General features: G+C 37.8%; 1 protein-coding gene and 1 pseudogene across 3 annotated transcripts; one reads left to right on the forward strand and one right to left on the reverse strand.

Annotated features, from left to right (window-relative positions):
• The first annotated feature begins 116224 nt into the window (after positions 1-116224).
• On the forward strand, positions 116225-395426 carry TRPS1 (transcriptional repressor GATA binding 1). Of its 3 annotated transcripts, none has more exons than XM_027973086.3 (7): positions 116225-116677; positions 166839-166997; positions 170282-171210; positions 185003-186129; positions 203132-203735; positions 384242-384364; positions 388522-395426. In XM_027973086.3, exons 2-7 carry the CDS (start codon positions 166961-166963, stop codon positions 389581-389583), a joined length of 3882 nt encoding a protein of 1293 aa, XP_027828887.1. In that variant the 5' UTR covers positions 116225-116677; positions 166839-166960; the 3' UTR covers positions 389584-395426. The 3 variants fall into 3 exon arrangements, with proteins under 3 accessions (XP_027828887.1, XP_042110309.1, XP_060249445.1); XM_042254375.2 differs by having other exon boundaries at positions 166839-166983; XM_060393462.1 differs by lacking the exons at positions 116225-116677; positions 166839-166997 and adding an exon at positions 117205-117334.
• Positions 395427-557961: 162535 nt separating this feature from the next.
• Positions 557962-558737, reverse strand: LOC101109712 (thioredoxin-dependent peroxide reductase, mitochondrial-like; annotated as a pseudogene).
• Between the last annotated feature and the right edge of the window lie 17979 nt (positions 558738-576716).

Genomic DNA, 576716 nt, shown 5'->3' on the forward strand with positions numbered 1-576716 from the left:
GGAGAGACCAGAAGCAGAGAGGCTGTTATTTCCCAAATTCACCTGATGTCACAAGTCAGTTCCCCTAGAAGCAGAGCCAGAAGTAGTCATTTATATAGGGGAAGACTGGAATCTGAGTCCGCTGTTACTCAGGTCCCACAGGGAGCTCTGAACCACAAGGCTCACTCTGGAGCTGATCCCACCTTGAGGCAAGAAGAGGTCTCCATATCAGAGCCAGCCACTGGCTCTCAGGAGGCCTTCACATTTTTGCCCAAGGCATTTCTCCAAAGTGTGTGGTGGTTGTAACCTCAGCTGGCAGCCAATAGTCACAGCAGGTGCTATGGGTGGAAATGGAATCTCGATGTGGCCATTGCAGCACCCACTACTAGTAAACATGTGGCGAACTTGGCTTCAAATCCTGTGTGACTCGAAAAGCCAGGTTCTTAAAACAGTGCTAAATTGTAAACACAGAATTTCTTAACAGGGTTAAAAAGTGCCATGTTTTTTGTCAATTTCCAATTTCCTGGGAATATGCAATCTCTTATCGTGACTCCCAGAAAAGTGTCAATAAAACCTAATGCCTTTTCTTTCCTGGTTTAAGATGACCTAATCTCAGAGCTCTTCTCGGTGCATCAGAACCTAGTGTCCACTCCTGCCCCCAAGCTACTTGCCTTCCCTCCTGCTTACTCACAGTCTCTACCTCCCACATCCCTCCAGCCCCCAAATTCAGGATGAAGAACAGAGCCTGGGCAACGGCTGCATTTGGACATGTGTATCCCTGCTCCTTGCAAGCAGCAATAAACAAGAAAGAGTGAAGAGAGAGAAAAACTTGTTAACACCATGCTGTATCTAAACAAGCAATCCCAGATGGCATCCTTTATGCCTTCTGCTTCTGATAAGAAAAGATTGAGTAAGGAAAATAAGCAGCAGCTGACAAGCCATACCCAGCATTAAGACCAACAGGCCGAACAGACCCCAGCTCTGTGTTCTGTTCTCAGTCATGGCTCAGCACCCAACCCAGAGCCTGAGCGCCTTCAGACACCTTCAGCTGTGCACTCTTTCATGGAACCAATAGTCATGGAAGGTTATGGGCCAAAGGATTTTTCTGTCTAGTTCAACACTTAGTTTCCTGCTGAAGACCAAGGCGTGGAAGCAGTAAGGTCATTTACTTAAGGGTATTTGTTCTTAAACAGATAAGAAATGCAGTTCACAGGTTCTTGATCTGATCACTACTTTTCCTAGGACTCAAAGTTGACTCCTGTTTAAATGTGTGTCATTCATATATGTGCATAATTGTGTGTGTGTGCGTGTGTGTGTGTGTGTGTGTGTGTGTGTGTGTATTACTTGAACAGCATCCCCTCTGCTTGGATTTTTCCCTTGGCAACCTGAAGATAATCATTGTACTATGGAGGTTTGGGAAGCATCAAATGAGATAGTCCATGTGGAGAGCTTAGAAAAATATCTATCACACAGTAAACATTCAACGAAGTTAATATTTAGTAGCATTTGTCTATTGACTCACTATCTTTGTGCCAGACACTGGGGTAATTTCATACAACATAGTATCCTTGCTCGAAAACCCCAGTCCAATTGTTTTAAAATGCTCTCTTGGAATTAAATGCAGCTTATGACACTTCATTATTTCAACATGGACATTGTTTATGTAAAGTACAATGGGACATGAGTTTTGACAGACTCCTTCCAAGACCCAAGTCAGCAATAGTGTTTATTAGTAAGAGCGTGATGCTAGGATGAATCAATAGACAAGTTATAAAATGATGTAGAAGGAATACCTCAGTGTCGCCTCTAGACAACCCATTATATCCTAACCAACCAAGCGTTGAGGATAGTTTTTATTTTCACAACTCGGTAAATGTGAAGAACTCAGAGATGCTGCTGAAATGATGCAAGAATTTTAATGAAAACCCTAGAACCAAAGGTCAAAGGCAATAGTGTGGCTTTTCATACAGATGGGAAACCCAATTGAATTTGACATTCTCCCCTTCCTTACAGTTCCAGAAGATGGCTGAATGTACCATCTCAGCTAAGGGGCACAGAGATTTGACAAAAGAAGAATTTCATGATAGTCAAATTCCAGAAAGCAGAGGTTAGCAAGTCATAGATGACACAAATGCATCCTTTGAAAATGCAAAAATGTGCAACTCTTTAAAAAGAGCTTATGATAATGGAATGGAAATGAGTCAGAATATGCAAATTAAATTCACTTGAAACATATATGTCTTCAAAAATTAAGTGATAAATTGCTTTGTTAAATGCTTTTTGTGTGTGATTTACCACCCGCCCACCCCCATATTTAAATCTGAATTTAAGATGTTTTTCCTAACCTCCAAATGCATTTTTAGAAGTGACTTGGAAGGTCAGAATGGAGGCATTCTTAAAATTGTGAGAAGAAATAGAGTTCTCAAATGTGTATAAAAGGAAAAAGAAAAGTGAGGGTAGTTGAGTGCAAATAGAGCTAAAGCAATACAGTATCACAAGAATTTTAGTAAATTGGGCGGAGAGAAATGAAGGACTTAACATGCTATTGTGAGCCCAGTGTGAGATGTTCCTTAAAAGAGAACTCTCCTCATCCAACGTGCTATTCTTAGTAACTAACATAGAGCTTCCCAGGTGGTTCTAGTGGTGAAGAACCCGCCTGCTAGTGCAGTAAGAGACAGGAGTTCAGTCCCTGGGTTGGGAAGATCCCTTGGAGAAGGAAATGGCAATCCACTCCAGTTGTCCTGCCTGCAGAAATCCATGGACAGAGGAGCCCGGTGGGCTATAATCCATAGGGTTGCAAAGAGTCAGACACGACTGAAGTGACTTAGCATTCAGGCAACATAGAGCTTAGCACACTGTCCATTCATGAAACACTTGTTGAGTAAACCAGTGTGCGTTTTCCTGAAGCTCTCAACCACACCTTCACTGTATGTTGTCATCAGAGATGAGCCTTAACTCTTCTAGCTATTCAGAAAGGACAGTGCATTTGGTTGAGATGCTATTCACTTAAAAGAAATAAAACAAAACCAAACCTAGGACATCTGATAGTCTCCAGGAAGAGCTACAACCATGCCGAGAACAACAGTGGGTTAGGGAAGCTAGGGTACAGTCAAAGATGGATAGAACTCAGGTTAAGACTGAATATGGAAAGAAACAAGTTGAAGACTTCAAAGTTATTAATAAAAGTTGAACTTCCCCAAATTAGAAAAAAAAAAAAAAAACCATGTCCCAAGGCTGACAGAGAGCAGAGGATGAAAATTGCATTCAAATTGCATTCCTTAAGTCTCTGATGGTTTTCATTTATGAATTATACCCCAACAAAGCTATTTTAAAAAGTGAAGGGAGCCATGCAGTGAATGAGCAAGGTGCCCAGTCGAGAAAGCAGGTAGGTACAAGACTAGTAACCCTGGAAACATAGCAGCCTTGAACTCAGCAAAGCCCTGACTCAGACCGGGAGTTATGGATGATATTCCTGCTGCAGCAGGCATGAACACTGACAAAAGGGGGCAACAGGACAGGACTCAGGGCCCCAAAGTCAGCTGAAAGAAGGCAACTGCCTTTATTGGACTGCTTCTGACCCAGGCTATACTGAAAGCTATGGTGGAAATCCAGTCAGCCGAGCTTAAAGGATCCTTCCAAACTGATACCCATTTCCCCAACTATCCGTATGTAAGTCCCCAGAATATTGGTGATGACCCACTGCTCATCTAAAGGGAAAGTGACAGAGGCAGGACTTTCCAGTGTCTCTCCTCTTTCTTCCCATTTGTTTCTTTCTCTGCACCGTGACTGTGGGAATAAATGAAGTGCATTTTCTTCTGCATAATTTCTCTCTGTTGGCTTAAGCAGTAGTCACACATCTCTGATTTTTGTCACTGAACTTTCAGAGGTCTTGGCATACTCTGAGTTCACAATGTCAGCCACAAGAACCGTTGACAAACGTATTTTCTCACCCTTGTTGAACTAGTTTGCTAAAGTAATCTCTTAAAAAGGAAAAAGTACAGCAGATACTCAGTGATTGTTTCAAAGAATGTAAGGCAGGAAGAACCTCTCCAGACAGCCAAACCAATTGCTTGCCGCATCCAACGACTCATTTGTAATTGCAATTCATAGGAGATTTGTGGACAGTTTCCCCTATAATTCCTCAGGGAAAATGGCAGTTCATTGCATCTTGTTCCACAGGCTGTTAAAAAGTATAGTTAGAAAGTTCTTACGGTCCAAGGAAATTTGACTCTCTGGCGGTCATCATGTTTGGTACCTGTTCTACACTCTGTAAGAATGACATTTTTATATACATAAGCCTTTAAAATATTTGAAAACACTTACCCAGTCAGAGAAACACAAATCCCCAACCCTGAATCATTTCTTTGGTGTGTAATAATACCTAAGTTTCATATGTCACGATTGTCACGTCTCTCAAAATTCTGATTACTCTGAGTATAATCAGTCTGTCAGCATCCTTTGGAAACTGTGTCACCCAGAAATAAGCTCAGTCTTCCAGCTCTGACCTAATCTGTGCAGAGAATTTTATGTACCTTTCTTCCAGACACCTTCTTTGATGCAACTTGTGATTGCATTCCTTCTTTTGACTGTGTGTTACACACTTGACTCACCAAGTTTCCAATCAAGCTAAACCTTGAGGTATTTTATTATACATGCTTCTGGGTTACTACATTCACTTTAGTCCATCAGCTTGAACAAATTCATGAATGAATAGAAGCAAAAATGCAGAGATCTTGAAAATGAGATGTGTCTTTCTTACCAATAGCAGCCTAAGTAGTAGATGACATTCGAGCAGGAAGAGAATAGAGAAAGATGATACTTATAGTTAAAGCTGATTTTTTAAAAACATAGGTCGGGACTAATCTTGCATTTCAAGTTTATGAAAAGAAATCGTCCGGTTCATATTTATGTGTTGCATCTATACTGGCTCTCACTTTTCATTTATACCTGACCTCATTTAGATAATTCTTTTAGACCAATCACTGTCTTCAACTCAGAATGCCTTGTTATCCAGGCCACAGAATGTCTTGCAAGCTAGCTTTCCCATTTGCTAAATGGTTTTAAAAGGTTTTAAGCACTTTGGTTGTTAACCTTGAGCACTATATACGTGAAAGTGAAAGTCACTCAGTCCTGTCCGACTCTTTGCAACCCCATGGACTATACATACCCTCCATGGAATTCTCTAGGCCAGAATACTGAAGTGCGTAGCTGTTCCCTTCTCCAGGGGATCTTCCCAACCCAGGGATCATATCCAGGTCTCTCTCATTGCAGGTGGATTCTTTACCAGCTGAGTCACCAGGGAAGCCCTGAGCACTATATAAAGTTTAAACCAAATTGGTATAAAGCAAGTGGTTTAAAATTGATTTGAAATTTTCAGATAGGCTTTTGCTTAAGACAGATTTGTTGGTCTGCTTCCAAAACATCATTTTTCTTAAACTTTGAAGAACATTTCCTTACAAATGATGATTAGGAAATTGGTACCTTACATTGTTATTTTATATCGTATGCGTTTTCCTGCCTTTGCTCAAAAGAAGATGAAGTATCAAGATGGTGGTCTTATTGTTTTTTTACATTAAGTGAAACAAATTCTAAAATAAAATTTGGCTAAAAATACTGAGTCCAAGGCTTACCCATGTAATAAGTTAAGAGAAATCTACAAAACCCTTTACATGAGGAGGATGATTGACACCCTCCTTCCTGCATTTCATGGGATTCAGACGTGTATCTAGAAGAGAAAAGAAAGAGACATACAAAAGAGAGTATGGAATTAACCCTCACAATTGAACAACCTAACAGGCTCCTCTGTGAATGAGATTTTCCAGGCAAGGATACTGGAGTGGGTTGCCATTTCCTTCTCCAGGAGATCTTCCTTCCAGGCATCAAGCCCAGGTCTCCTGCATTGAAGGTGGTCGCTTGCATTTCAAGTGGATTCTTCACCAACTGAGCCACCAGGGAAGCCCTGATAAACCTCTAGTTATCTTTTCTAACACCTTCACAGCAACAGTTGTATGTGAAAACATTTCCTTTAGTTAACCTCCATATCAGAAATTTGGAAACTCTAGATTGTCTCTCTCTCCTTTAGCCACAGAGCAGTGCAACTCACTTCGATGCCCTGAAGAGGAATAAACATGTACATTTCAACTAGAAGCCATCAGTCCCTTCGAGCTCTGTCTGTCTGTCATGTGCAGGTGACCAGGGGAAGGGTCCTCAGGTGAGTACTCTGACAATGGCCATGAGAAACCTTTTATAATGACATCATTGTAGAAACACGTGTTAATAAGTACATCTGCATTCTTATATATGTATAAGCCAGTTCACTCATATCTACACATGCAGATAATTATACATCTCCAGGTTCAATCTGACAAAATAGGTCTATTGTGTGTGAACAAACCATAGGAAATCTGCCTGACAGTTACAAGTATCAGGGAAGGTCTAGCGCTGCATAATGAATCACTGTTGTTGAAAGAAATAGCACAAAACAGCTATTATTTCCTAGATGAAGGTGAGGCTATTCTGGCTCTTTGGGTGATTGTAAATAAATCTTTTGCAATGTTCTGGAACCCAATCAGCCAACAAGAGAAAGAACAGTTGTGAAGCTTCTAAGCTGTTTGACCACAGCCTGAGCTGAGAAGGGAAAATATTCTCCCTGAAAATCATCTTCCTTATACCTTCCGCATTTACGGGGCTTGGAACTAAACTGGAACACCGCCCTATCTCCCTTTTTTCTCCTTATAAATGGAACAGAAGTGTTGTCCTCTTTACTGGGAAAAGTTCCCCAAAGTGTTCAAGTTTTCCTTTCATTTGACTGCAAGTAACAGCTTAATCTAGTGCCAACCGGCAGATGCACTGTGATCCCAGGCTCAAACAGGAAAAAAGTCGTGGCCAAGTGGGAGGAAGCCTCAGGGACAAAAGAGGGCACAAAAATGTAGAAACAGGCTTCTCTGATGAATGGGCTAGGTATGTGGAGAACACATGGAGCTCAGCCACAGAAGCACATTCATCTTGGATGGAATACGTAAAAGATGAGGTAGATCCTGACCATCCCTGGCTCAAGATTTCAGAGCAGGTTGAAACATCTGTTATTCCCTGTAATTTGTGCATCAAAACATCTGGAAAAGAAGGGGAAGGAAAGCAGCCAGGAACAAATGCCCATGTTGGGAACTGCTGTTTAAAAAATAAGAAGAAAAAATAAAATAAAATATAATAAAAAAAAAAGAAGAAAAGATAACTTAGAGCAATGTTGATTAGGAAAAATCACTCTATGCTTGAAAAAGTTTGGATTTCCATGCCTGTGTCAGCAAAAAGTCCACTTCCCAGCCTGGCAGATCACTGACCACTTGCAAGGTTTAGGGCCTCATGGAAACCTGCATGTCTTGCTAAGCCCCCTTTGGCTGGTATGTATCATACTCTAGACCTGTGCTGTCCAGTACAGTAGCCATCAGACACATGCTGCTCTTTGAATTTAAATTAATAAAATTCAATATATTTTATATGTAGAATCTAAAATATAGGGTACAACTGAACTTATTTATAAAACAGAAGTAGAATCACAGATGTAGAAAAGAAATTTATGGTTACCAACAGTTAAGGGGAGTAATAAACTGGGAGGTTGAGGTTGACATATATAAACTAATATATATAAGGTTGAAAGTCGCACAGTCATGTCCAACTGTCTGCGATTCCATGGACTGCAGCCTGTCCTGCTCCTCGGTCCATGGAATTCTCCAGGCAAGAGTTCGAGAGTGGGTTGCCATTTCCTTCCTGACCCGGGGATCAAACCCAGGTCTCCCACATTGCAGGCGGATTCTTTACCAGCTGAGCTACAAGGAATGGATAACTAATAAAGACCTACTGTCTAGTATAGGGAACTCTACTCATTACTATGTAATGACCTATCTGGGAAAGAATCTAAAAAAGAGTGGATATATGTATATGTGTAACTGATTCACTTTGCTGTACACCTAAAACTAACAATACTGTAAATCAACTATACTCCAATAAAATTTTTAAATAAGTAAAATTAAATATATTTATTTACTTTTATTTATTAAGAAAAATTAAGAATTAGTTTCTTAGCCATACTGACAAGATTCAAGAATTCCATAACTGTGGCTATCATATTGGACAACCCAGAATATTTTCAGCATGGCAGAGAGTTCTATAACACTGCACTTGTCTAGAATATTGATAAGATGTGTGAATTTCTTGCAAATTTCCTTGGTGACGTACAAAAGAAGCAACACCAGCCTGGAGCCACCCTAAATGGTGCTCTACAGTTAATCTTCTGTGGAAAATGTGATGATTCATGAAAAAAAAATCACCTTAAAAATTCTCTATCATCTGTCCCCAGCTGAGAAAATAGGAATACTTGTGAAAGTTTCTGAGAAATCCCACAGTAAAACCCTTGTTTGTCATTGATTAACCCAAGTCCTTCCAAGATAACTTAAACACATGACCTCTCTTTACGAGACACCTATTAACTTTTCACAGAACTTGGGTTCCATGAAACACTTCTTGAAGACTTTTGCCCTGGAAAGAGATCGAGCCAAGCCTCTAATCCTGCCCACCTAGGATTTCAGCAGATGATTAGGACAATTATAAACTAAAGTAAATTGACCAGGGTTCTGACTGGAGGGAGTTATGCTTTAGGATTTTAAGGAAATCAGCTTGGCATGTATGAATTAGAAAAGCTCATGGTGAACATGCAACCAGGTACTTCTTAAATGTCATTCCTGGAGACACTGACCAGATACACACAGCCCTTCCTAAAAAGGTTTGTTGATTATCTACCCAAAATCATGTCTATCATATAATCTATCCTGACTGTATCACCCATAATCCCCTGACATGGAGTTCTCTTATTTCATAGAATTTACTGAGCCAAGCTTGTCAAGTGGAATTCCTTGTTGGATTTCTCTGTATACATGAGCTCCAACATTCTTAATCTGCTCAACTGACAGAGACTTAAAATTTCTTAAGGAAAATAAAAACACAGTTTCTAAGCAAGCCGTGTTTTCTCAGTTCATTGCCCCAGTGCTGGTGGCAGGGGTTGAAGGGTGGGAGTGGCTGGGACGGGGGTTGTAAAGTAAAGCAAAACCACTGAGATGCTTTGCTTTACTCCATGGAGCAAAACTGGGATTCCTTCTTATTCCCCTGAGTTTCTTTTCTTTTCTTCCCTCCTGTCCTCTTCTCTCTTTTCCTCCTTTCTTGCCTTGGCTTCATTTTCTTTTCCTCTTCCATTGAGTTGGTCTGATGGCGTCTTTGCCCTCCACAGGCTCTTATTATCCAAGACAGCTTCCCCAAAGTGTATGTCAGTGAAAATAAATAGTGCCTCCTATCTCTCCTCTAAAAACATCAGCAGTTCCCTCTCACAATTTTATATCCTGGCTTGTATACTGTGCCATCTGAACAGAGAGTTATAAAGTGAAATAAACTTGATATGGATTTCTGGGTTTTTCTCTCTGATGTCTTCTCACCTGAGGGATTTGTTCTTGCTTGAGGATCACCAGGTATAATGAGAGTTAATGCTAAAAAATACAAAAAGAAAGGAAAGAAAAAAGCCTATGTTGCTCATACTAAATCCACTAACATGAAGATTCCTGTTCAGTACCATGCTCGTCAAGCCTCAGACTAAAGGCTTATTCAAGATGACAGCAATATTCAGGTTAATAATGTATTTGAGCACTTTAACTTTAAAATGTAACATGGATTATGTCTTCAAAAGTAAATGATGTATAGTAAGAGAAAGCTGAGTTAGAAGGTTTATGCTCATTGGTTAAATTGTCTAGTGTTTACATTTGCTATACAAGCTGTGGAATTAAAAGGGTAATAATTTAACTTTTTATAGGGAATTTTTATAACAATACAGAGTGTTTGCACATTACCTATTGCTATAAATCAGCCACAACCCAAGAGAAGATGTTTGCAAATATCCCATCTCTCTCAGTGGAAAGAAATCAAAGTTTACAAATAAAATCCCAGCAAAAAAAAAAAAAGTATCATTTTGGACAATATTATAAGGTCATTTCCTTACATGTTTTTAAAAAAATATTAGACAACTGTAAATATACACTGACTGTACTGTTCCTGCATCATCACATTAGTGCTTTATTCTGGGGCACTAATTCAATAGAGCCTCTCTTCGATGAGTTGCAGAATTTTGTACTTTGGCAATATAAATAGCACTGCAATATAACTGGTTCACAAATCTTATTCATCTGTTGAAGACATGACCTGGATAGCTCTGCAGTAAAAGCAAGCATAACAAAACTATTTTGCTGAGAAAAAAAAAAAAAAAAACCACATGAGCCAGCAAATATAAAAGAAAGCTGAAGAAGTAAATATAGTGTTGCTGCCAATTCAAAAGTATGCAAGTCAATGTCATCTAAGTGGATATATTTTCTACTTTTGAGGCTCTCCTGCTTGACAGCGAATCCAAGCATCTTGTATCCACTAGGTAACTAGGAGAATGGATTTGCTGGGTCCCTAAATGAACTAATTTCAAAATAGCCCTAAATTACACCAATGTTTTTTCTTCTACAGATTGCACCTGGCTTTGTTTTTCTGGTGGCTCCGGGTGGCTAGTTTGTTTTTTTGTTTTTTTACTGGACAAACCCCCGGAGGAGCGTTCTTGTGAGAGCAGGTTTTCTGTAATCTCGATGCACCCAGATTCCAGGAAAATTTCCCCCACTCTTCCTCCTTCCTTCCCATGAATCCTAGCTCTCCTCTAACTTCAAAAACCTTAATCTTAGACGTATGTTCCATGAAAGGATGAAATTGAAAGAAAGGAGGAAATGAGAATTAGATGTTATTTTGTTCCTTTCCTTTCTAAAGTCGAGAGGACAATTTATTAAAAAGAGGCTTTATTATCTCTACTACGTATATTGCTATTTCTATCAATACTTTTAGGATCCCACATATTCATTTCGGTGAGTCCTTCTATAAAAGCTTTGCTTAATCACGGAACTATCATTCAATCTTGCACAGGCATTAGTCTGACTATTCTTACCTGCTCCCCATTGTGAATGTTAGGAAAGCAGTGAAGCATCGACCTGCAGAAAATAATTAGTATAATGTAAACATACGCACTTGTAATAGTAGCCAAAAGGAAGAAAGTAAGATGCCTTCTAGGCTTTGTTGATTTCCTATAGGGCATTTTTCACTGGATTCTTCAGAACAGTGTTCTGTCAGTCCTAGATTGAAAATTAAGAAGTTGGACAAATAACTACTAAAATGTCCCTGATTTATTGCTCCTAGAGGAGGGTTTATTGTTCACCTTCCATGTGTTTTTGTTATATTGTGTTTACACAACTACAGAACTTTTTTCACACGCTGTTTTATTTGTTGGTCTTTCTCCACATAGATGGTGTATCTAAAAGGCAGGGACCTTACTCATCTTTGTCTTAGCTTCTAGAATAGTACCTGGAACATAGTAGACACTTAATGTTAAATAAATAATCAGTTCAGTTCAGTTGCTCATTGTGTCTGACTCTTTGCAACCCCATGAACCGCAGCACATCAGGCCTCCCTGTCCATCAGCAACTCCTAAAGTCCCCCCAAACTCATGTCCATTGAGTCAGTGATGCCATTCAACCATCTCATCCTCTGTTGTCCCCTTCTCCTCCTGCTCTCAATCACATCAGTCCTTCCAATGAACACCCAAGGCTGATCTTTAGGATGGACTGGTTGGATCTCCTTGCAGTCCAAGGGATTCTCAAGAGTCTTCTCCAACAAAAGCATCAATTCTTTGGCGCTCAGCTTTCTTTATAGTCCAACTCTCACATCCATACATGACTACTGGAAAAAGCATGGCCTTGACTAGATGGACCTTTTTTGGCAAACTAATGTCTCTACTTTTCAATATGCTGTCTAGGTTGCTCATAACTTTCCTTCCAAGGAGTAAGAGTCTTTTAATTTCATTGCTGTAGTCACCATCTGCAGTGATTTTGGAGCCCAGAAAAATAACATCAGCCATTGTTTCCACTGTTTCACCATCTATTTTCCATGAAGTAATAGGACCAGATGCTACGATCTTAGTTTGAATGTTGAGTTTTAAACCAACTTTTTCACTCTCTTCTTTCACTTTCATCAAGAAGCTCTTTAGTTCTTCTTCACTTTCTGCCATAAGGTTGGTGTCATCTACATATGTAAAGTTATTGGTATTTCTCCCGGCAATCTTGATTCCAGCTTGTGCTTCATCCAGCCCAGCGTTTCTCAAGATGTACTCTGCATAGAAGTTAAATAAGCAGGGTGACAATATACAGCCTTGACCTACTCCTTTCCTGATTTGGAACCAGTCTTGTTTTATGCCCAGTTCTAACTGTTGCTTCCTGACCTGCATACATGTTTCTCAAGAGACAGGTCAGGGGGTCTGGTATTCCCATCTCTTTCAGAATTTTCCACAGTTTCTTGTGATCCACACAGTCAAAGGCTTTGGCATAGTCAATAAAGCAGAAATAGATGTTTTTCTGGAACTCTCTTGCTTTTTCCATGATCCAGCAGATGTTGGCAATTTGATCTCTGGTTCCTCTGCCTTTTCCAAAAGCAGCTTGAACATCTGGAAGTTCACGGTTCACGTATTGCTGAAGCCTGGCTTGGAGAATTTTGAGCATTACTTTACTAGTGTGTGAGATGAGTGCAATTGTGCGGTAGTTTGAGCATTCTTTGACATTGCCTTTCTTTGGGATTGGAATGAAAACGGACCTTTTCCAGTCCTGTGGCCACTGCTGAGTTTTCCAAATTTGCTGGCATATTGAGGATAGCACTTTCACAGCATCATCTTTCAGGATTTGAAATAGCTCAGCTGGAATTCCATCCCCCCACTTGACTTCACATTCCAGGATGTCTGGCCCTAGCTGAGTGATCACACCATCGTGATTATCTGGGTCATGAAGATCATTTTTGTGCAGTTCTGTGTATTCTTGCCACCTCTTCTTAATATCTTCTGCTTCTGTTAGGTCCGTACCATTTCTGTCCTTTATTGAGCCCATCTTTGCATAAAATGTATATAAAATAAATACTAGTTTACATTTGATTTTCCCCAGGAGAGGCGTGTGTGTAAGCACATGTTCGTGTACATGTTCAACAGCAACATTCAGATGGGTGATGATTTATTTTGAGCACATAAATGACACACATATATATTGATCATTTATATTCATTTTGTGCTCTCACACATATCAACATATGGCAAAAGCAGTGTGGGTATCAATACCACGTGTGTATGAAAATCAAACCTTGATTTCCAGCTACCAGGAGAAGTTACTATCTATTTTCTCTGAGACACAGCATACTCTTGTTGTTCAGTCTCTCAATTGTGTCTGACTCTTTGCAACTCCATGGACTGCAGCACTCTAGGCTTCCCTGTTCTTCCCTATCTCCCGGAGTTTTCTCAGATTCATGTCCATTGAGTCAATGATGCCATCCAACCATCTCATCCTCTGTCACCCTCTTCTGCTCCTTTCCTCAATCTTTCCCAGCATCAGCATTTTTTTTCCAGTGAGTCAGCTCTTCGCATCAGGTGGCTAAAGCATTGGAGCTTCAGCTTCAGCATCAGTTCGTCCAGTGAATATTCAGGATTGATTTCCTGTTGGATTGACTGATTTGATGTCCTTGCTGTCCAAAGGACTCTCAGGAGTCTTCTCCAGCACCACAGGTATATAAATTTTCTTAAATCATGACATTTACTTTGTCCCTTATCTGCTCAGAAATTTTCACTGAGTCTTCATTGCCTACATATTAAAATCTAGATACTTTCACATTCTTTTTGACTTCACCTTTTCTACTTCATTCCCCATTATTTCTGTCCTTCACTAATCAATGCCCTGGGCCTTGTTTATCTACAACTTCAACTCCACACCTTTGCTCCTGTGGGATCACCACCCAGAATATTGTTTTCATCTTTGCATGTCCAAATGTACCTCTCCTGCATGGCTCAGGTGAAATGCCATCACCACTTTCTGGAAATTTTCTTGATCAACTAGTGAGAAGTTAATTTCTCAGCTCTCAACATTTATAGTTCTTCATCTCCTCTCAACTCCAATAGCATGTAGACATCTGGCTTACTGGCCTTCCCAGGTGGTGTTAATGGTAAGGAATCTGCCTGACAATGCAGGAGAGTTATGAGATGCAGGTTTGATCGTGGGTTAGGAAGATCCTCTCGAGGAGGAAACAGCATCCCACTCCAGTATCCTTGCCAGAAAAATCCCATGGACAGAGGAGTCTGGTGGGCTACAGTCCATGTGGTCACAAAAGAATTGGACACAACTGAACACTCCACTCCTCCTCCTTCTGGCCTATGGATCTTATTGAACAACTATTTATTGAATATCCACAATAACCAAGCACAAAGTGTCAAGGGTGGACTTGTCTAACCAACTCACTCAGGGTTCTCTTTGGCAGAGAAATAGCAAATATTGGATCAATTTACTCTAAATGATCAGTTGCTCAGGGATGTCCAATTCTTTGCAACCCTGTGGACTGTAGTTAACCAGGTTCTTCTGTCCATGGGACTTTTCAGACATAAATACTAGAATGGGTTGCCATTTCTCTAAAAAGGATGTTTTAAATCCATAGGTTAATGTGATCAAAAGAAAACAGAGAAGAAAGCAAACCTGTAACAAAACTATGTGCAGGGTTACTATCAACCCAATTTACATATAATTTCTGATTTTCATTTACTATCTATTAGGTACTATATCTGTAAGTATTGTATAAAAATGTTTAATTAATTATGAATAGTATGCAGGCTCCGTGTGATTATAATTTAAGTTAGATAGTAGTGAAGTCTTTAGCCAGAAGTTACTGGGCTTGACTTATCTCTTCACTTCATCCATCACCCTGATTTTTTTTTTTCATTGCCCACCTCAGATATGTACTTGTGCACCTCAAAGGGAATCTCTGTTCTCCCAAACATTTCTTTGTTTCAATGACAATATTAGAATTTCCAAAACAGCCACTCTCACGTTCTTCATCTTTCTAAGTTTTTAAACTTAGAGGGTTTCCATTGTGCTAACTACTCACAATTTTCTTAAGCAGTTGCTAAAGAGTAAGATGGAGAAGGCAATGGCACTCTACTCTAATACTCTTGCCTAGAAAATCCCATGGACGGAAGAACCTGGTAGGCTGCCGTCTATGGGGTTGGGAAGAGTCGGACACGACTGAGCGACTTCACTTTCACTTTTCACTTTCATGCATAGGAGAAGGAAACGGCAACCTACTCCAGTGTTCTTGCCTGGAGAATCCCAGGGACGGGGGAGCCTGGTGGGCTGCCATCTATGGGGTCGCACAGAGTCGGACACGACTGAAGCGACTTAGCAGCAGCAGCAGCAAGGAGTAAGAATTGGGGAACCGGTAGGTGTTCCACCTGAATCTCTCTACATTTTGGTCTCTCTGACACTCACTCCCAGTCCTGGTCTTAGTAACTGTCCCCACCCTAGTTTATTTGTTGAAATAACCCAGCTCCTAGGTGCCCAGGTTCCCGCTGTTGGCATGGCCCTTTCCTTAAGAAGAGTACACTGCATCGTCTGTCTAAGGAGTATACACAGCTCACCTCTAATTCAGGACCCGTGTGCCCGTGTGATGAACGCCCTTGAAAACTGCACTGCTTCTTAGCCCAGGTTCAGAGCACAGCAAGTGTTGACAGGGAAGTGACAGTGGTTTGAAATGACTGTAGACAAGCCTCCCTAGGGAAAGCATGAGATAAACACATTTAAGGACATCCATGTGAAGCAGGTGGAGCTGTTAATTCCAGTCTTGATTTCTATGCCAGAGGACAGCAAAGCTTCCCCAAAATAACTAGAGAGTAGAAAAAAAAAATCAACTTTTGGTAGTTTTTAAAATGACTGAACTGAGGGAAGGCAGGCAAGGATGAGATATAAAAACATATCTGCTACAGTACCTCCTCTACATATGAATAGGTTCCAATCTGTTGATAAGGCCAACAAAGTCAGCCTAGATACCCAACTAACACAATCACCTTCATATTAATAGTACAGTACCTAATAGGTTCATGGGCTTCCCAGGCGGCCCTAGTGGTAAAGAACCCGCCTGCCAATACAGGAGATGTAAGAGATGCTAGTTTGATTCCTGAATCCAAAAGATGCCCTGGAGGAGGACAGGCAACTCAGTACAATGCTCTTGCCTGGAGAACCCCATGGACAGAGGAGCCTGGTGGGCCCCAGTCTATAGAGTTTCACAGAGTCAGACAGGAATGAAGCAACTTAGCACATATGCATGTAATAGGTTTATAATACTTTTCACATAAGTAATACATTATAAAGCAAACAAACACAAAAAATAAAACATTTTTATTCTTAGAGTACAGTACCTTGAAAAGTATAGTACTATAGTAAAATAGCTGGAATACAGGGGCTGGCATCAGGTGAACAGGCAAGAAGAGTTACTGACTGGAGGAGGGAGGGAAGGAGGGAGATGGTAGAGCTGAAGGATCATCGGCAACAGGAGACGGAGGACAAGCTGCAATTTTACTCATGCCTGACATTGTTGGCACAGGTTCTGGTTCCTTGCTGGAGCCAGAGGCACATTCACATCTTTGAAAGTTCACAATGCGAAAGTCTGTAAGTACAGGATTTACTGTACAGACAAGCCTCATGTGTGCCTGGCTAGCTCAGTCGGTAGCGCATGAGACTTAATCTCAGAGTTGTGGGTTCAAGCCCCATGTTGGGCTTCATTTTAGGCTTCCCTCATAGCTCAGCTGGTAAAGAATCTCCCTGCAGTGCAGGAGACCCGGGTTCGATTCCTGGGTTGGGGAGATTCCCTGGAGAAGGAAATGGAAACCCACTCCAGTATCCTTGCCTGGAGAATCCCATGGACAGAGGAGCCTGGCAGGCCACAGTCCATAGGGTCATAAGAGTTGGACACAACTTAACAACTAAACCACCACCAAACCTTTATTCCCCCAAACACTTGAAGCTTTTACACCCCTTTAGACTAATGAGGTGAACTTTTGTGAACAGTGTTAGTCTGGTCTCCGAAAGCAAAATTGGTACTCAATAAACACAACACAAATTGTTTCTTCCTCCTTATGTCTTTATTATGCCTACTCAAGATGGCATTTAATGTTACCCTTGTCCGATTTTCTCAGTTCTGGGAGGACCACTTTTCATTGACATCGTCTATACCTTTCCATACAACAGTGGCTGTAGTTCAGGATCTGTAAAAGATATGAGTCCCCTGTGTGACCCCTTGGAAGATGCATACACATACATACACACACACAAAAAATATTGGATTTCTTTCTGTGACAGTTGGAAGGAAGCTGTTGTGCCTCCAGTGGGATTAGAAGGGTAAAGTAATATATTTCTGGTGAAAAGCTAACAAAAATCTTTTTCATCCATGATTGTATTGTGTCTCCCACTACATGGGTCCCCAAGCATACCTTAGTCCTGTGTTCAGTGTAGCGAGCATTTTAACTGTTGTATATTAACTAGTCTCGCATCAAGGGTGACTTTGTACATTATTGATTCAACTGTATTGCAAGAAACTTGAAGCCTGGTTCTGCTGACTTCGTGTCCCGCCATCACGTCCCACCGTCACTCATCCTATATAGTGTAAGAACTAAATGAATTGTCTTAGTTACATTTATAGCCATGGTCTAATTCCTTAAAGTCCTTCTTATTCGAGAGTTATACTGGACTGCTTCATTCTGAGCTGTTGCGTGTGCTTTTGTGTGCCAGCAGTACAAAAGATGCCACACTGACAGAGTGTTTCTTTAAACAGATCTTTCATCCACCCTTTCTGTAGTCACCTCATGGCAACTCATCATATTGAATGGTTATTTGCAAATCTTCTTTCAACTCGGTCCAATCAGTAAAACTGTATTAGCATGAAACTTGTTTGTATGCCACTGGAATAACCATACTGCATGCCAGTATAGACCATATCCTAATTAGTGATCTCTTATCAGTTATGTCTTGGAGGTGTCTTGATAGGAAGGAAGGAAAGAAAAAAGAGAGGTTGGGAGGAAAGAAGGGAGGGAGGATAAAAGAGAAAAAAGAAAGTGAGAAAAGGGAGAAAATGGGAGGAAGGAAAGAAAGATTGAGAGGGAAACACTTTGCGATCTAATAGTTCCATTATGTTTTATAGCTAAATCTTGTTATATACAGAAAGGTATACCTGAAGAAATAAAGAAAAACTAAAAGATCCTTAAAACTTGGTCAATTAATTCTGCAGACTGTTTGACTAATTTTACCTCAAAGAGGTTTACATGTTAGAGTAAGCAATTTTGTTATTGGTATTCAATCTACTGGGGCATGACCAGATCATTGCAAAAGCTTTCTCTGAATTTTGGTGTTAGTGTCAATTTGGAAATTAATAGTTAATGAGATTATGCTGCTATTGATATGAATTACCTTGTATCTTGTTGGACCTGAATAAGGCCCATCCTTGGAAGGAAGCAGTCACTTTCATCCTTGAGTATTTATAACTGTTTTTAGTATTGGGTTGCATACATGGCATCACCAACTCAATTCATATGAATTTGAACAAACTCCAGGAGATGGTAAAGGACAGGAAATCCTGGCATGCTGCAGTCCATGGGGTCGCAAAGAGTCAGACACAACTTTACAACTAAACAACAAAATATTGGATATTGAAAGGGCTCTCTTTGGTATACCCCAGGGCTTCTCAGGGTAGTAAGTTTACCAAATATTTTCAAGTACAACACGGATTGTAAAGAATGCTTGTAGGTCCTATCTCTCCATTGTATTCTCACATTCTAAATAACAAGTACACATAAGTTTCCCTAATCAGTTTCTAAGAACATCATTTTCCCTCTTTCTTAAGATCATTGACTTTGTATTCAATTTTTGCTATGTCAAGGAAAAGACACCTTAATTTTCAGACTGGTTAGGGATGAAAGTTAAACATTCCTGTCTCTTAATGTTTCAGCAAACTTGAAAGGGTCAGAAATTGAGTTAGTCATCGAATATTTATCAGCCATCCACCATGTTAATAGCTCTTAGCACATGATTTAAAAGAGTTCCAAATTGTTCACTTCGCTTAAGGCTCAGGTCAAGAGCTACCTCTTCCAGGAAGCCTTCCTGACTTATTGGCTGCTTTCCATGTTCTTTTTCACCATCGTGAAATCCCGTAACACTTTTTGTTTCTGCCATATTTGTTGGTCTTTGACTTTCATCTGCAATATGTTGTTCCCTGATTCCTTTTTTTTAATGTCTAAGGTTTCCTCTGCTGTGAGAGTATAAAGTCCCTGAGGGATGAGTATAGATAATATTTGACTATAAAACTATTTAAACGACTTTTCTCATAAAGAAATCTGACCTTAGTCATCCAAATGAGAGCTCTCACCTTCCAGGCAGCCACCATGCTATGGTATCTTCATATTACAAGGAAATTGCCACCACTCAAAAATATCTGGGAACCTGCCCTAAGAATATATGACTAAACAGATTGTTTGGAATATTCCCTCAGATGACAAATCTTTGACTTTTGAAGGTGGATTTGGGTTTTGGAAAGAGCCAGGAGTCATTTGGAGTCTGGAATTATGAATCGTCCCGTGATTAAGAAGGTGTCACAGTTTCTAGTGAGAAATAAAATAAGACTCTAAAACACAGGCACCAATTTTTTTGTGTATTATTTATAAACCAGCTGTGATGGCAATGCCAGCGGTGTAGTGACATATGTTTTAAAGAAGGACACTTCATTATTCTAAGAGTGTTTCTTCCAAAGGTGACTCATTTGAAGGAAATGGTTCTAAATTTCAACCAAATTTCTGGTCATTTGGTTAAAAAGAGAAACTAGTATTACTGGTCTTCATGTACGTGAATCCTAGTTCTTCTGTGTATGTTTCTAGCCCAGAGCTAAGTTCAGTTCAGTTCAGTCGCTCAGTCGTGTCCGACTCTTTGTGACCCCATGAATTGCAGCACGCCAGGCCTCCCTGTCCATCACCATCTCCCGGAGTTCACTCAGACTCACGTCCATCGAGTCCGTGATGCCATCCAGCCATCTCTTCCTTGGTCGTCCCCTTCTCCTCCTACCCGCAATCCTTCCCAGCATCAGAGTCTTTTCCAATGAGTCAACACTTCACATGAGGTGGGCAAAGTACTGGAGTTTCAGCTTTAGCATCAGTCCTTCCAAAGAAATCCCAGGGCTGATCTTCAGAATGGACTGGTTGGATCTCCTTGCAGTCCAAGGGACTCTCAAGAGTCTTCTCCAACACCACAGTTCAAAAGCATCAATTCTTCAGCGCTCAGCCTTCTTCACAGTCCAACTCTCACATCCATACATGACCACAGGAAAAACCATAGCCTTGACTAGACCAGTGCTAAGTAGTAGGTTGTAAGTAGAAACTACTACAAACTTTGGAACCAAATTGCCTGAGCTTGCGGTATGCCTTTGTTGCTTCCTAACTGGGTGATCTTGGACAGGTGGCCTAACCTCCGTGTGTCTCACTTTCTTTGCCTCTAAAATGGCATGGTTCAGATGTTCCTTTATTTAGATTTCACATATAAGCTCTATCATATATTTGCCTTTCTCTGACTTACTTCATTAGTATGACAATCTCAGGTCCATTCATGTCACTGCAAATGGCATTGTCTCATTCTCTTTATGGCTGAGTAATATTCCATTGTAAGGCTTCCCAGATGCGTCAGTGGTAAAGAATCCACCTGCCAAGCAAGAGATGTGGGTTTCCATATGTGGTTCAGGAAGATTCCCTGGAGAAGGAAATGGTAACCCACTCCAGTATTCTTGCCTGGGAAATCCCACGGACAGAAGAATCTGGAGGACTATAGTCTGCAGAGTTGCAAAAGTGTCAGATATGACTTATGGACTAAACAGCAACAACAGTATTCCATTGTATGTGTAACCACAGCTTTATCCATTCCTCTGCTGATGGTCATTTAGTTTGATTTCATGTCCTGGCTATTGTTAATAGTGCTGCAATTAACAGGAGACTACTTTATAGCACAGGAACTCTACCCCATACTCTGCAATGACCTTTTTGGCAAAAGAATCTAAAAAAGAGTGGGTATATGTGTATGTATAACAGATTCACTTTGCTGTGGGGGCAGAAACTAACACAACATCATAAATTAACTATTCTCCAATAAAAATCAAAAAATAAAATAAAATCATATGGGATTCTGTGAAAATTAAGTGAGTTAGTGAAGGGCTTAGAAGCGAGCCTGGAACATTGTATTCATTATTAAATATATTAGTTATTCAATTAGGAACAGAATTTACTAATTAGGACTAACTATTATTATTTTACTGTTCTTTTCAAATTATAGTCATCATCACTTTAACTCAAAATGGAAATCACATTTTTAAAAGTGACTTTTCCTCAAATGTGATCTTTTTTAACTTAAGTACTGGAGGCCATTCAAATAATGCTCTCTCCATGGGATCATTACTTACTACTTGTGCTTCTGGGTGTGCCCTAACATTCTAAAGCATGAGGACTAGCAGCCTGATGATATCATGAGTCAGAAGATGTTCACATCACACTGGATGATATCTAATCTCAGCATAAAGCAACACACTATACAAAGTAGGAGGTGGCAGGGAATTTGGCAAGAGGCAAGAGAATATATCTGGGTACTTCCCTGGGCCTCAGTGGCAAAGAATCCACCTGCCAGTGTGGGGGACATGGGTTCAATCCCTGGTCCGGGAGGATCCCACGTGTCATGGAAATAAGCCCCCGCACCACAACTCCCGAACCTGCCCTCTAGAGCCTGCCAGGCACAACTCCTGAAGCCTGAGCACCGAGAGCCTGTGCTCCATAACAAGAGAAGCCACCACAGAGAGAAACCCATGCACTGTGAGGAAGAGCAGCCCTGGCCCACCACAACTAGAGAAAAGCCTGGGCAAAGCAAGGAAAGCCCAGCACAGCCAAAATAATGAAGAATTCTGGGTTCTGGACCAAGGCACCATGCATATCAAATGGCTTTGAAATATCCGGCGGGCTCCTTAATGTTCCTTCCAACATTGGACCCTTTAAGACCACAGCTCCTAGTTATTCTGCTAAGTAGAAGTGCAAGACATTTACCCATCTGTCTCTTGGCTTACCCAAGAATCACAAATGATTCAGAGGCCATAGATTTCAGATCTCCAGTGCAGGGGTAAATGTCCCTTTCCTCATGGATCACGAAACACCAAGGACAAGCAGGTCCTCTGTCTCTTTTCATGGCCTCGGATATCTGACCATGTGAGCAGGAAGACCCTCTGACTCTCCAGAGATGGGGCAGCTGCCCTCACTTCCCGCCACCTGGAAGTGGGTGGCCTGAAGCTGACGACCTATTAGTGTTGCAAACATGTATTGTGTTGAGTCCATCATCCTGTTTAACTTGGCATCACCTACAACCACTCCAACATTTTGTGAATGAGATGACTGCCAAAGCGGTATGTTTCGGATTCAGTTACACTTAACCCATTATCTCTAAGTGCTTTCATGGTGCTTGTCCTGATGATGAACCCTGCCATCAACCTTTTTTTTTTTTTTAATAAGACTGTCAAGTTTTCTCTTTCTGTCGAGGAGACTGAAAGTCATGAGACTCTTTCCAAAAACTTTTCAGGATCTGCAGTGGCATTTCAGTGGGAAATTGGCAAGGGTTTATGTGTGAATGAAGACAAAGAAAGCCAGTGAGCAGTCAAAGCTCTGCAGTTGAGCGTCTGCTTGTCCACATGTCAGAGATGAAATGTGCAAATCTTCCTTCAACTCCTAACAGAGTATGTCTGCCTGAAACTCCTGAGGTCTGATGCATTTTAGGAATTTAAACAGAGGAGCAGAGGAGGGAGACCAAAAAAAAAAAAAAACAAAAACCACCTAAAGCATTAATGCAAGCTTGCCTGGAAATATCATTCCTTTAACAACTATGTGTAGGCACACCCTTCCTCTACTGCCTCCAACAGAAAATGGAAGATATGACATAGGTTATGTCTACACAGTGCCAAGCATCTGGGTTAAATTCAATCTTGGTGTTTTGATCTCATACGGATATAAGGTTATTTTTTTAACACCATCTGCAAGGCTGACATAATCTATGTCAGATAGGATAGTACAATCGCCAGTCTCTGGAGACTTTTACCAGATCATAAAATTTTCACCAGCCTTCCTCTCAGTGACCACTGTTGTATCATTTTAAAAATAAAATTCAATTAATCACTTCCTTGTTTAGGAAGCTGCCAATGGTTCTTATTGAGATGGCCATTTTAGAAACGAAATCATCTTGACCAGGAGAATCACTTTTGGACAATGTGTGAATGGCCAAACAGTAGTCTCTGGAATGGCTAGCCACATTTTCAGTTACCGGCTCTGCTCTGGACATCTTGACAGGTTTCCCCCTCCCCCAAATACATTCAAATAGGTAGTAATATAAAATAGAAAGAATATGGACTGTTACATTTTAAATGGGTAAATGACAAGGTCATAAAGATATAGCACAGGGAACTGTCTTCATTATTCTATGATAAACCATAATGGAAAAGAATATTAAAAAAAGAATATGTACGTATGTCTAACTGAGTCACTTTGCTGTACAGCAGAGATTGGCACAACATTGTAAATCAACTATCTCAATTTAAGAAGTAGAAAGAATATGGATTTAGATTAAGATAAACTGATATATGAATGCTATCTCTGCCCTGTGACATCCTGAAAAGTTATTTAATCCTCTGAGCCATGGTTTCCCATCTGCAAAGTGGTTATCATAATATTACATAACAGGTTAGTCACTGCATGACTATCAGATTAAATGGCAGGTGTTCAAAAACATAGTAGCCATTATCCTTTTATTCTTATTCTTACTAAAAATGACGATTTTAAAAGCAAGAAGAAAAATGTAACTATTCTTAAAATCCTTATTTGCTATAAGAGGTTGGCCTAAAAGATGTGAATGAGATTTGGAAGAAAGAACACTAGACTGGTGTGAATTTTCAGTCCGTTGATCTTCTAGAACTTGTTTTGGTGACCATGGCCAAGTCAGTTTCCTTGTTTGAGCTTCTTATTGTATGTTCAGTGGCTCACTCGTGTCCGACTCTGCAACCCCAAGGACTGCAGCCCACCGAGCTCCTCTGTGCATGGGATTCTCCAGGCAAGAGTACTGGGGTGGGTTGCCATTTCCTTCTCCAGAGGATCTTCCCAATTCAGGGATCAAACCCGAGTCTCCTGTGTCTCTTGCATTGCAGGCAGAGTCTTTACCACTGAGCCACTGGGGAAGCCCCTATTATTATTATACTGGGGAGCTTCATATTATTTTTCCCCGGTCATGAACATGTTAGATCTGCTGTCTAATATCTCCTTAAACTCTATTACCTAAGCTTGAAAGGTTTCGATACAGCTAGAGTTAAAATGTACACGTGAATGGAGTTCTTCCTGTATCTTATTTTTGGATGTGATTGTGCTTAATCAGTATTAGTTACTGAAACGGGTAGAAGGAAAGGGCCATCGTGTTGAAACTTTGAAATTAGTCACCGTTACTACTATATTAGGTATTGTTGGGATACTTTCATTTGGATTAGTGGCTTTATTTTTAAATTCTTCTCTATGACTTCCTGATTTCACACTGGCTTTTACGATCTGATTTTAATTCCCTAGCTTCACTGATATCCTGTGTGGAAAAGTCAACACTTCCACACTTCTCTACAGCTTACTTGGCCCCTTGAAAAGATTGGGGCATGAGGTAGCAACTTCTGAAGTTTGTGCACGTGTTTGAGAGTTTCATGGAGTTTCTATGTGTGTTTTCCTAACGTTTTGTCTCGTGTATGTTCACAGAGGGCAGAAATGATTAGCTTTCATCATTTTTTCAACAAGGGAGGAGACACCCAGTGGGAATCCGTTCTGTTATTGAAGGCAAAAGATTTACTACATCTGAATGGCAGAACTGTGTGTCGATTGTGTATATTTCCTATCAACTGCTTCCATGACTTCAGTCACCAAGTGCTTGATTCTCGTGTTTTGGTACCTGCATCACTACGCTGGGATTTCTCCTCCCCCTGTGAATTAGGGGTGTTTTTAATGCTATGTTTGGAAATGTCCAAACATGTTTTCTCTGACTGATATTACAGTAATTCCCAGAAGAAACGCAACATTTGGCTTTTTGTTTTAACACTTAAATGGTTTTGATCCATCATGAAGAAATCATATTTCTTCCTTACCTTCATCAGCTTTTAAACATATATAAGACACCATAGTGAGTTAAACAATATGAAGTATGCCATAGAAATCTGGCTAATTTTAGAGTGATTATTTTCTTAACAATGGGTCTTATGTTTATACGTTATTCTTATGGATTAAGTAAAGAACTTATGTTTGTAAAACCAAAGAATAAGTAATATTAAAATATAAATACATGTAAAATTAAATATAAAGGTGAAAGGACTATCTCCAAGATTATCAAAAATGATTCTGAAATATCCATATGTCAAGAATACCAGTCTATAATATCAAGTCCTAAATAAGACACTGTAAAAAGTAATTATGGAAAAATTAAAGGAATATAAAAGCCACACACAGAATTTAGAAGAATTCCCTACACAGTCTATTACTGTAGACGGAGGAAATAATGCAAAGAAGTATCCTTCTCAATAGACTGGAATTGAAGACATTTGGCTCATTGAAGACCAACAAATTTCTGAAGTTAGCAAAATGTGTTTGTCCTGCATTTCACTTCCAAATATTACTATCACATTTTTTGCAGTTACCGAAAGTTTCCAAGATATTAGTGTAACCATCTGACTTATGGCTACATTAGTCAGAGGAGTAATCTAGAATATGTGCCATCATTGCTCTGTACATTTTAAAAATTATTTATTTATTTATTTTTGTCTGTGCTGGGTCTTTGTTGCTGTGCACGAGCTTTCTCTAGCTTCAGCAAGTGGCGGCTGCTCTTCCTGGCGGTGCACAGGCTCTCATTGTGCTGGCTTCTCGTACTGCAGAGCACAGCACCTCTAGGGCACATGGGCTCCCAGGCTCTGGAGCAAGGGCTCAGAAGTTGTGGCACATGGACTTCATTGCTCCTAGGTGTGTGAAATCCCTTTTCCAGGGCATCTTCCCATTGGGATGACCTTAACCACATGGCTACATCTGAATTCAAAGGAGGCTGTGGAATACGGTCCAGCTCTGTGCCCGGAAAGAAGGATAAAATTTATCTTCGTTCTGTACCTATTAGCATTTACCTATCATGTCCTTCTCCCCTCATACTTCTCTTTCATAGCACAGGTAGTTATTTCTCTCTATCTTCCTTCACTTTTACATTTTTTTTTTCTAGCTTAGATCTAATTTAATTTGTAGGACAGAAACTGAGAAGAAATTCAACCCGGAAAATACTAAAAAGCCAATCTTGAGGTGGTTGCCTGGCTGAAATGAATTTTTTTTTGGTCACCAATTAAATGGGATTAAAATAACAAATAGCTGAATCAAATTGTAGAGTTTGTATTCACCAAACTGGTGTGAGAAGACATTTATATGATTCTAATAATAATAAACACTAAATCTTAATCATTGATGACTGATCACTCAGCAGAGGTAACAAGTAGAACTATTGAAACAACGTCTGTCTATCTATATCTTAGAGAAAATTATCCTATTTTTTATGTTTTATTTTTAAGCTTTTAAATATATTCAAATTCAGCTTTACAATGACATAATATTTTTTATATTTGATAAATTTGTTAAGGGATTATCACCACCTCTCATGCTATTTAAGGGCCTTAGTGCGTGTGAGTGTGTACTAAGTCACTTCAGTCATATCCAGCTCTGTGTGACCCTATGAACGGTAACCCACCAGGCTCCTCGGTTCACAGGACTCTCCAGGCAAGACTACTGGAGTTGATTGCCATTTCCTCCTTCAAGAGATCTTCCCAACCCAGGGATCAAACCTGTGTCTCTTACCTCTCCTGCATAGGCAGACAGATTCTTTACCATTGTTGACACCTGGGAAGCCCAAGGACTTTGGTGATGACACATCAAAAATGAAGTCCTGAGAAAGGCTGCACAGTTCAGTTCAGTTCAGACTCTCAGCCATGTCCGACTCTTTGCAACCCCATGGACTGTAGCACGCCAGGCTCCCTGTCTATCACTAGCTCCTGGAGCCTGCTCAAACTCATGTTCATTGAGTCAGTGATGCCACCCAACTATCCCAACCTCTGTCATCCCCTTCTCCTTCTGTCTTCAATCTTTCCCAGCATCAGGGTCTTTTCCAGTGAGTCAGTTGTTCGCATCAGGTGGCCAAAGTATTGGAGTTTCAGCTTCAGCATCAGTCCTTCCAGTGAATATTCAGGACCGATTTCCTTTAGGATGGACTGGTTTGATCTTCTTGCAGTCCAAGAGACTCTCAAGAGTCTTCTCCAACACCACAGTTCAAAAGCATCAATTCTTTGGCACTCAGCCTTCTTTATGGTCTGACTCTCGCATACATACATGTCTGCTGAAGCTGCACAGTATGTACTAAATGCTCAATAAACCTTGGCCATTATTATTATTATCTAATCAGGCAATTTTTTCTATCCTCTTACTTTCCTTCTTTCTAAATGTATGCCAAATATAGTTGAAATTAATAGAGCAGGAAGGAAGCAGGCTTTAAACCAAGAAGTAAGAACTTGCTTCATTCATGAAATGGAAGAGAACACCTCGTCCCCATGTCTGGCAGGGATCCTTTGAAATCAAATGAGGTTTTGCTTGGAAAAAAAATGCTGAAAACCCAAACTTGGTGACTCTTTGACTTTTATAAATTAAATACAACTAAACTCTGAGGTCCTTAAGATGAATATGTTTCTAATTTTGTTTAAATGCAAATTTGAATCCATGTTTCCTAAGTAAAAAGAATTCTATTTTAAAAACCATATTTAGCTACTGCCAGGATAGTGTACCCAAATTACATATCTAGTTGGGATTTTTGAAGATAAGATGTAATGAGACTAAGGAAGGTAGGAGAAAGGGGGCTAACCCAGTGTGTCCCTCTTGCATTTCAAATGCAATCACAGATATGAACATTCTTGCATAAGGTTGATGCAGAGAAACTCCCAAGGGAACTGAAATCCTGTGGTCCTGAGTAAGTGCTATTCTCTGTGGTTAGAGAGTTGGGAAGGTACAGTGCAGGCATGAAGCAGTCATTCAGAAAGGCTGAAAGAAAGGGGAAGAAGCCCTGGCCAAGGCATCTGTTGGCTTATTGGTCCTCTTTCAGAAACACTCACACAAACCCTGAAGGCCTCATAGGTCATTACTTATTGCCAACTTTTCTGTGTAGGGTAAATAATAAGCGATAGAGGTATCTATGGAGTTAAGGGCTTGAGACCCCTCTGAAGAAACTGGTTGCGAATATAAAGGGCTGTAAGCTCATCCTGAAGCTTTAAATGAACCCACACTTCCTGTATTTATAGCAAACTTTAAAATAGTGGGGAATAAGAAGAAGCTGTTGAGAAACAAATCTTCTTGTCATTTATCACAGGTTAACTGACTTGGAGAAATATTTTCCTCCTCCATTCTAGCAGCTGTTTCTTTCTTTCTTTTTATAAAAATGTTTTATTTTAATATTTATTTATTTGGCTGCAAACCAGGTCTTAGTTGTACCATGCAGGATCTTTGGTTGCAACATGTGGGATCCCCTGGCACTGGGAGCGTGGAGTCTTGCCTTTCTTTCTTTGACTACTTCACCTCCTATCACAGAGCATTGCCTATTGAACTACTCCTTAGCTCTGCAGCTGGAATGATATTTGGCTTCTTAAAATAGTGAGATTGGAAACACGCAGATGAAACTGCAAAGACACTGAGAGGGTGATTTGACATTGCCCATATTGTCACCCTGCTTATTTAACTTATATACAGACTACATCATGAGAAACGCTGGGCTGGAAGAAGCACAAGCTGGAGTCAAGATTGCCGGGAGAAATATCAGTCACTTCAGATATGTAGGTGACACCACCCTTATGGCAGAAAGTTAAAAGGAACTAAAAAGCCTCTTGATGAAAATGAAAGAAGAGTGAAAAAGTTGGCTTAAAGTTCAACATTCAGAAAACTAAGATCATGGCATCTGGTCCCATCACTTCATGGGAAATAGATGGGGAAATAGTGGAAACAGTTTCAGACTTTATTTTTGGGGGCTCCAAAATCACTGCAGATGGTGACGGCAGCCATGAAATTAAAAGAGCTTGCTTCTTGGAAGGAAAGTTATGACCAACCTAGATAGCATATTGAAAAGCAGAGACATTACTTTGCCAACAAAGATCCGTCTAGTCAAGTCTATGGTTTTTCCTGTGGTCATGTATGGATGTGAGAGTTGGACTGCAAAGAAAACTGAGTGCCGAAGAATTAATGCTTTTGAACTGTAGTGTTGGAGAAGACTCTTGAGAGTCCCTTGGACTGCAAGGAGATCCAACCAGTCCATCCTAAAGGAGATCAGTCCTGGGTGTTCATTGGAAGGACTGATGCTGAAGCTGAAACTCCAATACTTTGGCTACCTCATGTGAAGAGTTGACTCATTGGAAAAGATCCTGATGGTGGGAGGGATTGGGGGCAGGAGGAGAAGGGGATGACAGAGGATGAGATGGCTGGATGTCATCTGCAACTCGATGGACATAAGTTTGGGTAAACTCCGGGAGTAGGTGATGGACAGGGAGGCCTTGAGTGCTGTGAGTCATGGCATCACAAAGAGTCGGACACAACTGAGGGACTGAACTGAACTGAACTGAATTCACTCTTTATTAGTAGATTATTACAATCAGAGCTGGTCTACTCAGTGGAGAGAACCTCTGTTATTGCAACATTTACCATATGCATGCTGGAGAGAATGCAATACGTGGTAAGTTAATTAAAATTTTATTAAATAAACTGATGGTCCTATTTTACGATTCTAATTCTCAGATCCCTGGCACAATAGTTGACACAATAATCAGGTTTATGTCAATAGAAATTTCTCATGAAAACCTAGGTTTCCAGTAAATCTATATAAATTTATGATGTGACTGTAGTACTTTTCTTCAGGCATTGATAATTTACTTTATTTTCATAGATTCTACTTTGTGTCAAATGATGCACTTCCCTTAGAAGGACTTCAGGGTTACCAAAATTTAGGTCCCCATGTCTGCTCTTGAAAATGACTTGCTCATGACCAGTGGACACAAAGTCAAAATAGAAAGCACATGACTTCTTGCTTATGAGATGGTCTCATGGCCTCGTTGAAATAGCCATGATGTTAAGCTTATGGCTCAGCTGTGAAAGGAGCTCATGCATGTGAAAAGAGAGTAAGAATGGAAATGGCTTGAAAGATTGTACCAAGGTTAGGAAGAGAAATGAATTGGTAGTGAAAGGAAGTCTGCAATGGCTTATGTCCATCTAAATGTCTGCTGAAGTTGTTTTCTTCCAACTCAGTGAGACTTTTGAGAAAATCATGGTGTCCTATGGCAAAGCCTTATCTCTCCCTGTCACTCCGTACTCATCTCCTTGCACTCAACCTAAACCAGTTTTTGCGTGGTCATCTTGTAGTTACTCCCGTACACTGGGCTGGTTTGCCTTTGACCCGGACGTTCCCTTTCCTGAAAATCCTGTCCTTGCTGCTCACTCCATTCAAATCTCTATTCTAATGATTCACCTTGAAAGTTCCTGCTTCTCCTCTCTGACTAAAATAACTGCCTCGCCCTCCCTACCACTTTCCTCTTCTTTCTTCTTCTTTTTTAAGTTGGAGGATAATTGTGTTACGATGATGTATTGGTTTCTGCCATACAACAATGTGAATCAGCCATTCTTATTATATATATAAATATATATAGATATATATATAGCTATATATCCCCTCCTTTTTGAGCCTTCTTCCCACCACCCCCCTTTATTCTTCTTGAAGCAATTTCTTTTTACCTGACCAAAATTAATTTTTATTGGCTTATTATTTTGAGGTTCATCTCCTCCTCTAGAATCTGAACTCCATGCAGGGAGAGAGTTTTTCATATTCCCTATGATCCAGAAAATTTCCTAGTATAGAAGAGATGCTCAGTAAGTAGGTGTTGAGTGAATGAATAAATCAATAAGTGAATGCCATTTTGGAGCCATAAAGTTCAATTCTTAGATTGCCTGATATCTGTTCTTGTTTCCTGGTCCTTAAAGTGGGGGCATAAGTTTTTCTGCTTCCAAAATGCTATGAGAAGCAAGTAGAATTATGGACCTAGAAGGAATTACAAACCATTAAGCACTACATAAAAGTTAGTGAATGTCACTGCTCAGGCACTACAGTATGATGCAAAATTAGCTGACCTTGAGTTCAAGGTCAGCCTGCTAATGGGGCCTTTGCCATTTAGCACGGCATGTACCTTTGAACAAGCATCTAATCCTCTGCACCTCATTTTCCTTCTCTGTTGTGCGAGAGTAACGTGAGATAATGTATATGCATGCGCTTGATGATCTGTAAAGCGATACAGGAATATATCACACATCACTTGTCTGTACAGAGTAGAACCACTCCCTGCACTGCCTTTATCCCTGGTTTCCCGTGTTCATAAATATCCATGAAAAAGGTATACAGATGAATGGGAAAGGTAAGCAACTTATTCTGTTGCTAGGCTGATGCTTTCCCAGAAGTGGAAAGAGGATTTGTTAAATGGATGAAGGTATAATTTTTAAATAAATCAGTCAAGTTGTCAGCTAAATTTATATGCTACTGATGTCACCGCAATGCCAAAGCTTAATTATTTCTTGATGACGCTTTGTCTCTAAATTTGTTTCAGGTTAAATTTTAAGGTTAACCAGTTCCCTAGAATTCTTCAGCTGCAAGGAGCCTGTGAAGATCCTTGACCACTTTGGTTCAAGTTAAGCCAGGCATGAATGGAACCTTCTTCAGATTATTTGCTCGTGCTCAAAGCACTGCATTAATCAGAGAAGGAGGCTTCAGTCTTGGGCTTGTTCTCAGCCGCTCTGCCTCATTGTGTTGCCTTTGATGAAAAGCTTAAAAGGCAGAGAACAGGAAATCCACTCTGATTTCATTGTTTGCTTTGAACAGTTCTTTCTTCTCAGGAACAATGCCGGTTTGCCTAAAATGGCTAATAATCACTACTACTTACTGAACATTAATTCTGTGCCAGGCACTGCACTGCATAAAGTAGTTTCTATACATCTTTACATTTCATTCTCACACCAGTGCGCTGAAGGAGATTTTATTATCCCCATTCTACAGCAGAGGAAACTGGGACTGAGAGATACAGAGAAGTAAATACAGTTCTTCTACGGTCACCCGGTGAGAGGAGTGAAGCTGGGGGAAACTGCATCCATCTGGCTCCCAGGTTTATACTCCTCACCACTGGAAGGAGTGTGGGCAATAATAAGGAAATCATTTCACATTTCCTAGAACAATCTTTGAGAACTTCCAAATTATAGACTACCAACTCCATCCATTGACGTTGAGAAACCAACACTTCGATTTCTCATTTGACGTCTTTGGGTATCATTACTTATTTTGTTCCCTGAAATTTGATTACTTGATTTTGTACAATGAAAATCTGTCACCTTAGAATAACTGATTCAGAGAGATCATTTTGAAGTATGGAAATAGTGTCTCACATCAGCAGGATTTCAAACAATATATGTCTTGGCCAGTTAACTTGAGTTATGTGTATTTGACATTAGCACTGTGGTCCCAAGTTGGGCTTTGGAGTCAAGCTTAACCAGCCCTCAAGCCCCTGGGATCTATGATTTTGTACAGTTGCAGAATCTCTTTGCAGCACAGTGTTTTCATCATTTAAATAAGGGTGCTGATAACTCCTATCTCACAGGCTTAATTTGAGATTTAAGCAAGATAGTGCATCTTAGATATAAAGATTAGCTGAAATCAAGCATGTAAAACATATAATACAGAGCCCAGGAAATAGAGCTCTTGATAAATGTAAATATCAATTTTTTTATAAAAACAGAATTTTTTTTGAAGATAAAGTTTCATGTATAGTACAAATAAGTATATACAAGTTTTTTATAACCTACATATTTCCAAAAAGGATTTGAGATTTGCATCCATATTTTCCCACTGTCTGGCCTCTAAACAGGTCACTGCCTTGGAATATTTGGGAAGACAAATTAATCTCTCTAGCTTGAACTCAACCTACAACTCCTTACAGCATTCTTTCTTTACTGTCTAAACCAAAAACCAAAATCATGCTCCAGCTTAATTGATCACCCTCACCCTCAGTCTCTCAAATACATTGGCATTTTTTCAGCATTGCTTTCCTGTTCCAATACTCTGTCCTCGCCTGTTTATTCTTCAAATTAAGTAGCCATACCAAAATTTCCTCTCTTCTCTCTTCCTCTGGACTCAACCAATACTAATGAACTATCTGCTCAACTGGAACTTATCATTTTTCACCTGATTTTATTGACTGGATTATCATGTACTTTAATGTGTCTTCCCTGGCCAGCTAGACAGTAAGAAAAGGGTCCTATAACAGTACCATTTCCATTGTAGAATATTAGTTTTATAAATATGTATTCATTATTAAATCTTCATATGAGATAGTCAACAAGTAGTAGATAAGGAATGGATTCTCCTTTTCATGGTGGACTGTGCCAAAATCCAGATATTTGGATCATGTTTGCAGCCCAGCATCCCAACTTTTGAAAAGTCAAATTTTAGTCAGCTAGATTTCTTATCCAACAGTGCTATAAAAATAATTTTATTTTTATTTGTTTAGTTAGTTAACTATTCACTTTTGAATATCTGCAATTGACTTGATAAAGCTGTTAATAGACAATAATTTGGTAACCAAATGGACGCTTGCTCTGTTCAACTAGCATATCACTTTGTCTCAGACAATGATTTTGACAAAGAAATAAAACAAGTTTTAGAATCTTGATAAACCTGTTTTTACACACCCACAGCTGATTCATGAAAATCCTTAAACCAATAGCCATTTTATCAAGCTTTGAGTGTCTACAAATTATTTCAATTATGTTGAGGTTTTCAAAAGTGATTGTTCAATTTTAACATTCTTTGTTGATTTGGTACATTTTGGTCATGATATTTTCAGATAACTTCATAGGATAATTCAAAAATAGATTCCATGTATGCACATAAATCTGCCCTTATTCTCATCTCTAAGAAGAGAAGTGTGGTATTTAGGGATTAAAGATTAAATATTTTGATGTGTTCTAGTCAAGCACTTCAATGGCATGAGAAGTATTGACAAACTCTTAGTCAATTAAAAATGGTTGAGTCTAGACAAAACTTAAGGAAACTGTGGGGGTGCCAGGACATTTTGGTCATTATAAGAATTGTTTACATAGCTCCAATCTTCCACAAAGACACAAGAACTTTTTCAAGAACACCTTATGCAAACCACTACTGCTGCTGCTGCTGGTAAGTCACTTTAGTTGTGTCCGACTCTGTGCGACCCCATAGACGGAAGCTCACTAGGCTCCCCCATCCTTGGGATTCTCCAGGCAAGAACACTGGAGTGGGTTACCATTTCCTTCTTCAATGCACGAAAGTGAAAAGTGAAAGTGAAGTCGCTCAGTCGTGTCCAACTCTTTGTGACCCCATGGACTGCAGCCCACCAGGCTCCTCCGTCCACAGGGTTTTCCAGGCAAGAGTGTTGGAGTGGGGTGCCATTGCCTTCTAGCTGCATTCAAAGCTGTGAACAGCCACTCATTAAAACGAAGAAGTTTTGGAAACCAGGGTGGGTATTCCTGATGCATTCCCACACTGAAAAGTCCTCTTCAATAGCAGTCTCTGCATTTGTGATATTACTTATTGGATTATCAGTTATTTATTCCAGGCTGCAAGCTCTATGAAGAAATAGTTGTGTTTATTTTGATCTCTATTCTACCCGTTGCATGTTCAAGGTAGTTGGCACATGATATGTCTTAAGTAAATATTTTGTGGAAGAAAAGACACAAACAGGGTGAGAAGGAAAAATAGTGATGTATAGGGTTAGCAGAGCCTGTTTTAAGCAAAGGTGGAGAAGTTTGGTTCCGAGATCAGCCTCTACAGTCCCTATGTTTGTTTCATTTCAGATTCCTTCTTCCCACCTCTCAACCCTGCCCTCCCATCCCCCTTGGCACTGCAATGAATGGGTTTTGCTCTGTCTTACAAAGTAGGTAATTTTATTGACTAAGGCTACACAGTATTATACCATTCCTGCAGCCTTTATTCTTAATCCTTAACCCCAGAGTGTCAATCATTAACAATGGTGGAGAGCAGAGGAGGGGAGAGTGGAAGTTTCCCAGCACCAGATACAATCAGCTCTCCTTACTGTAAGCCCAGCAATCCCATGTAGGTCAAACCTCTACATTCATCCATTCAATCCATGAATCATTCGTTTAACCAACATTTATCTTGTTGTTGTTGGCTATTCAATCGCTAAGTTGTGTCCAACTCTTTGTGACTCCATGGACTCTAGCACACCAGGCTCCTCTGTCCTTGACCCTCTCCCAGAGTTTGCTCAAATTTATGTCCATTAAGTTGGTGATGCTATCTAACCATCTCATCCTCAGCCTCCCTCTTCTCCTTTTGCCTTCAATCTTTCCCAGCATCAGGTCTTTTCCAGTGAGTCAGCTCTTCACATCAGGTGGCCAAAGTCACTTACTGAGTGCTTGTTGTAGGTTAGGATTAGGACTGGTCAAGGACATCATAATCTGCAAAGCAAATAGCAGACTTAGAAGAACATGACCAAGTTTCTCTATGGTGTCCTCCTGTGTCCTCTTGAACCAGCTTTCAAGAGATGAGAGTGTAAGAGAGATCAATATTTATCCAGTCATTGAAAAGGTGCAAGTAAACCGTAGGCTGCTTTCCATGTGCAAGGAAATAAGCGTCACTTCAGGAAAGAGAGCCAGTTTTCCAGGCAACTTTTGGGAATCTGACGCTGCTTCAGTGAGTCACCCAAGAAACCTGCACTGAGCCTGGCCTCTGGGGCACCCACTGTTCTCGGCCCCAGGACAAGCAGATGAAAGAGAGTTCCCTCCCTCCCATGAAGAAGGTCACAGTCTAGCGACAGACAAGAACAGACAAATTAACACTTATAATAAATACAGTGAGATAAGTACAGGGTACACGTCAACAGAGGGTACTATGGCAACCCAAAGGAGGGGCCCACAACCAAGCCTGCGGCAGTGGGTAAGCTTCCCCAGGGAAGATGACGCGAGGAGGGAAGGAGCAAGCCATGTGAGAGGGTGAGGAAGGGAAGGGCTTTCTCAACAAAGAAAGCAGCAAATGCAAAGGTTCAGAGGTGAGAGAGAGCAAAACACTTGTGGGAATCTACACCTCATTCACTGAAGTGGTGACTTCCGCTGGGGAGAAGGAAAACAGCCCAAATGAGGCAGCCTAACAGGGATGGATTATGGAGGCCCTATCTGGGGAGTCAGTCAAGATATTAGAAAGCTTATGATGTGATGGAAGTAGCCTTTTAGAAAGTTGTTTCCTATAAGGTGAATTAGACAGAGGGGAACAGGAAGGGAGTGTATAAAGAAGTATTTTTATATGTATGCTTTTATGTTTTATGCAGTTCAGTCGCTCAGTCGTGTCCGACTCTTTGCAGCCCCATGAATCGCAGCACGCCAGGCCTCCGTGTTCATCACCATCTCCCGGAGTTCACTCAGACTCACGTCCATCGAGTCCGTGATGCCATCCAGCCATCTCATCCTCTGTCGTCCCCTTCTCCTCCTGCCCCCAATCCCTCCCAGCATCAGAATCTTTTCCAATGAGTCAACTCTTCGCATGAGGTGGCCAAAGTTTTACACTCAGTGGTACTCAAAAAAAGATTTTAGACTCTTAAGCTTACATTCAGCACCATGACATAAATTATTATATAGTGTTAGAAACAAGGCAAAAAGGAACTTCCCTGGTGGTCCAGTGGTTAAGACTTGGCCTTCTAGTGTAGGGGCTGTGGGTTTGATCCCTGGTCGGGCAGCTAAGATCCCACATACCTCTTTGCCAACCCCTTCCAAAAAATAACCCCTAAAACAGGAGCAATATTATGGCAAATTCAATAAAGTCTTCAAAAAGAGAAATAAGGCAAAGTGAAAATAAAAGCAAGGACATGAAATGAGATAGAATTAAAAAAAAAACAAAAAAAAACTATACCATGCACTTATAATCAACAACCAAGGACAGCAAACTTGGCTCTCAGCTTCCTATGAGCCAATGATTTGTTATCTCCTTAAGATAAACATGTTGATCGGGATTGTCCTGCTGCTATGGTTTGAATAAATATCTACTAAAGACGCATATACAGGAAGTCAGGAACAATCTTACCCTTTGTTAAAATTTAAGGTCCATGAGTATAGGGATTTATTTTTCGTTGTTCTATCTTCAATGACTTGAAGAGTGATATGTATCCAGGGAAAGATCAATAAATATTTCCTGTGGATGAATGAATGAATGAAATTAAATAAGCAATTGCTAATTAGAGTATTCTTTCTCCAAAAGTGAGATTAAAAAACGACCTAGGTGAAGGTAGACCAGCACCGAATAGATCCCTCAACCACAGAATCTATCAGAGAGACTAAGGTTTCAACCACAACCATTCCCTGAAAAGAGGATAGCAAAAACCAAACTTTCTGATTATTCTGAAGCCTATCAAACCTTGCCACCTTGAGAAGGAAAGGAAGGAATTTAGACAATTTTCAGTCTATCTTAATGAGTGGCATTTTCATGAGGATTCTTCGAGGGAACTAAACAAGTGTTTTTATACAGTGTTTCAAATGGTGCTCTACATTTAGGATAAAAGTAGTATACCAAAAAGCAACTTGATACAAATGAACTATGGGTTATCTACTCAGTTCTGTAATAGTTTGGCATAAGCTAAGAATAGCTTTTAGAAATGCTTCATGAATTTCTTCTAAAAAAATTCATGATTCTTCTAGAAGTATTGTTTCCTCTTGCCAAGCCATGGCAAGCACAGAGCAGTAGTAAATTTAGAATTAGATTTTCTGACAAGTATCTACTAGGCAGCCATTGGTTTGTCTGATTCAGGTTAAAGCCCTTAGCCAAACTGTGAATGAAACTGTTAACATTTGAGACTATTATGAAGCTTAACTAGGGTAGTTGTTGGATATAAGGAAACTCCTTTTCTATCCAGAAATTAGTAAAGAAAGTAACATCAGGTAAAACTAATACAGGCTTCCCTGGTGGCTCAAATGGTAAAGAATCAGAGGAAAGATCCCTTGGAGAAAGGAATGGCCACCCACTCTAGTACTCTCGCCTGGAGACTTCCACAAACAGAGGAGCCTGGAAGGCTACAGTCCACGGGGTCATAAAAGCTGGACACAAATGAGCAGTTAACACACACACAAAACAAATTCAGCTCCCTCCTCCAAATACTTACATATGTACTCTAATACAAAATTCTATATCGTATGACATGACCAGAGCTGTGGTCTGAAAAATGTAAAAGGTGGTCTCACTGGTCTCCTAGTTTCTTAAAATCTATTAGTAAGATACCCACAGGACACTTAGATTTGAATAGTGTAGCTTTCATGTATACCCTTGATAGTGAGGTTACTATATGGGTTGACTTACAATCAATGAATGTACTGGTAACAAAAAAAAAGCTAGAACTGTAAAATAGTGAGTAAAATGATGGCTTTTATTTTAAAGAAGTGACCCATGGCCTCTCTTTGGGGCAAATGTTGTCCAGCAGGGCCAGTTTTCTGTTAAGGCCAACATAGGTCATGGTAATAAAACTGCATCATATGCTTAAAAGAGGATATTCACCTTTTATTGATATAAAAAATGGATGTGCTTCCTGTTGATGAAAAGAATACAAAACTACAAGATTATAACATTAAAAGGAGCTCATGTCAATATGAGGTCAAGATGTTTAGATTTCATAGTTTTGTGGGGAATTTACTTCTCCTGGAGGGTCTATTCACTAAGACTGAGAATACAGAATGAGATTTTTCAGGGTCAGTGAGTAAAATAAATTTTAAATATGTCAAGTTCTGGTGAGTCATCAAAATTAAAATATCCAGTAACTAATTGAATATATAAATCTTGCCTTTGAAAGAGAAGTCTGAGTTGGAAATAGATAATTTAGGAGTGATCATTTAGATTTAAATCTATGGCATTGACTTAGAGGGAAATCTGAAGCTAGCTATTAAACGCAGAAGATAATTTTCATCTCTGTGAGAGAGTCACTGGTCTTCTTTTCATCACCTTAGCTCTAAAGAGAGACCACAAACATTAGTAATTTATTAAGAGCAGTTTGAAGATCATTATGTAAGTAATCTCAATTCCTGATACCATGTCAGGTAAAATTGGAGGTGACATTCCAAAACTCTGGTTTCATCATCTGTAGTCACGAAGTGGAAAAAAAAATCAAAGGAGAGAAAAGCATTTCTGAGAATGAGTAATTGAAGCAATAAAATTTACAAGTTAAAGGAAGGCTCAGTTCCGTGAAGACTGAGTTAACAACAAGTTTAAACAATGGAATGATGTATCATGGCCTATTTCTTGTAGTCTGCATGTTTTGGAAAGTGTGATAAACCTCCTCAGAAGAACTTAATTTGGGAATTTTGAGAAAGTGAGGTAGGACAAAACTATGGAGTTAGCAGAATGTGGTTTTTAGACCCCACTTCCACCAGACCTTGCAGGCTCCCCTTTCAGCATCTCTCTCTCCTGAATCTCGGGGGTCTTATTGCCGGCCTAGGTGCCTTTGGTTTCCAAACAAAATGATCTGATAACCTTATTCGTTTCATTGGTTTCATTCATGCATATATTTATTGTTGTTGTTGTTTAGTCTCTAATTCGTGTCTGACTCTTTGCAACCCCCATGGACTGCAGCAGGCCAGGTTTCTCTATCCTCCACTAGTTTGCTCAAATTCAAGTTCATTGACCTGGTGATGCTATCCAGCCATCTCATCCTCTGTCCCTGCCTTCTTCTCCTGACCTCATTCTTCAACAGATATTTATTAAGTATACATACACTCTGACTCTATACTAGACATTGTCCTTTGTCTTAGAATATGCTGGTCAAATAGATGAATGCTGCTGCTGCTGCTGCTAAGTCGCTTCAGTCGTGTCTGACTCTGTGCGACCCCATAGACGGCAGCCCACCAAGCTCCTCTGTCCCTGGGATTCTCCAGGCAAGAACACTGGAGTGGGTTGCCATTTCCTTGTCCAATGCATGAAAGTGAAAATTGAAAGTGAAGTCGCTCAGTCGTGTCTGACTCTTAGCGACCCAATGGACTGCAGCCCACCAGGCTCCTCTGTCCATGGGATTTCCCAGGCAAGAGTACTGGAGTGGGGTGCCATCGCCTTCTCCGAGATAGATGAATACATAAGTAGATACAGATACATTGATTGATGATGAGAGAGAGAGAAGAAAGGGAGGGGAGGAAGAGGGATGTGAAGGAAGGAAGGAGGGTAGACGGAGGGGAAGAAGGGAGGAGGAAAGGAAGGAGGAAAGGAAAGAGGGGAGGAGGGAGGAAAGAAGCAGAATATCAGGCAGCATATGGGATATATTGAGTTGGCCAAAACATTCGTTTGGGTTTTTCTGTAAGATGTTTCCAAACTTTTGGCCAACTCAATATTAGGTAAGGATTTTTAAAAATCTGAGAGAGGAGAAGGATACTATTTTAAGTACAGTTTTCATGGGTGAAAATATCTGTATCTATGAAACAACTGGAATGGCCTGATGGAGCCAGTAATACAAAGAGAAGGGGAAAACCTATACAGACAAAGTGAATAGCAGGTGCATGGCAGACTGTATTCTCCAAAGATGGCCAAGACAATATGTCCTTCCCAATATCTTTACTTACAACATGCCATTGATGCTCCTCCCTTGAACTTGAGCAAAATCTAGTGATCAACTTCAGCAATGGAATCTGGTGGAAGTGAGCCTACGTACTTTTGAGACTAGCTTATAAAATTGCTATGCAATTTTCTCCCATTCTCTTGGGATGCTTGCTTTTATTACTCAGTTTCCATGCTGTGAGGAAGTCCAGGCCATATAGAGAGGAAAGGCAGGGGTTCTAGCCAAGAGATCCAAGTGAGTCCCCAGCTAATAGCCACCATCAATCACCAGACATGTGCACAGTGACATTTCCAGGTGATAGCAGAGTCACCCCCAGCCTTTCAGTCTTTCCAGCTGAAGATTAGATGTCATGGAGCATAAACTGCCCCTGCAGTGTCCTGTACAAATCTGTGATCTGCAGAGCCCATGAGCATAATAAAATAGTTGTTTTATGGACCACCAACTTTCGGGGTGGTTGTAATGCAGCAATAGGTAACTGGAGTTAAGTGCTAAAGCCCACGGGATGAGCATCGGATATTCAATAAACACACCAGGGTATCACGGCTGAGCGGACTAGCTTTGGACTGGATGTAGTGATGGGAACAGAGGGCCTAGGAGGACAGAGCACCTAGGATCTTTCAAGTTATAGGAAGGAGTTTAAATCTTTTTTTTCTAAATGTGATGGGGCTGCTTAATCCTATCCCTATCAATCTTTTGAACTCCTAATTTTCACTAGCAAATAAGGAATGAAAATAGCACTTAGTACTTGGCAGGGTTGTTGCAAGACTCAGATGATCTAAGGTGTGTGAAATCACTCAGGAAAGCAGAAAGCATTCCAGGCTTTAAAAAGTTTGAAATAATATGATATGCAAAATTAGTTAAAGTTTTAGGCTGAGATATTTAAATGTATCAAATTTTCTATTCTAATAGCTTTCCATTAATCAATTATATCATGCCTGCTTATATAGGAGTATTAACCAACTTGAAATATATACAAACCATACCTGATTTCAGGCTAATGGTCAAATAAATGTGGCAATATATCTGGTAGATAAATGGAAGATAACACTTGCAAATCTTGCTAGGAAAGGGGAAATAATATTTATGTATAGCGAGAGGGAAGCTAAGAACTCATAAGCATTTCAAACGCCTTTCTTTGAAAGCTACCACACCTGTCAGAAACCCAAGGAATATGGAGCCAGTGAAATCTTCATTACTAGCTGCTCTTTTTTAGAAAAAACTTCCTGTTTTGTATTGGGGTATAGCTGATTAACAAACAATGCTGTACATTTCATGTGGACAGCAAAGGGGCTCAGCCATAGGTATACATACATCCATTCTCCCTCAAACTGCCCTCCCATCCAGGCTGCCGCATTAACATTGAGCAGAGTTCATGTGCTATTCAGTAGGTCCTTGTTGATTATCCATTTTAAATATAGCTGTGTGTACATGTCCATCCCAAACTCCCTAAGTATCATTTTGCTCCATCTGGTCCCCCAGCAACCATAAGCTCTTGAAGTCTCTGAGTCTCTTTCTGTTTTGTAAATTCATTTGTATTATTTCTACATATAAGGGATATCATACAACATTTCTCCTCCTCTGTCTGACATACTTCACTTAGTATGACACTCCCTGGGTCCATCCATGTTGCTACAAATGGCAATCATTATCTCATTCTTTTTTGTGGCTGAATAATATTGCACTGTATATATGTATCACATCTTTCCTCTGTCGATGGACATTTATTGCCCAGAACCCCAGGTAGAATTTCAGTAATCTAAGTTGAATTATCAGAATTCCTTTCTATTTTTACTAGGTCTGCCAATGCAGATGAGGACCAGAGCCAACTAAATAGGATTCTTTCCCCAAATCCAACACCCAGGAAAAAAATTGATAGCAGCAGGGTGGTGATGAGAAAGAGCCGCACCTGTAGTTGGATGACTCCTACAGAGAGAGAGAAGAGAGAGATGGAGAACACTGGGCCTGAACCAGCTTACCAGCCTCAGAAAACAAACACAATCAGAGAGAAAGAGCAATGGCTCAAGATTATCTCATTGGTGAGTGGCTTAGAATCCCTCATGACTTTCCCTAGGTTAAGGAATAGCAAAGTTGTTATCAATCACAATAATTGTGGTAATAGTAACATTTATTAAATGCCCACTCCTGTATATACAACACACAATATTCACAACAATTTACAGTTTCCAAGTAATCACTGATAATACTGTTATCAGAAGGCAATGGCAACCCACTCCAGTACTCTTGCCTGGAAAATCCCATGGACGAAGGAGCCAGGTAGGCTGCAGTCTATGGGGTCGCACAGAGTCGGACATGACTGGGCGACTTCACTTTCACTTTTCTCTCTCATGCATTGGACAAGGAAATGGCAACCCACTCCAGCGTTCTTGCCTGGAGAATCCCAGGGACGGCGGAGCCTGGTGGGCTGCCGTCTATGGGGTCACACAGAGTCGGACACGACTGAAGCTACTTAGCAGCAGCACCATTTTACAGATAAGGAAAAATGAGGCTTAACGTGGCTAAGTATTATCCAATTCAATTCAGCTAGTACATTTTGGAGCTGAGAATTGAACTCCCATTTATTCTGATGTGGATGCCCATGGTTTTAACATCTAAGATGTATTTTGTTCCTAATGTCCAAAGAGAAGCCACACTCAGTACACTCCCGCTTTAGGTACTGTGAAATCCTTCCCCTTTGTCATTGTGATCAAACTGATCAATGTGAAACTACTCCAGCTGCAATATCATTGGTATAGTTGATCTATTCTTTGAAATTTTGAAAAGATAATCTGCTTTTGAGAAAAATAAGTTTATACATATATAAACTTATATACTCTACATTTAAGCCACAAACCGTACAGGCAGTTGTTTATGTGAGATGATTTTATACTTTTACTTTAAGATATTCCCCCTTCCTTGGCCCCTAGTGCCTGAAATCCTATCATTAGATGCTCATTCCTTGGGAAGCATTGTCAGACACTCAGATGATGGAAATTTTTATTTTTCTCTGGAAGCCTGACTTTGAAGACACAGGCTCCATGAGTCATCTAATTCATTATTTGTGATAATAATGGACATCCTCACTCGTGCATGTTCCAACACAGAACTGGGTGCAGAGATCAGATAAAAGGCAGGCAGACAGATCGTCACAAAAGAGCTTTCAAAACCCATTTAATGATCAGTTTCTAAATATTTTACAGCTTCAGGTACCGCCAAATTGGGGGAAAAAGAAGACAGTTGGAAGACATTGTAGTGGAGATAGCTGTCCTTTTTGCTGTGCATGTTCCCATGAGTGAGTTCTTTTTGGCTTCAAATCATATCAATGGATTATATTTTACATAAGCGTTAATCATCTTTCCTTCCTCCCTTTCTCCCTTCCTTTTTTTTTCTTTCTTTGTATTGTTGGGCAATTTCTTTCTGAAGCATTCTCTTCTCTTAGCATCTGTGACACGATTCCCTGCTGATATTCTTTACTTCTCTGGACACTCTTTTCACTTTCTTTGTCAATTCCTTCTTCTCTATCCGGTGTTCAATAGGCCCCAACTTTCAGTCCTCTTTATCCTCACTGTCCGTGGACATCCTAAGTCCTTTCTACTCCCATGTCTTTGAATGCATCTCTAAAAGAGCAACCCCCACATTTGTATTTCCAGCCTGCATTTCTCTTTGTTACTTCAGATGGGTATAAATGACAGCCTACTTGAAATATCAACTTGAATATTTCAAATGTAACATGTTAAAAAACCCACTCTTTGATCTTCAACATTCCTTTCCCCCAAAGGCTCTTCCTCTAATGTTAACCTTCTCCATAAGTGACACCTCCATTCCCCAAGATACTCATGCCAGAGCTCTGCCCTGAAGCTTCCCTCTCCTACACCCCCACAAACAATCACCAATTCTGTTTGTTTCTACACACAAAATATATTTATAATTCATCTCCTTAAACCCCTCTATTCCCTGTCTTCTAGTCCCTACGCATCTTCTCTTTCCTAGATTACAGATTCTTATTAAATTTAGGAATGAATGCATGACAGGCTCCCTATGGCCAATTCTCTAATACAGCCCCCCTTCCTTTGAATTTAAAGTGATATCAAAGGTATGTAGAAAGAGATGAAAAGTCTATAAGGACCACACTGTCTTCCAGTGATCTCCTCAGTGGAGTTTCTTTTTTTTACTCCTAAGTATGAGACAAAGGGAAACAATCGTTTTTTTTCCCTTCCTTTGGGCATTGTAAAGTCTGGATGTGGCACATGGACCTGTGGGTAGCCACCGAACAAATGTGAAGGAAACAGACTTAAGAGCAAAGCTGAAACACTGAATCCAGCAGAATCAAGAGACGGAAAGAATGTGGCTCTGCAACAATAACATTGAGCCACAATGAAGTTTATACCCTAATACTCTGGTGAAGCTGGTTCTGCCTCTAGAATTGTTTATGTGAGATGATAAATGCACTTATAGTTTAAGCCAGTTTGAGTGAGAGGTTTTGCTACCATAGCTGAAAGCATCCTAACTGATAGAAGACAAACCAAGAAATCAGTTTAAACATATTGTCATTATTATCTAAATGAGAGGCCACAGAAGAGAGAAAAGATGGATTATATGTTTAAGAGATTTCATCAGTAAGACTGAGATACAAAAGAAAGAACTAATATGGCCAGGCTGGGGGAGGCGGGGGTGAGGTGGACATGAACACAAATAAAGTAAGAGGGAAGATAAATACAACAAAAGTGCAAACAAAAGCCTATGGGAACTCAAAGGAGAGAGTTTCTTTCTCAGAAGTAGGTATTAAGAAATGCTTTATAAAATAAAGATATATGGGATAGAACTTAAGAAAAAAATAGAATTTTGCCAGGCACCAGAGTGAAGAGATAGCTGCAAGCATTAAAAAAAAAAATATATTATAAAGGGAACATTCCAGGTAGAAAGATTAGAGAAGAAATGTAATATATTTATAGGGAAAAAAAAAGATTGAAAAGGACCCTGAAGTTTGAATTTAGAAGTTCAGTTCAGTGCCCATAGTGTGACAGAGCCCCAAAGTCTAAGTTTAACATGGTGAATGATTATATCTACTGAAGGTACATTATATTTGCTGCTAAAAAATTGTTTCTGATACCTTTCCAAGAAAAATTCTCTTATAAAGGTGCTACTTCTGGGTTGTATTCTGAATCGGATGGTCTGCTAAAGTGAAAGTCGCTCAGTCATGTCCGACTCTTTGCAACCCCATGGACTTATAGTCAACGGAATTCTCCAGGCTAGCATATTGGAGTGGGTAGCCTTTCTCTTCTCCACAGGATTTTCCCAACCCAGGGATAGAACCTAGGTCTCTTGCATTGCAGGCAGATTCTTTACCAGCTGAGCCACGAGGGAAGCCCGATGGTCTGCTAAAGCAGAATTAATTAAGAATAAACTAGTTTATTGTTAGTAATTTTTATTAGATGCTCATTAATTCCTTGGTAGGTGAAATAGTTTTTAAATAACTTTAATGGTTTCCAAGATCAAGATGACAATAAATGCTATTAATTTTCTATTACTGCTGATGTTAGGGGCTTCCCAGGTGGCACTAGTGTTAAAGAACCCACCTGCCAATGCAGGAGATGTAAGAGACGCAGGTTCAATCCCTGGGTCGGGAAGATCCTCTGGAGGAGGAAATGGTAACCCACTCCAGTATTCTTGCCTGGAGAATTCCATGAACAGAGGAACCTGGTGGGCTACAGTCCACAGGGTTGCAAAGAGTCGGACACAACTGAGCAACTTAGCACAACTGGTGTTAATTTTATGAAAACTTGTGGTGCAGGAAGTTAAGATCTTATTTTTTGATGGAATTGATCATTAAAAGATATGTGATGCCTTTTTCAATCTTTAATTAAAATTTAATAAAGGTAGCATATTAAAGAGATCATTGAAATGTTGCACTTACTAGGTTAATAGCAATGAATTTGAAGCACATTGAACTATATGAGATTATTAGTACTTGGTTATTTGACCTACAAATTGTATGTTTCAAAAAGTTTAACCTGATATCCTATTGATGAATTCTTATTTATTAAAAAAAGATATTATAGTTTTAAACTACAGTAGTAAATTTATTCAAATTTATAGTAAACAATTTTCATTTTAACAGACTTATAAATGCTATTGATTAAGGACATGAACTTGGAAATTAGAGTATGGGTTAAGCCCTGGCTCTAGCCCCCACATATGGTAGTTTTGAATAAGATACTTTTCTGTTCTTAGTTGTCTATTCTTTAAATTTGTATAAAAACAGTACTTACTTCACAGAAAGTTTTATAAGAAATAATAATTATACCTAGAGTATACAGAGTAGTGCTGGGCACATGGTAAAGCCTCAACAGCTGCTAAATAGTCGTAGTAATAGTAGGAGTAGTAGCATTGTTGTTTAGTTGCTACAGCGTGTCCAACTCTTTGCGACCCCCGGACTGTAGCCTGCCAGGCTCCTCTGCCTATGGTATTATCCCAGCAAAAATACGGGAGGGGGTTGCCATTTCCTTCTCCAGGGAATCTTCCAGACTCAGGGATCAACCCCAAATCTCCTGTACTGGCAGATGGATTCTTTACCACTGAGCCAACTGGGAAGCCCAATAGTAATATTACTCTTTTTTAAATATTCAAAACTTTAGGAACTGGAGGAATCAACTTGCCTGACTTCAGGCTCTACTACAAAGCCACAGTCATCAAGACAGTATGGTACTGGCACAAAGACAGACATATAGATCAATGGAACAAAATAGAAAGCCCAGAGATAAATCCATACACATATGGACACCTTATCTTTGACAAAGGAGGCAAGAATATACAATGGAGTAAAGACAATCTCTTTAACAAGTGGTGCTGGGAAAACTGGTCAACCACTTGTAAAAGAATGAAACTAGATCACTTTCTAACACCGCACACAAAAATAAACTCAAAATGGATTAAAGATCTAAATGTAAGACCAGAAACTATAAAACTCCTAGAGGAGAACATAGGCAAAACACTCTCTGACATAAATCACAGCAGGATCCTCTATGATCCACCTCCCAGAATGCTGGAAATAAAAGCAAAAATAAACAAATGGGATCTAATTAAAATTAAAAGCTTCTGCACAACAAAGGAAAATATAAGCAAGGTGAAAAGACAGCCTTCTGAATGGGAGAAAATAATAGCAAATGAAGCAACTGACAAACAACTAATTTCAAAAATATACAAGCAACTTCTGCAGCTCAACTCCAGAAAAACAAACGACCCAATCAAAAAATGGGCCAAAGAACTAAATAGACATTTCTCCAAAGAAGACATACGGATGGCTAACAAACACATGAAAAGATGCTCAACATCACTCATTATTAGAGAAATGCAAATCAAAACCACAATGAGATACCACTTCACACCAGTCAGAATGGCTGCGATCCAAAAATCTGCAAGCAATAAATGCTGGAGAGGGTGTGGAGAAAAGGGAACCCTCCTACACTGTTGGTGGGAATGCAAACTAGTACAGCCACTATGGAGAACAGTGTGGAGATTCCTTAAAAATTGCAAATAGAACTACCATATGACCCAGCAATCCCACTTCTGGGCATACACACCGAGGAAACCAGAATTGAAAGAGACACATGTACCCCAATGTTCATCGCAGCACTGTTTATAATAGCCAGGACATGGAAACAACCTAGATGTCCATCAGCAGATGAATGGATAAGAAAGCTGTGGTACATATACACAATGGAGTATTACTCAGCCGTTAAAAAGAATTCATTTGAATCAGTTCTGATGAGATGGATGAAACTGGAGCTGATTATACAGAGTGAAGTAAGCCAGAAAGAAAAACACCAATACAGTATACTAACACATATATATGGAATTTAGGAAGATGGCAATGACGACCCTGTATGCAAGACAGGGAAAGAGACACAGATGTGTATAACGGACTTTTGGACTCAGAGGGAGAGGGAGAGGGTGGGATGATTTGGGAGAATGACATTCTAACATGTATACTATCATGTGAATTGAATCGCCAGTCTATGTCTGACGCAGGATGCAGCATGCTTGGGGCTGGTGCATGGGGATGACCCAGAAAGATGTTATGGGGAGGGGAGGTGGGAGGGGGGTTCATGTTTGGGAATGCATGTAAGAATTAAAGATTTTAAAATTTAAAAAATAAAAAACTAAAAAAAAAAAAAAGGAAAAAAAAATAAGTATTCAAAACTTTAAAGAATCAGAGTTATTGGTTCCTATCAACTGAGCCTTCAGTATTCTTCTCAAGATAATAGGATAACAACAACATCAGTCATTTGCATTTACTCTATTACTTATTACTAAATGGGAAATTTCCCATCTCTTTCCTCAAAGGAGAGCTTTAAGCAGCCTCATTCCACTCATGGGTGATGGAATGACAAAGCTCTTACAGTCTGTCCTTCTTAAGCAGTTTCAGTTTTCATCCTTTTTCAATACTAGACAATGCTTGCATATCAGGTTAACTTCATTTTATCTTCATTGGTTTCTCCCTATGATACATTGCAAATGAAAATTATATTTCCCTTTTGCTTTCTGGACTCCTTTCTCTTTCAGTTCACCTTTTCAAAGCTGACTTTTTCTGATGAGCCTCACCAAGCATTCACTTGCCACTCACATATAAAGGTGTATACAAAATTCCAATGTGTTCCTTGATAATGAATAAAAATATGGAGCCAAGAGAAATGAGTGAGTACTCATTGAAAGCTGCCATGTTCTTGATATCATGTGGATGCCGAGGAATCAGATGACAGTCAAGGATCAGATGGCTGTGGAATAAACAGTTATATGAACTTTAAAAACTCCTCTCAGTTCATCCATATTGCTACAAATGGCATTATTTTGTTCTTATTTACGGCTGACAATTGTATATGGGCGCCACCTCTTCTTTATCCATTTCTCTGTAGATGGACATTTAGTTGCTTTCAAGTCCTGGCAGTTGTAAACAGTGCTGCAATAAACATGGGGGTGCATGCGTCCTTTTGAACTATGCTTTTCTCCAGATATATGCCTAGGGATCGGTGAATCATATGGTAGCTCTATTTTATTTTTTTAAGGAACCTCCATACTGTTCTCCATAGCGGCTGTACTGGGTAAAGTAAAACAGACAGAGAAAGACAAATATTATATGATATCACTTATATGTGGAATCTTAAAAAAAAAAAGGTACAAATTAACTCATCTACAAAACAGAAATAGAGGTACAGATGTAGAAAATAAATGTTTACCAGGATTACGGGGGTGAGGGTAAACTGGGAGATTGAGATTGACATAGACACACTACGCTGTATAAAATGGGTAACTAACAAGAAGCTGCTGTATAGCAGAGGCAACTCCACCCAGTAGACTGCAGTGGCCTCCATGGGAAAAGAATCTTAAAAAGAGTGGGTATATGTGCATGTATAACTGATTCAGTTTGCTGTATACCTGAAAGGAACAGAGTATAGTAAATCAACTATACCCCAATAAAAAAATTTTTTTAAATTCCTTTCAGCAAAAGCAATTTAAGTTTTCTTATCCGACGCTATGGGGTTAGCCTTGGTGAGGAAATGCTAATCCTGAAGTCCCCATAGCCAGGAAAATTTTCTTTGCTGACAGCACCTGGGAGGTGCTTCTTGCTCTTGCTGATCACTATGTCTATCCCTTAATCTATTCCTAATCTATCCCCTAATCTGTAATCAAAATATTGATTATATTTTTCCCTGTTAAACCAACAGTGTGCCCTCCCTCTGTGTGTGCCCTCCCTCTGTGGGATTACTTCGTACCCACCCTGAAGATATCTGGGTTGGGAAGATGCCTGGAAAAGAGACTGGCAACCCACTCTGGTATTCTTGCCTGGAGAACCCCGTGGACAGAGGAAGCACTGGACAGTCCATAGTCTTGCAGAGACAGACGTGACTGGAGTGATTTAGCATGCATGCACACACCCTGAAAGAAGCTTTAAATGTCCCTTACCTCTTCACACCCTAAGAGACCCCCATTTGGTTTACTTTGGTTTGCTTCTACTGAACACAATCACAATCATACTTGGATTTGTTGTTGTTTAGTCGACAAGTCATGTCTGACTCTTTGCAACCCCATTGACTGCAGCACACCAGGCTGCCCTGTGCCTCACCATCTCCCGTAATTTGCCCAAGTTCATGTCCATTGAATTTGTGATGCCATCCAACCATCACATCCTCTAGTTTAATTCAAAAGACAAACATTTTCAAATTCTTACAATATGAGAAGAGGGAATAGTTCTCATATTTTATATTTAACATTCATTTCTTTTTCTTTTCTTTTCTATATCATTTAGATAATGTTTTTCAAAATGTATTTGTCTTTCTTTTCTCCATTAGACAAAAGGCTTTCTGGAGGCAAGAGTTTTGCCTCTTTTACTCCACACTAAATTTATGTAGACCTACTTAGTGCCTGCCTTTTAGTATTAGTGCTCAATGACTATTGAATGAAAGAAATATGTGTATATGTGTGTAAACAGTCACATATACCTACATACCTACACATACATAAACCATTCTGAAGAGATTTTAACCTTTCTTTTATGGCAAAATAGTCTCACATTGTGGTTCAGCTGGTAAAGCATCCACCTGCAATGTGGGAGACCTGGGTTCGATCCCTGGATTGGGAAGATGCCCTGGAGAAGGGATAGGCTACCCACTCCAGTATCCTGGCCTAGAGAATTCCATGGACTGTATGTATAGTCCATGGGGTCACCTAGAGTCAGACGAGACAGAGCAACTTTCACTTTCACTTTCTCACATCACCTTCAAACGAAGTAAGATGTCTAAAAATAATAACATGTGTGGCTGCTGTTTCTGCTCAGTAGGGAAAAATGGAGGCTTTTAGAGTTACTAGGATGGGTGAGGCATGCTGTACTGACCTCAGTGTTTGAATTCCTAGCAATGGAGTTATTCTGAAAACTAGGTTAAGTCAAAGAAGCAAACAATGCCTTAGTATTTCTCTCTAGTACCCAACAGGCATACATCTTTTCTTTTTCTTTTCTTTTTTTTTCACTTTTCTAAATAAAGTAAAATTTAGAAGTACATGTTCTATTTAACCAAGTGACACAAATAGCTTGAATGTTTTCCTTGTAGCAGTTTCTCAAGTATAATCACTATTATACTTGAATTGTTATGATACTTTCAGTTACCATGATTAACAAGTACTATAAATGATACATTTTAAATCACAGCATAAATCTGTAGAAGTGAAGTAAAAACCTCTCATAATTTCTTCACTCCCCTTTCAAAAGTCAAACAATTTTCCGCCCAAAAGATAGAGCATGTGGTGCCAGCTGTGATGTTACGTCACCTTACTTATCCTCTTCTGCCTTGGGGAGCTCATCTATAAAATAATGATCAGATTATTTACTGAACAAGGTTGTCATGCCTCACACATAGAAAGTGATTAATAAGTCCTAACTTTTGCTCTCTGTTGGCAGTCACCGTTTTTGAAAGAAATACCCTTTTTTTAATGTACCATAAAGAAAAGCGAAAAAAAGAAGGGATTTGCCACTTAACTTGTGAGAAAGAGCTATCCTATTATGTAGTTCGGACTGTAAAGTGAAAGTGAAAGTGTTAGTCTCAGTCGTGTCCAGCTCTTTGCGATCCCACAGACTGCAGTCCACCAAGCTCTTCTGTTCATGGAGTTTTCCAGGCAAGACTCCTGGAGCTGATTCCCATTTCCTTCTCCAGGGGATCTTCTTTGATCCAGGGATCGAACCTATGCCTCCTGCATTGCAGGCAGATTCTTTATTGTCTGAGCCCCCAAGACATACCATAATTCCTGAATGTTAAAATATGAAAATAGCATGTTTCATAATGAAAGATATACATATATATTTTAAATATATATATATATATATATATATATATATATAACTTTATTTAGAAAGGAATCATTCACACATTCATTCATTCAGAAGACATTTCCTTGGCACTAATCGCAAAAGGTCAAAAGAAAAGTTAGGTTTAGTCTCTTTTAAGTTACATAGTTATTTACAGCACTTTAACAAAAGATGGAAATAACAGTTAGCATTTAATATGGTACAGTACTAATTAATCATTTCTTTAAGAATACACTTGTTTTCCATTTCTTAGAATAGATATCTGAGCCAAGCTTCAGCTTAGATGTTTAGACAAAAAGATGATGAGGAACTGAACCCTGTGCTGAAGGCATTCATGGTCCAGAAAGAAGACAGAAAAGAAAATAAGTAACTACATCGCAATGGAATCAAACCACTGTCAGCAGAGCACAGGGAAGGGAGAAAATACTGTGCCTGTCTCAATATACAGTGACCGAAAAGTAAGGTGATTTTCTCCATCTTCACAATAAAAGTGAAAAAAGAGAAGGAAAATAACTAAACAACGTTTTGGACCAACTTGAATTAATAATATTTTAGGCTGATGATGAATTAGTTAAGCACAATTTCTACTATTTAGTTTGTTGACTAGATTATAACATCTACTTAAGATATAAAGTTAGCAATCCTGTTTTTAGACACCATTCACATATTCCATGAAGCAATTTTTTTCAAACTCTTCCTAGCACTTTAACATCAATGTCTTTACCATCACTAGAGCTGCTCCTGACCCATCAGACAGTTTTTCTGGAGCTTGTTATCTTCATTTTGTCTCAATTGTTACAGGTATAGCGTTTGTTTAATCTTGGTATCATCATTGAAAATTTTATCTAAAGTCTCAAGTTCCTATGTAAATAAACATTGGAATCACTTAAAAATATTTATCCTTTACAAATACTTTTATGATCTCCACATTATAACCACTTCCTATATTACATTTTTAAGTGACTGTTACAAGACTTATTTTCAATAATATAATTTTTCAGGTGCGATATCACATGGGAAAAATAATTTTTAAATCCGTGTAAATATATTTGCCAACTTTTATTACCCAGTTTCATCAGGGACATATTTAAGAACCAAAAGACATTATTTCTGCATAATTTGACTTCCCCCAAATAAACTGTTATTCAAAATAGAAATGCAAAGAATCCTCCAGAATAGAAAATACTTTTTAAAGAATTAAGGTGCTCCTCCTCTTTTCTGAAACATAATTTTGAGGAGAAAACTCACTTTACATTCAGGCATGTATAATATTCCTGAGACCATCAAGGGAAAGTTTTATCTTTGGAGAATATGTGATCAAGTCAGGGCCTGAAGGATTGGTTGGATGTTAAGAACAAAATGAGTCAAAGAGGGGGAGGAATAAGTGCATTCCATGAGGAAAGAGAATGCGGACTCAAATGGAGTATCTCAGGAAAAAAAGAATGGATTCAGCTGGAGCTCAAAGTACAATGAAATGAGAAACTGGACATAAAGGAAAAGAAGTGTGTTGGGGTTAGATCATATAGAGCTAATGGATTTCACTTTTTATCTTAGAGGCAATGGGAGCTTGTTTAAAAACCTTCTTTTTAAATGACTATAGAAAATATTAGATTCTTTCTAGGTACACAAAATAGTTAAATGCCAGCGACCTTACACTAAAAGAAATATAATGAGATACGTGTAATGAAAGCCAGTTTATGCAAAATGAATTTACTATCATATTCACCATTTTTGTTTCAGTACCCATTTTCCCCTCTATAGTAAACTCATTTCTTTTCATGCTACTTACCTTTAAATCCTTACCTTAAATCCTTTAAATCCTCCTTTAAATATCCCCATGTACTCTGCTTCTCCCCCCTCTTTCAAAAACTTCTCTTGGAGAAAGATAGGAAATCTGTCACGGACATCTCATTTAACTGAACAGCCATCATGGATAAGCTATATTATCACTATTTCACAGACAACAAAACTGTGCCTTACAAAGTTTAGGTAAGATTTAGAGCTAGAATTTCAGAAACAGGTCTATGGGAACACATATCCTTGCTCTTAATATGCTAGTTTAAAACTGTGCTGAGTTTAACGTGCAATATTGAGGAATTTACAATCCAACCGAGGAGGAAAAACTAACAGTTGGGAGAACAAAGAGGGAAGACGTCGAAGGTGTGTGTAATTTAGTAGTACATTCAATTAGAGACTAAAGAGATCTTTGGGAGGTTGAAGAGTCATGAAAAAAGGACCTTGAACATAGAACTTAGATAGCCAATAATGAGCAGGGATGATGGTGAATTTGAAGTGGGAAGTGCAAAAACAGACACACATGTGTAGAATGTTCAGGATCATAAAGACTGATTAAAACAGGGAGAGGTTCCAGTTATAGGAAATGAGGCTGGATATGGGTAAAGGGTTTATGGGCTTCCCAGGTGGCTCAGTGGTAAGGAATCTGCCTGCCAATGCAGGAAATGCAGGAGATGCGGGTTTGACCTCTGGATCAGGAAGATCCCCTGGAGGAGGAAATGGTCACCCACTCCAGTATTCTTGCCTAGGAAATATAATGGTCAGAGGAGCCTGGTGGGCTACAGTCCACAGGGTGACAACGATTTAGAGAAGACTAGTAAAGTAATGCTCAAAATTCTCCAAGCCAGGCTTCAGCAATATGTGAACCGTGAACTTCCTGATGTTCAAGCTGGTTTTAGAAAAGGCAGAGGAAGCAGAGATCAAATTGCCAACATCCACTGGATCATGGAAAAAGCAAGAGAGTTCCAGAAAAACATCTATTTCTGCTTTATTGACTATGCCAAAGCCTTTGACTGTGTGGATCACAAGAAACTGTGGAAAATTCTGAAAGAGATGGGAATACCAGACCACCTGACCTGTCTCTTGAGAAACCTATATGCAGGCCAGGAAGCAACAGAACTGGACATGGAACAACAGACTGGTTCCAAATAGGAAAAGGAGCATGTCAAGGCTGCATATTGTCACCCTGCTTATTTAACTTCTATGCAGAGTACATCATGAAAAATGCTGGGCTGGAAGAAGCATAAGCTAGCATCAAGACTGCCAGAAGAAATATCAATAACCTCAGATATGCAGATGACACCACCCTTATGGCAGAAGAAGTGAAGTGAAGTCGCTCAGTCATGTCTGACTCTTTGCGACCCCATGGACTGTAGCCCATCAAGCTCCCCCGTCCATGGGATTCTCCAGGTAAGAATAATGGAGTGGGTTGCCATTTCCTTCTCGAATGGCAGAAAGTGAAGAGGAACTAAAAAGCCTCTTGATGAAAGTGAAAGAGGAGAGTGAAAATTTTGGCTTAAAGCTCAACATTCAGAAAACGAAGATCGTGGCATCCGGTCCCATCACTTCATGGGAAATAGATGGGGAAACAGTGGAAACAGTGTCAGACTTTATTTTGGGGGGCTCCAAAATCACTGCAGATGGTGACTGCAGCCAGGAAATTAAAAGGCGCTTATTCCTCGGAAGGAAAGTTATGACCAACCTTGATAGCATATTGAAAAGCAGAGACATTACTTTGCCAACTAAGGTCCATCTAGTCAAGGCTATGGTTTTTCCAGTGGTCATGTATGGATGTGAGAGTTGGACTGTGAAGAAAGCTGAGCACTGAAGAATTGATGCTTTTGAACTGTGGTGTTGGAGAAGACTCTTGAGAGTCCCTTGAACTGCAAGGAGATCCAACCAGTCCATTCTGAAGGAGATCAACCCTGGGAGTTCTTTGGAAGGAATGATGCTAAAGCTGAAACTCCAGCACTTTGGCCACCTCATGTGAAGAGTTGACTCATTGGAAAAGACTTTGATGCTGGGAGGGATTGGGGGTAGGAGGAGAAGGGGACGACAGAGGATGAGATGGCTGGATGGCATCACTGACTCGATGGACGTGAGTCTGAGTGAACTCCGGGAGTTGGTGATGGACAGGGAGGCCTGGCGTGCTGCAATTCAAGGGGTCGCAAAGAGTTGGACACGACTGAGTGACTGAACTGAACTGAACTGAATCCACTGAGCACAAACACACAAGGTTTGTATGTAAAAGGCTCTGATGTCATAAAGAGCTTACACCAGATGTGCTAGTCCTTATAAGTGATGATATGCTGTAGGTTTTGATATGATGAAAAAGATAAATATCCAAAGACTCATCTGGCAGCCATATACAGGATGGATTAAATTTGGGAAGGGACAGAAGAGAACCAATAACAGGCAGTTACAGTAATCCAGGTGTGGAATGATGACCGCCTAGACTTTTTTTATCCATTATGTAAAACTCATGGCAACAGTCATGTCTCTGAAGCTTTTCAGAAAATAATACAAAAACATGGCCTTGCCAACTTGGAGATTACCAGTTTCCCTGGACAGAGGCCATAGACCAGTGAGTCACTGGAGACATTTTAAACAATGCATTCAGACAGTCTCACTTTGTATTCAGTGGCTGTATACCTGGAAGGTAGGGTAAGGTTATCATCAAAAACTGTGCTGAATAATTTTGTGATGCATAGACCAGCCATCCAACCTATAAAACTACAGCCCATGACCCAACCGGCAAATGGAATTACATGTTGAGAAAAAATGTCACCAACTGTTCTATATTCACGTCAATAGGTCCCACTAATTGAAAAAAGGTTGAGTTTATCAAGATTTAGAGAAAACAACAGTTTCTGTGGTCACTCTCAAATTATAGGGAAAATCCCTCAATTTGCTGTCATAAACAATGTCTTTAATTTAGGAAAAAGGATGAAAAAATGTTAATGTTGTTAAGCACTTCAAATGTTTTGGATTCACATTCATTTTCTATTTGCTTTTTCAGAACGTTTCTGCCTGTGTGCTCTGTTTACTAATGTGGGCAGTGTAATAAAGGCTGCCAGGATAGAAGTACTGCTTCCCATTGGTATTCTACAGGGTAGACAGAATCTACTTTAGGAGCCTAGGATAAGCACCTGAATTTATTTAGATGCTCCTGGCATTTCAGAGAACTTGATGCTTCTCTCTGCTTTACCCCTTTAGATCTTATAGGAGAGGCAGAATCTACACGTGCCTAAAATAATTCACTGAGGCACAAGAACAGTGCTAGGAGTGACATCATGCTTTAGTGAGTGATGCCTCTCAAACCATTGTCTCACCAGATATGGAATGCACACTCTGCTGTTAGGCTGCGGTCATTCTGGGAGAAAGGAGAGGAAGCCATGCAAGCTCTGAGGATAGCAACAAGGGGAGCTAGGAGAGAAAGCGGGGAACCTGAGTAGTCTGGCCACAGTATTGGTTCAATACAGGCCAGCGCTGTCCAACAGGAACGTCACAAGAGCCAAGATGTGAGCTGCATATGTAATTTTAAATTTTCTTGTACCCACATTAAAAAAGTAAAAATAAACAGGCAAAATTTGTTTTAATAATATATTTCATGTACTCTAATATATTCAAACTATCATCATTTCAACAAGCAATCAATACAGACATTATTTATACAAATCTTGTGTTCTATTTTGTACTAAGTCTGGTATCTATTTTATATCTTCAGCACATCTCAATTTGAACTAGCCGCATTTGAATTGTGTAATAACTACATGTGATTGGTGGCTACCCTGATGGACTCTAACCTTTTGCAAAACTGCTTAAACCAAGAAAGGTGTTCTCATTCAAAAATAAGCATGGGATGTCACTGAAATAAGCTCATCAGAATCGAAGAAGAAAAAAAGGGGAAGATGAGGGAAAAAAAAAAAAAACACTTCAACTTTACAGTTTTGCTAACCCAGTGTTGAAGCTTATTCTCACGAGGGAATTCTCTCCTTGTATGAAATGCAGACAGAGTGCTTGCAAATGACGACACGATAGTAAAGGTGAATATTGACTGTTGTGAAAGGTGGCTGGCCTACAACAAAATGAGCAAAACAAAGACAATATACTGAGATTTCCATAAAGTCAAATACATGTAAGTTAAAATGCTTCCTTTTGCTTTGATTCTCTGTTTTTCCTCTTTTGTGTGTCAAAAAATAATCTCTTCTGTTAACCTTTGGTAATATTAGTGGTGGATGTGTTTTTAATGTCTCTTCTGGCAAAATAAATCTTGGCAAATATATATTGATTCTGAACTTTAAAAATGTCTCTTTGCGATATGAAAATTAGGCAAATAAGTCTAGAGATAATTGTTAAAGGTGACAGAGACCTATTTTGGGAATCAGAAGTTCAAGTCCTGTTTCTGCTAATAAGCACCTTCAATGATTCTATTCTTATTTTGTTTCAACTAATCATTTGTCTTACTTTTTTAAATGTTTATTTATTTATCTGGCTGCAGTGGGTCATAGTTGTGGCATATGAGCTCTTAGCTGAGGCATGTGGGAGCTAGTTCCCTGACCAAGGACTGAACCTGGGCCCTTTGCATTGGGAGCATGGAGTCTTAGCCACTGAACCACCAGGGAAGTCCCTGTCTTATATTATAAATTCCACATATAGAGAAAAGATACAGTATTTGTCTTCCTCTCTCTGACTTATTTCCCTAACTATAATACCCTCCAGGTCCATCCATGTTGTTCCAAATCATAGACTTACAGACACAGAGGACACATTAGAGGTTCGGTGTAGAGAGAGGGGGATTGAGGGGCAAGGTAGAGAAGGGATTAAGAAGTACATACAGCTCTGTATAAAATAAATAAGATACAAGAATGAAATGCACAGCATAGCAAATATACCCAATATTCAATAATAACTTTGGAGTACAATCTATAACAATATTGAACCGCTATGTCATGTACCTGAAACTGCTATTGTAAGTCAACTATATTGAACAAATCAATCAATCAATCAATTGCTTAATTAAGGCAAAAACACAATACATTCAATGGCCTGAATCCACTCACTGGGATTCTCTCGTCCTCACATATTAATCTACAAAATGAGAGATTTGGATCAGGTTACACGAGAGTAGATTACACCCATGAAGGTTTTTGCTTTTGTGACTCGGCCAAGATGTTAGTAGGGCAGTGGCAAGGTGCAGTTCCAAGGTAGACTATCGTGGCTCCTGACACAGAACTGGTGCGTTTTTCCAACAAAGGCAAATTATGTGATCCCTTTTTGAAAAACTCCTCCTTGAATGCCTATGAAAGAAAATGTGCTACGTAAATAAATGATCATCAAAGGACAGATTTGCTTCTAAAATACAACCTGTATGTACATGGGGGTGTAGACATGTAATACCTTCTGAGTCATGTGCACAGGGCTGCCCCATCTCCTGACGTGACTAATTCACCTTCCCCAGTCCTTATGCAAAGCTGCATTATAGTTTTGGCAGTTAAACTGATTAATATTTGGCTTTATCATTTTAATACTTCTATAAAATACCTGTTTAACCTGTTTTAATCTGTTGGTGAATAGGAGTTGAAATACTTTCCAATAAGTAAACTGAAATACTTCTCTTGATTTATTACCTAGTGTTAGAAGGAAAAGGAATTGAGTTCAGTATATAATAGTATTTGAACACATCGTATAAAACTGAAAATTAGTCACTGTACAATAGTATTGATATTTCACTCAAGTTAATGATGTGATATATTAAGTCCCTGTAGAAATTTGCATAGTTTTAAGTTTGAATTCTGCTACCTCACATTTACTGGCCTTTGGTAGTACTAGCAAGGATCAGTCTTCCGTGACAAAGCTTTCAAACTGATCTTTTGGTTTAATTGTCTTGAAAATGTGCTGGTGTTCAACTTTCAATAGCACAATTAGCTTTGTAATGTGTGTGGGGGTAAACTTACTTTTTGTTGCTTAAAGTTTATGCGTGGATATTATCAATGACTCCAGTTCTTTCCGTGTATTTTCTACTCCTCATGACAGCAAACAATGAATGAACGAAGAAATAAATAAGAGTAAAGTTTAAAAAAGATTGTCCCCAATCAAAAGTCATGCCTCCAAACAAGTTCTAAGTGCTTCAACCTTCTGTAAAAAATATATATACATGGAAAATATAAAAACTTAAAAGAGAGGGAGGGCTTTTGCAATATGACTCTAAATTCTAACCTTTCTAGTCTGATGTTTACTTATTACAGAGGACACTTCCCAATATAGACCTTTAGCTACCAAAGAGATAAATTAACCTTGATTTCTATTTTATATATATATATGCATATATATAAATGAGTCAGGTTCAACAATTTCTAAACAAAAAGTTTCCATGATTTCAGAAAGTGAGAACGTTCCATGTAACAGATCAGAGTGTCGTGTAGTAAGAAAAAGGCTGATCACATTATCTTTTTCCTCTTCACTCTGGAGAAATAAATAAGCTAATTTGGACTTCTTTCTGAGTAAGAATTCCATTATTCAGGAATTGTATGTATGTTTATTTTCTGAGAAAAATAGCTATATTCTAATCATTTTAAATAAAGATGAAAATACATAGAAAAGGCAGTTCACATAATTTTTCTGTGTGACAATAAATTTTTGATTGATAAATATAATAGATTATATATATGCACACATGATTAAATACTGTAGAAAACATATTTTCTGAAAATTTAATATCTAATGTTTTAGCAAATGCAAGGAAGTAAACCAGATTTTTTTTCTGAATTACTTAAAGCAATTCCTTTTAGTATATTTAGAATAGAACTAAATGTATGTTTCTAATGTGCCTTTTTAAATCTGAACAGATGATTTCTTTCATCTGAACAGTTGAAGATAATGAAGTCATTTTTGCAATAATAAATCTCTTCTTTGCAAGTATTTGTCCACCAGTAATGAGAGAGTTAGGCTATCTTAGCATTTGTTGAAAAATTCCACTCTCTCTTAAGCATATGAATTATGTTATTGAATCTGGAATTAATATTACTGAAGTAGTCACATTCAATCCTTTGTGGAAACAAGAATAAGAATAAAATATAACTGATCATTTCCTTGTTTCCGCACTTGAAACTGAGTGGTCTAATAGTATGGGACACTGAACTGTTCATCCAATAAACTTTTCTGGAAGTACTGTTGTTCATGCATTTGTCCCTCTGTCCTGCAAGTATTTTTTGAGTCCCTACTATGTATCAGTCATTGTGTTGGACACAGAGGACACATCAGTGAAGAAGACCGTGGATAACTACCATCTCCATGGAGCCTACAGTCTAACAGGGAGAGAGCCACATCAAACCAGTGTGCACATGTGAACGTTGTCAAAGATAAGAGAGCCCAAATGAGATTATAAAAGACAAAGGACAAATGAAACGGGAGTTTATAATAGCTCTTTCTGCTTTGAGAGCAAAAGGAAAAGATGATCGTGAAGAAGTGACATGTAAGCTAAAAAGTAGAGAATGAGTAACAGTTAATGTTAGACTGCAAGGTAAAAAGAGGCAAAGGACAGAGCATTTTAGACAATAAACCAATAATGGGTTGAAGGTCCTCAATCCTGAGAGATGTTGGACATTTGAAGCATAGGATGAGAAGGTGGAAGAATGCTACGAGATGAGGTCTCCAAGAGCTAGTCAGGAGGCAGAATCTTAGGGGCTGTGATATATGGTCTCTGTATTTTACCCCAGGTGCAATGGGAAGCTAAGAGAAAGGTGCTAAAGAGGAAAAGCCAATCTCAGGACGGAGCATGGAGAACAGTTTGATGAAAAGTGAGGAAAAAAACAGAGAGACTATTATGAGGTTATTGTAATTGTCTAAGCAGTAATGCAAACTAGGGGCAAGGCTGTGAAGATTGAGAGATGAGAGTAGAATTTAGATAATCAGAACATCAACTCAGTAGGACCTGGCTATTAGTTTAACTATGTAAACAGTGAGACTCCTAGATTTCTGGTTGGGCGACTGGGAAGATGGTGGATTTTTGAGGAAACTGGACCAGGAAGACCAATTCTGGGGAAGTCAGATGGACTCACTTTGAGCATGCTGCATTTAAGGTGCCTGTGAGACACTCAATTGTCGATGACAAGTAAGCATTTGAAAACATGATCTGAGGCTCAGAAAAGAGGTCTGAGCTGGAGATATAAATTTCAGAGTTGTTTTTATGGATGGTAATTGAAACCATGTGAGTATATGAGACTGCCTAAAGAGATTGTGCATAGAATGAACAAGAAAGAAGTTACAAGACAGAGTTCTGTGAAACCTCACTACCTGAGGTTAGAGAAAGAGGAGGAAGAAGAACCTGAGAAGCAGCAGTCTGAGTTATAGAAAGAAAGGCCAACAGAGGAGCCCACAGAAAAGAGCGTTTGGAAGCGAAAATTGATCAAAATGTTGGATTCTGCAAAGGTCAATTCAGGTATGTGTTATGTGGAAGAAGTTATGCCGAGGACTTTGGGAAATGCATACATGACAAGACATGGAACTCATCCTCAAAGAGCTAACTAACCAGTTAGGGAAATGGACATCTAATTAACTTCTGACAAAATAGAACACTTTGTGCTTGCTAGATGATGTGCAGACCCAAGGAGAATAGGGAAAAATTAATATTATTGTGGAAATGATTTTGAAAAATTGGTTTGAAGAATTGTGGACAAAATTTATACTTGAATGCATTTTCAAGGTATTCACTTTAAACACCGTTCTGGTTAATGTATATGTTGTTTGGCTGGTACAAAGCGACCACATATGGCAAAGGAGAAAGAAACACATCCATGTTCAGGAATCTGAGAGTTTTTGACATTGGCTTAATAATTCAGCTATGTATTAGCTTGTTCAAGGAAGCTTGGGGTCTGTTTTTATTGGTTTTGCCCCCATCCTGGTCACTTCATAGAGATCCAGGAATTTGGCCTTAAAGAAGACTGGACCTTAAGGAAAAGGAAGATATTGTTCTCTCCTCTTCAGGGTGACAAAATGGCCCATCTGTTAAAATGATCAGCAGTAGTTAGGCACTTAGTAATTCAAAATTGGAGATAATGTGAACACAGCACAATTCAATTATTATTTCAACTATCATTAATTCTTTAAAAATTCCTCCCAAATATTTACACAATTTGCATGTATATTTCTAATTGTACCTTACAGTTCAAAATTTAAACTTTCAAAGGAAACATATTCAAAAATTCAAAAAGAACTTTACTAAAAAAGTAAATTTTTATATTACCAATTTCCTTTAAAAAGTGATCTCTCCCATGAATTTAACTTTTGTTTTCATTCATTTTTCACTTTCATTTACCAAAATTTGTTTATTTCCTTTTGCTGTTGTTTTAGGAATACTTTTGACATGTGAATGAGACATTGTTACAATATTCTTATTAATACTTTTTAATATCATAGTAGAAAATGCCTGATGCTTAAAAACATTGATATTTCATTTAAATGATTTAATTTAGACTATTCATTCATCAGCCAGAATTTCTGTTTACATTTATAGCAAGCTGATGAAACTTTACAGACTATAATTAAAATTATCAACTTAAATACTTTGAGAGACTTTGTCTTGGACTTTGATTTTATCTTACCATAGGCCAAAAGTGGTTATCTTTCAATAGCTCTGCTTGTATTAAGATGTTCTTCATGTCCAGAGCCTCCCTGTTTGCTTTTTTAAGTGTGTCACTAAAGTGTTGTCATTATAATTTGAAAATACTTAAAGTTTTAAAAGGAACAAAACAAAATACTGGTTGTCTTGTGGCATAGTGACTTCTTCATATAAACTACTAATTTCAAACAAATTGGACAAGCCTTTATATTTATAGATGTACCTATTGAATTCTGTATATTTTGGTGCAAGGTTACATCTTAGGTGACATTTAAGGCTTTTTTGACAGGAACTAAAATTTATTTTCTTCCTAATATATTCTAAGAGAATATAATTTTGTTTCTCTGGGAAATGTTTTATTGACATTTCAGAGTATCTGTCATGAGAGTTTATATTTATCAGCTTGCTTAGTGCTTTTAAATTTAATCCCCAGCAATTTTGTCATCAGAAAATAGCCATATTCATAACAACCCACTTTGGGTTTAATTCACATGTCAGACACTCAACACATGTGGTTTCCTTTGGGCTCTACTGGTTTTGACTCAATATATAAAGAGCTGAAGGAATGTAGGTGCCAGACGCTAGGCTGTATTCACTGAAGGATGCTGAAGGGAGCTGGGTGAGGGGGAGGGAGCATGAAACAGCATGGATGGGTGATACAATTTTTATTTTAAAAAAAGAGAGTTAAAGGGATGTGTTTAAACACATATGTGAATAGGGCAGTGAGATTTTTTTAAAACCTTCTTTATATTTTCTATTGTGTTTGAATTGTTTTTACTAAAATGTAATCAATAAAAATATCTATCTTGCTTTCATTTCAAAGGGAAATGATGAATGATGTAGACAGTTATTGAGAGGGCAAGCTTTTAAGTATCAAACTTGAATATTTAATTATTAAGCACAATTTTGAACAAGAGGTAGCATTAACATATTGTTCTTAAGTTTTAATATTTTAAAATGGCTAATGTAAACTTGAGTTCTATTACAATTCTGAGTCTTTAAATAAGATACTAAACAGATTCTGCATATTGATTTTACAGATGTTGGTTTCCAGATTTCAGATTTGAGGACGCATACCTTCCTCCACAAATTTGATTAAAATTTCTACAGGGTCCACTGGTGTGCACAAAACATCATTTCACAACCCAACTCTCCCTTCCATGCAGAGACATCTTAGAATATTCTTACTCCCAAACTAACCTAATCAATCCCCATCACTCTGTAATCCTCCTCCTGCCATTTTCCCCATTCCTTTTCACCTTTCTCTTCTCACTGCTGCCCTCAAGCATTCCTAGGAAAACACTTTCATAGACGAGAATGAAGTTCAAGTTGGACAACTTGGACTTGAATCACATCTCAGTCACTTACCAAGAGAATGACCTGGAGTATCAATTAACCTTTCATGTAATTGTCTCAACTTTCTCATCTCTGCAAAGCAGAGATAATAGTACCTGCCCTAAGTGCCCACTGTGTGATTGTAGGGATCATATTACAGGATATATGTACGCTATAAAGTAGTATACAAGGAAAAGGTAATACTGTGATTATTAACATTATTTTTAGTAGGTTCAGGAAGGCTAACAAAAACCATCTGTTGCCCTTTGGTTGTCTTTATTTCAGACTACAAAAGATAAAGCATTGAGAATTTTGAAAATTAAAGTCTTAGGAGCATCAATAGAAGGCCACAATTATCTGGACAGTAAGGTAACAAGAAGGCAGAAGAGAAACATGAAATATGTAAATATGAATGCATGTTCATTGGCAAGAGAAAATTGAGTTGCATGCTAACTGGATTCATGTATATTCCCAACAGATGTAGAAATAACTAAGAAAAACTTTCTTTAGTTTGTCTCAAAAATCCTGTGTTATATAGTTTATTTCTTTCTCTGTCTTAATTTGAAAATGCACTTGATAACATCTAATAAAGGATTTTAGGTACTGCTTTGTGGTATGATCGAAGGACTTAGTCTCATGATCATTTCAATAGATTCAATCCAATAAATATCAACTAATTAGTGACTATATGCAAGATAGTATACTTGGAAAGTAGAGAAACCACTAAAACACAGGATATAACCCTTAGCAAAACATCTGTCCTGAAAATGATATGTGCAAATAAATATGATGTACATAAGGCAAGTGCATAATGGTGATAAAAGCAAATTGCCACAGAGTTCCAAGGAGGGAAGAAGCAAATTTGGTTGCTTTAAAATCCAGAAGCTTTCCAAAGAGCCAGAGGGAGTGTGAGATTGGTTTGGCTGCCAGATGGGGTTGTCCTACTGGCATCTGATATAGACCTCAAAGGACTGTGATAAGGAGGAAGAAAGGAAGAATTCATTCATGTCTTTGAAATTCATCATGAGAACATTGTTGGCATGCATTGTGCAAGGGCCTGAGATTAGGCTGGTGAAGCAATCACCCATGGTCTGTCGTTAGGGAGTAAGACCAGAGGAGGCGAGCGTGAAGCAGCCCATTCAGTTTGGTGGGAGCTGCAAGGGGAGATGGTCATAAAATATGTCCTGGGAATAAGGACATGCTGAACCGACACAGATGGGTCGGTTGAAGATGAAAAAGCATTTTTGAACCTAGAGTTGAAATATTCAGGAATAGGGTTTGAAAGCTTGAACTGATAGCCGAGTTCAGAATGAAATGACCTGATCTTAAATGACCAAGTACACCCTGAGAACTTTACGTAAACGTAAAAGATTTTAAGTATATTCTTTCCTTTAATCCTCACAGTGGTTCTTGGAGGGAGGTGTCATGATTCCAATTTTAAAGATGAGGTAAGTAAGGTTCAGAAAAGGAAAATGGGGCTTCCCTGGTGGCTCAGTGGCAAAGAGTCCAACTGCCAATGCAGGAGACATGGGCTCAATCTCTGGTCCAGGAAGATCCCCCATGCCAAGAAGCAACTAAGACTGTGTGTCACAGCTATTGAGCCTGTGCTGTGCAACAAGCGAAGCCACCGCAATGAGAAGCCCAGGCCCCATAACTAGAGAGTAGCTGCTGCTTGACACAACTAGAGAAAAGCCCTCACATCAATGAAGACCCAGCACAGCAAAAAACAAATAAATAAAATTATTTAAAAACGGAAAAGGAAAATGACTTCTTCAGAGCTATAGCATCAATAAATGGCAGTACTAAGATTTCAACTCTGATGTTGACTTCAAAGTCTGTGATCTTGAACCCTGCCCTGCACTGAATCCCAGAGAGAAAGAAGTGAGCAAATAGAACCAAGCCATCAACCTCAACCTTCAGCACTGACCTTGTGGAGTTATTCCACCCTCTTGACTCATTTTCATAAAAAGGAGTTGATAAACAAAGCAAGACTTTCACATGTTATTCATTTATTAACTTCAACAAAATCCTTGTTATGCCAAGTGGGATGCCAGGTGTTTAGATATGAAATGAATATGAATTTTTGCCTTCAAAGAGCTTAAAATCTAAAAAAGGGGAAATTTAGGTCAACAGGATAATTTGGGGGCATTGAGGTAAATGGTATGGTAGGAGTCAGGAGAGGATCTATAGGAACAAATAAAAGAGGCCCCTAATTCAATGTGGGGAGGGTCAGGGAAGAAAACTCGAGCAGCTTCCAACATGAAATGAGAAAGCTAAGGGGGTGCTGGCCTTATCAGTGAAAGCCAGGGAGACAGCCATGGAGGCCAAGGGCAAAGGGAATCTTGGCGGGCCTGTGGGTAGCTTCGTACAGCCGCCCAGCCTAGGTTTATCCTAGTGGTGATATGAGAGGGGAGTTCTAGAGAGAGAATCAAGACTTTTCTGGGGCCTGATTGTGAAGAGTTGCTCAGTCCTTTGGAAAAACAATATCTGTACATTACTTTGTTGTTGCTAAGTCGTGTCCAACTCTGTGATTCCATGGACTGAAGCATAGCAGGCTCCCCTGTCCTTCACCATCTCTCAGAGTTTGCTCAAACTCAGGTCCTTTGGGGAGTGCAAATGTATCTTTAAACAACATATTACAAATGCTTTAGATCTGTCATATTCTTTGATTTCATACTTTTGACACTTTTAGGAAATTCCATTAAAGGAAATAATCTGACATATGGACACAGACTTCTGCACATTTATTCACTGAAGTTTTATTGATAATACCAAATTTTATTTTTTAAAAAAAAACGTAAATGCTTAACAACAGAAGGACAATTCAGGCAGTGATGGTGCTTCAATATGAATGTGAGATATGGCATCACTATATTATAGAGAGTTGAACCTCATTATTTGGGATTCTATATTTTTAAATTGGCCAACTCACTAAAATTTATTTGTACCCCTCCAAATCAATACTCATGCACTTTATAGTCATAGCAGATATGCAGAAAACAGCACAAAAGTTGAATTACCAGAGACATACCTTCCCAACTGAGGTTACCAAGGTAACATTCTGTCTTCTCCTTTCAACCCTCATACAGTAAACTTGGGTTCTTTTTCTTTTTAATCAACTAATTTATTTTAATTGGAGGCTAATTACTTTACAATATTGTGGTGGGTCTTCCCATACATTGACATGAATCAGCCAGGGGTGCACATGTGTCCCCCATCCCGAACCCTGCTCCCGCCTCCCTCCCTACCCCATCCCTCTGGGTTGTCCCAGTGCACCAGCTTTGAGTGCCCTGTTTCACTCATTGGACTTGGACTGGCAATCTATTTCACATACGGTGATATACATGTTTCAATGCTGTTCTCGCAAATGATCCCACCCTTGCCTTCTCCCAGAGTCCAAAAGTCTGTTTTTTATATCTGTGTCTATTTTGCTGTCTTGTGTATAGTGTTATTACCATCTTTCTAAAGTCCATATATATGCAGTAGTATACTATATTGGTGCTTTTCTTTCTGACTTACTACATTCTGCATAGTAGGCTCCAGTTTCATCCACCTCATTAGAACTGATTTAAATGCCTTCTTTTTAATAGCTGAGTAATATTCCATTGTGTATATGTACCACAGCTTTCTTATCCATTTGTCTGCCGTTGGACATCTAGGTTGCTTCCACATCCTGGCTATTGTAAACAGTGCTGCGATGAATATTGGGGTACATGTGTCTCTCTCAATTCTGGTTTCCCCAGTGTGCATGCCCAGCAGTGGGATTGCTGGGTCATAAGGCAGTTCTATGTCCAGTTTTTTAAGGAGTCTCCACACATTGTTCTTCATAGTGGCTGTACTAGTTTGCATTCCCACCAACAGTGTAAGTGTGTTCCCTTTTCTCCACATCCTCTCCAGCATTTATTGTTTGTAGACTTTTGGATAGCAGCCATTCTGACTGGCGTGAGATAGTACCTCATTGTGGTTTTGATTTGCATTTCTCTGATAATGAGTGATGTTGAGCATCTTTCCATGTAAACATGAGTTCTTTGCACAGTACAATTTATGCTACCTTTTGTACACTTTTTGTGGGTTTTTTTTCCTCTTGCTGATTTTGCTAATTAAAATGGTCCCCAAGAATAGGGCTGAGGGCTGACGTGTGGTCTAGAGATTCTATTTAGGGGAGTGGGAGGCACACCACACAGGGCTTTCAGGATCTTTGTTCCTCAACCAGGGATTGAACTTGTAGTCTCTGCAGTGGAAGCACCAAGTCTTAACCACTGAAACACCAGGAAATTCTATTTATCCTTAGCACAGGAAGGCTATGGTGTGACTTACAGAGAAAATTCACATGTTAGATAAGACTTGTTCAGGTGTGAGTTACAGTGCTGTTGGCTGTGAGTTCAATGTCAGTGACTCAACAACATATACTAAATAAGGTGTTTTTAAATAGAAACACAGAATAAAATTACATATTGATTGACTGATCAAGATGTGACTAGAGCTTCCCAGGAACTTAACCTCATATTTCCCATAGGAGCAATGGCTCAGGATTTGCTAATTCAGTATTAATAGCAACTCTAGGAACATAACTAGCTCAAATAGTAATTATATATATACACATACATACTAAGTCGCTTCAGTCATGTCCGACTCTATGCGACCCCATAGACGGCAGTCTACCAGGCTCCCCCGTCCCTGGGATTCTCCAGGCAAGAACACTGGAGTGGGTTGCCATTTCCTTCTCCACCTATATATGTATATAGATACATATATTCATACACAGACGTACATAGATACTTGTGTATTTATACACAGACACATATTATCCAAATATTAACAAATTATATATCTTTTTGCATTATAGAAGAGTGACTTTCTAATAATTTGTTATAATATTCTGTATGCCCTATACCCCTAATTCAGAACAAAACAATATTGGAAATACTTAACTAAGAGGATCAGCTTTGATTTGGGGGCATATTAATTCATAGTGATAGAATAATGCCACTTAATAGTAGCAAACTTATTCTGTTTGAGTTGCATGGCATGAGTATGGCTATAAGGCTTGTTTGATACTGTGCTTGGAGGAAATTGAGAGCTGGAGTTAATATTCTCTTAACCTCCCCCTGTGAAGAAGGCTGAGACACCATCACATCATAAGCTCATTCTCCTTAATCCTCAGGCTCCTCTATAAATTACCTCAGCCTTTGCTGATGTCATGAAACTCAGTTGATGCATATCTCAACTACAAAGCTGTTTATATCTCTTGGACAAAGTCCATGTGGGAAGGGTGATTTGCTGAAAGGATAACTTGGAATATTTTAAAGACAACTGAGGGAACAATCATTGGCTCAAAAATAAAATCAGCTGACTGGGATAAAGACAAGAAAACACACATACACAAAGTTTATGATGGCTGTACAGGAAACACAAGACATGCCTTATGGTAGCAGGATTAATCGAAGGGTTCCTTCAAGGTCCCACCAAGTGGACGCAGGCAACAGAAGGAGATTTAGTGAGTTCTTCTGTTTCCTTAGGATTCGTCTTTCTTGTTTTAGCAGGAAATGCTGTGATGGAGGTTGTATGATTAAGATCAGGATGGCCAGATTTGGACTGACCAAAGTTTGGAGAATTTTGACAATGAAACCACAGAGTTTAGAAGGAGGCTTTCACTGGGTCTGTGCACAGTATAACTCAAAGGAATCAAAGAAGTTGACTTTCTTTTTTTCTCCCCCTTTTGTGGGAATGCACCAGCTTGGAGGTCGAATTGAGGAAGCCTGTTTCTGGGAGCAGATATCTGAGGGGGGATTCCCTCTGTCATTTCTATTCAAAGTATTAGCATAATTCCTCAAGCATAGACTCTCTAAGATACCTTGAGTTATTTATTAATATTTAAAGAGGTTATTTGGCATGAGGCATGGAGTATAATTCTTAAAAGGAGCTGACAGCAGAATACATTTGTTAACTAGAAAGATGTGTCTAAACTTTGCCAAAAGAAATACTGTGCATATCAAGGAGTCTAGGTGGGGAGGGTTGTTTTTCCTATGGACATGTTTGTGTGTGTGTGTCTGTGATTTTGCTGTTTCTCAGTTTCTACTGAGACACCCTGCCCCTGTGTCTTGGCCCATTTTTGAACAAAATGCTAATGACAATGAAAAGACAGACTTGCAATGGCCATGAAGACTCACACACACACACACACCCCCGCCAGGTCTGCTCCCGGAGCAATCTCTTCTTCTGGTTTAGGATTTAATAGTAGACCACCCTTACTGTCCTCCCATCTAACTTGTTTATATTTTGTTCATTTTCTTCATTTTAATGAGGTGATGAATAAATGCGCTTTACAAGGAAAAAGCGACTGTCGGGGCTGGAGACTGTAGCGCTCTGTTCATTCATACATTAGGTAAGGTACAAACAGGCAAAATGCAACTCTGTCTGTCAGTAATCACACATTTGGCCTGGGGGGAGAACTCAGTTAAGTGAAGGTGGTTAATTTTTCCTCCTGGCTGCTTCATTCCTGGGCCTCTTCAGAGGGGAGTTAGAGTTCTGGTTACTGATTTCTTTCTTTCCTCAGACCACTGACTAAGACACTGTTTTTCCTGCAAACTCCATCATACCAAGATTTTCAGCATGTGGTATAAACGTCGATGTGTGCCCATAGCAAGAAAAGACAAATCAATATTGTATACAATTGTTTGAAAATGCTCTGAGAGGGACCAAAACTATCAAAATTAAATACAAAGTATATAATGTCTAGGGAGTCAAACTTGGGTGCCAAAACTGTAAAAGTAAAAGCAATGGCAATATTAGTATAAACATCAGGATGGTGGTTACGTTTGAAGGGAGGCAAGAGCTACAGTTAGGATGAGGTATGTGGAAAGGCTTTGGGGTAGCTGACACAGTGCAGATTTTCGAACTTTGTTGTTTGTGTCCGCCTATTTGCGACCCCATCGACTGCAGCACGACAGCCTTCCCTGTCTGAATGGTGGATATTAAGAAAGTGGTGACTTCATAATCGTTCACTAACCTCTCTAAACCGAAAACAGAGGTCGTTCAGTCATGTCTGACTCTGCGACCCCATGGACTGTAGCCTACCAGGCTCCTCCCTCCCTGGGATTCTCCAGGCAAGAGTACTGCAGTGGGTTGCCATTTCCTTCTCCAGGGGATCTTCCTGACCCAGGGATCGAACTCGGGTCTCCTCCCTAAAAAAGTATGTAAAAATTTAGGATAGTGGGTGCCATTGGTAGAGAGAAGGGACCAGCCTGAGAGGTACTCACTCCTGGGATGCTGGCATTCACCGTTTGTCCACCCAGAGTAATGGAGATATGAGTTTGTCCAGTTTGTGAAACTCCTTCCAGCAGACTATTTAGCTACAGTGGTTTATACGGAAATTATGTTTCAATCAAAGTGTAAAAATCCCAACTAGACTTCTCAGAAGACATTAAAAACAGTTAAGATTTCACCCCAACTCTGTTTCTACCTCCAATAAATCTCATAGTGATTAACAAAAATTCTTTCAATTTTCCTGAACTTTTCAGTGGAAAAGTCTGACCAAATACCAGGAATACAAACTGTGCTCACGTAGGGGTGCGTAGGAGTGGACGGAGGAATTTAGAAGGTAGATTTAGAGAAAAACAATTTATCTAGGGAATGCCATAAGACTTCCCAAGGCTATGACTTTCTATAAATACAAAACAACATTGAACAACTCAAGGCAGCAGGTCAAAATAAATATATAGTAGCTTCTCAAACTTTGACCTTGTATGTGTTAGGATAACCAAACAGCACTCAATAAGAGAGCTTTGATTTGTTTTTCAGTTTGCTGATAGAATTTTTCTTTCTCCTGGGCTGTAAGGTCCTGTTGGGACTGAAGCCAACAGAGATATTTTGGTAGCTGAATTAACTTTTTTTTTTTTCATCTATTGAGAATGCTCCTCATTGAAAGTCAAGTCAGAGTCCATTTGGGATGTAATCTAATCTTTTTAATAGCTGATAAACGGAAATGAATCGCTTCTTGGATGCAACAGAGGTGGAGCAGGTTTGAACAGCTGGCATTCTCCTTTTTTTTACATGTCCATGCAAAGATAAACAGCTCTTCTAAAATATGGTATGGCTAGAGAATCAAGGAAGATTAGTAACCATGTTCTAATTTTTTCCCCCAGCTTTTTACACGATGCTTTTTCAAAATAGGTTTGTAAAAACGTAGGAACAGTTTTGAAAATCCTAGTTTAAAAAAAAAAAAAAACAGAAAAAGACTGCATTATTAGAGTGCTCTGCTGAAGATGGAGTTCGTGGATACAGACTGTCGGAATGATAACAATAAAGGGTGTGGGAAGACTTTCCCTGGCGTCATGAAAATTAACGTGGGCAGATTGCCTTTAATCATCACCTAAACTGACAAAAAGAAAGGGCAAGGATTTCTGAGTGACAAGAGGAAGGTGCTCTTTTTCTAAACTAGGATTACCATATAGTTCCCCAAGAAAAGCCCGGGTGAAGGTAAAGGAAATACAGTTTAGTGTAACATCCCTTAATTATTTACAGATGTTTATGAAAGTCCTAGTTGTCTCATCTGTTCAGCAAGGGGGAAAAACATAAATGGAAAAACAGGGATCGTATCCCTCTGTCTGCTATCAATTAAATCATCAAAACAAAATTATCATTCAAATTACAATGTATCATTTCACTTTTAGAATGTATGGGGGAAAACCATCTATGGAACAGAAATCTGTAAGCCATCAAAGCAACAAAGCAACATTAAAGTTCAATAAGCAGTTTGTTCATGCATGTTTTAATCTAGTTAAAAAATGGAAACCATGTTCACGTGGTCAAAATAACACTTGCGTCAAAGGAGTCTTTGAGGTTCAATCCAGGGAGACAGGCAAATGATTTCTGTGAAACCCCAAAATATTTTCAAGAGGAGACAGGGTTCCCTAGAGATCTGAATACGGTGGCATTAGTGGAATTTTAATGTGGGAAAGTATCTAGCAATAAGGCAAGCTTGTTAGAGGGAGAAAATATCAAATGTTCGACTTCTAAATGTGCTCTCTTCCATGATTATGTAATTGAGAACAGTTTTTTATTTTCTATTAATACTTACATTCTATTGTTTCCTATCATGCATATGCTAAGCTTGCTTTGTATTAAGTCCTGTGTTATTGTGTCTTGCCATGTTAAAGTAATTATCTGTCTCTACAAAAGAGATTTATTACCTTCATGAAGCTGACCATACACACATCTTAAATAAATTAATGAACTGACAAACAAAGAGTGCCCCTTCATTCTAAGTAGCTGACAACTTTTAAAAGGCAGTCACATTGCGGTGACAAAAGTTTTTAAGACAGGGGCACTTTTGAAAGTGGAATGGAAATTATTGATATTTTCTGAATATCCAACTATCCTAACTGGATCTAAACTTAATCAAAAATCAATACCATGACTCCATTTTTTTTTCCTAGAAAATGGTTCTGTTAGAGATCATTGAGTTATTTTCTATCAAGAGACCATGTCACCCTGGTGTTTCTCAAGAAGTCTTTCTCTGAATTGGCTTAGTAACTTTATCCAAAACATACTGACCAGTATGATTTAGTAATTTGAGACCAGGTATGTGGAATTTATTAAAGATGAAAAAAGATTATTTATTTATGGGCATATGTAAAGAATTGGCAAAGAAAACAAACACTAGATATGTTTAAGCAGAAATAGTTTTCTCCAATAAAAACTTTTAAAAAAAGATTGTATTTCTTTAAAAAAGACTGTGTTGGCATATTTTTAATCTGACATTTAAATGTTGACTATTCCTTAGGTCTCCCAAATTATCTCTCATTCTCCAAAAGAATAAAAAAGGGTTCATTTCTCCTTGTTCATCCAAGTTTTCTTTTGAGTTTTTAAAATTAATTGCAGGAGGAAGATAAAACTGAAAATTCTTGACTGAAGAATTATCTTGACCCGACTTTACCATAATTAAAATATAGGAGAGAGACACAGACTTTTCTCTCAGCTTGATGTCTGCTGTGCTACTTTTCTTTCACATAGCTAGCAGAGTATTATTTCCTTATTAAATTTTAAATCAGTAAAGTGAACACCACAAATATTTGACACATCGCAGGATCCGAGATGTCTCATTTCACATTTAAGAATCAGCATAGGAAGCTAGGACACTGTTTACTTCTGAGCTTCATGGATCACGAGTTTTAAAAAATTATTGAGACAACTTGTCTTTGCTAGGAGCACGAGTAAGTAATTCCCAAACATTCATTTTTAGAATTTGACAACTATTTTTTTTCCTCCTGAGCAAGGCTCCTAGGAAGATTTGGAAACTTGATTCCAAGAGAACTTCTAAAGAAAATGTCATGAGAAACAGTAATTCCTCCAGCACACAAATGTCTTCACTGTTGTGATTTCTTGAGGATTCTAGACGTGTGTTTTAACCTGCCAGGTTATATGTGAGGATTCTAAAATGTATTTTGCAGAACTAGTTAACATATCAGACCCACATTTCAGAAACTAGCTTTTCCAGTAAACAAAAGGCTCATATCCCCCTAGTAAAGTATAATCCTACATTTCTCTAAGCTGCTTGATGCAATTTTAAAATTTTTATTCTAACAGATTATCACTTTTTATTTGCTAATAGTGGATTGATGCTGATTTTCTTTTCTTAAAATTCAAAACTAAATGCTTAACCTGAAAAGTGAAAACCAAATTTCTGTAAATTTAAGGTGTAATTTTTAAAGATATAAAAAATATCCATTGCTAGTATAGATCTATTACATCTTTTTGTAAGCCCAGAACACTAGATCTTAAAGTTTAAATTTTTAAAATTTTCTGTGCATTACAATATATATATAAGTAACTATGGCTTGCAACTGGGCTTCACTATAGTAGTTACCACTTGCTCTATGTATGGCTGTATTGTATCATCATCATCATATCATAACGAAAATTTTCCAGGCCCTTGTATGCGATGGCTTGTGCTAAGTGCATTAAGTGCATCATTTCATTTCTTTATTTAGCTCTCACTTCCAGGAAAATCTCATAAAGTCAGCACCTGATCAGCGATGTCTAATGTGAAGGTGGTTCCTGATAAGAAGATTTCACCTAAAAATATTAGTCAACATATTTAATGTCCTTATTTGAATTAATAGAAAAAAAAAAACTCAACAAATTTGTACCCTTGTTTTTTCCAGTGCACAGTAGAAAAGGAGATATTGGTGAGTGAGGGGTTGAGAAGAAGGAGGAAAAGATAATTGCATTGGGAGAAATAGGCAAGTAGTCTCATTTAGATTGGAGGGAATGGAATCATTCTCAAATAAGACACTTATTTTCATCATGATTTTCCCTTTACATGTAGAGGAATGCAATTTATTGTGGATGCTATTTTCAATGAGCATTCAACAACTTTACTACTGTAATAATTGAAGCACACACAAAACTGAGTACTCTGAGTCCTGTGTTAGAACTGCCATATATTTCCCTCCCAATGAGAAGTTATTTCTTTAGAGAGGAAATACTCCAAGGTTAGCAATATTTTCTTGAAGCTGTGCGTTTCAATTCTGATTCTGTTGGGTAACTTTAAGAGAAAGACAACACCTGAAAACCATGCAAACTTCATTTTATCTTCCCTGTCCTTTGATACCATTCCACACTTCCAGGAATTAATTTATGTTTTTACATTCTTTCACAGATGAAATAATTTTGAGTTGAGCTTAATTTTAACCCTGCTGCCAAAAAATAGAGCCTTTTAATCCCCCAAACCCAACATTTTAAAAATGTTGATTTCATATTTCTTAGGTAATTAAGAAGTGGTAATTTGCAGATAGCATTTTGTTACCTAGGATAGTTTTTTGGCTACTAAAATTTCCTGATGTTAATCTCAGTACAAATAATTTTCTAAGAATCCTTTTTTTTCTTCTTCCCTGTTTCATTTTTATCGACTATTTTGTCTCATAATAATACTCCATAAATAACTTCGGATAAACGGTGCCTTGTAAATGCAAATATGATTTAATGAAATTCTACCACATGAGGTGAGTGAACACATTATTTTGTATGTCCTGGAAGAGGATAATTTCCAGAAGTAAGTTTTGCATGATATGAGTTCATGCACTCTGTCCCCTCATGCATTCCCCATTTCAGCTCTCCACCAGGAACGTTTTCTGAGAAGTCGAACTTTGCCAGGCCCTTTCAATATATTCCCTGGTTGCTCAGATGATAGAGAATCTGCCTGCAATGCAGGAGACTCAGGTTTGATCCCTGGGTCAGGAAGATCCCCTGGAGAAGAGAATGGCTACCCACTCCAGTATTCTTGCCTAGAGAATCCCAAGGACAGAGGATTCTGGCAGGCTACTGTCCATGGGGTTGCAAAGAGTCAGACACGACTGAGTGGCTAACAGTTTCACTTTTTCAATATATAACTTGATTTTTATGTCCTTTGGCTATAAAACAGCCTTGTTTTCAACTTTCAAAGAGTTCTGAGTAAATATAAAGTTGTATGCTTCCAAAGCAGAATATCCTGCCCTGTATGAGAATCTAAACTTTACCTGGTCATGAGGAAGGGGTTTTTCCTTTGTAAAAGTTTCAAATGGGGCAGTCACATTTATGTAAATTATGCAATGCAATAAGATTTTTTTTTTTTTAAATGCCACCTACAGAAGAGAAGGAAAAAGAAAAGCTGTTCCTTTAAGACAGAGATCTTTGGGGGCAGTCCTCACCCATTCAAAAGAATGTAGGTGTGGACAATTAAAGACTGTTTCACCTGGAAAATTAGAGGAACTAAATCCTTAAATTGTAGGAGCAAATTATATAATGTATTTTTTCAATCACAAAAAAATAAGCAAGTCAGAAAGTAATGTAAACTATTCAGTAGAAACTGGTTTATGTTTGTAACGCGTGTATTAATTCTCCTAAGAGCATCACCTATTTGTAAAATCAGTTGAACTAGTCCTGAGATGCATTAACTTAAAGGAAACACTGGACGTCACAATAATTCTAAAAGGTTCATTTTTCCATAAACTAAAGTTATTTAACTTTATGATTTCTCATAGAGAGAAACTTAAAATCAGCTGAATTTGCCTGCATGCAAACAGTTTTGAGGATGAAAATGGTTATTTAAAAACAAGGGAAATTTGGTCTGCTTGCAGAGAAGCAAGTGTAGCATATTTTTTTCCTTCTTCTAATCTTTCCACAGGTCATCAATCATGAATTTTCCCTGGTATGTTGCCAAAGCAGGGAGTGAAATGTGCAGCTGTGGGTCTACCAATAGGAGAGGTTTCCCGTACCTGCACATTTTAATAAGTCATCTAAACACAGCCAGAAGGAAACCCAAACTTTGTTTTTTTACCTCATCTGTGATTGTAGCTGACATCAGAGTGTTTTGGCTGAATGTATTATTCACTTCAAATAGGACTCCTGCATGTTAAAAATGAGAAGACATAGTTTAAAATTAATAATGTTAATAAGTTTATAAATTAACAAAATCAATTATATATTCTGGACACTGCTGTAAGTTTAATTTTTCATCCTTCTTTTAAAAAATATCTCAGTCCTATTAACTTTATGGCTTTACCTAGTACTTTTTCTGTGTTTCAATGTTTCTCCTCTTCATATCTGGCATTTATAATTACAAATTAGTTTCTCAAAGCAATATGACTGGCAGGTAATGTGATATACATTTCCATATTTCCAGATAATAAAAAAATAGGATATTTATCTAAGGTTCATGAACAAAATGTGCTACAAAGAAAGACAAGACTTAGAAGCAATGAGTTTCTAATTTGTTGAATCATTCTCCACTACTGTTTCTGAAAAGGGTCCAAGGTTTCAGAGCTTATGCTACAGTTTTCCACCAAAAATGTGATGGCATATTCATATTTTGCCTTCAAGAGGCTGATGCACTTTCAAAAGGGGAAAGTGGAAAATTTAAGCATCTTTGGTTTAACTCAGAAAAATTGCTGAATATCTGTAATTTGATAGTGTTATCCTAGGCACAGTGGATCACAAAGGTGATCAAGACATGGTCCTGCACCTTAAGGAGCTATAACAGGAAATAAACACATGGAAAAAAAACATCCAGGAGCATATGGGAAATATCATAATGAAAAGAGAAGACGATGCAAATCTGAGAAGACTTCCTGAAAGAAAGAACACTTAAGATGAGTCCAATATTATTGGTCTATTGAAATCTGTGAGATGTTGTGGGATGGTCTTGAGAGGCTGACAGATGGGAGCTAGGTCTTGAGAGGAAGAAGCATGGATTTTCTCTCATGCCTGAGAAGGGCTTTAAGTAGCAGACGTAGATTGTTTTCCAATTCATTCTAGAGTCAGTGTAAAGGGAGGCTGAGGTAAGAGGACAATTATGGAGGCAATGTACACACTACTGTATATAAAATGGATAACCAACAAGGACCTACTGTATAGCACAGGGACTTCTGCCTGATACTCTGCAATAACCTTAATGGGAAAGGATTTGAAAAAGAATAGAAACATGTAAACATACAACTGAATCACATTGCTGTAAACCTGAAATTAGCACAACATTATAAATCAGCTATGCTCTCACAGAAAGTAAAAATTTTCCAAAGTTGAGTGATTCTAAAGTGTGATCTGCAGACAGCAGTGTGTGTATAACCTGGGAGCAAAATCCTCTAGTTCCATCCAGACCCTAGTGCATCATCATCTCTTTGGTCTGGATCCCCTGGTTATTCACGTGCTCCTTGAAGTTTAAGAAGGCCTGATCCACACTGGATGGGATGAGATGCTGGGTTTGAGAGCTATTGAGAAGGAGGAACCTAAAGCTGAAGAAGTGAGAGGCACTGTGAGGATCTTGCACACACTCCGCTAGAGGCTAACACATTTATGAACCATAAGCATGAAAGTCCATCATCTGACTTGTGTTTAAGGGCTGGAGAAACTAACACACATCACAAAGCAAATGCACAGTGAAGGACAGGTGACAAGATATGGGAGAAGATATTTTTAAATTTTAGCAAAGTAAAATGTTCCCTGATGGCTCAGCAAGTAAAGAATCTGCCTGCAGTGCAGGGGATGCAGGAGACGGGAGTTTAATCCCTGGATTGGGAAGATCCCCTAGAGGAGGAAATGGCCACCCAATCCAGGATTCTTGCCTGAAAAATCCCCTGGACAGTGGAGCCTGGTGGGCTACAGTCCAAAGGGTCTCAAAGGATGAGGCAAGACTGAGCTCTATGTCTCCATTAAGGTTATTGTTTCTTTCTGATGAATCGACTATTTCATCACTGTGCAATTCCATCTTTGTCCAAACAAGATGTGAGCTAACTGGGAAATTCAAAGGGAAATGTCCATTAGGAGTTTTGATTTACATATCTGTAGATCCGAGGAAAGATCAGGGTAGAGCTAAAGATGTGGGAGCCATCCATCTATTTCTGGTTGTTAAAATCATGATAGCGGGATGTGATCACAGCGCGGGTGGGGTGGGGACTACATTGACTTAGAAGAGCATTGGAATGCAGAACTCCTGAGTACAACCCCGATTGAAAGAAACTCAGAAAGGGAAGTCAAAGATGCCTGAGAACGTCCAGGAGCCCGGGGAAAGAAGTATTTCGAGAGACTGTGTTCAACAAATTCCACTGCAGCAGGGTTCCAAGAAGATTTATGTCTCTGGGATTTGGCAATCGTTTTAGTTCGAAAGCTGGAATATTAATTTCTTAAGGAGACTCACATTCACAGTCTTCTGCTAGCTAGCTCATATTACTTTTACAAGTGAAATAGAAATCATTACTGAGTCAGAGTCAAAAATGCAGGCTATGTTGGTGGTTTTATGCAGTATTTAATTTTCCTTTTGACATTGAAAATATATCAGGTTTCAGTGGGACTCCCTAAGATGACACCTGAAGATCCAGGTGCGATGGAGCACCAGTAGCCCTAAAATCCCTTGGGGAGTGAGTCACACTCTGAAGGTTAATTTCCTGGCAGATTAGCTTGGCAGCACAGGATTACTTGTAGGTAGTGTTATCCCAAGTGTGTGATTTGAAGCCGGGCATCTCTATGGTCAAAACCCATTTATGACAGTTACTAGTATGTTATTTTCTTTCCCAGTGTCATTTTGCCCATCTAGAAAATGGGATGAATAATGCCTATGAAATCACTGAATTATGTAAGGGAGAGAGAGAGAACTCCTGCAGTTTGGCAGCCTGGTTCATTCCCTCCTTCCCACCCCTACAGAAACACATTTATTTTGTGACTATTACCAAAAGGTAGGTATAATTAAAAAGTTACTATCTCACCTTGAAGTTATTTGGCAAATTATAAGTTGGATGATTAACAGGGCCAGTATAGTATCTGTAATTAGAGTATTTGTAATATCAAAAAAATTACAAATATTAAGGATTTAGAGACCTGCATGGAAATTTCAGGTCCCTAACTAACTGGGCGAGCAAGTCATTTTTCTAACATATATATAGCACACTCATTGTAGCTCAGTTCTTTGGTAGGAAAAGCAAAATGTAAATTCCATGAGGGAAAAAAAATTCCATGTTACTATTTATTTGGTTGTTTTAATTCATTGCTATAACTTAGGATATAGTAAGAACACTCAAATATCTGCATTTACGTAGGTATATGAGCATATAAGATTTTTGTTGTACATCCAAATTATTGTAGACCTCAGTTTTATTGTATATAAAATGGTATCTAGGGTATATTTCTGCTCTAAGACAACAGTTATGGATAGAATACAAGAGAGAGACAACTGTATATATAAATCAGAACATGAACAATTAAACTGTCCACACAGTTCATATAATTTTTTATTAAGTTTTTGGGACTGGGCTGCCATAAATAGTCCATGTAGAGAATATTCAGCATATATTTTTGTGTACCTACTCTGTGCTAAGTGCTGAGAATTGGTAAACAAAGTTGATGCAGGCTTTGCCCTCACACGACCTATAGCTTTCCTTCTCTTCTATTTGCCCGCACCCAATGGCATTAACTGTGACTTGGCTGGCCAGTTCACCTATAGTTTATATTAATAGCCATGGTACAGAATGAATTAAACTGATCTATAGTAGAAAAGTTATGAGCAACCTAGATAGCATATTGAAAAGCAGAGACATTACTTTGCCAACAAAGGTCCGTCTAGTCAAGGCTATGGTTTTTCCTGTGGTCATGTATGGCTGTGAGAGTTGGACTGTGAAGAAAGCTGAGCGCTGAAGAATTGATGCTTTTGAACTGTGGTGTTGGAGAAGACTCTTGAGAGTCCCTTGGACTGCAAGGAGATCCAACCAGTCCATTCTGAAGGAGATCAGCCCTGGGATTTCTTTGGAGGAAATGATGCTGAAGCTGAAACTCTAGTACTTTGGCCACCTCATGTGAAGAGTTGACTCATTGGAAAAGACTGTGATGCTGGGAGGGATTGGGGGCAGGAGGAGAAGGGGACGACAGAGGATGAGATGGCTGGACGGCATCACGGACTCGATGGACATGAGTCTGAGTGATCTCCGGGAGTTGGTGATGGACAGGGAGGCCTGGCGTGCTGCGATTCATGGGGTCGCAAAGAGTCGGACATGACTGAGTGATTGAACTGAACTGAACTGATAGTAGACATTCCACTGAATGTTACCAAAGACCGTGGTTTGCAAAAGATGAATCAATACTAGAATAATTTCTTCCTAACCACTACAGTTGTTTGAGATAAACAAAGCAGATTATAGTCCACCATTGCAGCAATCAGCAAGCTGACCAAGCAGGGAGAAAGTATGCAGGCAAGCAGAGTAGGAAAAAGAGAAATAAATAAAACCACACAGAGGTAGAATCACAAGGGCAGTAAAAGAACAAGGGTGACATAAGTCACGCTGACAGCCTACTTGGACTGAGCCTGATGCAGAAGAATGTCTTTGCAAGCCATGGGTTTAAATCCCATGGGCTGTTGCTGAATGTTTAGCTGTATTTCCTGCTGTCTGGTGATAACCCCTTCCATACATCCCAGGAAGATATTCATCACCATGTATATACGCCTTTCCATGACTTATCAGCCCCCCGTTACTATGTAGACAGTTTTATTTCACATATGTTTAGAAATACCATCTAGCTATTCCTACTGGTTGTGTTACTATTTATTTAATTTTGTTACACAGTGATGAATTTTAAAGTGTTTTTTAGAACTTTTGGCTAATTTTGCAAAGCAATTCCATTTTAAAATTTCTATATGTTTTCCATTTTTGCAGTAATAATGATTATCATTTAATTTGTCTAGATTTTCCCCTAAAATGCTATCAGTAATTCTTTAACCTGAGAAATTAAGATTAATATTACTTCTGTTTTTGATATACTGACATGTTGTGTGCATTTGTAATTTATCTTTAATAAGTTGAAGTTTTTCAACTATTTTGCCTGAAAATACACTGTTTTGGCAGATGTTTATATACAAAAATAAAGTCACATTTCTCTGAAGCATTAGCACTTTTCGAGCAAAACTCAAAATGTTTTTATATGTATGGTTTAAAAAGTGATGTAGTGAAGGTGCCTGTTTGTATGCATAGCTGCTAATTAATGTTTCCTTAGACTGAGAGTAATACATAAATGTGTACATATTGACATGTATTTCATATAGGCAAACCTGTGTAAATAAATCAATTTAGCCATATGTTAAACAGTTAATACATATCATCTCCTAAATACTAAATAGTAAAAAGGGAAACCCCAAATGCCTTGTAACCTGTTTACAAAGTGTTCAAAGGACCTCAAATCGTTGGTTCTTCCAGGATCCTTAAACCTGAGTGTCAGATGGAGTCCCATTTTTACAGGACCTTGTATCCATGTTGTCTTCACAGAACTTCTACTAACCATTGTAAATTCTGCAAGGTTTAGAAAAACAAATTTTCCTGTCTTGCAGAATCTTTTAAAAAGGAAACTTTTAAACATACAAAGTAAAAATCACAAAGATGAGCATATTTTCTAGTAAAAATCCAAGAACTTGATTTTAAATCAAGTTTTATTATTTGATTTGAAAACAAACCTTTCTCCTGATTTTACAACAACTTATTTAACTTAAAAAATAAAATAAAAGGAAACTGTCTTGAATGATCCTCTCATCACTTAGAAAGAATAATGTGGAATTCGGATTTCATCTTGGGATTGTAGAATTCGGATTTCATCTTGGATTGATCCCATACTATTTCTATACGAGGGAGGTCTCCATTGCCATGGCTTAAGAAAGTCTCTGTACACTGATTAATATTAATACTTTTAATTACTAGTGATCAGAATGCTGAAAATAAAAGTAGATTTTTGTTGTTCTTGTTAATGAGACCGTTTTATTTCCGAATACGAACAAGGAAGGGTTATCCACATTGCTTAAGAAAGATGTTGTAATGTTAATAGGCAACAACAACAAAAATAAGCAGAACTACTCAAATTCTTTTTTTCCAACTTTTCTCTCAAGGAGCATGATCTTGAAAACTGGAAAAGTTAGAACAAACATCGTTAAGAGGGAATTGGACTCCAAGATAGATGAGGAGATAGTAGAAAGTACCTAACCCTTCAAATGAGTTCCAGTCTCCTTATGAATAACATGCATGGTGCTGAAAGAACTTGCAGATGTGATGATGAAACCAGTGTCAGTAATATTTAAGAAATCATGGTCAACAAAAGAGGTGCCAGAAGACTAGACATGAAAATGTTCCAGTGCTCTAATAGGGGCAAAAGCAAATTGCATCAACTCCATGTTGGCAAACTTGTCAGCTCCCAGTCAAATTTGAGATCAGGTTATCAAATAGATGGCTTATAAATAAGTAAGAAAAAATGCAGTAATTACTAGAAGTCTTCATGGGTAACCTAAAAACAAAACTGCCCAAAACCTCATTTCTAAATTCCATCACAAATCACTGAACTGATTATCAAAAACCATAATTTAAACCAAAGCAGTAGGGTGTTTTAGGTGATAAAATTATTTACTATTTCAGAAGAGATAAAAATGTATATATCAAGCACTGTCTGAAAAGTACTTGTGGTTTGTAACTGCCAACATACTGTGTTAGGCCACTGGGTAACAGACAGGGATGCTAAAATGGTGACAACATGACAGGGTCTATTAATGTCAGCTGAAGGAAAACAGTATTACCGTTGCATCTACAGCTAGTCAGAACTCAACGCAACACTTCTGTTTCTAGTTTTGGTGGCACCAACATTTGGAGGATATTGCCAAAGTTAAGCCGGTCGAAACAAGAGTGAAAAGGCTGATGAAGGGCACCCCCATCCTAATGGCAAACCACTGAGGGACTTAAAAAGATGGAAAGAGTCCTTTTCAAAGATGTAAAGTAGAAGGACGCAGTCATGAATAGATTGTTTTGAGCAGATCCAGAGTCCGTAGGCAGGAACAATTGGTGGATGTTGCAGGAAACCAGGGAAGAGGTTTCTTTCAATTAGAAATACCAAAAACTGAATCCGCCTATCTTGTGAGGCAATCATTTTCCTGTCTCTCTTTGGGAGTGTTTGGGGAGAGACTGAATAGAACAAAGGGATTTCTACATTGCTTGGGCAATTGGTCAAGTTTTTAGATTCCTTTCAATTCTGTGATTATTTGATTCTAAGTATTTCTAACTCCCACTTAGTATTCTCCGGGTACAAGGAAAAAAAGCAAAAGAAAGAAACAGAGACAAAATATCGTGTGTGTGCATGTGTGCACCGTCGTGTCTGACTCTTTGCGAACCCATGGACTATAGCCCGCCAGGCCCCTCTGTCCATGGGATTTCCCAGGAAGAATATTGAATGGGTGGCCATTTCCTACTCCAGGGGATTTTCTCAATCCAGGGATTGAACCCATGTCTCTTGCGTCTCCTCGATTGGCAGCCGGATTCTTTCCCACCGTGCCTCCCCAGAAGCTCACAAAATATCTTAAACACTCTCAAATTTGTAGAAAAAGTTGATTGAATATAGTAGTGTTTTATTACCATGAAGAAATGCACTCAGATATCATCGTACAAGATACCCCAGAAAAAGCTTTATTTTAGCTTTCTTCTTTGATACAGGCACAATATTTATTTCATCTTAACAATTAATATATATTTTGCTATTTTATCTAACTTGTTATAAAAGAAACATGTTTAAGTTGTATACTTATACAAACTCAACATCATTTTCTCTTTACTGATTTAACTAAATATAGATTGCAAGACTCTGAAATGAGCAATGGGTTGATGATTCTCAGAACTTTTTGTGCTAAAGATTTACGACTGAGAAAGTAAAGACTTCCAACCAAAGAAGACCAGTTGTAACCACAGCCCACGACAGGTTGGAAATAATTTGCTAATGTGAAAAATACTACCATGGTTACTCTGTTTCCCTGAGCTACTCCAATTCAACCTACATAGTAAGATATGTCTGCACAAGTGGCATACCTATAAAATTTTTGAATTCCTAACTCAGGAAATTTGCATGTGGGTTAAAGATAAAATCTCTGAAATGTATATTCAAATCAATGAACCATATGCAAAAAAAGAAACAGTCTCTAGATTGGAGCACTTTGTTGAAAAATGCTAGTACCTTAGCACACATTTCAGAGAGAATGGGAAGTTTTAAGCTATAGAGAAAAGTTAATTTACCAGTTAGAAGTATATGAAGGGTCTCCTTCAAAATCAAAGAAAGCAGTTTTATTGTCTTAGAGATCTTGCTCACTGCATCATGAATATTTCATAGACTTAACTCTGGAGTGATAACATCAAGGAATATTTTTGAACATATGCAAAACATAAGCAATTTAGCTAACATGACTTTACATATTCATTATATAAATTTCAATGCTTGCTCAAGTTGAGGAAAATTAATTTAATCATCATAACGAGTGCTTATAGAAGAATTACACTATTGGCAAAAGTTACTATATGGAGTTGGATTTTAAAAAATAATGTGGTACAGCAAACCTCACATATAATATATCGCATTATAACAAGGACTCATATATGCCAAAAGGCAAATTAACCCATGCATTCACTCATTCCAATCCCCAAGTCTATAAGTACTATGTACAAAAAAGAAAAAAAGAAGAATCTTGATGTATCTCTTTAGCCTTTGCTTTAGATATGACTCCTAAATGCTATATCCAAACATTGTAAATGATTTCATGGCATTTCAAAAATGAGAAGAGGAAACAGTGTCAGACTTTAATTTGGGGGCTCCAAAATCACTGCAGATGGTGATTGCAGCCATGAAATTAAAAGATGCTTACTCCTTGAAAGGAAAGTTATGACCAACCTAGATAGCATATTCAAAAGCAGAGACATTACTTTGCCAACAAAGGTCCATCTAGACAAGGCTATGGTTTTTCCAGTAGTCATGTATGGATGTGAGAGTTGGACTGTGAAGAAAGCTGAGCACCAAAGAATTGATGCTTTTGAATTGTGGTGTTGGAGAAGACTCTTGAGACTCCACTGAACTGCAAGGAGATCCACCCAACCCATTCTAAAGGAGATCAGTCCTGGGTGTTCTTTGGAAGGAATGATGCTAAAGCTGAAACTCCAATACTTTGGCCACCTCATGCGAAGAGTTGACTCATTGGAAAAGACTCTGATGCTGGGAGGGATTGGGGGCAGGAGGAGAAGGGGACGACAGAGGATGAGATGGCTGGATGGTGTCACTGACTCGATAGACGTTAGTTTGAGTGAAATCCGGGAGTTGGTGATGGACAGGGAGGCCTGGCGTGCTGCAATTCATGGGATCGCAAGGAGTTGGACACAACTGAGTGACTGAACTGAACTGTATTTTGTAGTTAAAGTAAGCAGATATGAACAGAAAACAAAAATCTTAAGGTATAGAACCTTAGAAAAAGAGAATAAAAATATAAGAACAAATTAGTTTTAGGAAAAACATAGCGTTGCTCAGAAGAATGTGAAATGAGGAAATATTTATGTTTCGAAAAGCATTAATTTTCCTTCCTAAATAACACTCACTGAATTAATTAAGCATCAAGAAAAAATATATGAAAGAAAAAGACCCAAAATACAAAAAAAAAAAAAAACTGCTCAGAGTATATTTTGTTATATAAAGGTAGTTAGAGGGGATTACACATATATTTTCCTTTAGCTTCTTAAAGACAAGAAGGGCACCTATATTAATGGAGTTTGCAGTTGAATGCCAACATTATATTAAATTGTCAACACTAAGAAATATGTTAAAAGATGAGTATTCCTAAAGAACTGGAAATGGCTACAGAAATAATGATATAAATTAAGCAAATATAAAGCAAAATGTCTGTGGAAAATCACTGAAAATGTACTATTCTGCGGTGAACCTGAAAGATACTTAAGAATTGTCATAGATCATTGGTTCCCTTCCTTGGGTCGTGACCCAGATTAACGTTGCTGAGGGTCTACAGAAGGGTCAGGAAGGATCCTCAGGGGGAAAATATGTTCCCTGACCTCCTGGATAAACACAGAATGCCACAGGGGAAGGAGGTATAGTTTGGTTTTCTCTCTGCCCCTCCCCCTCTCTGCTGTTCCCTCCACCCAAGGAAAAAGGAAATAGCAGGGAGGAAAGATAGGGTGCTGAGAAGTCTCTCTCTGGGCCACAGCATCGGAGCCGGCAACCAGTATTTACAGATTAACATCACACAAATACCTTCCTCTCTCCACTGACTGTCATCCACAACCCTCACTGCCTCCCTGGGATTCAAGCCAATGACCCCCATGTTTTATTGCAATGATCCTTTTTATATATTAATTTCAAAAAAGCAAATAGGCGGAATTCTTTCAGTAACTTTTTTAGTCTGGCCAATGAAACCATTCAGTTCAGTTCAGTTCAGTTCAGTCGCTCAGCTGTGATCGACTCTTTGCGACCCCATGAATTGCAGCACGCCAGGCCTCCCTGTCCATCACCAACTCCCAGAGTTCACTCAGACTCACGTCCATTGAGTTGGTGATGCCATCCAGCCGTCTCATCCTCTGTTGTCCCCTTCTTAGGATGACTCATTACGGCTTCCTTAAAAGAAAATTGAGAAGCAAGGTAATAGATGATAGAAACTGAGCAGAAAGAGTTGGTTCACAAAGAAATATACTGAGGTCCAAAAAGGACACAGTGTGTGTGTGTGTGTGTTTGTTTCTTTCTGGGATTCAAATAAGGAAATTTGGAGCAATTTTGATTTTTCTGAATGAGAGCCCAAAACAGCTAAAGTAGTGAAGACACTCCAAGGATATGTTGGAGGAGCAAAAGAACATGTCAATCAAGCTGCAGAAAGAGGAGCCTGCAAAAAGAAAAAAAATGAGTGTGGCAAGCAGTTCAGGTTACTGGTAAGAATGACCTTGTAACTAACATTTAAAATTTAGCTTGACTATATGAAGAACTTTTTCCAAAAGATGAGCATCTAGACATTTAAGCTTGGATATAGACTTTTAAATTGATAGATGGTATATTCATTTCTTCGTAAGTTGAAGCTTAGTACTACACTTTCTGAAGTCAAATGCATAATCAGTTGCTATTCCTCTAGTGGCTAAGACTCTGTTCCATTGACATTAAAGGGAGAGATCATTTCAACCTGATCATTTTCAGTTCAGAAACTTCATTTTGGGTGCACACTCCAACCTGTATACCATCTCAGGGACCTGGACACTGTAATCACGGTTGCGCTGTTCAACATCCTTTTCCTAGAACAATAAAGCCCTCCATACCTTTTCAACCTGTCACGTTTTCACTGCATTATAGAAGTTAAGCATGCTTTGAAGATGAAAAAGATTGTACACAATGCTTAAGTGTTACTATTATTATGATGATGATGATACAGTCTACAAGATGTACAAGGGCATTTTGGAATGAATGTATTATGAGTCACAAAGTTGCAACTGAAGACAGCTGTTTGATTGCTACTTGAGAGAGTGGAGTTGAACAAGCCTGAATATGGATGATCTCATTTGGCTTTATAAAACTAAACAGAGCACAGGCAGTTAGTTGGATAATATATCTCCAAGGGAAAGAAGAGTTAGTGTAATTCATCTCTCTGCTGTAGTATATATCATGCTCTTGCTTATAAACGCCAGATAGGATTTCTGTTTCCAAAAGGTCAGATTATCTTTAGCATGGTGACCTCACTCTTCAGTCACAACACATAAGCTTGCATTTTATTATTATTTTTTAACTTTAGTTATATTTTTAATTTTCTTGTTTTCATTTATTTCTTTCCACTCTTTTATCATTCTTATATTATTGATTTTAAAAATCATTTTCTCCTTTCATGAGAAGGAAAAAAAATTGCTTAGAATATTGGCTAGTATTTATGAGCTCCCTTGCTACTGCAGAGTATGGAAGAAAATACGAATCAGAAATATACAACCCGCTTTACAATTCAAGACACAAAGAAATGAAGAGTCAAATAGTTATATACAATTACATAACAAATAATGTCAAGGCTATCATATGGGCAATTACTAAATGAATCATATAGACCCAAAGGACTAGAGATTTATGCATGGACTTTATCACAATATATTAACTGGAACTAGTAAAGGTTGTAGCAAAGAAATCAGTAGCATTAGGAAGACAGGAACAAGAATGTCATTTCACGCTAGAGGAATGCTGTGAGACAACTCATAGATGTGGAAAAGACAAGGTGTTTTTCATGAAATGGTATGGTTGGAATAAAGAGCCAATGGAGAGTTTCTGGGGAAAAAGAATGAGAAGATAGTTGGAGACAGATTTAGACAGATGTTGATTCTAGAGTGAGATAAATTTCATTCTGAAAGCCTACGGTGTCACATGGTGTAAATATCATGGTGTCACATCTGATTCATTCATTGATCCACAGAAAAGACTGATTTGTAGAGGATGATCTGAAATTTGTGTTAACAAAGATTATGAATTGGCTCTAGGAAGGATTTTCAAGATTCAGTTGGAAAGAGTGTCATGAATGGGGATTTAAATGAAATGGCCATACGGATGTAGAACGCACACTAAGCTTAACCCATCTGTAGGTTAAGTAATATGGGAGTCACTGAAGATTTTGATAAGAAGAATAACTGGACTAAAGGGCTTAAAAAATTATCTCTAATAAATATGTAAATATAGATTAGAGAAAGAGGACAATGGAGCAAACTGATGAAGCATGAGATTGAGATCTTAATAAGGAAAAGTGGCTGTAATGAAGGAAAAAAACAATAGACATAAATTACATGATAAAGGAAAAAATCAATACAGTTTGATGACTGATTGTTCATATGGGATTTGGTTGAGAATGAATCAAAAATGAATACATAGTTTTGAATCCGAGTGACTGAGAGGTTTGTCTCATAACTTAAAAATGTACTTTTTCTTTGAACGTGCCTGTCTACTTTGTGAAATCTGGATCTGTGGAATCTGGGTCATTGAGTAGCAGATTGTCTGTTCTGAGTGAGTAATACTCCAAAATGGAGTGGAAGGAATATGAAGAATGTTTGGTTGAAGAAAAGAAAAACATATCCAAGATAGAGGCAATCCATTGTCATTGTTGATAATATTTGACTGGCAATGAAAAAAAGAATATGTGATTTTTAGTGGCCTATATTGCATAAGTGAAGGGAGAATATATTATACTTTCTTGACCAGAATGTATTACAAGGGTTGAATGTGTAAGTTCCTAAAAGGCTGAGACCATATACACTTTTGATAACAATATAGAAGTAGAAGCTCTTTGGAGATCTCCATATACATGTTACCATTGAAAAGGAAAATATTCAATACTTTTTGTCCACAAATGGCTCAATGGACTATGTGAAAATAACATCTTTCTTCCTCAGATCACACAGCTCCTAAAAATATAACCTTTTAAATCAGGAAATTTTCTTACTAGGGTGTAACACTTTGGGTAGTATATAAGCTAAGTTAGGCACCAAAATATAGTATTTGGGAAGACCATCAATGAGAAATTCGTTTAAAAACACTCACCAAGAAGAGCAGTGAAGACTAATCCTTCTTTTTCAAAATTTATCACGAGGCACTATCGCAAGTGAGAACATCCAAGATAAAAAAGATCAAAATTACTAGTCATATACTATTGTTTTGCTATAGAAATATTCAAAGACTTAGTCACACATTCCCAAGGTATGTTTAAATGTGTTTTATTCTTAAGAATTTATTTTAGGAGGAGTTGTTCGAAAAGCTATTTGTGTCAATTCGTATTTTGGTTTTAATTTGCTAACTTTTGAGAGATGTCTTTCAAATCAGGCGTATAGAGCTGTGCCACACGACATAGAGCTTAAAGTCAAATCCTGAAAGAGATCACCTACTTCTCCAAATGCTTGACATATCTAAGAATGGCTTGAACTCATATGACATAATATAACCTAGAAATGGATGGAGGAAAATAGCTTAGGAACTAAATTTGGTTCTTTTTTTTTTTTTTTTTTAACTAACTAACTGTGTGAATATGAGTAAGTTACTAAATTCCTCTGGATTTTCATGTCCTTAGCTATAAAGGCGGAGCTTACCTGGTGGCTCAGTAGTAAAGAATCCACTTGCCGATGCAGAAGACTTGGGTTCCCTCCTTGGGGTTGGGGAGATCCCCTGGAGGAGGAAATGGCAATCCGCTCCAGTATTCTTGCTTGGAGAATCCCATGGACAGAGAAGCCTGGTGGCTAGAGTCCATGGGGTCGAAAAAGAATCAGATACAACTTAGTGACTAAAGAACAACAAACAGAAGCTGTGAAGGGAAGAGATTAGACTAGATGCTCTCATGGAGCTACATTTTATGAGGTTTCATCATGCGGAACCTGTGTAGGTGAACAAGCAGGCTGAATAGAAACCCATGAACTTTGATTTTGAATCTTGTCAACACAAAGTTTGGAGCTACTGGCTGACTGCTTTTTTTGTGTTACTACATTCCTTTACTGATCCACAGAAGCGAAAAATATGAGAGGAATAGTAAATATCAACTTGATTATAGAGCTCCAGCGACTCTGGAAGATCAAGGTTAGCTGCTTTAGAAGGTATGAAATTATATAGCCCTGCCCAGTTCCTCCAAGTGTCTTCAAAATAGTCTTGGTTCCCATGGGCACTTTCATGCCATTCTGTTAAAGTTATAATCAGTGACTTATTTCTGGACATGATTTGGACAGTATGTACCAGGAGGTAAAATGTGTACACCCTGTCTCCCAGCAATCCCTCTTCTAAGAATTTCACCTAAGAAGATAACCATACATATGTGGAAAGTTCTGTTCTGAACAATGTTCATGACAGTGTGGTTTATAATGTGAAAAACTGGGGACATTTAAAAGTTAAGAGGTGAATACTCTAAACAACCATTAAAGATACAATGTAAATAGAATGGGGAAATATGAATATTTTACCAGGCATAAAGAGGAAATTAAAGACCTACATGCCTAATATAGCATTTATGAAAATTTTTGTGTAGATATATGTATATACACACACACGTATTTGTTGTTGCTGTTTAGTCACTAAGCTGTGTTGACTCTATGTGACCCCATCGATTTCAGTGCATCAGGCTTCCCTGTTCTTCATCATCTCCCTGAGTTTCCTCAAACTATGTCTGTTGAGTCGATGATGCTATCCTCTGTCATCCCCATCCCCTTCTCCTCCTACCCTCAATCTCTGCTAGCATCAGGGTCATTCCCAATGAGTCAGCTCTTTGCATCATGTGGGCAAAGTATTGGCGCTTCAGCATCAGTCCTTCCAATGACTATTAAGAGTTGATTTCCTTTAGGATTGACTAGTTTGATCTCCTTGCAGTCCAAGGGACTCTCAAGAGTCTTCTTCAGCACCACAGTTCAAAAGCATCAATTCTTTGGTGCTCAGCCTTCTTTATGGACCAACTCTCACATCTGTACATGACTACTGGAAAAACCATAGCTTTGACTATACAGACCTTTATTGGCAAAGTAATGCCTCCGCCTTTTAATATGCTGTTTAGATTTGTTATCGCTTTCCTTCCAAGGAGCAAGAGTCTTATTATATATATAAATGAATTGGTAGGATTTCAGAATTTTGAAATTATTTTTGGAACTTTCCTACAATTTCTTAGCATCAGTATGTATCAATATTTCAAAAATAGTGAAAGGAATAAAGAATAATGTTGGCTTCTAATGAGCTGAAAAGGAATACAGAACACCAGAGTAAGAGCTATGCCAGTGGTGAAAAAAATTTTTTTTTGGATCATAGTTAAGTTGTGAAATATTAAAACTGGGAATACCTTTTTTGCTTTTAGAAAAGTCTTCAGTATCAGGGATTACAATGTCTGCAACTGTGCTTAAGTATGTATTACATTATTGTAACTAAAAGATTTCCCTGTTTTTTCTAGCTTAAAATCTCTGAAGTTACATACCTATTGTGTATTTTGTTGTGATTTTTTTAAGTTAGTATGTTTTGTCTTTCCTTGGTAATACTTGTGGCATACTTCTTTCTTCTGTCCAATATTTGAACTCACTCTTTACCATGTGAATCTTTGTAAGGAGTAAAGAAAAATCTCTTCTTATAGAAGCTAATCATGTGACATACTTGCTTTTTTTTTTTTTCTTCAGCTCCTTCACTTTATATTTTATTGGTTTTTGTTTTTTTTTTTGTTTTTTTTTACTTTACAGTATTGTTACTTGCTTTTATCGTATCCTCAGAGAGAGGGCACAGCCTTCACCATCAGACACTCCTGTATCAGACTTTAACTAAGGGGCTATAACTATAAGACGAGAAAGTGAGAAAGGATACTCTTTCTTTCCTGGTGGCAGAAACAGTGGTGATGGCTGCATGGGCAAGATTCTGGGGGCAAAAGTGCCAGCTGAGCAAATGTCACATTTTGGGACCAGTCATGGCAGCAGATATTTCTTTATCAGTCTAGTTCTGATAGTTTCACATGTTACTTCTGGAAGCTAAGCTCTGGCTTGGTTTTCAAGCTCTCCCAGGAACCCTGGGAGCTTTGAGCTACCCTTTGACCTACCAGGAACCCTGCCTAATACACTCCCACTTCTCTGCTTCCCATCATCAAATGTACACTCACTGTTGCTGTTGTTCAGTCACTAAGTCATGTCTGACTCTTTGCAACCCCGTGGACCACAGCAAGACAGCCAGTCGCTCACCATCTCTCAGAGTTTGCCCAAGTTTGTGTCTGTTGAATCGGTGTTGCAATCCAACCATCTTATCCTCTGCCTCCTTCTTCTTTTGCCTTCAGTCTTCAATCAATGTGTATCTTTATCTTCCCTCTGATATCAGGAAGTATGTGTGCCTTCCCCTATTCAAGGAAGAGGGTATGCTGCAGATGCCATCTGTCACCATCTTAAAGACATGGTTTCTCACTTCATGCCCTTTTTTATCTGCTTTATCAGTTTCTCCATTTTCACAGAATCTTTCCCTGTGAACATGTGGACATGTTGATGGATCTGCCCTCTTAAAAAAAGATGTCTTGTCCTCACCTATACTTTCAAGTAACCTAGCTTCTGACTCCTTATCTGCCAAGCATCCTAAAAGGGTTATCTATTTGCATTGCTTCCAGTTCTTCACCTCTGACTCATTCTCCGACTCTCTCCATTATGGTTTCAGTTCTCGTTATTCCGCTGCAAAAGATTGTGACAAGGTCTCCAACACCCAAATGCCATATAATCTGACTTATGTAACTCAACCTCTCACCTTTCCGTTTCTTGCAATATTTTCTTTCCTCTTGGATACTTTGCACCTTGCCCTCATTTTTTATCTTTCACAAGGATTTCCCCCCCCCCCAATCTCCTTTACTGGTTGAGAAGAAGTGTTTGTCCCTAGTTGATCTCTGTAGTCTCAGTACTAAATGCTCATCTTTTCTAAAATTATTCTAGAAATAATGTGGTCTATTTCAATGTCTTGAAATGTCACCTGTATACTGATGATGATGAGATATATGTCTATATCTACCTATCTAGATTTAAATCTAGACATATACATATTCTTTTCTTCCGGATCTCTTTATTATGAGCTCTAGATGTCACATCTCCACTTGAAAGTCTCACTTGCCCCACCAAAACCTATTTCTTCCCTAGCCTTCTCCATCCTTGAAAATGGCACCACGTTGCCCTATTTCTTCGAGTAAATACACTAAAAGACATACTTCTATACTCCTTTCCTCTTACTTCTCATACTCAATACATTGGAAACACCTTGTGATTCTACATGTGAGTTAACTCAAGTCTGCTACCTTCTCTGCCCCCTTGGACACTACCTTCATCTAAGTACTAAGTACCCTGATAGCCCTATAACCACTCTTGCGACAACCCTTGGCTCTAGTGGCATTTCCGTATAAGATCATCAGCCCTATGACAGAAGAATGCTTGTTTGTCTGGAATTTCTTGCTCTTAGCCCAGTGCCTTATACATAGTAGGTGTTTGGTAAATATTTGTTTAATGAAAAAAAAAATCAATTCATCACCCAATCGATTAGTTCAGTTGGCAGCAAGCTGAGCATTAACTTGGTCTAGAGAGCTGAGAAAAAGCAGATGGTGATATGAATTGAATTCGAATGCTTTATAAATATAATTAAAATCCCCATTATTACAGCTGCCAACTAAAGAACCTGAAGGATGAAAAAGGACTATTCAAAGTAGGGGGACTGAGTGGTATATTCTTGTCAATGATGTTGCAGTTTATCTCATTTGCAAGGGAAATTGCTCTTAAAATAATTTAATAATCCAAATACTATTAATTGATTAATTTGACAAATAATTACTGAGCACCTATTATATGTCAGTTACTGTTACCAATGTAGGAATCCAGCAGCAAACCAAACAGACAAAACCCCAGGACCTATAAGGCTCACAGCTTAGTCAGGGAAGGGGCTTCCCCAGGGGCGCTAGTGGTAAAGAAAACACCTGCCAATTCAGGAGACATAAAAGACAGGGGTTTGATCCCTGGGTTGGGAAGATCTGGAGAAGAGAACGACAACTCACTCCAGTTAGGGAGACAGACAAATCTCAGACAGATAAATAAGTCAACTTCATATGTTCATGCTGAGTTGCTTCAGCTGTGTCCAATTCTTTGTGATCCCATGGACAGTAACCCACCAGGCTCCTCTGTCCATGGGATTTTCCAAGCAAGAACACCCAAGTGGGTTGCCATGTCCTTCTCCAGGGAATCTTCCTAACCCAGGGATTGAACCTGCGTCTCTTACATCTCCTGCACTGGCAGGCATGTTCCTTATTACTGGGCTTTCCTTGTGGCTCAACTGGTAAATAATACACTCACAATGCTGGAGACCTGGGTTTTATCTCAGGGTTAGGAATATACCCTGGAGAAGGGAAAGGCTACCCACTCCAGTGTTCTGGCCTGGAGAACTCCATGGACTGTATAGTCTATGGGGTTGCAAAGGGTTGGACATGACTGGGCGACTTTTACTTCTTCACCACTGGTGCCACCTGGGAAGCTCTAAAATTTCATAGTGCATCTTATGCTGATAAACATGGAGGATAAAAAATAAAGCAAGAAAGAGGGCATAACATGTGAAGAGGGACTCAACATTTTGAGTGTCCAAGGTAGATCTTGCTGAAGATATGATTTTTAAATAAACACTTGGATGAACTGAGGGAGAGAGTCATGGGAATATTCATGGGGAAAGCATTCCAAGTAGAGGGAACAGCAGGTGCAAAGGCCCTGAGGAAGTAATGCATTTTCATATAAAATGGTATCAAAGAGGCAAGGAGAGGGTAATAGGAAATTGAGAGGTTAAGTGGGGAGTGGTGGTGGGACTCGTTCACAGTTACAGTGAAAGCTTTGAATTTAATGCAGAATGACGTGAAAGCTGTTAGGACACTTTGAATCAAGATGTGGTATATGATCTGGCTTAGTATCTCATTCTGATTAGCCTACAAGATTAGCTGAGTGAGGCCAACATAAACCAGGTTCAAAATTATCTTAATTACAGAACTCATTGCTGTTCAGTTGCTCAGTTGTGTCTGACTCTTTGCAACCCCATGGACTGCAGCACACCAAGCTTCCTGTCCTTCCCTATTTCCTGGAGTTTGCTCAGACTCATGTCTATTGAGTCAGTGATGCCATCCAATCATCTCATCCTCTGTTGCCCCTTTCTCCTCCTGCCTTCAATCTTTCCCAGCATCAGGGTATTTTCCAATGAGTTGGCTCTTTACATCAGGTGGCCAAAGTATTGGAGCTTCAGATTTAGCATCAGTCCTTCCAATGAACATTCACAATATACAATATTCATTATAGTTATGTACTTCAGGGCATGTTAGTTATATGACTTTATGATACTTTGGTCTAAGAAAAAAAAAAAAAGAAAGAAAGAAAAACCCGTTACAAATAAAGAAATAATATTCAAGAGCACTTACAGTACTTAAAATTCCTTATTTTAGAAAAATTAATTAAAAGCAAAAGTCACTTGATAAACACAGCATTTATATAATTGACTAATTTTTAGTGAAAGAAAAGATTATTTGTAGCCTAGTAATTACTAATATATATCACCACTAAGTATAAAATGTAATATTAAATATCTTAATTGTTTTTGAGGGGAACTTCTTAAGCCAGATTGCTTACATTAAAATCCTAACTCTGTCCCCCACCAGCCGTGTAATCTTGGGCAAGTAATTTCTCTCTATGTCTCAACTTTCTTATCTCTAAAAATGTGAATAATAATCATAACTCCTTCAAAGAGTATGGAGTAACACTGTGCCTGACATGGAGTAAATGTTCTGTATTAATAATTATTATCATTATTGTGATTATTATCATTTCTTATCTTAAAGTTGTTGCATTTAAGATGGGACAATAGATAAATGAATTTTTAAAGAACATTTCAGGGCTAACTTTTTATGATTGTATGTGGACTAGAGTAAGATTATGTTACACCTTGCTTCGCACCACAGTTTTATTTTTATTAACATTATTTCATGAATACACTGGAAAATATATATTAGAAGGTCAGAATAATTCAAATGTTTTACTTATTTAACAGATTTTTAAGATTTGGCATAACATCCGAGACCTAGGTCTCTTGTGTCTCACGCATTGTGTCAGCATAACCTTGTTTTAATATGTGCTGTGTTTATAAATAAAAAATAGACACCATTAGACCATATTTCATAGGTTCAGTAACTAATAATGAAATGCAACACAAGAGGTTAGTATTTAATCCCTATTAAAAATGATAACAGGGCTGCCCTGGTGGCTCAGCAGTAAAGAATCCATCTGCAATGCACGAGATGAGGGTTCAATCCCTGGGTTGGGAAGATCTCCAGGAGGAGAGCACAGTAACCCATTTTAGTATTCTTTCTTGGAGAATGCCATGGACAGGGGAACCTGGCAGGTTAGAGTCCATTGGGTCACAAATGAGTTGCACACGACTTACCTACTAAGCAACAAACGAACACAAAAAATGATGACGGAAAGATTGTTGAGTCTATCTCTAGATATCTTTAGGTCAATAATTTCTTAGAGATGACAGCTCATAGATGTGATATATGTAATCATCATTCAAACACTTAGGCTAACACTAAAGGTAAACTTTGTGCATCAAATTTTCTTTTCCACTATAGTTTATTACAAGACATTGAATATAGTTCCCTGTGCTTTATAGTAGGACCTTGCGTATTTATTTTCTATACAGCAGTTTGTAGCTGCTAACCTCAAACTTCTAATTTATCCGTCCCCCTGCCCTTTCCCCTTTGGTAACTGTAATTTTGTTCCCTATGTACCAAATAGATTTTAATTTTGTCCCTCATCTTTCTTTGACCACCAAAGACCTCTATGAAATCTCCATTCCCACATGTGGATTTGAATTCCTTTGTCATCTTCTTATGGAAACTTTATCAATGTGTTCAGTTCAGTTCAGTTCAGTCGCTCAGTTGTGTCCAACTGTTTGCGACCCCATGAATCGCCACACACCAGGCCTCCCTGTCCATCACCAACTCCTGGAGTTCATTTAGACTCACATCCATCGAGTCGGTGATGCCATCCAGCCATCTCATCCTCTGTCGTCCCCTTCTCCTCCTGCCCCTAGTCCCTCCCAGCATCCAAGTCTTTTCCAATGAGTCAACTCTTCACGTGAGGTGGCCAAAGTACTGGAGTTTCAGCTTTAGCATCATTCCTTCCAAAGAAATCCCAGGGTTGATCTCCTTCAGAATGGACTTGTTGGATCTCCTTGAAGTCCAAGGGACTCTCAAGAGTCTTCTCCAACACCACAGTTCAAATGCATCAATTCTTCAGCACTCAGCCTTCTTCACAGTCCAACTCACACATCCATACATGGCTACTGGAAAAACCATAGCCTTGACTAGCAGGACCTTTGTTGGCAAATGTCTCTGCATTTGAATATGCTATCTAGGTTGGTCATAACTTTTCTTCCAAGGAGTAAGTGTCTTTTAATTTCATGGCTGCAATCACCATCTGCAGTGATTTTGGAGCACAAAAAAATAAAGTCTGACACTGTTTCCACTGTTTCCCCATCTATTTCCCATGAAGTGATGGGACCAGATGCCATGATCTTTGTTTTCTGAATGTTGAGCTTTAAGCCAACTTTTTCACTCTCCTCTTTCACTTTCATCAAGAGGCTTTTTAGTTCCTCTTCACTTTCTGCCATAAGGGTGGTATCATCTGCATATCTGAGGTTACTGATATTTCTCCCGGCAATCTTGATTCCAGCTTGTGCTTCTTCCAGTCCAGCGTTTCTCATGATGTACTCTGCATAGAAGTTAAATAAGCACGGTGACAATATACAGCCTTGACGTACTCCTTTTCCTATTTGGAACCAGTCTGTTGTTCCATGTCCAGTTCTGACTGTTGCTTCCTGACCTACATATAGGTTTCTCAAGAGGCAGGTCAGGTGATCTGGTATTCCCATCTCTTTCAGAATTTTCCACAGTTTATTGTGATCCACATAGTCAAAGGCTTTGGCATAGTCAATAAAGCAGAAATAGATGTTTTTCTGGAACTCTCTTGCTTTTTTGATGATCCAGTGGATGTTGGCAATTTGATCTCTGGTTCCTCTGCCTTTTCGAAAGCCAGCTTGAACATCAGGGAGTTCATGGTTCACGTATTGCTGAAGCCTGGCTTGGAGAATTTTGAGCATTACTTTACTAGCATGTGAGATGAGTGTAATCAATGCATTAGGATGAACATTTTGCCTAGTTAGTCTTTTATTTCCTTAAACATATTTTGAAGAGTATTGTACAAAAAATGAAGTCTTCTACTGACTCAAGAATAGTAATTTGTGAAGTCAAGGACACATGGAATTTAAAAGTTTTAAATACAACTGATGATTTAAACAAATATCCCAAAGCTAGAGAGAGTGCAGGGGATTTCCTGGAGACACAGACTGTAAAGAAACTGCCTGCAAGGCAAGATACCTGGTTCGATCCCTGGGTCAAAAAGATTCCCTGGAGAAGGAAATGGCTACCCATTCTAGTATTCTTGCCTGGAAAATTCCATGGACAGAGAAACCTGGGATCACAGTCAATGGGGTCACCTAGAGTCAGACACCATTGAGCAACTAACACTTTCACTTTTAAGAGAGAGTACAGGATATCTCAAATATTCTGCTATTGTTCACAGCAGTTACTGGAATTTGTTTTTGGATATGTCTATTACCATGCCCGAGGTCAGGGGGAGCAGCGGTGGCCAAGAGGAACACCCCATATCCAAGGAGCTGTGGCTGCGTTGGGTGCAGGAGGGCCGAGAGGAGCTACTCCACGTTCAAGGTCAGGAGGGGTGGTGGTGAGGAGATACCCCTCGTCCAAGGTAAGGAGCAGCGGCTGCGTTTTGCTGGAGAAGCCATGAAGAGATACCCCACGTCCAAGGTAAGAGAAACCCAAGTAAGATGATAGGTGTTGCCAGAGGGCATCAGAGGGCAGACACACTGAAACCAAAATCATAGAACTAGTCAATCTAATCACACTAGGACCACAGCCTTGTCTAACTCATGAAACTAAGCCATGCTGTGTGGGGCCACCCAAGACGGGGGGGGGGGGGGGCGGTCATGGTGGAGAGGTCTGACCGAATGTGGTCCACTGGAGAAGGGAATGGCAAACCACTTCAGTATTCTTGCCTTGAGAACCCCATGAACAGTATGGAAAGGCAAAATGATAGGATACTGAAAGAGGAACTCCCCAGGTTGGTAGCTGCCCAATATGCTACTGGAGATCAGTGGAGAAATAACTCCAGAAAGAATGAAAGGATGGTGCTAAAGCAAAAACAATGTCCAGCTGTGGATGTGACAGGTAATAGAAGCAAGGTCTGATGCTGTAAAGAGCAACATTGCATAAGAACCTGGAATGTCAGGTCCATGAATCAAGGCAAATTGGAAGTGGTCAAACAGGAGATGTCAAGAGTGAACGTCGACATTCTAAGAATCAGCGAACTAAAATGGACTGGAATGGGTGAATTTAACTCAGATGACCATTATATCTACTATGGAGGGCAGGACTCCCTTAGAAGAAATGGAGTAGCCATCATGGTCAGCAAAAGAGCCCAAAATGCAGTACTTGGATGCAATCTCAAAAACAACAGAATGATCTCTGTTCATCTCCAAGGCAAACCATTCAATATCACAGTAATCCAAGTCTATGTCCCAACCAGTAATGCTGAAGAAGCTGAAGTTGAATGGCTCTATGAAGATCTACAAGACCTTTTAGAACTAACACCCAAAAAAAGATGTCCTTTTTATTATAAGGGACTGGAATGCAAAAGTAGGAAGTTAAGAAACACCTGGAGTAACAGACAAATTTGGCCTTGGAATATGGAATGAAGCAGGGCAAAGGCTAATAGAGTTTTGCCAAGAGAACACACTGGTCATAGCAAACACTCTCTTCCAAAAACACAACAGGTGACTCTACACATGAACATCACCAGATGGTCAACACTGAAATCAGATTGACTATATTCTTTGCAGCCAAAGATGGAGAAGCTCTATACAGTCAGCAAAAAGACTGGGAGCTGACTGTGGCTCAGACCATGAACTCCTTATTGCCAAATTCAGGCTTAAGTTGAAGAAAGTAGGGAAAACCGCTAGACCATTCAGGTATGACCTAAATCAAATCCCTTGTGATTATACAGTGGAAGTGAGAAATAGATTTAAAAGACTAGATCTGATAGATAGAGTGCCTGATGAACTATGGACAGAGGTGCATGAATTTGTACAGGAGACAGGGATCAAGACCATCCCCATGGAAAAGAAATGCAAAAAAGCAAAATGGCTGTCTGAGGAGGCCTTACAAATAGCTGTGATAAGAAGAGAAGTGAAAAGCAAATGAGTAAAGGAAAGATATAAGCATCTGAATGCAGAGTTCCAAAGAATAGCAAGAAGAGATAAGAAAGCCTTCCTCAGCGATCAATGCAAAGAAATAGAGGAAAACAACAGAATGGGAAAGACTAGAGATCTCTTCAAGAAAATTAGAGATTGCAAGGGAACATTTCATGCAAAGATGGGCTCAATGAAGGGCAGAAATGGTATGGACCCAACAGAAGCAGAAGATATTAAGAAGAGGTGGCAAGAATACACAGAAGAACTGTACAAAAAAGATCTTCAAGAGCAAGATAATCATGATGGTATGATCACTCACCTAGAGCCAGACATCCTGGAATGTGAAGTCAAGTGGGCCTTAGAAAGCATCACTATGAACAAAGCTAGTGGAGGTGATGGAATCCCAGTTCAGCTATTTCAAATCCTGAAAGATGATGCTGTGAAAGTGCTGCACTCAATATGCCAGCAAGTTTGGAAAACTCAGCAGTGGCTACAGGACTGGAAACGGTCAGTTTTCATTCCAATTCCAAAGAAAGGCAATGCCAAAGAATGCTCAAACTACTACACAATTGCACTCATCTCACATGCTAGTAAAGTAATGCTCAAAATTCTCCAAGCCAGGCTTCAGCAATACGTGAACCATGAACTCCCTGATGTTCAAGCTGGCTTTCGAAAAGGCAGAGGAACCAGAGATCAAATTGCCAACATCTGCTGGATCATGGAGAAAGGAAGAGAGTTCCAGGAAAACATTTATTTCTGCTTTATTAAAGCCTTTGACTGTGTGGATCACAATAAACTGTGGAAAATTCTGAAAGAGATGGGAATACCAGATCACCTGACCTGCCTCTTGAGAAACCTATATGTAGGTCAGGAAGCAACAGTCAGAACTGGACATGGAACAACAGACTGGTTCCAAATAGGAAAAGGAGTACGTCAAGGCTGTATATTGTCACCGTGCTTATTTAACTTCTATGCAGAGTACATCATGAGAAACACTGGACTGGAAGAAGCACAAGCTGGAATCAAGATTGCCAGGAGAAATATCAGTAACCTCAGATATGCAGATGATACCACCCTTATGGCAGAAAGTGAAGAGGAACTAAAAAGCCTCTTGATGAAAGTGAAAGAGGAGAGTGAAAAAGTTGGCTTAAAGCTCAACATTCAGAAAACGAAGATCATGGCATCTGGTCCCATCACTTCATGGGAAATAGATGGGGAAACAGTGGAAACAGTGTCAGACTTTATTTTTTTGTGCTCCAAAATCACTGCAGATGGTGATTGCAGCCATGAAATTAAAAGACACTTACTCCTTGGAAGAAAAGTTATGACCAACCTAGATAGCATATTCAAATGCAGAGACATTACTTTGCTAACAGAGGTCCTGCTAGTCAAGGCTATGGTTTTTCCAGTAGCCATGTATGGATGTGTGAGTTGGACTGTGAAGAAGGCTGAGCGCCGAAGAATTGATGCATTTGAACTGTGGTGTTGGAGAAGACTCTTGAGAGTCCCTTGGACTTCAAGGAGGTCCAATCAGTCCATTTCTAAAGATCAGTCCTGGGTGTTCTTTGGAAGGACTGATGCTGAAGCTGAAACTCCAGTACTTTGGCCACCTCACGTGAAGAGTTGACTCATTGGAAAAGACTCTGATGCTGGGAGGGATTGGGGGCAGGAGGAGAAGAGGACGACAGATGAGATGGCTGGATGGCATCACCGACTGGATGGTGTGAGTTTGAATGAACTCCGGGATTTGGTGATGGACAGGGAGGCCTGGCGTACTGCAATTCATGGCGTCGCAAAGAGTCGGACATGACCTAGCAACTGAACTGAACTGGTTACTTTTCTAAATCATTTCTAATATCTTCATGTCTTCGCTATTCAAGGGTGAGGGTGGATTTGATGTTGGATACTGTCAAAAATTACACAGAGCCAAGTCTGGCAAGTAAAACAGCTCATCAATCTGTGCAATACCATTTTGGGTAATATATGAAAATTTATTTGTTTGACTCTCTTATAATTGGATAGAAATGCAATTCTAATTTTTTAAGTTCTATTATAGTATAGTTCTGTGATGCATACATATTACGCGTACTAAGTCGCTTCATTTGTGTCTCACTGTTTTGCAACACTATGGACTGTAGCCCACTAGGCTTCTCTGTCAACAGGATTCTCCAGGTAATAATACTGAAGCGGGTTCCCATGTCCTCCTCCAGGGCATCTTCCTAACCCTGGGATCAAACCCACATCTCTTATGTCTCCTACATTGGCAGGAGGGTTCTTTACCTCTAGCACCACCTGGGGAGTCAATTCACATAGGTTTAAGGAAACTGGAAAGCTGACTGAGGAGCAGTGTAATTCAAAGGTCTCAGCAATGTGGCAGAGCCCAAGTCTGTCTCTCCATGTCTAACATCTGTTTTCCCTGTATTTACTCAAACCTTCTGTGATGACAAGACAGCTGCAAGAGCTCCATCCTCACATCTCTGCAGAACCAAGTGTGATGGAAAGATCAACATTTCCTCTCCAGTTGGACTCTGAGGGTTCCATGGCTCTGACTCTGTCAGGTTCCTGAATGTGAAGCTCTGATAAGCAAGGATAGAGTTCGATGCTTGCTTTCTCACAGTGAGACATCTTTATGGATTAGAAATGGTGGCTTCTCTTCCTTCAGACAGAACCAGTGCTCTTTGCTAGGGAAGACAGACAGGTTGTTGGTAGCTGAAAACTAGCAGATGCTTTACCACAAGTGGGACACACACACACACACACAATACACACTTTGTATTTGCAAGGTTAAGTATCAAGTCAAAATCATAGGTTTTCATTTGAGTCTTAATGCTGCCACCAGAATGAAAACATAGTGTAGTGGGGGCATTAAGCCCTTGATCCATCTAGTTCTACACCTGACTACATGGGACTTTGGCTATGTCATTGGATATTTCTCAGTTTCTTGATCTATAAAATGGGAATAAAGGGAAAACACTACCTCTTAGAATATTTATTCAGATTAAATGAATTAATAGAAGTGAAAGGGACTTCCCTAGTGGTCCAGTGGTTAAGACTCTGTGCTTCCAATGCAGGGGGCATGAGTTTGATCCCTGGTCCGGGAACTAAGATCCCACGTGCCACATGGTGTGGCCAAAAAGTGAAAAAACAAACAAACAGAAAACAGTAGATGTGAGATATTAAAGCCTGCCACATCACAAACCCTGCACAAGTGTTAGCCGTTATTATCACTTGTGTGTCCTTGAGCATTGCAGGCATTCACTGCCTAGGCCTCTGTTTTCTTATTGGTAAAATTAGAGGGAAGATCTCCATTAAATGGAAAGTCAGTGCTTCCTAAATCTGTGCTTTCAGAAGCATACCCTCTAAATAGTTTCTCCATAGAAAGAGGAGGCCTAACATCCAGCACAAAGTGGCTAAATTTTACCACGACTTCGGCAGAATTGGGGCTTCCCTGGTGGCTCAGTGGAAAAGACTCTGCCTGCAATGGAGACCTGGGTTCAATCCCTGAGTTGAGGTGATCCCGTGGAGGAGGGCATGGCAACCCACTCTAGTATTCTTGCCTGGAGAATTCCGTGGACAGAGGAGCCGGGCAGGCTACAGTCCATAGGGTCGCACAGAGTTGGACATGACTGAAGTGACACGTGGCAAACTAGCAAGGTTTTAAGTGTTGACTGATGACGTTAAAAGTCACAGTATAGTACCTTTCTGAGCAGTGGAGACAGTGTAGTTGCCCAGAGCATGGAATTAACAACATTAGCCAATACTTGAACCATCTTTAGAACATATTCTGTATATTAATCTAGACAAGTTGTTCAGATGTGCCTCACAGAATGGGTTGTTTCTGGATAGTTACTTTATGTTCATTTTTAATTTTGTGGTCTAAATATAGAATTGCCTTTACTCATATAATATGAGATTGCATGTCTCTTCAAATAATATAAAATTTGGTACCTCATATCTGTGCTGGACTCCTGACTTATACAGCAATTAGACACTCAAAGCATAATTGAAGGAGTAGTTGCATTCTTCATATATCTTTATATTTTAAAAAGAGTAGGTGATATGCTTTGATTATGTTTCCTTTTTTAAAAACTTCAATATACATGTGAATATATGTATATGAATATATATAGTACTATGATATTCTGCATTATATCATAAGTAATAATTGGATATGAATAGTTCAAGGATTTTGCCCAGAACTACTTTTGAGAAAAGAAGTTAAAGAATATTGAGAACATATTAGGTAGTACTGTCTCAAAACTTGGTTTAAGAATAATAGGAATAAAAAGATAATTCATATTATCATTTACTAAAAAGCTACTCACAATGATCATGATATTGTCATCTGTAGTCATTGTCATGTCCCTTCCCTGGTGGCTCAGATGGTAAAGAATCTGCCTGCAATGCAGGAGACCCAAGACTCGGAGGTCGAGAAGATCCAGGGGAAGGGAATGACAACCCTCTCCAGTATTTTTGCCTGGGAAATCCCATGGACGGTGGAGCCTGGAGGGCTACAGCCTTTGGTGTTGCAGAGTCAGACACGACTGAGAAACTAACACTTTTTTTTCACTTATCCAAAGACCTCGGATATTTTGGGAAGAGGTGAATAAAATAGTTAGAGGTTTCAAATATTACCAATGTTCTCAATTTCTAAGTTGTGAATTTCTTGGGGCTCAAGAAATTCTCCTTATTCCCAGGAGTCTTACCTTGTTTATCTTACTGACTTAATTAGCTTTGAACTATGAGTGTCCATGCTTCTCTTTCCAGACAGAGCTATCTCCAGAGTCTAGACTAGAGCAAATTGGAACAATTGCCCAGGGCTCTGCTCTGCTGGGGAAACCCAGCAGCTGGGGCTGCTGCAGCAGATTTGTGGTTGCTGGCTGGGAAGGAAGAAGGAGAGGGTGGGAGTTACTATGATAGAACACAATGATCAAAGACATTTATCACAGCTTTGTATAGAGCATTATCTATCCCCAACTTTTGACCACCCCAGGAAGACACAGTAACCTCAGGGTCTAAGCACTGCAAATAAATGACCTTGCCCATCATATACGAACAACCTTATTCCCCAAATTAGTTCAACCTTTATCAATGTTTATCTTCACAGTTGTAGTGAATGATTTAATATATGTCATAGTCAAAGGGTCACTCTCTCATTCTATAGTGAAGACAAGAATTGCATGGTGTCATTTGAATTGCATTCTCAGCAATCGATGAGGCCCACTGGGCTTCCTAGGTGGCTCAGTGATAAAGAATCTGCCTGCCAATGCAGGAGATGTGGGTTCGACCTCTGGGTCAGCAAGATTCCCTGGAAAAAGAAATAGCAACCCAATTCAGTATTCTTGCTTGGGAAATCTTATAGACAGAGGAGTCTGGCAGGGTACGGTCTGTGGGGTCGAAAACATTACTTAGTAACTAAACAACAGCAGCATCAAGATACATTTGTACTTTTTTAAAAAGCACCCAAGCTAATTTAGGAAGTACTTAATTAGACCATAAAATCTACAAGGTAGGTGAGGGCATGTCAGCTCATTTCTGCCTGGGACACTCACACCTAACACATCTGCCATATCACAGTTACGCCACATACATTTGTTTAACTAGAATTATAATTTATTGAATTAAAGGACTCTGCTACACCCTCAGTTACAAAGAAGATTTTATCAATCAGAATCCAGGAAGATAACACGAGGGATACTCAAAGAAAAATTTGAAAAGTATTTAATGAGCAATCATTTAAAAGCTATGGGCAGAGTTTGCTGCTGCTGCCGCCAAGTTGCTTCAGTAGTGTCCGACTCTGTGCGACCCCTTAGAAGGCAGCCCACCAGGCTCCCCTGTCCCTGGGATTCTCCAGCAAGAATACTGGAGTGGGTTGCCATTTCCTTCTCCAATGCATGAAAGTGAAAAGTGAAAGTGAAGTTGCTCAGTCATGCCTGACTCTTAGCAACCCCATGGACTGCAGCCCACCAGGCTCCTCCATCCATGGGATTTTCCAGGCAAGAGTACTGGAGTGGGGTGCCATTGCCTTCTCTGATGGGCAGAGTTTAAGGATCTAAAAAGAGATGATGAAACATCCAGGGCCTAAAACCCACCAGAAGTGGTAACCCCTGGGCCTAAAATCACAAGCAATCAGAGTGGGAGGGCTCTTTACCGGAACACTACAGGACTGTATCCATGGTACAGGGGCTGCCAGGCAGGAGAGAGAGAAAAAGTGAAGGGTTGCTGCTTTCCAGAAGTGGATCATCTTCTGTCTTCTGAGCAGCATACAAGTTAGTTCTGAAAAACACAGTTTGGAGTCAAAATGATACTTCTCATTGGATTATTTGGCCATGACTTTATGGATGTCTGTAGACCAGGCCCTTCAAATTGTCTAGATACACCAAGGATGAATCAATTGTGTGAACACCAAGATGGAATGTTAACTAATGGAAGTTTTCATCTACCAGATGGGGGCTTCCCTGGTGGCTCAGCTGGCAAAGAATCCACCTGCAGTGCGGGAGACCTGGGTTTGATCCCTGGGTTGGGAAGATCTTCTGGAGAAGGGAAAGGCTGCGCACTCCAATATTCTGGCCTGGAGAATTTCATGGATTGTATATTCCATGGGGTTGCAAAGAGTCAGACACAACTGAACAACTTTCACTAACTTTCACATACTCATAGACACATGCACATGTACACACACACGCACATATGCTCACACACACTTCCATGGGATTCATGTGACCGTGTGAAACATGATCCCTGTGAGAACCTCGATGTTTGACTCTTTTACCCCAATTAAGTAACACATAAGTGTTTGATAATTTAATATCTGCAAAATTAATAGCTATTGGTAGATTTGATGTATATTAAAATGATTCAATATTTTTATGTTATACAATAAAGAGAAAAAAATACTGTTAATGCTTAAATAGTTTATCTCTACCTCACTTTTATAGTTTTCCTAATGTATGCTTATGACTTCTAAAATGACAAATAATCTCTTCCCATCTAAAAAATTCTCAGCTTTCAACTTCATTTTCTATACCCCAACATTTTAATGCCTGGGATTTAGTTAAAGACAATTTAATTCACTATTTTTAGAGCAACATAGAATTATGAATCCAAAGTTAACGATAATGAGGACAACATTTCAGAAGAGGACAAACGTCTTCTCTGATACAATGCCAAAAATATGCTGCCGAGATGAAGACCACCCTGAAGCTTCAGTTGGCACATAATACATCAGACCATATGTATTAAGGGAAAAAAGAACAGAAAGAAAGGAAGAAAAGGCCACATGGAGCATTTGAAACTCGCACTCCATAGTGCGTTTCTAAGTAAAATGTAAAGAGCCTGTTCCAACCTCCAAATTCAATTTAACAGATGTTACTGAATACCTACGATCTGATGGTCTTCTGCCCTCAAGAGTCTTACAGTTTAAGGGGTGGTTAGGTCAACAAACAACATCATATGAGTCACCATGATGAGTTACTACCTAGAGAGAGAAGCAAGTCCCATCGAAGCTTACTTCCTGCATTGCTGATTGTCATTTGGAATTTGGGAAAGCTTCAAGCAAAAGGTAGGATCTGACTTTGATCTTGGAAGAAGAGAAGGTGTTCAGTATGGAGGGCTAGCAGGAAAGGGTCCCTCAAAGTCTTCTGGGTAGAAGGTGGTACTAAGGATAAAACAAGCATTTGAAATGTCAGATGGATCTGGGGAAGGGCTCGATCAGTGGGTCAGGGGAGCATGGAAGAAGGGAGTGAAGAATGAGGCCAGAAAAGTGTTCAGGACTGGGTTATGAGAACATGAATGCCCTCAGCCCCACCAGTGTTATTCTTTTGGCAGTTGGGAGTCCTGGAATTTTTGTCATGAGGAATAAAAAATGCTGAGGGGAGGTGATCTGATGTGCTAGCTCTGTATAATAATGAATAGAGGGTGAGAGAGAAGGAGGAAAGGCTCCAAGGGATGTCTTGGGAGAGAGAATGATGTTTTAATTTGGGAAGAGTCCATGTGGATGGAATAAAGGCAGTAAGAGGTACAAAAGCCTTTAGAAAGGGAACAATGGGAAGACTGGGTAACTGATTGGATGTGGGGCCTGTGGGGTGGGTATTGCCAAAGATGTCAAATGTCTGAGGTTTCTGGTCAGGATGACTCATGCCTTTAACAGAGATAGGGTTTGTCTATTTCCTTCATCCTTCCATGTTGTCGCTTGTTCATGGCCTCTTCTTCCTAAATTGTGATATTTGACATGTATCCTACCATTCAGATTCACAAGTTTGAATGTCCAGTGGAATATTTCCATCTGATATTTAGGCAAAATTTGGTGTTGGGCTTATGTATATACAACTTAGAATATTAATTGCACAAAATTGGATGAGTGAATGGGATGAAAAAGTGTTACAGCAGAAGATCTGAGAGCAGAAGTTAGAAATATGGAGAAAATTGGAAAACACCTAGTTTTCAGGGTCAGATAGTGAATCTGGGTTCATTCAGATGCAAACTTCTCTCTGATGTGAGAGAAGGGAAGTGAGTCCAGCTGTTTCCCGCACCGGGTGGGTTTGGATAGAGTGCTGAGCTAGCCTATATTATTCTATTTTCAATCCAATGGATAGTATACAGTTGAACATTCATAAAAACTAATGAAAAAGCAAGAAATGTCGTTATTCTCAGGCACCCAGGCAGGGATTGTGTGTGTGTGTGTGTGTTCATGTGCATACATGCAGGCTGTGTATGTGTGCGTGTCCACACCTCAGAAATTTGTTTCCTCTTTTAATTAAATAAAGCCCATGTTTGTTGGCTTTTAGGGTGGGCTGCAAGGCCCATCTGTTTAACTAGGCAGTTGCCTGATATTGCAGGGGGAGGATTGGCAAGTGTTTAAGTGTGAATTTGAAAACCAGATATAGGCTATTTAAAGCTGAATTTATCTTTAATAAATTCACCCAGAGGTGTTCAGAAATAGGTAGTTTGGAAAATGATCATAATTTGCGCATAAGAGGGTTTTTTTCTTCTTTTTTTTTAAAGGCTGAGTGGTGTGTGATTGCAAGAAGAAAGGGACTCGGGGAAGTTCACCCTTGATACACACATTGTTGCTTCAGTCTCAGTCTGAAGGAGGGCCGCCTGTTTCCATAATTGCTTCTGATATGCTGGGAGGCAAAATGGTCTTCCATTTCCTATGATATAGTACGGAGTTGAGAGCAAATAATACATAAATATTTTCTTGATAGTATGTGGTAAAGCAGTTGGCATTTAGGACCAAGGGTTGTCAATCTTTGAGGTTTCTGAAAGGAATTGCAATTTATGACGTGTTAGAGTAAACAGTTGGATTACATTTCTGAAATACGTGTTCCATCAGGTAAAATCATTGTGATTACAGGCACGGGGACTGTAAGTAAGTTATGCGCTAAAAGGTTGAAAATGTAAGACAAGTATGTTTATGCTTAACTACTAATCCCTCTTTGCATCTCTGATGAATAAACTACAAGAAAAGGTGGGAAAGGAATGTCTAAAATAAAAAAGTGTATTATGTAATTTTGGTAAATAAATAAACATTAATACAACTCAAGGAATTGTTTCATCAGTGGTCCAGACTTGAGAGAAAATTCCAGAATTCAAAGAATTAAGGAAGATCATAAAAAAGTTATTTTAGTTGGAAGTTATTCCTTTTGTTTGCTTTTTAAAATTTCTCTTAATTTCTTCTTTATTTTCTGGTGCACCCTTCAAAAAGCAAGGTTGTCATTTTAACATCCAGGCTCCATTGTTCAGAAATGCATTGCGTATAAAAGAAGAGAATGGTTTTAAGAGCTTTGCATATGTTTGACAGCAGAAGATAATAAATGTAAATAAATCTTTAATATTTCCCCTAATTCAGTTTGTGCCATGCAAATGTCAGGACTATAAAAACAAATCAACAAACATTTGAAGGAAAACAATATACATAACTTATTTTATATATTAAAAACAACTGTCAAACAATTATGACCTCATGTATTAGCTGGTTGTTTTGAAATATTCCTACTAGAATTAAAAAATGCTAATGCTTCGAGGGCCTTTGAGCTTAAACATATTGTGTCAATCAAGAGCATATGTAATATATCTAAACCATGAGGTAAAAATTTTCTTCATAAATTATTTCATAAATAAATAAGTAATTTGCTTGAAAAAGTTTACAAAAAATATTTGTGCTTTTATTAAGTTCTCTACAGATCTTTTGTGGTTAATATAAATGGATTGATACAGACAGTATTTTGATCTGCTGTATATTCCAACTCGAAACACTAAAAGAACATGAAGAGATTTTTCATTTCTCAGGCAAACTTCAGCAAAATTGAGTCCGTGAAACTTCATTCATTACATTTTTAAGTGACCATGAATTTGTTGGCTTAGTACCTGAGTGTAACTTTATCCTTTCAATTAAAGGACATAATTCACCCTCAGACCTTCGGCTTTAACTTTTTATATAATATATAATTTGGGGTACACTTAATGGTCAAAAATTTTATTATTACAGGTGGAAAAACACCAGCCATCTCAAGGGTTTTGTGCTTGCAAAAGCGTGTAATTTTATTTTTTAACCAATTTAATCAATGATTGTTCCATGTGAGTAAATTTACAATCTTGAGGATTGCCTTAGATTTGAGGGTGACAGAGAGGAAGATCACGTCCCCTTTTAAAATACCATTTAAATCTTGGGGAGCAGACGGAGATTAGGAACTAGTGATAGATTGTACTATTTAACTTTGCTGGTAGGATGCTATAGCCTCAGCTTTTTATCAGTTCCAAACCAGCCTCAGCAGTTTTAGGTAGTATTAACCCTTTAAATACAAATGGTTTTACTATTTAGAAACGTGTTTCAAAATTTATTCTATCTAATATTTTTAGTTAGTCATGGCTAAAGAATGTTTCACTCAGATCTTTTTTTTTACCCCTGAATAAAAATGCTTCTCACTGTGCCAGTGCATATTTCCATAAAAGTTGGTAAGCTAATTTATGGCTTAAAAAAGAAAATAAAATTCTATATTTAATATATGCATTTTTTTTACAGTGGAAATTGGTGGTGGACAGTATTAAATGACTCTAGTGTGGAAATATGCAGGTGGTCATTAGTAGGTGACTATGAGATTTACTGAAGAGTTTGATATGAATTTTCCCTGCAAGCAAGACCATATATAAATCTAACTCTTTTTCCAAATCCGTTTAAATTGATGATAAAATATGAATAACTCCATGCATATGAGATTCATTGTCTTCTTACTGCTCTAGAGATACACTGTTTACTTCACTGTAGAACTGTGTTTTGACTCTTTTACCTGACTAGTTTCTACTGCAAAAGTGCTGTTGTTTATCTGCTCATAAAGAAGTGTATGGGACACAATTGTGGAACAAAAGTGTTACAGAATGGATTCATGTTATCTGTCTGCCTAGTTGTGTTAAGCAGAAATGAAGACCTTACAGGAAAAGTTCTAAAGAGCACATATTTTTAAAAAATGATTGGTTTTTTCACTTCTGATAATATGTTTTGATAATATGCTCATCTTTTCTCTGAGAAGATGCGAGAATCATTTAGTGAAAAATATTTTGGAGGAAATTACTTCATCCTCAACTCACAGATTCATGAGCCGTACCTCTCTAAAACTCTAATTTTAATCATTTTGTAGTTTGGAAAAGGAAAGATGTTTTTTCTTGTAGCACAAAATTAGCTTCAACTGACTTTCACTAGAGGAAAAACACGCCAAAGTCACCCCACTGAAGAAAAAGAAGTCCAAATGGCTAAGAAATGTTTCTTTAGTTTTTAGCACCTACTATACTTCAAATCCTGTCTTGATCTTCTGTTATGCATTGTTGATCTTTAGAAGTTCAAGAAAAGAAAAAAAAAAACCTCTCGATTCAGTTACTTCATGTTGAATTTTATTTAACAATGAGAGTATCTGAAGATGTGAATTGGTAAAAAGAATGTCATGCTTAATTCGGAATCCCTTATCTGCTTCTAAACCCCCAAAGAGCAGCAGGTATTAATCTTGCTGCATTTGAATAATGTCCCCATTTTATCTATTTTGTCCTACCCCCTTTAAGCACCCATTGAGCTTGCTAGCTTCTCTCCAGCTCAGAAAACCATAGCAACCTCAGTCCGCACTTCTCCAACTCAGGATAGAGTTCAAGTTGTTCCCCTCCAAGCCCTCTGGCCATCATACGCAAGGCAAACCCTGACCACCGACTAGGTGTCCTAAGACTTGCAAGTCCTAGGAAAAGGGCGGGGGAGGGGCCACACACACACACACACACACACACACACACACACACACACACACACACGATCCTCCGCTGTTTAATTGGGAGCGAGAAGGAAAGTAGCAACCGAAAAGGTAAACACTTTTAGAGTTCTTTTGATTGTTCAGGAGAGCATCTTCGAGTGTTTGGGGACTATCGGTTGGGCTGCCCTGCACCGGCCCCCACCTGTCCACCCCCCCACCGCCCCCCGCCACTCCCCAGGGTAGGTCCTTGTCTTTATCACATTATCCCTAAAGCTTGCGGATTTTTCCTCCTTTTCCAGCCCGCACGTTCCCACATGGGGGGTGGGGGAGGAGGAGGGGGGAGAGGCGGGGCGGGAAGGTAGCTGGGTCCCTGCACCGCGCAGCTCTCATTCGCGGCGCTCCGACTCGGGCGAAGTTCTCGCGCAGCCGGCTGGTCGCGGCCGGGGCCGGTCCGGGCGGGCGGGCGGCGGCGGCGGGTACTCAGAGCCGGGCGGGGCGGCGGCGGCGGCGGCGCGGGGACGCGCGCTGTCTCTTTAAGGGAGCTTGGTCTGGGGTGGCGCTTTCCTCCGCGAAGGCTCCTTTGATATTAATAGTGTTGGTGTCTTGAAACTGACGTAATGCGCGGAGACTGAGGTCCTGACAAGCGATAACATTTCTGATAAAGACCCGATCTCACTGCAATCTCAAGCGTCCTCTTTTTTGGTGCTGCTCCTTTCTCCAGACCTCGCGTCCTCTCCATCGCTCTCTCGCCTATTTTTTTTTTTTTTTAAACAAAAAACAACCCCCCCCCCCCTCCCCTCTCCCACCCGGCACCGGGCACATCCTTGCTCTATTTCCTTTCTCTTTCTCTCTCTCTCTCTCTCTTTTTTTATAAGGGGGGGGGAGGGAAGGGAAAGGGGGGGAGGCAGGAAAGACCTTTTCTTCCCCCCCCCTCCAATAATCCAAGATCAACTCTGCAAACAACGAAGACGGTTCATGGCTCTGGCCGCCGCGCCACCATCTTTCGGGCTGCCGAGGGTGTTCTTGACGATTAATCAACAGGTAAGGAGGGGAGGCCCGGGCGGGCCGCGGGGCCGGGGGCCGCGGGGAGCTTGGGGGGCGCTGGAGCCCCTCTGCCAGGCCCGCGGAGCCGCGACGCGAGTGCTGCGCCCGCGCGTGTGTGCGCAAAATGTGGGCGATCGCGAGCGGGGAGCCCTGGGAATTAAAAGTGACTTTCTTTGAAAAAAAAAAAAAAAAAGAGCAGAGGGAGAGTGTGCAGAAAGCCAAGCTCAGGCTTCTCGGGTTTCACATGCATTTTCTTTCTTCCTTTTTTGCGCGTGTGATTTCTTTCTTTCTTTCTTTCTTCCCTTCTGCTCTCCACCCCCCCCCCCCCCCTTTTCGTGGGTCTGAGGCATCTGAGTCTTAGAAACGACAGACTTCAAACTGCAGTAGCCCTTGGAGTCAGGAGGGTCAAGTTCAGCCGCCGGGGAGGAGGAAAAACAAATCCCCATTTGCCAAAAAAAGAAGTTTCAGGCCGGTGCCCCCTCCCCCTCGCAGCCCCACTCCCCCCTCGCTGTCTCTTTCTGGCTGATTTTAATTCTCTCCTACCGGGAGCAGCGGAGGAGCTGGGGGTGGTTGGACCCGAGGGGCCGCCGCCACCGCAAGTTTTCTGGGGCTCCTGACAAGCGGGGAGCAGGTTAGGCACCGGCATGCAGAGTAGTAAGTTGGGCGAACTCGGGAGGGTCGGAAGGGTCTCAGAGAGGGGCCTTCGTGTGGTCCCCCAAAGTGGGAAAACAGCCCAGGACTGGCGCTGTCTTTGAAGAGTTTGCAAAGCCAGGCTTCAAACTTTTTTTCCCCTTAAAGGCCCAGCTGGGCTGGAGGTGGAGGGTGTCGCATCCCTCGGTGCCCCCGCCCCTGCGCGGCTCAGGGCAGCCGGGCCGAGGGGTCTGTGCCCTGTCCGTGCCATGTGGCAGGCCTCGCCGCCGGGGCGCTTCCGTAGGGGCCGAGGAAGGGACAGACTTCCTCTGCGGTGCGGATGATGCGCCCTGGGTCGCGGGTCAGCGGACACTGGCCGGTGATGAAATGCCTGACAGCGGTGGGACATCCAGGCAGCCGGGCGCTTCGCCTTCTGTCCAGTTCCTGTTTGGGTTCTAGAGAGACGCATCTTTGTAAGGCCAAGGCAAACACCGCTGTCCCTTCAAATAACTCCAAGGTTATGAGACCCCATGAATAATTTGAGGGTGAGGCGGCGGTGGGAGCCGTTTGAAGTGCAAAGCTGTTTTTGTGGCTGGGAAAGCTTTTTTTTGTTGTTGTTAGTACCTGTGTGAGCTGGTGGTGTTTCCCCCTTTTCCCCAAGGAAGTCAGTTACTGTTTTATGGCCCCAAGACTCTAAAGCAATTTAAGTTAGAGGGCTAGAGGGACTGGTGGGTTTCAGAGGGAAATCTTGGAGGTAATATTAGATGTTAGGTCTCGCTTTACTTCCTCATATCTTTTTAGGCCTCAGAATTGAGTCTTTGAAAGTTTTTTGAGTGAGAGCGATGAAGCTTAATGATGAATCAAAATTATAGTAGCGTATTCATCCTTATCCTATTTTGGAAATCACGGCTAGAGTTTTAAGTGAGGTAAGTGAAGTGAGAAGCTTAGCGGAGACGTTCAAATCGCAGACCAGTTAGGCCGATTCATTGAACTTTTGGAGATTCATTGAACTTTTGGACATTCATTGAACTTGCGTAAACGCACCAGGTGAACAGGAAAGGGACTGAGAGCGACAGTTAAGTACAAAGGGAAAATACAGATAGGGCCCCGGACGAAATTACCCAAAAATGCTTACTCTAGGCCTGGTCGTTGGCTGAAAATGTGATTGTCCAAAGCAAAAATAAACTAGGAAGCTTCCAACCACTTTTTCGAGTTTTCCAGCTCTTAGGTTAAAACCTATGGATCTTGGCTGGCATCATGTTACTTTTCCTGCTGGTTTTAGGAAAAGTTGATCATTTAGAAAAGCCTGCCAGAGTTAAAAATGCAAGGGGCAGCGAAGAAAAAGTCATGAGGGCGGCCAGTTCTTGACGTGGACAAAATGAGAATGAAAGTTCCTGAGCTCACTGTTGTCAAGTTTCTGACATGCTACTCATTTGCTTAGACCGCTTTCTCAGATATTCCACCGGTTAATATATAAAAGCTAGCTAGCTCTAAAACGGTGTGGGCTTTTTTTCTTTCCCTTCGTATGCCAGGGTTGTGAATAAATACAGGGTTTGTATGGGAAGATGAAGCGTTTCCTGTAAGTTGTGATGCTGACAGGACAGTCTGGAAATGATACCAACATTTGAAGGATTTTTTTTTTTTTTACCTTTAAGTGAAAGTTTATTAATGATGTGCTTAATCTTAACAAGTCAAACATATGGGCCTTAGAGCTTCTCTGTCCTTAGATTTCATAACTTCCTTTTAAAGCTGTACCCTTGAATGGAAACATCTCTAGATCGAGTTGTATACTGGGCCACCAACGTGCTAAAGTTTGATAACGATTTCTGGATATTAGTAATGTGAAAATAAAATTCCTAAAGGGGAAAGAGAGTTTTGGTGCCAGCATTCGGACTTGATTTCTCTAAATGTAAGGCATTCCCGGTCGGTCTTTATTAATACTCTCTTGGCAAAGTATTACTTACCATCGGCGAGCTGATGTTTATGGCTTCCTGATCTATCTGTTATATGTTAGGATTTGTGTGTGCAGAATGCTTTTCCACATGTAGTAACGAAGTCGGACACTCTCCCAATAAACAGTGAAACATAGCAAGTTCCTCACAAAAAAGTTAGTCACTCTTTTGAATTTTAGACGCTTCCAGGGTCTTTGCTGCTTTTTAGATTTGGTCCTTTGTCTCTTAAAGGTAATATTAAAAGAAGAAGAGTGTCATCGTGGCTGGGAAGTTTGGCTTGATTTTAGAGCTCAGTGTTTTGAAGAGTGAGATTTTAAAGGATTTTATAACATCTTCATACTTGCTTAAAAATAGGTTAGAATCCATATGAGAGTGCTAGTCATAAGTGAGTTACACATGGTCCTACCGTATTTTCAGTATTATTTTTACTTTTCTTTTAAGTCACGTACCACTCCTGAGTTTACTCTCATTTCCACAGGGTAGGTCTCGCTACACACAAGGAAATCTTCATTCATAAGGAAAACCTTCAAAGCAGGGAGGTGAATTTATCTGTGGAAAAGCTGCTTTTTAAGATTCTAGTATTTCAGTGATGTTTCTGTTGTTGTTATTATTATTTTTGGTGTGTGTGTGTGTGTGTGTGTGTGCGTATCTTGTGGAGAGAGCTAGCCAGGGAGAAGAAATGCAGAAGAAATATAATTTGCAATTAATGATCTGTACATTTGTGGTAAGTTTTAATAAACTCTTGTCTTATCTTCTTTTTTGAAGTAAATAAACATTATTGAAAGTTTTCAGAGGCTTGCAGCAGATTGTTTTTGAGCTGAAACTTTATTTTGAATTTGCAATTAACACAGATATAGATAACCAGCCTTTAAGTGTTCCTTATAATACATGTGTGTAAGACTTTTTCCCCTTCAGTATCCCTTTGATAATAATAATATAACGGCACTATGCTATTATGTGTATCAGACTTTAATAAAGTTAGGGGCAGGTGTTTATAATTGATTTAAAGGGGAAATTATTATTTTTGCAGTAAGTGATGCACTGAAAATGACTGATGCACATTAAAACATATTCTCATTAAGATAGTCTCTGTGTGTAAAATGCAGCTATTCATTCAACAGGCTGACAACTTTCCACTTGGTATTTGCCTTTGCTTAATTTAGTTTCCGCAGGACAGTCAGTGTGGTAGTTTGCATCTGTTTTTGGCAGGCACAGAAAACTATAAACTCAGACAGTCCTGTCCCAAATATTGCAGCTCACAAGTTACAATCAATTTGATAAAAACAGGCAAGTTTTATGGACTTGCTTTTCTGTTGTTCATCCTTGGTCAAGCTTCCAGGTAACAGAGGTTTCTTTCTCTTCCCCTGTTTTGCTGGTTTTCAGTACTAATAGCCTTGATAACTAATTCTGAGTCTTGTTTACTCATTTAGCTTCCTTATTTATTGCTGATTGAAATTTGGGGAAATTAATGACGGCATGTCTAGACTTGGTTTTACTTTGTCTATCTATGTGATAACTGCGTTCATCTTTTGATCCCACCATAGAGAAAGAACTGAATTCTTTGTTACTAGTCTAGTTATGATTTATGAAATTGGCAGGTCCCCCTTAGATAAAATATGAAGAAACTCTTACAGCCTTTATCAAGTAGAAATTTAGTCTGATTCTCTCATCACAGATAGAGAATACTAATGCACTCTGCAATTTTTATGTTAAAAAAATTGAGGAGACTTTTTAAATTATTTATCTCCTAAAAGCTTTAACCAGTAGGTAAAGGAAATATTTTAAAATACCAAGTGGTGTTTTAGACACTGTTCAGTAGCAAAGAGTTTTGCGGAGGGAATAACCACTTTTAAAAATTTATCCTCGGGTGTTAGTAGGTCCTAGGCTGTTTATTTATATAGGATGTTCTATCACTTACATGTGACCTTTATAAATAATGTCTTTAATGTTGCTATTATGGTAACCTTTAGAGTTGTCCCACCACTCAGTGGTTCTCAGAGTCCTGAAAACTGAATTTGTTGGCTTTTGATTTGGTTCTCTGATGGGTATAATAATGTAGGACTTGGTTTAGGTTAGAAAGAGAGCATTGGGTTTAAGGATACCCCTTTGCTGAATTTACTGAAGGATCTGTGGGTGAAAATGATTTGAATTGTTAAGAGTTAGTTAGATGAATAAGCCTAGATGGTCACTGCAGCTGCGGTAGCTGTTATAGGAGCAATGTCTACTTTTTATCGTTAAACTTTTTTTTTTCTCCTAAGAGCACAAATCCAGGTAGCAAAAAATGAAGATAAAATTATCTATGCCCTTCACATTTGAAGCATCAGTGGAAATCATTTTCTGACTCAAAGCTGTGATTGAAATACAAGTAGCATCGAAATACCCCAAAGAAAGACATGAAAGATAACACTTTCCGTTGCTAAGTACATTTCATTAAAAATGAGAAAGAAAACTTTTAATTTTTAAAATGTTTCTAGCTCTTTAAAAACCTGCAGTAAATACTTTACAAGTGGCTAGACACCTTCCCTGGTGGTTTAGTTTATACAAGCAGGAAACTTTCTCTCCTACTCTTTCTCTCTCTCTTTCTTGTTTTCTTTAAACCAACTGACGTAATGCCAAACTTTGCTTTAAAAGAACAGACAGAAGTAATTGGTAGCTTTTAACTTTTAATAATGTTCTGGATTGGTTTTAGTGGCCAAAATGCCATTTAAAAAAAAAAAAAAGTTCAAGTAAGAACGGGCTTGTGGCCTGAGGAAGAAAGGCTCTGTTGATGCAGTTATTTTTATTCTGTTTTTCAATCTGTTATTAAAAATCTTTCCTGCTGAGCCCTGTTGGATTTCTCCAATTGCTCTCTGTGATGGATGGTGCATTTCAGGTTACCATAACTTAAACAGTTTTTGGGTTTTTGGGGGAGAGCGGGTATTTGTATTGCGTTATTTCTTATTGGGGGGGAGGTGGAGAGTAAAACATTTGTTTTTGTTTAATTTGCGATGAATTAATTAAGATTATCAATGGCGACAGGTCAATGAATATGTTTATGTAAAGAATGCTACACCTGTTAGCAAGAGTCTGAAATGTGGAAGTTTCATTCTGACATTAATCATTTTTATGTGCAGTGGAAGGAAAATAGGTGAAACTTTACAAAAATATATTTTTATATTGAAAGCGTTAATTTTAAGGGTCAGTTTGTGTGGGCGGCTCTTTTTTTTCCCCTCACAATTTTAGGGGATAATTTTTAACCCTGTTATCACACAGTGTTTTTAGTTTCTTTTCTTTTTCTTTTTTTTTTTCTTATAAAATAGTCATTTTCTCTCTTCCTGGCTTGTACAGGCAAACAGAACTTTCTCCAGTTTAGAGTTATCTTGGTGATGTTGGTTGACATCAGGGAAACTTCAGAAGCTAGCAAGTAGGAGAATCTTTTCAGAAGGCAAAAAGATTTGTAGCAGTTTTTCCTTCCTTGGAGAGACACTGCACCCAGAAATGAGGCCCTCCGCCCTATTTGGGGGGTCAGAAGTATCAAAATTTCTGATAAGGATTGTTCGTAAGGTTCAGATCTTACTGGTCACTTGTCTTGGTTTAAATCTTACGATTACCTGTCTTGGACTTCGCTTTTAACCCTAAATTTGTGCTGAGGTTCTATTTGCCCCCTTTTACACAGAATGTGTTTAAAAAATAATGCATACTGAAAATTAGGTATCTCGCAGATACCTTAAAATGTCTTTTAATTTGTAATTACCATTAAAAGCATCTTGTATATTCAGGGAAGTTAAAAGAATTCCCTGCATGAAAATTTGACAGTTTTGATTTACCTTAACGTTTTTCTCAGTTTTTCTTATAACTATAGACTTCAGTTCAGATCAGAAACATTCTTTCTCTGCTAACCACTCCTTACCATAAGGATGTGTCAGGAGAAACCGTAGGAACTTAAACTGTAACTTGTTCACATCAGCAGAGCAAAAGTATCTTAACATGAATCTTGATTTGTTTTATTTTTTACAAAGTTTTCAAATATATCTCTGTCATTACGGTTTTGTTGATTGAATGCTGGTTTATTACTGCAAAACAGAGGTAACAGTAATAAAGTTTTGCAAGAAGGGAAAAAAAAGGCAAAGGGAGGTATTTAGTGCTGCAGTCCTTTAATATCAGTAGTTTGTTTACTGTTCAGTGTTGGGGAGGGGTTGGAGAGGCTTTGTGGAAGACGATACCAAAAAAAAAAAAAAAACCCCATCAATTGCGCATATGATCCCCTCCCCTTAAGCTTTACTTAAACAATATGTTTCGGTTTTGCCTCAAACCATTCCGCACCACTTCTCCAAGAATCCACCACTATCTTCCTTCCTGAGCGATTAAGGATGACACTTTCTGTTATATAATGAACTGCAGTATTGTTTGAACAAAGGTAACATTTTAATTTGTGTAATACTTTGGTTATTAGCAGTAGTATGTCTGTAATGTGAGAGGAAATCTAGCATTATATTTGCAAATGCTTGAAGTATCAGGGTAAGTTTCAATTACTGCTGATATGTGCGCATGCTCTCGCAGGTATGCTTTACGTATGTAGTATATGTGCATGGGTAATACTAAGATACACCTTGAAGGTGGAATCCACTTTGCTAAACAATTAACTCTATACGTTAAACCATGAATCTTTTAAGGCATGACCTACCTTATAAAGTCTTGAAGTTTGAAGTAAGTGGAGTTTAAACATAATAAAGCCATCATGATCACAGTACTTATATCTACACTAAATTTACTAAGGAATTTAAGAAATGACACCAAAAAAACCCCTTATACAAAAATGCCATCTTTCGGTGTATTTTAAGAAATAGTTCTGCAGATAATTTTTTTTTTAAGTCCCAAATTTTTATTGAGAGGAGCAGTTAAGTGACAGTGCTGTTCCTGAATATATCTTTTTATGCAATAGCACTTTATAGTTTACAATTCTGTCATCTTAAAACGTTATGTAGAAATAATATGGAACATGTAAAGACTTCGTACTATGATCCAATGCGTTTTTCCCTAGGGTGATGGATTCCGTGCGTCACCCAAATGTGATGCTATTTGCCAGGCTTGTAATACTGGTTTTGAGGGTTGCTGTATGTTCTATTTCATCAAGCAACACAATACAACAACTTCAGTATCTAGGTAATAGACACAGTCAAAATAAGTTCTGTAAAATGTTCTAAATACTTTTAAGTAAGTCAGAAGTTGACTTATATATTCACTTTATTTAACACAAATAAACAAATGACTGACACCATTAGCTATTTAAGGCTTCTGTAATAGTATTAGAGGGAAATATACAAGGGCCCATACTTTATTTTCTGATTTTTTTCCCTTTATTTGATAGAAGCATGGTTCTCTTATTTGCATTTATAATTGCTTTATCTGTTAATTATTTGTATTCATGATAGTGAGTAGTGTAGGATTATAAAGAATAATAAACATTTGTATTACATGTTTGTGTCCGGCGCTTTAAAAAAAGCATTAATATTTTATTATTAAATTGAGTATTATAGTAACCAAGAATAAACCCAGTATAGGATGATAGATATACCACAAATGCTATTTAGACATTAAGTATATTTTTGCTGTAGAAAAAAAGAAACGAAAAAGATTTTTCTTTCAGAGTTTTTTTCCACTTGAATTTGGATAGAATTTATGAAAATTACAAATCAGCAAATATTTTTACTATAATGTATGTTTCTTGAGTAGATTCTACAGTGTGGCTTTCAGTGAATCTTGTGAATTACTAGTTCTGTTTCTCTGTATAGAAGCATGTATTATATCTGAGATCAGATACATCTATAAATAGTGTAAATATAGACGGCAGAAGTTAGTTTGTGGAATCTGATTTCTCTATTACATGATACACTTCATGTGCAAAGGGACCAAGCATTACTAATCTACTTCAGTTTTTTTTCTTCTGAGCTATGCACAAGTGCAGGGTATGATTTTGTGACTTCACGTTAACTTTGTGCGAGCGTACATGTACATGCACAGAGCTATATTCTCACTCGTATAGAATGTTTTTGCATTACAGGCATCGAATGGAATTTTAACATATTACATATTTTTTGAAATGACTTTAGTCTTTGTAATATCCACTTTAATTACCTAATGCATCCCAACACCTATTTGAGGGTTTATTTAATTAAAATTTTGGTTCTGAACTGGGGGGTAAGATTGGCAAGACAAATTAAAACAAACTTTTACATGTGACTTCTTTGTGATGTCAGTATTCACATATCCTTAGCTATAAAAGATGTAGAAATAAACATATCAGCCTGTTTTATCTCTCAATACTATAATACTAAGAATTTCTGAACATACAAAAATTCCTAAAAGAGATTTTGGCATTTCTTCCTGCTTTACTTTGATACCATGAAATATTTTTGAAAAGAGAATCCAGGTCGTTCTAATTTTTTTAAATACTATTCAACTGATGGAAATTAAGACTGGTGATTTATATATACACACACACACACATATATAATTTCTTATCAGGGCTCGTGTTATTAAAGGTTCTCTATACATTTAAGTCTGATTATTGAACGATTAATAGTTCTTTACCAGTTATTTATAGATATACCCTTGAGACTGTTTAAAATTGTGTATTTTTCTATATTTAGCTGCTAAAATTTCGTTAATTAAATTATAAATTGAAAAACACAACTGATTATGTCTTATACTGTTTTTAACTTACTATTGGAAGTACAGTGTATTTTTTTTTAAAGATTATTGCAAATTTTACTCCTCAGTTTTGCAAACTTAGGTACATTTTAGAAGCTAACTTTAGGTATAAGTGGCCAGTGTAAGCAATTACACATTTAAGTAATTATGGGTTAATATGAAACCTCATTTTCTGTAATTTATAAGCAGATAGTAAGGAGATGTTTCTCTTTTGCATTTAGAACGAATTTGCTTTACATTCATTGGATGCAAGATGTAGTAAATTACTTTAAGAAACTCGATGTCATCTAAACCTCAATCACAATAAACTGTTTATTTTACTCTCTGTCCCATCAGTGTTTACTCTACTTTGAAATGTCCCGTTCTTAAAGACAATTTATGTTGTTGAAAGAGTGCCCTCATTATTTACATTTTACTTTTTCTTTGTACTTTGATAAGCTTTAAGTAAGAAAGCTGTCGCTCAAGATTTCAAGCCAATAGTAAAAATCATAAAGTACACATTTTATGTGTAAATGTTTGTGCATGATTTTGCATGTTCACTTTGTCAGACATTTAACTCTTTACCGTTCCGCATATTTGTGTACACGCTGACACACCTGTCTTGTACTTGTTACTCCTAGCATAGTTCAGTAAATCATCATTAACATTTACTTAGGTGGGTACATGCTCGTCTCACTGCCTGAATAATTCCACTGGCAATGATAAAAATTAAGAAGTGAGACCAACGATGATTAGAAATGGAAAACAGAGTAGTAGATACTGGTGTAAGCAGATGTCCCTTCTTTTTGTTTTTCCCATTTTTGGTTCCTATTTAGAACGATTTGTAAGTATGTATATACTTACAAACAGAACAGAAGGGGGACTTGGATACTGCACAAGACCGTTATAACATAAGGAACTGTTGCTGTGGATGGCTTTACTTATTGATATGTTTTTGACATGGAAGACTCTGACCTCGTTGCCTATGGTACTTGGGAAAGTTCGAGCAAGCCCACTGGGGCCCCACTCACCAGTCCCGGCTTTGCGTGACATAAAGCATCCTCCAGCTTCTGGTGTGCTACTGTGCTGTTTCCCTTCAGGAGTGGAGGCCCAGTAAGTTAATCTGGCATTTGAAAGCAGAACTAGAATTTTTTCCTTTTTGAAAATCCTCTGGATGGTTTACAGAGGAGTAAGCAGAGATCACGGGTAGCGTGATGTTGTTCATCTCAGGTTGCTAAAGAAAATTATGCTGAGAGCAAGCATGCTTCCTCTGAATTTTTCTGCTATGGTTTATTACCATTTTTTTTTGTTTGTTTTTTTCCTCTTTAGGATCGAATATTTCAGGTTTTGGAGGAATAAAGATTTCTCCTTTCAGTGAAAAAAATGAGCCAATTCTAGGGTCTTTGCTTCTATTCTTTATAATATTTATATTTTGGGGAGGGAGCTGCATAAAAAACAGAGGTTTATATACTGTAAACTAATAATTTGATTTTCTTGTTTGCTCTTGAGCAGGCCTTTGCCATTCCATTTCTATGAGGAAATACATCCAATGAAATTGAATAAAGTTTTGGTGTAATTTTTCAACAATTGTAATCACCAACTGTGACATATTTCTGGCAAATAAATAAGGCAGTTTAGTTACTCAGTGCTTCTACCCAGCTATGTATTCCAAGTTTATAAATATGAATTTGATCGTTTGATCATGGATGATTCTTGAAATGAATGTATCTTGATTCAGGGAAGAGAGTACTTAAATTATGCTCACCATCAATATGCTTTAGATTTGCAAGAAATAGATTGCCAAGCATCATGCTTTCAGCCCTTTGATATCTTTAGTAAAGAGTTTTACTTGTTTATGGTAGCTTATATTTAATAACATCATGCATAGACTGTTTAACATATTTGTGCCTTGAGCTGAAGTGAAGTTCAATAAATGACTGTATTTCCATCAGGGTTTGGAGGGTAATGAAGTGTTAGTAGCCATCTACTAAAAATGGTTCTGAGATTTGAAATTTGTAACTGATTTTTAGGAACCGTGGCACAAATATGATAATAGGTAGAAATATTCAGTGATCACCTTTTATAAAGTTAGTTCTGTCTTTCATGTCTAGGAAAATAGAGCAGTGAATATTTGCTTTCTGTATGTTTTGTCTCCAAGCAGAGGAAACTGACAGTTTTATGTTTTAAGTGCTGAAAGTTGTTCTTGGCTATGCAGCCCCTGAGTTAATCACTGAGATGTTAACTTGATTTTTTTTTTGTCTTCAAAAAGTTTTCAAATTTAAAAACGAAATATGCTTCCATTATTTTCAAATTGACATCCTGCATTCTGGATTGGTTTTTAGAGAAATATTTTCCAAATTCTCTTGGATTGCTTGTAAGTTTGAAATATTGAGTTTTGTTTTTTTAAGCCTTTCAGAAAGGAGAGGAAATACTTTATCTTTTTAGAGTTTTCTACTTATAGAACACTTTTTATCTCCCATAAAGTGCAAATTAATTTTGCATTCATTTTTTATTCTTGTATGTGTGTGTTATCTTTTCAGAAACTCATTTTGAGGGCATCAGAAATTGAGCTTCCCTGCCATACCTTCCTGTGATAAGATATTTTGGTCATTTCTAAGGAGTCGCTATGTAGAAATCCTTTCTTATGCCATTTGCATGCTGTTATTTTTACTTCAAACAGGAGTGGTATCTGAAAATCATATATTTATTCTTTGAGGTTAGTTGCCAAAATTATGAACCGTGTAAAATAACATGATATTTAGTTGTTTCTCAGTTATATCCTTAGGCAATTTGTATCAAAAATTTTGGTTGAAGGAGAAAGAAGAAGAATATTTAAACAACTTTGAAATAGTGTTAAGATAGTCTACAGAATTTTTCAAAATTCGTAAGAAAATGTGAAATATTTTCAAATGTGCAGGTTTAAAATTCAACTGTGTATACAGTGAAGACTTTGACCTGATATATTTTACTGTAGAAATGTTTAGTATAAAGTGAAATGTCTCTGGTGTTGCCTGTATTTTATTTATTTATTTATTTTTGCAGGCTGCTTTGCTTAAAATGATTGGCATCCTTATAGTTTTGTGTAAACCAAATAAGGCTGCTACCCTAAAGAAGCAACGGCTTTGCACATTCATCTTACAGACTATTTTGAAATACTTTCATTTGGAGCAAGTGCATCAAGCCCTAAGAAATAGATACCAAATTGCAAACTAGTAACCAGAACACATCACCGGACTAATCCCTGAATGTGGAATTGACTCTCAGAAAGGACATTATTTCCATTCCAGTCCCGTGTGTTTAACAGTATTTTGGTGTCTCCGCTGGTAGAAATGTGGACGTTTCAACTAACCACCTCCTTGTTTTGATTCCCGTGATGTCAGGCAAACGTTTTTCTAAAACTTTTGGCCTGGTGTAATCAAAACGTGTTGTGAAATTAGGCTAATTTGATGATTTCAGATCATACTTAATGTTATTTTGAAAAGATACTTTAAAAAAAAATTACCTGTTTGGAATATGGTGAAAGATCCTGGACAGTGTTTTTAGATTTAGTTCAAAGCCTCGAGCTATAGATAAGGAAGGACAAAATTCTACAAAAGTTCTTTCCTAATGTAGGAGAAAACATGGCCTTTTTGCATAAACACTTGTGTAGAAATAGCTGGTCAAATTTATTTTGACAAAAGATGAGTGTATAAAATTGGAGCAAACTTTGTGAACCCGACAGTATGTGTACATTTTAGCTTATTATGTTCCATCGATAAAACCATGTACACAGGGAAACTAAGGGGAGAATAAATTTCATCTCCTGTCTGAGGTTAGATGTAGAGTGAAGTGCTTAGTCAGAGAATTTTCTTGGGGCGCTGCCCCTGTCTCCTTGACTGGTGGATACATTTCATCATGTGCACGAGTGTGCGATGTTGCACACTTGTGCACTGGTGGATCTACTCTTGAGAATCTTTTAATATTTTTTTGTTGAGGAAGAGTAGACCCTGGCCAATGAAACATTTCTTTCTTCAATGGCTGGATTTTCCTTGAATGGTCTGTCTTATATCTGATGTTCAAGTTTAAATTTTGTTTCTTTGTTTTTCTTTAATTCAGGTATTGGTCAAAGTAACCATTTGGTCCTGTTTTGAGTGATAGACAAGACATGAGATCTATCCATTCTAACAGACTCATTTTATAATTGAGAAAACTGACAGTCAAGTGGATTTTCCATGGTTACATGGCTAGTTAAATAAAAGACTAAACTAGAATTGCCATCTGATCAGCATCCTCATTTATACGTAGCACACTAGACAGTTTTGATATTTGTTGAGGAAACCTGCCTAATATTTTCTATGCATTCATCTTTCTTTTTCTTTTGTGATGGTGGGAGAATAGAATAGCACATTAATGTGCATTGGGAAATTGATGATCATATAATGTCAGTTAGCATATTCCATATCGACGCTTCCTTGATGGCTCAGTGGTAAAGAATCCACCTTCTAGTGAAGGAGACAGGGATTCGATCACTGGGTCTGGAAGATTCCCTGGAGAAGGAAGTGGTAACCCCCTCCAGTATTCTTGCCTGGGATATTCCATGGATAGAGGGACCTGGTGGGCTGTAGATCATGGGAGTTGCAAAAGAGTCGGACATGACAGTGACTAAATGGCAGCGACACAGCCTATATTATTTCTGTATTAATATCTATGAAGATACGAGAATCAAATATTTAGTCTAGAAATTACTGTGAAAAGTTAAAATGTTACAGCAGAAAATCTAGGCTTGATGGTTCTTTCAAACCCCTGACAAGAGGTGTCTCTTTGTGTTCATGTATAGAAAACCCAGTTGGTACTGAAGAATTGGTTATGAATTAATCATTAACAAGAACGTACTTTGTATTATTGTTCTCCCCTTAAAATACCTCCAACATTTATCTATTTTGAGACCATTTTTTTAAAAAGCAACCCATTGGAATTAAGGATTTTTTTTATCTTCTAAGAAACTGGGAGACTGGACATTTCAGTATTTGTAACACCCACAAGCCCCTTGGCAGGTTGAAAACTACAGAAACATCTGTGAGATTAGGCCTGAAATGTGCAATTAGTTATTAAAATGTGGTTGAGAAACCATTTGTGGCATTTTACATAATCTCCTCAGCATTTATAAAAACAAATTAACAAAAGAATAATGAAAGAATCTCATTTATTTTAAATGCTTTTCTTATTAATCCTGTCTTTTGAATGATAAATTTCGGCCTACATGTAGGGAAAAGTAAATATTTTAAAATATAAATTTAATTTATATTTTTAGGCATTTTTTTAACATTCTATTTTAATCTGTGACCCCACTCAATATGGATGCAGTTAACATTTGTTTACTGATTATTGTTGAGCTAATTTTAATCATTTAATCTGTTGCATTGGAAAAAACAGGGGGAAAAAATGTCTTTTTTAGACATCTGAGGTATTTTATGTAATTCCTTGTTTCTTTTTATCTTTCAATCCTAATAGTTATATTTATAATTTAAAGTGTTAATGCAACTCCCTCTTGAGTGAAATTTGTGATTTATACTTCCCTCCATGCCATCATTTCCATTTCTGTTTTAAAGAATTGTGATGAATGCCTTGCAGACAAGTATTGGACCCAGCACATTCCCAGACTCTTTCAGAGTGGCTTCAGAAGGCAGAAAAAGTTGTGTCTGCCCCTGGAAATGGGCTGGTTTGGTACAGGGTCTGTATTTGTACCTGAGTGTTGAGCTGCAATGTGAAGATACCTGTTGGTCTCGCTTTTGTTTGTCTGTATTTTCCTCCGTTTCTTAGCCAGAGGGCAGATTTTTTTTTTCTTTTTTTCCCTTAAAATATGGTGGTTTTGTTTCTTTAGTGTTTCATTCAGGTGAAAATCCTGTATAAATGGCTGTGCACAGTTATTCCTTTAAAAGGGTATAGTTTGCTTGTGGAAAATTATATCAATCAGTTAGAAATAATTAAGTCAGAGAGTAATGGAATGATCTTTTAACATTAAAAAGCAATTCTTCTAAAATGGGTTAAGGAGCCATTTAAACTGTTACACTGATCATCCTACATGAAATCTCTTTTTTGGTATAGTGAGCATACAAAACAGAGAAAGGCTGAAAACTTCCATTATTATTATATAAATAGGATTTTTCTCCTTCTCTTCCTCTGGCTATTATCTCTTTATATAATTTTGGGGGAGGCCTGACTGTTAAATATCCAGTGTATACCTAATCAAACCATAGGAAACGCTATCAGTACCTATCTTGCCCTAGCCTTTCTTAATGATTTTCTTGATGTTATTTTTGGAATTTATTTTTCTACTTGATTCTCTCCCTATATTCCAAGTATCTATTTTTCTCCTTTGACTTTAGGAGATTGGAACTTTATCCCTGTGCTCTTGGCATTGCTGATCAAAATAAATTTAAAGTGGCTCTTACTCTGAGCTTTGTTTATCAGAAAGTACTTTTTTGTTGGCTTTTAAAACATATCAAATCCAGATAAGATTTAAATAAGATGAGGTTTTTTTTTAAATTTCATTCTTTTCTTTCCACTTATTAAGGGATTTGCTTTCCTGATAAAACAGTATACAATTAATTTTATTTGATTCTCCCTGAATCAAAACTATTCTCCCTGAATATATTCAGCTTCCTTTTGGTAAATGCCTTCTCAAACAATGTTAAAACATTATTATGCTTGTTCTCATAGCACATCTTGTGAACAAAAAGTATCCTGGATATTTTATAGAAGGTTTTACGTGGCGTTTATCTTGAGCTCATTTGGATTATAATCCAACTGCAGTTGTTTAGAGTGTTCTCGAAATCTCAGAAAAGTTCATTTGCGATTGTGTAGCTAATATATGGTTACTGAAGCTGAGAGATAGGTTATGGTTTAAGCAGTGGATTGATTTTAGGGAAAAGTTGGCAGATGATATAGTTCCCTTGACAGTTTTGGAAAAAAACACAAGGTAAAATGAAACAAAAGGCTACTTTTCATTTATTTCCAGATGGATTTCATCTTGTACTTGGCATGGCACAAAGTCAAAATGTTGCTCTTTGAGATTTATTAATTAGAATGTTTCTAAGCCAGATATGGAATCCAGTCTCCCTTTTTCAGATAAAGGTAAACCTACTCAGATGTAAAAATAACTTTCGAGTGGGGAAAATATCGGGAGCCTAAATCTGAGGCTTTTTTCATGTACATCTCCATTTCTTAACTAAATGCACTCTGCCAGGATGACTCCGTTTGTGGACACCGCTGTATTGAGGACACCAGTGACCTTGTGGCAGCCAGGCCCAATGGTCTTTCCATCTGACTGCACGTCTTAAATGAATCGGATACTGCCAACCATTCTCTTGAGTATCTCTCTTGGCCTGGCTTAAGGGGCGCTGCATCCCTGCTGCACTTGTTCCAGTCTGTCCTTGACTTTCCTCCTAAGTGCTGCAATTTTCCTTGAGGATTGTATGCTTGCACCTTTTGATCCAAATGAAATCACTCCAGGGTTTCACCTCTAGAACTGAGTTGGTTATTACAGTATTATTGTTGTTGTTTAGTTGCTCAGTCTTTTCTGACTCTTTGTGACCCCGTGGACTGCAGCCCGCCAGGCTCCTCTGTCCGTGGAATTTCCCAGGCAAGAATACTGCAGCGTGTTGCCATTTCCTTATCGGGGGATCTTCCCAACCGAGGGACTGAAGCTGTGTCTTCTGCACTGGCAAACGGATTCTTTACCTGAGCCACATTGCTGGCCTTCAAGTGCATAGGTCCTTGTTTATGAATCTGTTCGTCATCCTTAGCTTGGTATGTGGGACCCTAAACTCTGCTCCCAGTTTACCAGTTCCATCTTTACAGTACCATGTGTTCTATCCTTAAAGTAGTATTGAGTTCCAGAACTTTCCCCAACCTACCTTCCTTCATGCTCTCCCCTCTCTGAAATACCTTTGTTTTATCCAGTCTTACTTATAGGAATTCTACTTATTCTTCAAATGGTAACTTCTGTATTTCTTTTTCCTGAAGCCTTTCATTTCTACTCACTGAGATTTAAACACCCTGGCCCTGTGCTTTCACTTATTTATGGCTCTAGTAGAGCCCATACCAGAATCACTTGGCCATTGCAAGTGTGAGGAGAATAAAAGCACACCCAGCTTATTTCTATTCTTTATACAGTGTCTTGGATACAGTGGTTTCTCAAAAGTGTTGCATTAAATTGGCACTGAAGAGGAGAATACTTTGGCCAGAAGAGCGTAAGGCTTTTAGATGTTGAGAAAATTGTGAAATTGGGTTGTCAGGTTTCACAGAGGAGAAGGATTATCTGATGTTGCATAATTAATAAACATTTTTGAAGTCTACCCTAATGTATTGTTCTTAAAATGTCATACGACTGGTTACAACTTATGTTATATTTTGCAATGTGCTTTCAAGTTCTGCCTTTTGCTGATTAATGTCCTTGAACCAAGTGTGACGGCGTCAGTGAAAATGAGATGAAGGGAGGCCCATGTACATTTTGCAAACTATACAAAAATGAAAAACCAGACCACCTTGTTGTGCTTTATTGACATTGCAGTTGAAGTGCTGTGAAGTAGTCAAAGATGCAAAGTGATAAATGATGTGCCTGTAACGCACATATGTTTAACTAGGAAAATGGTCTGCTGCTGCTGCTGCTAAGTCACTTCAGTCGTGTCCGACTCTGTGTGACCCCATAGACGGCAGCCCACTAGGCTCCTCTGTCCTGGGACTAAATGGTATAGATGACCTTATTTGCAAAGCAGAAATAGAGACACCGACATAGAGAACAAATGTATGGATGCCAAGGGGGAAAGGGTTGCCTTGGGAGGAATTGGGAGATGGGATTGATACATATATACTGTTGATACTATGCATAAAATAGACAATTGAAGGGAACTACTGTATAGCACAGGGAACTCCACTTAGTGCTCTGGGGTGTCTTAAATGGGAGGAAAATCCAAAAGGGAGGGGATATATGTTTATGGATGGCTGATTCATTTTGCTGTGCAGTAGAAGCTAACACAACATTGTAGAGCAACTGTGCTCCAAAAAATTTAATTAAACAATGATAGAAGAAATGAAAAATGTATATAAGGGGGAAAAATCCCAATGTGAGAGATAACATTAGGCTTTAAGGTCGTGAGTCAGAAATATATAGTTTTAACTTCTGTATGTTGAATATTTGTCTGCCGAAATGTTATGTTCCGATGTTTGTGGTTTATGTACTGGCTTCACGGTGAAAGTTACATGTAAGTGGTTGATGTCTGAATGTTAAGGGAGCAAGAATGATTTAAACTTTAGGAAGGTCTAACAAGGATATTGATGAATAGGGTTTGTCAGGAGCTGAGCAGAGCCGTAAGTAATGCAGCCTGGGGCAGCTCAGGTTTATGGCAATGAGAGGATATTGGACCCTTCTTTGCTTTTTCATATCCATGCCTCCTTGAGAGATGGCCAGTAAAGTGGTAACTGAATAATAGAAGCTGAGATGTTTCTTATGTTGAAACAAGAATGTCTGAGACTTCTTTGAATGCTTCATTTTTACTAATCACTTTAACTTCATCTTAAAAGCCAAGCAACAATTTTTGAAGCCTTTTTTTTTTTTAAGACCATATCTTTGGCCTTCTCTCTGTAGTTTTTTTTTTTTTTTACTAAAAAACTTTCTTTTATCTGAGAATTGGGAAGTCCCTTTGATTTCATATGTGAATCTGTTAAGCACTTAAATATTATTTTAAACAATTCTGGGAAATTGTTAAGGCTTGCTATTATTGTGTATTCCCAAATCTGTATGGACCCAGAACCATGAAGGAGAAATCAAGGAGAGGATCTATGTAGTGAATTTCTTTACTTCTAGGACAGCTCATTACTTGTAGGACTGGTATATGTCTATTTCTTCCTTCATAACAAAACATGCCGAAGCTCCCTAGAGACCTTAGCTAATTGCATCTTTCAAACATAGTTTTCTGATGTCACCTTGTGTCTATCAGCAACTTTAAAAATCTTTTGAAGGAGATAGTTGGAGTTTATCTGTGTGAAATTTACAATAGTTAAGTGACAGGAGAGAGCATTTCCTAACTAGAAAGAGTGCATTCTAGTTAATGAGTAGGGACCTTTAAATCTTCTGTACTTTTCCACAACTGAAGGGGTGCATATTTTTGGTTGGAAGTGAGTAGGCGAAATTTAGTCCTGCTGTTCTGGTAGTCTTGATGGCTTAGAAATCTCTTTATTGTAGTTTCATAATCCCTGACATGACTGTCCAGCTCTCGTGTCTGCTAAATACAGAAATAGAGGAAGGAAATGTATGTTTTGGCTCCTTTAAAATGGAGCTTATCAGACTCTATGTAGGAGGAGTAGACTTTGTTGAAGATGCGTCTATTTGCCAGCTGGTTAGCATGTGCACCGGGCGAGTTTCCTGTCTGCTAAAGCTGTGTGCTGCCCTTCAGTGATGGGAAGGAGCACATTATTAAATGGGTCGTCGTGTTTTCACTTGTGAAAATCAGGGTGCAGAGGGCATGCAAACTTTGGCCAGAGGCTGGCCACAGTTTGCATAGAAATGAGCGACCTGGAGCCACAACTGATGTGGTGGATGCCTGGTGAGCACTGATCACTAAAAAAATAAATGAGAGCCACTCCCAGCCAGAGGTGAGCTAACTTTGGCCTGGGAAAGGCTGCATCCTAAGAGGTTAGTGTTTCGTGAGGGGCCACCTGCAAATGATGATAATGGTTCACAGTTGTGGAGCACTGGGCTGGAGTGGCTTGTCTCCTCCTGAGACAGGAACTGCTGTCATCCCCATTTCCCAGGGAAATTTAATCAGTTGCGTAGCCCACAAACAAGGAGCAGTCAGGATTTGAACCCAGGCAGTCTGGCTGAACCACTCAGGCTTGGTCAGTTCTACTGTATTTCTCATCGAGGGGGAGAAAGGGATTTGAGAAACCCGAGGTGACTGTCCTCTTAAAACCGTTCCGTTCGGCTTTCTTCTTAAGCTCTAATCTACCTTTATTCATTGTTGGAGAGATAAAACCATCGCCTGTATACATAAGACATTTTAAGTCTAGCTTTCGTCATAATTCATGTTCAGCTTGTATTTTTTCTATAGCGAGACTGTAATCTCCTGTTAAAAAAGTCTATATTAGTCTAAGTGACTGCCTCTTCTTGGCTCCATTACAGTAAAAAGGCTGTGATCAGCAAACTCTTGTAAGGGGAAGTTGTTGAATGACATGGGGCTGCAGTGCTGTCCTGGTAATCCTCTGGGCTTTGTGTTTCTTAAATTATTTGCACTCCTGGGTAACTGCCCCAGCTCCAAATGGGGTCTTGACAGCCTGGCTTTCTGACTCGGCTTCTGTTTGTTAAAAACACAGAAAAATCAAAGGTTGGATTGGGTGGGACATACAGATAAACAAACAAAACCTTTTGTCATCTAAATATTAGCTGATTTGTCTCTGTTGGATTAATAATAATAAAAAAGGAATTTCTACTTTATGAATGAACTTTAAAGCCCCAGTGTGTTTTGGTGGTTAGTAACGGTCCCAGAACTAAAAGCCAAGAGTAAAATTGCCTTTTCATTTCGAAGGAGAACTAAAAAATCCGAACCGCAGGTCAGTCACAGGACCAGGATTCCATTTTCCTGTTAAGGGCTTCTCAGAAACCGCCAGAGTTGGTTGTCTGGGAAGGAGGCGGCTTGCTTTCGGGGGCCCCTGCCTTTGAAGCTGCAGCTACCGACCCGAGCTTTGTGTGTGAATCGGTGGCGCTCGCTGTCGCCTGCGCCCCGGGGCCGCGGCGGCCACGCGTGCTCCGCACCGGGCTGGTGGCGTGCTGTCGCAGGAAGTCCTGCGGAAGCTGCCGCGCTCGCCGCCTGGCTTCCTCGGCCCCCCGCCGGGTGCGCCGAGCTCCCCGCCCCGGTACCCGCGTCCCGCCCGGCCCGGCCTCCCGTCCCTCCGCCTGTCTGCATCGCCCGCGTCTCTGCCCTTCTCCCCACTTCCCAACTCGGTTTCCTCTCTCCACTAACTCTCTTTCTCCCTTCTTGGCTTCTCCCCTGCTTCCTCTTCGGCTTGCCCTTTTTGGATCTAACGCTCACATTTTATTTCCTCCTGCCTGCCCAATTCCAGGATGGGTTTTCAAACCCTCACTCCTGTTTAAATCTTCTGACTCACCTGTAATCTGGGTGCCAGTGCAATTAACACGGAGAGACAGTCGCCAGTGATGAGAACTGAAGTTCTCGTTTTTTCATGAATTAAAAAAAAAAAAAGTTTTATGAGCCTTTCAGTGTTACACACTTTCTCATACTGAGTTTTCTGGGAACTGCTTAAACCTCTGTTTCTGATATTTTGAATTATGTGTACTTAAACACAAAACCTTCTTCAATAGACAGAGGAGTAGGATCTTCTGTCGTCTCAATCAGAAAGCTGTGAGTAAGATACGGAGAAGGAAATGGCAACCCACTCCAGTATTCCAGCCTGGAAAAGTCCATGGACAGAGGAGCCTGGCGGGCTGCAGCCCATGGGGTTACATGACTGAGCACGCGTGTAGGAGGGTGGAGGGAGACGGGTTGGTAGCAATAAACTGGTAGAATTTTAAAACAAGAAGAAAGCTGTACAATAAAAATAAGAAATAAATAAACATAAGAATGTCATATGCACCAGATCACAATTTCGATCATAATATAATGGTCTTCATAAGCACGTGAAGGCCTTCTGGCGTGCCTGAGGCTTCTAATTTTGTTTCTGATGTTCTGGGAATTGAGACCTTCATTTTTTTCTTAAATTACAAATTTGGAGACAGTTGCTGAACAGGGATCCCTATCAAGTTTTATCCTTCTCTACATTATCAAGTTTATTTTTAAATTAATTCTTTTTATGGTCATGCTTTTTATATCCTCTCAGTTAACTTCCTTTTCTGGAAGCCCATATTATTAAGGCCATATCATGAAACATCAGTACTTTTAGTAGACCTTAAATTCCCTACTACTACAACAGATATTTAGTAAAGATTGAGCTTTATTGATTCATGTAATTTATATCCATTTGCTTCCTTTTTGCCTTGATGATTCCAGTATGCCTGATGTAAAGAAAATAGTTGATATGTGACTGAATCTGAGGGGGACATTTTAACTTCTAGATGATAGGATTTATATATTGAAGCCTTGGTTAATTTTAAAATTTGAAAAAAAGAAAAAAAAGAAGCTTAGATCCTCCTTTTTAACTTGTAACAGATTAATTTCTATTATTGAGTTCCATTTCCCTGGTGGTTCAGTGATAAAGAATCCGGCTACCTTTGCAGGAAACTCAAGAGACATGGGTTCAGTCCCTGAGTCAGGAAGATACCCTGGAGGAGGAAATGGCAACCCACTCCAGTATTCTTGCCTGGGAAATCCCATGGACAGAGGAGCCTGGCAGGCTACAGTCCAGCAGGTTGCAAAGAGTTGGACATGACTGATCACAGATTAAGGCTGACACTGAGTTCCATAGGGAGAGTATATAAATTGATATCGTAAGTTAATTTCCTAAGACAATATGGAACTCAACAGGATTGGTTGAAAAAAAGCTGACCCATTAAGTATGTGAAGTGATTTAATATAACACATCTTTTAAAAATAAAATGTTTCAAAAAAAAAATGGTAGTCTTATGATAAACGTCAACACATACTAAACCAATTATTAGTAGGTACTGTTCTGTCCTCAACATTCTAAACTAAATAATTACCCTATGAAAATAAAGTACTGAAGTTACAGTGCCAGGAGCACTAGTTCTCGGATACAAATAATAAAGACTGAGTCTGCCATGCGTGCCTGCTTAGTTGCCTCGGACTCTTTGCAACCAGATGGGCTGTAGCCCACCAGGCTACTTTGTCCATGGTGGGACTTTCCAGGCAAGAATACTGGAGTGGATTGCCATGCCCTCCCTCGGGGTACCTTTCTGATCCAGGGATCGAACACACTTCTGTCTCCTGCTTTGTAAGCAGATTCTTTACCGCTGAGCCACCAGGGAAGGCCTCAGTCCACCATGCATTTTACTTATTGTTGGGACCGCCACTCCTGGAGTCTAGGAAACATTTATTACTTCAGTGGTCATAAATGTGCATCACAGTATTTTTTTTTAAACATTTTTGGTTCTGTTTCTTTTTTCTTTTTTCAATTATCTGAAGACTTTGGCCTCTTTTCAAGCTTATTTGTTCACCAGCTAGGTAGAACACAAATTAAAATCAAGAGGTTTCAGCCATCTCAGGGACATGCAGTTGTCCAGATTAGGGTGATGTCCGGCTGTGTTTAGAAGATCCATAGGTTGTAGCTGTGTTTTCCTATCCATGGAGTAGCTTTGATGGAATAAAAGCAGATTAGAGTCTCTAAGATGTTTAGTTTACAGCCTTCTATCTATAGGCTGTGAGTTATATAACTTGGGCTCAGGTTGTAGGGCAAGGGAAAGAGTCAACATAAATAATATATGTAGAACAGTTTAGGTGAATGCCAAAAGCCTGTGTGACTATCTATTATTATAATAGTAATTATAATCATTGTTCTGTTTCTAATCATTATAATTTTCGTATATCATTAACTATGGGAGTACTCACTAAAGTGTTAAAAAATGGTATTCCTAAGGCCTTGTTTTAACTTTTAACTTAAAGAATTATATTTAGGATATATACAGACTGGAATTCTAGCTGTCAGGTATTATAGGGAAGAAAGGAATCAGTTTATTCCAAAAACTAGCCGGTGTTGTTCCCTTGGAAAAATATATGCCTTAATTCATCAGTTCTTATGTTTGAATTTTCTGTTGTATGAATTTTCATATTTGAGGTCACTCTGAGTTTTAAAAGTTGTTGTAAAGAAATGTTTGGGGGTTATATTTTCACATTGTCCCATCTGTGCCTTATTCTTTGGGTCATTCATGACCTATGCCCTCATTTTTATTTTAAATCGAATTTGTACTGGTACTTAAATTTCATACAGGGCTTTTCTTTTTTTAATACATGACTTTTTTGAAAGCCAGAGATTTCCTCTCATAGCTTACTTTTCGTATCAATTTTATGACATTTCTTCCTCTTCTCCAGTGAGCCTCACAGAATTCCCCTTCAGAATTAATCACTGTCTTACTTGTCAGTAGGTTGTGGGGACTTGATTAGAATGATCAGACCCTTTCCTGAGGAGTGGTTTCTCACAGATAATATTTTGTGATTCTCTCTGGACATTTCAGAATTTACCTTTTTTATTTTTCTATATACGGGATAAGTGCTACATGATCATGTACACTCTGTGAATAGAAATGATTTGTTGCTACTGAGGTCACCCAGTTTTTCCACAGGAGAATAATAGTCATATGGTTTCATAGCCGCTGTAGGTTATATTCTATGGTATAGTGGTTCTGAGGCATCATTTACAACCATGTGTCCTAAGTTTTCAAACGAAGTGTATGTGTTCTCTTTTATTTTCTCAAGAAGTAATCCTGATTTTAACATCAGAGATAAGACCTTACTATTTATAAAATGTCTTTTAAAAATAAAAAAATGATTAAAATTAATAAAGTTTTTTTTTTTTTTTAAGGTTAGAAGCCCAAAGAATTGTCTTAATAGTAACACATAAGATATAACTTAGAGTTTCTAGGGGAAATTATAGTGAACCATTGGAACTGTTTTTGATTTGATAGAAAAGAGAGCCCTACTGAGCGCTAATCCTAAATTTTCATTGGCAAGTGTCACTGTCAAATTATATTTGGAGTTAAAAACTCACAAGTTCTGACTAGGGACTTGCAGCCTGTATTGATGAGATGACTCGGATTTCTCTTTTTGCTATGCAAATTTTCAGATAATGGAGGAAGTTTTAGAAATCATTCAAGAATTTCCCAAATGAGACTTTCTGAAGGTCTGAATGATGCTGAGTCTCTGCAAACTTCTTTATCATTTTGATACAGTTCCCTATTTATTTTGTGTTCTGCAATACAAGACTCAGTAGGTTCATGTCTGTATTTGTATTTTGTATTGTGTTTATGGTTATTATGTGTGTATATATATACAACCACTTCAGTGTTCTTGCCTGGAGAATCCCAGGGACAGGGGAGCCTGGTGGGCTGCCATCTATGGGGTTGCACAGAGTCAGACACAACTGACGTGACTTAGCAGCGTATAATGTTTGTTAATAACTATGTGCCTACTGAAAAATATTGTCCCTTAGATTTTGGAAATTAAGGAAACTGAAAATGGGCTTTTTCCTCTCCATATCCATTTTTTCCCTATCCTGTACAGATCTTTAGTAACTGGAAGCCATTTCTCTATTCCAGTAATTTGATAACCCATTTTGAAATGCTTTTGTTAAGCTCGTTGTAATTCCATGTGATTCTAATGAAAGGCACGTGAAAGTATAGACCGAAAGAATGAACCGTAGTTGGTCCCTGTAAAGACCCTGCTGCCGCTTTTGGGCCATCTTTAACCTGGCACCCAGTAGTGTTTTTGCTTAAACGGCGTTTTCAAAATGTAAATGATGTCACATTGGAAAGCGATGCCAAGAAACAATGTGGCAGTTTCTAAATTTTGTGAAGCTAAAATCCCTGGTTACAAGAAAGAGTACATGTCACAGATGAGTAGTTAGTAATGACTTCAGTTTAACAGGAAAAGAGCAATTCCCATATGCTAATTCTAGTCTCAAACAAAGAATGTTATAGAAAGATTGCACCGTATTTAACAAGCTGTGAGTTAATGTGACAGTGTCAGTGGATCTAGTTCCAGAAGGATAATCACTTTACCATATTTCTTCAGAAATATTTAAGTTCTGCAGAAAACTTGCTACAAATGAATCCAGACTGTTCCCCACCACAGCCCACCCCCAGATAGGCAGTAGTAACATTGAGTTTAGTTAAGCTAATTGCTCAGGACAGCTTGATCTTAAGTACCTGGATACATAACTAAGTTTCATTGTCAGACTCTGATCCTGAGACACATGCCTGCAGTGTAATGGAGACTGGATATAAATGAGAGCATTACTCCCTGAACCTTAAATTTCCAAGAGTTGGTTTTCAGTACATCAGTTTATCTCTTCCTGAGAGCTTTGCCCCATTTGAACATAGACTATATCCTTCCACATTGATGAACACCTTAGAAATGAAGACAATGAGTGAAATTGTATTGCTTTCAACCCTTTGAAATATATACTGTGGGTAGTCTTTGATTTGATTGATTTGTTATCAACAGTTCATTTGCAAGGTCTCTCCCAGAGACTTGGCCTCGTATGTATTTTCATATTGGCACTATGATTTCTTCACTGCTGTGAGCTCTAACAAATGGGTGGGTTTAATTTTGAATTGTAGGCTTGACTGTCCCTTCTAGAGCTTAGAACTCATCCCTCATTTTGCTGTTGCAAAGATTCTTAAAGGTAGGGAAGTGGGGAGAGGGTCTGATTTCCTTCAGTGATTTAGAAAAAAGTACACTCTCTATCATGAAAAAAGTACTTTTTTCAAAATGAGAGCATTGTTTTATCACCTCAGTAATGAGCCTGTTTCTTTTTCCAATTAGCATATATTGTTGGATATTAGGAGAGGGAGCTGCGTAAGATTAACAATCCATCATGAAGAATTTTTATAAAATGCCTCTTATAAAGGATTTCTTTTCTTTGAAAGCAATTATAAACTTGATAATTAAATGAAATGCAAATACAATTATATTTAAATAATATTTTCCAATCTTCCTATTGTTTAAGACATTCCCAGGTGATAGACTGTGGAATTAAGGCATTCTGACACTATAAACAGAGTCTGCTACTGCTGGATATTAACTTCTTTAAGATATTAAGGGCTCCTGGTTTGTAAAGGAGACAAAGTTTTCAATTTGCAGTGATTACCTCATGAAATGACTGACATAGGCACCAGACATTCTGCTACGCCCTGTCCTTCTAGTACACAAACTGTTTAAGAGAGATGCTGACTTAAAAGTAAAAAATGCAGTGACTTTTGAAAATAGTAAAAACAGTGAAATATAGTAAAATTTCCTCTTTTTCTACCCCCAAATATTGGCTGCTTCCTTTAAAAAAAATTATATATTGACTGTGAATTTAACTGTTCAAGAAGTACATCTTGCCTCTCATTCAGTTCAGTTCAGTCTCTCAGTCGTGTCCAACTCTTTGCAACCCCGTGGACTACAGCACGCCAGGCCTCCCTGTGCATTACCAGCTCCTGGAGTTTACTCAGACTCATGTCCACCGAATTGATGATGCCATCCAACCATCTCATCTTCTGCTGTCCCCTTCTCCTCTCGCCTTCAATCCTTTCCAGCATCAGGGTCTTTTCAAATGAGTCAGTTCTTCAAATGAGGTAGCCAAATTACTGGAGTTTCAGCTTCAGCATCAGTCCTTTCAATGAACACTCAGGACTGATCTCCTTTAGAATGGACTGGTTGGATCTCCTTGCAGTCCAAGGGACTCTCAAGAGTCTTCTCCAACACCACAGTTCAAAAGCATCAATTCTTCGGCACTCAGCTTTCTTCACAGTCCAACTCTCACATCCATACATGGCTATGGGAAAAACCATAGCCTTGACTAGCCTTTGCCTTTGTTGGCAAAGTAATGTCTCTGCTTTTGAATATGCTGTCTATGTTGGTCATAACTTTCCTTCCAAGGAGTAAGTGTCTTTTAATTTCATGACTACAATCACCATCTGCAGTGATTTTGGAGCACAAAAAAAATAAAGTCTGACACTGTTTGCACTGTTTCCCCATCTATTTCCCATGAAGTGATGGGACCACATGCCATGATCTTAGTTTTCTGAATGTTGATCTTTAAGCCAACTTTTTCACTTTCCTCTTTCACTTTCATCAAGAGGCTTTTTAGTTCTTCTTCACTTTCTGCCATAAGGGTGGTATCATCTGCATATCTGAGGTTATTGATATTTCTCCCGGCAATTTTGATTCTAGCTTGTGCGTCATCCAGCCCAGCATTTCTCATGATGTACTCTGCATATAAGTTAAATAAACAAGGTGACAATATACAGCCTTGACATACTCCCTTTCCTATTTGGAACCAGTCTGTTTTTCCATATCCAGTTCTGACTGTTGCTTCCTGACCTTCATATAGGTTTCTCAAGAGGCAGGTCAGATTATCTGGTATTCCCATCTCTTTCAGAAGTTTCCACAGTGTATTTTGATCCACACAGTCAAAGGCTTTGGCATAGTCAATAAAGCAGAAATAGATGTTTTTCTGGAACTCTTTTCCTTTTTCGATGATCCAGTGGATGTTGGCAATTTGACCTCTGGTTCCTCTGCCTTTTCTAAAACCAGCTTGTACATCTGGAAGTTCATGGTTCACATATTGCTGAAGCCTGGCTTGGAGAATGTTGAGCATTATTTTACTAGCGTGTGAGATGAGTGCAATTGTGTGGTAGTTTGAGCATTGCCTTTCTTTGGGATTGGAATGCAAACTGACCTTTTCCAGTGCTGTGGCCACTGCTGAGTTTTCCAAATTTGCTGGCATATTGAATGCAGCACTTTCACAGCATCTTCTTCCGGGATTTGAAATAGCTCAACTAGAATTCCATCACCTCCACTAGCTTTGTTCATAGTGATGCTTCCTAAGGCCCACTTGACTTCACATTCCAGGATGTCTGGCTCTAGATGAGTGATCACACCATTGTGATTATACAGGTCGTGAAGATACTTTTTGTACAGTTCTTCTGTGTATTCTTGCCACCTCTTCTTAATATCTTCTGCTTCTGTTATGTCCATACAATTTCGTCTTTATCGAGCCCATCTTTGCATGAAATATTCCCTTGCTATCTCTAATTTTCTTGAAGAGATCTCTAGTCATTCCCATTCTGTTGTTTTTTTCTTTGCATTGATCACTGAGGAAGGCTTTCTTATCTCTCCTTGCTATTCTTTGGAACTCTGCATTCAGATGTTTATAACTCCCCTTTTCTCCTTTGCTTTTCACTTCTCTTCTTTTCACAGCTATTTGTAAGACCTCCTCAGACAGCCATTTTGCTTTTTTGCATTTCTTTTCCATGGGGATGGTCTTTACCCCTGTCTCCTATACAATGTCATGAGCCTCTGTCCATAGTTCATCAGGCATTCTATCTATCAGATCTAGTCCCTTAAATCTATTTCTCACTTCCACTGTATAATCACAAGGGATTTGATTTAGGTCATACCTGAATGGTCTAGCGGTTTTCCCTACTTTCTTCAGTTTAAGTCTGAATTTGGCAATAAGAAGTTCATGATCTGAGCCACAGTCAGCTCCTGGTCTTGTTTTTGTTGCCTGTATAGAGCTTCTCCATCTTTGGCTGCAAATATAATCAGTCTGATTTCGGTGTTGACCATCTGATGATGTCCATGTGTAGAGTCACTGCTTGTGTTGTTGTAAGAGGGTGTTTGCTATGACCAGTGTGTTCTCTTGGCAAAACTCTATTAGCCTTTGCCCTGCTTCATTCCATATTCCAAGGCCAAATTTGCCTGTTACTCCAGGTGTTTCTTGACTTCCTACTTTTGCATTCCAGTCCCTTATAATGAAAAGGACATCTTTTTTGGGTGTTAGTTCTAAAAGATCTTGTAGGTCTTCAAATAGAACCGTTCAACTTCAGCTTCTTCAGCGTTACTGGTTGGGGCATAGGCTTGGATTACCGTGATATTGAATGATTTGCCTTGGAAGCAAACAGAGATCATTCTGTCATTTTTGAGATTGCATCCAAGTACTGCATTTTGGACTCTTTTGTTGACCATGTTGGCTACTCCATTTCTTCTAAGGGATTCCTGCCGACAGTAGTAGGTATAATGGTCATCTGAGTTAAATTCACCCATTCCAGTCCATTTTAGTTCGCTGATTCTTAGAATGTTGATGTTCACTCTTGCCATCTCCTGTTTGACCACTTCCAATTTGCCTTGATTCATGGACCTGCCATTCCAGGTTCTTATGCAATGTTGCTCTTTACAGCATCCGACCTTGCTTCTATCACCGGTTACATCCACAACTGGGTATTGTTGGAACACACACACACACACACATTTATATATATGTATATATATCCTCCCTTTCAGACCTCTCCCCACCCCCATCCCAGCCCTCCAGGTCACCACAGAGCACTGAGCTGAGCTCCCTGCACTATAGAGCAGCTTCGCACTAGCTGTTTTACACATGATAGTGTATATATATGTCAGTGCTACTCTCCCAATTTATTCCACCCTTCCTTCCCCCTGCCCCATGTTAATGATCATTCTCTCCATCTGTGGCTCTGTTCCTGTCCTGCAAGTAAGTTCATTGGTACCATATTTCTAGATTCCACATAGATATGGTAATATTTACTCAGCCATAAAAAAAAAAACAACAGAATAGGGTCATTTGTAGAGACAAGGATGGACTCAAAACTGTCATACAGGGTGAGTCAAGGTGAAAGTCGCTCAGCTGTGTCTGACTCTTATGCGGACTCCATGGACTATAGTCCATGGACCTCTCCAGGCCAGGATACTGGCATGGGTTGCTGTTCCCTTCTCCTGGGGATCTTCCCAACCCAGGGATCAAACCCAGGTCTCCCGCATTGCAGGTGGATTCTTTACCAGCTGAGCCCCCAGAGAAGCCCATACAGAGTGAAGCAAGTCAGAAAAAGAAGGGTATCTTGATGTCAGTGTGTGCTGTCCACTAGGAGCCTATAGCCCAGCAGGGGAGAGTGGGATGTAGACCGACAGTTACACTCATCGCCCTTTACAGTCTCTTGGTTTATGCATTTAATTTGTATCCACGTTTCTTTTCATTCCCTTTAAAAAATAACTGTAGGATAGACACGTTATACATGTTTTACAGGAATAAAGACAATATAGGTAAAGTCAAAGAGGATAAAAAGCCTGGCTAGAACCATTCTTCTCTATGGTTTATATGCTTCTGTAATCGTTTGCGTGTGCGTGCAACTGTGTGTATTTACGTGTGTACGTTTCTCTCTTTATCCCTTTCAACATCTGAATAATGAGGCAGTATGTCAGGGGTTGTTTTCGGAAGTACAAGGAGATCTCTGCCTACAACATTTTGCAAGGCCTATTACTTCAAATCTGAGAACAGTGTGAAAATTTCTGGCTAAAAATCCAGTGTGGTGTGCCTAGGGGCACCTTCCTGGCCTTAACATAGATTCTCAGGTAACCTTGTGTCACTCCGCTTGTTCATTCTTCAGGTTGCTGCTCTGGTCTTGGAGGAATTAATCTAATGGGCACAAAGAAGGCTGTTCTCTGTCTAAATGTAACCTGATTTTGGAGTGTTCCTACTTTAAAAACAGATTCCATCTGGATGTAGAACAGCTGGGACACGAGTGGTAACCAGGAAGTAGTGCTGTAAAATGAAACTTTAGATGGATCTTTAGTACTTAAACCTGAGGTCTGTTAAGTCTTCTCTCTATATTGATCTGGTTTGAAATCTTTATTTCAAGATGTGTTGTGTATAATGGTATGTTTCAATAATTGTGTCTTCTTGCTCATTATTTTAACTACTGAATTCTGTGGGTCAGAATATACTAGTTGGATCGTTATGGAGTTTCTGACCAGGTTCTGAGCGAGTTCCCAGTGGAACTATGAAGATCTGGGATAATTTTGGAAGGCTTGCTTTTGTTACTTTGGAAAACTTTTTAAAAGGCTGTAGGTCCCAGAACTTAAGAGTTAGAATGGATTCAGGAGAAACAAGGCTAAAATAAAATACTGAATATGGACCTGCAGTTCAGAAACAAATAGGTGTCAAGTAGTACTCTTGCCTGGAAAACCCCATGGGCAGAGGAGCCTGGTAGGCTGCAGTCCATGGGGTTGCTACGAGTCGGACATGACTGAGCAACTTCACTTTCACTTTTCACTTTTCACTTTTGTGCATTGGAGAAGGAAATGGCAACCCACTCCAGTGTTCTTGCCTTGGAGAATCCCAGGGACAGAGGAGCTTGGTGGGCTGCCGTCTATGGGGTTGCACAGAGTCGGACATGACTGAAGCGACTTAGCAGCAGCAGCAGCAGCAGCAGCAGCAGCAGCAGCTAGGTTAGTGAGCTGATTGATATTTGTACCATTTCAATAAGCTTCAGAAGCGTATTCACTAAATTTAAAGAACATCAGTAAGTCCACTCGAAATACACTAAGTAGTACCTACTCGTTTATGGCTCATATAGTTGATCATGAGACTATCAATACAAATGACCAAAGGGAAACACTGTCCAGGCAGGAATTTAAATTTTGGAGCAGATACATAAAATATTGTATTGATAGTAATAACTCTCAATTTGAGCTGTAGAAAACAGAGTAACACAGAAATGCCAAGGTAATCCAGTATCATTAATGTTTCACAAATGTATGTCAATAACCTCACCCTTTCGTCTCTACTGGTAAGATATTTCTGAGTTTTTTAAAAAAAATTCTTTCATGATCAGAGTTGAAATATATTTGACTTTCTTTCACATATGTGACAGTCTTCATTTTTCACTTTTCTTCAATGGACACTTTACACAATGTCTCGTTTGGTTTTCTTAATCTCTTCTATTTGGAAACTTCAAGTGGGTTCCTGTTTTCTACAAGTGCTCTAGCCTCATCAACTGGGATGCGAGATTCTATCTTACAAACCTTTGTAACCACATGTTTTAGTGATGCAGACTCTTCCCTTGCCGCGCTTGTATTGGAGAGTAACCCTTTGTTTCTTTTACACCCTATTTGCTGCAGTTCTGTTTTCTCTTCCCTAGAATTGTGCATTTGTTATTTCTTCCTAGGGATCATCTTCACTCTGATCTACCTTAAATGTTTCTACTGTTCTTGACCACATTACATTCTTTTACTATGAATGAAATTAATAGTGGAGATAATAATAACATTCATAAAAATATTAGTGAACATTTAGGAATTAACTGCTTGTCTCCAAAGGAATTTATTGTTTGCTCTGCTGATTTTGGTGCATAATCCTATGTCATCCTGTATTTTTATTGAGATGCTTACTGTGAACTTTCTTTGATACAGGAAGCTTGTTTCTTAGAAAGCAATCATTTTCTCTTAAAATTCCTTCCCCTTTTGGTCATTAGCAGCATTTTTTAAAATATACTATGTGCTCAATAAATTTAAACTATATATGAATTAATTGATTAGAAATTTTAGTATGAAATGTCCTTGTCTATAAGCAGAATGCATCCATGATATTCAGCTCTTGTTGTGGTACTTTATGTTCCAATCTGATGAACCAGGATGGTTTTTTAAACCATTAATATTCTGCATTCATGGAAGAGTAAACAGGAACCTTATTGAGAATTAAATGTGTCAACTTTGGCTTTATAGCCAGAATATCAAGCTTTTGCGAAGATATCAGTTTTCAATAAATTATATGCACTAACCATTAATAGATTAATATATATGAATATAAATGAATGAATATAATAATAATATAATATAATATAAATGAATCCAGAACATGGTGACCCTGTTTCCAGGACTATACCTAATTGTTTATGATAAGAAAACTTTAGGATGGTTAGCACTATCTTATCAGATGGTAAAAAATTGCCCCGAAATCAGAGACAATATTGTTGATATTAAGCTATTTTGATCACAGTAACGCTTTTTCTATAACATATAGAAGCTTTATCCATGTTCCAGTAGTAAACACTTTGGACGGAAGAGCTTATCTAAAGTTTTGTGAACATGGAAGATAAATGAACTGTGTACTCCTTCCAGAAAAATAGAAATTTCCCACAGCATTTATGCATTATCCTTTATTTTACAGAATTGGAAATTTTAACAAAAACGCCACTGAAATGACTAACACCTCAAAGCCTCCTTCAGTTCCATTAAGAAGTCACATTCTCTCTTAAGACAGGATGGCCTTTTACACTTGCTCTTTCTCCTGCCTGACTCCCTTCACCCTCTGCTCGTGCTTGAACAGCTTCTGATCTTTTAGTTTGCACCCAGTTTTACCCCTAGAACTCTCTCTTTTGATATCAGTTCTGGATCAGGCACCTGCCTGGTTTTCTTTCCTGTGACTAGACTGGAAGCTTACTGAGGACAGGCTTCCTGTCTGCCTCCCTCCCAGTTAATTCTCAGCACCTAACTCAACGCCCACAAAAATACATGTTGGGTGAATATATGTGATGTTAATTTATTCCTGAGTATAAGCATCAGTCATCATAGCATATGGTCAATTTTGTCTTGGTTGCACACAAAAAAATAAGGTTCAGTGCTAGATGGACATTGATGCCTGCACTTACACTTGACCATGGATGCTGGGAAAAACATTCAGGTAACAGCTTGTTTGGGTAAACATTTGGAGTTTCCTCATGAGAGTTAAGGATGCACAAGGGGATAAGTTATAGGACATTTTGACAAGACTAACTGTGTTCTAAGTTACTGAATCAGACTAAAACGGTTCTCTTTCAAGCAGTATTCCTGGTCATCAGTAAGTATTCTTGAGTAATGGTATCTTTTAATTTGTTAGTATTATCAGAGTATTTCATGTATTTTTTTTCAGCATTCCTACTGTGGACTACAGGCCTTACATTCCAGAGTTCACCTACTCTTTTAGCTCGTTTGGACCATACTGATGATACTTTGTGAAGGAGAATTCCATTTTTATTTTCATAAACCAGGGCAGGATATTTGGGAAGCTACAACCTGTTTTGTTTTTTATATTTTCCCTCCAGAATATGGCAGCCTACTTAGCAGGCTACAGTTTTCTTAGAGAATTCTATCATGACTCACTTTTAATGTAATTTGTTCTATTTCAACCTTAAAACAGGGCATTCTTAATGTTTTAACAAGATTAAAAGGACTGGATGTCACATGATATATTAAATTTTTCATGAAGTCATTTTAGTAATAGCATTTTATTTTCTGAATCAAACCTGATTTGTAGCCTAAATAACCAAGTCGTCATTTGCAGGTATGAAGATAATCTTACTAGATCCCAGTATTGTTTGTTTAGGTGAACTCTGTAGTCATCTGATTTTGAAATAACTGGGTGAAACTGTCACTGTGAAATGTCATGTCACCAAAAGTTCAAAAGAAATGTGTGCTGTGAGCTCAGTTGCTCAGTTGTGTCTGACTCTTTGCAACCTGGTGAACTGTGGACTGCTAGGCTCCTCTGTCCATGGGCTTTCCCAGGCAAGAATACTACAGCGAGATGCCATTTTCTTCTCCAGGGGATCTTCCTGACCCAGGGATCATCTCCTGTGTCTTCTGCATTACAGGCAGATTCTTAACTCTGAGCCACCTGGGCAGCCTCGAAAGAATCATGGAAGCAGTTAATTTTAAATAAAACAACATGGGGCCACTGTTCTCTAGGCATTGTGCCGCTCCTTTCACAGTTTGTCTCATCTATACCTCTAGTTGTTTCCTGGAGGCAACAGGTAAATGTCTAGAATATTTGTGCTTTGATGTCCAGGAAGCGTCAGAAGTGGGGCCAGCCACCTAGTTCTTATTCTGCTTAAACTCAAGGTTCTTAAGCTCATTTAGGTGACTATAATCTTGGACTTCGTGGTTCTCTTGGGGAAATAGTGGTAAATTATCATGTCACACAAACCTGGAGTGATTTCCATTGGATAAAATGGATTATATTATATCTGAAAGTGAAAGTGAAGTCGCTCAGTCGTGTCCGACTCTGCGACCCCATGGACTGTAGCCTACCAGGCTCCTCCTTCCATGGGATTTTCCAGGCAAGAGTACTGGAGTGGGTTGCCACTTCCTTCTCCAGGGGATCTTCCCAACCCAGGGATCGAACCTGGTTCTCCCTCATTCCAGGCAGACGCTTTAACCTCTGAGTCACCTATTATGTCTGCTTGTGCCTAAAAAACAAATAGTAAATGTCCCATGAAATACATATAACACACACTACTTTTGAGTTTTTCTGTTAACATTTGTATCCTGCTTGTTCATTTTTTTAGAAGCCACGTGATGATAGAAGCCAAAGTCTTAAGAAAATATTAACCATGTGGAAGGTTTAAAACTGAATAGAATTTTTACCTATTAACTTTTGGTGCAAGATGAGAAACACACATCATTCTTCAATGTGTGAGATGGAATACCTTATTACATATTAAGGAGAGCAATTACCTTAGGTCAGGGTAGAATCTGCCACACTTGATTTCAACAGAGCATTGTTCTGCCTTATAAAAATACTCAATTTCGATGTGTGGATTCTCTGAAAAAGCCACAGTATTGTTTGACTGTTTTTCATTTCTTCCATCCAGTCTTCTCAGGTAAGCGGGTTCCTTTAACCCCTTTTCAATTCCAGTTTTTCTATTTGTTAAAATAGGGCAAATAGATTCGTCACCGTTTCAGTGAGGGCTAAATGAGAAAATTGTGTGAGCCACGAAACAGATGGCTGGTACAAAATAGATAATCAGCAAGTATGCGTACTCTTCCACCTTTACTTAGCCTGTCTCTGTGGTCTCATGCAGAGGTCTCTCGTCCTAGTGATACACTTAGTACCTGCAGATGTGTCTTTGTTTTGCCCCTTTCTGACCCCACCCCCCCACCAGAGTCCAAAGCAGAGATTGCTCTCCTGTTTGCTTATATGCGGGCCGTCTGTTGCTGTTTGCTCCTGTTTTGGTCTCTGACCTCTATTTAATCCTTTTGCTCTTTCAAATCTCTTGTCCAGAACTCTTATTTTCTTCTCCCTTCATTTCTCTTTTCTTCTTTCTTCTATTAATACCGTCTTGCTACCAACTTGGCACATCCTGGCTCGGCCAGAGTAGCCAACGACAACATTCTACTCTGCTGGATGGCTTGATTTGCCCTCAGAGAATAGCACCTGAAAGGATTCCTCTCCTTAGATTAAGTGTCCTCCGGTCCTGGCAGAGCAACTTCTGACTCTCTGAAAAATCACACACACACACACACACACACACACACACACGCACACATATGCACGCACATACGCAATAACTTACTATCTGGAAAATGCATAAATCTAAAATCTGTTCTTCAGTGAGCTATTACAAAATAAAATACACCTGTATAATGGTCTCTCATGTCAACAAAGAGACACCGCTGATGCCCTCCAGGTCCTCTCCTGTTCTGTTCTTTTCCCTTCACCAGAAGTTCATCACTCTCCTGACTGCTCACACTTTAGATTGATTTTGTGTATTTTGAGACATTGCATGCATTAACGCCCAGCATTCATAATACATTAAAAGTATGCATCTTTTTATGTCTGACTTCTCGTGCTCAACATCCTCATTAGTGAAATTCATCCATGTTGTTGTATGTAGTTTGTTTTTATTGCAGTATAATATCCTATTGTATGACCATACATTCCACTGTATTTGGAATTTTTGAACCTGTTCTGTTGATGTACACAAGCTGGTTCCAGTTTTGCCAATTCAAATAATGATGTTGTGAGTATTCCTGCGAATGTGTGTGTGCGTGAACGTGTGTGCATCCTCACATTTTAAAATTGAACTTCTGGTTTTATGTCATTCCAGATGCTTTAAGTTGCTAGGAGTCTGATCCAGATGTTTGAGATTTGACTGTATTCTTTTATGTTCCAGCTTATTCCTTTAGAAGACAAACGTGTGTCTATTTTTATACATTATGCTATTAATAGAGACTATTTTAGATTTTGGAATATTAGAAGATATGTGGTAAAAATTTGTGAATAAAATATATATGTATAAATGCATGTAGTTGTGGTAAATATTAGTATATTAATATAGCATAAATACATTGAGTACCATATGATATTCACATATAGGACAAATAATCATGCAGATATATGAACTTCTAAAATTCATTTTACTGATTACAGGCATTATTGCAGATTTATTACTATATGCTGCTGCTGCTGCTGCTGCTGCTGCTAAGTCGCTTCAGTCGTGTCCGACTCTGTGCGACCCCATAGATGGCAGCCCACCAGGCTCCCCCGTCCCTGGGATTCTCCAGGCAAGAACACTGGAGTGGGTTGCCATTTCCTTCTCCAATGCATGAAAGTGAAAAGTCAAAGTGAAGTCGCTCAGTCGTGTCCGACTCCTAGCGACCCCATGGACTGCAGCCTACCAGGCTCCTCCATCCATGGGATTTTCCAGGCAAGAGTACTGGAGTGGGGTGTCATTGCCTTCTCCATATTACTGTATAGAATGTACTTAATTTTTAATGACCCTACCTCTAATTAAGTAATTCAGTCCACAAATATTTTCAGTATGTAAATTTATGTAGATATATATATATATATATAGAACTCAAATCAACCCAACATAGTTGTGTGATTCATAGTTTCAAAAAAATAAATAAATAGTTCTTGCTTCTTAATACTTATGCGTTTGTTACTCTGTGACCATAGATCCAGAACAATGATATCTGATTCTTTGTTAAGGCTTAAAAAATGTCAAAATTAGTACTTTGAGTCCGTATGTGTAGTTGTGTTAATGATGGGGCATCCCAGTTGGGCTCAGTGGTAAAGAATCTGCCTGCTAATACAGGAGACATGGGTTTAATGCCTGGATTGGGAAGATCCGCTGGAGAAGGGAAAGACAACCCACAGCAGTATTCTTGTCTGGGAAATTCCATGGACAGAGGAGCCTGGCAGGCTACAGTCCATGAGGTCTCAAAGAGTCTGACATGACTTAGTGACTAAACAACAACAGTGTGTTAACAAGACCACTATAATAACATTATCCTAGCTTTTATTCTTGTGAGACTAACGTCCAGAGAGTCAGGCCTTCCTCGAAGAGATAAACACTAGGTAGAACTTTCTAAGTGTGCTAATTCCCATCTATCCAATAAGGACTTTGGTGAGTGTTTATTCTGTTTGGTAGGCTAGCCTCGTGGGGAGGGCCATGTTAGTATCACTGGACTTTTAAAACACTTGTATGTCCCTTGACTTAACGTGCTACGCTATTTCCCTCTAATGGTCATTATCAGAGTGTGCTGATACAATAATAATTTCATTGTTAATAATGAGAGTGTGTTATAGCCTCTGCCAATCGTTGATAATGTATAATATATAAATATGTGAATTAATTTTTATCAGTTTTTATTAACATAGTCACTGACTTGAAGGACATGAGTTTGAGCAAACTCTGGGAGATAGTGAAGGACAGGGAAGCCTGGTGTTTATGGGGTCTGAAAGGGTCAGACACGACTTAGCAACTGAACAACAATGCATGAATGGGTCTATTAATACTTTAATTGACATTGATAATATTAATAATGGTATTTTCTGGTCTGGGGGTGCTTTATAGCCTCCTGAGGTGTGTATGTGCTCAGTCGCTCAGTCGTGTCCGACTCTTTATGACCCCAAGAACTGTAGCCCACCAGGCTCCTCTGTCCATGGGGATTCCCCAGGCAAGACTACTGGAGTGGGTAGCCATGCCCTTCTCCAGGGGATCTTCCCAACCCAGAGATCAAATCCAGGTCTTCCGCATTGCAGGCAGATTCTTCACCATCTGAGCCACCAGGGAAGCCCTTACTGAGGTAGCCTAAACCATAAACAAATAATTACACTGTGTTGTGGCAAGTACTTCAAATGGAGACATGCATACATTGCCACAGATGATAGTGGAAAAAACTCAACTTTTGCCCAGGAAAATTGTGAAGACCTTTGTAGAAGTGAATCCAGGTAGAGACTTGAATAATTTGGTAACTTTAGTCATGTGCTGGGTATTAGGAGGACAATTCAAAAGTTAGGATAACACTGTAGTCCATGAGAATATTGAGAAGATTGTATATTTGCTTGCCACAAGGATAGAACCAATCAAGTACATTAAGTGCATTTGATGGTAATCTTTGTAAAATGTTATCAGGTAGTTTCTATCAGTTTTATGTCTGTGAATGCCTTGCTTAATTATGGTTCATAAAAATGTTAGGGGATTTGTGAGAAATGCAATGGTAAACCAATTTTGGTTTTAGATTCCTTCAGACTGAACTCTTCTATGTCCTAAGCCTCTGACCTCACTCAGCAAGTTGATCTAACTTTTCTAAATCTTAGTTACTTCGGCTGTAAAATGTGAACAATAATAGTATCTTACTTAAAGAATTGTTGAAAATGAAAATCAAAGGAGATAATACATTCCTGGCATAGTGCCCAGCTCATGGTAACAACGTAGGAAGTCTTTTGTATTCACTAAAAATTTAGGTTATGATATACATTAATGTTCACAATTGTCAGCCTAAAAAGTCTAGTTCTGAATTTTGTTTTCTTTCAAAATTTGATTAGATTTTGAAGGAATTATTTGTAAAACACCTGAATCTGGAATTATATAAATATATATATATTTCCTTTACTCTTGTTGTGGCAGGCGTCCACAACAAGATTGACAGAGAAAAGAAATTACTAATTGGGGTGCAGGTGGTGAAAATCTTTTCCAAAGATGTATGTGTATGTGTGTGTGTGTGTGTGTTTAGATAGATTCTTAAGTTTATGTTGAACTTGAATGTGAATATTGAATAGACTAGCTGTATAAAGTATTTAATGAGTGAGCCTGTTTCTGCCCTTATTAATCCTGCAGCCCCACTCATATGCATCACATCACCATTCTTTCTCGATTGGTGAATGGTGAAGGAGGCGCTCTGGGGTCCAAGAGTAGCCTGAATACGTGCTGGTCCTCTCACGCTTGGTCCTCACTGTGACCTCACTCCTATGCTGGCTTTGAGTTTAAAATTAACTTCAAATTAATTCCCTGTTTCACATTTACTTTGGCATCTACCCAGCTATTTCTATTTTTAAATTTATTTTTAATCTTTTGTTTTCATCTTTGAGGGTAAGGGGAAACCAGTAACAGTAGAACAAAATCCAAGAGCCCAAGAAGCTAGAGCCTTTGATTTGCAAGGGTGATGTAGGGAGTCTGCCCTCCATATAGGTCGCTTCTCTTCTGTATTACCCAGAAACACAAACCAGATTCTATCAAGCTTTATAGGAAAGGATGCAGTCACGTACTTAGTACTAAGACACATGTTTCTGACAGTGGTTCAGACATTAGTTCTATCTTTTATTACGAGTAGAGATGAATCTGGAAGCAGAGACTGAGCTGGGAGTGGGGTTTGCATGTGGGTTAGATCTATTCTGTCCAGTATTTTCAAGCAGTTGAGAACCACTGATGCTACTGTAGAGTCCCTCAGTACAATTCTGGGTCATTCTCTAATCTTTGTCCACACACTGTAGCTCCCTAACTCTTTGCCATACTTCTGTTCCTAATTTTAATCAGATAAATTTTAAGTTATTAAAAAAATCCTTTATGCAGTTATATCTGTGTAAACTGTTAAGCTCAGAGATAACACTGGGCTTATATCCATACATGCTTATGCATATATGATTTGGATGTCAGAGATTGTAATGTGCATTGATGTTTATCTCATGCATTTTTTTCCCTTGGCCTTCCAGCATGACTGTGATCTCTACCATTACACATTCTGTTGAAATACTGAATCTAAATCTTTAATGATAATAGAACCTGATCTTCTTTTAATGTGTATAAACAGGCTGGAAAAAAATACAAAACCCTTCAAAATGGTCTACTTCATATCAAAAATCTCCGTTTTCTTGCCAGTTAATGAAGGGATACTTATTTTGTTTTAAAACATCACGTATTATTTTATGTAATATTTTAGAAATTTTACATATGTGTAAGACAGGAAGACAATTACTGTACAGAGCAGCATCCGGCACTGGGCCCGGCAGAACATTAGTGTTGTTGGTAAACGGCAGTAGGTGACTTAAAGCCAAATGCGATTGGGAAATTCCAGTCCAAATAGAACAGACTTCCCCGCTGTATAACTCCCAGGATTTTTCAGAGCTGTAGTAGCTAATGTACACTGTACATCTGTGAAGAGGCAAGTATAAAGTATACAGTTTCCATTAAACTTACTTTGAACAAAGAACTTCCTTACATTTCTTTTTAAAAAACTAGTATCATTGAAAGAACATAGAGAAAATTCTTGAATTTCTTCTTGTCAGCTGTACTTAAGAAGTTATCATAGTAAAATTCCAGATAGAGCCTAGCTAAATTTGGGGTAAGCATGGGAAGACTGTCCTGAAATAATTGTTTATTTTAAAAAAAGTCTTACGAATTATGAAGGAATTCTGTGTGTACTTTTCTTTCCCTACATACATAGAGCTTTTGTCATCCTAGGAGTCAGAAAAAAGTGATTTAACGTATTCTACTATAATAAGTTGCTTTCCAGTTTTAAAATATTTTCTGTTTAAAACAGGACCAGTTTTCTTTGGAAAATTTCAATGTACTTAAAAAAAAGAATGATTCCATCCTGTGTCTGTAAAGTTTTTTTGTTTTCATTAGAAGAGAAAATGATGCTGAGTTGCTTACCTTAAGCATTTAGCAATAACTAGGGTATAATGGGCTTCCCCAGTAGTACTCAGCTGGTAAAGAATCTGCCTTTGATGCAGGAGATCCCACTTCGATTCCTGGTTGAGGAAGAAGAGGACAGTCTGGGAAGAGATATCATGGAGAAGGGATAGGATACCCACTCCTGTATTCTTGGGCTTCCCTGGTGGCTCAGACAGTAAAGAATCCACCTGCAGTGTGGGTAGACTTGGGTTCAGTACCTGGGTTGGAAAGATCCCCTGGAGCAGGGCATGGCAACCCACTCCAGCATTTTTTGCCTAGAGAATTCCCCATGGACAGAGGAGCCTGGTGGGGTACAGACCATGGAGTGGCAAAGAGTTGGACCCAACTGAACGATTAAGCACAGCACACAGGGTGGTATATAAACCAGATGTCACATCATTAGTGTGTTCTTTGGGCTTTTCTGGTGGTTCAGACTGTAAAGAATTTGCCTGCAATGCAGGAGACTGTGTTCAATCCCTGGGTGAGGAAGATCCCCTTGGAGATTGGAATGGCTACTCACTCCAATATTCTTGTTTATAGAATTCCATGGACAGAGGGGCCTCAGTCCATGGGGTTGCAAAGTGTCAGACACGACTGAGCAACTAACACACTGTTCTTCATTACACAGTGTGAAAGATATCCATCAGTACTGTTTATTAACTTAAATGAGCCTTTAAAAATACATTCTAAACAAAGATCCCTGGCCTCTTGGAACTTACATACAGAGCAGCAGACACTCTGAACTTACTTTTAATTCTCTTTATTGCCTGTATGCATTTGCTGATATCTCATGATATTTGTGCCTTACCTGGCAGATTATTTATTGAACTGTTAGTATCTAATGGTGAGAGTTTTTAAGCTGCTTCCTTTGGTGCCTTAGGGATGAACAAGTAGAGGTTTTCGAGCTACTTACCAGTAACTTGTTGTTGCTATGTTAATAATAATGTTGTAAGCAAGAACCATTAAATTTATGTTCCCATCACTGGCTATTTTTTATATGTATATATATGTATATATAGAAGGCAAGGGCACCCCACTCCAGCACTCTTGCCTGGAAAATCCCATGGACGGAAGAGCCTGGTGGGCTGCAGTCCATGGGGTTACTAAGAGTCGGACACGACTGAGCGACTTCACTTTCACTTTTCACTTTCATGCATTGGAGAAGGAAATGGCAACCCACTCCAGTGTTCTTGCCTGGAGAATCCCAGGGATAGGGGAGCCTGGTGGGCTGCCATCTATGGGGTCGCACAGAGTCGGACACGACTGAAGCGACTTAGCAGTAGCAGCAGCATATACATTTGTATATATGCATACACATTTATATATATATATATATATACATTATTATGAGTTATATATGACATTTGTTAAATTTCATATTATGAAAAATTATATTTAACACAGAAATGAAGGTTAACACACAACTACATATAAATTATTATTTTGAAATATGTGTGTGTGTGTGTGTGTGTGGGTGTATGTGTGCATGCTCAGTTGCTCAGTCATGTTCGACTCTTTGTGACCCCATGGACTGTGGCCCACCAAGCAAGAATGCTGGAGTGGGTTGCCATTTCTCCTCCAGGGGATCTTCCTTACCCAGGAATTGAACCCATGTCTCCTGCCTTGGCAAATTCTTTACCACTGAGCCACCTGGGAAGCCTGTGTGTGTGTGTGTGTGTGTGTGTGCGCGTGTGTGTACACAAAGGACTTCCCTTGTGGCTCATCTGGTAAAGAATCTGCCTGCAATGCGGGTGACCTGGGTTTGATCCCTGGGTTGGGAAGATCCCCTGGAGAAGGGAAAGGCTGCTGCTGCTGCTGCTGCTGCTAAGTCGCTTCAGTCGTGTCCGACTCTGTGCGACCCCATAGACCGCAGCCCACCAGGCTCCCCTGTCCCTGGGATTCTCCAGGCAACAATACTGGAGTGAGTTGCCATTTCCTTCTCCAATGCATGAAAGTGAAAAGGGAAAGTGAAGTCGCTCAGTTGTGTCTGACTCCGTATTCTGGCCTGGAGAATTCCATGGACTGTATAGTCCTTGGGGTCACAAAGAGTCAGACAGGACTGAGCAACTTTCGCTTTCTTATATATAAAACCAGTATTAGCTCTCAATATCCTTCATGGCAATTGTTTTAATCTTGTATCTGGTTTTGTACTCTTAAAAAAAATGAAGAAAATCACAATGAAGAGTAGCCCTGGCTCTCCTCAACTAAAAAGAGAACCCGTGCATAGCAGTGAAGACCCAGCACGGCCAAAAACAAATGAATTTTAAAACATGAGCCAAAACTTTGCCTAATACGCTTGGTTAAGCAGTTATGTGACGATGGTGAGCATTCTTATTGAATTGTCATGGCATGCATCCGTTAAAGTCACCATATTGTACCTGCATGTTAATTTACCAAATGGATTTGCAGTGACTGATAGAGATTTCTTATGGGAGGACTGAGACAGCTGTTCACCAGTTACAGAGCTGGATTGAGGTAATTGAGACTTTCTTTTCAATTGAACAACAGATTGGAAAACAGACAAAGCAACATTGATATATTAAAAGTAAACTACCTTTAATATACAAAGATGTATTTTGGCAAATGCTAGGAAGAAAGTCAAAGGCATTCCTACAGAGCACAACACTAATTATTTTTGTTATCAGTAGAAATCCAATTTACATACAAATGAAATGTCAATTTCTCTCATAACCATCTAGATAAAGAGATGCATGCATACTTTTCCATGAGCTGTTCTTTTTGAACTGAAGTGCTATGTTTGGGTCTTTGCCCTTGGACCAGTTGGAACAGTCTCAGTTTAACAAAGAAGAAAGGATAAAGTTGAGCCTGGCTCAGGCAAACATGCAAAGTCAGATTGGCCTGTTTGAATCAACAGTTGTCATTGTAGATTTTTTTAAATTGTTTTTTTTTTTTTCTTGCAGAGGAAAACAAAAGGAAGAATGACATATGTATGGGCAATGAATAGTAATGTTTCTTAATTTGCTTAGTGAAATTGTGATCTTATTCAAATCAGAGTTTTTAATACATTTGCCTCTCACCTGTTATGAAGGGGAAAATAATGATCCTTTCTCTTTGATTTTCCATAATGTACACTTACTCTGTTTCAGTTTTCCCATTAATGAAGTAGGCGCATGCTTCATTTTTTTCAGGATTCTCCTACAGTTTCATTTAGACTTTTAAATGTCTAAAAGTCTTTAAAGTCAAACTCCACCCCCCCCATTTTTTTTGCAATTGTTTAATAGGAGTAAGTACTTACTGAAATTCTTTCTCTAAGATGTATATATATACATGGATACTCATTTTGGCAAATATGACATTATTACTTATTTAGTCGACTATCTCCTTTTACCTAGACTAGTACATTTGATATGAGATATTTAAAATATAGAGCACATAGCATGATGAAATAAAAGCCTAATAAAATGTATTTGGGCCAGCATCAGAACTCTTTGAAATCGGATATCTAAATAGTGTGCATTTTATCTCACTAAAGCTCTGGTTAGTTCTAGTGTCCAGATGACTATTAATGGGCTTTGTGCTCTGAAGCATATGTTAATAGAAGTGATCATTATGGATTAATTTGATGTGAATTAATAAGAGATTTATTTGATGGGAGTTGTTTGAAGGTGATGACATTTAAATCTCAAAAGGATTTAAGATGTCCAAAAATACCTTTAAAGATTCAGGAATAATCAATTCAGAGAGAGCAAATTAAATAGACATGGATAGCAAAGAACAGAATTTGACATTGGGTTTATGAAGTTAGAAGCAGTTTACAAAAAAAGTGACCTACCATTGAAGTAGAAACAGAAAACTTTAAACTCGAGCAATTCTTGGGTTTGCGATTGGATAAACAATGTCCTCTTGCGTTTTATAGTTCACTTAAGCGATCTGATTTTGATCTGTATATACGGAGTAGACAGGATTCAAGTTTTTTCCCTCTAAACCAATGAGCAAACACATATGTTCTTTAAAAACTGAACTTTATATGTTGTTCATATGGAAGCTATCTAGTTTGCCAAGAGCCCAAGAGTCGACCTTCCTTTTATTTTGCTATCATTTGCTTAATTCTTTAAATTCTTTGTGGGGGACTTTTGATCAAAAGAAACAGTTTGCTTTTCTTTTTTTCTTCTTTCCTTTTTATTTTTCTCTTTAATAAAAGCTACAAGAAATGTGTAGTTAATAACTCAATACTCTTGGGCTGTTGATACAAACAAGCCTGGAAGAAACATATATTAAGGAGAAGACTATCATATCTTTTCTTTTTGTGTTAAGCTTTGATTTTAAATCCTTGAGAGTTTTATGATCTGGAAAAACAAGAAGAAGATGTCATCTGGTATTATATATTATGATGATAAGAACTGCTACTTATAATTCAAATCATACTCAGCAGGATTAGAGATTGAGGTGAGATTACATCAGCTTGCTTCTCTAATTTTCAGTTTTGTTCAGGTTTTATGTATATTATACACATATACTATATATACATATATATATAAACCAAATTTCATATCATTAGTGTTTGTTCATTACATAGTTTGAAGGATATTCATCAGTACAATTTTTTAACTTAAATGAACTTTTAAAAATACATACTTGGAACTTGATGCATGAATCAGGGCACTCAAAATTGGTGCTCTGGGATAACCCAGAGAGATGGGGTGGGGAGGGAGGTGGGAGTGGAGTTCAGGATGGGGGGACACATGTGCACCCATGGCTGATTCATGTTGGCTTATGGCAAAAATCACAATTATTGTAATAAAAGTATTTAAAAAATTAAAAAAATAAATACTTGGAACTTGGAGAGTGACACTCCAAAGTTACTTTTAATTCCCTTTCATTGCCTGTATGCATTTGCTGATTTCTCTTAATATTTGTGCCTTACTTGATAGCTAGGTACTCATTTTAGGTTTTTTTTTGAGCAAAAGAAGTTCCATATAATTTTTTCTTTATTTTTTGAAAAACATCCTTTCTCTCTTAAACTGATGACAAATATTAAAAGTGAAGTCCTCTTGCTTTCTGTGTTCAGCAACCACATAGGTGATGCTGGATGTACAGTTGTTGAATGAATGAATGGAAGTTGGAGGAAATGGAGAAGTGAATGGTAGGTGTCAGTGATATTTATTGCCACCCTTAGTTGCTGATGGCTTAGTGTTTTGTAGTCTTTCAAGGAAATTGAGTAATGGGAAAACTACAGTGCCTAAGCCATTAGCCAGCATCATCATAGAGTCTCAGAGGCAGAGTGCAGGTTAGAAATAACTTGTTATAATTCCCTCATTATACACATAAGTAGAGAGGTTCTGAGAAAGAAAGGGGCTTGCCCTTGATTACATCAGCAGATGATTTGAATCAGGTTCAGAAACTGGCTGCATGCTCTCTGTAGCCTTTCTCCCTTCTTAAAGAGGTTTTGATTCTTTACTGTATTTAGGATCAAGTTGCCACAAAGAGCATAGAGGAGTTATCTCTTACCTTCAAGGAGTTTCTCTTCGAATGGAACTGAAACTTCACCCTCACCTGCATTGAATGGTTGTGTGATCTCAGCTCTCTTTTAAAATTACTGTGAGAGTTTATTCCTTTGATAGGATATTTATTTTGATTATCTATGACAGGGTTATTTTGAGCAAGTGTATTCCATAAATATATGTGTGTACCTGGGCTTTCTTGGTGGCTCAGTGTTAAAGAACCTGCCTGCCAGTGCTGGAGACGTAAGAGACATGGGTTTGATTCCTGGGTCAGGAAGATCCCCTGGAGGGGGCCATGGCAACCCACTCCAGTATTCTTGCCTGGAGAATCCCATAGACAGAGGAGCCTGGTGGCTACAGTCCATATGGTCTCAAAGAGTCGGACATGACTGAAGTGACGTAGCATGCACGCATGTTAGATATTCATATGGATGAAATAAAACTAAATAGTGGGCAGTTCAGAATATCTGGGTAATAATAGAAAACATATTCCTTTGGTTCTAAAGGTGCCATTTTGAGAACATAAGTCACAGTTGTTTATAGAAAAAATTTTTTTTCCTTGTATATTTAAGCATTTTAATCAGTGAGATAAAGTAGTTACTAGAATTCTATTTTAAGCTCTAATGCTGATTATTTCCACTGCATAAACCTGTCCAAGTAATACTGCAACACAGAAATAGTGTGGTATCCTTTTTCTTTTTTATAGTAAACTCTCTCACTAAAAATGCAAAGAAAACTTTTAGATTTAAGTTTTAAGATAGGAGGAAATAATAGAAATTGAGATTTTTTGCAAATGGGATTTCATATCTCAGTAATAAAAATTAATACAGATAGAGCATTTTTAGGGAGCTAAATTTATTTTGAACCTGCTTAACTGTCATGGCACATAATAGTATTCATGAGTTAGTATAGGTGGAAAATGATATAAATATGGGAGTGCTCACTATCACCCTCTGCATCCCTAGCCAGTTCCCCAGTCAGTTTTTATCTCATAACTAAATAGAGGACTGAAGTTGTCACTTTTGAGCTTTGTAGTGCCATTCAGATTCTTCAGCTTCTTTGTCCATTCACTTTTTATTCATATATTGCCCTGTTGTCTAAATGACTGTCTATAGTGGACCTACTTTGATTGGCATTTTGAAATTTTGTGGGAGTCAGTGTGAGGACTATTGCTGTATAATAGAATGAAAAAGTTTAAGAGTTGCCAAAACTGATGACTCAGGTACACTGATGTTGATTATACATATATATATGGTTTCGTAGGTAGCACCAAGGGTAAAAAACCCACCTGCCAGTGCAAAAGACTCAAGAGACAGAGTCGATTCTTAGGTTGGGAAGGTCCCCTGGAGGAGGGCATGGCAACCCACTCCAGTATTCTTACCTAGAGAATTCCATGGACAGAGGAGCCTGTTGGGCTCTAGTCCACAGGGTTGCAAAGAGTCTAATACAGACTATAGTGACTTGGCATTCACATTCACACACATGCACACACACACACACACACAGTACATCTGTTCAATTATATTATGATCCTACCTCAAAACTTTCATTCAGACAATTTAAAAATGATGATATAAGGATGGTTAAATGCTGGTTCAGTCATAGCTTTACAATCGTGTTTATCAAAATGAAAATATAACACTTACAAAATAGATAAAAAGGTAACAGATGACGTGTAACATTTCTGTAACTCTTGGTAAGGTGTACTTAGATCTGATACAGAGTTCCTTATGCAATTGCAATAGTTCTCTTCTCAGCCTCGCGGTATACATACACTGGTACTCCGAATCTGGAGGAAGCTGGTAATGGGTACCACTCCCTGTCTTTAGCTGTGACTGTGCAGCATTGGCAGGTGTACTTTGTATCTTTTCCAGAAGCAGATCCCCTCTATAATTGTTAATTAAGATGTTTTATCCCCACCCCAGTATAGGTAAGTATTGTGATTCTTAGGTTTCAGGGGGAGTTCGAGCTTAACTAATTTTGCCAACATCACAGTCAGCTGTGAAAATGACTTCTGTAATCTTTTATATCATGTTCCTCCTTCTCCTGCTGCTTTATTAAAACCCAGCAGAGGGAGAAAATCTTGCCCAAGCTTTGCTCCTGCTTTTATCAGGTATCTTTCAAGCAGCCTGCGGTGCTGGCATATTAATGTATTTTAGGTGTGATCCATTCAAATATGTTTACATCATTTAGGAAGGAAAATATTTTTTTGTTTTGTTTTGCAGATGTACAGATCAGCTCTCAAAATGTCTTCTGTGTCTTCTGAGCATCTTCTAAGACAATTGCATTAGCCCTCCTGCTAGTTGACTAATAGAATTAATAATTGTAAAAAGCACTCTAAAGCCACATGCCTTATGAAGTCAATGCTGGGTATGATTTTACAAGTATGTGATCTATTTTTTCAAGTGAAAATGTTAACTGGAAAAGTTCTTGGCACACAGTACAACATCATGCAATCTGTTATTTGTCTTAGAGATAATAACTTGAGGGTGGGTCTAGTCTTATGGTATCTAACTTATGAGTTGCTAGGGGAGTTTCTTCCACTTAAAAGTATTGCAAATGTGCTTATATTTACATAATATGTCATTCTGAAAAATTATGGTGATATCATTCCAGTAAAAAATTATTTTTTCTGTAACTACTTCAAAGTGTAGTCAACTAAATTAACCACGATTTTTTTAAAAAAGCAACTAAAAAGAACATGCCCCCTCCCTCCACAGCAAAAAAAAAAAAAAAAAAAATCCAAAAAACTAAGTGACCTTTCTGATGCTTCTTTGAAGTTTTAGCAGTTTAACATTCTTTGCAATGTATATTATTAAGGGCCTTATTCAGTGACTCATACGAGTTGTAAAGGTCTGTTCTTGGGTGGAAGAAGGCGCTGAAATTTGGAAGGATGATAATTTAAGCAAATCATATGGTCTCCCAATCAAGATAAATGCTTGTTGAATAGTTTTTTAACTATAACCAATTACTTCATGATGATAATAAATAAGCAAGATCCATGTATTTTTGGGAAAATATATTAATTTTTCAATTATTAGCACATTACTATCTGTTCATCTCTAATAAATGTTTTATCTTAGTTCCATTGCTAGTAAGATCTAGCAGTTTTTCTCATCTCCTTGACCTTGATATGTGGGCACAAACCATTTTGGGGTTTCCTTGGTGGCTCAGTGGTAAAGTATGTGCCTGCAATGTAGGAAACATGGGTTCGATCCTTGGGTCTGGAAGATCCTCTGGAGAAGGAAATGGCAAACCACTCCAGCATTCTTGTCTGGGAAATCCCTTGGCCAGAGGAGCCTGGTGAACCACAGTCCCTGGGGTTGCAAAAGAGTTGGGCATGATATAGTGATTAAACAACAACAACAAAATAAACCATTTTCTTTTCATTTTAATGGAAGGATAATCTTAATGAATTGGATTATTTCATCCTCTTTTCTTCATGAATCCTGACTTTCATACAGATTTTTGTCTTTTCTATATGGCTAATGTATGTCATTTTGGTGCATCACTGTTGGATTTTATTTATATCATGGAAGCAATGTTAAATCCAATGGAAAAACAAACAGGAAATTCTGGAGGGAAAGGCGTGATGTCATCACATTTTTGTATGTAGGAATGGCTGATACTCTGTAAATTCTGATTTCCTTTTCTGTAGGTCAAGTTAAAGCAGTATATTTTTTACTCAAACTCTTGTATTTTAGGCCCTGGCTTATTTCTCAAGCTTCCCTTTTATTCTCTTTTTTTTCTTTCCTTCTTAGTTTTCCCTTTGTTGACTACCAGTGAAACTGCCTTCCAGTCTTCCATTCATTGGTACAAGTTCCCAAGCACTGTCTCTTCTGACAGAAAAATAGAAGTCTCCTAAAATGTCAGCATCAACAAATGAGACATTAAAATGCAAATGTTATAAGATAAAGTATTTAACCAGTGTTCCATTTTTTTTTAAAATGATGGTTACATGGCTTAGTTAACTTTAGGAGCTAGTGATAGTGACACCAAGGTAAAGACCACACTCCATCCCCTGTCCCTGTGCCAGGCTGGCTTACATGGTTCATGACTATCACCTTCCCTTGAAACTGCAGCCTTTCATCCTATAAGTAGGTGTTTTCTTTTTGGTTGTTATTGTTCTGTGTGAGAGAGTCTATGGATATTTGATGACTGATGTTTCTGGCATATAAGAAAAGCAGTGTATTCTCTTAAGTACAGTTATACTTTGTGACATTATTCAAGAAAGTGAATTTTTACCTTCTAACCAATTCCTTATTCTATCTAGTGAAAAAAACTTTGCATAAGCAGCTTTTCACAAGCAAAGATTTACCCGCATATCCAAAGCCAGTGTGGTTCTTCAGCACTTGAGAGAAATTATACATGAGAACAACTAGAATATGCTGTTGATTTGGATTCTCCAGTAGAGGACATTTTGGATAATCATGATGTAACTGTCTTAAATCTGCCCTTGTGGTAGTGTCAGCTAGTAAAGAAGGCTTGGCTTATTGGTCTACAGGTGAATTTTTCTGAGAGACAGTTGGGGTGATGTGTACAGAGTCGTTTCAGTTGTTCGGTTGGAGGATTAAGGAACGCAGGCCATGAACATCAGTTCTCCACAAGGCTTTGTTGCTGCATTCTTTTATCGACAGGATACAATTTGTTTCTTAGCTCCTTAGAGATAACTCCCTTAGAGTCCTGATTCATTAGACTCCCCTCAGTTTTCTTCTGTGGACCCTAAAGGCACAGTTGAGCTAGCATGTGAAGGTGTACCAGAGGCAACTGCTAACAGTTTGCCAGAATGACAATGTCACATGGTTCAACTGAAGTCAATTGTCAATTTCCATTGTGTTCCTAATGGTGGGATTGGTATTGTTTCCACTACACTGTGCCTGGAAACCTTAAGTAGGTTTCCATCATGCTGGATGGAGTACTAGCAAAGCCTAGTACTTTGATGTGTACCAGGTCCCCCTTCTTTCAGGCAAGCCCCCTCAAAAGAGGGCTTAACATAATTTATTGGTAGGGTAGAGATGAAACGTTTGTTATCCTCCATTCCTAAAAGTAAAGAGTCATTTTTCACTTTGTTTATAACATGCTCTTTCTGTCTTTTGACTCTGAGGATATTTTGGTTAAAACTATATTTATATCTTGGTTGCACGGTGTCTAACAGTATCGAGTTTCATTTTATAGTTGTTTATATACACATATACATATCATATAAATAAACACAAAATATATATTCTGTAAACATAAACAACTATATATACTCTATAAACATAACATGTGTACATATTACACATAGTATATAACATGGATAAATATAGACACATTTATCTATCAACTCTAACTGAAGAAAGAAACTGAGCAAAAAATGTAATTGCCAGGCAAGATTAACTTATAGGAAGGATAGAGCTAGTAATAATAGTTAATACCTTGATATTCATGAAACCATTTTAAAGTAATAAATGAGCCACCCTTTGTGACAAAAATAATTCTAAATGTAAATTGTTGGCTTCAGTTTCACTTTTATGCTATTTTTAAAACTGATTTTTTTTCCTAGAGACAATTTTTTGTTCTGTGCCTTAAAAAGCCTTGAATAGAGTAAGGAAATTGTTCTCGATTAGATTACATGCTTGCAAATTTCAAATAACCCTGTATCTTCCTTTCCCTTGTGTTTTTACAGATATGGTCCGGAAAAAGAACCCCCCTCTGAGAAACATTGCTAGTGAAGGCGAGGGTCAGACCCTGGAGCCTGTCGGTACAGAAAGCAAGGGACCTGGAAAGAACAAAGAATTTTCTGCAGATCAGATGTCAGAAAATACGGATCAGAGTGATGCTACAGAACTGAATAATAAGGAGGAACATAGCTTGCATGTCCAGAATCCATCTTCTAGCAGCAAGAAGGACTTGAAAAGCTCAGTCCTGAGTGAGAAGGCTGGCTTTAATTATGAAAGCCCTAGTAAGGGAGGAAACCTTCCCTCCTATTCACATGATGAGGTGACAGAGAGAAATATGTTGGCTTTCTCATCTCCAGCTGCTGGGGGAGTCTGTGAGCCCTTGAAGTCTCCTCAAAGAGCAGAGGCAGATGACCCTCAAGATATGGCCTGCACCCCATCAGGGGACTCATTGGAGATGAAGGAAGATCAGAAGATGTCACCGAAGGCTACAGAGGAAACAGGGCAAGCGCAGAGTGGTCAAGCCAATTGTCAAGGCTCAAGCCCAGTTTCAGTGGCCTCAAAAAACCCACAAGTGCCTTCAGATGGGGGTGTCAGACTGAATAAATCGAAAACCGACGTACTGGTTAATGACAACCCAGACCCGGCACCTCTGTCTCCAGAGCTTCAGGACTTTAAATGCAATATCTGTGGATATGGTTACTATGGCAACGACCCCACAGATCTGATTAAGCACTTCCGAAAGTATCACTTAGGACTGCATAACCGCACCAGGCAGGATGCTGAGCTGGACAGCAAAATCTTGGCCCTTCATAACATGGTGCAGTTCAGCCATTCCAAAGACTTCCAGAAAGTCAACCGATCTGTGCTTTCTGGTGTGTTGCAGGATATCAGTTCCTCAAGGCCTGTTTTACTAAACGGGACCTATGATGTACAGGTTTGTGCTTTGTATTGTGATCTCTTTGTACAGGGAAAGTTATCAGTGATGAAATGTGAAATCTTACATGCATGTTAAAGTCAAGCTTCCAATATCGAAGGGGTAGCCTGCTTGATGAGGCAGAAGAGACAGACACATTTGTTTGATCCAAATGTGTGTTCAAGAGTTATCTTTAGCCTCTCATCATGGAAGCTAATCCCAACATTTCTATTAGGCTGGGAAAAGTCTTTTCATGGAATTAGCTAGGCTTCGTATTTCTGAACATATTTCATGGTAATTTGATGTTTTCAGAGTCTTCCAAAAATGGCACTAATCTTTATGGTTCGACATGATAGTAATTCATGCTTTGTTCTAGTTTTAGATTATAAAAATTGGCTATAGTGTTCCCTTCAAGGAGAGTCTTTCCTTCAAGGAGAGTCTTTCCTGTGTCTTGGATGAGGATTTGATTTTACGCTGAACTGGACCAGAATTGGGTCACACTGGTGGGTGCAGAGAGGTACTACTGAAAAGCAACATAATTGCAAATGAAACTTTGGAAATAAAATTTTACATTGATTCAGAAAGAAGTCAATGTGATTGTAAGTACTAGGGACACCAGAATGACCTTGGTGTGGACCAGTAATGGCAATTTATGAAAGCATTTAGTAGTAATTTAGATTTCTACTTTTTTTTTTTAGTTTTTTATTTTTTAAATTTTAAAATCTTTAATTCTTACATGCGTTCCCAAACATGAACCTCCCTCCCAATGGCATACCTTTTTGATCTGCCCTCTGTATTAGTTTATGGCATATGTGAGATGAAAAAAAAAAAATCCACCATTTGAAATAGAATGAAATGCAGAACGGACGCTTAAGTAATGTATTCATTTCATTTTAGCAATTTTAGTATAGTTGACACTGATGATCAGCTTGAGAAAGTGTATTAGTTTCTGTTACAGTCTGTAGATTTTTATTGTATTATTAGGCCAGGGATTTCAAAACATATTAGGTTTAATGTTAACCTTCTTCAGGAGTGATTAGAAGAAGTACCAGAGAACTAATGAAATCGCATCACACTGTATTTGACCTCCTCAATCCCTGAAAATATCAGTTATTTTTATCAACTCAGTAGTTATACCACATTTGTTCTAGACCTCTCTTTTGACCTAGTGCCAATTAAGAAAGGCAGGAGAAGAGGTTATATATAACAGGTAGTGAATATATTTTGCAATGCTCGTAAGAGGGATCAGAAGAGAAATTTCCACGTCCTTTAAAAATGTCAGAATGGCAGTCTTATCACTTTAAGGGAGAAATAAAGAAGATATAAAAAATCCAGTTTCATCTTTGGAAAGCTCTCTTAAAAATTCCATTTTACTTTGTGAATTTCCACAAATAGAATGATTTCTGTGGCGTAGCAAATTAAGCCAACATAGTTATTATGCATGAAAGCTACATGCTTTGAACTGCTGTCTTATTAAAGATCATTTCACTGTCTTATGTCAGATACACTTTGCTGTCAAACTGTGATTGGAAAGCAAATACGTGTCTTAGATAAAAGGGTTAGAAGTGAATAATGTTAGTATGTGAAATGGTGTTTTACAATTAGTGAGGAATATGATGTTAATACCTGGATTTCCGGTCAGAGTTTTAGTTTGTTCACTCTGGGGACAACTTCTAAGGAAAGCTGATCCTGGCTGTCAGGAAGGCTCTGAAACCAAGATTACTAAGGGCCTATAGTTTGGAAGAATTTAGATTTTTAAACACACTTCCATTTCCCCCAAACAGTTATTTGTTAGGTTCCTAGTTATTTATAGTAAAGTTTATGTTTGGGTAGAATGAGCTGGACACTTTTCCTGGGCAGTGATTTTAGAAATAAAACAGATGTGGGAGCTATCTGAGTTTGAACTAATAGAACTAGAAATAAAACAGCTGATCCTAGACTCTGCTGTCTCCTAAATTCTTGCGGCAGCGCCCAGTAAAGAAGACAGAAATGGTAGATCATCACATTCAAGGAGATAATCTTGTTAAAATCATTTTTTTTTCCCTCCCAAAGAGAAATAATATGGTTAAAAATTGGAAACAGCGATCTATGGAAAAAGTGGATGATTCTTTTGAAGCAATGATTGGAGAGAGAAACCAGCCTAAAGAGAGTTAACTTTCTTCAGTTTGGGAAAAGGCCACTGAATGTACTTTAGGCCAAATGCTAATCTTGAATACTTCATACACACACCAGATGTTGATGTAGAAACATGTCTGAAGATAAATAACTTATTAATATTTTTATGCTGAAATAAATATCAGATAGCTTCCCTATATGCACAAATTGAATAAAAGCACATCTGAATTCCGCCCCCTCCTTTTCATCCACATATGTTTGTGTTGCTGAAATGCCATTTGAGAGGTTCTTTCCTTGGCATGTGAACTGTGTGGAGACTAAAAGCTGTAGGAAGTAAAATGCTGACTGTAGAATTTCTTTAATGCAGTTTTGTCAGAAATTGATAGCAAATTAATGGCTTGTGTGTATTCTGATAGAAAGATGTTGGTAAATACGAGGATTACAGAGAAATAGTCATTTCATTCCAGGAATTATCAAAGTTAATCTGTAATTTAAGCCAGTTGAAGTAATAGATGAGCAATTCACTCATCTTTTTCAATTAACTTTTTTTTTTAACATTCGGGACAGTTGGTGGTTAATGAGAGATTTATGACATTTTAGGCCAGGAAAAAAAGGAACAGAAGCCAAAAATAGAGGGCTTAAGAACTCTGTGGCTTTGATCTATATTTTGGTTTGACATGAATGGTTTTAAATAATTTGAACTGACCTGAGTGCAGGCATGATATATAGGGTTGGGGGGAAAAGATATAAGTGAAACAAATTTGAAGATTTCTAGTTTCAAATTCAGATTATTTGACATCTATTTGGCTTTAATAATTGAAGTTTGGACATGTTTGTAACTGACCGTTTCCACTTCTGTGTAAATTTTATTATACATCATGAAGTCAAAGAATTACAGATTTGTAAAAAAAAAAAAAATGTCAAATAAGGATGTCTTTTTCTCCTTCATAATCGAAAAATCTCCAGCCAGATAATGGACATCATTTCAAAGGTTCATCATAAAATCAGGACAGGCATTTCTGAGCCTGTTGAATTCAGACCCTCTTGCCCCCCCGCCCCTCCCACACCGTGAGGTACCATACCCAGCCCTGAAATCAGAAGAAAAATATTGATCTTTTCCAAGAAGAAACAAGGAAAGATATACCAGGATGTTATTTTCTCAATTTTTAACTTTCCCCTGCATGTTTTATCAATTACTATGCTTAAATTTTTAAAAATAATGGATGCAACATGATGGATGCAACCCTTTATGTAATTTTTGCTACCTGTGTTCAGCCTTTAAGGCTCACCAATAATAGGAGAAGAGATTGAGCTCTTCTAAAAGTAATTACAGCCTCTTTCTTTTTAATCTGCTTTATTATGCTTGTATTTAAACCATTGCTGAGTGGAGGCCTGAGTTGTTAAACACGGATGTTACTGTTTCATTGGGGCTTAATGTGTGGTGCATTAGGGTGTTTGCGTCATCTTTATGGGGGAGCTCTTAGCCCTCAGATCAGGTTATAAAAGTCGGAGTCTTGTCAAGTTGTGCTTCCCACGGGAAAGTGTTTAAGCTAGCTCAAGTTTATAAATGCTCATGATGTGTATGTTGCCTTTACATATTAGGAAACCTTCCCTGTTATTCTGCATTATTCAGGCCTCTAAGAAGGGAGCTACAGGATGCCAGCTCTAAATTCATTTTAACCCTGAAAGAAATTTTTAAGGTTAGCAGAAGAATCTCAGTGACTGTCTTGTGTTTGAGCTAGGAGCACTGCGTTTCTGTTTTATAAATATATTTTTAGCAGAGTTGCACAGTATGTCATGCTAGAAGCAAGAAGAACAGATTTTCAAGCTAGGAAGTCATCTTTTGTATTTGTATTTTCAACATATTTAACTCTATGAGCTTTATAAGGTTCTTAACATGTTCCCATACACTCCTTTGAACAGGGGATTACAGTTTGGCCTGGGGAAAAAAGAAAAATCCAGAGAACATTCATCTCATTTTGGTTGATTTTGACTTTTCTTGAATTTTAACCTCCAAATATTTATTTATTTTCCTTCTGTTTCCTTTGATCTGGAGCAAGAGGGAAGTTGTGGAGCTTAGGAGGTTCTCTTGCTTTGTTTTTCTGAGTTGAGGACAGTTGCATTTAAAAAAAAACAAAAACTGGTGAATGAGACTTGAATCACTTCAGATTCTCTCTAGAGTACAGAGTGTTTGGTCTGTGACGCCATACTTATTTTTCAGGACTGTGTCTCTTTAACAAGTGATAAAGTGTGCAAAATAAAACATATGCTCAACCTAAGGCCGTAAAAGCAAAGCGGAAGCAAAGTTCTGGCATTTACCAGGTTATTTTCATCATGAAGATAACTGAGCTGGATAATGTAGCCACCCGGGTGGAATAGAATAGTTTGACCATTTTCACTAATCCTTTTACCTGCATGATGGTTAAATCTCCATTGGGCTTTGTTACAGGAGGGTCAGCCTGATAAATGTCAACCCTTCTTGGATTTTCAGTTTATTTGCTGTCGTTTGGAGAACATGTATCACTTTCTTGACTATTTGTATTCCTCTCTAGGCAGAATGTTTAGAAGAAGGAATCATGGCTATCTGTACATTCAATCCAATTTAGCATTATTCAACTCTTAATAAAAATTTTATCCCCAAATGGCATGTTTTGCTAGCCATATCAAGTCAGCAGATTATTCAGTGTTTTTGTTTCTTGGGACATTGTCATTACAGCACATACACAGCTGTTGGAGACACAGACACATATGGAGTGTACTAACCCCAGGAAAGTTGGGAGAAGGAGAGCAGTTCTCTTTCATTTTCTGATTTCCTTTATGGAGTCTGTTTCTGAGAATCATTAGCCCGTAGACCTCTTGAATTCTTCATGATAGGATTCTGAAGCTTAAAGTCAGTGTTAATAAGCATGTTCAGAATATCGAAGAAGACCTTGTTTAATTTTAATTCAAAATCAAATGTAAAATTTATTTTTCTGTATTACTTTAAATTTGACCAATCCTTCTTTTATTTTTTAGCTTATATAATCAAAACTACATGTATGTCCTGTTTTTTCCCCCAATTTTGGCTTTAGTCCTAATAATAGCTAGCATTTATTAAGGGATTCTTATGTTTGCATATAGACCTAAGCTCTGTACATTTATTAAATAACTCATCTTCATAAAAGCCCTTGAGGTTGACACTACCATTATGTCCGTTTTAGAAAAGGAGGGAGTAAGCATAGAGGAAAGTAACCTGCCCAGGTTCACAGAGTTGTGGAAGTGGGTCAGTGGGATGTAAACCAGGGTAAATAGGCTACAGAAAACTATCTTCACAACCACTGTGATATAAGGCCTTCTCAACTGTAAGACTGAGTTTACTCCAACCAGAAAAGCAAACAGGCCAAGGGAGGAGATATAAGATGGTACACTAGATCTGTTTGATTCATATTCTCTAGTCACACTGAATTTGGGGACTTCAGCGATTTTGCAAGACTTTGAATTTGGGGACTTTGTGATGGTCTCTTATCCAGTCTCTGTAGTGTGATGCTGCTTTATTTGAACTTACTAGCTTGGAGAAGGAAATGGCAACCCACTCCAGTGTTCTTGCCTGGAGGATCCCAGGGAAGGGGGAGCCTGGTGGGCTGCCGTCTATGGGGTCGCATAGAGTCGGACACGACTGAAGCGACTTAGCAGCTTATAGTTGAAATCATTGAAAAGGTAATGAGTTTTGCTGATATGTCTTTTTCAATTACTGTGATTCATTTTCACTGGTACTTTGGCTACAGAAAATACTTCTGATAGAGTGCGTAAGGGCCAAATTTTGATTTCATCAATTAAGGATGCAGTCTTTTATCCCCATATTTAGGGACACTTTGTCCATGTATTTGATATACTTCATATTCCTCTTGTTTGAAGGACTTATTTTAGGAATTTATGAGTTAAAAGATGATCTCAGAGTTGTATTCCCCTCTTCTGGTTATGAGGCACAATTTAGGTTGGTTTTTCTATGAAGATTCAATGTTAAGGAGATGCATCCAGTTTCCATATGTTTTTAAAGTTGTGTAATTAGGTTTTATTCTTTGCCTACAAGTAAGTATAGGAATGGGTGTGGAGGCAGAGACGTTCAGAATGCCCTTAGCATGTCTAATTTGTGTCATTCCCCATCACGTGCTCAGAGCTGTGTGAAGTGTCTGGCTCCTAAAAGCAAAGTAAGTTGGGGCTACCATGAGGAACTTAGGAATTCTACTTGTCCAGCATTGCTCCTTTAATATTTAGATGACCTGTTGATATCAAAGAGCACATGCATTCTTTCATGTGTCCAGTAACATATTGGGAATCTTATAATAAACAGTAGCTTATTCTAAGACCTGTTTTTCCAGCTGATGGGCAGGTCAGTTCAGTTCAGTTCAGTCGCTCAGTTGTGTCCGACTCTTTGCGACCCTGTGAGTTGCAGCACGCCAGGCCTCCCTGTCCATCACCAACTCCCGTTCACTCAGACTCACATCCATCGAGTTGGTGATGCCATCCAGCCATCTCATCCTCTGTCGTCCCCTTCTCCTCCTGCCCCCAATCCCTCCCAGCATCAGAGTCTTTTCCAATAGCTCCACCTCAATATTCCATCTGGCATCTCAAAGTCAACACGTGTAGAAGTAAAGTTGTTAGCTGTTTTCCTGAAACAACTTTGTGTTCCTGTCCTTTTTTTCTAGGTTCCTATTTTCAAGTCAGGCTGGAAATGTCAGTTGCCTTGGGTGTCTTCCTGATTTGTATCTCTCCAAACAATGGAACGATTTGTCCTGTCTTTCTTCTTTATTCCTTCCCCGGCTCCACCCTGTTTTCTTAGCACATTCTTAATGGTTTCTTCGCTTATTTTCTTTCTCATTCTGTTTCCTTCTGGTCCTTTCCCTGCTCAACTCCTACCTCCTCCTCTCCTCTCCTTTTCCTGTTTCTTTCTGTTCTTTTCCCTCTTTCCTTCCTCTTTCTCTGTCCTTCCTTTCCTCCATCTCTTCTCATACCCTTCCTTCTCCCCTCCCTCCCTTCCTTCCTTTCTGTAATCTTTAAAAATTCCACCTCTCAGTCTTCTTGTGTTTTGTAGAGTCTAAAAAGCTAATTATTTAAATTATACTTGCATAATTAAATTTTCCATAAATTTTTATTAAACATTATTTTAAGTATACTTGTATAATTCAATGTAGACCCTCCATCATGACATCACTTTTCCAAATTCTCTCTCAGCCCCCAAATTCCTCCATGTTTCCTGAGAGCAGCCTGCACTGTATCATCCTCGTTTATGTTTTACTCATTTTGTTTCCTGTACCTGAAAGGCCTGTCTGAGATCACCACCTTTGAGTCTCACCCCAAATGCCAACTCATCTGTCCATAGCTCAGTTGTCACCTCCTTTCAGAAACCTTTGCAGACCAGTCAGGGTAAGTTAGGTGCTTTTCCTCTGTGTGATCATGGAACTCGGTACATCTTGAGCAGAAGTACATATTCCACTGTTGTCATTTATTTAGCTGAGAGTTTTCTGCACTGAAATGCAGACTGTTGGGGGTTTAGGATTTTGTCATTTCTTTGAGTCTTTTCAGTGCTTGGCATGTAGTAGGCATGCCACGAATCACCATTCCCTGAAGGAAGGATGTTCCACAGTGATTCAGCTCTCATTTCCCATTAAGACCCTCTTTAGAACAAACGCAATTAATATTTATCTCCATTCTGAGCCAGCAGTGATGGCAAATCAGATGCAGGAGAGGAGTGTTATGGATAATGGACTCAGCCTTATCATCCACTTACACTGCATTTTCAGTTTTCTTTTGCATATTTTCTCCTAAGAGATTATCTTCTAAATTAGTGAGACTGACTTGAAGGTTTACTGGTTTTCTGTCTCTCCAAAACCAAATAACCATAGAAAATTAAATTGATATTATGCTGAGTAAAATGAGAAAACCAGTTTGAGATAGACTGTTTATTACTGTAATCGAAAAAATTTATTATAAAAATGTAAATAATTAAGAATGGGCAGTATTTTACCCTTATATTTGCCCCTTCTACCAATTTAAGTTACGGATCCACTCCCCGCCCCGCCTGCCCAAATAGTTGGCTTTTGTAAATCCAAATGACAAGGTTGTTTATGGGATTTATTCTGGCTATATATATATATGATTATATATCATATATATGTGATATATGATAACACGAGACTGAGCTGATTGCCATTTAATTATGTTTATTATTGAAATTTTAAATATTTAATTTCCATCAAAGATACATCATTGAAGCACACTCTATATTCGGCAGTGTTTTTTTGAAGCACTGTACAACACAGAAACACCCCCAATGTAGATTAGGGCTTTGATCCTGAATTTAGTTATTTTCAGCCACGATGGGCCCTGACAGATTTCTTTACATTATTTGTGAGTTTAGTATTTTAACAGTGATTTTTAACAACTTAACTTTTTATTGTCAAGAATTTACTTTTTTGATGATCAACCAGTGACCTCAAGTCCTTTTAAATTAGTACCCTCCTAATTGTTTCTGTTGCTATCAATTATAGTACTTGAAAATGAACCACATCTGAGGAAGTTTGTATTTAGTTCAAACAACTCTTTTTGTTCCATTGAAAATAAGTACATTTACTAAAGTGTCATTTTAAAGAGTTCTGAGGCTTTAAAAGATCCTTCCCTTTGACATATTCTTTTAGATACCATTCTTACTAGTTTTTGTTCCATATTATTAGAAGGAAAGAACTAAATTGAGGTTAAAGACCTTGAAAAAAAGCCAACCTTTTATATTTTTAATTTCTGTAGTGAAACAATTTTGTGAAAAGCGATATGTAGATAAATTATAAATGAAAGATGTGGAACAAACTACATGGAAGGAAGAGTTTTTAGAACTGAGGTTAAAATAGAATAAAAAGATGTCATAGTCCTCCATCAGTAAAAAACAGCTTATAAGAAAATCTGTTCCTTTTCATGCCTTAACAGGTATCTTGGGTGGTTCTGTATAACTCTGATTCACAAGTGAATGGCTCCATAATCCGTTTGTTTTGGGTGAAAGATGCAATTTGTCTCATTGTTTAAAGAAGCCCATTTGTCATGTTGAGTTAATGACAATAAGGCTATGAGTTACTATAGCCCCCATATCCCAAGTAGGTGGGAGATTTCATATCTCTGGTAACTAGTTCATTCATTCAAGCAAAGGGTGTCGTTCTCCTGCTTACTTCCAAAGATGAATGAGATGCCATTCATTCGGTCTGGTCCGAAAAGGAATGTAAATGAAAACATTAGCTTAGTAACAACAGAATTGAGCTTCTCTGTTTACAGTTAAGAATACTAGCAGTGACAAGTATTTGAGTTTGACTTAACTACTTCCCCTTCTGTTTAGTCATTTCAAGTGGCTGGGAAATTCATGAGATAGTTCATTTTATTAAATAATAGTTTCATTCATGTGAATAGTACTGTAGAGTGTGCTGTCTGACATGGTATTCACCAGCTACATGTGGCTATTTACATTTCAGTTAATTAAATTTATGAAAGAGTCATTAAAACAACTTAAATTAAAAAAAAAATCAGTTCTTTATTTGCACTAGCACCGTTTCAAGTGCTTAATAACCACATGTGACTAGTGCCTGCCATGTTCAACAGCGTAGACAACTACAGAACATTCCCATCAGCTCAAAGAATTCTAGACTGATCTAGACTTTGCAAATAACTTTCAAGTGCATTCTATCACTTGATCCTCATAATAATCCTAAAAAGTGGCAAGGCGTACGGTATTCTTTCTACCCTTAAAGATGAGGAAACTGAGATTCCAGAAGGTAAAATAATGTGTCTTTTCACAGAATTTGTCTTGAGACTTCCCTTGAGAGGAAACAAATGCAAGTAAAGATAAACACAAATGAATAAATATTTTCTCTATAAATTTTTATCATAAAATATATATTTTTAAGAGCTTTTAAGTAATTAATTAACTAATTTAGTTCTGCCTGCGCTGAGCCTTTGTTCCTGCAGTGGCTTTCCTCCAGTTGCAGTGAACAGGGCCACTCTCTAGTTGTGGTGCTCACGCTTCTCTTGGCAGTGACTTCTCTCGTTTCTGGGCGGGGTCTCTAGGGCATGCAGGCTTCAGTAGTGGTGCCCAGGCTTAGTTGCACCAAGGTATGTGGGAGCTTCCCAGATCAGGGATCACACCTGGGTCTCCTGAATTGGCCAGCAGATTCTTTTCCACTGAGCCTCCAGGGAAGTCCTCAATATAGGTAATTTAAAAACAGAGGTGTGGTCTAGTTTGTTTACTTCTGATCTCTATTAGAGAGATAAGGTGTCAGTTTTGGCCCAAACAGAATTTGCAGTTTAAAAGGAATTTTAAAATGTGGATATCTGTATCTAAGGCATTGCCAGATTAATGGATTCTTATTAGAGTTCTGGTTAGCAAAAGAAGAAACATTAAAGTTTATACTCTTTATTCTGCTGTGATCTGTTTTTAGTATAGTCATAGCTAGGGAATAAGCCGTTTTCTATCACAATGGCTGGGTTCAACCGCTTGGAAAGTTGAAAATAATTCTCTGAAAGTGTAGGTGCTGTTTCCTGGCAATAAGATTAAATAAACTTTTGCTGCAAAACATTGATTTTGCATTAACTGTTCTTGCTGTGTATTTGGGTTTAATCTAGAAAAGAGTTGTTTTAAGTCAACATTTGTGAATCATGAAATTAAATGGACATGGTTGATAGTCTTAAGTATGGTGTCCTAAAATAAGAAATTATATTTTATTTCCAAATGACAGTTAAATGATATACATCAGTCATATTTGGCCACATCTCTTATAATGTATAAAAATGGCCACAGATGTAGCCTTAAAATCTTCTTTTTGAAAGAGAAAAGAAATAGAACACTGAGTAATTATGTTTACTAAAGTTGACTTTTTAATATATAGGATATGTAATTCCAATAGTGTATTAACTTTTAATAATATGTAATACTAATGTGATTAAATACTGTTTACCAGGAAGGCAAATAGATAATCCATATATGTCAGTATTGTTGTTCTTTTCATTAAATGAGATCCTTGTGTTATTGGTTGTTTGAAGGACAGTGAATAATATGAAGGCAGTTTTTAGCATAAAGTATATAACCATTAAAAGCATCCTAAAAAACAGAGCTCGCTCAGTAGCTAAATACTTATAGAATCCACCTGCCATGCAGGGGACACAGGTTTGATCCCTGGATTGGGACGATCCCCTGGAGTAAGGCATGGCAACCCACTCCAGTATTTTCACCTGGAGAATCCCAGGGACAGAGGAGCCTGGTAGGCTATAGTCCATAGGGTCACAAAGAGTCTGACCCGACTGAAGCAACTGAGCATAGCTGCACACTGTTTAGACAGATAGCCACTACCAACTCAAAAAATTTAATACACTTTTCACAGTAGTTTAATTAATTCCAGACCAAAAAGTTTAACTGGCAGTTTTTGGTATGAAATGTCCTGTTCAGTCTTTCTTAGCATGGATTTTCTGACTCTTAAAGTTGATGTCAATTACTGAAAGAGATATTGTGATGCTTCATAGTCATTTTAATTCATTTCAAAATCTTAACTTTAGGGCTTTCTTAACACTGTATGAGCTCTTTGCTCAGCCCTTGCAGTGTGGACATGAAACATGAGGCTTGAAGATTGCAAAATCAAAGAAATAGTGATGATGTGTCGTGGTTTCTCAGGAATCCTTGTTCTACAAGCAATAGTTCAAAACATTTTCTGTTAGGGAAACTCGGCAACTCTGAAGAAACATGGTAGCTCGGAGAAGCATATTTCCATCTTTAGAGCTTCTACGCTGGTTTTCTTTGCCTACATTAGAGAAGATGGGAATAATTTTGAATTTGTGCCTTTTGATTCAAGTTGAAGTTTCTGAACTAAGTACCTGAGTAGGTGGCATGCCATTGAAAGGTTTCATTTTGTTTTTGAAAGCTAGGTTCTTCTCATTTCTAGTGAATTAGAAAATGGAGGAATTTTACAGTGTTATGCATTACATTTCACTGCAAGTTTTATTTGCTTTGGTTTCTAAAATGCTAGTTAGAGTGGTGATTAGACTTATCTTGTGTGGTCTGGCCTCGACATCTTTTACACCAGTGATTAATTGTCAGATTGCTGCCTGGGAGGGTGCCCCCAGTCTTGCCCTTCCGATTAGATGATGCTCTGCTGTCAACAGACTGCAATCTGGGGGTTTGCCGTGGTAAATTTAGACATTGTCTAAAGTGAAACATTGTCATCTTCGATTAAGGACTGTGGGAGTCCTTTGTAATTTATTATCTTAATGTACAGTAAATGTTGAGCCGTTGGTGTGTTCATGCACATCTTCTCAAACTGTAATATTGGAAGTAAGTTTAAAGGTTGCCCCCACGGAGGCAGCTGTTGATCAGAGAGGTTAAGTCATTCTATCCAGGTCACACCCCTCTTTAAGTGGCAGAATGGACTTCTGTCTTGGTCCTGTGCAGTAGTGTACAGCCATGTCTCTCAATGTCCTAAAGGAATATTATTTGCATGTTAAGTAGAATCTTTTAAATGATTTTGAGATGCTTGAGACTTTTTCTCATGGAGTGAATTGGATATGAGCAGTGATCACACATGTCATTTTTGAGCAGCTGTGAAAGAAGGAAGAACACAATTATGCCACGTGCTTAATCTGTTACATCTGGTTGCTGGAAAATTTTTAAAAATTCCCCTGATTGTTAAAAAAGGAAATTTCTCCCCCTTTGGACCAGTTCTGTCAAAACTCCTTCAAACCATGAATTTTGACTGCTGGGTGCTGGCACTCAGTTGAGCCGCCTGATATGGTGTACCCAGAGAAAAGTTTTATATAAAATGCCCTTTGAAGGCTGTGGTTGCCCTAGCACTATATACATTTTTTTTTAATTTTGGATAGGAAACCAAGCTGTTGTGATTTTTATGGTGGAATTATTTTATTTTAGTCCTTGACTGTCCCCATAACCAGCTCATCAGAGCAGCTGAATCTTTGCTCTGAGACAGAGCTTTCATCAAATAAGGCTCATGAAGCTTTTCTTCATTTTATTTGTTCTAGATTGGGAAACATTTTATTAAATTCCTTACCTTAGTCCTCCTTCACCAAGATTTCAAGCCCAGCGATTTCATTTTACTTTCAGTCTAACTGCGTACTTGGGCTTTATCCATGAACCATTTTGTGTGGTCATTTAGCACTTTTATTTTACCCGAAAGATAGACTTCATCTTTGCAGCCTCATTGCCATAGGAACTGAACACAGGATTTCCTTGGAGGGCGCCTGCATTGAGTAATCTCTGAGCAATTGCCTCTGGTTTTGACAGCAACCCTTAGCTTTGTGACAAGAAATCCCCAGTGATTTGGATGCTTCTGTGGGATTTGAAGGAGGCAGTCTTAAAACCTCTAATTGAAAGTCATCTTCTTAGTCTTTTGTTTAAAAGCATATATTATTAAATCCTTTGAGTTCATTATAGTACTCTTATTACTTACCTTCATCTGATACTTTGGCCAAAAATGTTTAGCATAATGAGCTTCTCAGAGAGTGGCTATTGAGTAATGAAGAGTGAATTTCTTTGGCTCTAATTATTCAAGTGATTTCATAATAAGCAGAAGCACTATTGTATTTTTTGATGTAGAATACCTAGCAGTGTCGCCTCCACCCGCCTACAGAGAACACTGAATTAATGATACCTTTAAAGTAACATCCATGTCTTCTCTGCCAGGTCACTTCAGGTGGAACATTCATTGGCATCGGCCGGAAGACCCCAGATTGCCAAGGAAACACCAAGTATTTCCGCTGTAAATTCTGCAATTTCACTTACATGGGCAACTCATCAACAGAACTAGAACAACATTTTCTTCAGACTCACCCGAACAAAATAAAAGCTTCTCTCCCCTCCTCTGAGGGTGCAAAACCTTCAGAGAAAAACTCTAACAAATCCATCCCAGCAGTCCGGTCTGGTGATGCTGGAGACCTGGGCAAATGGCAGGACAAGATCACAGTCAAGGCGGTAGATGACACACCCGTTGGTTACTCAGTGCCCATCAAGCCCCTTGACTCAAGACAAAATGGTACAGAGGCCACCAGTTACTACTGGTGTAAGTTTTGTAGCTTCAGCTGTGAGTCCTCGAGCTCACTGAAGTTGCTGGAACATTACGGGAAGCAGCATGGTGGAGCGCAGTCAGGCGGCCTTAATCCAGAATTGAATGATAAGCTTTCCAGGGGCTCTGTCATTAATCAGAACGATCTAGCCAAAAGCGCCGAAGGGGAGCCAATGACCAAGGCAGACAAGGGCTCTGGTGGGGTGAAGAAGAAGGACTTCTCCAGCAAGGGAGCAGAGGATAATATGGTCACGAGCTACAACTGTCAGTTCTGTGACTTTCGATATTCCAAGAGCCATGGCCCCGACGTCATTGTGGTGGGGCCACTTCTTCGCCATTATCAACAGCTCCACAACATTCATAAGTGTACCATTAAACACTGTCCATTCTGTCCCAGAGGCCTTTGCAGCCCAGAAAAGCACCTTGGAGAAATTACTTATCCCTTCGCTTGTAGAAAAAGCAATTGTTCCCACTGTGCGCTCTTGCTTTTGCACTTGTCTCCTGGGGCGGCCGGAAGCTCGCGAGTCAAGCACCAGTGCCACCAGTGCTCGTTCTCCACCCCCGACGTGGATGTGCTCCTCTTTCATTATGAGAGCGCGCACGAGTCCCAGGCATCGGATGTCAAGCAAGAAGGCAGTCACCTGCAAGGACCAGACGGGCAGCCGGCTGTCAAGGAGAGCAAAGAACACTCATGTACCAAATGTGATTTCATCACCCAGGTGGAAGAAGAGATTTCCCGACACTACAGGTAAGCCATGGGTTGGGGGGGATGACATAGTCAGGAGAAAATGATAGAAGTTATCCAGAGGGCTGACCCAAGAATTGTAGGGAATGATTGTGGTGACCGGGGGAAGTTATAGAACAAGATTGTGTTCTATAAAATCATAGAAACTGAAGATTTCATATTGCTAGACATGATAACCCTAGATTTTAATTGGGTCACTTATTTCAGACTGGTTAGACTTCTGTTTCATACCTGTTTTATACCAGCTACTGAATATATTTTAAAATTCACAGTGATGCTGATAATGCTGATGGGTTTACCACAATTTTGTTTCTTTGCCCTTGCTAAGTGTGACCCCATATCCCATGATTTTTCATGAAGCAGCTTCCAGATGAAAGATGCTACCATAATACTTTCTATTCTCTGTTCCAGCTGGGAAACAATTCACTTGAGAACATATTGCTTATTTTGCTTTTCAAATGAAGTCAGACATTCTTCTAGCTTAAAAAAAATTAAGTGACATCCTTGTTTTGCATACAGACGGTAGTCCGAAGGTGAGAATTGGGTTTCTCTACACTCTGAATGAGTAAAGCTGCTTAAGTGTTTCGGATTCTTAAATAGATGTAGGGTGTATTAATGTTTCCCTTCTCCCTTCATCCTGTTCTCATTGTAGACATTAACTTTTCCAATTATTCTTTCATGCTTTCTAGAGATGACTTAGAATTTATGTCTTTATTTATGTATTGATTGCTTAACTTACTCCAAAAATATGCATATTGCCAAGACATTGATTATAAAAAGGAAAAGAAGAGAAACATAGATGGTGCCCTTATGAAACTTATGGTTTAGTAGGGAAGATCTTAGCAGCTCATTGTAAGAGTGAAGAGTTTCAGAAAAGATGGAAGTGGAGACCACTGTGCATTTGGATATAGTGACAATATATCCCAATATGGTAAAGGAGGAAATGTCTCCTCTAGGAAGGGGCATTTAAACTGAGACTGGGTTATAAGTAGGAATTAGTTCCACAAAATCTTTGTAGTATAGTGCATTCAGATAGTATAGTGCATTTTCTTGTTATTGTGCTTCTAAGCATCAAAGTAAAGAGCTTTATTTACTATTTTCAAGAGCTTTTCCATATGCAGATTCAATATCCTAGTTAAAAAAATCTAGTTATTTAAATGTTCACATCCCGAGATTTTGAATAGTTCCTCTCATTCTTTTCAGAGAAGGCAATGGCAACCCACTCCAGTACTCTTGCCTGGAAAATCCCATGGATGGAGGAGCCTGGTGGGCTGCAGTCCATGGGGTCGCTAAGAGTCGGACATGACTGAGCAACTTCACTTTCATTTTTCACTTTCATGCATTGGAGAAGGAAATGGCAACCCACTCCAGTGTTCTTGCCTCATTCTTTTATAAGTTCTGTGTTCATACTGGTGTATGTATGTTTTCTCAGTCACCAGTAATGAAGCAGTTTATGTCCAACAATAGGCTAATAATGTTAGATGTTAATTTGAAGAGCATCCTAATGTTCACAGTGAATCTAAATGTTCAGAAAACACTTCCTTCAGATTTACACTGTTTAATTTATAAGGTCAGCCCTGGGAAAGACACAGTCCTGCAATCAAATATGTGTTCACACTTGCAGTGAGTGTTTTTGGCTCTTTTGATGTTAGCTGCATGCTAATTTATTTCTGGGGCAGGCAGACGTTAACTTTCTTCCCAGCTCTGTTAGTATACATACTGTGCATATACATTGCTTAAGCGATACAAAAATTAGGTAATTCATTGTTTATTGTTTTTTTTTTTTAAGGAGGAGGCTTTTTTAAATCATGAAGATATTAGTTAATATACACACAAACACACACTCAGATATATGTAGATACCTGATCCCTTGAATGAGTCACTTTTTTTGAGGAAGGTGAGGCCACTGCTTGAAAACTTGGCTGGAAAAATAGAGATTCCATGTTTTAGTTAAACAGACAAAAATCTCTTAAGAAATAAAATATGAATAAAAATATTATTGAATAATCTGGGTTTAGTTAATATTCAGTAATGAAAGTGAGCTCCAGAGACTAGTCTCTGTTTTGTTCACTGTTGTCTCTGCACGATTTAGCGTAGTGCCCAGCGGAGTGATGGGTACTCACTGAGTATTTAAATAGAGGAAATCCCAGTGAGATTTTGCCTTCACAGTAGTTATGAATAAGTAAAAATCTCCATAGTGAGTTTTAGTTTAATCTTTGATTATTGAATGGTCTTGGAACCCTTCTGAGGAATCACAAAATGATACTATATTTTGAATATAAATCAACCTCTCAGCATTTTATTAGATTAAAACAAAATTAGCACCCCTTGTCTCTAAAACATTATAATACTCTTGCACTTATTTTTAAAACCTAATGTACTTTGTGTGGTCCTAGGTCCTTTAGGGTGCTGAGTAGTTTATCTCTAGTCAGAGTTCTTACAGAAATATTCTAAACTTGGACACTTAAGTTTCAGGAGTCACAGCTCAGTAAGAAGTATAAAGAGAGAAAAAACAAACAAAAAGAAGTATAAAGAAACTCTACTGAAAGTTGAACATTGGAGGCTCCAGGGATATAAAAGGAAGTAATCCATGAATGTTGAAAACATTATTTGCTATCAAAGCACTTTCCCAAAATGCCAATTTTGAAGATACTATAAGAGGAGATGTTTACTGCATCACGACAGTTTCTAGTCTAAATTTTTATTTATTCATTTTATTCATGTTGGGAAAATTTTACCATAATTCTGTTATTACTATGGAATATTCTAGACTTTTGAGTACTGTATATACAAGGCTTACAATGTAATGAAAAGATAGCATAAGAGGGAAGCTATACAATGTGTAAAATGATGTAGCTATGAAATAACTATAGCTGAGAAGCAAGAGGGTTGATTTAAAGCTATCAGAGAAAAACCTCAGTGAGGATTTCATCCCACGGGCCTTTTCCCAAAGAACCAGGTTTAATCTGAGTTGAACTTCCAACATTATCCAGTTAGTAAGTGAAATTTGACCAATTTGCCTTTCTTTATGTTTTATATTTACTTATGATCTCCCATACTTCACATCATGACAAAGTTGTTATGTTCCACTCTTCGAATTTGTTTCTCATACTCCATTTCTTTTTTTATATATTATTTCATTAACCAGCCTGCCCATTCTCTAACTGACTTATTTTCTTCTTCAGAATTTTCAGTGTTATAATTTAATGCTTTTGGTGTTATAGGAGGAATATATCCGTACAAAGCAATTACACCAGATAAAACATACTTCTTAGTGACATGTTAGACTTTCATGAATTAGGAGAAGTTTCTGAAATTTTCTTTTCTCCCCTTCACCAAAAGGGAGCTAAACCCAGTCTGGGGAGAGCAAACAGGCAATGCAAGTTTGTACAGAGGGCAAATACTGACATTGACATTGCAGTCATATTGAGACTAAGCCTGCGATCACTGGCAGAGAGAGGGTGTTGAGTTCAAGGGTTTCACTGTAAGCTGGCATCATGAAGGTGACTAATGTGATTCCATATTACTACCTTCTTCTTGAGTCCTGTCAGAGGTATACAAAAATTTGTTTCTAGCAAGATACTCCAGTTTACACCTCCATGTTTTGGATGGCCCAAGGTAAACCTCATATGAGCTCCCCATTAGAACAGGTCACTATACAGGCAAGGCTATAAATGCTACATGTGAAATCTGTAGAAAATGCAAATAATAGCTTTAGATACCCAGAAACTTCCAATCAACAGTTTTCATTGAGAAAATAATAATTAATGAGTGTTTAAATAAATGAAAATTACACTTATAAATTGATCAAGCTACATGAAACTATAAATAGCCAGGAATGTTAAAAAAAGAAACATGATGAATGAACACTATAATTACTGAAGTTTAAATCATGCATAGGAGAAGTAACAGATCGGCAAATGAATGAGAGCAGTTGAGTTAATCAAAAGTTAAATCTGGAGGTATTAGCCAGAATACGTTAAAGGAGGGGAGAGGGATGGAAAATATCAGTGGTGGTTATTAAGATATGAAAATAAAAGATGTTCTAACATGAATCTAATTACAGTCCCAGAAGAAAATAATATCAAATGGAAGATAGGCAATCAATATTTGTGGAGATAATGGCAGAAGAGTTTTTAACACTGATGAAAAACATAAGGTGAGGTGAAGTCACTCAGTCGTGTCCGACTCTTGGCAACCCCGTGGACTGTAACCTACTAGGCTTCTCCATCCATGGGATTCTCCAGGCAAGAATACTGGAGTGGGTTGCCATTTCCTTCTCCAAGGGATCTTCCCGACCCAGGGATCGAACCTGGGTCTCCCTCATTGGAGGCAGATGCTTTAATCTCTGAGCCACCAGGGAAGCAATGAAAAACATAAAATACAGATACAAAGTAGGATACCATATACTATGTAGATATGTAGCTTTTCTTGACTTTTGATGGGTTTTGTTGTTGTTGAGTCGCTAAACTGTGTCTGACACTTTGGAACCCCATGAACTCTAGCCCACCAGGCTCCTCTGCCCATGGGAAGAATACTGGAGTATTTCCCATGGAAGAATACTGGAGTGGGTTGCCATTTCCTTCTCCTGGGGATCTTCCCAACCCAGGGTTTGATCCTGTGTTGCCTGCATTGGCAGGTGGATTCTTTACCACTGAACCACCTGGGAAGCCCAGTATAAAGCCTGTTTTATAATGAAATGATGAATAATTTATGTAATTCATTGACTATTGTATTGAAAGTGAAAATAAAGAATGGTTGGGTCCAGAACGGTTGTAACTTCATTGGTTGTTTTTCTCATGGTCACATGAATGACTGGGAGCTGGGGCACCCTGCTGAGCCCAGCACCATTGTATCACAAATCCTGTGTATCAACACCCCAGGAAAAGATCCAAATTAAAAATGCAAAGTACAGTTTGTACTGAATGCTTTTGGCTTTTGCACCATCCTAAAAGGTTGAAAGATTGTAAGTCAAGTCATCATAAGTGGAGGACTATCTGTATGCAAATAAATTCAGTCATAGACTGTTGGAGTAAAAATTATAATGCCAAGGCAGAGAGATTCCTTAGAGCAGTTAAAGAGAAACAACAGCTCAACTATTCAGAAAACAGTTTTTGGTTAATAGCAGATTTTTATCAGCAATAGTGGAAACCGGAAGAGAGAAGAATTATTGTTCACAGTTTTGAAGGGGGGAAAAAAAGTCTACCTAGTGTTGTCTACTTGTCAAAACTACCTTCCAAAACTAAGAGAAAAGACATTTTCACGTAAACGAAGACCAGGGAACGGTGAATAATTATATTTAACAACCATAGCATGCCTAATTTATGCAATTATAAAGGAGTGGACTGAGATATTGGGCAACACTATTATGTTAATTTGCAGGGAGATTGATCAGAAGTAGGGTGTTCTAAGGTGCTTGAATTGTCTGGAGTTAGAATTTTGTTATGCATATTTTATTAGTTTTAGGGATAACTAGTGAAAGAGTGGGCTTTCCTGGTGGCTCAGAGGTCAAGAATCTGCCTCCCAATGCAGGCTATGTGGGTTTGATCCTTGGGTAGGGACGATCCTTTGGAGAAGGAAATGGCAACTTGCTCTAGTATTCTTGCATGAAGAATTTCATGGACGGAGGAGCCTAGTGGGCTACAGTTCATGGTGTCATAAAATAGTTGGACAGGACTTAACAACTAAATAACAGCAACAAAAGAAAGAGTAGGAGATGAGTACATGACTTCCAAAGCTCTAGAGGAGCAAAATGGACAACAAAATAGAGAACACCCATCAAATTCAATCTTTTTTTAATGGCAAAAGAGGATACATGGGGAAAAGTGGACAAATAGAATTTTTTTTAAAAAGATGGTAAAAAAGTCCATATATCAAATATCTTGAACCTGTGGGATTAAACTTTCCACTTAAAAATATTATCAGACATATTAAAAAAGAATATTTAACTAAAGCTCTGTATAGGTTACACACTTAAAGCATAAGGCTGAGAGTTGGAAAGAACAAAATGTACCAAGTTATAGGAGCAAGTACAGACCAAATAAAACTTGAGGTAGCTTTATTAATCTCATACAGTTTAGACTCTTAAAAAGCGTATGTGGGATAAGTCATTACCAATGAGAAGAGGTTCAGTTCATCAGCAAGATATATTAATTACTGATATATAAAATATGAGTATAAAAATATATATGTAAGGCAAAAATTAATTAAGAACTACAGAGAAAATATGATGAACCACAAAGAATAAGACAAAAATATAAGACAAATATTCACGACAAAAAATATATAACAGGTAAAAAAAATGGATAAAGTAGATAATATTTGCCAGTACTTATGAAGCACAGGCTGGGATCAAGGTTGCCGGGAGAAATATCAATAACCTCAGATATGCAGATGATACCACCCTTATGATAGAAAGTGAAGACGAACTGAAGAGCCTCTTGATGACAGTGAAAGAGGAGAGTGAAAAAGCTGGCTAGAAACTCAACAATCATGAAACTAAGATCATGGCATCTGGTCCCATCACTTCATGGCAATCAAGTGGGGAAACAATGGGGAAGATGGGGAAGAATGAATATGGGGAAACAATGGAAACAGTGAGAGACTTAATTTTCTTAGGCTCAAAATCACTGTGGATGGTGACGCAGCCATGAAATTAAAAGACGCTTGCTCCTTGGAAGAAAAGCTATGACCAACATAGACAGCATATTAAAAAGCAGAGATATTACTTTGCCAGCAAAGGTCTGTCTGGTCAAAGCTATGATCTTTCCAATAGTCATGTATGAATGTGAGAGTTGGAGTATAAAGAAAGCTGAGTGCCAAAGAATTGATGCTTTTGAACTGTGGTGTTGGAGAAGACTCTTGAGAGTCCCTTGGACTGCAAGGAGATCCAACCAGTCCATCCTAAAGGAAATCAGTCTTGAATATTCATTGGAAGGACTGATGCTGAAGCTGAAGCTCCAATACTTTGGCCACCTGATGTGAAGAACTGACTCAAAGACAGGAGGAGAAGGGGATGATAGAGGATGAGGTGATTGGATGGCATCACTGACTCAACGGACATGACTTTGAGCAAACTCTGGGAGTTGGTGATGGATAGGGAAGCCCGGCGTGCTGCAGTCCATGGGGTTGCAACGAGTCAGACACGACTGAGTGACTGAACTGAACTGATGACTTTATAAAGTGAATTTATCAGATTCTGGCAATATCAGATGCCCATATTCCCAAAGATCACATCATTTCAACCCTCAGAAGGCAACTTCTTGTTTGAGACCACTAGTAAACAAGTGAAAAAATGTTCAGAGTAGTATTTTTTTAAAGAGCAGAACAACCAAAACAAAAATAAAAAACCGAAACAAACAAGAAAAGACCTCATAATTCATAAGAGATTAGTTACATGACTTGTAGATTTTTCATACATGGAATATTATGCAACAGTGAATTTGAATAAATGACAACTGAGTACAACGTGAATGTCTTTAAAATTTTGACTGAGTAAAAACAAATCAAAGGCAGCTATTTGTAGCTTCACACTATTACAGAGTTCAAAAACCAACAAAACAAAACTATATACATATATTCACATATATTTATAAATGTTTACACTGTATATGTGCATTACATTTATATACATACATTGAACTGTACCATAAATATTATTTTTCCTCCATAAATAATATTTTTCCCCTTTTTGTATATATATGTGTACATAGACTGTATCAGTCTGAATCTCTGTATATGTGAAGAATATATATATCATATTTTATGATTCTATAATTATGTTCCAGTTTTCACTTTTTGCCAAACCTGTTTATAAATGTGTATATAATGTGTGTGTACACATGTGTGACTAACATACAATAAAATTTTAAGATAAAAATGAGGCATCAGTTCTCATCATATACATATACAACAAACAATTGAATAAATATTTAACTTCCCTTATCATCTGGCTTCCCTGGTGGCTCAGAGATTAAAGTGTCTGCCTGCAATGCAGGAGACCTGGGTTCGATCCCTGGGTCAGGAAGATCCCGTGGAGAAGGAAATGGCAGGCCACTCCAGTATTCTTGCCTGGAGAATCCCATGGACAGAGGAGCTTGGTGGGCTATGGTCGCAGAGTCAGACACGACTGAGTGAGCGACTTAACAACTGATGACTTATCATTAAGGAACTACTTGAAAATCAATGATCTTGTCATTATCTACTTAACTAGAATGTGGAAAAATGTACATATTTTTGGTAGTATATGTGATGACAAACATCTATCTGTTCAGAGTTAAAGTTTGTTAAACAGTGAATATTTTACATGTAAAATATATATATCTCAGGTTGAAGGAAATAGCATTAGATGCAGTAGCTGATTAAATTAATGTAGCTACTCTACAATTTCTATCTTAAAAGAGCTCTGAGAAGGAGCATGAACTCTGTGCCCTGCTAGTTCTGAAGAATAGATTTTATGATAGGCACATAATTATCAACACATCTGAAAAAGCTAAGTACAGAGTGCATTAGTACAGTTTCTAAAAGGGTGAGTACCATAATAGTAGCATCTACATTTGTGTCTTTTACGTGTCATGTTCTTTTGAACAGTACGTAATAAATCAGTTGCCTGCAAGACTTTGAAATAAAGTTGAAAATTCCCATTGTGGTATAAAAAGTTACCCAGCATGATATAGTTCATTAAGAAAATAACCCACAATTGTATTACCTTTATTTGGACACATAATTTATTAGAAATTTCAAATTTGATGGTCCTGAAGACTTTATATAAGAACAATGATTAAGTCTTGGAATAAGATAAGTGTTAATCATGATTTCCATTTCATATTATGTAAATTATATATTATATAATTTATTTCCCACATCTTGTTTACTGTCTATTTAATAGAAAGATTTATCTTTCTATTTCGAACATTTGATAGGGACATCTTATTTTTGAAAGTGAATCATAAATCGAGATTTTTTTTTTTTTCAGATATGACATTAGTTGTGTTTTCTCCTTCCATGTGAAGGTGAAATCACCCCACACTCTTCTAAAAAAAGGTCCAGCTACTCCAAATGAGTAAATACTCATCAGATCATTTCATTTAAGAAATACAGGATGAGCAGGTTGAATGGAATCTTACTCATTCAGAATTTCAGTTTTCATTAGATTATATATTATCTACTGCCCTTTGCACTTGACTAAGGCTGAATATTCAATTTTCAACATTTAAAAGTTGATTGAACTGGTTATCCACCTACACATCTGTAATTCCTTTTCTTTTTGTCCCTCAAATACTCTCTTCACATGCTTTTCATTCCGAGGTTCAGCAGCGCTGGTTTCTTCAAGTGCCACACCTGTAGACTTAAGACAAAAAATATGACTCATTTTATTAGCTGTCACATCTACTGAACTATATTTCAATTAAATCAGTTCATTTACTCTGCTTTTGTGACAACTTATTTGTTGGTATTTGTTTACCTAATTACCAAAAAATACCTTGAAGTCTTAATGGAATAGTATTTATACTTTATTCATTTACTTTGATGTTCATTTAGTCATTGAGGCAGAAAAACTGTGCTTAAAAGTACTGAAAGTGAAATACAGGTTACTGGGTAAAGGAGAACTTTTTAAATGATGGCAAAAAATAAAGGAGAAAGGAAAAAAACAAAGTGCTGCTTAGAGCTGACTCCACAAATATTGTGAGCTGTTCATTATGAAAATTGAAATATACAGATATTATCAGAGTAGAGCAAAAAAGTAGCCTCTTAGCTGATTTTTCTAGAATTTAGAAAACCTCAGTTCTTTATGAATTGTGAAAATAATTTTTAATCTCTACTAATGAATGAAACACTTCTACTAGAATAAAAGGCACTGAAAAATGAATGGATCTGAAATAAACGCTTTTTATAACACAGGAAAACTCTCGTTAAGTAGGATAAGGAAAAATCATTTTTTCTCAATGAAATTTAAGTCACTTGAATCAAGTACGATTTGATTTTTTTATGCAGCTTGATCCAGTTTTCTCTGGAGGCAAAAGATGATTGTCTCCTTTATCAGAGTTGATTGTCTTCATTGTCTTTACATTGGACAAATTGAGATTTTATGAAAGTATATTGGAAACATTGCACGGGACATACTTACACTAAAATATTTGCATATTTTCTGAAATTCACATTTAACTGGGCATCCTGTGTTTTATCTGACAGCCATGGCAAGGCTATCTACAGAATGATATCTTTTTTCTTCAGGTAGCATGAAGAGAGTATTTGCTATCCAGATGGCAGCAGAGTATGGAATTTAAATGAATGCAAATATATTTGCAGTGTCTTTTAAATTAGTTTTACTTAATGTAGCTAGAGATAGAAGTTCTAGAAGTTTTAAAGTAATAAAGACTTTATTCAGTGGGCCACTCAAAATATGCCGTCTGCAAAATGTCTGTGTACTTCTTCATACTTCTCTGCTGTGTTATGACTCTATGTATTAAGTCTAGTGTTCCCTGGGCTGTGGTGGTTCATTCCTTTGGTTATTAAATAAGATATTTATTGATGCTCTGGATGTTCTGGGTGGGGTGGAAGGATGTGTGGGCTTTGATCTTGATTTTCAGGCAATTACAATATAACTGTAAAGCAAGACCCGCATGGTTATTTTTTAAATGAGAGCTTTTTAAGTGATGAAATAAATCTTTTTATGCCATCACTTAAATCAAAGGCCATTTTAATAAAAAGCAGTGTGAAAAAAATCTTCAGAGGACAACAAAGTTTTGTAGCTCAGAAGATGGTAGGTTTACTCTTGGGTTGAGTCATTTGCGAAGTTTTTATGGATGAGAAGGTAGTTAAGGTGGATCTTGAGAAATGAAGGGAAAATTCTCTGAACCTTTTAGAGGTTTTTATATTAACACTGATAAAATGAAATGCACGTAAGGAGGTTAGAGCAGAGTCCAAACTAATGTAGTTTGTCAATGACTAAACTTTTACTCTTCAGTAATGTTTTTAATACTAGGGATTAAAAAAACTTTCTGTTTTTTGGGGGACACAGCAGTATGTTGAAGGTCTTTTCAGTTATTGTTGAGAGAGTAACACAAGTCAGAGAATATGCCCAAATCTTTCAGGAACTAGTTCCTGAATAAGTTAGTAACATTGCCTCTACCGTCTACCACGTACATACAGGAGTAACTGTGGACCTGAGCTAAAATGCTGTATCATGCCCTCCATATTCTTTTATGAATTGGCTTGTCTGTACTTCACATTCTTATTTTATGAAGTAGGGATGGAAATAGATACTTTGTGTGATTGTTGTTGGATAATATATATAAATGGCCTAGCACTAAAGAATACTGAAAGATGAGCCCCAAACAGTGAAATAAAGAAGATGAATTACTGTTTGGGGATTATGCTTGACAATGTCATGTTTATAGTTTGAGCTTATAAAGCTGTTAGGGTTGACTCTCAGAGGTGGGAGTATGTGCTTTAAGAGGGAAAATGATGTTGCTCATCATAAAGAATTCATTTGGGAATGTTCTTCTATCAAATAGTGAGTATGTATACTGTGAGTTCATTCCAGTCTAACTAAGACTCATCTTGACTTATTTCTGACCATGGTTTCATGACTCCTGCTAGGTAAGGTGTGGTCTGGGAACCAAAAGCGTCAGCATCATCTGGGATTTTGTAAGAAACAGAGACTATTGGGTTCCACGCCAGGGTCCCGAAATCAAACCTTGAATTATAATGAGATTTCTAGGTGATTTTTCTGAATGTTTAAGCACTAAAGAATACTGGGCTTAAGAAGAACTGCTCAGATGTTAGCATAGGTGATTGAAAAGTTCATGTAGCACCTTTTGAAAATAATGCCTTTTTTTTTTTTTTTTACTATATTTCTTATCATTTATTTGGTGAATATTATACAGAGAAAGAATTCCTTCAGTTCTCTGGAGTATTATGCAGCAAATGCCTTTTCTGCTTCACCTAGTGGTGTTCAATGGCCTGAAAGATGGAGTGCTTTAGCAGTTACTGCTTAATTGTCAAGCTTTGCTCTCTTTTCATTAATAGTAGTCACACTCAGAATACGATTCTAAATAACATAGAGGGTAAAGGCATTACCTGTGCTTTATTAGAGTCAGAGGATGGCTTGCGTCTGTTCCTTCAGTTGTTTAGAACCAGGATATATCTGCTAATGTAGTTTGTGACTAGCTCTGCATGGGTGTCCCCTGAAGACTACTAAAAATTCAGATTCTCGGGATATGCCCAGAGAGCTTCACTTAGGCATCTGTGAAATGCTGGAGACGTGGATTCGATCCCTGGGTGGGTATGATCCCCTGGAGGAGGAAACGGCAACCCACTCCAGTATTTTTGCCTGGAAACGGCCATGGAGAGAGAATCCTGGTGGGCTATAGTCAGTGGGGTCACAAAGAGTTGGTATGAGTGAGCATAGAGCACAGAGGCTCTGGAATCTGTATAGCTAAGAAACGTCTTAAGTTGCTGCACTGAATGCATCCCATTTTGTAAAACATTGCTGTAGTTGGTCTTATTTCTGTCCGTTAGAAGAACTTTCCCTTTCCCTCATGTTTTCATTTTTTAATCCCCCATGTTTTCATTGTCAATATTGCCAGTGATTTCATTAATTTTTATATAAAGTCAAAAATTTAGGCAACTGAGGATAGAAAAATAGAACATCTGTCTGGAAGGTGGCAGTGAAGTCGCTCAGTCTTGTCCAACTCCTTGCCACCCCATGTAGTATAGCCTACCAGGCTCCTCAATCCATGGGATTTTCCAGGCAAGAGTACTGGAAGGTAGTAGCCCTGTATTCTTGAGTTAATGTAGACGAAATGGACAAGACACTGTTTCTCCATTTTACTTATCTGTAAAATAGGCTTTATACATCAGTGGAATGTGAGATCACTAAGGGTGAGTGCTTTGAAGTCTTCAAAAGAAAGGTGTGTACGTTAAGTTTGTTATTGCCACCTTGCTTTAATATCCTTCCTGTTAATATGTGTTTTTCTTTTCAATATAAAACCCGGTTCTCACTGAGGGCTTATCTCTGCAGTTTCTGTCTTCTTCCTGCTTTATTATACAGTTGCATTCAGACAGTCCTCCAGTCCGTCTTGGTTTTACCTTGATCATTCAGAATAGGAGCTCCTCTGGGGGCATATCAGAATAGCTCTTGCTGAGACTCCTAAGAAATCAGAGAGTTGTTTGTTGGGGTAGGAACTTGGAACTAGAAAACCTAGAAGTCCCAGACATCTTGTTTCAGTGTGATACTTTGTGATGAATTCATTGCCTAGACAAGACACCCAGAACTCTTTGTATATTTAGGTGGACATGTCAGTCAAATACTGGATAAAGGTTAAGTATATTCATCTTTATTTGGTGAAGGAATAGGTTGGTTCAAGGATGTTTCTAGATTGCAGTGTAAAGTAGATATTGATGGCACATAATCTTAGTTACTGAGATATATTACTAGATATAGTGTGGTTTAAAATCACCTTACTGAATACACTCACAATGCATCCCCACCTCTGAAGATTGTAATAAAGCACAGGTAATGCCATTTCCATCTTTGTTATTCAGAATTTTAAGATTATGGATAATAATACTCATACTATTATTGAAAAAAGAGTAAGACTTGACAATTAAGTAAACTGCTAAACTGCCTCATCTTTGAGGCATTGAATACCACCAGGTGAAGCTGAAAAGGCATAAAATACATTCTACCTGATAATGTCTTAAAGAATCTTCTAGGAAATAAACATAGTTTTAAGAGTGATGTCTATCATGGTTAAGGTACATGGGAGAATAGAAAAGAATAATACCAAATTACTGTTTGGTACAATATCAAACCAAAGTTTCAGCTCCTTTGAATGGAGTATGGAATGCAGATTCACATATAAGCTGCCCTTTATTTAATTTTAGGATTTATATTGATTAACTCATATCAGAGATTTTCATTTTGCAGGTGAGGAAATTGAGGCTGGTTCAGTAAATATCCAAAGTTGCATATAGAGTAAAATACAGAGCCAAGACCGAAATTTAGGCATTCTGGTTCTAGCATCTCTTAAGTGGACTAAATTGCTCCTTTAGTAAGAACTGTGAGTCCGCTGTTTTAAAATAATTTTGTCATGTCATACTCGAGAATCTTTTATTTCCTCTCCTGTTTGTTGAATCTTTCTCCTTGTTGCCCTAAAATGAATTGTCTTTATTTCTTGAAATAACATCACTGTAATTCTTGGGAACATTTGTCCTTTGGAATTTTTTGGTCCTTTGGTAGAAGTAGCAGTGGCCGTTTATAGTCTTAGTTTATAGGCACGGATTTCATCACAGACTTTAAGCAGAGACTCCACCATGTCAGGGAAACCATTAGCATACTTGCCAGAGTAGGTAGTGAGCTCATTAGAACTGTCTTGGGATGTAGGTCAATCAGAGCTTTTGAATGTGCTTCCTGATGGTGGGTTTTGTTTATGTTTAATTTTCCGGATTGAATAGATCATGTGGTATATCTTCAGTAGGGTATTTCCTGGGTATATTTAGACTTTTAACCATTGTGATAATTCATTTTTATCTGTCTGATCAAGCTTTGTAAAGCTAAGCTAACAATTTGGGGATACAGTTTGAGTTTAGGAGTTTATATTCCATTGGATGATAAGCAGATATAGTTAGTGGTAGGAAGGTTCTCTGAATGAGGTTCCCAGATGTTCTAAGTCCGAGATTTTGGGTCTTGCCTATTGTCCTTTGTGATCCTAATTCTGTTTCAAGTTTTCTGGCTTTGATTTTGGTGGCAAGATTCATGTGTATATTTTCTTAACAGCTGGCTTTTTTCACTTGAGAATAATTTATCTTAATGTTATATTTTTATGGTCAATTCATTTATCATTTATTGTATATCTTCTTGTTTTACTTTTGCTACTTAATGAAGAAAAATAAGAGAAAAAAGATTGAAAACAGCCTCCTTAAAAAGTAAAACTTTATCCTTATTTATTCAACCAAATGTAGGCTCTTAATGATAAGATAATCATGTACTGAGTTAATTGCTCTCAACTAATATTGGCGGAGATTTTGTTACATGTCTTAATACATTTGAGTTTTGCTTCCTTAAAATGAGAATGCTGTTTTGGATTCTCAGCCATCAGACAGGTCTCAGAATGAAGTCATCTAATACGGAAACTATTAAAGTCCCAAAGTGATTAGAGCACACATTTAACTAAGCTACCCTTCTGCTTATAGCCTTACATTTGCTTCCCTTTCTCTGAAGACACCTATCTCCTTGCCATGGTCCACACAACTCTAGCTGATCCTCAAGCTTGTTGATTATTAGCTTTCTCTTACTTATTCCTCTCAAACATCAGTGGCCTCTTCTAGTATCTCAGATTTGCTAGAATGTACTGCCCTTTCCCCTCCCTCCTTCTCCTCCAAGGATAGCTCTTTTCTATCGTTTCTTTGATGTGCTTCCCTCAGAAAGGCCTTCCTGGCATCCTTAAGGAGCCCTTCCACCCCACTATCACCCCATCCATTTCATTCGTAGCGTTTATCACTCTTTATCCTCACATATTTATTTATAGTCTAATGTGAAGCTTGTCTTTCCTGACTAGACTCTAAACACCAGGTGGTCAAAGACTGCGTGCCTTGTATTCCCCAATGTGTACCCTGTGCCTAGCAGAGTAATACCGTGATGGTTATCTACAGATTACATAGAGGAGTACCTATTTTGCCTGAGCGTTGAGCAATAGGTCTCAAAACTTATTTTGTTACTTTATTTCAAGTTGTAACTCCTAACATATTATATCAATGCAGTAGCAAGTGTTTCACATGGTTGTTTAATTAGAGAGCCATGCAGGGTTTTTACAATTAAAGAATGTATGCCTCATTCTATTCTGAGTTGTTTGTGCACCTTTCCAGTATGCCTTTTAGGATACACTGCCTCTGTTCTTCTTTATTAAACAAACATTTGTCTTCATTTAACAGTTACTGTTCTGTCTTTAGCAGCAGGAGATGCTACAAAAGCCAACAATAAGGTCTCCTTGTTTTATGCCTTATAAAAAGAAAACACATACATAAACCCACATTCACACACCCTCCTTGAATGAATATATTTGTACAGCACCTATCATGCTGCTTGGCATCCAAGAGATACTCACTTGGTCGAATGTTCATAAGTCCTTGGAGTTAAAAAAACTTCGTCTTAAAAGTTTTTGAGCTTCTGATATATCTTACTTACTAGATTATATAGGGTGCATGCTCAGCTGTTCAGTTGTGTCTGGCTTTTTGTATCCTGAACAGTAACCCACCAGACTCCTCTGTCCATGGGATTTTCTAAGCAAGAATACTGGAGTGGGTTGCCATTTTCTCCTCCAGAGGATCTTTCTGACCTAGGGATCAATCGAACCTGCATCTCCTGCATTGGCAGTTGGATTCTTTACCACTGAGCCTCCTCGGAAGCCCTAGCTTACATAGGGTAGTCAACTACATTTGTTTGATTCAGTGGATTTGAATTTATGATAGAAAAGAACATTGTAATCAGTTTGGTATAATTTATTTTAACTTTTATAAAGGCTGTATAGAATACTTCAGCACACTAGAAATGTATGCATATTTAGAGTGAAAAATATCTCAGTTTAGTTTAAATAAGCAGAAACAGAAAAAGTCCATTGATGAAATCAGGTGTAAAAATTTATGAATTTCTTTTAAATAATATAGAACTGATGATTATGCAGCCATGGTAAAATGAACAGAGCAGGTCCTTCAATAATAAAGCACATCAACCATTTGTAATCGTGGCTCTGCTGGTGTGTATACACAGAAGTGTGTGTGTGTGTGTTCATATCCCTGCTATTGCTAATATAACAAATGGGAATAGTGCATGCCTTACCTCGAAATAAGAGGCCAGTTCAGTGTATGCCAGTTTCTGGGTGCTGAGAAGACTGTATTTTGTTTTGCCCATTACATTACAGGGGATAAAATTCAGGTGCTTGAAGACGATTTTTTTAAGCTGTCTGTGTGCTAGATTCCGAGTGACGGTTTTCTTCTCCTGCAGGAGAGCACACAGCTGCTACAAATGCCGTCAGTGCAGTTTTACAGCTGCGGAGACTCAGTCACTACTGGAGCACTTCAACACTGTTCACTGCCAGGAGCAGGACAGCACTACAGCCAACGGCGAAGAGGACGGCCATGCCGTCTCCACCATCAAGGAGGAGCCCAAGATTGACCTCAAGGTCTACAGTCTGCTCAATCCAGACTCTAAAATGGGAGAGCCAGTTGCTGAGAGTGTGGTGAAGAGGGAGAAGCTCGAAGACAAGGATGGGCTAAAAGAAAAGGCTTGGGCTGAGAGTTCAAGCGATGACCTGCGCAGCGTGACTTGGAGAGGGGCGGACATCCTACGGGGAAGCCCCTCTTATACCCAAGCCAGCCTGGGACTGCTGACCCCTGTGTCCGGCCCCCAGGAGCAGACGAAGACTCTGAGGGATAGCCCCAACGTCGAGGCTGCCCACCTGGCGCGCCCTATTTACGGCTTGGCTGTGGACACCAAGGGCTTCCTGCAGGGGGCGCCCGCGGGCGGAGAGAAGGCCGGCGCCCTCCCCCAGCAGTATCCCGCGTCTGGAGAGAGCAAGTCCAAGGATGAATCCCAGTCCCTGTTACGGGTAGGAAGGTTTCATTTTTTAAAATAATCCTTTTTATCTTAAAGGGAAAGCTGGGGGAGCCCACATTCTCCAGAGTTAGTATCATGCCTTTAACCAAGTGCAACTAAATGATGCGTGTCAATCTGGGGGTTTATAGGTAATCCTGCCGAAGTCGGAGGGAGCAGCTGCCGGACGTTTGTGTGTACGCGACACGCACTTGATCGTGTGGGGTAGAAGCCACTTGTTTGTCATTGCGTTCAGCTCTGATTGAATGTTTGTTAGTCATTCCTGGTGGTTATGCAACACGGCGAGGGTGCTTTTGGAAAAGGGAGGCTCGAAATCCCAGAAGGATACACATCTGTTACCTTAAAATGACAAAATGGCTTTGAAGTTTTGAAGTGGTGTGACACAGTTGATGGTTAATAAGGAATGTAGCAGAGATGTAAATCACTAAGAATGCAAAGCCCTTGGTGAGATATGAATACAAAAATTTGGTGTTTTTAAAACTCACAGTATAGTTACATACACATCCTAGTTGTGTTATTGCAAAAAGGAAGGAAAAAAAATGAGATAGACCTAAGTGTGAATGCTGTGAAGAGTATCCAAAGAAGAGAACCATAAATTATATATTATTGGGCTCTTGTAGGGAGAAAGACATAGTCCCACCTGAAAAAAAACAAAAGCTCTCTAAGATCCTTGAGCACTCTCTTCATGCTGTGTAGACTGTGACTTGGCAAGGAATATTTTAGATTTTGAAAATTCATGAGCTCCCAGTGGAGTGATACTTGCTTTTTGCCTAAGGCACCACCACTTCAGCATCTCACCTTGACTCTGAGAAAGTTTTGAACTTTCAGGCTGATTTCAAAGCTTTGTTCCTGCATGGAAGGTAGGATCAGAAACACCAGATAACCTTTACAAAAGAGCTGGTTAAGAAATACGGTTCAGCCAGCCCAGTGCTGACCTGGAAGTTAGAGACCACTGAGTTCTCTTTGGATGTATTCTGAGGAGAAAAATTACTTTTTCCAAGGGTGGCTTGGATGCTCTTCTCTCATTCCCTACAGTCTCTAAAGCCTCTCTATGAGTTTTCTGTAGTAGCATTGAGAAATGCCCCTTAGAGGAGCACTGCTGCTGCTGCTGCTGCTGCTAAGTCGCTTCAGTCGTGTCCGACTCTGTGCGACCCCATAGACGGCAGCCCACCAGGCTCCCCTGTCCCTGGGATTCTTCAGGCAAGAACACTGGAGTGGGTTGCCATTTCCTTCTCCAATGCATGAAAGTGAAAAGTGAAGTCACTCAGTCGTGTCCGACTCTTAGCAACCTCATGGACCGCAGCCTACCAGGCTCCTCCGTCCATGGGATTTCCCACGCAAGAGTACTGGAGTGGGGTGCCATTGCCTTAGAGCACAGTTAGTTGTAAAAGCTGTTACCTTTCCTGTCTGCAGTCATGCCCTGAAGCTAAGGAAGGGCTTGAAAGCAGAAGAGGAGATGCCTTCTTGTGCACTGAGAGACAATCCTTCCTGCCTACCAGGAACGAGCTAGTTGAACTAAGTAACTCTGGAAAGAAGAGAAATAGTTCCTGTGCTTTTCAAGTGGGTACTCAATTTAGGGAGCTTCTTTCTTATAATATGCATTTTATCATTGTACATACTCATCATTTTCTTAGGGAGTCAGAACTCTTCTGATCTCAAGTGGCTAAAAGGCAGGAAGGACATGCCCTAGGATTTTTAAATTTTAGGTTGCATCTTGACAGTGTGGTGGAATTGATGGCCTTACATATGTATCACCAGAGCTTCCATGCTTCCCCCACCCCTGCCTCCCACTTAACAATGTTTTTTCATCCATGACTTCTTCACTTGGTATCAAATTATGTAACTCTTTTAGACTGTTTCTGGAATGTTACCTCTTCTGCCTCTCTTTGTATACACTTAAGAATCTGGAGTGAGCAGTAATTTATGAAGTAAATTATGAAGTAATTTATGATGTAGTGCAGCCTAAAATCTGAGCAGGATTGTTCTATTCTTTAAGCAGCCTGAGGATGATAATACTTTTCAAAAAAAATTGTTTTTCTCAATTCCTCCACTTCCTTAATTCCCTGATTTCAACTTTCTATTGCATCATTTCAACTGTCTTTTCAGTTCCTCTGCATTAGATGCTGAAGTAGGAAATCTTCAGCGAGAGGCTACCTAACTATGTTTTATAATGCCTATCAGATTCCTCACTGTAGGGTTTGTGATACTTAAAGGCCATCATCTACTAAATTTTGAGAGCTGACCCCCAGAAATATATATACATATGTATATATATATATATATACACACACACAGAGACATATAATATATATATATTTTAAAGTGTTTTGGGTCATTCTTCTGTAATTTCAGTAAAATTTGAATCTTTAAAATTTGTATTTTCATTGGGATTGGCTCATGGTTTTGAAAGTCATCCATTTTATTGGACGTTTGGGACAGTAAGTGTTAGCTGATTTGATTTATTATGAAATATTTAGGGTATAACTGAATTTAAAAGTTTTAATGTGCACATAAATTGCTGATTAACCTTTTAAGATGCTTGTAAGAATTAAGAAGCAGAGCCCATTCTGATTGTGAATTTGACCAGAATTTTACTTTCATTCTAATTGTGAATTTGACCAGAATTTTACTTTGGTGGTAAAAATTAGTGTCACTAAGTTACCATGGCAAATACATACTTCTCAGTTCTTTTCTCTGCCATTAGCCAGAGGAAACCCAAAAGAATATCGCCATCATATTTACTAAGGCCAAAACAAAGTACTTTATTGTGTAATTTTAGAGGTCCCATAAAAATTTATAAATACACAGTTGAAATATGCAAACACAATTTAAATGTTTTAAATGAAAATTTGTAGTGGTCTTTGTAAATATATATCTACAGAATATTATCCATACCTGAATTTAAATAGTAGAATGGAACTTGAAATTAACTTGCTGTTTGGCATGTTTGTTTCAAAATAGTAAGAGATTTAAGAAATGGAAATAGATTTTAAAGTAATTTTTTAAATTAAGTAGTCTATCTGATATATCAGTAATAGAACAAGTATATTTATAAATACATTTATTCATGTAGTTTCTAATACTAAAATAAAAACTTGACCATCATCTTTGACTACTGTGCAGAGTGGTATCGAGAATTAAGTATGGAAAATATTAATTTGAAATAGTTTAACACTATGCTGGTAAATAATGGAAACTTTTTTAACACATTATTAACTGGGGGATTTTTGCAGAAACTAACGCCTGTGGCATTAATACATCTCCCGTCAATAATGTGTTAAGAGTAAGCTGACTGGAGATAGGGTTATGTTACAAAGCATGTAGTTATAATGTTGCTTGCAGTGTACTGTTTTTTCTGATACTTGTTTTTAACTGGTTTTAGTTATGAAATTTTGCTGCACTCCAAGTGAGGAAGGAAATATAAGAATCACAGAGAAGAGCTCAAGTTTCAAAAATGTTCGTTAGTTTTCTTCACTTCTTTTTTCTCTTTCCTTTTTTCATAGATCAGTGTTTGGCTTTTAATTTGATACTCAGTGGCAGCTCATATATGTATATTTTCATTTGGTGTATGTCCTTAGATTTCCCTTGTATGAAATTGATCTTGTTATAAAAATGTCTAAATAATGTATGTGATCTGTGTTTATCATTGTGCTTTGAATATGGCAGGGAACACATTAACATAAGCTTCATCTTGTAAATTGTTTTATGAAAATTGGGTTTTTCTGTGGATTAACAGTATTTCTATAAATCATTTTTCCCTTTTATGAGTAGAAATATTAAACCCTGTAGATGCTTTGCTAGAAATAGTCCAAGTGTACAGGTAAACTTCAACTGTTCCTCTTTTAAAACTTCTAGATCTTGGAAAACATGAATAAGCTCCTAAAAATGTTTTGAATATGCATCATTGAAGTTTAGCTCCGTGAATAGGTTAACATATTTAATACTGCCTTACTGAAAGCAAAATTAATTGGTTTTGTATTCAAATAGATGTTCCCTTCTCATTTTAAACTAAACAGCCTAGTATAGTTGTAACTCAGTGTAGTCAGGTGCTCTTTTCTGACTAGCATCTTGTAGAAATTTTATTTTCATAAGGGTGTTGTTTATTTGGTAGCTTTCTTATGCAGATGTAACTGTATTCATTTTATTATTTCCTGGTTGAGAAATTCTAGGTTTCATTCTTGTAATTAACGTTTTAGATTGGACTGTATAACACAGAAAGCTTTGTCTTTTAGCTGATAACCACATTAAAAGAAACGAAACACCTGTCATTAAATTTCACAAAGATTTTGCCAAAGTCAAATACATTTAAAAAATTTTTTTAAAATAAAATGCAGACATATAAACATTTGATTGGGAGATCTTTACTTTATGTAGTAAACTTCTCAATGTCATGTCAGAATAGAATGTCACAGTCAGATAACTGATAGTCTCTAATTCTTCCATCAGTGCAAATGCCCTAGTTATCAGTCCACTCTGCTCTTGCACCTAGGTGAAATATAAATCTCTTTGTGGTTGATTTTAGTTTGCAGTGTGCATTTATTTATGGAAGTTTGTCCAATTAGCACGTATATTTTGCACTGCTTGGTTTTGACAGAGATGTCTGGCCAGGGCTGTGGAGTTGAGTTTCATGTTCTGGGTGTTGAGATCCAAGTTGAACCATTGGCTCAAAGAAAGGGCCTCCCAGGATCCTGTTCATCTGTATCCCAGAGAGGATTACGATGCCAGCCATCCTCCCAAGAGTGCTGAGCAACTTAGTTAATTAATGTTTGTCAGGCCATTTGAGATTGTCAGATGCAGGGTTCTAGATAAGTGCAAAGGAGTATGATGATTTGTTCGTTTTGTAAATGTGATACCAAGACAGTACAAAGCAGGTGTTATTTCCCTCTTTCTTCAGCAGCGTTAAATTTATAGTTTAAAGATTGTTGATACCGGACAGTCTATTGAGATGCAAAAATGTTCTTTTGGGGACAGTCCATTGGCAGCCAAACAGACGTTTAAACAAGCAACATTGTTGAATGCCTCTACAACCACTGACAGAAGATCGCAGGAACTTCTTTTAAACTAAAGATGATCTTTAGTGAGAAGTCTGATATTTACTGTTTTGCTTCATGTTTAATGAAAATAGAAGCAGCTATCATTTAAGTATTGTTGTTTTAACAGAGTGTTTAGGTACATAAGTATTTTCCTGACTCCATTTGAATTTTTTACTTGCATATGTCAAATACCATAGAGAAGGTCTAAACCAGGACAAATGGGGAGTATGTACTTCCCTGATCATTAGCTAGGAAATAGTAGTTTATAAGCCATGTTGGTGAAGTTTCTTTTGAGGTAACTGTTGATATTTGTTTTGCCTAAGAATAAAATATTAAAAACCATTGACTCTATCCAGAGATGAACAATCCTTGTAAGATTATGATTTAAAACAGTATGGTTTAAATTCAAGAATATAATAGGTTTATTTTAAAAATAGCAATCATTCATCCACTTAGTTTTTAATAGTGAACATAATCATTTTGTTTTTATTAAAGAAAAATCTAGGTAGCTTTTTCCCCCTGTATTAGCTATTTATCTTTTACATTTAATATACCATATTTGACAATAGATCACTACTAAAATCAACTTGATACGTATATGTTTGACCAGTGGGATTTTCTGTTATTCTACTTTCTTTCATTTAAGTCAGCTCCCCTGGCTCAAGTATTTTTTAAAAGTGCATTTTTTTTTCTCTTTTTTGTAACCTAGGCTTTTTGTGAAGTCTGGCATAGTTCTGCTGGCCCAGGTTTCTAAGGCAAGGGAAGCAGATGTATCTTTTAGTGAATTGGGCTGTAAGTTTGTAGTCACTGTGAAATGGTATCCTTCAGCACAGTTATCTGTTAATTATTTCCTGTATAACTATCTTTTGCTTGGCTTCCTATTTTTTTTTCACAGACGGCATGAGTCAGAAGATAACAGGGCCCAAAAAGGACCCTATTGTTGAATGTTCTTAGATGTTGGAAGTGAACAGTATTCAGAAAGTGGCCCAAGTTTCAAGAGCACAGATGCAGAATGATTCAAAAGTGTGTCAGCCATGAGCTACACACAGCCTTGGAGTGAATCTTAATGTTCTGCTGGCAAAGTCCAGTCTGATGGATGGATGGATTTCATAGAAGTGTTGATTACCTAAAATCCAGGAAAATTTTTACCTTGGATTTCTGTGTGTTTTCTTATTTGCTTCCACCAAAAAAAAGAGAAAATATTGTTTTCATTGTTATATTCTTTTACTGTCCTTTTCCTTTGATTCTGTTAGTGAATTTTCATTAAGTGTTTGTAGACAAGCATGTTGATTACTGGGATGGTCTACGAATAAACTCAAGGAAACTTGGCAAGCAGGACCTGGTGTGGTTGTGTTACTAGTTCAAGGAGGTTCAGATAGTTTCAGTGAACTTCCAGGAAGCTGTTTCCTTAATTTTGGTGAAGCAGCATTTACATTTATGTTGTGTTGTGTTAGTTCCTCAGTGGTATCCGGCTCTTTGTGACCCCATGGACTGGAGCCTGCCAGGCTCTCATTCATAGGTGTTTATGAAAGTGAAAGTGAAAGTAGCTCAGCCGTCTCTGACTCTTTGCGACCCTATGGACTGTGCAGTCCATGGAATTCTCCAGGCCAGAATATTGGAATGGGTTGCCATTTCCTTCTCCAGGGGATCTTCCCAATCCAGGGATCAAACCCAGGTCTCCTGCATTGCAGGCGGATTCTTTACCAGCTGAGCTACAAGGGAAGCCCTTATAGATGTTCATGTTTAACTATAATTTACAAGTAGAATAGAATCTGGATGATGACTTTATTTGGAAAAAATCCATAACATTCATCTTGTGATGTATTTTTATTCTGTTATCAGTGATTAGAAATAAGGCAAAGGAATCTTACTTTCATCTTATTTTTGTAAGGACAGGACATTTGTAAGTTAGGAGGTATCATCTCTCACACATAATTTTACATGTTAACCTGCCTTTTAAAAATGTTTCTCACCTTCCAAGATTTAATTTGGACATATTAATTATGAAAAGGACTAATTGTTTCATACCTGGAAATTTACCTATCTGTAGGATCACGATTAACCAGCAAAACTAAGGATATACATCTATATTTCTAAAAGGGAAAATACAGTTTATAATGGTTAAGTAAGAAAACACATGACTGATAGCATGTGTTGTCCCATGTTCAAGTTAACTGTCATCCAAACAGGTCAGTGTTAAGAGACACAATAAATAAATATTGCTTGGAAAATAATATCCTAGAAATATCTAATTAAGAATTAACTATTAAACTGAATTGACTGATGATGAATGCAGATAATTAAGAAAAAAGCAAATGATACTCATTAAGAGCTATTTCTTATGTGTATGAAAAATGACAAATATCTAATGGCCAGACAATGATATGATTTGCTTCCCTTATAGTACATGTGCAGTACAGTTTATTTTTTAGAGAATTTATTTCTAAGTAGTATTTGTGTTCTTAAGCAGAGTTGAATCATGTGTCTTCGTGAAAGCAGTTAGCTCAGACAGACTTACTTTTGTAGGGGAAAAATCTCTTTATTTTGCTTGTTTTCATTTTGCTTCCATGGATGATGTTTTCATTACTGTTTACAGTTTCTTGACCTAGTTTTTACATTCCTAGAGGTGTCTTGGATGGGGTGAATAATAGTATGGGCTTTGAGGGAATATAAGAGAGAAGAACTTAATTTTTCCTCTTAAAATATGAAATTTAATGATCTTTATTCTTATTGGTTGCTGAAATATTTACATTGATTCCATTAGAAAGTATTTTTCTTTTGTAGGATTTTCAGAATGTCAGATAGAATAGTCTTTCTTTACTACTTCTTAATAACTTATTAAAATGATAAGAAAAAAAAACATTTTCTTGATTAACATTGAGTGTGATTGTTATAGCCTAAAAATACAGAAGCTCGTGCCTTTCTTAACCAATTAATGACATTTATGAAGACATGTCTGTTGTCATTTACAAACAGGAGTTAAGTCAGATTTATATATAAAAATCTAAAAATTTACAAATGGAACATTTGAGAGAACTATTCCCCCTACTTGAAAATAATCATTTGCTTTAAAAACAAAACCTCAGTATAGGACTTTTATTATTTATTCCCTGAAATCTTAAAAAATGAAAATGTTATTTACTTATAACTTTTTAGAAGTCATCTGTTTTGCAAAACATGCTACAACTGAAGCAATGTTGGCCATATTTTAGGAGATACACATTTGGTTAATTTAATTCCTCTTAAAAAGTCAGGAATTTACAATCAAAATTTTCTTGATAATTCAAGAAAATATATCTACTTTGCCTGCATCATGTAACTGATTCAAGAAAAGTTGGAGGTTTTTAAAATGTGGCTTGTCCAAATGGTCAGTCTACAAATTAAATATCCAGTTACTATGCCTCTCAAAACTTCATGCTATAATATATCCAAATTATTCTTTAGTAATATGCTCAGCCCTCTCAAGTTACAGATGAGTTTGGAAGTGGGTGTGTTCCACCTTTAATGGAGTGTCTCTGGTTGTGATTCAGGCTTGAAAGGATTTTATTTTCCAGTAAAATTATACTTTATATTTTCTTCTTTACTTTTCTCTTGTGATGCAGTGGAAAGAGTACTGGATTGGAGGAAAAAGAGGCTTTGTGTTCTAGACTTACTTTGTGACTAACTAGCTGTGTGACCCTGGGTGAGTCACTCAATCTTAATGCCCTGTTTCCTTCTTTGGAAAATTATAGAGATAGAAGCATACAATTGCTCACATCTCTTTAAGATTGCAAACTCTGGGACCAAGCAAATTTTCTATAAAACCTTAAACATTTAGATCTGTGATACTTGAGTCAACTTTAAGACAAATATCTTAGTGATTCTAGTGTCCAAAGAGACATCATGTATTTGATATGCAAGTTTCTAATTTCCCTCTAATGGCTGACAACCCCAAAATTATAAACAATGCGGTCTAAAATCTTCAACATTTGTATTATTGGGGCTTATCTTATACAAGAAAGCTCATTCTTTGACAATAACTTTGATTCAAAGAATCATGTTATTAAGGGGCCACTTATGAATGCCAATAAAGAGAAGTCTGCACAATGAGAAATAAGATAATTCTGGTGAGAATATGACATGTTTAAAGTCTATTTCCTCAGTTTCTTGGCATTGAGTGATGATGCCTGTTTTGTTCACAGTCAGATGTTCAAATCAGAATTTTGGATGCAGAAACTAATTTTAGTAGGTGGGGTGCAAATTCCTTATGAGTCCATGAATAGATTCTAATCCCAGCTGTTTCATTACAATTATAAAAATAAAATTGGCTGTGAATCATTCAAACTCTATTTAATGGATGTGAATAATTCAGTTTTGTCCCACTGAAATCTTTAAACTGTAAACCTATCTCAGATTCTTTATGCTCCTTCAGAGTTAATATCTCCAGCATTCTTACCTGGAGAATCTCGGACAGAGGAGGGGTGGGTTGCAAGAGTCGGACACGACCTAGCGACTCAACCACCACCACATTCATGTATGAATTATTTGCAGTATTAATGGTCATGATGAAAAAGAACATATTTGTGCTCAGTCCCTGTGGGTTTCCGGAGAGGAGGGTGCCTCTAGGGTGGGGCTGATGATGAAAATGACAAATTAGGAAAGGTCTATGAAAGAGAAAAGGATATCAAATTAGCGTTTGTTGACATTTTCTTTCCCATTAAAATATATATGTTCATTAGACATTTTGGAAAATATAAATAAGCAAAAGGAAGAAAATGACTACTCAACACTTTAATGTATCCCACACACACAAAAACATCCACATACAAACATAGATTTGTATGTTTAAGTAGCCTTCAATTTCACTTTATAATAAATTATAAACATTTTCTCATATTAGTGTATATTCTGATACATCAGATTTACTGACTTCATAGTACTTCATTATGTCCTGTACTGGTTGTACCAGAAAAGATGATTATTGATCCCCTTGTTGCCAGACTTTTAAGTTACTTCCAATTTTTGCTGTGGTAAATAGTCCTGCATTGAATATATTGTGACTACATAATTGTATCTTGCTTACAATTTTAAATTGTTCAAACTAGCTTCCCTAAAATCAGTTTCCTCTATGGGGTGACATAGTAGTGGAGTTAATGGCGAGTATAGGTTACTTTACCAGCCCGATGTGTAGTTATACTCTTCGGAAATGGGAAAACATTTTACTCGTGAGAACTGCCTCAAAGTGGTAACTAGGAAATAACAAACCCCAACATTTCCTGTAAACATTATTATGGGGGAAAAGTTAATATGAGAGTTTGAATAAGGTACATTTCTGAAGCACCAACAGAGATTTAGTGATCTAGTTCACTTTTACGATTGAAAGATTCCTTAGTCATCTTGACATTCAAAGAATATTTAAATAGGGTAATGTACTGTAGTGAGTCTTACAAGGTAAATATATATATATAGTATACATACATTATATTATGCATATACATATATTTAAAATATACATATATCATATATTTAATATTTAAAGGGATTTTACTGTCACCAAAACGATTCTTAAAGTTAATTTGTTTTGGTGATCACATAGAGTTAATGCCAGCAACTACTCAGTAAGGTACTTGGCACACACAGAAACTCTAAACTATTTGAATTTATTTTATTTTTCTCAAAGTTATTTACATAGTTTAAGGTAAGGTAAGAATGAAACTCTGGTGTTAAAAGGAAGTGTAGAAAATCACTTTATTCTAAGTCTCATTTTCATTTGCTTTTTCAGTCATCTCACTGCTATATGCAAAGTTCTTTCAAAGACTAGAGACTGTATGTACGTATAGTTCGTGAAATTTTAGCAATATACTCTTTTGTTTAGGGTTTTTGGTGCACAATTGGTTGTATGTGAATTTAAGTTAAGGATATACTCATTTAAGTTAAGGATTTATTTTCAAGGAACCAACATGTTTGGGGATTCTCAAGTGGCACAGTGGTAAAGGATATGCCTGCCAATGCAGGAGATGTAAGAGATGCGGGTTCAATCCCTGGGTCAGGAAGATCCCCTGTGGAAGGAAATGACAACCTGCTCCAGGAATCTTGCCTGGAAAATTCCATGGACAGAGGAACCTGGTAGGCTACAGTCCATAGGTCACAAAGAGTCAGACACAACTGAACAACTGAGCGTGAGCAACATGTGTTAAGCCAAACTAACCTAGACTCAGACTTGAAAGAACTAGAAATCCAAAGTAAATGATAACTTTGTAGAATAATTCCCTGATATATTGGTCTTTAACTTTTTTTGTCCAATAAACAACAATTTAGCACCTACTTTATTTCAGGAACCATGAAAGATCCTGTAAAGGGAATGGAAATGAGTAAATTAGGGTTCTTACCTTCAGGTAATACACAATTATGTGTAGGTGATAAGCTCTGAAATTTTTATTTTAAAAGGAAATCAGGAATCATTAGGATTCGGAACAAATAAATTTAGACAGACCTTTAACGTGATGAACATCTATCACATTTTATATAGAATGGGTTGGATAGGTGGGCAGAAATGCAGACTGATTAAAGTCTCCTCTACTAGCCCCTAGTCTACCCTCAGTTCAGTTCAGTTCAGTCGCTCAGTCATGTCCAGCTCTTTTCGACCCCATGAATCGCAGCATGCCAGGCCTCCCTGTCCATCACCAACTCCCGGAGTTCACTCAAACTCACGTCCATCGAGTCGGTGATGCCATCCAGCCATCTCATCCTCTGTCGTCCCCTTCTCCTCCTGCCCCCAATCCCTCCCAGCATCAGGGTCTTTTCCAATGAGTCAACTCTTCGCATGAGGTGGCCAAAGTATTCGAATTTTAGCTTCAACATCAGTCCTTCCAAAGAACACCCAGGACTGATCTCCTTTAGAATGGACTGGTTGGATCTCCTTGCAGTCCAAGGGACTCTCAGGAGTCTTCTCCAACACCACAGTTGAAAAGCATCAATTCTTTGGTGCTCAGCTTTCTTCACAGCCCAGCTCTCACATCCATACATGACCGCTGGAAAAATCATAGCCTTGACTAGACGGACCTTGGTTGGCAAAGTAATGTCTCTGCTTCTCAATATGCTATCTAAGAAAGTCAGTCTACTCTAGGGTAGTGAAAATGAGATTAGTTTTATAGATACGCTAGATGCAGAATATTTAAGAGTTGACAAAGTCGACACGTATGGGTGACCAAGAGGAGGAAAGTTGTGATGAATGAGGCTTAGAATTTGGATGATTAGAAGAGGGGACTAATCATAGCTAACATTTGATAATCACCAACTATGGGCCAGATTCTCCTTTCTGTTTGTAGTATCTCATTTAATCTTCATAGTAATCCATGACATAGAAGATATCTTTAACTCCATTTTATAGAGGAAATAGGGCCTCAGAGATATTAAGTCACGTGCCTCCTGAAGTCACCCAGCTAGTAAGTGACTGAGTCATGCCAGCCCATGTTCATATAGGCTTGGCTTCAAAGTCCACACTGTTTACTAAAGTGCTTTTCAATGAATGGTAGTGCTGTTAGCAGAACTCTAGTGTGAGCTATTTTGTGAGTGTTAAATAATGAAGCTAGTCTTACACCTACAAGGTTTACAGGGCGTTCAGATGAAAATATCTAATGGCTAGCAAGAAATGCCTTCTCTTATGGGGAACGGGGGAGATGGAATGACTTCTAAATTAACCAACATTTCTTTAATAATTGAATTTATGTTGAAAGCCTAGTTTGTGCAAAATATTCTAGGAGTGACATCATCATGGACATGCTATGGATACTGTTTCTTGAAATCATTTGTAGACCAGTTTGGGAGATGATGTTCAGAAATATGATTAGGGTTTAAGGAAAGGCTTCCCTGGTGGCTCAATGATAAAGGATCTGCCTGCCAATGCAGGAGACCTGGGTTAGTGACTAAACAAAAACAACAAAAGGAAGGGAGTGCCAAGTGCCATGGAGTGGAACGAATTGTAGTATTTAATTTAATTTTTAGCATTTTTTATTGAAGTATATTTGATTTACAATGTTGTGTTAGCTTTAGGTATATAGTCCATTCAGTTCAGTCACTCAGTTGCATCTGACTCTTTCTGATCGCATGGACTGCAGCATGCCATGCTTCCTGTCCATCACCAACTCCTGGAGCTTAGTCAGACTCATGTCCTTTGAGTCGATGATGCCATCCAACCGTCTCATCCTCTGTTGTCCCTTTCTCCCCCTGCCTTCAATCTTTCACAGCATCAGGGTCTTTTCTGCTGAGTCAGTTCTTCACATCAAGTGACCAAAGTATTGGAGCTTCAGCCTCAGCTTCAGTCCTTCCAATGAGTATTTAGGAGTGATTTCCTTTAGGATAGACAGGTTGAATCTCCTTGCAGTCCAAGGAACTCTCAAGAGTCTTCTCCAACACCACAGTTCAAAAGCATCAATTCTTTTGCACTCAGCTTTCTTTATAGTCCAACTCTCACATCCGTACATGACCGCTGGAAAAACCATAGCCTTGACTAGACAGACTTTTGTTGACAAAGTAATGTCTCTGCTTTTTAATACACTGTCTAGGTTGATCATAGCTTTCCTTCCAAGGAGCAAGCATCTTTTATTTTCATGGCTGCAGTCACCATCTGCAGTGATTTTGGAGTTTCCCCCCCCCCCCACCGCCCCCGCCACCAAAAAATCTTAAAACTCAGCCTTCAGAAAACTAAGATCTTGGCATCTGGTCCAGTCACTTCATGGCAAATAGATGGGGAAATAATGGAAACAGTGAGGTGTATAGTGATTCACCTAAAATGTGATTCACCTGTAAAGTGATTCATATATATATATATATATAAAACTGAATATATATATGTACATATATATATACACACACACACACTCTTTTTCAGATTCTTTTCCCTTATAGTTCATTACTAAGTGTTGAATATAGTTCCTTGTATAGTGTTATACAGTAGGTCCTTGTTGATTATCTGTTTTATATACATAGTATGTATGGGGCTTCCCTGGTGACTCAGATAGGAAAGAATCTGCCTGCAATGCAGGAGACATGGGTTTGATCCCTGGGTTGGGAAGATTCCTTGGAGGAGGGCATAGCAACCCATTCCAGTATTCTTTCCTGGAGAATCCCCATGGACAGAGGAGCCTGGTGGGCTGCAGTCCATGGGGTCACAAAGAGTCAGACACAACTGAGTGACTAAGCAAAGCACATAGTGTACACATACACACACACACACACACACACACGTATAGTGGTATGCATATGTTAATCCCACATTTAATTTTTTTAAGAGAAGAAAGTAATCTTTTCTTAATTGAGCCAGCAAGAAAAGTCTCCTGGAAGAGGTTTCTTATTGGCTGGTTCAAGAATAGTTGGGGTTTCAATAGATGGGCAAGGGATTACTGGGGTGCAAGTATGCAGTAAACCAACAAACAAGTGCTTTGGTGTTTGGAGAACTTGAGGAGCAATCGAAGTCCAAAAGCTAAGACAACTCAAAGGTGAGCTTTACAACTCCGGCTTAAAATATAGCATAGTAGGTGAGCCCTGCTGTAGAGTGACAGTTACTATTTTGACATATATGAGATTAAATTTTAAGGTCCTCGGTATGGCCAAATTATTTGTTAATTGATAGGATTCAGAAATTTGCAGAAACATTCATACCTCAGTGATCTTATTATTTGCACAATAAACTCAATGGAATGAATAAATTTTAGAGCAGAGTTGGGTTCTTTAAATCAGTCTGAAGTAAGAATTTAATAAATTCTTTAATTAGTATAAATAAGCAGCAGAAGCATCATTATACTTTATATATGTATAGTGTATATAGCATACATGCAAATCACTTGTATTTAAATATAAATTAAAAATAATTCTTCATAGGGCCATAATCTACATCTATTCAAAAGAAATATAAGTGAAAAAAACAACTTGAAAACCTGTTTAAAGCATATGCTGTACACACTGTACTAGTTTGATTGATTCATTATATATAAGAACTATTGTATTTTAGTTTTATTTATTGGTGTTCTGATTAATTCACTAATCATTTCTTTTAGCTTTAATCCCTTGGCTCATTTTCATGTCTTATTTAATGTATTTAGTCATTGAGAAAAGAGAAATTCTTGCCTGTGATATGTCACCTGTTGTTTAATGGCTCAAACTGTTACATATCTTAATACTGTATTACATTAAGTCATTTTAAAAGCATTGCTTTTCCTTTTGTTTAAATTTCTTACCGTTCCTGGGATATTGGTAGGGGGTTAATGGAAGTCTTAATTCAAATCTCCCAAGCTTCAAGGCTTTCAGTTTTTGTAAACAATTTGGATCTGAGAGATAGGTTTATGTCTTTTTACTCGTCTATTTACTGATTTAATGGTAATAAAAATCATAAGTTTTAAAATTTTTGTTGTAATAAGTATAAATTTAAATGCATTTAAAATCAACCACCATCCATTGTGTGATCACAGAATTTGTGGCAGTTTTTAAAAAATTCTCTGTAAAGATCATCATCTTTTAAAAGTAAACAAACTGTCTTCAGTGTACTGATATTCTTTTATTAAAGATAAGCCTTTTAAGTTCTATATCTAGACTGTTTCTAAGAGATTTTTTCTATACTCACAGGACTGTGAACTCTAATCATGACTTAATCAATCTCACTTGGTTCATAATTGCTAACCTCAAGCCATAGGTGGGTAAAAGCTCTGAAATAGGTAAAGTCGTAATACAGTTGAATTCTACACTTGGACCCATGAGCTTAGATTCATAAATTATCCATCTTTGTGACCAGACCAAACTAATTCTCCCATTTTGTGACTAGACACTGACTGCGCTATTCAGGTTCAGTCAGATGTTTTAACTGTTCTGTATTTAATGAATCAGATGAGTTTTATTTTTTTTTTAATTTTAATTTTTACTTTATTTTACTTTACAGTACTGTATTGGTTTTGCCATGGCTTTGAGTCGGGGTTCATGTGGAATTGATCTCTAACGACTAGTTTCCAGTCCTTATGATTTTAATGTATGAATTTCATTGCAGTGTTAGGATTTTTGTGATATTCTCTGGACCTGAAATTGAGATCCACTGAAGTACTTCTGTGTGTGTGTGTGTGTGTGTGTGTGTGTTTCTGAGGTTTTTCCTCTGAAAGCCAAGGGGTATTTGGACAAGTTTGGAACACAATAGAGCAGTGATACGAGAGAAACAGCAAATACCAAATCTTATAATTTATCCCTTTGTGAATTTTTCTAACTTAATAGATTGTGGGCTCCTGAGAGAGAAGGGCTATGCCATTTTTATATTTCTGTTTCTCATCAGCCCTGACATATTGCTCATCTCATAGAAGGTCTAGAATCAATACATATTTAATTGAGTAGACTTCTATGAGGATATATGTACTTTTTTAAAATTTGAAAAAAAGAAAGTGAAAGTTAAGTCACTCAGTCGTGTCCAACTCTTTGCGACCCCATGGACTGTAGCCTACCAGGGTCCTCCGTCCATGGGATTTTCCAGGCAAGAATACTAAACCACCTTTTAAATTTCTGTGTGAGACTGCAGTACTGCTTGTATAATTTCCTACCATTAGGTTTATAATTACAGACATTAACATTTAAGCATCCTTTTTAGGACAAAAGGATTAGTTATTACTTATATATATTTTTTCACAATAACCGTTACGTATTTGGTGAGTTGTTTACTCTGAGTCAAAAAGATAATAAAAATATACCAGTTTGGGGTTTACATTAAAAATTGAGCTTTCTTGGACCATTTAAAATATGAACAGTTTTCTGATTTACCTGGTGAAATAGAGATTTCTCAGGGTTGACAGACTTTTTTGATATAGGAATCTACAGACTCAATCTGCCAATGTGTTTTTTCTAGGCTTACGAGTTCCAGTGAAACCAGTTTATCTTTATTGTTAATTCACTTATCCAAAATGTATTTATTTTGTGTAAATTCTTTTTTTAAATGATAACTCTAAATTCCATTTTGGTTGAAATCATCAATCTTGTGCACAGCCAGTGGTTTTATGGAGCATGAGGAATTGAACACTGAAGAAAGTTTCACTATTCTCCACTGTTCCCTGTAAAGAAGGGAAGCATTACATACTGCGTTCAGAATAAGAGGGAATGGGCAATGGATCCCTTTATTTCAGTTATTTTATGATCAAGTCTGGATCAAAGGCTTATAAGACTAGAAAATGTGATGTGAGGAAGAGAAGGATATCCTAGATGTTATTCCTTGAACATGGAGCATCCCATTTGCTAGAGACAAAACCCAGAAAGGAGAGTTTGAAAGCTTTTGTGAACTCAGGAATACATGTGTAGTTTGCATTAAAAACTTAATATCATCTCAATTTCCTTGCTTAGAAGAAATGAATAAAAGTATGAGTTGTGTCTGTGGAATTGGAATCTGTAAAGTCAGAGAGCCTTGATCTTCAAATGGAGTTCTTTGTTTTCTTTGACCCTTGTAATCTGGGGAGAAGAGTGAGGAGGGGTATAACTGTAATGCAAGAGAAAGCTGGTGAGTTACTCTATTCTTAGCCCTGATGGTGCTGAATTTTGCCTAACTATAGTATTCCTCTGGTACCAGATTCATTGCCTTTCAGGGTTGGCATCCTGCAGATAGTAAGGATTCATGAAGAAGCAGTCAAAATCAAGAAACTCTTTTGCTGCAGTCTTGCTCTGTACAGTTAGTTATTTTTGTCTGGGTGGTTTACAGAGATATAACTCCTTCAATCATCTAAATGTGATATAGTAAAAGTCATTTGCAGGAAGTGAAACTGTACTTGGTTACTTTTTTTCACTCAAAGGCTAATGTGATTAGCTCTAAAACATTTGTTCATCTTTTTATTCAGTATCTGAACTATGCCTATGGAAGACATATGGATTTAAATAGTACTTGGCTTACCATCTGCTGATAAGGGAAAGTGAGATGCTAAATCAGAGTGGCAGGAAAGTCTATTTCAGTAGAAGCTATTTCGATCTGAAATACTGTAGGCAATCTTACAGAGTATTTTAATTGGGATTATATTGATGTGTGTTAGTAAAAGGAGTATATTTGCTAGTATGGCTCAACTTAGATAATCATTAAATTTATTCAGAGATGTAGGGCAGGGCAAAATTTTCATCCCATTGATTGTAGCCATTTTCCCCCTAAAATAGTCATTTGTGGGAAAACCTTTCTAATTTAGTCTTTTGAGAGCAATGGTACATTGTATATGTCACACCAGAAATCAGAACTTAAAACATCAGCTTTTCAGATAAATTTATTAGATATTAAACAACAATTTATTCTTTTAATACATACTCATTTGTTGAATATTTTATTGCAAACTGAATTTTTATAAACCCAGTTTAACTTTGGGGAGATTAGAAGAAGAAGAAAACAGAATATCTGTTTTACAATGATAAAATGCTGATATATAATGCTGAGAAATCAGTAATTATGCCAAATGTATGAGAGATGCGGGTTCGATCCCTTGGTTGAAAAGATCCCTGAAGGAGGACGTGGCAACTCCCTCCAGTATTTTTGCCTGGAGAAGAGGAGCCTGCTGGGCTCCACAGACATACAGAGGAGCCTGGTGGGCTACAGTCCATAGGGTTGCAAAGAGTCGGTCATAACCAAAGTGACTTAGCATGCACACACATGCAAGCACGTATGTTTCAGGGTAAATTTTTGAGAATGTGAAGTCATCTAGGCATTAAGAATTCTATGAAATACAGTATAGTTTGAATCATGTATAAGTACGTGCATAAACGTATATGTGTGTTTGTATATTATATATGTTTATAATCTTGATTAACTCTTACACCATGTCCATTTTTGTTTCTCAAGTTAATCTGTCATTCTTTTATAAAACATGTGTTTGGAAAATCACTTTTGGTTGAGTTGGTACATGGTTTCTGCCTCTTGAGAGGAAGTACAGTAAAAGGGTACTTCACTATGTCCAGGAATTATGCCAGTTGCCTTCACAGGCATAATCTCAGTTAATTCTCTGAACAACACTGTAATGCTGAACAGCTGCAACTCTATTTACAAGAAGGTGCAAAGGTATAGAGAAGTTGAGTAAATTGCTCCAGAATAACACAGTTAGTTAAGTTTGGAGGTTTTGTCCTTTGTGCATTGGGCTCAGTGCTCAGGCCAAGATGAATAAAAGTCCTTGACCTTGAACAAAATCTGTGAGATGACGGAAGCATAATGGTATGATGTTATTTTTTCTGGCTGTATCATGCAGGGTTTTTAGTTCCCTGATCAGGGAGCAAACCTGTGCCACCTGCGTTGGTTGGGAACATGGAGTCTTAACCAGTAGACTGCCAGGGAAGTCCCAAAATGGGATGATTTTTAATGCTAAGGAAAAAGTGTAGCAGCAGAGAAGGCGGTACTGTGTGCAGGCAGTTATTTTGGTCTGAGACAAGACAAAGACACACTGGAGATGATGCCTGAACTGAATTTTGATTTGATGAACAAGATGGGACAAGAGGCCAGGGAATCACAGCAGGAGCCTGGTGTGGGAGTCCTGAACTTGAGTCTGAGCTGTTTATCTAAAGCGGCACTTTACAGTCTAGTAGGACCTTGCCACACATTTTATGGAGCACCTGAAGTGCCACTTGTTTGAACTGAAATATGCACACCAAGATTCCTAAGACTGGATGTGAAAAAAGATCAATGTTAAAATTATCATATTATACAATTTTATGTTAATTACAGTTTGAAATATGAGTATTTAAAATATATTTACTCCAATAGATAAGCTTAATAATTTTGCTTTGATTCATTTAATTTGACTCACAGATTTAATAAAAAAGAGATGATTAAGTGGCTTGGAAACTTTAGCATTTTTGCAAAGTGTTACTTCTGTTGATACTGTTTTGTTGATGTGTTTGAGTTATTAAATTGACAGCTTTTGGGTACACTGGTCTTTTTAAAGAAATTTTGGGCACCTCACCAATTTATTTCCACAGGAAAATATGAGTGAGGTCCTGAAATCTTATATATAATGCATCATTTCTTAGAACTGTTTTTTTTTAATTTAGAAACTTCACATCCAGTTTCTTGCAGGTAGGTTTATGGCTTTTAAGATATTTAAGACTATTTTCTACTCTGAAATAATTGCTCTTTTGAACTTAAATATTTTCTCAACTTTTTTTTTTTTTTTGCAAAAGTATATGTTTTTCAAGACGTGGAACCTCAGAAATTTCTGTTTTACTTTGTTTGGTACCAGCTGCCACCCCTGCCCCTGCTCAGCACCCGCCGGCAGCTCAGATGGTAAAGAATCTGCCTGCAGTGCAGCAGACCAGGATTTGATCCCTGGGTCAGGAAGATCCTCTGGAGAAGGGAATGGCAACCTCCTCCAGTATTCTTGCTTGGAGAATTCCATGGACAGAGGAGACTGGCAGGCTGCAGTCTATGGGGTCGCAAAGAGTCGGACATGACTGAATGACTAACACACACAAAAGAAATTTATTACATGGAAATTTAGTACATTAATTTTCTTTACTAAGGACTCATAAGGACTAATTGAGAGATCTCAAATAGTCTGTAAACCCCAGATCTTACTGGGGTTGGCAAAATATAGGTCAGCACTGCAGGTTCTACCAAGAAGCTTTCCTTCCTTAGATTACAGGATGCAGCTTCGTACTGAATGAACCCCATTCAATTGACTTTGTGAAGTTCCACAGCCAGGTTTGGGTCTTAGACACAGAAAGTGTTTCTCAAAAGCGGTTGTTATATTTTGTAACTGTTCACTCTTAGAAAGACCACAGTTACGGTTAGCAGCACAATATTGTCATTGATTTATTACAGACTAACCCAGGATTACTGATGAGTTAATGTCCTTTTTATATATCAGAGAAAAGCATTCTCCTATCTTTTTAAGTGAGAAAAAACCAGGTTGCCATGTCAGTATTTGAATGTTGGTGATAGCTGATGGCCCACACTCTGTAAACGCTTTTCTCATTCCCCCCTCCTTTCTCTCCCATCTCCATTCTTCCTTTCATTCCCTTCTTTTAGCTAGTGTCTTGAGTATAATTCTATAACTACCCAGAAACTCTCTTTGCAAAGGAATGATTTGAAACCCAGCGTCAGAGAGGAAATAGAGCCTAGCCTCTTACAACTAGGAGATCATTGATCCCAGTCTTTTCATCTCTACTGCTTCATGAACACTTGGAAGAGGAGTTATTTCACTTTGCTTTCCAGTCATCCTGAGAGAGTTGCAGGAAGTACAGGGAATCATATCCACTTTGTGGATTCGACAGTGGAAACAGCAATGGAACCAGTTCACATGAGAAGTCCACCTTGGTAATGAGAGGTATCTGGCATGCACTCTCCTCTACTGCCCATATTATATAGGTGTGACCTGGTGGGTGGTACCTTTCTTAGCCAGGCTACTTGTTTCAGGGGTTTGGAAGAGACATTATGAACGCAGTTAGAACTTTAAGTCACTGTACCAGTGTTCCAAATTTTCTTTCTTGTATTTGCCTTGAATATGTTTCTGAATATATAGGAAGACTTTGTCTTGGATGTGTGTGTGTGTGTGTGTGTATGTGTGTGTGTGTGTGTGTGTGTGCACAGTCAGTTGTGTCCGACTCCTTGTGACCCCCTGGACTGTAGCCCACCAGGTGCCTCTGTCCATAGGATTTCCCAGGCAAGAATACTGGAGCAGGTTGCCATTCCCTTCTCCAGGGTATCTTCCTGATCCAGAGATCAAACTCACGTCTCTTGTGTCTCCTGGCTTGGCAGTCGGCTTCTTTACCACCGGCACCACCTGGGAAGCCCTTGTCTTGGATAGAGGTACCAAGTCACCACAGTGTGGGCCTCTGATACCATTCTGATATTAGTGCTTTATGTATTATAAATTAGCATTTATAATTAACATTATAAATTAACTTACATTTTTGTCTAATTTTAATTTTTTTTTTAACTGAGCAACTTCCATCACTATTATAGAGAGTATTCTCAAAGATACCATGTTTACAGATTCTTCCAGGCTCCATTCCTGGAAGTGTAATTTCTGTGTCAGAGGATACGCACATGAACACATGGGCAGGTAATGCTGGATTAGTCTCTTGTTTCTGGTATCAGCAGATGGTTGTGTCTGTTCAGAATTTTGCTAGATCAGAATGGCATTGAAGATAGGAATGAAGAATCAATGGGTGGGAAAAAAAATGTGTGAAAGTAAGAATTCTTGTACTCACTTTTTCAGTTATGCTGATGTTTTAGTCCCTTGATGCCGTTTATCGAAGCCACTTCTTTTCTTCCTGTGGTGAATCATTTTATCCCTTGATCTTTCTGTCTTTAGAACGAGTATATTTTGGGTTTGACTGATAGCATATGACTTGACAGTGTCAACCAGCCTTTTCTTTCAAAAGTGCAAACTGCTACAGTTGTTAAGAATATTTAGGAACAAAAAATGTAAATTTTTTCAGATGAGTAAGATGTGCAGATGGATTTAAGGTAAAAAGTGGAAATGTAAATGCTGCAAATATACTTAAGTTATGGAAAGATTATCACACTTATCAGATGTCAGAGCAATGGCATTGTCTTGGTTTCTCAATTTTTCCTTCTGTTTTTCATCGTATTTTTTTTCTTTCATAGAACAGTGCAATGGATTTAGAGGTACTAGCCATTTTTAGCTACTTATTTTTGGAAAAGTTTTGATTTTTAACTAAACCTGGGTACATTGGAAGTATATGCCTAGCCCCGATTTTATTATCACTTCCGTAGCTGTCTTACATTTTTACAGATAGTCAGAGGCCCACATTGTGGTGACTTGGTGAAGAGTCATCATCCCTATTTGGAAGAATGAGTGGCAAAAGTGATGACATTCTGTTTCTTCTCACTGTTTTCTGATTTTTGGAGTACTGCCATTCTCCACATTTCCTCTGGCCCTAAGAATGCCAGCTGGCTATTTGCAAAAAGAAGAGGAAAGAAAGAAATGCAAAAACAACAACAAGAACCCAGAAACCATGGCTTAGGGAACCTGGATGCAGCCCTCTCTGAGTGCCCAGTAGCCTGGAGCTCATTGGCTAAGCTGTTTCTGCTGTTTTGATACTCTGCGCACCTGGATCCTGGCCATTTTCTATTCTGCCAACTGGCCTTGGTTGATAGATCAACTGTTCTCCTCTTTACTCCAGGCTTGGAGAAGCAGAAGTGTAGTTTCTCTCCATAGTTCTGACCTCCCTGCTTTGGAGAAGTCGTGTTGGAGATTTTATGTAATGAAGCTAGCCTGTCTAGTTTGCTTCCATATAGCTCTTCTGATCATCTCCTAAGACCTCAAACAAAGGGGCTGCATGACACGTAACCAGATAGACACGTACACACATAAATATGTACACACAAGCTTGTATAAATGATTGTATAGTTAGATATGAATGGGCACAATGCAGTGTGTCCGTTTGGCTTTAGGAGAGCATTTGATCATGCAGTTGTCCACTTGTGTGTCATTGTAGAGGTATACCTCAAGGGAAAATAAAATTGCGAGGTAGTGTTACTCGTACGTGAACTTAGAAATTCCTTCCCTTTGAAGTTTCAAGTTAATTTTTTTCATTTCTTTTAGTTTGGTGTGATTAAAAAAAAATGTTGCCCTTTGGTGAAATCGAAATTATGGAGCATATGATGCTTTTTGTTTTTTGGAGTTTTTTTTTTTTTTTTTTACTGTACTGAATATGTGTATCAAATGGTACTGTGAATTATCTCAATAGCTTTTACTCATAGGACCATTTTCTCAGCCAGCTCACCTTGGAAAGACACCTTCTGCAATTTCCACCAAATTACAGAAGCCGAGACAATCGGGTGGAATTTTTTCTTTTCGTTTTGATTTACTCTGTGCTACTTGGCTTTGTAGTACTTTGGCGAGCTCACTGACATATGTATGAAAGCACAGGCTCATGAAATGGAAAATAAAATCAAAACAGGAAACTCTAGTATGTTTTGTAATAAAGAAAATAAGAAAAAATGCATTATCATTTTTTTCCAATGCAGTTAAATCAAAAGAGACCGCTGATATTAACATTTATCTAATTAGTGTCTCTGCGGTGTAAAGCATCCTTCATCTTCATCCACTTCTTTTGACAGGTGTGTATTTTGTCAGACTTGACCAGCAGAATACACAGTTGGGATTTTGAAAATAGACTTTGCATCTTGTTGTAGGCCAGCCTGCTAAAAGATAGTGTTGGAAGAACCACTTGTGAGCGCCTTCTGAACTTAAAAAGAAAAACACCTGTGCTGTCAGCGGCTGCTTCCAATCCAGCAAACAGCTCACATTGTTATGTGCCATTTAGCTGCTCTCTCTCTGTCAGCAGGAGTCTTTGTTTCACACCTGAGGGTTGTCAGGTCAGAGTCAGAATAAAACCCCAAAGTCTCTAACTTGAATTTCAACAGTGAATGAAGATGATGATTTTTTTTTTCTTTTTTGCCAAGCCAATTTTGCAGTTCTGTGTATACCCAGGAGTCTCATATACCCATGTGGCAATACCGTGTTAAACATTATTTTTCCATAAGAATCTTCCTGTCACTCAGCCATATTCTAGAAACCTGGATGTTTATTAAAAATCTCTATTTATAGAATATGTAGAAATGTTTGACTGTCTTTGGTATGACCCTGTTGTTAACATTCAAGGGTATGTGCCATTATTTAGAAACCTATAAAAGTTACATCCATTGGGGTTAATGTTCAAAACCTACGATGGATGTAGACAGTGGTCAGAGAAATATCCTTCTTCAAAAGGACAGACCTGTCTCATCAGTTCGTGTATGTGGCCTCTTGCTGTAGCAAATCGTGTTCCTCTTATCCAAGCCCGCTGCAGGAATGGACAGAAATCTGTCCATTCAATGTTGGGGTCCCAAGATTATGAGGAGTTGGTTGAATTCAGCATTTTGGCGCCCAAAACTGGAAGGAGATAATTGATGGCCCATACGGTATGTGTGTAATGGGTATTATCAGCTGTTTAAACATACACCAGTTATTTTCAAGCTTTCCAAACCCATCTGTCACCATATTGTCCAGTCACATGAAATAAATTGTCATTTCTCTCTGTATAAACTGATATGGTCCTAATTGATTTCTGCTTCAAACTTTTGTGTAAATAGACTTTCCATTATCAGGCTCTATTGTTTATTTGTTTCTGCTGTTGTTTCCCCTACCAGTCATTTATTGCAAAATTTTTGCACGTTTGAAAAAGGAGAAAAAAAAAAAAAAGCAGGTGTAGCTAGATGGCCACACCATTAAAAAGAAAGTGTTAAAGACACTAGATGTGGGATTAAAAGGCACCTTGTAAAAACGACAGCATAGATTCTTTTCTAACGTGTATAGTTGAGTCAAGAAAAGCATAGTACATCTTCACTGATGGGGAGGGAGGTGGGAGGGGGGTTCATGTTTGGGAATGCATGTAAGAATTAAAGATTTTAAAATTTAAAAAATAAAAAACTAAAATTAAAAAAAAAAATAAAAAAAATAAAAGTCAAAAAAAAAATCCAAATAAGGGTCTCATAGTGTCTCACTTAATCAGTGATATTTTCCTGTTTTCTTCTTCACAGTGTAAGGTGTGATTTGACATAAGTTCCTGGGCCTTTTAGCAATGTTGGCAGGCTTCATTCGTAACTGGGGAAGATAGGAGAGAGCTATGAGCACTTCTCTCTGCGAGAATGCGTAGGATGCTTCTAGTTCTCTAGAGAATTCTGTAGGGGCATTAGGAGGTGTGTAACTGAAGAGGAAAGTGCACTTTTTTTTTCCCCCAGTGGTGGTAAAAGCAGATTTCTTGGTAACCGATTGATTCTCTGGTTCCTGAGTATGTTTTACCTCTGGCAATGTTAAATAAACCCAAGATTGCACTGGTTCCCCTTGGAGAGATATACTCCAGAAATACCCATTATCATTGCATGAGTTATCATAACACCTAATACCTCAGCTGGAGTTTAAGCGTTATGACAGTTAGGGGACTACAGTAAGTACAGTAAAGACTTGGGAGGGCCTGTGAATACAAGTTTAAAAATCACGTGGTTGGCTCCCATAGAAGATTTAAATTGCTACAGTAAATGCCTGTGGTCACTTGGAAGTCAGATTTTCCAAGGAAATTAATGAACAAAGAGTATATCATTCTTCAGTTTCTATGAGTTTTCTTGTCTCTCTTTTGCATTTGCATAAGAGGAAATGAAACAGTACAAAATTTTAATTCTGCCCACCCCTCTTCAGCTAAACCACCGGTTTACTGATTATCAGAGGAGACTTTTATATTATGTTTTGAGCTCAGTTCCCTGGCTGCAGTTCACTCAACCTTGACGTAAATCTGAAATAAGTACTTTGTAAGGGGTTAGCCTTTTGTGCTGGGTGTGTGAGAAATCTTGCTGGACCAGGTTGGTCACAGAGAGCAGTGTCAAGTTGCCTTTCCTGAGGGGTGACTAAGAAGCAGCAGGAAAGCAAGGGGGAAATCTGCCAAAGCACACCCTCACCCTCCACTTCCAAAAGGTTTATTGTCCACCTTTGAAGGACTCCCAGTCCAGTTTCATGATAAGCATGTGTTGGGTGGTTATTTTTTCTTTTTGTTTTTCAAAAATTATCCAGTCATTGCTAGTGGGTACAGTGTGTCAGGACAGTAGACAAGAGTTTCATTCACAGAACCCACGTTTTTGTGTGGTGCTTGTTGAGGCTGGTTGCCTTTCCTTTAATCCATTTGATCGTGCTATTTGCCTTAGGTGATCAGCAACCTTTAATGTAAATCCTAGCCAATCTAATAAACCTAATGGAAAGAGAGGGGAAAAAAATGCATGAGCACACACACAGGAACCGTAGGCATGCCTTCATTGTTTATGTCTTTGTTGTCCTAGAGCGTAGATAAATTATATATCTCCTCCCCACCTTTGAAACAGCTGCTCTTCTTCTCTTTTAATTTTTGTTAAAGGAAGTACATTCTGTTGTCTAGAAAGAGAAGTATATTTTCTCATCAGTGCGCTGCCTCGCACTTAGAAACTTTTAAAAACATTCAAAATTTTGTTTAGTCCTGAATAGGGTCCATTTCCAGTTAGCCTGAAAGTTGTTTTAAATAAATCATGTTCCTAAAATCCAACCGAAAAATACTTTTCCCCTTCTATAAACTGCAGTACAGCTTTGGTGCAGCATTTTTTTTGGCAATCACCCTGACTGACCAAAAAAGTCTCAGCTCTTTTTGGATAAAGAGAAGAAGGAATAATGCTAAGTCCAATTACAGATTTCTATTAAGCACCGACACTAAAAAAAAATGATTTTTTAGTAAGAAACTTTAAAAAAAATATCAAAAAATATCCCCCCAAAAGAACTATGACAAGAGTATTGATAAATAGCCATGTTCTTTCTCCATCAGAACAGTCAAGAGTCAAAGGGATATTGAGAACTTGAAAATACAGGGAATGGTCTCTCTGTTTCATATAAATAATTTTAAAACATCCTGCTGAGTTAGGATTTTCATTTTTAATATTATTGAGTTACTTAAAAAATCAAAATGTTTGTTAGGAGCATGAATTTTATCTGTTTGCAAACAAAAAGTACTTCTCATAATTACCTTCTTTGATCCTTTTATTATTCTATCAACTGTTTTTTTTTTTTTTTTCCTTTTGGTCCACATTGCTAGAGTCTTGATGTATTGACATAGCTTGTTACTCAGGGAACTCTTACACAAGCACTAAAATCATTTAAATGCTTTTTTGTCATTACGTTTTGAAAAATATTTTAGGATTTGTTGATCAAAATCTGCAAGTGGTTAAGGCACTTGGCTTCCTTTCCCTCAGCAAGCTTGGTTGAGGTTGATAACCACCAGCTATTTTTTTTTTTTCGCTAGCAATTGGAGACCTTCTTTTTAGATGGTATATATATACTTTCAGTACTTCAGGATGTGCCTGGGAGTATTGTTTAGGGTGATCAGAACAGGTTACGTACTTTTCCTTGTATTTCTTGCTTTCTACCTTCAGTAGCTGTGCGTGATTTGAGCCAGTAACTTAAAGATGTATGTTGGGTGTGGTTGGATCTTTAGACATTATTCATGTTATCCTTGTCACCTGTAGGAAGTTTCATTTAATCCATTTTGCTTGCATGGTCACCAAGGATAAAATTTTATTTTCATTACTTACTTTTGTTTTTTATACGCCTTCAAAATCACACCCCATTTTGCTACTGGAGTTCTGTAGTAATTGAGGAAAAAATAAAAACAAAATGAAGTTGACAACAAAATATCACCTTTCCTTCGATACAGCTGATATAGAAGAATGTGGCTTGTCCTGTATTATTATTCAGACAGGCTTCCTAAAGTTGAACCGCGTGGCTTTGTACAAGTAGCAAGTGCTGTGTGTGTGTGTGTGTGTGTGTGTGTGTATATGCATGTGTGCGCATGCGTGCATGTGTGCGTGAGTGTGCCAGGCACCACAGGCTTTATGTACAAATAGCCAAGATAATCCCCAGCCTTCATGGTGTTTTTAGTCTAATAGGGAGGATTAGCCATCATGCAAATGACTAGAATATAGGTTAATATTTGATAAGTGTCAAAAGTGAATAAGCATTTCAAAAATAGATCTAACATTCACACTTATCTCACTTCGCACCATTTGGAGTTCTGTTTATAAAATGTTTTAAAACATTCAGGTAGGAAAAAGTTGTGCTACTACAAAGAAATCATGGCATTGATTAATGTTAATGTTACTTTTGTCTTAATGAAAATAAAACTGTGCCTTTTGTACCCTGAGTTTTAGTAGATGTGTTAGAGGTGATAAGGAAAGGGAATGTCATTGTCAAAATGGTAAGGAAGTTTAGATTCCATCTTTTTAAAAATATTGGAGTATAGTTCATTTCAGGTGTACACCAAAGTGAAATCAGTTATATCCTTCTTCTTTACCTCCTAAAAGCAAGCTTTCTGCATTTGGGCTGAGGCTTTTTTTTGGTGTTACCAACTCAGCAGGGACTTTCTGTCTGCTAAGCTGATGGTTCTTAATATTTCTCCAGTGAAAAGGGGAGGGAAAATAATTACTTGTTTCCTCACCAAGCTGTCTGCCAGGTAGCATTGTGAAAACACAAATATGCATATCTCTTTGGGGCATTTGTTCAGTCCAGTTTCTAAAAGACCCCTAAGTTCTGCCCAGAGTTGATAAAAGTAAAGTTTATAACTTAGCAGGCAGTTTACACCAGTTTACAAATTATTTTACCCACTCACAGTTGTCAACGTTTCTTTTAACTTTCCTTACAGTGCATGTAATTTTGCATTTGGGACTTCCCTAAAATGGATTCAGCAGCAATTCCCTGGAATGTTCAAAATAGTTCAAGGCACAGAGTAACCTAGATATTTAAACGGCCCCTTTACACCTTAGCAACGTGGTTGTTATGATTTTATGAAAACAGTCTTTGTTTCTTTTCTCTGCTAACTCCTGGCTTTAGTCAGCAAAGATTCCTCTGCCTCATTAATGTTGTAAGGACTCTAAATAAAATTTTTCTCCCTGGACTGCTTTTGGGACAGGCCAGATATTGATCGCTGATTTTAGCGCTCATATTTTTCTGACCTGTTTTATAGTTGTGGGAAGTAGCTTTGGTAGATTTTGAATGCCCACAGTAATCCTTTTTCTATCTTTGGGAAATGATTTGTATAAGTATAAACTATTACTGAAAGAATCGTATAAAGAGGCTTAAAATGCTGCTTACCCATCACGGGCTGTTATATAAAAACAACAGTTTGATGATTCAGTTTTATATTAAGGATACACATGGTGGGGGGGGGTATTGCACTTAAAACACAACTGTAAAGAATTTGAAGAATTTGAAATTTTTTGAGTGTTTGGGGATTGATGCCAAAGTTTATTTATAAACATGGCATTACCCTAAAAATGATGTCCTCTTGTGGTTCAAATAGGTTGATGCTGCATTTTTGCACACATTCAATGAACACATCAGTACCTACTAAGAGCAAGACTTTAGGCTGGGTACTGGCTAGTTGGGAGTAGACCAGGTAGAAATAGCTCTGCTCTTTAGGTAGTTACTTTGTTTTTGTATATCTTAACATTTAAGGCAATAAACATAAAATATTTGTGGTACGTGAGGCTTAATAATAAGTCAGAATAAGCTCACACCTACTTAAATCTTATTATAGCCCTAAAATTGACACTGTATGAATTGAGTGTTATCCAAAGAATCATTCAGTATGAAGATGAATGTCAAGATTTAAAATGCTAAAGCCTGGTTTTAGAAGACCAGTGAATAACATCCTCTCACTTGTGCATCAGTACTCTGAATGCTGCTGGATAACATATTGATATGCAGATACCAAGCAAGGATGATAATAAATATGGCATTTTTATTCATATTAATAAACTTGTGTAAAATAAATGGCTCAAACATCTTCATAAGATTTCAAAATGGATTTTGTCATTCATAAATATTAATACATTTTGCAATGCTGAAGCATTAACATGAAAGAGTAAAAGCAAGCTTTATCATGAGATTTTTATAGTGTTTAGTAGATTTTAAGACATGGGTATAATTCAAATAAAGCTCAAGCTCCTGTAAGGGCAGCTAAAGACCACAGACATTCTAGCAGAAATGTTACCCTTTCAAATTAAATCTTTAGGTAGAGTGTCTGTAAAAAACAGTTGTTTTTAAAATCTCACCTCCCTGTCTTTTTTCCTAAAAAAAAAAAATGTATATATTAGCATTCCAAAGATTCTTGATCTTTTCTAGTATCAGCATTTGTTTTTACATTAGCAAGGTGCTTTCATGTATCTACCAGGTTTGATTCTAGATAATTGGATGACCCTAAAAGCACATGCAATCCATCATAAAAATAAAAATCTGTTACAGAAATTTATTTTTTTACAGATTCGCAAAATCTTAAATGTACAGAACCCCACTGACTAGATGGTAAGAAAAAAAAACTAAGTATAGGCCAATAATGGTGGAGTTTAAATCCATGAAGTGAATCTTATGCTATCACCAGTATTTTCTCATACTTAATTGCTAAAATGCTTTGCAGCAGTGAGAAATACTGAGGAAGAAGGCTCTCTATGCCAGACTTTAACTTTGGATTCCACATAAGTCTGGTGCCAGGGTACCTAAGTGGATCTGGTCTCTGCTCCAGAGTCTGGTTTTCTCTGTGCGTGTGTGTGTGTGTGTGTGTGTGTGTGTGTGTGTGTTAGTCACTCAGTTGTGTCTGACTCTTTGCAATCCCATGGACTGCAGCCCGCCAGGTTCCTCTGTCCATGGGATTCTCTAGGCAAGAATACTGGAGTGGGTTGCCAGTTCCTTCTCCAGGGGAATCTTCCTGACCCAGGGATTGAATCTGGGTCTCCGCCAGTTTGCAGGCAGATTCTTTACAGTCTGAGCCACCAGGGAAGAGCTGGAGTAGCTGTATTTAAACACTGAGCTGCCATTGTTTCCTCTCCTTGTCTTTAGTTCAGTTCAGTCTTTCAGTTGTGTCCAACTTTTTACGACCCCATGGACTGCAGCACGCCAGGCTTCCGGCTCCCCTGTCCATCACCTACTCCCAGAGCTTACTCAAACTCATGTCCATCGAGTCGGTGATGCCATCCAACCATCTCATCCTCTATCATCCCTTTCTCCTCCCGCCTTCAATCATTCCCAGTATCAGGGTCTTTTCAGATGAGTCAGTTCTTCACATCAGGTGGCCAAAAGTTTTGGAGCTTCAGCATCAGCCCTTCCAATGAATATTCAGGACTGATTTCCTTTAGGATTGACTGGTTTGGTCTCCTTGTTTACTGATTTCATTTATAATAATCTAAAAATTCAAGAGCTTTCACTAGAAGCCAATAGTAGATTTTATTTTATGAGCCTTTCTCAATGTTAACAATGAGTGACTGCTGTCTTTATCAATAGTGTAAATTAATTTACTCAAATACTATTTACCATCATGTGCCCATTTATCCCTGGTCATAGGCCATAGTTTATAGACTATCCCACAAATTTTAAGCATATAATGCTTAATCTTTCATTTGTGTCAACAAGAAGGGCAATCCTAAACTGAATTCACAAAACAGATTCAGTTTAGGATTGCCCTGTGGTTAGGAATCTGGTTCCTTGAGTCCCAGTGTTAGATTTTCTTGGTTACCACCACTTATGTATATCATAATTACTAATGTTACATTAAGATTTAGAAGTAGTACTTGTGTGTGTCATAGTGTCGCTGACATATGGGGCTTCCCTGATGGTTCAGTGGGTAAAGAATCCGCCTGCAAAGCAGGAGACACAGGTTCACTCCCTGGGTCAGGAAGATCTCCTAGAGGAAGAAATGGCAACCCGTTCCAGTATTCTTGCCTGGAAAATCCCGTGGACAGAGGAGCCCGGTGGGCTACAGTCCAAGTGTTCACAAAGAGTCGGATGTGACTTAGCATGTACAAACACACAGTGTCACTGACAAGCGCATATTTCTTAGAAATATTCTTCCCAAATCTTGAGATGAAAGACAGACAATAGTTATGATGATTGAAGCGTGCTGTGATGTTAGGAGCGGGCACAGTCATAGAATTTTCTGTTTACAGGTCATATTTGCTCATCTTCATGGGTCTGGTGTAGGCTTTTTACATTTGGTGGGGAAAAGCAGAAAGTTTCAGTGTGGTTTCATTCATCCTCCTGTGAATTTGGAAACCGTGAGAATGCGAAATAGTGTCTTAAGTAAACAGTATATGTCAGTGCTGAACCTATATCCTTTGCATAGACTGACATATTAATTACCAGGGTCAGAGTTGCCAAGGCTATGATTGTAAGCATCTTGAAAATATGGCATGTCGGTGTACTTAGCATCATAACATTTTTAAAATGCAACTAGACATGGTTGAGATCCTAGGTAGATGATTTCCCAAATTAATTAGGTCTTGAGATTTACCAAATGGATGTTTGTGTGTAAAGGAGCAAAAAGTATCAGGAATATATAACAATAGGATGTGCTTCGTGGCTTAAGAAGCATGCAGTCTGTTTTGGAAGGAAGAACATAGGCCTGTGGATTGGCATAGGAATGACAGTGGCCCTCCCTTTTAATAGATATGGTATCAGTGTGCCAGATGAATGTGGAAAGAACACAGAATAAAGGATATTGATTTTCAAGACCTGTACAATGAATGTCGGGATTGGAGCCAGAGTCAGTCCTACTAACTAGGTATGGAGGCTTTGCAGAAGTAGTGAAGTGAAGTGTTAGTTGCTAAGTCATGTCCAACTCTTTGCGACCTCATGGACTGTAACCTACCAGGCTCATCTGTCCATGGAATTCTCCAGGCAAGAATACCGAAGTGGGTTACCATTTCCTTCTCCAGGGAATCTTTCTGACCCAGGGATCAAACTCGGGTCTCTTGTATTGCAGGCAGATTCTTTGCCGTCTGAGCCACCAGGAAAGTCCTAGGATTAGTAGTAGCCAATATAAATAGGTTACTTTTGTGTCAGTAAAGAAAAAGAAATTGGAGATTTAGAATATCAAGGTTTTTCAAAACAACCATTCAAAAAAATGTATACCCTGCAGTTTTTCCATTATCGTTCTTAAAAGACCTCATTTTTCCAAAGACAAGTTCAAAACTTTTGGGGGAAGCCATAATAGCCAACATGAACCTTGATATCTTCAAGTTGCCAGTATATTAAGTTAATCTTTTTTCCCCTAATGTTGTAAACATTGATTTTAAAAATACTGAATGGTTAATCTTTTACTGTCTGTATTTGAGATCAGCACGCAGAGTTGTTGGATTATATTGAAATCACACTTACTCTTTAAAGTTCTGTAGGAGGAATAAACCTCATCTAGGCAGAAGGTGTTGTGTGCTGGCTGCTGGCTTGCGTATGTGGAAATTGACTGATATAAGCTCCGCCCACCTGCCCACATGCTGATGTTATGTGTCAGTGTCCTGGCCCCTCAGCCTTAGTGGGTTCACTGGGATGGGGGATAGATAATTACTTGCCAAAGGAATCTGATTTTTAAAAATTCATGGAAAAGGTCACAAGTGCTTGATAACATATTGGAAACATTATGAATGACTGTGAATTTTCCTTTTTCATTTTTAATCATTACTAAAGAACTCTCGGTGTCGAAGTGAGAAACACAAATGTCGAAATAATCTGTTTTCTTTACCCTGGATGCTCCTACGTTTGGAACGTGTGACCTGGTAATAAAAACTCTTAATTGAAATTCTACTTGGTATTTTCCTGAAAGTTATAACAGCAAGGTTAACAGAGAGGGGAGGGGGAACAAAAACTGTCATTTTCACTGTTAATAAATCGTTTGGAATCATCTGTTCGGAAGAGCTTGACCTGTGAAAGCTCAGTGCCTGTTGTGCTGTGTTTGCCTTTGACAGTTAATAGCGTCTAGGGTTCGGGTGTTTAGGGAATGTGATTCCTAAAGATATTTGGGGAAGTGATAAGGAGGTGTCTGTAACCACCAACTGGAAGAATGGCTCAGTGTTTGAGGTGGAACCGTTTATGTTCACCTCTTGGCCCTGCTTCATTCATGCTCGTTATCCAGCTGGTCTCCATCTCCCTGGTCCTTCCTTTGTCCCTCTCCTCACCTACCCCAGGCCTCCTGTTTCCCGTGTCACATCATCATACCTCTCAGAGGGCCTTCTCTGAACCTGTGCCACCTGGAGCGTCCGCCCCTTTATCTCTGAGCTCCATTGACTTGCCTCTTTCTTTCATCTCTTTGGAAGACTTATCTCTGTTAATTTATTTCTGCTTCTATTATTACATTGATAACTCACACCTTTAACCAGACACTGAGGGGTGTGCTGTTGAACTGAGGTGAATCTTTAATTCAAGACAGTGTTACTTACCACCCTCATTTGCTGGAATGTGTAGCTGTTTTTGCACATAATGATTGCACGGATATCTCAGTTTAAGATTTAAAAATGAAGTCCAGTTCAGCTTTGTCAGCTTAGATCAATTATTTTATGTGGCATGGTGTTTTATCATGTTTTTGGAGTAAGATTGGTTCTGAGAAAGGCGTGGTCTTTGAATTCAAGGCCATAGAAATGCCCTTCTATTGGTGCCTTGGGTTTAGAGTGGGGCTCTGTGTGGGGCTGGGAGGTCTGACTGTCCGGTCTTTTTTAAAGGTTTCTTTTTAAGATGGGTGGGCAGGTGGGGCGTCACCCCATGTCTACTCTGAGTGCTTGAGAAGAAGAAGCCTCTCCTTTTATTCATTAATGCCTAGGAATGCTGAGCCAGTTTTACAGATTTTCCTTTGTTTATTTTGCATTAAACTTAAGAATGCTTTAGAGGAATTAATTTGGTGAATAAGAAATACTATATTAATACTCACATGGAAATCTGTATTAGTATTCCATACTGTTGAACATTCCACAATATTAGCATTATCTATGTAAAATTAAAAATGTTTTCCTAAAAGCAGTAGACAAAGAAATGTGGAGGATTTTAGGAAAAAATAATAAATTCTTAAGTGTCTATACATTTAGAAATTGAGTTTAGCAAATATTTAGTTATCAGAGTCTGATAATACTAATTGTACTAATAATACTGATGATAATAATTGTACAAGGAAGATCATGAACCTTAAATATTCCCTGTTTATAATCAGATCAGAAAGTTAGATATTGTTTTTCCAAAGGCCAGCTCTTACTGTTAAAGAATTCAATAATACTTATATTAATTTACTTACTTCTCTGCTGCTGTGAAAAAGAGGAAAAACATTCAGAGTTTCTGAATATCAGTAATGTCTATCATCATTATATTTTAACCTAGAAAAATAAATGGATTGAAAATGAATGCCCTTAATATATGTCGTGATGTTTGCACTTTCCTAATTTGTCTATTTACTTGTTTTTTGTTGCTATTTACTTATAAAAGTAACCTCCACTTAGTAAGGAGGAAAATAGAATATTGCAAAATAACATTTATGATCACAAACAGCAATAATGCTTTTCTATTCTAGAAAGTATTAGTATGTTATGTATTTGTATGCTAAGAAAGGAAGAAATATGAGCTACTTTTTGAAAAATTGACATACATCTGTCTTTAGAGTGAGTTAAACATTAGGAATGTAGCAAGGCTTTATTTACTCATTCCTTTTTTATTTTAATAAATAGGTTTTAGAGCATTTACTCTAACTGAGCCAGACACTGATCTGGGCATTACAATTACAAATTGATATATACAAATATACAAAGGCCCTTACCCTTATAAAGGTTACATCACAATAATCTTTGTAAAAGACATTATTTTTTGAAAGAGTGTTAGTTATAATAATGTAACAGAACACATACAGTTTTGATATTATTTTAAAAAAATAATTTTTATGTAAAGTTACAGTTGTCCCATTATCATTAGGACACACGCTTTGAGTTCCTTTTGCTATTGCAACACATTTGTAAAGATGCTTCTCTTCTCTTGTTGTCGTTTAGTCACTAAGTCCTGTCTGGGTTTTTTGATCCAAGGGACTGTGGCCCTCCAGGCTCCTCTGTCCATGGGATTTTCCAGGCAAGAATACTGGAGTGAGTTGCCATTTCCTTCTCCAGGGGATTTTCCCGAATCCGTGTCTCCTGCATTGGCAGGTGAATTCTTTACTACTGAGCCACCTCTAGAACACCTCATTTCCCTATTAGATGGTGATGCCTTTTTACACTTCAGCATTCTGAAACCGGGGTGGAGGGGGTGTAGCCTGTGACCATTGTACTAGGTCAAATTTGATTAGTCATTTCTTGGATGGACCTTCCCCACTGGATTTTGCCAGGATTAAAGTTTGAAGGTGAGAGTGCTTTGAAGAAAAAAGTAAGTGCTGACAGATACTGTGTCTTCAATCACTTGTGTAAAAGGGAGATTGTAAGCTTTACAAGAATTAAGTTGAAACACTTTTTGTAACAACGAAATTATTACAGAAATTAAAAGAAGTGTTAATGGTATAGCTCAATGACAGTGCAGTTTTGAGTTATGTTTAGTTAACTGGCTAAAAGTTACTGTGCTGTAGTTTTGAATTTAAAATGCTAATTTATTTCTATACCCTAAGAAAGGGATGTATTACTGTAAACCACTGTCACCCATTGTGTAATATGGTTAGAAATTTCTGTTGAAAAATTATCCTTAAAATTCTTAGTTTAATATGCATTTTATTTTATACTCAGTGATAACTGAGCAGAATTGCTATTTTCTTCTGATATGAACCAGCAGAACAGCTGATCAGAGTATATCCTATGTGTCTCTTTTTTAAAAGAGAAATGAAGTAACTCTCCCAAGAAATTTCAGCATTTTCAGATTATAAAGCACATTATGTAACTTCATACACTAGTGTGGATGTCAGGACATTCTTTAATTTTTTTGGAAAGGCCTTGTAGCACACTTAATCTGCCGATCCTTTCCGGGGGGAGGAAGGGTAGAAGCATATCCTGTTAGATTTGGTGACATAAAGGTCAAAAGATAAACTGTAAGTGATACCTATGTTTATTTTTTTGACAGTGTTAAATTAGCAACCCCTCAGACCTCTCCCGGAGAAGTACAACCTGAGTAATTGAACATGTCACTAGGGAGTATGCTTGGTTAAGCTGATTCCTATTATGTTGACTTGTCAGGGGCCAATAATTAAAGCTGAAGAGCTATGCTCATTAGTGTCTGCAAGATGATTCAAAGAGTAAGAGGGAGAAGTCCTTGAGGCACACCTGCAAAAGGCAGGCGTTGCATGGAGGTGAGAGCAGACAAACTGGCTTGCTTTTCTGCTGTGTTAGCGACCCAGCTCTAAAAGGGAGCCACTAAATTAAGTGTTGCAAATGTATTCTCCTCAACTTCGATTTTAGAATGCATTTACTTCTGCCTTTGAACATAATTTTGTTCCTTGTAATCATATTCTGCTCAATTATGTTTTTAATGCTATATACGATGTTTTAGAAAATAGATACAAGTCTATTCAAAAGCACTTTAAAAAATTTTATGCGAGTAATCATTTCATTCATTTTACTGGAAGCATCATAATAGTCAAAATCTGCTTTGCTTCTTTGAACTCTCAATACCCTGCATGTAAAGCATGTGAGTTATCCAGCTTTGATGATAAAGGTTTTAGCAGCATACATTTGTCACATTGACTTTGCAGAAATGGACATATTTAATGTATATTTAACGTGAACCAAAGCACATGTACATGAGCTTTTGCTCCAGAGAAGCCTAGAAGAAAAGACAATATATATAGTAGGTGTAGATTTTAAACTTAATCACAACTTGAGTGAAGCTATGGGTTTTTTCTGGAACAACCCATATTTTCCAGCACTGGAATTGTATGGGAACTTGAATTGTGAAGCCATGAAAAGTTTTTGTTCCTCTTCTTTTGAAACTTGCCTTAGATAGGCTCAGTTTTTGCAACCCCATCATGGAATCATGGAATCCTTGCATACTTTGGAAAATTAGGACAGATAATTTGTTGAACATATATATTTTTTTCCTTCTGTAATCTGGTTTTGAAAACAAAAATGTCTTAGATTGGTGAACTAGCCTTTTTGTTTCCAGTGTTGTGTCTATGAAATCTATCCTTCATACTTCAGCTGGAGGGATGTACCTGTCTTTTTACAAGTCTTCAGAATTAAGGCTGGAGTCCCCTTAGCACAGAGGTCACCTGTATTATGTATCCTTAGGATTCAGTCTTGAGGAGGCTCTTTGTGAACCTGAAGTTCATGGAGCTTGTATCACTGAAAAACCATCTTAGAATGAAATTGTCTGTGTTTCTCTCTCCTCCAGTTGAGGAGCAGGGACTGATTCTTGTTAATGTTTTTTTTTGCATTAACAGTGGTTGAAGCACAGTACAAGTTGGTTAAAGTTAGTCTAGGTGCAAAAGAGACCTTCAGGAATAGTTACAGATTTCCAAGAATACCAAGGGCTTTAGAAATCAAGTAGAACAACCTCCTCCCCAGTGCCAAGAATTCCTTACATGATGTTCTTTAACAGAGCCTTACCAGGCTTGATAGAAGATTTCTTGTGTTAGGAAGATTACTACTTTGCAAAGCAGCTGTTTCTTGATTGGGCAACTCCAGTTGATAATGATAACACATGGCAGTTAAAAGGACTGTACTGTACATGAATTTTCATTTTCATGAGTGAGGCACAAATTATTATCACCTTCCTTTTAAAGATAAAGATGCTGAACTTCAGAGAGATCAAGTGACTTCCCCAAAGTCCCACAGCTACTTCCTGGCTGAGCTGGCTTGCCAGGGGGAGGTGGGGGAGTCCACGTGTGTCTGACTTAAGAGCTGGAATGCTTGGCTGTTAAACCCACACCACAACTACCTCTCTCTGTTATTGTTACAAAGTTATTTTTGATGACTTTTCTTTCCAAAAGCCCACTGTTAAAGATATTTAAGACTCCACAAATTATTTGTTACCACTAGAAATTTTTCTTGATTCTTTTTTGTTAAACAACAAGAGGGTTTTGCCACATTTGTTATCTGTTCAAGCTTCTGAGGTCAACATCGCCCATCAGATTGTTGCTGCACAGCTGTAACTTGAAAAGCACTACCCCAAACAAGTGGCTTCCTTGAGCTTCTCTAGTTAAGCTCAATTTTACATTTACTCTTTCGTGTATTTTATGTCTTACTCTGAAGGGCTGCTTTTAAAAAGATATTGTGGTGAAAAGTCTGCTTGACCAAGATTCCTAAATCTGTCTTAACTCGTTGGAAACACTTGGGTGAGCCACACAATGAAAGTATAATCCTTTAGCTGTCAAAGGAGGGTGGGCGAATCCTTTTTCTTTGAATCTTCTAGGGTTGATATTATAAAGTGGCCTGTATAAGAGAACACTTTTTATCAATGCATGTATTGAAACTTCTTGCTTTTCCTTAGAGGTGCTTATGGTATTGATGTTCTCACTTTATACAGTATGATATTTCCTATAACCTGTCATGTTGGAAGAATAACCAATAAATAGTGCCTCTTGTGGCAATAGTACAATGTTGAGTACATACTCATTTTCATGAAGAAGATTGACAGTGCTTGAATTTAAAAGGTTCTGTCCTAAGCCTTGAGCAGTTTCTCTTAAAGCTTCCTCATAGTGGGGTAGTTAGGATAGGTGGGCAGGATGGAAAGATGTTTAATTAAGCATTTTCATTTTTAAGTGAATTCATTGATTAAAACTAGAAACAGTTCAGCTTCCACCCAACTCATAAATTTCAAAGATTTCTCTTTGCAGTAGAATGAGATAAACCAATTATATATTCTGCTCAGTATGTCTCTCATCTGTTCCTTTAAAAAATGTTAAAGCGCCATTGAACCAATTTTTATGGTACTATTAATCAGTGTAATCAGTATTAATACACTACTTTACCAGCTCAGTGCCACTTGTCAGTAATATGACAGGGCAAATTTTACATCTTCTTCACAAAGGCTTTCATCTATTGGGGGGGAGGGGAAGAAGATCAGGATTTTAATTGTTAGCAATCAGAAGCCTATGTGATTAAGATTGGCATTCTGAACAAGACACATCAGAGATTTTGCTGGCAATATTTTTCATCCCTTACTAATTCTTTTGTGAATTTGAATATAGTCTTATTTACCAATATCTTGAACCTTTAATTATAGATCCACTGGAAAGTAATACACCTGTTAGAAAGATAAAAGAATTTGATGTTCAGGATTTTCAAATGTGATTTCAACCTGCCTCCTTCCCCCTTATGTCTTGGTTTGTAGGTTTATAAAACATATGTTCCACTTCCTCAGTCCTCCAAGTGAATCTTACTGATTGGGTTTATAATAGTCCTACTTTAAGCTTTGATTTCTTTAGGTTTCAGCTTGTTATGAGTAAGTGTTTTCTGTGAAAATAAAAGTGATTCTTCGAGGCTGCTGCTGCTGCTGCTGAGTCGCTTCAGTCGTGTCTGACTCCGTGTGACCCCATAGACGGCAGCCCACCAGGCTCCCCAGGCCCTGGGATTCTCCAGGCAAGAACACTGAAGTGGGTTGCCATTTCCTTCTCCAATGCATGAAAGTGAAAAGTGAAAAGTGAAAGTGAAGTTGCTCAGTCTTGTTTGCCTCTTAGCAACCCCATGGACTGCAGCCCATTAGGCTCCTCCGTCCATGGGATTTTCCAGGCAATACCAGAGTGGGGTGCCATTGCCTTCTCCGGATTCTTTGAGGAGCCGCATGTTAATTTCTTTCTTGCATTTTTACCCTAGTACAATTTAACTTTTAGGTGATTATTTAGCTGTTCAAAGCAGAGAACAAGACCCAAACGGAAAATCCAGTAAGTATAATAGGCCCAGAATGATGGAGAGACGGCCACCATAAAGGCTACCACTATTCAGGGGTGAAGCCTTTACTCATATGACAGCAGATCCAGATCTCTTTACAGGGAATCTGATGGGAGAAAGCAGGGAGAGAAGAGGAGCCAAAAAGTTCTGTTTTTCCCAAAGCTGATTGTGATGGTTGCTTCCCATCTTGACCCCTGAATAATGTGTGGTGCTTTTAATAACCAGAAGACCAAGTCAGTTGCTTAAGATTCCAGAGCTAGTGTTAAGAGTTCACACCAAAGTCACTCTGCAGCACAGCCCATGAACTTAAACCCCAAGCTTCACCGGCCCAGTTGAAAGCTAGAGAGACTCACTGGATGATTTCAGTTTAGCACAGAGAATGACCAAATAAGGGGAGGGGCTTCACTGGTGGTCCTGTGGTTAAGTATCCACCTTGCAGTGCAAGGGACACCCATTTGATCCCTGGTCTGGGAAGATCCCACATGCCACGGGGCAGCAGAGCCGGTGTGCCGCAACTGCTGAGCCTGGGCTCTAGAGCCCACAAGCCACAACTACCGAAGCCTGTGTGCCTAGAGCCCGTGCTCTACAACAAGGAGGCCACCGCAGTGAGGAGCCCACGCACCACAACAAAAGGTAGCCCCCTCTCACTGCAACTAGACAAAGCCCCCGTGTGGCACAAAGACCCACCACACCAGTAAGTAAATCTTAAAAAATAAAATAGAAGGGAAAAGAGAGAACCTTCCTGCCTTGATTTAAAACAAAAGATAATGATAGTCATTTTAACAAACTATGGGTAATAAAAACATCTTTTGATTGTTTGCTATTTGATATGGCATTTTCATGATTTTATCAGACATGAATTATACTGTTTGATATATTTCTTAATATAATTAAAAAGTAAAATTAAGTAAACTTCCTGTAATTTGGATGCTAGGTTAAAACCCTAATTTCTTGGAAATTACAAAGTCAGTGATAAACTTCAAATGTAGTTGACAACTGTACTGACAGTTTTATTAGTTAAATATTTGAAGTGGGCCTTTGTGGGGAGCATTAACACGGGATTCAGATTTTTTTGCTCAGAATTATTTAATAACTGCCTCTTGCCTGTACTTGTGGACATCTGTTGTCTTTTCACCATTCTTGATCTAGATCTAGAATGAACCTCTTCATGTTTAAAAGTTAGCCAATTTCCGTCAAGGTAGAAGTTGTTTATTCATCTTACAGCCATGTTATGCATTTAACTGCTTTGCCCAAGTTTATGATGTCTGTGTATTAAATAATTATAATTGTAGGTAATTTTGAAAAAATGTAAAGTCAATTTATGGAAATACTAATTTAGCTAAATGTTAAAAGCTCTGTGCAGGTTAGCTATATTTTTACATGCCAAGATTATTACATTTATACTTCTTTCCTACTTTATCCATTGGGCATATAGTGTTTTCTTTCCTTGAAACACTAAAGGTAAAAGATGTCAAATTCAGAGTGACTTGTAGAACCAATACTATTATGTAAGATCGGTTATATTTCTGAAATTAAATAGCATCCCAAGGTTTACTTACAGACAATGAATACTGATTTGATTGCTAGAGGAAAGTCACTGATTGGTGTAAGGTTTTTATGGTTTTTTGTTTGTTTGCATTGCACTTTTTGTAGGTAGCAGTGATTCTTGTTCAAAACATATTGCAAATGACTTTCAAATATTTATGTATGCATGCATGTGTTTATACATAGATATGTGTGTATTACATGAAATGGTTTAATTGTATATTACATATATATAAATATTTCAATTTGTGACTTTTTTCTTTTGAAAGTTACTTTTGCCCACTCTTGGCATTTTCTTTTTTGGGCATTTTTAAAATAGGTTTTGGCATATCAGTAGTATCAGGTCAAGTTTACAGTTTGGACTGTTTGAAAAGGCTCTTTTGTTTTTCCTAGAGGGAGGAATGATAATAAATAATAAAGGTATTATAATGTCATTGTTGTATATATATATTTTCAGATCAGAAAATGTTTTGTATTGTTTTCAGGTTTATTGTATGTATTCTGTGATATCTGGAGATAAAAGAATCAAAATTGGTCAAGTGAGTTTTAGTATGTGCATTTCACATACACAACTTCATATTCACTTTCCCTTCTTAGAACCTGTTCTTGAAATGAAATAGTGAAGCCATTTGTCCTAAAACTAACTTTGAATAATGGATTTATAATGTGTAATTAAAATGCACTTTGAGGTTGATTGTTGAGAGATCATTGGTTAATTGGGTTATTTTAATAAACCCTAACTAAATCACCTACAATATGCATAATGAAATGACTACTGAGTTTTAATATAATCATTTTTAGTAAGTATAGAATATTATATAGATCTGTTCAGTTGTTTTTATTTTGGCTTTAGTTTCAAGTAGTTTCAAGAGTAAAATAACTGACATCACTGAATGTTTTATAACATTTTAATGATTACCCGTTCTTTAGAATTGTTCAATGGTGTCTCATGTTGAAGGCCCTTAGATATAGTAAAGAAGAGATATGAATTATGTAGATAAGAATTAGAAACACATTAAAAAACAGTGTTAACTATTGAATAGTTTTGAATTCCTTGACCATCCAGACAAAGTACTACTGAATGGAGGATAGAAAAGTATAATCCATGTGGTTTAATCACACAGGTTACCACACTGGCATCAGTAGAAGGAACTTTAATATTAGATCCACAGACAGCAGTATCTTAGGTTTCTTAATTTCAGTATCCTTGCTCATCAAGATTTTATTCCATATGTTGGACTGCATGTGATAGAAGTAATTTCTGACAGAGAGGAAAACAAAGTGAAAGTATTGTAAGGAACTACTTTCTCAAATTATGCATAAGCATCCACTTCAGAAATTACGTATAAGACCTGCAAGTGATGAGACTGATAAAGAGGATCTTGTTTGGAGAATTCTCATAAAAAACAGTTGTTAGAATTCTTTCACCTTAAGGGACAATGCATAAGCATTTGGACATGATGTGTTCTTTATATTGTAAAACGAGTGTATTTAACGCTGGGAACTTTTCTCCTCCTTCTTCTCTGTACTGTTGCCCTTCTCCTGTTCCTCCAGTTAGGTTCACTTACTCGTAAGTTCTGAAGTCGTTTTGTGGTTCACAAAAAGCGAAACCAAAAATCCCACAGAAGTTACACTTTCCTGGAGAATGAAGTGACTGAATGTAATAAAATGAGTCATTTGAACTAATACAGATGTTAAAGCATTAGTGGACTTTAGTGACTCTGTCAGGCAAAAATGGTTTAAAAATGGTTAGGTTCATGTTGGTATAAATACCTGCATGTTAGTGTAGGTATTGTCCGTTTAGTGGATTTTCTGAGGTTGCTGGATGCCTGTTAATTTTATTGAGTAAAATAATACGGTACAGATTTTAGCTACTCTTTTCAGGTATAATTAGAAGAAATTCTTCCCACACTGCAATGTTAGCTACAGCACTAACTGGCGTCTCAGCTGATGCTGGGGAGACACAGGAACGAGAATTCAGTGCCGTCCTAACATTCCCACATGTGTGCAATCCAACATCATCTAGGTCAGGACTACAGAGTTCCCAAGGACCAGATGCGAAAGCATGTTAATTCATCAAGTCTTCACGTCAATCCCATGACTTAGATACTACTACCCCATCTTACAGATGCAGGAAATAAGGTCTGGAGAAGACAAGGGACTACTTGGTAATGGGCTGGAATTTGAATTTGAGATTGAGTACTGGATCTTTCCCCTTAAGCACTAGTTTCTTCTGGTTCCTTCCCATTGTTATAGCCACCAAACTGATGCTTCAGGGATTAAGAGGGATTCCTCTATTGGCCTGAAATTTCCTTTAAATCATCTGGTAACTTAAGAGGATTTTATTTCATGTTTAAAGTACATTTTTAGTTCATTTTGCCTTGATAAATTGTAACTAATGATTTGGAAAAAAAAATCCATGGCCTTCCTGTTGAGGATATTTGCGTTTTCATGTTTTATTGTTAAGGCTGCTGTCAGTACTATGTTGAACATACGTGCCTGGTTGCTCAGTCACAAATGATTCTTTGCAACTGCATGGACTGGAGCCCCCCAGGCGCCTCTGTCCATGGAATTTTCCAAGCAAGAATACTGGAGTGGGTTGCCATTTCCTCCTCCAGGGGATCTTCCCAAAACAGGGATCCAGTCTCATCTCTTATGTCTTCTGCGTTGCAAGCAGATTCTTTACCACTGAGCCATCAGGGAAGCCCATGCTGGACAGACAGGGGCATCTAGAACATGCTCTTAGAGCAGTTTCAGGGAAATCATTCTTCAGACTGTTGTCAGAGAAACACATGAGGATTTTATAAGATGAGTAAATGATCAACACACTGATGAGAGGGCCATTTAAAAAATCCAAAAATAAATTAGACTAATTGTCTTGAAGCATCATTTCATTTTTGCTTCATTTTAATTTGACCTTCTCATGATTCATAGAAAGAGAAAAGACTTCTAGCCTCAGACAAGTTACTAAAATGCATCTTGGTGAAGGAAAAAATAGGTTCACCATTTTTCAGTTTGATAAAGAGCCTCAATTTTTAAAATCTTTATGGTATAAAATATTTTTGATTTTTCTTTGCATAAAGTAAGATCAAAGACATAGTATTTTCAAAAGTTAACAGTTCTTTCAGAGGAAAAATCATAGATGACTAAAAAATTTAAAAAATGAAATTTTAAGCAGTGTTTGAAGAGTGTATAACTTGGCAGTTTTTGTTATTATCTTCAATGAAACAGAATTTGCAAAAACTTGATATTAGATGTGGATGTTCATAATCCAGGGCTCCCTCAGTGGCTCAGTAGTAACGAATCCGCCTGCCAATGCAGCAGACGTGGGTTCAGTCCCTGGGTCTGGAAGATCCCCTGGAAAAGGAAATGGCAACCCACTCCAGTATTCTTGCCTAGGAAATCTCATGCACCGAGGAGCCTCACAAGCTACAGTCCTGGCTTCGCAAAAGAGCTGGACGTGACTTATCAACTAAAACAACAAAATACATAACCAACAACAAAAGCAACAGAACTCATAAACTGAAATTTAATCTAATCCTTATCACCTCAGGGTTGTATCTTAACATCTTTGAAGCTGTATCTTTTTTTATAAAACCAATCCTGCCTCCATAGGAGATGACAGTGGAAATATAACAGATGTACAACTTGCTCATTTTCCCCACACACTTCAGCTGCTGTCGAAAATATCCCGAGTCTTTTATTTATTTATTTATTTTCCCTCTCTCTCCTTTGGGCCTCCACATCCCTTAGGATGTCAACCTGCTTAAAAAACTGCTGTAATGACTTCATGACATTGTGTCAAGCTTCAAACATTCGGAGAGTATGGATTCTCTGTTTTTTGCAGGTAACAAATAGAAGGCAGAGGTTTTCTTCTTGGATTTTGTTCAGTAAATTGAAAAGAGTAATAACTAGAGCCGGTGTTTTTCCTGGTGGAACTATGATTGTTTTGGAGGAGGTCATATTGTGAGACTGAAAATTGTTTAATTATAGCATTGACAGTTCTCTCATAATAATAATAGTTAGTATTTATATAGCCTGTTTCATCTTCAAAGCATTTCCTAAGCACTAATTAATTCTCACAACATGCCCGTGAGGGTGGGTATCATCATCCCCATTTGACGGATGTGAAAATTGATGCAACCAAGTTAAGAGTCTTGCCATAAGCCATTCTGGGAAGTCAGAATTTAAAACCAGGATGCAAAGGCAGGAGTAGCTGATGCCTAAATCCCCTTCCTTAGCTCTGAATTAAGCTTCCTCCCTATCTTCTTCTTTTTTTTTTTTTTTTTTCAGTCCTGGAAAGGACTCAGTGTGTTTTCCTTTTCAACCTTCCTCTTTGAGAGTAGTTTTTTTAACACTGCCCCAGAAATAAATAAATCATCTTAGTATAACAGCTTTAAAGACCTAATATGTCTAATCAGGATATAAATATTTCGGAAAGTCAGGAAATGAATTAGGTTTGGGTGCAAGAAAGGATTCCAAATTACATTTTGTCTAATAAATATTGCATCTGTAAACAGTAAAAGTAATGATAGTTATTAGTTAACAGTATCAAATAAAACGTGCATTTAAAATGAACCTGACCGGGCATTTTTGTGTCATCCTGACTGATGTGTACACAGTCCATTCTTTGAAAAATCAAGGCACTCATTTGAATTGTAAATTGCCAACATTGTAGATTGTAAATTGCAGTAGTCTTATTGTGCTGAGATGTGACAAATTACAAATGGAATATTGGCTGGGCTTCCATGTCGCGCATTTCTCCTCCTCTCGCTGCTTCTATCACCATTAATCTCTTTTGCAGAAGCCACATGGAGAATTGCTCTGGACGTGGAAAGGACATTAAGTCGCGTTGTTGGCTTTTGCAGGGCTCTGGGTGGCTTCTCTGACCTCTAACTTTTCATACTGGTGTAATTCAGTACACTGCTACTCATGTTGGGCCCTGCTCTGTGTGCATATAAGAGGTTCTGGCATAGTTTATGGCTGACAGCTCACTTAATAAATATTGTGTTACAGTCTAGAATTTTGGCTATAATGTGTCAAATATATCTTAAAATGGAATATGGTCCTTTAAAAAAATCCATATCAGAATGATAAACTGTATCAAGGATGAGTGAATTCTTAGTCCAGTCTCTCATTTCCAAAGTGAAGAACCTGAAGTTGAATGCTCTTTAATAAAGATTAATTTTTGGATATGAGGCCACCTATGTAACTGTCAGAGCTCAACCGTGTAGTGTTTCCAAGTGGAATGCTTGACCTCTGGACCTATTTAATTTTTCTAATTGTGAACTTGTCATCTTAAAACACAAATAATTTGTGCAATGTAACTTTGGAAGTGTGTCTACATATAGAAGTTACACTTTAGCTGGGCAATATGAAATGCTTCTACTGCCTTGGCATCACCCATGAAAATTGGTTCTGCTAGAATAAAGATTATCATAACTTGTTTTTAATGGTTCATAGTGAAAGCATTAAGGTATATTGAGTGAAAGTGAAGTGGAAAAGTTTGCACTGTGATGATAAAGAAAGATACATATTAAGCTGATACAGTAGAAACCCTCTTACTCCATCTCCCTTTAGCCAGTGCTCCCTAGATCTGTGGCCACACCACATGCTGAGTAACTCCAGGTAGTAGACTGTACTCTCTGATGTAATCTACATACACTTCCAGTACTGCTATTTGACTTGTGTATCCACCAAGAGTCAGTGGGGATAGTTCCAAACCTGTTAGGGCTTTGGAACTTATTATCCTATTTACATAGATAAATAGTATATGAAGTTATGACATTTAAGAATGAGAAGAAAGTTCTTCCATGACTGCAACAGTGAATGCTTTAGAAAGATTTAATAAAGTATATCACTTGAAGATTCAGATTGTGTGGGTGATAGAATTTTAAAAGAAAGATTAAGTAAAAAATCATAAACATTTGGAAATCTTAGAGGACCCATGTATTTATGTAAGAAAGATAACTCGGTATTTAATACAAAGATTGGTGCAAAATACATTTTATGTGTTCTAGCGTATGACAAATGATTTAATTGAATATTGTAAAAACCAATTAAGATACAAAATAATACTATATATGTGGCACTTATAATGATTCCTCACTTTAACTGGCTTTTTTTAACTCTACTAATCAGTCAGCTGGTGAGGTGACTTCTACAGTTATTGGTCTTATTCATGCGCACAAAATCAACAGTCTCTAGCTGGTTACTTTGAGTGTAGTTAGTTTTATATTATTACTGATTTTTAAATATCCTTTGATATTTTCTACATTTTCTTACAAATTCTATACTTTCCCAGCAGTATTCTGCTGTGACGATAGCATTTGTGTATTTTACACTATTGGTATTGATTAGTGTGTCTGCTATGCACTTTCACTATTTTGTACAAAAAGATGTTAATGTTTCTTTCCTGATGGAGTTCATAATCCAGGAGACATACAACCAGATGATAAACTCTAGATTTTGAGAGATGAAGCGAGAGGCAGGCTCAGGAACACAGCAAACACTATTGCAGTCGAGAAAGAAATGGTGTATGGAATTTGCCAAATCGTACCCAATTCTCTTTAAACAGAAGAATAATCGACACAGACTTTGAGGAGTGAAAGAAACGTGATTCCTGGGAGCAGGTTTTCAAATGCTTCATGATAGGCCCTTGAGACGGGATGAATTATCCAGGAAAATGAAAATTGGGAGAGGCTGGGATTGGACCTAAGGATTTGGAAATGGTGGTGAAAATGGATTAATGGATTAATTGAAGCTAAAAAGATTGAATTAGATTCCAGAGGGGTTTTTTTTGTTTTTTTTTTTTTTGTTTTTTTTTTTTAGCTTTACATTAGAAACTAGAGTGAGCTTGACCCTGATTCCCATCACCTTTCCTGGTAACGCTTGTTGATGCTTTGCCAGTGAATGAACCTCTTGTGCTGTGTTATAGACAGCTCTCTGCTGATGCATTGTGTGCAGTGGAGTGAGGAGGGACTCTCTGATTCCCCTTCCTTCTGTTTCCAGTATCTGACACAGTATAGGCCAGCAATAAATTTCACCTGAATGCAACAAGTCACAATCTAGAGAACTGTTTTAACATACTTACTTTTAGGTTGACTCAGTTTTAACACGATGTGATATTTATAGGCATCTATAATTCACTGTATATGCATTTGTTTTTTCTCTCCCTTGTGGTTTGCTTTGATGTAGATCCTCATGGTAAGTGAATGCTTTACTTTTCTGATGTTGTGTTGGCAAGATTGGTTGAAAAAACAAAAGCTTAAATGAAGAACAGAGAGTCCAAACTCTAGATCTTCCTGCCTCTTACTAGCTCAGTGGCCACAAATAGGTTACTTTGGATTAATTGTCTGTAAAATACGAGTTATTATTCCTGCCTTTCAGTATTTTTTAATGCTTACAAATAGAAATGATTAAATTAGAATATTTCAAGGAGATGGTATCCAGCACATAGTATGTTCTTTGTAAATGTTTTCGGATTCTAAATATTGCTTGCAGAAAAATGAATACATCTCAAGAAATATTTGGAAGATCATTTTTTTATTTTCTGAAACTGTGGAAAATTTGACACGATTCCACTCTTAAACATTACTTCCTCATGGTCATTTACATATTGTATTATCTTCCTTATGATTTCATATATATATATGTGTGTGTGTGTGTATTTATAAGAAACTTCCTTATGAAATCATAAGGAAGATAATACAATTACATGTATATACACACACACAAACACATTCATACATATATATGGCAAAAAAAGGCCTGAAATACTGAGAAGTACAAAATGGCAATACTATTGCAATTCATGAACATTTCCCAAATTTGCTGTCAAGACAGTCTGTAAAATGTGTCATTTGTGTATCCTGTTCATAGAACAAACAAAATAATACTTAATAATATAATAATATACAGTATTAAATCCCCCTGGGAAAAGAGTTGGTTTTAAATAGTTTGAAAAGAAACTTTCAAGTTAGTGATTTACACAGTTAATTATAAACAACAAGGCTTGTAATTAAGTGTTGCCATTTCGGGTGGAATTGGTTTCACCCATCACTAATCCGTCTATCCTTGTCTTTGGCCTTTGAGAGATTACAGGAAAATGCACACGATGAAAAGTTTAACTTGTCAAGTATAAATTTAGATGCAAAGTCCGGAATATCAAACACCACAAGTGATAATTATCACCACCTGGAAATAATTTGTACCACTGAGTTAGTAACGAATTCTCCCTTTCTGCTGATAGAGAGTATTTAACCTCCTGATCATCGAAGCACTCCCTGCAGTTTACAGTGATGTATCTTTGTGGTTCATTCCCAGTAGTCAACATAGCACCAAGCAATTAGTAGAACACTGGAGGATAAGTGTTAGATTTGTAAAATGTGACTAAGATTAAACCAGGAGCAAATTAGAAGCAAGGATGATCAGCAGTCCAGTGTTTAAGTTACCTGAAGTCCAGCCAGCTCAGTTACCTGTTACTTCAGGTGTCAACAAAGCCTGGACCTTTTGTTTAACCAATGAATAAATAATAATTTAAATAGCTGGATTTTCTGGATTATAGCTTAATATCTTACAGACACATTTTCATCTATATTAAAAAAATCTTTTTGAAGTCATGAGATGTGCTTATTTTATAGAGAAATCTCAAAGCATGGAGATCAGAGAATATTTTTTATAAGAAATAAATATGGATTTTAAATACATTTTGCATAGTTGATCTGAAAAGTGAAAGTGTTAGTCATTTGTTTGTGTCCGGCCCTTTGAGACCCATGGGCTGTAGCTTGTCAATCTCCTCTGTCCATGGAATTCTCTAGGCAAGAATACTGGAGTGGGTGGGCAGCCATTCCCTTCTCCAGGGGATCTTCCTGACCCAGGGATCGAACCCAGGTCTCCTCCACTGCTGGCAGTTTCTTAACTCTCTGAGCTTCCAGGAAAGCTCAATAGTTGACCTACTTAGACTTACTCCAGAGTTTGGGAGGCAAATGTTTTTATTCCCTGATGGCTTTTTATATATGATTGAGTTTCTTTGCTTTATTGAATTTTTGTGATTGTTAATAGGATTTCTGTAGGGCGCTCTGTAAGCAGAGTTGATTTTGAAATTTTTGACTGCTTGTGTTTAACAAGATTTGATTTCCATTCTCAAACATTTACATGTATAATTCTGAGAACACATTTTATTTAACACAATATAGTAAACAAAATGAATCATAACTATGAACATTTCCAAAGGCATTTGTTGGATAAGTTTTTATAAAAAGAAAAAAACTAAGCTACATGTAAAAGACTTATGAGTGGAAGAAGTTAGGTGTTTGAAGTTAGCTTCCCAGTTGATTTGAAATTATAGATTTTTTAAAAGAAGTCGTCTAATAGAAAATTTAAAACAGCTTTCATTTATCTAATGAGAGAAGATAGAAGAAAATCAGATATGTGTGAGCTGCCTCTGTAGCTCTGTAATAACATTTTCTTCATGATATATGATGTGATGTGGAAACTTTTTGCTAATGTGTCAAACAAAATTGACTTTTCTCCAAAGGCAATTTATTATTTTATTTTAATAGATTTTAAAGGAAAGACCTTCACAATATAAATGCAGACCTTTGAATGTGTGTTAATATTTTTTAAATTATGAAATATTAAAAATACCTCTATTGCTTAACAATGAGAAGGAAAGAAACGTCAGCTGTGTTTTGTAGGCACTTACTTCACTTCCAGACATTACAATAAAATGCAGCGTTTATTGCTGTTCAGTCACTAAGTTGTGTCTGACTCTTTGCTTCCCCTTGGACTGTATCATGCCGGGCTTCTCTGTCTTTCACAGTCTCCTGGAGTTTGCTCAAACTCATATCCATTGAGTAGGTGATGCCATCCAACCGTCTCATCCACTGTCACCCCATTCTCCTGCCCTCAATCTTTCCCTGCATCAGGGTCTTCACTAATGAGTCAGCTCTTTGAATCAGGTGGCCAAAGTATGGGAACTTCAGCTTTAGCATCATCATATTAAGTTATCAATTTGGATTATATTCATGACCAGATTGATTGGAAAACTAGAATCACTTAAATTAATACTGACTTTTATATTGATTAAAATAAGGAAATGAAAGAACACACACAAAAGTACATTGGTGAAAATGTGGAGTAGTTTGAAACTATGTAAATGATATTTTACAATCCTGTGAGGTGTGATTGTATGGCAACTTAGGCTAACTTTTAAGATATGCCTTAAAAGTTCAAGGTTCAGTGAACTGCATTATATAAATATTTGCTTGTTCCTGTGTCGTGTCCCTGTATGCGTTTGAGTGGTTTTGGTAACAGATACCTTAGTACTTTACCGTAAGCTACCTCAGTGATTTCATATTTTGAATAAGAATTATCTGATTTTACTCTTTGGTGTGTGTTTGTCACTCAGTCGTGTCCAAACTGTTGCGACACCTCATGGACTGTAGCCTGTCAGCCTCTATTTAGAATTTAATTTTAAGAAATTCTGTTATGACAGGAAATGATAGGTTTCTTGACTGTATGTATCTATTTGTGTAATAGTGGGTAGTATAATCCCTCAAAGTGAAATGTGAAATTTTGGGGTTTGAAATACTACTCACACTCATATGCTACAGTTTCTTAAATAACAGTTAAGATTTAAGATGAGCTGAAGTACTAACTTTATCTTATATTCAAAGCAGGTGAATCAAAAGTCTTGGCTGTGATGTACCATGAGTTTTTACTCTAGATATTTTTTTTCTTTTAATTTTTTTTTTCAGCTTCTAAAACCTAAGACATTGATTTTGGGGAGGCAGCAGGGGAAGTTCCTAGTGAATTTTTAACTTTATAGAGAGTATTTCTGTCTTACCTTAATAATTTTTAGGAATGGTAATTGAAAAAGAATATATAATGCAGTTTATTTCTGCACGTTTCTCTCCTTCGGATTCGGTTCCTGTCAGTTAGTATCATGTCTTTAACATTTTCTGAAATCTTTGTTGTTGATTTACTTGCGATATGTTGGTCTGTAGAAAAGAGGCAAGAAAAGGATTGACTTTTGAGGCATTATCATTTTTCCTTTTACATAATACAAACCTTAAATGGAAAAAATGTTTTTATCTTCAGAAGTCTTTTGCTGTATGTTATAGACTGAATGTTTGTGTCCCATGTAAATTCATATGTTTCAGCTGTAACCCTCCCCTCACCCCAATCATGTGATGGTATTTGGAGATAGAGCTTTTGGGAAGTAATTAAGGTTAGATGTGGTCATGAGAGTGGAAAGTGAAAACGAAAGTGTTTAGTTGTTCAGTCCTGTATGACTGTTTGCAACCCCCATAGACTATAGCCTACCAAGCTCCTCTGTCCATGGGATTCTCCAGGCAAGAATACTGGAGTGGGTTGCCATTCCCTTCTCCAGAGGATCTTCCTGACCCAGGGATGGAACCCTGATCTCCTGCATTGCAAGCACATGATGATGGGACCCTGATCTAACAGGATTAGTGCTTTTTAAAGAGACTCAGAGAGCTTGCTACTGCTCTACATGGGTGCCTACAAAGGAGAGCTCATGTGAGCACAGAAGCAAAAATGCAGCTGTGTATAAACTGGAAAGAGAGTCTTTACCAGAAACTGAACTCTGTTGAATCTTTGATTTTGGACTTTCCAGCCACCAGAGAGGTGAGAAAATAAGTTTCTGTTGTTTAAGCCACCCAGTCTATTGCATTTTTAATGGCAGCTTGAGATGACTAAGATACCATGTTCAGAGGGAGTTTAAAATGAAAATTTTAAGTTAACAAAATAATGTAACTATTTTTGCTAATCAGGAAAAGAAAATATATAGGTAGTTGGTAGGAAACTTTTATGGTTTTTATTCTAATTATGTAGGCATTATTTTCTCTTAAAATTGGACAGTTAAAATATTTTAACTTAATCACTGTCTTTTGGAAACCTATTTTCAAAAAGACAAGTTACATGTAGGAAATGGGGTCCTTCAAATTTGGCACTGTTCACAGGCTGATTGGGGGATAGTCTGAGAGAGAATGGATACATACAAGGGCTTCACAGGTGGTCTAGTGGTAAAGAACATGCCTGCCAATGCAGGAGACATAAGAGACATGAGTTCGATCCCTGGGTTGAGAAGATTCTCTGGAGGGAGGTCATAGCAGCCCACTCCAGTATTCTTACCTGGAGAATCCTATGGACAGGGGAGCCTGGCAGGCCACAGTCCATAGGATCGCAGGGAGTTGGGCACTACTGAAGCGACTTAGCACGCTCTCATAGATACATATATATGTATGGCTGTTCAACTGAAACTGTCACAACATTGTTAATCAGGCTATACGCCAATACAAAATAAAAAGTTTAATAAAATAATTTGGCCCTGTTTGGGGTCAAAGCTTTCATATAGGCCCTCCATGTGTGGCACTGTAGATGGATTTTAATCACTGGCAACATTTCAAATACTGAGCTCATTTTCCACTGACTTCCATTTACAATGGAGTGGGAAGGTACAGGGGAGGTACAGAGTATTGTGGACAACCTAACAGATAACCTCACAACTTAAGGCTATGAATCTTCCACCTTGGAGCCCTTAACAAACTGCTGAAAGTTTTATCAGGCTTGAATTTACTCTCAGATTCTCAGCATTCACCACTGTCGCTGCAATATAAAGATTTGGACCATCCAGTAAAATTAGAGTGCAGAGATTAGAACCCCTCACCTTGGTTTTCATTTTCTGTACTCATATCTCACATCTGATTGATCACTCATTTGTGTTCTCATCCACTTTTTTGGTTTGGGCCTTGTTCTCTCTTCTAAACTTTCACAACTGGTGAACTTCTCTTGCCTTTGGGTTTGCTCTCTGTAATCCATTGTCCACTCTGCCAGCGGAGTCATCTTTATGAAATCGGATCATGATCCTGTTTTGCTCTTGCTGAAAGCCCATCACTGCCTTATCAATGTGGCATACAGATCTCTTCATGGGCTGGCCACTCTCATACGGCTCATCTCCTGACATCCCCCTTTCATATTTCGCCATCCAGTGAGATGAACTCATTTACTAATCAAAAATTTTAAGCCCTTTTTGTGCAGCCAGAGATACTAAGGTAATTAACATGCTGTGCCTGTGTTCCGAAGGGTGGTGGTTATGATCATATTCATGCTTCAGAACTCAGCCCAGCTACTCATGTCCAAGTGGAACCTTTCTCTGACCGGTCCTACTGTTAGATAATAACTCTGTCTGTGGACCTTACTGATAGTTCTAAAATTGCACCATAGTGTCATTAGTTGTTTATGGCCCTATTACCCTTCTAGACTCTGAGCTTTTAAGACAGAGCGTATGTCCTATCCATGTGTTCTGATGCCAAGCTTAGTGCTTGACTAAAGTAGTCATTCAGTCAGTGTTTGTAGAATTTATTGCCCTGGAAAATGTTTGAAAAGCCTGTCTTTGAATTGTACCTTCTTCATCTATTCTCTGATTTATAGTTTTTAATCATTAAAAATATTTGGTGTATCATTGCCAGAAATATATAAAAATTATACTCCAATTTCAATTCCACTTCCTTCCTAGACCATGTGGACTTGTTTCAGAAATATTGGGCCAATTGTAGCTAACTTTAGCAGAAAGTCATGGCTCAGACATGTACTGTCCAGTGTCCAGTTATCCAATGTGAGGATTATTTTGTAAATTGTGACTCCTCCAGTATTTTTTTTCCTAAGAAAATCTCAATCTCTTCAGTGTCAGTAACCTTTGCACTCCTTTCTCTTCAGCTTTTTGAGGATGTGCAGTATTTCAGATTTCATCACTCCGTACAAAGACATCCCCTGAAAACAGAGAACTTAGAAACCTCAGTCTTTGACCACATCTTCCCATTCTTTCTTTGACCTTATCAGTTTTCTCCATCTTTCTGTAAGGATGCCCAGTCTATGCATCATCAGATGTTTGTATGCTCTTTCTCTGCTGCTGGCCCTCCACGGATGTTACAGTCCTTGCACAGATCTTTATTTGATTACCAATGATGTCCTTCACCAATGAGGGTCTTCTCTTGCTTCTACTCTTTTTGGTTACCATTCTAAACTCTCTCTCTCTCTTTTTTTTTTTTTTTGATAAATAATTACTTCTGTTTTATTGCAAGAGCTTCTGGAGCTTTATCTCATCCAAACAGGAAGAGGAGCTCTCCCACTTCTTTCTAAACTAGTCTTTTTATTCCTTTGATCTGTTCTCCTGACTTTTTCATCAGTCCTTCCTTTTCGGTCTTCCTTTCTGCCAATCTGTTTGCATCTGTAAAACTATATTAAATTACCCCCTATCTTATTAACATTTGACTCTGACATTATTTGGGTTTTTTGTTCTTTCCCTTCAGTTCCCCGCCTCTCGATTTTGAGAGATGTCTGGAGCTGAAAGTTTAGTATCATAGCTAGTGGGTTCAGCAACGCCTGTGGCATCGACATGTTACTCAGTGACAGTTCTGTCAGGTAGCCCTACTTACCAGACTCATTCTTTCCAAGGATACTTTGGTATTAGTTTAGTATTGGTAGTTAGTTAGGAATAGGCAGTCTGCCGTCCTCAGGAAACCCCCACCTGTTTCAGCCTACATGATTGTTTTCTTCTCTGCCTTTCTTTTCAGTGCCTATCATTTGCTAATTCATAAAATCACTCCACCAGAAGTTCTTTAAGCACCTTATATGTTTTGATATGAAAATTATTTACATATTCTTTTAGGGCAATTGGCATGCTTAAGAAAGTGGTTATGTTTCTAATGTAGTTACTACCTTTATCTTGATATTACTTCATCTTTTCACATTGATATGCACGTTTCCAAGTTTGATAAGTATGATCACTCCATTTCTCTTCCTTCTTACCCAGGACCACACAGCTGGCTCGTTTCCTCATACTGGTTAAATGCTCTTTCTAAAGCGACTCCCTGGGTTATTCATGCCTGATTTTCCTCAAGCAGACTGCATGTTCTACCATGGCTGGACTTTATCTTTAATTCACCTTATCTCCTCTAAAATGGCACTAGTGGTAATGAACCTGCCTGCCAACGCAGAAGACACAGGAGACGCAGGTTCAATCCTTGGGTTGGGAAGATCTCCTGAAGAAGGAAATGGCACCCCACTCTCGCCATTCTCGCCTAGAAAATTCCATAGATAGCCTGCTGGGCTACAGTCCATGGGGTCGCAAAGAGTAAAACACAACTGAGAGAATAAGCAGCAGCCTCGAAAATATTCAGCACAGTACTAGATGTGGAGTTGACACGTGGTGATGTATGTCAGCATCTTTAAAAAATATCTAGGGACTTCCCCGGTGGTCTAGTAAGATTAAGAATCAGCCTTTCAATATAGGGTATGAGGGTTTGATTCCTAGTCAGGGAGCTAAGATCCACATGCTGTGGGGCACCTAAGCCCACAAGCCACAGCTACTGGATCCATACACTCTAGAGCCTGCATGTAGCAACTAAGACCCAATGCAGCCACATTATATTTTTTTTAAAGAAAACATTTAAAAAAATTAAATAAAAAGAAAATATTGAAAAGTCATGTAAGATGCATGTTGACATATTCTTCGTGTTGGAATATTATAATGGAATTAAAGTTGTTTTCAGAGAATAATGACAGAAAATGCTTGGATTATGAAATGTGTTCAAAAAAGAATGCTTCAGAAACTAACATGAGGGATTTTTTTTTAAACCATTGTTATTTCAATGGGGGAAAATATAGGAAGCAGGTAAGCATTCTTAGCTTTTCCTTTTATTTTTCTTTCTTTACCCCAGCCCTCATAGATTTGAATACTCTAAGTACCTATGTGATTTAATTTTGCAGGGATTTTCTGAACACAGAGCACCTTTATATATCCCTGCCACTGGTTGTTAGTTATCTGTTTCTGTGAGCTTTGTATCCTGTGCATTTTGAGGACCTGTGCTTTCCAAGCGCTGGTTTACCAGATGCTGAACACTAGTGTTATCAAGTAACTAACTGGTGTTGATCTCTCAACATCATGGGTACTGTTTGCACAAGAGTAAATACACCAAAGACTTCCTGTGATGTACTACAGATATAGTGCTGTGGGAACAACTTGTAGATGTTTCCACTCCCACATGAATGGGATGCAAAGTTGGTGTGAAGTCTTTCTGCAGGATAAGCCTTCTATTCTTATTCAGAGAGTTAGTTGTAGATGCTGATTGCCTGAAGGTGTCCTATAAAGGCACATTTTCTTCTGTTATAAGTTCTGTAAATGCTAAAGACAGCTCTTTTTCACCAATTTCCAGATTGTGTCTTTTAATAACTATAAAGATATGGGGATGGTTGTAATAATGAAAATATATATGTGTAATTTCCAATCTACATGTTGTATATACAGTTGTTACTTTAAAAATTTTACTGAGATCAGATTATTTAAAACCACGGTAAAACTTTGCATAGGTGTTTGATAGTGTCCTCTTAGATTTCACACATTTGCTCACCTTACCACTCTTAGGTACAGCATTTCTGTGCCTTCCCTGCTAGAAAGTTCAGTTCAGTTCAGTCGCTCAGTCGTGTCTGACTCTTTGCGACCCCATGGACTGCAGCACGCCAGGCTTCCCTGTCCATCACCAACTCCCAGAGTTTACTCAGACTCATGTCCTTTGAGTTGGTGATGCCATCCAACCATCTCATCCTCTGTCATCTCCTTCTCCTCCTGTCTTCAATCTCTCCCAGCATCACGGTCTTTTCAAATGATTCAGTTCTTCGCACCAGATGGCCAAAGTATTGGAGTTTCAGCTTCAACACCAGCCCTTCCAATGAACACCAAGGACTGAGCTCCTTTAGGATGGACTAGTTGGATCTCCTTGTAGTCCAAGAGACTCTCAAGAGTCTTCTCCAACACCACAGTTCAAAAACATCAATTCTTCAGCGCTCAGTTTTCTTCACAGTCCAACTCTAACATCCATACATGACTACTGGAAAAACCATAGTTTTGACTAGACAGACCTTTGTTGGCAAACTAATGTCTCTGCTTTTTAATAGGCTGTCTAGGTTGGTCATAACTTTTCTTCCAAGGAGCAAGTGTCTTTTAATTTCATGGCTGCAGTCACCATCTGCAGTGATTTTGGACACCAAAAAATAAAGTCTGTCACTGTTTTCACTGTTTCCCCTTCTATTTGCCATGAAGTGGTGGGACCAGATGCCATGATCTTCATTTTCTGAATGTTGAGTTTTAAGGCAACTTTTTCAACTCCTCTTTCACTTTCTTCAAGAGGCTCTTCAGTTCTTCTTTTTCATATTCATTCTTTCCTTAAAGCCAGTTGGCCAACATGTCTTTCTGGCAGTTTTCACATCTATTTCCTCTTATTCCCAGTGTCACCACACCAGCTTGGTTCTTCATCATCTCTTTCTTAGCATCGCTTCCTCAATGTTATAACCACAGTCTGCAGTGATATTATTCTTAATTCCACTTCTTTGCATAGTGTCTTTAACTGTCACTCTTCTATGCGTTGATTTGTGCTCATAAGTTTAGCTGCTTGTAAAGTAAAATTAAGTAAAAATAAAAATTAAATAAAAATATTTAGCTGCTCTGTGTTATGTGAGTTTATTCTGATTTCATTCAAATTCTATTTTGAAATAGCCTGTATAAGAATTATAAATAAATATTTTGTTACATCACCTTTATATCCTGCATGTTGCGTCATCTTTAATCTGAATAGTGTTAGATCTAAAGCTCTTGTTTTCTTTTATAAGGGTTAAAGTGATTAGTGGTTGAAGACATACCTATTAGCTAGACCATTGTTTATGTACTGGGTTAGTTTTGAACTTTTTTTTTTTTTTCATTTATTGCTTATCCACCTAAAATTTTAGCACCATTCTGAGGATAGTAGCTGGATTAATAATGGTCAGTGAGGTTGCAAGTATTATGTGAATATATTATCCAAATATAAAAGTGAAATCAGGAGTGTTTGAATCTTTCTCATCACTTAAAACTGAAAGTCAGTTTTGCTTTTGTATCGTTGTGAAATCAGATTCTCTTGGTTGTAATACTGACACCCTTCCTTCCTGGCTATAGGAAGGCTTTACTCTCCGAGTATCGTGAGAGTTGAAAGAATATATATATATATACACTCAATTCAATGCAATATCTGCTGAGATTAAGTGTTCAATGCATGTTAGTTATTACTGTAATCAATGCCCTATTATAGATGTGCATTGGACATAGAGTTACTTAACAAAAGATTAGTTTAACAACTTTTGTCACTTGAATTTCCCAGTTTACAAGTTACCATGCTTAGTAAAAGGTTAGTTTTAAGTTTTACATTCTCATTAAAGGGCATGTCTTTTATCTTATCTATTTAGGTAATTTACTTTTTTTCCTTCAGTGATGGCTTCTTAATGCTAAATCAGAGAGAAGACAAGTAAAAATAGGCGCAGGCACATTTCAAACTATTGTGTTGGGGCTCTACCAACAAGTAATTACTTATGCTTTGATTTTTTTCCCCAGTTTTACCTATCCATTGAAATCTAAGATGGTTGGAAGTAAAATTATCCTTATTTCCTTGATAAAGGAATAGGAATGCTCTAACTTGGGGTGTCTTAGATTCTGACACTTTGAGAATGGATAACAGTGACCATTTGATTTTTACCTGGACAGAACAGTTTATCTCAACTCTCTTGGCTCAAAGGAGGTAATGTCAGCTGAAATAGAAAACTGGAATGGCTTCTTTTTATTAATGCTCAATTATCTCGAGTGTTTGTGGAGGTAAATATCTCCTCATCTATTAACTGCATTTTTTTAAGTTGACTTTTCTCCTCAGGACCATTTTCAAGTGAAGGTGTAATTGGCTAGTGAAAGGAACCTTTACCTCATATAGCTTCAGCTTTATTATTAATTGCCCATTGGTGTATTAGAAATGAAGTAAAGGAGTACAGTTATAACTGTTCTTTTATTCTGTTTGTTCCAAGCCTACCACTGAATTTTTCTTTCTTTCTTTCCTTGTTTTCTTTTCTTTTATATAGGAACTCAGCATGAAAGATGTGGGGAGATTGAATGCATTATTGGTTAGATTGTCAGAAAAAGTATGATCCTTAAACATTCATTCTTCTGATTTCAGTAGTGAACAAAACCTCACATTTCGGGTTAAATTATTTCACCTTCTGCACGAAATATGTCATTTTGCATATTTGAAAAATATATACTGATCTACTTACCTAAATGATATCGTTCTTAGGCAGAGCACACATTTCCTTAAGAGACTGGAAATTAGAGGATAAAAATTTAAGTGACTGCTAAAAGTTAAAAAAAGAAAAAGCTAAAGTCAGAATGAAAAAAATGGCTGAGGGTTGAAATCTCTGTTTACATCACTTACATAGTCAGCACTTTCATATTAAACTCTTGAATCCACAAGTAATGAAAATTCAAATTTATTATGAACTTGATATCCCCTGGAATACATGGATATAAAATGCACAGTCTTCATACGTTCCCTAAGGGTGCTGGACCCTTAGGAGAAACACATTAATATATACACTTTGGAGAGTAAGTAGGTAGCTGGGAAAATTTTGTAAGAGGAAGCCTCACACCAATATCTCTCTCCTATGAATTAAAACGTTCAGATTCTCTTTACTAAAAATTTCTGGTAGAAGACCAAATTTGAATTATTGTTCAAAATTGGGCTACTGGGCAGTGTTTCAAGGGTCAGTTTTGCAATTAATCCTTATGTGACTAGCTAATTTATTGCTAGTAGAAACAAATAGTCTGGTTCTTTGCCACATAATTTAAGGCAGGGCAAGCTGGGGATTCCTTTTCTAATGTACTAGAACTAATGTTTTGTCTTTAGCACATAGTTTATGGGCTTCTCTTAAGAGTTTGTGATTTTTAATTGTGAGTTCATTATTTTTTAAATTTCTAGTTCTTAGCCTGTTCTCTCTCCTCTCTCTTCACTCTTTCAAAGTTAATTCTGTTAACCTCCTTTTAACTTTTTCGTCTTTGTCCAAATTATAGAAGTAGTGTTTTGTTGGAAAACAAAACAAAGAAATTCAGGCTGCTGAAAGATAATGATAACACTAGTGTTTTATTTCTGTGTTATCTACTAGTTGGAAAATCTTCAGATTATAGAAAAACATGAAACCATTTACCTCATATTGGGGATGGAACTTTAACTCATGTGCTGGGACTCTAACCCACATGCCTAGGACTTGAACCCAGCAAAACCCTGCTTGGGGCTTGAACCCACATGGCTGGGACTCAAACCCACCTAAAACCCTGTTTGGAACTTGAACCCATGTGGCTGGGACTCAAACCCAGCCAAAACCCTGTTTGGAACTTTAATCTAGCTGAAACCCACAATACTTGCTTTCAGGACATAGTGAAGTTCAGGTTCTTGGTGTCTCATCGTGGGAATAATTCAGTGAGACACAAAGTGTTAAGTAAGAAATGGATTTATTTAGGTTCGGAGAGAAGCACTCATCAGGCAGAGTGTGGGCCGTGGCAGAGGGCGAGTGTGGCCGTGAAATGTCGTGGTTAGTTTTTATAGGCTGGGTAATTTCATATGCTAATGAATGGGAGGGTTATTCCAACTAGTTTGGGAGAAGGGGTGGCGATTTCCAGGATTTGGGACACTGCCCACTCCTTGGTCATTTGACAGAGCCTTGGAACTGTCATGGCACCTCTGGGTGTGTCATTTCATTTGCTGGTTGAAGGTCAAGGTCTAGTCTTGTCTGCCATTTTGGTTCTATCTGATTATAATTGGTTTATGTTGTGTCCTGGGGCTATGTCATTCTTTCAAAAGTTGTGCCCTGCCCCTTTCCCTCCTGTTACAAATAGACCCCAGAGCAATCCATTACAGCATTATCAGTATAAATAAATGACCCAGAAATTTCTTGAGTATTTTACATGTTTCCATTTTAACCTGATTTAATCTGATATTGTAAAATCTTTCCAATTAGTTTCCTGCTCTCCATTATTTCTCACTGTTTACTGCCAGTCTCACCATAATTATTTTAGATGAAAGATTTGCTTGGTAGGCAATTGTCATTGTTGTTTTTTTTTAGGTTTTATTTGTTAGTCAGGCCAAACAAAAGAAGCCCTATTTTGAATCCCACTCCTACAGACCTCTCTAAATTTCAGTATATTTACACTCTTCCTGTCTCTACTCTCCAATAGAATTTTCTGTAATGTTGGAAATTTTCTGTAATCTGTGCTGTCCAAATAGTCTCATGTCTCTCTTGCACCCAACAGAACTTTTTATTGTATTTAATTTTATTTATTTTTAAAGTCTTTATTGAATTTGTTACAATATTGTTTTATTTTGTGTTTTGGGGTGTTTTTTTGGCCACATGGCATGTGAAATCTTAGCTCCCTGATCAGGGATCTAACCTATATCCCCTGCATTGAAAGGTGAAGTCTTAACCACTGGACCACCAGAAAAGTTTCCTACGTTTAGTTTTAATTATTTTAAATTTAAGCAGCTGTGCACATATGGCTAGTGGCTACCATAGTAAAGATTTCAGCTCTAGAAAATCATTCATTACCACTGTTCTAGTATATGTCCAGGCTATTAAATTCATCAAATACTTTGTTATTAAATTAAAACAATATGATAGGTTTATAAGACCTAATCTCAATTAGTCTCAGACTAACACATATTTCATATCTTTTAATTGTATATTAGAAACAAAGAACTTATGGTCTGTGTAATACCTGTGACATTTATGTTGTGTTGCTGCTGCTAAGTCACTTCAGCTGTGTCCGACTCTCTGCCACCCCAAAGATGGCAGCCCAACAGGCTCCTCCGTCCCTGGGATTCTCCAGGCAAGAACACTGGAGTGGGTTGCCATTTCCTCCTCCTATGCATGAAAGTGAAAAGTGAAAGTGAAGTCATTCAGTCGTGTCCGACTCTTAGCGACCCCGTGGACTGCAGCCCACCAGGCTCTCCTCCATCCATGGGATTTTTCCAGGCAAGAGTACTGGAGTGGGGTGCCATTGCCTTCTCCGTTTATGTTGTCTAGCTAAATGCAATTAAAAAACTGAAGGTTCTTCCTTCTCATTATATCATTGACTCTTTCTCTTCATACTTTCTCTGAGACCTTGATTCGTCAATTATTTCCCTTTATTGTATCTTTATTTTCTACCTTCTTACATACCTATTAGCATAAAATGTCTCCAATAATACCTTAACAAGACCCTGTTATTCAGAGGAGATTATAAACTCCATGAGGACAGGGACCTTGTTGGGTGTGTTATGGTTCCAGGGCTTAGTTCAATGCCTGAGTATTGCAGGGAAATGGAAGTGAAGGGTTAGTCACTCAGTCTTGTCTGATACTTTGGGACCCCATGGACTGTAGTGGGCCAGGCTCCTCTGTCCGTGGAATTCTCCAGGCAGGAATACTGGAGTGGGTTCCATTGCCTTCTCCAGGGCATCTTCTCAACCCACGGATGGAACCCAGGTCTCCTGCTTTGCAGGCAGATTCTTTACCAACTGAGCCTGCACAGTTTCATTTTGTGAATGAAGAAACAAATGTTACTGCCTACTCTCTAACCCAGTGTGGTATAAAAACATGGCTTCAAAGTCAACTTCAAACTTAACATTTCTGAATTTCATTCTTCATACATAAAATGAAAAAAATTTTATTTTTAAATTTGAACCATAGATAAGAAACTAAAGAAAAATGGACTATTGTATTATAATAAACCGAAATCGCCTAAAGGACAAATTGTAAAACATGACAAATAGTTGTGTCTCGTATTTGTTAAATAAATGACTTTCACTGATGTTACAGTTGGTATTAATTTATGAATGCGAATGAGGTAAATTGCAATTTATGATGGTCAGCTCTCAAAATTTCTCATACATTTATGAAAATAATCAATATTATTGGATTTTTAAAATTATTGCTCTGTTTATTCTGTTGTATCATTTTAATCTTGAGCAATGTATGATTGGTCAAAATTTGACATGCTAGGTCAAAATCCATAGCACTTGTGTTTACATCAGAGTGTTGAAGATAACTGTAAGGACAAATAAAAGGAATAATTATATGGTGTTACATCATATTTCTTGCTTCGGAAGCTTTGATTCTACCCACTTACTCATGTTACTAAGATGTTAACAAAAATGAAGGCTATGATTTTCAGGAATCTTATCACATAGTCAGGCTGAATGGTTATTACTATTATACCCATAAACTATAAAATGTGTTTCTGTTGCTATTTTCCATCACATCTCCACCATTTTTATGAAGAAGTATCTTCCCTGTGGGTTAAAAGTGTCTGTGCTTATGAGCATAATCTTTGCCCAAGGATGGGGATCACTGTGTGAATCTTTTGAAATATAGAGTCTGCTTTCCTGGTTTCTTAAAAACGCAGGCAAATCATCATTGTATCTGGGTTTAGAAGTAAAATTTAATTTGTAGGACACTAAGTTAATAACATTTTCTCATATAGGCTTTCTGTGTTTTATGGGAATGTTTTCAACTGTATACAGTGCCATGTGTATGTAGGGAGAAGAGTAAGTCTGATTTCATTGAATTCAGAGTACACCAAAATACCTAACCAGAAGCTTGTCCTTAATACTTAGTTTATGGTACAGTGTTATGATTTAATGCTCAGATAAAATGCATCGGATGCTTTCAGAAAAGTTTGATACATTTTTTTTTATCTTTAATCAATGAGCTTCTATATATTAGCCAAAAAAAACAAAACAAAACAAAACAAAAAAAACCAGCTTTAAAGGACAGAGTTGTTTGAACTTAGGCTTCTTCATTAGAAGTCATACTAAGATCTATATAAAAGTTGGAGAAATTCTGTATTTTAGAATGGGATTATAACCATTATCCTAAAGTTATTTAAAGCCAGTTAACTTTGATCACTGGTCTGAGCTGGTAAATTTTTGTTGATGACATTAAGATAGTTATTCAGTGCTAGTTAATGTAATTGCATTTGTAGACCAGTTTTAAAAATGTCACCAATGTTTTAATACTGTCTCTGTATTATTTGAGAACTTTCTATCCATTGTGTATTTACTACAGATTTATATTTGAGAGGAAGAGTTGATACTAATACAAATGGCATGTGCCTCTTTGAATCTTATTCTTAGAAATATGAAGAAAATGTAACCAAAACAAATGTTAGGATTATGTGAACTTTGTGGTATGAAACAATTCAGTAGTCTGTCAACACGTGCCAGTTATTGCTAAAGAATACAAAATAAAATGGCCCACTTAATGCCAAATCCTTGCTTAATGTGTATACTTAACATCTATATAGGCAGATAAAATAAATTTCACTCACTTCTCTGACTATTTTAATAACCTAATCATAGTCATGATTCAAAAATAAATTCAGTTTGTATGGCTTTTTAGGAAGTTAGAATAAACAGAAACTTTCTGGACCCAGTGTGTTTTTGGTTGAAACTTTTTTGTATTTTGAATTTGACAATAACCTTCTTAACCATCCAGTGCCAACAGTTCATTACAATTCATAACTGATTTGAATATCATTTTTGGTGGTTCATTGGTGAGTTAGAAATGAAGCCTTCTTATTTACCAGCTGAACCTTAACTGGAGACTTAACCCATGTATAAGCAGACAGCATTATTATAATACTCTTTCAGGCAGTGATTTTGTTGAGATTGGCTTATCAGTAGTAAAGTCCTAGTCTCTGAAAAAACATCCTGATATTCAGATTGGAATTTTAGAAGTAGATCAATGATCTTTCAAACTAGAGTTTGCAGAATTTGGGACAGATCCAAGGAACCTGGCTTCTGGATATTGTGTATGTTAAAAGACATAGCCATCACATATCCACAATCTTAGCATGTTATCTCTCTGAAGGTTAGGACAATCTCCTGGGCGCCAAATATTGGAGTAATAAGTCCAAGGCTAGTCTTCTTGGATGCTTCTTTCAATTTAGCAAAGCACCTTAAACTTTTAGGCTTCCTGCCTTGCCCTGTCTTTTACATTTCTTATATATTTTTGGCCTATAAAGCTTACATATTTGGGGCTGTGTTGTAATATTCTGAGTATAGTCTCTTTTCTCTCTGAATTTAAGATCTGATTTCTGAAAAGTGAAATGGAAAGGGTATCAGGGAGAAGCTTTGGATGACTAAGATAGGACCAAGCTGCCTGAGAAACAATAGCATGGCTATCCATTAATCAAAATGATAGTACAAATTTCTAAATTAACATGTGAGGTGAAAGTTGCTCAGTTGTGTCCAACTCTTTGCAACCCCATGAATTATGCAGTCCATGGAATTTTCCAGGCCAGAATACTGGAGTGGGTAGCCTTTCTCTTCTCCAGGGCATCTTTCCAACCCAGGGATTGAACCCAGGTCTCCCACATTGCAGGTGGATTCTTTACCAGCTGAGCCACAAGGGAAGCCCTAAGTTAACATAGAAGTAACATAATCATAAGGAACCAGAGATCTTTTAGAACCAAGGGCATACCAGAAAAAGCTCAAAGCATAGAAACTTATTCTGGTGAACAGAAAGTTAAAAAATAACCTTTTACTAACCTTTACTCAGAACAGACTAAATGCTCTAAGACCAGTTTATCATTTTAGCAGAGATTAAAAATAGATCTGATTTTGCATTAATTTATGGTGAGAAAGGATTCACAGGCTCTTTTTATTTTGTGCTGTTTTATCAGTAAGTCTATCAAGTTGCCAAAATTAACACATTTTATTACTTTTTCAGGCTTGTTATTTTCTGATATTATTAAACTGATGGAAATAACCTTTCCTACCCTCAACTCTTACACAACTTATTGCTGACACTCAAGCTTTATCTTTTATTATACTTGGTCGTATTTTGGAGTGACCAGACACTTCACTTTGGAAACTACTTTTTTTTTTTTTTTTTAATTCTCCTTGGTAGACAAAGAACATATTCTATAACTCGCTTGCTCAGTTAGACTTTTCTGCCACTGTTGTTTACATGAAATCTTAATCACCATGTTAACTATAACATTTAACTAAATTAAGTAATTTCTGTTTCACAGAGAGTGCTAAGAGGTAGATTTGAGATATGGCTATTACTCACAACCATTTTATCAGATTTGCAAAGCTCACAAATGCTCTCACATGATTTTCTGCATTCACATTCATTGATTTTATGCTTTTGTTAAGTGGAAAAATGAATACTTATAAAATGGCTCACAGATATAGTGATGCTGCAATTTTGACAAATTGATGATAAGTTAGAAATACCTCATCTTACTTAGATATTTACTAGTTATCTAAAGATTCATTAGCTTAATTATATTTAGCCTGACAAACTACAGAATGTAATTATTTTTGATACATAATATTATTATTATTTACATTTTTCTCAGTCCTAGACATAATGTTGGAAAAACATTAGCATTTAAATTTAAGACAGCAATGAAACTAGAATCATTAAAAATAAAAGCAATATTTTTAATTTTTCAAAATAAAAAATAGTTTAGGAATTTCAGGTTAACTGGTTTCTTTATGATGACCTTCCCTGGTAGCTTAGCTGGTAAAGCTGTTGTAAAGAATCCACCTTCAATGCAGGAGACTGGGGTTCGATCCCTGGGTTCGGAAGATTCACTGGAGAAGGGAAAGGCTAACCCACTTCAGTATTCTGGCCTGGAGAATTCCATGGACTGTATAGTTCATGGGGGTCACAAAGGATCGGACATGACTGAGCGACTTTCACTTTATGAGGATACAAAACTAAATTTTATAAAAAATGAAATGTAAGCTTGAATTATACTTACCATCAATAAAATTAGGGAAAGATACGTAGTATTCAAACCAAAATGGTCGCAGCAATCATAGTAATCTAAAAATGTGCATCAAGTATGTGCTTAGTTGCTCAATTGTGTCGGACTCTTTATGACCCCGTGGCATGTAGCCCACCAGGCTCCTCTATCCATGGAGATTCTCCAGGCAAGAAGACTGGAATGGATTGCCATGCCCTTCTCCAGGGGATCTTCCCAACCCAGGGATTGAACCCAGGTCTTCCACATTGCAGGCAGATTCTTTACGGACTGAGCCACCAGGGAAGCCCTCAATTATATAAACCTCAATTATATAAACCTGGATTTGTATTCTTACGTTAAAATGCTCAGAGCTAGCAGATTCTATGAGGAGTGCAGTTTTTTTTTTTCTAAGACTAACTTATTTAAATTTTAGAAGTTCAATTTCTTTATTTCCTTAAAATCTGGAAGCATTGGAATGAATGCCATTATACATCTCTCAAATGCAATCATAACACATCTCATTTAACTTTGACAGTATTGTATACTTTATTAATACACTCTGGATATAGGAAATTATTTACTGTATAAATTCACACAAATTAATTAAGTCCATTCTTAGAGAAGCATAGAAACAGAGTTTTCAGCTTCAATTCTTCAGCTCATCCATGTGTCAAGAGTAAATAAACACAAAAGTCACTGGTAGAGATCTGAAATCTTTGTTCTATTTTCTATGGATTTGAAACATATTGCTGCACAAATAAATCGACTTAAGAGGCTGACAAAGTAGAGTTTCTGTTGTCTCATACCCAACAGAGAATAGAACCCTAGGACTTGTGTTTTAGTCACTAAGTTGTGTCCTACACTTTTGAGACTCCGTGGACTGTAGCCCATCAGGCTCCTTTGTCCGTGGGATTTTCCAAGCAAGAATACTTGCCAGTTGCCATTTCCTTCTCCAGGAGATCTTTCTGACCCAGGGATCGAACCCATGTCTTCTGTATTGACAGGCAAATTCTTTACCACTGAGCCACCTCGGGGAGATCCCCGAATGGTCAGCAGTAGGATTCCCTGTAGTTGGTTGTCTCTAAAGGGGATAACTTATTTACTATGTACACTTTAGAACCAGAACCAAATAAGCTAGCCAAAGACCAAAAACAAAACCAGGAAGAGAAACAAAGAACTATTAAACCAAAAGTTTTATTGTTGTTTGCGATTCACTTCTGGAACCAAAAGCAGAGTGCCTTTGCTTAACTACTTCTGGAAGATCGGTCCACTCAGGTATCTCAGTGGAATCTCCAAAATTGTCCAAGAATAATTTTAGGAAAAGTTAAAACAGTGTACTTGCACAAATATAAGCACATTTTAAAGATTTTTAAAAAACTGATTAATAAGAGAACCAGGAAGGTGACAAAGCTGGTTTGAAGGAAAATTAGAGGAACATGAGTTATATAACTCCCTCAGGAATAACAGTCTGACTTAGGGACCAGACCTAGTGTCCAGTAGGACAATGGGAACAGAGCCTTTGGGGTTATCATTTCTTTTGGAAAGAAAATTAACATGTAACTTCAGAGTCTGAGTCTTTAACAGTAAATAGCAAAGTCAAACAATACATTCCCCTAGATAATTCAGTAATTCTTATTGAGCCTTTAAATAATCCCCCAGTATGTAATTGAAAGAATATGCTACTTACTTCTTATTTGACCTTATTCCCAAGTTTTGGATAATTTTTCATAATAGAGCTGAGAAAAAATTTTAATGTCAGCTTAAAAATGTGCTTGTTAAAATTAGGTCTTCAGTTTTTTTAAGATATCCATGAACAATAAATTTAACTACTGATAGACTGTCCTTTGGAGAAGGTGATGGCACCCCACTCCAGTACTCTTGCCTGGCAAATTACACGGACGGAGGAGCCTGGTAGGCTGCAGTCCATGGGGTCGCTAAGAGTTGGACACGACTGAGCAACTTCGCTTTCACTTTTCACTTTCATACATTGGAGAGGGAAATGGCAACCCATTCCAGTGTTCTTGCCTGAAGAATCCGAGGGATGGGGGAGCCTGGTGGGCTGCCGTCTATGGGGTCACACAGAGTCGGACACGACTGAAGTGACTTAGCAGCAGCAGCAGCAGCAGCAGCAGCAGCAGCAGACTGTCCTTACCATCTATTTCAGGCTTCCCAGGTGTTCAGTTCAGTGCAGTTCAGCTGCTCAGTTGTGTCCAACTCTTTGCGACCGCATGAATTGCAGCATGCCAGGCCTCCCTGTCCATTACCAACTCCTGGAGTTCACTCAAACTCTTGTCCATCAAGTCGGTGATGCCATCCAGCCATTTCATCCTCTGTCGTCCCCTTCCTTTCCTGCCCCCAATCCCTCCCAGCGTCAGAGTCTTTTCCAATGAGTCAACTCTTTGTATGAGCTAGCCAAAGTATTGAAGTTTCAGCTTTAGCATCAGTCCATCCAAAGAACACCCAAGGTTGATGTCCTTTAGGATGGGCTTGTTGGATCTCCTTGCAGTCCAAGGGACTCTCAAGAGTCTTCTCCAACACCACAGTTCAAAAGCATCAGTTTTTCGGCACTCAGCTTTCTTCACAGTCCAACTCTCACATCCATACATGACCACAGGAAAAACCATAGCCTTGACTAGACAGACCTTTGTTGGCAAAGTAATGTCTCTGATTTTCAATATGCTCTCTAGGTTGGTCATAACTTTCCTTCCAAGGAGAAAGCATCTTTTAATTTCATGGCTGCAGTCACCATCTGTAGTGATTTTGGAGCCCCCCAAAATAAAGTCTGACACTGTTTCCACTGTTTCCTCATCTATTTGCCATGAAATGATGGGACCAGATGCCATGATCTTAGTTTTCTGAAAGTTGAGCTTTAAGCCAGCTTTTTCACTCTCCTCTTTCACTTTCATCAAGAGGCTTTTTAGTTCCTCTTCACTTTTCTGCCATAAAGGTGGTATCATCTGCATAACTGAGGTTATTGATATTTCTCCCAGCAATCTTGATTCCAGTTTGTGCTTCCTCCAGCCCAACGTTTCTCATGATGTACTCTGCATATAACTTAAATAAGCAGGGTGACAGTATACAGCCTTAACATACTCCTTTCCCTATTTGGAACCAGTCTGTTATTCCATGTCCAGTTCTAACTGTTGCTTCCTGACCTGCATATAGGTTTCTCAAGAGGCAGGTCAGGTGGTCTGGTATTCCCATCGCTTTCAGAATTTTCCACAGTTGATTGTGATCCACACAGTCAAAGGCTTTGCCATAGTCAATAAAGCAGAAATAGATGTTTTTCTGGAACTCTCTTGCTTTTCCATGATCCAGCGGATGTTGGCAATTTGATCTCTGGTTCCTCTGCCTTTTCTAAAACCAGCTTGAACATCTGGAAGTTCACGGTTCACATATTGCTGAAGCCTGGCTTGGAGAATTTTGAGCATTACTTTACGAGCATGTGAGATGAGTGCAGTTGTTACTAGTGGTAAAGAATCTTCCTGCCAATGCAGAGGACATGAGATGTGAGTTCAGTGTCTGGGTTGGGAAGATGCCCTGGAAGAGGACATCACAGCTCACTCCTGTATTCTTACCTGGAGAATGCCATGGACAGAGGAGCTTGGCAGGCTGCAGTCCATAGGGTCGCACAGAGTCAGAAATGACTAAAGTGACTTAGCATGCATGCACACGCACCATCTAGTCATGTCCAACTCTTGGCAACCCCATGGACTGTAGCCTACCAGACTCTTCAGTCCATGGAATTTTCCAGGCGAGAGTACTGGAGTCGGTTGCCATTTCCTTCTCCAAGTTCATTTATACAGAGTGTCAAGTGGCTTGACCATGCATCAAGAATCTATTGTTAGTTATGGGAAGTAGAGTTGGAAGATGCATGATCTGAGATGAACCAGGATAGTGCCCAGTCCTGTGTTCTTTCTGTGTTAACTCTTCCTGATCCTTAGTCTATTTCTTTTGGTCTCCTAGTGCACAATGTATATTTCTGTGCATATATACAGAACATTCCTGGAATTCAAACCTAAGGATAATCATCTTGAAACTGCTGACAGGATCAAAACCCTTTATAATTAACACTGCCAATCACAATCAGGGCATATAGTAATGCTGCTTTTTTAAAGTATTTTCACCTTTTCAGTTTTGAAAAATTATCAGAACAATCATGATTACATTGACATTGAAGAGGTACGTATATGAATCAGTGTCTGAATTCTAGATGTGAGTCTCTCCCACCCCACTTTGCTGAATTGAATAGTTTAGATGGAATCAAGTGGAAACTAGAAATGCCATGAACTGCTGCCAAAATACAGTTAGGAATTTTGTAAGAGGTATTTCTTGAAAAGCGTATTCTAGGTTTCTGTGTTTAATAATGAGTATTTTTGAATTTTGGAAAAACCTTATATCCATTATAATTGACCCTTTTCTTTTGAAATGTCAAAACCTTACTCCTTCACCTGTGTTTTTAATAAATATATAATTCATATAACATACTTTGGTTTTTGTATTGTTTTTTTTTAATCTTTTTACATTATCATAATTGTCTTTACAAAGTTAGCCAAAGGTTTTTTAATTTAAAGTTGTAATATAGAAAATATTTTTATGTGTCCTGGATTTCATGGCTAAATAATTTAGTGTTTTTTGTTGGCTTCACATCTATTGTATATTTAAATACATTGGAAAGGGCAAAATGCACATACTTTTAAATTGCAGCTCTTGAGGTTTTTAAACCAATGATCATCTATTGAAATGGACTTAGAGTCACTGAATAAATTATGTTGAAAGAGAACCCTTTTTTATTAGATTATAGTTTATTCCAAACCTCTAACTGGAACAGATTTCTAAAGACAACATATTTCAAATTTACATTGTGGGCTTCAAAGTTAATTAAAAATTTAAGTTCAAAGGATTACTCTAATGAGCATTTATGAGAGTAGATCCTCCCTAGGAATATTGTTAAGAAATTATATTCATATGAAGACTGTGTTTCTACGTAGTTTGTATAGAGTGTGCCTTAAGGACTGAAATTTGACTTAGTTTCCATGACACATTTGGTTTCGGGGTTTCTCCTGTCAAGTTCACTGTCCACGAGAATACTACTTTTAAGTTAACAACAGCAACAAGAATAAAAAGCAGATAAAGTTGAAATATATTATTATAAAAATAATACATTAAGATGAAGATGAAATATTAATGGATTTTTCATCATTGAAATGGGCACGAGTATGTATGTACATTGAGATGTTTCCTGCCTTTTAGGAAAATGCTGCACAGTGGCACATAATATACATGACCTTGATACTCACAGAAGGTCAGTAGTGTTTATGACATATCTTTACATATCATATCTGTGTATGAACAGTATTTGTGTCTATTGATGTTATGAGAGAATAAGTTTATGTTTCTATCTGATTATTTGCTTTTAGTTGGCAGATAGTGCTACAGTGATGGATAGTTATCATCACTCTTCCAATCTACTAATTTTTAATTTTTTTCCAATGGTCAAACTGTTTCTTTAACTTAATGACAAGTATATTCCTGTCCCTAATAAATTTCTCCATTTTGATTAGCATCTACAGGGTGAATCTAGATTTTGTGGTACCTTAATTAAAGCTTACAAAAATTAGAGGCCTTCCTTTAAGAAGAATATTTCATAATAATGGATATGCAGTTGGGCTAAAAATGAGTATATATTTAGAATGAGAAAATAAATCACAGTACATTACAGAATTTTTAAAGTTGACAAGTCCCATAACTATCACGAAAATCTAGAAGAATAGTTATGTTGTTGACTATCTTCCTGACCATCTCTCTAATCCCTTTCTCTCACATTCTTGTCTGTCCTGATCTTTGAACACCTTATCACAAGCCAAGAATTTTGTAACACTTTCAAAAGAGAGAACAGCTTTTTGCTTTAGCCTGGATAATCAAAATTTGTCTTATATGAAAGATCTTTTGTTTCATTTATCTTGTACTAGATTCATTCTTATTATGCTCTCTTGGAGTCATACTAAATAGTCAAATAATCATAATTAACACAAATATGGGTCCAAAACAATTGCAGAAGTAAATGCTAAGTCATTCAACAACTAAGGAAGCCATAAAGGGCATGGTGAAGAGTAGGGTCTGGAGTCAGTTAACCCCACTTTGAAACTGATGAAGGATTGTCAGGGCTTGAGTTCTTCTCTCCAATGTGGTCTGGAAATCAGAATTTGGAGGGTTAAACTTTAGTATAGTTAGAACACCAGGCATGTTTAAAGTTGTTTTTTTTTTCAAGCAGAAAGATGTAATATTTAATATATTATTACATTAATTCAAACCATTTATCTGACTTTTTCCCATATATATAGAATCCTGGAAGCTTCTCCCTATACTCTTGTTATCGTTTTAATGCTGTCCTTGGTAATTAGGTCTTCAGAACCCATGTGAAGTCCTTCAGCTTGTTACTCTGCCTCATGTTAATAGTGACTCTATCAGAATCATAGGAGAAAAAGGTCCTCAGGTTGAGGCCCTTGATCTTCTTTCCTCCTATGAGCAGAAAAAGCAAGTATCTTCCAGGGAAGATGTGTGTTTATGCACAGACTTTCAAAAAGTGAAGCTTTTGCATGATTTGAATAAGAAAGTAATTAGAATATCCATCTAAATGATAATAAGAATTCATTGAGTACAGACTGGCACTTTGAAGCTTATAGGAAGAAACGGATTTCGTATTTAAAACAAGTTGTTAGGAATAGCAAAGCAGAAATCTTTCCTATTTTTGACAAACAAGGTGATTGTTTTAGATTTAGATGAACTATGGTATATTGGTTTAAAGGTGCAAAAGTCTCAGATTATCTTCTTGCTTTAGGAATGTACATATCAAAGACTGGAAAATGATTATTTTTTACCACTACCTTTTTCCTGTAATGATAAAATGAAATAGAACATTCTTCCTCACCTTTTGCTTGCAACCCCATGGACTGCAGCACACCAGGCTCCTCTGTCCCCTTCTCTACTCTGCTCTCATAGAGTTTGCTCAAATTCATGGCCATTGAGTCAGTGATGATATCTAACCATCTCAACCACTGCTGCCCGCTTCTCCTTTCACCTTCACTCTTCCCCAGCATTAGGGTCTTTTCCAATGATTCACTTTGCTGTAGAGTAGAAATTGACGTTGTAAAGCAACTATACTCCAGTAACAATTTTTAAAAAAGAACATCAGTGTTTTAGTCTGGGCCTCAAATGATCTTGTTCATGCTGTTTCTACTTGATGGGCCTCAGTGCTCTGTCCTGGGAAATGGGACTAATTATATATATACCTTGCTTACTTCTAAGTTCGTTGTGAGGATCCAATGATAAAATGTGTGTGAAAATGAAAATCAAATTGCTATTAATGTTGTCGTCCCTACATTGGCTGTTGTTGTTTAGAGGTATTAACAAGATGTTACACAATGGTTAAACTTCTAAATGGGCTTCTCTGGTGGCTCAGTAGTAAAAGGATCCTCTTGCAGAAGACTCAGACACAGGTTTAATCCCTGGGTTAGGGAGATCCCCTGAAGAAGGAAATGGCAACCTGCTTCAGTATTCTTGCCTGGAAAATTCCATGGACAGAGGAGCCTGGCAGGCTACAGTCCAAGGGGTTGCCAAGAGTTGGATACCATTGAGCACACGTGCACAGATTTTTAAATCCTGTTCTACATGATGTATATCATTGATCATATTCTTTGCTGTTGGACTAAAGTTCTCAACAGCAGCATTACTGACATTCTAGGCCAGATGACTCTTTGTTGAGAGGTGCTATCCTGTGCATTGTAGCATAGCAGCACCCCTGACCTCTACCCACTAGAGGCCAGTAGCATCCTCCCTGCCCAGGGTGCCACTGAAAAATGGCTCTAGTCTTTGCGAAATGACCTTTTATGGCAAAATCACCCCAGTTTGAGAGCCACTGGGTTACTGTAAAGTGGAAGGTCTTAGATCAGTTGGTTATTGAACAGACAATCAAAAAAGAAAAAGAGGTGGGTGAGCTAAAGGAAACAGCTATTTAAAACGTGAATACCTTAAGCACATATTGCAGCCGAAACAAGCAGAGCATGACATCGAGGTTTTCTCTTGAGTCAACACTACTGACCGTAGTCGTACCTTCCCTTTGTTTCCTAAACCAACCCTTTTACATATTTTTTCCAGTTTTGGATATCTAATTTTTAACAATTGGATAAAAACAGAAAGGCAGTTGTGAAATAATTTCAGAGTAGAAGTTGTAGGAGAAGAAAACCACTTTTTCCTCTACCCTTCTAGGTGTTTGGCTGAAACCGCCCTGTAATAAAGACAGACTAACTAATAGGAGAAAAACAAACAAGAAATTTAACAACATGTAGACCTCTTGTATGCTGGGGAGATACCCAGAACAACTGGATAACTCTGCAAATTGGCCCAAACCACCACTTTAAATACCACCTCCAGCTAAAGACAGAAGAAGATGTTTGGGGAGAGAGTTGGTGGTGGTGGTGTGAGGGGAGGTGTGGAGCCAATTTTGAGAGAAACCAGAAAAAGCACAGCAAACCAGGCTAAAGTTGTCATGCAGATCCAAGTCCTTGGTTTTTCCTTTGATAAGAGTTTCCAGAGGTTTAGAGTCATTCTTCTCTTCCTCCAGGAGACATTTCTATAAATGGAGAGAAGTATTAGTCACTCAGTTGTGTCTGGCTCTTTGCAACCCCATGGACTGTAACCCACCAGGCTTCTCTATCCATAGGATTCTCCAGGCAAGAATACTGGAGTGGGTTGTCATTCCCTTCTCCAGGGGATCTTCCCCACTGAGGGACTAAACACGGGTCTCCTGCATGCAGGCAAATTCTTTACCAGCTGAGCCACCAGGAGATATCTCTTGTAAATATCTTTCATAAAAGGGTATCTTCTCAATTTTCAGAGCTTCTGATGTGTTTACTGTTTTTGTTTTTTTTTTTTTTTTTTTTTTTTCTAATAGCCAGTTGAAAGTAATCTGTACCAAAGAACTATGTTTTGGAGTGGTATTTTGCTCCCTTTTATCCTCTGGATATTATACCTTTTCTTATTTTTCTATACAAATCATCTGTAGCCAAACCAATGTTAATTTTGTGGCAGCTCATCTTTTATAAGTCTTTTCAAAAATTTTAACTTATAAAGATATCAAATATCCGTTTCTTAAATTTCTTAGGAATACTGACTAGAGGTCAACAAGAAATATAAAATTTAGAGACAAGTAAAAAAATATATTTAAGTTCCAGTATTAAATATTTTAGAGTCATTTTTCCGTTTGAATGGAGCAGTTTGCCATTTCCTTCTCCATACGCTGTGAATGTGAAACACTTGAGTCAGTTCAGTTCAGTGGCTCAGTCCGTCTGACTCTTTGTGACCCCATGGACTGTAGCACTCCAGGCCTCCCTGTCCATTACCAACTCCTGGAGTGTGTGTGCAAACTCATGTCCATCGAGTCAGTGATGCCATCCTACCATTTCATCTTCTGATGTCCCCTTCTCCTCTTGCCTTCAGTCTTTCCCAGCATCAGGGTCTTTTCCAGTGAGTTAGTTCGCATCAGGTGGCCAGAGTATTGGAGCTTCAGCATCGGTCCCTCCAATGAATATTCAGGTAAAACACTTAAGGCTTATTAAAAGAGTCATTATGAATATCTTGAGGGCTTCCCTGGTGGTCAGATGCTGAAGAGTCTGCCTGCAATGCAAGAGAGCCAGGTTCAATCCCTGGGTCGAGAAGATGCCCTGGAGAAGGAAATGGCTACCCACTTCAGTATTCTTGCCTGGAGAATTTCATGGACATAGGAGCCTGGCGAGCTACAGTACATGGGGTCACAAAGAATTGCACATGACTGAGCCACTAACACAGTTCAGTTACATGAAAAACAAAAAGAGAGGGATTGATCCGTATGTTTCTACTAATGCTACATACCAAACTAGTTACATTTAAAGTCATAGGAAAACGGTATCTGGCATTTAATTTAATTTATACTTCATGGCAAAATGCATAGTTTTGAGTATTCTGCAGATTATTAAATTATTTCTGCATAAAATGGTGAACTAATTCTAACTTTTAAACTAAACTTGTAAAATAAATAAATAAATAAATAAACTAAACTTGTTAATGTCACTTCATTAAGTTTCTGAATCTGTTTGGATCATAGTTGTCAAAGAAGAGTTTAGTATTTGAGAATGTCAGATCTCCTTGACTTCTGCAAGATGGTGTCACAGGGGTGACACCACCAAGATCTTTGTGTCATTTATGCTACATAAAAAAGTAAAGAGTTTGGAAAATGAGGCTAGGTCTTTGTATTCCAGCTGGACTCCCTTCAACTTACTCAATGGCCCTGGAAAAGTTACTTCATTTTTCAAGTCTGCAACAAATTTCTCTTCTATACCAGCTTAATTATATCAAATATGTACTTGTATGTCATCTCTGGAGATTCCTTTTGGCTTTTTGCTCTACTATTCTTTGTCATACAAGAACCATATTAGAAAAAAAAAAACACACCAAAATATATCCTGTTTTTCTTATATTGGAATTGACACATTACAGTGTAAAGATCTTGTGATGGTAGAGGTCATGCATTTGAACATGAGAATATTAATGGAACCACAGTCATTTCCTATCCTTGCCTGGGAAGTAATTTTTCCCATTCCGCTGTTTTTTTGTGTCCCTGCTATTTATTTGAAAGGCTAAAGTGAAATGTCTTTAGAATTATGGCGTGTAATAGTTCACTGAAAAATTAAACTATAATGTGTATAAATGAGAAGTAACATCAGTATGGCAAATTTAAATCATTGTATAAATAATGATAATCATAATAATTTAAGGATATTTTAAAAATAATTTATAGATGAAACTATTAAAAATCATAATAGCTGGAGAGTTGACCATGGGATAAGAAAGAAGGGAAAGGGAGGTTCCTGTTAAACATATGCTTTATCTAATAAAAACAAATTTTAAACACTCATTATACCTACTGCTGTATTTTCAGTGAAGATCCTTGAAGTGGTCAAGATATTTTCACTCTGATTTTGTTTTTGATTTTTCCATCAAAATAGTATTTTTCTTTTGGATTTAACATGTTCACTTCCTTCTCTTGCTTTGAGGTTCCTTAGATATTGATCTGTCTGTTCAGTTTAATTCTTGATACTATTTATTTTCATCCAGTTTCTAGTGTAAGTAGGAGGTAAGTGGTAGCTGTGAATTAATTGAGAAGGTTCTACAGAGAAAGTACTGAGTCAGGTTCAGCCTTGCATTTTTGCAGACACTCTGGGGCTTGGATGACTTAGCAAGACCATGCCTGCCCCTGGGGCAGCAGGCTGGAGATGAGGACTGGCCCTTTGTGGGTCAGACTATGGAAGCGGATATCAGATTGCGGAGTGGCATGTGACAGAGCTACGGGAAAAGAAGAAATTAGAAAAATCATGGAAAAAAATGGACTTTAGGTTTTAGAGTTCCAAACTCTGGTAACGAAGTCACGAAGGCAGAAATGACACTTCCGAAAAGGAAGTAGAGTGAATTCTGGGAAGAGCAAGGGAGAGTTGGCCTCTGTATGAGCAGGACTGATTCGCTTCAGAAAGAGGATCACTATGGGGTTGAGGTAAAGATTTGCACTGATTAAAAGTGTTCTAAAATCAGATGGTGGGAACTTCCCTGTTGGTCCAGTGGTTAAAACTCTGTGCTTCCAATGCAGGGGGTTAGAGTTCGATCTCTAGCCCGATATCCTGCATGCTACATGGCAGAGCCAAAAAAACTTAAAACCAGACTGTGATGAAAAGGTTGCTTAACTGTGTAAGTGTTCTAAAATCCAAGGATGGAAGAAAGATAATAAGGCTGTGAAGGCCACCTTTTTTGAAAAAAAAAAAAAAAAATTATAGGGAATCTGCAGTCCATGAGGTTGCAAAGAGTTGGACATGACTGAGTGACTGAACTGAACTGATTTATGGAATTTAACATATCCACACAAAATTCAAGGGAACTAAATTGTGACTAAAACCTAACATTATGGTGTGTGTGTATGTTACACAAAGAGAGTGTGGATATAAGTGTTACCATTTCTTGTGTCTGGTTCCATAAATTAGATTATGGACTTAGAAACAGGAACCAGGCCTTATTCATTACTTTTTGTGTGGCATTCCCACTCCTCATAACAGCATTTGGGTCAGAGTAGTTAGATATTTTAAGAGGTGAAATGATAGTTAAAATTCTAATATATGTTGAGATGTGTTTGATGCAATACTAGACCAGCCTTATTAGGACATATATGTAAGATATATTTTTAGAGGCATGTATACAATAACCTGGGGTTCCCAGGTGGCGCTAGAGGTAAAGAATTCACCTGCCAATGCAGGAGACATAAGAAACTTGGGGTTCAATCCCTGGATTGGGAAGATCCCCTGGAGGAGGGCCTGGCAATTCACTTCAGTATTCTTGCCTAGAGAATCTCATGGACAGAGGAGCCTAGTGGGCCATGGTTGATGGAGTCACAAAGAGTCGGACATGACTGAAGTGACTTTGTACACATGCATGCACTCACACAATAATCTTACTTTTCCATGCGTTGGAGAAGTCTCTTGAGAATCCCTTGGACTACAAGGAGATCAAGCCAATCAATTCTAAAGCAAATCAGTCCTGAATATTAATTGGATTGACTGATGCTTAAACTGAAGCTCCAATACTTTGGCCCCCTGATGTGAAGAACTGACTCATTAGAAAAGACCCTGATGCAGGAAAAGACTGAAGGCAGGAGGAGAAGGGGATGACAGAAGATGAGATGGTTGGATGGCATCACTGACTCGATGAACATGAGTTTGAGCAAGCTCCAGGAGTAGACGGACAGGGAAGTCTGGTGTGTTGCAGTACATAAGGTCGCAAAGATTTGGACATAACTGAGTGACTGAACTGAACTGATTTATGGAATTTAACATATGCACACAAAATTCAAAGGCGCTAAATTGTGACTAAAATCTAAGGCTTTGGTGTGTGTATGTTAATCTGTTGTATCCGACTCTTTGTGACCCCATGGACTGTAACCCATTGTGCTACTATGTTTATGGGATTTCCCAGACAAGAATACTGAAGTGGTTGCCATTCCCTTCTCCAAGGCTGTGGTAGATAATGACAAATAAATAAAATTATTTATTATATATAAGCATATGTTTTATATATGTGTGCATATATATATGCGCATATATATATGTTTTGGTGGAGGCAGAGATAGAAAATATAGTATTCTCTGACCAAAAATATGATGGTGATTCATTGAACATTTTCACTGATGAAAATAGCTTCTTTAGCTCAGGGGGAAAAGAAAGAAGTGATGCGTTTATCTTTCAAATCCATATTGGAGGAGAGGACTATATAGTTATTTCTGGAAACAGTCTTCAGAGAACAATGAGTTTCTTCCCTTCATGATCAGCTCCATTTTAAATTATATCAAATTCATGAAGAAAAGGGGCCAAACTTTGAATTTATAGTCTGCAGATTTCCATTTTTAAAAGCAAAGTAGTTCCTGAGGAATGCAGATTTTTTTTTAAAAAAAAGGCAACTAAAACCTCAAAAATTCTCTCCTTTTTGTCTTCTGGTGCTTAAAAAAGTACGTGAACATACTGTTTTTAAATTTAGGCTTAAAAAAAAATGTCCTCATGCTGAGTTCCTGTTTGCCAAGTTTCAGCTTGGAGAGAATTTTTATAGCTTTTATAAACCCCTGAAAATAGAAAATTTTAAGTGGAAATCCTTACACATTCTTAGTAAGGGCCAGAAATCTTGCCACCTTTTGAGAATGAAGGTAGCTTTTCATTGTTTAAAGATGGTGGCAATGGCTTGTCATCATAGTTTTTTCTAAAGACAAAATTTTGTTTAGCTGTAAATTTAATATGTTAAATTTTGCATGGGATAAATATTTAAAAAATTTAAAACGCATTTATCTTCAACTAAGTGTAGTTATGTGGTGAAGCCTTTGTGTTATCCATTTTGTGGATGTCACATATAGTTTAACTTCTTAATTAAATATAGCTTGTGTTTTAGCTGCTAAATATGGTTTAGATTCACTGTGGAAGTTGAATTTGTCGTGGTTGAATTGATTATGGCTGAATATCTTTGACAGTATAAAAGATCCCCTATAAAAATCCTTGTTCTCTCATTTTTATCATGTAAACCAAAGAGTCCTTTGTCCTTTGGGGAAACTGAGAATATGTCAGGTCTTTATTGCATCCCAAATCTGTTGTGGGAATTTTATGACATTGGAACCCAAAGTCTCACTTCCAGAGTGATAGATAGCATGTGGTACTTTACTGCAAATAGGGATCAATTTTAGTTCGGCAAACAGAAAGGGAGAGTAACTGATTGAAACTTTGGACACAGGGGACATGTTTTGGGAGGCAGATACCCAACAGAGGCAGTTGGTCATTTTTGTCTGGACCCAAACAAAATTGAAGACATACTGCCAAACAAAGATCAATCAAATGCATGCATACTCTTTTGGTTGTCTCCTGGGGGGGGGGGGAAAAAAAAACGGTCTCTAAGCAGCAATATATATATTTATTTTAAAGAAAATCTGATAGAGCATAATGTTAATCATGTAGAAAATTTACAGATAAGTTTTGTTGCAGCACATAATTCAGATTGAAAGAGACGAAAGTCCTTCTTTTCCCTGATACATGTCTGTGGCTTTTTTCCTCCACCGGAAAGGCAATAATTTCAGATTTGGCAGGAGCTATGCTTTTTAAACTCTTGACATGCATAGCCTTTGGCACAAGTGCCCCTAAAAGAAGGCCAAACAATTTGATGAAGGACAACTTTAAAGGGAAAAAAAAGTAAAACAAACTACTCTAAGACTAATATTTAGTCCTTGAAACAGGTGCATGAATTAGTGATCCAATATTGCTTGACTACGTCCTTAAAATCCTTTGCATTTATTTCTTCAATTGAATGAGACTTTCTAACATCTGTATCTGGAACTAATTCTGATAACCTTGACATTCAAAATGGAGATAAAGGATAGATAGCTTTCCTCAAAATGCTTCAATATGGCAGGAGGAATTATCTAATATTGATGAATAAAGCAATGTGACATGTGTGCTGAATTCTGAATCGACTTGTTGAGCTATGTAAGAGGTAAAAGAAGGACTTATTTTCAAGATGTGAAATGCATTGGGAAAAGCCAAGGTCAAAGCTAAAACAGGACTCCCTGCAAAAAATTTTCAATCTTAGTGAAAATCTTTCAATAAGAAATTGACAGTTGAGGAACAGTGTCATTGTCAGAAGTTTAACATTCTTTTCAGAGCCTAATAGACAAAGTCCCAGAGAACTGAGTTGTAATAATAGCTACTTTAAAATTTATGGCTTGGGAAGAACAGATTAATTTTTGGAGGAGAGCCTGAATTATAGAGGGCTGACCTGAGCTCTGGTATGAGTGATCAGTGAGTTCAGTGTCTGCAACTCTAGGATTTTAAGAACCCTTAAAGGTTCCTTGTTAGCTATTGGGAAAAAAAAATCATAGAGGATAAATCTGTTACAAGCCAAGTTATGTATATGTGTTTATATGGCTTTATACTTCCAGTGTTTCTTGAAAGAGGAAAACCATGGGGAAATGGCACATGGAAGTGTATTTCCAGATGTGTATGAGAAGATGTGACTGGACTGGGCTTTGAAGAATTGGGAAGTCTAAGATAAGTGGAATGGATTGGGTATAGTATGGATACAAGCGGAAGATGCAAGTTATATGGCTCAGTGATAAAGAATCCACCTGCCAATGGAGGAGACACAAGAGACACGAGTTCTATCCCTGGGTCAGGAAGATCCCCTGGAGAAGGAAATGGCAACCTGCTGTGTATTCTTGCCTGGGATATCCCATGGCGAGAGGAGCCTAGGGGGCTATAGTCCATAGGGTCAAAAAGTCAGACATGGTTGAGCATGCATTCTTTTGAATCCAGGAGATCTTTACTTTAAGGAATTAGCCTTGAAGACACAGAGTTAGAAACCTCGAGTATCATGCTAAAAGAATCGAACTTTGGTTAAGAGTAGAGCCACTGATGAAATTCCCTGGTGGCTCAGTATAAAGAATCTGCTTGCCAATGCAAGAGATGTAGGTTCAATCGCTGGGTCAGAAAGATACCCTGGAGAAAGGAATGGAACCATGTCTATGGGTTTTCCAGACAAGAATACTGGAGTGAGCTGCCATTTCCTTCTCCAAGGGATCTTCCTGACCCAGGGATCAAACCCGCATCTCCTGCTTTGGCAGGTGGATACTTTACCACTGAGCCACCATGGAAGCCTATGAGGTCATATCTTGAAACATTTATTACTTAGTCCTTAGCTTGCTAGAATTTTAATTCAGCATAAGGAGTCACTGAGAGGAATTTTTAAATCATAAAGGAGAATATTTACTGGGACACTTTTTACTTAGTTCAAGAGAAAGAAAGACAGGCCCCAAATGCTGCACTATATAAAACTTGCCTTAGAAGTGACCTGTCTTTCCAGGATATGCTGAACGATGCATTAGACACAAATCCTCCAGGAAAGTCAATCAGGAGGTGGAGAGTATTTTGGATTCACTTCCAAATGGCACTGGCCTCTGAGTTCTGCAGTAGGGAGCTAAAATTCTAGAGAGGTCTAGGTTCAGAAACAATAGCAGAGTTACCAGAAAAGGTTTTCTAGCTTCTCTTTCTTATGCCATTCAACAAGATTTAGAAGGAAATACAGCCAAATTTAATGGTCATTACCTGATGAAAAACAGACATCCTTTGGATTATCTTCATGAAGTACTGAGCAGGACTAAATGCAATTAGAAGACTCCACTGAGGCCAAGATGGTTGAGGAGTCACAGAAAAACTATTGCATATGAAATATGGTCCCAGTGTATTTAGGTAACCCACGCGTTTTCAGAATAGTATTACAGGAAAAGCATAAGAGCAACTAACTGTGTTGTGAAGAACACATTAGATTTGTCAGTTTAGTATAGTATGAAGTTAGTGTTTTCAGGTTTGGAGAATTTTGCTTTCAGTCAGCTCCTCAAAGAATGGAGGAATCCTTCAAACTTGCTTATCATCCTTTCTTTATATTCTACTCCTTCATTCTTCATTATGACATCATTTTTTTCCAAAGAAAGTTCATGCCATAAACATTGATTCCATTATATTAGTGATATATGACACTTTTTGTTTTTAAAGTGACAAATTCCTTGTGTATATTTATATTAAACTTGGGTTTATTCCTTGTGTTGAACCAGTGATTTTTGCATGAATTGAAATAGGGCACCTGTCTATCTAATTTGAATAATTATGGTAAGGTGGTCATTACTATTAAAGAGAAACTGATGTTTTACCTTTTTATTTCAGAAAGGCAAATTATTAGTCTTTTTTGTAAGAAACAGAGTACAAAAATTATTGTGATCAGAGCCTCCTTTTGAAAAGCTAGACCAACTTTTTCCTGCACACCAGCCGTGGAATGGCAAGACAATTTAGTAACTTAAGCAGTCATTAGGATTCACAGCCTATACAGAGGCTTCACCCTCGGGCCAGACCTATCGTAGTTGTAAGAAAATGATTTATGTGTTGTAATAAATGTTACTTCTCAATCTGTTTGCTTGTTCAATGGTTGAGGTCCCCAAAGAAAAGGTCTATCTCAAATTAGGACTGGCATGTATTATCTGTCAACTTTATATAGTACTGTAAAAGTCATTCAGCTGACAGTAATATTAGCAGAATGTTTTATAGGTTTTGTACTGTGTGAAGCTTTGTATGGGTGAGGAGAGGCGATGGGTCTGTGGGGCTCTGTAGTCCGGGATAAAGTTGCGTGTAGATGAGTCGTTTCAATGCTTCTCTGTAAATGAACATCTGGCTCCCATATTGATTCCATGTGTGAAAATGAGATCAGCCCATATAATGACCAGAATCAATCAGACTTCAGCTGAGGAGTAACATACACTGGCCTTGATTTGTTAGACAACCAGAATTGGCAGCACCTTGCATAATTTGGCACCAATTGAAAAGATTAGGCTCTTTGGGGGCCTGGGTGGTTATTAATTTGAAACCCCCCTTAAATATTTTGCAGAGTAAAATCAGCTGTAACTTATTTGTACCAACCCCCTCCGTTTCATACTTGCTCTAATTGTTTTAGACAAACAAGTGAGCTTGCGGCCTGTTCGCTTTACACAGGAAGACATGAATTCTTTGATCCATACAATATTCTTTAGCTCAACCTTGGAGCTATTTACTGAGGAGATTTATTTGCAGACAGACAGTAGAACAGTTCTTTGTGAGCAGAAATGAGTACAGCTTCCATGGGTTTTCAGCTCGTATTTCGGCTACTTACTGTAAGAGATAAAACTGAGCCGTTTTTATTTTTAACCTGAACCATTCTTTTTCTTAATGTATTTTTGAAAACCAAATTAGACTCAACCTTCCCATTTTCTCCTCACCTTTTAGAGGTCGAACTCAGAGAATGACCAGATATCATTTCATGTTTGTGCTTTGCACAATCGTGAAGAAAAAAAAATTGTAAGTTTTAAAACAGCATAGACGTTAACAGTAAGCATTTTACAAATAGGACTTCTTAATTTCTGAGTATACAGGGAACTACCTGTTCTGTAGTAATAGTAGATATTTGAAGAAAAGAGAAGCTATAATTGTCCAAATATAATTTTAAAAATTGATTGTTGTTGCCCAACAGTTTTAAAGATGCAGACTCTTTTCTTTGAATTTAGGTCATCCCGTTTAGGTAAGTATCAAAACCCGTGGGCTTCCCAGGTGGCGCAGTGATAAGGAATCTGCCTGCCAGTGCAGGAGACAGAGGAGATACGAGTTTGATCCCTGAGTCTGGAAGATCCTGTGGAGAAGGATAATGGCTAGCCATTTTAGCATTCTTGCCTGGGAATCCACAGACAGAGGAGCCTGGTGGGCTACAGTCCACAGGGTCACAAAGAGTTGGATACAGCTTATGCATACACACATGCTAAACCAATATTTAATGTTTCCCTCCAATTAAATAAGAGGTATTTGAACAAAGCCTCTCTAAATGCTTTCTATATAATGGACCAGACAATGCAATAGTAACAATGACATGACAGTTCTATAAATGTCATTTTATAATGCTGTAAGATAAGAGCTCCATTAAGACTATTTGATTTCTACTTAGAGAAATTTGATTTATGAAATCAACTCTAGGGATAATTTTCAATTCTTAATTATCTCTGACAATTTATTTCTAAACTATATTCTCTTTTGTTATCTCAGAACTTCATTTCCTGGGCCTCTTGATAACCTAGTATATGAAAAGTCAAATCCCTCTTTTATTTTTTTTTTCCCATACAGATTTGTAAATTATAATTTAAAATATGTTTCTTTAGAGAAAAGTTATGATCTTCTGATTTTGTCTCCTGGTCACTTAGGTTATTAAATCATATATGTCATTCTTTCCCTTACATTTTCTTTTGAATAATTTATTAATAGCATTTTAGAAAGCTGTGTGACATCATATAAATCTTTGTAGCTGGTTAACAGGTAGACTGGTCTCACTGAAAAACCAAAACTGTTTTGACTCAAAAAATAATCACATATTAATGAAATGTTTTATTTTCTAAAATTAAGTTGTGGATTAATGTTGATAGATCTTCAGATTTTCATTATAGTTTTGAAATACTCTCCTTTCCACCTGCTTAGAAAGCTACAAATAAAGAAATAAAACTTTGGGAACAAAGCATTTGCAGACACTTAAACACACACACACACACACACATTTAAATCAGGAAGCTTTTAAGTCTAAACAAGCATTCAGTCTGTAAGTCATCATTTTTCAAAATCTTTCAAATTGCCTCCATAAGGCTTAAGACCTAACTTTGGTAAACAAAGGTGTCTAAGTTTTTGCCAATGCTTTACAAGATCACTTTGCAAGAATGATGTATAAAGATTTTGGAACAAATGCATACCTCTCCTAAGTAGTTAGATTATTTGTTATTTGTTAAAAGGATTAAGAGAAAGTTTTAAGAAATGCTTGTATGTATAGGTAGAAATGGGCATGGCAAAGGGTTTTGTAATTTCAGGCCATTAACTAACACATCACAAGGAACACTTAGGGAAGATAACGCTATCAAGACGTCACATGGGGTTGACATTTTAGAAAAAGAAGGATTGTGTGGTTGTGTCACACATTAAAACAGTTTTGGCACACATGCATTTTCCTGACTCTTACGTCTAGCCTTAGGTAAGAGTTCTTACACATTAAAAATATTACCACCGTGATTTCAAAGTGAGGCCAAGTCCTGTTAGGGGAATGTGTGATAATTTACCGTCCTGTCTACACTGTAAGTGAAACCATGTTAACAGCAGCCGTGCATAAACATGGTTTTCGTTATATTTCAAACATGGTGTGGACAGCTTTATATTTCATAAGACACTTCTTTCTTGTCTTTTTTGGTACATTGGTTGATTTGGCATAATTCTTTCCTTGAAAGCATCCATAAATGGTAATTGATAATGACAATAACCTTCAGAGCATTCTACCAGATACCCTGAGAAGGACTGTCTTTTATTTCGCATTTATTTACAGAGGCTTGCTGAACTTGGTAAGACATATTTTTTTTTTTTTTTTGCCGGAATAACAGATGATAACGGCTCTCAACTTGGATCTGATGGCATGTATCTTGTACCTTACAAAAAATGTCAACCAAAGTCCACCACACAATTGCCATATCTTTTACAGTGAATGATTTTCTTATACCTGAATAAGTTCTCCCTTTTACTTTATTTCAATTTTATTTTATTGTAAGTGTTACTTGAATATATATGAGCTAGCTGTGAATGAATTCTTGAGGTAGGTGTTCATGAATTTCAAAAGCAACAATCTTTGGGGGATTTCAGAAATAAATATGCCTAGCAGATAATAATTTCATGGAAAATGACTCAGCACTATCAGTATCACTCATAACCACATGGGCTGACCTATGTTAAGAAAATCATTTCCCTTAACAAGATTTTTGAAGCTGCCTATTCTACCACTTGTTTTTGTTTAAAAAAAAAAATGTATTTAAAGGTTGGGAAAAAACCAATTCTCCAACCGAGAGCTTTGAGTTTTGTGCATGAGAGCAGTGAATGATAAGAACAAAAGTGTACATTCTGATGATGGAAGGGATCTTGAATACTCTGAAATCATCTGCACTTCATGTTTTAGGTGGTACAAGTCATTCGCTCATGATCCTGTTCCACCCATGTATCATTCAGTAGCTTAAAACAAAAAGGAAATAAAAAAAGAAGTATGGAAATGGTTTCTTTTATAGTAGTCCTCAAACATTCCAGAATTTCTCAACCAATGGTGCCTTGTTCCCATTCTTTTTGTCCTAGGATATCTTGGACTTTGCAACTCCTATTTTAGGACAGGCTAAAACAGACTAAATATTTATATATGTATCTATATGTGTGTATTTTTGATACACAGTCTAAGTGAGACCTAATAATTTTCTGAAAGTAGAAGCATTGTAGTGGAGTTGACCCACAAGTTTTGGTGACTGGTTAGCTATGAGAAGGGTTTGAGGGATGATGAAAAGGATGCAGGGCTTCCCAAGTGGCTCAGTGGACATGGGTTCAATCCTTGGGTCAGGAAGATCCCCTGGAGTAGGAAATGGCAACCTACTCCAGTATTCTTGCCTGGAAAATTCCATGGATAGAGGAGCCTGGGAGGCTACAGTCCATGGGATCACAAAGAGTTGGACACAACTGAACACACACACAGAAAGGATGCAAGGAAGTTACCCTGCCTGAGATGGGAAGCGTGGGACCAATAAGCAAGTTGTATAATTTTAAAAAAGCTCTTGGAAAAATATGTAAGTTGTCATCTATAATGGTAAGGGTACGTAAATTTAATGCACCATCATGATTATACCAAATAAGGGAAAACATGGTTTTCATTGCAATAGTAAGTTGGTGGTACAAATTGCATTACCATGTTAAGAAAGGAATGTTTGTTCTTTTCTGTTAACCCAGAAATAACTCCAGAATCAATCAAGAAGAGGACAAAATGCAATTGTTTGTATATTTGCATCCTTGCTAATAAATGAATATGTTTTGCCTCGTTCAAAGTTATTTTTAACTTTTTCATTTTGTCAGCCAGAATTACAATTTTTCTAGAGCTGCGGCAATTTTAAGAAGCTTGACCCAGCCATCTAATTTTAAATAAAACTGAATTCTGTCCAGCATTTTAGTTTGAAGATACCCTGTATATATGTATTTACCCTATATTTTTCTCTATTTCAGGATATTTAAATTTATTCCATTATGATTTATTTATGAAATATTTGTAATTAATATTAAATATTATTGAAATTATTTCTAGTAATTTTGAAGGAGGCTTTTTCTTAAAATGTAGAAAATAAAAGGATTTTATCCAAACCTGTGATTAGATTTGAACTATTTCTTTTGACTGTTGTCTTTTTTAAAAAAATCATTTGAGTCCAGCCTTTTTGACAGACAGCGCTGAACTTTGGTTGAATTGTATAGTAATTCACCAATATCTTAAGTGTCAATCTTAGAATATTTTGAATACAAAGAGAAACACCATCCAGTAGGGTTTTAGCATTACATTATGTATCAGGGAAGCCAGAGTATTTCTGGGCATTTACACTGAAGACTTACGAAAATAAATTATCTAAAAAAAAATATTTACTATGAATAATGATGACTATGCATCCTGCAAACTTGGGCAAACTCCAGGAGATGGTGAGGGACACGTGTGCTGCAGTCCATTGGGTCATGAAGCATTGGACAGGGCTTGATGACTGAACAACAACAAAAAATGAAATTTTATATAAATGAGATGCCATTTTAAAAAGTGTGTATAGGCACATATATGTGTACTTTTGAAATTCTAAGCATGATTAGTTGACTTATTGTTTTTAACAGTTTCATTATTGTATCTAGTTGTTTGTTTAACACTGGAACACACTGCATTTTTTTGAGCATCTCCTGTGTGCCAAACACAGTATATTGTTTCTAGATATTTTATTTCCACTCTGGACTTTGCTGTGGGCCTGAATACCCTATAAGCTGGAATATCAGAGAGCCTTCAGGTGCTTGGACACCTCAGACCTTGTGAATGTCCCCATTTCTGTTCTGTGGCCTCTGTTTAACTTTCTCTTGTGTTTTGCCTGAATCCTCCATCAAAGAGGTAAGGGGGAGCCAATGACTGGAGGTAGTAAGCCTTCCGTTATTCTAGTTTCTGAAGTTAAGGCTGATTAGTGCCCTGGCCTCCAAGGTATTCTCATCTGCTTTCAGCTGCTGGAGTCTATCCTCTGTGGACTTTCTCGTTTTGATCATTGTGATTTAGGAAACTAAAACCGTAGCTTGGAGGAGACTGTGGTGACTTACCTGACTTTGCCCTAGTCTTCTGACTATTTTGCTCTATCAAGAAAAAAATGTGCTCAAATTTGTAGCATATCCTAAGTGGGTGACTTTATTCTTCTAGATCAGCGGTCCTCAACGTTTTTGGCACCAGGGATCAGTTTCCTGGAAGACAGTTTTTCCACAGATGGGTGGTGTGGGATAGTTTGGGGATGATTCAAGGGCATTACATTGATTGTGTGATTTATTTCTATTATTATTATTACATCAGTTCCACCTCAGATCATCAGCTATTAGGTCCCAGAGGTTGGGGACCCCTGTTTTAGATGATTCCATTCTTAACTCATTTGTAGTCCACATAGGAGAATTTATTTCCCATATAGTTAAGTATGTGTTGGCTCTATAATGCCAGGAAGGTAGATTTGGAAGGTGGCTCAGATGGTTAAGAATCAGCCTGCGATGTGGAAGACCTGGGTTCGATACCTGGGTTGGGAAGATCCCTTGGAGAAGGGCATAGCAACCCACTCCAGTATTCTTGCCTGGAGAATCCCCATGGACAGAGGAGCCCAGTGGGCTACAGTCCATGGGGTTGCAAAGAGTCAGACACCACTGAGTGACTAAGCACAGCTTGATAGTGAATCACTGAAAATTTAACCAGGGGAGGGACAAGACTGAATCTGCATTTTAGGATTCTGCAGGCAGTGACAGTGTCCAGATAAGAAGATACTGATTAGAAATCAATAGAAGCCCTGAATTAAGACAGTGGAATAAATTTAGAGAAGGGTAGTGTTTCTGAGAAATTTAAGAGATTAAGTTACCTAGAGTTGGTGAAGATTAGATACATCCTGTGAGAAAATGACCTCCTATTTTCCCCTGGCTGACAGTGTGAAAAAAATATACCATTACAAAGATAGAGAACTAAGATATATTTTTGGGGGGGGAGGGGGGTGAGTGGGTGGGAATCATCTTAATGATAATAATATTGTTTGTTTGTCTTTGAATTTCACATGTTTGGGTCCACTCCTTAAAACTGTAAGTGGATGAGAAAGTGGCTCCAAGTAGAGATTCTTATTTTGACTATACAGATTCGAAAATTAGGAGTATTTAAGATTTAGTTGAAATCACAGGCATAAAGAGATTTCTCATTTATGTTCAAAGCTTCAGTTAGAGTTTGTGGATACGTAGGTTATAGCAGTTACACTATATCATCTTTTTTATTTGCATATTAATCTCCCCACTAGCTGTAAACACCTTGAGGCCAGAATCGTCTTTCTTCCTTTTAATGTCTCTAACCACCTAATATAGTACCTGGAACATGGGCAGGTATTCAGTTATGTGTTTAGTGAATGAATAAATAAGCAAATATATGAGTTAACCCAGGAAGCATAAAGTAAGGAGGGACTCTGAGAAAAGTATGGTTAGGAATCCTAGAACTAATTCTGAAGAGTAATCGCATGATATTGATGACAGCTGGTAGAGACTGGTGGCTATAGCTACAGACAAGGGAGGAGTTAAGAGTTCAGTGCTCCAGGTCACAAGGCTCCTTACTTGCTGAACCCCTGACTCTGTGAAAAAGAGCAATGGAAGAAATCACCCCATTGCTAGATCTTTATGCACACTGGGGGGATGTTTGGTTCACATGCTTGAGGTTTGGGATTCTCTGTCACTGTTAGGAATGTATGCCATGACTGAACTATATTGGCATTAAAACCAAGTTCCTCATGCGTTTATATACAAGTTAGCTGAATACCGACGACCTCTTTCTATGGTTTTCCCACATCAAATGATCAAGTGGCAGAAATGTTTTTTAAAAGTACGGTTTTTCTTTCTACAGAAATTATTTGAAGGTACAAACATTTAGCATGAAGATTCTTGTGGAATTCATTAAGGAGGTGTAATAGTATGTTAGTTAGTTGCTGTTGTACTAGAGGAGGTGGCTAGCTAAGACAAATCTGATTAGACAGAACCCTGCTCTGTTTGGTAATGACAGAAGGATGGCATTGAACTTAAGTAACTTAAGGAATAAATCCAGCATTTTCCGAAAGCCCTTTATGCTTAACCCAGTGTCACAAATAACGCCACATGGTATCCCAGCTCCCTATATTCAGCCCAACTGTATGAAAATATCTTTATACTGCATAATCAGTTATGTTGCTCAGACTTAGAAAACAAACTCGATAATTTATTTTAATCTGTGTTCATTAAATTTTGTTTAACCTACAAGAATAATGAAGCAGCATTTCTTCTGCCCCCAGGAAATAGTATGGAAACACTTCAGACAGACTGACTCCATTACTAAAGAAAACTGTGTTTCGGGAGACACCCCTAACTTATGGTTTTGATTAAAGGTTCTTCTTGCATTCTTATTGCTTTTAACTTTTCTGTTGTTTGTTGTAAAACCTGATCTATAAAAGATCTCAATTTGAAAATCTTAGACTTTTAAAACCTAGAAAATTTTTCCTACAAAAAATAGCAAATATTCTCTTGAGGGTAAAGAGCACACAGACAGAAAAATGAAGGAAAGAAAAAGAAACCTAGTATTAAAACACAGGAACAATGTTGGCCCTGGTTAATCTTATTTTTGTGTATTATTATTAAAAAAAAACAAAAATCATTTTGTTTTCCAAAGAAGCAGGACATATTGATTCATCAATAGTACATACATGTCACTAGCATAGAGCACCTTCCACTTGCTGGAAATTTTTGTTCAGTAATCTTCAAATGCATTGTAAAAAAGTGAGCACAATTTTACTGGGAGATAAATTGTAATAAATTTGAGTCAATTGCCCTTTGTTATTTATCAACATAATTTCAGAGTTTAGGAAATAACCAAGAAGTGTGTCATCGCTGAGCCTGCATAATACTTATGCCAAAGTAGCTCTTCATCCATTCCTGAATTTACTCCTCTATTAAATAAAAATGGAAATAATAATTATATCACAGATTCTGCTTGAGACATAAGAATATTGTTAAGTGCAAGAAAATATGTGATTTCTGAGGGCTTTAACATTTTTGGATATAAAGGTACTTCATTTTTCAAAAAACTTTAATATCGTAATAAGTAGGCTAAAAGGATGAGTAAACATTTCTAGTTTATGGGATTTATTCTGAGGTCTACCACACTTGCCAGGTGGTAAATACTTGTGATAGAAACAGGTTGCTTTATTACAACTTCAGTAAACAACCGTGACTGGCTCATTTCTGTCTGGAGTTATATGTGTTTTCTTTTAGTGATAAGAAGTATATTTGTGATGAATCATAGTTCCATCAACCCTCCTGGCATTTCCTCAAAGAACTACATGACATGAAGTTCCTTTTGGTTTGATTTTCTTTACTTTGTGTAACACTAACCTTTTGTTTCAAATACATGAAACTCCACACTACAAGATTCAAGTATATATTCATAGCTTCTACTACGTGTGTTTCTGGCTTGTTAAGTCCTGCTGCTGCTGCTGCTGCTAAGTCACTTCAGTCGTGTCTGACTCTGTGCGACCCCATAGACGGCAGCCCACCAGGCTCCCCTGTCCCTGGGATTCTCCAGGCAAGAACGCTGGAGTGGTTGCCATTTCCTTCTCCAATGCATGAAAGTGAAAAGTGAAAGGGAAATTGTTCAGTCGTGTCCGACTCTTCGAGACCCCATGGACTGCAGCCTACCAGGCTCCTCCGTCCATGGGATTTTCCAGGGAAGAGTACTGGAGTGGGGTGCCATCGCCTTCTCCAAGTCAAGTCCTACATAAGTGAATTCTCCAAATTCTGAAATTATTCCCCAAGATTAAAACTGGAAAAAAAAAAAAGGGTTTGAGGAGAAGTATTCCTAAAGTGTTTGGTAAACTACCTAGTTAAAGTCAGTGAGACAACTGTGGTATCTTTTGTATCTTTATTGATTCTTAGCATCATAAGGTAGCAAGCAGCACCCACTGCTTTCTACACTGCACCTTTCTTACATGGTTTTTGCTTTTGTCTTTTTATTCAACATATGGCTAATATTTCTGCCTTGCTAGTGATGTTAGATACCTTCCTTACCCTACACCTGTGCCTTTCTCTTTTGATGTCTCCAATCTGCTAAGGACCTCAAACTGTAAGGAGAAAAGAGAATCTGATCAATTGATACAGTCAATTTTATTGATACAGTCAATTGTATTTTTAATAAAGGCATGATCTTCATGTTTCCTTCCATCTGTTTTGACTGAGAAGATTTTATCTTTTGCATGTTTATCTTAATTTTGGAGACAAGAATTTATTTCATCCTTGATTTTGAACTTCAAGATTATTCCTACAGAGAGTAGGGTGAAAGAACCAACATAACTTTCCACCTTGGAATTGACTATCTTCTCCAACAGTGAGATTTCGTGTTCAAAAGAGCAAAGAAATCTTAGGTGAAGCACATTCACTTGCTGATTTTCATAATAATTTGCCAACCTTTGTCTGTAGCTGTTAAACACTGGCTTCAGGTATCTTAGTATAATATAGACTCAGGGGGTGGAGGCATGCCTAGGGTCATGAATTCTTAATTCCACTGTAAGATATTTAACATTTGTTACTAAACTGACATTGTTCTAGGAAGACACTGGGGATACAGTGAACAAAAAAATCCTCAATTTCATGGAGCTCTTTTAAATGCTAAGACATCACCAATAATATAAGGTGTTTTTTTTTAAATGTCTTTGTTCCTGCTCAGATTAAGGTCATCAAGTTAACTGAAAAAGACAAAACAATAATAAATGCTATTCTTGGTGAAGTTTTTTCCCCTCTCTTATCTGTACTCTAGGAGTATTTGTGTCTCTCAAAATTCTCTTGGCAACTCTTATATTTATTATAAACAAAATTTTATAAATCTCCAACTTCCTATATTCTAAACTCCTTGTAGGCAAGGTCCGTCTCTTTTAAATATTCCCCTATTTCCTACAGGGTTTTGTACATGAAATAAGCTCAGATATTGATAAAGCTCATCCCAGCTCCTAGTTCCTTGACAGCAATGAGAATGTCTTTTTTTTTTTTTTTTTAGTGTTGATGACATCTATAAACACTCAATATATGCTGACTTTATATGTATTCCTGTGATATTTTAATATCACAAGGATGCATCTTGTTGGCATATACCCACCATCAAAACCTAAGCTTACAATAGATGCCTTCTATAGAGGCTTATTCATGTAACATACTTTTAGCCTCTGATATTTTTGTGTCATACATATTGTCAAAAATTGAGCAAACAGATGGTTTGTCTTCTTTGAAACTGAACAACATGAAATGGGAGAAATATTTGTTTAGGTCCCATGGTTATGCCCCAGGCAGAACTGGTAGAGTTATCCCTTCCCCTTTAATTACTTTTTCTAGCTTGCTTGTGTGCAATTTCCTCTGCTTTTCAGAAGAGTTAAAACTTGAGGACCCTTGAGCCCACGATCTCTAGACTTGATATACTCTACAACTATCGTAAGTAAGGGAAGGAGGGAACAGATGCATTCTATGGCACAAAACAAGCACTGAATTAGATTAATACTGTGTTTGTGCATGGATGCTAAATTGCCTCATCATTTCTGACTCTTTGTGAGTCCATGGACTGTAGCTTGCCAGGCTCTTCTAGGTAAGAATTCTGGAGTGGGTTGCCATTTCCTTCTCCAAATTCTGTGTTCACTTAGAGAAATAATCCCTGAGCAAAGTGAAGATAATATTTGATACCTACATTTTTTACCTTAACTTTCTAAAGTTGTATCTTTAGTTTTTTTCCCTTGCTTTGGACACAAGAGAACACTTCTTGAGACAAAAGGTATTTTTTGAGATTGACATTTGCAAATGATTTAGCATCGAAACTTTATAAGCAGCAAAAGTTGGTGTGGGAGGTATGTATAAATATAAAAATACAATTTTAGAAGCACATAAAATATATTTAAAAGTTTGACTTAAAATTGAGGTACAAATGTAGGGAACTGATGTTATAACATATTTATTGCAACTTCGCTGTATGTACTGTTTGAAAATTCATAATTCAGTGGGTTTGTTGATGTTGCTTTTTTTAGTTATGAAGTTGGCCTTATACTTTCTTCACAGTATTGAGAAATTCACTCTACCTCATTTTTCTGTAAGGCTTGACCAGAAAAAAATGCTGACAGCAGAGTTTACTATATTTTTTTCCCTTCCCTGGTTATGTAGTAGTAAATGATAGCCATTATATTTCAGAATTAAAAAACCAAGTACTTGCATACTTTTTAAGACAAACTTGTTATAGGATATTAACCACATTTAAAGTCTTTATCTTCTCTTGTGCCGAAATGATTCATTCTTCTGTCTTTTAACATTAATGTTAATATGTAGCAAAATAGCTACCCATTTGGAGCAGAAAGAAATCTTATCCAGATGTAGGCTGTGTTTTTTATATTTAAAAATTGCTTGTTATATTTTAAAGAGTTTATAGCTTATTGTCATAATACAAGGTCTAGAAAATGCTCTTTATTTCCAAGGTGATCCATTGATTGGAAAGAACTTGAGTTTTGGAAGGAAAGAGGTGGATACAAATCCTGTTCTGTTAATCAGTGCCTGAGTCTTGTTGCGAGTTCCTTAGTTTCTTAGACTTTTTAAGTTGGGATTTTACTTTCCATCTAGTAGAAATAGCACCTATTTGTGAATAATTATTGTAAGTTTTTTTTCAGATGCAGGTTTTGACATGTTGTAGTTTTTCAACAGATACAGTTATTAACTTATTATATGAGATGTGAGAAATAATGGGAGGAGTTGATGGGGTGGTGGTGATGGGAAGAGGACTCTTAAGGTGTTGAATCATTGACTATAAAGTGACGATTGGAACTAATCATCCAGGAAAGTAACTAAGAGACTCCAACTACTCCCTTTTTGAAGATACCTCCAAATTTAAGAAACATCATGCTTAATTCAGGCTTCCTAGATAGCGCTAGTGGTAAAGAATCCACCTGCCAATGCAGGAAACACAATTTGATCCCTGGGTTGGGAGGATCCCTTGCAGGATGGCATGACAACCACTCCAGTTTTCTTGGCTGGAGAATCTCATGGACAGAAGAGCCTGAGAGGCTACAGTCCAATGTGTCATGAAGAATCAGACATAACTGAAGCGACTTAGCAGGCACACATGTATGCTTGTCACCTTAAAATTTGGACTCTATAGAATTTTGTTTGAACTGTATGGTGAGCTCAGAATAAGCCATTCAATTCAGTTCAGTCGCTTAGTCATGTCCGACTCTTTGCGACCCCATGAATCGCAGCATACCAGGCCTCCCTGTCCGTCACCAACTCCCGGAATTCACTCAGACTCACGTCCATCGAGTCAGTGATGCCATCCAGCCATCTCATCCTCTGTCGTTCCCTTCTCCTCCTGCCCCAGAGTCTTTTCCAATGAATCAGCTCTGCGCATGAGGTGGCCAAAGTTTTGGAGTTTCAGCTTTAGCATCATTCCTTCCAAAGAAATCCCAGGGCTGATCTCCTTCAGAATAGACTGATTGGATCTCCTTGCAGTCCAAGGGACTCTCAAGAGTTTTCTCCAACACCACAGTTCAAAAGCATCAATTCTTCAGCGCTCAGCCTTCTTCACAGTCCAACTCTCACATCCATACATGAACGCTGGAAAAACCATAGCCTTGACTAGACGGACCTTTGTTGGCAAAGTAATGTTTTTGCGTTTGAGTATGCTCTCTAGGTTGGTCATAGCTTTCCTTCCAAGGAGTAAACATCTTTTAATTTCATGGCTACATTCACCATCTGCAGTGATTTTGGAGCCCCCCAAAATAAAGTCAGCCACTGCTTCCACTGTTTCCCCGTCTATTTCCCATGAAGTGATGGGACCGGATTCCATGATCTTCGTTTTCTGAATGTTGAGCTTTAAGCCAACTTTTTCACTTTCCTCTTTCACTTTCATCAAGAGGCTTTTTAGTTCCTCCTCACTTTCTGCCATAAGGGTGGTGTCATCTGCATATCTGAGGTTATTGATATTTCTCCCAGCAATCTTGATTCCAGCTTGTGCTTCTTCCAGCCCAGCGTTCCTCATGATGTTCTCTGCATATAAGTTAAATAAGCAGGGTGACAATATACAGCCTTCACGTACTCCTTTTCCTATTTTGAACCAGTCTGTTGTTCCATGTCCAGTTCTGACTGTTGCTTCCTGACCTGCATATAGGTTTCTCAAGAAGCAGGTCAAGTGGTCTGGTATTCCCATCGCTTTCAGAATTTTCCATAGTTGATTGTGATCCACAGAGTCAAAGGCTTTGGCATAGTCAATAAAGCAGAAATAGATGTTTTCTGGAACTCTCCTGCTTTTTTGATGATCCAGCGGATGTTGGGAATTTGATATCTGGTTCCTCTGCCTTTTCTAAAACCAGCTTGTACATCTGGAAGTTCACGATTCACGTATTGCTGAAGCCTGGCTTGGAGAATTATGAGCATTACTTTACTAGCGCGTGAGATGAGTGCAATTGTGTAGTAGTTTGAGCATTCTTTGGCATTACCTTTCTTTGGGATTGGAATGAAAACTGACCTTCTCCAGTCCTGTGGCCACTGCTGAGTTTTCCAAATTTGCTGGCATATTGAGTGCAGCACTTTCACAGCATCATCTTTCAGGAGTTGAAATAGCTCAACTGGAATTCCATCACCTCCACTAGCTTTGTTTGTAGTGATGCTTTCTAAGGCCCACTTGACTTCACATTCCAGGATGTCTGGCTCTAGATGAGTGATCACACCATCGTGATTATCTTGGTCTTGAAGATCTTTTTTGTACAGTTCTTCTGTGTGTTCTTGCCACCTCTTCTTACTATCTTCTGCTTCTGTTAGGTCCAGACCATTTCTGTCCTTTATCGAGCCCATCTTTGCATGAAATGTTCCCTTGGTATCTCTAATTTTCTTGAAGAGATCTCTAGTCTTTCCTATTCTGTTGGTTTTCTTTTTCTATTTCTTTGCATTGATCTCTGAGGAAGGCTTTCTTATCTCTTCTTGCTATTCTTTGGAACTCTGCATTCAGATGCTTTTATCTTTCCTTTTCTCCTTTGTTTTTCACGTCTCTTCTTTTCACAGCTATTTGTAAGGCCTCCTCAGATAGCCATTTTGCTTTTTTGCATTTCTTTTCCATGGGGATGATCTTGATCCCTGTCTTCTGTACAATTTCAGGAACCTCAGTCCATAGTTCATCAGGCACTCTATCTATCAGATCTAGGCCCTTAAATCTATTTCTCACTTCCACTGTATAATCATAAGGGATTTGATTTAGGTTATACCTGAATGGTCTAGTGGTTTTCCTTACTTTCTTCAATTTAAGTCTGAATTTGGCAATAAGGTGTTCATGATCTGAGCCACAGTCAGCTCCTGGTCTTGTTTTTGTTGACTGTATAGAGCTTCTCTATAAGCCATTACTCAGGTTAAATCTGGTCATCTGATTTTCCTGTAGCCCTTTCATAGATTTTTATTTCATGTTGCACAGGTAATGGAGAAACATGTTTAGTAACTGAGAAGGTAAATCAGTACTATTTTGTACAAACAGTTGCTCTCTTTGTATGTTATTTCTGTTCTTCAAATGAAAAACACTTTATTTCAAATTCTTTAGGAATAGGAAAGAGTTTCAATAAGATCCCATTCAAAAGGTGATTAACTCAGACCCTAATTTTTTTTTCCTGCAGTTTCCACCATAATTTAGCTTTTATTTTTCTGACGTAAGATCTCTTAGACTATAGTACAGGTTTCATCACAGAAGTAAATAACAGCATGTTTCCTTGGGAGCAATTGAACAACAGAATAAAACAGTACTTACTGTTTTTTGAAAGTTGTGTCAGATTGTCATGGTAATACAGAGTTGCCTTATGTTGTCATAGCAACCAGAATTATAAAACGGATTTAAAGAGGATGAAGAGATACCCTTTGGTGTTGCGATTCCTTTAACTTTAAAGGTTTCATTCCTCCTCTACTTCTGTTGATTTCATTTTGCTGCTTCTTTTTATTTTTATTTTTTTTGGTAAAATGTAGAAGGGGAACTGTGGCTAGAGGGAATAATGGGAACCCACCCATACTTTTTCCCAAATGAAGAGTTGCAGCATAAAGGCCTCAGTCATCACATTTCCTTTGAGCCAGGTAGGATGCAGGGTCTGGAACACGGAATCAGATAAACTGCTGTGTCAAGCCATCCCAACCCCAAGCAAGAGGAAGTCTCAACTCAAAGTGGGTTGAAAAGGTATTTCATCTTTCTTTATGATTATTCATGACTTTTCTTTCAAGCAAAAACATCCCAGTCTTCCTCTGAACAAAAAAAGCAATATTGGGCTTTGGGAGCTGATTCATCAACTAGATCAGGCTTTGGGGAAGACTGTTTTTTCTCTGTAATTAGAATGATTTTGGTCATTAGACTTGTTCAAGAGGTTAAACTTTGACCCTTGAGGTGAAAAACTAATTTCAATGCTAAACCATTTCCATTATTCCACAGTAGGGACCAAAAAAAAAAAAAGAGCTTTACAAGGCTATTGAGATATTTGTTGCTGGTCTGCAGAATGCATGCAATGCCAGATTCTACAAATAGTAACGACTAAAAAAAATAATAATAAGCATGTTAAATATAAAACTTTGCTGAAAATCATTGTTTTGAGTATGTTTTCTCTTCACGCAGCCCTTACCCTCTTGGCATGAGCAGTTTGCTTTCATGCTCTTTGTTGCTGCGTTGCCTCCTCTCGACTTGCAAGTTGCAGCAAGTCTTAGACATTAATAGTGGCCAGGTAGCATAATACTATTTTTAATGAATGTCTGTTTTCTATTCTTTACCGTGCTTTCTTTGGAGAGAGGCCCACGAAACAAAGTATTAAGAAAACACACTGCTGCCCTGGAATGTGTGTATTAGCTGCAGATTATTTCCTATTAGCAGATTAGCTGCAAGGCTATTGGCTCAGAAAGGTCTTTGAGAGTATTTTGTTTTGTAACTGATTCAAGCCATGGGAGAGAATTGCCACCATGATTGGAAAGAAGAATTAGCTACTGTTGCCATGGACACTGGAGTTCACAGTCCCATTGTTAAATCTAGTGCTTGAGAATGAGATGCCCCAGCATGAGTTCAAGCTTTGTTAATGAAATGATCGAATATATTTTTTCGGAGCTGTGACAGAATCTTGTGAAAGACACACATGAAATACATTTTGGCTACAGAAAATTTTTGTTTTCTGTATAATTCAGTGTTCTCCACTAAACTAATTCCCTGCTATAGCACTTCATGGCAAATAATACCTGCATCTCTAAATCTTTAATTACCTTTGTAATACATAACCATTTAGAACATGTATTTGAAAATTATGTTTTGGTCAAACATATAAAAATGACATTAAAATGCAAATGTTCAAATAATTAGAAGATCTATACCAGTATGCAGCAGTATAAATAATGATGGCATTATACATGAGGTGTATCTTTAAAAATGTCTTTGTAGAAGCATGGAGATCAAAGCCACCAGTATGTTTTAAAGGTGGGCTGTAGACCATGGTGTGACATACAGTAGATGTCAATTTTTAAAACTCAAAAAAATTTGTGGAAGTTAAAGACTAGTGGCTCATTATGATGATGTGGGGGAAAACTTGTGAAGTTCAAAGAGAAAGTGACAAAATGTTATCAGCCCCAAACTTCTGCTAATAGTCCAGTCAACAGCTATTTAAGTGCAGGCTAAATGCCAAGCATAATGTTCTACACTTCAAAGAGAGCTTGTGGTCTTAACCAGGCTTCCCTTTTTTATATCTTACCCCTCCTCTCCATCAAAACCACTTCTGTTCCATTTTTTTCACCTTTATAATAGTGTTTCATTCATTTGCTTTTCAGAAAGATATAGGTCCCAATCATGTTTCTGCCACTTACTCTTCAGTGTGACTTTGGGTCGATTAATTGTCTAAGTCTTAGTTTCCTCATCTGTCAAATAGGATGGCAAGAGCACCTACCCCCATAGAGATTCATGGATTAAATTAAATAAAAATGATAAATTTAGTGATGCCTGGTGCTTGGCATTCAGTAAATACAATTATTTCCTCAAAAAGTCAGTGGTTCCTATTTCTCACAAGATGCCTATATATTCTAGCAATGAAACTTGGGCTATTCCTGCTAATTTATATGCTTGTCCAGTTACTTGTGAAAATGTATCTAGTTATTATCCCGATTACCTCCCAAATGTATTTCATAAGCATTCTCCCTTTTTAGGAGTTCCCTTGCTTACCCCTTTTTTTTCTACCTAAGGTCAATATTTTCTTTAAGATCCATAGTCTCTGAAGTATTCCTGACTAATCCAGCCTCCTTCCCCCACTTTTTAAAATTTATTTCTCAATTTTTTTTTCAAAGATTTAAATATGTATATTAGAAGCCCAGTGAGAACTGGTTTGAAGTTAAAAGACTCTTAAACTCTTCATAATCATCAGGCCCTCCTTGGAATATTTCATTTATGAAAGAAAGATCACAAAAAGTAAGTATATCCCAAGGATATTAGCTTTCCACAGATTTCATTTATTTTAAACATTTGAATTAACCACTTTGTGCTTGGCTTTGTTCTTCGTTGCTTAACCTGTTACCGGTTGGGTTAACTTGTCCTCTGGATATGTATCATCAGACAATAAATAATTCTAATGGCCTCATTGCTGCCGGGTTCTCGTCAGTAGGGAAGGCAGCATTACCAAGCTTTCCGCGAGGCTTTCTGTTGGCACTGTGAGGGGAGAGACCACAGCCAAGCCAAAGCAAAAGGACAAAAGCAAACCAACAGTACTTCGAAATGAGTTGAGTAACAATAGGATCTGTTATTGGACTGTACATACTCTCTCTTCAGTGGAATATCTTAGAATCTAAGATTCATGCGGTTAACTCCTTAATTTGGAGGTAAAATCTGGCAAATGCAGCTACCTGTGACATGAAAAAGACAGACACAAAGGTCTCATGAAAGAGGATAGTGAGTAACAAAGCTGCACAAAAAGGAGTTGGAACCAGCTTCAGCAAAGTCTAATTACTAAACAGTGGAAGTACAGATGTCTACTTCGTTTATCTTCCAGTTAGCACTTCAGAAGAAAAGAGAGTTGTTAACCATAAACTGACATCCTAAATGATACATTGAAAATTTTTTTCTGAAAAATTAAAATGGAGAATATTTGTTCCAGTAATTTGTTGTTGTTTCATTATGCCGTGTTTAGATAATAATGGAATTGGATTATTGAGTACAAAGGATCCTGCCAGGTTTGTAGTCAAAGAGCTGTCAGTCTATCCTCGATTTAATCTGGATGGAGGAATGATTGATTTCCAGGTGCAAAATTTTGGCAGAATTCTTTTTTTTTTTTTTTTCAGTCCTTGATAGTATTTTAAAGGAAAGTTTCATTAGAAGATAATCACAGTTTCAAATTCCATGAGATTAATTATGTGGTCTGGGAGAATGGAATTATATGGGCAGATCAACCTGCAACTGTTGGCAACAACAATAAAAGATAAACACAAGTTTTAAGAGCAGAAATGTCCTTTGACTCAAGGAGGGATATAAAATAAAAGACTAAAAAAATGCTGATTACTGTACTAAATGTACAGTCTCTTTTAGTGGAAGTAGGTATACTCTGGGATTCCAAATTGTTAGACTTTTATCTGATGTCTGTATTAGGAAAAGAGTTATCTTTCTTTACATAAACACACATTTCATACAGATGCATGTATAGGGTATGTTCTTTATGGATTTTAGGATGCAAATTATAATTGAAAGATTATGAGTAAATGTAATGGCATAATCAACTATGCTTATTTATCCTCACAATAAAGATATTTTAAATTATCCTCACCTTTTAAGGAAAAATTGTAATGCAAAGAGTTATTTTACAGACTTACTTCTTGCTTATTATAATTTCTGGGCTTTATGAGATTTGAAACGGTTAAGAATTCCCTATAAAACTTGGTGATGTCCCAGAAAAATGCCCTTGTTTTATTTAGTAAGATAAAATGTTTATTTGACCGAACCTCTATATGTGCTTTGCACTGATAACTATATAAAAATACAAGTGTACAGCAAAATGTAGCAATAGCCATCAGACAAATTCCGTAGACATCATTTCATTCTTTCTTCTTCTTCACAATTTATTAGGTAAAAATGGGACATTAGAGGATCAGTGACTTTTCCCTAGCAGAGGACAGAGGGACACAAGGCAATGCAATGTATCTTTATGTATAGCATAGGAAATGGCTTAAAAAAAAAATCAAGCTTAAGATGAATCAAGAAACATTACTTTCTTATAAGGAATTAATATAAGAAAATAAGAAACATACTGCTAGAGATATAAAAATGGTAAAATACCATGCACTTGCTTTTGAGTGTTTTTAGAAAACAGTTTAAATGATTCAGAAAGCTGTAACTTTATGGAAACTCATTTAAAAGGTTGAATTCATACTTCTAGGGATTCTAACAAAAGTATATTTCCGATAGCATTTATTGTCGTATTCAAAATGTCACAGGCACATTTTTTTCTTCCTGCTTAAAGCCACACTTGGCTTTGAAATTAGAACATAATGTGTCCTCAGAGCATCATAACTCATGATCTTTTGATACAAGTAAATGAAAACAAAATGCGTGCTCTTTAATTAATGTTTAAAAATCTCACTCTGTATTAGTAAACCCAGAAATATTTGAATGCCGAACTGAATTCTGTTGCTGGCTGTAAACTTTTTAATTAGAAAAGATTGAATGCTGCGAGAAGAATTCTGCTTCTTTTCTAAAACGCAGAATGGGGAGAAGCTTTGCTTTTCCTTAAAAACTTGTTGCTTTCTAAAACCAGTAAAACTCTCAACCAGAGTTTTAGTTTTGGTTTTGTATGTTGGGAATAACTGGGCAATGTGGCTGCACAAAAATGAAATAAGAAAATACGTCCCCACATGCTGTGATGAAAAATGCTAGCATTTTAATAGCATCCCATATATCTCATCTGTTTCTAAATGAAAATGTATGTACCACGTAATTCACTTGAGACTAGGTATGTATCCAAGTTTAAACACAGTGGGAGGTGGATATGGATATGAAGACTAAACTAAGTCATATAGATTGTTATCCTGTAGACAAAGGGTGTCCTTATAATACAGAGTAAAAATCATCAGAATTGTACTCTTAGAGAATAGGAATGCTGTCACTATTAAAAAAAAAAAAAAAGAAGTCGTTGTGACATACCAAAAAGAGTATGTAGTTATTCTTATGGGAACATTTTTTAAGTATTGAAACATACATACCTTAACCTCAGCTGTGTGTGTGTGTGTGTGTGTGTGTGTGTGTGTGTGTGTCTGTGTGTGCTGTCATGTCCAACTCTTTGCAACCCTATGGGCAGAGTAGCTCACCAGGCTCCCTCATCCATGTAATTTTCCAGGCCAAGAATACAGGAGTGGGTTGCCATTTCTAACTCCAAGGGACCTTCCTGACCCAGGGATCAAACCCACGTCTCTTGTGTCTCTTCCATTGGCAGGCGGATTCTTTACCACTGCACCGCCGGAGAAACCCTACCTCAATTTTAGTAAGCCTCAATGACTTATGAGCTTATTATTTTAATTCTGAATTATCCAGTCTGTATCATTAAATATCTTGTCCTCTGCCTTTGGGTATAAATTCTCCAAAGCCATCTTAAATAAAAAGGAAGGATTTGGTCTCTGAAAGATTCAAGAGGGACTCTTTTAAAAACTGTCCGGGGACTTCCCAGGCAGACCACTGGTTAAGACTTCCCTTTCCATTGCAAGGGTTGTGGGTTTGATCCCTGATCAGGGAACTAAGATCCCACATGCCTCACAGCCAAAAATGAAAACCATAAAACTGAAGCAATATTGTAACAAAAATCAATATAGACTTTAAAAAGTGGTTCACATTAAAAAAAAAACTTTAAGAAATAATAAATAGCCAGTTACTCACTGTTTGTCTCACTTATACTAAAACTAACTAAATTGATGGATCACTGTGATGCTCCCCCAACACATACACAATAACAATTTAAAAAGAAAAATAACAACTCTTTTAAAAAATCAAGAGAAACATGCTTTCTCTTCCTCTTTATGGATGGCCCTGAGGGAGTTACTTTAGCTTTGTGCCTTGTTCCTAGTCCTGGAAGTGGGAAACAGGCTACATTTTGACTTTTAGATATGGCTTTAGATTCTCTGCTTACACTTCTGCTATTACTATTCACGTATACGAATAGTTCTTTCATTCATTTCAGTTTTACTTCTTCACTGAAACTATCGCAGCTGTTACAACTTTTATTATTTTTTATGAGAAAAACATGTCATTAATTGCTAGTCACTTGACCCATCACATGAGGCAGGGCATCAGGTCGTAGCCTATAAGGTTTAGGTAGATTGCTTCTGGGAACGTAGTAAGCCACACCTTATTGTGTCATGAAACAGCTAAACTGTTCCCTTTGCTACTAATATTACTAGGAGCTGAAATGAAACATTAGGCATAGTTTCCTGTATTGTGCATGTCATTTTTACCACTTCATATTTTATTAGCAAATTTATGATGGTGAACCAGCTTTTCTCAGTATATGAGTAATTAGGAAGTTGTGGAAGCTGAGAATGGTAGCACACATTTTTATTAAAACTGGAAGTGAGATGTACAATTTGAAAATTTCACTTTATGCAAGCAGGTTAATTCTTGGGTTTATCCGAAAGAACTAATTTTCAGACTCATTTTTTAACGTCTTTCATGTCAAAGCCATGGCTATAATTGGGTTATAAAGATGTCTCCATATGTGGAAAGGCAATATTTCTTAATCTTTTTAGTCCATGCCCTTTTCTTTTTGATGAATATGAAAACCCTCATCTGTTCCATTACTAGACTCTCTATCCATGTTCCAATCAAGAACCACTATTCCTGAGGTTTAATAAATACCAGAAAACACAAACAATCCATTGAGAATTTTTTAAAAATAGTCTGTTATTCTTGACTTCAGATTTACAGTAACATCTTCCAATTTGCTACCTTTGTTTGTATGAGAGAAATACTGTTTCCTCTGTAGAGTACCTTTAACAACAATAGAGAGTGTGGATTTTTTTTAAAGAGTGAATAATAAAAATAGCTTATTTTCACATAGTGTTCTCTATTGTGCTCCATTCTGAGCACTATACATATATTATCTTTTTACTTCCTGAGAACCCTGTGTCTTATTACTAGACTCATTTTATTCATGAGGAAACAGCTATGGAGAAGTTCATTTTAGGTTTGTATTCTTTGTTTTTTTCATGGATATTACCTTTTCTTCAGTCTTTCTTTCTTGCACAAAAATTCCAATTGTCCTGGACTCACTCTCTTTTCTTCTCCTCCATCTCTCATCTGTCATCTTTCTTGCTTATTCAACAGTGCTAGGCTTTGCGACAGCAAACTTAGCATTGTCCTACATGATGTTTTGTTTTGTTTTTTGCTGTTTTACTTTCTGCTTTTTCTTAGAACATTCAGAAAACTAAGATCATGGCATCCAGTCTCATCACTTCATGGCAAATAGATGCGGAAACAGTGAAAACAGTGGCTGGCTTTATTTTTGTGGGCTCTAAAATCACTGCAGATGGTGACTGCAGCCATGAAATTAAAAGACACTTACTCATTGGAAGGAAAGTTATGACCAACCTAGATAGCATATTCAAAAGCAGAGACATTACTTTGCCAATTAAAGTCCGTCTAGTCAAGGCCATGCTTTTTCCAGTGGTCATGTATGGATGTGAGAGTTGGTCTGTGAAGAAAGCTGAGCGCCGAAGAATTGATGCGTTTGAACTGTGTTGTTGGAGAAGACTCTTGAGAGTCCCTTGGACGGCAAGGAAATCCAACCAGTTCATCCTAAAGGAGATCAGTCCTGGGTGTTCATTGGAAGGACCGATGCTGAAGCTGAAACTCTAATACTTTGGCCACCTCATGCGAAGAGTTAACTTATTGGAAAAGACTCTGATGCTGGGAGGGATTGGGGGCAGGAGGAGAAGGGAACAACAGTGGATGAGATGGGTGGATGGCATCACCCCCTCGATGGACATGAGTTTGACTGAACTCCGGGAGTTGGTGATGGACAGGGAGGCCTGGTGTGCTGCGGTTCATGGGGTCACAAAGAGTTGGACACGACTGAGCGACTGAACTGAACTGAGAGCTCCTTCAAGGCGTGGTGTTTGTCTGATATATAGCTATTACTAGCCATGTGCCTGGCACATAGGGTGTATCCAATGAAGGTTTGTTTGCATGAATGGACTGCAAAGATTCCACTGCCCTCTAAAGTAGAAATGAACGTCTCCCAGTGTGATGAAAAGAACAGTGGAATCTAGTTTTTCAATTATGTCACAGTGAATTTCTTTCATTGCCCTTGCTGACCATAGGCCTCTTTCCTTCTCTCTCTCCCCCAACCCTTTTGGCCTGTCACATGGCTTGTGAGATCTCAGTTCCCTGGCCAAGGATTGAACCCTCACCCCCTGCAGTGGGAAGTGTGGAGTCCTAATTCCTGGGCTGCCAGGGAGTTCCTTTCCTTCTCTTTTGATGCAGTGCCTGCGGTCTATTACCTGGCCTTCCTGGTCTCTATTCTCTCCTGTCCTCCCAGCAATTTCTGCCAGATAACATTCCCACATCATATCATGTTCTAGCTCAAACCCTGCTGATGACTCAGGCTGTCACTTAGATTGTCATTGAGCTATATTTCCTATGTCCATGCCTTGTTCCCTCAACTCCACACTAAAATCTGGCAAGTATTGTGGCAAAATTCTTTACCATTTTCCTCCAGAGTGGCCATACATCATATTGATTGTATCAGTTGACAACAATGTATTTCTGTATCTGTTCAGGAAGCATGGGATACATGAAAAGCTAAAGAAGCAGTGTAGCCCAGGGATAGCACAGGAGGAGCTCAAGGTGCTCTGTGATGACCTAGAGGGGTGGGATGGGGATGGTGTTGGAGGGAGGGCTCAAGAGGAAGAGGATATATTTATGCGTGGGTGCCTGCTAAGTTGCTTCAGTCATGTCTGACTCTTTGTGACCCCATAGTCTGGACTGTAGCCCACCAAGCTCCTCTGTCCATGGAATTCTCCAGGCCAAGAATATTGGAGTGGATGGCCATGCCCTCCTGCAGGGAATCTTCCTCACCCAGAGATTAAACCCACGTTGCTTGTGTCTCCTGCCTTAGCAGGCAGGTTCTTTACCATTCGCACCACCTGGGAAGCCCAGATAATGTGTATACATACAGCTGATTCACTTTGTTATACAGCAGAAAGTAACACAACATTGTAAAGCAGTTATACTCCAGTTATTAAAAAGGAGACAATTATAAGTGAAAACTAAAGAGTCATATCACTTTCCTACTGCTGTGTAACAGATGACACATTAGCAGTGTAAGATAACATAAGTCTATCCCCTCACAGTTTCTGTAGGTCAGGAGAGTGGATACTCTGCTTAGGGTCTAACGGAGCTGACACTGAGGTGTTATCTATAGCTGTAGTTTTCACCTGGACTCAGAGACCTCCTATGAGCTCACTGGCTGTTGACAGTTCATCTCTCTGCAGCTGTAGTACTGAGGTACCATTTTCCTTCTATTCTTAGCTGTTGGCCAGGGACCACTCTCAGCTCTTAACTGGCAGTTCCTTGCCCTGCGGCCTCCATGATTGTTTGGTTTCTTCCAGGCAAGGTGGGCTACATCTCTGAATTTTCCTTCTGAGACCAGCCAGAGAAAGCTCTTTGTTTTTATAGCACTGATGGGATTAGCTCAGACTACCTGGATTATCTCCCCATCATAAATTCAACTGATTTGGGACTTTCCTTACATCTGCAAAAACCCTTCACAGCGATACCAGGATCAGTGTTACTGAGTGACCAGAGAAGGTGTGTGTCAGTCAGGGCAGCCAGAAGTCCTGGGGGCCCATTTTAGGGCTCTGCTTATTCCAGAGAGTTCAAAATTCCATCGTCTCACAAAGAAGTGTAGGTCTCAGGATAACGGGTTCTACAAGACTTCTTTCGTTCAATTAGTATTTCTGGAATTTCTCTTCAATACATCAAGCACTACTCTAGGAGTTTTTGAAGTCTCTTTCCACGACATAAAATTGGGAAACTAATATAGAGTGTGTGTGTGCTCACTCAGTCTACCAATAATTAAATGATGTTTAATTATTAAAATATTATTATTATTATTTATTTTGTTATTTAATAATAATTATTATTATTACTGTTGTTTACTTGCTCAGTCATGTCTGACTCTTTGCGACCTCATGGACTATAGACTGCCAGGCTCCTCTCTCCATGGAATTTCCCAGGCAAGAATACTGGAGTGGTTTGCCATTTCCTTTTCCAAGTGATCTTCCTGACCCAGGGGTCTAACCTGCATCTCCTACTTTGACAGGCAGATTCTTTACTGCTCAATTACTGGGGAAGCCCTAACTAATATAACATCTTCCCTCAAATACCAAATTTTGAATATGGTATTGTAGAAAGTGTTATTTTACAGAAGTAATACATTTGTGATGTTAATATAATAGAAGCTGAATCACTGAAGTATTCTCAAGAATACTTTTATGATATATTTCAAAACAAATAACATGGAAGCAACACTCTAAACAACTGAAAAGAAACAGGACAAGGATTAAGGAAACCTGACTTCTAGTCTCTGTTTTCATCTTGTGGGTAATATTTGAAATGTTTGTAATATCTTGCTACTGTAGATATTTCTTCCGTTGTATTGACTTACTTCTCCCAGGTTAGTGTTACAAGACTAAAAGTTGCAAATCTATATGAAATATTGACTATTCTCACTTCTATTGAATCTTTAAATATTGAATATTAGATATTTAAAATGAATATACACATATTGTGATAGTATGTTTACCTACGTCTTCTTTGTCAGAACCTTATTTTAGGCTTAAGCTAAAACACATTACATGCCGTTACTCGTTATGTTGAAAATGAAGAGTGCTTAGATTTTCTAGCTGGGAAGTAGTCTCCCTTGTTTTGAGATATACAGATGTTGGTTTATTTTAATGAAAAAAGATGCTTTCACTGTATAAAAGATTTGACTTTTGATGACCTCATCCCATTCTATAGCAAGAAAAAATTGTTATTTTTTCTCCAGAATTATAAGATTATAATGATTAAAGAGGGGAAGACATATTTTATAAAGTAACTATGAGTCAAACACACTTTTCCATGTGAGAATATTTGAAACTGGGAAATAGCCTCCCTTGTTCTCAGTTTTTTTTTTTGTCTGGAGGAAAGCCAGTTCTTGTTACTTACATCCCTTTCAAACCATCACTCATTTTAGAAGCTACTGGGAACCAATAATAGTGTGGTTTCTTTGCTATGTTACACTGTATGTATGAAATTTGCAGCCTGGTGTATATGTGTACCTGTAGCTGACTTACAATTTTAAAAAAAAAAAAAAAGGTAGGTAGTCCCTTTTCACATATACCTGCGGTGTGTATCTACAAAGGGTTGGGAACCAGACAGACCAGAATTTGAATATTGACTTTGCGGCTCACTAGCTGAGTGAACTAAGGCTAGTTTCTTGTCTCTGGGTATAAATCACATCTGTAAAATGGTGATAGCTATTTCTTTATCATGGGATACTTAGAATGAAATATAATGGTTTAGGTACCTAGCCTTATGTCTAGGACATTCTAATGACAAATACTTTATCATTTCCCGCCACCTATCTTTTATAAGGCATCATCATATGTCTATTTTGATAACAAACTCTTTATTTGTTAGCAAATAGTTACTGTTTATTCTGTGTTGAGATCTCCGTGGGGTTACATAAGACTTGGCCCCTGCCCACAAAGAGGACTAGACCAGCTTCGGTGCAAGAAATTCAAGACAGTTAAATAATCCTCATGAAAATGTCAACTGCTTATTACAGAAGATAGTAAATTGTATTACAAGTTACATTGTTCACATGGAAATAACTAGTTTAGTCTTCTTTCTGGGTTTTGCCATGGCTTTCCATTCATTTTGGTTGCAGTTAAGGTGGGATTCTTTCATCTGAAATGCCCACAGGATATGGATCTTGGCTATTTAAGTTATGTTCTTATTTCCTTTGCTGCTGGAACTGTGTTGATGGTCAACTGACGCTGTTCTCATACTCTCTAGATTTGATGTTTGATGAAAGGAGCCAAAAAGAATTCAAAGGAGTTACCTTGCCTTAGGGACTTCCTTCTATTAAATTGATGTCTTCCAACTTTGCTGGGATTTGAAAAACACTAAAAGGCCCATGTTTATGCAGTTTTGACTTGAAAGTTGGGAGGTGGGTGTGCTTTCCTAGTAACGTGCTGTTTGCAAGAGAAGATATAGCCATTACTCATGATTTAATGCATTGTTTCTTGCCATAAGGATTTTAGATATTCTTGGTAATTGGAGCGAGGAAAGCTGCTCTGTAAACTGCAAAATTAATTCTTTATTACCATGAGATTTTGTGTCAGAATTGACCTGTACATTAAATTTTGGTTTAATGGAATCAGTTTTCATATGGAGGCTTGAGTTTGATCTTACGCATAACCAAAATGTGTCAAGCTAGGGCTGTAAATAAATGTCCAAATATATATATGGTTACCCTCATTTTTAATCATGCGTTTTTTAAATCCCTATTGAACAGTTAGTTTTCATTTAAAACTGATAATCAAATGGCAAAGTTAATTTGGGGGAATGTCCCAGTGAAATATACCAGTTTGGTGTCCTGACTGAGCCCCTTATTTATGCTGAGTCTTTAGCCCAAGGATTCTTTATCTTCTCTGTCTTTGCTTAGCATTTTCTGAAATATGTGAAAAGCACTATCCTATCCTGCCCTATATTGTGTTTATTTGTATCATTATACTTTCTTCCTGATCATATTGAAATTTCCCAAGAACCGTCTTTCATCTTTGTATTCATCATAGCGCCTTTCGTAGCATCTCATCTGAAGCAGTACTCAGTAGAATATTTGTTCATCAGACCCTTAAGGGTAAAGTTTGATATTTGAACTATATCAAAACATTTTAGAAAAACTCAGAGGAAAGGAAAACAGTCACTTTCTCAGCAGATGTATGTATTCAGGTTTCCAGTGTTCAGTGTTCCTGAAAGCCGTCCTAAACATTGTCAGTTTCTGTTCTGCAAATAATAATCCTCTTTATTTGTAATGAGCCGACAGGAGCTTCACACAGTGAAAGTAGTTGCTCATACTTTGGCATGAATCGAGTTCTCATCATAGTTTTTATGCCCTAGTTTTTGGATGATCCAGTTCAGCTAGATGAGGTGCTCTAATGCTTAAGTTATGAAACAATCTTGTTTCATTTCCAGCATATTCTCCCACCCTTGTGATTGTTAAGGACAACTAAGATTATAATTAGTATTGGAATTTTTGCGGGAGAATGGTTGAAATAGCTTAAGATCAAAGTACTGTTTGGGATAAAATGAGGTATTGATAAGCAACTCTATGAGCTCCATTTCCTAGCACCAGAAAAGTTTTTAAGACAAATTGAAATTTAAACTCTGTGTTATTGGATGAATAGTGTTAATACTTGGCTAGGGTCATGCTTTGCTTCTTAATTTGTTTCATTAATTCTCAGCAGCAACCAGCCTTTCGAAGTTATTTGTAAACCTGAAATTTTTGATCTAAAAATGGGCAAACAAGTCAAACCTGTCTATATCTTATTTACCAAATAGTTACCTTTCTCTGAATCTGTCCTTTCCTTTGATTCTTGGGGGAAAGGAATGGCACTTAGAAAAATATCAATAGCAAATAAGAAAAAGCAAATATCAACACATTGCAAATAATAAATCATACCTAATATTTCTCTTTGTGGTGGTGAAAAAGAAGCATAGCATTTGATATTTTATTTTAGTCTAAAATGCTTAAAAATATTTTGTAGTCAACCTTTTTCCTAACCAATGTTAATAAATTTGTCTACTTATCTTAATGGTTGAAATGCACATAAATTTAGTGTTCTCATTGAATCAAATCATTAGCATGAAAAAATCACACAACAGCAAGTCCTGTTAACTAATTAATTGGCTCTTCAGAAGAGGTTCATCACATATGAATATTATCATTTATAGAAAGGAATCTTTTCAAAGAAGGCTTTTATTTAAAACTTAATAATGAAAGGAATTTTTAAAAATAGATACATGCATATGTTAGAAATTGTTTCTGAGGGTTATGTATGCATCCTTAACATGCATTCATCTTATAGTGAGAGATTATGAATTAACATAGTTTCCCAATTTGATGGAATGTTCCAGATTTTTGATCTTTGGAAGCATTAAGTAGAATAAAGGAAAAAACAAATGAATTAAAAGGAAGAAATAAAATGAATATCTTCAGTCCTGGGTGTTCATTGGAAGGACTGATGTTGAAGCTGAAACTCCAGTACTTTGGCCACCTGATGCAAAGAGCTGACTCATTTGAAAAGACCCTGATGCTGGGAAAGATTGAGAGCAGGAGGAGAAGGGGACGACAGAGGATGAGATGGTTGGATGGCATCACTGACTCGATGAACATGGGTTAGGGTAGACTCCGGCAGTTGGTGATGGACAGGGAGGCCTGGCATGCTGCGGTTCATGGGGTCGCAAAGAGTCGGACATGACTGAGCGACTGAACTGAACTGAATTTACCAGATTAAAAACTCAGCATGCCTAGAAGCCATCAGGTTTCCCATTCCTTATAACATTGATCCTTCATATTGAAATTATCCAGACATAGAATATAATCTGTTAACTGACATTTTCCCTTCTAAACTCTATAAATAAATTTGGACACTTGTATAGCCATTTCATGTTGAGTTCTTATGTATAAACATCTTAATAATAATAGCTGCCACTTATTGAACGCTTCCTTTATGCTGAGCAGTCTGCTAAATGGTTTGTATAGTATTTCATTTAATCTTCCTTTTAAAAGCTATAGATTAGGTGGAGCAGCTCAGAAAGGAAACATGAATTTCCTAAGATCACATACTTCTAAATGGAATTAAGATTTGTGTAGCTGGTGATCTGACTTACATGTTCATCTTCAGTTTGAGCAAAAGAAAATCCCTGAACATGTTCAAACTTCTTCATCTATATAAAGCAAGTGGAAGTAAATGCTATGGAATTTAAATGTTTAAATATGAATAAAACTATATCCCTCTTCCACCTCTCAATGGTTCTTTGGAGAGTTGAAAATCATCACAGGGTCTGAGCGCTGGAAAGTTGTTTAGTCCTTTCTGCCCACAGCACTATTGTAAGGACTTTCTGATGTCATGATCAGATGCTTTTGGGAGGAATCTTGTAAGAAATACATTTGGACTTTATGTCATGTTTTCATCGCTTATTTTTCTGGCTTCAATTATTTATTAAATGTGAAATCTGTGACAAGCTTTAATATAAAAGCTTTTTCTTTGCTACCCATTTATTCCTGTAATATATAGATAGAGAAATAGGTATTTTAGCTGTCAGTGGTTTATGATGCCATTAAATATAGAGAAATACACATAAAAAGGGGTATACTAGGTATGTATACTCAGTTGCTCATTCGTGTCCAGTTCATTGTGACCCCATGAACTGTAGCCGGCCAGGCTCCTCTGTCCATGGAATTTTCCAGGCAAGAACACTGGAGTGGATTGCCATTTCCTACTCTGATATTAGGCATAAGATTTTAGAAAAGATAAAGTTCTTTAAGAAATTCACAGAGGTCTTATTTTGTGTATGTGTTTAATACTGATCATCAACATTTCTAGATCAGAAACATTTCACAAGGAAAGGAGATATTTTCCCTTGATTTTACTTTCTTCTTCATACAGATCACTGTATTTTTTCCTATGTCAAGCAGCTCCAGGCCAGGTACTCTTTACTCCCAAAATCTTTTCCAAGTCAAAGGAATCTTTAACTCAATACTTTATCACCTGAATAGTGATATCTGTCCGCTTGTGCCTCTTAGACTAGACTTGAAGTTATGTAAGATCAACATTTGACTCACTCATAATCTTGGGTGAGTGCTCAATTAGTGTTTGTTGACTCAATGGGTATTTATTATTTTAAATAATAAGTCTTTTAATTGTGTGTGTGAGTTGTTGCTAAGCCGCTTCAGTCATGTCCAACTCTATGCGACCCTATGGACCACCCCCCCCCCCCAGGCTTCTCTGCCCACAGGATTCTCCAGGCATGAATACTGGAATGGGTTGCCATGCCCTCCTCCAGGGGATCTTCCGGACCCAGGGATCAAACCCGTGTTTCTTATGTGTTGGCATTCAGGTTCTTTACCACTAGTGCCACCATACTTAATTTTTTAAAACTGTCTTCTTACATAACTTGAAAAGATAAACTCAAGTCAGGAAATTCTGCCTGATGTGTTATTTTATTTTCATAACACTAAGGCCTTGCACATAGTATATGTTCAAAACCTGTTAGTTGAAAGTTAGCTGAACTCCATTTTCAAAGCAGAATTTCCTAACATGTCTTCTGTGCCCATGTAGAAAATCTTTGTGCTTCACCTGCAATCGCATAGAAAGTAAACATTGAGAAAGAGCTAGTAATGTTTCTAGTCTTTAAGATTCAATTTACAGGTACTTTCCTGGTGGCCCAGTGGCTAAGACTCCATGGTCCCAATATAGAGGACCCTATTTTGATCCCTGGTTGGGGAACCAGATATCATAAGCTGCAACTTAAAGTTTGCATGCCACAACCAAGACCTGATGCAGTCAAATAAATAAATAATTTTTTTTGGAAAATGTTCAGTTTATAGCTTTTGGAGGGGGGGTGGAAAAGGGTATATGGCACTAAAACTGAGCCAGTAGAATTCAAAAATAGAAGAAATACAGTTGACCAATTAAGGATATTATGTGAGTTTTATTCTCATTATTTACAAAAGGAATATACATTTGAATAAGGATGAAATTCTGTTTTTCTGCCTATGTTGTGTAGGTAAGAGCTAGTGAGTACTTTGATGATGTAAACTGAAGTATCCTTTTGGAGATCTATTTGACAATACATAACAGAATTTTAAATACACGTACCTTGCTAGAAATCCTGCTCATCTACTTCTAGTAATTTGGTCAAATATGAAACATGTGGAAGTTCATCATATTGTTTCTGTTAGAGAAAAAAATGGGGGAAGGGAAGCAGAAGAAGATAATGGGTAAAGGGAAGAGGATTGGAAGCAATTTATAGCCTGAATTTTGCTAAATACACCATTGATACTACGGAATGGACCCCTGTGTACACATGTGAAAGGACAGTGCAGATTACTCTGTATTTATTGATATGAATGATGTTAAATGAGAAAAAAAGTATAGATTGAAGAAACAACCTTTTTAGTAAAATCTTATTGACCTTTGAATATATGCTGTGTGATACTGGGATATAGGAATGCAGACAAGAGACTATGTTCTAATGGAACTTACTACTATGTAACTCTGAGCCTGGGGAGCAGTGGATATTTTATGCTCAAAAGATGTGAGTTGGTTCCAAAATTGTGGGTCTAAGCTGGAGAAGCATCAATATATCTGTAATATTAAACCATATTGGAGTTCATTGGTTATAAATTTATCTCTATGGTAGAGCTTCCAGATCAGTCTTTAGTTAGAATTTCTAATAGCTGGGAGGAAGTCATTGGAATGGCAGTTGAGACTTGATACCTAAAAACCTTCACCTATAAGATGATGATACAGAAGCAGTTTTAGGCTTTTGAAGACCTCTGTAAGATGTGAAGCAAGCCAACTAGTCCAGAGCTAATGATGTATAAACCATTGGAACAGCACAGTAGGATATTGATACCCACTGGCATATCTCTATTTTATGCTCAGTAAATATGTTCCTTAGTGCTCTTGTCAAGTTTCTTTCTGTAACATATTAGTTTTTTATAAATTCATTAATCTTCCAAGTTTTATGCTTTCTTCCATATCAGTATTTTCTAAATCCATATCCAGGAATGATAAATAGTGTCCTGGTATTTCTGTGACACATTTCTCTCAATCTCTTCAGGGTGTTATTTCCATTTTTTAACTTAGTAGGAAAGGTATAGGGTTTTCCCAGGTGGTACTAGTGGTAAAGAACATGCCTGCCCATGCAGGAGACACAAGAGACGTGGGGTTTGGTCCTTGGGTTGGGAAGATCCCCAGAGGAGGAAATGAAAGCCCACTCCAGTCTTCTTGCCTTGGGAATCCCATGGACAGAGGAGCCTGGCAAATTACAGTTCACGAAGAGTGGGATGCTGCTGAAGCTACTTAGCATGTAGCACGTAGGAAAAGTATGGATAGTAAGGAAATTATTCTGACTAACTTTAGCATATTACTATGTTTCTGTAATAGTGTCCATAAAATATAAGGTTATTTTGTGATGTGATATTTTTTGTATCATCAAAGTATCACTTATTATCAATTATCAATAGTTTATTATTTTTGAAAAATGCACACATGTTAAGGAACTATGTTATTTACAATATATTTGTTAGAGGAAAAGTAAGCATGGAAGTGTGGTAAGCAGTCTTTGAGTCTTATTTTGAGTCTATTTTCAGAAATAGTAATATTCTTTATTCACTGTTAAGACTTTGGATAGAAATCAAGGGCATCATATCAGCTGCAGCTCCCAATATTGTATGGTTCTCTGTTTTGCTTCATCCTGTTGGTCCTTTGAAGCTCAAACATTTATGTAATTTATAATTTTGTGCAAATATTGAGGACCTAGATTTACAAAATCTATATAAACCAAGCTCTGCTGCTTGCTTGTTAGACAAAAATGAAATTTCCGCCTAGATCTTCCTCGCATTTTTAATTAGAATTACTTGTTTGTTAAAATATGACTTTCTTCAGAAATAGATGCTCTGAAGCAAAAGAGGAACCACAAGCTATATGTTCAATAGAAGGTTGATTAGTTGGCCAAACTTCAGTAGTGGGAGCCTGCCATACTTCCTAGGGAAATAATTCCTTCTGTGAAAGTTTATTGTGCTAATTACTAGTCCCAACTTGAGTTTAGTATTGCCAATAATTGTTTTAGAGCAGCTTTTGAATCAGCTGCATAACAAATTGTGTATATTTCCTGTGCCTAAACAAAAATGGATTTTCTGAACATTCATTTGTGGTCAAGTGTATATTATCATTAAAGATCTACAACTTTGTGGGGTTTTTTTTTTTTTCTTTTTTAAACCTTCCCTGCTTCAAGTTCATCGAGCTATGAAACTAGAGCACATCATAGACAATAAATATGGGAAAGGTGGTATACATGAAACTCCTTTCATATAGTGAGATAGGTGATGACATTGAATGGTAATTGACAGCAAAGCATTCCTGGAGTATGTTTATTGTGTTTCTTCATGAGGCACAGTCCTGGGTTTAAATGATAGCTATTGAGGTAGCACTGTTAAAGTGTATGACAGGCAAAATATAAACTGGGAATAACAGAATCTTGGGATAATTTTTTTTAAGTACATGGCCATTAACATGTCATTTTTTAAGATTAAACTGCTTTCTTTTCAAATTTCGTGATCCTTATCAGGCTTTTGTTCTGTGTGCAGTATCTTAAAGGTGTTTATGCAGTTATGATGGTTTCCAAGAAGAATTTCAAATTGGTACCAACTATTTGCAAAAATCGAGTTTCATAACGAAAGGAAAAGGTGAAGGAAGTAGGAACTGTGTGTGTGTGTCTATGTGTTTTCTTTATAATGAACAGAATAATAAAAATCTCCTAAAATTACTTGCCGTCATCCCTAGAAGCTATTCAAATTCATGCTAAATTTATAAATAGTACATGACTCAATATGTGTTTTATGATAAGAAAAGTTCATAAAGTAATGCTTTTGTTATGGTAGTCTTTTAAATACCATTTATGCATTTTTTATGAACCCGATTTTTCACTTAATCCTCTGCTTTATGCACTTAGAGTTTAAAAAGTCCTGCAGTAAAAAGTTATTGTCTTTAGCTTTCCATATTTTAGTTCAGGAAGAAAACCGTTTCATTCTCCTCTTGATTTTAATTTTCTTTTGAATCTGGGAAGCCATTACTTTTTTTTCTTAGTGACCAGAGAGGCCTGCACCATTATGGTCTGCTATTTTTATAACCTGTGGGCAAAGAGAATTTTTATCTCTAATAGTCTTTTAAGTAGAGTACAAAATCCACCTGCACAACTTTTAAAAACTCCCTTTCCCCAAAGTTTTTTTTTTTCCACTTCTTTAAATTTCCTTTGCTTGAAACTGAAAATTTCCCTTGACTTTCCATATACAAATTACAGAAATACTTTAACTCCCTTCGTAGTTTGATAAATGAAATTTACAGGCTGCTTAGTTGGCAGTATCATTGTACATTATATTGTTTCTGCTTACTAATGAGTCACTTTGAAATAAAACTTTTCACTCTTCTAAGAGGAGAGTAAAGAACTGTTCTCTCTTCTCACTAATAATGGAATGGGAGAAAGTGTAACAGAAATGCACAAGCCAGTTCTAGAATAGTATCAATTGCTAAAGGAAGCTTTGCAAAGGAATGTGAATTCTCTTCCTCCTTATCCCTCTCATCTTTTCCTCCCATCCATCCATTCTAGAATATGTTGTCATGACTCTGTGAATTTATTTATGGTCCTAAATAAAGTTTTTTAAAAGGACATTTTGAGCTTCTCTCTATCATGACAGTGATGGAAATAAATTGTTTTGCGAATTGCTTTTCAGTAACTTAAAATTTTTCAACTGATTTTTTCTTTCTTTTTTTGGAAGGAGGGGGAATATTTATTTCCCCATGGCTACCAGAATTGTTACATTAGTTTAGTAAGATTTTGTAATGCTAAACTCTTGGCAATCCATAGTGAACAATTTTCAGTAAATATCACAGAAAATTCTGTTACAGGACTTCTACTGGCTAAATCATGAAAATAATTCAAAATTATTTATTTAAGAGCTCACAGTGTAATAATTCTCAAATCTCTGAATTATGGACAAGTATCACAAAAGAGACTCTCCCCAGCACACTATGGTTATACAGTTTATAGAACAAAATATTTCATCAAACCTGGCATCTTCCTTTATTGTTGGTTTTGCGACTCATAATTTGAATGATTTTGAAATTTTTGTAGCAGAAAGTTTTGCTTCCTCATCTCTCTCAGAAAGACATATTTCTAGTGCTGAAAATCAAAACAACTCCTTAGAGCCCAAAGTCAGAAAACATAGCTTATTCCAGACCACTTCTCTAAATATTAATGTAACTTAACATGAATCACACATAACATATACTGCTCCTTTGTGCTGGAAATGCCACACTTTTTATAGCCATTGCTGAACAGCTAGGGTAATAGGAACCAAAGTCGTAAAACAGTAATTAATGTACTTCAGAAGTGAGCTATTTTATTGGGTAGATGCTAATTAAGGATGATAGATGGCAGTGATTGAAATAGGCATAAACCATTTGGTCAACACAAGTGAAAGGTCAGGTATCATCTTGAATGCTTTAATTAAGGAGGCTTTGTCCCCACCCCCACCTTTTAAATATCGAAAGAAACATGGAAGGAAAGATCCACTGTAACTAAAAGCGAAACAATGTGTGGTGCATATCCTAGGCGTCTGAGGATGGATACATATATGTTAAAACTTTTGGTCGTTCTGACTCCCCATGAAATTGCATCATTCTCTGCAAACAGATCGCAATAGTGCTTTCTGACCCTGGCACAAGTCAGTCAGATCTTTATGGGATTTTTGCATTAATCATAGAAGTACTGCATTATGTTATGGAGACTACTGCTGCCCACATTTAAAGTAAAGATGCTATGCCCAAAAATAAACTCTGAAAAGTGAGGAACTGGCTCAAGATCGGCTCCATCTAATGGAATGCTTACTATCTATGAGTTCATCTGTAATACAGAATGAAAGGAACTTCACCAGAATGCAGACCAATAAAACCTAATACGTTTTCACATATTTGGCATAGAGATTATGAGCGGTAGATATGTTAGTTATTAACTTTAATTTAGTAGCTGCCTGTTACCCATTTGGTTACATTTGTTTGCTTTTGGTCTTTCTTAAATGATATATACTGCTGTCATTATGTTTAATAGAAAGATTCTTTCATTTCAGTGACTAATGTTAAAATATCTTAAATAACTGGTCTTTGGTAAAATAACATTCACGAGACAAAACAAAGGCAATTTTTTTCAACCAAGCTAATCCCTGATTATAATAACACAAGTACTTGTTATTCTGTCCATATTATATACATAACATCCATAGGTAACCTTATAGTTAGACAACAGTCTTTTGTGGAATTGTCTGCCAACACATATAATTATTTTTGATATGTAAAAGCATGCAATAAAATGTTTATATACGTGCAAAACAAGGATAAGCAAACAGAATTCTGCATTTTCCATTTGGGATAGTGATTCAGTCTTGCATAGAATTATTTTAATTGTTGCATGATATTATTTCTCATTTCAGTGTTTTAGCCCAGTACTGGAAAGGACATTAAGTTTAAGGAAGTGTGATTCAAGATTGCTGATCCATAGAATGTTCCACTCTCTGAGCAGAAGCCCTAATAATACTGCTAAAAAAAAAAGAATAAAGAGTAAAAGTTCCTACAGTTATTGACTAGGCAAGCAAAGAGTAAAAAGAGACATCATCCTTTAAAATCCTGTCCTTATCACCCAATCATAGAGAGAGTTAAGCTATCAATGACCAAAGCATGTACAAGGCTGGACATGGATGTATTCAATCTGATTTCAGTAATAACCTTTTATGAAATAAATCTCCAAGTTTATATTTCAAAAAGTTTTCAGAGGAAACTGGACTAGGGCTGTAACCAGTGGGAGGCACTGATGTGGTGTAGTCAAATTTTTTTTTTTTTTTTAATCTTGAGTGTATATAAGTCATGGGCTTCTTGGTGGCCCAGTGATAAAGAACCTCCCTGCTAAAGCTGGAGATGCAGGTTTGATCCCTAGGTCGGAAAGATCCCCAGGAGAAGGAAATGGCAACCCACTCCAGTATTCTTGCCTGGGAAATCCCAGGACAAAGGAACAGAGGAAATCCACAGACAGAGGAACCTGGAGTCCACGGTGTTGCAAAAGAGTTGGACGCAACTTAGCGAGTAAACAACAACAATGTATAACCCATAGATAGTCTTTGGAAGAGAAATGATAATATAATTGTGGCTAGATCCATTTGGGCATTATGGGCAAAGGCATAGCTAGAAAAACCTTTTTCCTCAAATAGCCAATTTACTGAGGACAACACCAGGCACTGTCTTCTTACCACCGGTTAATGACGTTCTAGTTAATTTGTAACTTGCACAATATCTGTTCTGGCATTTGCTGCCAAGCACATTGCAGATCAAGGAGCCTGTTATGCAACTGTGAATAAGCATCTTGGGCCACTTCACACTATTTCATCTTGCCAGTTGGGAGGTTTTTTTTTTTGATTGTGCATATGTGTGTGTGTTAAATAAAGTCTAATGACATTTAAGCAAACAAGTAATGGACTCTGCAGATCCCCTTTCCAAAATATATCATGAGTTCTTTAATTTCTCATTGCTCCATTTGTGCATGGATCCTTTGGAAGAAGGAAACATCGGTATACATACACTTTACTTCTGCTTTTCAAAATGATAGGCCAGCAAGGTAGCCATTCTGTTCTGCTGTCAGTTTTTTTGTGTGCTATTGAGGAGTAAGAAGCTTTTTACAAAGACATTTCCATTTCACTTTGACGTGGAATTTTTTTTTTATTATTGTTCAGTGGAGAGTCGCTCTAATCTGAAAATTCTCCATAACTCAAATACTGTAACCACACAGTTCATATGTGGCTCATGGAAGCCTGGAAACACTGCCTACTTTTTCCACCCTGTCCTTCAAAATCCATTTTACTACTTCTGCCACTTATTCTGGGAGTCGACATTCATCCAGATGTACTATTTGCTGGTTCCTATGTTCAAGGGAAATTATTTTTATTCCTGGAACATTTCTCTCTCCTAAAATCCTGGATTAAATTAAGCAAATATCCCGTATATGTAAATAAACGTTTAATTAAGCAGAGTGGGTAACAATGTCAGAAACAATAAAACGGATGATTTGTCAGAAATAAACTGCAGGGCATCTGATCCTTTGAAGATAATGGAAAGTTGACTATTTAAAAACATGAACTGAAAATATATAGAGATGGATCTTGATGAGTTCCAGTTACCTAAATTACTGTGGCCTGAATATTTTGAGAAGTAAAACTCGAAAACAAAAACAGAGGTCTAGTGTGCCACTTCTCATCAGTAAAGCGTTCTACAGCAAATAGTAGTAGAATCTTCATGGGCAATTTCTGTAGGTGAGAAAACTCTAGAGTGTCAGCCATGAAAGGGGAAGGTGGGGTTATTCTTCTCTGGTACAGCGGGACCTCACTTGGATACCATTTCTTTTACACCCAAGTTGACAAAGGTTTTTCTTCAGTCAAAAGAAGTTCGTTTATGATCAGTCTGGAGGAAAATGATGATATCTCTCGCTAAGACAGCAGAGAAGGTTTCAGTGTGCTCCAAGCATGGAGTTAATTTACATGGCAAGGAAAGTGTATCAGTAAGGAGTTTGATGTGTAAGGCTGGTGCCTTATCCTGTTGAATGTCACTCTCATTCCCTAGAGTGACTTTATAAGATGCCAGCAATCACGTTCCATTCCATCTTCTTTCATAGCTATCCACATCATTTTCAATGTTGTAAATGATGCCTCCTCATTTTTTTCATGTCTTCTTACTCTCTGTCTGGGCTTCCCAGGTGTTGCTAGTGGTAAAGAACCCACATTACCAATGCAGGAGACATAAGAAATGTGGGTTTGATCCCTGAGTTGAGAAGATCCCCCGGAAGAGAGCATGGCAAACCACTCGAGTATTCTTGTCTGGAGATCCCATGGACAGAGAAGCCTAGCAGGCTACAGTCCATGGGGTAGTGAAGAGTCAGATACAACTGAAGCAACTTAGCGTGCATGCATGCACTCTCTGTCTAGGGTCTGCTGCTGCTGCTGCTAAGTCGCTTCAGTCGTGTCCGACTCTGTGCGACTCCATAGATGGCAGCCCACCAGGCTCTCCATCCCTGGGATTCTCCAGGCAAGAACACTGGAGTGGGTTGCCATTTCCTTCTCCAATGCATGAAAGTGAAAAGTGAAAGTGAAGTTGCTCAGTCGTGTCTGACTCCTAGCAACCCTATGGACTGCAGCCTACCAGGCTCCTCTGTCCATGGGGTTTTCTAGGCAAGAGTACTGGAGTGGGGTGCCATTGCCTTCTCCGGTCTAGGGTCTGAGGTACACATATATCAATTCGGATCCTTTAGAAAAAGAGTTTAGAATAAATAGGGTTTATTTATGTTTAAAGAGCAAATTAGGAGGACTTCCCTGGAAGTCCAGTGGTTAAAAGACTTCCCCTTCCAATGCAGGGGGTGCAGGTTCAATCCCTGGTCTCAGAGCTAAGATCTCACATGCCTCCCAGTCAAAGAAACTGAAGCATAAAACAGAAACAATATTGTAACAAATTCAATAAAGAGCTTAAAAATGGACCACATCAAAAAATATTTGAAGAGCTATCTAGGAAAATATATATTTTAAACTAAAGGCCAAATTCCTGTTTTTTCAAGGGGGTTCCTCCATTCACACCTCTGTACTACTGACTTCCTGGCAAGGCAGTTTCTGGATCAGTTTTGGTCACACAGCAGGTTTTGCCCTCCCTGTTTTGTTTGTCACTTTTCCTTCCACATACCAGACTGCTTTTTCTTTTTCTTTTTAAAGATGGGGCCAAAAAAAAAAGGATACTACCACTCTAAATGAGGGTATCAAGTAATGTCAAACCTGATTTTTTATGTTGTAACTTCTCCAAAGTTTTGATATGTTCATTCTGGTCATTTTGTATATGATTTTCGAGTGAAATAAGAACCTAATATGGGAATATGATTCAACATTTAAGAAAATTCAAACCTGGCTTCAAATACAGGCCTACGGTGAGATCTTACTAACTGTTACACTATACGATTACAATGAGAAAATTATTTTTATCCAATTCTGAGGGGAGGTCTATTAAAGTAGTACACAATTTCAGAGTAGTTCTCTAGAGATGAACTTTTTTATGGTAGAATGGAGCAATGTAACATAATGCAAATCATACTACCGTTACAAAAAGGAAATTAAAGTTGGAAGAATGTGTCCAAATATTGTGAAAGATGAGAAATCAAACTTTATTACTTTATTTTTAGAATTTGCAAAGATGTTCCACTGCAGAAATGCCTCTGGGCATTTGTGAAATGGGAGGGAAAGAAAAAGAGCAGTTATACCAACATGCTGTAGCTTCAGCCTTCGGCCCCTCCTCTTTGCTTTCATCCTGAGCCTGCCTTACCCTGACAGTTCTGTCTGCACAAGGCAAGAGCCAGCCAGTATCTGTTCAAAAGAGTTTTGTGATTTCATATGTTTCCCAGTGTGTAAGCTCTTCGGCATACTAATTGTTTCTCATGTTGAAACTAGATTGTGTTTCATTAGAAACCCTTCATCACTTTGTTGAAGAGTTTGCGTTAAGGTTTCAGAAAAATTATCAGACTCTCAAACCTGTAGGGAAAGAAAAAAAGCATAGTATATTTGTCAGGAGTTTCCTTTTCCAAATATATTAGGATGCACTTTATGATATTACAGAGTAATGTTTCCCTTTAATCTTTTCATCAAACTCCTGATGCCAGTTGCTTAAAAAAATAAAATCAGCACGATCTGCTGTTTGTGTTTGCTTTGTCTGTGGCATCACACAGGTATTAGTCAATTCATTTTTTAAAAGTTTAAAAAGTCAAACAAAAGTGCCTGTAGCTACTACTTTCTAATGACTGAAGCCAGATTATAATTTATAAGTTAAAACTAAAATATTGAGTTTTTGTTTTATCTCCAAATTAATGTATGGAAAATTTATGGGTGTAACAGCTTGTGAGTTCTGGACTGAATTTGAATGCATAAGCAGAGTTGGTGCTACGTGTTTGTAACTACCTGCTTCTGTAGAGGTAGCCTTAATGATCTAAAGTCTCAAGCTCTGTATCTCCACCCTTGAGTGCAGTAAACGTCTCAATGATTTGTTTCAGATTTAAAATACATATTTAATTTTTAATTGCACTATAATAAGTTTCAGAGACTCCAATTAATTTTGTCAATTACTGCTTTTTTATAACAACTATAGTATTTGTGAGCCTTTTGTAATCTAAAGTGAAATGAGCCCTCATCTTCAGATTTTATAAATGTGAGCCCAAAGCTTCTATGTCATAGTCAGTTCTTATGTGTGCAATAATAGAATCATATCTTTGCACAGAAAGTAGATATGCTCAATTCATTCCCACAAGTTCAATCTTAAGAATATCACTAAGGACAGTTTATGTATCTTTTCTGTTTTATATATATATATGTCATCAATATTACATATAAAATTTAAATATTTTATATGTAATATTAAAATATATATAATATATAAAGTATATTTTTATATATGGTGAATAGATGTATATAAGAGAATACACAAAGATTTATTTTTTAGATCAATTTAATATTTGAGAATGTCAGGAACTTACAGCTCTATCCTATTTCCTTCATCCTTCAGAATTCTAACTAGCTAAGCTGCTGCCTTTGATGGTTTCTGTTGGCCAAGGCAGAGAAAGCCAAATGTATTATAAAAATTTATATTGAAAACTCTTAATAATGAGTTTAAGCATGCATTTTTGATGCCTGGGACTGTGTTGAATTGGTTTCCAAAGGCATTTAGAATTTTTCTTAAACCCTGGAGAAATGCCTTTTGAAATACTACCCTGATTTACCAACAAAACATAGCAATTATAATAGGACACATTGTAAAGATTTTTAATTTTCCATTTGTGATCTTATATTCTTTGGTGGTTAAGTCTTTAAACCCCTACTCTCAAGTGAAATTGGAAAGTTCTTAAGAAAAGAAAGCTGTTGTTACAGAGTCTAGGGTAGGGAAGAATAATTACACATAGCTTTTTGATAAACACTCTAAATTGTGCTTCAAAGGACAGATGTGGCTTTAATAATCTGAAACATTTGCATTTTCAGATTAAACTTTGCTTGATTGCATTGTACTTGATATGTGTACTTGAATCTATATGTTAAACGTTATACTTTGATATAGCACATCTTGTTTGACTTTGTTCCTATGATCTGACAAGCTTCATTATATAATAAACTAGTTTAAATAAATCTTAAAGACATAAAAGTGTTCCTGACAGTAAGAAAAAATTTAAAGCACACAAATGATATATCGGTTAGATGTTCCAGAGAGAGTCAAAGTTTTTTCATTCAAATCTTTGAACATGTGTTTTGAATAAAGCTGTAAGGCATTTTCCAGTAACCAGTGTTGTATTACAAAAATGAGTAAAGTAAAACAAAAGGAAAACATGTTTCAACATTTTATTCAGTATTGTCACATATTGTTGCACGTTTCCTGCTGGAAGTCAATGTGACATTTGTAATGCTAATTTTTCAAACCTAACCTTTTATATCATATAAAATATTACTGATATTATTGTACTTTTGTCAGACAAGCACAAATCATGAACTACTCCATCAGAGTTCAAATGGGTTCCTAATAGTTTGTGTACAGTTACATAGCAGCTCTGATGTAAATCCTTCATTATAATTTTTGAATTTTTCTACTAAATTCCGTGTAAGAATAACCAATAATAAGCAGGTTACAGAATATTTGACCCAATATTGTAGCCTTTTATACAGGGTCAAAACCAGGAAATAACATCACTATAGTTAAACTGATTGTCGGAGTGGACGAAGTGTTTGGGTAATATAATCTCGTGATGTAATGAAAATAAAAAGCAAGAAGTTTACTTAAAAGTAGGAAATTCCATGCTCTATTACTAGGCCTTTTTACTCTTTTTCTTTTATTTGAAAATTAATAACTTAGCAGACTCTGAAACGCAGAAATACATCAGGACATCTATTTGGCTATTTTGCTTTTCATAATAAACAGCTGTCAGGCGCTAATACATAGCAGTAAAGGAGCAAAGTGCTGAGCATGTACAAACAATTTCACTATTTAAAATGCCAAATTGGGGAGAGAGGTACTTAAAAATCTAGCTATGAACTAATTTAGAGAAAGATGGATATAATTTATTTGAATGTTATATTTTGTTATATTATATATTTTAGTAAAATATTAGCTTTGGAACCAAAGCTGCAGCATGTACTTTGTAAGCTATCATTAACAGCCCGTGTCTATGAAGGAAAGCTACCTCTTTTGAAATAAGGAAAACTGAAATTTAATATTCATGCTGGGGACTGTTCCCTTTTTACAATGTTAATTTAGGAAGTTGTTGTAAAATTTAAAATTGTTTTACAATTACATTGTTTTGAATAATTGATAGCCTAAAATCAATGCAACACTTTAGCCTGTTCCTTTAGCAAAGCTGGGAGTTCTTATAATGAGGGTTTCCAGGTCGGACATGGGTATTTGGTTTCATACACTGAGTGTGGTCAGCAGCTGGCCAGCCTCCCTTGCACCACTCCGTGGGGTCCCCAGTCTGACCCTAAGGTTAGGAGTATTTACGTGAATTCTGTCATTGTTGTGTCTAGGAATTTAGACAGAATTTATGAGGAGTGTGGCAAAATACATTACTTTTCATTTCACTATCCCCCAAAGATAAAATAATTAATGTTTCTTAGAAAACAGTGAACATGTCTTTTCCTTGGTGTTTGAGTTGGTTATACTAAATTTCATTTTTATATCCAGCTGTTGTTTTTTAGTATCTTACGTTTAGTCCACTTGACGGAAATTGTGGTTGTCGCGTAGGTTTCTACCTAAGCTTTGTGGCACCTGGCTTCCACGATTCATGCCCTGCCTGGATAGACCCATGAATAGTTCTGAGGGAACATATCTGAATAGCCAAGCCAAAGTCAATATCATGAACTCTGATTTGGATGGTGTTTCAGCTTGCTCAAAGTTTGGTTATAGAAATGATCTTATTTCAGCTAACAGCAAGATAAAGAAGAGAGAGCAGGTGTAAAATAAATAATGCCCTTATTTTATGAATGAGAAAGTTGAGGCTCAAAATGGGTCGACATTTTGGGTTAGCAAATGAAGGATTACACATTTAGTCAAATGAGGGTGTAATTGTGTGTTTAGTGTATGACTTTCGGGCAGTGTCCTGTCTGGTTCATCATGAATCCCCCATGCCTCCTTTACCTGGAATGATAGTTCATACGTGCTCAATGAGGGCATCGGATGAATAAACAAAGACTAACAGCAGGAGCCTGACTGTCATCTTCCTCTGTGGGTATAGGCTCCAGACGTGTGTATTCCTTTTTGGCGAGGTATACGTGCATGTCTCTGAGAGATTTCTAGAGATGGTGAAAAAGGAAGTAACTCTTCGCTTTGTAAAATTTTGTTTGTGAACCTAAGATACAATAACAGTTAACATTTTTTGTGTCCTCACTGTGTGCCAGATACTTTTGTAAGCATTTTACATGCAGCAAGTCACTTAAGCTGAACAGCTCTATGAAGTAGATAACCATTGTCTTCTCTGTTTTATAAAAGGAGATGACTGAGTGGAGTTGAATAACTTGCCCAAGGTCGCAAGACAAGAGCAGTCGTCCCAGGCTCCAGCTGTGACCACTGCAGTATACTGCCTCTTGCTATCTTATGTATTTCTTTATTGGTTTAAGTCATCATATGAAGGAGCTGTGACTGGTCACAATGATTCTGCTACTTGGGCAGCTGCTAGATCGTTGGCAGAGTTTTTTTTTTTTTTTTTTTGGTGCTCTCTGATTGCTTGGGAACAGTCTTGTTCCTTGGGGGCCAGTTGTGTTGACCCAAGGCATTGTTGAAACTGAGATATTTCTTCAAGGTACTCTCCTGATGAACTTTGTTTCCTTCTGGCTGTGAGCTTTGCTCTTTGGGAACAAAAAAGATACACATCCAATTAGGATCATTGTTATCCCTTGTATAGGAAAAAGAAGCAAAGTATTGGAAACAGGCAAACAGGAGGTATCTACTCCATTGATAGTAGGTTTGCTTTGTTTACTTGTGTGTATTGTTTGTTTGCTTTAAGGTGAGAATCTGTTAGAGTATAGTTTCATTATGTTATTTTTTATGTGTTCAAATTCATTCCTAATTTTAAAAAATGAAGGAACATAAATCTTGACCTACAGACAGTCACTAAATATCTTGAACTTAGCACTGATGGGTTCAAGAATAAAGTTTGTGCAGGCAGTTTTTACTCATAGCCTGGAACAATCATATTCTCTTTTTTACCCATCTAACAGATTTATAGAGACAAGTTACTTAGAAGGAAAACTTTATAATGTTTTTTTTTTTAACCTCAGAAAGTCCTTAGAGACCAACTAGATTGAAAAAAATCTGAAGCATAGAAATATTAATTGACTTGAGAGATACCACAAAGATAGCTGGTTCAGGTGTTCATTAGTTCGAGAAACTTTTAGGGAATGCCTGCCAGGGGGAAGAAACCTTAAGTGTTGCTGGAGGCACATAGACATTGTCCACTAGGGATTCATGGTCTTCAGAGGGAACGCATCTGAGTAAACAAATAATTATAATATGAACTATTAATTGCCTTAAAAAAGATGGCATTGATGGTCTGCCTCTACCTATGTATCACCTATGTATCTGCCTATGGACGTATGTGACTATTTATCTGTCTTGATTCATATCTATCTACCTGTGTATGTATATAAGTATTTATCTGTCTCTATATCTCCTTCATACATGTAAAGCATTTAGCACAGTACCTGGCACATAAAGAGCTCTTAATAAATAGTATTTGTGTGATCTTACTACCTATGATTCCCAGATTTTTCATTGTGTTTTATAGCATTTAAAGAGAATTCTGCCAGGACTGCTTGTTCACCCCTTCTGTTTGTGAAACTACAAAACCTTACTTAAAGTACTCTGGCAAAATTGTTAACTGCTTGGCTACTGCAGGGCCTTATAAATACTCCTGTATGTATACTTATTTGGCCATCATTGAATTATTTGTTATATAGTTTAGCCTCAGCTACAAGAAAGACTTCTGTATATCAGGCACTGGATCTTACTCATATGTGTATGCTCAGGGCTTAGAATATAGTAGGCGATCAATGGCTATTTGTTGGTTGAATTAATGCATCTCACAAGGGTTCAGCCAGGTGCATGGCGAGGACAGGCGGTGGAGATTGTGGAGAGATTAGTTGTCCAAACTGCTCCTTAGACCTTTCTTTGAAAGAAAGCAATTTTGAAGCTTCCAGAATGAGAATATCATGGTATTGATTGTAAGGCTTGACTTGGTTACAAAGGCTTAGCTCTTAACTCATTTCTAGATCACATGACTGACTCCTTTTATTATTTTGCCACCATGTGATGTCCCTGTAATCTAATAGCAAAATTCTGCTCTAAATGATATTCGTGGGACTTCCCTGACAGCCCAGTGATTAGGATTCTGCATGTCCATTGCACAGAGGAAGGATTAGTTACTTAGTTCCCAGTTGGGAAACTAAGATCCCACATGCCACACAATATTTTGAACCTGATATGGTGTATGGTGTGGGGGGGGGTGGGGGGAGGGCTTTACTGTGTAAAATAAGAAGGTAATATTTAGAAAAGGAAAATTATTTTTTAATCTACAGTCTGATCATAAATTTGACTGAGAAGATGATTATATTTAAAGATTTACAGTTCATTCAATTATCAATTATTTATTGAACACTTACTATGTGCAGGCCACTTTAGGCACTCATGTAATCAAAAGAGACAAAGGGCCCTCTCTGCTCAATACCTTTCTGATATTTTTAAAAAATGAGTTCCTAACTTGTAGCTAGTTTATTTGACAAGAACACACTAGTGTGTTATTAAAGTACATATTATATATGTATGTTGCCCATAATTCCACACTTGGTCTTTGTTGCTAAATCATGTCCAACTCTTTGTGACCCCAGGGATTGTAGCCCACCAGACTCCTCTATCCGTGGAGTTTTCCAAGCAGGAATACTGGAATAGGTTGCCATTGCCGTTTCCAGGGGATTTTCCCCACTCAGGGATCGAACCCAGGTCTCCTGCATTGCGGGCAGTCTATTTTCTGACTGAGCCACCAGGGAAACCCGTATTACATAGTTTCAACTTGTATAATATCTATACATGGTTTTGGCACTATTTTTACTTAACTGTGTTCAAAAAAGACATGTATATACATTTATTATAACTATGCTGACAAAATTCTAGCTTCAGAGACATTTGGATAACTTCAGTGGTCTGAATTTGATTATGCTCTCCATAAGGGGAACAATCAAAGTAGTGCATGGGGATTTCATAGTGTAACTCCAGTAAAACCAATGAGAACTCTGCACACCTAAACACCTGTTCATGATTCAGAAATTCAGGCAGGCAGTTCCACTTAAAAGATCACTAAATCAGCAGTCTAAAAGCCTTTGGAGGTCATAGTTTTATCATCTCACATGCTTTCTCATTTAACTTTGTCATTCTACAAACCCATTATTACTGGTAAGAAAATTACACAATTCTTTCACCCCAGTTATGATTCTAGAGGTTTTGATGCTGTTTGAAGTAAGACTCAAAAACTAAATAAATTGGGGACTATGTTAGAAATATCACCAACTGGAACTTTGGGAAATATAGGGAACTGCTGGCTGCCCTCAAATATAAATTGGTTAAAAAAAAGATAAACTTTAAGACTTCCAAGACTGGTGAACAAGCTGTGAATCTTTAATGGGTAAAAAGCACTTATTTTGGCCTGTGACATTACAGTGACTTGAAATCCATTTGGAAAACTAATAGCAACCAATTAATTAATTGCTTTCATTCATAGTGACTCTTACGTTTTAGTTTTTCATGGACCCTGTCTAGCTCTTAGAGTGTTTTAAGTTCTACTCCATTTTCAGAATTATGTATGCTGGTATTTTACTGTACACTGCTCCGAAGTTTTATTTTCTACCGTGAAGAAAAAATGTTAAATAAGGTAAAATGTAAATGAGGCAATAAATGGCTATTTAAGATTTTTTAAGGATCCTAGACTATGAACTGTTTGTCTGTTTACTATAAATTATAAGTTAACTTCAGTTGGTTAACACCAACACTTGACTTTATATTTCAACAGTTAGCTTAAGTCAATAATATGTGATGGAAAAGCAGAAACCTGCATTAACAGTTGGCCTTCACAACTAATTTAATAGTTTTGTCTTTTATTATATTTTAAAACTAGAATTTAAACATAGTTTTGGAAGATTTGTTTTCTTTTTAAAGGCGAATAGTTTTCAATTCTTCATAAGTGATTTTAATTTAAAATAGAATTACCAATGTCTATCATAATCAACCGATACTCTGCTCTTTCAAAATGAATTCTCTAGGTGCTAAATTCTATGTTCTTCTATGCTTCCCTGGTGCTGGATATACCAGGATATACCAGTACCAGGTACTGCCTCGGTTAATACTGCCTCATTAAATAAATAATTACTTGTATTTTAAGTCTCATCTGATTAATTTTCTACAAATGTATTATTAAAATTTGAATTGAAGTTTGGCAGCATTATTTCCTAGAATCATAGCCAATGGGAATGAAGGGCCTATCCATATAATGTATCCAGCCCTTTCTGTTTACAGATGAGACCCACAGACATGTAGTGAATATCCAACAGCAACTGCATACTGGGCTTTGATTTTGCCCATTTGGTTCAGCTGGTCACTTCAAATTGCTATTGGTGATATGATTAGATAGATTTATGTATGTTAAGAAGACTACACTATGGTGGCTCTTTTGAATTAGACTACTCATTTAAGAGACCTCTAGATTCACATGTGCCATACACCATTTACAAAACAAAGTTTTCTGAGCAACTCAATAGTGTTTCTATTTTTGGAACACTGTAAACAGTCTAAGAGCACAGCCTCCTGTGAGCCATTCTGTAAGCTACCAGATCATATCCCTAGGGAACCCCCTCTTTGACTGCCCCCCTTCCATTTCCTCACATCCAGTGATTGAATGTCAGGGTCGAAAAGGAACTTAAAAGTCATGTGACTTCAGGCAGTGCTGGAATTTGTCTTGAATTTAACCCTTCCTTCTGGTTGCCGCTGCTTAGTCATCAGAACCTCATGGACTTCCTAAACGGACTGCAATTTTTACTTCTCCAATTTACAGCCCATACTTCCCACAAATGTATATGCCTAACACAAAAACTGGAGAAGGCAATGGCAACCCACTCCAGTACTCTTGCCTGGAAAATCCCATGGACAGAGGAGCCTGGTAGGCTGCAGTCCATGGGGTTGCTAAGAGTTGGACACGACTGAGCGACTTCACTTTCACTTTTCACTTTCATGCATTGGAGAAGGAAATGACAACCCACTCCAGTGTTCTTGCCTGGAGAAACCCAGGGACGGAGGCGCCTGGTAGGCTGCCGTCTGTGGGGTCACACAGAGTTGGACACGATTGAAGCAACTTAGCAGCAGCCGCAGCAACAACACAGAAACAGATTATATTATATCCAGCTCAAAACCCCTTAATTGTCCTCCTTGTTTTAAGTAGTCACACCAACTCTTTTATTGAGCTATTCCATTCCCTTCTCCCCATAGGTACTAACCCACTGCCCTTCCTGCTTTGATAGTCACTAAACTCTTCTGTTTGGCGCCTGGTGGGCTGCCATCTATGGGGTCGCACAGAGTTGGACACGACTGAAGTGACTTAGCAGCAGCAGCAGTACTGCTCACCATTCCCATCGTTATAAATGTTGAATCTGAGCCAGCCTTGATGGCATTTTTGTTTTTGCTTTTTCTTAACCTTTCAAGTGAACCTACCAATATTTTAATCAAGCTAAACTAACCTAAATTGTTTACCATTTAAAGTAAAGCTACTATGCTTTATCTAATCAGTCTCAATGAACCACTTCCTCTTCTTTGCATCAATACTGTTTTGGGTGCATACTGTACTTTCTCTCTTCGTGCTTTTTTTTTTTTTCTTTTTTTCTTAGGACAACAGTGTTTTAGCATTTCTGTTCTCTCCAGAGCATTTGAATAGTGTGTTTTTTTCCCCCGCTAGAATGAAAGCAAGAATTTTTGTCTAATTTTTGTGTGTGTGTTCTGTCCCCAGATTACAGGATACCTTGTAGGCTCTCAGTGAGCACTTCTTGCACGCGTGCTGAGTCACTTCAGTCGTGTTTGACTCTTTGCAACCTCATGGACTGTAGCCCACTAGGCTTCTCTGTCCATAGGATTCTCCAGGCAAGAATACTGGGTTGCCATTTTCTTCTCCAGGGGATCTTCCTGATCCAGGGATTGAACCCATGTCTTTACCATTAGCACCTCCTGAGAAGCCCAGACACTTCTTAGAGGAGCACATAAGTGTGCTCATTCCTAGATGCTGCACTATTTTAATTTGAATAGAACACCTCTTGAAAAAAATGTGTTTTCATGTGTTTTATTAAAATTTTCCTAAGTCATTCTCTTAGCAAATTTCTTTATAAATATAAATGCAAATGAACTTAAATGGTGAGAGTTTTATTATATCTAAGAAAGAAGAAAGAAATATGTCCATGCATGTTTCTTTGAATTTTCTTGGGGAATAAAATAGAGGAGATACATATTTTTCTTATTTTTTTATGATTTGCTTAAAGATATACTAGGAAATATTCTAGACAGTCTTCCCAAATAATATACTGAGAAATATTCCAGATGATCTTCCAACATATAAACCTTAATATGACCATTGCCAAAGTGAGTAGTTTGGACAAGATTTCTAAAATATTTTGAATTTTTTCTTAATCCCCAACTGTTATTCATTTGAATACTGTAAAATAAAAGGTAGAAAACACATCTTAAAAGTTAACAACATCTTATAGGTTAATTAGATATTCAGGATATAATTCAAGTCCCATACCAGAATAAGAATTTAGGAATGAAAAACAATATCAATTCTGAATCATCAAGAAAGAAGGGAACTAAAAATTTCAAAGTTCCGAAGGGACACCCTGAGAAGTTAAACCATATAATTCAAGGTCAGCTAGAATAAAATAGGATGTCTGCAGAGGTTCATCATAGATTGTCTAATTTTTAATCTAGAAAAATGTGCCATTACTTATAGAAATGTAATACCTCTTTTATAAACTGTGAAAGAAAGTATTTTCTTCTTTCAAAAAGAAGCCATATGGTATAGAAGAAAAAGAATGTCAGCTTTGGGGGGTGAGGGGAGTCTCAGATTTGAAGCTTATTAGATGATTGTATGGTCTCTCAGCCATGTTTCAAAATCTGGAAAATAAGTTTAGTTTCACCTGTATAGGTTTGCTCTGGTGTTCAGCCAGGATTCCCCAAAATATCTTAATTGTGCAAGTCCAGTGAAGCCCTCTTTCACTTTTCACTTTCATGCATTGGAGAAGGAAATGGCAACCCACTTCAGTATTCTTGCTTGGACAATCCCAGGGACGGGGGAGCCTGGTGGGCTGCCATCTATGGGGTCGCATAGAGTCAGGCATGACTGAAGCGACTTAGCAGCAGCAGCAGCAGCAGCAGCAGCAGCAGTAGTGAAGCCCTAAGAATTCCATCCAGCCTTCTCTCTTCACTGCTTCACTTATACATAATTATACAGATTGAACATCCTTGCAAGGTTTGAAAAAATGTTTTCACTGATACAAAAAATGTTTGAATACCACAGAAATAATGTATATAAGCCATAAATGATCATGCACTCAAATTATAGCTTCCATGATTTGGTAGCACATCTAAACCTATTAATCATTGAATACATGAACCTCCTATTAATAAATTGTAACCTCTTGGGTCATGTGGACGAAATGTCTCATAGAAGCATATATCTTATGTGGAATTAAACTCTGATGCAGGTATTACTACAACCTGAGGTTTTAACTCGCTTAATTTTTTTTTGCCTTTGTTGAAATTGGTGCCATTAAAATAAGTCAGTGTGGAACTGAGCAGTGAGAACAACTATAAAGACAATTATATGCTGTAAAGTACAAGAAAAATAATGTGAAAATACCAACAGACCTTTGGCATCATTCAAAGCCAGGAATGAATTCTCAAGACTTTTAAAAACACAAAAGAACTTGGAACAAATGATGGTGTTTAAGTTGACCAAGATACTATAACCATTCTTAGAAATAAATCTGTATGCTCTCTGGAAGTCAAAAGCTTATAGAGACCTCACTTACATCTCTGCTAACTAATCTAATAATAGACTCTTATGAAAAGTTTAGGAAATGGGAATACATTTTTAAAGTATAGAGCGTTTAAGGTATAATGTTGGTAATACAAAAGATTTACATTTCATGCTTACAACAATTTTTGGAGAGAAGAATCTTCTAATGTTCTTTCATTCTGTTGTATAGAATTCTTTTCTTTGCAAACATTCTATATTTTAAGATAATTATGTGAATTTCATGAGAATGATACAATAAAATTGAACTTAGCCAGCTTCCACCTCATAGAGTTAGTTAATGAGGAGTGCTACAGGATTTACAAATAATCCAATCCATCAAAGCATAGTGATAATAATATCACTGTTGACTACATCAGATTGAGATTAATCAAGCATCAGTGTCTCGGGCTCTGGAAAAAATATTAAGTAATAGAGCATTCTATCACTGCAGTAGTGTGAATGCTGATGAAAGAACTGGTGGTTAGAATCCTCTTGTGGAATTAAATGTCAAAACAACTTATACACAGTGGAGCTTACTTTGCATAAAAGCCAAAAACCTTGAAAAACTTAAAAGACAAACAGTCATAGCATGGAAGTATAGTAGTACAAGTAGAATAATTTAAAACATTACTAGAAGACTATTTGAATGTTTTTAGGCCAGCTAATTTTGAATTACTGTATCCAAGGTGATATTCAAATACTGAGTAGACAATATAGGAGACACCAATCAGTCATACAGACACACTGTGTGATACATCTTTGTCCAGTGTAAGTTCACACACGGTGCAAAATTGTACAGGATGGAGAGGCTTCATAATGCATAGAAAAGTCTATTAATGGCTTTTATGAACAGTGTAGATTACATGACACTTTCAACTTTATACATTTATGTATTTGAATATTTTATATTCTAACATCACTTCTAAACCTTATTTTAAAATAAATCTTTTTAATTAAAAAAAAAAAGTAAGTAGACCCCAATATCCAAAGATTGCAGAGTACCATCTTAGAAGTCCTATCATAGGCTGAAGCCTAGGGATTTATTCACATTTTAATAGTAACCAAGGTGACACTAATAAATAGAGGAGTTTGGGAATGACCAGACTAGACACCCTGTTTCAGCTTAACTCAGAATGGATGACCAAGTGAATAAATTCCCTTGCAAGTAGAGATTTCTCTTACTCAGAAAAAGAATTAACTTGGGTAAAGAGCCAAATGTATATACTCTGCAATAAAAATTATCTCAGTGCAAACGGCAACTCATAGGTATTATGTAGTCAAATTTATCCAAATCAATTGCCTGTTTATAGTTTGGGTACTTTAGAGTTTGGCAGTCTTTTATAGCTGACACTGCAGTAGGTACATGGCTCTGTGCAGGTGTTTTGAAAACCAAGTTCATTTTAATGTGTCTTTAGTAGTTGCTGTTGATAGAGCTGATGTGGCTTTCCCAGGGTGCCAAGCCCACAAATGGGTTTCACGTCTTGAACTAGCTTTCAGCTTTATCTAAGACACGTGATGACACGCGATGAATTGTCTGAAGGCAGGTGTGGAACAGGCTCACTGAAATATCTACACGGAGCAGGGGGGTGGTGCATGCACACATGTGCGTGTGCACACACACACACACACAGATATTCTTATTAGCAAAATTGAGAAACAGATCTAAAATCATGGAGGGGATTTTTGTTTGATTTTGTTTTTGTGTTTTGCCAGTGAACACTGAACCAGTGTGACTGCATCCAACTTTAGGTTTAGAAATGAGGGATGAAGGACATGTAAAACTCTAATGATGGCTAATACTCTTTTCCAAACATCCACTGAGATTTTTTGGTTTTGTTTGTTTTGTTTTCTGTTAGCCTAGGTTTGTTTTTTGGGTTTTTTTTTTTTAAATTTTTTTTTTTCCTAGGTTTGTTAAAACTCTGTTTCCGTACTGATATATCTAGAGCGTTATTAATGGTGATACGACATTTTATATGTCAGGCTCTTGAAATGATTTAGGTAAAAGAGACATTAGTTTCCTCCGTTTCAACCAAAATGATAAATTCTTACATTACATCTGTGCTCAAGGAAATGCCACTAATATCGTCTCATTTATATAAATACTTGTCAGGTGACTGCCTAATTTTCTAAGCATCTGAGCCTTCTCCAAGCTTGCCAAGGCCATGGGACTTGGAAGTTTCTTTGTATTTCAGCCTGTGGCATCAAACATAGCTTCCCCCTACACCCCCACCCCATACTGAAAAGCAGTTTGAATGTTATCACATCAAAGGAAAGATGCCATTGTCTGTGAACTGTCTTAGATCTGTCAGAATAAATCAATTATGGGACTGAATTCATTTGAGGTACCATTTCTTCCAAACAAGAGACAACCCCTCTCCCCTATTTCCTTCTCAGAAATGTAAATATATAATATATATTGTGTGTGTTTGGTGAAAAGATACCAGTAAAGTGATAACATCTGGCTGGAGAGAAACACTGCCAGCTAAGGAATGGTTTCCTCTCTGCGGGTCTGACCAGAGTCTGATGCTGTGCAGATGTGCGCCCAGGCCTGACTGTAAAAGTTATAAACATTGTCATAACATTGTTCGACTTCTCTAGTATTTCCTGTCTTCTGCTTAGCACTTTATTACTGAGTCTGGCCCGCCGCCAAGTGAAATGCAGGGAGTTAGGGCCTCTGGCTTGAAATTTAAAACAAGTCCAGAATTCATTGGGTTTAATTTGATATGCGAACTCCGATAACTCACACTTGTTAAAATAAAGCCGCTTACTATTCAAGTTAGATTTACACAGCTTTGAGAGAACACGGGAGAAGTGGGGGGGTGGGGGGGACACACATTTTTCAAGACTTTAATATTGGCTTTTAGCTCTGGGTTTTCGAGGTGGGAGTGGGGGAGGGAGGAGGATGCTGAGCGAGGAACAGCTGATTCAGAAGCTGGACAGCTTACAGCAAACTTGTGTTCATTTCCTGTATTAGATGCAGTTCCCTGGGCACAGAATGGGTCTTTCTTTCAACACTTCTGAGCACGTTCTTTCTCTTGGCTCATTTTCAGATTAGGAAGGCCGCATGAGGCTCATTGCCTATATACATCATAACAAAATGGTGAGGTGCAAACAAACGAATGGTACAACCACCCGGCTGATTTTCTGCACAGGGTGTCTTCTGCCAGGGTGGAACAGAACGTCACCAAAGCAACAGCATGAAGACATGTTAACCCGATTTTCCCTGTAATGTATACATGATTGATTGGCAATTTTTGGACCACAGGCTGTGGTTAGGATTACATCAATCAGGAAGCAGTAACTCTGGAGGGGCTTCCCTTAAGTGACCCAGAGTTTATTGGCCAAAGTGGTTGCATTTTTGCTGTCTGTTCCTTTCATGTGTTCATCAGTCCCATTCTTGTTTGACGTGTGGTATCCGTGCATGAGATAGGTCATTTTTTTCTCCTTTTATCCCCGTTCGTCACTTAAAATGCAAGACGACGCACTTAGTACAATGTCTGGTACACATAAGGCACCAATTTTAAAAAAAGGAATGAATTTTGAATGAATGAGAGGTGAATAGGGAAACAGGAGTATGTTTAAGTGTGCATGCAACTGGATTTAGCTTGGATGCCCTTCAGAAGTGGTTCGGATCCCTCTGTGAGTTAATGGCATGCCAGACGTTTACCTGGAGAGCATCACTGACCTGAATAGAGCTCTGCACATATAAATATATCAGTTAACATCAATATGCAGTTTTTAACTTCCTTCCATAATTGTGTTACATCATGTAATCCTAATAAATAAAATTAAAAGTGAATATATGAAAAAAATAGGCTAGAGGAGGAATTTGCTGGGTGCTGGACATCCTCTATGTTCAAACACACCACACTTTCAAAGGTAGTAGGAAAAATTTCATCTGCAATGTGCCATCCAAGTTCTGATTACGACCTCTGTTGTTTGATGGGTTTTCATAATGGTCTTGAACGTATGTAACTTACTGTGTTCCCCAAAGGATGTGTTATGGATCCATGAAATTTTTGTAAGGTGTGAATACTAGAAAACTGTCCCAAGGCTCTGCTGTTAATTTATTTTTCTTGCGGAGGAGGCAAGAATGAGACACATGTGAGCAGAACCACTTTTCCCTGCTCTGATTTTTTCATGTGTAATGGGTGTTGAGGATACATGGGCGACACGCGAGTTACAGTTCATAACTCCAGAGAAGAAAACATGTTCCTGACACAGATTTTCCAGGCAGCCAGATTCTAAACTTATAAAACGGAAAGGTAGAAAAGAGCAACATGCGTACTGTGACTTTCAAGTTCAAGGTTAAAAGTTGTTTTCAAAAGAGAGCATTAGCTAGTGATTTCTGTGGACTCGGTCCTCACAAAATCATTGGCGCTTAATTGTATTATCTAATTTTTGGACATGGAATGTAAGGCATTTGAAAGTTAAATAGCGTGAAGAATGAAAAGCATGTTCAAAGCATTTAAGATGGTCAGCAAGGCCTGTGCCGTTCACAGCAGCTCCTGCAGACCTAGAAGGATTCTAAATACCAATCATCTAATCACATCGGGTTTGGAATTCAGTTTCTGGCTCCACAGCACGATCAGAACAGATGTTTCCCAGGCTGCATAGGTGGGTGCAAGAAATGAATTTCAGAAATAACTCACTCAATGTACAATCAGATTTTGGTAACAAAACTTTGGACCCGTACTTCTCAGAATTCTCCATTACACACAGGCTAGTGGCTCAGAGCTAGATATGCTCGTCGATAATAGTCCATTACATTCCCATAGACTTGTTTTTTTCACACAAGAAATTTCCTCTTTTTTCCTCTTCCAAGTGTTGTGTGTGTGTGTGTGTGTGTGTTTTTTTATCACATATTACTTTGGCATCTCCGAGTGAAGACAACATGCATTTTATAGTATTATGTGTGAAGTTCAAAGTATTTCCTGTTATTTGGGACTGTTGCTTTGACCGTTATTTTTCTTCCAACAGTCTGATGGGAACGCAGCATTAATTATGTATGCCTTTATTGGAATGATCAAGTGAAACAACTTGCTGGTGTTTACCGGTCTCCTTTGAATATTAAGTAGGCAGATAAGAAAAGCTCACCTTAATATTGATGCTCTTAATCTCTGGTAGCCTGTTACAAAAGGGATATGTGGCAAAGAATACAGATGAGAAATCATGAAATCTTGGTAGGGGGCCAGCAGACCTGGAGCTGGCTGCTGAAATGGTAAGAATGCAGCTTTCTGCTGTCAGAATCAACATTACTCAGACAGTTGCAGAAGCTCTGAAGCCTTTGGATTTGTTTGCAATGAGAGATTTGTTGTGGATTTCTAACAAGGCTCCTGTGTGTGTGCCATGCTTAGTAAATATTGGCCTTCAGGGTATTTTGCAGTCACGCTGACTGGACTGTTAAGTTTCCCCAAACTGCAAAGTGAAGAAAATCCATTTTCCCGATTTTGTTGCCACTGAGATTGCATCATAAGTTTTGCAGTACAAAAGCAAAATTAAATCTAGCAAAAAATCTTCAGAGCACTGGAAAAGCGATCAGGAAAAAGCATAATACCTGTGATTATATAAACGAATGGGCCTCAAAAGGATCTATAGAAGTATTTCATAGTTAAATAATTCAAAATAAAGTAGCTGAAACATTTTGGTTTTTTTAAAAATAGGAGAAATAAATAACATCATAAGTATTATGACTAATGTAATTGGTAACCTTTTTCGATATTATGGTATATTCAACATACTTTTAAAAGCTTACCAAAATTAATTTTATAAAAAGTAAATTAATCAGAAATAACCATGATAATATATGTGAACCTCATCCTATCACCAGATGTTCTCTTCTTTTATATATAAATTCTATTCCATGGCAGGTTTTCCTCCAGCAGATGAGACAATATTGGCAATTATTTGTACTCTAATGACTACCCTGGTGGCTTAGTAGTAAAGAATCCACCTGCCAATGAAGGAGATGCAGGTTCAGTCCCTGGGTCAGGAAGATTCCCTGGAGAAGGAAATGGCAACCCACTCCAGTATTCTCACCTGAGAAATCCCATGGACAGCGAAGCCTGGCAGGCTGCAGACTGTGGGGTTGCAAAGAGTCGGATATGACTTAACGATTAAACAACAACAACGAAACAACAAAAATATGTACTCGAGGATTACTTGATATTTTTTAAATCGATATTTAAAAGTCACTTTCAAAGGGCGATCACGTTCCGTTTGGTCTTTAAGAAGGAATTTCAGGACTATCACTATGTGTCGAGGGCAAACTAGCATTGGAGGTCTAAAGGTTTTATTATATTTGTTTAACTGTGAAGAGATCCTAAAAATGAAGCTATCTGGCAGAACTAGGGTGCTTATATACTTTATGTTCTTTCAGAAAATGATCAACAGTCCTATAAAAAACACACACAACAGGACCGAAACACTCAAACTTGTGATATGTTGGTGGTGAAGAGATGCATTTAGAGACACACATTTCAGCATGGATTTTAGAAACTTTCTCTGGCCTACATTTTCTTCCAGAGGCCTTATGCATGGAAGAATAACCGGAAAGAGGGTAGTTTTCCATATGTTGTCCATTTGGCTGTCAGCGCTTGTTCTGACGAAAAAGGAACAAGGTCTTGAGTGACTGCTAGTCTGTCTTAAAGTATGGTAATGAGGCTAATTAGGAGAGATGAGAGCCCAGCTAGATTTGTGAAGGCAATTATCCATCTAGCTTTTGTGCCATGCTTTATCTTTATCAGATCCCTCTTCTCTAATTTTGTCATTTCTCAAACATCACAAGAATAATGAAAGTGTCTAAAGCAATATGATCAGTGTGGTTGATAGAAAAGAATAAAATATATTAATGAAATTCTGTGAACCTGCTTTCTATTTGGACTCTTCCAAAATAAAGATTTGGAGCATAGCTAAGATAGTTCTTGCTAGTAGTGTTGTTCTTTAGTTTACAGAAATGAAAATTAATTGCGCTTTATTATTATGAGTCTATATATCTTCTTTGGTAAGTGAACAGTATTTTGCTTGGTCCTTTTATGTTAGTCATCATGGCAAGTTAGTAATTTAGTGAACTTGAAAGGAAAAGACATCAGAGGCTTGCAAAGCAAGCATAAAATGTATTCTCTTTTATGTGATTTAGAAAGTTGAGACATTTTAGTCTCTGTTTTCAAAGGTTTAATACATTTTAACTTTGACAACAATTATGAAAGTAAACTAATGGACTCAGATCTCTACATAGCGATTTCATAGCAGATGACATTGAACATACGTTTCATTTGTTCTAAGTATTTAATCACAGAAGTTAACAGTTAAAACACTTGTCTTAAAAAAAAAACCTGCCAATTTATCTCTGAATAGTGCTATTGACATTTCTTCTGAGATATATAAAATATGGCCTTCTAAGAGCATCACATTAGTTCTAAAGTGTAGCTAATTTTAACCCTCTCACCTCAAAAGAAGAAACCTAGAGTTATTGAAGATTATGCTAAATGTTTAAAAGTTTACAAACTCTTAGAAAAAGAGATGAGACTTGGGTTTATCAGAGGCGAGAAAGGGAGAATTGCAGGGGGGTGGTCCAAAGGTACAAACTGCCAGTTATAAGTAAGAACTAGGGATGCTTACATTGCAACAGGACGCTTATAGTTAACATTGCTGCCTGGTGTATGGATAGGAAAATTGTTAAGAGAGTCAGTGAGAGTTTTCATCACAGGAGATTTTTTTTTCTTTTTTCTGTTTTTGTTTTTTTTGAATCTATATGAAATGATGGATAGTTACAGGAACCTTTTGTGGTAATCATTTCACAATATTTGTAAACCAAATCATCATGCTGTGTGCCTTAAACTTACACAGTGATGTATGTCAATTACTTCTCAATACAATTGCAGGGGATTGGCTCGAGAAAAACAAGGGTTGGCTTAACCAAATAAAACCCCAAACTGGGTTTGATTGGTAATTGTTTATGCCCACATTGCATCTTGGGTCTTGGGCATACATTAAATTACTTTTAGCATATTTTATGATAATATTTATTACTTCTCTTTTTCATACAAAAGTTCATCAGCCTGTAAGCTTCTTATAGACATAAAGGAAGAATTTGGGATAGAGTTGTTTCTGTTTTGTAGAATTAATGGAAAATCTAATAAGCCAAGAACAACATATAGGCAGATAATCCAAATTGCTAAACAAGTTTCCTACATATGAAATTCCAATCTCTTCAAGTAATTCAATAGCAAATAAGAAAAACTCTATTTTATTTCATGTTTCAATGATCACAAAGGAGCAGGTATGGGACAAAGGTGTAACTAAGTAGGTTTGATAAAGAGCTTGTAGCAGAACTTGAACTTGGATTTGATCAAAATCCAACCAAAGCTAAAGGACTTAGAAGTGACTCAAACTTGAACATGTATGAGAATCACTAGGGGACCTCATTAAAAATACAGATTCCAGATAGAATTATAGACCTTATAACTAGTGGTTCTGATTCAATGGGTCTTGAATGGGGTAAAAGACCACACATTTTTCAACAAGTAATCCTGGGTCATTTTGATGCTGGTGCTATGATGGACCACACTTTGAGAATCTAGCTCAAGAGATTTACCATCCCGAATAACAGGGCAAGGCTAAGGGGTGAAAATCAGGAGGAAAACTGAACTTAAAGCACAGGAAGACATTGCAGGAAAGCAGAAAGGAGGACCGAATCTACAACCTCATAAACTGCATTCTACTGGGTTGAAGAATCTGCATGCGTACTCAGTCACTTCAGTCGTGTCCTACTCTTTGCAACTCCATGGAGCCCTGCCAGGCTACACTATCCATGGAATTCTCCAGGAAAGAATGCTGGAGTGGGTTGCCATGCCCTCCTCCAGGGGATCCCCAACCCAGAAGTCAAACCTGAGTCTCCTGCATTGCAGGCAGATTCTTTACTGCTCAGCCACCGAGGAAGCCCTAAAAAGGGTTGAAGTATAAAAATAAAGTGGAATTACATAAGGTCCAATCTATAATTCTGCTTCGTCAGAATGAGATTTTGTCATCCCCATAACTGGTTCATGATTGTAGTCTGTAAACTAGTTCTAGCATTTGGGAATTCTCGAATAGGCATGGATAGAGAGAGAATGCAGAATAAAAACGAAATTGGGAGGATGCTTACATCAGGAACTGAAAAATATAAGTGATTAGAAACCATGCCACGAGCGGGGAACCAAGAATTTTAGAGGAGAAAAAACAAGGAAACTAAATTGATGCAAGATTCTTTCTCCGAACTGAAGCAGCCTTCTGCCTCAGGCCCAGGTCACTTTCCTGGTTGTTTTTCAAACAGGAACCAAACTCAATACAACTCCATGGGGTCTTGCAGGTGGGAGCAGGTAATTAGAAGCAGCTGGTGCAGGTGAAAAACAGATTAGGGGAAGCAATCTTCTTTTTTTTCTTTTTTCTTATTTTGGTTTGATAGTAAATAAAATATTTTCTTATAGGGGGAACGAGTAATAAACATATACTAGTAATGTATACACAGCACGTTGCTTTTTATGTAAATAGTATTTCTACAATAGCTTGAAACACTTACCTGAGTGTTTTAAACATTCTCAATATACACATCCATAAATTTTTTAATGAACTCTATAAAGGAATACTTGGCAAAGGTGAAACAAACTGCAACTTATATACCCACACCCAGCATCACAACATCCACATGTGTGCAAGCCCAGTTATCATTTTATGGCACTCTCATCCAAATTCAAAATTTTAAAGTAGTGTTTGAAAGGAAAAATTATTGCAACAAAGAATAGTATTTACTTAATGGGAAAACCATCATGATAAATATATGCATCCTATATTCATCCTTTATAAGTTAATCCATGAGTGAAATTGAGGTTAATGACTTGCTGCATTTTATATGAAAAGCTTTATGCATTGACATTTATAGGTAAATCTCTTAAGTCTGTAATGGCAGTGTAGCAGTAATGTATTATTTTAGTGATTTCTCTCTGGTGACTCCATCTCTCTTTACATAAATTTAGTCTTTTGAAACAGCCATGTTTTGAAAGAAAGATTATCTGTAAGTTAAATCAGTGACCTCCTTTTCTTGAGTTTAGAAATTGAGCTTTCAATTCTTGTCAGTTCTTTACTGAACAAAGTTTTGCTTCATTTAATTAAAAGTCAGTTTCCCACCTCCTAGAATTCACAATCTAATACAGAAAAATAACTCCATTTTTCATTGGCTGTTTTTGTTCCCTTAAGTGAAAAAGGGATTTTGATGCAATTTAATTCCAACATCTCTGGACCACCTTAAAGAGGAATGTGATTTCAGGTACATGATTAGAGAGTAGAGGAGGTTTCAACAGGACTCCCTGTTGAAGGGAAAGTTGGGAGATAATGGAGAAAAGGTTAAGTAGAAAGAGAAAATAAAATGTTTATTTAGCTGGTAAGGTTGGTTATGAGAGAATAAGGGCAATAAAGCAAGTTACCTGGCTTAGAAAAAGTGCTGGAAGCCACCACTTTTTAGCACAGAATGCTTCTTGAAATCTGGACTGTTCGCCTGGGCTTTGAAGGTTACAGCAGGTTTTAGAAGGTTGAGAGGAGGGGAGAAAACAGTACATGAAAATGCACTGAGCTGGGAATGTACATCATCTGTGTGAGAAACTTGGAGTAAACTGGTTTACTTGGAGGGTTCAAGGAAGGGTGCCTGCGTGTATGCGTGCTCAGCCATTTCAATTGTGTCTGACTCTTTGTGACCCCGTGGACTGTAGCCCATCAGGCTCCTCTGTCCATGGGATTTTCATGCAAGAATACTAGAATGGGTTGCCATGCCCTCCTCCAGGGGGTCTTCTGAACCAGGAATTGAACCCATGTCTCTGGGCATTGCAAATGGATTCTTTACCACTGGGCCTTAGGGGAAGCCTCTTAAGGAAGTGTAGGAGAAGCTAATTAGAAAATCTAGATTGTGAAGAGCCTTAAGAATGTGGAACAAGTAGTTTTGGAATTTATTGATTGACTTGTGAAAAGATGAAAGTTATGAACAAAGAAGTGGTAAGTGTTAAGATTGTCTTCAGATAATTAATCTAGAAATGGTACTCTTAGTGGATAGGAAAGTAATATAGCCACACAAATAATGAGGAAGAGGAGGAACCAGTTGTCAATAAACAAAGATTTTCTTTGAACAGTTATTGGGTTTTGAGATGATTTTCTTAAAGCATGATTTAATTGAATAATAAGCACTAGTGATTTGCAAAACATTTTTAAATGACCCCCCAAGAGTGTGTCCTCTGGCTTTTATTAGCTCATGGTTTCATGGAAGTAGCCATATTCACCAACAGTACGACTGAGTGACTTCAATTTCACTTTTCACTTTCCTGCATTGGAGAGGGAAATGGCAACCCACTCCAGTGTTCTTGCCTGGAGAATCCCAGGGATGGGGGAGCCTGGTGGGCTGCCGTCTATGGGGTCGCACAGAGTTGGACACGACTGAAGCGACTTAGCAGCAGCAGCAGCAGCAGCACAGAAAACTTATACTTTGAAAATGTTAGAACTACCAGCAAAATGAAATGAGAGAATGTTGGAAAGACAGATCTTTCTTCTTGAAAGAGGAGGTAGAAGTGTTTTGTGCTGGACCTAGAAAGATGGATAAGAATAACTTAAGTTGGCTTCATTCTTCATTCATTCATGGATTTAACAGAACTTTGTAGAGCATCTGCTCTATTGCAGGTGCTTTGCTGAACACTAAACAGGGTGATTACAAAAAATAAAAAAGGCACAGTCTCCATCAGAGAAAAGAAAGACTGGCAAGTACAGAGTCTAAGTGAATGGCGTGTGATCCCAAGTGGATGGAGCTAATGATGGATGTGAGGGAGTCTGTAGAAGATTAGATGATAAAGATCAGCTAGAACAAATGGGGAAGGGAGGTGGGTACTTAGTCACATTGTTCACTGAATGATGGAGAACTTTAAAAGTTTGGGGAGATGGGGGGATCTGTATTTCAGATTTTGAAGACATTGTAGAGATACTCTAAAGTCAGAGATAATCTAATTTACAATATTTATTTACAGAGAGATTTCATTTTCGATGACCATCAGTCACAGGAGGTATGAGCTTTCTAACCTTGAGTAACAGAAAAAGACTGAAATCATAGTTCTAACAACTATCACTTATTGAGTACTGGCAACGGCAACCCACTCCAGTACTTTTGCCTGGAAAATCCCATGGATGGAGGAGCCTGGTAGGCTGCAGTCCATGGGGTCGCTAAGAGTCGGGCACGACTGAGTGACTTCATTTTCACTTTTCACTTTCATGCATTGGAGAAGGAAATGGCAACCCACTCCAGTATTCTTGCCTAGAGAATCCCAGGGATGGGGGAGCCTGGTGGGCTGCCATCTGTGGGGTCGCACAGAGTCGGACATGACTGAAGCGACTTAGCAGCAGCAGCAGCAGCAGCATTATCTAAGCACCGAACTAACTCCTTTACTCTGTAAAACAATCTGACAGGTACCATTATTATACCCTTTTTACAGATGAAGTAATGGATCAAAGTGAGTTTAAGCAACTCACCTGAGTTCACACAGGCTAACTAGGGTCAGATACAGGATGTGAATCCAGGCTGGCAGGCTCCAGTAACTCCAGATTATGAAGGCAACTCAGACAGAAAAGGCCTGGGATAACTAATATCAAAGGACTTGAAAGTTATCATGGCAAAATTAAGTGCTTATGGGAGCTAAGCGGGTTGTCTAAATGCCAAGGCTCAGAGGTCCTGTGGGGAGGTGCCAAATACAGTTTCTGAAAGAGGCAGTCATAACCACCTCCACTGTGTCTTATCACCAGAGAGAATGAAACTAGCAACATTGGACTTTACAAGTTCCAATAAAACCTAGGGGGAAAAATGGATTTATGTGAGATCACCCAATTTTTAAAGAGTGATAGCTAGTTGAAGTTTTCCTATTATGAGACTTTGTGTGATCTACCTTCCTCCCACAAACACATCAGCAAACAATACAGGCTACACTGCCTAGACTGAGCTGTCTGCTCATCAGAAAGAGAACTCTAATTGACAATAAACCCTTTAAAATCTTTACATACATTATGTATATGTTCGTGAAGCCCCCTCTTTCTTGTCATGGACAAAACTTAGAGAGTTTTCAAATATAGAACTCACTACAGTCTGCAGTTTTAGGTGAAAATTCCTACTGACTTGTCTCCCACATTTCTGCAAACAAAAACAGAATATCAGATGTATGTTCTTCCTTCAGAAAATCAGTGGGTGAAAATGTTTTATTGCTGCCCACACTGTGTCATCCACTCAGAGAATTTGATTGTTTATATAATTCTGGTGAATCTAAGTCTGACATTTGAAGTCAGTCCTCCAAGTTTTCAAATATCGACATGCCTTGCATGTTGTAAACTCAATAATGAACTTCACTCCAGTTATTTTTATACAATTTTACCCAGAAAAGTTAAAATATTAGTGATCCTATGGGTCCATTCGTTGGCGGTGTGAACCACGGTAAGAAACTTGTGCATTTATGAAGAAGTTTAATAATAATAAAAAGCTATAAAGTTGTGTTAGTGCTTCAAAGGGAATAACATCAAAAACTTGTGGAGAAAAGCCACAGGCTACATCAACCTCAAAACACACACATACACACACACATACACACTTGGTTGGGAGACCTATTTTGGTAGAATGAAGCCTGGTTCACCAAAGAAGAGGGATAATGAGGCCATTTTTCATTATTTTCCCAGTGGATTTTAAAATAGTTACCTCATAAAATAAATAGTTTAAGTTTCCACATTACTTCTGCCTTTAATCTGTGCCTCTGATACAAATAAATGAGTGGGGATTTTTATACTCCCAAAGGTTTATACAGAGGCAAATATGTTAAAAAGCATCCAAGGTGAGTGTAACTTCTTGCTCCAAACAGGAGTTTACAGGATGCTCTGGTTGACAGAGGGAAGACACTTTATTAAAATGAATCTGTGAGTAGGTTTGTTTTTAGATGCATTGTTCAAGTAGAGGCTGCACTACCCAGTCATATCGTCATAGTGATGTGGCTCTCTATCTTGGACTTGGTCTAAGTGGAAGACTTTAAAACTGAACTGGGCTGCCCAGTGAAATATGCATTTGGAATGTGGGTTCCTATGGAAGAAGGTTGAACCCAAACTGCTTTTGATACAGACACTAGCAAGTCAGGGAAGGTGTTGAAGATCAGTACTAAGCTTTGATAAAATTAAAAACCCATGCACTAAAATTAGAAATCATTTACTATCCTTGTTAAGAGGCAGCTGAATGAACCTAGCTATCTAACTAATAAACAGAAAGAGTCCACCTTGGCGAAGCTCTAATTACAGCCTCTGAACCTTTCAGTAAGTTTACAGCTTAAAACATCTGAGTGATTCTGCCTTTTGAAAGCCATGTGAAGTTAGAAAGGCGGCCTAATTAAAACAAATCTTGGATAAACCACTTCACGGAGATAGAAGTTTGATGGTTGGATATATCAAAAATTGTTACCAGATGTTGTGCCGAGGTCTTAACAGTTTAAAGATCATGAGGTTTTTTGGGGTTGTTTTTTTTTTTTTTAAACAAAGCAAAAATATTCTAATTGAAGTTGTCAGCAGGAGTGAGACTAATATGCCTGTATTTGATTAAATAATAGTTTATTTAACATTCAGTGTGGCCCAAAATTGGCCAAGACGAAAGTCAGAAAACATTTTAGCCAGAAGACGTAAAGGAGAAACACAGCAGGCTGACAGCACTGTGTAGGTAACTCAGGCACTGTGGTTTCATCATGTCAGTTTTGAAACCATTTGCCCATCATCCTCATATGCCATACCGAACCACAGAATTGATTCTTTAATGTACTTTGTACTTTCCCCAAAAGAAAAGAAAGCTGGGAGACCAATGCAAACTTATTCTAAGACTTAGGGCTGAAACCCTGGAAAGCAAACATGGTGTCTCTTTCCATTATACAAATGTAAACGTCTATATTTTTAGGAGTTATGTGTGTGATGTAGACTGCTGTTCTGACTCTCACTGGGATGTGGGGGTTTTCTCTGTATAAAATAGAAGAGTGTAAGACCCACGTGGTCTGTAACAACTTGCAGGCACCTTTTCCTGATTACATGATAGGAGCACGTAACTACTTCCTTCCTCTTAGGCAGGCAGCTGTGCACGGCTCTCAGATGAAACCAAGCTTGTCCTCCTTTTGAAGAACTCAGAGTCTTGCCTCATGTACATAGCCCGTCCTCGTGACTTGAACCTCTGTCTCCCCTTCTGTCTTCTTCCTATGTACACACCCAGCCTTGCACCCGTGAACAGTGAGGCTATAACTTGATTTTTCCAGAATAAACATTTTGGGCTTTTACTTGACATAAAATTTAAGAACTTGTCTGTATAGAATACTGGGGAATGGATGGATCTTTAAAAAAATAATAAAATGGGTTTTCCACATAGTGGTCAATATCCGAGCTCTCATTTGCTCTTTATAATACACAGAGGTCTGGATTTTCAAAGTAAATTGCAGCTTACTCTGTGGCAATTATGAGAAGACAACTACACTAGAGGGTCATTAATCATTTAAACATTCAAATAAAACTCAATGTTTCCTTTTAGATCTGAAGTGCAGCCCATAACACAATCGAAATAACATTAATGGGAGAAGGGAATGAAAAGACAGAAAACAGCTGTTGCTTCCTGGGCCAGGGTGCCCTGGGCTCTAATCAGAGGGTGAGACACTGTATATAGTCAGGAGAGGACTCTGGTTGGTTCCTGTCCTTTCCTACCGTCTTGAGCTCTCTTAGTTTAAAGGAAGTTAGGGTGGATGTTCTTACATGTCATAACACTGCATTTCTGGACATTCAGCAGAAGAGACCAACGGCTGGAAGGTTTAGTTTTCCAGCTGTTGCAGAGGAGTGTTTAAAAGTTGCTTGTTAGCTGCAAAGTGCTAATAATAACGTAAACAGGGTACAGAATGTCCCGTGTAGCTAACGAGTAAAAGCTCTGCTCTTTAAATCTAACGTTTTCATTATGAAAATGAATTTCAGTTTTACCAGCGGTTTGCTTTAAAAACAAACTTGGTGAAGACCTGAAGGACATGACATAGTTAACCAAATGTGTCCTAGATGATAGCACGGAAAATCACTTACAGGCCAGTTGAAAAACTAATGACTCCATCATGTCCCTGCTCTGCTTGCCATTTTAACAAGTTCAGTTTCTGTCCGTTTGATAGCCTTTAAAATGCCCTGACATTGTGGTGTGACTTTTACTTTCACGTCCATTTCCTGTGTCCTCATTTTTCTTATCTTGTTAGTGTCCCTGAAAATGGCAATGGGATGTCATACCTTCTTTTTTTAATTAAAAAAAAAAAAAGTGAAAATTTTCTAAGAGAGTAATAATTTGTTCCAGTTGAAAAATCATCCCAAGGAGAACCAGGCTACAATGTGGGTCTTTAGATTCCTAGGTTCCTGTGCTTGTCAGTATGCTGTGCCAGAAAATGGAAATCATAACACTTACCATCCTGAAAGGCTCACTTCTACTCCCCAGGCCCCCTGGGTGATGAGTTCCATTCCTAGTTTATAGAAACGATGACTGAAGCCAGTAAGGAACTCGTCACCTACACTCCAGCTCAGGCACTTTGTTGACTGTCTAATGTTAGCAAAAGAAACACATCTAGTGCTATCTCCACAGGCAGTTAAGACCATTGGGACCCCTCCCTTCACAAAAAACAAACCTGAAAGTGCGTTTTACTGAGTACTCAGCAAATATCCGTTAAGGGAGTGAAATCAACATGAGTTCATCCTACTATGAATATGTCTTACATTAGGACAGATCAGACGCCAGTCATCAGATCATGTTTTTAAGAACTGCCATAAGATGATCTTGGAGTGTTTCTTTTATTGGGAAATAAAGTTTTCTGTAGGATCACCAGCGTATAATGCCTGAAACTTGAGTAGTCTGAAAAATGACAAATGAACAAAACAAAGAAACAAGAAAGGAGAAGGCTGGGAGAAGGGAGAGAGAGGGGAAGAAAGACAGGAAGAGGGAAAGGAGGGAGGAAATGTGAGTCTCAAAGCTGGTGAGGTCACTTCTGATCGTCTAGGAAAAGAATGAACTATTCATGGATTACTGGAACTGAGAGGGACCTTGGAGATCATTTGTTATTTACACTCTCTGCACTCCCTTTTATATAAATATATAAAGTGAGAAGAAGGGGACTAATTTATTGAACACCTTTTATGCGACTGGCATAATATGAGGTGTTCTACGTGCATTTTATTCATGACCCTTCAGAAAAGTTTGTTGTTGCTTAGTGTTTGCAGTCCGATTCTTTGCAACCCCATGGACTATAGCCCAACCAGGCTTCTCTGTCCACAGGCTTTCCCCGGCAAGAATACTGGAGTGGGTTGCCATTTTCTTTTCCAGGGGATCTTCCCAACCTAAGGATGGAACCCACTTCTGTGTTGGCAGGCAGATTCTTTACTGCTGAGCCACTAGGGAAGCCCTCAAAATTTGGGAGCTTTTACTACTTTTTTCTGAGTCAGAACCTATTGAGAAGCTCTCTCATAATTTTGATAGATAGAGCACTTATTGGATCTTTGCTTATATGATTTCCCTGATAGATGGTGAGTACCTTGAGAAGATGGGTCCTGTGTTTTACAGCTGTGTGTCCATAGTATCAGCAAAGTGCTAGACACAGGGTACATATTCTATGAATGGTATCAAATATTAATGAGTGAGAAAATGAACTACAGATAAATATCCCCTGATTTTCCCTTTTGTATGTTTTATGGCCTTGGTGCTTATGCAGTCCTGTGCATGGAAGACTTCTCACTGCTAGATTTGCATGCGTTTAGCAGTAAGTGAGCCTTACACTCTTTATGCTCTTTAGACCTTTGAGTATCTTTTTGGGTGGTATCAGTTTGCTTTATGCCACATTTTAATATTTTAGCCTTAATACACTCATATTTCACTTGTAAAATAAACTTGCCAGATTATAAGACACTTTCAGTTCATAGAGGAAAATAGAACTCATAGCTATTCTTTACCTTAGAAAGAATATAGAAAGTAGTCTCATGGTCTCTTTAACTCTGAATTATAACCCAGACAAACTAGAGACATATCTAGTGATGCAGAATTCAAATGGAAGTGTATACCAACTCCTTCAGGATACGAAGAGACCAAAAGTTGAAACTGATAGTGCATGGTAAGTCACTTCAGTTGTGTCCGGCTCTGCAACCCCATGGAATGTAGCCCACTGGGCTCCTCTGTCCATGGGATTCTCCCAAGAATACTGGAGTGGGTTGTCATGCCCTCCTCCAGGGGATCTTCCTGACCCAGGGATCGAACCAACAGCTGTTACATCTCCTGCATTGGCAGGCAGATTCTTAACCACTAGCATCATAGCTAATCTAATATTTACAGTGTAAATATGAGTGATTATCAGAAGAGATGTATTTTTTCCCCCAGTTCATTTGGGTATCTCACATGAAAGGAGGTAAGTCTTTCTTCTTGTCCATGTAATTATTCAGTCTTCCTAGCAGATAAAGGATGACACTTTTGTCAATTTTTTTGACATATGCGCCAATGGGATCAGTTATTGGCCCATTAAATACTTTTTGATACTTGACACAGGATAGTAAATACACACACTCAGAAAACAATCTGATGCTACCTTTGTCATCATTGTGATACCTGAAAAGGTCTTTCGGTCTTTCAAGTACAGATAAACCTTCAGGGGAGTTCTCAGGTGCGCTATCCACAAGGACTTTTATTGTGAACTGTCCACACATATCCTGTATGTTCATTGTGGACTAAGGAAACGGCATAGATTGAATCTCAAATCGTTAATCATGGCATCTGTCATCTGGGTATCCTTGCTTTTCATGCCAACAACATTTTCCCAAGTTCTTCTAAACAGACTCTTTGGTGGTGTGTGATCATTATACTGTTTTCTCATAGTGTGGCTTTTGTAGAAAAAATAGAAAATGGCAAGGATCGATTTTATCAAGAAAGTTACATGAGAAGTGTAGATAATGATGAACCCTTTCAAGGATTAATCACACCAAAGAAAATACTAAATGGCTCCTGCTGCTGCTGCTGCTGCTAAGTCGCTTCAGTTGTGTCCGACTCTGTGCGACACCATAGACAGCAGCCCACCAGGCTCCCCCGTCCCTGGGATTCTCCTGGCAAGAACACTGGAGTGGGTTGCCATTTCCTATGGGCTCCTAAAATGAGATCAGGATTGCCTCTGCTTAAGTAGAAATTCTCTGCTTACTAAAAGATTTCTCTACTGATAATATTCAGATGAATGTGTGTGTGTGTGTGTGTGTGTGTGTGTTTTATAGAAGAAACTTATTTTACTTTTTTAACATTAACTTATTTTTAAGCCTCACTTCTGGGAGCAGTATTTGATTTTCTTTTGAGAATCCACACTTCCCTCATCTTTATTTCATCTAGTTCAGATGAAGCTGATTTTGCCCTAGATTGAGGGCTTATTTATGTATGTGCTTAGATCTATGTTACTCAGACAGGAAGTTGATTGAAAATGCCAAATCTCAGGTCCTGTTTCAGATCTACTAAATAAAAATTTACATTTTGATAAGATGAGTGATTTGTAACTCAGATTAAAGAAACTGCCCTAGACCTAATAAAGTAATCCAGGCATTTGTGGACTTACCTAGTGGCTCAATAGTAAAGAATCCCCCTGCCAATACAGGAGACCCCAGTTCGATCTCTGGGTCAGGAAGTTCCCCTGGAGAAAGATTTGGCAACCCACTCCAGTATTCTTGATTGGAGAATTCCATGGACAGAGGAGCCTGGCGGTTTACAGTCCATGGGGACGCAAAAGTGTCAGACACAGCTGAAGTGACTAAACAAGGCATTCCCACCATACATTCCACCTGGCCGTAGTGGGACAGGGACATTACCTGAGTTTGGCCAACAAGGCCCCCTATTTGGGGACACTCAGTTGAGCCAACAAGAAGGTATAATCCTTGTTTCCCCTTCACATGTTCAGTTGAGCATATAATTTTCAATGTGCAACAGTGATGTCACCAAGGACAAGGTCTATATGAGTAAGACCGTAGTCAACAAGGAGGAAACATATTCCAAAGAGGGAGACGAATTTTGCTCTCATGATAGTGTTTGAATCCTGGTTAAACTATGCCTAAAGTCAGGGTTTTTCCCAGTTTTTTCAGTTGCATGAGTCAGATTTATCTTCATATTGATCTGGTTTGGGTTGTAGTTTCTGCCACAAGCAACTGAAAAAAAAACTAAAAGATACAGTGATGAGTAATGATTAAAAGCTTACTCACGTCCACCACCTACTTGCGTGAGCTCCTAAGATCAGAGAGAGAGACAGTCTGTGTGTGAGTGTTTTTCACAGTTCACATTGGTTGCAGCACTTAGAAGCAAAGGAATCATAAAAATCTTGAGATTGAGACGTGTCTCCTTTCTTGCACCATCCCCTTAATTGCTTCATGTATATTTACCTTACCTTCCCTCAAAATTATAAACATTTCAAAGGCACTGAACTTTTCTTACATGAGGTGATAATTTAAAGTAATAAGACGTTTATAAATAAACATACTAGAACTTATACCAAGTGAGTGTAGGCTTTCAAAACCACCACCTGAGGAAGCTGCCAATTTATTCAGGTTTTGCTGACTTTGGAGAAAACATTGTTGTGAGTCTTTAGAATAATGATCACCACCAGTTTCTGAGCCATGAGATCACACCAATATGTTGCTAGTTGCGTCTAATTTTTACTAAAGTGACACTTCTGGGAACGATGTTCAACCGAGTCAGAACATGTTAATCCTAATGGACTAGTGTCAGCCCAGGGTCCCTAGAACTGAGGGGCCGTGGTACCGCGGGAATCCCAGCTTCTCCCTGAGCACTCCCTGGGAACCACCACCATCTATCAATAGTAATGAAGAGGCGGCTCCTGGCCGCAAAGCTGCTGCTGCTGCTGCTGCTAAGTGGCTTCAGTTGTGTCTGACTCTGTGCGACTCCATAGACGATAGCCCACCAGGCTCCCCCGTCCCTGGGATTCTCCAGGCAAGAACAGTGGAGTGGGTTGCCATTTCCTTCTCCAGTGCATGAAAGTGAAAAGTGAAAGTGAAGTCAGTCAGTCGTGCCCGACTCTTAGCAACTCCATGGACTGCAGCCTACCAGGCTCCTCTGTCCATGGATTTTCCAGGCAAGAGTACTGGAGCGGGGTGCCATTGCCTTCTCCGTGAACTCATAGAGGCTCCCCTAAATTCTGCTCCTGCATACTGCAGACAGTGGGGTTCTGATTCTGATTAGTGTCCAGGCCATATGAATCCATTATAAGTTTTAGTAACACCCTTGATATTTATTACCTGGGTGATTCTGCCATCTTATTCATCAACTTTCCTCTGAGCAAATTTTGCCTTATTCCAGAAATGAAACTGAGTCCAGAAAAGTAGCTTTTTCTACTGCAGAGAGAAATGGTATAATGAATGTTTATGACCTCTATGTGTGTGCATTCAGTCGCTCAGTCGTGTCTGACTCTTTGCGACCCCATGGAATATAACCTGCCAAGCTCCTCTGTCCGTGGGATTTCCCGGGCAAGAATATTGGAGTGGGTTGCCATTTCCTCCTCCAGGGCATCTTCCCAACTCAGGGACTGAACCCACATCTCCTGCAGCTTCTGCATTGGCAAGGAGATTCTTTACCACTGAGCCAGCTAAGAAGCTCATATATACCTCTGAGCAACTTAGAAAGTAGAATTAGGAGTTCAGATTCAGAGACCTTGTCATCTTTGTATAATAAAAAATGACTAGCCATAGTATTCACAAATAAGAGATGCAGAATCTATAATGAACTAGGCAGTAAGAACATGTTTCTCTTGCTCCTCACTGTGTTGTTGTGACTTGAGAGTTTTGATTTCCTGCGAAGCAGAGAGTTTTCCGTTCTTTTCCTAAAAGGGGAAAGGAGGCCGAGTTTATAGAGAAGTGAATTCCTAAAGGAGAAAATCCTTTTATTGATTAAATATCAGGCGTTTAGGTTGTGAGTTTTTTCCTTTCCTGTCTGTGACTTCTCCACGCCAAGAAGATTTCAACAGGTAATAAACATTCAAAGAAATACAAGGGTGGAGAAGGCTGTGTGTTGGTTGTTAAGGAAAATCTAAATCAACTTAGAAGGAAGGTAAAGGAAACCAATGTTTATGGCTTGAACCAAAATAAATTTTATGTAGAGTTCCAATGGAAAATTGCACCAGTATCACCAAGTTAAAAATTATATATTTATCTAATAATAAAGCATGTCCAGTCATTTAAACTAAAACTTTAAGCTGAAAAATGTACTTGAATAATACTTTTGTGATAAAGACAATTTTTATGAAATATAATGTCTGTTATGATAATCTGGTGTAAATTGCTTTGTTAGACTATTAAAGCAAAACCTCTCTGCTAATATTCCGGAGTCACATTTCAATAGAATATTGCATAGTAAATAAAGTAAAAGAATGGATCAGCTTCCAAAAGCCCCTCTGTTAGAAGTGAATATGGTTTTCAGAATTTGTTTTGAAATATGAATTTCGGAACTACAGAAAGAAGATAAAACTTTAAATAATTTTATTATGTCTTGCATGTGTGCAGCTCAGTCACTGCGACCCCATGGACTGTAGCCCCGCTAGGCTCCTCTGTCTGTGGGATTTTCCGGGCAAGGATACTGGAGTGAGTCGCCATGTCTTCCTCTAGGGCATCTTCCCAATCAAGGGATTGAACCCTTGTCTCTTGCGTCTCTTGCATTGGCAAGTGGACTCTTGACCACTGCACCACCCAGGACTCCCCTATTACATCCTAGTTAGTTAGTTAGTTAGTTAAGTCGCTCAGTTGTGTCTGTCTCTTTGTGACCCCATGAACTGTAGCCCATCAGGCTCCTCCATCCATGGGATTCTCCAGGCAAGAATACTGGAGTGGGTTGCCATTTCAATATTACATTCCCCTTACAGATTTGTCTAAATTTTTTTTTTCCTAACTCAGAACAAACCTTTTCGAATCACCCACGTAGAATATATGTGTATTTGTATACATACACACAAAAGTGAGTATGAATATATGTATTCTGAGTTATTTATTGTGCTGTATGTGGACGTTAATTATGCATGCTCAATTATTAACAGCAATAGAAAGCTTGGTGTGATATAATAATCATTTTTAAATAATCCTAAATCTACTCAAGTTGAAAAGATTGTGACAGCGGGAGCCTAAACAGCTGCCCTGAGCAAAATAGACACTGCTTTCTTTGAAAGTTGAAAAGGAGAAGGTAACAATTATCCCTGAGACACTGGAAACAGAGTTGTCTGATTTTTTTTTTTTTTTCTCAAATGCCTCTGCCTCTTGTAAAAAGAACACTGTGCCCAGAATGAACTAGGCAGTGGTAAACCTCTCAGAAGCAGCACTCAGATAAGCAGATAATTAATGTATTAAAGGTGTAATTGAAATTATAAATAGCTTTCATATGTGCTTCTAGTACTGTGCAACAATTTGTTACTTGTCTGAGGTGCTTTCTTGAATTTTAAGTCACGGTGCCATGTGGAGCCAAGGCAGAAAATAATTCTGCAACATAACTAGCTCTACAAGATGAAACTTGATACAGAATTGAGTAGGGGTAGAAACCATGATCATTAAACATGTGTTTGTCCCTTTATATTTCTTCCATAAATCCAGTGTTGCTTTTTATCATTAAGAAAATTCTGAATCAGACCAGTATCAGTTAAGTCAAACTATGTAGTTCCTATATGAAATCTATCTGTCTAGAGGTATTTTTAGCATAGATTAAAATTCCCAATGTGCTTACAAATTATTTGTCTGGTAAAAAGTTTAGAAAAAAAATTTCTTTTTGGTTGTCTAACTTAATCCTGATTTATATTTAGTTTTTAAAAATAAAAAACTGCAGAGAACTAACCTAACAACTTTAAACATATTCTCATTTACAATGAGTGTATAATGGCATACACTTATTGGTGGGACCTTTGAAAATCAGAACATTCAAAGGAATTGTTTCTCCATTTTAAAAACCATACCTCCTTATATTAATGAACTCGGTTCACTGTGATATTTTCAAGTGCTTTCTGCATCACTTCCTTAACAGGCCACAAATGTTACTTTCATGTTCTTCTCTAAGTTTCAAAATAACTCCCTCAGATAGGAAATCATATTATTTTTCCATTTTTGATCCCTCTTTTCCCCTACCATCAATACTTTTGCCTTGGTAAATCAGTCTATTTTCATGCTTTCTTAAAACAAAAGTCAAGTTCGAGAAAGAATAGCACAGCTGTTTGAAATGTCATATCTTATAAAACAAATCTATTAGGAAGGTCAAATCCTGGAAGGGGTCAAGTTAATGATATAAGTGGAATCATTTGGTCATTTTCTGAAATTTGTAAACTTACAAACATTAAAGCCCTGCATTAGATTTGACTAATTAGCTAAACCTCTGCTAATGGTGATTTTCTTCCGTAAAAGTTAGGACTTTTATGTTTAAGGCACACTTTTCTTTACCTTTATTTTTTTCTTTTTGGTAAATGTGCATTGCTTTGAATTTTAGTCTGGTACTAGTTGGTCCATTGTGTTTATTTTTAAATTATTGCCTTCGTTTGGGATGAATTGAAAAGAATCTGATTATTTCCATTCTTATTTTGCCAAAGAAATATACACATGGGCAACAAAGTGTACATATATGTATAATTCTAAGTATCTGTGTACATATGTGTATAATATATATAATAAAATTAATAAAATAATAAAATCTTGGAAAATAGGTAGAAAAAGAGGGATGACCAAAGTCAGATCTAGCCACCTAACTTTTCCTTTGGCAAGTACATAACTTTTTGAAGCATATAATATCTACAAATTCCTTTGCATGCATGCTAAGTCACCTTAGTCATGTTCGACTCTTTGCAACTGTAGCTTTTCTGTCCATTGGATTCTCCAGGCAAGAATATTGGAGTGGGTTGCCGTGCCCTCCTCCAGGGGATCTTCCCAACTCAAGGATTGAACCCACATCTCTTAGAGCTCCTGCATTGACAGGCAGGTTCTTTACCACTAGCGCCACCTGGGAATCCCATGAATTCCTTACATAAGTGATTAATTCTTCATGAAATCTACCTGCTGGTTTCTTACATTCATTGATTCATTATTTCTGCCATTACACGTTTTCATCTAAAATATTTTATCTTGTTGTCTGTTATAAACTTTTTAGCTGGGAAAGTAGTATAAGTTTGTGAGTTTTAAAGGCAGACATTTTAAAATATAAGACCACCAGTTCCTGAAGTTTTTAAGTTATTAAACTGGATGACCCTGAAACCACTTTACTTTAAAGAAATGTGTTCATGGAATCACACATATACATATTTTAAATATATGTTTATGTGCATATGAATATATTCTTTAAATGTATTTTATTTGCAGGTATATTTACACTTACATATGTGAATATATTATATATGTGTTTTATATATAGATATATAAAATAGTCCATGGGGTCGTGAAGAGTTGGACATGACTGAAGTGATTAATCACATATGAAATAGAGAATGTCAAATTCCAGATGATTGTTTATGAACATAAATTCATCCAAAATTATTTCTTGTACAAAGTTTTCTGTTGTGATCTATATGAATTTAAGCAAATCACTTTATGTAATCTAGAAATAAATATCCATTGTCATATTTTGTGATAATATATACAATCTAAGTGGTCACACCACATGAAAGGAAGAAAACTACATGCAGCTAGAATGAGTTATATATATATAAGGGAACTTGACCTTAGCCGACAGTGCATTTCTTTATGTTCTAGAAAATTCCCAAGGCCACTTATTCCTTCTTCACATTTCTGTTTAACTTTAGGATGATAAATATGTATCTTTGACATACTTGTGAAACTTATGGAAGTGACTAAGTCATCACACACTGCTTTGTGTAATGAATCCTTTAAGGTCTTTTGGAACACAGTTGAAAAAGAAAGGAGAGAGAGCGGTCAAAAGACAGAAGGCAAGAGATAGATTTCTATTTTTTAAATGTATAATTAATGTTATATACTTTTTTTTTAGGACAGTCATCTTTATTTGAGAGTTTTAGAATCACTATTCATACTTAAAATAAATATGAGGTCTTTTGTATATGTTTTCCTCATATTTACATAAATATGTAGCTACAAAGGTTGAATTTTTACATGTCCAAATCTTATTCATTTATTCAGGAGCTTCTGAAATCTAATATCTATTTATACTTATTATCTTCTAAAGTTAAGAGAGAAAGGAATTTAATGCTCACTGAGTGTCTGATACATGTATTCTCTCATACAATTATATTTATGTTAATTGAGTGCATATGTGCATTGAGAGAACTCTAACATAGTTATAAAAGTAAATCACAAAGTATTGATGTCTTATTTCCCACCTAATAAAATCAATATTTATTAGGCTGACATTGAAAACACTCTCTTAGGTACTCTTACTGCTTTTTTTCCTACAATCTTACGTACAAAGTAGTGAATTGTATTTATTCTCAACTCCCCAGAAAACTCATGGAATTTTTTTCCTTTAGTCTAACAACATCATTGATACTTTAGTTTCACTTATAAAATATTATATTGCTTTAATGAAAATAAAAGCAACTAGTGACATTTCACCGTGTGCTAGTGCTGAAAATGTTTTAATGGATTCAGTTGTGTATGTATGTATATATACACATATGTATGTGTGTGTATATATCTGGTTTTGTGTGTGTATATACATGTATACACAAATATACACCAACATATGCCACTTCTACTAGTTCTGAAAATTGATCAGAAGCTCATGTAAACAAAGCTCATTCCTCTTCTCTGCTGTCACGTAATACATTTTTTAAATATGGTACAGAATTTATTAATTTTCTTTTATGTCTCATAAGCTGAAACTGTTTTCAATTTGAGTCCTATTTTCTGTGATAATGACCACCATTCATATTTCATGAATACAACTGCATTTAAAATGATAACATTTTGATCACAGCATGTATGTATATGTACACATATGCGTACATTTTAACAGACTGTTTATTAAAATTAGCAGTATCCTCTCTGATAGAGGTCAATTCAGTAAAACTGTCAATAATTAAACACCAACTATGCGCAATGCACTGATAATACAAAAGATTAAAGTGGGGTGGGGGGGAAGCTCTTCAGAAGTCCCCAGTCCCTTAGGAGTGGCATGCATTTGTAAATAACTGGAATCCAGCATTCTTTCTCCTATACCTAAACTCTGGGAAACAGGGCTGTTTGACGATTTAAAACAATTTAGTATGTGAAAGTCTAAGGTGGAATTGGCATTCTGAGTTCCAAAAGTTAAGCTTACACACTGACAACGGATTACTTCTTATGAAGAAAAGTAGTTTTGATTTATTTGGGATAAACTTATAAATGTGGAAAACAATTAAACCATTTGGGGGATCTCTCTTTTTTCTTTTATGTTTTTAAAATTTCAGCTTCTCTATGAATCTTTTTTTTTTCCAAATATTTTTAAGAGCTTAACAATTGAGGGTGTTTTCTTTTTTATTATTATTCCTATTATTCCACAACAAGGAGAAATGTTATTTCTTATAGGTAAATGACAAAAAAATTAATTTAGGGTCCTTCCTTGCTTTAATTTATTTGCGTCTTCTGCAGAGGTTGTGGACAGTTTAATAACCTTAATCCAGGGAAAAAATAATACCAACAGAAAAATACAGATATAAACCAGAGGGAGGATATAAGAAAGTCAAACAGGAGCTCTATATCAACCTAGAGGGGTGGGATGGGGAGGGAGATGGGAGGGAGTTTCAGAAGGGAGGGGATATATGTATACCTATGGCTGATTCATGTTGAGGTTTGACAGAAAACAGCAAAATTCTGTAAAGCAATTATTCTTCAACAAAAAAATAAATTTTAAACATATATAAAGCAAAAAAACCCCACAAAAGTTCGTTGCTTTATTGCAATATCAGAGCCCCTCTCATGAAATAAAATCTCACTCATTAGGAGATTTGTGTCTCAGGATGTCCAGCCAGCCCTCAGTACTGGTTTCCTGGTATTCTGCTTGCTGTACGAAATGTCAAAGTCTGAAATGATTTTAACTGTTCCCTTTGGAAGGAATGACTGAGGGGTTGTCTCGAGAGAGAGTTCGTGGTGTGATGAGGTAGTTCTTGCTTTGGTACGTGATACAGTGTGATTAACAAACTCCAGATTGCACAGAGAAGTGGGTCGGAGCACAGGTTATTAAGTACAGTTCTCTACCCAAGACGATGTATTGCCTCACGCTGATATGGCAGGACTGGAGGGGGAATATATACATCTATATAAAAGCAAAGACAATCCTTGCTTTCTTCTTGAGCAGCTGCAGCCAGTCCCACTAATGGACGTGCAAAAGCAAAAACGAGCAGCCCAAGGTATGTGTTCATTTTTACAGATGGTACTGCAGACAAGTTGGTAATGGAAAAGGAAGTCGTGTACGTGAGCTTTTTGACCATGGGGGCGGGGAGTGGGGGACGACAGAAGGACAGCCCGATTACAGTACTTTCCTGTGTAATTGACCGTGTGAGTTATGGAAGAAGCAGTTTTCCCATGAAAGATTTCACTTATTACAAAGTTGCATCATTACTGTTAAGGAAATGCATAATTCCAAGTTGTCTTTTTAAAATAATGTCATTAAAACTTTAAAAATCAGCTTAGACATCCCTGTCTGCCCAGAGCCTCTATAATGAAATTATCCGCCAAAGTTGGGTTTTACCTGTAACAGTTACAGCATCCTCATTTAAAGACAAATCTTTCATTTGAACAATGGCAAAATGTACTAGACACTTATTTTAAATCTTGGAAAAGTGTATTTAAATACCTGGTTTGGGGTCATGAAGAAATACAAAGTTGAATAAAAAATGAGATAGTATTTTAAAAGAATTATTTATAGATTCAGAAGTTAAATGAAGTTTAGGTTTATTTCCCTTAAGTCCATGCCCCCACCCCACCTCCGTGTATTTAAAAATCACAGAGAATGAAATTGTGTAAGAAGTATTACAATATGGTCTGGTGAAGTTTTTAGTTATTTAGTTCAAATTGCATATTTGGTATCAGTGTCTCTTATTGATCCATTTGCAGATTTTTAACAGTTCTTAACTGTTTCAAACTTCAGGATATTTAACTGTATTTCTATGCGTTTTGTTGCTATTGTTAAGTGAAAATAAGTGGCAAATACCATCTTTCTGCTGAGCAAACTGTATGCTATTTAATGTCTGATCTCAACTCAATACCCTGTAAAACATCTTTATAGAGTTATTTTAGGCTTTGCTCTTATATATATAATGAAAGGGAGACTGTATCACATATGAAAAGTATCAGAGTCAACGGCACAGGCCACTGAAGAACATCTACTGATCTGATCAAGTACATAGACTATATCTAATAATGGGGGAAATGTTTAAGGGAAAATAATTAAAAATACTTTCATATTATTCAAATCTGAGGAATTTGGTAAAATGACCTCATTTTTCAGAATTGGCAGTATTTGATCTTGAATAATGAGGATTCCACACATTGCAACAGCTCTCTGCCAAGGAACATACCAATATATAAAGAAAGTCTAGTACATTGGTACCTGAACATGTGTGTTTACAGCACTCCTCAAAACCCCAGTGGCATGTTTCCTGCCTGTCTCCAGCCATGACGAATGCAAATGAGTTCCTGATTCACAACTGCCTTCCCATGATGGCATTTCTAGGCACGAAGTCAGTGCACTAATTTTTGCTTTTCAACAGAGGCTTTGTTCACATATATTTTTTAGTTTTTAGTTTTTGAGACAACAGTATCAAACTCATGCACTGCACCCATCTGCCTTCCCCACGCTACCCCTCCCTCTCCCAAATGCTACATTTCTCTGGCTTCTGAATCTTTCAACCTCAACACAGATCGTTGCCATATCTGATCAAGGATGAGTCATTTCTTTCTGGTACCTCAAAACTTGCATAGTTTAATCAGCTGTTATAGGGTGGTTTGAAGAGAGAAGTATTCTTCAAAGCTAAGCTATGGTGAAATATTTTTGGTAAAAATTCCCCAATCACTTCTTTAGTAATAGGACCTGAAACATGGTTAAGAACTGTGGCTCTGAAGTGAGAGATCTTACTATTTAGTATATGAAAAATCCTTCTAAGGCTTAGTTTTCTCACCTGTAAAGTGGATAGAATAACCATAATGATAATAATAATGGTAATAATAATTCCTGTGTCTTAGGTTTGTTTAGAGGATGTCAAGTAAAGAAACTAAGTCTGTAGTGTATCATTCTACACAAAATAAATACTTGGTAAATATTAGATGTGGGATGGTGATTATTCAAAAAGGGACAAGAAGTAGTCACGCGAGTCTACCAGATAGCTGATTCAAAAATGGTGTTTATTCATGGCTGCGCTTGGTCTTTGTTGCTGTGTGGCTTTTCTCTCGCTGCGGTGCACAGGCTTCTTTCTCATTGTGGTGGCTTCTCTTGCTGCAGAGTGCGGGCTCAGTAGTTGTGGTTGAGGGGCTTAGTTGCCCTGCAGCATGTGAAATCTTCCTAGACCAGAGATTGAACCAGTGTCCTTCTGCATGGGCAGGCAGATTCCTAACCACCGAACCACCAAGGAAGTCCCAAAAATGATTTTTAGAAAAAGTCATGTGTTTTTGCCTGGACTTAAGAGACTAGGATGTATTTTTGACACTAGTTAAGTCAAAGATTCATTCACAATCTGTTACCTCGTCAGTAAAATGAGAGGATAATAATCCCTAGTAATTCATTTTCAATCCGAACTGAGATAATTATATTATGTCAGGAGTTCTTAACCTCATAATCCATGGGTACTCAGATCCATGTGAAATCTTTGGATGCATTTTATGAAGGACATTCTTCTGAACAGCCTGAAGTTATTTGCAAAATATTTTACATATCTTTTTTATTATCTGGGGAGAGTGTCATAAATTTTATCAAAAGAGTTTATGACTCCCAAGAATGTTAGAAACCATTGATATAGATGTAAATTCCTTGAGGATGGTAACACTTCATTGACTAGTTACTATCTGTTAGCAAGTATGAAAAGAATTACTGATTATTATCTGTTATTTTCCTTTTCTTTCAAAATGACCATGTCATCATCATTATCTATCATAAAACCAGTTCTACTTAGGTAATACATAAAATACCTCTATTTGTTTCTTAAATTAAGTGCTTCGAAGCTGAACCTTTTGAACTTTAGGCTTTTTCTAGAAAAGTCCCTATCACCAAGGTGCTTATTTTCTATACTGTGAAGAATTCCCACAATAAATGTTTGCCAAATATATTGTTTAAATAAAAATTGCAATAACTTTATTAAGATATAATCGATTCTCATATTCTCATGCTGAAATTTACTTAAGAAGTGCTAGAATTGTTTAACTGTGCCTCCAAAAAACCCCCCTTTTTTTCCCTTTTCAGTGTCAGATTTTGGCACTGGCATAGAAGAAAGTCCCTGTTGAAACACTCTTGACCATTGTTGTAACTGAAGGAAAGGCGAAAATGGATCTGTGGTGGCAGAAATAGAAGCAATAAGAGGCTTGAGCAGTTCTTTCGACAATAGTGACTATCACGTGAAGTGAAAAGACAGTGTAGATATAAATCTTCAGCTATATTTTCAGCTGTCCAAATACATATTGCTGTAATGGCAGGACATTGTTACAGAAACAGCAGGGGTTAGAACTCCAAAGATCTGAGTTTTTCTAGTCCTAGTCTGTTAAGTAATTTGTGTATGACATCACATGTTTGCTTTGCTCATTTTCCAAATATGGAGTAAGTCTAAGTATGGAGATGGGGATCCTTCAGACCTATGTAGTAGATTATATTATCTGTACGATAAATTTATAAAATCAGAAGATTTGAAGAATCCATACAAATAATTTAAAATGTGGGATTTCCCCGGGGAACTCTCATTTTCTGCAATCCCACGCCATGAGTCACCAATTGCATCTCAGAAGAAATGGAGCTAATCTGTTTTAACGTGTCCTGATATATTGGGCAACTCCAGCGTGGTGACGTGTCAGTGGAAAAGTCTTGGGCACATTCATACCTGGGTACAATGTATGATTGCTAGAATATGAATTGCCTCATGTCCTGGAACAGAAGTTGTTCCATTGCTTCTAGCCAAAGATGTCAGTTTAGTTTACACTGGTCTCCATTAGCATTTCTGATGTGTTGAGGAAGTAAATTTAATAAGCAGGGTAAACAGGTTTTGTTTCCAAACTCTGAGATAGGTGATTATAATATGGATGCTTGGCTGAACCTTGTAGAGTCTCTTCAGTTTTCTGGCAAGAAATCTGAGGGCATAGAGGGCTGTTTTAAAGCAGGCATAGGCTTGCTATACAGCCTGTTTCAACTGATTCTGTACAATTTTATTTGGAGCAAAAGTCAGCCAAGTTATTGATATCTATTGCTTTCTGTTGGCAAAGCTCTCTCCCTGCTCTTGCTAAAATAACTGGCCAGCCTGTGCTTCTGATAAAATTCTGGCTGTGAATTTATTTAGGTGTTCATTGCAAGCCACTGTCTGTTTTAAGTTGTTTTAGGTGTGGTGTTCTTTATATTCTTTAGCCTCTGCTGGTGGGTAGCAATAGTCAGTAAATTCCTTAATGGGGGTAAGTGGGAGAGAGTGACTTTCTCTGTCTCTTGGTAGTGAATAAGAGTGATAATGGCTAAAATATTATTTATCATTTATTCAATAGTTATTGAATTTCAGTTTTACAGTGACAGTCATGAACGCATTATTTAGTTTGTATCAACTCTTTTGGTGGTTGATAGGACATTATTACTGATGGGACAATAAGCAGGGTTCTTGTTTCTGAAACGACTAGACTGTTATCCATTTTTATAAAGGAGCACAGAGAATAAACCCTCTGATTATTAGATAACTTTCAGCCTTTAAGTGAAATGTATTTGTGGGAGATGCTTTGGTTTCTTGAGAAATGTTTTCATATAATTTACATGAATTAAACTGTCACTATTCATCAACAGTCTCGGTTTTTATCATGTTGACTGTATATATGGTATGTTTTTAGCAGATTCTACTGTGAACAGAGAGATTACAGACCATGTCTGCCATATACTTCACTGTAACTCCAGCTTCTAGCACAGTGCCAGGCACATGGTGGACATTTAATAATTAGTCCCAAAACTGAATTGAATTATATTTACCACTAAAGTTTTATTACTACAAAGTTGTACCAAAAGATTCTATCATAGCCATCTGTACATTTCCCTAAAATGAAGTTCTCAAAAGATTCTTGATATAATCAAATACACATAGAATTGTTTAAAGAGTTAAAAATATTTGAGGTGCATCCAGACTAACAGCACATATATCAAATTTCAAGTTGATTTGATTTAAAATGGCCAAGATATAAAACCATAAAAAATGTGAGTAAATACTCTGCCTATCAAGGCTTGTTATATAATTACATGGTTTCAGTATGGTTTTTATTCATAGAAAACTATTATAAAGGATCATTTCTGCACAGATAAACTTCTCCAATGGGGACTTTTAATATCTTGGAGATGAATTTCCATGACTCTAAATGTTAAACCACTTGAATGAATAATTCAATCAAATTTACTTTTTATTGATCAAATGAAATAAGTTCTGTTAATAATGAAATTTGAAAACCTTAAAATGTTTGCTTTTGGCTAATCTTCAAATAGTAAAATAAGCTATAAAAATAGCTGAACCAATTTAAAACTTTTTTTCCCATTCTTGTTCTTTTCTAAGGACTCATCTGGGTTTACCAAAATATGTGTCAGCGCTTAACACAGAGGGATCTGTAATTGACTGAGGATTTAAGCCCCCTAAAAGCAAAACTTGAATCAGAAACTTTGAAAAAATTTAGTGATCATGATGCCTTATGGTAGTTAGCTGTGAGCCTAAAGAGTAGAGGTTTCTTCTATTAGTTATTTAGTCATTACACTGCTTGGTGCAATATCCAGCAGGGAAAAGAAAAATATATATATATTGGATTTAAAATGTACTTTTATTAAAAGATGGTGTGTCATTTTCTGTTTCAAATCCTGGCATGGATGATTGTCCAGATTTATCACCTAACTTGCTGTTGTGAAAATCGGTATGGTGGTTACAATACATTTGAAATGTGGGAAGGAAAGAAGTGATCCAAAGAATTCTCAGTAATTGAAAAGCCTTGGAGATGCCGATCATGGGGGCTGGCCTCAGAATTCCTTGCAATGAACTAACTATTCCTATCACCACTCTTCCTTTTCCACATAGGAAATTACCAGCCAGCAGAAATAACATACAGGCCATACAGATTCAGCCTAAAAAGTTAGTGGGCGAATTATTTACACTTGAAGTTAAATGTAGTCAGTGCCTTGTTGATCCCAGAATTTCCTCTTTAGACATTTTCCATTGAGGTGACTTTCATGTAGATTTGGGTTTTCTGCTGACAATGCTTCAGTAAGGACAGTGCATATATATGTCTCCTGCACAAAGTCATGGAGGTTCAAATCATCATTAACACCTTTTTGGAGGGGTGTTGCTCAGTTTCCTGTATCTTCATTCTGTGGCCAGGGATTGAACCCACACCCTCAGCAGTGAAAGTACAGAGTCCTAACCACTGGATCACCAGGGAATCCCCTATTATTAACTCTTAAAAGCAGCTTGTAGGAAAAGAGAAACCATTTTATTATTTGAAACATACACATATACCATCAGCAATGCATGACTCTAATGATGTGTATAAAGGAGAGGTAGAGCTTCATTCTTCCATTCAGTTCAGTTCAGTTGCTCAGTCGTGTCTGACTCTTTGTGACCCCGTTAATTGCAGGACTTCAGGCCTCCCTATCCATCACCAACTCCCAGAGTTCACTCAGACTCACATCCATCAAGTCAGTCATGCCATCCAACCATCTCATCCTCTGTTGTCCCCTTCACCTCCTGCCCCTAATTCCTCCCAGCATCAGAGTCTTTTCCAATGAGTCAGCTCTGCACATGAGGTGGCCAAAGTACTGGAGTTTCAGCTTTAGCATCATTCCTTCGAAAGAACACCCAGGGCTGATCTCCTTTAGAATGGACTGGTCAGATCTCCTTGCAGTCCAAGGGACTCTCAAGAGTCTTCTCCAACACCACAGTCAAAAGCATCAATTCTTCGGCGCTCAACTTTCTTCACAGTCCAACTCTCACATCCATACGTGACCACAGGAAAAACCATAGCCTTGACTAGACCTACCTTTGTTGGCAAAGTAATGTCTCTGCTTTTGAATATGCTATCTAGGTTGGTCATAACTTTCCTTCCAAGGAATAAGCATCTTTTAATTTCATGGCTGCAATCACCATCTGTAGTGATTTTGGAGCCCCCCCAAAATAAAGTCTGACACTGTTTCCACTGTTTCCCCATCTATTTCCCATGAAGTGATGGGACCAGATGCCATGATCTTCATTTTCTGAATGTTGAACTTTAAGCCAGCTTTTTCACTCTCCACTTTAACTTTCATCAAGAGGCTTTTTAATTCCTCTTCACTATCTGCCATAAGGGTGGTGTCATCTGCATATCTGAGGTTCTTGATATTTCTCCCGGCAATCTTGATTCCAGCTTGTGCTTCTTTCAGCCCAGGGTTTCTCATGATGTACTCTGCATATAAGTTAAATAAGCAGAGTGACAATAAACAGCCTGGACGTACTCCTTTTCCTATTTGGAACCAGTCTGTTGTTCCACGTCCAGTTCTAACTGTCGCTTCCTGACCTGCATACAGGTTTCTCAAGAGGCAGGTCAGGTGGTCTGGTATTCCCATCTCTTTCAGAATTTTCCACAGTTTCTTGTGATCCACACAGTCAAAGGCTTTGGCATAGTCAGTAAAGCAGAAATAGATGTTTTTCTGGAACTCTTTTGCTTTTTCAATGATCCAGCGGATGTTGGCAATTTGATCTCTGGTTCCTCTGTCGTTTTTAAAACCAGCTTGAACATCTGGAAGTTCACAGTTCACGTATTGCTGAAGCCTAGCTTGGAGAATTTTGAGCGTGACTTTACTAGCATGTGAGATGGCCCTGACTTATATCTTCAGGACTTAGCAGGTACCTGGCTTCAGCTGTTTCTCAGAGAGAGAGAGAGAGAGAGAGAGAGAGAGAGAGAGAGAGAAAGCCTGGAATGTAGAATTGGGAAAATTAACTCTCTTGATTTTCTTGTCTCCAATGTCATTAGCCATCTCTGCCCAACTGAAGATAAATTGGTCAATCCAAATGGGAGACATTTCTAGGAAATATTTTTCTAAAAAACTTTATTTTCAAAAATAAGAGTAATGACTAGTGATAAAAATTATTATTGCAAGAGAGATGATTTTCAACTTTAATAATATTTAGCCACTCAAGACAGACAGCACTGTCCTAGGTACTTATTACTTAGACTATTTGATGACTGTTAGGGGACATGATTTCTGTCTTTAACACAGTATAAAGGAGAATGACAAACTGTTTTAAAACTCTGTTGTGCCTGATAAACTGTGAATGAAATAAGGTCTTTAATGCCTTTCTTTCTCTTTAACAAGCTTGTTTTTAAAAAGTGAGGCAAGGGAGACTTCTATTTTGCTTCCTTTGGCAACAGACTTTTTCTCAGCACTTGATTGGGTTAAGGATGTTGGTGACGTGGGAAAAAATGCCATACTCGGTCCAGCTAGGTGACATTATGCATGGTGCAGCTTTTGCTGGGGTCAGGCTGTCGTCTGTGATGTGGTTTAGAGAGGTGCATCATGGTCCACCATTCTGCAGTCACACAGCGAAGGACACTGCCCACTTCTCCCACTTACTCTGCTGCTTCCAAAATTTCCAAGTGCATCAAACATAGGGTTCTACAGTGCTTACCAAAGTGATACATTTGTTAGATGGGAGGTAACTAAATGTATGAAATATTTCTCACCTACCTCCTACTCTCTGCCCCCACACAAGTCCGCTCCTATTGAATTCTAGGTGTGAGCACCTAGGTATTTCACTCTGACTCAACTTTCCATTCTCATAGTTGATAAGAATGACACAAATGAAATGCATGTTCTTATACTCAACCGTATGCTTTAAGCATATCTAAAATGTAAAATAAGTAGATTAAGGTGATAAGAACGAAACAAAATATTTTTCTCTTAACAAAAGAAATACAGCTTAATCCCTAATGGATCGATGATGGATCGATAACTTGAGAGCTTACTACATCCCTGATATTGTTTTAATTATACGTCCATTTGTCCACATTGATACTCGCAGCAGCTCACACTTTAAAGAGGGGGACATTTAAGTACTGCTAAGTTAAGTAATTCACTCAAAGTTGTACCCAGCAACTCAAGACAGAGGCATGTTTTGAATGCAAGCTGTCTGTCTCCTAAATCTATTAACCCCCATGCCATACTGACTCCAAATAAGTGAATCCAAATTAGTCTTGATGTATTTAAAATAAGATATGGTTTACCTAAAATATACCAGCCTCTATTGGAGCCTAAATGCTGCTTAAAGCAAGATGTGCCTGTGTAAAACCAGCACTGTAATTTCAGGATTTTCCCTCAAACTAATGAAGGGCATTTTCTTTGCAAGAGACTTAAGTGCAAAATTATGCAAGGTTGAAGCGTTCTCTGAAACCAGGATTACACCCACTTTGGCATGCCGCGTCAAGCCGCCAGGACGTAAGGAAAGAAAAGCAGGCTGCAGTGAATGGTTATACATTCAGGTTTGAGCCGCAGCCATATATGTGGGTTAGTTTCCAAATGGACATTTACATTGCCTTTATGTGGATCAAATTGGTGTTTATTTGCCAAACGTGTTATTTAGATCTCCGGGAAAAGACAGCATGGCCCCAGGGAAGTTTCACAATTATAACCTAACTAGGCTCCCCAACTTACCTCGGATAAAGGGGGCCCCAGAGTGTTTGATAAACACAAACTCTAATAGTTCATTGACTTGAGGGAAATAGCAGTCTGTCCTTTTGCAGTAGGTCCCTATTGGGACTTTGAGGACCAGTACCCAGTGTTTTGTTTCGAGACTGAGAAATTTATTATACGCTCCTGGTCCTGATTTGGCGGGTCAGGGGAGTAAGGAGAAAAGGGGAGCCAGAGATTATCTTTGTGAAAAATTTAGCTTTTATTATATCACCTGAAGTAGCACAACCTGCTACGCTAATGAAATTGTGTTCTTGGTTGAAAAGGGCAATTGTTAGCTTGACTTTGTGCTCACTAAAAACATTCCCCCAATCTTGTTAAATTATTGCTCTCATTTCAGATTTTTATGGCTATGCAGCTTACCAGTCCTCATTTCTTTACGTTTCATTCATTTTCCTTGTATTGATGATTAATGGAGGATGTCGAATGTTAGAGTGAGCAGGCATCAGCAATTGCAAGATCATAATTAGTTTAGCTGACGAGGGCCTCTGATAGCACTTGCATCTGGATGGAAAAATTACCCTATAGGGAACTGGCTGCTCACCAGGTCTTTTTAGTGATACATTGTGAAACACCCGATGAATCAAATGCCCTTTCAATGCCAAGAAAGTGTTCCAGTCTTGAAGCCAAAATTATGTCTGCAGAAAGCTTTCCATTTGAAATGTATCAGAGTACAATTATAACCATTGTATTTTCTTGGCAGGGATACCCCTCGTCTACAGTATGGACTCAAGTTAAATAAATCGCCTAAATTTTATGAATCCCTGAAATTTTGACGTGTAGTGTTTGTAATTTTAAATTTATCACAAAATTGGGTTCCAGCAAGACTTTTTCCACTCCTTATCTAACATGCATATTTTATCATTAAAGGCTTTGCTTCCTAGAGAAAAGAGAGCAGAGTTGCAATTCAGGCTGTCTTTTTTTTTTTTTTCCCTTCTTCTTCTTCAGCCAGAGTTCCATTTCCTGCCTGTTAGTATTTGCGCCTATGAACACAGCCTGACTTTTGTTTCAATGAGAAGTTTAATGGAATCATTACTTGATAGCAAGAATGGAACAAGCAATGCTAATGATCTACTTTTAAATATTCTTGGATTATTTTTCAATCTGGTGATTAGAGAATTCAGCCCACTAAAATTTCAGAAACGCTTGTGATTTCCAAGTCTGAGTCAAATAAATAAATAGCCATTGATGGGACTATGTTGTCTGGCTTAAGCAGGCCCCTCATAAGGATTCTCATTAGTAATACTGTACTTCTAGTTGGCAGAAGTTTCTTCTGTTCCTCTCAGATTTGAGAGATAGAGGGTGTTCTCTTTCAGATTTTACAGGTGCAAATGAAAAATTAGAACTGTCTTATTAGTGTCTTAATACTTGTGTTACATGAATGACATCCAGAAAGACATGCATCAGGTTAAATTGTAAGTGGTTTACATGCTGCACTTATTCCAAGTTTGACTATATTTTGAAGCTCAGGTAGCCTGGGCTCCTATTTTTCCAAAATATATTTAACATATTGCCATGCTCTGTCTTTTGACTTTTGATACTTTTAAAAGGTATATTTTAGGGTTCAGCATTTAGGAGCCATCATTAAAGGCACAAACCCCAAAGTTCAAAAAGTTAAAGCTGTTTCTGTGAAAAGCCTTTGGTGTTGCACACACCTCATCCATCACTGTAGGGTTAATTATAATGAAAATCAGTGGTGCCTATTAAACACAATTGAACCTGACCTCATTATGGGCAGTGTGGTTTTATACTGTCATTGTTGCTAGTCTAAAGACAAAACTCCTGGGTTGATTTGGTCTAACTCCACTGATCATGTGACTCACCTCTGACCTTGTATTTTTTTTTTTCCCCATTGCAGAGGCGCAGAGGCTCGGGTGTTTTTTGTGCCAATTGCTTGACCACAAAGACCTCTCTCTGGCGAAAGAATGCAAATGGCGGATATGTATGCAATGCGTGTGGTCTCTACCAGAAGCTTCACTCGGTAAGAACTTGTTAGATTGTTTCAGGAAAAGCTTTATAAAACAGCCTGGGCTGTGGCGTGATAAGTACCATTCCCTGGCTTGCAGTGCCTGCCCCTGCAGAGTTTAATCCAGTTGCTTTGAGCGCACTTGTGATTTATGGTGGACCAGCCTTAGATGTTATGGGGAGATTCATGTGAGATCATTACTAATGCATTATGTTTCTTTTGATATAAAAGAGGAAAATGATTGATTTCTGGGAACTTCACATAACTGATATGTGAATGAGTGGGTATCAGAATTCAGTGACATTAATTTAGGTAGAAAGGAGAAACTTTTAAAGCTCAAAAGTACATAAATTTAAAAAAAAAAAAAAGGCAAGAAGACTCTCCCATGTTCAGTATAAAATATATGGCAAGGGTAAAAATGCTTCTTTTCCAGTCTACTTTTGGAATTTGCAAGTGTCATCTAGGCTGGAAGTAGGACAAGTTCAGAAGAGTGGTTCTTCTGGGACCAAGATGCCAGGTGACTCTCTCCAGGGCTTCCAGTGGCATCTGAGGGCTTGAAGAGCACACAGCAGAGCAGAGGAAGGTGCAGAGGTGTTCTGTGTTTTAAGGTCTCTGGCTGGCTAGCTTCTATGACTCTCTGAGCTACGTCAGTTATTTCTAACCAAATTTTAGGTAGAATCTTATAATAAAATTTAAACTTACAAATCTCCCATCTTTATATGCAGTTGACTTCCTGAAGGATTTTTTTTTCTTTTTGATTTAGAAAATTTAGGGACTTCCCTGGTGGTCCAGTGGTTAAGGCTTCGCTTTCCAATGCCAGGGGTACAGATTCATTCCCTGGTCAGGGAACTAAGATCCCACTACCTTTCAGCAGCTAAAAAACCAAAACATAAAACAGAAACAATACTGCAACAAATTCCATAAAGTCTTAAAGTCCATAAAAATGGTCCACATCCCCCCCCAAAAAAAATCTTAAAAAATAAAAAAAAAGTTTATCTGCTGACCAAAGCTGCCTTTAAAAATAGGATTGCCCCACTTAGTAAGCAAAAATCTGTTTCCTTCTGCCTTTTGCTTTTTGTTTGGCATTTTACCACAGCTCTTAGCACCAGCCAGTGAATAGAATGCAGCTACGGGGAATACAGTTTTAGACAAAATGTCCTCCCAAACGGACCACTGGAAGCACTCTTTTAAAAAATGCATGCTGCCAACAAGACTAATTGGTAGTAAACTGTGAAAACCTTAGTTATTAGCATGTAGCTAGCAGAAGGAATCTCCTCCTACCACCATCACCTTACTTTTTTTAAGCCTTCACCATTTAAGCAAGCAATAAGCTTCCATTTAATGAGTACTGACATTAATGATTTTAATTGAATGCTGTCCAATCAAAGGCCAAATATTCATTAAACTACTGCTCTTCCAGGTTATGTTAATTTAACAACTGCAATATAAATGAAAAAATTTTAATAATTATTTTAATATTCATCTCTCCAGAAATGTTTTTAATTTTGAGGGGTTTTTTTAATCATAAATTTCCTATACTTCTACTCCATGAATTCCATGGCCCTACATGCTCTTAGTTCTTATACATTTGTGCATAATAATTCTCTGATATCTCTTTTATGGGCTGTAATTCCTTTACCTGTCACTTAAATATTGGTCTTCTTTAGGACTCTAAAACAGACACTATATTTCTTCCACTGTTTATTCTACAGGAAAAACTCTTCATTCCCTTGAGTTTTCCCATCAACTCCATATATTTACATTTTTTATAAATATAACCTTTATGTACAATACAATCACAGACCTAATGTATACTGTTCAGTGAGTTTTAATAGTGTCGTCTTAATCAAAATATAAAATAGCATGTTTATCTTAGAAAGTTAGCACATAGCTGTTTTAAAATATACTATGTGTTAAAATATTGAATTGAATTTAAATATTATAATTAATACAAGTTTTAAAATAGATCAAAATTTGTGAAATTACCTAAAGCAGTGTTTAGAGGAGTATTTTCAGCATTAAATGCTTAGATTCAAAAAGAAGGATAGAGATTAAATATGTATGTTTGAAATATGAGATCTTTATAAATCTGAAATTCTGAACAAAGTAAATGAACATGGACTATCCAGGGGACGTGACATTTTCATTCTAAAACCAGTAATTTGATGTTCAATAACAAGTACATTCTCCTTTTTCCTTCAAAATATCTTTGTGACAATAAAAACACTCCAAGAGGATTTGTGTTTTGTTTACACTTAAAAAATACTCTCTTGCATTAAGATGCATCCTTTCCAGGTATAATTCACAAATTACATAATGTTCATGTTCATATTTTATGTAGGGATTATTTCCTGATTTCAGTAATCTTTTAGAAAAAAATCAGATTTTAGCCCATGTAAAGATTCTTTAAAATTTTAATTTGTAAATATGCAGTCACTTATTAAACATATTCTCTTGATTTTATAAATCAAAGTTAAAGCTTCTCCTGCAAGTAAAGTTTTTATTATAGTCTTATCTATGGATTTTAGTCGTGTAATATAAACACCTATTGAACATGTACATAAATACCAGTCATATCATACTTAAGCTGGGGGAAAGTCAGCATTCTATTTAAGTACAGAGTAGAATGACAGATAGGATATTTGAAGCAAGCCTACAAATAAATTTAGATTTTCAACAGAAAACAAATGCTTCACCCGTTAACAGGTAAAATCTTCCTTAATAGTAAGTACTTATATAATTAGAGGAAAAAAAATGAAAGTGGGAGTTTATTTAAAAAAAAAACAAAAACCTCTCACTGGATATGGCTTTGATCCTGAAGAATTCCAAGGTCAGAGGAGCCTGGCAGGCTATAGTCCGTGGAGTCACAAAGAGTCCCACGCAGCTGAGCAACTGTTGGGCTTCCCTGGTGGCTCTGATCATAAAGAATCTGCCTGCAGTGCAGGAGAACCATGTTCAATCCCTGGGTCAGGAAGATCCCCCAGAGAAGGAAATGGCTTACCCACTGCAGTATTCTTGCCTGGAGAATCCCATAGACAGAGGAGCCTGGCGGACTACAGTCCATGAGGTCAGAAAGATTTGGACACGGCTGAGCAACTAACAATTTCACTTTCACTTCACTTGATATGTTTCCTTACAGTTCTGTCAGTTTGCCTTTGATTATTTATATTCTGATGTTTAATATTATATATCCACACTTGCAGTTATTTAGGAGAATGTGTGTATTAGTCATCTGGGCCTTGACATAACAAACTACCATAAACTGGATGTCTTAAAGAACAGACATTTATTTTCACAGTTCTAGAGGCCGGCAGTCTGAGATCAGGGTGCAGTGTGGTTGGGTTCTGGTGAGAGTCTCTTCCTGGCTTGTAGAAGGCTGCCTGTACTCTATGTCTGCATTTAATCTTGTGTGTTAATCACTCAGCTGTGTACGACTCTACAATCCCATGGACTGTAGTCCGTCAGGCTCCTCTGCCCATGGGATTCTCCAAGAATGCTGGAGGATAACCATTCCCTTCTTCAGGGAATCTTCCCACCTCAGGGATTGAACTCAGGTCTCCAACATTGCAGGCAGATTCTTTACCATCTGAGCCACCAGGAAAGCCCTCACTTAACCTTATTTACCTCCTAAAGACCTAATCTTCAGATACAGTCACACTGGAGGGTAAGAGATTCAGTACATGAGTTGGAAGGGAGCATCTGGGGGATGGGGAGGAAGACATAGTTCAGTCTACAGCCTCGTATCATTTTTCCACAGTTGTCATCAAAACCGATCTCCTATGTTACTGTTGACGTCTTCTTGGTGCATGACTCAAAAGTTGAGAAATCTTTTAGAAAAATCACATTTCTTCAACTAACTTTCTATATCGTTTTATCACAAAATAATGCAATTCTGAAGTCTCTTGAATTTGGAAAGGCTGTTTTCAAGTAGATTAAAGTTTTTCAGTCCTCTCTGTAAAGATGGGCATGATTTAATTAGGGTAAAAGAGTGTGCTTTGGTTCTGTCCTCTGATCCTGCTCAGGGCAAAAGGAGGAGATTTAGTAAATCTATAACATAAAGCCTGTCTTTGCTTTGAACTTGAACATGGTTTATATTTGTGAGGAATTGTTAATGCATTTTAATGTATTTTTTAATGTTTTCCTTTTATGTATTGTGTGTGTGTTCCCTGCAGACTCCCAGGCCTTTAAACATCATTAAACAAAACAACGGTGAGCAGATTATTAGGAGAAGAACAAGAAAGCGCCTTAACCCAGAGGCACTTCAGGCCGAGCAGCTCAACAAACAGCAGAGGGCCGGCAGTGAGGAGCAGGTCAACGGCAGCCCCTTAGAGAGGCGGTCGGAAGATCACTTAACTGAAGGTCACCAGAGAGAAATTCCACTCCCCAGCCTGAGTAAATACGAAGCCCAGGGTTCATTGACTAAAAGCCATTCTGCTCAGCAGCCAGTCCTGGTCAGCCAAACTCTGGATATTCACAAAAGAATGCAACCTTTGCACATTCAGATAAAAAGTCCTCAGGAAAGTAGTGGAGACCCAGGAAACAGTTCATCCGTATCTGAAGGGAAAGGAAGTTCTGAGAGAGGCAGTCCCATAGAAAAGTACATGAGACCCGCGAAGCACCCAAATTATTCACCACCAGGCAGCCCTATTGAAAAGTACCAGTATCCCCTTTTCGGACTTCCCTTTGTACATAATGACTTCCAGAGTGAAGCTGATTGGCTGCGGTTCTGGAGTAAATATAAGCTCTCCGTTCCTGGGAATCCGCACTACTTGAGTCACGTGCCTGGCCTACCAAATCCTTGCCAAAACTATGTGCCTTATCCCACCTTCAATCTGCCTCCTCATTTTTCAGCTGTTGGATCAGACAATGACATTCCTCTAGATTTGGCGATCAAGCATTCCAGACCTGGGCCAACTGCGAATGGTGCCTCCAAGGAGAAAACGAAGGCACCGTCAAATGTAAAAAATGAAGGTCCCTTGAATGTAGTAAAAACAGAGAAAGTTGATAGAAGTACTCAAGATGAACTTTCAACGAAATGTGTGCACTGTGGCATTGTCTTTCTGGATGAAGTGATGTATGCTTTGCATATGAGTTGCCATGGTGACAGTGGACCTTTCCAGTGCAGCATATGCCAGCATCTTTGCACGGACAAATATGACTTCACAACTCATATCCAGAGGGGCCTGCATAGGAACAATGCACAAGTGGAAAAAAATGGAAAACCTAAAGAGTAAAACCTTAGCACTTAGCACAATTAAATAGAAATAGGTTTTCTTGATGGGAATTCAATAGCTTGTAATGTCTTATGAAGACCTATTAAAAAAAATACTTCATAGAGCCTGCCTTATCCAACATGAAATTCCCTTCTTTTATTATTCTTTCTTTTGATGAGTAGGTTACCAAGATTAAAAAGTGAGACAAATGTTCAGTGAGAAAAAAAAAAAAATGAAGATGGTTAATAGTCCTGATTTAGAACCTAGTAAGTCAAAACCATCTTGGTGAATGTGTACTGTGGAAACCATCCATAAGAAGTATCACCAGACTATAATTATGATGTTTGTATAGAACGAGATCAAAGCTGTTTAGAATTTGGAAGGGTTTACATATTATGATCCTAAAGCAGTATTGGGCTGGCCATTGGCCCATTTGTTCAAAAACCCATAAATTATTGCCTCAGTTTCGAAGTATCATGAAATCCTAGGCAGATGAGGAGAAATTTAATCTCCAGGGCAGTGAAAGGAAAATGGCGCCCTCTTAGACGAGAATCCTCTCATAGATCATGTTTCAAATTTAGACCTAGAAATGCGAGCTGTGGTTAGGCTTGGGGAGAGAGCAGCGGGAGAAGTGACAGACGGTGGCACGATGATTTTGGCCAGCCCTGCCTGTACATACACATGCACACCCTCTCTGATATTTTTGTCCTTTAGATGTTCCCATACTCCTTTCAAAACTAGTCCTCTTGTTTGCGGTTTAGGTTCATTTTGTCCAAATATATATGCATTTTTAAAAAACAGTGTCCTCAGCGCTACATAGTAATTTTATTTTAGCCAGATCATTCTTTCTTGTATGTGATGAACCAGTTTGGGTTTGTTTTCTAAGCTTCCTTTGGGTCACTAATCTCATTTGGCATGTTCTAACTAAAGGGATCCCCTCAGTTCAAAGGACTAGATGGATACAAAAGTTCAGACCATGGCATTCGCTGATGTAGAACACATGGTATTTCTCCACAAGGTAACCTGCTGTATTTATTTATTTTCTTTTGGTTTAAATATAATTTCCAAACTTTGTGGTCAGGCAGCGTCTAAGGTTACGTTACCACAGGCTGACAGTTGGTATATGTACCAATCAATTCCTCCATTAGATTTATACAGGTTTAGTTAAGTAGCATTAAATAGGATTCTTAGAAGTATGTTCTTCATAGTACTTTTAATACTTAAGGCTTTGTAAAACTATCCATGAAGGGAAAGCCTCAGCATAACTGCTCAGGGAAATAGGGCTAAATAACTGAACATTAAATAATTGGTTAAAGGTGCTGTTAGTCGAGCCTCAATGCTTGCTACACGGATGTATGTACAAGGACTGACTTTAATAATTTGCATTATATTGTCCCAACCAGTAGTTTATTTTTTGCCACGGAGATGTAGAAGATATTACAAGCTACTGGATGCACTGTCAGATTAACTTATTTCATTAAAGAAGTTGGGAGAACAAATAGGAAAAAAAAAAAACCTTATTTTTCTAGTAAATATTAATGTATTACATTTCAAATAATGGTGCCTGACATATTGAATAATTATTTTCTACAGTGTACGTATGCAACAAAGATATTCCATCATGCATTAGAGTCAGTTCTGACTCTGCCTAGCTGTTTACATTTGCAAATGTAGCAAACAAGGTAATGAAGCAACTATTTCTATTGCGGTAGATATCTTTTGTGTGTGTGTGTGTGTGTGTGTGTGTGTGTGTGTGTGTGTGCATTAAAATTGTAAACGGTAACATGAAACAAATGAACGTTCTTGATATAATGGTATGAAAACAAGAAGGAAATGAAAATATTTTTATGCCTACTTAGGAAAAAAAGGGTAGCACTATTCATTCCAAGTACTTTTTTTTTTTAATTTTTAAGCTCTTAACTCACATTGTTATGCTTAAAATGATAAACATATATCCTCTTTTTATTGCTTTGTCTATGTTTCAGATGAAACATTTCAGAAATTATTTTGATAAGTGCTGCTGGAATCTGCAGCACTGATGTTTTTATTGCATTCTGTAGTCGCATTTGCACTCCATTTTTACATTAATTCGCAGTTGCTTTGTATTGTTTTGTTTGGGTTTTGTTTCTTCTTCCCAGTGCCAGGTCTTCGTTTCTTCAAGTTGGATGGCAGGTAGAGTTCAACCAGTTCGTGACTGTTGTAGTGAATGAAGTTCAAACTGTCTTTCTGATGCTGTGTTGTCATTTCCATTCTTGCATTTTTGTTTTCATGTAAAAAAAAGAGAGAGAGAAAAAGAGAGAAAGAATCAGGACTAAGCCTTTTGCTTCAGTTTCACTTATAAAGGGTTGTTTTCTGATCTCACCTGTCAAGTAGCTCTAATATAATTCACATGAACCGAGATAAAGAGGTGAAATGAGGGGCTTTGGCATTCAAATTATGTGATGTCATTTATCTTTCTTAGGAATTTTGATGAATTCATCTCAAAATGTACAGGCAGATTGGAGAGGTGGCAATTAAAGATCTAAAGAGGCGATTTCCCAAACAACAAAACAGTATTTAATTTTCTTAGTGAAAGGACTAGAAACAAAGTGCACTGTGGCAATTCTCAAGCACCACGATATGTGAACTGCTCAAATTAGAAAATACTCGAAGTTTGGTTAACTTGGGCAATAGTACAGATATGGCTTTTTGGGCAAAACTACTATTTAAGCAGTTTCTCCAGTGTATCAGACACAAGTATGTTGTTCTTTATTGGCATATATGTCTCTTTATCTCATCATTTTTGTTTTCCTCAGACACACAAGTAGTAATGGTTAGTATTGGAAATACATATCACTATTCTTGGAATATTTATGGTCAGTCTACTGTAGGTAGAATATTCTTAGATAGCATTGTCAATAGATCTTATTCTGTATTCCTTTTATTATTGATTATTTTATTTTCATTTATTTTTTTCATATTTTGATGGAGAAGAGGTTGGGCTATGAAAAACAATGAAAATTTATCAAAACACTAAAAGACCCCCTTTTTTGATTTTTGAAAGCCTTTGTCCTAGCTCTCAAAATACATTTTTACAAAATTGATTGATTGGTATCTTTATTTTTATTTGGGTTTAGGATCTCTGAACTATTTTGTCTTAAATTGTGATTTTAAATGAGCTATTTAGATATTTAAAATCATTTTTTTAAGGATTTTCAAGATGACTTAGGAATTTCTCTTCTTGGAAAAGGCTTTCCCTATGATAAAAACTATACGCTAGGTAAAATTGTATGTCATTTAAAAAACATATGTCTTTTTAAAGTATGTGTCCAGATTCTGAATCGGGCTTTGGATCAAACTTTAAGCCAGGACCAGCTCATGCATTCTCATTCTCCTTTTTCTCACTCTTTCTCTCTTCATCTCTCACCCATATATTCATATTGTTGTTTGGGATAGAGGAATCTTAAAGAGCCAGCCCACCTCAGAAGATTGTGGATTGAGAGACACTACACTGAGTACATGAAAAAAGGATGGAGCTCTCGTGGTTAATATGTTAACTCTAGTTCAAAGGAAAAGAGTGTGCCCATTCTTACTACATGACATATTGAGATGTTCTTTTAAAAAAATCAGCTTTTAAGATAATGATGTTTTCTTCTAAACTGTTCTCTTTTAGTAAAGGTAGATTTTAGAAAACAAGCATGGGATTTTTTTTTTCTAAGGTAATATTAATGAGAAGAAGAGAAAAAGTGATTATCTTTAACAGCTCTTTGTTGAAGCCTGTGGTAGCACATTATGTTTATGATTGCACATGTGCACATAATCTATGATGATCCAATGCAAATACAGCTCCAAAAATATTAAATGTATATATTTTTAAATGCCTGAGGGTATACATTTTTCTTAATTAATTGAAGAGTATCAATACTGCTACTAAAGTAATGACTAGCCTCCTGCTGTGTGGCTGCGAAACATCAAAGGTGACCTGTCTTAGGACCTCTGAAATGCCTGCCTGTTTAGTTCATGAACATGAACATAATTCTAGAGGGGGAAGATTGAACATCCCACGGTGGTAAAGAAGCTGACGGTCAGCTTCTGCGCTATATGCCAGCTTTTTGCCTAAAGTTTACTTTGAGCTCACAGCTTTCTGTCTTTGGGTTGAGAACCATGGCAAAAAAAAAAAAAAAAATGCAAGGCATCTTTTGTGATCAAGTAAGTGAAAGCTTGCTGACTGTCCTAGATCACAGGAGAAAACAGAGGAATGAAATCAAATCCAAATATGAGACTAAAGATGCTAACCAAAGGTAGGTACTAAGTGGAATTCTATCAGCAGGCCACTATAAATGAGAGGAAGCTAGAGAGACAAGAACCAGGACTTTGAAGGGCTGTGTTATTTTCCCAAAGAAAGACTTGGCCAAGGGCAGAAGCCATGGCTTCGTTGCAGAGCACTTCCTGTGGGTTTTCCATTGGCATTTCACCAACAGTGGACACACATGTTCCTGCTAACCATCAGTGATTTAGAAAGCATCCGCAGTTACCTGCAGTAGTTAGGACCAATGGAAGATGCTAGGGTTGAAGTGTGTCAAGTCAGGGATGAAGAAAATGTGAAATTCAAATTGGTCCACACATGGAAACTGGATAATGTATCCTAACGTGATGTTCTCTTGAAGGGAAAAGTAGAGCTAGAAATTTCACTCCGTCCTACAGCAGAGAAAAGCAAAAGTAACTTTTACACAGAAATAACATTTAGCTTTCATCAGAGGAAATGGTCCTTCAAGACCCATGAGTCCCAAAACTGGATCCTAATTTTTACTCCTGGGTTTTTTGTTCATTATATGACCTGCAGCGAATCACTTTTTTTCTTTTCGTGCCTCAGGTTCCTCACCTGTAAAATGGAAAAAATATATTAATAATAATATTATTAGTAATAATAATGATGGTAATGTAGTACTTGTTTGTAAAGCACTTTGAGATCCTTGATTGAAAGGCACCGTGAGAGTGCCAAGTATTATTATATGGCCAAGGGGCTTATTTAAACTCTCAGTTCCCAAGGGCCAGGAAAGGTTGGGGTCGTTTTTTTACAGATGAGCTGTAAATACCATAATCAGGCAGCCTATTGTGTTGACTATGAAGAGGCAAAACTATTACAAGGCTGATAAAACCATAGTTTCTTAATGGCTACCAACAAGGCAAATATCACAATAAGAAATGCCAAATTCTCTAAGGTGACAACATGAATAATTGGGGGGTGGGGATGGGGATGGGAAGCATCTCAATAATGCCAATGTAAAATTCACTTACAGCAATATTCACCAGCAGAAAACGTCTTTCATACGGAATGATTTCATGTTGCTAAGAAAAAATTCAATTTGTAGTCCTGATTTGAATATTAGAATGTTGGCTATAATAGTTCTGTTCTTACAACACATGGAATTTTTTTTTTGTTTTATTTAATTTTGTTTTCATAGTGCATGTTCATTTCTACTCACAAACATGTTCTTGGTGTATTTCTTATGCAAACAATCTTCAGGCAGCAAAGATGTCTGTTACATCTAAACTTGAATAATAAAGTTTTACCACCAGTTATACATGATGGTGTTGGTATGGTTTATATGGATTCACTTTCATCCATGTAGCAATGGGAAATTCAGACTGTTGTAACATATAGACAGGCTCTGATGAATTGAGATGGTGAATTCAAGTCACCATTTAAAAAAAAAAAGAATAAGATTGAAAAAACCTGGATTCTCTCAACTTGTTTTGTTCTGCTTTGCTTTTTTTTTTCTTCTTTTAACCAATCAATCTCTTATTGATAGATTTTGTGTAAAAAAATTATACACGTTTCTTTAGGAAGATTAACAATAAAAATCATGTTTATTTCAAAAACATTCATTGAGTATCACGTATTGAGTGTTGAGTACTGGATAATGATAATGTTATAATATGTAAAAAATCCTGCTTTTGAAGTCTAACTTTGTATACAATTTAGTATACCCATGAATATGATATAAAGATCCTGATAAATCATCTCAAGAAATTTGTATTAATGTATTATATGCCTTATGTGTTGGCTTAAGATGAAATTAATCAGAGATTTCCTGAAGGTGGATTTTGAAAGACACAAGAAGCAGAAGAAAACCAGGTAGGCAAAGAAGACTCACCCACATGTTTATGACCAGAAGGAAAAAAGCAAAAAGGACAGGACGTGAAGTATATAAAGAACTCCTTGCTTCAGAAGATTTGTTTTGAAAATTTCAAGTTAATTACTGTCTACCCTCCTAGCACAAATCTTCACTTCTCATTTTTTGTGAATCCAATTTAACAAGTCCTTTATTTTTTTTTTTCCTAGCTCTCTCTTTTCTCCCCTGCTTTGAAAACAGCAGATTAAAGGCTTTGAGGGTCTGATCATAATGGTAATAAACTTGTTTCACAGCTGGAGGCAACATTCTCTAGATAAGTGTAGTAAAAACACTTACTATAATTTCTTTTCCTTATATAGCATTTGATGCTTCTCTGGGGAGAACTTTGCAGATAAAGTTAAATACACTCTGTTCTCACCCAGGACTGTCAGAATCCCACTCAAGCAGAACTATATGCCCATCAGCTCTTTACCCTTGTTTGAGGGGAGGGAAGAAGAGTGAGTCAGCGTGGACATCCCTCCCTTACCTTTCTGTCTTCCATCTCTCAGACGGTGGGGCTGGCCGCATCAGAAACACAGTGCACAAAAGGAGCAGTTAAATGGCCTGTAAGGGTGAAACTGGCTGGAGGGAACTTCAGGAACCATAGAGCTCTATGTGCTGTGTGTGCTAAGTTGTTTTGGTCATGTCTAACTCTTTACAACCCTATGGAGTTGGACATTCCTTAGTGACTAAATATATTGTTTCGTCGCAAAGTCATGTCCAACTCTTACAACCCCATGGAGTGTAACCGCCAGGCTTCTCTGTGGGATTTTCCAGGCAATCAAATTGGAGTGGATTACCATTTCCTTCTTCAAGAGATCTTCCTGACCCAGGGATCAAATCTACACCTCTTCCATTGGCAGGCAGATTCTTTACTGAGCCACCTAAGGTAGCCTTTTCTCAGCTCTACAAATATTGTCAAGCTGACTTTCTTTCCCAGAGTTGAAGTTTTCAAGAAAAACTGGACAAAGGAAATTTTCTATGGAATCTAATTTTGAATGTCAGTGACAGCCTTTTTTTTTTTTTTTTTAAATACTGCAAGCCAAACAAAACACTTGTTCAGAATAAATTCTACCCCCTAGACAGGCAGAGTGCGTGTGACCCCTGGAGCATGAACAATAGTGAACTCTGGTAACTGGCAGGGAAGAAATTGGGCAAAGGGCTGAGGTTAGCTGTGGTTCCTCTGGGTTTTGTCTCAGGTCCCAGTGCATCCCTGCCGGGAAACCCAAAAGCACTGTGGCAACACCTGCCTGACTCTTCCACAGCCAGATTTGCTTTAGATGAAAAACATTTGCACAGGGGAGAAAAAAGCCCTATTTTTTTTTTTATGCTGCTAATTACTTTGTACTTCTGTTCTCTATCTTTGTAACCCCAACTACAATTTTTCTTTTTTTTCAAAAAACACACTGGTATAAACAAATTTCCCAAACTATTTGAAGTCGCTAAAGTTAACGTCCAGTAATGCCCAAGATGTCCTTACTTCCCTCTCCAGTTCAGATTTTAGAGTGAAAATAACAGGGCTAGCAAAGGAAAGAAAACAGTGCGTGGGAAGGGAGGGGCTTTTTCATGATGCATAGAGTTGATCGTTTTAATGAATAAAGAATTTCTTCAAGTAAAAATAGGTGATTTGTATATGTGATCTTATTGTTAGGTTTATAATACTGTTCTCCAATATATTCAAGATATCGCATCTGAAATTCATTTTTCATAAATGTTGCGGTACAGTTGACCCTTGAACAACGTGCATTTGAGCTACACAGGTCCTCTTATATGTGGGGTTTTTTTTTTGTTTTTAATAGTAAATATCCAAAGTACTATATGATCCATGGTTGGTTGAATATACATAGAAAGATCCTCAGATATAAAGGGATCACAGATATGCTGGACCAGCTATAAATTACGTGTGTATTTTCAACTGCATGGAGGGTCAGCACCCCTAAAACCCCACTGTTCAAGGGTCAATTATATTCACATAAAATATTTTTATGTGAGGTAACAACCCATTCAGCCAACATCCTGTTCAATAATTAACAAATATCATTAACTTTTTTCTTCAGGTAAGGAATAGAGACCAGGAGAGCAAGGGTTCTTAGAAAGTATAATAGAAATTCTTTATATTTCCATAAATAGAAGGTGCATTTCCAAGTTAAAATTGCATAAGCACTAAACTGTAAGCAATTTTCCAGGAGTATACATGAACTCAAAAACCAACAGTAAATAACAGACATTTTCTCAGAGCATGCACTGTCTCTTACGTGAAAGCAATGTTTGCCCACCCCCCCCAACCCCCACCGCCCCACCTTGTTTAGTATCAGTCAGCTCTTCTTATTTTGAGGGGGGAGGGGTGCCACATAGCATGTAGGGTCTTAGTTTCCTCACCAGTGAGGGATTGAACCTGTGCCCCCTGCAGAAGAGATGTGGCATCTTAACTACTGGACCTCCAGGGAAGTCCCCATCAGTCAGTTTTTAGAGTTGGTGTAAACTTTAAGCTTGAACCGGAGGCAGGGAGAAGGGGGGATGGTTTCTGGATAATTCAAATGCATTACATTTTTTGTGCATGTTATTTCTATTATTATCATGTGAGCTTCACCTCAGATCATCAGGCATTAGATACCAGAGGCTGGGGACCCCTACTCTAGAGAAAAAAGTAATGCAGATTAAAGGGAGATGAGTGAATGGATATCATAGATTTTTTTTTCAGACCTTTCATTTCCTTATATATTTTCTTTCTACACAGCATAGATTACCCAGTGAATGAACTGATGTATCCTAAAAAGCATACATACACAAGTGAGTTTACAAAGCTCAATTCAGTATCCTTATGATGGTTTGTTTTCTATAATTTTATCTTTTCTAATTGCCTTTTTTTTGTAATGAAGATATCATTGTCATTGTTTTGTTGTTTGTTGGTGATGACATGCAGTATAAACCCAGGTTTCATTCATTTATTCCACAAATCGTAATTGAGCCTTTCCTACATACCAGGGATTATTCCAGACATTTGGACTATCTCAATGAAAGAACACAAACCAAAATTCCTGTATCTATGGGAGGGAGAGAGATATAAAACATACAGACACAATAAACAAACTATAAGTAACATGTTAGGCGGTAATAAATGCTCTAGCTCAGTGGTCTCCAACCATTTTGGCAGCAGGGGCCAGTTTTGTGGAAGAAAATTTTTCCACGGACTGGAGGCGGGGAGGAGGGGGAATGGTTTCTGGATGATTCAAGTGCATTATATTTATTGTGCATGTTATTTCTATTATTATCACGTGAGCTCCACCTCAGATCATCAGGCAGTAGATCCCAGAGGTTGGGGACCCTTGCTCTAGAGAAAAAAAAAGTAATGCCGATTAAAGGGAGATGAGTGGATGGATGTCATATTCAATAGGCTAAACAGTTCAGCACTCCCTTGAGCCAAGACTTAAAGGAAGGACAGATAGAGTGAACAGCTGGTACAAAGGCCCTAGGGTGAGAGAGTCTTCCTGGGAATTTTGAGAAAGATCAAGGAAGCCATGTGGCTGGGAAGGAGTAAGGTAGGGGGACAGAATTTAGAAATTCACTCAGAGAGAAAAACATTGAGGTGGGAGGAAATCAGACCATTTAGGACATGGTAAGCCACCTTGAGGACTATGACTTTATGCAAAGTGCAGACGTAGTTGTGTGTTTTTAGAAGAGGGTTGTTTTAATGGGACTCTCCTGTGATTGGAATAAATCATGGAAGTTATTTATGGAATAAATCATAATAGAAGAGAAGCCAGGAGACCGGTTGGAAGCTAGTTTAGTCATTTCTGCAAGAGATGTGAGGAACAGAACAGCACTTAAAATTCCAGACATCATTTTGGGAAGTAGAACAAAACTAGCTTGCCTGGATGTAGAGTGTGAGAGAAAGAGTCAAGAATTATGCTGAGATTTTTTTATCTGAGCCACTAGAAGAACAGATTTGATGGATCAGGTTTGGAGGGTGTAAGGAAAAGAGTTAAATTTAGGACAAGCTACATTTAAGATCCAAATGGAAAGGTCTAGCAGACTGTTAGGTCTATGAGTCTGGAGTTGGGAGTTGGAGCAGCATTAGCATGTAGACAGTATTTAAAATCATGAGACTCGCTGAGATAATGTAGAAAGAGAACCATTAAAGAAGAAAATATGCCCAATATTTGTAGTCAGGGGAAGGAGACACAAGTGACAAAAACTGAAGAAGGAGGCTTTGAGATAAAAAGAAAATTGAGGTGTCTTGGAAACCAAGGAAAATAAAAATGTATCACTAAGGAAGGAGCAATTGACCTGGGTGATACTGTTAATAGGTAAAGTAGGATAAATACAGAGGATTGTCCACTAGTTTTAGCAACGTGAAAGGCACCAGCAGGGTAGGCGGTATCATGTGTGAGGCCCAGAGCAGACTGAACATGTGGGGCCCCCTTGTCTAAAAATTGAGAATTTCAGGCTGGTGACATCAGAGCACTCATGATGCTCCAGGCTCTGAGCAGCTGCACGGGTTATGTGCCCATGAAGCAGGCCCCAGTCAGTGGTGACATGGACTCGAGTACTTCATTTGGAGAGGTGAATGTGTCAGCCTGATGGAAGAAATTTAAGAAAATAGGAAGCGATTTGGAGACCTGAGCATAGAAACAATTTGGGGAGATTTGGTGTAAAAAGGATCAGACCAAAAAGAGAAAATGGTGATTACTGACAAGAGATACTGAAATCAGTAGAAAGTGTTTTTGTTTTAAGATGGGAGAAATAACAATATGTTTCTTAGCTAAGTGTGTATGGAGTGGGGGGGACTTTATTCACCTGCACCAGAGAGAGGAAAAAATAGTTCTCTAATAGGTGAGTAGGTGAAAGAAGGTAGAATCTTATGCCCAAGTGGAAAGGATGGCTTTAGAAAAGAAGGGAGTTGTTTACCTTCATAGTCGCATTTGGCAAAGGAGACAGTTTAGACACAGATGTCAGGAGTGTGGATGTGATTGTGGCGTTCCCCAAAAGCTTGATTTTCTCCATGAAATGTTTTTCTTGTGGCACTGCTGTTCTGCTTATCACGCCAGTCAGAACTCCAAAGCATTTCATTCAAAAAAAAAAGGCAACTTTATACATTAAACAAGCCAATATATTTTGCCTATATCTCAGTGATGTTCAGATATTTGGATTAAGTCAAAAAACTGTCACTTGAGAAAGTGAAAGCTTTAGATTCTCAGTGTATCTGATCTTTGTGACCCTATGGAATGTAGCTCTTCAGACTCCTCTGTCCATAGAATTCTTCAGGCAAGAATATTAGAGTGGGTAGTCATTCCCTTCTCCAGGGGATCTTCCCCACCTGAAGACAGTATTTGATCTAAATTTAAACACTGCCCACATAAAAATTTTCCCCAACATGTTGATTTTGTTTAATTAGTTCAAAATATTAGTTTTGATTTTAATCCTACTTTTCAAAAGATAGCACGCACTTAGTTATGCTAATTACGAACACCACAAGAAGGATAACATTCTTAGTTTTTCTTCATACCATCTAATAAATTCCTAATGATACCCCCAGTAAAATGCAGGTTTTTTACTAAATTTTCATTGTGGTTTTGATTGATTTTTAGAGTGAATGAATTCTTGTTTGTTTAGTATTGATTCTGGACACAGAACTGTGCAAGACCAATAAAAGAAATAAAAGAGGTTTAAGATTGGTGCATATTTCTGGATTTTTACACAACGATCATGGGCATGCCTCAGAGATACTGCAGTTTTGGTTCCACACCACCACAATAAAGTGAATATTGCATGAAGTAAGTCACATGATTTTTTGTTTCCCAGTGCATATAAAATTTATCTGTGCTTTATACTGTAGTATAAGTAAATGAATAGCAAGAAGAGATAAGAAAGCCTTCTTCAGCGATCAATGCAAAGAGGAAAACAACAGAATGGGAAAGACTATAGAGATCTCCTCAAGAAAATTAGAGATACCAAGGGAACATTTCATGCAAAGATGGGCTCAATAAAGGACAGAAATAGTATGGACCTAACAGAAGCAGAAGATATTAATAAGAAGTGGCAAGAATATACAGAAGAACTGTACAAAAAGATCTTCAAGACCAAGATAATCATGATGGTGTGATCACTCACCTAGAGCCAGACATCCTGGAATGTGAAGTCAAGTGGGCCTAGAAAGCATCACTACAAACAAAGCTAGTGGAGGTGATAGAATTCCAGTTGAGCTATTTCAACTCCTGAAAGATGATGCTGTGAAAGTGCTGCACTCAATATGCCAGCAAATTTGGAAAACTCAGCAGTGGCCACAGGACTGGAAACAGTCAGTTTTCATTCCAATCCCAAAGAAAAGCAATGCCAAAGAATGCACAACTACCACACACTTGCACTCATCTCACATACTAGTAAAGTAATGCTCAGAATTCTCCAAGCCAGGCTTTAGCAATATGTGAACCATGAACTTCCAGATGTACAAGCTGGTTTTAGAAAAGGCAGAGGAACCAGAGATCAAATTGCCAACATCTGCTGGATCATGGAAAAAGCAAGAGAGTTCCAGAAAAACATCTACTTCTGCTTTATTGACTATGCCAAAGCCTTTGACTGTGTGAATCACAATAAAGTGTGGAAAATTCTGAAAGAGATGGGAATACCAGACTACCTGACCTGCCTCTTGAGAAATCTGTATGCAGGTCAGGAAGCAACAGTTAGAACTGAACATGGAACAACAGACTGGTTCCAAATAGGAAAAGGAGTACATCAAGGCTGTATATTGTTACCCTGCTTATTTAACTTCTATGCAGAGTACATCATGAGAAATGCTGGGCTGGAAGAACCACAAGCTGGAATCTAGATTGCCAGCAGAAATATCAAGAACCTCAGATATGCATATGACACCACCCTTATGGCAGAAAGTGAAGAGGAACTAAAAAGCTTTTTGAAGAAAGTGAAAGAGGAGAGTGAAAAGGTTGGCTTAAAGCTCAACATTCAGAAAACGAAGACTCTGTCATCTGGTCCCATCACTTCATGGGAAATAGATGGGGAAACAGTGGAAACAGTGTCAGACTTTATTTTGGGGGGCTCCAAAATCACTGCAGATGGTGATTACAGCCATGAAATTAAAAGACGCTTACTCCTTGGAAGGAAAGTATGACCAACTTAGATAGCATATTCAAAAGCAGAGACATTACTTTGCCAACAAAGATCCATCTAGTCAAGGCTATGGTTTTTCTAGTGGTCATGTATGGATGTGAGAGTTGGACTGTGAAGAAAGCTGAGTGCCGAAGAATTGATGCTTTTGAACTGTGGTGTTGGAGAAGACTCTTGGGAGTCCCTTGGACTGCAAGGAGGTCCAACCAGTCCATTCTAAAGGAGATCAATCCTGGGTGTTCTTTGGAAGGAATGATGCTAAAGCTGAAACTCCAATACTTTGGCCACCTGATGCGAAGAGTTGACTCATTGGAAAAGACTCTGATGCTGGGAGGGATTGAGGGCAGGAGGAGAAGGGGACGACCGAGGATGAGATGGCTGGATGGCATCACCGACTCGATGGATGTGAGTTTGAGTGAACTCTGGGAGTTGTCGATGGACAGGCGTACTGCAACTGGGGGGTCACAAAGAGTCAGACACGACTGAGCAATTGAACTGAACTGAACTGAACTGAAGTGTATGATAACATTGTGTCTAAAAACAAGGTACATGCCTTAATTAATACTTTATTGCTTAAAAAAATGCTAACCATCATGAGTCTTCAGCGAGTCATAATCTTTTTGCAATATAACATCAAATATCACTGATTACAGATCACCTTAACAAATTTAATGAAAAAGTTTAAAATATTGCAAGAATTACCAAAATGAGCCACCGAGACACAAAGCAAGAAAATGTGGTTGGAAAAATGGTGCCAATAGAGTTGTTTGTGGCAGGGTTGCCATAAACCTTCAATTTGTAGAAAACAGTATCTGCCAAGCACAATAAAGCAAAGGGCAATAAAACAAGATATGCCTGTACAGTGATTAAATGTTAATGTTGCTTAGTTATAAATCTTTTCTCATTTTGGTGTCTTTTCTGTACTTTAGTTGCTGCATTTCATTTCATTGTTTGTTTTAATACCCTTGATAAAAAGTCTTCCCATTATCTTAATAAAATTTTATTGAAATTTTAGTAGAAACTCATCTTTTATTCCCCTATGACTTTTAAAAATGAAGATAATATATTCAGTGGAAAGTCTTTAGTATTTTATAACAATACAACTTTTAAGTAACTTCTTAATTAACAAGGTAGCTTCTAAGAAAGCACTTCAGGAATGATACCTTACTGAAGGTGTCTATTTAATAGAGTAAAGGGCTTCCTGGGTGATGCTCGTGGTAAGAACCTGCCTGCCAATACAGGAGACATAAGAGACGGGGGTTTGATCCCTGGGTCAGGAAGATCCCCTGGAGGAGAACATGGCAATCCTCTCCAGTAATCTTGCCTGGAGAATCTCATGGGCAGAGGAGCCTGGCAGGTTCCAGTCCATAGGGTCACAGAAAATCAGACAGGACTGAAGCGATTTAGCATGCACACGAGCTAATAGAGTGAACACCAAAACTTGAAAACAGAGAGCAAGTGAACATAAACAGCCCAGAGAGGTATTATACAATGAAATTGGTTTTGTTTTTCCTACAGTGTATTGCTCTCTAACTTGTAATCCTGCAATCAGCTGATGCAATGTTAACAATGAGTTTTCCTTGCCAACAGCAGCCGTCCTTGCTCTGTAATCCAGCAATCATACTTCCTGTGTGCATGCAAACATGAATAGCTCCATAGGCAATGGCAGATCTTTACCATCATTGGCAAGCAGGATTAGAGCAGGTTGCCTGATGCCCTTATATGACTGACCGATGATGGCAATTTCAGTATTCTCAAATGCAGTGGAAAAACCTCTTTTTCTGAATTGATGCCAGCTGGCTCTGATTTCCCAGACAATCTCATATTTTAAGACCACAGTTAAGCTTTCCTTGACATGTTTGGTTGAAGCTGTCCGCAGCAAAAGCATGGGGAAACGTTTCTCACTTGATGCCTTTGTGTCCTCGGCCATCTAGTCTCCTCTCCAACAACACCACCTTACTAGCATCTTAACATCCAAAAGGAAATGAAACATCATTTACTTTTGAAGACATTGGATTCTGGATAATGCACAGTTTTCTTTGCCGTTTTAAACCTTATGTCACGGAGATGACTGAAGTGACTAAGCAGCAGCAGCAGCAGCATGAAACTACAAGTTTGGTACAAACACAACTTTCAGGAGTATTTTCTTTGATTGAAATCAATAAGCTGAACTTAACAGACACTAAGCAGACATATTTTCATTTCAATTAAGTTTTAAAATAAATGCTTCATTTTAACAAGGCCCACTCCTGAATGTCTTTTTGCCAGACTATACTCACATGCACTGAAGTGCTGAGGCTGCCAAAACTTCCTCTTTTTAACCTTTCTGCCCCCAACCACTTTAACCTCAAAAACAAACTCTAAAGTGTTTTTAACTTAACAAGAATTGTTCTTTTCAAGACAAACAACAATGCGCAACTCTGTTGATACCTAAATTCTGTTATAGAATGGTCTTTTACATAGAAATCTATTTTTAATATTTCTTAAAGGTACAAACAACAGACTAAATAGTACTGCCTATAGACACACACCATTGTCCCTGATGGTTTTTGATAACTGATCTCTTTAAGATGGACTAAGGGAATATAAATCAACATTTTATAAGCATTAATACATTCAGTCATGTTTTAAGTTTCTTTGATTTGAAAGGAAGACATGAAAGACAACAAAACAACAAAAAGCTTCACCTTAAAAGTTGTTTTAACTTGATTTCTTTTCTGGGCACAATTTTTCTTGGAATTCTTGGGGAAATGTTATAAACAGTTCCCATAAAATCAAAGACTTGAGGTACTGATAATGAATATTTAGGATCCAATCATCCATCAAGAGATTCTTTATTTTCCTTTCTAAAACTGTGTTTTTCCATTTTTCCCCTAAGGGCATGTTTGTTTATTGACTATGTTTATTAATATAAATAAATACATGCTGCTACTTTGCATTTTGGTGAATCAGTTTGCATATAATCATTCATTTACCACTTACCAAACACGCAGCGTTTACAAAAGCAGATAACCAAGACAGTCTACTCTGTCTTACTATAAACTTGAAGAGCCAAGGCCGGCAGGGCTTCTTTATTCTTCTTTATTCTTTCAAAGAACTGAGCTCTGCAGCGTCTAGGATCTGCTCATTTTCTATTTCCCAGATGACTAAATCAACCTGGTCTTATCCACAAATATTTCTAGAAATTCTGTTGGTTATGGGCACCATCTTTACAGATGGGATCCTCAGGTATGTGTTCCATCATAATGGATTTAGTGGTAAATAGAATAACTAGATCATTATTTAATTTTCAGATAGTCAAAACATAACTTCAAAATGTAACAAACAACAAAAACATTCTCAGAGGCAGAGTGAATACAAGCAAAAGATTTAACGAACTCATTAAAGCAGGAACCAGCAATATGACAAAGCTGGTTCAAAAAAGGATATGAAAGACTTGGGGGGGAGCACGAATGATGAAATAAGATTGCTAAATTAGATGCAAATATTTCATATTCTATTTGGCAATAATGATTATAACCTTTTGGGTTTTCTTCATTAGTGGGTAAGAATCATTGGCCTTTCTTCTGATTAAAAACATAATTATGACTGATCATTTTTCTAAAGGTAATGTTGCTGCTGCTGCTGCTAAGTTGCCTCAAAATAGCAATAATAGTTATACTATCTTGGAGAGTAGGTAATAAACCTTTTATTTAGATCATGGCTTGAAAGTTCAATCAGTTATTTTTGCCCCATTTACCAATTTAGTTATTTTTTTCTTTAACAAAATATAGAAAAACCTGAAAAACGAAAACATTTTTATCTTTCCACAATATATACTTTCTAAAAATAAAAGTTCCTGCTTCTTGTGAGTTGTTATGAACTACAGTTATATTAAACAACATGAATGGAGAATTTTCCAGAATTGTAATTAAATTTCATAATTTAAGTCTGAGATTACTCAAGATTTCTGTGATCAGTTATTTAAATAATCAGAAATGGAAAAAATATTATAAAGAAAAAACCTAGCATATTTGAAGTATATTTATGGGGAAGCATAAACAGGTAATTTTTATGTTTTAAGTAAGTGATATCTCATGGAAATGTCACAGAAGACTAAAATTCAAGAAAACTTAGCTTCTCTCACTGTGTATTATCACTATAGCATCCTTCTTTTCCCAAGCACAAGGAATGTACAAAAAAATTCTCCTTTGGACAAAGGACGATATTTACAATATTTCTCTTAGGAAATTACAACAAAATAATTCTCACACCCACTATTATTTATTCCTATTTCTGCTATTCTAGTCATTATTTTTTAAATAAGAGACTAATGCTACAGATGCTAATTACAGGCAATGTCTCCTCCAACCACTTGACTTTGGTCTATTTCAGAAAACTTTTCTGTATCTACCAGAAGAGGGCAGGGAAGGGAAGAGGAGGTAAAACTATACTAGAGCAACCTTGCTGGTTAATCAGAGGAGTCAGAGCTCATTTCTTCTTTGTTCTTAGCTTCTAGAATTGCATCTAGTAATAGTGAGCATTCAATAAGCATTTTTTTTTTTTTACATAAAATGGAACCACTGGTTAATGGCTCTAAAAATGTCTTCCAGAAGAGGTTTTAACAAAAAAGAGTAACATTTGGGGAATATTTGGGGATTTAAAGTCTTTAGAATTGCTTTCCTCTTTTCAATTTAGTACCTACTGAAACTATTTTAAACATAATAGTCAATGAACAGCATACTTATTGATTAAATCATGAAGGGTTAAGGATTGAGGGTATTTAAGCAAGAACTTTGAGTGGAGCGGAACAGTCTCAATCACAAAAATAAACACATGAGAAATTGCCAAACCCGTTTGTTGATTTCTTTCTTTTCTTTTTTCTAACTGAAATGTATTTGATGAACAATATTACATGTCACAGGTGTACAATATGGTGACTCAGAATTTTAAAGGCTGTACCCTGGTGGCTCGGTGGCAAAGAATCTGTCTGCCATGCAGGAGACACAGGTTTGATCCGTGAGTCAGAAAGATCCCCCCGGAAAAGGAAATGGCAATCCACTCCAATATTTTGCCTGGGAAATCCTATGGACAGAGGAGCCTGGGGGCATTGCCAAGAGTCGGACTTAGCTACTAAAGAGGAAATGATACAGCTCGGCTTATACTCCATGCATTTGTGAAGTAAACTCCCTAAAAATGCATAGCTGACCTTGTTATTCAGGTATTGAAAAGCTTCATACATATTTTACAGGATAAAACACAAGTCTATTTGCATTGTAAAACCTTCAGTGCCTGGCCCCCATAGATCTTGACAGCTCATCACATATTGCTCCTTAGTGGAAAGACACTGGTGCTTATTTCACAAGCACAGTGGGGACTCCTGGAATCTATATCACGACTTTTGATGCTGCCTCTGATAGGAGCATCCTTCCCGCATTTATTTGCCTTGTTGTCCTCATTACTGAACTGTCAAGACTCAGATCAGGAACAATCTCAAGCATGACTTCTCTGAACACAGTACCGAAAATTCCCCTCCTCTGGATTTCCTGGCACACACCTCTTCCTTCGCTCACATCATACTGATAGTCATCCCCACCAAGAACCTCACTTGAAATGTGGCCAGTATGACTGAACAACTGATTTTTTTTTTCATTTTACTGAAATTAAATAACCACATGTGGCTGGTTGTTGTGCAAGGCAGTGAAGCCCTAGACTATTCAAATAGTGCTGCTTTTATTGCTGTTGTGTTATTTGCTCTGTCACGTCAGCTCTTTTGCAGCCCCATGGGCTGTAGCCCACCAGGCTCCTCTGTCCATGGGATTTCCCAGACAAGAACACCAGAGCGGATTGCCATTTCCTTCTCCAGGAGATATTCCTGACCCAGGGATCGATCCCACGTCTCCTGCACTGCAGGTAGATTCTTTACTGCTGGGCCACCAGGGAAGCTCAGGGCTGCTTTACCATAGTGAAAATAACACCAGAAGCTTGATGTTCCTTCTTGCCTTTTGTTTCTATGTAAAAACCTCAGTAATTAATTATTAGCACTCTATGTGTATTTACTTTATAAGCATTAAAAAAGGTCATTTAAAAATCATTTTACTAATTTTTTGAATAATTTACTTTAGCAAATATACTAAAGTCATTTTATATAAGAATAATATCCCCCTGCCTCTGTAGTCAGCTGAATTATGCTTTACTCCATGGACCTTATAAACAACTATGAAAAATTGATTACACTTCATTTGATCTCGCGTTTACAGTATCAGAGTATTTGTGTCTTTCTGGACATTATTGGTGGCTTTATATAACAAGGAGAAAGCAAAAGCTGTGAATAATTTTCAAACTTCAACCTTAATTTCAATATTTTAAAATTTAACTGACAAGGTAATTATCCCAGAAATTGTCCTAACTAAATGATTTGTGAAACTATGATTGTCCTATTAAAATGACAAAGTACTCAATCAGAGGAGAAAAAATGGTTCTCCAAGGTTCAGCCCTATTAAACAGGTTCTTTATATTATTATCCACTTCTCCTTTTGAATATAGACAGCTGTGTGTTCCTGGGTGCGTGAGAAAGAGTGTCACAACCAGAAGATGGGTAACGTTAAGGCAAAGCAGGGAAGCAGAGGGTGAACAGGACTGAGTCTGTGGGGAGGTGGTTTGAGTGGAATCCCACAGGCCTGTGTCATGTGGTGGCAGTGATGAAAATCATTCAGTTGCCCACTCTCTACCTGCGTTCCTTCCTCTGCAAATGAGGATGATAATTTGACCTGTCATGCTGATCTGGACTGGGCTACAGTAAAAACTCTCACATCTGAATTTTAGAAAGCAACAGATGATACTTCTTGCTAACACACACTTTCAGATCAGCAAGGGTCTGTGTCCCATATCACGCTTACTCAAGAACACCCAGTAGAAACTGCAGTCACTTTCGGGAATATTTCCAGTCACATTGCAGAGGAGAAAGAGTGTGGGAAGGGTGTCTGCAGCAAGAGCGGTCTCCTAGACACGACCAGCATCACTTCCCCTCATAAATCACTGGCCAGAGGCAGCTCCAAGGCCCATAGCGCAATCCTACCACATGTACAAGAAGGAAGCCAAAATATCCAAGGACAAGGCTCTAATGGTTACCACAGTAATTATACCTATCTGTGTCCTAAGAGTTATTTCACACAAATTGCTTGGAGCAGGGACCTGAAGTTATTTTTATAAACTAACGGAAGAGTAAATGTATGAAGTGTGAAATTAGATGATTTTAATTTCATGTCAAACTAAATGATTTTAGGACACCAGGTCTGCTAAAACCAACTAACCTGAGGGGAAAAGTTGAAAAGTTATCCAGAAAGTGAATAGTTTGCTTCCATCAGGTATGATCTACTTTAAAAGACTAGGATGATTTATAACTCCTTCATGCAAAAGAAGGGACAATTATTCATTCATTTCTACATCCTACAAATATATACAAAGCACTGTGTTAAGTGCTGGGGACACAAAGGTGAACAAAATAGAAATGGTGTCTGCCTTCAGGGGAGATTTGATATTAAATATATCACAGGCAAACAAGATTATGATAAATGCTCCAGAGAATTTCCATATAGGTAATAGAATCAATGATAAGTATTTGGGAATTTTGCAGTTCTTTAAAGTATTGTTGTTATTGTTCAGTCACTAAGTTGTGTCTGACTCTTTGAGACCCTCCATGAACTGCAGCAAACCAAGTTTCTCTGTCCTTCACTATCTCCCAGAGTTTGCTCAAACTCGTGTCCATTGAGTTGGTGATGCCATCCAACCATCTCATCCCCTGTCGTCTCCTTCTACAACCTTCACTCTTTCCCAGCATCAGGATCTTTTCCAATTAGTTATGTTCTTCGCATCAGACGGCCAGTGTATCGGGGCTTCAGCATCAACATTGGTCCTTCCAATGAATGTTCATTGGAAGGATTGATTTCCTTTAGGATTGACTGCTTTGATTTCTTACTGTATAGGAACTCCTTTGTCATATATACATATAGATACTGAACATCAACAAATCTTATGGCCTGGACCTGTACTGCTACTGCTGCTGCTAAGTCGCTTCAGTCGTGTCCAACTCTGTGCGACCCCATAGACGGCTACCCACCAGGCTCCCCCGTCCCTGGGATTCTCCAGGCAAGAACACTGGAGTGGGCTGCACCAGAAATAGATATTATTAAGGCATGATCTTAATAATGTGAAGGTTCTCCCTCAGGACCTTACACATAAAGAAATCATCTTGATATGACATAGTAAATACCATGATTTAGATAAACTGAGGGACTACCTAAAACAGGGAACTATACCCTACTGGGCAGAGAAGGCAATGGCACCCCACTCCAGTACTCTTGCCTGGAAAATACCATGGACAGAGGAGCCTGGAAGGCTGCAGTCCATGGGGTCACTAAGAGTTGAACACGACTGAAAGACTTCACTTTCACTTTTCACTTTCATGCATTGGAGAAGGAAATGGCAACCCACTCCAGTGTTCTTGCCAGGGACAGGAGAGCCTGGTGCGCTGCCATCTATGGGGTTGCACAGAGTTAGACACGACTGAAGTGACTTAGCAGCAGCAGCAGCATACCCTACTGGGAGAGTGAACATGAGAAATAGCCTCAGGGAGGAGTATGCACTTGCAATCAGGTTTGATATATCATCAGGAGCTAACTAGACAAAGATGATGAAAACCATTCCAGGTGAAGCATGTGAAGAGGCATGAACTTGGAGGTGAATATTGTATATAAGAGGAATTACAAGCAATTCATGTTCTTATGAAGAGGAAATAGTATGCAGTCAGCCTGGAGATCCTACTAGGCCAGGTCAAGGAGTGTCCAATGCAATGTTGAGTTTGAATTTTACACCAAAGGTTTTAAAGATAAATTAAAAGTTAATAACTAAAGCAGATTTCTATTTTACAAAGACATATCTATTAGTAGGATGATTTGATGGGAAGTTGAGGTGGGGAAAGACAGACCAGTTAAGAGGTTTTTGCATCCATGACTCAGTGGGATTTATTTCAAGAATGTAAGGGTGAGTCAACATTAGAAAAAAAAAAATTAATGTGACTTTATTACATTAATAAAATAAAAAGAAAAAATCATACAATCATCTCAATCTATGTAGAAAAATCATCTGACAGTACTCAATACCTCTTCCTGATAAAAACACAGAACACACTTAGAAAGGAAGGGAAATTCTTCAATCTAATAAAAATAAAAATCTAAAAACCTATAGCTAGCATCATTCTTGGGCTTCCCTGGTAGCTCAGTGGTAAAGAATCCATTTGCAGTGCAGGAACCACAGAGATGCGGGTTTGATCCCTGGAAGTTCAATCCCTCGATGCTCGAGTTGGAAAAAGCAGCCTACTCTGGTATTCTTGCCACGACAATCCCATGAACAAAAGTGCTTGGTAGGCTATAGTTCTGGAGACGGCAATGGCAGCCCACTCCAGTACTCTTGCCTGGAAAATCCCATGGACGGAGAAGCCTGGAAGGGGTCGCTAAGAGTCGAACACGACTGAGCGACTTCACTTTCACTTTTCACTTTCATGCATTGGAGAAGGAAATGGCAACCCACTCCAGTGTTCTTGCCTGGAGAAGCCCAGGGATGGCAGAGCCTGGTGGGCTACCATCTATGGGGTCGCACAGAGTCGGACAGGACTGAAATGATGCTTTGGGGTCGCAAAGAGTTGGACACGACAGAGGGACTGAGCACCAGCATCATGCTTAATGGTGAAGGAAGATTGAATGCCTTATCCTGATCACCAGAAGCAAGAGTAGGGTGCCCACTCTTGCCACCTCTATTCAGTATTGTACTGGATGTTTAAGCCACATTAATCATGTAGGAAAATAAACATCCAGATTGGGGAAAAAAGAAGTGAAATTGTTCTATTATCAGATGACATGACGTTACATACAGAAAACCCTAAAGAATCCACTAAAAAAGATTAAAACTAATAAATAAGCTCAGTAAAATTGTGGCACAACATATACCAAATCAATTATACAATAATAACAATATTATACAATATACAATAACAATATAACAATAAGCTACCTCCCAACAATTAAGAAAAACTTTTATTTACAAAGTCATGCATGTTATAATATCAGAATAAAATACTTAGGTCTAAATTAAACCAAAAAGAGTACAACTTATGTTCAGAAAACTACAAATTTCTTAAAGAAACTAAAGGTCTAAATAAATTGAAAGATGGCCCATATTCTTGGATTGAAAGTCTTATTATTGTTAAGACTGAAGTATTCCCAAATTTGTTCCATAGACTCAATTTGTTTCCTATAAGAATCCAGTTGACTTCTGTACAAAAATTGATGAGCTGATTCGAAAATTCATATGAAATTCAAAAGGCTGGGAATAGTAAGACTAATCATGAAAATGAAGAACAAAGATTTAAACTTTCCAAATTTAAGTGAAGTGAAGTCACTCAGTCTTGTCCAACTCTTTGCGACCCTGTGAACTGCAGCCTACCAGGCTTCTCCATCCTTGGGATTCTCCAGGAAAGAATACTGGAGTGGGTTGCCATTTCCTTCTCCAGGGGAACTTCCCGACCTAGGGCTCGAACTCAGGTCTCCTGCATTGCGGGCAGACACTTTAACCTCTGAGCCAATAGGGTCTCTCCAAATTTAAAACTCAATATGCAACTACAGAAGTCAAGACAGTGAGGTACTGTTATGAGAACAGCCACATGGATAAATGCAATAGAATTGAGAGTCAAGAAATAAACCCTTACATTTATGACTAGTTGATTTTCAACAAAGATGCCAACAGCAAATGATTTGGGGATGATTGGATACATACGTGCAAAATAAAGAAGCTGAGCTATTGCCTCACACCATATACAAAAAAAAAAAAAAAAAAAAAAAAACAACTCAAAATCTATCAAAGACCTAAGTTAAAAGCAAAAACATTAAAATTCTCAGAAGGAAACTTAGGTATTAATCTTTATGATCTTGAATTATGCAATGGTTCTTAGATAGAATACCAAAAGCATAATCAACCAAAGAAAATATAGATAAAAGGAACAGAGTTATCAATGAGCTGTGAAACATCTTCAAGAAGCCTAATATACGTAAAATTGGGAAGGAAAATAAGAGATGCAAAATATTAAAGAAATAACATCTAAAATATTTTTAAACTTGATGAAGACTATAAACTTACAAATTAAAGAAGCTCAATGAATTATAAACACACACATAAATGAAGAAAACTATACAAAGAAAATAAAATGATTTAAAAACACTTAGAAAAATGTTTAAAATGCCCATGGACAAAAAGAATATTATATACAATTGCAAAGATGAGAATGACTGCAGATTTCTTGGAAACAATACACACAGAAGACAGTGGAATAGTAGTATCTTTACAATAACGAAAGAAAAAGTTGTCACCCAGAATTTTACCCTCGGTGAAAATCGCTGTCAAAACACAAATGAAATGAAAGCTTTCTCAGACATAAAATAGATAAAAGATTTGCTTCAGACTGTTCTACAAGAAATGTTACAAGGAATCCACCAGGTGGAAGGAGATGATAACAGATGGAAAGCTGGATCTACATAGGCCATGAACAAAACGGAGACCAGTAAACATGCACCAGACAACAGATCATTGGTTGCTGTGGTTGGGATGGATCCCTGGGAAAAGTTGGAAAGAGATATTACAATGAAATTTGAGGAAATTTGGAGAATGATGGATATGTTCATTGTCTTTATTATGGGGAATGGATTCATGAAAGTATTACTTGACAACATTTAACAAATTATACACCGTTACTATGTACAGTTCAGTTCAGTTCAGTCACTCAGTTGCGTCCAACTCTTTGCAACCCCATGAATTGCAGCATGCCAGGCCTCCCTGTCCATCACCAACTCCCGGAGTTCACTCAGACTCACGTCCATCGAGTCCGTGATGCCATCCAGCCATCTCATCCTCTGTCGTCCCCTTCTCCTCCTTTCCCCAATCCCTCCCAGCATCAGAGTCTTTTCCAGTGAGTCAGCTCTTCGCATGAGGTGGCCAAAGTACTGGAGTTTCAGCTTTAGCATCATTCCTTCCAAAGAAGTCCCAGGGCTGATCTCCTTCAGAATGGACTGGTTGGATCTCCTTGCAGTCCAAGGGACTCCCAAGAGTCTTCTCCAGCACCACAGTTCAAAAGCATCAATTCTTCGGCACTCAGCCTTCTTCACAGTCCAACTCTCACATCCACACATGACCACTGGAAAAACCATAGCCTTGACTAGACGGACCTTAGTCGGCAAAGTAATATCTCTGCTTTTGAATATACTATCTAGGTTGGTCATAACTTGCATATCAATTATGGCAAGGTAAGTCAGTTAAATAAACAGAAAAAAACTGAGTTGCCAGTGAGATATTCAAGTATATCAAATTTAGATTAGAACAGTACAACAGGTAGCCCATTAGATTTAAGGGTCTGTAAGTCAAGATTAAGAACTAGACTTTCAGAGTTATTTGCGTTCTGATATTCTTTGATTTGGCTTTTCTAGGTGGTGCTAGTGGTAAAGAATCTACCAGCCAATGCAGGAGATGCAAGAGACATGGGTTCCATCCCTGGGTCAGGAAGGAAAAGGCAACCCACTCCAGTATTCTGCCTGGAAAAATTCCACAGACTGAGGAACCTGGTGGTCTATGCTCCATGGGGTTGCAAAGAGTCAAACATGGCTAAACAAAGCAAAACAAAAAAAGTTTTTGAATTGTATAAGGGCATCATGTTTAGGGGGCTTCCCAGGTGGCGCTAGTGGTAAAGAATCTGCCTGCCAATGCAAGAGACTTAAGAGATGCGGGTTTGATCCCTGGTTAGGAAGATTCTCCGGAGAAGGCAATGGCAACCCACTCCAGTACTCTTGCCTGGAAAATCCCACGGACAAAGGAGCCTGGTAGGCTACAGTCCATGGGGTCGCAAAGAGTCGAACACGACTGAGTGACTTCACTTTCACTTTTCACTTTCATGCATTGGAGAAGGAAATGGCAACCCACTCCAGTGTTCTTGCCTGGAGAGTCCCAGGGACGGCAGAGCCTGGTGGGCTGCCGTCTATGGGGTTGAACAGAGTCAGACATGACTGAAGCGACTTAGTAGGAAGATTCCCTGGAGGTGGGCATGGCAACACACTACAGTTTTCTTGCCTGGAGAATCCCATGGAGAGAGGCACCTGGTGGGCTATAGTCCATAGAGTTGCAGAGTTGGACATGACTGAAGTGACTTGGCACACATACACACATCTTGCTTAGAAGCCTGTGTGTGGAGTCAGCCAACCTGACCTTAAACACTGCCTTTGCTATGTACTAGGCTTGTGACTTAAAGTTATTCTAAAAAACTCTCCATACTTCATCTACAAATAAGCAGAATAATAATATGGATATCACAGATTCATTATATGAAGTTCTCAATAAACACTATACGCACAACAGCAACAAAAGTCTTGGGAGTAAATTAGAGTTTATCTTGGAAGCAACATCTTAAAGCGGTGATTCATATCCTTTTTTTAATTACTTATATCCTAAGAAGACTTTTTTATTCAAATTTAATTGCTTTACAATGTTGTGTTAGTTTCTGCTGTACAGCAAAGAGAATCAACCACACGTATACCTGTATCTCCTCCTTGTTACCGCAGAGCATTAAGTAGAGTTCCTTGTGCTATATGGTGGGTTCTCATTAGTTATCTGTTTTATAGGTAATAGTGTATATATGTCAATCCCAAACTCCTGATTCCTCTCACCCCTCTTTTCCCCCATTGGTATCCAGGCATTTGTTCTCTATACCTGTGTCTCTATTTCTGCTTTGCAAATAGGTTCATCTGTACCCTTTTTCTGACTTCCCGAGTGGCTCAGTGGTAAAGAATCCACCTGCATTGCAGGAGATGCAGGAGACAAGGGTTCGATCCCCGGAGAAAAGAACGGTAACCTACTCTATATTCTTGCTTGGAGAATTCCACGGACAGAGGAGCCTGGCAGGCTACAGTCCATGGGGTTGCAAAGAGTCAGACATGACTGAGTGACTAATAAACTAAATTTACTCTGGTAATCGTGTTCAATATCTGCATATATCAAACCTTTATGTTGTACACCTAAAACTGATACAGTGTTTATGTCAATTATAGCTCAACTTTAAAAAAGGAAAAATACGGGCTTTGCGTTTTCATTTGTTGAATTTCTCTCATTTTTTTAAGCACAGTAGAAAAAGTGATTATTATGCTGAACATTAGGAAACTGGTCACAATTTTCTTATATTAAATTCAGTGTTAAATGTGCATTCTGGTGTCATGGTTTGGTGGCAGTGAACTATAAATGACATAAGGATATAAAAAGACTACTTCACGTGTAAAAGGCTCCATAAAGCTCTATCTACAGGAAGGCAGACTGACATATCTTATGTTGATACAAGGATCTTCTACTAGAAAAAGTGTGAATTCTTACAAATTATAGATGCAGAAAGATCACACGTACCCACCTCTGAGTAGCTGAGCAGGAGAATATCCCTGTTGCGTGAGGATGGAAGACGAATAGGTGAGACCAGGAGGAGATGCAAGAGACTAATCACTTGCTCCACCTCTCTTATGAGTTTTAACCAGATGCAAAAAAAAGATACTATAAGCCACATATCGGTTAGCCTTCAGTTTTTTCCTCCAAAGTACGAAGTTCACCATTCATCCTGTGTGGGAGGATAATGGCTTAGACTTAAAAGGAAAATGAGCCAGTTAGCTTCTGTTTGAATTAAAAATCTCCTGTACAAGTAGTACAAGAGAGTTACCTAAATTGCCTGCCCATGCAGAGAAGGATATGCTAGAGCAGAGATGATGGAAATCTGGGTAACTGGTGAATAAAAGGCCCTTTCTGTTCTGTCTAGCACAGAAGTCTTCAAAGTGCACTCTTCAGACCACAGTATCAACATCACTCATGAACCTGTTAGAAACGCAAATGCTTGGGTGCTTCTACCAACTATTTGGGACCCCATGAACTTTAGCCCTCCAGGCTCCTCAGTCCGTGGGATTCTCCAGGAAAGAATACTGGAACTGAAGTGAAGTCGCTCAGTCGTGTCTGACTCTGCAACCCCACAGACTGTAGCCTACCAGGCTCCTTGGTCCATGGGATTTTCCAGGCAAGAGTACTGGAATGGGCTGCCATTGGCTTCTCCAGAAGAGAAGTGAAGAGGGGCTCATTTCTCCAGAGGCCAAAGTGGGAAGCTGAGAAGAAAAAAATTATTCCAACTGGGAAGAAGTTGACTGTTTATCTGAACATAAGGTCTACTCAAGCACCTGTCCATTGGTAAAATGTGAATGATTTAAGATTCCACGATTGTGTAAATTTGCCTTTGCTTTCTGGCCACTTTGACCAGGGTTCTGAAAGATGCAGTATCTTTTTTTTAGTTGATAACACAATATTACTTTTAAAATGAAACAAAGCAGAGCTGTTTTTTGTCATTTCTTCTCAAATATCTAAAAAAAAAACCTTTTAATATTGAAAAGTCTTCAAACTTTAATGTAAAGGTACCTCTTATGCCAATAAGTTTCAATTTAAAAAAAAGAAAAGAAAAAGTGTATTCATTCTAAGTACATAGAAATCAGGAGACAGAAGACAATAGCCTGGATAAACAAACATATACATAAATGTTTAAAGACAAGCATTTTAAGCCAACTTTTGCACATCATTCCTTCATCAAATATTCAACCCTGGGTTGGGAAGATCCTCTGGAGAAGGAAATGACTACCCACTCCAGTATTCTGGCCTGGAGAATTCCATGGATTGTATAGAGAGTCCTTGGGGTCGCAAAGAGTCAGACACAACTGAGCAACTTTCACTCATCAGTTTCTTAATAGAATGAATGAGGGTTCGTTCTGTGGCAAAAGATAAGTTACTAAAGAATAGTTAAGAAAAGAAATGGAAGTCAGGTTAAAAAAATGAATTTAAAATAGAATAATCCTAAAAGTTGTTTTTTTTAGCAGAATGTTTTTGCTTCATTAGATGATAATAGGAATACTAGCGTGTGGGGTATGTGTAGACAGAGAGAAAGAAAGTATGCTCAAATACATTTAAAAAATACTAATTTAAGCAAAGTGAAACAGCTTCCTTTTTCGCACAATTCTTTAGAGGTTTTACATATGTTAATGTGCGTAAAGTTTCCCAGGTGTGACACATAGCACTTCTCGAATGTGTTTTACTAAAGAATCCTTATTTCTCTAAATACCTACCATCTCTGTACAGAACCATTTAGGAAAACAGTTACCCATCTTCGCTAAGTCTTAGTGGATGCTTACATCTCTGCCCACTAGTTTATATCAGTATGGAAACTTTACCATTCCCTGATTATTTTAATTTCCAGTTGAATAATATAAATAGTTATTTACTGAATAATTGAGAGTTATGAATAAATTTTACATAGCTTATCCATCTGTTATCACACCTGGATTTTTTGGCCAACATCCTGTCTTCTTTGTTCTTTGGGTTTAGAGTATATGAAATTGCTTTTACATTCCATTTCAATAAACTTTATTAAAATACTTATAACAGGTTCAAATGGGAGTCAATACTGGTAATGAAATATTTAGGTTGGTGCAAAAGTAATTGTGGTTCGGACCCTGAATTTCAAATCATTATAACTAGGCTCAAGCACATCTTTATTAATGAAAATAGGAACCATTACAACTAACACATTTTTGCCAATAAGAAATGTTTGTTTATTCTTGTAGCATAAAAATCCATCCTTCAGGATTCAATGAACTCTTGGAATGCATTTTCTGCATCTCGTTGGTTGTGCAGAATTTTCCCTGCAAAAAGTTGTTGAGATGCTTGAAGAAGTGGTAGTCGGTTGGTGAGAGAGAGGTCAGGTGGGTATGGCAGATGAGGCAAAACTTCATAGCCTGATTCATTCAAAATTTGAAGCATTGATTATGCAATGTGTGGTTGGGCATTGTCTCAGAGAAGAATTGGGCCCTTTCTGTTGACCAATGCTGGCTGCAGGCATTGCAGTTTTTGGTGCATCTCATCGATTGGCTGAGCATACTTCTCAGAAGTAATGGTTTCACCAGGATTCAGAAAGCTGTAGTAGATCGGACTGGCAGCAGACCACCAAACAGTGACCATGCCCCTATTTTTGGTGCAAATTTGACTTTGGGAAGTACTTTGAAGTTTCTTCTGGGTCCATCCTTGAGCTGGTCATTGCTGGTTGTCGTTTAAAATCCACTTGTCCTCGCACATCACAATCTGATTGAGAAATGGTTTGTTGTGGCCGCAGTGAATAAGAGAAGATGACATTTCAAAATGATGATTTTTTTTTTTTTTATTTTTAGTTAGTTCATGAGACACCCACTTATTGAGCTTTTTCACCTTTCCAGTTTGCTTCAAATGCCAAATGACCATAGAATGGTTGGTGTTGAGTTCTTCAGCAGCTTCTCATGTTGTAAGAGGATCAACTTCAGTCATGGTCCTCAGTTGGTCGTTAACTTTTGATGGCTGGCCACAGCACTCCTCATCTTCAAGGCTCTCATCTCCTTTGAAAAGCCCCTTCAACCACCACTGCACCATACATTCATTAGCAGTTTGTGGGCCAAATGCATTATTGATGGTGTGAGTTTATGACCCATTTTGAAATCGAATAAGAAAATCGCCTGAATTTGCTTTTTGTCTAGCATTTCCATGGTCTAAAATACATATAAAATAAATGATAATTCATTAGCAAAAACATAAAACAATAAATGCACATTAAAATTATGTAAAACATAATCACCTTTATTTAAGAATGTATTGCAAAATCAAATGTCAAATTTCAAAAATGCAAAACTGCAATTACCTTTGCACCAACATAAGTACACTGTTAAAACATGTTTCTTAGGAGTTACAGCATGGGTGAATCATATCTAGATGCAGAACCAGTGCTGCAAAGCACTTCACAACCAAAATCATGTAGAAAAATATTTTATTTGAAGCATCATTATCTACTCTTAAAGTAGGATAACATTTTTTACCTGTGGAAGTTTCTTTTTTCTCTTATACTTCTTTTCACTTTATCCCTTCAAGTAGATAGTGAACCCATTACCTTAGAGAAAGAAAGCAACATGTCAAAAAGTAGAAAAAAGTGGTATCTTCAGGGCTTTTGATTTCCAAACATTTGATTTCCAATCTCCTTCAATCCACTAAGGAGATTTTACTTGATGCCTTTGAAGCAAACAGAGGGATAAATTTTTCTGCCCTGGATGAAAAGAGATGGAGCAGAATTATTGAGAAGCAGGACATAAGAAGAACCTAGAGGAAGGAATCCTAAACTTGGGAGCCCAGGAAAATCCAGGGCAGCACTAAGACCTCAGAAAGGTATAGTGTGTCTAGATAAAGACTTGTTCAGATAGCTTCTCAGGGATTTTCATGTTCTAGTAAGGTTAGAAGGTAGTGGGATTATTTCATTGCCATCAAGCCATGTGTTCAAGGACTGATGATTTATAGATCCTAGGAGTTTGAGGCTGATCCCAATAAAATGCCTTGTGAAAGTGAAAGTCACTCAGTCCTGTCTGAATCTTTGCGACCCCATGTGCTATACAGTCCATGCAATTCTCCAGGCAAAACACTGTAGTGGGTCACCTTTCCCTTCTCCAGGTGATCTTCCCAACCCAGAGATTGAACCCAGGTCTCCCGCATTGCAGGTGGATTCTTTACCAACTGAGGTATCAGGGAAGCCCTATCAAATGCCTTGATACCATGTAAAAGCCTCAAACTTAGAAGTCTAGGGAAAGTAGAAACTCTAAAGTAACTAAGTTGCGATAATGCCAACAGGATAGTTTAATTATATTAATTGTCACTGGTGTTAATTATCCAAAGGAACAGAGGTTCAATGCCAGCGTTTCTATGTGATAGCATTCTTGAAGGCAAGGTGATTCAGTGTGAGGAAATTAATAAGATGGCACCAGTCAGGCTCTCTTGCCCCATGCTCTCATGCCCTCTCGCCCCATGTTCTGGAAACAATGACTTTGCATGGTTGTGTAACAGCTCAGATCACTTATAGCACTGAGCATGCGCATTACGAGGTACTCGCTTGGCCACGGGCTACTTTTGTTCTGTAAGAATATATAAGCTTCACCTGGAACAGCCCTGCAGGGCTGTGTGCATTTATGTTATGTTATGTTATGTTATCTTATGTCTGCTGCTACAGCTGCTGCACCAGCCAGGAGAGAATAAATGTATCTGCAGTTCCTATGGCTCCTTGAATTTTCTTCCAGCCTCTAAGCTTGCACCTTGCCTACCATGGGTTCAGCGAACAGTGTGCTCAGTGAGACACAGTGAGACAATTGGCACTGTGAACAGGATCAGCAAGGCATCCAAGAAGGCCCATTTGGGTTGCAACTTAATGCTGGAGAAAGTGAAGAGATCAGAGCCCTAGACAAAGGGACTGAGGTCTGATGAGCACTTTATGATGGTAGCTTTGTTTGATCCTGTTTAAGAATCCAATTCCCTATCAAGGGTGAATGTGTGGATTTAAAAAGTGTGCCTCGCATTCTTAAAGAAAAAAATGTGTGCTATGCAGGGGCCAAATGGAAGAGTGACCTATATCCTTCTCATTTTAGTTGTACTGGGGTGTTTGTTTAACTCACATTTCTTAAATCTTATTGGTGCTGAGTTGGACACAAGAATATAGTGTTGAGACGTGCTTTATGGGAAAAGCAGACAAATAAATGAACAATTTCAATTTTTGTAATGAATGCAGAAGCAATGAGAAGCCCTAGGTTTTTAGGGTACCTCTATAAACAGCATGAGCATATCAGGGATTGAAACAATGAGAGCTTTGAACGGATTCTTTTAGAACAAGTAGGAGTTCCTGAGGAGGGCACCAGAGCTTAAAGCAGAGGATGAAACATTTGCAAAACCAACATAGCTTAGAACACTGGATGATGCTAGGGAGTTTGCTATTCCTGCAGTGTGAAACCTTTTTTAAAAAATATAATTTTATTTCTTTCTTTTTGTCTGTGCTGGGTCTTCGCTGCTGCCCGGGCTCTTCTTTAGGTGCAGCGAGTGAGGGCTGCTCTCTAGTTGCGGTGCGTAGGTTTCCCGCTGTAGAGGCTTCTCTTGTTGTGGAACATGGGCTCTCAAGCGTGTGCTTTAAGTTCTAGAGCATGGGCTCAGTAATTGTGGCACACAGGATTGGCTGCTGTGTGGCATGTGGGATCAAATGGAACCCGTGTCTCCTGCACTGGCAGGCAGGTTCTTTACCACTGAGCCACCAGGAAAGCCCTCCAGTGGGAAGTCTTTATTCAAGAACCACCAGAGAGAAGGAAGTCAAGCAGGATGAGTCAAATCATAAACAGCCTGAACACCTTCATGATGTCTCCTCAGGTGAAAGTCTGACTCAAAGAATTTTAAGATAACTGATAATCAGATTAATGTTCCAGAAAGGTAAACTCCAGAGGTAAAGCAGAACATTTTGTAGGTAGAGAAATGCATGCGGGCAGTGTAGTTGGAGACATTTGCATGCTTTAGGGAAACAATGATGTGACCATGTTTGGGGACATGAAGGCAGTGCTCTGAGGGTGAAGTTGAACATGGGAAATCAGTGAGAGAATGTTGAGGTTAAATAGTTCCAGCTGGGGTGAATAAGGGATTTCAGTAGAGTTGTTGCTGTTGTCCTACTCTTTGCCAACCCCATGGATTTGCAGCACACCAGGCTTCCCTGTCCCCCACCATCTCCCAGAGTTTGCTCAAGTTCATGTCCATTGAGTCAGTGATGCTATATAACCATTTCATCCTCTGCTACCCTCTTCTCCTTTTACCTTCAATCTTTCCCAGCATCAGGGTATTTTCCAATAAGTTGGCTCTTTGCATGAGGTGGCCAAAGTATTGGAGTTTCAGCTTCATCATCAGTCCTTCCAATGAATATCAGGGTTGATTTCCTCTAGGATTGACTGGTTGGATCTCCTTGCTGTCCAAAGGACTCTCAAGGGTCTTCTCCAGCATCACAATTCAAAAAGATCAATTCTTAGGTGCTCAGCCTTCCTTATAGTTCAGCTCTCAAATCCATGCATGACTACTGGAAAAACTTTTCAGTAGAGAAAGATATTTAAATCACTTTTTGCATTTCTGGCACTAACTGGAGAACAAAGTGAGAGCAAAAGGAGGAGGAGGAGAGAAAGTGGGCACCACCACGTGATGTCAGTCTGGGTCTCAGAGTGAAGACCAAGTGAAGCAGCACCTCGGCTGGATTGTAAAAGACATGAGATATCCCGTCCCCCCACTCCTCACCTCCCCCCCCAGGATTTGGGTATTGAATAATATCATTGTCTAGCTACTTCCCTGGTGACTCAGGTGGTAGAGAATCTGCATGTAATGTGGGATACCTGGGTTCAATCCCTGGATCGGCAGGATCCCCTGGAGAAGGGAACGGCATTCCACTCCAGTATTCTTGCCTGGGGAATCCCAAGGACAGAGGAGCCTAGCAGGCTACAGTCCACGGGATTGCCGAGTTGGGCACAACTGAGCTAACTAACAAATCTTCAGCAGTTCCTATTGAATTTTTCAGTAATATTTAACAACATTTCCCTTTTCAATCTTTACGTACTTTAAAAATATTTAAATAATATAGGAATTTATTTTTAAAAAGCTTAATAAAATCTTCTCTTAACCTCTCTCCCAGAAACCCATATTTCTCTCCACAGGTGACCACGGATAACACTCTTTCACAGATTTTTGTCAAGGTATTTATGTATATCTAACACACATATAAATGTAAAAACAGTTTAATCATACTATAATACCTATCTGTTAGCTATTATCACTGCCTTTTCCTTTTCTACTCCTGTTCTAATTAATAATATGACTTGGAGAGAGTCATATTTTAAAACACACACTTCTTCCTTGTTCACTTAAATCTTTGCACAGTATTCTGGGAATGTAATCACAATTCAGCTGTCTTTCTATTAATAGTTACTTAGTTTGATTCCATTTTTTCTGCCTAGTAAACAATACATAACGATCCGTTTCCATGCCTCTATGCACACCTGCAAATGTATTTCTCTAGATTAGAATCCTAGAAGTAGAATTATTGGATCAAGGAGTAAACATATTTTAAATTTTCATAAATACTGTCAAATTTCCCTCCACAAAGTGTATTCCAATTTATATTCTCATCAATAGTGTATAACAGTTAGATCATTTTCTTCCTTTAACATTTTCTCTCTAATCCTTTTGCGCAAAAGCTCAGATTTTTCTTTACAGTTATCTTGCATCATGGATTTGGGTGGCATGTATGTGAGTGTTATAGTTGAATGGGGCAAGGTGGGAAGAGTTTAAACAATCTTCATTTTCTTGCTTTGCATTATTTGTAAACAAATATTTCTCATCATCTTTGTTAAAAATAGCTATATTATCCACAGCGCCTCATTACAAAACTTTTGCTATAGTGGGCATCATTATGGCCTTAATTCAATACTTACTTTAATATTTTATGTCTCTTCAAGAGCATTATGGAGGTTTTCACATGGAGTGAGTGTTTCTGGCATACTGTCGAAAAAAATATATTTCTCTTCCCTGTCAGAAGGTCAAATCTTTGAGGCATATCTGCATACATAGAGTTTCAGTCAAGCTGAACTTATTTCAGTGTCTAATAGGTAAGGGTTACAGAGCAGAAGATATTAAGAAGAGATGGCAAGAATACACAGAAGAACTGTGCAAAAAAGATCTTCACGACCAAGATAATCACGATGGTCTGATCACTCACCTACAGCCAGACATCCTGGAATGTGAAGTCAAGTGGGCCTTAGAAAGCATCACTACAAACAAAGCTAGTGGAGGTGATGGCATTCCAGTTGAGCTATTTCAAATCCTGAAAGGTGATACCATCAAAGTGCTGCACTCAATATGCCAGCAAATTTGGAAAACTCAGCAGTGGCCACAGGATTGGAAAAGATCAGTTTTCATTCCAATCCGAAAGAAAGGCAATGCCAAAGAATGCTCAAACTACTGCACAATTGCACTCATCTCACATGCTAGTAAAGTTATGCTCAAAATTCTCCAAGCCAGGCTTCAGCAACACGTGAATCGTAAACTTCCAGATGTTCAAGCTGGTTTTAGAAAAGGCAGAGGAACCAGAGATCAAATTGCCAACATCCGCTGGATCATCGAAAAAGCAAGAGAGTTCCAGAAAAACATCTATTTCTGCTTTATTGACTATGCCAAAGCCTTTGACTGTGTGGATCACAATGGAAAATTCTGAAAGCAATGGGAATACCAGACCACCTGACCTGCCTCTTGAGAAACCTATATGCAGGTCAGGAAGCAACAGTTAGAACTGGACATGGAATAACAGACTGGTTCCAAATATGAAAAAGAGTACGTCAAGGCTGTATATTGTCACCCTACCTATTTAACTTCTATGCAGAATACATCATGAGAAATGCTGGGCTGGAAGAAGCACAAGCTGGAATCAAGATAGCTTGGAGAAATATCAGTAACCTCAGATATGCAGATGATACCACCCTTATGGCAGAAAGTGAAGAGGAACTAAAAAGCCTCTTGATGAAAGTGAAAGAGGAGAGTGAAAAAGTTGGCTTAAAGCTCAACATTCAGAAAACGAAGATCATGGCATCTGGTCCCATCACTTCATGGGAAATAGATGGGAAACAGTAGAAACAGTGTCAGACTTTATTTTTTGGGCTCCAAAATCACTGCAGATGGTGATTGCAGCCATGAAAGTAAAAGACACTTGCTCCTTGGAAGGAAAGTTATGACCAATCTAGAGAGCATATTGAAAAACAGAGATATCACTTTGCCAACAAAGGTCCGTCTAGTCAAGGCTATGGTTTTTCCAGTAGTCATGTATGGATGTGAGAGTTGGACTGTGAAGAAGGCTGAGTGACGAAGAATTAATGCTTTTGAACTGTGGTGTTGGAGAAGACTGTTGAGAGTCCCTTGGACTGCAAGGAGATCTAACCTGTCCATTCTGAAGGAGATCAGCCCTGGGATTTCTTTGGAGGGAATGATGCTGAAGCTGAAACTCCAGTCCTCTGGCCACCTAATGCACAGAGTTGACTCACTGGAAAAGACTCTGATGCTGGGAGGGATTGAGGGCAGGAGGAGAAGGGGACAACAGAGGATGAGATGGCTGGATGGCATCACTGACTCAATGGACGTGAGTCTGAGTGAACTCCTGGAGTTGGTGATGGACAGGGAGGCCTGGCGTGCTGCAATTCATGGGGTCACTAAGAATCGGACATGACTGAGCAACTGAACTGAACTGAACTGAACAGGTAAGGGACAGATTAAGGTCAGGTGTTAGAAATCTCTACTGATAGGCTGAAAGAGTGATAAACATTCTCTCTGGTTCCAAAACAGAGGGACGAACTGGAACTTTACTAAATTGACTTTTAATTACCAAAGGCTCTTGTCTAAGTTTACTAGCCATAGGCTTTGTTATTTTTGTTATTTAGTTGCTAAGTCGTGTCTAACTCTTTGTTACCTCTATTGACTGTAGCCTGCCAGGTAAGAATACTGGAGTGAGTTGCCATTTCCTTCTTCAAAGAATCTTCCTGACCCAGAAATTGAATCTGCATCTTCTGCTTTGGCAGGTGAGTTCTTTACTACTGAGCCGCCTGGGAAGCAGCCACAGGCTTCCAGGCTTCTAAACTGGGTTGTCTCCTTTCTCAGAAGAGTCCCTCACAACCGGTGTTTCCCAAACCATCTTGCTGCTCCTGGCTGCATGGCTTAAGGACCATCTCTCAAGACAGGATTTAATTAAGAGCCACGTGGATTAACATGAGTTCAAGTTCTGCACTTCCCTCTTTATCACCTGTAACTGAGATTTAGCTTGGACTGAAATGTAGATACCTTGCTGTTTGGATTATTTTTATTTAGTCATCATTTGATGCTGGAATGAAAACCCAAGAGAAATCATACCACCCCAATGTACTAAACTGAGTCTAGGAACGGCTAACAGCTCCTCTGCTGTGCCATGCACATCCTTTCCTACCCTTTGCTTTGCTGTGCCTTGTGGATTTTTTAGAGCCTGACACTTCAGGTGGTTTGGCGATTATGTCTAACCACCAACTGATCTATCCAGGCTGTTCCTACTTTTAAATGGTTAACTGAGACGAGGGTAAGCATCTCATTTATCAGTCTTTTCCTGGTGAAGGGTAATTTTTCCTCTATTTTTAAAATAGTCTCTATTCATTTGGTTGTCAAGTAGTCCTCCCTGACTATGGGCACACAGGTTATTTATTGCCAAGCTAACTTTCTCTTTGCACAGGAAATCCCTGGGAAGGTAGGTTGGAAGCTGTGTCCCACCATCTTCAGGATCATTAGTGGCAGTGTAATATTTCGTGGCTGTCAGCCTCAGGCTCCTAGCATAGGAGAGGGGTCATCCTTCGGGGAGGACATAATGATCCCAGAATGCTGGCTGACAGGGTCTTGATCTGTGCTCTTATTATGTTCAATTTATCAGTCTCTTTGGAAAGAATTGATCATGGGACTCTTTTAAAACATTTGAAATCTTTGGATAAAAGCTCAGAGACAGGCTATTCCTATTTCCATTAATTTCATAATCAATGATGTCAATTTGTCACTGTTAATACTGTTTCCATGACCACTTTCCCCAGGCTTTCCTGAATTTAAAAGCTCCTAGATAAACTCCTCCTCCTCCCCCTCCACTTTTTTTTTTTTTTTTTTCCCTGATCTCAGTTTTCCTCATTCTGCTGACTATACTCAAATTTACTTCACCTCTTCCTGGCCATCAAAACTTTTTTTTATGTTCTTGCAAGCCATCATAGGATAGTTTACAATACCCAGTAAAGATGAATTTTTTGAAAGCTGACAACATGAATTATGACTGTCTGTTTTTAACTTTTTACATTTTACCCATGTGGTTAAGTTTAGCTTTTTGGATTTTCTCACAAAAGCTATATGTAAGCTTGTTTTTCAATTTACTGAGACATTCCTTTTATGACATCTCAAGTCTATCCAGTCCTGTGTGTATGATCGCTCTTGTATGTTAGTAAGGCAAAACAAAACACAGTATTTCTGTATTTTATATCTGAATAAAAATATAATGATTTGTTAAAACTTTTGAATCTTAAAGATGGCTAAATGTGGGTAGGTAGCTGACACTGGTTAATTGTAGTCTGCCATTAACATGTCTAGATTGGAATATGGCATCTGCTTGGTAATATGGGCAAACTTCACCACTCTGGGCTTCTGTTTTCTTATTCATAAATAGTTCTACTAATATTAATAGAGACTTCACTGGCAGACTAGTGGTTGACTCTGTGCTTCCACTGGAAGAGACACAGTTTCGGCCCCTAGCTGGGTAAAAAGATCCTGCATGCTGCGTGGCCTAAATAAATAAATTAATTTAAAAAAGCGTTTTTAAAAAGACTTTGAAACCCAGTGAATAACTAAAAAAATACTGATACCCTAAGATTCTTTTAAAAATTAAGTGACAAAATGCTTGCAGATTATTTAGCATAGTACCTGATATAATAAGAGCCTGACACAGGTTATCTATAGTAATGATAGATAATAACTTCATAATAATGAGGTATAAAGTATAATCATAATGGTAATACTGTAAAAATATGCTATTCCTGGGTCCAGAATATCCCCTGGAGAAGGAAATGGCAACCCACTCCAGTATTCTTGCCTGGAAAATCCCATGGACAGAGGAGCCTGATGGGCTATAGTCCATGGTGTCCCAAGAGTCGGATACGATTTAGCAACTAAATCAAATCATGCTATCCAGGAGTATAGTTCTCAGTTCCCTGGGCTAGATCTTCCTCTAGCATACAAACAGGAGTAGGTTTACAGATCACAAAAAGCCAGGAAACTGGGGAAGAGTATAGCCCTGGAAAAGGAAATGGCAACCAACTCCAATACTCTTTCCTAGAAAATCCCATGGACAGAGAAGCCTGGCAAGCTACAGTCCATGTGGTTGCAAAGAGTCAGACGTGACGTAGGGACTGAACAGGAAGGCATATAGCCCTAACTAGAATTTTGCATTATTTTATTAGAAAAATTGAGGTACATTTCATATGAGAATTCATAGAGAATAATTATACAGGAGGCAGTAGAGATCAATATGTTACTGCTAAGGAAGCATACTAGTTTTGTAATTACTAAATTTACTAGGGCTTTTGGAGTGAGACATTTCTAATACCTTTACCACTGAGTATGATGATAGCTGTGGATTTGTCATATATAAAGCCTTTATTATGTTGAGACATGCTCCTTTGGGCTTCCCTGGTACTCAGCTGGTAGAGAATCTGCCAGCAATGCAAGAGACCCTGATTGGGTTGCTGGGTCAGGAAGATCCCTTTAGGAGAAGGGATAGGCTACCCACTCCAGTATTCATGGACTTCCCTGGTGGCTCAGATGGTAAAGAATCCACCTGTAATGCGGGAGACCTGGGTTCAATCCCTGGGTTGGGAAGATTGTCTGGAGGAGGGCATGGCTAACCATTCCTGTATTGTTACCTGGAGAATCCCCATGGACAGAGGAGCCTGGCAGGCTACAGTCCATGGGGTCGCAAAGAGTCAGACATGACTAAGCACAGCACAGCATGCTCATTTTATACCCAATTTTGTTGAGTTTTTATCATAAAAGATTCTGAATTTGGTCAAATGATTTTTATGTATCTATTAAAATAATCATATAATTTTTGTCTTTCATTATCTTAATGTGGTATATCATATTTATTGATTTGCATATCAGATTAAACTATCACTGCATTTCGGAGATAAATCCCATTTGATCATGGGCTAGAGCCAGTGTTCTGCACACACTGGCCTGTGGGGCCACCTGCAGATGCCTGTGTAGTGGCAGGGGCCAGCGGCAGCTGCACATGTAATGGTGAGATCCAGGGCTGACTGGTTGCACTAGCAGCTATGGAAGTCCTGGCTGTCCTGGTGTGCTCTTGTGGTTACAGGGTGTCACCAAGGGCATGTGCATGGCAGCGGAGGCTGGTGACATGATTCAGGGTGTTGGGGTACAGGTGCATGGCTGGAGGATGCAGGAGAGTGATGCAGGTGAGTGATAAGGTGGAGGTTGAACCCACAAACTCTCTGGAGTGCACTCTCATATTTGCCAAGTCCCCCCTCCCCCCGCACCACACACACACACAGATCTGGAGGTCCATGTCAAAAGTTGGCCAAGGGCCTGTCAGTGCACAACTAAAGGGACTAGCCCTCCTTAGCAGACCCAGTGGTGAGGGTCAGCCACAGGGGTCAAGGGTGACGGTCTTGCCCTCCTGTAGCTGCAGAAGCTGGAGATGGCTGCATGGTATAAATTCTCCCAGCTTGGGGAGGGGATGAGGGAGGGTGCTGGGAGGGACTCAGGCTGGAGTCTGAGAACTTGAAAATCTGTGGGGTGAAAATGAATGAAATCTGCAGAGGGTCTTTGGCAGCTGTACTGTTAGTTTCTTCAGTGGTAAAGCAACTGGGGTTCTTGGCAGAGCAGGTAACTGGGAACCTCAGCTACTCCCACTGTGTAGCTGGTATGCATCTCAGTTTTACTAGTCTCTGGGTGGGTTGAAACCAAAGCAGGGCATTTGTGTAGTGCCTGAAAGCCTTAGGAAGCTGGACGTTAACCTACTCTCCCTTTCCTAGGGAGGGAAATGCTTTCTAGCTGGGAAGTTGCCACTTGGTGCTAAGCAGACTCAAGGAATTAGGCAGGTAAAATGAAATTGTTCTTCCTTCCTGTTTTTTATGGTTTTATTCTGTTGTCGGGTTGAAGTTTCTTAACTGGATTCCCCAGTTCTTCCAGAGCTGTTTCTGTTAATGGATAGCTGTCTAACTGTTGATCTTTGTTAAGGGGTGGAGTTTGAAGCCTCTTACACTGCCATCTTGGTGACATCTTCCTGAGTTCAAATTTATTAAATCAATTTGCTCATTGTCTTGTAAATGGGGAAAACTCCAAACTAAAATATTCTTTATTACACTGATTAAGTTCAGTATTTATACATTTATTTTTATTAAAATTTTTAAAAATTCATTTGTAATTGGAGGATAATTATTTTACGATGTTGTATTGGTGTCTGTCATACAACAATGTGAATCAACCATAAGTATATACATATCCCCTCTCTCTTGAGCCTCCCTCCCACCCCATCCCCATCCCACCCGCTAGAGTACCAGGCTGATCTCCCTGAATTATACAGCAACTTTTCACTAGCTGTCTATTTTACATATGGTAATGTATGTGTTTCAATGCTACTCTCTCAATTTGTTGGACCCTCTTCTTCCCCTACGGTGTTTAGAATCATAATTGGAAAAGTGTTTAAATAACCATCTACTTACGACTCTAATTCATATTACTAGACAAAAATCTCCTCAATTGGAAGTATAGGTAAGTATGTGTCTTAAAGCCAGGGACTTGGCTTTAAAATCAACTTGTGTACATGGTTGAGCAACTTATAGGGTGTAGTGGAACTGACACCTGTGTGACCACCCTTGGCCCTGGGGGCATGAGAACTGTTGAGTTCTCACATTGGGTTTCCCCTTCCATTCCCTAAGGGGACAATGCTGAGGTGTATTTTATAAGGCCCTAGTTAGGGTACCTTGGGATTGTGACCCACTTGGTAACAAACACTTGAACTGGTCACCAAGAAAGCACACTTTTGGGGGCTTAGGTTTTATGTTTGATGGGCTTTGTATTTTTTTGTCTGTTTAATTATTTTGATAACTATTCTTGGATGTGTTTAATGTAAAGAATTTTGTTTTTTAATTTACAAAGCTATTTCCTAAGAAGAAAAGTTTTAAAAATATGGATCCAAGTATCTCAACATGACATATTTTAAAAAATAAATGGATATTCCAAATTTTAGTATCTGGGGGAAAATGTAATACTTTTATGTGTAACTATGCATTATATGATAAAATCCTTTATGTAGATAAACAAATCTAATTAATCTTATTTTCAATAACCTTCTGTCCCTTAGAGCTGGCATAAACTTTTACATTTTATTTGATCAATGCTACCACATTATGATTCTTGCCCTCTTTTCCTTCAAAAATTTTAATAGTTTTTATGTCTTTCAGAAGATGAATAGATTTCATTAACACTATTCTTTTTGTGAAATAATAGTCTTAAAATTAGCCTTAAAGTTGTATTTTAAAAGGCTTAATTGTTTAGAAGAAATATGGTTTCATCTTTGATTTTAAAGTTGAATTTTAAGAAGGTATTCACTATGCTTGTTCAGAAATTCATTCACTTACTCATACACTCCACTTTGATCGCAAATCTAAAAGTGACAAGGGAGTGAATTTTGATCAATTTAAGAAAGTACAACTCTGGGCTGAATACTCTTATCCCCATATCTCACATTCTCTACAGCCATAAGGTTATTGTGATGCTTTTGAGCAGGGCTGTCACTTAAATATAGTTGTTGTTTAGTGGCTAAGTCATGTCCAGCTCTTTTGTGACCCCATGGACTGTTGCCTACCAGGCTTCTCTGTCCATGGGATTTCCAGACAAGAATGCTGGAATGGGTTGCCATTTCCTTCTCCAGGGGATCTTCCTAACTCAGGGATCAAATCCTGCCTCTGCTGCATTGGCAGGTGAATTCTTTACCGCTGAGCCATCAGGGAAGCCCATTGAATGCTTAAATTAGAATTTCCAAAACACAATGAATAATATTTTTAGTATAGATATGTCCCAAATACTGCATGGTATGTTCAAATTTAACTATGAACTTTTATTTGTTAGATCTTATCATCTTTCCTTTGTATGATGAAAAAAATATTACTCTTATTGAGTAACATTGTATTATATGCCAGCATGGATTTAATGAATTATGAGATGGGAAGTCTTCGACCCTAAACAGGTAAAATAAATCTTGATAGTCCCAGCATTTGTAGTAAATAAATATTGTGACTTCAACTATATTCGTCTTCAATAGTGTAGTCTAAGCCAACTAATTAAATCCCAAAATAAACTTTTTACAATTTACAAATAAGATTTTTTTCCCTCAAATTCGATTGGCTGTCATCCATTGGGCACTACCTACTGACCACAGTAGGGTGCTGGTGTGTTGGATTCTTGAAGACAGTTATATCTGTTAAAACTCAGATGTGAATTTGCCTCATAATCAATTTCTTCAAAGTAGGTGTTTTCAACATTATTATGAAGATTACAAATGAAGGATTAAATTAACCCTTGTTGTAACACCACATACTATGTGGGTTCTTCTTACCATCCATTTCATTTAATTGGAAGAGGAATTTCAGCATGTGGCTAGATCTGTTACTGACTTTTAGTGCAGTAAACAAGTTGTCTGGGAAGTCTCTATTCTAGTCATTTTGTTTTAGTTTTCCTCTTCTTTTTGTATAGAAAACCATTCTGCCTCTAAATAGAATTTAGCACTCTTTTTTGAACTGAAACTAACAAAGTCTCCACTTCTCTATTTGTAATTCAGGTCTCTGAGAGTAAGGGATGTATTTGCAAATATTTAGCACCTGCACCTCAATCTTTCATCTTCAAAAATTTTATTTTTATTTAAGAGTAGAGTGTACGACCAAGAACAACAGTTTACAGTGTTCACTTGATTAAACAAAAACATTCATGGAATCCGAGTGGCTCCATCTGAAACAGACAGTTAAGACTGATGCAGTGCGGAAAGGATGTGGAATCACAGAATTAATGTGAAGTATATGATTTGGCACTAGGAAGGCCTTATGAATACCATCAATTTGAGATTTTTTTAAAGTATCTAAATGTGTTTACACAGCTGGATATTCAGTTTCAGCTTGATTTCTTTTCTTCATGTTTCCAGGTTATTTACAAATGTGTTTCCCTCTGCTTTTTTCCTTTATGCATTTTATTTTCCAAGTTTGAATATTAAAAACTCAGATAGCAGCATAATATTGTGAAATACTTTCTGGGAGGTTTGTTTGTTGCTGTATTATCAGTATTAGAAAAAAAAGGAGGCATCTGGAACATAAACATTTACTTAATATAATCTTACAGCTTTATCTAATTAAAGAAAATACTAATTCATTAAAAAATGCATTTCCATGTAGATGATTAATTTTTTGTATCTTGGATCAGTGTTGACAATATCTAAATTTTAGCAATATTCTGAACTAGCAACTTGCTTTAAATTTATATTTTCTTCTTTCTATATCTTTGATTATTGCCAGAATTCTTTAAACTTCGTCTAAAGTCAGTGCAATGGAAGAGATGGAAAATGTGATGTGAATTTTAAGATCTCTGTCCTTGTCCCAGGCCCAATTGCTGGCTGTTTGATTTAGAGAAGTTATTTAACCTCTCCCTGCCCCAGATTTCTCTCTTGTGAAATGGAGTGTTATTTTTCAACTGCCTTCTTCATTTAGTATCAGGAGGCCTAATGAGATAATGTGCCAGAATCGTTATCCTGAATCATCTTTTTTGGGAGAACGTAAGCTTGCAGTCACAAAGGCCAATCCATGTGAGCTGGATAGAGGCTTTCCTCTTCCATTAGTTACATGTAGATTGAGAATCTGCTGAAACTATTCTTGGACACAAAATCCACAAGGGCAGGCATGTACACAGAACAGAGAAGGGCAAAGCTTTGGGAAATCCAAGAAGAGATGGTGCTGTAGTCTAGCGGTAGGAACATGATCAGAAATCCATACAGATCTGTGTTAAAATATATCACCCACTATAGTGATTCATGTTTTGTTCACTGATGAATTTGTTAGAACATTGCCTGACACATAGCAGAAGTTCAGTAAATTTTTGGGTGGGGTAAATGAATTACTATGAGTTTATCTCTTCTGATGTGCTAGAATTCTTCCTCTAATTGACTTTTAAAGTCTTTTTTTCCCCCTTTGTGCTTAGAGGAATCTTTTCTTGCAAAGGTATTCAAATGCAGTACTTGCTTGACACCAGAGCATTTTTGCTGTCATTGTCCTGCTATTAATATGTGGTGTTTGTCTTTTATATATACCTATGGCTTGAGATGGTTTCTATGTACCGTTGCTTTACTCCATTCCACAGAAGATTTTTCCAGTCAGAGAGAGCAAGAAATTCTGCTTTAATAAGCAAATCTGTTAGCAGGCAGGCAAAGAGAATACCTTGCATCTGGAGCTGGATCTTTCCCTTTGGCTGAGAATAAATCTGCCTGAAAAGGTGACTGCAGACAGAGCTGGAGAGAACATCTCTCTTTCGGCCCTCGAGGGAATGCGTATTCCCTGGCACAAAGGGGAAAATCAAAGTTTCTCATTCTTCCAAATGGACATGAGTGCATTTTTCCCCTATACTAGTGGTTCCCAATCTGTTTTGGCTTGAGGCCCACCCCCGTCCCCGCTTCCTGTAATGTACTTTTACTAGAATTCCCATGGCAGCTGCTGCTCTTTTCTTTTCTTTTTTTTGTAAGTCCTCTGTCTAAAGAAAACCTTAGTTAATAAATGTGTAAACTTTCTTTTTCTTAAACCCATGTGTCCGGCTGATGATCACATCATCTTTTCCAGATGATAGCAGTTTCAGTGACTTCACAGCCTCCCATGCATCCATGCACCCCCTGGGGTCCATTTCCATGCACTATCGTGAAACGTAACTCCACATTTCTATGCCAATTTTGCATGTTCATTTTTCCTCAAGATTTGTATATGGCATGTCTGGCAGCCAATAAAGGACAAAATAACAAATTATGGGTCAAAGACTTCTGCTTCTGGCATTAGGGAGGACCAGCTAGTCAGAGAACGCCCTGTCAGTATCAAACACCTAAAAAAAAAAATTGCTGGATTATATATGAAATCTTATTAAAAGCCTGGCTGAACGAGCAGTAAAATAAAGGAAATAATCAGTGCCCAGAAATGTTTAAGTCCAGATGTGTAAGCAAGTGCTAGGTTTGGCATCTGCCTGTGAGTAGCTCTGATCTCTGGTCTAGAGCGAGTTGTAACAGACACATGTTAGCAGAGGACAGCAGACAAGGCTGAGGGCCCAGGTTAGAGTATGAGGGATCAAGGCAAATCTTGAATAAAATTTAGACACCAAAGGATGACATATTTTTAAAGATGAAAACTCTTATGTAGAAGGCCAGGCATGCTTGTCTCTGCCAATGTTGACTCTTGGTGGGAGCAGGAAAAAAGAGATCTTTGAAGATTCCTAACCACAACGTGGCATTCACAAAGATTTGCAGCTGAAATTTACACCGCTTTTGGGACCATTCTCCAATCCCTGAACTACCCTCTTCCCCACCAAAAAGGCTGAAAATGTAGCTTGATGTAGTCCTGGGTTGATATTACCTGCATGTGTGCATACGTGTGCTCAATTGTGTCCGACTGTTTGTGACCCCGTGGACTGTAGCCCTCCATACTCCTCTCTTTTTGAGATTTCCCAGGAAAGAATACTGGAGTGGATTGCCAGTTCCTCCTCCAGGGAATCCTCCGGATCCAGGGATCAAATCTGCATCTCCCGCATTGCAGGTGGATTTTTTACCACTGAGCCACCCGGAAAGCTCAATACTGCAGGCTTAACAGTAGGAACATATTGGGTGGTTTTTTTTGTTTTTTACATATGGGGTGTTGACAATCAGAACTAACTGTTGATCATAACACAGTTCACCCACTGCATACTGTCAAGCATTGTAGAAAGAACGGAAGGTCCTGGGAGGGGCTGGACCTGAAGGTGGGGTGACACTCAGGGTCGCAAGGCAGCCGCTGTGTACAAGTTGGCATGATAAATTTGGTTGTTGAATGATGAATGCAGGGATACCAGCCTTAGCCTTGCTAAGTCACTCAACTGTTCCGAGCCTTGGTTTCCTTCTTTTTTCTGGCCTGCTTACCTCACAGGGTTATAAAATAATGTCTGTGAAAACAATTTGTGTAAAAAACCGAGTAGCATTCAATGAAGGTCCAATTTTTAAACAGTTTTGCTTCAGTGTACCAGGTAATACTTTATGGTCTGAAATAGTTTAGTTAGTTCCTCAATGTGCCCAAAGTGGAGGTTTCATATGATTTTCTCATCTGAATTTCTATTGGATGAATAACGCTTGCTGTTAAAGGAAATGTGGTGAAAGATGGTCAGTAAAGTACGCTTTGGGGAGAAATTTCACAAAAAGCATAACTCTCTTCTTGGAACAAAGCTCTCACAAGTACTTAGAAATGGGGATGAATGGTGGAGGTGTTAATCAGGAAGGTGACAAGTCTGATGGTGGCGGTCTGGGGGGAGGGCCTGGTGGAAGAGGCGCCAATACCTTAGGAACTGCTGTGAAAACCAAAGGGAAAGCTGCTGAAAGGGGTGGTGAGTAGTGGGGATGGGCAGAAGTTGGCCCCTGTCCTCCACAAAGGAAAAGAAGAGATCAAAGGGAAAGGTTAAAGCCAGTTAAAGGAAGAGATATCAAGGAAAGGTCAAACATTAAACCAAGGAACAAAAGACCCCCCAAATCCCGGCTGCACGTGGCCTGATCTCCACCTCTCGTATTAAGTAGGTCAAAGCTAAACTCTTTAAAGTGGTAACCATTTGTTTCCTTTTGTTGCCAGGAAATAGAGTCTGGGTCATAAAGCACCCCACTCCAGTACTGTTGCCTGGAAAATCCCATGGACAGAGGAGCCTGGTGGGCTGCAGTCCATGGGGTCGCTAAGAGTCGGATACGACTGAGCGACTTCACTTTCACTTTTCACTTTCATGCATTGGAGAAGGAAATGGCAACCCACTCCAGTGTTCTTGCCTGGAGAATCCCAGGGACGGGGGAGCCTGGTGGGCTGCCGTCTATGGGGTCGCACAATGTCGGACACAACTGAAGTGACTTAGGAGGAGCAGCAGGATGAAGAAGAGAGCTTCCCAGGTGGTGCTAGTGGTAAAGACCCCCAGCCATGCAGGAGACATGAAAAATGCAGGTTCAATCCTTAGGTTGGGAAGATCGCCTGAAAGAGGGCACAGCAACCCACTTCAGTATTTTTGCCTGGAGAATCCTATGGACAGAGGAGTCTGGCGGGCTACAGCTCATAGGGTCACAAAGAGTTGGACAGGACTAAAGTGACATAGCACAGCACACAGAGTGAAGTAAGCTGTCAGTGACTGTGTGGGTCAATCCAAGAAAGGCTGCGCTGGTGCAAAATTCGAGGTAAGTGGTGACAAACAGTCATCCAGTGAACCAGCTCTCTTTGCTGGTGCAGGCTGAAGTGTTCCAGAATTTCCAAATAGCAGTGTCCTGAAAAAGCAGTGGAGTTGGAAGTGTGCAGTGCAGGAAGGCAAGCATGCCAGAGACTAGTCTTGGAAAATGCTTTTAAGTGAAAAAGACTAAGTTTCTATTTCAATTTTCTGTTATAGATTTTTTTGAAGTAAATCATTCTACATATATTTTTACTCGCACTTGATAGAAGACTGAGAAACTCAGTTGTTGCTAGCACAGATTACTGAAAAAGCTAGTAGAAATTATGAGACAGCTTAAACTCTGCTAATCCCCCTTCCAGCCAACCTCTACTTCTGTGCCACCTCTGCTCAGAGAACTGACAAAGGAATGAGGGATATCTTTATGTCCCTGCCTAGAGTAGCATTATTTCTCTCTAGCAGTCCATTTTTATATCTTGGCTTCTTTTTTTTTTTCCTCCCTTTTCAGAGTCCCTTTTCTTGAAACTTCTGCATCATAACTTCCATTCCTCAAATTCTGAAAGCCTATGACTGTGACGGCTTCCCTACCAAGATAATTTTTAAAATAATATGTGCTTAGTCACTTCAGTCATGTCTGACTCTTTGTGACCATATGGACTGTAACCCATGAGGCTCATCTGCGCGTGGGATTCTCCTGGCAAGAATGCTGGAGTGGGTTGCCGTGCCCTTCCCCAGGGGATCTTCCCAATGCAGGGATCGAACCTGTGTCTCTTGTGTCTCCTGCATTAGCAGGCAGGGTTTTTTTTTGTTTGTTTTGTTTTTTTTTTTTTTACCACTAGCGCCACCTAGGAAGCTCTAAAATATTCTGCTGAGAGCTAAACCAGGGAGTATTAGGGGATTAACTTGCCTTTCCTCTCAGTTGTGTATATACAGGAAGCATTCTTTTATTATTATTATTAGTAGTAGTAGTATTATTATTATAAAATTACTTTTATTATCCATTTAGTTGCCTATATTAATACAGTAAACAATGACTCATAGTGCTAAATGTGTACAAGAACTTTGAAGACTCATTTTTTTTTTTTCATTTTACATTTCCTTTCTCTTACAGGAAAAAGCTGATTACATCTTATTGCATAGCCACTGTTGTGCCATGTTGCAGTGTTTGAAATGATGTAATAGGACTTAACTCTTCTATTATATTTAACATTTTACTTTCTATTTATTTCTTTTTAATTAATTTTTTTTAAAATTGGGGTCTAATTACTTACTAATATTGCAGTGGGTTTTGCCATACATTATGTGTCCCCCAGTCCTGAACCCCCCTCCCACCTCCCTCACCATCCCATCCCTCTGGGTCGTCCCAGTGCACCAGCTTTGAATGCCCTGTTTCATGCATTAAACTTGGACTGGTCATCTATTTCATATATGGTAATATGCATGTTTCAATGCTATTCTCTCAAATCATCCCACCCTCGCCTTCTCCCACAGAGTCCAAAAGTCAATTCTTTATATCTGCCTCTCTTTTGCTGTCTCGTATATAGGGTCATCATTACCATCTTTCTAAATTCCATATACATGTGTTAATATACTGTATTGGTGTTTTTCTTTCTGACTTACTTCACTCTGTATAATGGGCTCCAGTTTCACCCACCTCATTATAACTGACTCAAATGGGTTCTTTTTGATAGCTGAATAATATTCCATTGTGTATATGTACCACAGCTTTTTTATCCATTTGTCTGCCGATGGACATATAGGTTGCTTCCATTCCTAGCTATTGTAAAGTGAAAGTGAAGTCGCTCAGTCGTGTCTGACTCTTTGCGACCCCATGGACTGTAGCCCACCATGCTCCTCTGTCCATGGGATTTTCCAGGCAAGAGTACTGGAGTGGGTTGCCATTTCCTTCGCCAGAGGATCTTCCTGACCCAGGGATCAAACCCAGGTCTCCCACATTGTAAGCAAGACGCTTTACCGTCTGAGCCACCAGGGAAGTCCTAGCTAGTGTAAACACTGCTGCAATGAACATTGGGGTACATGTGTCTCTTACAATTCTGGTTTCCTCTGTGTGTATGCCCAGCAGTGGGATCCCTGGGTCATAAGACAGTTCTATTTCCAAGTTTTTAAGGAATCTCCACACTGTTCTCCATAGGGCTGTACTAGTTTGCATTCCCACCGACAGTGTAAGAGAGTTCCCTTTTCTCCACACCCTCTCCAGGATGTATTGTTTGTAGACTTTTTGATAGAAGCGATTCTGACCGGCGTGAGATGGTGTCTCACTGTGGTTTTGATTTGCATTTCTTAGAGTGATGTTGAGCATCTTTTCATGTGTTTGTTAGCCATCTATACATGGAGCATTCTTTCAAGGGCCTTAACACTTGGTTTAGCTCTGCTATTTATGAGCCATGTAATCCTGGAGCCCATCATATGACCACATAAGGTTTTAATTCTTTTCAGCTATTAAATAAGGGGTCATACAGTGTGAAGTAAATCAAAAAGAGAAAAATAAATATCATATATTAATGCATGTATGTGGAATCTAGAAAAATGATACTGATGAACCTATTTACAAAACAGAATTAGAGACATGAATGTAAAGAACAAATGTGTGAACATCAGGAGGGAAAGCTGGGGTGGGATGAATTGGGAGATTGACGTTGGCATATATACACTACCATGTATAAAACAAATAATTAATGAGAATGTTCTGGTTAGCACATAAATGGGAAGGAAATTCAAAAAAGAGAGGCTATATATACACATATATATATGTATATGTATAGCTTATTCACTTTACCAAACAGCAGAAAATAATACTACATTGTAAAGCAACTATATTCCAATAAAATTTTTTGAAAAAAGATGGGTTGGGGCTTTAATAATTCACTTGTCCCTTTTCTCCTACACATCCTGGAACCAAATTATCTATATAAGGATGAGAACTCTATTTACTTTGTTTTGCTTTTACCTTTTAAACTCTAGAACAGCAAAATAACATATGTTTAGCATAACTTCCTCTAAACTTATCTCAGGTGTGTCAACTGAGCTCCCAATGGTATTCCGGCCCAATCTATCTATCCCTCAGAAATTGTAAGTAAGTGTTATGTTAGATCACATTACCTAAGTTACCCAAGCCAACTATACTACTTCAGAATTTTTCATCACATTTTCAATTACTTGCTCTGTATCTGTATTTTCTGCTAGATTATAAACTTGGTAGAAGCCAAGTGTGTGCTTGCTGTTCATTATTATATTCTCAGCACTTAATGCCTGGTGCATAGTAGTTACTCAGTATACGTGTGTGTGCTAAGTTGCTTTAGTCGTGTCCAACTCTTTTCGACCCTATGGACTGTAGCCCACCAGGCTCCACTGTCCATGGGATTCTCCAGGCAAGAATCCTGGAGTAAGTTGTCATGCCCTCCTCCACGGGATCTTCCTGAGTAGGGATCAAACCCGAGTCTCTTACATTTCCTGCATTGGCAGGAGGGTTCTTTATCATTAGCGCCACTTGGGAAGCCTTTACTCAATACACATTGGATAAATAAATACTTGAATGAATGCTTTTATAAATGAAAGGGATGTGCTGTGCTAAGTCACTTCAGTCATGTCCGACTCTTTGCTGACCCTATGGACTGTAGCCTGCCAGGATCCTCTGATCATGGGATTCTCCAGGCAAGACTGCTGGAGTAGGTTGCCATGCTCTTCTCCAGGGGATCTTCCTGACCCAGGGATCGAACCCATGTCGTTTACATCTCTTGCATTAGCAGTAGTGCTCTTTACCACTAGCGCCACAGCCAGCTCCCAATGAAAGGAATAAACATCTAAAATCCATAAGAGTTAATAGTCCTAATCTAAAATTAAAAAAAAAAATTGACTGCTTTTGTTATTTAAAGCCCTTCAGAAATAATCATCACATGCATTGAGAATGACTGAGACTCTGGTTGTTTTGATGAAAATCTTAAAGAGATAAGGGAATATTTATCTCAGTAGTTTTGACTTTCTGCCTGACTATTATCAATCTCAGTGGCTCTCCTGTGTCACTTAAAGTTCAGAACACAATCTCCATCTGATTATCCCTCTGCTACCTAAAGGCCAATGTGATGGCATCTTTAGCTTCTTATTGCCCCAGGTACCATTTTAAAGACAGTCTCAGTTCAATCACTAACGACTACAGTGATTTAAAGTTAATTTGCCTTCATGACCTATTTATGTCAACTGAGGTCATTAACTCTCCTTTGTGACATGGCTTGGGTTGGTAATGCGATATTCTTCTGACATACGAACTGTCCTGAGGAAGTCTGTTAGCTAATTTCCTATTCATGTTTGCAAGTTACTATATTGTCATCGAGGAATTATTAATCCTTCACTTTTCTAGCATATATAATCATGAAATAGTTCTCTGTCCTGGTGAGGTTATTTTGTTCATTCATTCACAGAGCAGCTTTTAAGCACCTGCAATGTGCCAGACACTACAGGAACATTAGGCATGATTATATAGTTTCTGTCCTCCAAGATTCCCTGTTCAAATGTCCAGTGGGAAGTTTGGTTGTACAGTCAACTGGTCACTACTATACACTTGCTGACTGTCATACTGAAAGTTGATCTAGAGTACTCTGGAGCACATGGGAAGAATACATGGCAAAATTGGGGAAGAGAACACTAAAAGTTTCTAAAGGAAGTAGAATCTGAGAAGCAAGTAAGATTTTTGTCTCTTGCTATCTCTTTCGATCTATGCTCTAAGAGTTTAATCTACCATTGCCAAACAGCTCATTGAGGTGTTTTCTTTAAGTAAATAATTCCTTTTGTAAAAATTTTCTCATGTTAGTTATCAAATTCATTCTTTAAGAGGCTGGGGGGTTTGCATGCTCAGTCGTGTCAGACTCTTTTGCAACCCCGTGGACTGTAGCCTGCCAGGATCCTCTGTCCGTGGAATTTTCTCAGCGAGAATACTAGAATGATTTGCCATTTCCTCCTCCAGGGGATATTCCCAATCCAGGGATCGAACCTGCATTTCTTGAGTCTCTTGCCTTGGGAGGCAGATTCTTTCCCACTAGTGCTTTTTAAGAGGCTACTTATTAATAATTGAATAATAAAGAAGTAGAGAAGAAGGGGTTTAAGTGGAATTTAATAGAGAAACTGTGTATATATGTGTGTGTGTGTTTTAAGTATATAAAAAAGTGACAGCCAAAAGCTAAAAGAAGAAGTACACATGGCATATTTTAGGAAAGAATGAGTAGACTAATGTTTGGGAAAAAAATATTTGTAGGAGTAAGTGAGGATGAAGTTTTAAAAGTCAGTATGGGCTAGTTTCTTCAAAGGTTTGACTATCAGACTTCAGAGTCTGGATTTTATATGGAGGCATGTGGACTTATTTTTGAATGAAGTATTATATTCCCCATCCCATCTGGGCTGAAACTCAAGGCCCTTTATATGCATATGAGGTCTTTTATGATTTTTCCAGTTTTATCTTATCTATAGAGGCACCAACACATCACTTGGTTTCATAATTATAAACCTTTTCATATGCACATGTGCTTACCACCTTGAAAATTAATGGATTCTTATTCAAAGTCTTGTTTGTAATGCCTCTGTGAATATTTCATTGCTCCTGCTTTCCCTCTGGGCTTTCCTTGTGACTCAGCTGGTAAAGAATCCGCGTGCAATGCAGGAGACCTGGGTTTGATCCCTGAGTTGGGAAGATCCTCCTGAGAAGGGAAAGGCTACCCACTCTAGTATTCTGGCCTGGAGAATTCCATGAACTGTCTAGATTCATGGGGTCACAAAGAGTCAGACATGACTGAGTGACTTTCACTGAGCTCTTCCTCCTCATCTGCCATAAAACCAATTTTTCAATCTTGTTTATTATCTTTATACAATACAATATACTAGTATATTCACTTTTGCATACATATTGTCCCTAATAGACTATAAGATATAGGAGGCCAAATATTCTTCCTTCTCCCTCCTCCTTTTCTTCTTCCCCCTCCTATTGTCCTTCCTCTTCCCTCCTTCTTTTTCTTCTCATTTCCTTCTTTGGTTTTGACACCTCAGATCTAACCCAATGCCCAAATTATAGTAAATCGCCTTAATACAGTAATTTACCTGTGTTAATTTGAAGTGATATGTGACTATGAAGAAATTATGAAACCTCACTGCCTGTCATTTTCCTGATTATTAAAATGGAGATTGAAACTACTTCATCCAACTGTGGTGGCTATTAAATGAGATTGAAGATGTAGACTGCTTAAGGACAGTACTTTGTGCATGAGATACATTTAAGGCTGTTTATCTGTTAGTGATTATTAGAATTTTAACTGAATGTAATCTCATAGATGTGAACGCCTATTTGTTACAATCTTAGAGCAGTACTACAATTAAAAAGAAAAACCTATAGTATAGCCAAAAATAACTTAAATCTTTTACATGCATTTCTGAGCTCAAAGAAGACTCGTATATAATCCACCACATGTTATAATATCCTCTTTTCCTTTCCTTCCTGTTATTTTCAAAGCGCACGGATACTTATAGATGCTCTTTCCTCAAACCACTCCAGAGAAAAATTAAAAGGGGTAGTGGACCATTTTTAGCGCTGTGTGTCAATCTGTGTCTGCCTGTCTGTGCATGCACATGGATTTTTATTAATATCTGATAATATGAGAAGGTGCTGGGAGAACTCAGAAGAGGTGAAATCATGGTTTAAAGAAGTGATGGGGCAGATTTTGCTGAGGCATATAGGCAAGTGGAAGATATTACAGGAACCCAGAAACAGAAAGTGCAATTCTAAGGTAGAGAACAAAGAATATTCAGATGTGTAGATGAAAATGTGTGAAGTGGCTGGGTGCTTTCGAAAATTAGATGAATTAATTCAACACTGCTATTTAAACTGAATTCTTTCCAGTGTGACTCAAAGGGAATGTGGTAATAAATAATTATAGCAGAGAGTTAAGACCATGAGATTAGACCTAGCAGATTTTCCTAGTTAGTCAATGTGTTGATGTCAGTACAGATACAGAAGCTTATGGTCTCTTCATTGCTCAAATTCTGTGACCCTTAACAACAGACAGATCTCTAAGTCTAAACTTTAAAAATTAATCACAAACACCTTATGCCAGGATGTGAGTGGGATGGACCTCAATTTCCAAGTGATTCAGCAAACATCAAAGCCACATAAGGTTTGCATCTTGTCCAATTATTTTTCTTTAAAGTCTCAATGCTTTATTCATGTACTTAGATTTCCCAGAAAGAATACAGGCTGCCACAAATATTTTTTAAATAAGTGTGTATCAAATGTTTCATGGTGTATACTTACACTAAAAGTTTGTCTCTTGTTTATCTGAAATTAAAATTTAACTGGAAATCCTGTACCTTTATTTGCTTAATCAGACAAGCTTAAATAACCTCTGTGGATATTTCACAAATATGAATATGTAGTATTTAATAAAGCAATTCATATGCCCAGTCAGTATTTTTTTAATTTAATTCAGAATGAATTTACATGACTTCTTTTAATATCCCATCCCCCACCTCAGACATGCACCTACTAATTGAGGGGGGGAAAGTCTACCATGAATTTTAACGACTTTTAGTAAAAATGTGTAGCCTCTCTTTGCTAATGTCTTTCCTTGTTTGATGGATGTGAATATTCTTTAAAATAACTTCAATTATATAACATTTTAACAAAAACAACAATGAAAATCTGACATAACAATCTAGTTTTAAATAATCTCTTTTCCTGAAATCTACTGTCTGTTATTCAAAGCAGCTTTCTTCAAACAGAACTGGATCACATGCAGAAAAATAGATAACTATTATGTGTCTGAAGGGAGTTTTTAAAAAAGCATGCTTTGTATTAAGGATAGTTTTGATGTATTATTCAAATATTTGACTTAGATAAATAAAAGATATGAACATGGAATTCTTCAAGTTAATACATTTCTTAGGAAAACATTCCCAACTGAAACTTTAGATTTGGGTAGGGAGTAATTCAATGTCCCCCTGTAATTTCTTATTGTCAGAGGGCTAAACAATTTTGCCAGGAAACAGTTCAGAGTAAATGCAATTTCTCCCAGTTTCGTACATGGAGTCTCACCAAATTAGTTTCAAAAATGGAAGTGCAACATTTTGAAAACAGGCCATGAGGAGAATTTCAACCATCTATCCTTGGTTGAGAAGATCTTTACAACTAGATAGATGCCTTTATTTTTCTGTGTTTATTAATTTATTATTGTTTTGTAATATGAAATACTACAAGAATTATAAAAATAGACCCTGTTATTGTTTTCTGGATAAAGTTTCTATACGTAGAAAGGAATTATATTATTTTTAAATTGATAGCTAGTTGTATAGTTAATGGGGAAATCTGTTATTTGTATGACAGAATAAGAATACCCATTTTATTTCTCTACCTCTAGTGAAAGTTTCTACATTTTCATTAAAAAAAAAAATGCAAGAGCCTAGACTATTCTTTGATAAAGCTTTTTCAGACGCTCACAACAGTGCTTTTATAATTGTAAAATAAAGTTAATACATGAAAGGGTATTTTATAATTGCCTTTACACTGTTCTAAGAACATTCATATGACTTGGAAGGTAGTGATAAGACGTACAATTGGGTAGCAGCTATAAATGGAGATGGGCTGGCATACAGTAGACACTTGAGAAATGTTGATAAAAATGAATTAATGAATGATTATGCCGACTTTTCTAATATATGTAAAAATAAGGAAAACATTTTCATTATTTACAAACTCTCCTTTTAACAAGGATTGAGGGACTTCCCTGGTGGTCCAGTGGCTAGGACTCTGCACTCTCAATTCAGGGGACCAGGTTTGACTCCTGGTGCAGAAGCTAGGTCCTACACACTGCAACTTAAACAAAAAAGATCCCACCAGCTGCAAGGAAGATTGAAGATCTGTATGCCACAACTAAGACCTGGCAAAGCCAAATAAAAAAAAATAAAAGTAAAATAAAAAGGAATAGATGATATGATAAATCTAAATACAAAATTAAAAATAAGTAAACAAAATAAAAAAGGAATGAATAATTTGACAAACTACTTGCAATAAACACTACTTGTGAAACTAACAGAAGTGATTGAAAAAAAATATTTGCAGGCGATTGTTTTCTTGAATAGAGTACACAAGTTGAAGGTAGACACGAAAATGCTTAGGATGATTTAGGGGATTTTGATAGAAAGGAAAGAGGAAGAGTGAAAAAATGGCAGTAGAGGGGAATAGAAATATTTAAGTGAAATTTTTATTATTACCATTGTATAAAACAAGCTATTTTCTGCACTTCCGTATGAAATTTTCTACAAAACATTTGCACTTCTGTTTAAAGTATGGAGTTGGATCTATTCTGGAAATTGGTTAAGTGCTAAATATAGGAACTGGGTAAGAAGGGATACCCAATGGTCATGAAGGACCCATATATCCAGAAAGGAGGCAAATCTCTTTATTCATTTCTTTGCTCAGAATCCATCAATGGCTGTCTATAATCCACAGCAAGATTTTTCAAATTAGGTGGAAAGGAGGGGATGCTGTATCAATCATCTGAGACATTTTTCAAAACACATATGGTAACCATGTGTATTAGAAAAGGGTTCCCAAGTGAATCCCCTGTTTTTTCCCCAGAGCCTTTGTCCATTTGTGAATGACTGACATAAAAGATAAAATAAAAATTACAATTTTACAGAAGGCTGTCAAGATGTAGTCTATACTTTTTTGTTCAACATTACCTGGCCATTCTTTCTTCAAGCTTTATAAGCTGGAAATGAGAAACAACCTATATTTGGTGTCCAGCTCTGTCTTTTTGCTTGCATTTGCAAATGCTGTTCACTCCTTTTGGAATATCCCTTTCCTTACTACCTCTCCTGGTCAATGTCTGCTGCTGCTGCTGCTAAGTCACTTCAGTTGTGTCCGACTCTGTGTGACCCCATAGATGGCAGCCCACCAGGCTCCCCCATCCGTGGGATTCTGCAGGCAAGAACACTGGAGTGGGTTGCCATTTCCTTCTCCAATACCTCTCCTGATCAATGTCTATTTTTCTGCAAATATCAGGCTCTCTGCTCCTGTAATACTTTGTAAATTCCTTACTAGTTGTACATGCTATTTGCATATCTAATTGTCTAAGCTTTGAGACTTACAGGGCTGAGACTATGTCTTTATTGTTGTACTCTTGAGGATACTGTAAGATCAGTTACATAGGTTCTTTTACTTAGAGTTAGAATTTCTTGTTTTTTTTTTTTTAATTATTATTTATTATCCCCGAGTTTGCTCAGACTCATGTCCATTGAGTCAGTGATGCCACCCAACTATCTCATCCTCTGCCATCCCTCTTTCCTCTTGCCTTCCATCTTTCCCAGCATCAGGATCTTTTCCAACGAGTCTGCTCTTCTCATCAGGTGGCCAAAGTATTAGAGCTTCAGCATCAGTCCTTCCAAAGAATATTCAGGGTTGATTTCCTTTAGGATTGACTTGTTTGATCTCCTTGCTGTCCAAGGGACTCTCAAGAGTCTTTTCTAGAACCACAATTTGAAAGCGTCATTTCTTCTTGTCATAGCTTTTCTCCAAGGAGCAAGAGTCTTTTAATTTCATGACTGCAGTCATTGTCCCCAGTGCTTTTGGAGCCCAAGAAAAGAAAGCCACCTTAGAGAACACTTTTCTTGCAGACACTGAGAATCCATAATTCTTTTTGCCATAAAAGAGAACCAACAACTTGATATATGAGAGGAGAGGGAAATTGGGTCATGAGAAAAAAATAATTGAAATATTATATTTGCAAAGTATTGGAAATGATTCAGTATGAGAGAAAAGAAAAGAAAATGGTATGAGGAGGAGACAAGAGAAGCATAAGAATGAAAAAAATGAATAATTATAGAAGTTTGCCTTTAGAGATTACAGGATTGAGCCACCTAGATGGATGGTCTGTGTTCAACCTCAAAGCCTAATTTACTGTGAGGAAATGCTACTTCAGGCATATCATGAACTTGAAATTAAGATGCTGCATATTCCAGCCACAATAACCTTGTACACAGGACTTGGGTGAACTGAAAGATCTTGGTAAATTGTCCTACTATCAGCATGCTAAGTTGTGTCTGACTCTTTGCGACCCCATGGACTGTAGCCTGCCAGGCTCCTCTGTCCATGGGATTCTCCAGGCAAGAATAATGGAGTGGGTTGCTATCCCCTGCTCCGGGGGATCTTCCTGACCCAGGGATCAAACCTGATTCTCTTGTGGCTCCTGCATTGCAGGCAGATTCTTTACTGCTGAGCCACTGGGGAAGCCCACTCTTAGCAGTTCAGGCCTATAAATTGATGGAAGAACTCAAATTATATACAGCCCTGGAGTAAGAGGCTCTGCTGCCAATATCCTGAAAACTGGATATTAGGACTACACTGTCATAGACCGTCATGGTATGTTCCTCAGTCACCAATTACTATTTTTATAATAGAAAGAAATTTTACTGGACTTTGGCTTTGGTTATAAATTATCCTCAATTGACATGAAATTTTTCAGTTGAGGACAAAGAATGTACTAAATTGCCTCAGTGATATATTTCATTGTAGTGTACCTGGATGTTGCCAGTCCTAAGCGAAATGTTTGGGACTATCGTAGCTCCTGATTTCAACAGTGATGCCATGTGTAGTCACATTTATGACTCCAACCACGTCTATCCCTCTGGTGGATAGATTACATTCTTTTTTTCCTGCATACTGACAGTGACCAGGACTTAGTAAGCACTCCCAGGGAATTATTGGATATATCACAGAAAACAATAGGAAGAACCAAAATTTATCTAGGATGGTATCTTAGCACTTTTAGTTGCCTCATTATGTAAAAGTGAGACCTCATTTTATATCCAAATTGAAGAAATAGGACATATAGGTTATGCACCCCTGTGTGCTAAGTTGCTTCAGTCGTGTCCAACTCTTTGCGACTCTGTGGACTATAGGCCACCTGGCTCATCTGTCCATGGGATTCTCCAGGCAGGAGTACTGGAGTGTATTGCTGTGCCCTCCGCTAGGGGATCTTCCCAACCCAGAGATGGAATCCATGTCTCTTACATCTCCTGCACTGGCGGGCAGATTCTTTACCACTAGTGCCATCTGGGAAGCCCCATATAGGTTATAGTCATTAATGTTTCACACAGTTCCCTGTGAAGTTCACCATCTATGTACATATATCAAGAGGCTGTAATGTTAAAATCCCACGTTTATTCTATTAATAGAATATATAGAACATTCTCATTTCATCCGAATACCTTATGAGTGTAGTGGCATTGATGAAATATATATTATATTCTCTACTGTTCAAGCCAGAACAAGCGAAAATTTATAAGTTTGTAAAGAAGTAGTTGGAAGCCATTTAAACAATTACATTTTTGCTTCCTACTGTGTTGATTTATAATCTTAGTAGACATGGTGCCATGAATAGTCTGGGGACTAAGTGATATTTACAAGTTTGAATTATAAGTTTATAAACATATTCTTTATTTATGATATCTATCATATTTTCAGGATGGGAAAATAAGTCTTTTCATAGTGCTAATTCTCATAACTAAGTTTAGTTCTCCAATATGTTGAAGAGGCTACAAAACTATCTCTATCCTAATCTCAGAGAGATTGTATGGAGCTAATATGTTGCAAAAATGGTACTGTGTGGTTATATTCATCAGCTGGAGGAAGGATTATTGGACATTGAGTCTGAGATTTGAGTTCTAGTCTTGGTCCAGCTTATAAGTACTTGAGCAAACTTTGGCAGGTCACTTCTCCTAGATTTCAATTTCCTGTACGTTAAATGAGGGTGTTAAACCCGAGAATCACTAAGGTTCTTTCCAGCTCTAATGAACTGAGGATGTATGTGATGTATCCATTTTATCCTGTTACATGCATTACTCTTAACTGGCTAATGTCCAGTGAAGGTTAGTGCTTTGCTAGACTCAACAGAGATTATTTTGATACATTACATTTCCTGGGAAGAACAATCGACTTCCATTAAAAAAAAAAAAAGACAGAAAACAAATCATTGAATGGAGACCAGTTCATGGAACAGAAGCATAATCTATTCGTTGGACTTTGTGAGATATTAACGGGTTATTGAAAAATTAGCTAGTCCAGCAAGTATTTTTATGTATATCTTAGATTTCAATTATTTACTTTATGTATTGCTCCCTTGGCAAACTCCAGGGTTATAGAAATCAATTCAGGAATTAATGGTTAAAGATATTCTATTGATAGAAGACAAAGCAGTTTATGGTTGAATTCTCTAAGCTGCCTTCCAGAAGTTTACTTGAGTAGGAAGAATCTGATAGACAAAGATAAGAACTAAATTTGTCTCATGACATATTTAGAAATTACTGTTTTTCTTATCATCCCATCTGAGTTCTTCTTCTCAGCCACGTTCACTTCTTCAATTTAGACTGAAACGTTTAGATATTTTTTTAAGTATTCAGTTTATTAAACTGTTAGTTTGATTTATTTTCATTATCTGTTCATAAAAAGATAATATTTTTTGCAGCCTCTATTGATATTTTTTGCATCATATATTATCCTTGAAGAACTTTAATCACTTTTTCAAAAACTACTATTAACTTTATTCAAGAAGCTCACAGGCATTTAGAAACAAGAAAATAACCTTGGACCTTAGTCAAATTATACAAAGAAGTTAAACTTAAGGGTATATGTCTTTATTGTGTTTGTTTATTTTTGTTCTTCTTTAAAACAGTGAATTGTGCCTTTCATTATACAGGAATGCGTACTATTGTGGTTTCATATATAATGTTAATTAGTTATCCATATACGTGTTGTATATACCCATGCTGACTGTTATTTGATGTACAGAATCAGAGCTGGTTGGAACTTTTAGATGAAAAGCTTAAGGCCACCCAACTTGAACCAGAAAAAAACTTCAGTAAATAGCTATCTGCTTTCACTTAGGAAATGTGCATTTCAGAATATGCATTTCAGTGAATTTTAAAAACAATTTGTTAATGCCTACTCCTTACAAAAACAAACACAAATTTTAGTGTGAAATTGTGAATTTGACTTTCACACAAACATTTCATGTAGTAAAAGGAATGACCTGTACCTTACAAAGATGGTTCAAGTTAGAACATATATCCAAACTTATTCTTTATAGAAAATCAAGCCTTCTGCTTAATTAAGAAAGTCAGGGATGAATTAATCTGCAACTTTAACTATATCCACTTCTTCAAAAATGGTAGTATGTTAATCTCTCTAATTTTAAAATAATTTATTTTTCCTATCTTTCAGTTCAGATTTTTATATGTTATCATTTCAATAACTCTCTGCCATTATAAAAAAACACGTGTTTTTTTCTTTTGTCACACCTCCTAGCAAAACCCATTTTTCAAAACATCTGATTGCCAGCACAGGTACCACTGAGAATATCTGAGTATTATCGGAGAAGGCCACACCAGAGAGCACATTGTTTCCATTATTAATTTGGAACTGTTGTGTTCAAATGGGGTTTGAATACTGCTTGACCATTCCTTTCATTTTTTTCTGATGACATGTCTAATCTGCTCTTTTCTGTGGCCATTTTTTACATTTTCCATCCTCCTTAAACATCCTAAGCACTATCTCCTCCTTGTTCTCAGCCGATAATACAGCCTCCTACAGACAATCCTTCCATTTGCCGCTGCCAAACTAGATACTTGCCCACATTTGCTTTGATCATTTCCTCCTTCACTCCGAGAAAACTAAGACCTTTTTACTTCTTTTTAATGATGATTCCTTCTCCAGGGTTGGAGCTTTGCATCCAATTACCTACTGCCTTTTCAGGAATGCACATCTCACTCTTGCTTTCTGTTTTGTATGTATCCACCGTCTGTTTCTCAAGAGAATCCTTCTCACTTTTAAACACTATAGAGGATCTTCAGTTTTAACAAATCAACCACATAGGACCTCACACCTACTTTCCCATTATACCTCTCTATCACTTTTCAGCCAATCTTCCAAAAATAATTATTTTTACTTGTGTTCACGTTTTCCTCAATTTTCACTCTCACTCCCACTCACTCTGATTTGGGTTTTACTCCCATCATTTCACCTGAACAACTTTGTTAAACTCATTTTTCTAAAACTGTCTGCCAAAAATATCTACATAAGGAAGTATCCATTAAAATAATGAAATCCAGGAATGTGGATGACTCATAAGATAAGTGAAAACTATTCCTGTAAAACCTAGTTGGAATTCAGAGACTGGAAAAAATGATGGAGACGGGGGGAAAAGGATGTGATGACCAGTGATGCTATTTCTCTTGTCTCTGACTAGTTAAGGTAATTATCATTAGAAAACCCACAACTGCCAATGGCTTAATTTTTCGCTTGTGTTAAGTTTGATACAGGTTGGACAACTCGTTTCCACTTTTATCTTCGTCATCCGGAATAGGCCCTTTGAGAAAGTGACACATATTACATCTGCTCACAACATAGTCATTGTAAAGAGCCACATGTCTTCCACTGTATCTTCAAGGAGGCTGGGGATGTGGTGGAGGATGTGGCTATTTGGTGAGCACTAGTTTTCTGTGCCACAAAGACAGTCTTTAAGCAGAAAGAAAGTAGAGAAGGGAGAGAGGGGCAATTATCACCACATTTCAACAAAAAGTGCTTGTAACTTGAGTGTTTCTAATTGAGACACGCTAACCTCTTTGGCAGGAAAAAAAGAACCAGAAGGGAGACGTAAGAGAAAAAGAAAGGCTAGTTTGAGTGAGAAAATGTTCAAAAGGAGAAATCTGAAATCTTGGATTGGAGCTATAGTGTAGACCCGTTCATACATTCTTGCTTCACCTCACATAGTGCTCACTGAAACATAAGCAAAAATTGGAAAGGGAAAGCACCAGAGTTCTGCATGGATACCACATGTGTAAGCCTTCTCTGGTGGCTGAGTGGTAAAGAATCTGCTTGCCAAACAAGAGACTCAAGTCGATCCTTGGGTTGGGAAGATCCCCTGAAAAAGGAAATGGCAACCCAGTCTTCTTGCCTGAGAAATCCATGCACGGAGGAGCCTGGCTGGCTATAGTCCATGGTGGTCACAAAAGGTCAGACATGCCTTAGTGACTAAACAACGAAAACAACATATGCTGGTTTTGTCTTCTGGACCTCACTCACGCTTTGTCTTTCTATACTTTTTCCTGTATTTCAAGGGCTGGAAATCCGTAATCTCTACTTCACAGCTCCCTTGTTGGTGGATTCTAGTGAGGATCTCCCATTAAGAGGTACTGACAAGAGAGAGATGAAAAGGCAAGAGGAAAGGAGAAACCACTTACTGTTCTACTATTTCTGTTTTGGCAAGGGCTATTTTGTGGATGACTGGGCATCTTGCAATAAAGTTGTTTGCAAGAATATTGTTTTGGGCAAATGCAGTGACCAAATTAGCTTTAGCAGTGGAACGTCTAATCATAGCAGTAACACTAGTGTCGCTCCAGTAATCTCAGTGGCAGTGCACTGATGGGCTCTGGGTAACCTTATTTTCTTCCATTTGCTTCTTCAGGCCTAGAGATGTAAGAGTTTTCCTCTAGTTAGGGTGTCTGTGTAGCACTGGTATCACTCATTTGCTTTTCCTGCCCTCTCAATATATTTGTATTTCTCTGGGTGGGGAAGATCCTTAGGAGAAGGAAATGGCAACCCACTCCAGTATTCTTGCCTGGAGAATTCCCTGGACAGAAGAGCCTGGTGGGCTACTGTCCATGGGGTTGCAAAGAGTCAGACACAACTGAAGCGACTTAGCACACTCTGTCTGAAAGACCTACATATTTGGAGGTGACAGATTCTAGCCCTCCTTTGGAAAATATAGTTTAAAAATTAATAATGTACCTCATAGTTTTCTTTTGATAACATTTTCCCAATCTAGAAGGCTATTTTTAAAGAAAGTAATTATTTTACAAAGCAGACATATTTGTAAGCAAATAGGGTAGGAGGGCCCCAGAGAAAGAGAACCAGACATAGCTTTCTTGACATAAGAGAAGCCATTTTTGGCCTAAGCCATTTTGTGAGCTAAGCCTGGGCACAGTGCTTATGCTTGAACTGATCTCAGTAACTATATATCATTCATTGAAACATTCCACCTTGGCCAGGAACAAGTATCACCACTTGCTTGAGCTGTCTAACAAGAGGAGGTCCTGAATGATAAGAAACACGGTGCTGCTGAAAACTAACGGAGAAAATTCAGGAGGGGCCAAAAGAAGGGAGGAGACACCAGCCCATGATACTGTCTTACCAGCTTCCCAGAATCCTTCTTTTTTTGGCTGTGCCTCAGCTTGTGGGATCTTAGTTTCCCAACCAGGGATCAAACCCATGCCCCTTGCAGTCCTGTAGTGAAAGTGAGGAGTCCCTAACCTCTGGAAGACCAGGGAAGCTTCCCAACATCCCAGAATCCTTTGTGTTAGGATTTGTTTTGGCTGAGAAATACACAGACCACCAGGAAGGACCCTGAGTCAGACCAAATATGGACCAAGAGAGATGACTAGCCAGAAACAGCCGAGAAACTAATACTCCTTACCGTAAAACTGAAGACTGTGAGTCATCTGGCAAAGCATTTCTCCTGCATTTCCTTCCCCCAATACTCTGTCCAGGCACCCTTTCCAATAAAGTCTTTTGCTTTGTCAGGTGGCGCTAGTGGTGAAGAACCCTACTGGCAATGCAGGAGACGTAAGAGACATGGGTTTGATTCCTGGGTCAGGAAGATCTCCTGGAGGAGGGCATGGCAAACCACTTCAGTAGTCTTGTCTGGAGAATCCCATGGACAGAGGAGCCAGGTGGACTATGGTCCATAGCGTTGCAAAGAGTTGGAGATGATTGAAGCAACTTACCATGCATTTTAAGAATTAAAATCCCCCTTCAGACACTCAACCACCATATCAACTGGAATCTAAGAGATGAGGATGTTGATCTTTTCTGACCCTCATGACTTCAATCGACTAATGCCCAAAGTCTCTTCATGAATATGCATATACCCTTAGCTTAAAGGAAATGGCAACCCACTCCAGTACTCTTGCCTGGAGAATCCCATGGATGGAGGAGCCAGGTAGACTATAGTCCACGGGGTCGCAGAGAATTAGACATGACTGAGCAACTTCCCTTTCCCTTAACTTAAAACTTCCCTAATCTTTCTGTTCAGGGAGACATTGCTTTGGGAAAGATCCTTGATGTTCTCCTTAGTTGCTGTTAAGTAGAAATCCTCCTTTCTCCTACTCTTTGCCTTGGCTGTGTTTTTGTCTTGACACTCACTGAGAAGTGAGCACAATTTTTGTGTAACATATTTACCTAAACCCAAGTAATAAGAATTTTTTCAACCACTGAAAAACAAAGGAATTTTTCTAAAACATAAAAAAGAATGGGGGAAGTTTCAAGACCTCCATGTAAGTAAGCTTATTTTAATTATAAAACAAGCCCGTAGGGGAAAAAATATCAAAATAAAACAAAACAATAATTATCCACACACGTTGCTTATTTGTAAGATCTTTGTACTCTGTTATGGAGAAAAAAATAGTAAGATTAAGCTAGAGAACTGGGCGCATAAAAGTAACTGCTAAAGCATATTGGGTGTATCCAAATGAGCTCTAACAAAAATTCCAGCGATAGAAATTCATTTCATGTTCCAAGGTTCCTGCTGGGATGACATGCTTTGCATTTTGTTAATTTGGGTTATGTTATACGATGTTCCACTAATGAGTGGAATAAATGTATCTACATGGTTAAAACCAAACCAGGAATTTTAAAATATTTAATTATTTAGAGTAGTACATGAAAGACTGGGCAACATTTCCTTTAAAACCCACAATGTTGACTGGTTTAATACCGGACTCTAAATATTTCTTTTAGGATAAGTTTAGAAAATCAGAGCAAATGCATATTTTACATGCTTAGATGGCTTTTATTTACATACACACACACGCAAACACACATACACAAAATGTGTATTTTTTGCATATGCACAAAAAAGAAATAAAGCTCAGTGCTTTTGTTCCTTTTGTTAATCTTTGCTCACAAGTACCAGAATGAAAATTAAAGACTTTGGGAAGCGTTTAATCTATAATTTGACCTAATTTTTAAATAACTTATGAATAGAAAAAATTTTAATTAAGTGAATATTCTTATAGGCCAGCCAATTCATCAACACTTTTAGAAGCATAAAAATCTACTACACTAATAATCCAAAGGGTGAAAGGCTTTTATATGAAAAAAAAAAAAAAAGTAATGGATCCAAAAAAATTATTACAATTTGCCTTGTCAAAAAATCCATTCATTGAATTGTGTGGAATGAAGCATAATGACTTCTTTACAGGTCTAATAGTCAAAAAGTAGTGTGTTCATTGAAATATGTGCTTACTTATTACACTAATACTCAAATACTTCACATACATTTTAACATTTTCACTTCATTTATTTTAAATGTTGATGAAGAAGTTAGTTTGAGAAAAAAGAATGAGGAATATGATTACATTTTATTAAAATAAAAATCAATGTAAGTCACAAGGAGTATGAGGAATCTAGATTTTATTGATTATTTGAAACAGAGTAGATAATACTTTTGGAGAGAATTGATGCTTTCTCAAATATTTTCCTTTCTAACCATTTTCACTGTAGATATCTGTTTGTGTGTGAATAATGTATATCAGTAGGAATGCATAATTTTTAATACATACATTGGCATTTTAGCCATATTCCCACCAGTATAATACCATTAAGTTTTAGGAAAAAGACTGCCTATTGGATTGATTTTTTTTTGGGGGGGGCTAATTGCATTCAGGCAAATTTGTACTTGTGTTTCTATCCAGTATAAAGTTTGATATATTGGAATGATTTACTTTCCTATAATTGAATAATTGAAATGTAAAACAATGTCCCCCAAATCTTGCCAAGATATTTATGTGTAGCCCAAGAAAAAGGAAAAATATTTAAATATTTCAATTCAAGGGTGTAGAAACATGCTTATTTTTTGTTTAACTTAACATAATCCTAATACTATTTTAAAATACATGGAAAATGAAAACCACAGAAAATCTGAAAATTTCTTTGGAATTATTAAATTCCAAGATATTTTTTAGAAGACAGGGTGATCAATCAAAATACATGACTTTAAGTTCACCTCCAAGTACTTATTACTCCATTAGGAGACAACAATCATCCCTTACTGTCTGCAGGGGATTGGTTACAGGAACTTACTTAGAGGATAACAAAATCCATGGATACTCTTCTGTGTGTTAGTGGCTCAGTTGTGTCTAACACTTTGCGACCCCATGGACTGTAGTCTGACAAGCTCCTTTGTCCATCTGATTCTCAAGGCAAGAATATTGGAGTGGGTTGCCATTTCCTTCACCAGGGGATCTTTCCAACCTGGGGATCTAACCTGGGTCTTCTGCTTTACCTTCTGAGCCAGCAGGGAAGCCACATACAAGTATATGGCTCAGAAGGTAAAGAATCTGTCCTTTTATTATAAAGGAGAGATGCTCAAGTACCCTATGACAGAATGGCTCAGATATCTGCATTTGACCCAGCACATCCTCCCGTATACTTTGTCATCTCTGTGATGTGTATATTAGCCGCTCTCGCTCAGTTGTACTGTGTCCGACTCTTTGCAACCCCAGGGACTGTAGCCCTCCAGGCTCCTCTGTCCATGGAATTTTCCAGGCAAGAATACTGGAGTGGGTTGCCATTTCCTTCTCCAGGACATCTTCCCCAGGCAGGAACTGGACCCACATCTTCTGTGGCTCCCACATTGGCAGGCAGATTCTTTACCACTGCGCCACCTGGGAAGCCCTAGATGACTTATAATATCTAATGCAAAGTAAATGCTGTTTAGTTAGTTGCTGGTTGTGAGGGAGATCCAAGTTTTGTGTTTTGGAACTTCCTGGATTGTAAAATATATATTTTCTACCTGTAATTGGTTGAATCCATGGATGCAAAATTCACAGATACAAAAAGCCAACTGTTAAAAAAAAAAAAGGCCAACTGTCCATCAGTCAGGATAGGGTAGACCAGGGATTGGCAAACTAGGGCCCCACAGACCAACCTTGATTCACCAATACCAAATGTTTTTGTACATAAACTTTTATTGGAACACAGTCACAACTGTACCTTTATCTTTCTTCCCTATGGGTGCTTTTTAAATTATTTTTAAAATTTTTACAATAGCGAAATTGAATAGCTGTAACAAAGATATTATGGACTGTAAAGCCTAGAATATTTATTATCTAGCCCTTTACAGACAAAAGGGGTCACTTCTTGGTAGAGGCTATGCTATCAGAATAAATAAGTTGTTGGGTCTGAGCAAAAGAACATTTATTTCTCATTCACTTTTCATGACTAACATGGGTAGGCATGTGTGCTAAGACAGGGTCTCAGGCTGACAAAAATTGCTTCTTGAGGGTCTTCCCTTCAGTCCAGTGGCTAAGACTGTGCTTTCAATGCAGGGAGAGTGGATTTGATCCCTGGCGGGAAGATCTAAGATTTCACAGTCCAGGTGGTGCAGCCAAAAAACAAACAACCCCCTAATCCCTTATCCCTACACAAAAAATGTTGCATCTTGATACATGCTTCTAAGAGCAGGGGAATTACACTGGGGTGCTTAAAATTTCCATCTGGAAGTGGCACATCAATTCCACTTGTACTTCTTTAGCCAAAGCAAGTCAGAGAATCATGCTTATTCTCAAAAGGAATGGGAAAATAAAATCCTGTCACACATCTGGAAGGAAAACTTGAATGTTTGTGAATAGCCCTAATAAATACCACAAACAAATTATCTGCACAATCCAAAGGATAGTTATCAGGATGGTTAAGAGGTGACAATAATCTGGCCTGAAAATCTAAGCATGACACAGAAGTATAAAATAAAATGATAAGATGTGTAATAGCTGTAAAAAGAAAACTGTATTATTCACCGTGCAAGCAAAGGATTTAAATGTATCTATGACATATATTTATAAGAAGATAATATTACATATTAATTATTAATCCACATGTGCAATGATTTTACAATCTATACTGTAAATTATAAAGAGGTGACTAAAGACGTTGCATAAAATATTTAAACCATGTGGTCGGTATTGCTATTTCATAACTATTTAAAACTTTAATGAAGGCAGGAATAGTTTTCTGGATCTATGTAGTACGCCATGGATAGTAAACTAGACAGAAAAGTTATTAATTCTGCTTAAAAGCGTACATTTTAATGGCTTGCAAATTTTCAATGTCGTTAATGTAGTAAACATAACAATCTATTATATTTTATAACATAAGAAAAGAATCAATTTAGCTAATTTTTATACACAATTTTAAAGCACAAAAGAAAAGCTGATTGCCACTTAAAATTCTAGGTTGTACTTCCATTCATCAATAAATTGTTAAAATGAACATTAACAATAAGACTGTTTATGTAGATCTTTTTCATTCATTCAAAAGTAAGCCTTATGTTGAAAGAATACATCTCTATGGAGTGTAACTTCATAAAACTCCTTAGAAAATAACTGTTTTTCTTCCTTCACCTCTATTACAACAGTCTGATCAAACTCACTCTGTTGGGCTTATTCTTTCTCACAACTTGAGTAAAATTTTGAGACAGATCTCTACATTTTTAGTCATTTTCATATAATAAAAATCCTCTTGGCTTTTTCAGTCACCAAAAAAAAAAAAAGAAAGAAAGAAAGAAAGAAATCTCATTTTGTAGCTATTGTTTTCATTCCAATGCGAAATTAGAATTCTGAACTTAATAGAAAATTATTGTTTCCTCAGCTAGAATCTGCTTCAGGCTGTAAATTACAGAGGGAAGGGGAAGTCTCCTATATTAAATTTTCCTCTGTCCTCTTCCACTCTCTCACGATGAGGCTGTCTCTGTTTCTCCAGGAGTAGAGATCAGGTCAGCATAGGAAGGTGATGTGAGAGATAGGAACAGTCCTGCTGAAATTATTCTCTCATGAAACACTTTTCATTGCTTCTGTAGACTCACTGGGAATATTCTTTCATCCTAATCTCTCATGATATGGATTATTCATCTCCTCTGTTTGGGCATCTTACCCTGCGAGCAGGGTAACCTTTTTGTTAAGGTCACATAGTCATTTCAGGAAGTCCTCTTAGAAAGAATGTAAAACAATTCTAGCCTGCCAAGAGATAACCATTCTTCCACATTGTCAACACTGTGGAGGCAGATAGCTTTAGCCTCTTACAATTCAATTTTGCTGGTGTGTTTCGAACAACAGTCTTGTGTGCTACAAACTCCACGGACCACATATTAATCACTCCATTGTTGTTCTTGGATCTCTTCCTATAAGTTAAGAGTGAGAGAGAAGGACTCTTTCCTTCAATATCACTTTGGGGTTTTTCATGGGAGCTATTGGTAAGGGGTCTCAGATTGGTCTTTGGCAACTACCTCTGTGAGTCCTGCTTTACTGTTCTGGTGAGTCACTTAAAAAAAAAAATGGGCTGACTTGCAACCTGTTCTCAACATTACATAACATCAACCAAAACAAAGATAGAAAGAATGTATCCTCACAGTGCATATGTGTGTGTTCCTATTATATATCAAACATGATATTGTGCTCCTGTGCTAAGTTGCTTCAGTCGTGTCTGACTCTTTGCTACCCTATGAGCCTTAGCCCACCAGGCTTCCCGGTCTGTGGGATTTTCCAGGCAAAAATCTGGAGTGGGTTGCCACACGCTTCTTCAAGGTATCTTCCTGACCCAGGGATTGAACCCAGGTCTCATGCCTCCTGCACTGGCAAGGGGGGCTCTTTACCCCTAGAGCCACCTGGGAAGCCCTTTAGGCATGGGAATGCACTGGACAACGTTTCTCCCTCCATATAAATGTTGGAGAACAGGATGACAATCAGAAAAACATGATGAAGTAAATGTAAAATTTGCAATAAATTTTATAGAAAAAAATGACATGCAAAAATTAGAATCTGTAATGGTGGATCTGAATTAAGGTGTCAGAAATGTTTTCTTGAGGAAGTCACAAACATCCTTACTTAAAAATGACCGTGAGTTAACCTAAAGAATCTGACTGCAATGAAAGAGACCTGGGTTTGATTCCTGGGTTGGGAAGATTCCCTGGAGAAGGAAATGTCAACCCACTCCAATATTCTTGCCTGGAAAATCCCATGGACAGAGGAGCCTGGTAGGCTACAGTCTGTGGGGTCACAAAGAGTCAGACATGATTAGTGACTAAACCAACCACCGAGGGTTAGTCTCTCATTCACAGAAGTTTCTCTGAACTTTCTTTTTTTAGGGGGTGGGTGCACATTGTCCAAAAGTAAACTCCTTGATTGGTGCCTCTCTTTTCATAAAAAGAGCCTTTGATGAAAAAAGAGAAAAAAAGAAAGAAAATTGGATTTTTTAATAGACATTATCCTGCTTTACCATGTGGCTTTCATCCAATATGATACCTCCAGAGTCATTCTAGGCAGGAAGAATAAGGCCAAAGGACAAAACGGACACATCAATTGAATCTCTTCCTTTGCCATGTCTCCTTCCTAGAAGTTTTCCCCTGCTTTAGCTGCCCACTCCCACTGACATCTCACTGATCAGGACCTTGCTTTTCCTAGCTAAAAGAAAGGTTCTGAGATTTAGCTGTTTTCCAGGAGGGAGGCAAGGAATATTACTGACAAACGCAGAGTTGGATAGGGTAGAGTAGAATAGATATTAGAATGGCAATGAATAATGTCTGCCACTATATTAAATCATCCATTCTAACTTGTCAGGAACAAATTCTAGCTCTTTTCACACTTTCTTTGAGATTTCTTTATCAATTTCTTTTCTACTCTTTGTACTGTACTTAAATTTTTTTGTTTTCCTGGGGCTATTTTCTCCATCATCAAATCAACATAATAAAAACTGCATTTATATATCTGATGATTTATTGTATTACAGTATATTAAGAAGGATTAAAAAAATAAAGATACATGAGGTAGAGAAGAGAGGATCTGAGCAAGTGGATTATTACAAATAATTATAGTAATGATTGAAGTCTGTCTGTCTCTCTGCCTCTATCAATCTGTTAATTGTTCTAGCTGCCTATGTATCTATGATCTATGCCATCAATTCAATTTACATAATTTTATAGTGTAATACTGCTTGGTGCAATTGAATTCTCCAAGAGTTTTTTTTTAACGTTTAAAAAAATTTTGACTATGCCACACAGCATGTGGGATCTTAGTTCCTTAACCAAGGACCCAACTTGTGCCCCCTGCATTGGCAGTGTGGAGTCACTAGTTACATCTGATTAGTCCAAAAACAAGACAAAACTGTATACCTTGGTTTTTTGTAAGCTGTGAAATGAGATGTATTATTTTATGGTGACCCATTTTGTTAAAATTAGAGACCTATCTAATTTCAATTGTATTGAGTAGAAATGAAGTAAAAAAAAAAATTAAGCAAACATACATTGATTATCTCCTCTGCATTATTCCACAAAAATCCCTATCTGTTGAAAATTTGTGTATTAAAAATGGCATTTACATGGACATCAGAATTCAAATTTGTTTATAACTGAAATGTTTTTACTCCATTTTACATTGAAAAATGTTGAACATGTTACCACAGCTAATGACATGTTTACTTGGCTAATGCTATACCTGTGAATATCCCTGGGGGCAAAATACTGTTTCTTTAGTACTTATGACATAAACAAAGCTCAGTATAAATGAAAGCATCAATAAAATCTTTTTGCTAAGCTAAATTTTTGACTCCAAAAGTTGTAATTAGGCAGGTCCATTCCTCTGATTTTCTTTAACCAAATAATACTCTTTAATTTGAATATATTTTCCTGGCATGTAGACCAATGTAGATAAATTAGGCAGTTGGTGGTATTAAAATCCACAGATTATAGTCTGCCAAAACTGAAACAGTGCTGTATCATCAGTAATTAGCTGTTTGCAACATAGAGTTGAATAAACGAAGATATCAAATGTGAAGCTGGGTTATTTTAAGTTGAGTTGAAATGCAAATGAATTGGTATTCAACTAATCATGAAATATTTACTACGTACCTGCCACAAGTCCAGAACCATGCTAGGAATGATGGCTAGATTTTTTAAAAGTGATAAATGGACCCTATTATGAATAACATTGTAATGTAAGTGGGGAACCAATAGTAAAATATCTGAAATGTTTGAAATTAGAATACCTACATAATACTGGGGCTTCCATGCTGTCTCAGATGGTAAAAAGTCTGCCTGCAATGCAAGAGACCCACTAATATTAGTGTATCAAAGAAATACAAATTCAACTCCATATTGAATCTATTCCTTTGGCTCTAGCCTTTGTGCTCTATTGCTTGCTTAGTCCTTCTGGCTCTGCACCTTTGTGAAAGAATGTTGCCTACAGTCTGAAATGTTCAGGATAGCTCATTCTCAAGGCTCTGATCTTTAAAGGTACACTTTTCCATTCACATACAGCTAAAAAGTTGCAGAACAGAGAATCAGATTTGTCTGGTGGAGGTTTATAAGAACGTGGTGACCAGACCTATGTCGACAGATACAAAAACAGATTCCGGCACCAAGAAGTTTGCAACAATCAGTCACATCTCCTACTTTTTCAGTATAAAAGAAGCCAGAATCCTAACTCAGGTAAGTGATTCTTTGAGACACGAGTCCACCTTCTTTCTGTCTGCTGGTTTCCTGAGTAAAGTCACTATTCCTTACTCCAAATCCTCTTTCAATTTGTTGGCCTATGGCGAGCATAGACTCTAACACCAGCAATGCTAGCAATGCTAGGACAAGCACTAATGCTATTTCTGCCACTACCACTATAATATGGTAGCAACAGCAATATAGTAATACTAAGATCCCGTATCTGCTGAGTTTCACGACATTCCAGTAAATTCTTCTTCACTTCTCACAATAAGCCTGTGGATATTTATCATTATTAATGCCATTGTGCAGATTGGTTAAAGAAACCTAAGCCTGGGTACAAGTAATTTGCCTGATGTTACATTCTTAAGGATAAGTATAGGTAGAATTTGAACTCAGCTGTTCTGACTGAATGCGAAATCAGGTGGTATGCTCACAGGTCATCAGCTTTCCCGTGCCCATTACAATACATTTTATCACTTTCGAGTAAATGTGTAGGGCCTAATATGGATTTTCTGGAGAAAGGAAATAAAAATGTTTAAGTGCTGTTTTTTTGTTTTTGTTTTTTAAATAAAATGTAATTTCAATTGTGGCATTTTTATGGTGATTTACTTTATTTCATAAATACAAAATATAGAAGAAAATATAATCATTTGTTGGTGATTTGAAACATTATGATGACCCTCTGCTATTTTTATGATAGCTTTAGTTTCTTGCCTATCTGAATGCACTTTTGCTACATTGTGACCTCCTCTACCCATTTCCCTTTTCTCACTAGGGTTTCCACCTCAGTTGAGTTTAGTCAATCAGTTGTGTCCGACTCCTTGTGACCTCATGGACTGCAGCACGCCAGGCCTCCCTGTCCATCACCAACTCCCAGAGTTTACTCAAACTCATGTCCATTGAGTCGATGATGTCATCCAACCATCTCATCCTCTGTTGTCCTCTTCTCCTCCCACCTTCAATCTTTCCCAGCATCAGGGTCTTTTCAAATGACTCAGTTCTTCACATCAGGTGGCCAAAGTATTGGAGTTTCAGCTTCAACACCAGTCCTTCCAATGAATATTCAGGACTGATTTCCTTTAGGATGGACTGGTTGGATCTCCTTGCAGTCCAAGGGACTCTCAAAAGTCTTCTCCAACACCACCATTCAAAAGCATCAATTACTTTCTATATCTGAACATTCAAAAAAATCTGATCTTACATGTGTTTTTTTTTCCTCCTATCTCAAAGATGAAGACAATCAAGTAAATAATTTGGTGTTTTAAGAAGTTTAGTTTGTTGAACAGGGTATGAATTGTTTAAGAGAGTATGAATTGATGAGCTATGCAAAAGGGAACTTGTCAAATGCAATTTAATTTAAAAAATGTGTGTTTTATTAAATCCTGTCAATTTATCATTTGCTGAGTTCCTACTATATATCAGGTATATACTGTGTATCAATTCTTCCCAGGTGGCTCAATGGGTAAAAAATCTTCCCACAATGCAGGAAAGATAAGTTCAATCCCTGGACTGGGAAGATCCCCTTGAGGAGGACATGGCAACCCACTCCAGTATTCTTATCTGGAGAATCCCAAGGACAGAGGACCCTGGTGGGCTATAATCAATAGGGTCACAAAGAATCCAACACAACTGAAGCAAATGAGCACGCATGTACACATTAAAACCCATGTATCAAGTGCTTTGCCTGTATCATCACTAATTTTTCTAACACTCTTGTAAAGTAGGTGATCATAGATGGCCTAATTGAGATGTGAGTAGGTTTAAATACTTGCCAAATTTATTATTCAAGTTACTGATATAACTCATAAATACTTGAGCTAGGATTCAAACCCAGCCTGCCTGACCCAGCTCTGTCAGTGCTGAACCAATTATTTCAGAAAACATTTTTTTTTCTTTTTTGAGGTTCTCAGGTTTGTTGTAAGCTTTGATTTTACTGCAAGTTTGATCTCAAAGTCTATAAAGAGATAATCATAGCCCGATGTTTCATAAATGTGTCTTATAGAACCTAATGTCTCTATGAAAGCAGCTCAAGGGCAATCTGGAGGGCAAAGAGAAATCCAGGTGGGTGAGGATCTGGACCCTCAACTCAGGCTTCAACCAAAGCACTTTTCTCTCTGTAGCTTTGTGTGTGTGTGTCTGTGGAAGAGTGGCTTGTGGGCTTTTCAGGTGGTACCAGTGGTAAGAATCTGCCTGCCAGTGCAGGGGATGCAAGCAATGCGGGTTTGATCCCTGGGTTGGGAAGATCCCCTGGAGCAGGAAATGGCAATCCAGCCCAGTATTCTTACCTGGAAAATTCCATGGACAGGAGAGTCAGGCAGGCTACAGTCCATAGGGTCCAGAAGAGTTGGACACTCCTGAGAACGCATGCACTCATGCGCGCTTGAGTGTCCTATTCCCTTAGGGAAATAAAAGCTCTGCTATTTAAAGCAGTTTAAGTCCTTTCTCACCCTCAGTATAATGAAGTGAAGTCACTCAGGCATGTCCGACTCTTTGCGACCCCATGGACAGTAGCCAACGAGGCTCCTCCGTCCATGGGATTTTTCAGGCAAGAATCCTGGAGTGGGTTACCATTTCCTTCTCCAGGGGATCTTCTCAGCCCAGGGATCAAACCTGGGTCTCCAGCATTGTAGGCAGACGCTTTACCATCTGAGCCACCAGGGAAGTCATATAGCATTTGGGACCCCCGAATTTTACTCAACTTGAGTGAAATTCATCTCCAAATCCATTTCTGATCTGTGCTGTAATGGGGATAATTTTACTCAGAATGACTGGAACATGCAGAAATAAAACCTGACTCAACTTGCTCCTGTGCTCACAACCTATTTCTACTCTTTCCAACAGAACACAATTTAGTCACTTTGAGGAAGTACAGCGTCATTCACTTTATTTTGTTTACTAATTGGCTGTGCCCAGTCTTAGCTGAAGCATGAAGGATCTAGTTCCCTGTCCGGGGCTGGAACCCAGGCCCCCTGCATTGGGAGCACGGAGTCCTAGCCACCTGACCGCCAGGGAAGTCCTGCCATTCATTTTAGAATTTGATCCTTCCCAAAATAACTTAGTCAATTTAGAGTACTCAGTTTTCACCTGTTTTGTCTTTCTTTTCTCCCCAAGATAAAGGTAAGCTTGTATACTATCATGATCTCCAGTAGGGTTCTCCGGCCTCTTGCTGTTCCCTGGTGCAGTGAGCTGTAAACTGAAGGTAGGTCCCCAGATGAGCACCACACAGGGTACATGGAAACTCTCCAAGAAGCAGGCATGAAATGAAATGTTCTTAAGGAAATCAATGTCTCATATCCCATCTTTCATATGTATTCTTCACTAAAACTTATCAAAGGACTTTCCTGAGGTTGCTATGTTGTATTAATAGCTTTCCTGCCTCTCTTTTCATGATTCCTTTTTCCCACACTTACAAAGATAAAGCATCCTGAATCTTGCTTTGGTGATTTGCTCTTGAATGTAAAAAGATCTAGGGGCTTCCCCAGTAGCTCAGTGATAAAGAATCTGCCTGCCAATGCAGGAGACGCAGGACAGGTGGGTTTGATCCTTGGACTGGGAAGATTCCCTGGAGGAGGCAGTGACAACCCACTCCTGTATTCTTCCCCAGAGAACTCTGAGGACAGAGGTGCCCGGTAGACTACAGTCCATGAGGTCGCAAAGAGTCAGACACAACTCAGCACTCACGCACTTATGTAAAAAGATCTAGGGGTCTCCAGGGACTTCCCTGGTGAACCAGGGGCCAAGACTCTGAGCTCCCAATGCAGGGGGCCTGGATTCAATCTCTGGTTTGCACAGTCAGGTAACTAGATCCCACATACAACTAAGAGTTCACCTGCTGAAACGAAAAGATCCCGCATGCCTCAACTAAAGAACCAGCCTGCTGCAACGAAGATCAAAGATCCTGAGTGCCTCAACTAAGACCTGGCACAGCCAAATATATACATATATATGCAATAGTATATACTGTACCTTTAGTATAATATATACGATACATATATGTATATATTACACACATCTATGTATATGTTATACTAGAGGTCTCCAAACAAATGCACACTTTGGATGTCAACAAAACCTCCATTATACAAAACAACCAAACCAAGAGCAGGATGTCCTAGATTTCAGGGATGAAGAATGATATGAAAAATCATGTACTTTGGTCTATATCAGGATATTCTGAATTAAGACAGCACAGGGTGAGATAATAAGAGTGATGATTTTGTATTGATCCAAAGCTCGGTCTGTTCCATTCCTTGACTACTGTCAGAAAATGCATTGCTCCTGGTTGAGAACACAGTAAAAGCAACACAAAGAAAACTTTGGTAAGAAATACACCATGCTATGTGACCCAAATAATCCAAATGACAAATTCTTGGTGAGGGCCTCTGCCTTATCTATTTTAGAATTAGTTTATCAGCAGTGGGTCATTGTCAAGAGAAAATATATGCTTATCTGAATAGAAATAACAAGTTAGCCATTTTCTGGCAGAAAGTATATCATATGGGGCTAATGAATTTGACAATAAAATTAGCCTTTCCAACTAGATTATATGGCAAGCCATTTAAGTAAACTAAATAAACTAAATTTGCAGCTTCAAGGTTTTAAAGAACATTTATTGAAGAGGTGAAAAGAAGAGTTAATTCAGTTATTTTCTGATAGATAATTAAAATTAATTTCTCCAATAGTTTATTGTAGGATTTTTGGCATAAAACTTAGAAGCTTTTTTTTAAAGGGTAAAGTGGCCACACAAAATTCCCTTCTCATGTCTACTTGTATCATATAGAAGGATTCTTGTTATTTTAGTCATTTATCAAAATTTATAGTATTTCAGTGTTTTGCATGATATATTAGTAATAATCTCACATGCACATACAGACGTATAAATGTATGTGTGTCAAACAGTCAATAGTTCAAAACCTAGAATTAATTGCTTTTCAGTAAGTATCCTTCAATCACCCCAGTACCAACTCTACTCTCATCATAGGTGATGACTTTTTATTTTTTTAAATTTATGTATCTTTTCTATTTTTAAAATTTCCTTGCCTGCACCACAGAACATGTGGGATCTAAGTTTTCTGACAAAGGATTAAATCCATGCCCCTTGCATTGGAAGCATGGAGTCTTAACCACTGGACCACTGGGGAAGTCAGAAAAGTCTCCATATTGTTTTAATAGTATTTCAAGTTTTTTTTCTTTTTGCTTAAGAAATCAAATCTACGTATAAATTCTTCTTCTACTCTTCCTTTTGACACATTATTCTGTTCCTTGTTTTTCACTTGACATACTTTATGATATGCTCAATCTTGGTCTATAGAGACATACAGTCACTACTGATTTTTAAGCTTCACAGAATCCCTTCATATGGTTTAACCCAGATTTAACTGGACTTATTAATAACATTTTTTCTATTTTTTATTTCATGATCTCAGGAAGTCAAAATAAAAGAGAATTTCAATTTATATGCATGTTTTGTTATATATGAAAGGTTGATTAATCAAATACCTTCAAATATAATATTGTATGCAGTTCAGTTCAGTCGCCCAGTCATGTCCGACTCAGCGACCCCATGAATTGCAGCTCGCCAGGCCTCCCTGTCCATCACCAACACCCGGAGTTCACTCAAACTCACATCCTTTGAGTATGTGATGCCATCCAGCCATCTCATCCTCTGTCATCCCCTTCTCCTCCTGCCCCCAATCTCTCCCAGCATAAGGGTCTTTTCCAACGAGTCAACTCCTCACATGAGGCGGCCAAAGTATTGGAATTTCAGCTTTAGCATCAGTCCTTCCAATGAATACCCAGGACTGATCTACTTTAGGATGGACTGGTTGGATCTCCTTGTAGTCCAAGGGACTCTCAAGAGTCTTCTCCAACACCACAGTTCAAAAGCATCAATTCTTCGGCGCTCAGCTTTCTTCACAGTCCAAATCTCACATCCACACATGACTACTGGAAAAACCATAGCCTTGACTAGACGAACCTTTGTTGGCAAAGTAATGTCTCTGCTTTTGAATATCCTCTCTAGGTTGGTCATAACTTTCCTTCCAAGGAGTAAGCATCTTTTAATTTCATGGCTGCAATCACCATCTGCAGTGATTTTGGAGCCCCCAAAAATAAAGTTGGACATTGTTTCCACTGTTTCCCATCTATTTCCCATGAAGTGATGGGACCAGATGTCATGATCTTAGTTTTCTGAATGTTGAGCTTTGCCAACGTTTTTACTCTCCTCTTTCACTTTCATCAAGAGGCTTTTAGTATGAAATTAAAATGAAAGTAGATGAATATGGGGTTAGTAGTTAGATTTAATTGACTAAATGTTTTTGATTCTCTTTTTCTATCACTCCCTCCCCAGCAACAAAACAAAAACCCTCATCGGCTTTAATAGGAAACAATATACGGAAATAATATCCACTGATTCCTTAGGATCAAATGACCATGGGTACCATAAATCTACGTTCCTCTCCCAAGTTAAAACTTTTATAGCTTTTCATATTAGCTAAAAAGAAAGTGACAAATGGATGGTTCTGTGTTCTCTGTGTCTTCTGTACTTTCATGAATCGTTTAAAGATACGCTTTGTGGTTATAGAGGAAAGAGTTTCATTTAGGTGTAGTCTTTTGAAGGAGGAATTGATTGAGAGTTGGATTCTTCTGCCAAGCACTTCTGGTTTCTTAAACAGAAAGGTATCTTAGGGTGGGTGTCAAACTTTGAATGCTGAATTTTGGCAGGGTTAACTAAGCAAATCTGTGGGCTTAGGTGGACAGATTGTCTGAAAGAAACCAAGAAAATTTATAAAGGGAATTAAATGAAGATAATATGACAGAGAGGATGAAAGAGTTTAGGCCTTAAGGAGAGAGATATAAAGTAAAATCTGGGGCAAATGTGTGGAAAGTCTGAATCTGTGGAGAGTACTGAAGCCATGGCAGAGCCCCAGAGTTGCAGAACACTATGTCGGAAGCTTTAGCAACAGCTTTTGTGGCTTAGGCTCCTGCCCCGGATGTGATTACATTTTCCCATATAATTAGGCACCTAATTGTGCTCCTCCACTGGGTTGATACTTTTATAGCACGATATAATTGTGATTTACTTCAGAGCTCTTCATGTGGACCTGCCACCTCTTACATATCAACAGACCACATTTAACTGTTGAAACTATTTGTGATGTTTTTCTCACTTGCTCTGACTAAATTTTGAGTAATTTAAAAGATAACTGAATATTGTTTATTGTAAAGAGAATCTAAATATCCAAAATTTTCATGTCTCATCAATTAGCTCACAAAGGTGTTTAGAAGTAACCGTTACCAATGCTGAAAATGAGGGCATAGGTCAAAGAATGCAATACTTTTAATGATCAAGCCATTCACTATGAAGAAGATACCTCTCTGCCCATTGTAATCAAAAACTTCATTTCTAGGAATTTATTCTAATGAAAAAATTATAACATATATACATATATATATATGCAAGTATATACAAAACTACATTGTTTAGAAGAGTAAAAACATAGACAAAATATTAATGGTTAACATAACATGGAATACTAGGAGAAGGCAATGGCAACTCACTCCAGTACTCTTGCCTGGAAAATCCCATGGATGGAGGAGCCTGGTAAGCTGCAGTCCATGGGGTCACTAAGAGTTCGCACGACTGAGCAGCTTCACTTTCAATTATCACTTTCATGTATTAGAGAAGGAAATGGCAACTCACTCCAATGTTCTTGCCTGGAGAATCCCAGGGATGGGGGAGCCTAGTGGGCTGCCATCTATGGGGTCACACAGAGTCGGACAGGACTGAAGCAACTTAGCAGCAGCAGCAACAACATGGAATACTATTGAGCCATTAAAATGATAAATAAAAATGTATTAATTGCCATGGGAAAAATTTGCTATTAAATATGTTGATAGGAAAATCTAGTTTATGATTCTAACTGCAATAAGTGACTAAATAAGCATCAATATCCATCTAATTCTATGACAGGAAAAATGTAGAGGAACATATATTAACTATGATTTTTCTTTTCAAAGAGGAACACATTTTCTTTTTTCCTTGCAATGACTATATATTGCTTTCGTTATAAAATTCAAATTATTATAATAAGAGATTTATTTGAATGAGACAAAAATATCCATATTAGCTAACGGATGCCATAATGATAAGATCTAAAATTGTGGAGTTTCATGAGTAACACAAGGACCAGAATCGGGTATATGAAAACAAATATTTATTTGTTATGTGATGCAGTAAAATGTTTAGTTGCTCAGTCATGTCTGACTCTTTGCAACCCAATGGACTGTAATCTACCAGGTTCCTCTGTCCAGGGGATTCTGTAGGCAAGAATTCTGGAGTGAGTAACCGTTCTCTTCTCCAGGGTAAAGAATCTGCCTGCCAATGGAGGTGATATAAGAAATACGAGTTGGGTCCCTGGGTTGGGAAGAACCCCTGGAGTAGGAAATGGCAACCTTCACTCCAGTATTCTTGCTTGGAAAATTCCATGGACGGAGGAGCCTGGTGGGCTACAGTCCATGGGGTCACAAGGAGTCAGACATGACTGAGCAAATGAATATCCATATCCAAGTAAATAGATGTAAATATAGAAAGATACATAGATATATTCATTTTCCTGGTTGGCTCAGTAGGTAAAGAATCCACCTGTAATGCAGCAGTCACAGGAGATGTTAGCTGGATCCCTGAGTCAGGAAGATCCCCCTCAGGAGGAAATGGCAACCCACTCCAGGATTCTTGCCTAGAGAATCTCATGGACAGAGGAGTCTGGCGAGGCATAGTCTGTGGGGTCACAAAGAGTCAGACACAACTGAGCAAATGGCATGCAGCAAAATGTTAAGAAAATAAAAGAAAGCTCTAAAAGTGCACTGGCTCACCTGCTGGAGAAATGAGAGCACATTATCAAGATACAGAGGCTTGCTTAGGTAATGAAGTCCGGCATAGAATCTCGGGGACACAAAAACACAAGGCAAGGCCCTTTACCTCAGAGCTAACAACTTGCAAGTCTAGACCAAAGAACCTACAGTTGTGGTTTAAATATCTGGAGGTATGCTCAGGGTTGGAGAAAATGAGAATATCCATCAGAATGAGTGAGCAATAGGCATCGCTAGTGGAGGTGAGAGTTAATCTTTATATTCCCTTGGTTAAAAAAATTTCTATGATAATTTAAGACAAATTTTAAAAGAGAAATAAATATAATAGAAGTAATAATCACATGGCATCATGCTGGTTTTTTTCCCCCTCCTTTTTTCTCTCGCTCAAAAGATAAAGCTAAATATGGGAATTCCCTGGCAATCTAGTGGTTAGGACTCAGTGCTTTCACTGCCAAGGGCCTTGGTTCAATCCCTGGTTGGGAACTAAAATCATGTAAGCCATGCAGAATAGCAATAAAAAAAAGGTATAGCTAAATAAATATATCCAATAAAAACATATATATTCATTGCATTATAAGGTCAAACACTCTAGAAGGCAATGGCAACCCACTCCAGTGCTCTTGCCTGGAAAATCCCATGGATGGAGGAGCCTGGTAGGCTACAGTCCATGGGGTCATGAAGAGTCGGACAGGACTCAGTGTCTTCACTTTCACTTTTCACTTTCATGCATTGGAGAAGGAAATGGCAACCCACTCCTGTGTTCTTGCCTGGAGAATCCCAGGGACGGGGGAGCCTGGTGGGCTTCCATCTATGGGGTCGCACAGAGTTGGACACGACTGAAGCGACTTAGCAGCAGCAGCAGCAGCAAGGTCAAACAACATAGGCAACAGTTTACTTGATTGTCATCTGCAATGCCAGTATATTTTCTTAATTTATCTTTTATTGACTCATGGTATTACACAGTATTCACTTACTCTTCCATTAACTCAAAAATATTTATTGAGCTCCTCAGTTGTGGCGGACCTACTCTACAATTCTAGATGTGTCAATCTATAAAACAAAAATTATTGAGTTAAAAGAACTTACATTTTAGTGGGAGGAGAGAGGGAGACAGTGGTAAATGCCCTTTCATAACTGAAATTAAATGAACTTGGTCATAATTCATTGTTTTATTGATAGTTGGCTAAATCATGTTCAGTAATTCACTAGAGGGCGATTGATAGATTTGAGACAGCAGAAGAAAGGGTCAGTGAATTTGATTCAGGTCAATACAAATTGTACAATTAGAAAGCCCAATCTGAGTGTTTTTGCCTTTTATTGAAAATTTTAAAAATTTACTTTCATATATAATATAGCTAGGTGTTACTTTTCATCCAATCTTTTGATATACTTCTAGGTGCTGGGATTATAATAATTAGATCTAATTTTGACTTTTATATAATTAGAATCAAGTGGGCAAATACAGACCAGTAAGAACATATTTTCAACGCACTGTCTATGAAGAGCTATGATAGGATAGTTTAGAGTATGTTAACGTAGGAAAGACATTATCTAACCCAGGCTCAGTAAGTAAAGATGGGTGCTCAAAGGCAGTGGAATTGTAAACCAAGATTTAAAGGATGATTACCTATTAGTTAAATGAAAAGGGATTCACAGGAGAAGAGTTGTTATCAGGAAGTGCAAAAAATACAAGTGCTCAGCAACATGGATAATAAGATAAATTTAAATATCTTGAGGGTTAAAGCTTAGAGCTTTAGGAGAATAATTATGAGAAATGAAGGTGAAGAGGTAAATGGATTGAGGGACTTTCCTAAATCTTTCAAAACAGATTAAAAATGTGTTATATCCCACGGGAAATGGAAAGCCAACCTTGGTTTCTTTTATTTTCTTTGAAAAGCAGGAAAATGACATGATTGGGTTTAATTTTAGAAACATCGCTCTGATGAGCAGTGGACAACAGAGGATTGGAGACACCAGGTAGGAGGCTGGCTCAGTAAACCAAGAGAGAAGTGTTGATGGAGGCCTTAGTTAGCAAAATGGCCGTGACGATGAAGAGAAGTGGGCAGATGTAAAGATCACTTAAAAGAAAGACAAAATTTAAAGGCCTTTCAGAAGAAATACAAAACGTATCATTTAAGAAAATGCACCCTCCATTATTTGGAGACAAGGAGATATTGAAACATCAGGGAGAGTGAGACATCTTAAAAAAAAGAATGTCATTGTGCCAAAAAAAAAAAAAAAAATTACTGCGTCAAGGCCTATTGTATTCATTATTTTTTTTTTAAGTTTAAAATGTTTTCTAATTTCCATTGTAATTTCTTTTTTATCCACTGGGTTATTTAAAAGTATATTTTTGAATTTCTAAACTTAACAGGATTTTCTGCTATTTAACAAAAATTTGTTAAATAACCTAGTACTTATTGATCATGGTACTTATGGGTTTTCCAGTGTTAATTGCCTTGATTGGTGTCCTTTTAATTTCTAAATTTATCAGAATTTTCTGCTGTGTCCTAGTTTAGAATACATCCAGTGTAATTTTCATTACTTTAATATTGCTCCTAATTGTTTTAGGATCTGGTACATGACCAATTTTTAGCAATATTCTTAAGGTACACATTGCTGATTATGCTGTTCAAATTTTCTTTATATTTCATTGCCTTTTTGTTTGACTTTTCCTATCAATTATCAAAGATGTGTAAAAAATCATCCACATAATGGTGGGTTTGTCTATTATCAATTTTGATTGATATATATTGTAGCTATGCCACTACTGTGCTTCCACGGTGGCTCAGGTGGTAAAGAATCCTCCTGCAATGTGGGAGACCTAGGTTCGATCCCTGGGTTGGGATCCCCTGGTGCAAGGTATGGCAACCCAACTCTAGTGTTCTTGCCTGGAGAATCCCCATGGACAGAGGAGCCTACTACAGTCTATGGGGTCACAAAGAGTCAGACAAGACTGAGCGACTAAGCCCAACACACAGCATGCTGTTACTGCATACAAATCTAAAATTGAGGTATCTTCCTTGTTGATTGGAACTTGTTCATCATTATGACGTGGCTTTTAATTTAATATCAATATTTCTCCTTAAAAATATGTCTTGTCTGACACCATTCCAGCTGTTTTTAAATTTAGGTTTTTCATGGCATCTCATTTTCTGCACTTTAACTTTTAATCCTTCTGTTTTCTTATGTTTTATATCTATCTTTTTCATAATCCAGTTTGGCAATCTGACAACTAGAATAGGTAGTACATTTATCTTTAATATATCATTATATATTAGAATTTAAATCTACTGTTTAATTGTTTAATCTGCTTGGGATTTCTTGGAGCTTTTAGAATAGGTAGTGATGCCTTTAATTAGTTTCTAAAAATTTCAACTATTTTCTCTTAAAATAATGCCATTATTTGATCCTCATTCTCTTCTTCTGGATTTTTATTAAACCTATGTTTGACTTTGTCACACTAGTCTCTCTTTTACCCTCTATCTGTATTTTTGTCTCAGAATACTTTCTTCTAACTTAGTCTTTAATTCAGTAATTCTCTTCTTATCTATATCTAGACAACTTGTCTAATGAGTTATTTATTTCAATATTTTTATTCTGGAAACTATATTTTGTTTTCAAATCTTTTATGTCACATCTTATAGCTTATAGTTTTACAGTCAGTGTCTTAGTTTTTTAAATGTATATATATATAGTTACTGTATAGTCTGGGCTGAAAATTTCCCAAATCCAATTTCTATGCAGATTTGTTCCTCTTGTTTGCTATTTTTGCTAGGTCCTGCTTACAATGTTTACTTTCTTTGTGTGAATCATCATCACTAACTGTGCATTGTACAATTCATTTGATAAAAATCTTTTCAGAGACAAAATAAAGTCTATAATGAAAATACTTTTATCCAAAGAAAATTGGCATTAATTTCTGCTAGGAGACCATGGACACAGCCTCCAGTACTACTTTAACATGTTTTTAAGGTTTAAAACATCTCTGAACAACATGTTGCTGCTGCTGCTAAGTCGCTTCAGTCATGTCCGACTCTGTGCGACCCCATAGATGGCAGCCCATCAGGCTCCTCTGTCCCTGGGATTCTCCAGGCAAGAATACTGGAGTGGGTTGCCATTTCTTTCTCCAATGCATGAAAGTGAAAAGTGAAAGTGAAGTCGCTCAGTCGTGTCCGACTTTAGTGACCCCATGGACTAAAGCCCACCAGGCTCCTCCATCCATAGGATTTTCCAGGCCAGAGTACTGGAGTGGGTTGCCATTGCCTTCTCCATCTGAACAACATAGGAGATTAAAATATGAGTATAAATCCATGTGGGATATACTATTTCTGATTCATCCTCAAGTATTTTGTCTATTCAGCTGGATTTCCTGTTCAGCTTCCCACCTTATATGTGCAATGCTTTGATTTCTGTCCCTGCTTCTTTATGAAGCTGACAAAACAAATATAATTTTCCTGGATCATCAAATCCTCTGGGGACAAAAGCAGATTTTAAAGCAGCTTTCTTTTCTTAGTTCTCAATTTCCCTTCCATTTGAGCCTAGTAATTTTTTACCGAGTTGCTACTTAAAGAAAAATATTGTTGACTGTGTTTGTATCTATATGTATTTTACCTAGCTATTTAAACACCAGAAATTAGGAATATACTTAAAGACCATGACAAGGAGTAGGGAATAAGAACTCTTTGTGTTTCTGGAAATTTCTTTGTCACAATGAACTTGTGTCAAGACTACTATTTGGCTGATTTGCATGAGTTGTATACAGACAGGATCCATTCTCATTGGTTGCTAGTATCATTTGGCATTATTATGATAAAGCATTATCCATATTCAATGGGCTTCCCCGATAGCTCAATTGGTGAAAAATCTGCCTGCAATGCAGGAGACCTGGGTTTGATCCCTGAGTTGGGAAGATCCCCTGGAGAAGGAAAAAGCTACCCACTCCAGTATTCTGGCCTGGAGAATTCCATGGACTGTATAGTCAGTCCATGGAGTCGCAAAGAGTCGAACATGACTGAGTGACTTTCACTTCACTTCATATTCAATGGGTTTTTAAATATGCTTAATATTACCCATTTTTCCTGCTGTTAAGGAAAAAAAGCTATAATTCCTATACTATAAAGTCATTAATGCCAAGATGTTAGGTAAGAGAGGAAGAAAAACATTAAAATCTTGGTTATGTCAATTTTCCTTCTGTTCCTAAGGACACATCAGAGAGAAGTTAACTGCACTGTAACCACAAACAATGGAATAATCGCTATGCTCAAGTCTCTCTCTCTCAGAAAGCACTGTGGGGATTTTCACATAGCCTCTAGGATTTTACAGATCTCTATACAAATTAGAAGTTAGCCTTTTACAAAGGGAGATTTTGACTTTTTAAAATGCAACTTATGTCAATATATGTCAATTTTATGTTTTTCATGATTTTGTTGCATGACTTATTCATTAACAGCAAATAATAGATCAAAAACTTCAAGGAAACTCCCTCACCAGTATTTGAAAAATAATTCCCAACCTTACATGTTCACATAAAAATCTGAAGTTTACTAACTGTTTGAATTTGTGAATAATTCCTTGGAAGAGAATACATACTAGATCAAAAAAAGGAAAACCTGAGAAAAATATAAATGTATGATTCAGTTCAGTTCAGTTCAGTCGCTCAGTCGTGTCCGACTCTTTGCGACCCCATGAATCGCAGCACACCGGGCCTCCCTGTCTATCACCATCTCCCGGAGTTCACTCAGACTCACGTCCATCGAGTCCGTGATGCCATCCAGCCATCTCATCCTCTGTCGTCCCCTTCTCCTCCTGCCCCCAATCCCTCCCAGCATCAGGGTCTTTTCCAATGAGTCAACTCCTCGCATGAGGTGGCCAAAGTACTGGAGCTTCAGCTTTAGCATCATTCCTTCCAAAGAAATCCCAGGGTTGATCTCCTTCAGAATGGACTGGTTGGATCTCCTTACAGTCCAAGGGACTCTCAAGAGTCTTCTTCAGCACCACAGTTCAAAAGCATCAATTCTTCGGCGCTCAGCCTTCTTCACAGTCCAACTCTCACATCCATACATGACCACAGGAAAAACCATAGCCTTGACTATACGGACCTTAGTCGGCAAAGTAATGTCTCTGCTTTTGAATATACCATCTAGATTGGTCATAACTTTTCTTCCAAGGAGTAAGCATCTTTTAATTTCATGGCTGCAGTCACCATCTGCAGTGATTTTGGAGCCCAAAAAACTAAACTCTGACACTGTTTCTACTGTTTCCCATCTATTTCCCATGAAGTGGTGGGACCAGATGCCATGATCTTCGTTTTCTGAATGTTGAGCTTTAAGCCAACTTTTTCGCTCTCCTCTTTCACTTTCATCAAGAGGCTTTTTAGTTCCTCTTCACTTTCTGCCATAAGGGTGGTGTCATCTGCATATCTGAGGTTCTTGATATTTCTCCCGGCAATCTTGATTCCAGCTTGTGTTTCTTCCAACCCAGCATTTCTCATGATGTATTCTGCATAGAAGTTAAATAAGCAGGATGACAATAAACAGCCTTGACGTATTCCTTTTCCTATTTGGAACCAGTCTGTTGTTCCATGTCCAGTTCTGACGTTGCTTTCTGACCTGCATACAGATTTCTCAAGAGGCAGGTCCGGTGGTCTGGTATTCCCATCTCTTTCAGAATTTTCCAGTTTCTTGTGATCCACACAGTCAAAGGCTTTGGCATAGTCAATAAAGTAGAAATAGATGTTTTTCTGGAACTGTCTCGCTTTTTCCATGATCCAGCGGATGTTGGCAATTTGATCTCTGGTTCCTCTGCCTTTTCTAAAACCAGCTTGAACATCAGGGAGTTCGCAGTTCACGTATGATTAGGTGTATTAAAAATCTCTACCTAAAAGAGAGATATACAAAGAGAATAATCATAAAGCTGTTGATCTGAAAGAAAAATAACATTTTACTTGAACTTTGACCTTGTTGCACAAGTGGAAATTTCTTTGCAATGCAGATTTGTGAGATGTTATAGATCAGAAAGGACTTCCCTTTTGTTTACCACTGGTGTTAGTGGTAAAGAACCTACCTGCCAATGCAGGAGACATAAGAGACTTGGGTTTGATCCCTGGGTTGGCAAGATCCCCTAGAGGAGGGCATGGTGAACCACTTTAGTATTGCATGGAGAATCCCTTGGACAGAGGAGCCTGGCAGGTTACAGTCCATAGGGTTGCAAAGAGTTGACAGGATTGAAGTGACTTAGCATGAGACACGCATGCATACGTCAGAAAAGCTGTTTTAATTCAGTAAATGATGGTTATAATATTATCTGCACATGTTTAGAATTAAATTTCAGAATAACTCTGATAACAATTGCAACTGCATAAAAATATGATTCTTTTGGGGGGAAAATGCAATACCAGTAGAAAAAATACAAGGATAGAAATGGAAATGTACATAATTCATTTGAAAACATAATATCATCGATGGTATAAAATTTTTTCAATGATTGTATTTGTTGTATTTGATAAGAAACATACATACTCTCCATAACATACTCTTAACAATAATAATTTATCTATTTGATGATTGGTCTAATGCTTTCAGTATGTAAACTATGGGAATAAATTTAAATATGGGAATAAATATAAATAACCTATGGGAATAAATTGTTTTAAAGTGGATTCATGTCAATGTATGGCAAAACCAACACAATATTGTAAAGTAAAAAAAAAAAAAAAGTTACTTGAGCTTTATCAGTTTCCTAAGTCAAAACTTAGTTACTCTGGAGAGTATATGATGTGAAACTCTAGAAAAACTCTGAATAGACACTAATGTAATTAGCTTTTCTCAAATCATTGCAAAATAATTTAAAAATTTCTGTAAGAAAAATTATTATTTATGTCAATACTATTTTTCCCTTTTGTAAATAAGTTTTTGAAAATGTAAATACACTAAGTTAATTGTTTAATGTTTCATAGAAAATTGCTGAAAGCTTACCTCAGAACATCTAAAGAATTCCTAGAAGGGAAAAAAGCAAATGAGTATGGTCACGCACATTACCTAACAAATGGATAAGTGCAAGGGCGTGTACACACACACACTTCTCCCCAGCAAAGTTCTATCCTGGGCACTTGATGTACAATTTAGGAACTGAAACGGTTTGTGCATGTGTGCTAAGTCACTTCATTCATGTCCTACTCCTTGAGACCCTGTGGACTATAACAGCCAGGCTCTTCTGTCCATGGGGTTATCCAGGCAAGAATACTGGAATGAGTGGTCATTTCCTCCTCCAGATAGTGGTTCATTAGTGAGGAAAAACAAACAAACAAACAACTTATTCAAAACAGAAAACAGAGGTGCAAATATTGTGAGTAGATCTTGTATCAGAATGGTAGAGAAAAAAGAAAGTTTCCTTTATCCTTTTAGGTTCTTTTGTCTCGTATAATAATACATTGACCTGAGACAGATTAGAGCTTTCTCGGCAGCTCAGGTGGTAAAGAATCTGCCTGCAAAACAGGAGACGCCTGTTCCATTCCTGGAACGGAAAGATCTCCTGGAGAAGGCTAAGGCTACCCATTCCAGTATTCTTGGTTTTCTTTGGTGGCTCAGATGGTAAAGAATCTGCCTGCAATACAGGAGACACTGGTTTGATTGTTGGGTTGGGAAGAGCCCCTGGAGCAGGGCATGGCAACCCACTCCAGTATCCTTGCCTAGAGAATCCCCACGAACAAAGCAGCCTGGTGGGCTAGACTCCTTGGGGTCTCAAAGAGTCAGACAAGACTGAGTGACTAAGCGACCCAGGAAAACTGATCAACTCACCAAAATGACCAAAGCCCTCACCTTAAATACCATCTTCAACTAAAGATAAAAGAAGATGAGTTTGGGAGTTCAAACAGGAGGAAGGCAATTACCAAGGAGATGGACAAGCAAATGAATGATAAAAGAATGTTTTCTGGGCCATGCAGAGACAATAAGTGGTCTCTGATCCCTAGGCCTTGTGATAGTTTCTCCCTATCACACCTGTCCCATTATTTTTGTAGATATCACTGGTGGTAGATCTATTTTGGAGAAAGGCCCCTTATTTAAAAATTTTTTAGGCAGTTAAGGTAGGTAAAATGAAAGGCTGAGTCTACTATTTCTTAAAAATAAACAGCCTAAATTAATGCTCATGCCAAAGAGATAAATTTTGGGTTGGTAAATTTTGTTCCCCTACAAGAATATCTAAATGTTTAAGTCATCTTCCAAACTTTATTCTCAAATGATTGGCTTTTAGGAATCTACAGCAAATGTTAGCTTTTTCATATCTTTTGATTATTTTAAGCTATTAATATATGCACAATTTTTCCATCTAACAAAATATTATCTACCTCCAGCTCCTATATTTCCAGAAGGTTCTTCTTGCTTATTCTCCAATATCTATTATGGTTTTGTGAGTACTGCATTTTTAGTCATACAAGGGGCATTCAGATCCCAGAGCAATACACTTCCATCAGCGTTAACACTTCAGAAAAATCCTTGTATGCCTATTTCTTTTAGACATTGAGATTTCTCTAAGATAGGAATATTAACAAATATTTATTGAACATAGTATGCCAATGATAATGTAAAAAACTAACCCATTGTTTTAATAGTGAGCATTTTCAGTTCAGTTCAGTTCAGTCGCTCAACCATGTCTGACTTTTTGTGACCCCATGAACTGCAGCACGTCAGGCCTGCCTGTCCATCACCAACTCATGAACACCCAGGACTGATCTCCTTTAGGATGGACTAGTTGAACATTTTAGGATAGCGTAAAAGTAATCCCTCAGACAGCTCCAAGACATAAAAACAGCTGAATTGAGCTTCTCACTCTAAAATAAGTGGAAAACCTCAACCCCTTTCAAATCTTTACCCAGGGGAAGTTTGGGGAAAATGATGGCTATTAAAAACAAAATCAATGGTCATACTTGTTTTCAGATCCCAGCTATTTAAAGATAAAACCTTCTCCAAACTGAATCCATTAGTACTTTAATTTCAGACAAATTTTCTTTGTTTCTTAGAGTTAAGTGAAGATCAAGGTCAATCTCACTGACACATATTTTGAGAATTCTTGGGAGGTTAAATATGCATGGCATTAACTATTGAAAGTCTGGGGCTTCCCAGGTGGCGCAGTGGTAAGAATCCACCTGCTAACGCAGGAGATGCTGGTTCAATCCCTGGATTGGGAAAAATCCCCCAGGGAAGGAAATGGCAACCTACTCCAATATTCTTGCCTGGAAAATCCCATGGACAGAAGAGCCAGGTGGGCTACAGTTCATGGGGTCACAAAAAGTCAGACATGACTGAGCATGCACACACACACATTGAGTCTAAAGAAAAATCCAGAATGAATGTTTGGTATAAGCATAAATAGCAATCAAAGATAAGCTTTTACCTTTAAAAAAAAATGGAGATGGGATGAATCATGCCTCAAATAATTCAATGTAATTTTTTTTTGCCAGGCTGTGACAGTCACAAGATGGTTTTATATCCTTGCTTTCGGTGGAAAGAATAACTAGAGATTGAGTTAAATTTGAAAAGCCTTTCCTACAGTGCATAAATCATGGGCATCCTGACAGTCCACTTGTAACACCATTAAACAGCCTCTGTAGCTATAAAATCTAAATATTTTCCTCAGGGCATAAAAGTGGAATTCCACTTTAGCAGTTACAGTGGTCAGGGGGAAAAAAAAAAAAAATCACTGCTTCCTACATTCTCTGAACCTTGATGAATCCTTACTGATATAATTTGCATGTAAAGCTTTTCTCTAATGGTTACTTTTAGTTGTATATTTTCAATGGATACTGAAGCCAGAAAACACAGAAGCGTTTTTGTGTTGAGCACATGTAGAGCAGAAAGGTGAGTTCCGAGGGCAACATTCACAAAGAATAAAGTGTGACTGGCACTCCTTAGATCATAGCATGGTAATCTCTATGACTGCTGCGTCTATGTTCTGTGAATGTTTTATGCATTTTTCAGGCTGCCTCTTCCCTTGGTTTCAGGGAGGGAAACTTTGGTAGAAGGGGAGGAAGAAACACCAGCAGTGTGCTGAAACCACCTCATACTAGCTGCAGAAACATTGAAATCCTCATTAACTTTTCCAGTAGGTTCTTCATTCTTGGCATTTTGAAATCAATGACATTGGAAATATCTACGATATGGAAATTGGCAAACACTACAAATTGGGGATTTATTTTGCAGAAGGAAAACCTTATGATCAGCACACCACTGAACCAGAGGATTTCTCCCCATCTCGGTCTCTCTGTACAGGCACTGCCTCTAGGGAAGATGATTCTCCTCTGTGCCTCCAGCTCTGGGTGGAGAACTTCCCAGTGAGGTTCTATTTCCCACCAGGTATGCCGAATTATTTCCACCCTCTAGTTGAAGGCTCTTGCTCCTTTGTTCCCTCCATTCTTAGAAGTAAGAGGTAGAAGTTTCTTGCGGTTGTTCAACATCTGGGTGGCCTCAGAATCCCCTGCTTAGTCGTTCAGCTCTCCAATTACCAATATATTCAGTCTTCTGTATTAATGTCTCTCTGCTTTAACTACCTGGAATGACTTCTGTTTTCTGCTGAGCTACTGTAATCATTTCACATTTCTTCTTTTTAATCCCCATATGCATTCAGACAAAGGACAGTATATTTTATTGAGTTTTTTCTTTTTTTGGCTCCATTATGGATGCTTAATGTCTAGGGGAAATTCTCCTAACCGTTGTATTGCTTCAAATTCATGTGAGTGGGGCGATTTTAAAGCTGAGTTAGCTGGTGTGCTGCAGTGCATGTGGTCACAAAAAGTAGGACTCAACTTAGCAACTGAGCAACAACAAGCTGATCATAGCCTATGTAGGTCAGTGAATATTTGGAACTTGTAACACAGATTTTGTGACCTCCATTTATTCATTTAATAAGATTTGTTGTTTGAACCATATACCAGGAACTATTCAGTTCTATGGAAGAAAGCAGAATAAGAAAGGATTCCTTCCATCATCTCTATTTTCTATTAGGTTTGATGATTTCCTAATATTATTGTATTTGGTAAGATTACAGTTAAATTGCAGTTTTGTCCATTACTCCATCACTAGATATGAGTCACATGAGGGAAGCAAACTTATCTTTTTTATTCACTGTGGTATTCACATATTTTGGCATAGAGTATGTATCCAATATGGAATTAAACTAACTCCTATTCATTCTTTATGTTTCAGCAGAAATGTTACCTCTTCTATAAGAAGTTCCTGATGTCGCTAAATGAAGAGAAATTAAAGCATAGTAAAATACTTTCCAGCATCATCTGGAACTGCACTTACTATTTTATTTTAAAATATTTGTTTAAAGATTTTACACTCTGATTGACCATTCATGGAGAATAAGTGGAACATACAAATGGGGTTCAATATATTAATAGAGGAATAAATGAATCAGTCTGGCCTGGTTATATAGGCAGGAACAATTGTGATTCCTGATAAAGACTAGAGTTGTAGTAAAAATTAACAAAGAACAGTATATACAGTAGTATACTCACCTGTCTAAATGCAGATTGACAAGACAAGTTGTGACAGTATTGATTCTTGTTGAATTTCAAGGGCCTGGAGCAACGTACTTTGGCAAAATGCCTGATCTTCATAGATGGGTCTAGTTTCAATTCTCTGCTCTTTTTAATTTTACCTTTCGCATGACAGTTCACCAGGCTATTTCAGAAGTGCCTTCAGAGATGAATGTGTATTTAATCATCTGCCATCTGTTTGGCAAATATTAAGTAGCTTCTACCACATACCTTCTCAATACTTGGGATAAGCAGACAAATAAAACCCAACTTATACTTTCAAGAAGCTCAGAGTCTGTTAGAATCATTAGCACCAAGCAAAAGGCATTTCTGTACTATTTGGTGACATGCCAAATAGTCTTTGCTTGGCATAGGGAAAAAAATTTCTTGTAGAACTTCATGATCAGTGTAACTCCTAAAGAGAATTGTGATGTCCTACTCTTGTGGGACCACCAAAGCTGCATTGTGAGTTTACACATAATTGAACCCTGAACATGCTAGTTATTATGAGAAGGAAGCATTGGCTCTCGTGGCTCCATCTTACTCTTAGAGAAAACTTCTGTTCCACAGTTGAAAAGAAAGCCTACATGTCCTGCTTCACAGGGATTATCTTCCTACATGCTTATATGTATTTTATTTTTAGCAGCAATGTAGGTATTTTGAGGGGGAAAAAATGATATACCCTGCTTTCAAATTCTATTTTCTATACTAAAGTTTTCATTGTGTTTGGAAGAACAAATCAAACAGAAAAGTTTTTTAAAAAAATAATATGGCACTAAGTAGGCAAGTGGAAAAGTGATTGATTATAATGCATATTGTGTAAAACTTTATCAAAAATGTGTAAGCGAGAAACGACTTAGGTGGAGGAGATGACAAAATTTCTACTTTTCTTACTTTTGAGCAGAAAGAGGAGTGTTCTCTTCCAGAAGGCTTAGCACAAAAATCAAATACAGAAAGACTAAGTCAGTCCCCTGAATCATTTAGCTAATGCTACATAACAAACACTCACAACTCTTCAGCTAAATAAACACAACATTTATTTAGCTAAAGCGTGTCACATAATCAGGTCAAAGAGTAAAGAATCTGCCTACAGTGCAGGATACCTGGGTTCAATCCTTGGGTTGGGAAGATCCCCTGGAGAAGGCCATGGCAACCCACTCCATTAATTCTTGCCTGGGAAATCCCATGTCCATAGGGTCGCAAAGAATCAGACACGACTGAGCGACTAACGCTGTCACATAATCAGGACCTGTGTCAGAGCTGGGGAGATTATAAGTTTATATGACAAAAGTCTGGGACACAGAAACAGGTGAATTGGGGTGGGGGCATTCATGTAATTGTTCTACCACACCCCTTCTCCTTGTAACTTGCCATTTGAAGAATCTGGCAAAAGGTCTGGTAGTAAAAGTGTTTTGATAAAATTAGTGGCAAGAACCACTAAAGATGATAGCTTTTTCACTATTGAATAGAAATTCTTATGTTTTTATTTTAATATTTAATTAAGAGCCCATTATGAGTTAGCTATGATATTAAGGGGTTGAAATATAGTGACAACTAAGACATATTCTTATGCTTAGTGTAAACTTATTGAGAAATTTCAACATGAGCATTTTCATACACAATTGTGTACTCAGGATCTCCCTGGTGTTCCAGTGGCTAAGATTCTATGATTCAGTCTAGGTTCGATGCAGGATACAGGATGCTTGGGGTTGTTGCACCTGGATGACCTAGAGAGATGGTATGGGGAGGTAGGGGGGAGGGGGGTTCAGGATTGGGAACACGTGTACACCTGTGGCGGATTCATGTTGATGTATGGCAAAACCAATACAGTATTATAAAGTGAAAAAAAAAAAAAGATGTCATAAAAAACAAAAGATTCTATGATCCCAATTCAGGGGACTGCGTTTGATTCCTGGTAGGAGAGTTAAGTCCCATGTGCTGCAACTAAGACCTGGCACAGCCAAATAAATAAATAAAAATAAATATGAAAAAGGTAAACCTTTGTTTGATTTTGAATAAATAAATAAATAAATGTGTCCTCAATTCAGTCCTGAAGAGAGGATGCTGAGCTCAGAAATCTTGTCAAGGAAGTTTTTAAAACTATATGTGTATATAAAATACCATCAGTGATTTTTGATAAAACAAAGTTGGAATCAAACCTAACCCAAGTTTGGACTTGGCATTTATGAGAACTGTGGTAAATATAGTACGGTCCTAAGGCTTTATGGGATGATTCTTGTGGCTTCATTCTCTGGTGAATAATCAATAGCTTCTGACTCTAGGTGATATAAATTATTATGATAATGTCTGGGCTGCATTTTAATACATTTTGAAAGGTTGGATGACATAAAATTCTTCAATATTCCCCAAAGGAGTCATTTCAACACAGCGTGCCCCCCTGGTCCAAGCAGAGGCTGTGTTTAATAGTTTACCAGTACTGCTGGAGAGTGGATTTATACTGCTTACGCTCACTGAGCACTTGGACAGAACCCCATCTTTATCACCAGAAGACATGTTGGACGGCAGTAAACAATAAAGGATAAACAGGCCCTCAACTAAAACTTTCAGTGATGCACAGATGACTTTGGGCTAATCCCACCTTAAATCAATATTGTATGGTTCTGTAAGAACTCAAAAGAACCAAAAAGGAATATAAATACCACACTGATTTATATCGCCTTCCTTTTCCCCTACTGATGGCATTCACGACAGTGGCAATGTTCCAGAACATCTCTTGCTGCTTTGATAACTCCTAAGTTAAGGAAGACAGAGCATTATGGGGCTGCTTTGGAGAACGATATTTTATATTCCTTTGGAGAAAAATGCATAGACTCTTTAAAAAGCCAGTTTTAGCATGTGTTAATGGCTGCACATCTGGGAATGTCAGTACCAGCTTTAGTAGGATTTCTTTCTATTCCTGTTCTGCCACATGGAAATGTGAGATCTGAAATATTATTTCATTAGCCCACATGCTTTTTTAGATCTGTGTTCTGGATAAGCATTTGCTTCGTCTGGTAAGACTAACCATGTCTTTTCCATGGGGGAAAGTCATTAGGAATTCAGTATACTGGAAACAAGCAGAGAGGTATTCTATCACAGGACAATTTGGTAATCTTGGAAATGGGAACTTCTAGGTGGACATGGACTTTGCACTTTTACTAATGGGAATTTATGTACCAGAGACAGAATGACTTTCACACTGTGCAGAGACAACAATTTTATCCCCTTGGCAGCCCAATTGCATCTCATATTTCAAACCAACTTTCAATTATGAGAGTTAATGAAAGAGAAAGATAATGAATATAGGAAGAACACATGGAAGATTTAAAATTTCTCATCTGTCAAAAACCTTACATTAGACATTGGTTTAAATATCTTTACCTGTACAGTGCTTGCAGTTTATTAATCAACTTGACAAATACTTTTTTCCCCATGCACATTGATCCTATGGCTATATCAAATAGGAGTGAATGTTTACTAATTTTCTTGGCTTTTTTTTTTTTTTTTTACTGTGAGTCAGACACATGAATCAGTGTTTTATATATGTTCACTCATCTCATTCTCATATCAACCATATGAATTAGATACTGTATTTATCCCATTTGACAGTGAGGAAATCAGGTGTAAATAAACAATTTGTGCAATGTTCCATGGATAGTATGATAGGGGAAGTATTCAAAACTGGATTTGAATTTGAATGCATTTAACCACATTTAGCCACACATTTAGCCACTACACAATACTCCCTTTTCAGAACAGTGTTTTCCAACGGGCCATGCTCACCAGAATCACCAGAGATTCTGAAAAGAGAAGGTTCAATTCTCTGAGACACCTCAGACCTGTAGGTGAGTCTCTAGATGTGCACCGGGAGCATTAGGCCCACATCATTGAGAGGACACTCTGGGCCTCCTTTATTCAAACCCCTCTCTGTAGGGTGAGAATTCCTTAGAGTCAAAGAGGCATACTGCACCAGAGCTGGTGCCCCCTCTTTCAGATCACATTATGTGTCCTCATAATTTCTAAATTCCCTGGACAAACAGTTCCGCATGGGCTTCCAGGGCATGCGTGGGCCTCTGCCCAGGGCTCTCCTCTTGACAGCATCCTGTGTGATCACTGTACACATCCTCAGGTACAGGGTGACCGAAGGGTTACTATTTGCAGGGAATGTGGACAGGGCTTGAATGTGCAGTGCAGGCTGTTTATACATGCTTTTGTCAGCTTGGGCTGCCAAAGCCAAGTACCATAGATTGGGTAGCTTAACCAAAAGAAATTTATTTCCTTACAGTTCTAGAGGCTAGAAGTCTAGGATCTAAGTTCTAACCAATTTGAAACTTCCCCGGTCCAGTGATTAAGATTCCATGCTTCTACAGCAGGGGGCGTGGGTTCCATCTCTGGTCTGGGAACCAAAATCCCACGTGCTGTGCAGTGCGGCCAAAAATAAAAGAACTCTCTCCCTGGCTTATAAATAGCTAGTTTCTCCCTATGTCTTCATATGGCCTGTCCTCAATGTGTGTGTATGTGTGTGTGTCTGTGAGTCTGTACATGCATGCATGTGGGAGAGGTGGAAAGAGACAGAGACAGAGAGATAGCTCTTATAAGCACACTAATCCTACGGGATCAGGGCCTACCTTACAACGTCATTTAGTTTTAAGTACTCCCTTACTTCCAATATTATCATACTGGGAGTTTAGGGTTTCAACATATGAAGTTAAAAGGAGGGATGCAAATATTTAGTCCTTAACAACACATGCATCTGTGAGAATTTTCACAGTTAGGGATGGAGTACAGGTGATAGGAAATAGGAGAAAAATTGGGGGAAGTTGAATCTATCAGCACCTTCATGTTTTGGTATGGAACTTCACAGAATCCAGCAATCTAAATTTGAGTCAGTTTTTTGAGTTGGTAAGAAGTTAGTAAAACTAAATACTTTTGGTTTATCAGCTTGTTAGCTTTATTTTTAACTTCAGAAAATTAAGCCTAAGGTGTGTAGGCCCCTTTACAAGCACTAGAGATAGATGTGCTCCTTCCCCTACTCCTGTCGTGGGGAACACATAGACGACTTGCTCTCGGTCTCCACTCCATGTCATCTGAGGGAGTAGAAGAATTGGTCTTGCTAATCAACAGAGATATGTGCAGTGATAGGAATTTGAAGAGTGGTTAAAATTCTTTACTAGGGCCCTTCATTCCGTGCTTTCCTTTATCTCTGGTTTTTTTTTTTTTTTTTTTTTTTTTCACATTTCTCTCCTTGCTTTCTTTAACCTCTGAGAACATCAGAGCATTTATTGTATGGTTTTTGGGATACTTGGTGTTAGTTTGGTTATCACTCAATCACATATAACTATGTGAACTTCTTTTCTGATATACTGGATAACCTTGCCTAATTTTTTAAAGTCTATTCAAGGTGGTGCTAGTGGTAAGTATCCACCTATCAAATAGGACATGAAAGAGACTCAAGTTCAATCCCTGGGTCATGAAGATTCCCTGGAATAGGAAGTGGCAACCCATTCCAGTGTTCTTGCCTGGAAAATCCCATGGGCAGAGGAGCCTGGAGGGCTACAGTCCATGGGGTCGTAAAGAGTCATAAACTATTCCTGAGCACAACTACTGGGAGTGAAATAATTGGCACCTTTTTATGGCTTTGTGGATGTACATGTTTTGTACTATATATTTAATAATAATATTAACTTATTCCTATTGAGAGTGTTAGTCACTCAGTTGTGTCTGACTCTTTGTGACTCCATGGGCTGTAGCCCGCCTAGGCTACTCTATCTATGGAATTCTTCAGGCAAGAATACTGGAGTGGGTTGCCATGTCCTTCTCCAGGGGATCTTTACAACCTAGGGATTGAACCCACATCTCCTATGTCTCCTGCGCTGCAGGCAAACTCTTTACCCACTGACCCTCAAGGGTATCCCTTTTAGGTAGGAGATAATTTGGATAACCAGACTGTGAAATAAGAAGATTGGTTACATAGAATGATGCTTTGGACTCAAGAACTGATTTCTAAAATGATAGCAAGTTTTTATTGAGCCTATTGCTATATACTAGGCATTCTGTTAAACACATCACATACATGATTTGATTAATCCTTTTAAAACCCTATGAGGTAAGCATAATTATCACCCTATATTATAAGTAAGAAACTAGGGCATAGAAAGTTGAAACAATTTTACCAAGGGCATTTAACAATGACAAGCTGAGCAATGGTTTGGTTAATATTTTTCTTTGTAGATACTCATTTTTATGCAGATATGCATATTTTGGAGGCAAGTTCTTTATCATTAACTTCAATTGGAAAAGCAATATATTGTTATCAACAAAAGGCAGTCAGAGAATAAAGACTGTGAAAATAAGTCATGTTAATAAGTTTTAGGTAGACATGCTTACCTGTAAGAACTCTGGATCTGAGGTTTGTTCCCTTTTCCAGGGGATCTTCTCTACCCAAGGATCAAACCCAGGTCTCCTGCATTGCAGGCATATTCTTTACTGTCTGAGCCATCAGGGAAGCCCCTTCTCTTTGTTAAAAGGGGGATTAATAAGCGTTAGGGAGATGTTAAAAAGGCAGAAGGTTTAGAACCTACTGGTACTTTCCCTTTGAGTTAATTAGGAACTAACAGAACTTTAAAAGAGAAAACTCTTTCAGCAAGGAAGTCAATGATATCTAAAGCCAATTTTGGATACTTCTGCAATCACTATGATGTCATGACCTTCTAACCCTGATTTGATTCCTACTTCATAACACTGAACCCTACTGGCATATAAGCATTACTACCTTCAACAGTGCTTGCTCTCCCTAAACTGTTTTTCTTTAGAAAAAAATTCCTTAGAAAATTTGTTTTTTGTTGGTTTTAATCTCTGTTTAATTTCAGGTTCTCCCCTTAGAACTCAGGCAAAGTTCCTTGTGTCTTAGGTCTTTATGGCATAGTGAGTTGAGATCCTAGTGACTGTGATGATGATAATAATGGCTGACTTCAATGGCTGAGCATCTATTAATGCCAAGGAAGTGTGGAAGTATTTATAAATGTTCTCGTTTAATCACCATATTAAGGTCAGGAGATCAATATCATTCCCATTTTATGGGGAGAGCAAAACTGAATCTCAGATCATGAAGTAAGCTGTTTAATGTTACACTTTCTTTCCTTCTGGTCCACACTCTTGTTTTCTGAACCACACATGAATTTTAGAGTGAACTCCAGCTAAGAACTTGTATTTCATGTAAGAGGCTTAGAATGATTTTTCACAGATTAAAAAAAAAAATTCTTTCATAGATATTTTAAGAGCTTCACAGTTCCTAAGTATAGACTTGGGTTTCTTTAAAATTTTGATTTTTTTTTCTCTCAAGCTTTCTGTTGGTAAATGATTTAGCTATTTTATACTTCTATTCTTTACACCTGTTTTTCCCTTTTGTCACTCTTATTTCATAAATGTATTCCAGTTGAGAGGCTCCTCTTCTTTATTACCCAATTACTGGCAGCTGATTTAAACAGTGTCCTGTTTCACGTGGAACTGGTTCCCTTCACACAATGAAAATCCTCCAGAAGTAGAGCGTGTTGGTCTCTGCAGTTTGCCACATACAAAAGAATCATTATTGTTTATTTTTGCTTTTCAGCATTTCCTCCAACTTCTTGTTCCTGCGACTGTTAGAAGGCTTGATTAAATACTCGATTAGACTGGCTATTTTGCAGTTGCTAGGGCTGAGTCAACTTTATTAAAGTTCCTGCAGAGCAGTCACTGGAGTGCTTCTGCTTCTTGCCACTGCCAGACTCTGTCCTTCCTACCGTCTTCCCATATAATATTTCCCCTTTGCGGTATTTCCCTGGCAACCCAGGATTCCGTTTGCCAAACTGTGGATGCAGCATCTGCCACTCACCTTTCCTCGTTGGTGGGATAAACCACTTATTTTTTTTGGTAATTAATTCTATGGCTGAAAATTAGCATGTTTTTTCCTTTCCTTTGAAGCCTTCAGAATTCCTATCTCTCTCCACCCCTCTCAATTTTTACAGGAAGCTTTTGATCTTGAGGAGTTCTAAATGCATCTTCGGAATTTCTTGGAGATTTCTGGGAACACCAGAAATAGAAAGCTCTTGGGTACAGAGCATCGACAAGTCATATGACTCCAAAATACACCTTTACAAATGAAAGAGCGAAATGACAATTGCCTTTGTCCCTGTCAGGTAAATGGCTCATTGTATATCAAGTCGTGATAAAGGCGAAACAAAAAGTCACAGTGCTGTTGAAATAGGAGCCTATATGGGGCAGCTCTGACTATCAGGGACTTTGTACACGTTCATTGGCATTTCAACACTTGCCTGTTTTTTAAACAACATCATCTTCTAGCCAGAATATAAATGTGTGATGAAAATTTCCACGTATTTTACACAGTCAGCCTCTTGGTGTAGTATTTCCTGATAACAGAAAGTTGGTTGGCAAAGAGGAAGTTATCTGAATTGTTGAAGTAGCTCTCCTGGTTGAGATAAACCCGTGTTCAGCAACTTGTTTTTGATTTGTAAAAACAAGCCAGATAAGCTTCTCTTGCAGGGGTTATCTCGGCTCTTTCAGAGGATGCCAGACTAATCGTGCACCCATGCAGTCTGCTGCCAAGGCTTATTTAGTGACAATTTTCTGCCTTGCAAATGAGGCATGAAAATTTAGGCAAATATGCCTGGAAACCTCCAGATTAAAACAGGAAAAGATAAGACAACTGGTTTGTTGAACTAGATAAGATATGAGAATGAAGCCTCAAGGGATCCTATTTCAGAAGATTGATGAAGAAAATTCTCAAAGGTAATGAGCCAAAAATTCAATAGCTTCTTTGAGAGATGAAGGAAGAGTTTTATTTTGTCTCTTCCTTAAACATGCAATTTTGCCTAGACTTGAGAAGGACTGTACCTTTGGAATAATCATACCAGAATAAAATTGTAGTGCATCCTACATTTTCATGCTTGTTACCCTCATGCTTCCTGGAGCACTTATCTCTGCCACCCACTTTAGCATTTGCTTGCCCATTCTGGTGATTTATCCTCACGTTTCTTATTATTCTTGTCTTTCCAAAGACAATGAACATTGATTAAGCAAGTCTTTTATGTTTTATGGTAGGGATTCTTGCATACTTTATCTCATTCAGTACTTGGGACAAATTTGTGAAAAATGTTTTATTATCTCCATTGTTTTAGTCTTGGAAAGAAAACAGAGAGATTTAAGTCACTTAGGTGGAGGAGCCTGGACATGAGGCCCCATTTATCTGACTCCAAATCTTTCTCCCACACTTCACATCCCTAATGATATTGTAAATTCTTTGGAAGCACAGATGGATCCCAGTTGGATTGAATTTATTACACTTGGAAGGTAATCTCACTAAATCAACTCTCTCAGGCTTGAGAGAGGTAATGCAAATGACTAGGTCACCAATATGCATAATAAATTATTTCTATACATTATCTCATTTGATCTTCAAAATAATCCCCAGAGTAGGAATGATGATTACTAACATCTACAGATTAAAAGATGGAAGCTTAATGAAGTTAAGACTGACCATGTCCATACAGCTAATATGTGACCAAATAGAAATTCAAATACATATCCATCTGATACATGTTTCCAGAGTTTTTTCCACTCTACTGATATGTCAATGAATGAATTATTGAGCTTTTAACCACCCAATCAAGTGTGCCCCTTCTGCTATGGATTGAATATTTATGTCTGTCCACCCCTATACCCCACCTCCCACCCTGCAAGTATGTATGCTGAAATCCTAATCCCCAAGGTGATACCATTAGGAAGTGGGGCCTTTGGGAGAGGGCTAGTACATGAGGGTGGAACCCTTGTGAATGGGATTAACGCCCTTATAAAAGAGGCCCTAGAGACTCCTGGCCCCTTTCACCATGTGACGTTATAGCTAGATGGTCCTCACTACTCACCAAATGAGCTAGTGCTTTGACCTTGGACTTCCCAGCCTCCAAAACAGTGAGAAATAAGTTTCAGTGGTTTACAATCCTATGGTATTTTGTTGTAGCAGCTCAAAAGGATAAAATATCTTCTTGCTGAAAACACCTCCTTCTTCACGTTCTGTGATTCCCTATGACCATAGTTACCCTCATACATCTTTCATTGCTGTTTTAAAAATAATGTTTATTGTAATACATCTCATGCATATCAAAAAGCACAGGGAATCACATCACAAATATTCATGGCAAAGGCAACATTTTGGTTTCCTATTTGCTTCGGATATTTTTTTTTAAGAAATGAAATATTACAAACACTAGTTAAAACTCTTTCTTACCCTTATTCTATTTCATTGCTCTCTCTTACCTGAGGCAATAGTTATCTTAAAGTTGCTCTTTCAGTTCAACACAGCTCTTATTCACCTGCACATACTTTATGTGAATATTAATAATTATATATACATGTGTGTGTGCTAAGCCGTTTCAATCATGTCCAACTTTTTGTGATCCCATGGATTGCAGCCCACCAAGCTCCTCTGTCCATGGGATCCTCCTGGCAAGAACACTGGAATGGGTGGATTGCAGCCCACCAAGCTCCTCTGTCCATGGGATCCTCCTGGCAAGAACACTGGAATGGGTTGCCGTACACTCATCCTGGGGATCTTCCCGACCCAGGGATCGAACCCAGGTCTCTTATGTCTCCTGCATTGGCAGGTGGCTTCTTTACTACTAGGGCCACTGAAGAAACTCCAATTATATATGCATATACTATTAATTTATTCACTTATAAACATTAATAAATGGTATCATTGGGAATGCTTTATTATGAAACTTTTCAAAATCATATTTTTTGGTGATTTATCCTTGATGAAAAAAGTAATAATTTATTGTTTATAGTGTTGGACTCTATTCCATTATATAGCACTAAAATTTATCCATATTTTTATTAACAGTAATTAAATTTTTTTGCGGGTTTATAATACCGTTACTGCTGTTGAATAGGAATGTTATTAATTTAAAAAAAAATGTTGTCCTTGTACCCAGAAAGCCTTCCAAAGTCTATTAGATCTAAAAATTTCTCTCTATACTCTCCATGAATCCTCTACACCTAATAATAGCTTTTTCTATTTTTTTCAATTAATAATTTTCATACCTTATTTCTTGCTTTGCTTCTTAGCTAAGACCTTCAGCACAAAGGTAAATAACAGGAGCAATAAAGTTGTCCTTAAATTATACTTTATTTTGAAGGTAACACTTCACAAGTTTAATAATTTGATATAAATTTTTGATAGAATACTTAATCAGGTTAGGGCTCACCTGGTGGCTCAGAGGTAAAGAATCTATCTGTAAATGCAGGAAACTTGGATTTGATGCCTGGGTCAAGAAGATCCCCTGGAGAAAGAAATGGCAACCCACTCAAATATTCTTGCTTGGGAAATCCCATGGACAGAGGAGCCTGCTGGTCTACCATCTCTCTTGCAAAAGAGTCAGGCATGACTTAGCAACTAAACAACAACAATCAGATTAAGTATTCAGAACAGAACAGAAATACTGTTCTGTTTCATTTTTTGCTTATTATTTTTTTAAATTCATGATTACTATTTAATTTTATCAAATGCACTTTCAAAAATCTCTTGAGATTTTTTAACTCCTCGATTTCCATTGCCCATTCCTTTTGGAGGCCTTGAGGTGTAGCGGGCTCAAAAGCCCATGGCATATCCTCTGTAACTTTATCAAGGATTTGTAGCTCACTCTGTGTGCTTGTGTGGGGAATTGGAAGAATCACAGATGCTCAAGAGACTGAATCAATTGTTCCAGATGAGATCTTGGCTTTACTACTTTTAAAAGCTCCTTAGGTGTTTTTACCTTGAGTTGAGAAACACTATCATCAAGATACTTTAAAAAATGATTATGATACGAGAGAGATGGAGAGATCAAGGGAGAAGGATGTTTTACCGAAAGAGGGTATATTTTTCTTTAAAAAATACCTTATTCACCATTATAAACTTGCTCTCTCTCTTTCTCCAGCAGCAAGTTCTTTTTATGATTATATCTTATAGGATGTTGGATGAGACCTGCAAATGAACAAACTGTGGCTGACTAGGGCCTTTTCCATTGCTGTAAAATAGAAACAACTGTCTTGATTTCATTCTATACATTTACTACAGATAAAATATTTCCTCTTATATTTAAGAAGGTTTGAATATTAACCACTTCCTCCCTTCATACAAGTGAAAGCTATTTTTCCAAGAGCCAGACTCCAAGACAAAAAGTATCACCAGACAAAAGGATCTCAATACACAAAAGAAAAGGTGGTTTGGGAGGATAATAGGATAAAAAAGAGAGAAAGAAAAAAAAAGATTGCTAAATTTGTCACTTACCTCTGTAGCCCACAGTAAGGGGGAAGCCGTTAACTCAAAACTACCTGGTCAGCAATTGCAGTTTAACAAGATTCCTGGTGATTCACATACACAATAAATTTAGAAGGTGAAGGTGAAGTCTCTCAGTCATGTCCGACTCTTTGAGACCCCATGGACTGCAGTCTACGAGGCTCCTCTGTCCACGGGATTTTCCAGGCAAGAATACTGGAGTGGGTTGCCATTTCCTTCTCCAATAAAGTTTAGAAGCCCTGGTTAAATGAAGCATTAGTTCTCAACCCTGGATGCACAATCTGAACTGGGACAAATTTTAAAAATGAAACGCTGGGTCTTCTCCAGAGACTGATTCAATTGGACTGGGTTGGGGCATACTAGAATCACTCAGGGAAAAATTAGCTCCAGTTGATGGAGATGAAAGTGGGAGTTGGTACATTCCTAGTGACCCAACGTGAAGTGGTAGTATCCAAGAAGTTAGTGGTGAAATTAAAGGCAACTCCAAGGATTTTAAAGAATAGGGGAAACTGATAATAATGTTGATAATCCTTCCTGTTCTTTCACTCCTGAGATTCTTGACTAATGGTCCGTCTTTTTGCACAAAACGTACACATTTAGAATATGGAACCAGTCTTCCGTGGATGCTGAGGGATGACTGTATAAACTGTATTCCTAAGAGTGTTTGAATTCATTTGATTATGGTATCCTTATTATTTATTTGGGCTTCCCTGGTGGCTCAGAGGTTAAAGCGTCTGCCTCTATTACAGGAGACCTGGGTTCGATCCCTGGGTTGGGAAGATCCCCTGGAGAAGGAAATGGCAACCCACTCTGGTATTCTTGCCTGGAGAATCCCATGGACGGAGGAGCCTGGTGGGCTACAGTCCATGGAGTTGCAAAGAGTCGGACATGACCGAGAGACTTAACTTATTATTTCTTTACCCTAAATGATCTTAGAATGTTAAAAAAAAAAAAAAAAAAAAAGAGCATGCTTGGAAAGAGTTGTAGTTTGTCCCAAATCTGAGGTTTTGTAGAAATAAAATCTCACTTCTGTGTATTTGAATGTTTTGCTCATTGTATTTTATTAACTCATGAAATTTCACAGCTATTTAGTCAAGAATTCAACTTGATAAGTATTTTAAAACACATCAGTTATGTATAGAAAATTCTGTATTTATAAATCTATGAAAGAAAGAAATATCTGGACTTTGGTTCTAAGTTACAGCTAAATAGTTTCACATGTTATTTATTTATTTTTTTGGTCATATTAAGGACCTAAATCTTACATAGTTGAAATTTGATGATTTTCAAATTATATAATTAAAAAAGTTAAATTCTCTGATTTTATTCCCTTTTCAGTCATTTATTTCATAATGTTAAAATTTATTTTATTTAACTCCTGGCCCCTTTGGTCATTAAAATGAACATCTTTGCCACTATAGTCTTTTCCATATTATTTCTCTGAAGCCTGACATACTTTTAAAATAACCTTAAATTTAATCTCTTTAAATGTTATTAAAGTTTCAGTTCTTTTACAGTTTTCTTTCAAGTTGACAAATAGAATTACCTTTTATTTAGTAGAATATCACAATATAATTTTCCTTCTATGTCAGTATAAGGGGGAAATAATCTTTCTCACTCATTTTTGGGATTATTTTGTAAATCTCTTCACAGTCAAACATAAGATTAGTATCCAATTATACTATCTGCAGTCTTAAATCCACTCCTTTTTCTGTTGAACATCACTTCAAATAGATCTTTAGCCTACTACCCAGAATTATCGTTTGTTTCTTACGCATTGAATAATAATGCGATGCTTCCTCTTTTTCAGACCCTTTCCACTTATAATTCCATTCTAAGCCTCTTGATCCCGCTTTATAGTCATTTAAACCATGACTGAACTCTTTTTTCCCTCTTCTTTCCTCCTGTCCTTTTTCTGACAAATTCCATCTACCTCTACAGCCGCAGCTGCCATTCATCCTGACTCATCCTTATTCAAATGATAGTGCCGAGGAGATATAACTAACTGACTACGTAGGTCTGCTTCTGCTTTTACTCCCTGGATGGAAGAATTCAGAATTCCCCACTTTCATGAAATCTCTAGCTTTGGGGACTGGGTGCTTGACTTATGCAGTTTTCCTATGCTCCAATTCTGAATTTATGGCTCCATTCAAGAATACATTGACCGATTGACTACTTTCATAGAAAGAAAGAAAACTAAAATAAATGTATGTACTGAATAAGCCTTCACTTTTTTGAGTGTAAAGTGATTTTGGAGAGCTGGGGTAGATATTTTGACACTTTTCCAAGTAGTTCTAAGGTTGTGTATGAGTCTGTAAACAGTATCTGCCTACCCTGAAAGAAGTATTGGAAATTCCCAATGTGTCATTATGAGTATCTTTTCTAGTTAGTCTGAAGATAAAACTTCACTGAAAAATCTTCCATATGGTTTTCTTCCCATATGCTAACAAGGGAAGGCCAATTTTCTATGACTAATATGCTTCTATATAGTCTATAAACATGATGCCAGGTATTTTGATAGGGTGTTCTGAAAACTTGCTCCTACTCTCAAATTACAAAGTCCTTAAGAAGACATTTTCAAGGGTCCTTGTAAATCAAGGTAAATTCATGTTCCTGAGGATATACTGGGTGAAGAAAGGGGACAGAGAGGCAATTTTGGAAAGTGAATGGATGGGAAGGATAGTAACAAATAAAGTCACCAATCACATTTCTCTTGTTCTTTTCCCCCCTGCTCTAATGATCCTTTAGTTGTGCATTTCCCTGAAATAATTCTAAGGATCCTAATGGGGAATCCTATGTGCTTGATGGAGGGCCATTTTGGATGAATTCTAACTTCTTATCTTTCATTCTTCCTTGTTTGAGATGGTTATGATGATGATTTTTAATACTGACAATGTCCAGAACTAACTCCTCTAACTCCTCATCGATTTCTGCTTTATTGACTGTGCCAAAGCCTTTGACTGTGTGGATCACAAGAAACTGTGGAAAATTCTGAAAGAGATGGGAATACCAGACCACCTGACCTGACTCTTGAGAAATCTGTATGCAGGTCAGGGAGCAACAGTTAAAACTGGACATGGAACAACAGACTGGTTCCAAATAGGAAAAGGAGTATGTCAAGGCTGTATATTGTCACTGTGCTTATTTAACTTATATGCACAGTCCATCATGAGAAATGCTGGGCTGGATGAAGCACAAGCTGGCATCAAGATTGCCGGGAGAAATATCAATAACCTCAGATATGCAGATGACACCACCCTTATGGCAGAAAGTGAAGAAGAACTAAAAAGCCTCTTGATGAAAGTGAAAGAGGAAAGTGAAAAAGTTAACCTTAAAGCTCAACATTCAGGAAACTAAGATCATGGCATCTGGTCCCATCGCTTCATGGCAAATAGATGGGAAAACAGTGGAAACAGTGGCTGACTTTATTTTTCTGGGCTCCAAAATCACTGCAGATGGTGATTGCAGCCATGAAATTAAAAGATGCATACTCCTTGGAAGGAAAGTTATGACCAACCTAGAGAGCATATTCAAAAGCAGAGACATTACTTTGCCACCAAATGTCCTGCTAGTCAAGGCTATGGTTTTCCCAGTAGTCATTTGTGGATGTGAGAGTTGAGCTATAAAAATGCTGAGCAATGAAGAATTGATCCTTTTGAACTGTGGTGTTGGAGAAGACTCTTGTGAGTCCCTTGGAAGGCAAGAAGATCCAACCCGTCCATTCTAAAGGAAATCAGTCCTGAGTGTTAATTGGAAGGACTGATGTTAAAGCTGAAACTCCAATACTTTGGCCACCTGATGCAAAGAAATGACTCATTTGAAAATACCCTGATGCTAGAAAAGATTGAAGGTGAGGGGAGAAGGGGATAACAGAGGATGAGATGTTTGGATGGCATCACCGACTCAATGGACATGAGTTTGAGTAAATTCCAGTTCAGGGAGGCCTGGCGTGCTACAGGGGTCTTGGACACGACTGAGTGACTGAAATGAATTGCACTGAACTCCTGTAACACTTAACACACCAGTCCAGCTTCTGGGGCTCCACAAACAAAATACCTGTACATTTAGGACTAGCTTGATGCTACTAGTGAAATTTTGTTCCCTCTGAATCCTGGCTAAGTATCTCAACCATCCAAGTCATCTCCTGAAAGTGGTGTTCCTGATCATTATGTAGGAATGGCTATTTGTTTTTTTTTTTCTACATTACAATTATCATGTATTTTTCTTGTTCATTGCACAATGCCAGACATTGTACAATATTTAAATGAATAAAGGAAGATCACCTAGGCATTTTATTAAGTATATCTATTATTAGACTCCATCCCCAAAGATTATGAATCATTGTCTGGAGCTGAATCTAGGAGACTGATTTTCACAAAGCGCTCTCATGTGATTCTGCAGGTGATCTGTCTAGGGACCATGGGTTAAGAAACACTGCTATAGGAGCAATAAATATGGGACTTGGCAGAATTCTACATGTGAATTGGGTTTTACCATGGGAAAGAAAAAAAAATTAAAAGGAAGTCCAGAAGGTAAATGAAATGTGGATTTACTTAGCAGTTTATTTACATGTATCTGGCTTAGCAGGTAAAGAATCTGCCTGCAATGCAGGAGGCTCAGAAGATGCAGGTTCAATCACTGAGTCAGGAAGATCCCCTGGGGGAGGAAATGGCAATCCATTGCAGTATTTTCGCCTGAGAATCCCATGGACAGAAGAGCCTGGTAGGGTATAGTCCATGGGGTTGCAAGGAGTCGGACACAACTGAGCAAGATGAGCACATACCTAATTACATCATTTATTACACAGATGCCATGCCAATTTTGAATCAAGAGCTGTTTTCACTAGGAATGAATAACCCAATGATGAGTGACAAAGGCAAAGTCCTAACCCTGGTTCTTTTCTTTCTTATCCATATTTTTGAGGTTCCCCCCCACCTTGGTAGTAAATAATGTCTTGTGTAGTTTTGTGGTTATAATGGCTACTAGTGTTTCCTTCAAATCATTTTGCCCAAGTTAATGCTGCCCTTGCTAATATACTTTGTCATTTATCTCATTGGACATCAATTGCTCACATTTTGCATTTAAACTTTTGTTAAATTGTATTTTAGTGCTGAATGTGATGGAAATCTGTCCAGTTAGGAAGATTTTATATGCTATATTTTACAGATGTGATTGTTTTTCTTAGCTAGGTCTCCCTGTAGGTTACACTAACCTAAGCTTCCTCGTTGTGATATTTGTTGTATATTTCTGTAAGGATCACTTGTCTTTTACAGTAATCCTGCCTTCCTCTGTGGTGGTGTTTCTCAAACTACAATGTGCAAATGAATTACCCAGTCAAGAAGAGGTGTGATGGGGCTTAGGATTCAGCATTTAATAACAAGTTCCCAAATGCTGCTTGTCTACAAACCAAGCTTCAAGTAGCTAAGCTCCAAGGGCTTCCCTGGGGGCTCAGATGGTAAAGAATCTGCCTGCAGTGTGGGACAACTGGGTTTGATCTCTGGGTCAGAAGTATACCCTGGAGAAGGAAATGACAACACACTCCAGTAATCTTGACAGGAGTATCCCTTGGACAGAGGAGCCTGGTGGGCTACATTCACTGGGGTCACAAAGAGTTGGGCACAACTGAGCAATTAACACTCACTTTCAAAGAAAGCAAGAGTTGGTTTTATAGCCCTGCAGCCATTGTCAGTATGGTTCAGTTCAGTTCAGTTGCTCGGTCCTGTTCGACCCCATGAATCACAGCACGCCAGGCCTCCCTGTCCGTCACCAACTCCCGGAGTTCACTCAAACTCATGTCCATCGAGTCGGTGATGCCATCCAGCCATCTCATCTTCTGTAGGTCTGTAAATAATCGTTTTTCAGAAACAATCCTTTTCCAGAAAGAGACTTCTTCCTGGTGAGCAATCTCTCTGAAAAACAAAAATCACTTTAACTGTCCTATCATCTTGGCTACTTATCATAATATATATAATCACACTAACAAGTATTAACTATGAACTATACCCTTGTCAATTCAACCGCATTATCTCTCAAAATTTTACTCAGCTCTTAGCCTCTTCCTAATACCTCTACCACAAGAAAGAGTTAGATCTTCATTGTTTCTCATTTTAATTACTGTAAAATATACTAAATTTAATTACTATAAAATATTCTAAATGCTTTCCTTTTCTCAGCCTTTCCTTGTAATTCCTGTTCCATTTATCTCCTCTTGCCTCTTCTTTCTTCACCATCCTCTCACGTGAAACAGCTTCTGATGTGCTTAACACAGGCACAGATGGAGCCTAAACCCAGAAGGAGGTAAAGAGTGAGAGTGTTTCCATTTCACCTAACCTACAGGCTGGACCCTCTGATTGAGTGCAAAACAAAGGCTGGGCATAGTTCCGCTTTCATGCTCAGGATCCATTATATCTGTTGTAATGAGACAGCATTGTACCAGGCCAGTGAGAGAAGGTACATCCTTATGAACTGTAGAGGATTAAGCCTATAACATGCTCAGTATGCTTTGGTGAATCCAACAATCTAGGGTTTTTCTTTCCCCTAACCACACTGGAAGCTGTGCTTGAGGTAAACAAGCACGTGTGAGAAGGGGGTAAGTTAATAGGAGCAGCATTTTCAGAGGATCATTGAGGTTGCTTTTTCCTGACTTAGAGCCTTAAGAAGTATATTCGAGTTCCCACCCCACTGGTAGGAAGAAATGTCCAAGTATGCTCTGTAGACACAGCAAAGCACCTCAAGGAATTTCCAGAAATATTTGGGAGGAGTTACCCCCAAAAGAGCCGGTTCCTGCCAACCATGTTTGGCACCCAGTCGTGGGTCCCAAAATGTTGAGATTTGTGAAGTGATATTAAATCAATGTGACCCAATTTTATACACAAAAGCTTTTGAACGCTTTTGGACTTTCGACCTTACAAGGTCTCTGTATCCCCAAGACCTGTTCGTGTCTGGTAGATCAGGAATACCATTAAATATTTCCTGAATAAAATTAGGGCTTCCCCGGTGGCTCAGAGGTTAAAGCGTCTGCCTGCAATGCAGGAGACATGGGTTCGATCCCTGGGTTGGGAAGATCCCCTGGAGAAGGAAATGGCAACCCACTCCAATATTCTTGCCTGGAAAATCCCATGGATGGAGGAACCTGGCTGCTTACAGTCCACAGGGTTGCAAAGAGTCAGACATGACTGAGTGACTTCAAAATAAATAATAATAATAATAATTTTTTAATGTATTATATTCCAGGGCTTCCCTGGATCAGCTACCTAACAAATCTATTGACAGCCATGAATGATGACTTGAAAATTTTTTTGTGAATACTATGCTGATTTCACTTATATGAAAATATTCAGCAATCTTTATTCTAAATTAAAAAAAAAAGAAAATTGAACTCTTCATAGACACGGCTTATATCTGTTCTTTTTCAAACTATGTTCTGAAAAGCCCTGGAGTTCCCCCCAAATGTGGGCGACACTATGGGGACAGGAGAACCAAGGAGGGTAAGCAGATCTTTGTATTCTTCATCTCGTTTCAAGCAGATTATATCTACTTTCTCCTGTTTTATATACTGCATTTCCAAGTTGAACTTCATTTGGAAAGGGGGATCTTCTGGAAATAAGTAAATAAATGAACTGGAAATTCAATGATTGACAGGTTTCTGAAGTGTGTTGGTTACATTAGCTTTCCTGGGGCTGTTCTGCAAAGTATGTTCCCTCCTTTTGTTTGCTACCAGCATGGTATTACAGGCTTTTCCACTGAGCGACTCCCGTGTGTTGACAGAACTCCAGCAGGTTTCACAGGAAGCCAGGGCCTCTGTAAAGTGTGTGTGTGAGGAAGCTGTGTGCTCTCAGATCTCAATGTAGCCACTGAATTAATATGGTTACTTCTGAAGAGAGGTGACTCCATGAAATATTAACCAGACCTAGCTTCAGGGATAAAGGCTTAATTCCTGCTGTGTCATCAGCACTTTTGAGCATAAAATTTTCAAGTGCTGGAAAGTTTCCTTCCTTACTTCATCTCTGTTAGTGGCAGTGTCATTCTCCCTGGCTTTTTCTTTAGCTTGGCTAAATGACCTTATAATAAAAGTTACTGAACTACATGGAGGTCAAGTTCATCAGGGAATTTATTTTATTTTTCCAAGAGAGCACATCACCGCCTGTGATCTCAACTTCAAATAGAGAAAATTTTATAATTTCAACTAATTTTCATTTGAGGTTATTTTCTGCTAATTTTATCAACAATTCTTGAACTTATTTATATTTTTCATCTGAACTACATTTTCAGATAACCACTTTCTGAGCATAATTCAATGGTTTATACAGTTTACTGTTTACTTAATTTTTTTGTTCCAAAGTTTTAGAAGAGTCCCATCTTTTTATAGTTCCAAAATGGTGGCAGTTAATTTTTATTCACCTTCTTAATTTCCATTATGAGTTTTTAAATCCTTTTAAAAAATTGTGTTAAAAAAAGCAGAAGCTTTTAGTTTTTTACTGTTGAGTATGATAACTGAAGATTTGTCATATATGTTTTTGTTTTGTTGAGGTATATTTTATCTATATCTTCCTTGTTGTGTCTTTATTATAAATGGATGTTGAGTTCTGTCATATGCTTTTGCTCTATCTATTGAGATAGTTATATGATTTTCCCCTTTATTTCATTAATGAGATATATCGCAGTGATTGATTCACAGACGTTGCATCATTCTTGCATCTCTGGAATAAATTCCACTTGATTGTGGTGCATAATCCTTTAAAAGAGTTTTTGAATTTGATTTACAATATTTTGTTGAAGATTTTTGTATTTATGTTCATCAGAGATATTGGCCTGGAATTTTCTTTTCTTTGGCATCCTTGTCTAGTTTTACAATCAGGATAATGCTGGCCTCATTAAATAAAAGGAAGAATTTGGAAGAATTCCCTCCTCTTTTAAATTTTGGAAGAGTTTAAGAAAGGGTTGGTATTAATTCTTCTCTGAATATTTGATAGAACTTACCAGTGAAGCCATCTGGTCCTTCCTGAACATTTGTTTGTTGGGAGGTTTTTGATTACTGATTCATTCTCCCGACTTGTAATCTAGTCTGTTCAGATTTTCTATTTTGTCATGATTTAGTTTGGGTATGCTGTATGTTTCTAGAAAGGTATCTATTTCTTTTAGGTTGTCCAATTTGTTGGAGTATAATTTTTCATAGTATTTTCTTATGATCCTTTTTAAAAATTTCTGAGGTATCAGTTGTAATATCTCTTTTTTCTGATTTTACTTGAGTCCCTCCATCTCTCTTTTTTGCTTTTTCTATTTTTGTGAATATAGCTAAAGTTTTGTCATTAAAAAAAAATCTTTTCAAAGAATCATTTCTTGGTTTCATTGAACATCTCTATTGTCTTTCTATTTTTTATTTCATTTATTTCTTCTGCAATCTTTATTTCCTCTTTTCTACTAACTTGGTCTTCACTTGTACTTTTCCTAGTTCTTTGAGATATAAGTAAGTTAGGCTGTTTAGTTGAGACATTTTGTTTCTTGAGGTAGAAACAAGACTTATTTGTTTCTTATAACTATAAACTTTCCATGAATTTTGGTATACTTCCATTTTTGTTTGTCTCAAGGTGTTTTAAAACTTCTCTTTTGTTATTTTCTTTGGCCCATTGGTCAGTTGTTTAAACTCCATGTATTTGTAAAGTTCCTAAGTTTCTTCATATAATTTTAATCTTGCTATCTTTGTACTTGGATAAAATGCTTGATATGATTTCAATCCTGTAAAATTTATGAAGACTTTGTGGCCTAACATATACTCTATCCTGGAAACTGTTCTAAGTGCACTTGAGAGGAATGTGCATTCTATTGCTTTTTTGTTTTGTTGTTTTTTAAATATATTCAGCCACTCTATGTCTTTTGGTTGGGGAATTCAATCTATTTACGTTTAAAGGAAAAATGGTGGCCCAGTGGTAAAGAATCCACCTGCAATGTAGTGCCCATGTCTCTTTTCCTATAGGAGAGGTAAGAGATGCAGATTGGATCCCTGGGTTGAAAGATCCCCTAGAGAGGGAAATGGCAACTCACTCAATAATTCTTGCCTGGAGAATCCCATGGACAGAGGAACCTGCTGGGCTACAGCCCATAGGGTCGCAAAGAGTTAGACATGACTGAAATGACTTAGCACTTACTATTGCCTTGTTTTTTTCCTGTCTTGTAGTTCTTTTGTTCACTTTTTAAATCTCTTGCTATTTTACTTTTTCTTCATTTTTTTTTCCTTTAGTGACATAGTTTGCTTCCTTTCTCTTTTTCTTTTGTTTCATTTCTATGTATATTTTGTGTTTACCATCAGGCTTACAAAAAATGTCTTTCTGTTACAGCAGATTTTTTGTTGTTGATGTTGACAACTTAACTTCAATCACATATAAAAATTCTACAGTTTACCATCTCTAACTCTAACTTTGTTATTCATCTCAAAAATTGCATCTTTTATACATTGTGTATTCATTAGTATATTTTTACAGCTTTTATATTTTTACACTTTGCCTTTTAACTTTTATATCAGAATTAAAGTGATTTATCAACCACTATTACAGAATTAAAATATTCTGCATTTGTCTATGAAGAAGGCAATGGCACCCCACTCCAGTACTCTTGCCTGGAAAATCCCCTGGATGGAGGAGCCTGGTAGGCTGCAGTCCATGGGATTGCTAAGAGTCGGACAGGACTGAGCAACTTCACTTTCACTTTTCACTTTCATGCATTGGAGAAGGACATGGCAACCCACTCCAGTGTTCTTGCCTGGGGAATCCCAGGGATGGGGGAGCCTGGTGGGCTGCCATCTATGGGGTCGTACAGAGTCAGACACGACTGAAGCGACTTAGCAGCAGCAGCATTTGTCTATATTTATCTTTAACAGCAAGCTTTATGCTCCATATGCTTTTGTGTTGCTTTTTAGCATCTTTTCATTTTATCTTAAAGAACTTCCTTTAGCATTTCTTGTAAGGTAGGTCTAGTAGTGATAAAATCCATCAGCTTTTGTTTATCTGGGGAAGTCTTTATCTCTCTTTTATTTTTGAAGGACAGGTATGCTGGATATAGTATTCTTGGTTGGCAGCTTTTTCACTCAGTCCTTAGAAATATATATAATCCCACTGAATACAATTTTCAGTTTAGTTATTGAATTCTTTAGCTCCAAAACTTGATTGGCTCTAGTTTATATTTTCTCTTTGCTAAATTGCTGTTTTCTTCTATTTTCATTTTTGAATTTGCTCTATAATTTTTTAATGTGTTATTTTCTTTAGCTTGACCATCTTTATGAGTTAGTTTGGATTTTTGTCAGGTAATCCATATACCTTATTTCTTTCATGTTCCTTTCTGGAGATTTATCTTTTTCATTTGGTTGGGCCATTTCCTCCTTTTTCTTTGCGTTCTTTGTAACTTTGTGTTGGTACCTGTGTTAATAAGAAAACAGTATACTTTCCCAATCTTTATGGACTAGATCCATACAGGGAAAGACCTTTACCCATCAGACTTAATAGATATTCTAAGGGCCTTTCAAACTTTTCCTATGAATGTGTCTCTAACTATAAATCTACACAAACAAGTCTTTTGTGTAGATTCCTAATTAAAGGGATACACTGTTCCTTTTTAAAATTTATTTCTTTTTTCAAAAAGGAACTTGCAATCTCTTGCCCCCTCTGGTGTCTGTCTTCTACGCCACAGATCCTTTAAAGTAGAGACATGATACCAACTATTTTTTGGTCTCAACATCCTGTAGGCATTTAGATTATGTCAGGTCATATCAGGTCCCCAAGTTGAAACAGACAGAACTGTATCCACAAGCAGCCCCTGGAAACCTGGAATGTTGAAGGCATGCTCCACTGTTCTCTTTCCCCTTGAAGATGTAGATGCTGAACTATGTCGGTCTGAGTCTGCTGTACTGTGGGTCCTCTGGAGAAGCAGAATGATGCACAGCTGTTTTGCTTGTTGTTGTTCTCAGTGGCCCCTAGGCATGTTTGATTGTGCTGGGTCCTGTCAGTGCTCTGAGATAAGCAAGATGGAAACCAATCCCATGGGCAGCCCTTGCCTCCCAAGTTCAGAAACTTGAATGTACACTCCTCAGTCTTCCCTTTGCCTCTCTGTAAAGAGGCTAGAAGCTGGGAGTTTTATTCTGATTATGTGAGAGGGCTCATGGTGACAAGACTCCAACCATATTCCTACTGGCTTTGATGAAGTTGGTTTTATGCTCATCTGGGGTACAGGGGCCCTTGCTCTCTTTCCTAAGATTTCTCATAAAGAGAATCATTCCACATATTTTTGTTGAATAACTGTGGAAAAGGAGGGTCTTGGACTTCTTATTCTGCTATATAGCTATATCACCTTTTAATCTTTGTAGAGGCTTTATGTTTAACCAACTGATCAACTTATGTTGAGTATTATTTAAGGGTTTGATGTGATGGAATGAATATGATAACTTATGAGTTCTGGTCTTCTTTCTTAAAAATTTACCATCTAGCTTTAGAAATTAGCAATAGACATTCAAATAGATAGTAATGAAGTATAAATTAAATAACAAGAGGGAAAAATAAGAAGTAACTTCATAGGTCCTGCTTTCACTGTGTTCAGACATTTTTGTCCCATGCAGGCTCAGCCTCACCTATCTCTTCAGATAGGGGACAAATACCAGTAGATATGATTGGGATTGCTGTTGCTGTTGTTCAGTCCTAAGTCCCTAAGTCACATTCAACTTTTTGTGACCGCACGGAATGCAGCACACCAGACTCTTTTGTCCATGGGGTTCTCCAGGTAAGAATACTGGAGTAGGTTGCCATTTCCTTCTCCAAGGGATCGTTCCAGACCAGGGATCAAGCCTGTGTCTCCTGCATTAGCAAGCGGATTCTTTATCACTGAGCCACCAGGGAAGCCCTATGCTTGGAAACATCAGCACTAATTCTCCCTCTTCTGCCAATTAAACCAAGATTCTTCAGTCCATGTAGCTGCTCTTGATTAGTAGAATAAACTGGAGGTCTTCCTACTATACTCCCAACAATAGATTGAAAGCTTTGAATATTAATGTTAGCCCATATGAAACCAGATTTTAGCATATGAAGCTATCCTTCAATGAGCAAAACTCTTCTGGGTTGACAAGCACTCTTCTAGTCCTGGTTATTTACTCTTCTCCAATCAGACCACAACACTGAGGTTCCAGTTTCTTGTGTGTTGGGTCCCCTAGGTGGTGACAATTTCAAAGCCATAGTTAATTAACTACTGGATGAATTATAGTAAACAATAAATGATGAATTTCAGAAGACTTGGAGATTTCAGGTTAGAAAACACTGACCACAATTCATGATTTAAAAAATCTGTCTTCAGATGGAACATCTAGTTCTATCCAGATCCTGTAAAAATAAAAAATAAAAACAAATGTTTCTTAACTCTTAACTCTGGTCTTTTAATCATGCTGTTCTCCTTTAGGCTGAAAAATGATAGGCCTTCTCATCTCATTTCTTATTTTTTCTCTTATCCAATTTCTATTCTGCCTTTTCTGGTCTGCTTTTATCTCCATCATTTCAATCAAATGAATTTTAAGCTCTCCCACAACCAGTCCAAAATTAATAAGTTTTGCACATTCTTAGAGACTTCTCTGACCACTTTAGATGCATTTTATAGTTTTTCTGCTTTAATTCTAGAGTTAGGTATACAAGTTGATATCTACAGAGATTAATTTTCAAATGCGGAAACATTTTCAGCAGCTCAGTTCAGTTCAGTTCACTTCAGCCGCTCAGTCAGGTCCGACTCTTTGCGATTCTTCAGCAGCTCAACTAGCCTCCAATCTGGTACTCCTTTTCTCCAGAAATTTCTCCCTCTCTTGCCGTCCCCAGTACCCATTCCCTGAAGCTCCTGGGTTATTTTCTTCATCAAGCCCTGCATTTGCCTTTTTTTTTTTTTTTCTTTCTCTAGTATGTCCTTCCTTCTCTTGACTTCAAGGATCAATTCCTCTGAGAAGTCTCTGGCCCTCTTTCTACTGATTTTCTTCTTGGTTCCCCAAATGGATTCTTTTGTCCACCTCTCTGACAAGATGACAATGTTAGAACTAAAGAATCATCACAATCATGGCTCCTCTGACGGCATTATTCCATCATTACTACCTCTAAATCTGCCCTAAATTTTTATCTTGATTTCTTTTCTGTTTAGGTTATGACATATAACTTTCTCATTTCTTGAACTGCAGTCTTATGTAGCCAGCTTTTGGATTTTTACCTCACTTTCTTAGTTTTATTTAATAGCTATGAAGACAGTCATAGTCACTCCATAGTGGCAGCTTCACAGTGCTTTGCTTAAAAGCCCCAGCACTACGGACTGTCATTATGAGTTTAGGTATTGCCTTCTCCATTTATTAACTGTAACCTAGTGTAATTTATATAAAATCTCTGAGGCTCAGTATCATCACCTCTCAATGGGTTCTTTTCATTAAAAAGAGAAAGCTTAAAAAAGTTTTTTTTTTTTTTTAAACTATTTAGCACAATGCCAGGTATTTAGTAAACAGTCTGTACAGGTTAACTTAGCTTTTATTATTAAGTCCTAGTGAAATAGTAAAGTCAAATTGTGCTTTCCTGTTTATTTTGATAAGAACTTAATAGTCTATAGATAACAATTTCCTTGTTTACTACATCATTTATTTTTGCTGATATGTTCATGTACATGTGATGTGGCTTTCTTTTCCCAAACAAGGAGAGCTCTTAGAAAGACAGTTCTAATAACAAGTAATGGGTAGAAAGAACAATTTAACCCTGCCCAAACTATCTCTTATACAATTTAACAGAGATTCTCCATCCTTTGTTGTTCTATATCTTGTAATATTAATAGCAAAGCAACTCAAAGAAAAGCTTATTTTGCAAATATTTTAACATGGGACACTTTGTTCTTTTTTTTTTTTTAATGGTCAGTGTTGAAACTGTGTAATAGTTGCTTGAATTTTTCTTTCATGCTAAAATCTGTCTGTCTTTTCAAGATGTAGAATTTCAAGACTTCTAGTCCATTTATATTGGAGTTGGATCTCAGTCACTGTCTGGTATTCTTTGCCTTATCCATGGATCTTCCCTTAGATCAAATCTGGGCCAAAATGGAGTAGTTTTTTGCACATGCATTGAATCTTTTAAAGTTTGTCAACTTTCTCAAGAGCCAAGGAAACCTACTTTGTACTTGGCTACTGGACATCGAAAATTATTATCCTCTTACGTAGCTGTCAGACAGTACTATATCTTCAGTCATCTCTCAGTCAGCCAATACTTTCCTCAAATTTATTTGGAATAAATTGCAGTCCAGATGGATTTTTCTCTTTATCCAGAACTCAAAATTAGTCTTTAAATTAAGCCAGATTATCAGAGAACTGTGGACTTAGGCTACTTTTTATTGACCCTTTGTAGAGTTATTTTTACTTAGACTATTGATCTGTGTTGAAAGACTTTATAGGAAATGGTGTAAAAACTTTTATTATATTTATTATAGAGATAACCTTGAGATTTTTACTGCATTCAAATGTTTTCAGATCCCTAGGCAAAATTTCTTTCAGATATCAATATTTTGATAGCTATACCCTTCTTGAGCATGTTAAAGAGGTCAATTATCAGGTCTTAGAAAATGGATATGTAAAATAGTAATTCAAATGTAACTAAGATCCCTCACCATCTTGGTCATTTGGATACTCAGTATTTTTATTTGTACTACACAAAGCTGAACTTATATTATTGAATTTCTTATTAAAAGGGCAAGTGGCTATATATTATATCTATAAAATTTTGATTATAAGAGTTTAATTTGGTAGCAATGATACTGATACTGCATGTTCATTATCTGTGCTAATTTACTTTATTTGGTTATGTTAGATGTTAATGACATTCCTTACCAAAGTTTACTGTTTATTTTTTTCATTACATAACCAAATTTCTTTATCAGATCTTCACTATATACAGAACATAGTTTTAGCCAGTCTGAAGAACAACAAAAGAAAAGCAAGACCTACCACCCTTTCTTTAAGACTCATTTAGATTTCTGAGAGCGGATCAAAACATTATTTGGAAAATTAATTGGAAACTTTTCTTAGATTGCATGAGATCAAATTGCCAACATCTGCTGGATCATGGAAAAAGCAAGAGAGTTCCAGAGAAACATCTATTTCTGCTTTATTGACTATGCCAAAGCCTTTGACTGTGTGGATCACCATAAACTGTGGAAAATTCTGAAACAGATGGGAATACCAGACCACCGGACCTGCCTCTTGAGAAATCTGTATGCAGGTCAGGAAGCAACAGTTAGAATTGGACAGAGAACAACAGACTGGTTCCAAATAGGACAAGGAGTCGTCAAGGCTGTATATTGTTACCCTGCTTATTTAACTTCTATGCAGAGTACATCATGAGAAACGCTGGGCTGAAAGAAACACAAGCTGGAATCAAGATTGCCGGGAGAAATATCAATCACCTCAGATATGCAGATAACACCACCCTTATGGCAGAAAGTGAAGAGGAACTAAAAATCCTCTTGATGAAAGTGAAAGAGGAGAGCGAAAAAGTCGGCTTAAAGCTCAACACTCAGAAAATGAAGATCATGGCATCCGGTCCCATCACTTCATGGGAAATAGATGGGGAAACAGTAGAAACAGTGTCAGACTTATTTTTGGGGCTCCAAAATCACTGCAGATGGTGACTGCAACCATGAAATTAAAAGACGCTTACTCCTTTGAAGAAAAGTTATGACCAACCTAGAGAGTATATTCAAAAGCAGAGACATTACTTTGCCGACTAAGGTCTGTCTAGTCAAGGCTATGGTTTTTCCTGTGGTCATGTATGGATGTGAGAGTTGGACTGTGAAGAAGGCTGAGCCCTGAAGAATTGATGCTTTTGAACTGTGGTGTTGGAGAAGACTCTTGAGAGTCCCTTGGACTGCAAGAAGATCCAAGCAGTCCATTCTGAAGGAGATCAACCCTGGGATTTCTTTGGAAGGAATGATGCTAAAGCTGAAGCTCCAGTACTTTGGCCACCTCATGCGAGGAGTTAACTCATTGGAACTCTGATTCTGGGAGGGCTTGGGGGCAGGAGGAGAAGGGGATGACAGAGGATGAGATGGCTGGATGGCATCACGGACTCGATGGACATGAGTCTGAGTGAACTCCGGGAGATGGTGATGGACAGGGAGGCCTGGTGTGCTGCGACTCATGGGGTCGCAAAGAGTCGGACAAGACTGAGTGACTGAACTGAACTGAACTGAAAATAGATTAAGCAATACATTTAAGCGCTGTGGAAATATGGGGTGAATGAGTCAAATAGCTGTATGAAGTAGTCTTTCTCAAAGTCCAAAAAAGGAAAGTAAAGCATGAGAAAAGAACAATATATATCTCAGAGAAGTAGGAAATAAGTTTTGTTATTCTTACTGACAAATAGAGGTAGACTGGAGTGCTAATGCTTCCGTGATATACTGGAATTAAGGAGAATGTAATTGGATAGAAGCTTGGGCAAAATTAGGAAAAGTGAACAAATGTTCCACTTTGAACACTGACTTCTTTTCTGAGAGCCTATAAAGATTGAATCATCTTTCTTAAGCTTACTCATCAGTTCTCTTTCACTGCTTTTTTTTTTTTTTTAAACAGACATTACATTGCTAAATATACAGGAGTGGACTTTTATTTTTTTAATAAAAGTGTTCAGTATTTTGATGTGTATATTTATATTATATATTAGAATAGTGTTTACATAAAACCTTGAATGGATGGATCCACATTCAACCACAATTGGTATGTAATTTTACTTTAAAAAACACAGAATCATGATATATGCTTTAACTAGGATGACAAGTTTTTTGGCAAGGAAAGAAGTAAAGGGGATCTTAGTACTTTCATTTTATGTTTTTTTTTTTTTCTCAAAATGCAAAAATCTAGAAAGAATATTAGCTTATATTTTTGTCCAACATAAGGCACTTTTTTCTCTCCTACTATCTAAAGAGGGTCATGGATTCTCATATAGCTTTCTCATTGCACTTCTTCAAACTGGAAAACTATTACTTGGAAATGGCGACAATTGTAAAATATGCTTCCCTTTATATTTTAGAATGCTACAAAGATGTAAGAAAAGTTAATGTATTCTATTAAGTGAAGGATACGTGGATACAGACCCTTAGGGATTTCATTTGAATAGGAAAATGCTATTTTTTTTCTGGAGATTAAATACATGAGAAAAAATTCATTTTGTTTAAATAGTATTAGAAATTTAGAAGGAAAATATGCTGAAACATAATACAATGAATCTTCTTGGGGAAGCGAGTGGTGATGGATGTGTATTACTCTGCTTTCTTAATTTTTTATAATGATTTAATTATTAATTTCATAATCAGGAAAAATGTAGAATTGAAGACAATTAAGAATGAGGTAGTTAATGATATTGCCTGTAATGAAAAAAAGCTTTGCATGTTTTAAAATTAGGATAACTGGGAAACCATATGGGTCTTGGAATCTTTTAATGAACATTTGAAAGCCCTAACACAGCATTTGGAAACCAAATAAGGCAAGTATTAATTTGGTCTTCAGGAGTGAATACTTTTAGTCTTTGACAATTGTAGGCAGATTTTAGATTACATGTTCATGCAGAGCCAGACTATAAATGGATTGTAGTCACTCCCCTGAGTAGTTTCATTTTCAGATAAATTTAGAAAAATCCTGAATCTCCTCCTGAGTGAACATCAGTAAAACTGGGAACCTTTCCAAGAGAGCAGAGGGATTTATCCAGAGTCTGAATTTCTGTTGCCTTAGGAATGTCAGATAAGTACTTGGACTAAGAGCATCACTATCAGTGGGTTTGTTGGTCTCTATAGTAAATTCTGCATTTATAAGCTATTTGTGAGAACTTTATGACCTTAGATAAGAGAACAGGGCTGGAATCATCTCCTGGATATGTAACGAATGCCATTAAAATAACTGGCTTTGCTAATCTTTCTACGGTGGGAAGCCCCTAAATATACAGTATTCAAAGAAAAACAGTAAAGGAAAAATAATTGACCAACAAAATAAGAAGTACCTAATTAAATATGAGGTGTCAAGACTCAAAATAAAGATTATAGCTTGTGTTAAGTACATAATATAGAATAGGTAAAAATAGTATGATATTAAATAGAAAAGAGGGAAGGAAAAGAACAGAATACAATCGACACTAAAGCTTAAAGCTTATAATTTGGTCCAAAGACACATACCTATGTTTATATTACATTATTCTCTATTATGGATCCTACTTACTTAAAAAAGACCTAAAATAATTTTTACTATAAGAAGCTGGCCATAATAATGAAACTTAATTATAAACTTGAGAAATAGATACAGAAAACAATGTTCCCAAGTGTTAAAGACTTCAGTTAGTTAAAGACTTGGTCTAGTTAAAGCAAAATTAAACCAAATAATAATGATAATAATGACTATTACAACAACAAAAATCTTAATTTCCTGTGACTGGAGCTTATGAGATCTTTGCAAATGGTATTTAGAAAAAGAATGCTGGCGTTTCATCTATAATGTCCATCTGCTTTACATTGTACAATTGCTACTGTGGGAATACAAAGAATTCTTGTTCTCATCCTACTGTATAACTGAAGATACAGTTCAATGAAGGAAACTATAGTAAATATCATATATATTTAGGGTCTAATTGGAACAAAAAGTAAAAAGAGCTAACATTTCTGCAGCATTTCCTGTGTGCGTGGCACTGAAACACGAGGGAAGGACACCAAACTGAAAAGAATGACAGAGCCCAAGGACATGACATAAACTGATTAGAACCAAATGCATTCAAGATGGCAGAAGAGCTGAGTTTTGAGCCTCAGTATATGCTTATTGTAATTCATTAGCAAGCTAAATGACACACCCACCAATGCCATGACAGTTCTGAGGTTAACCATCAAAGGCTGAAAAGTGGGTGGTAGCCCAGTTCCTGGAAATCCCCGCCCCTTTCCCTAAATAGTTGGAATAATCATCCCACTTATCAGCCTATGAAATTACCCCACTCACAAAAAATAACCACACCATATTTCAGGACTACTCTTACCTTCTAAGATGGGCTACAGTCTGTGGAGTACATTTCTCTCTAAATAAATTCACCTCTTTGTCTCTCGCTGAATTCTTTCTGCAATGGGACATCAAGCAACTAAACTTCATGAAGTCCTGAAACCAGGTGTGTGATCTCAGTTAAAAGCCCATGGGTTCAGTCCCAAATCTCAGTTACGCGGTTTCACCATAAACATCTAAGATGAAATAATTAGCTATTTAGCCTTTATAACAACTACAGTCAAGACTATTATTATCCTTATCATATAGATAAGGAAATTGAAGTTTCTCTAAGGTGGACAACATGGAAGTCACGGTGGGCCTAGGATTAGAATCCAAGCCATCTGAGCCCAGAGTCAGCGCTCTTCTACTTGGTTCTTTGTGTTCCAGTTTCAGTAACCCATTTTCTTATTTTATTTTTCCTTAAATGAACTAGGCTATTTTCCCCTCTCAGGATGTCTATTCTTATTAAATTAATTATCTTTCCCACCTTCCTTCCTCCCCTAAACTGACCTGCACATTCAGATATTGATTTAAGTGATCTTTCTTCAGAGAAGCATTCTTAGTACCTTGGACTTCATCTTCACATTGCTTATCATGGTTGTAATGAAATAATCTTGACTTTGGTTGTATAATTTCTGTATCACTGCCTGTAATGTTTGTTCTCCAAGGGAGGGCAGATGACAGCTTTATTTGCCTTGGTGTTCTAGTTCAATGCTTTGACCAAAGTGGGTGCTCAGTTAATGGTGAATGGATGAATGAAATAAAACAAGACTAAATTTCTGGCTTAAATAAAAGCATGAATCTGAGGAAATAATATGTATTTTTAAAGAAAACAAAGTATACGCCTGAATTCAATTTCGATGAAATAGGCTGACACATTTTTAAAGAGTAATTATGTATTTTTACATGCCATTTTTGCTTCACTGTGGTAAACTTGAAAGCTTACACATACCTCCTGCCTTCATTCTCCTATGATTAAAAATTTTTAAAAATTCAAAACGTGAACCCACTTTATTAATAAGCTTTACATATAGTCTGAATCAAACTGGTTGGAAACTTAGTAATTTTCCATTCATTGCTTAAATTCTCTGTGAATATTTCCTTTCATAATGAAACTATTTCAACTTAATGAAGTGTTAGTTACTGGAACAAAAATTATAGCCTCAAACGAATTAATGGTCCCACCAAACTGTGCCTGCTCTAACCACAGTCCTGTTGGTGGTACTGACATAGGGAGGTTTCAAACTGGCCAAAAATGAGGGTGAGGGGTGGCTTATCATTTCCAGGAGTCACAGTACTGTGGAAACACAAAGTAAAGATAAATTTGAAAGTGGAAACAAAGCAAACCATATTAAAAGAAGAAAAAGATTTTCATTTCATAAGACCCTATAGCTAATTATTTGTATAAAAACAAAAATATCTTGGCAAGCTTACTAACATTAAAACTATTTGATCTCAAAACCAGAGTTTCAGATGAAAAAAATCCGCATTCAGACGTTATAGTAACTGTACTGATCTTTAAGAAAAACTCTCAGTTCACTATTGCTACACTGCTTTCTGTGAGAATTGGGTTGTATTTTTTTTCTGGTAAAGGAAGTAATAACTTAGTGATATTGATATGTTAGGAAAGATAGAACATATTTTGTTTCCTCATATCAATGAAAAATGGGAAACTCTGTTTGCTTTTGTATGGAAAACAATTTGTGATTTTATATAAGAAATTCTGAAATTAGATGTGCTGAAAAGCATTTACAGTAAAAAATAAAAAGTGAAAGACATTTTAGCTTTGCTTACTTTTAAAAATTGTTAGAAGATATAGGTAATTTGGGCAAGTTTTTAAATATTCTTTTCATAAATTTGAATTTATTTGTTGTAGAATGAAATATTGGGTTACAGCTTGCTACACACAGGTGAGATATATAAACAAGGACAGAGTCTTGCAAACAGAAATAACCTGAGATAGTCGTTTTAAAAGTTTGATTTCTGTTCCAGTGATAAAATGAATATTGCTGCTTCAGACAATAAATTATCTACCTGCAGTGCAAGAGATGTAGATTTGATCCCTGGGTCAGAAAGATCCCCTGGAGAAGAGAGTGGCTACCCACTCCAGTATTCTTGCCTTGAGAATTCCATGGACAGAGTAGCCGGGAGGGTTACAGTCCATGGGTTTGCAAAGAGTTGATATTATGAGTGGTATATGAGGTTAGAAAATGTTCTATTATTATTAATGATCCAAATACATTTCAATATTGCTTAAGTTGAATGTTTTCTTAATGATGGATTTATTATATGCTAAAGTCTTTGACTGCGTGGATCACAACAAACTGTGGAAATTTGTTCAAGAGATAGGAATACCAGATCAACTTTCCTGTCTCCTGAGAAAGCTGTATGCAGGTCAAGAAGCAATAGTTAGAATTGGGCATAGAAAATTGGAATGGTTCAAAATTGGGAAAGGAGTACATCAAGGCTGTATATTGTCACCCTTCTTATTTAACTTATATGAAGATTACATAATGTGAAATGCTAGGCTGGATGAGGCACAAGTTGGAATCAAGATTGTCAGGAGAAATAGCAATAACTTCAGATAAGCAGATGACACCACCTTTATGGCAGAAAGTGAAGAGGAACTAAAGAGCTGCTCAATGAAAGTGAAAGAGAAGAGTGAAAAAGCTGGTTTAAAATTCAACCTTTAAAAAATTAAGATCATGGCATCTGGTCCTATCACTTCATGGCAAATAGATGGGAAAAAAGTGGAAACAGTGACAGATTTTGCTTTCTTGGGCTCCAAAATTACTGCAGACAGTGACTGTAGCCATGAAATTAAAAGATGCTTGCTCCTTGGAAGCAAAGCTATGACAAACCTAGACAGCATATTACAAAGCAGAAACATTGCTTTGCCAACAAAGGTCTGTATAGTCAAAGCTACGGTTTTTCCAGTGGTCATGTATGGATGTTAGACTTGGGCCATAAAGAGGGCTGACTGCCGAAGAATTGATGCTTTTGAACTGTGGTGCTAGAGCAGAGTCTTAAGAGTCCCTTGGACTGCAAGGAGATCAACCTAGTTAATCCTAAAGGAAATCAGTCCTGAATATTCATTGGAAGGACTGATGCTGAAGCTCCAATACTTTGGACACCTGATGCGAAGAGCCCACTCATTGGAAAAGACCCTGATGCTGACAAAGATTGGGGGCAGGAGGAAAAGGGGTGACAGAGGAAGAGATAGTTGGATGGCATCACTGACTCAAGGGCCATGAATCTGAGCAAACTCCAGGAGTTAGTGAAGGACAGGGAAGCCTGGTGTGCTGTGCAGTCTATGGGGTTGCAAATAGTCAGACATGACTTAGCGACTGAACAACAACAATGCATATTTATAAGAAGCACTTTCCCTTCTTTATGCAATTTTAGGTCTCTTTTAGTTAATAGGAGAAATTCTTTAATCCTATTGATAAATTATCCCTGTGCTCATATCCCCAAACAAACCGTTAACAAAGAGACATCTGAGTATATCACGGCAGTAGAAGTTTTGATTTCTGCTAAAGGCAATGGCACCCCACTCCAGTCCTCTTGCCTGAAAATCCCATGGGCAGAGGAGCCTGGTAGGCTGCAGTCCATGGGGTTGCTAAGAGTTGGACACGACTGAGGGACTTCACTTTCAGTTTTCATTTTCATGCATTGGAGAAGGAAATGGCAACCCACTCCAGTGTTCTTGCCTAGAGAATCCCAGGGACGGGGGAGCCTGGTGGGCTGCCGTCTATGGGGTTGCACAGAGTCGAACACGATTGAAGTGACTTAGCAGACTTAGCAGTAATGACTAAATTATCAGACACATAACCAACACTTTTAGATAATCAACTCATACTTTTGTTTAATTTTACTATATTGACTTGGATTAGAGTTTTATTTTAAAGTTATCTCCACTTGATTACTCAATTGTATTTTGAATTGAAGGAGAAATCAGGACACTTCTTTTATTCCATGTATCCATTTGTCTTTTCTATTCTAGGACACTAATTATAGTAGTGGTAGTCTTTTTTTTTTTTTTTTTAATTGAGTATAGTTGACTTACAATGTTGTGCTAATCTTTGTTGTACAGCACAGTGACTCAGATATATATATATATATATACACACACATTATTTTCTGTTTTTACATGCTTTTTCATTATAGCTTGTCACAGGATATTGAATATAGTTCCCTGTGGTATACATTAGAACCTCACTATCCATAGTGATAGTTCTTCTGTCTGGTTTTTGGTGCTTTTTATAGAAACTTTGTTGTTGCTCAGTTCTTCAGTCATGTCTGACTCTTTGCTACCCCATGGACTGCAGCCCGCCAGGCTTCTCTGTCCTCCACCATCTTCAGAGTTGGCTCAAATTCATGTCCATTGAGTTGGTGATGCTATCTAACCATCTTTCTTTTATAGAAACTTGTCCTCTAGTAATTTATCTGTATTTTTTTCTTTCTAATTTGTTTAGTGTATCTGGGGAAACTTTCAGCATTTTTATTAAAAAAAAGTTATGGAATTATGGGCTGTTTTTATATCTAAGTGTATGGTTTATCAGTGACTTGTTTTTAGAATGATTATCTGTTTCAGTTTGTTTAGAAACTGTCCCATCCTAATTATTAATAATGCTTGCCTTCTCTTTTATAAGCATCCTCAGTTCAGTTCAGTCACTCAGTCATGTCCAACTCTGCGACCCCATGAATCGCAGCACACCAGGCCTCCCTGTCCATCACCAACACCCGGAGTTCACTCAGACTCACGTCCATCGAGTCCGTGATACCATCCAGCCATCTCATCCTCTGTCGTCCCCTTCTCCTCCTGCCCCCAAGCCCTCCCAACATCAGAGTCTTTTCCAGTGAGTCAACTCTTCACATGAGGTGGCCAAAGTACTGGAGCTTCAGCTTTAGCATCAGTCCTTCCAAAAAAATCCCAGGGCTGATCTCCTTCAGGATGGACTGGTTGTATCTCCTTGCAGTCCAAGGGACTCTCAAGAGTCTTCTCCAACACCACAGTTCAAAAGCATCAATTCTTTAGTGCTCAGCCTTCTTCACAGTCCAACTCTCACATCCATACATGACCATAGGAAAAACCATAGCCTTGACTAGATGGACCTTAGTTGGCAAAGTAATGTCTCTGCTTTTGAATATACTATCTAGGTTGGTCATAACTTTTCTTCCAAGGAGTAAGTGTCTTTTAATTTCATGGCTGCAGTCACCATCTGCAGTGATTTTGGAACCCCCAAAATAAAGTCTGACACTGTTTCCCCATCTGTTTTCCATGAAGTAATGGGACTGGATGCCATGATCTTCATTTTCTGAATGTTGAGCATCCTAAGTTGAACAATAAATATAATCACCCTAATGTTACTATCTTAAACAAAATGTCCAGTATTTTCCATACTGTTTCACATGGCAAACTTGCCAATAAAAATTTTAATTTGCCTGGCAATTTCTGTTTACAACAGTGGCAGATGCTTCAATTTTACTTTACATAATATATTTGCCTTATTCTAAAAAGAAAAATATTTTCCAGTGATTGTAGTTCCATATCTTTGATCTTTACTCTTTGAAATTTTATTTGGGTATTTAATTACTTTTCAGAAATTAAGTGGTTTTGAACGATTTAGATCCTTATGTCCTCAAGCCATGTGAGGGAATTGAGGGGTTAGGTTTCAGAAAAAGAAGATGCAGGGTTACTGAAGACTAAGGTTTTTGAAACCAACATTCCTGTCTTTGACACTAATCACTTAGATATGCTTACCCTTCACAAAATTTTTCACATTCCTGAGACTTATTGTCTTAAAGAGCTATTGTTTTGTCTTTGTACTACTTGAGGAGAGTAGAAACATTAACAAATATAGACAATTTACTAAAATAAAATATTTATCTTTGGAGAGGGGCAAATAAATTGAGTATGTCTTATATCAGTCACAGCACGTATCATACATTCACTCAGATTTTTTATTAAAAAGACTACCCAGATGCAGATTTCTGAATAAAAGTTAAAGCAATGAGTGCTGAGAATCTACGTGGAGAAGAATAATAAATTATTATCATAAAAGCCCCCAGTGAGAATTAAGAGAACAAAGAAAATGAAAGTTAGAATAGAAAAGTAAGTCCTGGATTTGACCAGAGGAAATACCTCACACAAGATTAATACGGTAGATCAACACAATTCAAAGAAATGGATGGTTTATTTTTAATTTTTCTTCATGTATCCAGAATATAATGGGTACTTTGATAAAATGCAAAGGACATAAAATTAGAAATAATAGGAATTTTGAAAATGGAAAAACAGCATAATCAGAAATGAGGAAGCAAAATTGAGAGGAAAAAATGAGTAAAAGTATTATAGTGATGTGAATTCCACATTTAAATTCTGAGAGAGGAAGTGAAAAATATGAAGATCACTGGAGCCAGGTTGGGAATATGAGTGCCAAGACCTTTCGGTTATCTCTGAAAATGTAAACCACATGATGTCCTTTAACGAATTCCATTGTAGCAAAATCTCATAAGAATATATACTTTCTATCTGTAAGACATTGCAGGCTAAACCTGGAAGAAGTGCACTTGGCAAAGATAAAGTTTTAATGTATAAAAATTAAAACAACAAAACAAAAGGTCCTTCTTCTTTCAAAGCATTTTCATCCCCTTGATGTTCCTCTGCCAAGAAAAAGTTCTAGCCTTGGGAGATTTCACCCTATGTATTAAAGCTTTGGCACAGATTACTGTCAAAGGGATTGAGTGGGTGTTCACTTGGAATTGAAATTATAATTGTGTGTTAGATGTTGGAGGTCAGCTTTTTGCCTATTGAAAATGCTCTAAGATTCTAAATATCAAGAAACATGTAGCAGGAAAAAAAATATATGTATATATATATATACACAATTAAGTGGATGGGTGTGGGAAAGACTAGGGGAATTCAAAGAATACCATTTCTTGTACCCACACCAGTCACTATAAGACTTGATAGGAAGCTGTAAGTACTCAACAGGAAGGTAAAAATACTGGAATCTAACATTCACTTCAGACCAAAGTTATCCTTTCCTATTAACTGAGTGTACCTATCTATAAATCATTTTCTCTATATTCCAAATTGGAATATACTCTTCTCACATTCCAAGTAGAAAAATTTTCTTACATACATACCAGACTATTTTCTTCCAGTTTTCTTCTCTTTTATATAGAAGAATATGAGAAGAGTTTCAATCTTTTGCTTTCAATACAATTGGACTTTGAAAAAGATAATTTTTCAAGTAATGGAGATGGGCTTGTCAAGAATACTTATCTATCCCGGGATGAGAAGATGTATATGATTAATACATGTGGTATAGAGTCTCTCACTTTCTGTATATATATATCCACACACACACACACACACACACACATATATATATATATATATATATCAGGTAAAAATAGTGTTATTCTTATTGAAGAGGAATTGAGGGGCCAGAATTCTTATTGCTCAATTATTTATTTGCTCCAGAGGCAGCCTAGGAGCATCTTGGCAGAATATTAAACCTTAGCAGAGCAGAGTTTTTTTTTTTTTTTAATATTGCTAGACTAATCATAATACCTCAGTTCAGTCGCTCAGTCATGTCCGACTCTTTGCGAAAAAATCCTATTACAAGAGTCCTTTAAAAGCAAAATATATACACTAAAATGTGTAAGATGGATAGCTAGTGGGAAACTGCTGATTAACACAGGGAGCCCAGCCTGTTGCTCTGTGATGACCTGGAGTAGGGGAAGTGGGATGGAAGTGGGGAGAGAGACTCAAGAAGGAGGGGATTTATGTATAATCATGGCTGATTTGAGTTGCTATCAGGCAGAAACCAACACAACACTGTAAAGCAATTATCCTACAAAAAAAGGAAAAGAACAACTGCAAAGTCTTTTTGTGTTACTGTGAAAAGACTAATAATATTAGGATCTATCTCTCTATCTTTTTAGTGATGGACAGATTTTAAACCCTGGTTTTAGTTTGTCTATGGCTACCCAAATAGAGATTACATCTTCTAGTTCCCCATGTGGTTATGTGTAATCATGTGACTAAGTTTTCTTACATAAATGAGTTTTCTGTAACTTGTAATCCAATGTCCTAAGTGATATAGAAGTCAAAAAGAGGTAAAATAAAATTAAAACTATAAAAGAATATTTTAAAAAGCTACTCTAACAGCAAAAAGATCAACAAATGTTAAAAGATCACCTGGGAACTGTTACATCAATCAGCAGAATATTGAAATTAGTAAGATGTACATGTATTGGTCATGGGAGAAAAGAATCAACTCATGTTCAACTTTGACAGGTGACAATTGACCATATGGAATAAAGGAAGAATAAGAATATTTGAAATTTTGAGCTTGGGAGACCAAATGAATGGTGGTGTCAAGAAAGAGTAAAAAAAAACCCTGCACATACTTTGGTTTTATGAAAATAAATAAGTGATATCTCAGTAGGCATGTTGGAACAACTCTTGGTGACCCAAAACATATAGAATGCCAGTAATTTCTCTAGCAAAAATGGATTAATTTGTGATTGGCAGAGGATTGCAATTCAGGGTCTACAACTACTACAAGCCACCTGAAAGTCCCCACTCTCCAAGGAATGAGTTCAGTTCAGTTCAGTCCCTCAGTCATGTCCGACTCTTTGTGACCCCATGAATCGCAGCATGCCAGGCCTCCCTGTCCATCACCAACTCCCAGAGTTCACTCAAATTCATGTGCATTGAGTCGGTGATGCCATCCAGCCATCTCATCCTTGATCGTCCCCTTCTCCTCCTGCCCCTAATCCCTCCCAGCATCAGAGTTATGAGTCAACTCTTCGCATGAGATGGCCAAAGCACTGGAGCTTCAGCTTTAGCATCATTCCTTCCAAAGAAATCCCAGGACTGATCTCCTTTAGAATGGACTGGTTGGATCTCCTTGCAGTCCAAGGGACTCTCAAGAGTCTTCTCCAACACCACAGTTCAAAAGCATCAATTTTTTAGCACTCAGCTTTCTTCACAGTCCAACGCTCACATCCATACTTGACCACAGGGAAAACCATAGCCTTGACTAGACGGACCTTAGTCGGCAAAGTAATGTCTCTGCTTTTGAATATGTTCTCTTGGTTGGTCATGACTTTCCTTCCTAGGAATGAGAGACCCCCTTTAATAGAGAGAAAAGCAAGTCAGAAAGGTTATAGTAAAGGAAGAATCCATATTTTTTCATTGGCTGAGTCCTTGTCAGGCAAGAATAGCCTTCTTCCTGTTGGGCTCTGTTATCCTCATGGGGCATGAGGGCTCCTCCTTTCGGTTTACCAACCTCACTTAATTGAGATTTTTGCTAATTATTTTTTTACTCCCTAATAGATAAAATAATGGCTATTTCTTATAGTTAGTATAATTATGGCTTTCTGAAAGCTGGTTATACTTCTAAATTGGTGCATATCCTATTAAGAGTGAATTTTGTTGAGACATGTCCCTGTTTCCAAAGGAATATTCATATAGCTTTGCTCTAAGGCTGTGTATTTTATCATTTGTTCCTAGACATAGAAACAGCTTGTTTAACTTATATGCAGAGTACATCATGAGAAATACCAGGCTGGATGAAGAACAAGCTGGAATCAAGATTGCCGGGAGAAATATCAATAACCTCAGATATGAAGATGACACCACCCTTATGGCAGAAAGTGAAGAACAAAAGAGCCTCTTGATGAAAGTGAAAGCGGAGAGTGAAAATGTTGGCTTAAAGCGCAACATTCAGAAAATGAAGATCATGGCATCTGGTCCCATCACTTCATGGCAAATAGATGGGGAAACAGTGTCAGACTTTATTTTTGGGGGCTCCAAAATCACTGCAAATGGTAACTGCAGCCATGAAATTAAAAGACGCTTACTCCTTGGAAGAAAAGTTATGACCAACCTAGACAGCATATTAAAAAGCAGAGACATTACTTTACCAACAAAGTTCCGTCTGTTTAGTCAAAGCTATGGTTTTTCCAGTAGTCATGTATGGATATGAGAGTTTGACTATAAAGAAAGCTGAGCACCAAACCATTGATGCTTTTGAACTGTGGTGTTGGAGAAGATCTTGAGAGTCCCTTGGATTTCAAGGAGATCCAAACAGGCCATCCTAAAGGAAATCAGTCCTGAATATTCATTGGAAGGACTGATGCTGAAGCTGAAATACTTTAGCCACCTGATGTAAAGAAATGACTCATTTGAAAAGACCCTGATGCAGGGAAAGGTTGAAGGTGAGAGGAGAAGGGAATGACAGAGGGTAAGATCTTTGGATGGCATCTCTGACACGATGGACATGAGTTTGAGTAAACTCTGGGAGTTAGTGATGGATAGGGAGGCCTGGTGTGCTGTGGTTCTTGGGGTTGCAAAGAGTTGGACATGACTGAGCGACTGAACTGAACTGAACTGAACTGATAGAAACATCCTCATTAGAAACTGCCTAGAGGCTGAGAGGAACTAGCTTTCTATCTCTTGCTCTTTGTTTTGTTTTGTTTTCTTGTTTGTTTGTTTTGCATCCAGATATCTAAATTCATACTTGTTTCTGTAGTATTTTCAGATTTTATTCATAATATTCTGATAAATCAATCCTTTTCCTTTGTTCACTTATTTTAGCAAATTCTTGCTACCTTAAAGCATAATTCCCTTTATATGTCATCTCTTGCCTAAGGAACTAAGATCAGCTGAGGTAATTTGTTGACCAGCTTAACATTTTATCTTTTATTACTGAGACTTTAAAAAACAACTGGGATGTATTCATCCTAATTGATTCCTCAAATTATTGAAACTTGTTCTTAATATTTGGTGCTGGAAGGAACCAGTAATTCTCAGTGTGAGTCTCTAAAATCTGTGTCTTTCATTCCTTACATCTCCTGGCTATAACCACAATATGTTTGCTCAGTTACTTAGGGACAAAAGTGTAAACATTATAAATACAATTTGAGGAAGAACTATCTATGCAGGAGAATCAAAAGGAAAGGACCTGGGGCTTGGTTGAGTAAACTCTGAATGAGTCAGCAATATGATGCCATTATGAAAATAAGCCTACCTGATTTAGTGTAGAGAAAAGCAGATGACAGACCAATGGCTGTAATCTTTTCATTTTAATTTTCTGTACTTAAAGAGATGTGCAAAAATGGAAAATTACAAGATATTTGAAAGAATGAAAATGATTATATGGAGAATGGCTAATGGAGTTGGTTTGGGGGCTTAGGGGAACACAAAGGATGTTTTGATTTGTGATCTTCATCTGCACATACATTAAATTGAGGAGGTTTGCTCAACAGTTGTTCTCTATCATTCTGGACAATGAAAATATAATAAATTGCAGTAAAAATAAGGGAAGAAAGGTTGGAATTAGGCAGAAGGAAGAAATTTTTTAATGTGAAGGTGATGGAATTAAGTATCAAGGGATATTGCAGATGTTGAGAAGACATTTGTTAGGTGTTCAATATATCTTTCCCTTCTCCCCCATCCTTACCCTTTCTCAGGTCTTCAAGAAACCAAGTATTTGTTCTGGATGATTCAGACGTTTACTAATATGAAGGACTGAACTGGATGATCTTTCTGAATTCTGCATCTTCTCCACTTCTGTCTCTTTAAAAGCGGTCAGTTTTTTGGGTGAAAATGAACACAAGCTGGAATGATGAGAGTCCTTGCAGGAAGGGATTCTGAGAAAGCTTGTCAGCCCTTTCTTTTGGCACTGTTTAAGCCTCCAGCGGCACTCTGGCAAACAATTTGAATCATGGGGATGACACTAGAATAAATTAGATAGAATAGTAAGTCAATGTAGCAGCTAGAAAACCTCCAGGTTAAGTACACTGTGCTGTCTTGTTGAAGCAAAAAGCTTGTCCATAGTAAATCTCACTTCTGAGTAGTTTCAGAGAAACAGAATCCTTAGAGAAAGCTTCCCTTACATTTACTTGTTTCACCTATTTTAGTTAGGTGTTTACAGTCATCTTTTAAAATATCCGAAAATTTCTTCTACAGATTCTGGATAAGATTGAGAGTCTATTCAAAGCGTGAATCTACCTGACATCTTTCCCAGTCATCCAAAGATAGTCTAAGAGCATCTTATTTGCAGCTATAATATTTGTATGCCATTTCCTGTCCACTAAGTCAGATGCTTTCTAAATGGGTATTTGTGACCATTAAAAAGACTTTAGAGCTTTGGCTAATTTTGAGAGACAAACTGAACAAAAGGAGGCAATAATAAAGTCCAAAGATTTGGGACTAAATCATGGAATGTTTTTCTCTTTTTAGTTAAAGATCTGGTGGCCTAAAGTAAGCTATTTCTGATGATGTGAATACATGAATCTTTTGAGAGTTTAGGTTTTTCTCTACTAGAAGGCAAAAAGAGAGAAAGACAAACAGTAGATTTGGGATATTGAAGGTACTGATTCTAGCTGCCCTTCTAATGGGCATGTTTTCCAAAAAAAAGATTGGAACACATAAATGAAATAAAAACACAGACAGAATTATAGAGCACTACAACCTTTAGTTCCACTCTTTTTGGGGGCAGGTTTCTCACATCAAGAGATGCATACAGCTCTGGTAATGTCGGGGGCATGAGGCAAAATAAGATTTGTGAGGTTGTCAGGTAAGATAAAATTTCCCAGGTTGTGGTTTCCACGCAGCTTTGTGACCCCACTGTGCCTCACTTTAAAAAGGAAAGGTAAATATCATTGTTCAAAGTTATCAGGTGACTTCGGAATTTGAGGTTATTGATTCTCAATTTATTTTCTTCTTGGCTTTTGTGCTTTGTGCTGAATAGACTCAGACTCTTGTTCAGATGTGGTTTCTGAAGTTTGGGAGCTGTGCTTCACTTGTTTTTCTTTTCTAAAACTCATGCCCCCCACACTTTCTTTTCTTAATCCCTACCAGGCTTGGAACAGGAAATAAATTATGATCTGTAAAAGATCTGACACTTGGATTTTTTTGTGGCTTTAGTTTACCATGCTGTAATGAACATGATATAAAGTGAAAGTTTCCTTGGTAGGTCTTGAATCACCACCACCATACCTGGAGTACCCTGGAACATAAAGGGTAAATCTTAAAGTTTCCCTTTTATGAGTTAGACTTCTATTATCCTATCATCACACATAACCATTGGGACAGTCATTAAAGAGGAGTTTCTCTCTGGTGGTGACATCCTGAACTCTTATCCTCATATAAATGTTCTCTCTGGGTCAATTTACATCTTAATAGCTAACATTTCTTTTTCACAAACAGAGAATATGTATGCCACTTAGAAAAAAAAAAAGACCCAACATTAAATGACTTATTCCTAGCCCACCTTCCTACTTTCCTCTGTCCTCCCTCCTTTCCATCTCTTCTTCCTTCCTTTCATTGTTTCTTTCTTTCCTTCCTTCCTTCCTTCTGCTTTTCCTTCCTTTCTCGTCTTGCTTTGTCCATTCTGAGATACTAGTATGAGAAATTCACTGCTCATTTCCGTCTTTCGCTGCACGATTGATCAGTTCCTGTATCCTTCCTCTCCGCCCTGCTAGGGCTGTTAACCATAGTCCATGTGCCTCTTGTAGACCCAGTGGGCCTCGGAACTGTTCTGTGTCTCTCCCTTATTCTGTTCTCTCCCGTGGGAAGTTTGTCTGCTGTCAGGTGAATGTCTCAGACTCTCATGTCAGCTGGATACATGTTAGATTTGCTCAATTTGCCAATAGCATACATTGGCTAAAAATCTGATAGAAAGGATTGAGAAATTCAAGATCTTTCTCCCTCTTTCTCTGCCTCAGACTGCTTCTTCGTAGGAGCTCTGTTTCCTCCATGGCTCCAGCGGTCTCACTTGGATGACCTGTGGCCATTGTTCATTTCTGTTAGCTGATTCTGGCCATTTGTTTTTGCAGTGATGGAGTGACTTCCTGTTCTTAATCTGTCATTTTCCTACTTGTTCTTTCTTCCTGTCTTACCTCTCCTATTGCCCCTCTAAGGATTCCCTGCATTAAATTCCTTCTGTTGTACTTAATGTGAATTTTAGTTTCCTGGGTAGCCACTGACTGATATGGTATTGGTGTGGTTGTTTGTATGCTGTCTCATTCTATCAGACTTTGAAGAGAAAGGAAACTTTTAGAAAGGCATGTGAAGAGATGAACAGAAAATACTGAGTTAAGAGTAAACTGTCTCCTTGTGAATTTCTCTACTGAACAAAAGAAATCCGCTTAGTAAAAATTACAGCATTCATCTTATTTTTATTTCATATTTTCTCCCCTTAAAAGTGATGACACCGCTGTTCGTATAATCAATATGTAGGAACACTAAGCTAACTGGTAATTTTGCATTTCATTAATTAGCTCATTAAATGCATGGAGGTAAATCAGGCAGAGGCAAGCAAATCAGGTAGAGTCAAAGCAAAAAGTCCTAGAGCTCAGATCTGCCATTTTGAAAGAGAGATTTCTGAGACTTAGATCTTAGCTTTCTTCTAATTTTTTTTTTTGTACAAACAACAAAAAAAAAGAAAAAGAAGAAAATAAACTGATCTTAAGTTTGTAAGAAAAGAAGATATAATCATACACTTTTGTTTCTTTTCACTTATATTTTTCTAATTTCCAGGGTGCTAATCTAACTGTTAATCCTCTTCTTATGTACACTGATTGTTAAGTAGTTAGTCATGTTCAGGGTTTATGACAATCTTGGGAAGACCTTTTCCTCTGTTTCCTATACCAATAAAAACCCTCAGATTCAGAAAGATTAATTAACTGGTCCAAAATCTCACATTTAATAAATGAAAGAACTAGAATCCCAATCTGTGTACCATGGACTTGGATTCTTATATTATGCCGATGTGTTTTTCCCACTTTTGTTCTTATTCTTTGTCTGTTGGTTAGAGTTCTATCAATTCTGAAAGTGAAAGCCTTAGTAGTTCAGTCATGTCAAACTCTGCAACCACATGGACTATAGACCACCAGACTCCTCTGTCCATGGAATTCTCCAGCAAGAATACTGTAGTGTGTAGCCATTCCCTTCTCCATGGGGTCTTCCAGATCAAGGGATCAAACTCAGGTCTCCAGCATTGCAGACAGATTCTTTACCTTCTGAGCCACCAGGGAAGCAATTACATTAAAGCTGGCTTAAAAGCTGAAGGAAACAAATATTGGTGAGAATCAAAATAACATGAACTCTCATGGTTAGGACATGAAAAATGTATAACCACTCTGGAAGACATTCGGCAGTTTTTACTAAGCTAAACGTGAGCTTATATGATCCCACAATTCAACTGAGCTGAAAATTATTCCACACAAAATCCTGCACATGATGGTTTACGGTGGCCTTATTTATAACTGCCCAAACTTGGAAGCAACCAAGATGTTTATTAACCAATGTGAATGGACAAACCTACTGTGATATGTCCCAACAATGGAATAAGATTCAGTGATGGAAAGAAATGAGCTATTAAGCCATGGCAAGGTATGGAAAATTTTGAACGTGTATTGCTAAATGAAAGAAGCCAGTCGGGCCTCTTAGAATATTGTGTGAGCTGACTATATGACACTCTGAAAATTGGTAGCAGATGAGTAAAATGCAAGAGTGGTGTAGGAAGAGATAAGGTCACAGAATTAGATAAAATTTAGTTTTATTAAATACTGAGTGGAGAATCTTGAGCCCGATATGTGTTACAAGATAAATGCTTCCTTTTAAAAAGACTACACTGGTGTAGTTTGACTTGGATGATAGGGGCACCAGGCTGTGGAGAAAGGGAGATGGTTTGGAGCCTGTTATCAGGGACCAGATGAGAAGTCTTCAGGTAGCAGTAGTCATTGGAGGGGAGGACTGAGTTAAAAGTTTCAGGTTCAGGGGTAAAGAATCTGCCTGCCAATGCAGGAGATGCAGGCTTGATCGCTGGGTTGGGAAGATCCCCCAGGGAAAGAAATGACAGCCCTCTTCAGTATTCTTGCCTGGGAAATCCCATGGACAGAGGAGCCTGGTGGGCTATAGTCCATTGAGCCACAAAAATTTGGATATGACTTTGTGATTAAACAACAACAACAAAACTACAAATTGCCCCACAGTTAAAATCCATATATACAATAACATGTATATACACAGCAGTCCTTTACACTTCAGTGTAAATTTTTCACACTTTCTGCACAGTGTAGAAAATGGAGAGGAGCGTGAGGACATTAGGAGCCTATTGTTGAGAAAGAGTGGTACATAAAATTCTGGTAAATTTCTGGAAATGATGCTATAAAGATGGAAAAGGACAGCTTCTTCCATGCTACCATTTCTCTTGCAATGGCTTAATAGGATAGGATGTAAAAATGTAATAAATCAATATACTGTAAAGATGATTAGAGCAGATGTTGATTTGCATGGCATAAAACCAACTGCTAAGCATAGATCACAAATTCACCATGACTGGGTGAATCTGTTTGATGTACAGTGTATATTTTTCTGAATACATCCCCAAATGTATATATGTCCCCAAATGGATTTTAAAGATCAGTGCCAATTCATGTTGGCAAAAAGACATCATAAACCAGATTGCAAACATGTACACTAATATTTATGACTGATCTACTCGATTATGATGTTCACTAAAATAACATTATCACCAAATAAATTTTGAGGAGAATAAAATTATATCTTTGCTAATAAATTATTTCTATAAATTATTGCCCATGGTTAGTCTCTTCTAATGAAGGCAGAAGACAAATTTTGTCTATAATTCCTAAAGAATGATGCTTTGCACTTCCTAAATCATCACTTACTTAACACTTCAGAATTTAGAATGGTAAATAATTATTGTACAGAATTTTGATCTGGTAAGACACTGAGGTTCCGAGCCTTGTCATTGGAATATTATGGCAGAGCAGGGGAACGCTGCCATTTATTCCTTCTACTGATCATGAATTGGAAAAGAATAGTAACAGTTGGAGAACAGCCCATCTCCAGTCACCATCTGCTTGTTGTAACATAGCTGTATGTTGTCATTTTTTCCTCTTTTATTACTGTTATTAACACACTATAAAAGCTGCATTTAAATAACATTAAGTTTGCAACACAAACCAGCAAAATGGAGTCCCTCAATCTTTAACTTGTTCTGTGGAAATTGCTTTATTCCTCTTCTTAGACGTTGTCTGGAGTCATGCAGTATCCTGCTGTTCAGTTATAGTAAAAACAGGTGCCCAGGAGAGGTAATTACCAATCTTACATTTGGCGCTTTCTTTTCTTTTGATTCAAAGCCTTTTGTTCATTTACTGTGTACTCCGATTCGTACCAGACTAATGTATGCAAGGATGTCTTAGAGTAGAATTGATCAAAGTTAAGAGAATTTGGCTTTCATAGAAGACATGACAGTTTGTCAAGCAATATAATACAGTTAAATTTAAAAATAAAATAATATTAATTTAATAAACATTTATTAAATATATCAGAAAAACACATTGTGGTGCCATTATTTTACATTGTATCTGATATTTTACCTCTAATTATTCACCTTACATATCCTGTCCAATTAATATAATCAAATCAATGAACATAAAATTTTAAAACACATTCATGTTTTCTTAAAATATTTGAAGTTTTTTCAAAATGAAAATAACTTTATCAAATGATACCTGCTAAAAGATGAGAGCAAAAACACTTAATATTCTCTACCATGAGATAATCATTAGTGTGACGATCCATGTGGACATCTGTGTGTGTGTATACAAATGCATTTTTACATAAAAGGAATTATACTGAGATACACTCCCGGAGAATACTCCTTAAAGTGTGGGTGTGCCTGTTTGTGTGTGTGTGTGTACTATACATACATATAGACCAAAAATTTGCAGATTCTTATACAGAGGGATGTTTTTCAGTCCCCACACTGCTGGTAAGCCAGCAGGATATGGAGGAGATTGATTAATAGACAAGTGCGTCTGCCAAAGTCCAGTCAAAAAAACAGCAAATCCTTTAAGTTTTGAACAGAGGGAATTTAATGTAGGAAATTGATTACAGTTAAGGACTGAGAAAGGCAAAAGAGGAAGTGAGGTAATCCAGAGGTGGATGATGGCAGGAGCAACTACTCTAGGGAGAGAAACAAGAAAGGTGGCCTTGCGCTAAGGCTGGGGCGATCTGCCAGGCTGATTGTGGAGCAGGGGCACTGAGAGAGAGGCTTGGTTTCTGGGAAACTGCTGCATTCTGCCTTCTCCATTCTTCTTGCCTACGAACCTGCCAGGCCCTCCTATGAAAACAGGAAAAGCCTGTTCGAAGGGAGCCTGAGAAATGGAGTTTCCCAAACCCTAGTCCCAGTGTCAGAGAGGAAAAGGATAGATGTAGAACAGAGAAATTCTAAGTAACTAACGCCACAAGTGAAAACAAAACAGAGACTCTTTGGGAGGCAAACCCTGGGAGTTGCCTATACTCCTGGATGATTTAATAGGTAGGGACAAAATCACTAAAGGGAATTTAAAGATTTTGCTTTTGCGTTCACAGGCAGATGAGATCTGAACATTTGGGCTATGTGTGTGTGTATTTGTGCGAGAGACAGACAGAGACAGTAGTGGTTGGCTCATAGCAATGTCCCAAGCTGGTAGTTATCATTGTCATTTGAAAGCATTCTTTTTTTTTAAATGTGGCTACACCAGGTCTTAGTTGTGGCATGTGGGATCTAGTTCCCTGACCAAAGATGGAACCCAGGCCCCCTGCATTGGGGGTGCAATCTTAACCACTAGACCACCAGGGAAGTCCCAGAAACTAAATGTTTGAAGTTTTCACAGTTATTTTTACAAGTAAAAAATAATTACATTCTTTTCCCTTCTCTCATCCTTTCTCTCCACCAAAGTAATTTAATATGTCGATTTATCCCTTCATTTAACAGCAATCAAGTTTTTCTTAGGCAAAACCAAAAGGGTAAGTTAATTCTTTAAGACATCCACCTAGTTATGTGGACTTCAAGGTGTTGATGGTTAATAGTATGCACAAATACTCCTAGGAGATGAATGATGCTGTGACTAAGACCTCAAGATACAGAGAACACAGAGTGCTAACAGCAGTGTAAGAGCTTGCAGTCTATATGGTGGTGGATGTCTAAGATGTAAAGTATGACGAATAACCACAAACAGAAGCAAAATGTCAAGCTTTACTATTTTTTCTCTTGTTTGTTTTCCTTTTCTCTTTCATACTCTTAATCTCTTGAAGTCTATCATAAAGGCAGCATAATTACTGTTTTGCCTATTTGGGTACATTCATTCAAGATGACAACAAACCAAAGCCAAGAAAAAAAAAATGACAACAAAGCACATGGGCACATGATGCCCAGTGCTCTCTCCTTCTGTTTTTATATTCTTTTCTATGTGTATAAGGGGAGTGTTTATTTTATTGTTAAAGCTGGAAGGCAGTGGAAAGGCAGAAGTTGAAGCAGAAAACAGAGGAGTCTAGAGGAAGCCGAACTAGTTTCCCATCTGGAGCAGAACTATGGGAAGAATATTATGTGAAGCCTTAGTATGGACCTGGCTGTTGGTGGGCTCAGCTGCAAACAGATCCATAGAGAACTGGAGTCACAGTGATACCCTGGCCAGGACCAGAGTGGGACCGTGGAGAAAAATGGCAGACACTGAGTGTGTGAAACTTGTGATGCACTCGCTTATGAAGCTTCAAAGTATTGTGGCCTTGATCTCCCTCTAGATTTGAACAACAGAGCTTTTAATAACTATTTTTTCCTCTTTCTGGGACTCATTCATGAATCTGTGAGGCTGATCCAAAGAAGTGGATGGTGAAGACCACTGGCTTGTATCCTAAATGTATCAGAGGCCTAACTGGCCAATGATCAGTGGATTTGCACAATTAGAAAACATGAAGAGGTCCAAAAGCAACACCAATGACCATCCCAAACAAAATCTGACAATATCTTTCTCCCCGTAGACAGTACCCACATGGCCTTACTCTAGGTGCATGCACGGGAATTCCCTCTCTCCCAGGAGATGCCAAGGACTCATATTCAAGTAGATTTCAAGTCATCTTCTTTAGCCCCGTAGATATGCCAAGATAGTTAATAAACTTGGTGTGAATATATAGTTTATGCTCAAATTTGGAATCTACAATATTTATACCTAAGAAGTTAGTTATTTCACCAGTGAACATGAAGACACAAATTAAACCCATGGTGACAGACCATTTCATACCCTTCACATTAGAAGCAGTTAAGAATATACATACCCCAGTGGCTGATTCATGTTGATGTTTAACAGAAGCCAACACAATTCGGTAAAGCAATTACCCTTTAATTTAAAAATAAATTAACTAAAAAAAAAAAAAAAAAAAAAGAAGTCTGAAAGAAGATCAGTCCTGGGTGTTCATTGGAAGGACTGGTGTTGAAGCTGAAACTCCAATACTTTGGCCACCTGCTGTGAGGAGCTGACTCATTTGAAAAGACCCTGATGCTGGGAAAGATGAAGGGCAGGAGGAGAAGGGATGACAGAAAATGAGATGGTTGGATGGCCTCACCGACTCAAAGGACATGGGTTTGGGTGAACTCTGGGAGTTGGTGATGGACAGGGAGGCCTGGCATGCTGTGATTCATGGGGTTACAAAGAGTCGAACATGACTGAGCAACTGAACTGAACTGAATGATGTGTTGGTTCATGTGGAGTCATGTGAACTTTTAACTCACTGGTCAATTATAAATTGGTCTTATAAATTACAAGAGCCACATTGTAGAACCATCAGCCTTTTCCAGGGAACCAGCACCTTTCCTCTTTGGTATTATCTTAGGGGAACTCTTGTGCACGTGCTCCAAGAAACCTGGGTGTAAGAATGGCCACGAGGGGACTTTTCGAAAGAAATGTAAGGAATGCTTATAAGGGATCAAACCTGGGTCTCTGGCATTGCAGGCAGATTCCTTACTGTCTGAGCCATCAGGGAAGGATGTGTGTGTTAGTCGCTCAGTCCTGTCTGACTCTCTGCGATCCCATGGACTTTACCCACCAGGCTCCTCTGTCCATGGAATTCTCTAGGCAAGAATACTGCAGTGGCTTGCCATTTCCTTTTCCAGGGGAACTTCCTGACCCAAGGATTGAACCTGGGTCTCCTACATTATAGGCAATTTCTTTACCATCTGAGCCACCAGGGAAGCCCAGGTATAAGGATGATCAACATATTTAAAATAATCAACATAGAGATGGTGAAGTGAGATTAAGATCAGTAAGGGGCATGCATGGTGGAAGAATTCAATTTTGGTGAGGAGCTCAACCATAACTGGTAAGGTTTTATTTCTTTGTTTGAGAGCAGGTTACATAGATTTGATATTATATTTGCTATTAGCTATTATATTTCCCAGGTTAAATATTAGTTTGGACTAGATGAAATTGCTTTTCATCTATAAAAATATCGATTTTGTGTTGTTCAGCCTACTATTTCATTATGCATTTTTAATTATTTAGAATTTTTGAAACATTACATTATAAAAATAAGAAAAGCACACTACGCATAGAAATATTTTTGCAAGAGTTTTTTGAATCTTATTGCAGAATGTCTTAATTTTGTTAACTCCACTGATGATCAGTCAATTATGTCTGTACAATATTTGAATAATTGTGGGTTTGTTTCTTTAAATATTGATAGAGACTCCTATCCAAAAATCTAGAACACATGAAGACATCAAAAAGTCAGCACCATTGACGGTCTTTCTAGACATAGCTCATTGGTATAAGCACAAAGTTGTCTCCACCCTGTTAAGAGTGAGCATAGAAGGTGCCTATCTATAGTAACCTGTCTTTGTCAAGGTCTTTGTTGTTTTTTTAACTTATTATACAATGTTTATTCCCCATAGGAATTAAGAATGGTTTGGACTACTATGTAAGGAACATAACAGAGTCACACAGGAAGTTAAGTTCTTGGACTAACCACTACTCATTTTATTTTGACAAATTGTATAAAGGGTGAAATATATAAGAAATATATAACATGAAATAATAATGATGTGAATTGTGTCAGTTGAAACACTATCAAGTGAGTAATAATTTTACTGACAAAATAGTCAAGTCTTTTATTCTTACTATCATGTGTGTGTTCTCAGATGTTCAGTCGTGTCTGACTCTTTGCAACCCTATGAAATATAGCCCACCAGGCTTCTCTGTCCATGCGATTTCTCAGGCAAGAATACTGGAGTAGAATGCCATTTCCTCCACCAGGGGATCTTCCTGACCCAGGGATTGAACCTACATCTCTTCTGTCTCCTACAATGGCAGGCAGATTCTAGTGGAATATTTAGTTTTGTCTTTAACTTTACTTTTTATTAACTCAGTGGAAAGCCTTAGACCACTTGCATGGGTGACTCCCTCTATTATTATTATTATTATTTTGGTCATTCCACAGGGCATGTGGAGCTTCCCTGACCAACGATCATACCAGTTCCCAGTGTGTCAGAAGCATGGGTTCTTAACCATTATTTCACTAGGAAAGTTCTGCATCTCTAGAGTTTTTTTAGTTGATGCTTTACAAACAAGCCATTGGATCTGATAAACTCTTATTTGCCATTAAGTCCTCAATCTCGAATTGAGTACCCAACACAGACAAATGATACATATTTCTGAATGATTCAACTTATTTCAAGGTTATTCTTTATTTAATATTTCAACTCTGATAAAATCTTCCTTTTGAAGCTTTTTTCTGAGGGCTCTTGCTGATATGAGTTCTTTATCCTTTGAACTGTCTTGTCTCTGCTACTAGAGGGTATGTTTCTTGAAGGCGGACTCTGTTTGGGGCAGCTTGCAGGAGCTGGTATAAGGCATTTGATTTGGTAACACTCCAGTTGTGCTTGAACCTTTAATGTATGCTGTGCCTCCTTTTGGTTCTTGTGTGTTTCATATTTTTCTACTTAATTTCTTTCTGAGAGCAACTATCTCAGGCAGTTTGCATGTAAATTTATGGATATTAGAATAGACAATTTGGACAAGCAAGGGAGCTATTTCTACTTTAGAGCCAAACCCTTCTAAATGTCTACAATTTGTTGCATATAAAGTGATAAATCCTCCATCAAAGCATGACTGCAATTTTATAATTTCCACTATATTTAAAGATATTACCTAAGTTGATGAAACGTTAGGCCTGTAATTACAAGAACTGACCATGAATTGCCATTTTAGTTATGCTTCATTATTAATACATATGCTCAGGTATATACCAGGTGTTTGGGGGAACAATTAACATGCAGTTCTCATAGTGCAACAATCAGGTAGAGACCATATTGTCATTTTGTCGACTATAAAAATTTGCGCTATGGAATCATTTTATAGTATTTGTATTTTGAGGGAAAAATAATAAAAATAATTGGTCTTATCTAGGGATTACTGGGGTTCCCATGTGGCATTAATGGTAAAGAACCCACCTGCCAATGCAGGAGACTTAAAAGATGCAGGTTCGATCTCTGAGTCGAGAAGATTCCCTGGAGGAGGGCACGGCAACCCACTCCAGTATTCTTGCCTGAAGAATCACATGGACTAGATGAGCCTGGTGGGCTATAGTCCATGGGGTTGCAAAGATTCAGATATGACTGAAACAACTTAGCACACAGGGATTATTATATTAATCTTTTCCCAGCTCTGTGCTAGGTTTTTTGCTTACATTTGTTCTATTTATTGTATCTATTTATTTATCAACTCTGAGGTTGTCCAGCAAACCTCAGAGGGAGATACAGTGCATCATTTTCTAGTTTGGGAAACTTGTTCAAAGTCATACAAATGGTGAGTTGTGGAAGAGGGACTTAAATCCCAGTGAGTCTGACTCCAGAGTCCAGGCTAACTTGCTATGCATTTCAGTTCTCATTATGTTGGGGGGTCTCTATTAGGCGGTTGTTGCTCTTGACCTCCCTCTGTTGCTTTATGTTTTGGCTTTCATGATCCTATTCTAGCTTGGCTCTTGTCTCTGACCATTCCTTCTGTGGTGTCTTTGTGGGCTCTTCTTCCTCTGATTCCTCTTTTGAATTAAAAGTTTATTATTTCCCTCTCATTTCCATTCTTGAACTACTCTTCTCATTCCAAATGTCTAAATAATGTCATATTCACATTGTTTTAATTTGCTAGGAACTTGCTCCTCCCCATGGCCCCATGTGCAATAGACTCTCCAAACTTAACCCAACCTCATCTTCCTGCTTAGCCTGGCTTCTCTTCTTCTGCTCTTGAGTGTAGTGAATCCGTGGTCTCAACTTCAAACTACTCCTCCCTCACCATGCTGGCACATGTTCAGATCTTATTCATCAATGAGGCCTTGGTATTTTGCATCATTTTTGTAGATCTAGCCTAGCTACTCTAGTCAAACTATTCCTATCCTAGTTGAGGCTATCTTTTCTTAGCTAATTCTTGAATTAAAATTTTAAGCAAAATTTCTTGACTAGTCCTTTAGTTCTGTCCTTAATGCTGTTGAAAGAGTCATTGAAAATGAAAATCTCTCTATGCTACTTCACTGCATTAAACCCTTCAACAGCTTCTCATTACTATTGAAGGAATAACTCCTACATGAGGTCCTCTACAATTAGTCCTTGCCGTCTCTCCCATCACTTCCTCTGTGCCTCTTGCCATGTGCATTAAAGTTCCATAATTATATTTTATTACCTCTTTTATTACCCAAAGAAATCATCCTGTTGATCAACCTCACTCCCATAATTAGGCTCACAATGCCCTTTTTAACTGAAATCCTTTTCAATCTTCACTACTTAAGGGAGCTTCACTAACTTCTATGAATCTTTTAAAATTCATCTCAGAAGTCACTTCTAGAAAGTGTTCCCAGACACTAAAACACAAGCTTGGGGTTATTTATACAGAAACTTATTTACTCACGTACCTGGCTCCCTCAAAACATTGTGAAGTCTTTGAAGACAAAGAACACATCTTAAGCATCTTCATAGTCCCAGGGCTTAGAACAATGCTGGCACACAGTATGTGTTTAACAAATGTTGAATAACTCCTCAATCTCTGCAAGTATGTTTGTTTTCAAATTTGTGTCACTTCTTGTCAACTTGGGAAAAAAGTAACATTGGAATACAGGCAAAAAGTAGTAAAGCGAGTAGAGTCACTCTATTTCTCTTCATATACATTACTTTTGCGCTTGCTTTCTTCTGCCACCCAGCATGTTTCTAACACTCCTCTAATATTGACTAAAAAATACACAGGGAAATGCTTCTAAGAGAAACGTTAAAAATATCACAAAATAACTGAACTTCAAAACACTCAAATGGTGCACCATGTATATGAAAAAGGATTATTAGCTATTATGTAAAAAAATATTTTAGGCCTCTATATTCAATATTAAAAAGTCTTTTGCCAGTTTTCTGAATGCCATGTACTGCTGCATTCTCATCATACTATGAAATAGCAATTAAAATATTACTCTAAATTTGCATATGAGAAAACCTAGGTTTAATGAAGTTCGATCAGTTTAACCTAATAGCAAGCAGGGCCAAAATTTCAATAGAAGTCCTTATTTAAAGCCTGAGGTTGTAACTGCTGGCTGATTCTGCCAGGCATTTGCTTTATTATTGAACTATATTCACAACACTTAAATAAAAACCACAAAGAAATAAACACTCCATGATTTTTTTCCTTTAATCCTTCCCTTTAGTTTTATCCCTAGGAAATATAGTATTGGCTTTACCAAATCATGGATTCCATGCGGAAATTGTATTTGTCCATAAAGCATTCCTAGTTTTAGATCTAGGCATATAGAGATAAAAATGAATGAGAAAATATTGGGGGAGACAATGGAAACTCTTGTGGTAAAGATGATTCATCCCAAGAGGAACACAGGAGGAGAGACCATAAGACAGAGAGAATGTTTCCATCTGTGCCAAGTTCAGCTCAGCAGGACAATAGCAACTAAGCTGGCCACAGGGTCTCTTCTGCTACAAACCACAGAAATTCTGGTTTGAATCTCTGTACTTAAAATGTAAAGAAAGCATAAACAAGAAGTTAGCTACCAGATGGGGACTCTTCTAATTAGTTAAGTCTGCTCTAATTTTTGGCCACCAGTTGGCAGATGCAACAGATGCCAAGGGAGTAAACAGAATATGTTGGCAGTTTTGAATTTTCAACCAGTATATCACACATAGATTCAATTTAGAAATATTTCCCCCTTTGGTTAAACTCTGTAACTTAATTTTGTCAAATGTCAGGAAGTTAGAGATCTATTATGAAGCATTTCTTTTTAGACATTTCACATTTTTGCCTATAAGTCAAAGGCAATGAAATATAGGTTTTCAGACATGTTGTCTCAGACTCTGTACAGTGTAACAGTTATGCTTGCACAAAAGAAATATTTTATTATAAAAATGGACTAATATAGTATTTTGTGGTTAGAAAACCCAATAAAATGTAAGAATTGTGTTTGGGAAAACACATCTTGAGATGAATAGGGATGTTAAGAAATTGAAGAGATCTGGTGATTATAATCACAATCTCTAGTCTCTGCGCATTGGTGGTTCATGCTTTATAGGCAGTTGGTAACTGGAAGCAAAATTACATAACTATATAACTCAGAGGATGAAGGACAGTGTTACTTTGACTTTTTTTTTTTTTTTGGACATAACTGCTTTCTTTTGAAATAAATACATAGGTGATGAAGTTATAATTTTTCCATTCCCAGGAATGATTAGCAAGTTTCCTTAAATTACTTTTTCACTCAGCTGCTATCATGAGTGGAGAAGATGATTTTTAAATTATACTTTATTTACTATTGAAAATTGTGTCCTTGTTTTTATCTACATGTATTTAATAAACCTTTGCAGGTACTTAGCATGTACTAGGCATGGTGCTTGTCCTGGGTCCACTGAGTTAAACAATACACAGTCCCTAATGATTGCTCATGTTGACAAGAAGCCTAACAGCTACCATGTATTATGACAATGTCTGCATTGGATGTAGGTCAAGTGTGTTCCGGGCGTTCACGGGAGCAAACATAGAGGAGGAGAAGTAATTCTGCCTGATTTGGTGGGGTATTATAGAAATATTTCTAAAGGTAGTGATATTTAACACAAAAATTAAAAAAAAATTTTTATTATTACTTTATTTTACTTTACAATACTGTATTGGTTTTGCCATACATTGACATGAATCCACCACGGGTGTACATGCGATCCCAAACATGAACCCCCCTCCCACCTCCCTCTCCACAACATCCCTCTGGGTCATCCCCGTGCACCAGCCCCAAGCATGCTGTATCCTGCATCAGACATAGACTGGCGATTCGATTCTTACATGATAGTATATATGTTTCAGTGCCATTCTCCCAAATCATCCCACCCTCTCCCTCTCCCTCTGAGTCCAAAAGTCTGCTATACACATCTGTGTCTTTTTTGCTGTCTTGCATACAGGGTCATCGTTGCCATCTTTCTAAATTCCATATATATGTGTTAGTATACTGTATTGGTGTTTTTCTTTCTGGCTTACTTCACTCTGTATAATCGGCTCCAGTTTCATCCATCTCATCAGAACTGATTCAAATGTATTTAAAAAAATCGAAATCATTCCAAGCAACTTTTCTGACCATAATGCATTAAGATTAGATCTCAATTACAGGAGAAAAACTATTAAAAATTCCAACATATGGAGGTTGAACAACACACTTCTGAATAACCAACAAATCACAGAAGAAATCAAAAAGAAATCAAAATATGCATAGAAACTAATGAAAATGAAAACACAACAACCCAAAACCTGTGGGACACTGTAAAAGCAGTGCTAAGAGGAAAGTTCATAGCACTACAGGCATACCTCAAGAAACAAGAAAAAAGTCAAATAAATAACCTAACTCTACACCTAAAGCAAGTAGAAAAGGAAGAATTGGAGAACCCCAGAGTTAGTAGAAGGAAAGAAATCTTAAAAATTAGGGCAGAAATAAATGCAAAAGAAACAAAAGAGACCATAGCAAAAATCAACAAAGCCAAAAGCTGGTTCTTTGAAAGGATAAATAAAATTGACAAACCATTAGCCAGACTCATCAAGAAGCAAAGAGAGAAAAATCAAATCAATAAAATTAGAAATGAAAATGGAGCGATCACAACAGACAACACAGAAATACAAAGGATCATAAGAGACTACTATCAGCAGTTATATGCCAATAAAATGGACAACGTGGAAGAAATGGGCAAATTTTTAGAAAAGTACGATATTCCAAAACTGAACCAGGAAGAAATAGAAAATCTTAACAGACCCATCACAAGCACGGAAATTGAAACTGTAATCAGAAATCTTCCAGCAAACAAAAGCCCAGGTCCAGACGGCTTCACAGCTGAATTCTACCAAAAATTTTGAGAAGAGCTAACACCTATCCTACTCAAACTCTTCCAGAAAATTGCAGAGGAAGGTAAACTTCCAAACTCATTCTATGAGGCCACCATCACCCTAATACCAAAACCTGACAAAGATGCCACAAAAAAAGAAAACTACAGGCCAATATCACTGATGAACATAGATGCAAAAATCCTCAACAAAATTCTAGCAATCAGAATCCAACAACACATTAAAAAGATCATACACCATGACCAAGTGGGCTTTTTCCCAGGGATGCAAGGATTCTTCAATATCCGCAAATCAATCAATGTAATTCACCACATTAACAAATTGAAAATAAAAACCATATGATTATCTCAATAGATGCAGAGAAGGCCTTTGACAAAATTCAGCATCCATTTATGATATATAACACAAATTTTTTTTCTTTTTTTAGAAACTAAGACTAAGATAAAGTTTGTGGGAAAGAGAATTACAAAAACAGAGACATATTTTTGGTAAAATGTAGTTTGGGGCTTTTCTAGTGGTACAGTGATTAAGACTTGTGCTTCCAATACAGAGGGCATGGGTTCAACCCCCGGTAGGGGAACTAAGATCCCACATGCTATGCAATGTGTCCAAAAAAAAAAAAAAATGTAGTTAAATGGGACACAAATAATAAATGGGATCTTGATAAAAGAGGGAGCTGTTGGTGTTGGTAGGGAACAACCAGGCAGAGAGTAGTGATTAAGATGTTTCATAGATTTTTTATTTAGAAAATTAAGAATGTTGTGCTGCGCTTGATGGAAAAGATAGGAAGTGCAGGAGGCAAGCAGGTTTTATGGAATGGATGAAGAGTTACCTGTTATAAATATCAAATTAACTATATTAATATTGATATCAACATCATTAAGATATTAGTACATTGTGTTGATCATGCTAATAATGTTGGTGATGGTAACATAACATTTCCTTGCTATTGGCTTTGTGTCAGATGTTGAGACAAGTGTTTGATACTTACAAACACATTTAGTCCTCATCACAGTCTAATGAGATCCATGCAGGAATCAGAAGTACTCTAGATCATGGTGGAGTTGTGATTCAAGTCCAGGTAAGTTAAGTCCGTATTCTTCGATAGTTCACACAATTTGGACTCAACTTTCACTGTATTCTGGTTGGAATGTCTAAAAAGCAGCTCGTAATATACTCCAGACCTTAAGAATAAGATCTGCATTAGAGTCATAAATTTAGTTTTCATCTGCCTTTAGATTATAGTTAAAGCTATAAATGTAGGTTTTGTTTTTGTTCTGCACCTATGTAGGGCAGTGATTTCCAATATGGATGATCCTCAGCCATCATCCTGAAATTATAGCTAAATATTGTTGTCTGTATTTCCCTGAGAGAAGAAACATCCTAAAGGGGTCATCACTCCATCAACATTTTAAGAACCTTTAGTGTATGTTGAGAAGAGAACCCTGAGAGAAGAAACATCCTAAAGGGGTCATCACTCCATCAACATTTTAAGAACCTTTAGTGTATATTGAGAAGAGATCAGTATTATAATAATCCCTTGAATTCTTCATCTTGAAGAAACCTCTGGGACTGCCAATGCTTTATTGGATTTTCAAACAAAGTGATAATAAAGGAACCTAGGATAAAAGGTTTGAAGGACTAAATGTAGCATGTAGAATCTTGGAATAGACTATCTTAAGGTATTTCATTCTTGCATATTTGTAGCTTTCATCTTGGTTTGCAAGGGTGAGATGGTTTAACTAGAGAGGAAGTCATCTCATTGATCTTGGTCTGTTTCTTTCTTAAACTGGTCCTTTGCTTCAGATATAATCAGGAAATCTGTCAACTCTGGTCCTGGGTATAAGTGAGGCTTTGATCTTAGAACTGATAATTTTACGTCTATCTTCTAGGCTCCTTACTCTTACCTTTGGGAAATGATCTTGTGTTATGTGGCCCAATGTGGATGATGGTAGCAAGAAGAGGTGGTTAGTTCAGTCACTCAGTCATGTCTGACTCTTTGTGACCCCATAAACAGCAGCACACCAGGCCTCTGTGTCCATCACCAACCCCTGGAGTGCACCCAAACCCATGTCCACTGAGTCGGTGATGCCATCCAACCATCTCATTCTCTGTCGTCCCCTTCTCCTCCTGCCCTCAACATCAGGGTCTTTTCCAATGAGTCAGCTCTTCACATCAGGTGGCCAAAGTATTGGAATTTCAGCTTTAGCATCAGTCTTTCCAATGAATATTAAGGACTGATTTCCTTTAGGATGGACTGGTTGGATCTCCTTGCAGTCCAAGGGACTCTCAAGAGTCTTCTCCAACACTACAGTTTAAAAGCAAAAATTCTTCGGCGCTCAGCTTTCTTTATAGTCCAACTTTCACATCCATACATGACCACTGGAAAAACCATAGCCTTGACTAGATGGACCTTTGTTGACAAAGTAATATCTCTGGTTTTCAATATACTATCTAGGTTGGTCATAACTTTACTTCCAAGGAGTAAGTGTCTTTTAATTTCATGGCTGCAATCACCATCTGCAGTGACTTTGGAGCCCAGAAAAATAAAGTCAGCCACTGTTTCCTCATCTATTTGCCATGAAGTGATGGAACCGGATGAAATGATCTTAGTTTTCTGAATATTGAGCTTTAAACCAACTTTTTCCCTCTCCTCTTTTACTTTCATCAAGAGGGTCTTCACTTTCTGCCATAAGGGTGGTGTCACATGCATATCTGAAGTTATTGATATTTCTCCTGGCAATCTTGATTCCAGCTTGTGTTTCTTCTAGCCCAACGTTTCTCATGATGTACTCTGCATAGTTAAATAAGCAGGGTGACAATATACAGCCTTGACGTACTCCTTTTTCTATTTGGGACCAATCTGTTGTTCCATATCCAGTTCTAACTGTTGCTTCCTGACCTGCATATAGATTTCTCAAGAGGCAGGTCAGGTGGTCTGTATTCCCATCTCTTTCAGAATTTTCCACAGTTTATTATGCACCACACAGTCAAACGCTTTGGCATAGTCAATAAGGCAGAAATAGATGTTTTTTTCTGGAACCCTCTTGCTTTTTTGATGATCCATCAGATGTTGGTAATTTGATCTGTGATTCCTCTGCCTTTTCTAAAACCAGCTTGAACATCAGGAAGTTAACGGTTCACGTATTGCTGAAGCCTGGCTTGGAGAAAGCAGAGTGGAGAATAAATAAATAAACTGCTTAGTCTCCTAAATTGCTCTCTCTCTCCCTGAATTTTAACTTTGTTCCTCCTTCTTATCTCCTTAATGAATTTAGGTTATTTGGCAGAATTTGGCACAGAACCACTCTCCTTCTTCCCTTATTTGTCATATCCTCATAGAGATTGATAGTCTGGTGATGTGTTATATTTTTACTCATTCTTTTGCTCTTATGTATAAGGCATTTTTTGAATAAACTTTTACAACTTTAGGAATTTTCCAGATGAAAGAAGTTAGCAAAAAGGCAAAAGTAAAGGAAAAAAGAAAATATGAGTTTCAATGCCTTGAAAATACCCTGCAGATAAGCTCTGTATGTTTGATTGAATGAATCAGAGTAAGAACTACCAGTATTTGAGAAGAGAAGGGGGCTTCCTAAGTGACTCAGTGGGTTAAGAATCCGCCTGCAATGCAGGAGATGCAGGAAGATGCAAGTTTGATCCCTGGGTCAGGAAGATCTCCTGGAGGAGAGAAATGCAACCCACTTCAGTATTCTTGCCTGGAGAATCCTATGGACGACAAGCTTGGTGGGCTATAGCCCATAGGCTTTCAAAGGCTTGGACGCAACTGAAACAACTGAGCACAGATGAAAAGAGAAGGAAGGGATGTCAAATTTCATCCCTTAGTAAATTTAAGTACTATCATAGCCTTAACAAGAGCATGAGAGATTTTGCCTTAAAATGCCATTTCCTTACAATGGCACTTAAAATGCCATTTCCTGGGAAGTATTAGTGGCAAATGATAATCTTCTGGTCAAAACTCAGTCCTGCCTTGCCTAAAGCTGGATGCAGTGGCACAGAGTGCAGAAACTCATGGAGGGGAAATTCTGATGTCACATTAGCATGTTCTCACATATTGCTGGTTGCATACCAAGCCCATATGTCCAAGCAATGGCTCTTCTTAGACATGCCTATTGTGGTTATCCCTAAGAAGAGAAGCATCTAATAGTACAAGGTATATCTTCAAGATGCTTTGCTCTCCTTCTTTTCTGTGTTTATAAGCTCAACTTAACTCTTCTTTCCTCCACAGTGGAATGACCCCTGACTTCTCTTTAAATCTTGGCTTTGGCATCTCTCACAAGACATCTTGGAAACTGAAGTGCTGCATCTTTGGCTGAATGTTTAAGACAGTTATTGCCTACTTTAGTTTGGATAAGGTAAATCTATAAATTCTTATACCTTAGTAAAAATGTACTCAAAAAAGATATGGAAAATTCTTTATGCCTTCCTATAAAAAAGAGCTATTTTATCTTGAATTAAACATACTGTAATTTAAAATAGTTCAGTTTATATAATTTGTGACTAACAACTTTAAAAACATTAGCTTACTGTATATTGAACTATTCCTAAATTACTGGCATTTCAGGACAGCATTTAGCATCTTCCCCAGTGGCTGCGTGGTAAAGAGTCCACCTGCAATGCAGGAGACACAGAGACACAGGTTCGATCCCTGCATTGGGAAGATCTCCAGGAGAAGGAAATGGCAACCCACTACAGTATTCTTGCCTGGAGAATCCCATAGACAGAGGAGCTTGGCGGGCTGCTGTCTTTGGGGTCACAAAGAGTCGGACACCACTGAGTGACTGAGTGCACACACACACAGGGCAGCATTTATTGTTGTTTTGTTGGGGTTTAATGGTGTGGGTTCTTGAGATAAGCTAATAGTTTGATTTTCAGCTCTACCAACTGTTAGCTGTGTGACTTTGGGTAAGTCACTTAAACTCTTTCATGCCAGCAGTTAACAGGAAAATAACAATAATAATATTTAACAATCATAAGATAATATTTTTATGAGGTTTCACTGAGTTAATACATGTATATCTATTAAAAACATGCCTGGCACAACTTTAGCCAATATTTATTGATTATCAACTATTTCTTTTTGCTATGGTTCATGATGGACTAAAATACTCTAAAGCTATTTGATAAATAATAAAGCTTCAGAAACATTTAGTTTTTAGCTAAATATTTTTTAAATTTTAATACAAATATATTACAATATCATTACAAAATTTTTATAAATAAAAAGATAAATACACCTCTATCACTGACCATAGCTAAATCAATAGCTGTCAATAGCCCGATGTGTATTTTCTGCATTGTATGTTGTTCATGAACACACAGTTATCCTACAAAGACCCTCTGAAGATATTAGATCATTGCCTCCATATTATTCTCGATTGCTTTAGAAAAATAACTCAAATATACATGGCATAATCCTTTTGGGTTCATATGTATAGATCTGCCCTGTTCTTCTAATTGTGGCAAACTAGTCCTTAAAAGGTATGCATAATGAAATCTGTCTTATGAATGCCATTTAATTTGTCTCTAAGTGTTTGTTATTTCAAATAATGCCACCAATAGCATTCCTATACATATAACAAAGTTCAATAACTGGCCCCCTTGAAGGCCACAGTAAGAGTGAAGATTCATCTGGTTTGGGCTTCAAATTATTTTAATTTTTAATTTATTTTAAATATTTCTTTATTTGGCTGTACTGGGTCTTAGTTGTGGTATATGAGTCTAGTTCCCTGACCAGGGATCAAACCCGGATCCCCTGCATTGGGAGCGTGGAGTCTTAGCCACTGGATCACCAGGGAAGTCCCTTCAAATTGCTTTAAACATTAAATAAAAAATGAGTCAACATTTATAAATCAAGTGAATTTAGATGAAAAATACAGACTTTTGGATTATTCTCTTAAAAATCTAAAGATCAATAACTGCTGGGTCCATTTCTTGAGTTGCAGTAACAAGGTTTGACAGAATAGAGGCAGCTGTAATTATAAATTCATATCTATTCCACCTGCTACAGTTCTTGCCTTTTCCATTGCCTTGCACTTGGCTGGTTTTCCTCATTTATAGTACCTGCTTGATTCTCATGGGCCCTGAATTTGTGATACCTGAGATGTATCATTAAACATTTAGGTTGTATTACTAAATGATAAAGCCTAAGTTGTGAATTTCTGGGTCAAAGGGTAGAATAATGCTAAATTTTTGATAGTACTGTCAAATTATTTATCACATTTTATTAAATACCCAGAGTGCTTTTACTTCTAGGCTCTCAGATAGACCTAGTATTTATGCAACATAAATCAAGTAGGAAAAAAAAAAAGCAAAAATGTCTAAATTTCTTTGAATAGCAAAAATTCAATGTAAGGATTTATAGAGGAATATTTAGAGATTGTATCAGCCTGAGTCCTGGCAAGAAACAGAATGCACACTCAGCCAAAATCTTGAGGAAAATGGGTTGAGGGACTATTCGCAGAAGCGTGGGTAGTAAAGAATTCACCTTTAATGCAGGAGATTCAGGTTCCATCCCTAGGTCAGGAAGATACCTTGGAAGAGGAAACGGCAACCACTCCAGTATTCTCGCCGGGAAAAATTTCATGGACAGGGAAGCCTGGAGGGCTACAGTCCATAGAGTAGCAAAGAGTTGGACACAGCAGAGCACAGGTGGGATTAAGAGAACCAATCAAGGGTGCGGAGTTCGATAAAGAAGAAGTTTGTAACCTCAATCTGATGGAAAAGGAAGAGGACATGATATTTCAGGAGGATATGGTATTTCTGGAGCCCCTGGGAACTGGACTTCCTCATAGGAGTTGTCATGGGACACAACTAAAATTTGCTACTGAGATAAAGTGGGAGTGCGGCTCAGCATTTTCTGGCCACTGTCTCCTTTAATCTTGCTGTCATCTGATGGTGCCTGCTATTGGTTAGGCCCCTCCAAAGCCATACAGACTGGCTGAAGCACTTCTTAGGAATCAGAACAGGAAGTATGGAGAATACACAGGGGAGGAATATGCAGAAATAGAACTGCTACCACAGGGCTGTCTGGTCTCAAAGGTCCTAGAACACTTTCACTCTTATCGTTTTCATGATCATTACATTAAAAAAATTGTATTACATCACCCAACCATAAAAAAATCTGTAGTTTATAAATATTTGTTGCATTGATGAGTTTAAATGATCAAAGTGCTTGTGGGGAAATCCCCCACAATAGTAATAGAATGCATATAAAGTCTTTATCAATTTAAACAATGCTTATATTTTTTAAAGTTCATGTAGAATTACTTCAACCTTTTTAGCTTTACCAACAAGATAAAAATTTAATGAAAGCTCCCATAGGCTGAACGTAAAGAAAAACCAGAAATGTATTTTTCAAAGGGGAAAAAAATCAGATACCTAAGTAATTATGTATTTGGGTAGAGAGTGATGAGAGTTTTAGATAAAGGACTTTGGAAGTTTGGAAAAAAGAAAGATCACAGTGGTTTAACTCCCTTGACACAGCTCCAGTAAGAGGTCTTTCAAAGTGCCCTTCCCTCCCACTGTAAGGAAAACTGAAATCTACAGCAAGCTAACAACTCTGCTCCTAACACTCTTCCCCTTCTGGTCCCTCCATCTGTGTTAAATTCCTATTAAGGGTTGATTGTAAATCTGATTATGCTGTTAAGTAAACCAAATCTGATTAAGCCAGTTTCGCTAATATGATGACTCAAAGCATTCAATATTAAGTAAATGAATGAATATGAATTTTAAATGAAATTTATTTTTACAAGGAATTCTAAGTGGAATGTGTTTTTAAAGAAATCGTTGATATAAGAGCTAAGAAAAGTTTGCTGTTGAATTAGAAGTAGAAATTTTGAAAGTTGGAAAAGTTCATAAAATGCAAGACTGATAAAAATTTTCCAGTGTAAACATTTTCACTGCATTTAGAGTGCTTTGCACATCCTAAACATCTTGCTGCATCTTGAAGAAATAAAAACTGGGCATCATATATTATGAATAATGGATGTGTTTTACGCAAAGAGTAGAAGGTAGAACTCTGAGGTTCTACCTTCATCAAAGAAGAACTCATCAAAGAAGACTCTTGTCCTCATCATAAGTTTGCAACCGAAGCATTTGTCTATGTTTCAAAATTCATTAACATTCAATATGTGCGTAGCATGTAAAAAGTATTTGTGGCTATCATATTTTTGGATTAATTAACTCACTCGAAGTCCTAAATGAGTCAGAAGAGGGCTTCCTCTAATTTTAGCTAAGAAGATAAGGCACATTTCCTAAAGAAAGGGTAATTTTCTGCTGGGCCCTTACTAGATATCCCATTACTAGCCTTATTTATATAAGGAAGCAAACTTTTCCTCAGTGAGTGAATCAATTACATTGAGCAAAATTTATTGAATTTCCATGGCCTTCAGGATAAAAGGGAAGTTATTGATCATGGCATAAAAGTATATTCATGCTCTGGCTCCTCTCCCATTGCTCCTCCCCTGACTTATCTTTTCAGAATAACAAGACAATGTACTTGCGAATTTTAAACGCCTACTATGTGTCAGTATTGTATGTTTTGTGCGTTCTCTTTCAGAGGCCTAAGATGCCTATCATGTCATCAGACGTGTATTGAATGCTGATTATTCAGTGAAAATTTGTTCATTTAAAAAAAAATCAGATTCATTCCTCTGTCATTTTTATACCAAATTTTCCTTTCAAAGGAGAAAGATTTATAGATAACTACTTATTAGAATTGTGTTTCTAATAACTGTATTAAGGATACTCAAAACCACACACACACACAATATCACTCTACTAGAGGATGTTCTACTGTATTAGAACAAATAATTTAAAATGATGCTTGTATAGAAGTCATATTTACAAAAAGACTTAAAGTTAACTAAAAGTTTTTAAAGCTCAGTACATTGTTAAATGCCTGGTACATGTGCTGTCAGAAAACACATCATAAGATATAGTGTTGACCCAATGATATAAACAAAGGTGGATAGAAAATAATGAAAAAATGTCTAAAAATTTATTGTGTGTAACTCTAGGTGGTGACATTAGATTACAGCTGTTATTTTAGTCTGTATGGTCCAATTTTTTAAAAGTTAATATGCATTACTTTGATAACAAATAAAATATTTAACCAAGTCTCAATACTTTGTTCAAGGGTTATCACTTTTCTTATGAAGTGCTCCTGAATCATTCATCCTTACCATGCATTACCTTCTCTCCACTGACTTATTATTTTTTACAAATAGTAGCAAGTATATTGAGTTTATTTGTCTACTTTTGTGTCTCCCCAACAAGACAGAAAACTTTTGAAAGAGATTGTTTCAAAAATTTCTCTCCAATATTAATGCGTATTATAGTATAATCTGAATATTGTGCATGTTTGGGGTTCAAACAATATAATATAACATGAGTTTCTTCAACAAAATTAGCAATATTCTCTACTTGGCAGAGGGGAAGAGGGTAATGCTCCTTATGTGACTTCTCATCATTAGGCCCAAGTCCTATAAAACTCCATGATCTTCTCCTAGGTCGAGACAGTGCTAAATAAGTTTTAATACCATCAGGCCATGAATATTATATATTTCAAGACAAAGTTTTCCCTGAATTTTCTTGTGTTTCTTCAAATACTTCTCATTATTTGTTTTTGGAAAAAGCGTAAGGAAATTGGCATATTGTTTATTTTTTAAAAAATATTAACAATAAGTATCAGAGTTTTATTTTTTCACACTAGTGAGCATGAATCATTTAAAAAAAATCTGTTTATTTTCTAATTCCGTAGTTTTATATTGAGTACCTTAGGGAAGAAAATAATTGCAATGATTTTAATTCATAATATAATTAATCCCTGGGTTCAATAAATATCCTTTATAATTATACCCAGTCAATATTAAAAATGTTTGTAGACACTAAGTCAGCTAACAAAATAAGTAAAATAACTATATGAAATATAAATCTCAGGAATGGGGAACATCCATGATCAGTTAAGTCACTTTGCCACTGTTTTTTTTTAGCATGATTCACATTTACTTCAATCACAAACGCATTCATTGCAAGTGTTAACTTATACCACTGATGCTAGCATCTTAAAACTAAGATCTTAAAAAAAAAACTTCAGTTTAATGCAAAGAAATTCAAGAAGAAAATTTTTAGACACTTGATCAGAAGATTTTGGTGGCTGTCAAAATACTCATGTGTACACAAAGGTACAAGAAAGCCTGAGAAAGAAGAGTTGTTTCCGTTTCCCATTGAACACAGGATCCAAGAAACAAGTGAACCAAATATTGTATTGAAATTAGCCATCCAACCATACAGTACCAATAAAGAACTTCTTAACATTAGTATTGGACCACATTTTAAAAGCCTTGGCAAATGTTATGAAAACGAAAATATTTAGAGTAATATTTACAAATACAAACATAATTAACTTTTTGCCTTCTATAATAATAATCTTTGAAATGCTAAAAATGAGGTCCAACTGTGGTTCTTTTCTAGTGTGGCAAGCTGTAGATGCACATGGTCTACTGATTTACCTTCTCGAAGTTTTCTTGAAAGCAGCTGGATGGGGCTTAATTGCAGGAGAAGCTGATGTCCTATTGGCTGGGTAGACTTCTGCATTGGTTTCCACAAACTGAAATGCCTTCACCAAGCAGAGGTTTTCTTCCATTCTTTAGCCCACTGGGAGATCACTGATACTCAAATGCTTGATGGCTCCATTGGTGTCATTTATGAAAAGGACTCATAGTGAAGGATCAGAACCTTCTCACTGCATGCTGTAGTGTTGGGGGAGCTGTTTAGCCAAATCTGACAAGAGCTTACTGTTCATGTGGTCCAAACCAGTGTTCTTCCTCTGTGTGTTTATCTAGGCCAGGTGGCTGAAGTGGGAACCCATTGACACTGCAGCAAGTTCACAGTTCACATCATGAAATGCACTGGCTTTGTCACTGAAAGCAATTGTGAAATTTCTGTTCACAAAAGTGAAATCCAAAGGATAGAAGAAGAGGACCAAATATTTCCCCTTAAAGTCATCAGTTTAGTCGCTCAGTCATGTCTTTGAACTCTCTAGTGCCAATGGCTGTACCCTTAATATAGGGCACTTGCTGGGTGATGGCAAGGATATGGTGTGAGGAACTGATGCTAGAGGCCAATTTTGCTTGGCCAGAACCAGACCACAATGCATTTGTCAAGCACATTCTTCAGCAGACATAAGGGCTGCATAGGCAGAAATGCCTCAAGGAATGGCTTTCACATGTTGGACAAGCGATGCCCAGAGTAATTGTCTCATTGTGGAGGCCATGTTATGACTTGTGATGACCAGTGATAGTCTCTTATTAGATTAAAAACTTTTTTTTCCTTAAAGTTTCTACCAACTTCATGAGAAAAAGACTAAAACCTGTATTTTCAGCTTTTAGACAAATGACTAGTTTGCCTCATTTCTGGTTTTTCAGTTTAAATTAGTAAGTACATAAGTAAATTGAGTGCTTTTATATCTATCTCTCTGCTAGATGAAAGAAAAGTTAATGATAATAAGAATAAGTTGCCCTAGCATGAGAGAATGGAACCCAAAGCTGTATTTGAATTGTGGTTGGAAGTATAAAGGTGTGGTTGGAATATAAAGGTATGGTTGGAACTTCGGGAGCAGCATAGAAGAGGTGAATGGATTGCTTGAGTGGCCTAGGTGTGAGAAGTGGCTTTTTGGAGGAGGTGACCTGGTTGCCAAGCAGCAGGTGAAGAGTGGACCAAAGTGAGAGTGAAATTGCACAGGCACTAATTGTGAAGACATATTTGTTCACTACAACTGCACTATTAGTTGAAGCTTTGTCACACCCTCTGTTTTGGGTAATAGGTAGTTCACACTCTGCGTTATTATCAGCAGAAGGAAGTTCAGATGCGCTGAGCAGGCTTGTGAGACCAGCTATCTGTGAAACCCAAGTTGCTCAGTGGGGAAGACAGGCACTGTATACATTCCAAGATGAGTGTAAAACATGATCAGAAGGAAATGGTGGTTTGGATTTATATGTAATAGAGTTGGAAATGTGAGAAATTATGAATGGGACACTATAGTGTAGGGGAAGGGAAGCAAGTTAATATCTCTGGATATGAGAAAGTCTACTCTTAGGAAATGATGTTTGAGCTGATAAATGATGAAGTTGAGATCATTGGATAATAGGTTGGATGTGTGAAGTAAAAGGGTGGAAGTGTTACTTGCTCAATCTTTTCTGACTCTTTGCTACACTATGGACTGTAGCCTGCCAGGCTCCTCTGTCCATGGAACTCTCTAGGCAAGAATGCCCAACCCAGGGATAGAACCTGGGTCTCTGAGGTTCAGAGGCAGACTCTTGACTCTCGGAGCCATGAGGGTGGAGCTAAGGATTATTCTCCAACTACTGGCATGGACAGCTGAAAATGGAAATGCTATCACTTGTCTTGGAAAACTGATTTTGAGATGCCTGGGAGGCATCTTGAGTAGATAAATGGAGCACATATTTGGGTTTGAAAATTAGACAAGGTCAGTCTGGACTAGAGGTGAGATATACTGAAGCCACAGACATATGCAGGATCACTTAAGAAGGTTCAGAAAGAGATGAGCATGGAGTCAGGGATAGTGCTGGTAAATTTCAACATTTAAAAAATGGGTAGCAAATGACAAACCACAAAGAGATCTGGACAAGACAGCTAAAAAAGTGGGTGGGAAAGCAGTAGTGTATGGTGTTGACACTGAATTAAAAACTCTGCAAGCGTGTGTGGTTAAAGGAGGAAGTGGTTAACAGGTCAAATGTCATGGCTAGGTCGAGCAAAATAAAAATTAGGAGTCTGTTGGATTTAGAGATATGGGTAGAGATCATTGGCTATCTCAACAAGAAGAGCTTCTTGGAAGAAGAGAAAGCTGCTTTGAATGAGTTAATTTGAAAAAGAGAAGTGAAGAAATGGCAATGCTGATCGAAGATAACTGCTTTGAGAATTGTGGCTTTTGACAAGATGAGAAAGATAGGGTTGAAGCTAACTCAGTGTGAGGTAGTCTCTGTTACTGTCCTGGTTTTAGACAAAAGAAAACTGAAGGCACGGAGAGGTTAAGCAGCTTGCCCAAGGTCACATGGTTAGAGTGAGAGTTAGAATTAAGCCCTAGGCAGTGGACTCTAAAGCTTGTCCTTTTACAGAAACAGTGTGTGCTGAATTGAGAAGTGTATGCTCTCTTGCCTTGTCACCTGGCATAACCTATTATTCCACTTTTTACAGCTGAGGTCTGAAGTCCTGTTCGAGATTGACCAAGGTCATACCATAAGTGACAGAGATGGTATTTAACTTCAGCTATTTCTACTCCTGGTCTTGTGCTTTTCCCCCTTGGCCATAATTGAATCGCCTCTGTGTCTAATTTCAGGCGCAGTGATTCCCTTTTGCCCCGAGTGTTGTTTGCACCTCCAGCCTGTGTACCGCCTGCTCAGTAATGATCTAATACTTACTGTGTGGGCTTCAGAATTTATTTGATTTGGAGCAACTGAAACGGCCTGTTGGCAAGGACTAAATATAAGATTGTGAATCCAGGGACAAGGATGCATATTTCTGGCCAAAGAGGATCTTGCTAACTATGGTTAAACACTGCAAAGTATTGGCAACAGTTGCTATAACGAAAATGAATTCTCTAATTCTAAATGCTTGTGGTATGTAATGTAAATTCATATGAAAGGAAGGAATACAGAATGAAAGCAATGAAGTTTAATATTTCTAATGTATTGCACCCAGTCTAGAAAAGTGGAGTTTTTCAGTTTGCAAAGCAAAATAATTTGGGGAGTCTTGCCTTGACAGTCACATTAAAGAGTCATTATTTTGCACAACACATGCACCTTGCAGAGTTCGGAATAGATTACTTTTGTTACCTCCCTTGTTTCTTCGCAACATCCTATGTTGTGACTGGCCAATACATTTTGCTACACTGATTTGACTGAGGGAGAAACCACAGCACCGTGTGGTTGAAATGACTCATTCAGTCTCGTAAAAGTGGCCTGTGTGAGAGCCAGGGTGAGGATTTGGATCTTCCATCTTGAATGCCACGCTTTGTGTTAAACCACATGGTGTTCCAATATATCACTTGGCCCATTTAAACCACATGGATAATTCATTTTTCAACACCCTGGTTATATGTCATCTTAGCTGTCATTTCCATTAGCTGCTTACACACCTGCATGTAGCTCACACCAGCCTCCTTTTCTGCCTGTTCTGACATCAGGAGCAGTGCTTATTAAGCAATAGAGAAAGACTGAAATGCAACAACAACAACAACAACACCCTTCTTTGTTTAGCCCTGGTGTCTTTTACTTCCGGTTTCTGTTCATACGGAATTCAGTATCACTTAACCTCTATGATACTTGTCTAGGGGAACTCTCTCACTATTCCATTTTGTTGCTTGAAAACTTTCAGCATCTTTCCTTATAGGAGAATAACATTTTTGCATTTATGTCTGATGGAGCTTTGGAAATATCAGAAAACCTTTTACCGCTATCTTGGTTAAGTAACACAAAAGGAGCCGGGGTTGAAACCCAGGGTACAAACCCCCATGACAGATGGTGTATTTTCAATTCAGGTTCACCACCAACACATTCTTAGGCAGAGAAGAAATACCGAATCGCATTCCCCAAGCCCCCCTTCTCCATATGGTTCCAGTTTAGTGTCTGCCAATGAAAGGCATTCACATGAGATTTGGAAGACAGAAGAGAAGGAAAGATTGAATAGAGGAGAGAATGACCCTGGTTCATACATTTGTACATCCAAAAAAATATTTATTAAGATCCTATATGTGGCAGACATTCTGAAAATACATCCCCTAGTCTCACAGAATTCATCTTTTCTGAGTGAGTGAAGAGACCAAAATAAAAAAACAAAAACTCACAAAAACAAAACAAAAAGTGAACTAACAAGAAAATATACAGATATGTTTCAGTAGTATATTATACTACTATAATCAGTAGTATTATGAAAACAGAACAAAAATATGGTAGATGGGAGATTTTAGAGAAGGAAGTAGATATACTGGAATTTTTGTTTAGGAGTATTCTTAAGTTCTAAAAGAGGGTCTAAAGTTGATTTCTTGAGGGACATTTTATCTTTTGAAACCTTTCTGGAATTTCTTAATTGTTCAGTTTCGATTGAGTTGGATATCATGCACTTGTGTAGTTAACAGTGATTTCTTTAAATACCCAGTGACACTAGCTGCTGTGATCAGAATGCTGTCTTGATCTGTGGTTCGAGATGCTGTTTGTCTGGCTTCTGAAAATCCATCATACTGTCCCTTTTCACAAAACCTGTCAGATCAGGAACAAATGGAATTTCAAGGGAGTCACTCTAACTTACCAATGGTACCTGGGATTGTGTTCCACAGATTTCTGTAAATTTTATATTGATTTGCTCACATGCTATCAGTAGGTCACCTTGGTCCTGTACTTTACAGAATTCTACAGGAATGTGGCATAATAAGCAAATGTCTGAATAGATTTGGAGAACACTCTGGATAGGCTCAAATAGGGCAGATTTAACCCAGGCTTCCCTGTTCCTCTCCTTAGGTAGTGATGAACAAGCAGGAGGCCTTCTTTCTATGGACAGAATTGAGTGTCTCTCCTTTGGAGATAGACGTTGATTTACGAGGAAGTGCACAGAGTGTGTCTTAAGGGCATCGAGCTGTAATTGCTCTCCTTCAAAGTGGACTGTTGTGCCCTCATCCTTCAGCTAAAGGGGAACTGCATAACACCATGTGTTTATTTGACTTATGATTTATTTCTTTTGAAGGGATTATGTCCTTTGTCAAAACATTCTTTTCACTCGGGATGGGAGATTTAAGGAATAAAGAGACTTTAGTCTTACCAGGCTACTTTTCCTGTTAATTTTGCTTACCTCTGGGATCCTTTTATTTTAAAAAATTCCTTATGTTTTATATGCATGTATCTACTTTGCGACTTATAATAAAAATTATCTTTCTTCATTCTCCTCCTTTCATCTACATTACCCACCCCTGTACCTTCCCTACCTTTCACATCCATCAAGTTTAGGTCTTAAATTGTGCTGGGAAAATAGTCCTTTTCTTTCCAGTTCAACTTCTAGAAATAGGAGCAAAGAGGTTGGATTCTGGTGAAGGCTTTTTACTTGACTACTTTGGTAAACTGGAGCCAGACACTTTCCTTAGATATGGAAAGTGCTCATATTCCTTCTTTCCTTATTTGTGGAAAGAAGGAATTTTATTAGAAAAGCAGTATTAAACATTATAGACTCAGGACCCCTTTATATTCCAGAAGCATTTCAGGTCCTGGGCTTCCCAAGTGGTTCAGGGGTAAACAATCTGCCTGCCAAGCAGATGTGGGCTCAACCCCTGGGTTGGGAAGATTCCCCTGGAGAAGCAAATGGCAACCCACTCCAGTATTTTTGCCTGGAAAATCCCATGGACAGAGGAGCCTGGTGGGCTACAGTCCATGGGGTCACAAAGAGTCAGACATGACTGAGCGACTAAACAACAACAAACAGCTTCAGGTCTTATAGAGTTTCTTTTCTCTGGGGAACGTTAATCCAGTGTCCATGCTATGAGAGCCAATTGTTAACTAGTCAAGATTTCTACAATCTTGTGGTTAAATCATTAGTAGCTTGAAACAACCATGGAGGGAATATTTACACCATGGAAACTGGCCAATGCTATCAAATTGTTTTTTTTTTTTTTCAATTAAGTGAACTGATTTATCAGAATGTTGCTGACTTATCAGGGAAGATATTAAAACTGAGAAATTAAAACATATTTGTTAAGAAATTAAAAATAAAAATAGGTGCAATAGATGCTATTCTAAATCTTTAGTTACATTTTCAGAAAAAAAACATTGAGTGGCTTTTCCAAATACTTTTGATGTCTGACTTTATAGAAGGCAACTGTATTATTACATGAGCTTCTGTATTCAGTAGGCTGTGATCTAGGTCATGAGCATTGGATAAGTTCAGTGTTTCCTTATGAAAGAAAGAACTTAAGTCAAATACTATCTTCATATTATTACAAAACTAGTTTCAACCTCATTGAGCCACTGAGGAGGTACCTCACATACTTCAGATCATACTTTGGAAACCACTGTGTCAGAGAATTTCTAGAGTTATTTATATCTTAGAAAAAAATTAAATAAAATAAAAATTCACTAGTCTAAGTTCCTCTCTCATGTGTCTGTTTTGGAGTGGTGTGGCTTAGGGAGGAGGCCCCTTGGCAGTTGAGGGTGGGTTTGAATAGTGGGACTCACATTTAACAAGAGTGGGGACTCTCCCACTGCTCATCAGTATGCCTGAAACCCCATTGTCTTTCCTCCCTTCTTTTTTCACCTAATTTTTATTTGAATATAGTTGCCTTACAATGTTGTTTTCATTTCTACTGTACAGCAAAGTGAATCAGCTCTATGTGTATATATATCCCCTCTCTTTTAGATTTCCTTCCCATTTAGGTCACATCAGAACATTGAGTCGAGTTCCCTGTGCTATAGAGTAGGTTCTCATTAGTTATCTATTTTACACATAGAGGTGTATATGTGTCAGTCCCAGTCTCCCAATTCATCCCACCCCCTTGTTCCTTGGTGTCCATACGTTTGATCTCTACATGCGTCTCTCTTGATTCTTCTTTCCTTATCATTTTCCAGTCCACCATGCAAAGTGAGCAGGAGTCGAGGAATTCTAAGGCATTGACCATGTGTGCCCACTGCAACAGAGTTTGAGCTCAAGGGAAAGTAGCAGCCAGCTTGAGAGGTGGACCATGATGGACATCTTCAGCCCTGAGAACAGAAAGGTGTTCTGAGCATGTGTGAACTTGAGAGACAGCTATTCTCTCCAGGCACACCAGGGTCATGGCCATCTTTGTTGCCTTTGAGTAGAAAGAACTATGAACAATGGCCTAGAGCAGAGTTGGAAAATGTTTTCTGTAAAGAGCTGGACAGTACTTTTTTTTTTTTGCTTTGCACACCATACAATCTTGATGCGATGACACAATTCTGTTATAGTGCAAAAACAGCCATAAACAATATGTAATTGAATGGGATTGGTTATGTTCCAATAATCCATTATTTGGGAACCTCAGTCTAGGCATAAAACAAATTGATTTTGTCTACTGGTAAAATTTGCTTTCTCACTTTGACATGTCTTGTTTCATAGAATCTCCAAAATGTCTGTGCAACTTAGACCTTTGTACTGAATGGCAAATGCTGGATTGTCAAAGATATCTGACTAGCTGGGATAAATCTAATGAGGTGGTTGGTTGAAATAATAACAAGGATACCACTTGCTATGTGCCAGATACTGTTCTAAGCACTTAACATGATTTAATCCTCACAGCAACCCCATAATTAAGCACAAGCATTATTATTCTCATTTTATTTCCCAGGAAATGGATGCATGAGAAGATTAAGTAATTTGCCCAAGTTTATGCAGCTAGTAAATTATAGAGCAAAGATTTGGACCTAGGCAATGTATCCTATACCGCTCTGCTGCCTGATATCTAAAGGTCTTATGCACATGGGCACACATTTGGAGGTCAGCTGGATATGGGGACTAATTATGGTGGGGAGCAGCATCCTGAGTTTAAATTTAAAGTTGGGCATAAGGCCTTCTTCGGCTTTCCTGATGGCTCAGCTGGTAAAGAATCCTCATGCAATGCAGGAGACCTGGGTTTGATCCCTGGGTTGGAAAGATCCCCTGGAGAAGGGAATGGCAACCCCCTCCAGTATTCTGGCCTGGAGATTTCCATGGACTGTATGGTCCATGGGGTTGCAAAGAGTCAGACACGACTGAGCAACTTTCAGTTTCATAAGGCTTTCTCAAGAGCTAGATAATACATTTATATAGGATGTTCAAAATTCTCTCAAAGTCAGACACTCTAATCACACAAAGCTTATAAAGAAGACACACTAGGGAGAACAATATTCTGACAGCAGCATTCTCAGTATCACTAATGAAAGAAAAAGTGAACATATTGAAGGACAGCAAATGGTACCATCTCATGAATGGAGAAAACTGAGCAAAGAAAGGAATGATAAATAGAAAAAGAGAGGTAAAGTGAATGCCCAGAGTGTATTTAAACAAGTCTTTAGACTATTAAGTAAATTATTTTTTAAATAATAATTAAATGCGATTATTTTCAATGGAGCATTTTGGTAGAAGCTGTGTATGTTTTCTTAAATGACTGTGCAAAGCGAGTCTGAACAAGCTAAATTGTCTGGAATTAACTTTCGAGGTTAAATTAACAGAAAAAGCAAAAGGAAGAGTAGAACAAAAGGAGAATAAGGAAGGAAGCCATCCTTCCACGTGCCCTCTGGACTGGTTTTTTTTTTTTTGTTTTTTTGTTTTTTTTGCTCCTCTGAAGCAGGTTCTGTAAAGTGCCTGCCTGCATGCATGCGTATTCAATCTCTCAGTCGTGTCTGACTCTTTTTGATCCCATGAGCCAGCCAGACTCCTCTGTCCATGGAATTTTCCAAGCAAGAATACTGGAGTGGGTTGCCATTTCCTCCTCCAAGGGATCTTCTAGACCCAGGAGCTGAACCCACATCTCCTGCGTCTCCCGCACTGGCAGGCGAATTCTTACCCACGTCTCCTGCGTCTCCCCGCACTGGCAGGCGAATTCTTTACTACAGAGTCAGCTTGTCCCTCTCCAAGTGCAGTGGCTCAGAACCATCCATTGTGGGACAGAAAGAATATGCTAGAACTTTCATTTCTGTTCTGTTCTCTTTCTCGTAGAATAATCTAACTCATGCAATCCAGGGTTAGATTGGCAGCTTCGTGATGATTGAAGACTTAGATTCATTCTGTCTTCTTATTCTGTCCCTCTAAGGCATTTCTCATTTGCATAAAGACAATTCAGTGCCAGGGCCCCCTTCAGTTCAGTTCAGTTCAGTTCAGTTACTCAGTTGTGTCCCACTCTTTGCGACCCCATGGACTGGAACACGCCAGGCCTCCCTGTCCATCACCAACTCCTGGAGATTGCTTGAACTCATGTCCATTGAGAGCCATAAAAAGAGAAGGATTTGAGAAAGAGGAGAGGACAGTCAGGAAGTCCCATGTTTTCCTTTCCCCTTCCCTTGGCCAGAGGTTATTCCCAGGGCCATACACAGCTGCAAAGGGGAACTCAGAAATAGAAACCCCAGCCCTACCTGCTTGTACCCGTCTTTTACTAAAGAAGAGAGAAGGATATAATTGACGACAGCTAGCTGCCACCCCATAATATTTAAAGGGGGTTTTAGACTTAAAGACCAGTTATGCATTTTCTTTAACAAAATATGAGAATGACAGTAAGTTTGCTGTGATGACTAACAGCTTTAGGAAAGGAGCTCCACTAATAGTCGCGAAAATCAATATGTATACAATATTTCTCTTTAAGGTGATGATGAGAAAGGGTTTTTAAAAAATACATATGCTATGGAGGGAATATTTTGTAAAAAGATACTTGAAATTGGATTAATTTTTTGGCTAAATAGTATTCAAGTGAATCACCTATAAAATATTTTATACAGTATGCTTAAAATTATATAAATAGAATTTTTAAGTCTTCCAAAGTTGTTTCAATGCATTTATAATCAATTTATTAAAAGTGGAAAAATGTAACATATTTGCCTTAATATGTGTTTTAGATGTATTTAGATGAACTGCTTTTTCATTACTATGTGAAAAGATGAAATGTGACTAGCCCTATTAAAACCTGACACTTTGGTTACCTGTAGGTGAGAAGGAAAAACTGTCAATAAAGTACTTCTCCAAATGGTACGTACAAACTCTTATAAGATTTCCGTTTATACTATAATGGACCTTAAATTAGATATCAAAAACTATTAAGTTATATTTATTAGGGCTCCAATTTTACTATTAATTTTTAGCATTATTTGGAAGATTATTAATTTGTAACATTGGTAAATGAAGCAAAATGAAAATCTTTACAGATATTATTCACTTAATTTTTCTTTCATTTTTCTTTGATGTAAATATGTTTGTGAATACTTAATAATATAGCCAACTTAATGGTATGATTTTATATGCCATGTCAGTAAGCATAAATCAATAAACATATGAATGATGCTGGTATATTAATTTTAGTGATGTAGTGGGAAATCAAAAGGGTTTGGAGAGCAGCAGTTTTCAAAAGACTGTTTTTGCTCCAGGGGGATGGAGCTTTTACTTTTTCAGTCAGAAATAAGAGAAATAGGCTGTACTACAATTTGAAGTGTAGATTGACACTGATGAACGCACATGCTACATATGCAAAAGAGCCCAAGTTATCCTCTCTTGTCTCTGGATTAGTTTAGAAACAAAAATCTCGATGCTTTGTGAGGGGTTGAGTCCTGAGCATTCTGAGGGACTAGTGGCGCCAGTGTCTTCCACCTGTGATTTTAAGACTCTAGGAAACCTGTGCACCCGTGGCCAGTGCTACTTGCTGGGTGGGAATGCCCTTCACTCTATTTTGCCCACGTCCCTATTTATCTTCTTATCAGTTTGCCTAACTCTTGAAACTAAAATTCAGAGTTTCTGGTAGCTGAGTTAGCAAGGTCATGTGAAGAGTTTATGCTTAATTTCAGTCCTACAAAGAGCAAATATATTTTGATAACAATTTGCAGCCCTAGGAATCAGGAAAATTGGGCAATGAAAGATCTCTATGTGTTTAGAGCCCAGAGAAATGTGTGTGTGTTTATTTATTTTTTATTGAGCATTAGTTCAGTGGTGTATTGCTACTTCGGCAGTTACCTTTTTCTTGGCCATAGGACAGATTACTTGTCAAACTCTTATAACTCTCTATACCACCTGAAGACATCATGGCTTCCTAAAGTTACTTTTCCACATTAACTTCTGGTTTAAACTCTCATGGCCTATTTTTGTTCTGTGACAGTGCTTCATTTTTCAGCCTTAGCTGAGTTTAACTGAAAAATCACACACAATGGAAATTGGAGCTTTTCTCATCTAGGTCCATCATTTTCTTTCATCTTTTAGGGGACATTGGTGCTTAGTTTAAAACCCATGAAAATCTCAAACTATTTGAGATGTTACTTATAAATACCCAGTAACTTAGTCTCATTAAAAGTTTCTAACCTGTATCATTTGTACCTGTTATTCCTGGCCCATTCCTCTAGTACTTCATTCCTCCTAATATGATTTAATCATCTTTCTTAGTCTACATTCTTTTAGGGTGAATGATATTTTGTTGGTAGCCAGTTGTCCATTGGTTGATAGTTGCCACCTGTGATGTCATAGTACTTAGGTTCTCATCCTCAAATTGTCCTTGGCTCTATCTGGAGATCCCCAAAGGAATTTTCACGCTTTTCAGCCATGTTGCCATGTGCCTCAGCTCTGCTTCGGCTCTCACTTGTCCATATCTACATTTTCTGCCTGCAGTGAAAAACCCAAGATGTCCAAACCTTACAGAAAACAGTGCTGGGGACCATGCCAAGAAGAGGGAAGGGGCATCTTCTCCTCTTTGTGTCTTAAATTATCTTCAGATGCCAGAATCAGCTTTTCACTCTGTCATCAACCCCCCTCAGAAGTTCTATTAGCTTCTTCCCATTTCTCTATAGTTGATTTGCACCTAACTCAGAGGACTGGTGGAGAAGGCAATGGCACCCCACTCCAGTCCTCTTGCCTGGAGAATCCTATGGACGGAGGAGCCTGGTAGGCTGCAGTCCATGGGGTCGCTAAGAGTCAGATAAGACTGAGCAACTTCATTTTCACTTTTCACTTTCATGCATTGGAGAAGGAAATGGCAACCCACTCCAGTCCTCTTGCCTGGAGAGTCCCAGGGATGGGGGAGCCTGGTGGGCTGCCATCTATATGGGTCACATAGAGTCAGACATGACTGAAGTGACTTAGCAGCAGCAGCAAAGGACTGGTGGGATAAAGATCCTATCCTTCTCCATTCTTCAGTTAACTCTTCCTCTCATACACTTGCCCCCACCCTATCCTTCTGCATTCTCACTTACCAATAAATAAATAAAGCATCCACGCATAGAAATGAAGATACTTTACCACTGGACTTGGGAGAAAGCGTATAGGGGATGGGTTTGACATCAAGGGTTAGGGGTAGTCTCTTGACTACATTAGTAGAAATTAAATATGCTCCCTCATGATTATTAAAGAGAATTTTCAGCTCATTTGCCATCTCAGTAGCCTCTCTGCATATGTTTCCATTTGTTAATATTTTTTTTAATCTTGAAATGGGACACATAATTGAACTAATGTTCCAGATGTGACCTGATTAGGTCAGTGCACAATAGTATAGTTAATGCCATTCTTCAAAATTAAATCTAATCAAAGTGGCTTCCTGCTTACAGACCTCAGCTGATTCCCTTTCTTGGTATTTGCCAATCATACTCAATTTATATTGATGGCCTTGCCCTCACTCATCCCAATTTCCTTCCAAGCAACTGATGTACAAACTTCTCAGAATTTATCATTTTTCAGTCTTTTCTGTGAATGTTCTTCTCCTCATTGCCACCAAAAGAAAATTTTTATTCTTCAGTTTTTTCTTTTATCAGGATTAGATGGCCTCTCCAACATCATAGCATAACTTTTTATGGCAATTATCTCTTAAGTCTATATCTCCCACACATTTTCCAAATATTGAGGGCAGAAAGTACATATTTATTCACTTCTGTTTCACCACCTTTGACTCTCTGCTCCACACATGGAGATGCTCAAATTTTTTTTCAGCCAGTTAATGAATTGTTGTGCCCCTAAACTATATTAACTATTTAATTTTAACAATTGCTTTATATTTATTAAACTATGAAATTATGAGATGGCTTGTTAAGCTTATTTTTAAAATATTGAATTACTCAGCTTTATTACTAAATTAATTAACAAATGCCCATATTAATGTTCCCGAATCAGTCCTGGCAGAAATGGCTGATGGGTTGTATTTTCCTACTTTTTAAGTTTTTTTCTTTTGGTCTTGTCATCTGTCACTTATACTATAATCATTATTATCATTTTAAAAAAAGAAAATTGAAACTCAAAGCATGTGATTGCTGAATTTTTCATAACTGGTTGGTGGCATCAAAACCCATGTCATGGAACTCCCCTAGTGGTCCAGGGGTTAAGAATCCATCTGCCAATGCAGGGAACACGGGTTTGATCCGTGGTCCAAGAACTAAGATCCCACATTCTCTAGAGCAACCAAGCCACACACTGCAGCTAGAGAAAGCCCATGTGCAGCAACTAAGCGCTTTGCTTCCCAACAAAGACTCAGTACTAGAAAAAAGCACTCACACACAAAACAGATTAAAGTTTTTGCTTTTTTAAAAAAATATGTGTTATTCTACTTTCTACTATTATTTCTACTTCATCTTTCATAAAAAGAACCTTCAGCTGGAGACTTTTTGCTACTTATTTCCTTAGTTCCTAGATGGTTCATGATAACAGCACAGGATTGAAAATCAAACCTCCAATGTTCACTACACTGGGTTTGAGTCATAGTAGTTTGTTGACCTTGGCAAAGTAATTCAAGCTTCCTGGGCCTCAGTTTTCTTATCTATGAAATGGGTATAATAATTGTAACTACTTTATAAGTGATTGTGAGGAGTAAGAGATTTAACATGGGTAGAGCACTTTGATCACTATATATGCAAGCACTGTGTGTGTTTGTTATTATGATAAGAATCATCCACTACTCTGTGCTTTTTTTACTTGTCACTAAACTTTATGGCTCTCTACTATAGCTCTGACACCATATCTCAAACAATTGGCCAATATCTTGGATTCTCTCTATATTTTTAAGTAAAATTTTTATTTCTGAGTAGTTTTAAACTTGGAACTTCCTAAGTGGCTCAGTAGTAAAGAATCCACCTACCAAGAAGGAGACTCAGATTCGATCCCAGGGTTGGGAAGATCCTCTGGAGAAGGAAATGGAAACCTATTCCAGTATTCTTGCCTGGAGAATCCCATGGACAGAGGATCCTGGCAGGCTACAGTCCATGGAGTTGTGAAGAGTTGGACACGACTCAGCGACTAACAACAATTTTCAGCTCACAGAAAAGTTGCACAGAGAGTTACTATATACCCTTCACCCAGCTTCCTCTAATGTTAAGCCTCTTATATCATGGCTGTCCATTTGACAAAACTAGGAAATTAACACGGATACAATATCATTGACTAAATTTCAGACTTCCATGGGATTTCACCAGATATTTTGCTCAAGTCCCTTTTCTGTTTCAGGACCTAGTCCAGAATACTGCACTGCACTTAGTACTCCTTTTTTTTTTTTTTTTTTTTTAATGCTCCTTTTAAAACGGGCACCTATGATTGGACTTGAGAGTGCTAATACAGCAATTTTGTCTGGAGGATAGAGGTACCATTACCTCTTTCATGACCAGGATGCTGCACTTTAAAGACATCTAATCACCCTAATCTCCTGACAGAGACCAAAGTGAGCAGGCAGGGAGATAATTGGTTGCCCTACTTGAAGGTTGCACTTTCAGCAGTTAGGGAGCACATGGGAATAAATAGAGGGTAGGAAATGGAGCTGCTGATCAGAAAGCTTTGTCAGGCTCCTGGGATTTGGTCTAGGTTGATGGCTCAAAAGTAAAGAGAGTAAAGGCAGAAATCTTCCAGTCTCTTCTGATAAGAAAGAAAGTTTTTCGAGACACTTATTCATCTATTCAAATATTTATTGAGCAGTTGATATGGGTAGACATTTCTCTTGGTGATAGATATTATTTAGAATCTATGAAAATGGTACAGTCTTTCTCAAATTAATTCTTTCTTGCAATATAAACAGTAAAGAAATATTAATTTTTTAAAATTGTATTGAACAGGAGCAGACTTAGCTCCTAGAATATGTCTTTTTGGTACAAGGATTATTTTAGACTGATTATTTTAAAGAAACAGTAGGAATTGGAAAAGCTATGAAAACCAAGAAGTTACCTTCTTGTAAGAAACATTTCCTTTTAAAATCTCCATTTGTAAGTGTCTTCCTCTCTGTACCAGAAAGAGAAGGATGACTATATCTCTAGAAACTCTTATCAATGGAGAAAGCAACTGACTTAAATCTGCAGAAAAAATTTTTAATTGTTTACTGTGCTTTGCTTGATATCTTTCCACAACTGGATCTTCCCTCCCAACATTTTTTTTTTTTTTTTTCTGTCTTTACCTGGAGATGGTATTTCAGGTGGTGACTTGGACCATTTGGGGGAAGTACTGAGTTTTCATGGGTATCTTCCATGCATACAGGAGCTATACATGATATTAAACTTTGGTTTGTTTTTCTTCTGTTATTTTCTCTTTTGTTATCTAAAGGTCTCAGGAAGAACCTAGAAGGGTGGAGAGTGCCAACTAAGACTGTCACTTACCATCTGGTCCTGGGAGGATTGAGCCATTAGCCCTGTACTTGCTGACCTTCAACATACCCTGAAAGGAACTCAGGGTGGAGATCAGGAATGAAGCACTCTGTGCTGTGGGAAAAGTAGCAAAACAGGTTTTCAAGTAACTCTTTTCAGGAGAAAATTTTATGAACTTCAATTCTTGCATCTTCCCATACTTTGAAAAACACTAAAACTGTTAAGACGTCTGTTCCTCATGACTAGCAACAACATTTTACTGAGAGGTGTGCTTGATTGCATATACGCTTTCTCCAAGTGTGTTAGGCGCTCAGACATGTCTGACTCTTTGTAATACCATGAACTGTAACCTGCCATGCTCCTCTGTCCATGGAATTCTGGAGAATACTGAGAATCCTGGAGCGGGTTGTGATTTCCTAGTCCAGGAGAATTGTCCCTACCCAGGGATCGAGCCTGGGTCTCCCACATTACAGGTAGATTCTTTACCTTCTTAGCCACCAGGGAAGCCCCCTTTCTCCAAAATCACATATACACTGATCTCTCCTCTTATTCTTCAGAGAGGTTCCTCAGAGATAACTGAAATGCTGTCTCCTGGACTGTAGTCCTCAGTCAGTTCAGTTCAGTCGCTCAGTCATGTCCAACTCTTTGTGACCGCAAGGACTGCAGGACACCAGGCCTTCTGGTCCATCACCAACTCCCAGAGTTTACTCAAACACATGTTCATTGAATCAGTGATGGGATCCAACCACCTCATCCACTGTCGTCCCCTTCTCCTCCCACCTTCAATCTTTCCCAGCAACAGGGTCTTTTCAAATGAGTCAGTTCTTTGTATTAGGTGGCCAAAGTATTGGAGTTTCAGCTTCAGCAGCAGTCCTTCCAATGAACACTCAGGACTGATCTCCTTTAGGATGGACTGGTTGCATCTCCTTGCAGTCCAAGAGATGCTCAAGAGTCTTCTTTAACACCACAGTTCAAAAGCATCAATTCTATAAAGATCAGCTTTCTTTGTAGTCCAACTCTTACATCCATACATGACTACTGGAAAAAACTATAGCTTTGACAAGACAGACCTTTGCTAGTAAAGTAATGTCTCTGCTTTTCAATATGCTGTCTGTGTTGGTCATAACTTTTCTTCTAAGGAGCAAGCATCTTTTAATTTCATGGCTCCAGTCACCATCTGCAGTGATTTTGGAACCCCCAGAAATAAAGCTTGTCACTGTTTCCAAGGTTTCCCCATCTATTTGTCATGAAGTGATGGGACCAGATGCCATGATCTTTGTTTTCTGAATGTTGAGCTTTAAGCCAACATTTTCACTCTCCTCTTTCACTTTCATCAAGAGGCTCCTTAGTTCTTCTTCACTTTCTGCCATAAGGGTGTTGTCATCTGCATATCTGAAGTTCTTGATATTTCTCCTGGCAATCTTGATTCCAGCTTGTGCTTCTTCCAGCCCAGCGTTTCTCATGATATACTCTGCATGTAAGTTAAATAAACAGGGTGACGATATATAGCCCTGACATACTCCTTTCCCGATTTGAACCAGTCTGTGGTTCCATGTCCTATTCTAACTGTTGCTTCTTGACTTGCATACAGATTTCTCAGGAGACAGGTCAGATGGTCTGGTATTCCCATTTCTTAAATAATTTTCCAGTTTGTTGTGAATCACACAGTCAAAGGCTTTGGCACAGTCAATAAAGCAGAAGTAGATGTTTTTCTGGAACTCTCTTGCTTTTTTGATGATCCAGTGGATGTTGGCAATTTGATCTCTGGTTCCTCTGCCTTTTCTAAATCCAGCTTGAGCATCTGGAAGTTCATGGCTCATGTACTGTTGAAGCCTGGCTTGGAGAATTTTGAGCATTACTTTGCTAGCGTGTGAGATGAGTGCCATAGTCCCCAGATACAACTGAAATTCACAACTCTCATGTTGTGTTTTTATTTCATATGACAAGAAAAAAGTACTTTTCCTTTCTTGTATTATCATAACCTAATTGTATTGGGGGAGTTTGAAATCTCCTCGGTTCTGTCTTGATGCAGCAAAAATTTGAAGTGAGGGATGGACCAATGTTACAGCTCAGTTTTATTTGGCAAACAAAGGAAAACACATGCTTGTGGTATGAGGGGGGCCGACCTGTAAGACTCGAAGAGAAGAGAATCCAGAGGTCCAATTATAGCGCCTCTTTTTATGTGATTTTTCTCCTCTCCCTGAGACTGCCATGTAAACTGGGCTAGCCAGGAGGGCTGTTTGTTTTACCTGAGGTTCTCATTAGGTCCTCAGACCTTTCTTTGTTCTATTTTGTCAGGCTTTTACCCTTTTTTGTCTTTAAGCCACCACTGTTCTGGGCTTCTTTTTACTATTCTAACTACCTAACAATTGCAAATTCTTTAAAGACAATGACTATCAGTTCAGTTCAGTCGCTCAGTTGTGTCCGACTCTTTGTGACCCCATGAATTGCAGCATGCCAGGCCTCCCTGTCCATCACCAACTCCCGGAGTTCACTCAGACTCACGTCCATCGAGTCAGTGATGCCATCCAGCCATCTCATCCTCTGTCTTCCCCTTCTCCTCCTGCCCCCAATCCTTCCAAGCGTCAGAGTCTTTTCAATGAGTCAACTCTTCACATGAGGTGGCCAAAGTATTGGAGTTTCAGCTTCAGCATCATTCCCTCCAAAGAAATCCCAGGGCCAATCTCCTTCAGAATGGACTGGTTGGATCTCCTTGCAGTCCAAGGGACTCTCAAGAGTCTTCTCCAACACCACAGTTCAAAAGCATCAATTCTTTGGCGCTCAGCTTTCTTCACAGTCCAACGCTCACATCCATACATGACCACAGGAAAAACCATAGCCTTGACTAGATGGACCTTTGTTGGCAAAGTAATGTCTCTGCTTTTGAGTATACTATCTAGGTTGGTCATAACTTTCCTTCCAAGGAGTAAGCATCTTTTAATTTCATGGCTGCAGTCACCATCTGCAGT

The sequence above is a fragment of the Ovis aries genome, chromosome 9 (genome assembly GCF_016772045.2).
Source record: "Ovis aries strain OAR_USU_Benz2616 breed Rambouillet chromosome 9, ARS-UI_Ramb_v3.0, whole genome shotgun sequence".
NCBI classification, from domain to species: Eukaryota; Metazoa; Chordata; class Mammalia; order Artiodactyla; family Bovidae; genus Ovis; species Ovis aries.

Bases quoted from the DNA above. Each gene is read 5' to 3' on its own strand.
- TRPS1 (XM_027973086.3), top strand. From the start codon at position 166,961: ATGCCTTATGAAGTCAATGCTGGGTATGATTTTACAA. The intron at 171,211-185,002 runs GTTTGTGCTTTG...CTTCTCTGCCAG, and splicing joins ACGGGACCTATGATGTACAG to GTCACTTCAGGTGGAACATT. The intron at 203,736-384,241 runs GTAGGAAGGTTT...TCCCCATTGCAG, and splicing joins AATCCCAGTCCCTGTTACGG to AGGCGCAGAGGCTCGGGTGT.